The sequence below is a fragment of the Pipistrellus hanaki genome (genome assembly GCF_964339955.1).
Source record: "Pipistrellus hanaki genome assembly, chromosome: 10".
In the NCBI taxonomy this organism is placed as follows: Eukaryota; Metazoa; Chordata; class Mammalia; order Chiroptera; family Vespertilionidae; genus Pipistrellus; species Pipistrellus hanaki.
This window is the reverse complement of record NC_140512.1, coordinates 25,239,452-25,816,167: the sequence shown is the minus strand read 5'-3', so window position 1 is coordinate 25,816,167 and position 576,716 is coordinate 25,239,452. Positions and strand designations below refer to the sequence as shown.

The following is a 576,716-nucleotide window of genomic DNA, read 5'->3' as shown; positions in this document are numbered from 1 at the left end:
GCAGGTCTCTATGAATGCTTTAGCACCAGGGGCCAGCTGGCTGGGGGGGCGAGGCTGGCTGGGTAAGAGGCTGTGGGAGGTTGGCTGTGGGAGCACACTATCAAGGAGCAGCTCCTGCATTGAGCATCTGCCCCCTGGTGGTCAGTGTGCATCATAATGACTGGTCGACTGGTTGTTCAGGTCATTCCAGTTGTTCGGTTATAACATTCGCTTAGGCTTTTATATATATTAATAGACTGAATTTCCTGCTCTCCCCGCTAGTGTTTGAGTAGAACCATATGAGCAGTCAATGAGTTAAATATGCAAGTGATATCTGTCATCTCTAAACTAGAGCACTTAATTGGCAATGGGAGATTGGTTAGCGCTCCCTTTTTCTTCTGGCATAGACAGGCATCACTCTCTATGCTCTGTCAGCTTGGTCCCTGAGTGACAAAAACAATTCCACTCCCTCCTGCCAATCTTTGATGGACATGTTGCTTAAGTTAGCAACATTTTTAAAAGGTTCATTAAAGCCACTGAGATTTGTCCATCATCTGTTAGCACAACATAATTAACTCTATCTGATTGATATAGGTAGGCAAAACAATAATTTGGTCTACACCTTTAATAAATAACAAAACCTAGATGCAGAGAAACTAATGGACATTTTTGAGATTGTATTAGTCAATACCTAGTAACAGAAGTGGAAATCACCTCTACATTTTCTGACTGTAAATATTGGGCATTTGTACATCAATTTGAAAGGGAAAATATTTAAAAATCCATTAACTTAATTGAACATATGTATGCATGTATATATGTGTGTATATATACACAGTATACATAATTTTAGAGAAAATATAGGATAAAATTGAAGTAATCAAAACAACAAATTCCAATATTATACCACTATTTTATTCAATTTTAGTCTTCTTTAATGAAAACTTTTTAATTTATTTTAAAAGCTAAAATTATTTATAGTTGCAATTGACAAAAATTTCTAGAATTTTAGAATTGTTTATAATTACCAACTATTTTGAGTTTTTTAAAATTTTCTCTTTAATTGGAAAAAATATGGATTTCTTTGTTTTGTTGACATAAGAAACGTACAACTTACAAAAAATTTTATGAGTTTATTTGAGCCAAAATTCTCTGGAGAATGGCAGTTACACAGCTTATTTTTTGTGGTAGGTTAGCAGGGTAAAAGAAGCACAGCAGGAAATCTCTGGAATTAGATAAAAAGAGGGAAACACACTGCTTTTACATCGGTGGATACCGGATAGTTAATATTAACATATATAGCACAAAGAGGTGATGTGCTGGGAACAAGAAAACAATGAGGGGTTTTGTGGGCTCCACTGCTACCCTTGTGCCTTCAGGGGTCTGGAAAAGATGACTCTGACATCTCAAAAGCATTGTGCCTTAGATGCAAAAAGACAATAGACAAGCTCACCTAAGGCAAAGATTGACCTTTGTCAAGGAAGCTAGAGGTCTAGGATGTGACTACCCGCTATGACCCATTTTTAATTAGGAATTTTTATGTTCAGAACATCCTGTATGGTTACTTTTGGTCTCTGAGTTTTTAAGGCCTGCCATGAAGGATTCTCCTGAGCTTGTCAGGTTGAGTATGTGGCCCATTTTCAGTACACAACTTGAAAAATGAAATGAATTTCTAAGTAAGCTGGATGTTAATGAGAGAAAGGAAGCAAAGGAAGACTGGGAAATTGTTGAGTATATTCACCAGGAAGTGAAGGCCTGTTTGCTTCACCAGGAAACTACAGCTTCACAGCCTAAGAAATTGTGGCATTGTCCCTCCAAGGGGATTAACACCCCTCTCTTCCCCATCCGGTTCTGGATTGTATGTGGGGAGCGGGTAGCAGGGGGAAATAAAAACATGAGCAACAAAGTCAAAATGGCACCGGGGAGGTGTTGGACCACAGAGGACTGTCAATCTAACCTGGGAAAAGAAACATTCATCAGGGGTGAACCCATCAGAAGCCTGCAAAATCTGAGGAAGTTAATTTGTTATTTTGAAAAGGCTTCTGGACAAACCTGAGAATACATAATATACACAATTCCAGTTAAAGAAGAAACATCTCTCTCTCTCTCTCTCTCTTCTCTCTCTCTCTCTCTCTCTCTCTCTCTCTCTCTCTCTCTCTCTCTCTCTCTCTCTATCTGCACTCACCCATGGGTTCCAGCATTCTCTCCATGAAAATGTGGCCCTAGAAGCTGCGTGTTTAATGGCCTACGGACCTCACATGCAGACTCCGGGCAGAAGCCTGGGTATAGTCGCATAGCAAGGATTGCAGCAGGAACACAAGTTAAGCTAGCCAGATGCTGGACTGGGACTAAGCTTTAATATGGCACAGAATCCCTGATATTGACTCTGTTCCTTGCTCTGATTTTCTATGGTGATGCAGACAGAGATGGGACATTGGGGAACGCCTTTAATATTGCTTCTCAGATAAATCCTCCTCCTTTATGGGTCCTTGGAAATGCTTTTCCTCATGACACTGCAAGAACCCCACACCCACTGGCAACACAGGTCCTATTACAGTAATTAGACATCTTGTAATTATACATTCCTGTCAAAGTCACATGTATTTTTAGAATTATTACCAAAAAATGCTGAGAAACATTTTCCGTGTTTATAATTGTTAAACTGAGTTAGATGAAAATTTTAAACGAAAATAGGCTTTTGTGGTTCTGTTATATAATCTCAGAAGTTGAATTTTGTTGCTGAATTCAAAATGCTTTTCCTTACTCTCATTCACTGTGATGAATACGATGTAAACAAACTCATCTTTCTCTTGAGTCATAACAAATATTTTCAAAAGTGTTAACTGAATATCATTTATATTGTGCTGTGTAGGCTACCATGAATCTCCTCCCTTTCCTCACCAACATTTCTATTTTCAGAGAACTTAAAACATCCCCTCTCGTTTTGATCTCATTCTTCAAGGACAGTATACAAAAGGACTGGGGAGCAACATACATTGTTGAGAAGCCATTTGCATTCAAAAGTAGCCAGATACACAATAGTTGAAAGCCTGGTAGTTTTCAAGAGTATTGTATTCTGATGCAAAATTTGACTACTTATTGATTCGGGGTCAATTGCTAAAGTACCTATTCAGATGCTTCAGAGAAAAATAGTATCTCCAAAACAATAATTATTAAAGAAGTGATTTAAATGTTCTGCCATTATCATGGAAAAGGCTAGAAAAGGACAATGGGCTGAATCAGTTAAGGATCTCTGATGGAAAGCAACAAAAAGAATCCTATTAACTTAATAACAATTAAAATCCACTGAAAGGATATTGAGCATCTCACAGAATCCTAAGGAAAAGTCAAATTCTTAAAAACAAGAAAGGGAAGTTTGGGGAGAAGGGAGGACTCTCCAGCCTCTAACAAAAGGAGAATCTCTTCAGGCCACTGCCAAGAAGAATTGACTCCAAATGTTTTCTGTTCTTAGGACAAGGTCCCCAAGAAAGAATAATTCTTTCAGCGTCAGTCACATGCACAAGCCCTGGCCAGAGAAGGGGTGTGGCTCTTCCATTGACTGTCCCCTGCCCCCCAAGAGTAAAGACTGCTTATCTAGGGGACAATAGGTATGTTCTTAGCAAAATAAGAGGCAATAGATGATGAGCATTCACAAATCAGCTGTCCTGCTGTTTTAGGGCCTAATTCTATAAGATGAGCTCTTGGGGGCTTTGCTATGCTCCTATCTTTATCTTTCTGATATTCCAACAAAGTTTTGGAAAATAAGACAGGATAACAGATAATTTTCACATCACACACCCAGCTTCCTGAGATTCCATCTTTAAAATTCTTTCATAGTTAACAAAGGTATGATGGGTAGTGAAGTCTTCTTTTCACTGCATCAATATATCTAGCCAACTCTGGGATCCTATTGAAGCATCCATCTTATATGAAAACTGCTGTTTGAAATTTTAACCCTGCTAATTGGCTTCTGTTAGAGTTGTAAGTGTGTGATTCAAACTTAAATGTGAGTTGAAACAGCTTCTGTAAATTCTTGCTTGCTAAGACTACTCCCACTTCAGCTAAGCCATTGAACTTCCTCAGACAAGGCCATCAGTGCTTGCTCCAGGCCAGGCCTCTGTTTGAGGTCTCAAGGCCCCAGTACATACGGGCTCTTTAAGAATTTGCAAAAGGAGACTGGAAAAACTCCATATTTTGGAGGCAAAGAAGGTAAAATCATATAAATAGGGAGGATTCCTGCATGTGGGGGCCCAGAATTTGACATACATTTTCCTCTGGACTCGCTCATAATAAATGTAACTCCATCTCTCTAAGTATTGCTTTGTTCTTCTTCGGTTTTCTGTAACACTATGGGAGGAACCCCTTAGCTACTGGCAATGATCCTATTTCCAAACAAATTCACTAAGAAACTGGGAGTTAGGACATCAACATATGAACTGCGGTGGGTGGGAGGGGGGACACATTTAACCCCATAACAGTGAGAGTCTGGCCTCATGATGTAGCAAGGTTATTGTGGTTTTTGTTACCCAGCTTATAGCAGCTAAGCTATTCTGACAGCAGAAGATCCGTGGCTTCTTGCACTCTATATTTTTTATGGGACATAGGCCATGTCTGAACATTTTACTCTGTATAGCATTCCCACTTTACCTATCAGCTGCCTTCACACAACACTTTGCTGGTACACGTGTACAGGTACCCCTAATTGCACCAGTTAAAAGCAAAGATAATAGCTTAGGATTAGACTCAGGGGAACTACTGAAATGGTTAGAGGCTAAGAGGAATCTGACCTCCTGCATATGAAAAATATATCATTCCCAATAGCCACAGTACTATACAGGCTTCAGTTGCTCACTACTCTATTCAGATGCAAAAACTGCAGGCCATCTCTGCCACCAGAGAAGCAACAGGCTTCTCTCATTATTATGCTCGTGAAATAAGTCTGACAGAGAAAGACAAATACCATATGACCTCAGTTACATGTAGAATCTAAGAAAACAAACAAATCAAAACAAAACAAACAAATAAACCAAGCTCATAGATACAGAGCACAGATTGGTGGCTGCCAGAGGAGAGGGGGGGATGGTAGGGGAATGAAATGGGTGAAGGGAACTAAAAGATACAAACGTCTAGTTATAAAATAATGCCATGAGGATGTAATAGTCACTATAGATAATAATACTGTATTGCATATTTCAAAGTTACAAAAGAGTAAATCTTGAAAGTTCCATCACAAGAAAAAAAATTTTGTAACTATGTATGGTAATAAATGATAACTAGAATTATTGCGGGGATCATTTCACAATGTATACAAATATTGAACCATGTTATATGCTTGAAACTAGTATAATGTTACATGTCACTATTTTATAGCTCATTATAAAATACAAGGGACATCAGAGAATAGATAGAAAGCATTTTCTTGGATAGGACTCAATATTGGAAATATCACCCCTAATTGATGTATAAATTGAATACAAAATAAATCAGAACTTTTTAAAAAGAAAAAGAAAGCACTTTGTTATCTTGCCAACTCCTCACACATCAGTCAGAACATGGAGGTCTTGTCCTGAGAGGTGACCTACATCTCCTCAGATCACCTCCTTAGAAACTTTCCTCTGAGAGATCTGTCATCCCTGAATGCCACGCCTCTTTTATCTCACAGCCACTGAGAACCCAGGATATGAGAAAAGACAGGGGAAATAAAGTTGTTAGCTACCAAAGACAGAGGGGAAGGAGATGAGGAGCTGGGACTTTGGGTTTATTTTAAAACTAGAGGCCTGGTGTACGGATTTGTGCACTGGTGGGATCTGAAGCTAACTATCAGTCAGAATGTCTGCCCCCTCATGGTCAGTGCATGTCATAGCTACCAGTCGAGTGGTTGAACATTCAAATGTGGTAAATATTAACAAATGCTAATTCTAAGCAGATTGTACATTGGTTTCTGTTATATAATCTTCACATTTTGCCTGCATGCTTGAATTTTTTATATTAAATTAAAAAATATTTATTTAAAACAAAAGGTAGGTCCTGGCCAAATTGGGACATGGACATAAACACCACAATAATGCTTTAGACATGGTCTGAAATAACAGACCCTAGTGAAGGTTTTGTAAGAAGGAAAGACAGTCTCGAGACTGTGAAAACTCTCATAGCTGAGTGAAAAATGGAATGAAAAGGAAGAGAAATGCAGGTTAGGGAAAAAGTGAAAAGGCCACCTCTATAATTATGGTAGAAGGTGACAAGATCTAAGGCATGGTGAGGACAGAGGAAACTGAGAGAATAGAATGAAGATCAGACATTTCCAACAGTAGGTGCCATGTGATTTTTTGAGGGATTATCAAGGACAGGAGTAGGGAGAAAAATTGAATATAATCCCAAACTTCCCAGGATAGTTGATTAAATTGACATAAAACCAAGGAGAAAGTGGACCAAGCCTGGAAGAAAAGGGTTCCAATTCAGTGTGGTGCTCCTAGCTAGAAGTGCTGAGTGTATTGAAAGTGGGGTGTCCCTGCCGAAACCAGTTTGGCTCAGTGGATAGAGTGTCAGCCTGTGGACCGAAAGGTCCCAGGTTCGATTCCTGTCAAGGGCACATACCTTGGTTGTGGGCACAACCCCAGTCGGGGGAGAGGGGGTGCAAGAGGCAGCTGATCGATGATTCTCTCTCATTAATGTTTCTAACTCTCTATCCCTCTCTCTTTCTCTCTGTAAAAAATCAATAAAATATATTTTTTTAAAAAAAAGAAGAAGAAGAAAGTGGGGTGTCCCTGGGCAATTAGAAGGCAATGCCTGGAGCTCTAGAGAAAGATTAGAGCTGAAGACAGACCATCAGGGGTCTTCTACACAGATGTGACCATTAAAGCTGTGAAACTAAATATGGCTGCTTAACAAAGGGCAGGGAACAAAAAGAACAGGAAGACACATAATGCAAAAAAAAAAAAAAATGTTTGGGAGTCTAACTATACATTACAGTTAAGAACTACCTTTCTTGTGCAAACACAGCCTCAGCAAGGCAAGTCTCAGGACCTTGAATGCATCCTTACAGAGTCACCTACAGAGAGATTTAGCAGTGTACCTATGATGATGTGAGAACAAACTATAAGTATTTAATATAACCTTACTCTTCCCTCACAACAGCTCTCCAAGAAGATATTTTGATGCCAGTTTTATAAAAGAGGGATCTGAACCTCAGAGGTAGGAAGGAATTTACCCAAGTTCACATAACTAACAAATGGCAGAGCTGGGATTCAAATCCACGTTTGAATGATTCCTAAGCCTTTCCTGTGAGTTCGGAAGCAATCCATCTGGGGAGCAATTTACGTGTGCCTTGTAGGTAACATCTTTTGAAAAGACATGGAATAATTCAAGTGAGCTAATTCTTTAAAGCATGGTTGAGAGTACTCTAATATTACTTTAGAAAAAGCACTTATTTGGACTTAAATTGAGCCTTTCTATGTCTTAGTCATTTTTCTATGTCGATTTTGTTTTGGTTTGCTTTTGTTTTTGCTGAGGAAATGGATACAAAGAATTTATGCGTTTGACCCAGATATTTGTTTCCCTAACAAGGTGAGAAGAAATCAACCAAAGAACTTGTCTGCATATATGCATAACCCCTGGGCACAGAAAATAGTGTGGTGAAGGCATGGGGTTAGGGTGTGCAATGGAGGGGGCCAATGGGGGAAAAGAGGATATCTGTAATACTTTCAACAATAAATTAGCCACACTCTTTGAAAAGGGCTGAGTATTGTATTGTCCTACATATCCTGAAATATTTTGTCATCTCTATTGCTCAAGAAAACTACACCCTCAACCAAACCATGTACGGAATACATTTTGCATACAGAAGCAGAAAACATCCTGTACCTTGGTCATTGACCTTGAAAGGGGAAAATTGTCAGGAAACTAAGGTACTAGTGGATTACTGCAAATATATATTAGTTTACTGCCATTCTGGGCGAGCCTCATCAGATAGCAGACCACTAAATATTTAAAGGACATGGGATGGATCTGGCAGAAGACTATAAGCCTGAATTGTTGCCAGCACAATCTTGATAAAGTACACAAATCTTTCCAGATAAGCTAAAGAACTATGCAAAAGCCAAGTCACTCTTTTCTCTCATCTGGTGTGAAAATGATAAACAGACTGAAAATCAACCTCATGTTGATTCCTCGCTTTAATGCACTGACTTGTTAAATCTAATAGCTTAGTTTTATGGGGCAGCTATTTCAAATCAAGAGTTGCACTCCACAGATCCATATTTTACAATACCAACTGTGCAGCATACACAAACAACTATGGGAAGCACATGAATCAACGAGACCCATGCATAAACAAGCCCATGTGACAGTAGAGTATGGTTAAAAGAAAAGGAAACAGTGGTTGGGGAAAAAATCACTCTGTTTAGGGGAATTTATATTCAGTCCTCCCTTCTTTAATAGCTTTGAAAATTGGAAGCAGAAGATATAATAAATTACTAAAATAGTAAGTATTCCTTTTGATACTTTACATAAAATGCGTATATTCCTTTTGGTTTAAGTCTCTCATTCTGATAAATGCTGACTCAAATCAAAAGAAGTAGTGACATATTTGTGGTGCTTTGCAGAGCTTATTTTACTATTTTAGCTTTGCATTAATTAATGGCATTAATTTTTGTCAACTGTATGTTCTCTTTTGAGTGCGTTCAGTAAATTATGATGCATAAACAATCATGAGTACATGTTTTGAATGTTAAACAAAGTTTTCACTTCCTAGTACCTTAGAAATGCATCAGAATTTAGATGTGGATTGAATTTCAGCAGCTTAATACCTGTTTAGTTCAAGGATATAGTTCATGTCATAATCAAGGGACACGTTTGTAGAATGTACCATCCATTCTAATTTCCCAAGTTTCGCCCACTTGGAGCAAAAGCCTGTTGGTGCTGCCAAGAGGGTCTGGGAAATCATCAGTACAGCTCCGAAATATGGATGGTCTTTTCTGCTGCCTCTCTGGTTTAACTTTAACCATTTTATCTCATGGTGAAAGTGAAAATCAGATTCATCGATTTCATTATCATAGTTCATCAATTCCAATACATTTTTTGCATATTTAACCCCTGAAATTGAGAAGTATCTTTAATCAATAGCATCTTAGAATTAATTGGAAGTATTTTTTTCTTTCTTAGTGGCATATAAAATAAATGTGTATGCCACAATTGTTGGCATTTTGGATTAGATGGAAAATAATATAGTTAAATCTCACTATTTCTTAGTATAATAAATACCATTTCAAATTAGTAAAAGCAAAAGATCTTAATTGTAAGCATGTTTTTAAAATACTAGTTTATTCATTTTAACTATTCTTAATGGCAGTTATAACATAAACACTTAGAGGAATTTTAAAGTATATATCTGCTAGAGGGATTATATTGAATAATTAAATAATAACAATAAATATAATAAGTGCTTAATATTTACCAAAGTCTATGCTATCACCTTTCTATATGCATTTTTCTTATTTAGCCCTCTTTAGCTACCCAATTTATCAAAGATTTGAAGGGGTACAAAAAGATTTGCCCATGACTAAACTATGAGCCAACTGAAATACAAAACTAAGGTAGATGGGAGATTCAAATAAGTACTACCTTCATTGCTGAGAGTGCTGATGTGTAAAGATAGAAAAAAATAATAGGATTGATAAATACTTGCTCCCCAACAACACATATGAGATAGGATTAATGGGATTCCTATTATAAATAGGAAAACTGGGGTGTAGAGAGGTCTACCTGTCAGTTGCTAGAATGTAAAACAAGAGTGACTTTTCTAAAATCCTATAAACAGTCTCTCTATTTTGTGCAAATATTTTCTTCACAGATTTCTCATCTTCCCTCCTAGTCCCTGTGGACATTGGTCGAGTTGCTTAACATTTCTGTGCCTCAGTCTTCTCATCTCTGAAATGGATAGTAGTAATAGTACCCACCTTGAAGAGAGGTTACAAAGATGACTGAAACATGTAACATGCTTAGAAAGGAGTCTGACAGTAGTAAGTGCTCAGTAAAACTTGGCTACTAATAGGTTGAACCACATAAATTTGTCATTTGTAAGCTCAAAATGGCCAAACCTGAGCAATTCCTTAACGTTCAACACACTATCTGGAAAAATCCTATTTGTTCATTTAATCTTTTCAGGGTTAAACATGAACTCACCTTGATATCTTTAATAAAAGAATTTCATATTCATGAAAATACGTCTGTTCTCTGAATAGAAGCTGGCAGTATCCGAGTGCCAACAAAACAGTTTCTCAGCTATAATATAATTCTGTTCAAAATCACACCAGATGATGGCGCTGTTCTGATTATTAGCTTTTCTACAATTGAAGTGGGCAGGCTGAAAAGTGAGTGAAAATACAAAAATTCTGAAATGTTAACCCCTCTGAATAAGCACTCTGGCTCATTTCCCTTTCACTTCAGATTATTAAACTGGCAAGAAAGCCACTGCAGTGTAAACCCTAATATAATTAAAACACTAATAAGTAATCATAATCTTTCCATTGGAAAGTCTTCAGTGTTCCAAGTTTGGGAAAGAAAACCAAATAGAAATTCTTATTTAAGTTATCTTTCTCATCTTTTTCAAATTTGTAGAAATGAAGTAGAAATAAAAACCTCTTTTTAAACTCACCTCAGTTGATCTTTTCTAAAACGTATATTTTTCTTTAATTTATTAATGTCCATTACCATCTTCCAGATAATTAAATTTCTTATTTCTTTAGAATCCTAAAAGCTGGAAATAACTATCTTATTATTTCAGTGATCATTTGCATCTTTGAAAGCTTGTCACAATATGTCTTTACCTTACCAATTATTTTAATCAATTCCTTCCCCCATGTCATTAATTTATTGGCTTGGGAGTGAAGTGCATTATAAATTCTAAAATACACACAAAAATGTTTAAGAATTACCCATTCCTTTGTGAATAGTAACTTCAGTGTTTACTTAATGGAAATGAACTCCATTTTCTGTGTTGCTTCTTGTAATTCTGGTTGTCATTATCCATATTTAGGCCTCTGAGAGGAAGCTCCAAATAAAATATTACACTAAGACTCCCCATTTTCACTCTTCTAGCTAAATACCCATTTTTTTTTTATCTTCTTTCCTAATATTTATCACAACTCATTATGGCAGTGTTTAAAAAGCAGAGACTTTTGAAAATGTATATTCCTCACAGGAACACTCCATTCACAGAGTATTTTGTATGTTTCATGCATGGTTAGTGAGTGAATATGTCTCTCAAAAATTCCATACAGCTCGAATATCAGTCAGTTCGAGCTCTGACTTTACAAAGTGACTCGGGGGTTAGTTTCCTGGTAAAGATGATCTTGCAGTAGAATTGTGAATATATGAAGAGGTATAAAGAGGAAATTGAAAGCCAAACATCCCGGAGGAAGAAAAACAACTGAAGTACTGAAAGTGACCGTATAGCCATGAAAAAGTAAAAAAAAAAAAAAAAAAAAAAAAATCCTATTAGAATGAGATTGCTGGATAAAGGAGTTAAAACAAGGCTGTTATAGATCATGTGGCATGATCAGACAAACTTACCAGACACCCAGCCTACTTACTACAGTAGCCTACACTGTACTCTTAGGGCAGCAGCATCAATATACCAGGTACTGGATGAAGGCTGGGCTGTTGGGAATAAACACCCATCCACTTAACATGAGTAACATAGCATTGCTGACATTGTATGATTTATAGGTGCTGCCATCCTGACTAAAGCCTTTTTTTGTTGTTGTTGTTGTTGTGTATTTCTATTAAATAGGTGTATTTCTCTGCTAAACACAAATTTACTGGTCTAGGATCAGTTTATAAAGGAAATTTTAGGAATAATTTTAGTCCATATATTTAAGTTAAAAATTAGTTCTGAGCATGGGGCAAAAATGAAAAACAGATTTTTTAGGAAAATTCCAGATTTCAAGTCACTTACTTAAAGATTAGTGTTGAAATATAAAACTCTTCAAACTAAAGCTTGAAATGCAGTTTTTCCTATAGAGAATGGGTATGGCCAAAGAAATTCCTCTAATCAACTATCTAGAATATCTAACATTTCTTTTGAAAAGCAACAGGAAAAGACAGTTAATAAATATTTATGAATCATATTATTTATATGTTTGAGACATTTTACATAGAGAAGTTCTCTACTCTAGGAAGAATTTGAAGCATTCCAAGAAAAAGGTTGTCTATTGAAAGCTTTTTGTGTGTGTTTTTTCTGATCACAGCTCAACATAACACATGCAAAGTAATGAGCAGTATTGCTTACATAATGCATTGAACTAAAGATCTTTAGAAACAAGCAGAACTTTGAACCTTAACAACATGTTAATGCTTTTGGCTTTGAGAACAGTTCATATTTATGCAGCAACTATATTTCCCACATTTCATCAGGAAACCCATATTTCCAAATGCATACACTAACTAAACCTGAGGGAAGAGTCACCACATTATTTTCTAACTAGAGGCCTGGTGCATGAATTTGTGCACAAGTAGGGTCCGGCCAGCCTCACTTCTGATTGTGGTGGGAGTATTAACTGGAGGCAGAATTGGCCAGGGGTAGGGGCTGAAGGTGGTTGACCAGCTGGCCCCACCCGCTGATCAAACTTGTGGTTGAACTCCTGGTCAAGAGGACAATTTGCATATGAGTTTTATTATATAGGATAATTTAAATGTAGTAATCTAACATGGTATGAGATCAAAACATAGTGCAATTTTGAATGTGACTGAGATGATAATTTCATAGGCCAAAACCTTTGTGTGTTATTTTTTTTTCAAATAAAATAGCAAAGATAAAGTTACTCATGGTCTAAAGAGATGTTTTAGGGTAGGAAAGGAAACTATATCATTGTTTCAACATCTATTTCTGTCTTTGTTCTTAGTTTGCTATAAAACTTGGCCAATTTGTTTCTTTTTCTATGGCTCTTTCTCCACTAAGTAGGAAATTGGAAATTGCCCTGTAAACTGGTAATATGTCAACAGCAAGCTAATTTGGTTTAATAAGTAGAATTTTAGTCCTAGATAATAAGTTTGCTATCATCATTATCATTATTTTTAATCTCCTTTAAACCACTTAGTGAGATCAGGGATTAAGCAAGACATTATGAGCACCTGAAAATAGAAAGGAGATTAAAAGTGATGATAGCAAATTGATATGCATAGGAAATATTGTACTAGTCATTATTTAAAATGTGTTATATATGATAATACATTTAGTCATTACAACCCTATGGGGTAAATGCTACTATTATCCCATTTTACTGAAGAGGAAATATATTCACAGAAAAATAAAAGTGATTGCCTAAATGACAGAATTCCATTGGAGGACACAGAATCCAAGCCTGGCATTTCTGGCTCTAACATCTAATTTCCTACCTTAATGGGCTTGAGAAATCTCATGGGATAGAGTTCACAGGCAGAACAAGGTACCTGATATTATAGTTGAAAAGGGAGGATTAAAACTGTGATAAAAGGTTCAGATTTGGGTGACTGAAAAAAAATTAGTCGTTTTTCTTTTTTTAAATGGCAATAGGGATGTCCTTAAGAGAATACTTGAGATATGTTTGGTTTCAGATACTGGTCTGATATCAAGGAAGAAAGGGAGGCAGTAAGAAATAGAATAATAAAGTATGAGGGATTTTAAGCTTATAAGAGTAAAAAACAGAGATAAACATTGGGAGTCAATCTTAGAAGAGCAGCTAACAGAGATTAGCACTGAAGTCTGAGAATTCAAGTCCCAGACATGAATAAAATCCTCAAGGGAAAAGAACTTGCCACTAAGGAGCAAATGGCAGAGGAGTTCATGAAAGATCCTATGAGCCTTTCAGAGAACAAGGGAAAACAAAGAAGTGCAGTGTCAGGGAATCCTGGAGTAAAGGTCTTGTGTTAAGCAGAGACCAATCAAAAAAGAGAAGAATAAGAAAAGGTGATGTGATTGGTAGATAGGAGTCACTGGTGATCTCTGGTGGTGCTCATATAGCAAAGCTGTGGGAACAGAAATCAGATTAGAACCAATTTAGAAGGATGGAGAGACCATGATATTGGACACTGGTGATAAAAAGAAGGGAAGAAGTAGGATGATAACTTAAGAGTAGTAGAACCCAGCCAGCATGGCTCAGCAGTGGAGCATCGACCTATGAATCAGGAGGTCATGGTTTGATTCTGGTCAAGGACACATGCCTGAGTTGCAGGCTCGATTCCCAGTAGGGGGTGTGCAGGAGGCCACTGATCAATGATTCTCCCCAGTCATTGATGTTTCTCTGTCTCCTCCCTTCCTCTCTGAAATCAATAAAAATATTTTTTAAAGCGTAGTAGAGAATCATGTGAAGTTTTTGAAAGTGTTATGAGCCAATTATAGCTATATTTGATATAATTGGCTCAAATTATATCAGACAAAAGATATCAATATCAATATTGGCCATGTGATTTTTTTAATCAGATTTAATATCATTTCTAACAAAGGTACTCAAGTTACTGAATGAATTCAGAGACAACCTAACATATCTAGAAAATAAAACAATTGTTCAACTTAACAGCTAATGAAGATAATGAACTCTACTGATTGATCCAGAATTAAAATTTCTTTAGAGATTTGTCAGTTTCTAAAGAAATTTTAATTCTGGATCAATCAGTAGAGTTTCTGCACATAAACATGAAATCAAAGAAGGGAAGTAATACTTTTAAAAAATATATATAACGGAACATGAAAATATTTAACAAAGCAGACTAACACAGTGAATCATTCTGTTGTCTTCATCAGCAACTCCACAATCACCGCTGACCTAGTAAACTTCATTCTTCACTCTCTGCCTTCAATGGACTTGTGTTACAGCATTCACCATCAATTCTATTACTACTAGATGGTTGCTTTAAGCAAAAGTGTCTTCTTTGTTCCCATTCAGATACCTAGATTTAATTGTGCCAGCTATAACAGACTTGAAAAGACCAGGTCGGTGCCTAAAGATAGAAAATGTGAGAACCATAGTTCCACTTTTCTGAGGGCTTTATTTCACCAAGAGAGAATATAGTGGATACGGTGTTTAAGATCATCAGCTACGGTGAAAGAAAGACCAGGGTTCAAATCCCACCTGCCTTTTGCCTATGTATGAGACCTTGGAAAAATTATTTAATTTCAATAAACCCCAATGTCCTTATCTATAAAACAAGGCTAATAGCGTTAATGATCATATCTTTTTAACAGCATTTTTATAAGGATTATATGAGTTAATGCATGTATAGTGTTCAGCACAGATCTTGATGCTTTTTTTTAAAAAAAAAGTTTACTTTTATTGACTTCAGAGAGAAAGGGGGAGAGAGAGAAAGATAGAAACATCAATGATAAGAGAGAGAATCATCAATTGGTTGTCTTCTGCACATCCCCCACTGTGGATGGAGTTCGCAACCCAGGCATGTGCCCTTGACCAGAATCGAACCCAGGGCACTTCAGTCCGCAGGCTGCTGCTCCATCCACTGAGCAAAACCAGCTAGGGCAAATCCCTGATGCATTTTAAACTCAACTACCATTTATTGTTCCCTTTTTCCCTTTTGCTTCTATGAACCATCCCACCATGTTTTTTTATATCTTCTTTGCTGCCTCTAAATGTACTCACATTCTGAGATACTGGGAGTCAGGATTTCAATATATGAATTTGGTCGGTAGACACACTTCAGTCCATAAGGGAAAAATTACATTTTCCAATTTTTTGTGCTTATATATTTCTTAAACTAACTCAGGTAGGAAGAATGTCACTTCATAAAAATAACTCTGAATATTGTTAGGTAGATCATTTGTTTTCTTTGGTTAATTTAATTGTTTCTAATATAAGAAAACATATGAAAAGACTGAGCATAATGTCTCTCCTGCAAAGAAGGAGCCATTTTGTAATGTTTTAATTTAATCTAGTGTTTACTTGTGGGGAAAATATAATGGCATTAGCACATTTAGAACTATATCAAAGATTTTGAGATGAATTCCTAAGTACACCACATAGCTGCATTTCAATTATACTGTGTTGATAAGTGCAAAGAAAAACCAGTGTAAATACATTGCTTAAATATACTAGTAAAACAGCAAAAAGGAATTTTATTATGTACAACAATTGGCAGCATGTAAACACAGAATGTTGAGGCTTTTCTTAAAATGCTGAATCAAGTTCAATGCCAGGGGTAAGGTGCCAGGCTATCAGCTTTGACAAGCTCAGCTGAAGGAAAGCCTGCCTTCCAAAACGGGAAGGGCAAGGTGCCCAGAAAAACTCCTAATCCCGGAAAAACATGAACATTTTAAGCACTTGGCTCTTTCTTAATATGCATCTGCTTTGCAGCAAACCTGGAGAAAGTGTTTTAATAGATGAATATGCTTCTGTGAATCTTATACCTATGCTTGGTATTTATTGATCATTAGGTATTAAGTCAGTTTGAAGTATCTTTAGTTCAACATTCAGATTCTTCTATTACTTAATGAATATTAAGATTGTAAGGCATAGTTCTCTTTAAATGATACCTTGACTCTATTGAGTACCAGGTATGGAAGAATGTATAAAAACAAATGCTGAGTTATCCTAAAGGATAAGGAGAGATCACAGTCTATGTAACTCTTGATGGCTGTTTGCTAATGTGGAAAGAGAATTTGGCACAAAAGCCAAACTAAGAAAATAAATGTAAAGATGGTGGTTTCGGATGGTAGATATTTTTTTTAATTGAATAGCCACCAAGAATCCATTAAAAAGTGTTAATTTGATCAGTTCTCTATTGTCAGCAAATCATTTGACATTTACTTTCTTAAAAATTTAAGAATAGCATCAAGCCGAAACCGGTTTGGCTCAGTGGTAGAGTGTCGGTCTGTGGACTGAAAGGTCCCAGGTTCGATTCTGGTCAAGGGCATGTACATTGGTTGCGGGCACCCCCCACCCCCACCCCCGGTAGAAGGTGTGCAGGAGGCAGCTGGTCAATGTTTCTCTCTCATCAACGTTTCTAGCTCTCATCTCTCTCCCTTCCTCTCTGTAAAAAATCAATAAAAATATATATATATTTTTTTTTAAAAAAGAATAGCATCAAATGACATAAGATAAAACTCAGCTTGGAATCAACAGTTTTCTGCAATAAAATCTACTCTACTAATTTAAATGTGCAGAGTTAGGAAATTCAAGTAGGCTACACATCCCTCAAGTAATCATTGAATATTGAGAGCATAATTGGCAAAACAGATCAATTATTTAGTAGAAGATTCATCCCCTCTTATCTGCACTATCTCATTTCCCCACTTTCTTTCACTAAAGCACTGAAGATTTTCAAAGTAATTGGATTCTTCAAATGAGAAGTAGCAAAGCCACCTCTACTGACAGGTAGTAATCAGCCAAAATGGGATTTCCAGGATGAAAAATTTATCTGCCTCAATCACATCCCTGATGTAGGCATGCAGTTTGTCTCATTGACCCAGCAAATAAAAAAAAAGGGGGGGGGGGGCGGGGAGATGGGACACCCTGGCTGGTGTTGCTCAGTGGTTAGAGTATAAGTCCAAAAAAACAAAGAGTCACAGTTCCACTCCTGATCAAAAGCAATTGGATTGTAGGTTTGTTCCCCAGCCCCCATAGGGGCACATGTGGAGGCAACCAATTATGTCCTTCTCACATTGATGTTTCTCTCTCTCTTCAAAAATCAACGAGGAAAAAATATCTCAGATGAAGATTAACAACAACAACAAAATGAAGGAGACTGGGAAGTGAGGTGAGGAGAGGAGGAGAAGAATAGGAAGAGAGGAACAGAAGAGGAAAGAAAAGGGAAGCCCAGTGAAGTCCAGTCACCCAGAGTGAAATGAAATGCTGAAAAGGACTGAGTCACCCTTGCACACTGTGCAGCCTCACTGATGATTAATATTTACGGAAATGGCTTAAGATGCCCACGTGTACATGTTAACAGGCAAAACTGAGCCTCCCTGGGAGCAATCTTGATTCAGCCACTGTGTTCAGGAATGTACAAAGGATGGCATGCTGAGGCAGCCTAGCTAATAATATTCACTCACGCAATGATTTATAATGGACCGGTAACAAACAGCACCAACTCAATTTATTTAACTGTCTGTGCGCCTCTTCAAGGAAGGGGAGACATAAATTTTGGTAGGTTGATAAATTATTTTTACTCACTCGCAAGTCTGTGTTAGTTGTGCATAATTATTTCCCTGAGCAAGTGGAAGGCCTAGAATGTTCTTCCCATCTTCCACATATGAATTCAGGCAAGCTTGAAATTTGGCATGGATAGTAAAATAGATTAAACCATATGGAAAGTACTATAGCAGTCACACTTATCTACTAAATTTAGAATATTGACAGGCTCCGAATGAATATCCTAAATATCTACTGTTACACATACACATTCAGACACACACACACACACACACACACACACGTTAGACATTTACATAAACACTTTATTCACTCAACCAGAGACTTTTAAACATCTCCTAGTTTAAAAGTACTAGTTTCTAGGAAGGAATTAATACAACATGATTCTTATCCTCAGAGAAGGTGAAAGAAAAGGGAAAATATGATTTATTGAGCCTCTGCCTTGCACCTCAAGTATATAATTACAACACTGATAAGAAGTTTATAGTATTTTCCCTATCTTACTGATAAAGAAATGGAGGTTCAACAAATCTAAGTGACTGTTTATGTATCAATTACCCAGTTACGTGCCAAAGTCAATATTTCAACCCAAGAGCTGTCATACTGCAGATTCCAAGTTCTCTCCACTCTCCTGCCAATAGTATAGCATGGAAGATGGACAGGTAAACACCTGTTAAAAAATCATTAAATTAGGCCCAGCCGGTGTGGCTCAGCAGTTGAGCATTGACCCAGGAGCCAAAAGATCACTGATCCCCTTCCTGGTCAGGACACATGCCTGAGTTGTGGGCTGGATCCTCAGTGGGGGTTATGCAGGGGACAGCTGTTAGATGCTCTCTATCCCTTCCTCTCTTTCTAAAGAAAATCAATGAAAACCTATTTTTTTAAAATGATAATTAAATTAGTATAACAGAAATGTGTACAAAGTAAATGGTGAAAAGTAGTCAACTCTCCCTGGAGCCAAGGGAAAGGAAAAGGTCTGACAGGCTTTTCCATAGAGATACTATTGGAGTACTGTCTCTAAGAAGGAACTACAGTTCTTTAGTCACTACTAGGTGCTATGTCCCTACTTAATTAACCTTTAGCTGCCTCCAAAACACACCATACTCTTCACCTATTTGTCTCTTTGTCCTGCTATGAGCTTTGCGAGGAATATCTCATCTTCTTTGTGTACCTGGTGAATTCCTGCAATGAACCTTTATGCAGTCAAAGAAGTGAAGATTTGTAGAAATTTTCCCAGTGATTTATTCATTTGGCAAATATTTATGTGTCCCTACGTATATACTATACCAGATACTGAATATTCAGAGACAAGGACTAATAAATCTCGACCCACTGAGAAATCTAGTTGGGGATACAGAAAATTGAAAGTATAATTATAATAAAGGATTTGCTCTATTAAAAGGAAGAACTAGAGATATGAAGAAACAGCAGAGGACAACAAGGAAGGCTTCCCAGATAAAGACACCCTTGCCTGTGTCTTAAAGATTAAGTAGTTGTTGATATGTAGAGAAAAAGAGAGTTAAAACAAAACAAAACAAAATATCCAACTCCTTGATGTGTTTTGTATTGTTGGAAAATATCATTAAAGTCTTGGCAGCACTTCACAATTAGTGAATTGCTAATTGTGTAATGAACAAAAGAGCTGATTAAATGCATGAGACCAGCAGCGTGGCATAGAATAACGGTTGCACTGTGTAATTCATGTCTTTCCTGAGCACCGGCCAGGGGGAAATCTGACAAAGATGTGCTCATTGGAGAAAAGATAATTCTGAATCTAAGACTCTCTCAGACTCAATTCACTAACAATATTGATTTCCTGATATAATCTGCAAATAAAGGGAAATTTAGCTGACTGGCAGCATGGAGAAGAAATAATCATGATTACACTGACAAGCAGAAGAGCCCTATTCTGGTCTCAAAGACATGTTTATGTGAAGAAAAACTTTCCTACACTTGGGCTCAGCCCAAAGGCCAAGAAGCCACAAGAATAATTTTCTAGAACAGCTTAGCCCATTACGAGGATATTTTCTCCAGGTTCTGTGATTCTCTCTCCCTCTCCCTCTCTCTCCTTATCTCCATCTCTCCTTATCTCTCTCTCTCTTTCTTTCTCTCTCTCTCTCATATATATATATGTATGATATGTATTATATATACATATATCTGAGTACACATAAACACACAAACACACACATCTTTCCATCTTCATAGTCACTGAATCATTGCAACAAATAAAGTATCAATAATAGGTATTGGACTATCTCAAGCCTGGATCTGAGCTGGCAGTAAAATTGATTTCTTCACTTTCCAATTTTCTCAGCCAGATTTTTGCATTCTCCTTCTAGCTAAAATGTCCACTTCAGGGCATAGTATGTATGGTTTTAAAAGTCCTGAAGATTCTTTTCTTAAAATTCGGTAGTAAAAGTCTAAGAAACATTTGAGAAGCACGACCTTGTTCTAGGACTTCCATTTGTACTAGTTATTTTAATCCACACAACAACCCTATTATTCCCATTTTATAAATGAGGAAGTGAGCTTCAGAGAGGCCAAGTAACTTGTCAAAAGTCACACATTTATTTGAAAAGAAAAAGAAGTTTTGGCCATCATGCTCATTGCCTTTCTGAAAACTAGGTTTACTGAAGGATGTAAAGGAACCTTGTCTTTTATAAATGGCTAAAAAGGTTATCTTATAGAAGAATAAATATGGGTAAGAAATATGGGTAAGAAAAATGACAAACAGCATTCTGGAAAGATAAACAAGTCATATCCTGATCAAAGTAATTTCCTTTGAATTTCTCTTATCACCATCTATTTGAAGCATTTTAATTTTTGACATTGCTAAGTCTCAAATATCTCTGGCTCTTACATCTAAATTATAAGAACAGCTGAGCCAAATAAGCCTATATAATTTGCCTACCTTTGCAGAGAAACATAACTTAGCTTTGAAGCTTTTAATCTTTGAATTTAGATTTTCAATTACTATGATCTTAATTTTGCGGATAAAAAAGAGGCCACATACTAAAGCTGACAAACTGAGGCCTGTATGGTGGACCTTACCAACTCAGAGACCTAAAGTAACCACATAGGATGGTCTGAAATTAAAGCTTCCTAACTAAAAGCAAATCATGGCAGGTAGTCACCTCCTAGGCCAGCATCTTCCTTGACAAAGGTCAATCTTTGAAATGTTAGAGTAATATTCTTTTCCAGGCCCCCCGGGGCACAATTATTGCACCAGGGCAGGACCACAGAACCCCACATTGTTATTGTTATCCTGTTAATTGTTAACTGTTAACTATCATATATACCTACCAAGGACATCTGTAATACTTTCAACAATAAAGATTAAAAAAATAAAAATAAAAGAAGTATGTGTCTATTCCTTTTACTTTTTATTCAATACCAGAGATCCCTCCACCTTCCCCAGCTTTGCTTTTGCCCACCTCCCTGATCTATCACCAGTGAATTTCATGTAACTCCCTTAGGTCTCTTCCTTTGATTCTAATGTATGAAATTAGATGCAAAACTGCCATTCTCTGGAGCATTTTTTTTCAGTCTGTGGAGATTTTGCTTCCCAGCAATTGTCATCAATTTCGCTCAAATAAACTCATTAAAATTCTCTATAGGTTTGGATGTTTCTTATGTCAACAATTCCATTTTTAAGTTTGTTTGTTTTTTTCTAGCAATGAACACTATACTCTTTTTCTGGTTAAGTATTTTTCTAAAACATATGCAAATTAATTTATAAAAGTACCAGTCTATTATAAGGACTATGCAAACAACAATTCTATTTTATTATAAATATCTTCATTTAGCAGTGAAATTGCTTCTATATTCATGTCTATAATAACAAAATTAAATAAAATACATATATAAATTACTACAATTCAAAATAAGGGAGTGAATAGCCTGACCAGGTAGCTCAGTTGATTGGATCATTGTCTAGTACCCCAAAAGGTGGTCATTTGCTCCCCAGTAGAGGGAGTGTATGGGAGGTAACCTATCAATGTTTCTCACATTGATCTCTCTCTCTCTCTCTCTCCTTACCTAAGATCAATAAAAGTATATCCTTGGGTGAGTATTTAAAAGAAAGGGGGGTCTCAATAGTATATAGAAAACTTTAAGAAATACTGAATAAAACAATGTACATTTTGCTTAAAATATCTGGATTACCCTGGCCCATGTGGCTCAATTGGTTGAGCAACATTCCATGAACTGATAGGTCACTGATTTGATTCCTGGTAGACACATGCCCAGTTGCAGGCTCCATCCCCAATAGGGGGCATGCAGGAAACAGCTGATAGATGTTTCTGTCATTGATGTTTCCCTCCTTCTCTCTCCCTTCTCCTCTGTCTCTAAAATCAATAAAATCATATAAAAATTTTGGATAATTTCCTGAAATATTTGTTTTTGTTACTGGTTTAGACCTGTTCCATATGTCTAAGAATATTTCATATGATTTTTCATGAAATATCATTGATAAAGTTATCATTATTGATGTTTATTTTCAGATGTTTAAAGGTTAAAAGTGGGAGAAACCAAGATGGTGGCATAGGGTAGACACCGGAATACAGCTACGACAACAAATTTGAATTTAGAACTGGACAACAGGGGAAACATTGCCCTGAAATGCCGGACAGCTGGCTGAGAGGAGGCTCTACCATCTGGGAAGGAGAGAGAAGGCACACTGAACCACAGGAACTGTGAAGGTGTGGAGAACTGTGTGCGTGAAAAGGCGGCTGCAGACTTCGCTGCTGGCTTGCTTGCAGAGTGCAGAGAGGGTGGACAGCTAATGCGAGGCTAGCTTTCTTGTTTGGGAGGAAAACAGAACCACCCTATTGCTCTGATAGACGGCCCCAGACAGGGAGAGGCCAGACTGTCAGGCAGTGAGCAGAGATCTCTCGGAGGTGTGTGAAGCCAGAGGCCATAATTGAGGGACTCAGAAACCAGACCCTCGTAGGGAGGGGCTGATGAGAAACCAACCTTGTCTGCACCACCCCGAGACTCTGCCCCATCCAACTCGAGCACAGAAGCCCTTCCAGTGGCTAGCTTTCTTATTCGCTGTGAATAGGACTCTCCCAGGGAGGGACAGATAGGAATCCAAAGCTTGCCTGTGCCTATACCAAAGAGGTGCACACACCTGCAACCAATCTTGCGGGATTCCATAAAGCTTGTCTGTGCCACCCCGAGACCCCACCCCATCCAAGCAGAATACAGAAACCCTCCTACCTGAGACACTTCTGATCCTCATAGCCAATTTGCTTGGAGATCAACACTTCCCAGTAATATCAATAACAAGCAAGGCTTAACAACAAGACTACACACACAGCCCACAAAGGACTACACCAAGACTGTCCACCTCAGATAACTGAGAGGCTGACGCACTGAACCAGATAGGACACCTTAGCACACAAAGCCACTCTACCAACTCAGGGAAGCTGCGAAAATGCTGAGACAAGGAAACAGATCACAAACGAAAGAAATGGAGGCCAAAAAGCAACTGGATATAGAGTTCAAAACCACCCTTATAAAGTTTTTCAAGAATTTCCTAGAAAAGGCTGATAAAATAAATGAGACCTATGAGGATATGAAAAGAGATCAACTTGGAATAATAAGGAATCAACTAGAAATAAAGAATACATTGTCTAAAATAAAAAATATTATACAGAGTCCTAAAAACAGAATGGAAGATCACAAGAATCAAGTCAAAGATTTGGAACACAAAGAGCCAGAGGATACTCCTCCACAGAAGCAAGAAGACAAGAGAATCCAGAAAGTTGAAGATAGTATAAGAAACCTCTGGGACAACTTCAAGCAAACCAACATCAGAATTATGGGGGTCCCAGAAGATGAGAGAGAGCAAGATACCGAAAACATATTAAAAGAAATAGTGACAGAAAACTTCCCCCACCTGAGGAAAGAAATAGACTTACAAGTCCAAGAAGTGCACAGATCCCCAAACAAAAGGAATCCAAAGAGGACCACACCAAGACATATCATAATTAAAATTCCAACAGCAAAAGACAAAGAGAGAATATTAAAAACAGCAAGAGAAAAGCAGGTAGTAGCCTATAAAGGAGCACCCATATGACTATCAGCTGATTTCTCAACAGAAACCATGCAGGCCAGACAGGAATGGCAAGAAATATTCAAGGTGATGAATAACAAAAATCTACAGCCAAAAATACTCTACCCAGCAAAGCTATCACTCAGAATCAAAGGCCAGATAAAGAGACTCACAAACAAAAAACGCTAAAGGAGTTCATCACCACCAAATCAGAATTATATAAATTGCTGAAAGGGGTTCTTTAGGAAGAGGAAGAAAATAAAGATAAAAATTATGATCAACAAATACATAACTATCAACAAGTGAAACTAAAAGCCAAGGGAATTAAAAATCTGATGAACAATATTAACTCGTGAATATAATAGAATCAGGGGAGTGGACTGAAGATTCTCAGGGAAAAGGGGAGTGGGGGGTGCGGGAAGAGCCTGAACAAATACTGTGCACCTAGGGATGAGGACAATGGGAGGTGGGGAAAGGGCAGAGGGTGGGGTGGGAATGTGGTGGAGGGGAGCAATTAGAGGAGGGGGAGGGAAAGAGGAACATTTGTAATAATGTGAATAAAGATTTATTAAATAAATAAATAAATAAATAAATAAATAAATAAATAAAGGTTAAAAGTGAATAGCCTCAATTTTAGGATTTTAGAAGGAAAATTTAGCCAAGTCCTCCAATGAAACAAGAGGTTTCTTTTACATTGTTACATTTAATAACAAGTCACCTATTTATTTATAGAAAAATGTTCAATAATCAACTATACATTAAGCAATCAGTACAAAATTTTTAACCTGGGAAAAATTCCATTAGACCCTAAATCTAAATAAAGTGTGTGTATTTTTTCTTATAATGTTATCCCAGAAGTATATTATGTGTTTCCAGTATCCTCTCCGTGAGCACTTAGGCCCACATTCCTTCTGATATTCTCCAGAAATGCAAAGGAAACTCAAGTTGGCAGCTTCCTGGAAAGATGGAAGAGGCTTTGGAGCCCCATCTGTGCACCTGGCCAAGTTCCAGATGACTGGTTTCTTCCTGAGATGAGGCTGAGTCAGCCAGGAATACCCTAAAGGCAGTAAAAGTGAATGCCAAATAAGAAAATGCAGATAAATGACAGAAGATTAAGGGGAGACATAATACTTGATCTCTAACATTATACCAAAGGCCTGTTAATTATGAAAATCTGATCCTTTGATTGTGTTTGCTGCATTTATGTTCAGAAGCCATCTAAGGGAATTAGAAATGTGTACTACACAGCAAAATTCAATGAGCACTGCATTTCTTCCACATCCTTTCCTCTCAAAATGAAATGATATTCAGTCTGAGAAGCAAACATAAAAGTGGTTTATAGGCGAAGGCCCATGGTGTCAGCAAAGAGTCTGTCTTCATTTTTCAAAACAGCTGTTAAAAAATCACCATCATGTGTATTAGTCAGAGTTCTCCAGAAATATTACACATATGGGATTTATTATAAGGAATCGGCTTACACAATAATGGAGGCTGACAAGTCTGAAGATCTGCAGTCAGCAAGCTGGAGACCAAAGAGAAGATAATGTAGTTCCAGTCCATAGACCAGCAGATTTGAATCCCAGAAAGAACCAATGTTTTAGTCCAAGTTCAAAGGCAGGAAAAAAGCCCAATGATCAAGCAAAAGACAGCCAGTCAAGAGGACATTCCTTCTTATTCACAGGGAACTCTGTCCTTTTGCTCTATTCAGACCTTCAACTGATTGAATGAGGACCATCTACATTAGGGAGGCCAATCTATTTTACTCAGTATTTACTGATTCATATTAACCTCATCCCAAAGTACCCTCATAGACACCAGAGTCAATAAAGAGAGTGAGGAATGGGAAGAAGTTGTGATTGTAAAAATATGCAAATGATTCAATAGAATTCCAGAATAAGAGAGTTACTGTGTATACACCAAGACTGCATGCCTTACAGAGGAGCCTTATGTTGAACACAGTACCTGAGTGATAAGAATAGAGATAACTGAATAGTAGGGGCCAGGTGAATAGGCCTGCAATAGCTCCCTGTCTCTTCCCAGCCTGTGCATGGCATTTAGAGGATCCAGAAACCCCTTGTGTCTCCCTGATAGATTCAGAAGATAGCTGATCCTGAAAGTTCACCAGGAAGGTTGTGGTCCTCTAGCGGAAGGGTAGAGGGTCAACTGCCCAAAGTAGGACTCAAAAGCGAGATCTCTTGGAATCTGCAGCCAGTGAGAAGTTGGGGGCATACATTAGACATCAGAGAGAAATGATGGCCAGTCGATCTTGGAGCAATCACCATGGACTTTCTGTGCTGTGAAAAGAGACTAAGGGTTACACAAGCCACATATAGGCCACCAGGAAAGTATCAAGGACAGAGATCACAATCCAGAGAGCTGGCAAGAGAAGCTTCACCTCAACCAGAGGTCAGCAGGAGCCAGTGAGCCTCACTCTCCATCCCCATGATAAGCTTCGTCTTGGTCCTCAATGCTGCCAGGTGTTGGGACTATGGTGGTGATAGTAGTGGTAGTGGTGAAATAGGCCAGGAGCTAGAGGGAGGGATGTAAAAAGGACAGAGGGGAGAGATGCTAAGAAACAACTAAGCATTGACCCGAAAGATACTGAGAAGAATTCACCAAATAAGTACTATGCTTTAAAGTTTAGGAGACTCAGAGATGTTCAATGGCAAGATCAAAGATTTTCCTCTGTTGTTGATAAACATAAGTCAAAATCAGCTAGGGAAAAAAGTATGTGATTCATCATGTGTGAATATCACACAAATTTTTACTGGTATCCCTATCCAAAAATCTTAATATATATATATATATATATATATATATATATATATATATATATATATATATATAAAACATTAACTTGCACATAGGCTATTTGCAAAATCTAGACTTGAAACTAAGTGATCTTCAGAACAGTGACATTGAACTGGTTTGAGAAACTAGCTGAGATAAGTACAATTTTTATAAGGAAGAAACGGAGGAAAGCAGGGAGGAATAGAATAATAGAGAGTGGAAAATAAAATGGAGGGAGAAGACAGAGAAGAATGGATGGTGGGGGGAGAAAAAGAATGGGAAGATACTAGTAAAAAGAAATAAAAATGAAGAGGGGGGGAAGAATAAGAAGGGAGAGAGGAAAAAGAAGGAGGAAGTGGAGAGAAAGAGAGAGGAAATGAGAAAAGGAAGAAGGGAGAAAGAGGGGTCTTGCTTCTGTAAGAATTGGGCCTCTTTTCAGAGGCAACTCATTCTTCAGCTGAGAGTTACTGTGACTTCCCTGATCTCTTCTACTGGGCAAATGTTTCCAGTATAAGTTCTTGAGGTACTATTCAACCTTCTTCACAGCAATGACCTCGGTGCCAATATCACACTTATTTGTGTGATCATCTGAGAAACTCCTTGCTTTCTTTCTTGCAGCAGAGACCAAGATGAGCTAACCATTTCACTGGTAGTCTAGACCAGTGTCTGAAATATAATAGATACTTAATATTCAATCCAAGAATGAATGGTGGGATTAATATGTTTTATTTGAATCCATTTTTCTCCTCCCACCCAATGCTATTTTCTTTACTGCTCATTTATTTAAAAGTCCCATTTATAGTGGGCCTATCTTGGTGGATTTATAAAGTAGACTCTGAATGATTACTTTGTATTTTTCTAAAGATATATTCAAAAATTGCCAGGAATTCGCATAATTGTTTAAAGTTTAAAATAATACAATAACAAATTTAGAAAGGATATAAATTTGGATTTGAGTAGGTAGCCATTCCAACATCCAAAAAGCTAATATGCAGAAGCTGCTAGCAGCTCCCTTAATATCCATTCTCTACTTCATTCTTCAGCTTAACATTAAATTATGTAATATAAAGAATGGATTCCCCATCATCATTTGTAGCAATAGCAGACCTTTGACTAATGTCTGCCACTATCAGAGAAAGTGGATTGAATAATTTCTGAATTATTTCTTGAAAGCAAAGGGGCATGTTCTTTTTCTTTGCTCTCTTCCATTCTGCTGTTTGAAACAATCACAATGGTGAGCTATACTGGGCTTTGCTGATGATCACAGCATCCTAGCAGAGCATCAAAACAGAAGGAGTAAATAAAAACAGGATAGCAAAAAGGCCTCTGACCTCCCATGTTTATTGCAGCATTATTCACAATAGCCAAGATATGGAAAGAATTTAAATGTCCATCAATGGATAAATGGACAAAAAATATGAGAGAGAGAGAGAGAGAGAGACGAGAGAGAGAGTAATGTTATTCAGCCATGAGAAAGAAGAAAATCCTGCCATTTGCAACAAAGCTGCAGTTGAGAGCACTACACTTATTAAGATAAGACAAATACTGTACAATGTCACTTACAGTCCAATCTTTAAAAAGTTGAACTCATAGAAACAGAATGTAGAATGGTGGTTACCAGGAATTGCGAAGTGGGAAGTTTGGGGAGATGTTTGCTCAAAAGGTACAAACTCATAGAAGATGAGTAAGTTCTGGATTATAGTAAATAATACTATAGTGTAAATTTCAAAGTTGCTAAGAGACTAAATCATAAATGCTTTTATCACAAAAATAAATAATAACTACATGAGGGGATGGATGTGGTAGCTAATGCTATAGTTGTAATCATCTGGCAACATGTAAATGTACCAAATCAACACATTACATACCTTATTCAACATTATACATAAATTATATCTCAATTAAAATAAAAAGATGGAAGGCATGTAGGTCTCTGGAACAGAGCCTCCACATCAGCTGGCGAATACCTACCGTACTTTCCGGCGTATAAGACGACCTGTAATTTTACAGTTAAAACATAGGTTTAGGCCTATATTCGCTGTATAAGACTACCCCCCACTTCCGAGGCAACACCAGTTCTTTTTTTAATAGACCGCCTCTCTGACTCTAGCCAATCTGAGTAGGCTTTTTACTAGAACACAGTGTCGTCTTATACGCCGGAAAATACGGTACCTAAAAATTGTTACATGTCTGAGGAAATGAGCTTGTCTCAACTTGGGCACTGTTTTTTGAGTTTCTGTTACCTACAGCTATCCTTATGTCTTAACCAACACAATAGTGTTTACCTTTGACATACTTTTTAAACCATTAAACCATTTAATCTATGTCAGTAGGCATTGTGTGAAGTTCATCAGTCCTGGGTGTTGCAATGGAAAAGGTGAAAGATTTAAATACAATGCTTGAGCTTGAACTCACTGAATGCACTTAGGTATTAGCCTATCTTGTTATGACACAGTGAAACCTTAGCATCTTGGAATTTTTATATTCTTTCTAGACATTATCTAATTCTTTAGAAAATGAGCACAAATTATTTTAACATTTAATGAACTGTCTTACTTCCTCTAAGCAGTTGATCATTTCCCTTCTTGTTCCTGTTATTATTACTATTATTACTATTATAAAGATATAAAGTTATTTTTTAATTTAAAATATTAATACTATGCACTTTCAATTATATTATTATCATTACTTAACAGTTTTTAAATTGAGATTCAGAGAAGCTAAGTAATATGTAAACTTAACACCTAGTAAGTTTCAAATGCATTTAAAACACAAGATTCTTGGATTCTGGGTCCTGAATCCTGGGTTTTCCTTATTCCAAAGATCAGCTTAAAAGATTTTTAATATTTTTAAGCAATTTGTTTGAGCCTCGATTCAGTTTGAGCATTTTTCTTCATAGTACTAAGTCATGGATAGATATGCTTTTAACATTTTTTGAAATTATAGTTTGCATTATGTTATCAGGATGCTTACTATACATATACATTCTATAAATTCAAGTGATTTATTTTTTCCCTATTCTTAACCTCCTCTGACCCCTAGAACTTTATAAGCTTAAGAGTAATGGGGAACATCTCAAAGGAAATGGTAGATATAATTATCTATATTGAAAGCATACAATTTATTTTATTCATTAATAACATAAAAAGCAAGGAAATTATAAAAATATCCTTGTTTTAATATTTGCATTAAAATAGTAGAAAACATGACAATATCCATAATAAATAAATAGCTTATAAAATCAATTTTAAAAACCAAAGACCCAAGAGGATAAGTGGGCAAAAGAATGAACAGATGCCTTATGAAACAGGACATCAGTTTGTGAAAAAAATATTTACCCAACAAAGGAGGAACTTCTGGTTCCTGCCCATATGGCAACTTAACATGGGGCTTCTGGCTTCCTCTGTAAAATCAATCCTTATATAGAAGGAAGGGGAAAATGTATTTCAGAAACTAACCTTTCCATAGCAATACTAAAGCTGATTTCAATGATGCTTTGAGGGACAGTAGTTGCCTAAAGCCTGGGACAGAGGACAGCTGAAGGAGCAGTGAGAGGATATCCTATATAATAAAAGGCTAATATGCAAATAGACCGAAAGGCAGAACAGCCAAACAACTGACCAACTGGTCATTGTGATGTGCACTGACCACCAGGGGGCATGCGCAGAATGCAGCAGGAGGCAGAGCACAGAACATGGCAGGTGTCAACTGTGTGGGAAGGTGGAGCAGGTGAGTGAGGGTGCCAAGCCAAGATGGAAGGCCAGTCTGTCATCAGGGTGAGCCTCTGGTGGTTACTGAAAATTATTTGCTCTTGTACACTGCAGTCCCACCCAGTGCTTGTACCTGCTGCTGGCTCCAGCCCTGCTCACAACTGCTGCTGGTGCCAGAGACGCTGCTCGCACCCACTGCTGGCTCCCAGCACGAGCCCAAATCATTCAGCACCATCAGTGGGTGCAAGAGGCAGCTGCTGGCCCTGATCGCCCCTCAGGGCTTCCCCATCTCCCCCGGCTCCTGAGGGGCTATAGGGGCCAGCAGCTGCCTCTCTCACCTGCTGCCGATGAGGGTCCCCCCTCATACCCACTGCCAGCACCTGAGCTGCTGTTCAGACCCGCTGCTGGCACTGGATCCAATCACTCCATGCCTTCAGCGGGTGTAAGCAGGCCAGCGCCATCAGGAAATGTGAGCAGTGGTGGTGAAAGCAGGGCTGCTGGCAGACAGGGGACCAGGGGCGGTATCAGAGGGGTTGCGTGAGGGCACGGAGGATGGCATGAGACCCATCCCCTTTGCCCACTGCAGCTTCGCAGCCCACAGTTCCTTTCAAGGTGCACAAATCCGTGCACTAGGCCCCTAGTGTTAGAATAAAACTCTGTAAATACTGCATGGCCTCTCCTCTGTGTGTTTGGAACATTGCCTATGTCATCACCACAAAAGTCAGCTACAACTTTTCTGATGCCAGTGCACATGTCCCAAGTTATTATCAACAGACTGCAAAAGCCCCATGGGGATCGGGGTAGTCTACATACACAGGGGGCCATTGAGCAACTCCTCCTAGACATTCACATTGGCCCCTCTCTGCCCAGTCCTCCAGGACTGGTGAGTTACAACCTAGAGAGACAGCCTCCTAATGCTTTTCTCTATGAGGCTTTATAGGAAGCAGAGATGATATGCAGGCAGCAAATCAGAGTCATCAAGACTGAATCTGTTGTGCCTGGGGCTCTTTGTGCTGGGGATCATCCCTTTTGTCCCCCAGACAAGGAAGCACTGGAGCTGGATTTCCGCCCTTTCTCAACTCACATTACTAAACAGAGTAGCTCATCCCCCAAGGGACAATAAGTTCACAAGTCAAAATGAGTATGAGTATCACAGTTTTTAAAAATTGAACTGGATACAATTTTGAAATTTGAAAACCATATAATTCAGTAAAAATGGAATTCATTATTCTACCAATCAAAGGCAATAATTTTCTAAATTTCTTTATAGGCCTTTTTTTCCTCTGCGGATTTATTTGCTGTTTACATGAGAAAATTCTAAAAATTTGTTTCCTGCCTTTTAAAGACATATCATTATAGAAAATGCTTTCCATCATATTGGAAAGTTGATAAAATATCATTTTTGGATAGCATATGAGATTATCAAATCAATATGTCAACTTTAATTTTATTATTTTTAAAACTTTAAATGGGCATATTCAAACACACATAGAAATAGAGAAAACAGTATAATGAATTCCCAAGTTTTGGCAATTAACCACATTTAGACAATCTTGTTTTCATTGATCCCAACGGTACTTTTTAAGTAGAGTATTTCCATTTTAAACAGAAATATTTTAAATTCCAGACATAGTTTCATTTTCAAATACTTTGAAATGTATCTATAATAATAAAAGAGTAATATGCTAATTAGACTGGATGTCCTTCTGGACATCCTCCCAGATGATCATACAGATAAAGCCAGGGCAGTGAGAAAAGCCTGGCGCCAGGGTGCCAGAGGGAAGCCAGTGCCAACAGGCGGGGGAAGGAAGGCCTTCTCTTGCACAAATTTCATGCATCAAGCCCCTAGTATCTTATAAATGTTTTTATATAACTAAAGTGGTATCACATTAGTTATACCACTAAAAAAAGGCAGCAATAATTCTTAATTCGCCCAATACTCAGTTTATATTCAAATATCCCCAACTGTCTCAATAAATATCCCTTTTACAGTTGGTTTTTTAAATAGAAGCCAAAAACTGCATTTGGTTGTCATGTTGCCTAAATCTAATTTAATTACTAACATGCTTCTAACACCCACCTTTTCTTGTGTAATTTATTTGGAAAGAGACCTGGTCATTTGGCCTGTAGTATGTACCACATTTTTTATTGACTCACTGGCTATTCATGATTTATTTCATTTCTTCCTCTCAACCCTGTATTTCCTGTAAACAAATAGTTGCCTTGATTGGAATCAGGTTCAATTTTCTAGTGTCAAGAATAGTCAGTTTTTGCTGTTTACTCCTTATTGCATTGCATTAGAGGCACATACTATCTTGTTGCCCATGTTTATTATTATTTTTAAATATGATTTATTTATTTTAGAGAGCGATGAAGAGAGAGGGAGAGAGAGAGAGAACCATTGATTGGCTACCTCCACATGCACTCCTACAAGGGATTGAGCCCTAAACCTGGGCATGTGCCCTGGCTAGGAATGGAACTGGTGACCTTTCAGTATACAGAATGATACCCAACCAACTAAGTCATACCAGCCAAGGCTATTGCCCATGTTTAGTGATACTGAGATCAAAGAGGTGCTGACAGTCCAAAACAAGATAGCTCCCCTCAATCTTTCTTTTGATCACTTTAACATTCATGCATAATGAATCAGATCCATATCTAATACAAATGTATTTTAGAAACAGGTTGGAGGATAGATTATAGTGCAGGTGTGAACATTTATAGTAGAAAAGCATTTAAGTTACTCAAAAATACACATATCTATAGTATAAAATGCCCTTTCTAAAGGATAAAATATCCTTTCTCTGCCCAAGACCAGAGAAAAAAGTCTTAGTTAAGATATTAATTAATTATAAGTCCATGAATATGATAAAATTTATATAATGATAATATGTTAAGCAAACAAAAATGAGCTTAAGAGAGAGGAAGAGAAAGAAGTGCCTAGAATGTTGAGAAAATAATAAGATGGCCTCTTAAGTCAGAGAGAAAAAAACAGAATTATTGATCTGGGCTGCTTTGAACAACTGAGTCTCAGCGTCTAGGCTCCTGACTTTCATTTCACATATCAGAAGATGCCCTTAGAGATGGGGTATAAAAACCTTTTTTAAAAATATATTTTACTGATTTTTTTTATAGAGAGGAAGGTAGAGAAATAGAGAGTTAGAAACATCGATGAGAGAGAAACATTGATCAGCTGCCTCCTGCACACCTCCTACTGGAGATGTGCCCACAACGAAGGTACATGTCTTTGACCAGAATCAAACCTCAAACCCTTGAGTCCACAGACGGACACTCTATCCACTGAGCCAAACTGGTTAGGGCTGAACAATGCATTTCTAATGCTGTGAAAATGTCAGGTCCAGCCAGTCTGGTGGCATGATTGGGAACAATGAGGGAAAATGGCTGAGCCATTTTCATTTCAGGTAAAGAGCTGGGGTCATGGGAGGTATGTGTAGACCCTTTAACAGAACTTAGCACTTCGTTGTGGTAGGGTCATGGTATAGGGGTGGAGTTCAAGCTTCCTCCCTAGAACAACCACAGCTGCCTGGAGAGTTGGCTGTGGCTGCAGTGCACATGTCTACGGGATGTACAACCTCAGCATCAACACCGAAACTATGATTAAGTGGGTTCCCAGGTTCCTTGGACAATTTGGCAAAGAAGGGTGGGGCCTCCAAGAGAAATATTAGATATCTTGGCAGTATGAAGGTCAGGGTTCAATAAGTTATCTGTGACAATAAGAGGCATGACTGTATCTATACTGTAGGGTTGACTAATAGGACATCTTGCTCATAACATAATTTTGACTATTCAGGAGTCTTCAGTATTATTCCTTGGACACACCGAGATTCTTCCTTGACTGTAATTATTGGCATTGACAACTATTGAGACAAGGATCTTATACATGACCATACAATTTAGAGGTCACATGTAAGCTGGTCAAATAAGTCAGGATTGGTAAAGACCTGAAATGGGCCAGACACAGTAAGTGTTTGCTATTATTTCCCACATTTGTTTTCCCATGCCATTATGGGTTTGAAGAAAACTGTCCACAATGCTCAACTGGGTTTTTTATTTATTTTTAAGTAGAAATACATAAAACAAAATAGAAAGTCAAAGAAGCCAATCATGTTTCTACTTTGGATGTGCTGGTGAACATTTTTACCATTGATATAAGTGGAATTGAGTATATTCTGATACATCAATGCTACTTAAAAATTTTTATTCCATGAAATATTTCATAATGGGCATTGAAATAAGTGCAAAAGCTTTTTAAATGATTACTGAAGCAACTTATGCTTTTAAAATGCATTAAAAATGTGTAAGAGGAGTGATGGGCTGGTTTCATAGAAATTTTAAGTAACTTACACTGGAAAGATAAAATCATCTTTGGACTATTGTGCATATGAACAACCTGTGCATATCCTAAGTGGGTATAATATCACTAGTACAAGATGAAAGGTTTCATAATTTACTAAAATCTGAAAAAGTCATAGACAGATAGTATTTTTAATTGCTCTTTAGAGAAGGAGGAAGGGAGAGGGAGAGAGAAATATCAATGTGAGAGGGGAACATCAATCTTGGCTGCCTCCCACATTCCCCCCACCAGGGATCAAGCCTGCAACCCAAGCCTGTACCAGGAATCAAACCAGCAACCTTACCGTGCACAGGACAATGTCCAACCAACTGAGCCACACCGGTCAGGGAGACAGACTTAGTTTTTAAGAATATTTCAGTTGACAGAAAGTAATTCCTTCTCACCATTTTCTGAATATTTGATCATCCATAATTTTAATAAAATCTAGTCTAATTAATTTAAAATGCTACTTTAATCTAAGGGAAAAAAAAGTAGCCCTAGGATTTTAGAGATTCCTTTAGTCATACACAAAAAGAAATATTTAGGAACCATATTTTTTTAAAGTATTTTTATTAACTAAAACTATTTTTATTATCATAACTTGTCTTATTTATGAAATTTTAAGTTTGAGCTTACTTTAATCCACACAATGGCAAAGGGGTGATATCTCAATAACAATTGATAAGATATATGTGACAATAAGAAAATTTTCCCACTAATATAAAATTAAATGTACCTTCCTTCCCAGAAAATATGAAATTTGACCAAGGAGGAAAATGTCTTAAAAGCCAATGAACAATTCTTAATTTTCTACTAATGGGCATGGGGTAAGCACTCCTTCTCCTGCATAAACTATTGTGAAGTCCCTTACTGAGCTCCCTGCCCTTATTTCTGTGGCTTTATAAACCTCCTGGACACACAGGGGAAATTTCTAAAATGATAATCCAATTGCATCTCTTTCTGCTTCTAGTTCTTCATTGAACTCCAATCCCCTAGAGAACAAATTCCAACTTCTTCAACACCACATGTAAAAGCCATCATTATATAGATGGATGGACTAACTTCCCAGGCTTACCCTCTGCTATCCCTTTCTCATGCTCACTCTCTAGCAATTTGGAACAGTGTACAGCATGTTACGCACACCATGCTGTTTGCAAGTCCACGCCATCAGGCACCTGGATGCTGCACAGGTGCTGCTCCTTCTGGAGTACCCACCTACTCATGCTCCTGTGTTCTATCTAGGTCATTCTTATTCCAGTTTCAAAAGCCAATTCAAAACCTGCCTCCTTCCAAAAGGCTTTACTGTCACCTGCCTCCTGGTAACTCGACAGAGAAGTAACCATTCCCTGCTCTGTGTAATCACTGTTATCTTCTACATGCATTTATTCCTGCTGTTTTTGATTTTTGTTTTTTACATTTGGCATTAAGAATATTCTGGGGTTTCTTGCATTAGATTATAAGCTTCCTGCAGGCATGGTTTATGCCTGCTTTGTATTTAATCCTAGGACCTAGCACACAGAAAGCACTCCATCAATGGGTTAGCTTCAAGAAGCCCTTTAAGGAATATGTTCTTATTTTAGTTTCCTTCAAATTCACAATACAACTCTGAGATATCACCAGACATTGTTGTTCAATGTGAAAAAGGCTTTATCAAAACTGAGTCATTTAGCCGAACCCGGTTTGGCTCAGTGGTAGAGCACCGGTCTGTGAACTGAAAGGTCCCAGGTTCGATTCTGGTCAGGGGCATGTACATTGGTTGTGGGCACATCCCCGGTAGGGGGTGTGCAAGAGGCAGCTGGTCGATGTTTCTCTCTCATCGACGTTTCCAGCTCTCTATCTCTCTCCCTCTCTGTAAAAAATCAATAAAATATATTTTTTTAAAAAACTGAGTCATTTAACAAAGAAGCTCTTTCTGAAAACATTAGAGCCACCTTTGTTTATTTAAATTTTCAGAAACCTGCAGTAGCAAGCCCACCCACCAGCAGCCTTTGAGCAAGTTACACAACTTATTTCCATTTCTGAATTTTCTTAATATCTAAGGGCAGATGCAAAGAGAGACATAAAAATGCTTCTTCAAATTGAGCCTGCTTTAAATCACTAAAGAGCTCCTCTCTATGGGGCAAAAATCATACTGAAACAAAATATTTTTACCCAAAATGGAACTTCAAAAATACTGCATTCTTCAACGTGATCACATAATAGCAAATTATGACCCACAAAGCTCAGAGAAGCAACATTACACCTGAAGAAAATAAATACAGATCAAATCAGTGCAAAGCAGTTAATCTTGTTCATGGAAAATTAACAAGGTAACCAACCACCCAGGCTCCTGGGTGATACATCACTTGCTACCTGATGGAGGACGGTCCTGGAAGAGAGCACTGAGTCATCTTAGAAAACCCAGGCCAACGAGGAGTGGATGTGTCAGGATTAAAAACACCTGGTAAGGTCATCAATAACCAATAAGTAGTTGTTTATATATTTGCTGAGCACTTCAGGAGGACTTGTGAATAATTTCCAAGTGATATAAAAACCTAATCCTGGCCTTCAATACATTTATAATCCTGAAGGAAAGCAAGGCTTAAGCAGAGAAAATACAAATAACATGCAAATGATTTTCAAACAGAATGCAAGGTCATAAAAGATCCATTTCCTGACTGATTCATTTCACTAGCATTGATTGAGTTTGATTGAATACCTAATACTTTGCCACAGAGCGATACACACAATAGGAACGATGAGATTTCAAAGGAAAGAGATATCTAGTTTTTTAGACTATTGTCAGGAAACTCCAAGGAGAGATTTGAACTGAGTATTCAGTCCTAGGTTATAATTTGACTTATAGAGAAAGGGAAATGGCCCAGAGGTGGGAAACAGATATGAATCAAAAAATTTGCCCAGGTTACATATTACTTTAATTTTTTACCAGGTTACATTTTAAATTCTTATTCAAATTCTAAAATGACTTGTGGTTTGATTTGTTTCAATCCCCGAACTTGTCTAATATATACCATGGTGGAATTCTCCTTTCCTTCCTGCTTACAACCAATTCCTTGACATTACTGTGCTCTCTGTATGACCCTCTGCCTCTTTAACAACAGAAAAGAGTTAGAAGAAACCTTCCCTGAATTAAGAGAAGATACAGTCTGCAATATGACTTGTGTGCTCACAGAATATATGAACAGAGAGAGATGCACAGAGCTAATCGAGTTTGAATATTTGCTTGCTGAAAAATTTAAATATCCCTTGTGACTAATAGGCTCATCTAATAAACATACTCAACACTTCAATAAACAGCACACATTTCTAGTTGCTTCTTGGAGACTGATTTCACACAACCTGCTCAAAGCTCTTCAAAGTCACAGAATTAAGTTTTCCATGATTCTAAGAAGGTAATTTGGACAGTTAAGGAAGTGTGTGAATTCTTTCTGGCCACAAGAGACACATTTGGTGAGCACATAGTGAAAAACTGAAAAAGTTGCAAAATTCTCCTGAGTCCAAAAGATGGGTGAGGGCTCTTCTCTGAGCCTGTGGGAACATCAAGCTGTCTGCAGCATGATAATCAACACAGCGGAAGTCAAATTTTACACTTCTGTTTTACCTAGCCCAAGCGGAATGTCTACCAATAGCAGACACTCTTATTTGTAAATGAACTATTGCTTCACTATTTAGATATTGTGTTAAAAAAATTAAAACTTCCAGCTATGACTCCAACTGTAGCAGCCAATCAAAAACATCAACAATAGATGAATCAACACGACTCCAATGATAAGTTGAGCCTAATTGGTCTGTTAATTGTGTTATTCCTACACTTAGATTTTATTTTCTCTTGCTTAATTATGAGTTGTTTGCAAATATGATGACCTCCCTCGGAAATCTCCTAGAGACACACCAAGGGTTTGAGATTTTCTCAATTCTGCTCTTGAAAGCATCTTAGAGTATTATTTATTCTTGAGTAAGCAGATCCAGACAAGTAACCCTGAGAGAATAAAAACATTAAGATCCTCTTCTCCAGCTGGGTTTGTGTATGACTCCTGCTACACCCAAGGCAGGTTTACATCTTAATGAGCTCATGTCCCTCTACCAGTTTCTGGAAACAGAAGAAGCATTAAGATTTATGCTTTATTTTAGCCCCCTACTCCTGTCTTGTCATATATATTTTATAATTCCAAACAATTAGTAAATGACTATTAAGAATTGTTTCCACTTACATGGTTCAAATATTTACAAGTGTTAGTGAAACTGCATGTAACTAGAGAGAATAAGGCAGAATGCAGCATTCAACTGTTCAAATGAGCTTTCTTGGCAATGCAATTATTAGGTCATAGATTGACCATTGGTGAGCAATGAGAATAGTAGGAGAGGGAAGCCATGATGAATACATGATGAAGGACCTGGCAAGCAGTGTTCAATGCACTGAGGGAGGACATTAGACACACAGGAGCCAGGATAAAATACCAGGCAGGAGAGTGGTTTAAAAGTATTGCTATTTTTCAAAATGTATTAGAGTGGGGCATAAGTAGGTCTACAGTTGTGAGTACAGGAACACAGAGTTTATGCTTGAATTTTTATTTATTAACTAGAGGCCCAGTCCACAAAATTTGTGCACTCAAGAGGGGTGGGATCTCTCAGCCCAGATTGTGAGAGGGTGCAGACCTGGCTGAGGGACCCCACCAGTGCATGATTGGGGCCAGGGAGGTTGGCCAGCCAGAGAGGGACCACAGGAGGACTCCAGGTAGTATCTGACCCATCTTATTCAGTCCTGATCAGCCAGACCCTAGTAGCAAGCTAACCTACCAGTTGGAGCATCTGCCCCCTGGTGGTCAGTGCTGTCATAGTGAGTGGTTGAACGGCCTTAACATACCATTAGCATATTATGCTTTGATTGGGTGAATGGACGACCGGACACTTAGCATATTAGGCTTCTATTATATAGGATTATTATATTATTTTCCATAGGAACAACTGTAAACCTACTTATGTCTTACCCTGTATTTGGATTATAAACTCCTTTTTCAATATGCAAATATACCGGATAGCTTAAGTTTTTGTCATTAAAACTTGTGAGTTATTTTGATCACCCAATGAGAGGTCTGCTAGAAAGGACAATGTTTGGGGAGGTGAAGGTGGACAGTGCCCCAAATAAATTTTGTCTAGAGGCTACTGTTTACAGTATGTTACTCCTGCAAATTGTCCCCAGCGACCTTCAGCAAAGGCTGTTAAATTGTATCTATCTAAGAATTTAATGCCACTATGCATAATTTTGCCCCAACATATGGTCCTAAAACAACTACTTAGAGTCCATTATCTATTTATTTATTTATAATATATTTTATTGATTTTTCACAGAGAGAAAGAGAGAGGGACAGAGAGTCAGAAAAATCAAATCAGCTGCCTCCTGCACACCCCCTTGGGATGTGTCCGCAACCAAGGTACATGCCCTTGACAGGAATCGAACCTGGGACCCTTCAGTCCGCAGGCTGACCCTCTATCCACTGAGCCAAACCGGTTTCGGCAGAGTCCATTTTTTAAAATTAAATTATTCATGGGATTAGATTGGTTAATATGTAATTCATCAGAAATTCTTATGAGTGAAGGGCCCTTTACACACAACCTTGCTCAGAACAATACCTGCTCACAACACCTTTGTTAAAAAATACACTTTTCCCTGATCAAAAGCTATAAGATACAGAACCAATACACTTCGAAAAGCAGCATTTCAAAGAACAAAGCTAGGATTTTTCTGTGACTTCAATTGTCTTTTCAATCAGTTACTTTGCTGAACTTTAAGACTGCGTAATCTACATTTTAAAAGTATTTTTTATTATTAACTTTCTATACATCATTTCCTGGAAAAAGCCAAATGTCTCTGTGATATCTTTATAAGCACCTCTAGTTTTGAATTAATAATTTGTGTGTCTATATTATGCTCAGCAAAGCATGAATCATATAGATCTCATTGTGTGATTATGCAGATGCACACTAAATATACAATTACAAGCATATAGGGGTAGTGAAATTTAATTAATTATTATGACTTAGCTCACTTGCCAAATGTAGTTTTATTAACTAACAGTCCACAGATGTGTTTCCTCTCTTGATTCATTTACATTTTAATACCATGTAGAAATGATAAATTATTGTCACAGCAGATGATAAAAACAGATGGAATAAACATAATTGAACCAAGATGATTTAGATAGGTTTGAATTGAACAGTTTGTATATTTAAGACAGTCATAAATGCTTTATTCTTGTATTGTGGCTATTTACAAAGAACTTTCCAAACATACACACAAAGTCATTCAAACCAGCCAAGGGCATTTTAAAAATTTATATGTAAAGGCTACTAAGTAGCTTTTTAAATTGATGAGCAACCACTAATTATAGTTGAAGGTATAAATATTAAAAGAAAAAGGTGACAAAAAAATCATACATAGTAACTAAAGATTAGATTAGTAACCTAGAGATAATAAAAATATCAATAAACATTAATGCTAAGTGAAGTGAACGTTTGACAAATTACTAGGTATAATTGAAAATCTCAGGCACTTATAGATTACATTGTTCCCTGGAGGGCTGCATTCCAAACCTGAATAATTGATGACCTTTCTGGAGAAGAAACCTAAGCCATTAGAATCACTTCATTCCATTCCAGAATAATATTTATATGTGTGTACATGCATTCACATCACCATGTTTTTTAAAAGGCATACATTGAATTTAATATACAAGATTATTATGTATATTTGTTCAAAATTTCATCAAATAAAATTGCAGTGACATTAAAAATTTGCTATTTTGAGTATCAAATTTCTTTGATGCCCAAAAGGTAAAGAAAACTTCTTTATGTTTATAAAAAAATATTACAGGTATAGGATAGGTTATGAACTGGTTACCAAAAAAACAACTGTCCACTGCTCTGTGGAAAACCTTCCTTCCTGCTATTTATATTATACTAGAGGCCCAGTGCATGAATTTGTGCACAAGTAGGATCTGGCTGACCTTCCCAGAGCAAGGCCAATCAGGCCAAGCCAGCCAGAGGGAGGGGCTGTGGGCAGTTGGCCAGTTGGCCCCACCCTCAATTGGGATAGGACAGTTGGATGGCTGGCCCCATCTTCTAGTCAAACTCCTGGTCAAACTCCCAGTCGAAGGAACAGTTTGCATATTTGCCTTTTATTATATAGGATGGAGTTCCTGACAGAACCCTCCTTCAGCTAGAAGTTGAGATTTATCAATGTGTTGACTCCAAACCATCTTCCCTCTCCTCCAACAGTTATTTTAACTCTAATTCATTTCTCAGGTGATTATCTCAACCTTAATCCTTTACTTTTACTCTGATGTTCTTGATGCTAAAAGAAAAGGCCTAGTAGAAATAGAAAAAGAGTTTCTTATAAAATTGAGTTATAGTAAAATAAGCAATTGTTTTAAATGTTAGAATAAATACTTCTATTTAGGGCTTCATCTTTCCATAATACCAAAAAGGACTTCACCCCTGGATTGCCTTTGGAACTCAGAGATACATGAGAACTGGGCTTACTTCTTCAAAGTGAAAAGAACAAGTGTGTATGACGGGAAGTCAGGAAGCCTAGTCAATATTGCTATGCCAGGAGAAATGAGTCTCTTAAGCTACATCATGTAGGGAAGAAGTCCTCAGCAAGGTATCTATAATAACAAAAGCTTAATATACTAAGTGTCTGGTCATCCAGTTGTCTGTCCAACCAATCAAAGCATAATATGCTAATGATATGCTAAGGCCACTCAGCCACTCACTATGACATGCACTGACCACCAGGGGGCAGACAGTCAACCAGTCAACCAGTTGCTATGATGTGCACTAATCACCAAGGGGGCAGATGCGCCGACTGGTAGTTTAGCTTGCTGCTGGGGTCCAGCTGATCAGGACTGAGTAAGATGGGCCAGACACACCCTGGAGCCTTCCCGCATCCTTCCCCAATCGTTCTTAGGCCTGGCCTGGGCCCTCTTGCAATCCAGGCTGAAGGACAACCCATCACCACCTCCAGTGTAAGAAATTCATGCACCAGGCCTCTAGTTAAGATATAATTTGTATTAGAAGAAGCAAGAATGACATGGATGAGAATCAACCACTTAGCTGTCATCAGACAGGGAATTTCTGCTTGTTTTATTGTGAAATTTATAAGAAATTATAAATCTAAGAGGTACATTGAAATGGTCTCACTAAAGAGAGTAAGACAATTGATATTTATACAATTAAACCACATATTATCCCCTGGCACAGTCAGCATTTGTACTTGAGGTAAGTATAATGGCTAATTTTTATTTCTATAATAATTATTACCCTGAAATAAAAAGATATAATGGAGTGTGGTGAGCAGATGCTACATCATCCCCCAGACTCACACCTCATGTCTGCATTCACAGCCCTCACAACCGCTTACTTCAGTGTCAACAGAAGCTTTTACCATGGTTAAAAAAAGTAAAACAATTATTGTGATGGATCAGATATACAAATTAGCAAAACAGAGACCTCATGCACAACTTAAAACTTGATCATTTTTTGTGTTTTATATTTGACCTACGTTTTTGGCAACTATGCATTTGTTGGCTTATCTTTCTTTGAAAGTCTTCAAATATTAATAATTTTTTGTAATTACAATACTATTCTATCTTATATACTATTAAGCTCTTATGTTGGTAGCAATAAAAATTTTTCATCTTCATAAATAAATTAAAAAATTTTATGACCTAAAGTCCATAATCTTGGTAATAAAATTTCATTTCTAATATCTTGATACCCATAGTAAACTTAGTAAGTTACATTTCCTGGTGACATCACATCACCTTGTGCCAGGCTGAGAGCTCCAACCAGGGGCCAGCATGACCGGAATGCCTGCTTTGAGAGGCCCATCAGCGTCACATTCTGTCTACATCGTCAACTGTGCCTGCATTTGCCGTAACAATTGCCCTCCCCACTTGACCATCATAAATAAGTATGTTCAAAATGGCTTCAATGGCATCCGTGGAAAACACGACCTTGCAAATTCCCTGTTCACAGGTATATTTCCACACATTATTCAGGAAGTAAATGAATCATCTATCTGTATCACAGGATCCTGCTTTTGACTTCATGCATGGAAATGTGTAACAGCGGTGTAGCACCTCCCCAAACTCTGACTCAGAACCTGGGTAGCTGTGCCAGACTCCCGCAGCCAAGCAATCAGACGACACATTATGTTACATATTCAGCTTCTTTGGGCCTCCAGTGATTTACATGTTTCGTTAATTTGTTTTGATTTGTGATTGTTTTACTTTCCAGTTCTTTAGCATTCTTATTTCTGTTCAGAACAAATTGCTGTTGTGTCAGATAGCTTAGCTTTACATCTTCTGTGATCTGATATGCTAGTTCTCTTGGTCAACTTGGCCCTTCAATTCATCGGAATTTTCCAATGTTATTAAACCCTAGGAAAGACAAAAAGAGATCCATTCACAGTCAGAGATTTCTAGGTAACCGCATCCCCTTGCTGAGTTTCATACAAGGCATTTCCTTCCAAACTACTTGGTCTGTGATAGCTTGAGGAAAACTGGGGACATAATTCTATAAATCCATTTTCTATTTCAATTGGGTGCATGTCCATTGGCCGAGCTATCACCTTCAACATGGCCATAAACAGTTCTGACTCTTCAAAGTCAGTAAGGCAACTAGTGTTTATCGTATACTAATATGAGATATCTTCCTGGGTCTGTCCTGAGTACTTAACATGCCTTATTTCATGACCTGACCATTGACCATCTCCAGAATTCATCTCTCCAGGGCCAAACCCCTTTGGCCACCATTCTTTTCTTTATCAAGGAAGCTCATTCCTGCTTTAGAGCACTTGCAATCAATCACTGTTCTGAAAATCTCTGCTCCAAAATCTTCCCGACTTACACTTTCCTACCATTTATATCTCAGGTGAAATGTCAGTGGTGCCTTACCTGATTTCTCATTCAGAATTGGTCTCCCTACTCCCATGCACCCATCAAATAAATAAAGAAGTTTTAGAGATGGTAAGGGTTTCCCCACAGCAGCTTAAGCTGGTAAACAGGCCATTCATTTGTAAGGTCAAAGCTCTAAATGCTAATAAACTTCCTCAGAGTTTCAGAAGTTGAACAAGGCTAAAATCTTTCCTTTTTCACAATATAATTTTCTGTAATAGAATAACAATCCACATTATTTTCATGATGAAGGCATTTGGTTTCATTTTAATTCTCCACAAAACAGCATTCCATTCTGTGTGAGAAATTTCATTTATTCCATGAGATGAAGAATAAATCTGAAACAATGTGTGAAAGCACCTGACACTGTGCTAAAACTTAGCAGATGCTTGTTAATGCTTACTGACTGACTACACATGTAGCACATTTTGAAACAATTACATTCTCTGACAGGTCCGGGGTCATGCAAGTTAACATTGTGGTATGAACTAAGGAGTTATGAAATGTGGTACAGCCACAAAAATCTCTCCTCTCCTGCTCTGATGCTAAAACCAGTATAGTAGCCCCCCTCTTATCCATAGTTTAAATTACTCATGGTCAGCCACAGTCTGAAAATATTACATAAAAAAAAATCCAAAATAAGCAGTTCAGATGTTTTAAATCATGCACCACTCCGAGTAACGTGATGACATCTCATGCTGGCCATTTGTGGCCTGCCCAGAACACAAATCCTTGCTTTGTCCAGTGAATCCATGCTGTATGTACCGTACCGTACAATATGAAATTTGAGAAAGAGGGACCACATTTACATTACTTTTATTAGAGTATCTTACCTAATAAAGAGGGAATATGCTAATTGACCGCCATGCCCTCCAAGATGGCGGTGCCCACACCCACAAGATGGCAATGCCCAGTCCCTTCAGCTCCAGTGGGACAGCAGGCATATGGCAAGTCTCCCGAGTCCCCCAGTCCACTCAGCCCCCCAGCCTCCCAGGGCCGCCCAAAGCTCAGGTAACCAAGGATGGCTGAGGCTTGTGCTGCCGGCAGTGGCAGCAGCAGAGGTGTGATGGGGGCATTGCCTTCCCCTGATAGCCAGGTTGCCTCCCAACCCTGAGAGCTCCCAGACTGTGAGAGAGGCAAGCTGGGCTAAGGGACCCCCCTCCAGTGCATGAATTTTCATGAGCTGGGCCTCTAGTATTATTATAATTGTTCTATTCTATCATTAGTTATTATTGTTAATATCTTATTGTGCCTAATTTATAAGTTAAACTTTATCATAGGTATGTACATATAGGAAAAAACATAATTTATATAGGATTCAGTACTAACTGTGGTTTTAACCATCCAATGTGGGTCTTAGAAAAAATCCTCTATGGATAAGGGGGTACTACCTTATGTAATTTTAAAGTTATTTCTTTTCCTTTCCATTAGGGACCTCTTTTTGAAATGCAAAGACTTCAGGAAATTGTAGAGAACCCCTGCTGACCTGCATATTTTTCTGTAGGCAATCACCCCTTAACTCCAACCAAAAGGGGTTCCTGAAATCCAAGTGTCTATTACATTATCTGATTTGGCCCTAACAAGGCCAGTCAGACTTTTACATCCAGAAGTTTAAAATTGTGATCTAACAGATACAAAAACTGGGAGCTTCAAATCTCAGTCAGATAAACATCAGAGCTCTAGATTTGTCCAATGCAATAGTCCTGAGTGGAAGGTGGATATTTAAAATTAAATTTCAGTTTTAATTAAATAAAATAAAAAACTCAGTTCCTCAGTGGCATTAGTCACATTTCAAGTACTCAATATTATAGAGCATTTGCATCATTACAGGTGATTCTATTAGATAGAGGTGCTGTAGACTAGGCTTCAACAAACTACAGCCTATAGGACAAATCTTTTATGATCCATTTATGTGACATTCAAATTTTGGCGTCCACAAACAAAGTTTTATTGGAACACTGCTATGCTCATGCATTTATGTATTATAAATGGCTGTCTTCATGTTACAATGGCAAAGTCTAAGTATTTACTGTCTTGCATGGCTACAGTGGCTCAGTGGTGTTAATCTATGAACCCGGAGGTCACAGTTCGATTCCCGGTAAGGGCATATGCCCAAGTTGTGGGATCAATCCCCAATCGTGTAGGAGGCAGCTGATCAATGATTCTCTCTCATCATTGATGTTTCTTTTTAAAAATATATTTTTAGTGATTTCTGCCGAAACCGGTTTGGCTCAGTGGATAGAGCGTCAGTCTGCGGACTGAAAGGTCCCAGGTTCGATTTCGGTCAAGGGCATGTACATTGGTTGCGGGCACATCCCCAGTACGGGGTGTGCAAGAGGCAGCTGGTCGATGATTCTCTCTCATCGACGTTTCTAGCTCTCTATTCCTCTCCCCTCCTCTCTGTGGAAAATCAATAAAATATATTTAAAAAAAAAAAAAAAATATATATATATATATATATATATATATATATATATATATATATATATATATATATAGTGATTTCAGAGAGGTAGGAAGAGGAAGAGAGAGATAGAAGCATCAATGATGAGAGAAAATCATTGATTGGCTGCCTCCTGCACATCTCCTACTGGGAATTGAGCCCACAACTCGGGCATGTGCCCTTGACCAGAATCAAACCTGGGACCTTTCAGTCCTCAGGCTGACACTCTATCCACGGAGCCAAACCGGCTAGGGCCTCATCATTAATGTTTCTCTCTCTCCCTCCCTTTCCCTTCCTCTCTGAAATCAAGAAAGATTTTTTAAAATATTTAATATCTTGTCCTTCCTAGAAAAAGTTTGCTGACCCCTGCTCTATAGGGAGGTGCTATAGTCTCCATCGCTTTCTCAGATTCTGGGAATGCATGAGGAGACCACCTTACTTACATCAAGGTGCTGATGATTTGTCAGGTATGTGGAATGGCTTTCCATTTCTGAGCTGCAGAGTGGAAAGGAAAAGGACCACTTGCGAGTGCATGTTGATGTTGGGGCATTATAGAAGAAAGAGTGTCTTCTCCCCAATATCAAATCATAGGTGTTAGCACATCATCTTTTATTGTGCTTACCATAGGGCACCCAGGCCCGCCACCACCAAAAAAAAGGAAGTGGTTAGAAAACATAGAAGCATTAGCATTTCTTCAGTCCAAACAAGGGGCTCCTAGATCTCTACTGTGACAGTCCTGCTAACTTCCCTTGTACGTGAGCACAGCACCAGCCCTCCTTCCAGCTGCACAGCCAGAAAAATAGGCCAAAGCGGATGGCTTTAAACCAGGTGTAAGTGCAGTCCAAGTGGAAAATATGCAACAGTGTCTTCAGTGAACTGTGAGCTCTTCCCTACACCCAAAGAAGGCACATTGATTGTGTGTGTTTCTTGAAAAGATTTCATTACATCAGGGTAATTGACTAGGGTCACTCACACTGTAAGAGTTATACCTTATAGAAATGTGCCATGAATTGACAGAAAAGGGGATCCCTGGCAAAAGGATACAAAAGATCAAAATAGAAGTCCTGAAATGGGAACAGAAATGAACGTGTCTAAGGGATCAGAAGAGAGGCAGTGCTTCAAGAAAATTCTGGGTCATTTGTTAGGACAAGCAATTCTTGGCTCAGGACCCTCATACAGAAGACTCAGAAGATCCTTCTCTCTAGTAATGAGTGTGACATCATCTTTCCTTTTCTTAATGAGAAAAGGCAATCGCATTGCCTCTAGCGCTAACATAATCACCATAGGAAAGTGCTTAAGAGCGCCAGCATGGCCTGGGTTTGAATCCACCACGTATTAGCTGCCTCACTTTTTCTCAATGGAAAATGAGATGCCTACTCATAGATTTGTTCTGATGAATAATTACAGTAGTTCAGGTAGAAGTGTTTCTGACTAGGAGAGGCAAGAGCAGTGGATAGGGATGCTGATTTAGAAGATAATGGCTAGTGGCCTGGTCAACACCAATCACTGCCACGTTCTTTACAGACTCTTGAGAATGCTCAGTTAGTGTCTGGCTCCAAACAGTGGCTCGTGATGTGTTTAGACCAGTCTAATAACCCTCTCCCAGATGCCCCAGTAGTGAGGGCTTTTCAGATGCGCTAGGCAGAGCCAGTGAGGCCTGAGTAGAAATTCCTGGATACAAGGAAGTGTGGGGGTGGAGGTAGTTCTGGAAAAGCTTCTTTTTTATCTCAGGTGGAAGAGGACAATGAAGTAACAAATATGAAGAAAATGCCACAGGAATTCTAAAGTTATAGTTATTGATATCCTGAGTTACTGAACCAGTACTCTAGACTCTTTGTGTGGTGAGAAAAATAAAGTTCTACTTGCTACGAATTACTTACACGTGCCTATTCCTACAAATAGATTAGATACAATAAAATGTTAAAGTAAAAAAAAAAAAAAAAAATGGAGACCGGCCTTGAAAGTTCCCTGAGCAGACAAAGCCAGTTTAACCAGACCAACAAAGCTTAATTCAGCTTATTCTGAGAGGCTAACTTGACTTGAGTCATTTGTTGCTTCTGTCTCTGAAAATCATGAGTAAAACTGTCTCCTAAGGTTGATCTGAGATAACCACTGACCGATTTCTATCATTTAAGGAAATTCTAATATGAAAACCAACCACTGTGGAGAATACATAGTTATTACTCACATGCCATTTAAGCTGCTTTATAACAATATACTTCTGAGCCTCATTCCATGTTTTGGGTTGAGTGCTTCCAGTGGGCAAACATCTTTTTGTCGCGGGCACAATAAACTTTTACTAATTCCTACTTCAGTGAGTCATTAGTTCTACTTCTGTTATTTCTAGATATTTTTACAAAAAGTTATCCAAATCGTACTAATGGGAAAAAATATTTTAAATTTTCCTAGAAATGTGTTAGTCACTAGTTGGGGAAATCAGAAAAGAAAGATGTGGAAAGTGTCAGCTGGAGTTCCCTTCCTCACTGTTACCATCTGGGTCATGTGGCTTTAAGCCCTGCTCCTCGCCTACCTGTTAGAAATCTGCAATGGCAGCCATGACTGCCACCAGCAATCACATTTTCCTCTAGTTGGGAGCCATCTAATGCTGCAGGGAAAGAGATACAAAGACAATGAAGACACAAGTTGCTAACACTTTTCGAGAGCCTATTATATGTCAGGGACTCCTCTAAGAGTGTTACACATATGAACCCATTTACTACCATTATCCATTGACACCTGTACTATGAGTGAACCCATTTTACAATTGGATAACCTGAGGCACAGAAAAAATAAGAAATTTGCCTAAGGTCACACAATGAGAAAGTGATGGAACTGGGATTCAAACTCAAACAAATGGTGTCTGTGAATTTAATTGCTGTATGCTAGTACCTCTCTCTCTCTGAGATGGCAATAAACCTGAAATTCAGCCAGATATGTAGTTGGACTTCATCTGGCAAATTAATCTGGCAGACCTTTGGGAAATCCCAATCTCACATTTTGCCAAATCATCTATTTATCAAGTTTTTCTACTCCACATACATATGAAAGTCAGAGGCCCCACATATGTGACATATTCAAACACAGAAAGGAAAATGGGTATATAAGACATCCTGAGTGAAGGATGCTGTAGGGTGCCTGGGGCCTTCAGAGGCAAGGAAGATAAATTCAGAGGATGATAAGAAGAGCAGATGTTCAGTAGTGAGATGTTTGCGCTGTCCCATAAATGAGTCAGAAAAAGTGATTTCTGGTAATAAGTCTTGTTATGGGCAAGGCCCCAATGTAATTCTTTAAGGAAGAGGTGTAAGTGTATCTTGGGACCATAGGGTCTCAATGGCTTTTAGCTCAAAATGACCCACGGGCCAAAGAGCACATGTTTGGGAGGCCTTTGCTAATTGGAGCTCAGATACATGTCTGCTTGCATACTCATTCATTCAAGATACAAACTATTGGGTTCTGACATTGTGACAAGCACTTTATAAAATCATATTAACAAAGATAGCAGTGCGCCCATATCCCTTCCATTTCTTTCTAGAGGTTTTACGCATGGAAGCTACCTTGGATACTGGTACATTACTGTGTTTTGGATTCTCCTGTACCCCTGCAACAGAACCATGAATGCTCTGAAGAGCAAGATGGTAGCAGGGTACAGATATGTCGTTCTTCCAGAGGGTCTATTTGGAAAGTACTTAGCATCTAAATGAAGAAATGATGGATGATTATGGACAATGAAGTGTTTGAGGCAGGGGTTCCAAAAAAGGAAGGCTGACTTTTAAAGCTTTTGATAAATGCTTGCCAGATTCACATCACTAATCCACTATGCCTTGCTTTCCTTCATTTATTCCATCCCCCAGATTGTCTACTGCTCCAGGACAAACATACCCTGCCTCATCAAGGACTATCATCATCCACCCTAATTCCTTCATGGAAACAAACTTAAGGAATTAAAAACCATTTTACACACACACACACACACACACACACACACACAGTAAGTCTGCTGCTGAACTAACATTACTAAATTGCTTGTTTGGTGGGTGGTAATTGTCTGCATGGTTTTTTTTTTATTGATCACCTTTATTGAACTACTGAATTAAAATTACCTTTTAAATAACAGAAACAGGTTTTACTATCCCTAAGTATCTGAGGCCACACTAGGGCTATTTTTTAAGAGAAAAGGTAAACCTGCCTGCCTACTTTAAAAAGAGGGAGAGAAACTCTCTTAATATATGTCAACAAACCAAATTAAGAACCAGTTCCCATCCCTGGTGTTAGTTTGCTCCTGCCTCTGGGAGAATGCTACCAAGTGAGAAGTGAAGGCCCCATGTGGCAAGTTGGAACACACGTTTACCTTCAAACTGGGGTGTATGTGGTGTTTCCTTCATTGGGCCTCTTTGACCATTATATGGTGGAAAAGCATTATGAACGGGTATCATTTCCTGACAATACAATGTGAAATAGCCCAGTGGAAGCCTCCAAAATTCATGGACATGCAGGCAGCAATTCCAGAAGAAAACCACGGGTGGCCACACTGTCCACCTCTCCTCTGGGTTTGCAACCACTTATTTGTGTTCAGGCTTTCCGCCCCCTCGGCAGCACCACCTGCCAGAAACCCTTAATCGAGCTGAAGAGAAGCAAAGCTGTCAGCTACAATAGCAGGCCACCGCAGATAAGTAATTTATTTCCAAATTAATTGAGCAAGAACATTTGGCCATGTCTGCCAGATTTATTTTATTGTATGATTTACAAGCTATTAACGAAGGCTGTGTTGTTAATTATAAGATTTGCATGCCTCCACTTCATCATAAAAGCTCATACAGAAGCTCTTTTTTTCCTCCAGTGTTTGAATGCACAGTAGGGAAAGCATGGTTTGGCGAACTAAGCGCCTTCCTATCTAGTATTTCTTAAGGACTAAAGGTCCTCCTCAGAGTTACCCAAAGCTATCAGTTATAACATTCAGCTCCTGGCCCCCCAATTCTAGATGTTCCCTTCCTTGTACTACAGGCAGAAAAGAATGTGTAGTCTCGCCGAAACCAGTTTGGCTCAGTGGTAGAGCGTCGGTCTGCGGACTGAAAGGTCCCAGGTTCGATTCCGGTCAGGGGCATGTACGTTGGTTGCGGGCACATCCCCGGTAGGGGGTGTGCAAGAGGCAGCTGGTCGATGTTCCTCTCTCATCGATGTTTCTAGCTCTCTATCTCTCTCCCCTCCTCTCTATAAAAAATCAATAAAATATATTAGAAAAAAAAAAAGAATGTGTAGTCTGCTTCTTCAAATGATAGTGCTCACTCACCATCATTTGAGATATGTATGTGAATCATTCTAAAGTGAGGATTTTAGTTTGAGCTAAACCCCAAGTGTAAGAGATTTGGCAAATGTGATAGGCCAGATTAAGAACTGCCCCAACCCCAATCGGTTTGGCTCAGTGGATACAGCATTGGCCTCCAGACTGAAGGGTCCCAGGTTTGATTCTGGTCAGGGGTATGTACCTTGGTTGCGGTCACAATCCCAGTACAGGGTGTGCAAGAGGCAGCTGGTACATGTTTCTCTCACATTGATGTTTCTGACTCTCTATCCCTTTCCCTTCTTCTCTGTAAGTGTAAGGCATCGGTGGAATATATTAAAAAAAAAACAAAAAAAAAAAATCACAACTGCCCCAAACTCCAAAATAAAATGGATTTAACAGGTTCGTAGCTAGATGTCAATAGTGCCTCCCACACATGTAATAACCAAAAATGTCTCCATACGTTACCACACATCCCATTGGAGAACCACTGATCTGGACGATTACTGAAGAAGATTTCTTTATCTCTGAATGTAAAATTTCCCAACTTTTCTTTTTAAAATGAGTTTTACCCTAGTCTTATTTTTCTTTTTCTGAAAACCTATTTGGTATCTGTAAACATTCCTCATTTATTTAAAGGTCAAGTGGAGAGATGGAGGCAAACTTTTCAGACTAAAAAGTATTTAAGATTCACATCTCAGTACTGATTTAGTAGGCTACAGAAAAAAGCAACCTTTTGCCACTTATTCTATGACATACAGTCTTGCCCTAAATCTCTTATATTCTAATATGATTGAGATGTATTCCTTCAAGTGCTTTTAAATTTAAATATTTCACCCACTTCCTGAGGGTAATCACAATAGAACTGATTCCTGAGTCAGAGTCACCTTAAACCAGAAAAATAATGCTGGACAGGACCGTGACAAAACAGAAAGAATTATCATACCTGTCTAAAATTCTCAGAGTAAAAGAATAATTATCAAGTCAAGTGAAATGCGAAAGGGAGGGGGGGTATGGCATACTGACACTAAAAGCAAATAATAAGCAGCAGTTCATACACAAACTAAAAAGTAAATCGATTGTGGGAGAGAGATGCTATTGAAAACATAAGAAAACTCCAAGCCAACTGTCCTTAAGCAATGAAATGTGTAACTATTTCTTCTTTAGAGTTGACATGCATGTTGTTAATTTGATATAAAACTTAACTCTAAAATTAAAAAGATTACTGGTAAAAAAAAAAAAAAGGGGGGGGGGGGACAGAAAGTCATTCCAGAAGCTCTTAGGCTGATGCTGAAGATTTTCTGCCGAGTCCTCTACTCTTTCTAGCACCAACTTCTTGTTTTGTGTGGTAAAAGAAACTAATAAGAGTTATCATTATGTTAGATTCTCAGCATACAAATCATGCTAAAGGTCAACACTTACAGGGGGAGTTCCACTTTTAGTTCAATATCTTTTCAAAGTCCCCTTTTTCCTTTATTTTGGAGCAGTCCTAGTTCAGATTGCTGTATATTCAAGTATGTGTTCAGTTTATTTAGTGCAAATGGAAGCCCCACACAGAAGAGCCTTGTAAGATTCAACAGCAAACTCATCAAGCCAAGGGTTCAACAGTCACTCTGTGGCCTTGAGTTATGACTCCAGATGACAATTGGGTAATCTTTTACAAAGGAAAAGTTGGGAGAGAGATTTAATTTTGTTTCCTACAGATACAAATTGATCACAAGGCCCAGCAAGAGAGCTTTGTGCAGAAGGAAATTGTCAGAACATCGAGGAAGAGGAAGAGGACAGCTGGTCCACAGACCTCAATGGGACTTGGACTAAATGGCACTCCCAGTGATGTGGAATTGAAAGTCAAAACCCATGCACATGTATGCCTCAGAACAATGATTATCAGAGGGGCAGGTGGAAATAAGGGTGGGACGGTAGTAGAAACAGTCTTTTGTGACAGGGTGTGCCTCTTCAAACTATAAAAGATATATTTTATGTATGTTGTGTGCCGAATTATTTTTAAATATATCATTTGTTTATTATAAAGTCAAAAATCCTACAGAGGTCTTTTGCAAGATTTCCCTGGACTTCAGTGGATCCTAGAAACCACCAGGTCACTATGTACTTTTTCCCAGGAAGAATACACAGTCTGAACCAGCATCTACTTGTAGCACTACTAAAGAGAAGATGTGGCGGCCATAGAATTTACCTCCAAGTTACATATGTACCACACATAAGTCTGGTACATGTGCACAGTGTTTTGCTTTTTGGTCTTTGAGTGTGTTCCATGGAATGTTTTTTTTTTTTTTTCCCCCCCAAGGGATATTAATAGATGGTATGTAGAAAAAATAAAATAGAGTTCTGCTTTCAAGTGGAATTAGCCACTGGATTAAACCAATTAAAATATATTTTTACTGGCACAAGTTTTTTTTTAATCTTTAATATCTTAATAATTTTTTCTGACCCTTCAAGAGAGGTATATATGATGTAAAAATCCCCAAAGCCATTTCTGCATGAACCGCCATTTATCAACAGCAAAGCATTGTGGGAGAGTTCACCTCTGCAGACCACAGTTTGTAAAACACTAAAAGAAGAATATTTAATTGCATTTTATATTTCAATGCCATTTTCATTTTGGGGATAAGAATGGTGACAGTGTGCCGAAATCGGTTTGGCTCAGTAGATAGAGCATCAGCTTCTGGACTGAAGGGTCCCAAGTTCGATTCCGGTCAAGGGCATGTACCTTGGTTGTGGGCACATCCCCAGTAGGGGGTGTGCAAGAGGCAGCTGATCAATGATTCTCTCTTATTGATGTTTCTAACTCTTTATCCCTCTCTCTTCCACTTTGTGAAAAATCAATAAAATATATTTTTTTAAAAAACAAAAGTAAAAAAGAATGGTGACAGTGCTTGTAGCATTCAGTAAATATTAGCCCACATCCCTCTTCTTTTGTCCACAAAAGGTTTCAACTCTGGGCTTATCCTGATACTCTTGGATGTATAAGTGCTGAAGGAAGTGCAAACTTTGTCTGGGTAAGGTTTTCTAGATTGGACCCATGCATTTTTAACTGTTGTAGGAAATTATTTGTTCTTTAAGGCTTAGAGTATCACACCAATATTGTTTAATTGAGTTGAAAGGGGTTATTTACAGTATTTTCCATATAACTGACTTCTTCAGCTAACCAATTTGCATATAGTACAACATTGCTAATTTATACTAATGACTGAGAGAACGCTGGAGATTACAAATTTAAGAATTAGCAAGTACAGGAAGTAAAAGCATGAAATTAGAAGCAATTAGAGCTGTCTCATCACAAAAGAGACTTGATTAGCCCACACTTATTATTTACGGTAGTGATTTATAATGCGTCATCATTTATTTTGTAATGAAATTTTCACAGCGTGACTTTTTGCAAGAAAGATGTACAAAGCTGCCAGAGAGTTGGTAAAGCTTGTCAGCTTTCCTGATGGGCCCATTCACTCATTGATTCAGCATCACTGTACTTACATGTTTGCCCTGTGCAAAGTACAAAGTACAGTTTTAATGGCTTTCTTCTACTGCTATGAAACTAACAGATTTTCACTGGCACCTGGAAAGCATTGAAAATATAAAGAAGAAAATAATACTACCACCTAGAGATGACCAATGCTAACATTTGCTATCTTTACTTCCAATATTTCCCTATCCATATAGACGCATGAAAATACAAGGGATGTAATGTATATATGTTTGCACAATTGAGATCATATTTTCCTTTCAATTTTGTGTTTCGATTTTTCACTTAGCTGTTGATGAGGACATTCCAAATTATATATATAACTTAGTTATTGCTGTGGATTTAAAGCACATCTTCAAGTCACCATGTATGTCAGCCTGGTTAACAGTTAGAAATCAGCAACAGTTTAGTTCTAATTATTTGAAAATAAATAATTCCGATGGTCTAAACTTGTTTTGCATCATTAGAAGTGTGGCATTTGTATATTTTTCTAACTAGCTGAAAATAACTCAGCTTGGAAGACTGCATAAATTCATTTCAAACCTGATAGTACTCACACTTGCTACTAAAGTGTTACCCTGCTGGTGTGAGGTGGGGGAAATAGGAACAAGCACTAGCTCAATCTACACTTAGACTTCTAAGGAAATTGAGCTTTTTTGGAATTAAATTAAATTGCATTAAAATTTCAATAGTCAACTTCAGCCCACTTCAGTTTGGAGGAACTTGGATTAAAAGTTCCAAAAAATAATTCTTATTTTCATTGTTACTATTTCTATTTCACAGATGAATTCATTTGCAGCACTACATGGGTAGCTGGTTTTTATAGGACTACAGAGGAATTGCACTGCTTACCATTCCTAAGGGGTTTTGTTTTTCTTTTTTTAATCCTAGATCTTCTACCCACTTTCTCCAGTGAAGACTGAAGTTGCACCTGAAGGAAACAGATGTGGAGCAGTGATTCTCAATAGAAGTCATGGCCACCACAGGAGAATAATTGGCATTAATGAATATGCTTAACGTCCTTAAGCTGACTACACATTTGCACAACTTTCCTAACAGCATCCTCTGAGGTGTGCCTAACAATCTCTTAGAAAGTTCCTTAGAAGCTTGTCGGTAGCCTGGGAAAAAAATTCTGCCCAGTGCTATAGAAGCACATTAACGTTTAATAGTTCTGGGATTCACAAGTCCCATTTCTTCCATGTTCAGTTCTACAACACGCCTAATAACTTCTCACAGCAGGTTCTCAATAAATATTCACAATCACATATTCTTAGTGGAAATTTAAATGTACACTGAGTTCTTCTCATCTCCAGAATTGATGATTTGCCATCTTTTCATTGATAATCCCTGGAAAGTCTTGGGATTTCTATTGTAAATCTGAGGCATTCAGAGTTAATGAGCAAGAAGTCCTTTTTTCCATTTCTTCTAGTTCATGAATTAATCTTTTTAGTGTATGTTCATATGTTGAGACAAGTTGAATTCCTTTGTGATAAGCAGGAAAAAATATAATAGGAGTTCATGCAGAGAATTCTTTCCCAGGAAAAAGAAAATTCACATTTAGTAGCCCTGCTCTGTGTGTGCCCTGGGCTGGCAACTTTACATGTACTGTCTCATTTGAGCCTTAGAACCACTTATAATGGGAGAAAAAGAGCACATAGGTAGTAAGTCCATCTGACCTGGTCCTACATCTATCTGACCTCATTTTGCTTCCATCTTAACAATCATTGCATAATGCAATAGATTTCCAATGAAGTGCAGTTCTCATGGCTATGAGGTTCAAAGGGTTGATTCCCCTGCTCTCCAGTAAGTAAATTCTAGGATTCATAACACTTTATAATAATTCAAGGGGAGCCAGGCCTGCAGGGGAGGGCAGTTAGGGGTGACCAGGCCTGCATAAAGTCTGGAGCTTTTCTCCTTCACATGCTAATGTACCATATAGTATGCTAAACATGTGGGATACTTTTATAAAATCTTAGAAAAATGATTTTGGAGTTCTCCAAATGAAATCCATACTGGGCCAGGACTCCCCAGTTTTCCCCCCACAGAATATATTGACTCCAACAAACCATTTATCTCAGCCCAGGAATACATAACCACAAATCCCCAAATGCCCCAACTTCACCCTTGTCTACAACTGCATCCCCAGGGCCACAGGGTTTATAAAATCATTTATTCATTCAAGAAATGTGATTCAAGCATCCACTTTTTGGCTGGTACAATTGCAGGCACTCAGGATACACCCGTGAACAGAGCAAAAGATTCCAGCCCTTGGGGAGCTTGCATTTCAGCAGGAAAGAGACAAGAAACAGTAGCTATAATAAACAAGTAAATTATACATCACATATCAGGAGGTGATAGGGGCTAGAGAAAAGTATCTAGCATTGCAAAGGGACTCGGGAATGTGAGAATAGAACCGTTGGCAAGTTTAAATAGGACATCAGGTTAGACCCCACTGAGAAGTTGATATTTGAGCAAAGACTTAAATGAAGTAATGTGGTAAGCCACATGCACATCTGGGAAAAGAAAGTGCCCGAGAGATGTACAAAAGCCCTAGGACAGGAGCATGCTTGGCATGTTTGAAGAAGCCAAGAAGCCCGTGTTGCCAGGGGAGAGTGGACATGAGTCAGACTCTGAAGGGCTCTGTAGGACAGTGTAAGGACTAGGCTTTATCTCAAGTCAAATCTACTGCTAGATTTTCAGGAAAGAAATGTCATAATATAACTAACACATTGGAAAGGCTCACTCTGGGTACTACATGTAGAGTAAAAGAGCAGCGGGGGTGGTCCAAGGGAGAAGGGTAGTAGCAGGAAACTCATCTCACAAGGTCAACCTATATTATAAAAGCCTAATATGCAAATTATCCCCTCTGGTGGTCATTTGTCCGGGAGTTTGACCAGGAGACCAGAGGTTTGACCATTCACTATGATGTGTACTGACCAGCAGGGGGCCGCACAGAACATGGTAGGTGTCGGCAACACAGCACTGGCAGCGGGTGGCAATGGAGGCGCAGCTGGCCCTGAATGGGCCCTGACAAGAGCAGGACCGCGGCAGGATAGTGGAGCAGGTGAGCAGGTGAGCCAAGCCAAGGCAGGTGCGAGTGGGGACCTGATAGCCCTGCTGATCACCCCAAAGATGGGATAGTGGGGCAGGTGAGGGGGCAGCACCAGGCTAAGGCAAGGGCCAGGCAGGGCTATGGGACTGCGAGACTGAGGGCACAAGCTGGGGTCCAATCTCCATATGCCACCCCAAGGGCCCCAACCGATGCAGAAATTCGTGCACCGGGCCTCTTGTCAAAGTAATAATTAAGATGGGAAGTGATAGCCCCTTGGACCAGTGGGAGGAGTAAAAGTAGTGAGAAGTGGTCAAATTCTGGAGATACATTGCAGAAAGAACTAACAGTATTCGCTGATAAACTAGATGTGGCGTATGAGAAAGAAGAGTACAATGACTGGTCTGGGCCTGAGCAATTGGAAAGAAGAATTGGCTCTCAGCTAAAACGGAGAGAATGGGGCTTTTTAAGAGATGCATCAGAGGAAAGTTTTAAATACATTAAATTTGAAATATCTATTAGACATCTAAGCAGAAAACTATTAAGCAGTCAAAAATATTACTTCAGAGTTAGTAAGAGAGATCTGATAGGATGACATAAATTTGGGAGTTATTTTGTGTTTGTTCATTTCAACCACGCGATTGCAAGAGCTCACAGATGAAGCAAATGCAGACAGAGGAGGCATCCAATGAGTCTGCCGGGCAAACTAATGTTATGAGGTATGGGAGGTGAGGAGGAACCAGCAAAGGCATCTGAGAAGGAGCTGCCAGTGATTCAGAAAGAGCACAGAGGGCATGGTGTCCTGGAAGCCAAAAAAAAAGGAAGTTTCCTGAAGAGAAGAGACATCAGTGTATTCATTGCTCGGAGTCTTTGAAAGTAAATGTCATGAGAGGCTGTGAAATCCTCTCCCATGTTCCAGTTTTCTCTGTGAAAATGAAGGTTGGTATAAAAGTGCTGAAGCTTTGGAAGGACACAATAACAGAATGGCTATCAAGCAGAGAAAAGTGAATGGATTAACAATGTTGGGTATGACTGTCGGTGGGCACTCAGAGCCCAGCTGAGGCTCAAGGTCAAAAATTTAAAGAGAAACTGGTCAATGCAGTTATTTCTTGAGCCATATGGGTGCTGGCCAGGAGGAGGTAGAGAGTTGGATTTAATCTAAGTTGGAGGTTAGAGAAGGGGGCATGGTGAAGGGGATGGGACAAAAGAGAGTGTAGCTATTGAGCATGGAGGTTAAGCTGGACGTGGGGACAGTAACAGTGCAGGTCACTGTTTGACTAAAGCCTCCACTTTGACAGGCTCTGAGAAGACCTGAGGCGGCATGTGTTACGTTTCTGAATAGTTACTGGGGACCCTGTACATTCAGGCTCCTGGACCAAAGCACCTGAAGGCCTGCCTGGACAGAGCCAACACAAATCCGTGAGCTTCATCCATTATATGATTTTTCTCTATCCACTTTCTCCACTCCTATCTGCAATTTAGAGATAATACTTTGCTCACATGATTATGAAAATATGGGTAAAGATTTCAAAAAAAAATTTTTCCTCAAAATGCTTATGAGGAAAATCATAAGCATTATGATAAATTAAATTAAAATCCCTTTATATTTTCACTGTTTGCAAAAGTGTGCTCTCCACATGGTTTATACAAAAACTCTGTTTATCCTTATCCTATATAATAAAAGGCCAATATGCAAATTGACCAAATGGCAGAACAACCAAGTCGCTATGATGTGCACTGACCACCAGGGGGCAGACACTCAATGCAGGAACTGCCCCCTGATGGTCAGTGCACTCCCACAGGGGGAACGCCACTCATCCAGAAGCCAGCTCACAGCTGGTGAGCACAGCTGGAGTAGCAGGAACCTTTCCCTCCTCCTTGGCTGCACTAAGGAGCAGAGAGCATGTGGGTGGTAAGAAGCGAGGGATCCTGGACTATGAGAGGGATCCCAGATTGCTAAAGGGATGTCCACTGAGGAGTCCCATACCCCCACCCAGTGCACAAATTTCATTTACTGGGCCTCTAATAACCTATATAAATAAATCTTACTACTGACATCAGTTGTTTCAATGGCTTTTCTTTTAAGTTTCTTTCACTTTTGCCAACTTAACAACTTGCTGATGTTGAAATACCAATAATTAAATGCTAACTTCCTGGAGATTTATTGTATTAAAAAAAAGAAAAGAAAAGAAAAGAAAATGAATGTGACAGACAGTACACATTTAATACTCGATTTCATCTTCAAAACAATGCTATGGAGTTTGCCATTATCAACCTCATTTTACAATGAGAAAACAGCCCAGAGAAATTATGTAATTTGTCTGCAGACACTTAGATTTAACTGATGAGCCCAAATTCTAACACAGTAATACATTATATCAAGTTACATACCCTTACATGTGGTTCTATTTCAATAAAACTCTAAATGTATAGACTGAAGCCACATTATAAAGAATGTTTCCAAAAAGTAGAAAATGATATGTCTGAAAAAGCTGTGAGGTACCATCTCCCAGAAGCTGAAATTGCATAAATCCCCCCATACACAATCTTCTCCACCTGCTCCCCCCCCACACACACACACAATTAATTCTGATCTTTCCTGCCTCACCTGTACCACTCATATCCCCACCACAGAAGAAGTGTGGCTGCACAAAGGAGAGAAAAGAGAGGTATTCACAGAAATAAATATATGAAAGTCCTCACTACCAGCAATATGGGAAACCATGGGATTATTTGGTGGTAACACTGCCCTCAGGGAAATAAATGTAGATTTTGGTGAAGGTCTGTATTCTTTCAGTCCGCAGACCAACGCTCTACCACTGAGCTAAACCGGCTTCGGCGAAGGTCTGTATTCTTGACAGTGCTCAGCACTGAGTCATAGTGAAGCACCAATCTTACATAAAAACTGCCATTGAAACACCACATGACCTCACTCATTTATGGATAATAAAGAACATTATAAACTGATGAACCAAAAGATAGATACAGAGACAGTAAAGCAACAAGCAGACTGTCAAATTACAGCGGGGAGGGTAGGGAGATCTGAGGAAGATAAGAGATCAACAGAAGGACTTGTATACATTCATATAAGTACAACCAATGGGCACAAAACTCTGGGGAGGGAGGGTATGTATGGGGGGGGGCAATGTTAAAATATGTACACAGATAATAATTTAATAAAAAAAAATTTAAAAATAAAATACATCATAACCATTACTGAAAGAGGAGAAACATATCTATATTTTAAGTATAATAATTTTGGACCTGTAAATAGATGTTATGAAATAAATAAATAAATGAAAATGAAAATGAAAAAAAACAAAAAAACTGCCATTTGAAATTTTAACCCTGCTATTTGGCTTCTGTAAATGCCTGCTTGCTTAAATAATAAGGAAAATAAGACTACCCCCATTCCAGAGAGGCCATGTACTATGCCCCAGACAGAGTTGTCAGTGCTGACAGCAGGCCAGGCCTTGAGATGTGGTCTCGTGGTCCCTTCCCAGCACGTAGGCCTGCTTTCCCAGAAGGCCCAAAAGTCTCATTCCAAATTTGGGAGACAGAAGAGCTAGGCAAAGTATGAATAGAAAAGGTTTCCTCCATGTGGGGGGCCCAGAATTTGAAAGGCACATTTTTCTCTGGCCTTGTCCTTCATAAAATGTAACTCCCTTTCTATAAGCATGGCTTGTTTTTTTTTTGTTTGTTTGTTCGTTTTTTTTTTTTGTTTGTTTTTTTTTCCGGTCTTCTGTAACAATTGTAAAGATCTGTTCAATGACTAGAGGTACAAGGCACATTGGTGAAAAGATGAATGGAAACATAGGTTAACCGCATGAGTAATTTGGAATACTTTCATACACTGAATTTTATTTTGATTTTGCTTGTGTTGTGTTGTTTTCAAAGGATGCTTTATGCCCTTGAATCTAAGGGCTCTGAATCACAGACAAACTGGTAAAGAAGGGAGAGAAGAAACTGTCGTACTTATGGCCTGCAAGTTCCCCAGAGCTGCAGCCCAATTGTGAAGTGTTTTAGTTGCTAAAAACGCAGCTGAATGAAGATAGGTTGGTGAGAGAGTAGCATGTCCAGGATAGCATTTCAAACTCATTTACAAGCATTGACATAGTATGTCTAATTCTTGAAAACCAAAACTCCCTTCTTCAAGCAAAGAGCTTCCCCTAGCAAAAGCATTCATACATCTTTCATATATCTGACAATTCCTGGACATTTTGTCCTAGAAATAATAGCACTATTTCTTGGAAACCAAGAACATTGAGAGTAGAGTCTGTTTGCATGAAGCAGAAAAGCTGAGCTAGAACAGAATCATAGCTGTTGGAATGCCTTTTATGGGAATTAAGATAAAAGAAAAAGTGAAAGGATTTGGATTGCCACGTTGCTACAGTTACATTCATTGTATAAAGTAAGGATTTACTTAGGACATGTATATAAAATCCTGATTTCATATAGTCCCTGTCTATTAACAGAGAATGTGTTTTTCTTTTATGGGAAAAAAAAAAAAAGTTACTTTAGAGCAGCCTGGCCAGCATGGCTCAGTGGTTGAGCGCAGACCTGTGAACCAGGAAGTAATGATTCAATTCCTACCCGGGTTGCGGGCTCTATCCCCAGTGTGGAGCATGCAGGAGGCAACCAATCAATGATTCAATATTGAGGTTTCAGTATCTCTCCTCCTCTCTGAAATCAATAAAAATATACTTTTTTATAAAAATTTTCCCTTAAAGCAAATTATCCCACAAATCTGCAAGAGGGAAGGCCTGGGGCTCGTGGGTCTTTAAACTATGTTGTTACTTAACTGCCCTTCACGCACACAAGGACCTGCCATCCCACAGTCCAGAGGCAGTGCTCACTCAGCTTTCCCAAAATACCCATGGTCTGTCTGAGAGAACCGTGCTTGGGATGCTCATACTGACAAGCTAGCCATTTCACCCTGTCAGCCTGGAACGAGAGCCCAACCACAGCATCGCAATGATCACACCTCGAGAAAACCACCCGTGGGTCCAACAGGCTCTTGGTTCAAACAGCCATGTCCTCATTCTTACCAAGGGCAAGGGTGCTTCTCCCCAAAAGTTGCGCTCCGAGTGGAGAAGTGTCTTTCAGCACATCCTTGAATTAAATCAGCGCATCAGTGGAGGCAGCTCAGGGAGCCATGAGGCACAACTCTGCTGTCCTCATCACATTCTCCCCGGAATCCATCCCTAGTGGACTCAAGCACCCCACAGAACTGCGCTTGCACTCAGAGTACAGGGCAAATGAAAGCCCTGTCATCAAGGAGCAGAGCGTTCTCGTTTTCCTCCAGTTCCTTTGCATCACAGGCCCCATCCCGGGTGGGATGTCTGCAGTCTTGGAGGGAAAGTAATAATTTAGGGACACCAGAGTCCCGTGGCCAATCTCCTTTTACCCTCGAAAACTGGCTCATGTGCCCTAGGCAAAGCATCCCTGGGGCTTACGTGTGTCTTTGTAACTTCGCCATAGAAGTCATGCCTGTCAGTGTAGCATGTGCCTTTCCATGTAACAACACATGTGTGTGCTTGGTCCTTAGGCTCTGCAGCCAACATGCAGTGTGGAGCGCTGGAAACAAGGAGGTCTGGGAATGCAACCAAAGCCAGCCTCTCCTGATTCCAGTCACTCCCGACCCGGAGGGCTCCTGGTGTGCTCTGTTGATTGGTTTGCGATACTGTTTATTTTCTGAGAAGGCATAGTATGTTGTTTTTTACCTGGTGAAGGGAAGATGTAAAGTCATCTTGTATCCCTGTCAAGGGACTTGAATAATTTAAAAGGCTTTTCTTCAGAGTCAAACATGAAAGTTCACATAAAAGATGGAAACACTCTCCCAAAAACCATAAAAGGCAATAAATAAATAAATAAATAAATAAATAAATAAATAAATAAATAAAGGGTGGGGTGTCCCAAAGGCTTGGGTGATTCCTCGTATGAATACCCACTGGCAGGACAGTGCCAAGACCACAGCAGTGTAGAGAAAAAAAGAAAGAATACTGAAGTCAAGGATTAGGCGAAACCCAGTCCTTAGTGCCCTGGGCTCAAAATAAAGAAAAAACTTTTTTTTTTTTTAAACAAACACCTTAATATCACTCAGAAATGATTATATCAGCCAATAAAGATGTGACACTCATGGACATGGAATAAAATCAAATCATCTGCTGAGAAGAATAGATGATAGCAAAGACATATTCTGAATGGAATGGGCAGCTGGGATAGAATAGTGATTCTCTTTCTAACAAAAGAAAGACTTGCCTGACTTTTCAAAAGAGAAAAATCAATAAGCGCGCATGGACTTACATTTTGAGAATGGGTATGTACAAAATGCCCAGAATAGCATGCCCAATTATTCCACCAGTATTCTGTAACTTTCTTGTAATCCACTGTTTCGAGGGCAGCAAGCACAGCGAAAGGCATTTTACAGACAGATGATAATGGCTTTCAGTGTTTCTCAAATTGGCTTAAAGTCCATACTGTGTAAATTGCTAAAAGCCTATATGTAATTCTGAACCTCTTACAGGACCTGAGACTCTGTGTGCTGGTAATAATTACATAGATTGGATAATTAACTTCTGACATAAAAAGAAATGAAGGTGAGAGAAGAAAATGCAGATCTTATCAACTTTTACTTAAAGCAAGGGCACACATTGACAAAAACCCAGAGGCATTCATTTGGGGAGGGGGGAAAAAAATCACTGTGGTCTGTCTTTCCAATGTTTCCCTACAAGAATGGGAAGAAAATTCTCCATGTTCACATCATTATTCTTTTCTCCGATGTCCCAATGTTACAGTCTCATTCGCTTTATGTTTTGTTTGGACAGTCTTGCCTTACCGGTTCTGAGACCCCTGAGGGAAGGCCCATGAGAGCATGGAGTGCTACCCCTCCCACAGGAAGAGAACATTAAGCTCCTCCAGCAGGAAGGAGCCCTCCACATATACACAGTGCTGAACAACTCCTGCTTTCATGAAAAAAGACTTAGAAGAACCTGGGGAAGAGCAAGAAAATGTGACATTTGTCCACCACTCTACTGGGGGGATAAAATAAACTCATGAGACATCAAACCCCAGTCACTACAGTCTGCATCATCACTAATTAAAAGGTAAGGCATCCCAAAGACAAGAAATTACTAGACAGACCTCTCCACAACCATTGAAAAGGTGAAGGCACTGAAAGAAGTATCCATAAAACTACTCTAGGAATATTTCACAACCAGGGTTCAAGAGAGTCCTGTGGGGGAAAGGAGCTGAGCTGAGGAGACCCTTGCAGCAATCATTCTAAGCCACCTAAGGAAAAGAAGGGCCACAGGGACAGAACAGATCCCAAAAACTGGTGACACTGGATTCTGAGCGCCAAAAAAGAATATAAAATAAACTTTCCAGAATTATTAAGAAGCTGAAAGAATACATAAGGACTATAGTGAAAGACCAGAACACTATGAAGAAAGCTCCAGCTGAGCTTGAATAACTAAATAGAACTGCGAGTATAAAAGTTGAATCATCTTAATTTAAAATTCAATAGATGACAGTAATCTTCACAGAAGATTAGGAAATATATATTTTCACAAGTAAAAATAACAACCAGGTAAGAAACAGAACAGAATAAGAGATCCCCTAAGTAATAGAATTGAAAAAAATAAAATAGCAATGATTAAATGTAAGAAAGGCACAAGATCATTACATAAAAAAAACATTAAAACACTATTAAAAAACACAAAAGAAGACATGAACAATTGAAGGATATGCCATGTTATTGGAAAGGAAGACTCAATGTCATGATCTTAATGCTCCTTAAAGTAATATATAAATGTAATACAATCCCAAAATATTAACTTTTTAACTAGATGAATTGATCTTAAAGTTTACATAGAGAAATAATCAAATAGAATAATCAAAACAAAGAAATCAAGATCAAAGGGGGATTATGAAACATTTTATGTAATATCAATAATCAAATCAGTGACACATGAAGAGACCAATGTTGTAGAAAAGACAATCCAGGAATAGAGCCAGATATCTCTGATAATTCACTTTATGTGAAAATGGATCACACCAATAGGGAAAACAGATCAGTGGAGAAACAAAATCCTGTTGGCACAATTCAGTAGCCATCTGGAAAAATAAAGTAAAAACTGTAATTCCCATTCCACATTAGGGTAACTTAGAAGTAAAATTAATATTTAAATATTTTTTAAAATAAAATATCAGTAACAAGAGAAGACATGGGAAAATTCTATTATAAGGTCTTTTTTATCTATAATTCAAAATTCAGAGTCCACATGAGATAAGATTGATAAATTATTCAAAAATTAAAAATTGGCAATAAGTATTATAAGAAAAGTTAGAAGACAACTTAAAAATTCAGAAAAATAATTTTCAACTCATATTGGAGACAAAGAATATCATGCCAAATATATATGAGGTTCTTAGAAATTGATAAAGAAAACAAGAACTCAATATAATAATGGACAAAAGATATGAACAGAGTTCAAATAGATATAATGGTCCTCAAATATATGAAACAGAAAATTAAAATAGAAATACACTTAGAACATTTTTTTTATTTAACACACTAACAACATTTCAAAAATTTAATCACATCTCAGAAAGACTGTGAGAAAACCAGCACTTTGTGCATTTCTTGAGTAGAGTTCTTAGGTACAAATATTTGAATAACTAAGTAAAACTGTGAGTATAAAATTATATTATCCTAAGAAGGACAATATAACAATACCTATCACAATGAATATACCCTTTGACCTGTTAAATTCACTGCCATACATTTGGAATTACTTATGTCAAAGCCATGTATAATAGCAAGAGAAAGGAAACAATACAAATATCTACCAATATGGGCTGGTTAAAAAATGTATGGCATGTGTATATAATGGAATATGGTACAGCAGGAAAAAACAGACCTTTCCATATACCATTATAGAAACATCCCCAAGTTATATTGTTAAGTGAAAAAAATCCAAGTATAGTACATAGAATAAATATGCTAACTTTGGTATATCAAGTAGAAGGAATTAAAAATCTAGTGAAATGTCCATATTAATAAAATTATGCATATAGAAACTCAGGAAGCAGACAAGTTCACTAAAAATAGTGGTCATTTTTGAGGGGGTTGGATGTCAAGAATGGAAGAGTTTTCATTATTCAGTTGATCCTTGAATAATGTGGAAATTAAGGGTGCCAACTGCTTATGCAGTTGAAAAACCATGTATAACTTTTGACTCCCCCCAAATTTTACTAACAACCTACTGATGACTAAAAGCCATAGTAATATAACTAATAGTGAATTAAAACTTACTTTGCATGCTATATGTATTATTTATTGTATTCTCATTTTTAAAAAGTAAGCTAGAGGTTAAGATAATATTAAGAAAATACTAGGGAAGAAAGAAATACATTTGCAGTATTTATTGGGGGGGAAAACTGGGTATATGTACACCATGCAATTTAAACCTGGATTGTTAAAAGGTTAACGCTACACATTTTAATACTTTCTGTTTTTTGAACAATGTGAATGTATTACTATATTCAAAAATTACATTTAAAATGTATAAAAATTTTTAAACTCGATGATAATTTAAAATATTAATATTTAGAAAATGATATACAGCCTACACCTACAAAATTAGGAGTTATTGTTAATAATAAATCCCCAATTTGACAATGGTCTAATAGAAAAGAGCAAGCTTAAACATAGCAGCAAAAATACAAACAGTTACTCTTTTTTTTGGATTCATTTTATAGGAGTTTAAATCTTTATACCTTCTGATTCATCAATTAGAGCACTGCAAATATATCCTAAGGAAAAATAATATTTCAGTGGATTAGGATTTACTTACAGGAGCATGAGGAAGGGAAGGGATAGAAATTGAAGAGCTTAGGATCCAATAACACTTCAATTTTATCTACACATTTTATTAAAAATAAAATAACTATGAAATAAATATGGTAAACTTGTTCAATCCCAGGTGACAGGAATCTGGGTATTTGTTGTTATTCCTCCTACTTCTTGTACATTTTTAACTTATTTTTTAAAAGTTACATAAAATTACCCATGTGAGTGAACAACATAGCTTTTTAGCATGCACAATAAGGAATTTTCTCCAGGATAGCAAGAACTCTGATATGCACACACTTATACATCATTTAATATTGTATAGATGATATCATTGAAATATTAAATATAATACTTAACACATTAAAGTGTTCACTTCAAGCAAAGAGAAACTAAATTACTTGAAATTTAGAAGACTAGAAGAGATCTAATGCTACAGGTCTCTAACATTGGTTAATATTCTCACCAGGAGGGTTTCTATGAATTCCAAGATCTAATATCTTATCTATAAAACCTGATTCTCCAGGGAGATGGCTGGGCAAGATATTTAAAATTAACAAAATCTGAGGCTCACTGAACAAAGGTATAGAATAGTGTTTCTTTTTAAAAATATATATTTTTATTTATTTCAGAGAGGAAGAAAACAGGAGGGAGATAGAAACATCAATGATGAGAATCATTGATTGGCTGCCCCCTGCACGCTCCCTACTGGGGATTGAACCCGCAACCCAGGCATGTGTCCTTGAATGGCATCAAACCCAAGACCCTTCACTTTGTATGCCAATGCTCTATCCACTGGGCCAAACCGGCTAGGGCTAGTGCTTCTTGGAGTATGGAAAAGAACCCATCTCTGGTGCTTTAGTAACATTATAGAATTTGTTTTCCTATCCAAAACTTATTCCAATGTATCCTTCTGAGGTTGGTGCCCTGGGATGTGCAGATGGAAAGCACCTTGGCTTATTCTGATACGAGGCTTTAGAGACACTGTTATAATCACTGATTTTTTTTTTTCTGTCTCACTAAAAAAGAACTGTGCTCAAGATATACCTGAAAGGATGAAGGTGAGGCATAAGGCAAGAGCTGATTACATGCCAAAGATGTTTCCAAAGGAGGTCATAAAATCTACTGTCCTGGAAATGCTGAAAAATGCAGTCTTGCTTGGTAGCAGAAGGCTAAATGAATGACCTATATGGGAAGCTTTCACAGCCCTATGGTTGCATATATAATTAAATGCCCAAAGGAAAAGGAGAATAAGAAATCGAATGGGATTTCAGGTGATAAGTTAATAATACAATAATGGGATAGGCAGGAACAATTTGGTGCTTCTTTGAAGCTGCTCAATGAGTTTTCAAAAACTTTAGGGCCACAGAAGTATGTCAGATCCCATGTGGCATCTCCCACTTCTTTAGTGACTCACAGGGTCGCAGGTGAGCGGAACACATGCTCTGGTTTATTTCAGGTGAAATTCAGAGAAAGGTCAATGTTACTTTTCATTATTCCAGAGTCCTGCTGTGAGTGTACAAAGGCGTTACCAATCCATTTACCCCCTCGCCCCCCCGCCCACCTCCTTTTTTAAAATAATATATTTTATTTTTTACAGAGAGGAAGAGAAAGAGATAGACAGTTAGAAACATCTCTGAGAAAGAAACATTGATCAGCTGCCTCCTGCACACCCACTACTAGGGAGGTGGCCAAGGTACATGCCTTTGACAGGAATTGAAACTGGGACCCTTCAGTTTGCAGGATGATGCTCTATTCACTGAGCCAAACCAGTTAGGGCCATTTACCCCTTTTGAAATTTGCACATGCGCATGCACACACACACACACACACACACACACACACACACACACATACACCACATGCACATACACATGTGTACACCAAGAAGCATGCTTTTGAAAAGGATAATGAACCACACATTCCTTTATAAGGAACAACCCAGCTCTTTTAGTTTCAGAAACAGAAAGCATGAGTAAATTGTGTCATAAAGGAGAGAACACTGGACTCAGAATGAAAACTCTGAGTGTAGATTTGGGCTGTAACCTTCCTAGATATATCATTTATACCCTGTTTTGTGTGTGTGTGTGTGTGTGTGTGTGTGTGTGTGTGTGCGTAGCAGCTTTAAAATGCATTCAATACTAGATTGTTTTCAAGTGAAGTGGAGCAAAGGTAAGATAAAAGCAGAAAATGAAATTTAAAAAAATCACTGTAAGATCAGCGCCCAGATAGTGTTGTTATTACCTTAATATTCTGTTATTATCGGCCACAAATTTGGTTATGAACCTTCTAGAAGGCAAGACGACTGAAAAAGCATGCTCAGTTACATGATTTACAGAGTCCATGAGACTAAAAAACAGGTTTTCATAAGAAGTGCAAGTATTACTGGCACTGAGTCCAGAGAGAATGTTTCCTAAGGGGTTTTTATAGTGGGGACTAATGCAGTGAACAATGCCTCCACACAGCCTTACAATAAACAGAAGAATGAGCTCCTTATCACGTACCTGGCATACCTCCACAAAAGCCAAAAGCACAATGTTCCTAAACGACAATGCTGTAAAGCCAATTTCACAAGACTACATGATGTGTCAGGCACAGTCCCCAAGGAAGCTTGAAATATCTGGGGTGAAGGTCACAAATGGGCAGAAAGTCGGCTACATCTGACCCATAAATATATTTCATTGGTTCATCTGAGTTTTTTAAATTTATTATTATTTCCCATCTTTAAATCAGGTGATTTTAATGAAGATCCAATTTCAGTCTGGTCGGTGTGGCTCAGTGACTGAGTGTAGACCTATGAACCAGGAGGTCACAGTTCAATTTCCAGTCAGGGCAGGTGCCTGGGTTGCAGGCTGGATTCCCTGTCATGGGATTGGAGGGGTATAGGAGGCAGCCGATCAATGGTTCTCTCTCATTATTGATGTTTCTATTATCTCTCTCTATCCCTCTCCCTTCCTCTCTGAAATCAATAAAAAATATATTTTTTAAAAAGGAAATGAGATAACTCTAGAGCTTTCTAAAAAATTAGTATATTTATAACTGTCTTTTTAAAAGAGCTGCACAGAATATATCATACCTCCTTCCAGCTTTTTGTTTTTTAACTCTTTGACTAAACTAAAGAATGTTTATCTAAAGAAGGGGTCTGTAGACACATGGATGAGAAGGAAGGATGCTACTTTCCACTGTCATAAAAGACATGGTGATTTATCTTTCTGGCAAAGGGGATTGATTCAGGAAGGTGATGGTTGGGTAAGTAAATGAAAATACCATCAGTCATCAGTGAATGGCAAGTCAAAACCACAGTGAGATGTTACTTCATACCCACTAGAATGATTATAGTAAAAAAAAAAAAAGTCAAATAATAGAGAGAACCAACATGGCGGCATAGATAAATTCCTATACTTGCTGTCTCTCACAATCACCTCAAAATTACAACTAAAAGGCAAAACAATTACCACCCAGAACCATGGGAAAGCTGGCTGAGTGGAAGTTCCACAACTAGAGAGGTGAAGAAAGCACAGTGAGACTGGTAAAAGGTGCAGAGGCATGGAGAGTGCTGGCACCTGGATGTGCTGCTCTTTTAATAGGGAGGGGGATACAAGCTCCCATTTGCTCTGAACTCCAGTTCTGGGCAAGACTCTGGGGGAGCCAGATGCATATGGGGAGAAATTGAACTGTCTGGCATCAGGAGAGGAAGCCAAGGGCGGCTTTCTCTCAGAGGAGCTCACAGTGATCATTGTTCCTGCACAGGGGCACAGTGTGTGGAGATATGGGGACCTCTCCAGTGCAGGGCTGACTGGCAGCCATTGCTGTTTGCTATTCCCAGAGACCCCGCCCCACCCAATTTACAACACCACCCAAGCTGTGTGCATTGGCTTTTTTATATGAATGACCTGTCCTTTCTCTGCCTAAAACCTATCAAACTGCAGCTGGATCAGAGAGTCCCAGAGCTTTCAAAAGAAGGCCCAAAGCCCAGTGGCAGCAGTTGGCCTTCCTTCACAGCTGGGCTTCATCTGGGCACTTCCAAACCCCATTCAAAAAGGAAGAATATGAAGATGTCTCTGTAACTCCTGCTGGGCAGCCCCAGACAATGGCTGACGTTGCATCTCCTTGGAGATCCAAGAGCCAGTGTACCTAGTGGTCAGAGTGAGACCATACTGGATTACAACTCTTCACATCCATAAGAGACACACTCAAGGGTCAGACTCAGTGAGCACCAAAGCCCCACTGAAGCAAGTTCTGCCCTATAAGGGTGTCTCCTGTGCAACAGATCTTCCAGTGTAGACACAGCTGGTCATCACAGCCAATTGGCCTGGAGGTCAATTCCTCACAGTGATACCAACAACAAGACTGTGCTCACAGTCTACAAAGGGGTGCATCAAGAGTGTCCACCTCAGGTGTCTGGGGAGGCTGAGCCACTGGGCCCTATAGGACACCTACCACACAAGGCCACTCTATAGACTCAAGGAGACTTAGCAACTACCCAGTACATAGAAACAAACACAGGGAATCAACCAAAATGCGGAAACAAAGAAACAAGTCACAAACAAAAGAAATGGATGAAAGCAAAATACTGGATATAGAGTTCAAAATCACGATTATAAGGTTACTCAAGAATCTTTTAGAAACCTCTGAGAAATTTAGTGAGCCCCTCAAGGATATGAAAAAAGACCAATCCAAAATTAATCATACACTGACTGAAATAAAGAATAATACACAGAGATTCAACAGCAGACTAGAGGATCCCAAGAATCAAGTCAAATATATGAAATATGAAAAAGTTTAAAACACCCAACCGGAAAAGAAAAAAGAAAAAAGAATCCAAAAATATGAAGATAGGGTAAGGAGCCTCTGGGACAACTTCAAGGGTACCAACATCCGAATTATAAGGGTGCCAGAAAAACAGTTAGTTACCTACAAGGGAGTACCCATACAACTGTCAGCTGATTTCTCAACAAAAACTATGCAGGCCAGAAGGGAGTGGCAATAAATATACAAAGTGATGAATAGTAAGAACCTACAACTAAGATTACTTTACCCGGCAAAGCTATCATTTATAATTGAAGGTCAGATAAAGAGCTTCACAGACAAGAAAAAGCTAAAGGAGTTCATCACCACCAAACTAATATTATATGAAATGCTGAAGGGCATTCTCTAAACCAGGGGTCCTCAAACTTTTTAAAGTGGGGGCCAGATCACGGTCCCTCAGAGAGCTGGAGGGCCGGACTATATGAACTACTAATTCCTACTGTAACACCTCGGCTGCGCTCACTGCCCAAAAAACCTGGCGGGCCGGATCAGACTCCTCTGCGGGCCGCATGTGGCCCGCGGGCAGTAGTTTGAAGACCCCTGGAAACAGATGAAGAAGAAGAAAAAGGTAAAGATAAAAAATTATGAACAACAAAGGAACAACAAATACATACCTATCAATAAGTGAACCTAAAAATCAAGTGAATAAAAAACCTGATGAACAGACTAGTGAATGTAATAGAATCAGAGGCATGGAATGGGAGCAGACTAACAATTCTCAGGGCGGGGGGTTGGGAGGAAGGGTTATGGGGAGTGCGGAAAGAGATTGGACAAAGAGCTTACACCTATGGATGAGGTCAGTGGGATGGGAGAAGGCTTGGAGTGGGGTGGGAACAAGGCGGAGGGGCAGTATGGGGGGAGGGGGAAGAGGAGCATCTATAATAATCTGAACAATAAAGATTTTAAAAAATAAGTCAAATAATAAAGTGCTGGCAAGGTTGAGAAAAAATTGGAACTCTCTCACAAGGCTGATAGGAATGCAAATTACTACAGCCACTTCAGCAAACAATCTGGAAATTCTTCAAAGTGTAACAATAGTGTTACCATATTATCAACTCCTAGGTATATGCCCAAATTAAATGAACATGTATGTCCACACAACAACTTGTACATGAATTTTCATAACAGCATTATTCATAATAGGCAGAAAGTGGAAACAACTCAAAAGCCCATCAACTGATGAATGAACAAAGTGTGGTATATCCTTACAATGGAACGGTTTTCAGCAATAAAAAGAAATGAAATATTGATACATGCTACAACGTGCATCCTTGAAACATTATGCTAAGTGAAAGAAGCCAGCTAAGAAGGACCACCTATTATTTGTTTCCATTTATGTGAAATGTCAAGAATAAGCAAATCTATAAAGGCAGAAGGTAAACCAGCAGTTGTGTAGTGTTAGTGGAGATGGGGAGACAGAAGGAAATAGTTAAGAGGTATGGTATTTCTGTTTCCTTAATGAAGATATTCTAAAATTGATTTGTGGTGATGCATTCACAACTCTGTGAATAAACTAAAAGCCATTGAATTGTGGGTGAGTCATATGAAATATGAATTACATCTCAATCAAGCTATTAAAAACAGAGATCACCATAAATTTTAAATTACAACAATCTATGAGATTGCCGTTTATTCTTACAAAACACCATTGCATTATCCATTTGCTGGGTATTTTCTACTACTTCAAAAATAGTGTTGAGAACAGAGAAAAGTTCTATAACATTAACTCTACGTTTCTGGCTTTCTCATAATCCTAGGGTATTACTGCTATCTGTTATGTAGGAAATCTAAAATTTGATTACAAACTCAACAGAATCCTAGTTGTCCTTTACAATAGCAAAACTAAAGGACAATGGTGTCTCCTCACCCAGCCCCCTGGCATGCCCCCGTGCCACCACTGTGACCATTTTTTCCTCCCATGCTCTTTTGATTAAATGTATACTCAGATCCCAACAATCACCCTCCACCCCTGTGATTCAATTCAGACTCAGAATAATTCAAGACTATTGTTCCTGAAGATTGAACTTGTAAAAGTGAGCAATGAGTTAGCCAAACACTCTAGCTCTGAAACATGAAATAAGAAGCAGGGTGTGCATCTCCATTTAGTCAAAATCAGAAATGACATAGGACGGGTGGAAAGGCTGATGAAAAATTCATCCGCAATGATTTCACTGTGCATCACTCTAAATATCTTGTGCCTTGGATTCTATTTTATATCTCATTTTCAGGGGAAAAGAAACAATAAATGCTCAGCCTTTCTGGAAGATGATATTTTATCATTTCCAGCATTACAATAGACATTTCTAGCATATACCCTAAGTCATATTCAAATTTTCTGAAATCTCACTGATATGTATGCTTAGCTTTAGGCTGAGAGAAATTTATACCAAGAAATTATTGTCATGGTAGCAAAAATAAAAGATGTATTGCATACAAGTTTAGCTCTTGATGAAAAGATTAGCTGTATTTTTTCAGACAGTTTCAAATGGCATTGGGCCTAGATTTATCCATTTTAATATCAGGAAATGTTGTCCTGACAAAAAGTGACCCCCACATACCCAACGAGTTGAAATGAGCTGACTTAACTGCCCAATGTCAGTATGTGAGCTTGATCCAGGAAAAATTGTTCAAGAATTATGATAAGTTTCATTGGATAACACTGTCTGTTTCTACTGCTATCCATAGTTTTGTATTTCCTTTCATCCTGGGCCTTAGCCCAGACCTGCTGCGAAAGTAATAAAAAGGAGAAATAGAACTTATCATAATCTCTCTTCAAGCTGAGCATGGCATTATCACAACTTTAGTTCAGAACAGCCTGACTCAACTGCAGGAAGGAGGCCTATCCCTCTCTTCATCCTTTCAAATCTTAGACGAGGAGGGCTGAGAAACATAGCTTTTAGCTTTTAGTTCCTCCAAATAAATAAAAATAAGCTTCTAAAAAATTACCCCATCAGAAAAACCTTCACCCCATACATGTAATTATATTTATTTATAAATTATGTATTTATTACTGTACTCATGTTATATATACTATAAACAGGTAAAATAGAAATTATAAATGAAAAAAATAAGAAATATACTTTATTATTAAGCAGTTTGTTCTATCTGTTAATAGTACCAGACTGTGTTTCTCCCACTAAAAATAATAATAACGTTTTAGTGAGGTAAAACAGTGGTGGAATAATGGCCTCCTAACATAGGTAAATGGGAACTCAAAAGACAGAAAGGGGAAGTGTCTGCTCTGCCATTTTCCTGCTGTTCATTTGTGTTAGGGTTGTCTTCAATCTACAGTCTTATCACTAAAATATTAAGTCATTTAGCCATTTGGGGAAGACTGATTTAATTAAAACTACAGATTATAGCCGGGACCGGTTTGGCTCAATGGATAGAGCGTCGGCTTGGGGACTGAAGGGTCCCAGGTTCGATTCCGGTCAAGGGCATGTACCTTGGCTGCGGGCATATCCCCAGTAAGGGTGTGCAAGAGGCAGCTGGTTGATGACTCTCTCTCATCGATGTTTCTAACACTCTATCTCTCTCCCTTTCTCTCTGTATAAAAAATCAATAAAATATATTTAAAAAAAAAAAAAAAAAACAACTACAGATTATAATCTCTAACTCTTCTTAACCAGCACAAGTAACATGCCAAATATTGCAATATGATAAAAACATACCAAAAATCAAAGGTATGATCACCTATCCTTCCATGTTGTAGAATTTCACTTGGAGTACAAGATGGTCCAAAAAACAGACAGAGTCAAGGTACCAATCACAGCTTGTGAATTAAATGTGAGTAAATCTTAGCTTCATTCTTTTTACATTATTATTATTATTATTATTATTATTATTATCCAGCCAAAATGGTCTACAGAGAATCAAGTCTCCCAAAAATATGAAAATCCAGTTGTGAAATAAACAAATTCCACAAAATACATTTATAGTTCTCCTGATTGCACTCTAGTTTGAAAACTATGGGATTATTTTGTAACAGAAAAAGTTTTCCCAAAAACAAAACAACAACTTTATGTGCCTTCTAAGGAGAGTACACAGCTTTGCTTTAATAAGCACCTTTCTGAGCTGTGTATACAAATTTATCTGTGGGCTTCAGGTCATAAATAAATTGCTCCAGCCCATCTGGCATGGCTTAGTGGTTGAGTATCAACCTATGAACCAGGAGATCACAATTCGATTCCTGGTCAGGGCACATGCCCAGGTTGTGGGCTCAATCCCCAGGATGGGGTGTGCAAGAGGCAGCCAATCTCCCTTCCTCTCTAAAATCAATAAAATATTTTTTAAAAATAAATAAATTGCTCCATAAAATAGAGGGCAAAAAGTGTGACTTGAAGGACAGGAAGAATCCAGATGAGAGAGCACTGCTTGGGAAATCGTGAAGGAGGGACACCTCACACAGAACTACTGAGAAAGGATTTCATTTAAAACAGATTTTGAGTCGTTTTCTGTGGGTGCAGATATATATCACTCCTTCCTCTCTTCTCCTTCAGTGAAATCTACTTTGCTTACTCATGCATTTCTCATCAGTGAGAGAAACTTGAAGAAACCCTGAATTCTGTGTCCAGCCAGCTGACTTGGGGTTCTAATAGAGACAGAAGTTAGATCAACAAGCCAGAGACGGATCAACATAAGTATGACAATAATAATATGAAAATGAGACCAGATTCTCATTGACATCAAATTTATGATGAGGTAAAATTGATAAGGGATCTTCTTACCCTCCATGTTCCCTCTAAGAGAACCATAAATTAAATATAGGTCTACTTACATACCTTGAAACATTTTTCAATGCATTCAAAATGTACATGGAATGTTTTGCTTAAAGTTGGAAAGTTATACCACACTGCAATACCTTCAGAGTTCATTTAAATGAATGCACTTTAGTTTAAAGCATTGAATAAAAAATTTCTTATAAATAGGATGTGACTGAACAAAGCAAAGACAGGAGAAAATGAGGCTGGCTAAGGGCAGATGAGAATAGCAGTAGATCTGAGGCAGGGAGAGGGCCATGCAGACTGAATTAGAAGTCTCATCTGTATAAAATCAATACTGGTATGATTAACCTAGTTATTAATAACAGGAAAGGAGCAAAGGGAAGGCCAAATATTATAGGCATCCCCAGGGTAGCCACACAGTTTATGCCACTAGCCCATCAGCCACTTAGTCACCATCTTGGTTATCAGATCAATTGCTATGGCAGCACAGTACTTGTCACCCCTATCCTATTTAATAAAAGAGTAATATGTAAATTGACCATCACTCCAAGACACAAGATGGCCACCTCCATGTGTACACAAGATGGCTACCACAAGATGGTCTGCAGGGAAGGGCAGTTGTGGGCAGTTAGGGGTGACTAGGCTTCTAGGGGAGGATAGTTGGGGGTGACTGGGCCAGCAGGGAAGGGCTGTTAGGGGTGACCAGGCCAGCAAGGGAAGGCAGCTGGGGGGGACCAGGCCTATAGAGGAGGGCAGTTACGGGCAATTGGGCCAGCTAGGGAGCAGTTAGGCATCAATCAGGCTGGCAGGGGAGTGCTTAGGGGGTGATCAGGCTGGCAGGCAGAGCAACTAGGGGCAATCAGGCAGGCATGCAGGTGAGCAGTTGGAAGCCAGTAGTTTTGGATTGTAAGAGGGATGTCCCAGATTGGAGAGGGTACAGGCTGGGCTGAGGGACACCCCCCCCCCCCATGCATGAATTTCGTGCACCGGGGCTCTAGTTATACTAATAATGGCCCCAAAGCTCAAGAGTAGTGATGCTGGCAATTCAGACATTCCACAGAGAAGCTGCAAAGGGCTTCCTTTAAGTGCAATAGGGCTTCCTTTTACTGAGTACAGTAAAATATTTTGAGATAAAGAGACCACATTTACAAACTTTATAACAATATATTGTTATAATTTTCTATTTTATTATTAGTTGTTATTAATCTCTTATTATCCATTGTTTTAGGAATCCACTGGAGGTCTTGGAACATAACCCCCACCAATAAGTGGGGATACTGTATTAATTTGCTTTTTTGTTATTAAGAGTTGAGTGAATTAATAATGGATTCAAATAGAATTTGATGCCCCAAAGCAGGGTACTTCAAGAGACAGAACCTAAAGTACAGAGTCGCCTGGGAGGCAGAGAGAGTACACTGAGGGCTGCAATGTAGATGGGTCTTTGTTATGTGGTGGCAGAACATTTGGCCAAACTGTGTCTTGACCCATTCTGGAACACAAACCAAGAGTTTAACACAGGATGTAGTTTGAAAAATTGTAAGGGCATTTCAAAATGTGGGGATGTGATACTTAACTTTTTGCAATATTTAGCCAAGTCCTACAAAACAAACAAACCAGGATGAACTCATATTAGAGAAAGCCAGCCTGCTTGAGAGGAGGAAATAGAGCATTACTGAGGCACACTCTGCCTTCAGCAAGCAATCTAGATTGGTTGAGAGTCCTCAGTTAGAAGTTTAAGGGTAAAATAGCTGGTTGCCTGTGTACCCCTATTGAAACTTACAAGTTGTGAAACCACAGTATTAATAGGCAGTGAGGTTGGTGGCGCTGGACTTGCTTAATCATATTCCATTAAAAGTTCTCTGGCAGGAAAAAAAATGGGCTGAGCCATAGTACGGGTGGTCTTCCCACAAGCCCTCAAGAGGATATTTCAAAAAGCTGCAAAGAAGCAGCGATTAACCCAATGAGTATTCAAACATAGAAGCCTAAAGCCAAAAATTCTCATGCTACAGACTCGTAAAGCTTCTTTAAGAAAATGGTATACACCAACCATGTTAGCTCAGATTTTATTGTCCCAAAGAAGTCACATGGCCAAGACTATGCCCAAACTAAAAGAGAAAAACAATCTTACTATACACCAGAGTGAGAGAAATTTCATTTCTAAGCCAACCCTAATAATAACATGGATATTCTATTTGTTCCATATTCTTCGTAGGGGACCATAACATTAGAAAATAAAATAAAACCATACAGTTAGGTCAAAAAAATGTCCTTAAATAGAAGAGGTTGTAATAATTTATTATAGGTGTCAGCAAACATTGGAAACTAGTGCACCAAGCTGAGAGACCTGTTAGAAGCTAGACAGGGTCAAAAGACCTTCAACCAACTAGTTCCTCCCTTAGGATTTCTTTCGAGTGTACTAAATATTAACACTGTCAGCCATCCTAAGAAGCAGCAAATCATGGGCAGAAAATGTGACCTGAGAAGGTAGGTCTTAGAATAGAAACAGGAGTCATATTATTCTCTCTGACTTAATAGAGTTTAGGAAATGTGGACTTTCCCTCATAGTAATGAGACTTCTTTCTCACTCTCTCTAGGTCTCAGTTGAAATGTCATTTTGTCGGAGACACCTAAATGCATACTTTATACCCAGTAGCACTGCCCACCACCATCTCTTTAATCTTTCTCTTCTGCTTAATGTTATGTCTTCATAACACTTATCACCATCTTATATCAATATATCATATGTATCTCTTTCTTCCTATCTACTAGAATGTAAAATTGGAAGGCAAGGATTTTTTTTATATCCACAGTAACTAGAAGAGTGCTGAGTGCATAACAGGCATTTATTAAATATTTGTTAAATGAATAAGTGACTGCATCAGAGCACTATTTGGAATTTGGAGGCAAGTCTGGAATCTGTCTGTGGGAGGGATTCAGCAAGAAGACCTTTACCCTTTGGAGGAAGCACATGTAATGGCCTTGGATTTATAGAGTGAGTGCCTCCATACTGAGCATTCCCCCTATAAGAATTTCTGCATTGTAAGTCTTTTACTTGGATCAACCCATGCCTTCCTGAACATTTTAATGTGGTCTCAACTATTCAACTCCATTCATCTAATGGAGAATAATTAGATCATAATGAAAGCTTCTATTACTCCATAGGAAATGGCTTTCAGCTGAAGCTGGGTCTGTAGCCAATGGCTCCCTTAGAACTGTACCCATTTTTCTATGTTCTCCCTGAATCCTACACATTCATAAAGTCTCAGGTGAGTCACTGACTCAAGAAGCATTCTTTGACCCCCAAACTAAAATATTATAGATGCCAGAATTAGTGCCCGTCTGGTGCCTTGTAAAGTTTGTCTATTGCATGTTTCATATTCAAAGCTCCGTAAGTCAGAAAGCAGCCTATTTGGTCTCTTCCATATATCCACTACCTCACACAGTGTTTAACATGTAGAATGTGCTCTGTCCGTATACATTAAATGGAAAATTAATGTGATGAATGAAGTGGAATTATGATAACCTAAAAGAATCTATGTGCAAATCAGATATTGCCCAGATACCTAAAAATATAGTTCCCTTACATATATGTGCTATTATTCGAATGTGTAAAGATGCTTTGGACACTCATGAAATACCAATTTATTTAAAAGGATTATTGATCCCTAAAAAGGGAAAAATACTAAGAAAAGCTCCTGGTGGCTACCTGGGGCTCAAATTTCTACATCAGAGTCTAGAAGTCATTTCTATACAGGGAGAAACATGCAAACTGCACTTCAGAGAGAACCCTGCACTGAACTGCCTGCCTGCCCTGTTTTTCAGCCATCTGAGTCAGCTCTTATAAAGGAGTTCCTGAAATCCTATTTCAGCCAATAGGCCTAAGACTTTCTCCATCCAATTGAAGATGTGTAGCTATATTCTCCATCAGCATCTTCATTAACCAATCAGAGCAGCTCCATTCTGACCAATCAAGATAGTGCCTTTTAAACCAATCAAACTTTGAGGATTTGGAGTCCTCCTTTGCATGAGGGTGAACTACTCAAGCCAGCTCCGCTATGGCACAAGGAGCACACTTTCCATTTACACTGAAGAAGTGTTTTCTTCACTGAAACACTGAAGATGTCTTACCAGAGCAGAGTGGACCAGGTCTATGCAGGAGCAGAGCTAAGCTGACCCATACAGGGCAGAGCAGAGCAGAGCAGAGCAGAGCAGAGCAGAGCAGAGGAGACTGCACTGCAAGAGGTGGAGCAGGACAGAGAGGTCTAGCTGGAGAAAGGCTTTGCTGCCTGGGCCACCTCACCCAGGGTCTCCTCACAGTGTGGCTGTTTCATAGCTGTGCTGCTTCATAATTAAGCAGTAGCACTATTGAGCTGTTCCACAGGCTGGTTGTTCTGACAGACATACAGTATCAAAATCCAGCTGTTTGCATTGGATTAGTTTCCTTCTTCACCACATTCCAAATTGGGGATCCCTGTTGGCATTGAATTGTCACCTACAACCATTGATTGACAAGATAAACTGTGTATTTTCTCAATTAATAAATGTTAAAAACACTACTACTATCACATGGGAATTCCAGTAATTTTTTAATATATATTCTTATACTTGAAGTTGGAAATTGGTGTGCTAGGACAAGATGATGTAATTAAATTTTTATACAGAAAGATGTGATATAATGGCAAATATATTGGCTATCATAAGTGAGTATATGAACTTTACAGAAATTCAGGTATGACATTTTTTAAATATATTTTTATTGATTTCAGAGAGGAAGAGAGAGATAGAAACATCAATGATGAGAGAGAATCATTGATCAACTGCCTCCTGCACAATCCCTACTGGGGATCAAGCCCACAACCCAGGCATATGCCCTTGATCAGAATTGAATCCAGGATCCTTCAGTCCATAGACTGATGCTCTATCCACTGAGCAAAACCAGCTAGAGCCAGGTATAAAATAAATAGAGAAGCAGACTCATGTTAATTCCTCTCACAGATTATAGATTTTCATTTACTGTTGATGAGAGTCTTTCACATGCAACACAATTAAATATTTTCTACCATGACTGTAATAACCTCCCTGTCACCTCCATCATAAACATACAAACACACAGCAGCAGACCAAACACAAACTTCTAAAGCTTTTACTCTACAAAATGAGAGGACCTAGCCAGATAACCTCTGTCTTCTTTTTATTTATTTATTTTTATTTTTTTAATATATTTTATTGATTTTTTACAGAGAGGAAGGGAGAGGGATAGAGAGTTAGAAACATCAATGGATCAGCTGCCTCCTTATACACTCCTTTACTGGGGATGTGCCCGCAATCAAGGTACATGCCCTCGACCGGAATTGAACCTGTGACCCTTTAGTCTGCAGGACGACGCTCTATCCACTGAGCCAAACTAGTTAGGGCTGAGGTCTTCTTTTTAGATTTAAACTTTATAGCTTCCTAAGAAAACTACTTGAGAGGTTAATTTTATTATTACTCAAGAAAGTATATGGATTAATTTTAATTGACTACTAGAATACTATGGTCAACCTAAAGTTATAAAGCCTGTAGAAATAACAGCCTAGATTATTTATGCCACTTACTCTTGCCTTCATAGTAACAGAACCAAGTTATTTTTTTCAGAGAGGTTGGGAGTCAGTTTCTCAGCTGCTGGTAACTGCTCTCTCATGTCATAATACCTACATCACAAGATATAGCGTAGTGCCTGGCATTTAGAAGGGGGTGGGGGGGGTGGGGGGACTAAATAAATGGCACCTTTCTACATACCCACCAATTATATTTTGACCTCAGCTAGAACAGATACAATTGGAACATCTTACCTGGCCAATTCCTTCATTTCTGAGCTATTAGAATATGTTGCCATGTTTGCACCTTTAAGTGAGTAATAGTTATTTTTAAGTTCCTCACCAATTATAAATAAGTTAATTCCTCATCAATTATAAATCTTGTTACAGGACACTTCTCTGAATACTTTGTACTCTACTCCATGATTCTCTGGATTATACATCCACAGAACTCTAAAAGGGAGAGATTCCTTCCCTGGTAGGCTGATAATTTATAGTTAAGAAAGGGAGGAGAAGTACTTTGGAAATTTTACACAAAAACCTAACATTTTCACTCATGACCTAACCAAACAGACAATCACTACATTCATATTTTGCTAATTATAAGACATATTTGAAGTCACCTACACAAAGATCTGATATGGATTGTAAATGCTCTATTTTCATATCTTATCAACAAACTAGAGGATTATTTACTCATTTCTCTCTCTCTCCTTCTCTCTCTCTCTCTCTCTCTCTCTCTCTCTCTCTCTCTCTCACACACACACACACACACACACACACACACACACTTTTAATTTCAATAATTTTCCATAATAGCCCATGAATCTATATGTTCAGGGGGGTTAAAAACTAAAATACTTTTAGGGACAATTATATATCCCAGGGATGTTTCTGAAATTGTTCTATTGAAGTCTTAAAATTGAAGCCACCACTGAGACCCCAGGTAACATAAAAGAATCAGGTAAGTTAAATCCTTTTTTGCAGAAGGCTCTCACCAGACTACATTCTTGGGAGAATCAATCTGAATCCTAAGGCTAGACATGGAAAATAATAGAGCAATTTTTTCCCTGGAGGAGAAAGTTTTTGATCCTAGCACCTATAGAAAGCTATGACCTCTGTTCTTTGCAGATTTTGATTTATCCAGGCTCTGAAAGGTCTGAATATAAAACATAGATGAGGTAGCCAGGCGTATGAAATACCTGATGCTCCTCTTTTCTGTGCTACCTGAGTCCAGTGTCCAAGGGGCTTACTTTAATGGGAGAAAGTATTTAGGTGAGTTAAGAATAAAGCACACGTTTATTTCGCTCCTTCTAACACTGCGTCTGTTGCAGTTTCCTAATGTTTATATTCATTTAATTTCTAGTTATTCCACTGGGATTTTGAATAGGAAAATGTGTCTGTGCACATGCTCATGTGGGTACTGTGTCGGTTAAGTGTATTCTTTCACTTAGGGTTTCAAGTGAAAATCTCTCATTTTGAAATAATCCTCATCCTTCGAGAAATTCCATACAAAGACCGCTGAAGGCACTGGATAAATAGCAAAGAAGAAGAGGGAAATCAGAGAATTTAAAAATGAGGAAGCAAGCCTTATTTGTTGAATTTTGCCTTAAAGAGAAGCTAGTCATTGTACCAGATCAAGAATGTATCATTGTCAGCTGAGTAAAGAGAACTCATAGTACAGCATGTTGAGAAGAAAGGGTAAGATTACTGGAGAAAGGGTAAGATTCATTCTGGAGGAAATGAAACATTTTGAAGCCACTTATCAGTTAAGTGAGTTTATTTAATAGCTGTGTGATTGGTCATCAGATTAAGAAAACGTAAAATTTCAAATACAAAATATCCTTAAGCATACTACCCAGATAAAAAATGTGGGGGTGGGGAGGGAAACCTTTCTTTTTAGTATTGATTTCAGTGAGCGGCAGCATAATAGAAAGGCTGTTTCATTTTAAACATTACTGAAAGCATGCCATGTTTTACAAGGCTCCTACTTCATTATTGTCTCTTCTAAATGCAGGATTTGTGTCCTATCCGATGTACTAGTTGGCTGTATTGTCAATTAATAGGTGCATAATGTACCATATAATTATGCATATGACATATTCAATTACAGTGAGTTATTTTGTATACACTGTCTGCAATTTGTATCACCTAATTGTTGTTTTTTAAAATGTAGCTGTATGTCCTAGCCAGTTTGGCTCAGTGGATAGAGTGTCAGCCTGCAGACTGAAGCTTCCCAAGTTCCATTCCTGTCAAGGGCACATGCTCAGGTTGTGGGCTCAATCCCCAGTAGGGGGCGTGCAGGAGGCAAGCCCATCAATAATCCTCTCTCTTCATTGATGTTTCTCTCTCTCTCCTTCTCCATTCCTCTCTGAAATCAATAAAAATATATTTTTAAAAATAATAAATAAAAATAAAATGTAGCTGTATTTCCATAAACATGTGCCTCTCATCACAATTTCAAAATAATGGAACAAACCTAATGGAAATATACCTGATGTCTATTTCTATATGAAAATAAACAATGTGTGCATAAAGTCTATGGATCTGAAACTATACAATGGCAGCTCAACTTACATTGAACAAGAAACCAATTAGGCATGAAGCAAATGGCCATATCTGCACACTTGGTGTTTATATATACAGAACCAGAGCTTCCACCACGGTCACTGACCAGACCTATTACATGGAAGCTCTATCAGAACAAAGAGTCACAGAACAGACAGAATATAACTCACCAACTTTATACCCAATATTGTGTATTCAATAATTATCTTGTTATTATATACATGAATGCAGCTTAAGGAGATCTAAGGAACTATAGCTACGAATGCTTGTCTCCATTGCTTGTCAACATACTAACATCATTTGTAGGCTGTACTTCCTGACATATTTTAGTGATGAGTCATGAAGTGAATATTCATATTTTACTGGTATATACTTCATGGCATTGGATATCAGAATAGTTTGGTTGACCACTCTTTGTAACCTCGAATTTTTACCTGCCTTAAAAAATAATAAAATTTTACCATTTATTCTATCAGACAAGTAATCTATCCAGAAAAGAAAAAGTTTCTCATATACCTCTTGATATAGAAATTTAGGGAATCAAAATGTAACTTATCATCTCTATTGCCCACTCTCTACTCTTCCCCAGTCTGGTATGATATCGGCTTAAGGCTTCCCTCAACTCCCCTACATTGCCCTGACCTCCGCCTCTGCTCTCCCTCCTACACGTCCACACTGTTTCCTATGATGTGAGTGATGCCGGGGCCTTTAAGTTCCTTTTTCCTTATCCAGAAGCAGAAGCATTTGTTTGTTTGTAGTTCTTACCAATCACTGATTCAACACACATGTATTTCATGACTATTATGTGTCAGATACTTTTCACATCACTGAGAACACAAATACAAACAGGAAACCCTGTCTTACCCTAATGGCACTTGCAAATGCCAGCATTCTACCAGATGTCACGTCACCAGGTCTAGGGAAGGAAGGGGGAAGACAGGACAAGTGATAAACGGAGACAGAACCCCTATGTCCAAGCTTGGGTGCTGGGAAGATGTCAAGCCATGGTCAGATGTGTGAGTGGCCTCACCACTGCTGGCTGCTTCTAGTCTCTCTAGCCACTGAGTAGCGGGGTCAGATCTCTAGTGTCTGCTGGAAATGGCATTTTGCAGTACCCTTTCCAATATGCTGAGTTTCAAGCACCAGCCATAATGCTTAATATTAGATGTCAAGCGTCATTTTTAAAAAATTTATCTTTAAACCAAAGCCCAAGAAGGAACTGAGCTTTCGACTTCTTTTATAACTTTCCAAACTACTCCATTCAGTTCCTCAGGCACAATGGGATATAATACATTTACCTAATTACATTTTTTATTGGACTTAGTTATTGCAAGATCCTGGAGTTCTGCATGAAATAAAAATGTCCACAGAGTGCCTGGATTTTGATAGTTTTTATGGTGGGTCACATTTTATACCTTACGGCCACTGGAATGGAGCTCACAGTTTTATACGTAACAGGAGATACATCTGGTACCTAATCTGTGGACCTCCTTTTGTGGAAATGCTTTGTATTCATTTTACTGCTGTTAAGAACACAATAGTGCCCAGAGAGATGGCTAGCTTGATGAAATACATGTGTGTTGAATCAGTGATTGGTAAGAACTACAAATGAACAAATGCTTCTGCTTCTGGATAAGGAAAAAGGAACTTAAAGGCCCCGGTTATCACTCACATCATAGGAAACAGTGTGGACGTGTAGGAGGGAGAGCAGAGGCGGAGGTCAGGGCAATGTAGGGGAGTTGAGGGAAGCCTAAAGCAGATATCATACCAGACTGGGGAAGAGTAGAGAGTGGGCAATAGAGATGATAAGTTACATTTTGATTCCCTAAATTTCTATATCAAGAGGTATATGAGAATTTTCCACTTAATTATAGCAAAACACTATAGAACTTGAGACATATGTAAAAAAAACACTTGGGAATGTGTATGTACTAATACACCTATCTCTCCTATAAGCGAAATGACTAAGACTGCCTTAAAAATGTTATTAGTAGGCCACTAATTACAATTTCAAAATCATGAATGTTTTCAAGTCTATGAAAAACTTTGTTTTGAAAGTAAAAAGAAAACCATTATATTCAAATTTATCAACAAACAATCTAAACTTAAAACTTACATATACAAAGTTTTCTAATTTGGGAGCATTGTTAAACCTACTGTTAATGTATCCTATCTAAGATTTAATGTGATTATACTAATAACTTAAAAGATATGAGGAAATTGTACTTCATAACATAAAATATCTGTGCTGCCCTAGCTGGTGTTGCTCAGTGGATAGAGTGTCAGCCCATGAACTAAAAGGTACAGGGTCCAATTCCAATCAAGGGCACATCTCTCTATTGCAGACTCCATCCCTGACCCTGGTCAGGTGTGTACGAGAGGCAACCAATCGATGTGTCTCTCTCACATTGATGTATCTGTCTCTCCCCCTTCTTACCACTCTCTCTAAAACATCATCAGTTGAAAAATATTCTTGGGTGAAGATCAACAAAAAGATACAAAAATTAAAAAATTAAATATTTGTACTTTTACACAATATAGTTTTGACAGAACCCCATGGTCAAAGTGGCCACAAAATGAACTTTTTGTTTTTCTTTCTCAGATTTACTCTATTAATTTGTATAATTTATAAATTCTATTCATTTGTACAATTTCATGTTTCATTTTCCTAACAATAAAATTCAACTATATTATGCATACAAGTTCTCTGAGTTTTAACAAATGTGTACAACCATGTGATCAGATCATCAACATCACAACCCAGATATATTCGGGTAAATGTGCTATTGGGCAGCTGAGTACCATAGGGAAGGGAGAAAGGCCAATGAAATGGTGTGTTATTTAAGTAGCTGCTAGAGCACTGGGGGCTCTATTCTGCAAGGACCTTTAGGAATGCATCCCAGAACAATCTGCATTGATGCACAGGCTCCCATCCACCACTGGGTGAGAGTGTTCTCCAGGACAGTAACTTCTCTATTCTTCGGGCTGCACTTGGCTACAGCATGAACAAGCCCCTGACAGTCCAGGGACAGAATATACTGCACTCTGAAGGGTGACACTAGTATGTGGGCGGAGTGCTGTACCCGCACAGAACTATGCACCGTGGCTGCAGCTGAAATCAAAAGTGGGACAAAGGGCAGGGCAGAAGCACCAGAGGCATCTGCTACACTCACTTCATGGTCTCTTACCACATTCTCTCTGCCTTTGCACTTACTGCACATAATGCTATTAATAACACTAAAATACTCAAAGCTAAGCACACAGGGTACATACACTGAGTAGCCAGATTATTATATCTCTGAACGCATTATAATCTGGCCACTCAGTGTATACCCTATATAATAAAAGGCAAATATGCAAATTGTCTCCTCGACCAGGAGTTCGATCACCAGACAGGTCAGCCAATGGTCAACTGCCCATGTCCCCTCCCCCTGGCCAGGCTGGCCAGATCCCATCCATGCATAAATTCATGCACCAGGCCTCTAATACATACACACACACACACACACACACACACACACACACACACACACACTGAGTGGACAGATTATTATGCGTTCAGAGGTCATAATAATCTGGCCACTCAGTGTATACCATTGACTAAGAGCACCTGACAGAGGCCCAGACTAGAAACAAAGACAGTGCACATCCGCCATTGCCATCTGTTGGTGAAAAACAGAATTGCTATGCTTTCGCTGCAGAGTAGTTCTGGTTCGGAAGAGTTAATGATTTGAAAGCTTATAAGCAGAGGAATTTCTGTAATTCTTATCTCACATGATTTTTGTGGGGCACAACTAGTATAATTAATGGGGAAGCGCTATGTCTAATATCAAATGTTATATAAATGTTTGTTTTTTCAAATTTACAGGAGGGCTTGAAGCCTCATCTCTGCCCCTAATCCAGTTTAAAGGCCGGTGGTAGCCAGACACCCAGCCGGCACCCTGTTTACAGAATGCTGTCCTTCATTTTTGCCTTCTGCCTGACACAATATGTCTGTGATTCCTACCTGCTGAGAGTCAGTCCAGGGCAGATGTCACGCAAAAATACAGATCATTTTCTTCTATGCATTCCCTTTGCATCTTCACTAATAGAAGGCCTTACATTATAGTTCCTTGTACACTTTTCTCTGGCCTCACTCAATAGTGAACTTCTTCAAGACGAGGACTCTACCTGATTCCCTTTGTATGCCTAGCACGTAGCATTATAGTTAGCATATAGTAGGCATTCGATAAACATTTGTTGCAATTGTTGAATTACTCTGCCATCAGCTAACAACAGCCTCCTTCCTACTTAGCTGTGTCTCACAGCAAGAAGCCAGGCCCAGCAGGGTAGAAGAGAGGAAGGGAATTCATCTGAAATCTATTTATTTGGGGAGAAAATGTACTGTGTTCAGTGAAACGGTTCAGTTTCATCATTTCTGTACCTAGATTTAGAGCTGTGCATGATCATAATTTTATGTCAAATATCAAGTCCCTTAAGTCATACAGAGATATATTACTTTTTTGTACATAGTATAACACAATAAAAACAATACTAACAATCCCACAGGAACTAAATCCTAATCCTTGACGCTGAAAATACTAACAGTTCACCTGGTAATGGCTGGGTCTTATACAGTTAAAAAAAACAACAACAAAAAACTCATATAGATACTTAGATAAGATTATCAATGTTAAAAAGAAAGACATCTCTTCCAAAGAAAAGAAAAACATGACTCGTTTTGAAATCGGCAGGGTCCATTCCAATGAAAAAGATTTCAGTTGAGAAGCCCACTCAATTGTCAGGATGACTTTGTGAGATTTTTTCCTGATCTTTTCTAAAACTAATGGGACATGGTCAGGATGTGCCAGGCCATGGATCAGAAGAACATGCAAACCTGACCTACGTGATAACCCCCTGCACCGGAGCCTCCTGGTGGATGTGAATGGTGCCCAGTGTGGTTCACTTAATCATACATTCATACATTCTTACCAGGAGACAAAAACAACTGCCAAGCAGGGTTCAAAAAACTTAAAGAAAATGTCCCTCTAAAGTTCAGTGATGGTCTGCTCCACATGACTACACATGGTTTGGCTAGCTCCTTTATGGCATCTTTTAATATTGGCAAAATCAATGGCTGCACAATAAAGACTCACCACACCTGAGGCCACGTTGTGATGCAGCTGGCCTTCTGTTCACCTGTCTCTAACTTCTAAGCCTTCCTCCACCAAGTGCTGGCCTGTCCACTCCAGTCCTTCCAAAGCACAGCTCCCCGCACTGGGCATGCTCATTTGCAAGAAGGCATTTATGAATGTGCTACTGCCAAAGGAAACCATCATGAGGTCGTTCCAGTGATGGAGACTGACAGCTCCCTGCCAAGTAGTTGGAAGATATTTTCTGATGGTCCCTTTAGCACCTCCCATGTCACACCATCAGCAATCTGTCACTGCCCCTTCTCCCAGGGAAGACTCCTTGGTCAGCCAACAGAGGGGTAGAGGATCTCAGGTCTGATGAATTTCTTGGGGAGCCCCTAGAACAACAATCCCCATTGTCTCACTCCAAGGGTCTCTCCATCACTTTCCTCCCCTAGCCCTTGGAAACCATTCATTAGGAAACAGTGAAGCGGTTTCTGAAAACGTCTTAAGGTTACTGCCAACCGTCAGCCAGTAAACTTCCCATGCAATAAATAGTGTGGTGTTTTCATAAAGGTGCAACAGGAATGATTTAGGGACAAGGGATACATACTCCCTCGTGTTCCCAGAAGGAAAAAAATGGGATGTATTTCCTTGCAAATCCAACTATTTGAAAATTTATCCAATAAAAAATTCAGGAGGAGAGTGCATACCTTTTTATTTTTTTTCTCTCCCTGAAATCCCTTCAAAAGTTGAAGCTCCCTCACAGCCCTGCTTCTGCACTCTGGAGCCATCTTTTTATCATCTATTTGTTATTTCTCTCCACTTGTCTGTTTTCTTTATGTCGTCTTTCAGAGCATCCAGAAAAGGCTAGATGGGAAACTTTTTCCGCGGGATTACAAGGAGCAAGCATGCCCTTTGCGAGATGTTTGTTCAGGCAGGGGCCTCAGCCTGTGTGCCCCTGTCACCAGACACGTTAGCCTTGCTTTGCCTCTGGTGAGAAGAATTCAAATAAGAATGTCCATAAATGTGCAACTTAAGAGACTAAAAACACATCGAACTCAAACATACACAAATAGTTATCCTTGCAGAGGAAAAGACGCTGTTACTGTATGTTACTAAGCTGAAATTAACCAATGGCATTCTAATCTTTTAGGATAAACACTGACTGGATGATAATCAACATAAACATGGAAGGAAAACGAAAGCTGGGGAAACTAACACCCTGAAGTGACACTGTTTCCAGCATTTCCTAGGCGAGAAATACTCTGAATGAGACAAAAGTGAAGACATACAGTGATCTGGGTGGTGGAAATTGACTCATCAAGCTGCACAGTGTCCTGGAATAAATGCTTCCTGTTTCTCTGAATTCAAGATCACAGGTATTCTTTTGATAATAAAATTGAATTTTCTAGGTCCCTTGATACCAGGAAAATAGATAATCTAGATAAGAGACATAAGCATTCTATCATTGGAAAAAGTTACCATGCCTTGGGTAGTAATAAGTTGGCCATGGAATTATGCATCTTCTCACACAAATTTGGTTAATTTATGTTTATTACTATGATACTCAGATTGTGTTCACCAAGTTCAAAACTGTGAAGCATACCCTTATAAGTTCCCCAACAAATAACAATAGCTAATATTTAACTCATTCCAGACATTTTCTAAGAAATGTATATTATTTAATGTACCTTCACAGCAATCCTATACAATAGGAATTATAATAATAATATCTAATAATAATTTATAGAAGAGGACAATGAAGAACTTGTTTACAATTACACAGCTGATAAGTGGCAGAACCTAGATCCAAGTCCTATCACCTTAAGCTATACAATGCTGCCTTTTAAAGGTGCATATGCCCTGGGAGCCCTTGCCTGAGCCTCTGGCCAGTCAATCCAAATGCTGCCTCTTAACATTATACAGAAGTCTATCTAATAAAAGAGTAATATGCAAATTGACCGTATCTCCACTATACCCACCAGCCACACCCACCAGCCAATCAGGAGTGAATATGCAAATAAACTCAACCAAGATGGCTGCAGCCACAGAGAGCAGAAGGAAGGCTTGTGTTTCCTCGGCAATGATGGAAGCCAAGCTTTCCGCCAGCCCTTGCTGGCCTAGGCTTCCACTCAATGCTACAAAGTTTCAATAATAGAAGATAAATAATTCCCAACAAAAATGGTGGCAGCCAAGGAGCTGAAAAGAGCAAGAGGATAGGGTTGCCTCCAGCAATAGAGGAAGCCAAGCTTCTGAATCCCTGGCCAGCATAGGCCTCCACTCCAGGCTACAAAGTTTCAATTATAGAAGATAAATAAATCCCAACAGAAGGCTTGGCTCTGCTCCAGGCTACCAAGTTTCAATTGTAGAAGATAAATAAATCCCATATGATGTGGGATCCCTTAACACGACCCGCATGGTTCAGGGCCCATTCAGGGTCTGGTTTCTGGAGAAGGCCACACACTAAAATGAAGAGAGAGACTGGAAAAGAGTTAATTTGGGAAAATGGGGACAGGCAGGAAATCTACCTCTAATGGGAAGACTAACCACTCTCTGGCCTTTTACCATTCCTTTTATTGAGATTCTGAAACAAAGACATCTCTTAGGCGGGAAGTTCCAACAACAGAAAATCAACTTACATTTACATATGATTAACAAATTAGAGTTGCCTCAACTACCACTATCTCAACTAGACAATGAGTTAATAGCTCCAACCATTCAGAGCCATCAAGCCTGGCTAGCTCTTTACATTTTATCTCCAGTGACAATGTTAGGTTTTGGTTCCCAGCATCATACCAGGGCCTCCATTTGGGTCATTGGGACGGATGGCCTGCAAACCACCACAGGCCCCTCACCCAGGCTGCCCCATACCCCAAGGGAACCCCCATCCTGATCCAGGACACCCTTCAGGGCAAACCAGCTGGCCCCACCCATGCACCAGACCTCTATCATATCTAATAAAAGACTAATGTGCAGATTGACCATCATTCCATCACGTAAGACAGCTGCCCCCATGTGGAATAAGATGGCCACCACAAGATGGCCAGCGAGAAAGTGGGGGAGGGACAGTTGGGAGGGACCAGGCCTGCAAAGGAGGGCAGTTAGGGCTGACCAGGCCTTCAGGGAAGGGCAGTTAGGGGCAAACAGGCTGGCAGACAGAAGCTGTTATGGGCAATCAGGAAGACAGGCAGGCAAGGAGTTGAGAGCCAGCAGTCCTGGATTGTGAGAGGGATGTTTGACTGCCCATTTAGGCCCACTGGGATCAGGCCTAAACGGGCAGTCAGACATCCCTCGAGGAGTCCCAGATTGGACTGGGTGCAGGCTGGGCTGAGGGACAACCCCCCATGTATGAATTTTGTGCACCAGGCCTCTAGTGTTTAGATAGAATGCAATTGATTATTGGATTAATATTGTAAATTATATAAAGCAATAAAATGTTTTAACATATTTCACTTGATAATATTTGATACAAGAGAATATATGTAACATTGTAAGTTATAAGTATAATCATAAAATGAATATCTTTGAATTCCCATCCCATACCTTCACCACTATATCAAGCTATTTCCACATAGATTCTATCCCTACATATACCCTACAGAAGAAATCACTATGTTAGATTTTGCACTTACAATTTTCATCTTTCTTATTATACTTTTATAGTTAAACATATGTAAATATACATACCTCTGAGCTTTATGAAAATAGTGTCATGTTGCATGCACTTCTTTTATTTCCATTCAAACTTATTTCTAAGTTTCATCCATATTGTTGCATGTACTTATTATATATTCAGTTTTTTGATTTCCTATTATTATTTGCAAATCTGAAAAGTTAAATATAGGAGACTTAAATAAAAGTTAATTCCTTTAAAGACATTCCATAATGGAGAGATAACTTGAGCTGATTTGTAAGGTAGTTGGTTTGCTTGAAAGGAAAGGAGGAATGTGAACATTTGAGGAAAAGGAGAGGAGCACACAAAAAATACAATGGCAGGAAAATTCAAGACATGCTCAGGTAAAAACACATGTTTTGTTTAGAGAAATATGTTGAGGACAGTGGAAGATAGCTCTGCCCAGAGACAGAGCAGGAACAGTCAGAGAGGTGGCAGAAAAACAGAAGTGTGGTGTTTTAGGAGCAAAGAGAGGTGTGATTCAAGAAATGATGGAAACGATCAAAGGAGTTGAAAACTACTGATGAAAGAAAAATACCCCTTGAATTTTCAACACTACCATCAAGCCATCTGCTTAACATTCAATTCATCTAATGCCTTTTGTTCTAATTCCATGATTGCCCATTCACTTTCTGATTAAGAACTGATTTTCCATGTAATTCTGCTTGGAGAGGGAGAATTCATCAAAACAAGACTTCAAACATTTCTAGTTTCTCTGCTAAAATATTTTATAAACAAAATTAAATATGAGTTTCTAAATATGAGTTTGTTTCCCATACATGACTACAGGAGTATACTCATCTCCTTGGGTTGCTATTAACAAAATATAGACTACAGAACTTAAACAACAGACATTTATTTCTCACAGTAAATACAAGATCAAGGTGTCCACCAATTCAGTTCCTGATGAAAGCTCTCTTCCTGGCTTGTAAATGGTCACCTTTTCCCTGTGTACTCAGATGGTGCAGAGAAAACCATCCCTCTCTCTTCCTCTTCTTATAAAGCCACTAATCCCATTATGAGGGCCCCATCCTCCTGACCTCATCCAACCATAATTACTTCCCCAAAGCTCCCTCTCCAAATACCATCACATTGGGGATTAAGATACCCATATGAAGTTTAGAGGAATACAATCCAACCCACAGCAGGGAGAAATGTGGGTGTCCCAGGTGACTCTTAATAGTCCTCAGCAAAAGCTATTTCCCAGGGGTCTGAATTCTAATCAGCATTGAACACTTAATGCAAGTCCATGTCAAGGCCTGTTGATTTTTGTCCTGCAAAAAGCATGTCTCTGGCTTCAGCATGTTACAAATCCTGGAATTAGCACCCAAACAAACTTAGTACCAAGTGAGAATCGACCTGTTTCTCAACAACTTCCTGCAGATAGCAGTTACAGCTTCCAGAAATGAAATCCATCAATTAATTCTGGCGAGATCTTCAACCTCTCTGTATAAAAATATTAAACACATTTCCTTATGTATAAATGCAAATAGGGCATATAAGGTTCTGAGAGCAATTTCTAACTTCTGTTTATTAAGCAATCCTCCCAGTCACACTGATCAGAGAATACTGTATTCTCTGTTGGGTCTGATATAGCCTGCTTCTTTCAGGTCTGATAATAAATATTGTTTCCGAAAAGCAAAACCAATTCTAACTTTCCTAGCAAATTGCACAAAATGTTTCATTGTCATTCAGACTGTTTACAGTAAAAATCATGAAACATAAGGCATTATTGATTGATTTAGACTTTGCTTTCCTCCAATATGTTCTTCAAAACACTGGCTTTCTCCCCTACTTGCTAAGAGGAAAGATTGAATGGATCAGTGACTAGCCTTAGTGTGTTTGGTCTTTGTTCTCTTTGCTATGACCAGCACTAGTATTCTTCATATTTGCCAAAGTTGCTTTATCCTTTTACAGAAAATGTTACTTCCTGCGTGATGTCAAAACTAGAAAAGCCTTCTTCCCGATGATGTAGTTCCTAAGTTTTTGCAAGTGACACAATTAACGAACCCTCTGCACACAACACTCACGCCCATCCCACATCTGCCAACAGGAGCCATGTGTCTTAATAAGTTTCGTAACATATATGTGTTCTTATATTTTCTTGATCTCAAATCAAGGAATTTGTTAAAAACTGATGTAATGACTTCATTCCTAGAATTTTGAAGGCTCTACGTGTGCTCACGTTTTTGTACTTAACTTGTTTTAACAAGTTTATTTTTTAATTTTTCTAGACAGAGATTTTCATTTCTACATCTCACTTTTTGGTGGCCAGCTCTCCTCAGTTTCTTACCACTTTGGGGTGCAATAGTTTGCTACAGATGTGACCTGCCCATTTTTCATACCTTTCATTCTGAAGCAACTGCTATTTCTCAAACTCATCAACTGCGTCAATATTCTGCTTCCTCAAATATTTATCTGCAATATAGATATATGTCAAGTCTATTTCCTCACTGCCAAGATTTGTTCATTGTGCAACTGACTTAGATCTAAACGGTGTCATTCATTTTGCAGAACCATTTGTTTATGACAGTTTCCTGTAACAGAAACAGCACTGGTTACTGGCAAGAAAACATTGACTACAAAATTGTAGTTTCCTTTTCTTGACTGAAATGACACTTTTATTAAACCTAGAGTCAACCATAAGACCTAACTATTTATTTTATTCATTAATGTATTCTTTTTGGTTTCAGTAATTGGTGAGCAAACTTTACTCCAGAATAAATAGTTGAGTTGTCAGACTATCTGCTCCCCTAATCATACATCACTGTGCTCATGCTAATACTTGATTTTGTTAAGAGGACACATATCGCCCATATCATAATTTTCAATATCTTTTCCCATTAATGGGACCAGGAATCCGTGGGCCTGGTAGCCCCATGCAACCTGCTGCTCAATCATTTGGTCAACCCTCACTAACCCCCTTGCCAGCCTGGTCGCCCACACAACCTGTTCAGTTATCCGTTCAGTTGTTTCAGATGTGATGGTCATTTAGCCTTTTATATATATATAATAGATAATTGACATTTTATACTAATAAGAAAAATAAGAGAAAAGGGGTTCACATTGTATATGAAATCTAGGTCTATGCCAACCTGGCATCTGTGAGCCTTTCTCTCACACCACCTAGGGGTCATCACCTACAAGCCAAGCACCAAAGCCAAGTGCTCTCTGTAGACTGAATTTTATTACCAGGGGAAGAAAATTACCCTTGCTTGAGTTTGTGTGAGTTACAAGAGCTCTTCTTCCTAAGAATGACACTTAATCCTAAAGCAACCAGATGCACACAACCTAGTGAGTAATGAACTTGAGATCAGTAGAGGACCACATGATTTACACTCATTAAAATTAATTACAACCACAGGCAGAAACTAAAAGCCAGTGACTTTTATAATCAACAATTATTGGACTACGCCACAAACTACTTCTAACAAATCTTTTAAAAACTTTCCTCTCTAAACAATTAACTCTCTTTATCCCATAGCCCATACCAGAGCTTAGTGTTGGATTCAGCTTTCTGCCATGGAGGTTATTTTATTATTAGAGGCCTCATGCACAAAATTTGTGCATGGGGGAAGTTGGGGGGAGGGTCCCTCAGCCCAGCCTGCACCCGGTCTAATCAGGGACTCCTAAAGGTATGTCACACTAGGATCAGGCCTAAATGGGCAGTCAGACATCCTTCTCATAATCCAGGACTACTGGCTTCCAACCATTTGTCTGCCTGCCTGCGTGATTGCCCCTAATTGCTTCTACCTGCCAGCCTAACCACCCCCTAATCACTCCCCTGCCAGCCTGATCAATGTCTAACTGCTCCCCTGCTGTCCTGATTGCCCCTAACTGCCGTCCCCTACAGGCCTGGTCAACCCTAACTATCCTCCCTTGCCAGGCTGGTTGCCCCTAACTGCCCTCCCTTGCTGGCCCAATTGCCCCTAATTTTCTTCCCCTGCCAACCTGGTCACCTCTAATTGCCTTCTCCTGCCAACCTGGTCACCTCTAATTGCCTTCTCCTGCCAACCTGGTCACCCCTAACTGTCCTCCCCTACAGGCCCAATTGCCCCCAACTGCCCTCCCTGTAGGCCTGGTCCCCCCATAACTGACCTCTCTCACAGGCCTTGTCCCCCCCAACTGCCCTCCCCCATAAGTCTGGGTTCCCCCTCCCCAACTATCCTCCCCTGCTGGCTCAGTCGCCCCTAACTGCCCTCCCCTGCAGGACCCATCACCCCTCTAACTGCCTTCTCCTGCAGGCCCAGTCACCCATAACTGCCTTCCCCTGCAGGCCTGGTCACCCCTAACTGCCCTCCCCTGAAGAACTGATTGCCCCCAACTGCCCTCCCCTGTAGGCCTAGTCACCCACAACTGCCCTCCCCTGCTGGCCATCTTGTGTCCACATGGGGGCAGCCATCTTTGACCACATGGGGGTGGCCATCTTGAGTGTTGGAGTAATGGTCAATTTGCATATTACCTCTTTATTAGATATGATTCTGGAATAGAGACTCTGAGGATCATGACATTATCTCCAGTATAACTTGTATACACAGTCAAAGCTCAAATTCATGACTTTTACCCAATAGAGATGAGGTGGTCCTCCTATGTCCTTTCATTCTTTCCACAAACATTTGTTGGACACCGTACTCTCTGAAGAATACATACTAGGTATATTTATGATCTGAGAACCACAGTATTTGGAAAGTACACAGATGAAAAGTTTGACCTTCATGCTGAGGCCAACTGTGAGGACAGTTAGATCCACTTTTCAGTCAATGTTTCAAAGGAATGCTCTGATTTATTCTCTAATTCAACCTTATAATCAATCCTCAAGTGAAGTTCTTTAGCTAGATAATAAAGAGCACTGCCAACTCACTTTAATGAATGTCATAACATTTATAAACTCAAAGGGTGCATTCCAATAAAAAAAAATTGGGGACATGATGAGTCAACGTTTAATTCAGTATTCAGTGATTATAATTCTGTATCTCTTAAATACAGGGAGTGATGTAAGTGGGGCACTGCAGAAATCCAAAGAAATAAGGTAGAAAGAGCAGTGAAATATGACCAAGCCCTTGGTGTTTGTCAAAAGTGGTGAACAAGTTTACACCACTCACAGATTTCTATGTGGGCAGGGAATAAAAAGTCCATCTGTAATTAATAACTATTAAAGCTGTTTGATAAAAAAAAAAAAAAAAAATAAGAGTGGTGAACAAGTTTATACCACTCACAGATTTCTATGTAGGCAGGAAATGAATAGTTCTTCTGTAATTAATAACTATTAAAGCTGTTTGATCATAAAAAAAAAAGTGGTGAACAAGCTATTTATAATTTACCACACACTGGACCACACACTGTTTCCTAAATGCAGTATAAATGGTCAGAACTCTGTCCTTGACACAGCCTATTCTTCAACTGAGAATCCCCTTTCTCTTCTCTTCCTGGGAAAATCTATCCCACCTAGAGTGAAACATCTTCCTTATTGAAGGCATAGAGTAATAACTCATATTATACTTAGTATTTCGGGGTTTTGATTTTTATTTGTTTATTCTTAGGAATCCATGTCACCCATATATCATTAACTTCTATAGGACTAAACTAAGTCATATTAATCTTATAGCCCCAAGTGTCTAGCAAAGGGCCTGGCGCAGTATAAGACCTCAATAAATATTTGCCAAATTTGAACTAAACTGAAAGAAATACTATCATTCTGAATTACTATGACAAAGATTTTTTTCAGATCATTGAGCAGATGCTGTTAGAAAATAAAAACACCTTTAAAAAATTAACTGCCCCCAGGTAATTTTCTTTTGACGAAAAGAAAAAAGATGTGGTAGCAAATATTGCTACTGTTCAATCCAATTAGCAAGACGTATAGTCTATGCACAACCCGCTGCTTTTAGAGACTCCTCAAGGAATTACACAACTTCTCTTCCCATGAGATGTACCATACAGTTAGTTTGAAATGACAGTCACATTGTGGTCTGAGGCAAGACATCATATTTAATAACACTATTGAAGCAGGCTCCATCTCTCCAGTTTAAGGCTGCAGATTCAAATAAAGAAAATCAGTTTCACGTTCCCTCTGGGAATTTAAACCAGTTCAACATTATTAATAACCCTTTGATCCTGGAATATTTACCAATGTGCCACTTCCCTTTGGTCAACAATGAGTATTTAGCTAGTCCCATAAAGCTGACAAGCACAGAGTCAATCATAGTTATGTCAATGTTCGGACTGCTCAAACATAAAGCCATTCTTTGCTTCTTTGGCTTTTTGTTTAACCCTCTATGATCTGGTTATTATACTCTATGAATGAAATTGTTGTATTTTAGCCCAAACTGAAGGTTCTAGGTCAAACCTATTTCCATGAACCTTCTTTAACTTCTCCAAAAAAGATTACATCCAAGCACTCATCTTTACCCTGTTCTATTTTAAGGCCATTTGCATGGCCAATTCAATGGCCTGCATCATTTGGAAGCTACCACAGTTTAGTAGAAAAGCACTTTCATGTATTTTTAAGTGACTAGTATTTAAACCCCAAGGGAGGTACTGTGTTCACTAAAGAAACCAAAACCCACTTTCTACAGTTTTACCAAGTTAGAATATCATGAAAATAATGCATATTTTCTAAGATATAGTACCAGCTAATAATATTAAGCAGATACCCATAAATTTACTTAGTGTCATTATAATTTGGTACAAAACACTAGCTTACTTTGCAATTAAATTTTTTTAACCTGAAGGGCATAGTGGATGGTTAATAAAGGGCTTAAATGCCAATATTTCAGATCAAATAAAACATTATGAACAGAAAGCCCTATTCTATGTCAATTTCATGCTAAACAATGTATGTCACAAATGAGAATTCATTACTGCATTGCAACTAGAGCTAACATTGAATTTTTTTTTCTGTTCAATTATTTTAATTACTATTTCACTATGCAAATAAATGTCAGATCATAGTTTAAAAAACTGGCCTGAGTGAATGATTGAAATGTATATCTCTCAAATGTATTTTTGTGTTCTTCCAGTTACTCTAACTTCAACTATAAATTCAGACCATACAAAAAAATTCAGTAATGAGAAAATTATATTTTATCCATGTAATTCCTATACATATTTTCACTTCAAATGTGAAATTGGAACATGGCCATTGCAGGATTCATTTCTATTAGAAATTACTTAGAGAGAGAAGAGAGAAAACAATTATCTAGAAATTTATGGGATTCTAAGGATCACTGTCAATCAAGTTAAATTTTAGAAGAAAATATTCCAGTCCCAGAGAAACCCACTTAGCTCAAAATTTATTTTAATTATTTGTCCATGTAGTGTTTAACTCAACATAATGATCATCATATCTGACCAATCTGAATTTATCACAACAACCAACAGACGTAGGTGCTATCCTGCTTTACACATAAGGAAACTGAAGTTCAGAGAGGTAACATGGGGAGCTGGAATTAAAGGCCAAGGCCACCACTCTTTATACTCTTCCAATCACTTCCAAGCAGATCATGCTCCCCAGTGCAGCCCCCATTTCAGTGCCTCTTTCCCAGAAAATAGGGAAGTGGGTGTTTGGACGAGTGCTCTCAGCAGAAAAATAGAAGTCACTTCCTTGCGCTTTGACAATGCTAGCCATAGAATATCTGAAAGAATAATTAATTCACTTAATTTTTTTCTACTCAACTGTAATACTTGGTCTCTCTAAGTCTTTCTGAAACCCAGTATTTTATGTAATTACATGATTTGTGAAAAGGAAGCCCCTTTATAAGAAATAGTTTATTCTAAACATTGTTGATTTGTTGACCTAAATCTACATGTGAGCAGCTCAATGAGAACTCTATTCATGGAACTCAATCAAATTGCTGCCAACTAGAAGAGTTCTGGTGGGGAAGGGGTTAAGTGATAAATAAGAATAATAAGAGGATTTCAAGAGTTTTCAGGGCAGGGATGAGGAACAAGAAACAGATTTATGCTGAGTGGGGTTACAAATGAAGAACGCTGAAAGGCAGTGTTGGAATCTAGAGGTACTTTCGTTGTTATACTGCTGTAATAATGGTACAAGACCTGCAAAAAAAGTTCAGCAGAGCCAAGGAAATAAATAGACCTGATGCTCATAAAGCCGTGTCAAGCATTGAATTCGATCCACCATTGAAATTGACTAGATCTCTTCAAACAGACAAAAGGGTAGAATAGCTGGTATTTTTAAAACTGGAGACAGAAAAAATCATCAGATCCTGACTCCAGTACTGTTGGTTGTTGCTAAATTAACAGAACATTTTGTACATGAGCAAATTATCAAATCTTTAAGTACAATATGGTACATTTTAAAATATCAGTTCTAATTATATTTTCTTTTGACAGAGTAATTATACTCCAAGAAACTGAGATCAGAATAATTTTTTTTCACTGCCAAATCTGAGAACAGAAGGTGGAAAGGTACATTTAGATTATCTTACAAAAAGCTGGCTAACCTTCATATAACCTTCTTTCTTAGCCTGATGAAAGAAAGGCTTAAAAATAGGCTAACAAACAAATTTTCATCTTCTTTCAAGTTACTCATTGATTTGTAATTTAATGTTCTTTTGTACAAGGGTGGTCACATACTGTAGCCAGCTTTTCCCTTCATGGGTAAATTCTGTTCATATTTAAAATCACAGGGTAGAGCTGGGAGGGCTTTTTGTTATTAGTCCAAAACAAATGAATGGAACCTTAAGGCCTCTTTATCCCAGAGGAAGCAATACAATGCTCTCTACTGGTACTTCAGACGTCAAAATTTCCAATAATACCTCTTCCCAGGAGTCCATAACTATTTCTTTTCTTCAGAGGTCTGTAGACCCTTCCACTTCCTCTTCCCCTCAAGTTAGGCCTTAATGAATAAATGTTTCTCTTAGTCATCTGAATGAGATTCATTTTGCCTCTCTCTGTCCTGAAATTGGTCCCTCGGGATCTTATCTGGCTGCTTGCAAAATCCTTCACACAGAAGTTTAGGTAGGGGCAGCCTACAGTCCTAATATTCCTCAGTAGTTTTCCTTCCCTCAAGAGAGAAAAAAGGTCCATAAAATGCAAATGTGCAATGAATACACAAAGAGTGCTGTTGCTCTGGTGAATTTGTTGGCACCGATTTTTCTCTCTATAGCCAGTATAATTTTGAATTAAATTCACCAAGAATTTGGCAGTAAATATTAACGATTTGTATCTTCTGAAGTAAAGAGAGGGTTATGGAGAAGAGTGGGAGAAACTAAGGTCACACTGATGGGACAAGGTGTAACTGGACAATCAATGGGCACACCACGAGACCTGTCACACTACTTGAGCCAATTAAGCAGAGACAGGGTTGAAACATACATAGGCATTTATTCCAATACTGCCAGCAGTGTGAAAGAGCATCAGATCATTCTCAAAAATTTTCTCTGCACCTCACTATACGCCAGCTAAAATCTATTGGGTAGATGGACAAAGATTGCCAAATGGGTAGTTTGCAGATTGAAGATGTGCAAAGCCTGCTGATATGCTAAGGCTGGGGTTCTTCAAAGGACTGCCGGCTCTGGTTTCTGCAACAAGGTTGTTCATTTTTCCATAAGAGGCCGCTCCCAGATGGGAAGGATGGGCTCCATTTAAAGGTAAGTCCCCAGGTCCCACATGCAATTCTCAACCAGGTTAGAATGTGCTTTCTTGAGTCAGAACAACACAATCACAGTTAACAGACCATGATTAATATTTTTTACAATTATAGCTGGTCCCCAACATTCTATTTCTGCCCTTATCAAAGGGAGAAAGGTCAATGAAAAGAAATATATAAAACACAGCCTTTGCCCCAAAAGACTTACAATCTGGAAGGGTATGTTTATGTTCACGAAACATTTTAAAGGACAGAGAGAGTATGTGTAGTTCCAACTTAATGCAATGCTTTTTGTGTGTGTGTTTTAGGCATGTTAGACATGTACTTGAGCCTTGCTAAACTGTCAGATGCTTTGATGTTTAGAATGTTCTCTGCTGAAAATAGTAGAATTGAAGCTGATACAAACCTGAAAGTAGAAATAGAGGAGGAGTACGGGGATCGGACCTAACCTGGTGGTCAGACATCCCTCTCACAAGCTGGGACCACTGACTACCAACCGTTCACCTGCCTGCCTGCCTGATCACCCCTAACTGCCCTTCCTTGCCAGCCTGATTGCTTCTAATGGCCTTCTCCTGTCAGCCTGATCTTGTTCCCAATGGCTATCCCCTGCTGACCTGATTTTGCCACCAACAGCCCACCCCTACCAATCTGATCTTACCCTAACTGCTCTTTCCTGCCAGCCTGATTGCCCCTAAATGTCTCTGCCTCAGCCCCCACCACCATGGCTTTGTCCGGAAAAAAGTCAGACGTCCAGAAGATGGATGGTCAATCCAGTCTAATTAGCATCTAACCCTTTTAGTAGTAAAGATAGAATATGTAGGATATGATTGCTTAAATGGGGTGGTGGTGGGGAGACTTTTTCATCAGGAGGAGATGCTCTTGGCAGACAGTACATAATCCCTATATCTGGACTGATAGCCAACCACATGCACTATACTACCAAACCAGTCGTGAAAAAATTGAATCATTTTCTTAAACCTTACACCAAACATCTGTTTCCCTTTTCCTTAAAACCCCTCCTCAGCTCCCACTTTAGGTTCTACCTTCACAGTTCACCCAGTCAGTGTCAAAAGCTCCACCTCCTAGGCAGCCATTGACTCCTCACACTTCACCCAGATTTGGTTCTGATTGATCAGTTTCTATGCCAGTCAGTGTTTCTGGGCCTAACAGCAGGCCTGATCAGAGAGCGGAGCTGATCAACAGCCCCAGTGGAGACCAGAGAAAAAGAGAGGCATGGCTGCTGTGCAGGCCTGGAACGAAAAAGAGAGGCAAGTGCTGATCAACAGCTACCATGGAGGCTATGGATCAGAATCTGCTTCTCTCTCCCCAGGCCTCTCTCCGGGCCTGATCCACAGCCCCCTTGCAGTCAGTGCTGGGTCCAGGCTCCCACAGCTGAGGCAGTCAGTGCTAGGTCACCATGGCAACCCAGCACTGACTTCCAGTTGGTCAAGCCTCCAATCGTTGTGGATGTTATGGACCCTGGTTTTTATATATTAGGATGAGGTTCAGGATCTAGGTAAAGTTATTTCACTTTTTTTTTTTTTTAACCTTAGATGCACTTCCTAATATTTTAAAAGGAGAGGCTATGGCAATAGCATTTTATAGGTTTCTAATGATAACTAAATAAGCTTATGTATGTTATGCTTGTCATTTCTTCAATTATAGGATGTACATTTTATAATTTATGATATCTAGGATAATTTTTATTTTAATATAAAAAATACTTGAATGCATCCAATGCAGAAAAACTATTGTTACTGCCAGGCACCTATAGCAACTGTTCATCCAATTATCACTTCACTTGAGATTGTTCTTTGTAAGTGGCCTTTTGTTGTTATTGTTGTTGTATGATTAAATTTTTCATAGAATTTCATTTCTTGTTCCTTAAAATGCTTTCAACAATGTCCCACTAGTATAAAGCTTTGGGGGGAAAGTAATTGTGCAAAAGTTATTTTAAAGTGAGGAGTGGCTGGCATGCTCAGTGTATATGTGGTGAGGGCCTGTCACAAGGCATTGGATGTCTTTTTAGCAAAAGCTTCCAGCTGATTTTCAAGGATGTTTAATGTCGAAGAAGATAGTTCCATTAAGAAAAAAAATGAAACCATAACTTAACTACATACCAACAGCAAGAAATTTCAGGTTCTTTTTTATAAGCCTTATTGTAATCCTAGTGGTGCTTTTAAAAAATCATAATCTCTTATACTGATGTCAGAAAGTAATAGCTTCCTGGAATGCTGGGCATGACTACACTGGCCAAAGTGATTATTTTTAAACTTTAGATTGTTGACTGCTTACATAGCCTAGATTCAAACTCTGGTTGTAATACACTAAAGAAAAAAAAAATTATATCTGTTACCTTAGTGTTTCTCTCTCATCTTTCTTCTACTTTTTTTTTTATTCCAAAAGTTGCTGTTAAATCAATGGAAAATAACTGCCTACTTGGGGGTTATAGTGTGGGAGGTGAGCAATTGCTAATAATAAATCAACTCTAACATTCTTATTTTCCCAAGACTTTGAGTTCTTTTCACTAAATTTTGCCACAAAATTATGGCCATCAGCTTCATTCATTGTAGGCCACAGACGTCTCCATCAACAAACCAGCAATCAGGTTGATGTCTTCAAGATGCTACACTTAATTCACAAAAATAAATTCAACTCAATTTAAATTGTGTTCCCCCTCTCTATCCTCAGTCTGGGCCCCCAGCATACATATCTACATATATTCTCAGGTCTCATATATGTTTGAAAAATTTGATAAATGACTTTTTCTATTGTCTTACAATCAAGTTAATTTTTAAGTTAATAATTAAAAGAAATAAGACCCAAGGAAGCAGGGCAATTTGACCCTTATCACACAGACAAACACAAAGAAGGGAGAGCTGGCATGTGCTGTCATTGCCCAGAGACAGGTGGTTTTCCCAGCTAACCCTACAATTAGTTTCCATCAAATAAATGTTCCTAATACTTCTCCAATTTATATTTTAATTAAATATTTCCCTTATTAAGTCAGTACCGACACCATGTGTCTGTTTATGTTTAAGTCAATGCAATTCACTTCCTAAAACATACCTTGGGGATTCCTTGGGGATTAGAAACTGTGCTAGGAGGTGATAGAATGACAAGCAGAACAGATAAGTCTCTTCCCACAAAGTAGATTACATCACATTATAAAAATTTTTAATTTAAATTCTTTATTGTTTAAAGTATTACATAAGTCTCCTTACCCCTCACACTGAACTCTTCTTTTTTTTTCTAGACTTCAAAACCCTCTCTATTAATTTTATTTGTCATTAGCAGAAGTTGAATTTTTTTATAAGGAAAGAAAAAGAAATTATATTTGAACCTCATCTATAATTGCTATTTTTCCATCCACTCCTCTGTATTTACTTACTAGTTGCTTAAAGGTCAGAAAGAATTGTTTATCTTGGCTTACATTAAAAATGACAATTTCTTCTTTTTTAAAAACATTTTTATTGATTTCAGAGAGAAAGAATGGGGAGAGAGAGAAAGAGAAAAACATCAATGATGAGAATCATTGATCCGCTGCCTCCTGCTCACCCCTTATGGGGGATGGAACCCCCAACCCGGGCATGTGCCCTTGACTGGAATCTGGGACTCTTCAGTCTACAGACTGACACTCATCCACTGAACCAAACCAGCTAGAGCTAAAAAGAACAATTTTGAGAACAAGCATTTGTCAAACTCCTCAAAAAATGTGAATAAACTTGATTCACTGCCCAAAAGATTGGAAATAATTCCTGTTTTCAAAATAGTCAAATCTATAAAGTCACTATGAACATTTAGTGCTCCAAAGAGAAATAGAGAGTTAGATTCCTGCAAGTCTCTGATGATAACATGTCATCAACCAATCAATACATAACTTTGTTTTATGTGTTTTTCAGTTAGGAGATATCTTTTAAAATATATATTGTTGATTTGTTAACATAAAAATTAAAATCAACATGCCTGAATGATGCATTTTCTCTATGGGGCACAAGATAGCCAACTTATGCATAGGAACACTAGACAGCACTTCAGCATTATACCATTTTAAATCACCAATAAGAAGCACAAAAATGCAATAAAACATGGCACTAAGTAGACCAGATAAAGGATGGTTGTTACAGTAGGAAAGCCCAATCAAGAAGGCAGAACACTGGCCCTGTTTGACCGCAGCCAGGAACGTGTATATAGACCAACTCAATATTTTCACCCACATATTTATGAATGACTTGAGAAGTGCCACAAAAATTGCTTTCAGGATTTCAAATAATTCCTAGTGAATAGAATTCACAAAAAAACAAATCCCTGAGTAATGTGGATCAACTGTACCTATTCTGTTTGGAAGGAAAGTGGAACCTCACCCTGATTTTCCAGTAGGTTCTCAGAAAACCAATACATAGCTGATAAATGTTTAAGGATTAGTCAAGAATACTTAGTGATGGTGCATTAATGGGACAAAATATACAGTATGTATAATTGCTAATAAATCGTAAGCCCAATTCTCTTTTTTAATGGGTTATCACAGTGATTTTCAACCTGTGTGCTGCAGCAGGCACACTGGTGTGCTGCAATTTTTAAAACATGCAATACCTGACTATTTCGTCAAGGGCACTGACCTCTTTTCCCTTAGGCTGTCAAATAAAAAAATAACAGCAGCCAACACTACGTCAACTGATATGAATGAGTCAAAGTTATACCTTTTTTTTTTTTTTTTTTTTTTTTGTCAGATCAGCAAAATTTGATACATTTTTTTGGTGTGATGCAGAATTTTAGTAATTAGTTTATGTGTGCCATGAAATGAAAATGGTTGAAAATTGCTGGTCTAGCAGACAGTACCAATCATAAATATTTGCTGAATGAATGGAATTGAGAACATTGTTTCCTTTGCCTATAGAAGAAGCTAATTACAAGGCTGGTGGACTTGAAATGTACGATGCAACCATAGTATTTGGATCTCCTCAAAATCTGCAGTTCATATTGTCAGAAAAAAAATTATAAGAGTAAATTTCACATTTAAACTCTCCATTTTAAAGTAGTTTACAAAATATCTTTAGTTGTGAAGAAAACACCTTTAAAAACTTATAGTAAATAGGACAAGGTTTCAAAAATATTTCAGATATATTTGTTTATTTATTTTAAATGTTTACTCACCTAATTCTGACTTAGTTTTCAAAGAGACAACTTTTCTAATTCTTTATCAGTCTAGGTCCTCTTTCAGTATCAACTTTGAAAAGTTATAAGATGCAAATTTTTAAAAATTATGGAAGACATTCTACCGCTTCAGATTCATTCATTAACCCTTGACCTAGAAAAATGAAACATTTACTATATGATCTCAATGGTCTGACATTTGATGACTATGATTTGTCCACATTAGTGAGGTCATTTTGACATTGACTGTACATACCTAATAATTCTCCATCTTGTGTATATAGAGACTGCTTTGTCCTTAGCCCCTATATGGGGTTGCAGTTAGAGGTATTTTCTCCTATTCCCTCTCCTCCTTCTTTTCTTCATTCTGCCACTCTTTCTCCTTTCCAGACCTGAGATTAGTTTTATAAAAGAATATATCCATTTCCAAAATCCTAGCCTCATGTCTAGCTTAAAAGAAAAACCTACAAGTCTCAACTGTGGTAACATCTGTAGTCTATGGGATTAATTCATATTAATAAAAATCCCTTTTCTTTATTGGATATATAAATTGGCTTAGGAAGGATAAGAAATTATAGCTCTAGGCCTCACAGCTAGGAAGTAGACTGCCACAGGTTGCCAGAGCCATTAACTGAACCATCATGCTAGTCTGCCTCCCAACAGATACAGCGAGTGGGAATTAAAGGGATTCCAGATCCCAGCGCTTCATTATCATTCCTCCTACTAAAGGGAACATCATGATTTTATCTCCTCTTAATGTATGTCTTACAAGGTTGTTTAAGTCCTTTAAAATATTAAATATTTAATTAGGCCTATTACAGCATTTCCCTGAGGCAAATAGCCTGTATAATTGTTAAGTTGGTTAAAAAGAAGAGCAAAAGGAAGCTTGAGCATAAATTAACAATAATAAAGCATCATTACATTTCACGCCCAGAGATTAACATGGAAACTGGCTTTAAGTCAACTTGTAAGGTGATTATTAAGATCAGTCTTTACAGATGACCTTAGCCATTACACTTCACCTGGGTCTCCACACAGCGAAAATGACCAATTAATCCATTAAATATGAGGCTACCATTCTCATCCATTATTTCTCAGCGTCCACCAAAGATTCATGCATCTGAATCACTTGAAGGTTTTGTTTAAAATAGTTTTGGTATTCTCATGAATTGGTTTTTTTCTGTATTTTTAGCAAATATTTCCAAGTGATTCTGGGGTAAAATAGCAATCAGTTTTTTAGGGCTGTGTTCTGATTCATAATATAAATGTATAAAACATTGTTTGTTTCTATTTAAATAATAATTAAGAGTTTTATTCCCATACCAGCCTGAAAGTCCTCTTAGATGTGAGATCATGCTTTATACAATAGTTATTCCACTGTTTACAAAGAAACTAGAGCAAAACTGGGACTCAAAACTGTTTGTTTAATGTTGAACAACCTTCAATATGGTAGACTATATTTTTGTATATATTACCATGTAGCTGGAGTCATTAGTAATCACACACAATAATTCTGGGGAAGATATTTTAAGAGTTGCTTCTTTTGTCACAGTGTTTAAGACTAACCTACATGCAGTTTAAAAAATGGTATTTTCCATTACATAATCAGAAAAGGTTTGCAACAATGAGAATTTCTACTAAGAGCAAAATGCTTCTAACAATGGATGTGAACATTCCTGCCACCATGCTGGTATTCTAAGCCTCCTTGAACCAACAGCAGAACATTTTATTACTTTACATACTCATCTGAAAATTCCAACTTACTGAGTTTGAGCACTTGTCAAAAGCCCACTTCAAATACACCTAATGCAAGAGGGACGTTCAATCCAGGGAACATATTAAATTACAATTTACAAAAGGCTCTCAAGCTCTTGTCACTGTATTCAGTTGTTTAATCATTAAGGAACAATACACTACCATCATCTTATATCCATTTCCCAAAAAAAAATTTACTTCAGACAATCTACAATTCATGACCTTAATATTTATTGAAGACTAATATAAGAAAGGAATAGGTTCAATGCTTTTCATGTTCTTTTATAAAAGTATGACAGTGTATATGTGGCCTTATAAACTTTTATACAAAGAGACACCTAATATATTCCTCTGAGTTTCTAATAGCAGAGAAATATGTTTCGCTCCAGATGAACATGAATGATTCTATTTATCCTACTTTGAGGACTCGGCAGCCTCTTACATTTCCCTGTTTGACTTCGCTGCCCAAAAGATGAGAATTAATTCCTGTTTTCAACTGCAGCACCTAATTCATTTCATATGCATGATATAAATATGTTTCACCTTCTTGAACTCATTTCTATATATATATTTTTTTATCTTGCCTTCCTTAAATAGCTCTTATCACTGCAAGTTACCTCTAATGTTTTGAAAAAACAGACAAGGAAAAAGTCCAATTTTTTAAAAAAAAGAATTAAACAAGCAAAAGTAAATCTGTAGGGGAATGTAACAAAGATTACCTGGATACATGAAAGAATCGAGCAATTAGAACAGCATTAATTTTTCTTGTTACATAACCCAAGACCATTGTTTTAACTAACAATGATACCACCAAAATAGATCACACACAGAAGCCAGTGGCACATGACCCTTGTAAGACTAGCTCAATGGTGGATATGAAAGTGTAATAATAGCTGAAGGATAATGAAATATAACCAAATGTATAATTAGGTAAAAATCATAAAGGCCCAGAGATTAAAAAAAAAAAAATCTCACATGGAATTTTTTTAGCGTCTTGCAATTAACTGCCTGAAACTATTTTTTAATTGTTTAAAGTATTGCAAATAGTAGTAGATATGTCTCCTTTTTTCCCCCCATTGACTTTCCCCTGGCCTCCCCTAACCCCTGCAGGTGTCCTCACCCCACCCCACCCCCACCCCCAGTGTCTTGCATCCATTGGTTATGCTTATATGCATGCATACAAGTCCTTCGGTTGATCTTTTACCTCCTCCTCCAAACTTCCCCAGACTTCCTGTTGTAATTTGACAGTCTGTTCAATGCTTCTCTCTGAAACTATTTTTTAAGGACTATACCTCCCTTCTAAAATTTTAATGTGGATGCAAGTCACCTAATTATCTAAAATTGCAGATTTGGATCTCATAGTTCGGGAGTCCAGGATTGTACATTTTAACACAGTCCCAGGAGACACTGAGACAGCTAGTCCAAGGACCACACTGAGTGGTGCTACCTTTAGAGCTAGCCAGGACAATCAGTCCTAGCTTTGCCACTTAAAAGCTGTGACACTGATCAAGTCTCAGACCTTCAGTGACCTCGTGGGTTGTATCAGGATAGCAATATCTGCCTCGAACATCCCTTGGGAAGAGTTTAAGAGACAAGTGCACAGTCAAATAAGACCTTCCATAAATATTCTTTTAGTGAGGAGGCTGTCTTTGTTATTCCAGAGCATCACCTTACCGTTTAGAATGCTATATTTCAGATATAAGTAGAAAAATATGCAAGATGAAAACCTGGATTCTAACAAATAAATTGCACATGTTAAAAGCAGATGTGTGTGTAAGTGAAGTTACACCTACAAAAGTTGAAGTAAGTCTAACTCCTGGCACTGATTATTATATAAACCAAACCTGGGATATTGTCCAAATTTTTATCTAATGACCAAGAATTTCAGTGTAAGGTACAATGACCATGTCCTGGAGAGTAACTGTGAAAGGGCTTTATATGTGAGAAAAGACAGGCAGCAAATGCTAGAAATGAAGCAGCATTCTCAAAGCCATGGTTACTTTACGTGACTCTGGAATTAAAGTTCTCATCTTTGTATTATTTTTTAAATAAAAGTAATAATAGTAGAAAACCAGCACAAAATGTGGCTTGTCAACTTAAACTCTTTGGGGAACCAAGCAAGGTATAAATCATTCATTAAATATGTGAATAGAATTTCTAAATAAACGGAATTTCTTATTACTAAGCAGTTTAACTAAGAAATGTGTTGATAATAAATATTGAATAAAACTGTTACAAAAAAGCTTTTTAATGACCACTATTTCCTGGCTTTTTCAATGATTTTTGACATCGGGTTGTAGTCACGGTCCAAGACATTTTTTTTTTCTTCTGTAAAAAGTCAAACCCTGGCCTACAGTAGACAGAAACCTTGGAGAGTTTCATTCTAACAAGCAGAAATGGTGGTATTTTGATACATCTAAACTACGATGAAATCTCCAAAACTGCATAACCAGAAGCAAAAGCCTCAAGAGACTAATAACACTTGAACATTTCCAGTTCACATGTGAATGCTAATTCCACTCTCTGAAGAGAACAGCCAAAATAGTATTCATTAAGATTAAAGCCATATTACTATAGGAATGGGAAATTTATATGTATGCTTCCTACAAAATGCAAATATTGCCAAAGAATGGGTCTCCGGTGAGTTCTCTCTCCAGCTATTCCTTTGCAAAGTGAAATCCCTTTTGCAAGGGCAGTAAAAATTCTCAAGTAGCAGTCCTTGCTGCTCTGGGCCAAGGTGCCCAGCAGGTTGTTGACAATTGTGTGCCCCTGATGGATGCCCACTCATTGCACAAGCATAAGGCTCTCGTAGTGGAGGCAGGCAGGAGACATTTCAGAATTTTAGAGTCTGGAAAAGTGGAAGAGGCTCCTGCAAAACACAACTTCTGATTGAGGTTGTCTTGCCCTTGGATCAAACATCTTACCTGGTTAAGTCCCTTCAGGAATGATTGGCAATGGCTTTTTTCCCATGAGTTAAAAAAAAAAAAAAAAAGTAACAAAAGAAAGGATTGAAATAAACACCAAAAACAAATGATACCGCTATATTTTTTGCACAGTAATATTTTTAAGGCAATGTTTTTAGAGGTTACTGATTAACTATAATATTCAAATTAATGATTAATTACTGGAACTGCTTGGTCTAAGGCAATGGTCAGCAAACAGCAGCTCGCAAGCCACATGTGATTCTTTGGGCCCTTGAGTGTGGCTCTTCCACAAAAATACCACGGCCTGGGCGAGTCTATTTTGAAGAAGTGGCATTAGACAAAGTTTAAGTTTAAAAAATTTGGCTCTCAAAAGAAATTCCAATCATTGTACTGTTGATATTGGGCTCTGTTGACTAATGAGTTTGCCGACAACTGGAAGGGAATGAGAAGGACTGATGGCCAAGAACAGAGATTTGAGGGGGGTGGAAATCATTAGAAACAAGTGAAGAGTAATAGTAGGAGCTAAAAGTTATATAGTGTTTATAGTATATACTAACTCATAACATCCTCCTAAGAATTTCATAGCATGAGGAAATTTTGCATCATCCCAATTTACCATTTGGGAGACTGGTACACAGGTGGTTAAAGAGCTCCCATGAAGCCCCACAATGCAATCTGATCCCAGTCTGTCTGGATATTGAGACTGTTCTCAAACTCTATACACTACTGCTTCTTGTTCACTGTATATTGCTGAGTGCCCGTCACATATCAGTGCTCAATAAATATATGTGAAATGAATAAGAGATTTTACAGCCCCCTGTGGCCATCATCTACTAGACATAATGTCTTTGAAGGGAAGAACTGCTTTCTTGTCCTAATCCCCAGCACCTACCACAATGCCAGTCACATATAGATCCTTAGAAGATGTCCGATGGATGGATGGATGAATGAATGAATGAACACAGATCCAAATAGCTACAGGTGATATGAACCATAAATATGAACCACATGGTAAAGTGGGGAAGAGGGGGAGTAGTTCTCTATGCTCTCACAGTTCCACCTAGTGATCTGGAATACTGCACACAATGATCACTTGTATTGTCCAGTTTCTCTTACCAAATGTTAATAAGTATAGTATACAAGTTCCAAATTTTTTTTGTAAAAGAAACTGCCCTGTTGGAAAAATAGTAGTAGTAGTAGTAGTAGTAGTAGTAGTAGTAATAATAATAATAATAATAAATAACAATAAATCCCTGAAGTTTCAGTTTTAGAAACATAATATGATCATTACCTCCTACATGAAAACAACTAATAAATTTTTCAAATCAAAGGTATATAAAAAATTCCATTACACCAGCAGTGCTTCTCAACCCTGCCCAGGAAGTAATCTTGGTAGCAGAAAAAAAAAAAAGTAAATACTTCCGTCTGGAGCATAGCTAACAGAAGCCTGCTTCAGCCCAAAATTACAAAGAGGCCTCATATTTTATCTTAGGAATTCATCATTGTTTTGTACTCTGAGGTATGTTCTTTTTTCTTTTACCACACATATGATATTTTGATTATTTACTGTTATGCAAAATGTGAAGACCACCAGCTTTACCCTTTAGCATTCAGTATCACGTGGAATATGTTAGCCCATTTGAGAAACCAGAGACTGTAGCATCTGGCAAAGGCTTTCATTTAAAAGCCCAAACATTTAGAAAAAAAATATAAGCATATAAGGTAGATATAAGTACGGACTCCAAATAAATATATTTAAAATGCTTAAAGGATAGTAATTTGGTGTGAGAAATAGCATCTGTACACTTTGTCAATTTTTATCTTAATAAGAATCCTAAGCAACCACATATAAAAGGTAAACAAATGCTAAAGCTAGTTATGATAAATATTGCCCAAAAATATTGCTGCACCTCTTATGCAACAGGAGAGGATTAAACTTCTGCATGTCCCTAAATCTGGCATGGCCATGTAGTTTGCTGGGCCAGTGGAATGTTACTGGAAGTCACCTATGTCGATTCCATGTGAAATCACAGAATTAACATGCAATTCCCCATGTTCTATGCTCCCTGCCAGTAACTAACATAGCAAGGCCATAGGTCCACCCTATGCAGTTCCCAGACAGTGGCACCTTCCTCAGCCCGGAAGACTGAGTTGTCACAGAGACAAATGTCTGGGAGAGTCGCTCAGACACACGGTAGGCTCCAAAGAAGAAAGAAACCTTTGTTGGGCTTAAGCCACTGAGATGTTGTCACTGGAGTACAGGCATGCCTGTCTAGCTGATACCCTCCCAAAGGTTACTGGTACGTTAAAATTCAAATGAAATAGCCCTACCTTCTTTCTGTTTTATTAGTCAAGAGCTATAAAGCAACCATCTACAATCAGTATGGTTATTTGTATTCTCTGCCCAACCGTTTTGACCAATTGGCTCATAAACGCCTCTTTAAAAAAAAAAAAAAAAGTATCTGTCACATTTTTGGATATTGAGAAGTGTGTGAACAAGTAGTTTACAACTGCCATTGGTTGTAAAGGGGAAAAAACCTATAGCACACTACAAAGTTCTCTTCTGACACAGAATTATTATCCCTGTTTTAAGGATAGAACATGGGCACGGAGAGATTAAGTGCCTGACCCCAGGTGAATGTCAGGGTGTAGAAGAAGGAGAATTTGAGTCTCGTCCATATCCCTAATGACGTCCATATCCCTAATGACTAGGACAAGGACCGGCAGCCCCTCACCACCGCAGTGAGCGAGGCAGAGCAGGAGGAAGAGGGGTCCTGGCCCACTAGGCTGTGTTGCACTGTTTTCCTAGGCCAGGAGGAGTGATCATCCAGTCACCAAGGAGAGAATACTGAAATCCCCCTCATTATATAGTTAGGGTAGTTTCCTAGTTAAACACGCCCTCCTTTTATCCTGTCTTGGGAGACAATGGGGTATACATTATTTATAAATTAATTAATTATGATGAGAATTAAGCTTCGGAACTGCCTAAAAACTGTAACTGAAAAGAGAGGTAGCAAGTTCCAAAAGACTGGATTCACAACAGCCCCTTGCTCAAATACATATTTTTGATTAATTGGGAGGTTTGACAGAATTTCTAGGCTAATAAATTAATGTTCTAAACTGAAATAAATGATCTATTTTCGCTAGAAAAAGTTGGGTGTTTGCAATAAGCTGAAGTGACCTCTCCTAAGTAAAAGTCACACGCTAAGATGATGACACAGTTAATCTTATAAATCTAACAACACTTTACTAAGATAAAAAGGATCCTAGTACTAAACTGAGTGTTCTTTTCATTGCTGTTATTGTTTGTGGTACTGTTGGTTTGGTTTCTACATGAAGATATAGATATATATAAATTTTTATAATGTTACTAAAGAGAATAATAAAATTAATTCTTTTGCTTTTTAGCTCACTTATTAGAATGATACTTTTTTCATAATTTACAATATACATAATTATGTGTCGGTGAGAATACTACTCTAACAGAGCTATGTATATGGATTTGATTGGCATGTCATTTGCTCTGTTGGGCATAGCTGCTTTGGACACCTCAACATGATCCATTATTCAGATTTGGGAAATAACTCAAAGGCACTGAGGACCACTAATTTTATTTTCATATACGAACACCTTCTACATACCAAGGTCTCAGAGAATGAGGTGCTCTGACTAATTGTATTTTCTAGATAATTGAGACTTATCTAGATGCCTAGCACCTCAAACTATAGTTGAAAACTTTTACAAAAAAATGTACTGGTAGATGATCTAGCCTTAGTAAGAATTGTTTTAACCTTTGTGTGAGGATAGATGATACAAAGGGAGATCATATGGAAATTAAAAATAGTTTTACATCCCTTGCCAGTTGTGCTTAATGGATAGAGCATTGGACCTCGGACTGAAAGGTCTTGAGTTCTATTCTGGTTAAGGGCACCTACCTTAGTTACAGGCTCCCAGCCATGGTCAGAGCACCTGGGGAAGGCAACCGATCAATGTATCGATGTGTCTCTCTCACATGGATGCTTCTCTCTCCATCTCTCCCCCTTCCTTGCACTATCTCCAAAATCAACACAAAAAATGTCCTCAGGTGAGGATTAACAAAATAAAATAATTAATTGCACAGTATTGCAATTGGAAGTAACAGAAGGACACAGATTGAATTGAATGTGTACACATCTCAGGAAATAGCCTAACAACTGTTTTTGAAAAAAAATACTAAGATTCATTAATTCTATCATCCCATTATGAAACAGTGAATTGCAAAAGAAAATATGCTTGATTCTTGTGTTATTGTATGATGAATAACTGAGATAGAACAAAATAATCTTTTTGGAATTTTAATTCCCATGATATTTTTATTTTCCCCAATAAGAAAAAGTAATGTTCCTTTTCAATACCTATTATTAAATGAAATTCTAAACTATTTTTAAAATCACACAATAGTCTCTACCATAATTCTGATATTATTTAAGTGTACCGTTGCTTATTTACCAGCCAATTAAGAAAAAGCACTACATTGGATTAAAAAGTTGTGTGTGTGTGTGAGTGTGTGTGTGTATATATATTTTTAAAATTATATTTTTAAACTACCTCATGTGTGCTGCTGGAAACTTAAGTCTTGTTGGAATTTTTGACACAATTTCTTGCTTTTACCCTTTTAATAATTTTTTGTTTTGTTTTTAAGGTAAAGATATTAAATAATTTTTTGTTGGAAAATTTGTTGAAACACAAAATATGTTGGTTCTCTTTTTATAGTGTGTGTTGCAACCATTCCCTACCTACATCTTATTGGAGTGACTGTATAACTCAAAGGACAATGGCATGGTTATGATTACACCCTTCATTCACAAAGCCGAATACAGGTACTACTGTACTCTTTAACCCAATGATTCTCATAGGCTAGCCTCAGACCAGCAGCATCAGTGCCACCTGAGAATTTGATATAAAGGCATGTTCTCAGGCCCCATCTCTAAGCCTCTAATTGGGAAACCCTGGGGATGGGATCCAGCAGGCTGTACCAAGGCCTCCACAAGCTGAAAACCACTACTTTAAGCTGAAGAATATTTTGAGACCTAAGGGGACTTCCCCAAAATTTCTCCTAGGTTAGGAGATACTTCAAGACAGGTTCTCTCCATTGCATCATCCCATTTGTATAGACTAACTCTCTGGCTTATCCTTTTTGCTAATGCCAGCTCTGACCTACCTTAAGAGTCATGAAGAGTCAGTGATAGCATCTAGTTTTCTCTAAATTCATAAGGGGGAGTATATTATCTTATGATATGACTTTCCCCAGATATCTCAGAGGCAATGTGTCCATCTCACAACTACATCCCTTCCTCTGCTAGAACCACGAAATGATGAGTGCTGCTCCCATTGCTGCAATGAGTGAAACTTGGCCCAAGTTTCCTAGTTTAACACAGATTTTTTTTAAATAGTATAAATAGTAAATATTACAAGTCATACTTGTACTGTTCTCAGAAGAAAGTAGTACTTTACATTGCTTTGTGTAAATATTGTCATTACTAGAAGAACAAAATTTGATTAATGAATCGAAATGAATTTAGATAAACAGATAAGCAGAACTGATTTTCCTAATGAAATTGAGAAAGAGCATCAAGCTCTTCATATAAACTGACCCGGAAATTGAGTCAGAAAAAAATTTTCTAGCAGGTTGCCATTTCCACAGCAAATACTCAGTTATAAAGTAAACCACCTTAATGGGTTCTTTTCTTAACGGATCTCCTCTTGCTAGTTGGAGGGAAGGGTGAGTTGGAAAACGAGGGAAAAAGGAAGGATTCCAGGCACATGAAGTAGCAGAGGCATGAGATCAGATGGATTCAGGGAGCAGATTTGTTAGGGATGTCAGATAAATTATGAGGAGAGGAGATCAATCCACCTAAGAGGCCAAAAGGAGGAAGGTACTTATTACAAAGGATAGCTTAAGATTTTTTAAAATTAAATATCTCCTGAATTGCACTCACGTACAAATGTATGCTTGAGAGGAAAGGAAACAATGACTCTTGTCAAACACAACCAGACTTTAATGCCCCATTTAGACTCAACTAGAGAAAAACTCCCTGCACACACATATCTTCCTATGCTTATGTCACACATATGCATAAGCTCTACCATTAAAAAATGACCTGCAGCAGAAAAAAAAAAAAAAATCTTACCCTTTGAGACAGCATGGAGGGATCTGGAGAGTATTTGCTAAGCAAAATAAGCCACTTGATCTCACTCATATGTGGAATCTAATGAACAAAATAAGCTGATGAACAAAACAGATCCAGAGAGATAGAAGCATGGAACAGACTGTTGAATCTAAGGCAGAAGGTAGGTGGGTGGGAAGAGATCAACCAAAAAACTTGTGTGCATATAACTCATGGACACAGACAATAGGGTGGTGTAGGCCTGGGGCTAGGTAGGAGGAGTCAATGGGGCGGGAATCAGGAGACATATTTAATACATTCAACAATAAAGATTTTTTTTAAAAATAACATGGCCTTAAACTGGAGCTTGGAAAGGTGTCTCTGTCCAAACCACTTATCCACACAGCAGTCCACTCTCACCTCCCCTCCTGAACCTCCCCACTCCCTACCTAGTGCGTCCTTTAGGCGATCTACTGGAATTGCTTTCTAATTGCCCATATCTGCCAAGCCAAGCATGGATTTTCTTATTACTTCCAGTTCAACTTTAAAAATGCCATAATTGGCCGGGACCGGTTCTGCACAGTGGATGGAGCGTCGGCCTGCGGACTGAAAGGTCCGGGATTCGATTCCAGGCAAGGGCATGTACCTTGGTTGCGGGCACATCCCCAGTGAGGGGTGTGCAAGAGGCAGCTGATCGATGATTCTCTCTCATCGATGTTTCTAGCTCTCTATCCCTCTCTCTTCCTCTCTGTGAAAAATCAATAAAATATTGATATATTTTAAAAAAAACCTGAAATTCAAAAAATAAATAAATAAATAAAAATGCCATAATTGCCAAAACCGGTTTGGCTCAGTGGATAGAGCGTCAGCCTGTGGACTGAAAGGTCCCAGGTTTGATTCCAGTCAAGGGCATGTACCTTGGTTGCGGGTACATCCCCAGTAGGGGGTGTGCAAGAGGCAGCTGATCAATGATTCTCTCTCATTGATGTTTCTAACTTTCTATCCCTCTCTTTCTCTCTATAAAAAATTAATAAAATATATATTTTTAGAATGCCATAATTACTTCCAAAACAAAAAAAAAAATAACTTTCAATGGGCATCATTCTTTAAAATTCCTTCTCCTTTCCATTGTCCCCAATCTAGGTTACTCCCTTCCCATCCCCATCTTGCCCATGTCGTCATCACCCACTAGTTATTTGGAGGTTTCCTGGGTGAGGATGGGGACAGTTTCACTATGTTCTTACTGTTCTACTCTCTGATTTTTTAGTACTATTTGGGCAACATGGTTGGTTGACAAAGTATGGTTACCATGGAAATATCACCAGATAGCATTTTTAAAAACCCAGAAAATTAAAAGCTTGCTTGAAATGGAACAGTGAGCAAAAATGGTAGAGTCCAGTCAATAGTCAGATTACCACTGATTCTCCTTTCTTGGGCCCACAATATTTTTTAAAAAGTAGCTATTCTGAGGGGGAACATTAAAGATAAATAATCTATTGGTTTGCTTTTTACTTAGCTTCTATGTATTCTTCAGCAGGGAAAGCTTCCGATTTTTTAGTAGTTAGCTTTTGATGTGAAAGGAATTGTGTCTGCTCCCCCATAATAATGACACTGACCTCTCTGAGTATTCCACTGAGGACAGGGTGGAATTTTTCAGTCCTTGAATCTCTCAAGAACTCATGTACAGAAATCCTACTATAGTAAAATCCCAACAAGAAAGAATAAAAATAATGACTGCATCAGTGCCCTGGCAGCTGATACTAATAGCTGGGTTTATGCAAAACTAATTTCTTAAGTTGAAATTGGTTTATTGTGTGAGTTATGGTATTATATAATGTAATATTTAGCTGTCCTACTTAATAAGAGTTATTTCTTTTCTTGGCAAGTAAAATAGTTTTACAATTAAATTATGCCATTTCCATGCCTTTCAATTTCTGGCATGCCTATGTTGTAGAAAGCCCAGTTTAAAAAATAAATAAGAGAATGTTACATTTTACATAAGTGGATAATCCATGGTGATCTAAACTCTTTTTTTTTTTCCATTTAAAGCATATGTCTTTTAAAAGCACATAGGATGGTGCCTGCATTTTCATAACATCTGAATTCTAAAGTCCTAAGCAGCAATCAAAGCTGCAGGAGCTGACCTATTGCGATTTTACTCTCTTGGCAAAATCAGCCCCTTTATTCGAAGCCACACATTTTCAAAGACAGTCTCAGCAGTATGCTTTTTTTTTATGGCTCCAGTTTATGTAACTCTTCCTCAGGACCTTAATTCATCCATATATCTGAGATTCCTAAGTGCAGCGAGCTATCAAGTAATAGCATTATTTTATGTTTCATCAGTAAAGTCTGAGTACAGTCTGAGTAAGAGGAATAAATTGAGGTCACAGACATGCCGGGAATGTATCCTCTATGATATTCAGTCAGCAGTTATGAATATGTAGGAACAGACATTCATTCATCTAGGTATGGGCATTCAAAAGGGGAAAAAAAGAGTTCAAAACATTGCTGAACGAGGTTCTTTGTGAATGAAGAGAGAGGGACCCTAATGAATGCTGCCGGCCAGAGGCTCACACAGTGTCTGTCACAGCGGAACGTACTAGTGAGCAATTTCTAGGCCAGGCCTCCAAAGGGAATGATTCAAAAGAGGAAACCAGACTGCGTGCATTCTTTTACTCCCTGCCAAAAAACCAGGTCTTCTAAATTCACTGAGACTCTGCAGAAAAATAAAAGACAGCCCCGTGGCGGGGATGAGCAGGGAGCTTCTTCATTGGGGGTGATAATGGAGACAATAAAATGGAATAAGCATTGCTAAGGAAGTCACTTAATGTACAGTCAGGAGGCTATTAAGGAAGTGGGACCTGCACATCTCTTGCGCCTCCGTTCTCAGGGCTGCTAAAATGCTAAACGCTGCTAACCTCAGCTCAAGGCTGACTCACTAACATCCTGAAACAGTTGCTCTGTGGACACACGTGGACATGACCTCCTCCCTGTCTATGTTTCACCACTCTTACTTGCATATTGGAATTAACCAATCCCTGCTAACCTCATTTGCATGAAAGAATCACACTTGGTGTTTTTCACCTTTATAATCCCTCCAGACAGAGCACAATGTAAGTTGCTACCTGAATCTGTGTCTCCTGGTGGCAACTCTTTTGCTCCAATAAATGTTTTTTGTTCTTTATGACACCTTGAACTTCTTTGATTATCAGGAGGTACAAGACTGGACAGGACTATAGTTAAGTTCTCATTGCCAATAGGTTTTGTGAATTTAAGCAAAAGGACATATATTTTAAAAAAATAAAAAATTATCACTGGCTAATTGTAATAAACAAATTAGGTTCCTACTGTATCTCATCAACATGATAATGAAGCCACGTTATTTGAGGCCCAGCTGGACATGGAAAAGAACAAAAACTCCTTTATATTTTTCAAAAAAATGTCATCCTCTAAGTAATTATGTATTATCTGTCTTCTTATGGCTCCTGGAACTAAACCAATGCGAACCAATATAATTTCTAGATATTTTGTGAGACTTATGCATTTCTATCTTTGTCCTGAACTAAACATTCAGTTGGAAGTATCCGTTTGAATAGAACCCTGGGAGTATGAGCATAATCCCACTACATGGGGTCTAGATAACAGAGGAGTTTATGAAGGAACTTCCTTTAGCCCCTCACATCAAATAGCTCCTGACCTCCCACATGTAGAACTCTCCTGTAATTTGTGACTCTGGGGACCTCAAGGAGTTTCAAGGGAAAGGAGTTACTCATCAAACAGATTAGATCCATTGGGCTCAACAGTGTGAGAGCTAAACTAATCCACTAGAGCAAGTAACTCAACATGTCAAAATTTTCAAGGCAGCTTATAAAATCCAATTTCATCTTTCAGCAACATGTAGTTGATAATGTGTTTCCCCTAGATGGCCTAAAGATGTGTTTTAAGGATAAAAAAGACACTGAATTTAATTTACATCTTTCTAAAAACAAGAGAGCTCCTTCTGAAGAGAAAAATATAACATTGTGAATGCACTTTTTCAGATACAGATAAATGTTAATTAAATTAGCAAACCAAAAGTATTATTTATCTATTTCAGTTAAAATATCTGTCCTGTCCTCAACTGTGTAGCACATATATAATTGGTTAGAATTTTTGAGAAAGTAATTCAAATAATGACTTTAGTTACCTACTATCTTTTATTGTTCATTTACCTTAAACACTGGGAAGAACTTTAAAAGTAATATAGCTACCTTTTAATTATTCGTGGGGAAAAAATGTTAACATTCTCACACACAAAAAAAATGTGAGAATCTGTTTTACTTTCAAACTTTTCATTGCCATAATTAGAGAAATTATATAATTCAATAATCACTCTTCTACTGTAATTGCATTTATGTATGTGTTCTTTGATTGTCATTTTAAACCAAAATATTTTACTACCCATCTTTCCTGGTGAAAGGGACAAAGGATGGAATTTACCTTATGCTGATTTGTATGTCTTTAAGAAATACTATCAAATTTCAGCATGGATTGGGAAGCCAAAACACCAGCTGAGTTAGTTTTCAATTATTGAACTGGATTCCTATGTACACAGTTTTGAATTCCCACACATGCCAATAAAATCACTGATAATCAAATAAACTTCTAAGCACACATTAAGATGCTAGAACAAATACTCATGTGTTATCTATACCAGTGGTCGGCAAACTCATTAACAGAGCCCAATATCAACATTACAATGATTGAAATTTCTTTTGAGAGCCAAATTTTTTAAACTTAAACTTCTTCTAATGCCACTTTTTCAAAATAGATTCACCCAAACCACAATATTTTGTGGAAGAGCCACACTCAAGGGGCCAAAGAGCCGCATGTTGCTCGAGAGCAGCGGTTTGCTGACCACGGATCTACACAAATGCTTCTTCCCATAAAGAAAGGCAATACAAAATTAACTTTAAATAACTATGTATTGATTGAGCACATGCTCTGCATGACAATCTAATACACTAAATGTTAATAATCATTTCCAATTTGAAACAATGCTGGAGGAGGGAAATCAATGACCAGTAACTTCTGCACAAATATAACACTGAATAGACGAAATGCTTATGTTAGTCTTATGACCTTTCTTCAACTAGAAGATTTTTCTGCATTTCATAAAACTTTCTCACCTTAGCTGGAACCGGTTTGGCTCAGTACATGGAGCGTTGTCCTGCGGACTGAAGGGTTCCGGGTTCAATTCTGGTCAGGGGCATGTACATTAGTTGCGGGCACGTCTCTGGTGGGGGATGTGCAGGAGGCATCTGGTCGATGTTTCTCTCTCATCTCTCATCAATGTTTCTAGCTCTCTATCCCTCTCCCTGCCTCTCTGTAAAAAATCAATGAAATATATATATATATATATTTTTTTTTAACTATCTCACCTTACTTAAATACCATGATGCTTTTGATAAATCTTGTTGTCATACTGAAATGAAAACTTTGCAAAAAAAAAAATGCTGTTTTTAATATTACCAAATTAAGATTTTTATTCCATATTTGTAGTAGCAGGTATGTATATCTTTGCATCTGAGACCAAAAATTGAGCAAAATAAATAAATTTTCAAAATGGACAAATTAAGCATTACATCTGTCCAAACATGGAGACAAATTGTTGGAAATAGTGTTATTTTACAAAGCCACAGACTCATTTTGCAATGTCTGTGCTCAGGAAGGAAAGGGAGGAAGTGATGTATTAATTATAGGTGATGGATGACGTGACACTTCTGGGTGTTAGGCTGAAGGTGAAGTTTTGAAAAGGTTTTCCGGGGGGTTGCTTCATGCTCCAGATGAATATGTGTTTCTTTATATTTTTACATTTTAAAGACTTTTAATAAAGATGGCAAACACACATTATAAATTTTGGCATATAGGAAAGCACACACACACACACACACACACACACACACACACTTACCTCTCATACTCAATCACTCTCAAAGAGTCAATCTCTGGGTTTCTGCAAGAAAGATGTATTTTTTCCATTTATTCATGTGCCTATAGTAACTTAATGATTCTACTTCTTCTAGTTGGTAGCTTGCATCTAGTTAGGTTTAATATTTCATCAAAATAATATTACACACTGCAATAATATTGATGTGTACAGTAAAATTACGATTATCTATATGAAAAGGGATGGCAAAAAATAACATCACATTTGAAAGTGACATTACCCCAGAAGCCTACTTCCAAACATTTTGCCAATATTGACCTTTATCTTGAGATTGCACCGTTATAAAACAATTAAACCTATTCACATATCTGCGCTTTCCAAGGCTATAAATTTAAACTATCCCATATTTTTCCCATAATCTCATATATCAGTTATTCATATAATAAATCAGGAGAACTAAAATCTTCAAATGCTAAGCAGTTCCTCTCTTCTCCCTTTTGGTTGAATTTTTAAAAGGGATAATTTTATCTCTTTCCCTATGGTCTTGTCGCAGATTTCAGGAAGCTATATTATAAATATAGTTTGGGTGTTCCCAACAGAGAGAGAAATGGACAAAAAGTAGTGATTCTCCGTCATCACCTGGACCGCAGATTGTCCCCTATGTCCCTGCAAGCTATTTCCTAAGGAAGCAAGTTGTAATATACAGAGTCCAGCTCTTCACATGTTTTTTTTATTTTGCTGGAGAGGTTGTTCTGTGACCTGTAATGCTAAGATCATCTTGACATATGTTGAGATCGCTTCCTTTTTCTTCCCTCACCCCAGCACACTCTGTACAATTAATTCGTCAGCCAGCACCATAGCTCTCAACGAGAATGACTCAACAGGCTAATCATACACCAGGTGTGTGGGCAGTATAGTGACTCTTTTGTCTTCACCTCTCTCTCTTCCATTAACCTCTGAGAGCGGGGATCATGTCCTACTCTTACTTCTTTTCAATAGCATGCAGCATCGTGCCTGGCATGTTACAGACATAAAATAACTGCAATTTGAATGAATGGATGTATGCCACTATTTAGAGCAGTATCTACTGAAGCCTTTGTAATATCCCCAGGGTCTTCAAACCCTAAATACACAGAGACTGTTTCCATCATGTGTAACTTGCCCTCGTGGGGCAGGGCAAGAATCACAGCATCTGCTTTGCAAAGAGGGACCTGCTTCAGGGCCACAGTGACTGCTGGTCCTTTCCCCGTGGGAGGTGGAGAGGGGATAGGCCCATTCAGCGATGCAGTGGGAAGACGAGCAGGACATAAAGCGCAGAAGGCCGCCCAGCGATATGGAATCTGTGAGGCCTGCAGGAAAGGCTTCTGCCTGAAAAGGTTTGCCAGCTCCAAGACTTGCTGCTAACTCTGCCACTTGGAGGCAGAGCAGGGAAGAGAGCCCAGGTTTCCCCAATGCTTCACTCCCCTGGACACAGAACAGGATGTAACTTTTATCATGGCATTTAGATGTGCTGCTGCTTCTGTGTGAGAACCAAAAGTGCACGTTTTTTTCCATCCATTCCATATTCAGGTAAATGTATCTGGACCTAGAAATTACTTAAAGCCCTCCCTCCACTGTCTTCCATTATCACTATCCATGTCTTTCCCAGTTAATGTATGGGGGAAACTTCACTGAGAATGAAAAAATTAAGCCAAAATATAAAAAGATAAGGACAGTGGGACTTTATTTTTTTTTAATATATTCTAGTGATTTTTTTTTTTTTTTTCAGAGAGGAAGGGAGAGGGGGAAGGATAGAGAATTAGAAACATCAATGAGAGAGAAACATAGATCAGCTGCCTCCTACACACTCCCTACTGGGGATATGCCTGCAACCAAGGTACATGCCCTTGACTGGAATCGAACCTGGGACCTTTCAGTCCACAGGCCAACACTCTATCCACTGAGCCAAACCCATTAGGGCAAGAATAGTGGGACTTTAAAAAGGATTTGCCTCTCACCTCTTGCTGCAATTCTACTGGTTTAACATGTCCCATTTCCCCCTAGAGGCCTACATTTACATAACTATGGTACATTTTCTTTCAATATGTTACAAAAACATTCAAAATATCATTTCCTGTAAGTTCTCTATGATTCCTGTGGTAGTGCTTCCCTGGGGTACCAACTTCAACTAAAACCTGGTAGCACAAAGCTCTGAGGCAGGCATCAGGCAAAACACACCTCTTCCCTCTTCCTTCTGAAAGCCTGTGTGGACAAGAATGCTTATGCTGTTTGTGTAAAGCACCAGACTTGTCCTGTTGAGGTGCTGTCAGAGTGGCAGCAGTGTGCTCACTCACATGGGCCTCTGAGCTTGCTGTTGGCGGAACTTTGTGAACCTAATAGACTTACCGGGAGGAAGCAGGCACCTTCTTCCATTTGAACAGCAAGGTCTCTATAAAACGGCGTTAGGATGCCTGGTTACTACCTCAGATTCTCTCCCATTCCCATGAGGCATGTTGTTCAACAATCCCATTTAACGTGTATTACTTACTCGTCTGGCTCAAAGTTTGCCCTTTCTGGAATACTGATTATGGATCAAGCTCTGCGCCAAGAGCTTTGCCTCAGTTTTTCGTTTCATCTTCATGAGGGAGGCACCATGGTCATCTCCAGGCTGCAAACCAAAGCTCAGAGAGGCTCCATTCCTCATTCAAGAACACACAGCAGATGGGGGAGCCGGGATTCACCTTCCGACCACCGCCACGAGTCCTGAATAGGGACTGTCACCGTTCTGCTCTCTGGCCACCTTCTTAGGGTCTCTGCATGGCCCCGCCTGCAGCTGCTTCTACAATACTGAAAGGCCAATCTTCCAAGGATGCTTTTCATTTTAAAAGTGATGTGCTAGCCGAAGCCAGTTTGGCTCAGTGGTAGAGCATCGGTCTGCAGACTGAAAGGTCCCAGGTTCGATTCCGGTCAGGGGCATGTACTTTGGTTGCAGGCACATCCCCGGTAGGGGGTGTGCAAGAGGCAGCTGGTCGATGTTCTTCTCTCATCGACGTTTCTAGCTCTCTATCTCTCTCCTTTCCTCTCCGTAAAAAGTCAATAAAATATATTTTTTTTTAAAAAAGTGATGTGCTATATTACACATCATAATACAGCTCACCTATATTTAAGCAACTCTTTTTTTTAAAAGGGATAGAGGATGTACACGGGCCTAAAATTACACATTAGCCATGATTTAAGAATGCAGCAACCCTGCTTACTCCCTGCACACCTAAATCACTGAACTTGGTGGCTCCTGGCAGGCAGGGAAGCCTGGCCTGCTTGCTGGCAGCGGTGCTCCTGTGCCATCTAGAGGCCCGGCTGGGCAGCGACGCTGTGTCCTGGGAAGGTCAAGCTAAATGAGTTCTGAAAGGAGTCCTTCCTGAGAGTCCAGCCTTGCAGTTCTCTCTTCTCTAATGCTTAAAGCCCTGGGGAACTTCTTAAGATGCTCATGTTTACATATAATGGCAAGCTCCAATATATTCCTGTGGGAAATGTGTGTCTGCTCCCTTCAGATGGCAAAGGAATAACTGTGAATACTTGGAAGGGTGCCTACAAAAGGGAGGGGACGTAATTATTTTTGTTAGTCCATAAATGCAGATTTGGAAGTTTTGTGGGTTTTTGGTTTTGCTTTTTGTTTTTTTTTATTGTAAAAGTAGCATATGGGCATGATGGTCTTGGAATGTTAAAACTAGAAGGGATGAAAATATCATCTATTCTAGTCAGCATCACACTTTGCACAGAAGACAAAGCGAAGGCCCACAGAAATGCAAGAACTTGCCCCAATACTCACAGCAAAGAGAAGGGCAAATCCAAAAACAAAACTTGATATCCCAGTTGCCAGCCTTGATCTTTTGATAGATCAAGCAATATGTGCTATCCATGCACAGTCCTTCACACACACACACACACACACACACACACACAGAGGCAGGTAAGTGGATGAGTACCCAAATGTCTGCCATTGCCGGGCTGTGATAGATAACAGGAAGTACCTGGCACACAATAGACACTCAATGACTATCAGCTGAATGTTGAATGCTTATATGAATTCCCGTATGAATGCATTCACTTATTGGTATCTGCTATAGCCATCTGTATAGAAGAGAATGCAATGGAAAAGAGGATACCCAGAAGACAATTTTTGACCAGAAACAAACAAACAAATAAAAAATAAATAAATAAAAACCCTTCTTATTGTTGCCTTTCTTTTAAAGGGAGTGGAGGAAATATTTCAGATTTGCTGCAATGAAAGTTCTTATCCTTTAGTCATAAATCCAGAGAATTTCCAAAGAGAAAGTATTTAGTATCATAACTAATGACAGATGCTTTAATAAAACTGGTAATCTTAGAATACATAAATTATCAGAAGAAAATACAAATGAGTAGTTATGAAATTTAGCCACGTGATAGGTAAATATTAGGCTCACTCCAAGAGAAACGAGCAAACAGGTTACGCACACTCTCTGAGCTGTGTCAGCCTTGGCGTCCTGTCACAGTTAGAGGTAGATGGAGGGTCCTGCCTTCTGAACAGGCCCCATAGGACTTCATATTATCTAAAATTGCTAGAGCATGATTTAAGAGAAACTAAAAGAACCCAATCAAGATGTATCTCAGCCTCATTCATAAAAAAAGGTAAATGTGAATTAAAACTACACTATTGTCCTGGCCAGTGTGGCTCAGCTGGTTGAAGCATGGTCCCATACACCAAAAGGTCATGGGTTTGATCCTGGGTCAGGTTACATATATAGGTTACAGGTTTATTTCCATTTGGGGCAACTGTGAGAGGCAACCAATAGATGTTTCTCTCTCTTTCTCCCTTCCTCTTGCTAAAATCAATGAACCTGTTCTTGGGTAAGGGTTAAAAAACAACATTACACCATTATTATTTGTCGCATTGTTAGAATTTAAATTTGTGATAACACTCTATTAGCCAGGCTGTGAAGAAATAACAACTCTTATATGATGCTGTTAAGATTATCCCTATGAAAGGTAATATACCAATATCTATCAAAACTACAACCGCATGTACTCCTTGATCCTGCAGTTTCACTTTGTGAGTTAATCCTCCATGCAAGCACTAATGATTAAATATTCCTCGCTGCTGATATGGTTGTAAAAGAACAGCTCTAATGCAAGTGTCCATCTATAAAGGAATGATTTGATAAATTATTGCACATTTATGTAATAAATAGTATTTACAGCTATAAGAAATAGTAAGCAAGCTTCTTATGTATGACTACAGAAAGATCACCCAAGAAAAACTGCTAAGTGAAAAAATCTATGTGATGGCACATAAGAAACTTACAACAGTGGGCAACTGTGGCTGAGGGAGAGAGGAAATGGCAGGATGGAGGTCATAGTTGAGTGCGAGATTTCAAAGTGTATCTTTTTATTTCCTTTAAGCTTTGACATTTTGAATTACCTTTGAGAAAAGGGGAGGTGGTAAAAGCGATGGGAGCACACAAACTGCATGACCTAACGTAGTTAAGAGGAAATCTGTCAGGGTGCTTAGAGTTGAGAGGGGGCAGCTCACTAGGGAGCCCTGGCAGGCCAGCAGCTGAGAGGGAAAGTGGGTGCCCGAGGGCAGGAGCAGCCCAGGGAAAGCCAACCCACCGCATTCACAGGCGAACCCAAGGTGGACCGGGGAGAGGAAGGTGACTGCGCTTCTGTACAAGTTTGGGTGTTCTCACTTTTAAAATGCACTTTGATGCAGAATCTGGGTCTGGCTGAGTTAAAACTCAACAGATCCTGAAAATACATTTTCCTTTCAATGTTCAACGTAGGGGAGATGCTTATAAATTGGGGGGGAAAGGAAGTCAAATGGTTGTCCTCCCAAGAACTGATGTGTGCGCTCACACACACACACACACACACACACACACACACACACACGCATAAAAATCTAATCATAAGGCCAGTTGTCATAAATCCTAAAGCTGATATGTTTTGAGTCCATTTTATTTAACTCTAGAGAAATATAAGATAAATAAACTTAGCAGAAACATAAGAAGAAAAACAAACCCATACACATGAAGATTTGTTGACTGAAACTTATTAACAATAACAGTACTCTCAGTCCTGTACTTGGATGCTATAAATAAGAAAGTCGTGCGGGACAAAAGGATGAAAATATGGTTCTCGGTGGCAACATCGGAAAGGAAAGGCACCATCATTTCAGTCCCATGGCCATTGGCATGGGTAGGCATACCCAGAGATTTCCCCAAACTGTTGACAACTTGTTTCTCTCTAAATCTAAATGCTATTTTCTCTCTTGAAATGAAGTCGATATGAGAATTATACAATTTACACTTCAGTTACTTTAACCATAATTTTTCCAGCATGCCATTAAATTCTGTGGGCTTGAAAACAGAAAAGCTTTGTAATCGCTACCCCTCTAAATGTGTTACTAAATCATAGCACTGGAAAGTTCACAAGAAGCTGTTTCTTCTGGCCGCCGTCTATCAGATATATGATCTTGTTCCTATTATAAAAAACCTTCCTAGCAAAGGTTATTGATCTTTCCAGTATTTTCCATAGGTAAGCTGCGCTTTCAACTTGAGATACTGAACTTCACCAGAAAAGTTTTTAGTGCAGGTTCTCCTCTAGGGGTGATGTTGCCCCTTCCCTCATCCCCTGGACCCTTGGCAATGTCTAGAGACAGTTGTGGTTGTCACAGCTGGGAAAGGGGTTGGGGGTTGGTGGTGGTACCAGCACCTGGTGGGTAGAGGCCAGGGATGCTGCGAAGCATCCTGCAATGCACAAGACAATCTCCACAACAGAGAATTATCTGGTCTCAAATGTCACTGGCACTGAGGTTGAGGAACCCTGGTCCTGTGTTATAAGAGGGATAATTGGATTTACATTTCCCAGATTAAACTTGGAATTTTGGCTACAGCACATACACAAAGCATGCTACTGTTTATCATATCCATTGCTAAGGTTAATTATCGTTTTAAGTATATGTAGACTCCAATACTTTGGAGCGTGAACATGGGGTTGCATTTTTTTTTTTTTAATGTGGTTGAGTTTAAGGGGTTTTGCAGTTTAAAATAGGAATCACTTTCATTTGTTCACAATTCTGAGTCAAAGGATAATGATAACCTTGGGAACAAAAGGGAATTATAATAACATGTTCAAGATTTTACTAATTTTTCTTCTCTGTTACAAATCACATTCAGAGTAGTCTTAGCTGTGGCATGTCTATCTATACCGTTTTACTATTTGATGTATATGCCCAGATCACACCCAAAACATCAAGTCAGGTCCAAATAACAAAAGCATAGTCAGTCCTTTACATGGACAGTGGTTCACAGAGAATAAAAAACACAGTCCTAATAGACATGTTTTTATATTGCCATTGAAGCCAATTAGTGAAACTGATTAAACAAATGAGCCATTTTTTAATTAGTCAAGCTCTCTACAGTCAGATAAATATTAATAGAAATTTCAGATATATTTCACCCATTCCCACAACATGATGATTCCTTTTTAAATAATCTCTCCTGCCAAGAAAGTTTGACTTTTTAACCTCGGTCAAGTGGAAATAAGTAAACAAACCAGTTGATGCAGAATCCATTGACCCCTATTGAACTCATTACATTGGGGAATCTGAAATTTACTGAGTGAAGGCAGATGGGAAAATAAACATGAGAGGACCCGGGTTAGATGTAGCCATTTATGGAGTAATACCTTTAACCAAATAATACATATTAGCTGCAACATTTGATTCTTTTCCAGAAAGAAGAATAAAACATGCAATTTTCTAGCGAAGTAAAAGTGGATTTTCACAATAGTATGAAAATACTTTGTTTCAATTTAAGTTTAAATGTGCTGTTGAATTAGTATTAGGTGCATGAATATCAGTTACTCACCAAGCAATTTAAAAAATATCTGTGACCACGTGAGTGCTCCAAACAATCTTGTTTCCTTTGGGTTTACATGTCATATAAAGCACTTCATATGCCACTAGAAAAAGGAGCCTTACTCAGTGGATAGAGCATCCACTTACTACTCAGCGGATTGTAGGGTCCCAGGTTCGACTTTAGTCAAGGGTACATGCCCAGGGTTGTGGGTTCAATCCTCAGTGGGGGATGTGCAGGAGGTAGCCAATCAATGATTCTCTCTCATCTTTGATGTTTCTCTCTCTCTTTCCCTTGCCCTTTCTCTCTAAAATCAATAAAAAATATATATGGAAAAAACACACAAATATTCTACTATCTTAAAAACAGAATTTTCGCAAGAAACACATGAAAAAATTCTCAGTCACTGATCATTAGAGAGATGCAAATTAAAATGACCATCAGAAAACATAGGTATTTACATTATGATTCATAACAGTAGCAAAATTACAGTTATGAACTAGCAACGAAAATAATTTTATGGTTGGGAGTCACCACAACATGAAGAACTGTATTAAAGGCATTAGAAAGGTTGAGAACCACTGGATTAGACCGTGCCCATCTTTGACGGATAGAAATAGCAATTTTGAAGAACTGTGGAATCGACTCACGTTTTTCAGCCTTTCATTTAATCCTTTTAACAACCAAACAAATTAGACTACGGTTTGTCATTGTCAGTGTTGTATTATTAATGTTCTTACTGTTGCTGAGAGGTACTCGAGTGGATCGGTTGAATACGGACTTAAGGTGAGAAGACCTGAGATTGCGTTTTCTGTCTCTTCTATATAAATTCAAGCAAACTACTTTTATCTGTCCCTTCATCAGTAGGATTGTCCTAAAATACATATCATAGACTTAAAAGGAGAAGTAAACTAGATGACCTATGTGAAGGTGTCTGATACAGTGCTCACGACACTGCTCATTTAATCCCATTTTAAAAGTGAAGTTTGTTTATTTGGTTGGTTGGGTCCATTTAAAAAATTAAAAAAGAAAAAAAGAAAAAGAAAAGAAAAAAGGACATCACATCTCCCAGGAACTTGGAGATTTGCCTGCGGCCTCAGAGGCTATTGTGGTAGAGTAGAATTGACATTTAGGTCTTTGGAGTGGATGCCATGGTGGACCAACCAGACCCTCCCTCTCCTCATCCTACACCTCATGAGAGCAAAGCACTCGATTCCTAGCTGCTGGTAGAATTGCCAGCTAAGAACACCCAGCGGCACCCCTCTCAGGGCACTGCCTTAAGCCTTAGGGATCTGCCTCCTATGAGAGAGTGAGAATGCTGGAGCATGCTTCCAGAGAGGCCGTGGACTGTGCTCCAGATAGAGTTATCAGTCCTGACACCAGGCCAGGCCTTGAGATACGGTCTCATGGCCCCTTCCCAGCACGTAGGCCTTCTTTCAAGGGCAGAGCAGGACTGAATTCATTTGTATTATGTCTTCCATCTTGTGTAAAATGTATCAATTACCCAACCCACCCTTAAAGCAGCCAATAGAAATACAGAGGGAAGTAACCCAGCGTAAGCGGACCCTGGCCCTCACCCCACCAATCAGAACCAGCCAACTCAGTGGTCCGAGCATCACCGCACCACTCAACCCTAAGCCCTATAAAAGGACCACACTTTCAGAGCTTGGGGCTCTCTGCATCCTGCCACTGCATTGGTAGAGGCAGGGAGACCAGGCTTGAGGTTGAATTATGGTTCTTTTGCTTTTGCATCAGACTCAGCTCCCTCGTGGTCCTTGGGGGTCTTGAAATCTGGGCATAACACCTCCCCCAAGTTGAGCCTTCCCCCTCACTAATCACCACTGATTAGTTTCTCTCTCTCTTTCCCTTGCCCTTTCTCTCTAAAATCAATAAAATTGCTTTTATTGGGGAAAGCCAACCCACCGCATTCACAGGTGAACCCAAGGTGGACCGGAGAGAGGAAGGTGACTGCGCTTCTGTACAGTCACAAAGGCCAGGCCACAGCCTCACTTCCTGCCTGATTGTCCACCTCAGCTCCAGAGACCCCTGTTGCAATTGCATCCTACTTCATCTTCTCCCTCTGCCACATCTTGCTTCCCTCACTGCTGATCCACGGTACACTGCCCAATAAACCTCTGCTCAGTAATCTCTATCTCGCAGTTTCCTAGAAACCAAACTTGCCACGGTTTCCTGGACTCCAAATTCCATATTCTTGGCACTGCAGTACATAAGAGAGTGGGCAAAATTTTCTCACAATAAACCTATATCTGCCTGCCAACTTATCAGCAAATCTTTTGAGAATATAAAACAGAATCTGTAACTGTGGAGAGTTTTAGGACAGCGTCAGTGTCATGAAGAAGAGGGTCCAAAGCAAAAGTAAACACCAAAAATACCTTCTGCCCTTTGTTTTGTGCGATGAGACACAAAGTGTTTGCTGTCAAGACTTTGCAACCTGCCCTAACCGGTTTGGCTCAGTGGATAGAACGTTGGCCTGTGGACTCAAGGGTCTCTGGTTCGATTCCAATCAAGGGCACATACCTTGGTTGCTGGCACCTACCGAGTATGTAGTGTGCAGGAGGCAGCTGATTTATGTTTCTCTCTCATTGATATTTTTAACTCTCTGTCTCTCTCCCTTCCTCTCTATAAAAAAAAAAAAATCAATAAATATATATTAAAAAAAAAAAAAGACTTCGCAATCTAATTGTGCAAGATATCAGCTCTCCATAGAGGAAGAGGGCAGGGACATACATACTACCCAGAAGCCCCTGCTTCAGGGGTCTGCCTCCATCAAAATGCAGAAACAAAGCATCTGGGTAATGCCCACACAGTAGTCACAGACCACTCCATAGAAGCTTGTCAGTGCAGCCTTGCTGGAAACCATGCATCTCACCTACTGGGAGCTTCTCCAAGCAAGTGTGCTTTCGTTGCCATTGCTCCTTGACTCAAGTTGATTGGTTCAAAAGCGGATCCCAGAGTCAAGCCAAACCAATCAAATGTTCTCTTCCAGGATTAGGACTTTTAAACAAAGAAACCCAGAGACTGTTGGTCTCACTAATGTGAAAGTGCAGAATAAGTACCACCAACAGCTGCTGTTGAGGCCTCTGGAGCAGCCCTGCTTCCCAAGGCATAGGTGGACCTCTACCTGGGATTCTGAATGATACACCATCAATTTCCAGTGAAGTTTGCTAGAGTTGTCTGAGGTACAGTCTGTGAAATCCAAAGAACTTCGCTACAACAAGTCTTCTGTAAAACTTTCTATAAAGCCTCAGAGATTTTAATTATGCCTTTGGCAGAGAAAGAACACAAAGCTAAAAGAAAATTTTGAGGGGACTTGTATGCATGCATATAAGCCTAACCAATGGACACAGACACCAGGTGGGTGAGGGGTGATAAGGACACATATGTAATAACTTAATCAAGACAAAAAGAAAGAAAGAAAAATTAGGGGTGGGGGAATCCTCCTGTCTGAGTGACATTAGACAAGACAGTGAAAGCAAAAATTGGAAAAATTTACAACAGCAACAAAAGGTTAACAGGTCACATCAAGTCTTTCTCAAAAGTTTCAACTAGCTTCCCGTTACACACCAAATCTAATCTATTCTTTACATTGGCTGGGCCCTATATTACCCTGAAGTATCTATGATCCTCATCTCCTCATACTTTCCCCTTTACTTCTTCCATCCATAGGCACTGGCCTTTTTGTTCTTGTCAAGCACCCACCCTCCTCCTTCCTCCCATCACAGCTTTCCATTAGGGCATCTCCATGTACTACAAATATCAGCGCAGGTTATACTCTCCCCCTTCAAGTCTCTGCTGAAATGCTGTCTTCTCAGAAAGGCTCTCCCTGACCTCCTCTCTAGAAAAGCAGTGCTTCTCTCTCTCTCTTTACCCTCATATGCCACTGAATTATTCCTTCACAGCACTTGTCACTACCTAACATTACATTATAAAACTGCTGCATATTTGTTAATTACCTGTCATAGAAGTGCAGGAAAAAAATCAGTTACAAAGATTTTGGCATTGTGTGTAATTATAAATGAAAACTTTAAAATAACATAAATGGAGAGATTTAAAGATGGCAGTGTAGGTATGTGCCTATACTTATTACCATCTCCCACTACCACATCAAAATTACAACTAAAATCAGAGCAACCATCATCCAGAACCACTGGAAAGCTGCCTGAATGGAAGTCCTTTAACTAGAGAGGTAAAGAAGAAAGCACACTGAGACCGGTAGGAGGTGTGGAAGTACGGAGGTGCGGAACAGGCTGGTCCTGCACCCACGAGTGCAGCTTTTTTAATCAGGAGGGAGATTGTCTCTGTGGAGGCCGCCTAGAGGAGCACTGAGTGCCAGTCCCACACCAGACTCCTAGCCCAGGGTCCCAGAGCTGTGAAAAGAAGTCCCTATGGCAGTAAGAACTATGGACTATCAAAACCAGTGCAGATTGGGGCTCAGTGACACAGAGGCTGCTGGAGACCCAGCTGTTCCTCTTAAAAGGCCAACACCTTTTAAAAGGCCAGCAACTGAATTTACCAGGTCCTGCTTCCTCTGAGCTCCAGTACCAGGGCGAGGCTCCAGGTGACGCAGACACATATGAGGAGGAACTGAATTATCTGGCATTGGAGCAGGAATTCAGGGTGGCTTTCTCCCAGATGGAAGTGCTTGCAGGAATCATTGTTCCTATGCTGGTACCTCCCTGGTCGCAGGGCTGACTGGCAGCCATTCCTGTTTGCTCTGCTCTGGTGATTCCCTAAGACCCTACCCCATCCATTTTACAACCCAAGTTGTGTAAAGCAGTTTTGCATATAAATAGCCTGTCTTGCTCAGTGTAAAATCTCTCAACCAAGCTGCAGCTGGGTCAGTGAGCCCCAAACCTATCAATAAAAGGCCCAAGGCCAGGCACCAGCACCAGCCTGCCTTGTTCACAGGTGGACCTCATCTGGACACTTCCAAACCCAATACAAAGAAGAGGAACTTGCTTGTTGCCCTGAGGCAGTGGCTGATTTTGCACCTCTTGGAGACCCAAGAGCCAGTGTACCCAAGAGTCAGTGTCAGACCATACCAGATTACAACTCTATACATATGTAAGTGACACACTTAAGGGGAAGACTTAGTGAGCTTTACTGAAGCAAGTCCTCCTTCAAGGGGTGTTTCCTGCATAGCAGTTCTTCCACTGTAGCCCACAACTTGTTCCCACAGCCAATTGGCCTGGAGGTAAATTCCTCCCAGTGACACCAACAGCAATCAAATCTCAACTACAATAAGACTGTTCTCACAGCCCACAAAGGGGTGAGTGGGGAGGCTGAGCTACTAGGCCCTATTAAATACCTACTACACAAGGCCAATCTACCGACTCAAGGAGATATAGCAGCTCTACCCAATTCATAAAAACAACACAACCAAAATGCAAGACAAAGAAACATGTCACAAATGAAAGAGATGGAAGAAGGCAAACTACTGGCTATAGAGTTCAAAACCATGGTTATAAGGTTATTTGAGAATCTTTTAGAAACCTCCAAATAATGGAAAAGGACCAGTCAGAAATTAAGCATAAACTGATTGAAATAATTAATAATATACAGGGATTCAACAGTAGAGTAGAGGATTCTGGGAATCAAATCGATGATTTGAAATATGAGGACGCAAAAACACCCAACCAGAAGAGCAAAAAGAAAAATGAATCCAAAAATATGAAGATAGTGTAAGGAGCCTCTGGGACAATTTCAAGCATACCAACATCCAAATTATGGGGGATGCCAGAAGAAGAAAAAGAGCAAGATATTGAAAACCTATTTGAAGAAATAATGACAGAAAATACCCCCTACCTGGTGAAAGAAATAGATTTACAAGTCCAGGAAGCGCAGAGAACCCCAAGCAAAAGGGATCCAAAGAGGACCACACCAAGACACATCATAATTAAAATTCCAAGGGCTAAAGACAAAGAGAAAATCTTAAAAGCAATAAGAGAAAAGCAGTTACTTATCTACAAGGGAATGCCCATATGACTTTCAGCTGATTTCTCAACAGGAACTATGCAGGCCAGAAGGCGTGGCAAGAAATATTCAAAATGATGAATAGCAAGAAACTACAACCAAGATTACTCTGCCCAGCAAAGCTATCATTTAGAATGGAAGATCAGATAAAGAGCTTCACAGATAAGGAAAAGCTAAAGGAGTTCATCAATACCAAGCCAATATTATATGAAATGTTGAAGGGTATTTTTTTAAGAAGAGGAAGAAGAAGAAAAAGAAAAAGATCAAATATATAAACAACAAAATGGCAGCAAATACATACCTGTCAACAATAGAATCTAAAAAACTGAATAAACTGGTGAATAAAATAGAAACAGAACAGACTGACTATTCTCAGAAGGAAGTGGGGAGGCGGGAAGAAATTAAACAAAGATCTTAAATGCATGTATGCATTACCTATGGTCACAGACAATAGGGTGGCAGGGCAGGTGGAGGGGGAGACTGTGGGGGAAAAAGAGGGACATCTGTAATAATCTCAACAATAAAGATTTTTAAAAAAAATAACATAAATGTCAACAGTAGTGGCTAAGTAAAACAAGCTATGAACATCCATGCATTGAGATATGATAAAGCCATTAGCATGATGTTAAAATATTTGGAGGTTTTAAAGGTAACTACAATATAGTTCTGTTTTTTGTTTTGTTTTTGTTTTGTTTGTTTCTTAAAAACATATTTTATTGATTATTTTACAAAGAAGACGAGAGAGGGATAGAGAGTTAGAAACATTGATAAGAGAAAATCATCAATAAGCTGCCTCTTGCACACCCCCCACTGGGGATGTACCCTCAACCAAGGCACATGCCCTTGATCAGAATCAAACCTGGGACCCTTCAGTCTGCAGGCCAACACTCTATCCACTGAGCCAAACCGGTTTCGGTATATAGTTCTAAGTTTAAAAGTGTGTTCTTTTTTTTAAATATACTACAATGCAAATTTAGCTAAAAATAAATGTACATTTTCACTCAAACAAAAAAATCTGGAAGGACATACACTAAATGCTATTAGTGGCTGCTCCTAAGTATTTGAATCATGTATAAATTTTATATAGTTTTTACACTTTTACTCTAAAAATCAGCTATAGCGAATGTATATTACATTTTAATGAAAAATGCTTTATATTTTAACTACATGCTAAAGAAAATATACTTTATAGGCAGTAGAAGATGAGGGGGGGTAGCTGTTCATTGAATGACAGAGAATAATTTGGATAATACGTCTTAGAAATATAGTCCAATCTTGCCACCTCAAAATGATGATAAATAACAACCACTCTTACACTGAAGCAGTGTCAGATGCTACAGTGGGAATCCAAAGTAATATTAATAGTCCCAAAGTCTTATATCAAGCAAATGCAAAAGTTCCCCAGAGAAAGATGCTGGTAGAATAAATAATCAATTCTATAAGACTGCACATCTGGTAAATAGTTCTCTTTGTAGGTATACATAAACAGTATAAGTTTTAACTGCATTTAAGATATTAATCATTATACTAACTTTTGATGTATGCTGATAAGTATTACCACAATTATGTTCCTAGATTCATATAGCCACCACATGAATATTGGCTAAAGAAAACACATTTGGAAAATTTTGAGCCACATAAATAACCATATTGAAAAATGCTTTGTATTAAAGTATTTATAAAATAATTATATCTGCAAGTTTATGAACACATCTACCCTTCAAATGTAACTTACTTTCTTTAATCTCTCCCTACCCCAAACTGGCATGCTCCCCAACTCACACACACACACACACACACACACACACACACACATCCTATTGCCATGATATAAAAAACAATTAGTTGGTCTTTTGGGGTTATTTTGTTGTTGTTGTTGTTGTTGTTTTGCAGTTTTAGCTGATATGTTGTCTGTTTCTGGTTATCCATTTACAATAGTTATAGACAGTGTAACACTGTATCTTTGCACCACACCAGTGAGTAAGGGGTAAGTCACTGGCAAAAATTTCCTGAAATATGAGAGTTATCATAGAGTAGTGGTGATTACATTTTCTCAATCACTTTGAACAGGTATTCCCAAAGACTTAAATCCACATTAGAAACATAACATTCTTGTTTACAAAATACTTCTGTTGAATATAGTGAGAGGTGGTACAGTATATTGGTCAAGACCCTGCACTCGGAAGTCAAATGCTTTAGTTGGAATCCTGGTTTGGCCACGTACCAGCTATGTAGCTTGGAAAATTCACTGAAGCTGCCAGTGCCTTCATTCTCTACCCTGTAAAATGTGGATGATAAAGTTTCCTGTCACAAAGAATTATAGTAAGGAGCAATACATAGAATACTCTTAGAACAACACTGGGCAATATTACGAATGTTAGCTATTTTAGTTGTGAGTTACCATTTCCACATAGTGCTTCATTATCATGAATTAAAATAATTATTTGAAAGTTACAGACAGATATGGTTTAATTGCATCCAGATGTTAGTGAATACCTTGAAGAAGTTAAACTCTGTAAAATTAGAAGCAAGCAGTTCTGACTTCAGTATATTCAAGCTTTTTTTTTTCTAAGTGACTTACTGGTAGATAAATTTTTCATTGTACACAGACACCCATTTATAATACCCACCTGCACAGGCACACATAAACAAAAATATTCAAACATACACATTGAAGAGAATGTTTCATGGAGCAGCACTCATTATGATATTCCTTACTCTCTTTTATCTATTTATTTGTTTATTAAAATGTTGGTAGTAATCTTTGATTTCACCATCATTAATGGTTATGACCTAATGTTTGAAAATATACTACATTACTAATCCTTTCAATGAGATAATTACAGTAAGTCCTCACTTAACATTGTCCATAGGTTCTGCATCTTGAAGTGAAATGATATATAATGAACCAACGTTACTACAGGTTAGTCGATATAGAGTGAAGTTTCTATGGCTTCTCATTAATGTTATAACAAAATACCTTTGAACAAAAGTGGCATTATTAGAGGATGTACTGTATATGGAAAAAAATACGAGCTTTTCCCATTTCTGGCCACCCTTCAGCGCATTTCTGCCCTGTAGTGTCAGTGTTAAGCTCTCCTTTAGTACAAAAGGAAACAGATACCTTCTCAAAGATTCCCAGCTAGGTCATACTACCCTGATCTCTGGTCCTGAAGTCAGCTACGCATACTTCTCAGCAATTTCCTGGACATGGAGGATGTGTGGAATGAAAGCCTCTGCCTGGGAAAAGAAAGACCTCTCTCTGACCTAAAATTCTTCTGCCCATTGTGGATGTGGAGGCATTCATGAGGTTTAGCAAGAAGGGGTCATCAAACCTCCGGAGAGCTGCGAAGAGCCTCTTTCCATCCCCAGAATAGAAACTACGACCCCTGCCCTTTCATCCAATTTGTAGCTAGAGCAGCATGCAGCACAGCATCTAATTTAATTTTTGCTAATTAAACATAGAATGAGGTTATAGGGATGGAAATTTCGTAGGGACAAGGCCAGATGGAGTATATTTTTAGATAAATGGTGCTTACCTCCTACCACAAATTCACTTGAAATTACTGTCCACTTGCTTTTTTCACCTTTTTCTACTCATGCCAACTAACATCACTAAATTCTACTTTTAGTGTGATTCACTTTTATTATAAAGCAGGTCTCCTTGATCTCCATACTTGCAGGTTGAATTAGAGACATGAGGATTCACCACACACACACACACACACACACACACACACACAAAAGAGTATTAAATGGGAGTTTTGGAGATAAAGCAAGGTGACTGTGGCTGCACAGCGATGTGAGTTGACTTAATGACACAATTTTTACACTAAAAATGATTAAGATGGGCCCTGACAGGTGTGGCTCCATTGCTTGGATGTCATCCTATGCACCAAAAGGTTACCAGTTTGATTCCAGGTCAGGGAACATGTCCAGGCTGTGGGTTCGATCCCTGGGAGAGGGCAAGGCAGTCAATCAATGTTGCACTCTCACATTGATGTTTCTCTCTCTCCCTTCCACTCTCTAAAAATCAATAAAAAAAATATTCTTGAAATTTTTTTAAATAAAAAAGTGGTAAATGTTTATGTGTATTTTATCATAAGTAAAAAATATTTTTAAAAGTATTAAATAGAAGTTCTTTCCAATTCATATTATACATTTAGGCCACCCTCCTACCTTACCCCCTCATTACCAAAAAAGAATAAACAAGTAAATGTTGCATGTTATGATTGTTAGTCAGGTAAAATTTACTAAATTCTTTTAATCTAAATTTATTCATCAACACTTACTAATTTATGGCTGTGGGGAACAACCAGAGGAAACAGAAATACCCTCTTAATCTCATATTTACTCAAAAGTTTCCACACATCCAACCACCTCATTACTGAAAAAGTTCTCCATAATAAACCTGTGTCCATAGATGAGCTAATATTGTTACTGATGGCAGAACTGACCTATTAATCGTTGTGTCAGAAACCTATTGCACTCACAATGAGCTTCAAAGGTAATGAAAAATATTCAAAAAGTCATATAAATATGCTAACCCAGAAAATATGAAAAATGGATGACTTATTCAAAGTTTCTGCGTGGCTACACCTTGAAAACTAAAAGAAGAAAAAAAGGACATTTTATTTGTGAGCCTTCATTAAATGAAGCCTTGAAGAAAGCCAAGGGAGCAGTTCATTGAACATGTATTTCTCACTGACCTTGTGAGGCATCGGAACAAAATCTTTAAAATAGAAGGATGCTGTGAATAAGTATCCTCTCTTACTGTTGAATTTTGATGGTCCTATAAGCCACTCAAACTTCACCTTTGTGGTTAATGTATCATCAGAATCTGCTTCTAGTCATCTGTGAATAGCTTTGTTATCGCTTCTCGTTCTTTTGGCTAAGATCAAGTGTTGAGAATAGCTTTGTTGTAGTTTCCAATTACCATAGTGTGTATGCTTCTTGTTCATGCTCATTACCCAAACCAAACATTCCACTAAGAACAAAGTTACTTCATGTAAGGTTCATTTTTAAAAATCTTTTCACTTTAGGCTTCCCTCGCAGTACTGGAATACTGCATTGAACATTTCAGTCTTAATTCTAGACCGGAAATCTACCTCATTCAAACATAGTAGCTTCACACCACTCTTGTGCCTCACATTATGGCTCCTGATTCCCATAACAGATGACCACTTAGGGAAAACAGTACAACTGAAGGGACCAGGAAACATGAAATTTAAGGCTGGCTATCCAAATACCTGTTTTTTAATGAACAGGACTGATTGAGTAGAGCATATTTTGTGTCACTGTCCTAATCTAGAACTAAAAGAAAGTTCTACATAGAAGCACTCAAAGTTGCCAATAAAAAAATTTGTATTTCTGTTCTGTTCTGTAGTATACAACCACTGTACTTACTATAAGGAGTTGAAGGGAAATGTTTGAATATACCTAGAATTTCAAGGACAGACAGTACGGATAGCCCTGACTAGATCGTATTACATACAATTACCAAGGACCAAATTATATCAATAGCAAGACATAAAAAAATAAACTTGTCAGCAGAGATTTTAAAATTAACATAAGGATCAGAAGATAAATATTTATATGTATGCAACTTGAATTATAAACCTTATAATTTAGAGCTTAGAAGACCTAAATCTATAAATAAGGAACCGTAGCTTGCCCAAAATGGTGGCAGCATTTTGTTTTGCATTAAACAAAGAGCTATTAAATAGCTAGGGAAGGTGAAAGATCCCAAGTGCATCTCAGATATTGTCAGTTCACATTCCTTTCATCTCCTCCTGGAAACTTATAGGCTCACATCCAGGAAACCTTTCCAAATGGCTCTTACATATTAAACGCTTTAACATCACAGTCTTCTGCTCATTCTACCGCCTTCCAAGAACTGTTGCTTTTTCTACTCCCAATCCTGATGCTGATTATTACTAACACCTACCATTAAACTCAAGAAAAGAAAAAAAATAAATAAAAGGAGGGGAATGGGATTAGAAAAGTAAAAAGAGGAAGGAAAAAGGTGGGAAAACATGTGAGGAATGAATGGGATATAAAACGAGTAAAATTATTATTACAATAGGGCAAAACATCTTGTCCCATTCTTTCCCTTTTCCCTAATCATGTATTGAAAACTTTTCTAGTCATAACAGTTAATATTCACTAAGAACCTATTTTTTTAAAAATATATTTTATTGATTTTACACAGAGAGGAATTGAGAGGGACAGAGAGTTAGAAACGTCGATGAGAGAGAAACACCGACCAGCTGCCTCTTGCACACCCCCCTCTGGGGATGTGCCTGCAACAAAGGTACATGCCCTTGACCGGAATCAAACCCGGGACCTTTCAGTCCGCAGGTTGACGCTCTATCCACTGAGCCAAACCAGTCCCGGCACTAAGAACCTATTTTGAGCCAGGCATTGCTCATAGCTCCTTACAAATATTATCTCATTTAATACTAACAACATTTCAATGAGGTAGGTGCTATTAATATTCCATTTTACACACAAAGAAGCTGAGGCACAGAGAATCTGAGTAACTTGACACAGGTCACACAGCTAGTCACAACAGACCTGGGATTCAGCCCAAGCAATCTATCAATAGTTCAGAAGGCCAGAGTGTTTTGTTGCTTTTCTGCATGAAGAGGACCTGCTAACTGCATTCACCCATGGGTTCCATTATAGTACTGTGCACTCAGGGGGATGTTAGGGCTTAGGATCCATTCCTTCAATGAACATTTATTATGAACATACTGTAGCTTTAGCTATTTGAAATGAACACACAAAAAATGAATCAATTATAGCTCAAACCTTAAATAAACTCAGTCTAGTGGAGGATATATTATTACAACGCGGTAAAAAACAGTGCTTATAGTACTATGTCCAAGTTGCTGTTGGGGACGTGAGGGTGAAGTGACTAGCTTCTTGGAGAATGTCAGGAAAATGTCACCAAATAAGTGATAAATAATCTAAGCTTTTTGAAAGTCAAGTAAAAGTTTCCAGAAAATAGAGATGGTGGGAGTGAGAAGAAAACCCCTATTTGTAACAAACTGCTGTTTGGAATTTTCTGCTGTTTTTCTTAGATAAAATGTTGCTTTCTAGTCTGCTTTAGCCTGTTTGAAGAATGATGAAGATAAACTTAGCTATATGACCTTGTAGGCCGGAGACTAGATATGCCCATAATCTCAATGCCATGCCAGGTGCATTTTTTAATTGCATAGAACTGTATTGTTTTCAAGGCCAGCATCGAGATAACCACTAAGTGCACATAGGGCTGGCTCTTTAATAAAAAGGGAAGTTCTGCTTGTAGCCTTGCTTAGAATTTAAATTCATTTTCTCTAAGCCCTTCGCACTATAAATAAAGTAAGTCTCTCCAAACTCTCCTCCTGCATTGTTTGATTGTTCAAGAACTCTATAACAGAAGAAGTAGGTATTCATGTTTTAGACAACAATGAAGATTCATTTGTTAATAAACAAAATTGGTGCACATATACACAAGGGTTTGTGCTAGGCCCATGAAAGACACACAAATATAATACAATTAGAGGCCTGATGCACGAAATTCATTCATGGGTAGGGTCTCTAGGCCTGACTGGTGACCAGCTGCTGGCCGAGGCCTTCCTTCATCCCACACTGCCCTCTGGTGGTCAGCGTAAGCCATAGTGATGGTCAAACTCTCAAGAGGGCAATTTGCATATTAGCCTTTTATTGTATAGGATTCCTTCTTTCAACAAATATATAATCTAGGGGGGAGATAGCACACAAATGAATATTACAAGTCTTCTGAAATATGCCCTTAGGTGATCTCAGAGCTTCTTAGAAAGAATCCAAAGAACTCTGGGGAAATGATATGTAGTTTACATACAGCTGGATTAGAGGTCTGAGGGTAATGGATGAAGACTGCATGTACTACCGCAATCATATTTGCATTATATATAATGCTGAGCTTGATGAGGTCTACCTGGACCAAATGAGGAGTATCTGCACATATCCAGACTGAATAGCATTATGCAGAACCTGAGGCATGGAAAGGGCTTGTTACACTTCTAGGAAGACTTGCAATCCGCACTCACAACTATGGAATCCCTGGTTCGATGGGGCAGTAAGAAGCTTGCTGTACTGGAGGATCATGCTAATCTTACTTTCACTTTTCTAACTACACTTTATACTATACTCTTAACATAAGTAAGATGTGATTGGTTTACTCAAAGGGTATCTATGTCTTATCTGTCAATCCAAGCCTGCGAAGAAAACTTTCCAGTGTGGCAGTGGACAAGGAGTTGAACAAATTATATAAGAGTTCAGAAAAAGAGGCTACTGTTGATTAAATAATCAAAGAGGTCTTGGAGGAAGGGGCATTGAAATGATAACTAATTAAATTTATCATCAATCAAGATTTCAGACTGATTAAGCCCCTTACTGATTGATACATTCACTCATTAGATAAGTTAATATATTCAAAAGATTAAAGTCTAGTCACAGGCTGACGCTCTAATCCACTGAGGCAAACCAGCTAGGGCCCATACTAATTTTAACAGTGCTTTTGAAAGGAGTTTTGGGGGTAAATTAGAAATTTTTAGGGGGAAATAAGCAGATTTAGAAAAATTTTAGAAATTAAGGGGCCCCATGGGAAACACACAGGGCTACAGAGCTGGGAGATGGTACATTTTCATAACACAAAGGAGACTGGGAGAAATTACATTTCCATAAGACAAGGGAGAGGCAGCAGTTATATTTCCATAAGATAGGAAACTGGGAGTAGCAAAAAGGTCTATATTTACAAAATAAAGAAGGAGGAAGAAAGTCCAGAGGGAATGGGAGAACAATGAGTGAGTAGAGCCTCACTGGTCCCATATAAAGTTTGACCTTTGAGCTCAGGAGTTACTATAATAACCAATTCAAAGGGGAATAGCGATCAATCAGAGGGGATATCAAGGCACCATGAACTGCAGCCTTTATAAAAGGTGGAAATGAACTGGGTGGGACTGTTGCCCTCTCCCCACATGGGAGTCTCTACTTGTTCAATAAATTTCCACCTTTGCTATACCATCTTCCACCTGTGGATTCATTCTTCAACTCTGACAGACAAAGAATCCAAGGGACCATCCTGCCCAGGGAACACCGCATGCTCCAGTCCAAAACTCCTGTATCACTTTGAGCAAATGAACCAGGTAAATGGGTTTGAGAATGGGGGATGGAAACTGCAAGGTGTGTGTGTATGGGGAGGGGGGGGGGCAACACATAGGTAGATCCATTGGAAATTCAGAATAAGTCTTAAAGAAAAAACTGGTACAAATAGAAAGGAAAATTTTGTATGAAAAATGCTGAGAAAGAAGAATGAATGGCACTTAACAACCAATTGGCTGTGTGGGACAGTTGGGCCAAGATAACTGTCCCAAGTCCAGGGCCTGGGTGACTGCAAGAGTGATGAGACCAGTGATAAAATCTGAAACTGGGGCAAGCCCTGTTTTAAGGTGTGAGAGCTCATCTGTATACAAAGTATCTGGTCAACAAGGGTAGAAATAGCTGCCAATCATGGAGGAAAGATGTGGGATTGTTCAACGGGGCTGACAGTTGACACAACTCACTTGGGCAGGCCTTCACAGACCAAGAGACAGTAGGGGAAAGATCAGTGAATCCAGATATTGAAAAATGCTTCAGAGTATAAAATTGGTAGAAATGAGACAGACTAGGAAGTGCAGACAAGCTCAATGGGGAAACTGAAACAGTTAAACAGCAACTTTCAACCACCTAGTAAATCCAGTCTTCCCTAAACCAAGGACACTTAAGAGTAAATGGTTTGCACTTCTCCTCCCCAACCAGGGAGTAAGTAGCTTAAATCTCCCTATTCAGGGAGACAGATAATAAAATTGCAATTAGTGCCATTTGCCAACCACACCCAAGGACAGTTGAAATTTTAAGAGAATAAATGTCATTTTGGTGCATTAGCATAAAGCTGATGATTATTCTACTGAAAATCTCCCCAAAAGGCCAAGCCTTTAAAATCCCCTTAAAAGAAAGGTCTATTGTATGCTCTCCTCACAGGAGCAGGTCCCTGTCTTCCCACCTCCACCCTCCACCTATCTTCTTCCCCCACAGACATACATCTCCTAAACTCTAAGGGATCCCAGAATCTTGCAACAGGGGCAGCAGTGGTCAGTGGCAGTTCATTCCAGGCAAACCCCCTGAGCCTCTCCCCGAAGCCCCCTTTTCTCTGACCTCTTAGTGAGCCAAAGCACATGGAAATATGTAAGTTATTTGTTAATATACTAAAACAACCTTGATAATGGAGCTAATTACTATCATACCAACATAGTAATTAGCAAGAATATAATTTTTTAAAAACTGCAATGTGTAAGGAAATACACACACATCAATGATTTCTACTGCAATAGAATCACGGTATATATTAATGCAATGTAGCACTCCTGGGCTCCATGGTTTGGAGCCAGCACTCATAATTGAAGAAAAAAAAAATCTCAAGTTTAAGTTGAATAAAAATAAGAAATTTTTGCTATGAACTTGCAATCACTACAGCTGGCAAGGGAAAGATGGAAGTCCAGGGATCCGGAGAATCTCTGATGCACTCTGAGAAACAATGTCCAGGAAATCTATTTCCCCACCAGCCTGGCTCCCAGACAGGCCCTGCAAAAGGATGAGCACAGTGGAACACCTTCAGCCATCCTCGCCCAACATGATTTGCTCTCTGTGTCCTGAAAACCTATAATGTGCAAGTGACAATCTTAAGTGTCTCTGTCATGTTGCTAAGTATGTATCTCTCTGTAATATTTGAATTAAAATTCTACCGGAAGAAAGACTTGGTTCACCAAAATTTTAAATTAATGAAATTATGGTCATTGGAATTTTATAATAATACACATGAAATACTTAGGTAAAAAGCCAAACCACAGACATACAGATTTCTGTGGTCTGTGTTACAGACCAAGTGGTTATTTGGTGATACATGAGACAGGAAACAACCATAAAGAAGGCAATAATGAGAACTGTGTAAGAACCTTCAGAGCATTACTCAAGCCTGAATATATTATTTGCCCTCCTAAGACCAACTGTATTAGTTTCCTAGGACAAGATTACCACAAAACGTGTGGCTTAGAAAAACAAACATTTATTCTCTCATAGTTCTCCAGGCCAAAGTCCCAAGTGAAGAAGTTGGCAGGGTTGGTTCTCCCTGCAGGCTCTGAGGGAGAATCTGTTCCTTGCCTCTCTCCCAACTCATGGTGGCTGCCAGCAACCTTGGCATTACTTGGCTTAGGACTGCATAACCCAGTGTCTGTCTGCTCTTGGCCTTCTCTCTGCGTCTGTGTCTCAAATCTCTCTCCTTTCTCTTACAAGAACATGAGTTATTGGACAGGATGATCTCATCTCAAGATCCATAACTAATTACACCTTTCAAATACTCTGTTTACAAATAAGGTCACATTCACAGGTACTGGGGACAAATATTGGGATATATCTTTTGCGGGGAGGGTACAATTCAATCTACTGCACCAGAGAATCCTAAAATTCCACACACTCTAGCCATGGAGGCTTTTGGTAAAAGGTGGTCAGAGTGATGCAAAGGCTAAAGCATTTTTTGTGACAGTATTAGTAGATACTTCTGTGTTTTTAAAATTTGCACATTATAAATTACTAACATTTGCAGATCTGTGCAATAAACACCAGGAATATATGTAGCTATGGAATTGAAATAGAGTTGGTACAGCCTGTGTAATAGATGTAGAAAGTTATTTTAAAGACTTCACTTTGAGAAATTATAGACACAGACCAGGAATTCCCTGCAATCATCTCTGAAATAAGTTGTGCCCAGGCCAGCTCCAGAGGGTGTGGGCCATTCTGTGATGTAAAAACAGAATGAAGACATATGTCCCGTTAGTCACTGCTGCCTCAGGGTGTGCCCATGTCTTCAGTGAAATAGGCTGAGTATCCTCCAACCCATGCTGGAGCTATTACTGAAGTAAGATACACTGTCTATATTTGTTTTATGAGTTTTAAGTCATTTTATTTCAACTAGTGGTATGTAGCCAACTCTTCTAAACTAATGCTTTTATGTTTACTAGTACATGCAGTTCTGAAAGAGTGGATCAAAAAGGCTCTTCATGCAGTACAAAGACAAATGGCATTTATCTGACCTGGGCAGGCCAACTGATGCTTGCGGTTCAGAAAGGGGAGACTGCCTGATGCCCAAATATGGGTATTCTTGTTTGGGTGCAACACCCTTTACATATCCTAAGATTTTGAGAGCTAGGTGCCAACATATGGTGATGTGGCCTTTATCCACATATCTAATTCATAATTATTTTCCATGTCTTCAAAATAGAAAGCATATTATCATGTAAATATTATAAGTATGCATGCAAAGGTGTATCAATCTATTTATTCATTTTATCAATCTATTTATTCATTTTATTTAATGATATCATGCAGTTCTTTGTACATGTATAGTTCTTCTTATACTTACTATGGAGATTAACCCTGTTTTGCTAGAAGGACCCTGTCTTATTCTTCTGTAGTATCTCTCACACTGCCCAGCACAGCTCCTCATATACAGTGAATCCATGATCAGTTGTAGCTCAGAGATTTCTTAATGCAGTCTAGTAAATGCATTACCAAATGGTTGATCCTTTTTGTAGAAAGTACCACCTACACATGTGCTGATATGAAAGATTCACATTGAATTGACAATGCTCAATCATTTTCTCACTAAAGCAACAAGGAACTCTGAGTTTCGGGAGCACCTAATTGTACTGTATACTCTGTGCAATTTGTAAAATGGGGTTACAATTGTACCTGTGTCAGGGTTGTTGTGTGGTTGAAATAAGTCAATATATGGGAAGTGTTCAGAAGATTGTCTGGCACATAAAACTTCCATGTAAGAATGTTTATTAGTAGCATGTTGGTATTATTGTTATTCACTGGCCTTCCAGAAATATGTTTGTCTGAAGGAGTGAATATAGCAATGCATCTTTTATTCTGCACTGCTGGTGAATAACATCTTCCAAATTATTGAAGTCACTACCTTTAAATAATCAGTATTGAGCTCCTATTGAGTGCTATGCACTGTCCTCTTGTAGTACAGTAATACAGAATTAAAACAAGACAGTCCCTGCCCTCACGAAGCTTACACTCCAATGGGAAAAGGAATATATAAACATATCAATTTATAAAAAGCTACTTTCCTGTAATATGTACCATGAAGAAAACAAAATCGTGTAATATGACTTACAGTGACTGCCTGAGAGGTAGGAGAGATCATTTGCACTAAGAAGGTCATGAAAGACTGGAGGGAAAGTTAAGCTGAGAACAGAATAATGAAGCAGCTTGGTAGATCTGAGCAAAAGCCGAAGCAGAGCCACTGCATCGTGCAAACGTCCTGAAATTACCTAAACGCTGTCAGAAATGACCTGGTGGGAAGGAATACACTAGTAACTGGGAAAAGAAAGAGGGTAGTGAAGGAGGGAAGAAGCCTTTATGAAGGCAGCATAGGGTGGGATCCAGAGTGTATCTGGAGGGAATGGCCTTTCATAGGGGCAAAGAGACTTGGCAGACGTGAGTATGAACACAGTGGCATCTTCGAACTAGTGGTGAGATCCTAACATGTGAGTGAGTAGAAAGGAGCAAGGAGAGAAAGGTTAAAGGAGTAATTTCAGAGTCATAATCGAATATGTGTGGCAGGTACAGAAGGATGGCACTTGGTGTGGTGGTGCCTTTGCCATGTGTGGTTAAGGTTTGGAATGATTCTAGCCAGAACAATTGTTGGATTTTTCTCCAGCAATATTTAGCTGCTTGAATGGAGGTGCAAAGTGGACAGTTAGCTGAGGGAAACCAGGGTTGAGATTTGCCAAGCAAGGAAAATGGACAGAGGTGGTCAAGCAAATCAAGAAGCATTTACAAGGAAATGGTCATAGTATATAGGAAATCACAGCTGGGTAGGAAGGGAAGTGAAAAGATTGGGGAAGGAAAAGCATGAATATAAAAGATTAACAACAAGGGCAGGGGACCGGAGGGCTTGATGAAATTAGGAACTAGCGAGAGAGGGATAAACCAGATAAGTGAGTTGTAAGGACAAGAGATAATGATCTGAAATGAGATGTTTGAAATGAGAATGTGCCCTTGTCAGTTCTGAAAAGTAATCTTGTAAGTGGTGCCTAAGGAAGAAGGAAGTCAGGTCAATATCAAAAACTGACTCCAAATTTTTCGATACAATAATTTTGGATAGAAATGCCATACAATGATTTTTATACCATTTCTTGTATTATTGGAGTAAATAAAACATAATTTTTCGGGTCATAATAGGGTTATCAACATTAAAGGTAAGTTAGATGACATATCTACATAAGAATTCCCTCAGCATTTCCTGGTTTTTTTGCCCTTGCAATAAATTATCCCAGACATTTGTGCTTGGAGTCCCTGGAGCTGCCATTTGGAGTTTTCCTGTCTATTTGTTCCTTCCAGGTCTAGTAGCCTGAAAAGTGGACTTCTTAGAATTAACTAAAACATTGCTGAGTGAGGGTCTTAAAGGCACCCTTATAACTGAAATCAATGAACTTGACTGAATCAGTCTGGGCTTCCTAGGGGTCCTTTACTAAGTCCCTTCCCTCTGATCAAGTGAGGCTTTATCCTTTGAAAAGGAGGTGGGGGCACCAGTATTCGTAGATGGCAACCCACCTAAATAAATAAGTAATTTAATTAATAAGTTTTTATTTCTAGTAAGTAAATTTTGTTTCTCTACATGTCTAGTGCTAGATTAAAACATTTACCTTGTTTATTCATTATTTTCTTGAGGAATAGCCATTAAGTTATGAATGGCTCTGGATTTCATTTCAGAGTTAAAATAGTTCTGATCCAGGGTTTTTAGTAGTTCACATTCAAATGACATCAAAAACATATTACCTACTTCTCCAGTGCCCCCAAATACTCTTTCCCTGGTGGTCTTTCTCATGAGTAAGATCTACCACATATTCACTGCTTTAGAAAATGCAACAAAAGCACAAATTAAGAATATTCCCAAAGAGCCACTAGCCCAACCAAATCAGATATCTAAAAGGGCCCAATAGAGTAAGCCATTTATTTTGTTTTCCTCCTCTCCCTTTTGGTAATTGTAAAAATATTTTCTGCTTACACCAATTGAAAGCACATGTTCACAACCCTTTTTCCTGCAATTATTATATAAGAATGCAGAAAACTGTTTTGAGGAATCAAATCGGTCACAGTGGCTTTCATAATGTGAATATGGCAGTCTCCACTCCCTTTATGTAATGAAGGCCTCTCTCCTTCCACAGCCTGTTTACAATTGCTAACTCCTGGGATTTCCTATGCAAATATCGCACTGCAGAGACAGTTCCAGGAAAGAAAAAAGAAGAAGAAGAAGAAAAAAAAAAAGCACAGTATCTCTATTATATTTTCACAAATGCTATTGCAGGCATGGGAGATATGAAGTTGAAAAAGAAGTAATTAAGTGAAAAGGTTATAGTGAAAAGGGCAGTTAAAAAAAAAAGAAAAAAAAACAGCACCCTGGGAATAGCAAGAGATAAAGTAGCTGGAGGCATTTGGCCTTTTCTGAATAATTCTATGACAAAAATCACCGGCAATCAGTAGAAATGGTTACTTGAACATTACACTTGAGTTGGAGAAGCACAGGTGTAATCTCATCAATATAGTTTTTACGTGGATGCTTTCAAAGATCCTAAATGTCTAAAGAAATTTTTATGGGCTTCCATCAGCCCATCACGTTCTCTTCAAACCACTCACTCATTCATTCAACAATATTTGTTGGAATATTTCAAACAATACTTGTTTTATAACACAATGTTTTATAACTGCCCATAATAGTACTTTGAGGTTTTCCTACCAAAATAAAATGTGTTTTAGAAGAGTTACTAAAGTGTGTGTTGTGGTGGGGCTGAGGGGGAGGGTGGGGTGGCGGGGATAAGCAATAGTGACAGTATTTTCAAAAAACTATAAAAATTCAGTGAAGATTATACATCACTTGATGTTGCCCTAAGTTTTAAAATATTTTTAATTGTACATGAGTAGGTTTAAACGTGGGAAATAAATATGGCCATTTCATTATACCTTTTTGGAGACACTATTATATGCCAGTCACCATTCCAGATGTTATATATACAACAGATCACAAGTTACACAAAAATTATTTATCCTCATGACTCTTGCAATCCAGCAGGAAAGACAAATCATAAACATAAAAAATAATTCCATTATAGTGTGTTATGAGAACTGAGGAAATAAAGTGGAGAAAGAAGCAAGCAAAGGGGGATAGGCATGCATAGGTGTGATTTTAAACAGGACTTCCTTCACTGCTCTATTCTGAATGCTCTCGAAGTTTCCTTGCTACGTGAAAAAGCAGGATACATAAGAATGTGACTAGTAGGCTGCCATTTGTAGGTGGGGGGAGGCAGCTTAAATGTTTTCATATTAAATTTATTGGGGTGACATTGGCTAATAAAATTATAGGTTTCAAGTACACAATTTGATAATGCATCATCTGTATATTGCATTATGTGTTCACGAAAGTCAAATCTATTTTCATCATTATACATCATCACCCTTTACCCTTGACCACCTCCTACCTGTATTTTTTAAAATATATTTTATTGATTTTTTTACAGACAGGAAGGTAAAGGGATAGAGAGTTAGAAACATTGATGAGAGAGAAACATCGATCAGCTGCTTCCTGCACATTCCCCACTGGGTATGTGCCCGCAACCAAGCTACATGCCCTTGACCAGAATAGAATCTGAGACCCTTATCCACTGAGCCAAACCAGTTAGGGCATGTATTCTTTTAAAAATATTTTTATTTCCCTTACCTGGTTTGGCTTGGTGGATGGAGCATTAGCCTGAGGACTGAAGGGTCCCAGGTTTCATTCTAGTCAAGGGCACATGCCTGGGTTGTAGGCTGGATCCCCAGTGAGGGGCGTGCAGGAGGCAGCCAAACAATGCTTCTCTCTCATCATTGATGTTTCTATCTCTCCCTCTTCCTTTCTCTCTGAAACCAATTGGTTTCAGAGAGAAAGGAAGAGGGAGAGATAGAAACATCAATGATGAGAGAGAATCACTGATGAATCATTGTTCAGCTGCCTCCTACACGCCCCTCAATGGGAACCAAGCTTGAAACACAGACATATGCCCTGACCGGGAATGGATCTGTGACCTCCTGGTTCATAGGTTGACGCTCAACCACTGAGTTACACCAGAAGGGCCTTCCACTTATATTTTTAAGAATAAGTATACTTGCTTTTATATGCATAGTCCGTCTATGTAAGGAGTTTAGCAAATCTTTAACATGGTTGCCTCCAGGCAGGAAAACTGTGTCTGGGGGTAAATACTTTTTAATGTACCCCCTTTATATATTGAATTTTATGCTTGTGCATCAGTTTTTAAAATATTTTTATCAATTCTTTAAAATGAAGTTTTACATAACTTAAAACAATCTGTAGTAGTTAAATAAGTTATTTGACAACTGATCTGTGAATATAAAATCATCTGTATCTGGTATTTCCCTACCAGTTAGATAGAAAAAGTTTAATAATTAACTCTAAGGCAGAAAAATAACTTAGCAAGTAATTGATCCTTACAGTAAAAAATATGCAGAAAATGAATGGCTAAATGCTTTCATTATTCTTATTCTTCTGTTTTCCTCCTATGACCTACTTTATCCTCATCTCATTTCTAATTCTGATGAAGGTGAACAGGCCAATGGATGAAGCTACATTCATTCTACATTCACTCTCTCTCTTTTTTTCTTCTTCTCCTTTGTATGTGAAAATACAACTAACCACCCTTTTCTGGCACTAGACACAGATTGGCAGAATGCTGGAATTGCCTTTACCAATAATACTTCCAGTACGAACAGTAACTATCACCCACAGTTGAAAGTTGAATCAACTTACTAACATGTTTCTCCATCTCTTCAAAGTATTTTGAACTTCGTGTTCTTTGATAACATCACAGCTAAGTGACCTCCTTTGAGGCCAGCAGGTGTGTCTGGGGCCACATCCAGGTTTCTAGTGGTTTGTCAGTTCATAGCCCCAGCCAGTACACCAGGAGAAAAAAAAAGTTTCCAAAATTAACAAAGACTATGACTCAGAGAGTCAGAGACAAGATAAAGAAGGCAGGGCTTACGTGTTCAGGTCCAATTCCCAGAAATGTTGCCTTTCACCTCTCGTCAGTGACTTTTAAAAAATTATTATTCTCTCATCTCACACACATACACACAACTCTTCCATTTGAAACTTCTCTTGAATTTCTAGTGACAGAGTTGGGTTCCTTAACACAAGCCTTGGTTTTAAATTCTTTAATGTCATTCCTGACATCATCACTTAACCCAGCCTCCAATACTGCCAGTGTCTGGTCTATTTTCCCATCAGGACTTTTTTTTGGGTACAAGTGGGTGGCAAAAGGTTGTTTGGTCTTGTTTCCTGTTCTGGGTTGGCAGGAATCCTAGAAATTGGGTAAAACCAGGTTAATGGCCTGGGTTTCTTTACTATACCTTTCTCAGTTTCAAAGTTCAGCAGGGTTGTGGGGATTCTCTTGGTTCATTTTCCATAAAGTAAAAAGAAGTTATCTGGGACAATAAATTAATTTTCAAGTCTACCAGAAAGGAATTCCAACAACTTCAATAACCCTTCTCCTCCCATCTCTTTGCTCTCTTTTCTCTTAAGGTGGCTTCTTTCTGAGCTGCAGGTTTGTGTTCTAGCAGCTCACCAGCCCTCCCTAAGAGTGTGTTTCTTTCTAGGTTATTCCAGGAAAGAATCCTATTGGCTTAGTGTAGGCCACATGTCATCACTGAACCAATCACTGTGAATAGGCTCTGTGTTTTGATTGGTTAGGCCTAAGTCATGGGTTTATTCCTGAAATCCCAGCAGTGCTGACACTTCTACCTGAACCACTGGGACTGAGATAATGCAAGGGTGTTTCTCAAAAGAAAAGGAAGATATGATGAACAGAAAGGGAAATGGGTTCTGCAAGGCTAGGACAGAGGTCAGGGAAGCCCCAAAGGGGCAATATTCAAAGAGACATTCATTTTCTGGCTCAGGTAGGGTCAGCTTTGAGAGTGAGCCACTCCTCAAAGTTTGTGCCCTAGGCTCCTCACTCACCCCTAGTTCTGGCCCTGGAAGTTGGGTAAGCAAAAGACAAAATAATCATTAAACCCATATTTACAAATAGCTTCTAGAGTGCCTGAAATCCTGTCATTAAAGATTCATTTCTTTGGGCTAAGCAGGCACATCTCCACAAGTCCCTCAATATTTTTATTTTTTCCATGAACAGCTAGAGGGCAAGTCTGTGAGTCCGTATACATGTTAATTAGAGACTATCTAGTTAGTCACCTCCATCTGGGGCCCAGCTTCGGTTGAAAGCCCCGCCCACAATAATGTATGATGCACTGTAAGAAGAGGCCTGGAGAGGAGTGGCCCAGACCTGAGACTAGAGGAAGAGGGTGTCCCTGCAGGAGAAAAAATGGCATAGAAAGGAGATACATGATGTTAAAGGCATACTTTTTTTTTTTTTTTTTTAATATTCACCTGAGGATATTTTTTCCATTGATTTTTAGAGTGGATGGAAGGGAGTATGGGCGGAGGCAGGGAGAGAGAGAGGAAAAAAAAAAAAAAAAAAACACAAAAAAACACAAAAACATCCATGTGAGACATATCCACTGATTGCCTCCAACATGGGCCCCAATCTGAGATTGAACTTGCAACCCAGGTACATGCCCTTGACCAGGAATCGAACCCATGACCTTTCAAAGCACCAGCCAAAACTCTAACTAACCACTTGGCAACACTGGTCAAGGCAAAAACACATTTTTAGGCAATCATTTAATAACACTTGATGAACACTGTCTCTAAGCCTACTTTATCAATTTTCCTAAATTCTGCCATGTGGAGAAATTGAGGTGGCAGGCTGGGCAAGTGAGAATACAGCAGGAAAGACCCAGGGCACAAAAATGTGGAAATCTCTAAACAGGAATTCTTTGTTGGTATGCAACATCTGGGAAGGCTTATATAGAGTTCTGATAAGGCTTTAGGGAGAAGTACACACTCTGCCAAGGTAAATCCTTGGGTATTTCCATTGAAAGAAAAAAAATTTTCTACCCTTCATATTCCAGTAACTTACTTAATCTTCCCTTTTGGGGACTCTAGCTGCCTTTGGCAAAGAAAAGAGCTTACATAACTGAAATATACCTGCCTCTTATAATAATCAGGTTTTGAAATATTTTGTCCATCTCATAATACTAATAAGTATGTATAACAATGATCCTGTTACTAGGTGGAGGTTACATTTGGAAATATGATTGTCCATTAAGTCAACTTATAATGGATGCAAACACAACCCAGAAATCAGAGTGACCTGGTCCACAGACTCCACCTGTCTGCTCCTAGTGGCGCATAGATCACCATGAAGTGATGCCAGCAACTGGGGAATCTTATAACTCACTCCCCTGCTTAGGAAGCAGCCTTCTGCATAGAATGACTTCCACAGGGTGTGCCTACAAGGAGACAATATGATGGCTAGATTGTCTGGTGCTATATTTTCATAGTAACTGTTTGTTTATATTCCACTGACAACTAACAACTCAGCATCTTGGCTTTAAGTATCAGGTTCAAAGTGCTGAGAATCTAGTTTCTGTGCCCACAAGGCTTAGAGCCAGATGCCAGGCCTGGGGTAGTCACAAAACTGCTGACCAACGTGAGGCCTCTTAGGGCCTTATTTTCTAGTTACACACCCTTGTCTCACTTTGTCAGTCTTCAAACTGGGAAAATCGATGCTATAAAAGTCAATGAATGTATTTTAAAGTTCTTCCTTGACCAACAAACACAATCAGATGACCTTTTTGCAGGCTATAATGTAATAACTGGCAGTAGATATGACAATGAGTGCAGTAAATATTGAATATCGTGCTAGGTGTGGTGAATCCCAGGCTGAAAGAATAGGGTGTCCACCCTCAGAGCTTACAGTCCGAGAGAGGAAATACATGGTCATCTTTTAAAAAAATATATATTTTTATTGATTTCATAGAGGAAGGGACAGGGAGAGAGGGAAACATCAATGATGAGAGAGAATCACTGATTGACTGCCTCCTGCACACCCCACACTGGGGAACCAGCATGCAAGCGAATATGTGCCCTGACCGGAAATGGAACCATGACTTCCTAGTTCATAGGTCAATGCTCAATCACTGAGCCACACCAGCCGAGCCACATAACTCTTTTAAGAGGCATTCGTCCTATTGGTGTATCAGAAGCATAAACTACATTCTACGGAAAAAGAAAAGATTAAATGCAACTAGTGGCTCAGAGAAGACTTGGAAGACATAGAATCTGAAGAGCTGACTCCACAAGATCCTTGGGAGACTTGGAATCCAGGCAAAGGAAGAGTTGACTCAGACGTGCTGGGAACAGGCTTCCCAGGAGGCTCAACATCATCTGGACCTTGGCAAATTTGATGTCTGGGTGAGAGACAGAATGAGAGGACCCTGAGTTCTAGACCACAGAGTTTGGGGGAGGAGGGGGACTTTGCCTCATAGGTTATCACCCTCAGTTAAATCTTAAACCACCATACCTGTGGCTTTTGAGCTCCTCCTAGAGAAGGGCATATCAATCCAATTATGAAATATATATTACTGCATATTATGGTGCAGTATTTTATAGTTGCAGATGTATGTCAATCATAAGGTAACCTCATCATCATCCCTCTCATTTGGTTTGTCTCTCCTGAATGACATAATCTACATAAATTAAAACCTCAAGGTCATCCAAGTTAATTCCCCCTCCCCCTAAGAACCCAGGGCTTCCAGGCAGAGAGAAAATTGTCACCTTTTAACAGTGCATTGAGCAAGATGGCAAGAAGAGAAGTAGCCAGAAGCCTAGACTGGGTGGAGTTTTCTCAGCTACTCCAAGAGACCCTTCCTGAAGGTGTGCTCCTCACACTCTCTCCAGCCTCCATCTGCCTGGGATGGATGCACAAATTCCCCAGGACTCTGGGGAAAACCCTTAGAAGCACTTTTGGCCAGAGAGCAGCGGCAACATCTGCCACAAATGCTGCAGTGGCAGAACAGGAAGTTCTGGTCCTTCCAGCCACCCGGGATTCCCAACTTGACTCTTCCAGGAAGCGCTTTCTTCACCCTTTCTCTTGTGAAATCTTGGGTGCCCTCCCCCCCTTTCCCTCCCTCCTCTGCCTTCTTATACTGCGGGGCAGCGAGAAGAGAATCCCAGCTGCAGCCCTGAGCTGGAGCTCTGCACAGCAGCTCACTCCTTGCCTGGCCAGCTGCGCACCCAGCTGCCACCGCCCTTGACCATAGCAGCTTGGAAGCACCCCTCCCGCAGGTGGGTCACGTTTCTGGCTCTTTGCCTTGTACCTTTCGCCAAAGGGCCTGCCTCCTTTATCTGTTTCAGCTAACCTTGAACCCCCGCTTTCAGGACCCCACTCCCCAAGCTCGCGGTAAAGAATGGGAGCTGGCAAACTTCCCAGCACGCCCCTGTATCTCTCCCAGGGAAAGGCCTGTCAGGAGTGTCTGTTAAGCAATTCAGCAAGCTTTCAGATTCCTGGCTTTTCCTCACTTATCTCTACACTAGAGAGCAGAGAAGTCCGATTTCAATTCCTCTCATAGCTCACTTCTAGATAAGAGCAGCCTCGTGGTGCTCATCAGAAGGGAGCCTGCAAGAATGTGGTTTTGGCAATCTCTGCCATCTCCAATCTGAGGTCACTTCTTGAACAAGAACTGAAATTGGTCCTGAGACTTACAACCACTTCCACCTTTGATGGTGATTTAAATGTCCTTCTATAGTTTAGCCACTACTATTCCAGAGAAACATTATTAGAAATGTAACTTATTGTGGAGAGGAAACAAAACCTTGTTTCTGCTTGTCCAGAGGCAGCAAGGAAGGAGTCCTTTTCCTCTGGATGGTAATTCAGGGACTTTCTTTAAAAGAGGACTGTTCCAGGGGAAAGGGAATTGGATGGAGAATTGGGAAGCAGGTTGGAGAATTCTGTCCTTTGTTCTAACTAGAAACTCAGCCCCTCAGCCTCAGTGTTCACATATGTAAAGTAGAAGCCTATGGGACCAGATGCTCCACCAAACCCAGCTCTCAGGTGAAAATGTACAACTAAAGATGCTTCTGTGTTGGGAATTTTTTTTTACCACTTTGTTAATGTTATAGGTATGGCCAAATGATTACTCTCTTCATCATAAGGCAGGTTTCATTTTTTTTTAATTTTATTTTTTAAATATACTTTTTATTAATTTTTTACAGAGAGGAAGGGAGAGGGAGAGAGAGTTAGAAACATCGATGAGAGAGAAACATCAATCAGCTGCCTCCTGCACACCCACTACTAGGGATGTGCCCACAACCAAGGTACATGCCCTTGACCGGAATTTGACCTGGGACCCTTGAGTCTGCAGGCTGACACTCTATCCACTGAGCCAAACCGGTCAGGGCAGGTTTCATTTTTAATAGGGGAAACGACCCATTTACAGAGACAGTCTCTTCCCCTACAAGTAGCTTAGACTTGTACCACATTTATCATTCAGTGCCTAACCTCCACTTTCAGAACCATTCTTCACCCCATTATGTGAGAATGCCCTAGTCCGTGGAAATGGCAGGCTCATAAATGTCACTCACATGAAAGAACTTTTTTTTTTCTGATACAGTAGGGGTAATTTTATAAAATGGCACATTTATTTGAAGTAGTAACTTCTTTGAGATATGGCCTTTTGCAAAGCCCAAGTTCTTCAGAATGCTGTGATTTAGCGCGGTATTATTCTGCCTGCATGGCAAACACTGCCAGACCATAAAACAGGATGAGGCACTCCCTATGTGTCAAGCTGCGAGGTTTGAAAGTAAATGGTACATGTGTAGAGAGAAATTGGGGAATGGCATTTGCTTCATTTGAAATCGGTTATGGTTCTGCTGAATGACATTCACATGGCAACTCGAGGTTCAGAAACCAGCAGAGACGAGGCCTGACCCCTGGCTTAAGGACAATCTTCAGGCTTCTGCCTTGCATAAGTTTGCTAACTGTTGTTAGAAGTAACCAAATAACATGTTTTATGAGCTTGTTAGATAATAAGTGGGAAACCCTGGGCCTTGAGCCTTGTTGTGAAGAGTTTTAAGAAAAAGGGATTCATTTGTCATAGATTTCAAACTGGAAGAAACCCTGAGCAGTCACTCCATTTCCCTGCCTCCTGAAGAACCACCCCTGTAATGCTCTACCAGGGTTAATGGCAGTATTAAAGGATATAGATTCTCCTTTTAAAGTATCCCCAGTAGCTAGCACTGCAGTCATCTTCATATATCACAGTTCAATATTTCATGACCCTCACCACCTTGTTCTCTTTAGATGTCATTTGAGTCTTTTGTCAACTGCTATTTAAAAATCATTTCCTTTTAGAATCTTAAGACTAATAAGCTCGTGACACGCGTGCACACACACACACACACACACACAGATACAATCACCTTTGACTTTGAAGGCTTGCTAGGGCACCTTGTAGCTCGTTTCTTCTGGGTTGTCCGCTGAGGAGGAGGTGGTTTGTTAAGTGTTTGTATCCACACTCACCTTTAATTCTGACTGTAAAACTCTAGAACAATAAGGCTTTCTGGGTGGGATTTTATTTCTTGAAGTTATAGGTAGGCCAGAGGGAGTAATAATCAAATTTACAAACTCAAGACCTCTGAAGCCACCTGCTTGACTGTTCTTTGTACATCCAATGAGAACGGGTCATTAGTTAATTACAAAGACCTCCTGAGCAGTTCCATGTGATGTGCTAAACATACTCAAAATATTCTGAGTGACATGTAGGTCATTTTCAAAATGATTTGAATTTATAGTTGTTATTTATTTTATTTTGAGAAGAAGTCAGTCCTGGAAGGAATAAAGTTAAGTAAATAACTAATAAAGGATAATTAATGCTTAAAATAATGCATGATAAGAAAACATACTTGGCCTATATATATAAACAATTTGTTCTTCCAAATCATTAAGACTAAAAAGAACAAAGAATGTTTGTACCATTGGAAAATCGCATTTACAAATATAGCACTGCAGAAAGAATGCAATAGTTTACTAAAAGGAGTATTTCAACTCTAACAAGGCAGGGCACTGACATCCTAATCTCAATGCTTCCCCACAAAGTTCCAGAAGAGTTTATTCAACTCTGTGTGGAGTGGTCTTGCCATTTGTACTTTGACATTCAAGAATTTCTGAAAAGTTTGAAGAGAAATATGTGTATTTCAAATGTAGAGGGCATGCCCAATCCTAATGTCAGGATGAAATAAAGTTCACGGGTTTGAAAAGTTAGGAACTACCATTTTGATTTAATAGAACTGTATAGCACACCTCTTCAAAGGTTATTAGAACACAGACTGGATAGTCTCTTCTGCCTCAGCTCCAAAGATTGTAGGGGTTCCAATCCCGAGTAGCACGGGACAGGAGAGGGCAATTAGCCATGGGCAATGATTAGGCATGTTTTATCTACACCTGCTCATTTCACAGCGGGTGGAGACAGGGTTGAGCCAAGTTAAACAGAGGCTGAAGTCACTTTGCACAGATATCGGTAAACTGTCTTGTCCCAGGCAGATTAGTGCCCCTTCTCTGGGATCCATGCTACACATTCCCCTGCTCGGTGCTTCGCACACTGTATTGTCACAATCTGACTATGTTTCCACATCCTCCCCAAGACCAGAGCCCCTTGAAGACCAAAAGGGTCTCAGTGATCACTTCATCCCTGACACAGCACAGTGCCTGGCACAGAGAGGCTGTCCAATAAACCTATCGACGACATGAAATCCTACTAAGGTATTATTGGTAACACTGATTTTTAGGTTGGGAAGATGCTGATCCTTACGGACGTAGTATCTTATGAGCACGGCTGTCCCCTGTACTGGACCAGTTAATACAGTCAAGTGCCCAGATATCTACTGCCTGCCTTTTGGGAGAAGTATGAGATGGCTTTGCACTGTGCAGTACAGATAAAGTAAATAGTGGAAATTATTGTAATTTTTTTTTTATAAAAAAGGAGAAAGATATTGCAGGAACCTTAGTGTTTCTTCTACTTAACCTTAATTTTATTAACCCTATTATGCTGCTATACTGGGTAAGTTTCATAATAAATTTGTAACTATAATACTTTGGAGTCTAATTCATTTTAAAGAGTAATTCATTTCAAGAGTGACATAACACAATTAAGGCATTTAACTGAGGTCATAAAAATTAGAATATTGAATTTCTAAAGATTTTAATTAGTTTAGCTTAAGTAAAAATTTTAGCTCTTCTGCAATACCTCAAGGCATGTCATAAGCTATAAAGCCTATTGAACAGCTGAAAAGAACTAAGTAATGTCGAATCATTCTGATAAAAAAAATTATTATGCTTCTAGTTATTTCTTCTCCAACACTAAAGCATTTTAGTACCCAAATACTAAAGTGATTTTTTTTTTATCCAATTCAATTGCCCTGATATAAGTGGTAATGGAAGGAGGTCAAGGAGAAAGCAATTAGGAGGTTGGTAAATGGTTCATTGTGGTTTATAATGAAATTGTGCCACTAGTTGGTTGTCCTAGACTGGAATCCCAAATTGTGAAGTTTCTGTCTTCTTTCCTTTTTCCTTTCCTTTTTTTTTTTTTTTTTTTTTTTTTGAGGCATCTGTGGCAAATTGGAAGATGCATGTTTGGGGATGCAAAGGTCCCTGTAAGTATCTCCCTGGGGAAAATGAGAGTCCATGTATGGAGTGGAGAGGACCTGGGAACATTTGTTGGAGTAGGAGAGCCACATGGATTCTGTTTTGGTTAAGAATCTAGGATCTTCTGAGAAAGGAGGCCTCTACGGAAAGAGATTTAGGCCTGATGCACAGAATCAGGATTGGAAAAAATGAATCATCCGGTCAGTCCAATTATTTTCCCATTTCCTTGGGCACATGCCCGAGTCTTGGGAAGAAAGGGATGAGAGCTAGAGAGAGAGAGAATCTGTGGTGTGCTGGACAACAGCTCTCTAAGGATGGGGTAGGGGTTTGGGGGTGGGGTCTTGATTTGTAGCCTTTGCTGATTTCCCTGGTGTGAAAACTTGCCTCATGGTTGATTGCAAGCTTTCAACCACACCACTGAAAGAGCAGATACAACCCAGGAATTAAAAGTGCTTTCTTAAAAAACATTTCTCACCCAGCACAGCGCTCAGGCTTGTTTATCAGAGCATAGCACAGAACAGGGAAGAAGTTTCAAGAGCTTCTCTCCTGAGATAAATGGAGCAGCTTCAGGGTCAGGCCTCATCCCTCTGGGCAAGCTGACTTTGCAAACGTGAAAGGCACTATGGCCAATGAGTCCTGGCATCTGGGAGCCAGGTTAAAAATGGAAGAAAATGATATCCAAAAGAAGATGAAGGAAACTACTTATATTAGTAAAAATGTATGAGCTATCCCTGGAGATTTCTAAAAAGGGTAAAGGGGTTCTCCCATCACCCGGGTTCAAAGGGGGGATCAGATCTGCAGCAAAACTGCTATACCCCAAACTGATTGGGCAGTTATCAAATATTGAGGTGATTTCTAGTGGCCTCAATGTAAAGATAAAGGACTATTCTTAGGAAATTAATTTAAACAAAGTTAATTCACAGTTGAAATGATGTAGTCACTTTCTAAATATATCTGACTACAATAGTCCTAGAATTTACACCAAATATTAAGTGGGTTGTTGTAAACACCAGATTATCCAATAAGCCACACTCATGTGAATTATATAAGCCAAATGCTACTCAATCAGTGCAAGTTGTTTTCCTGAAGGTGACAACCCAGGGCCAGGGCCTGGACCTGGGGCTGAATCTTTAGGAAACCAAAGATTTGTAAGAAGTGTTCAGAAATTAGAATGTAAATGGAGTTCAAGGTACATAAACTGAGACATGACTGAATCCCTGACCTTGTTGTCATGAGCCGGGCTTTAATCAAATGAAATAAGTAGCCTAGACAGTGGATAATGAACTTACCTGCTGAAATTCTTGGCCAGGGAATCAGAAAACAACCTTCATTTAGCTTGACAGATGCAGCGGAGATCTAAATGTGAAAACATATGTTAATGAGATTTATAATTGAACTAGAATTTCACCAAAGAACTTAAATTAAAAATATTTTTTGCCGGACCGGTGTGGCTCAGAGATTGAGTGTAGACCCATGAACCAGAAGGTCACAGTTTGATTCCTGGTTAGGGCACATGCCAAGATTGCAGGCTGGATCCCCAGTAGGGGTTGTGCAGTAGGCAGCCAATCAATGATTCTTTCTCACCATTGATGTTTCTACCTCTCTCTCTGTTTAAAAAATATATATGTACACACACATATTCAAAATATTTTTTCCTAAAGTGCAAGTAAAATAGATAATATAGATCTGTATTACCTTGCTCCCCTGGTAATTCATTGGGTGATAGTGAAATGTCACTAACAGAATCATTTTAGTTGCAGCACAGTCCTAGCTAGTTTCTATGATTAGCAATTCCCGTAGAAGCATATACCCCCACAGAACGTTAATGTAAAGGTTATATTTAGTAATGTCCCTTGACTTGATCAAACTGTGTAAGATATTATTTCCTTTTGTGTCATTCTAGCAGGTAGCATAAAAACTAATCAACAGCCAATTAATTTGATATGAGGCACATAACATTTTCTCACAAAACATCTAAAATAATCAGTTTTTCAGCAACAAACCTGCAGTGGCTTCTTCAGTTAGATTAAGAGCTTTAAATGATATATTTCTGTTACCTAGGGCTATTATTAACAGAGCTACTTCTAACTACATATAAACTGAAGATTAAACCAACCAAAAAAAGAAATAAAAATAATTCGTAGATGGGGAGGGAGGCACAGTAATTTTTTTTAATGAACTGTAATCAATGGTCTTTTTTAAAGTCCTTTGACTTTGCTTCAGTAATGTACACTATCAGTAAAACAGTATATGCTTAAATGTGAACATGATCGCTTCCCTTATGTATTTAGTGAGCCTTGATCTCACTAGATACATAAACTGCTCAATGAGTAAATTGGATGGGTTTTTGTATTGTGGGTTTTTTTTTGTTTTGTTTTGTTGTTTTTTTTTTTTTGCTTTCCAGTTGTCCCTGAGATATATCAAAACAAAAGCTCTGAATCACAAGAAGGCTGGCATAGCGGCAGGACTCCCTCCTGCCCTGTGTCTCCTGATGAAAACAGTATTTGATTGATGGGCTCTTCAGCTCATCATAAATATATTGTCAAGTTATGTTAGGTTTTCAGGTTGAAATTCAAAAGGAACCATAAAACAGAAGGAAGGACTAAAAATAAACAAACAGAAAAACCTGTTTAGAGGCATCAAATTAAAATGAAAACTCCTGTCACATCGTACAGAGTTTAGAGGCGCTATTTCTCTTCTAACTTTGGAAGCTGTCCAAAGGAGATACTGTCCGAGGAATTCAAAATCTTATAGGAATAATCATTTCAGAATTCAAACCTGATTTTTTTTTTAAATGGAGAAAGAGTCAGACTGTCTTTAATAAAGGTTTCATCCAAATGATAAATAAGATACTGTATGGCACTATGTGAGAGTGGTTCTTAAGAACTGATGTCCTTTTGTGGGTGGATTTAATCAAACTAACTTTGTGGCTCATGGAAGACAATTGGTTTTTTGTTTTTTCCCCCCTAAATTTTTTTAAAATATATTTTTTTATTGATTTCAGAGAAGAAGGGAGAGGGAGAGAGAAATAGAAATATCAATAATGAGAGAGAATCATTGAGCAGCTAGCTGCCTCCTGCAGGCCCCACACTGGTATGGAGCCCACAACCCAGGCATGTGCCCTGACCAGGAATCGAACTGGGACCTCCTGGTTCATAGGTCCATGCTCAACCACTGAGCCATGTTGGTTGGGCTGGAAAACAACTCTTTAAGGTTTCCTTGAGAGAGTTACAAAGCAAAGCATACCTGCAGTCTGACATCTTACCTTGAGCCTGGCTCCCTTGACTCTCTTCTTATGAGGTCTGCACACCATCCTTGCCTCTGGTTTTCATAAAAACAAGATTCTAGACTCTCAGATCTGGTCAACGATTACTTAGGGGGAAAACTGTAAAGCAAGTAAAATGTTTCTGCACCCCCTAATAAGCTCAACACCCTGTCTTTTTCCTCCCACCATTAAACTTCAAAACAGCTATCATTCTCTATGTTCATTCCTGGTGGTTCTTAGCCCTGGATGCTCCTTAGAATGGGTTGTTTGTTTTAATGTCTGAGTCAGGTGTCGGCAACCTGCGGCTCCGGAGCCGCATGCGGCTCTTTTTGTTAAGTGAAAAAATCCTTTTCTTCAGATTGACAGCTAACTGCACGATCCGGTATATAGCATTAAGGTAAGAAACAATATATGCAGTGTTATGCAATGGTTTTGTGGCTCCCAGGGTTTTTTTTTTCCTTCGAAAACAGGTCCAAGTGGCTCTTTATGTCTTAAAGGTTGCCGACCCCTGGTCTGAGTTCTCCTTTAGATCAGTTAACTCAGAATGCCAGCAGATGATCCCCTAGCACTTAATAGCTGCCCAGCTGATTTTAATGTGTGACCAGGGAAGAGGACCACTGAAAACTAACAGGCAATGTTCGCAGGCTTAGCTCTACAGTAAAATCATCTGGGGAAAAGCTTCAAAAAAATTTTTTTAACTTTATCTATTTATTTTTCTATCACCATTTATGCATTCTTCCACCTCCCACCACCCCTTCACAATCAGTTAAAAAACAACAGCAAGAGACCATGCTCTATTCAATTAATTCCGACTCCAAAAGTCTACTCATCATAGTTTGCAAAGGCTCTCACGTGATTCTAATGTGTACAGGGTTGAGAACCACTGGGTTCTGTTGTAATCCTTTGCAGAAATATTTGCACTTTTTAAGCCTTAGTGATTATCAGAAGTTGCTTTGGTGAAGGAAGGAAGGATTGGAAGGAGTGCCTGTCTGTACCACCATTTCCCTTCTCCTTATATTCCTCTTCAAAGCAAACTCTGTAGGGGGTCTGTTTTTGTTTACTTACGATTATATTATGGCCTTGGCACCCTATTTCTATTACTCCATAGTGTGTGTCTTGTGATGTGGATAGTTTTGTCTTTACAGTTGTTTTTAGGATTACCTCCAAACCTTTTTTATGTGAAACATTTTTTGCATTTTCAGTTTGTATATATATTATCTATGTAAAACTGGGTGAACTTAAAAACAAATAAGACTTCTAATAATATATGTAATTAAGATCTTTACGTAAAAGAATTTACCTTGATTTGTATTTTCTGTGGATTTCTCAGAATAAAAAATGTAGGAGGAAGTCATGAAAACTAATGATTGCTCTCAGGTCTATCTGCACGAGAGAGAGGAAGGTTTTTCTTTTCTCTTCTAAATACTGCATTTATATATTTTCTTTTTTATTCAATACAAACCCTAGGGGAATAAATGGTCCATCTCGCCACAGGGCAAGAAAGGGCCACCTTTTAGAAGGGGCACCGGTGGGTTGTTGAACCCTGTTCTTCTTTCTAAAGGAATGGGATGTAGGTCTATTGTAGGCTGGGGAGGGGAAAGGAGCCATGTTTGTCCCTGACTGCTGATACACAGGACTTTAAAATTTTATTTTGATATATTCTCCAAATGCGGTCTATGTGTATACATAAATACACAGCTAGGATCAAAATCATGCAACTTTAATTTTGTATCCATTTATCAGATGTTTGTACATGGCCATTATGCTTTAGTATAAATTAATTTTTTTAAATAGCCTGGGATTGTCTCCTAAACAAAATGAATAGGTTACATTGCATTTTTAATACATTAGAAAGCATTATTTGTTAACTATAAGCATCATATGAGTATCCTAAAACTTATATTGAAAGGCAAAGTAGCTAGAATATTGAAAATAAATAAAAAAAATAAAGTGGAAATAATTAGTTTACCCAAATTTAAGACTCACTATATAAGTGCATTCAGAGGCAAGGGGAGACTCATAGATCTATGGAACAGAATAGAGAATCCAGAAACAGACCCACACATGTGCAGACTACTGATTCTTACAAGGTGAAAAGAAATTCAATGAAATCAAGATGATCTCTTTAACAAATGATAGGGAAGTAATCAGATAATTATGTGCAAAAAAAAAAAAAAAAAAAAAAAAAAGAACCTTGGCTTAAATATCACACTTTATACAAATATTAAATCAAAATGGATAATGGATTTAAATGTAAAATACTATAAAACCTTTAGGAGAAAATGTTGAGGACCTAAAGCTCAGTGAAGAAATCATAGACATGATATCAAAAGCACAATCCACACACACACAAAAAGTACTATTAAATTGCATTAAAAAAAAAAAAACTTTTGCTCTGTGAATGACCCGTTAAGATGATGAAAAAGCAAGCTACAGATTGAGGAAAAAAATATTTGAAATCCCTATAGCTGACAAATGACTCATTTCCAGTATACATAAAAAATTATACACACTCAACAGTTGAAAAACAAACAATCCAATTAGAAAATGGCAGAAGACACAGAGGCTTTTTACCAAACAGGACGTGCAGGAGGCAAATGAGCGAATGAAGAGGTCCATGCCATGGACTGCTCCTCGGCAATAAACAAGGTCAGACTATCGATACAGGCACCAACGTGGATGAAACTCCGGGGCATTATGCTGTATATCATAAAGCCATTGGGGATGCTAACTAATCAAGGTCTGAGGACATAAAACAATTTAAAAGTTTATTTGGAATCTTAAAAGATTTGAATCCCTGAGACACAGACTCAGGTGGCAGCCCAAGTTGCCCTCAAGGAGGGCATAACGAACCACAAGGAGGAGGCCAAGTGCATGTGTGTCCACAGAGGGTTTGTTGCTCCAGGTTTGTGAGTCAGCCTGGAGCTGAGTGTAGCAACAGGTTTAGCAATTTGGCAGCTCTGAGAACTGCGGCACCCTGTATGCACAGGCCCCACTTCCTTAATGCCTCCTGACTCTTATATAACGGGACTCTTAGTAATGCTCACTCCATTTTATTTTTGTCCATTCCTGAAGGATGCACAGGAACCTCTTGTATTACCTTTACAACTTTCTGTGAGTGTGTAATTATTTCAGATGAAAAGTTTTTTGGTTAATATCATTGATTTGTTAACTATAAGCATTTAATATATGCAATTTCTGTAATCCTGTTTGGACATTCTGCTCCTGGAAGTGGCTTGTGATGTCTGTCTGACCCATGGGAGGTAAGAGAAGTAAACACACCACACTGGCTCTAGCATCCTCATGGGATGCCAAGTTAAGAACATCCAAAAATGCTGCCTCAGGCTTCCAAAACCTGGGGTGGGATCTGCAAACAGGGAGATGATAGGCAAGACTCTTCATTACACACGCACATACACGCACGCGCGCGCGCACACACACGCACACACACGCACACACACACACACACACACACACGCATGGCGGGCATTTCAGTGGCAGCTCTTACTATGGCTTTCACAGTCCTCTTGGCCATTTTTGCATTTGCCTCATTGGTTGCTAATCTCTAATCTCTACAAACATCCTTGTTGGATCAGATTACCTGTCTGGCCCACCTCTCAAGGAGCCTATTTCCATAGGAGGTAAAACCAGTCCTGGTGATTTCCCAAACCAGGAGATATTGTTGTCACATTTCCTGTTACCTAGCAGGTTTATAAAGAGCTAAAGTAGGGGTGTCGAACTCAATCAGAGAAGGGGCCAAAATCTAAAATCCAGCCTAAATCGCGGGCCGAATGGTTTACTGAACAGTCATAAACTGACAATGTCATAAACTGACAGCGGAGTGCAGTGATGACAGCACGGTGCGGGCCACATTGCAAGGCCTGGCGGGCTGGATTTGGCCCGCGAGCCTTGTGTTTGACACATGTGAGCTAAAGGAAAGAGAGGAGACCACTGTTATGTTTTAACTGTTTTTAACCCATCTTTTCCTCGATAACTCTGCTGCCTCTTTGCCACCTTTCTTCTTCTCTTTATTCCATAATTCCATCCTACATCCAAGAGAAAAATAGGATTAGGAAGCTTTAAGTTTTGAAGCAAGAACCCTTACTACCTCCATAAATTCATGTTTACACCTGGGAGTTGTTTTGAGCTACAAATAGTCTGAAATGGGTGTAACTTCCTTCTTTATGTAGTATTTACTGTAAAATTATCTGTCTTGTGGTTTAGAGCATGCATACATCTCATTTTTACGTACTTCTATTGTTAGGGTATTTCCCCAAATACTTACTAACTTTTTATATGCAATTATTTCATCATCACAGTTATGGTAACCTTAGGTCAGGTCTTTTTTTTTTTTTTTTTCATAAGAAAGTAATCATAATATTGCATTTACTTATGTTGATTAGCAAGAAGAACTGTGACAAAGGCTTGTGTGCAGTTTATGAGGGAAGTGACTTCAGAGAGCAGGCATGAGGGCACAAAGCAGGGAAGGTGGGAAAGACAGGAAGAAGATGTTACCTTGGCCATTGCTACAGATGAGATGCTCTGATCCAGTGGACTTTCTGGAGAGCCTTATGAAATTGGTCAGAACTGTGTGCCAGAGAATGAAAGGGAAGTACTTATCTATGGAGTCCTGGTCCGTGGGAGCCCCATGAGTTGTACATGTCTGAGTTATACCCAGGTAGAGGTGTCAGAGGGACTCCAGGACAAGAATCAAGATATGTAAGATGTGGAGCCCCAAAGTGAGCCTCTTAGGCACTGGAAGCTGAGCAGCACTCAGTTACTGCCCAAGCACTGGAGATAGACCCCGGAAGATATGATATGGAGCTCAAGATGTAGCCAACATGATTATCAACCTAGGAGCTTCTATAACTTGATAGGAGTTATGACCAATGGAATAACTATAGTTCCTTCTATTAAGTCAGCCAGTGATATTTTGTATCTCGTTACTGGTTTTGCACCTTCAATTTGCCCAGTGATGTCTCTGAAGGTTGAAGAGTGAAAATTAATTATAATGGTTGGAGTAACAGCCCAGGTATGTTACATTGGGTTGCCAGGTTGCATTTTAAGATAGAAATATTAAAATTAAATGTGAAAGAATTATAAATGAGAGAAATTCACACTTGAGCTGTTTTTACATCAATGTTTTCATAAATCCATATGTTCTAAAGCCATTTCATGTGAGGTTTTATTTATGAAAAATAAGAGGACAGCATAAGCTTCTTAAGAATTATGGAATGCTGTTTCAGATAAATTGTATGTATTTCCACTAAACACATTTATAGAAGCATAAAATTAAACCTTAATTTACAGAATTTATATAAAGGTTATATTAATTAGATAATTACTATATTGACTCATTCAATAATTAATGGTTTATTAAGTAATCTATTAATAATAAATTTACTATTGTTATAGTGTACCCCCCCGAATCTCACAAAGGATGCCTCAATCCAAAAGTCAAATTATGGAGTCATTTATTCAAAAGGTTACGAGGGGGCATAAGTACCCCAAATCTCGCAACCCTGAAATGCTGGCCACATCTGGCTTATATAGGCAGAATATCACAAAGGTATCGATTACACCTTTGGGTTTGGAATGAGGAACCTGGTTTGCACAAAGCAGTTACAGAAGCGAAATTGAGCAAGTTAGTTATCTATAAAGATTAAGTATAGTTTTGGGTCTACGGATCACTGAATCAACAGAAACACATTATCTGGAGCTACTGAGGCAATTTAGAATAATTGTGCTGTCCTGGTATTGGGACCACTGAGTCAACCGGAACTCATTATCTGGAGCCACTGAGACAATGTAGGGTAATTGTGCTGTCCTGGTTTTCAGGTACAGAAGAATGTCCTTCAATAACCAATAAGATTACAATCAATGGGATATTCAAACCACCAACAATGGAATATTCAATCGATTGGGATAGCATACATAAGTTCAGAAAATCAAAGTAACTTTTTTAATTGTTTTAGCAAGCAAATAAGTACGGAAGCCAAAACAGCAGGGTTAAAGTAAACTGCAGTTTCTATCTGAGATGATTGTTACAATACTTCACTTATGTCACTATATCTTAAAACAAATGCATCTGATCTTTCCAATGTCTCCAAGGTAGATAGATACATACTACCAATTTCTCATTTTAAAAATGACATTGGGACACAAAGAGTTTGAAGAACTTACCCAACCAAGGTCTAGTAAAAGGTGGAATAAAAAATATAGGACTGTGTAGTACACATCTTCATTTTAAAAAAACTTTATGGTAGGTTATAATAAATGAATGTGGTTGCCAAATTATTTACAATAAAGTCCAGAATCACTCTCTCTTTGCAATGATTAAGATGATCCAAGTGAGAATATGTCAATATAGATATCATCCATCTCATTAAAGGACATAGGCAACTTGATCAAATCTATATTTTATTTGCAAATTTTATTCCCAATATAAGAGATAGAAAAATAATATATTAGGATAAACAAATAGAGTAGTAAGGGGACAGCCAGGCACACTACACTAGAACTTTAGGAACTCTGTTGAGTAAATATAATATCATTGCAAAACATATGCACAGTTTAAAACATCCACCAGTAAGTGTCTTGGTTTTTTATTGCATCTCTTTATTCAACAGAAGTTTTTCATCAATAATTTTGTTAAACAAGACATATTAGAACATACATATGATACTTTAAAAAAACATACATATATTTTTATTGATTTGAGAGAGGAAAGGAGAGGGAAAGAGAGATAGAAACATCAATGATGCGAGAGAATCATTGATTGGCTGCCTCCTGCATGCCTCACACTGGGGATTGAACCCACAACCCAGGCATGTGCCCCGACCAGAAATCAAACCAAGACCTCCTGGTTCCTAGGTCGACACTCAATCACTGAGCTACACTCAATCACATGTAGCTGGCTGGGCTACATGTGACAATTTTTACTCCTTCAAGATTTTGTGAGGAATTCATTAGACACTTAGAACAGCATCAGTCAACCACTGTTTCTTGGAGATAATCCTCATTAATTTTTCCATGCTCAGAGCATTCATATTTTGTTGGGTATTTGTTCTATTATCTTTCAGTCATGGAGAAAACTTCTACAGATACACTTCCTCTTACGACGATTCCCCCAGAAGAGCAAGAGACTGTGTGTATTTTTGGAACTGGAGACTTTGGAAGATCACTGGGTCTTAAAATGATCCAGTGTGGTTATTCCGTTGTCTTTGGAAGTCGAAACCCCAGGAAATCCAGCCTGCTGCCGAGTGGTGCAGAGGTCTTGGGCTATTCTGAAGCGGCCCAGAAATCTGACATCATAATCATAGCAATCCACAGGGAACATTACGATCTTCTCACGGCACTGACTGAGGTTCTCCGTGGGAAAATATTGGTCGATGTCAGCAACAACCTCAAAATCCATCAGTACCCAGAATCCAATGCAGAGTACCTTGCCCAGCTGGTGCCAGGAGCCCACATAGTGAAAGCATTTAACACCATCTCAGCGTGGGCTCTCCAGTCAGGAGCACTGGACGCAAGTCGGCAGGTAAGATCAAATGGTGCATTTACTTTACACTCGATTCCTTCTTAAAAATATATATATATATATTTCTTTATTGATTGTAGAGAGGAAGGAAGAGGGAGAGATAGAAACATCAATGATGGGAGAGAATCATTGACCGGCTGCCTCCTGCACGCCCCCTACTGGGGATAGAGCCCACAACCCAGGCATGTGCCCTTGGCCAGAATTGAACCTGGGACCCTTCAGTCTGCAGGCCAACGCTCTATCTACTGAGCCAAACTGGCTAGGGCTACACTCAATTTCTTATGTGCACTTACCTCAAAGTAAAATGCCTACTGAATATTTCACTCTACTAATAGGTGCCATGAATTGCTTTCTTGGGATGGAGCAAGTAGGGGAGTTAATTGTGATTCATTTTCTACTGTCTGCAAAGCTTCTGATTTGATAGAACCCAGTGGTGTCAGTCTCTGGAGGTCTCGTGTTAGTACTAGAAAATAACACACCTAAAATGGTTGATGGATATCTTTTGCACTCCCATTACCTTGTATGAAACTACTTCCATTTATTTACTGAGATTAGCGGGAATCCATAAATGATGCGGCATCCACAAATACAGAAGAAGCATCAAACTGTTCACACTGAGGAAAATAGAGGCTTGTCCTATCAGTGTGATGTGCCTAAAAAAATCACTCTCAACTTGAAACCCTGGTACTTAACTACCCGACCCACATGTGCATGTTTAAAACTTCATCTTATTAAATATGTTAATTCAGCATCCTTGTTTGAAAAGCAGTTCCCTACTATACATCCTGTTCTAAGCAGTATTTAGATAGACTTTCCAAAATAATTATTAAAGAATACATACCAAACTAATCATTTTTCGCCAAGGTGTTCGTCTGCGGAAATGACAGCAAAGCCAAGCAAAGAGTGATGGATATAGTGCGTGCTCTTGGGCTGACTCCGTTGGACCAAGGATCTCTCTTGGCAGCCGGTGAAATTGAAGACTACCCCCTGCAGCTGTTTCCCATGTGGAAGTTCCCCTTCTACTTCTCTGCCATCCTGTGTATCTTCTTGTTTGTCTACTGTGTGATCAGAGACGTAATCTACCCTTATGTGAATGAAAAGAAGGATCACACATTTCGCATCGCTGTTTCCATCCCAAACCGTGTCTTTCCCATAGCGGCCCTGACGCTGCTCGCTGTGGTTTACCTCCCCGGCATCATTGCTGCCATTCTGCAGCTCTACCGGGGAACGAAATACCAGCGGTTCCCAAACTGGCTTGACCACTGGATGCTCTGCAGAAAGCAGCTTGGCTTGATAGCACTGGGATTTGCCTTCCTTCACGTCATCTACACACTGTTGATTCCTATCCGTTACTATGTACGATGGAGGCTGGGAAACTTTACTGCTACCCAGGTAAATCCCCACTCATTCGTGCTCTCCTATTTCTTCAATCAAAGAGGGATCTTGCTACATGATAATCCATTTTACTGTTATAGAAAATCCATCTTCTAAGCATATTTATTTTTTTAAAGTAACTAGAATTAGACACCTCATGTCTGTTTTTCGTTTTTGTTTTTGAGTGGATCCAGTTGACATCTCATACAACCATTGAGAAGGTGACTTAGATTCCCAGGTTTCTTGGGTCTAGCTCTGTATTCCTAGGATTGACTGGGATCCTGATTAAATGACAGATTTGAGGTCTCAAAAAACCTAATGACACCTCCTTAAATTCCTTTGGGGTACATTCAATAAATGTAAAGCACTGCATTTTCAAGCTTCTGATTTTATGCATGCTACCTCTTTTAGGAAGTCAAAAACAACCATCTAATTAGGAAGGGGGCCATATGAACTTGTGGCACAAAAATGTAAACAAATTTACAAAAGAGTGTTTATAACTGTACTAATGCTGTGACTGCCTCAACTGCTTAGTTTTCTAAGCAAATGGCAAATACTGTTTTCTACATAATCAAAAAAAAAAAAAAAAATTCAAAGAGAATCAGCTCAGGGAGTCTTAAAAGCAGTCCCAGAGGAAATGCTACACATCAGCTCCAGTTAGGAAGTCATTGGTTTCAACCAATCATATCCTCATAGTTTATTAGTCAATAACTCATTTATGTTGCTTCTGTGGGTTTCTCAACATTACTTCCCTTACAAATACATGTGAGGTTCTTGGGGGAGAATCACATTAAAGTGGCCTGATTTCTCTCAATTTGCATGGGACAGACTTGATGCTGGATTACAATATAATAAACTTGAAAGAACCCAAACTTTCCATGTATAAATGATAAGTATATAGAACAGAAAAACAGAACCTTGCTGTAATTATGTGAGAACATCCAGTTTTGCTTGGGAAACAAGAAACTATATGATAAAAAAAAAGGTTTAAGTAAATGTTTGCTTTGTTTTAGTATGTATAGGGTCAATTAAAACTCCCTATACAACTCCTGGAGTCAACGATTATAATTAAGTCCCAGCAGAACCAATTACTTTTTCTATTACAAAAATAATGTCTAAGTGTATTTTTCCCTACAATTATTTTCAAATGACTATTAAGAAATGTCATCTAATTTGCCTTGAGCAAATAAGCCATGCAGAGTTGTTTTCAGTCCCCTTGAAAGTTTGGACAGTTTATTAAAACATGTAATTTTTAAACATTGCTTGTAATTTTTCTTAGGCAATATCCAAGAAAGAAAATCCGTTTAGTACCAATAGAGCCTGGCTTAGTGATTCATACCTGTCTTTGGGAGTCCTTGGATTTTTCTTCTTCGTCCTCTTGGGGATCACTTCCTTGCCCTCCGTTAGCAACATCGTCAACTGGAGAGAGTTCCGATTTGTCCAGGTAAGGACGTCCAATTTAACCTACTTTCATGGCAAAATGTGTCTGGCTTTACAAATGTCCTCGTTTTTCTCTCACACCACGCACAAGTTTTCCTTTCACTCCATCACTTCCCCAGCAATCTCCTAAAAATAGTAACTGAAACAAGTTCAACTTAGAACAGGCTAAACTCTGGTACCACAAAGGCAGATTCATAATGGTCTGATTCCTAGCAGGGCATCCCTTGCCCAGACTCCTGATTCCTCCCAGAGCCACAGGTGCAAGTACAGAGTGAAAGAAAACCAACAACTATTATACTCTGTGCCAATGGATTTGGTGCAAGGTAAAGAGAAACCCAAAGACAACATTTCTCCTTCTGAAAATCAATCTTCAATTAGGGTCCCATTCATATATAAAGCAACATATTGAAATAAAGTGTAAAACCTTAGAAACACATCATGCTAGACTGTCATCATACCAGACTCAGTGCTGGGCTGTAACAGAAAAAAAATCCGTATTTTCCACATATCAACCACCAGACCCTTCATTAAAGGGGATTTTTAACTATTCTTACAAACCAGTGGTCCCCAGAGTGTGGTACCTGCACCCAGCAGCAGCAGCAGCAGCAGTAACAGCAGGATCATCTGGAATCTTGTTAGGTACACAAATACCCAGGCCCTCCCAGACCTAATGGATCAGAAACTCTGGATGAAGGACCAGCAGTTTGTTTTAACAAGCCCTCCAGATAGTCTGGCGCATGCTCATTGTGAACCAGTGTAATGGAATATACCATTCGTAATGGACTTTAGCTTTGAATTTTATAGAACTATTCCAATTTCAAAAGTCTGATTTACTAGTATCCAGGGACCAAATGCAGTCGACATGTTAACGCCTACATTCAAGACATTAAGACACACATTGAGCTTTAGTATGTAGGCCAAAACAGATCAAAGTAAAGTGTGCTATTGCTCTTCATTGTGATAGAATTGAGATAGTATGTGCGTTTAGTCAGTAATATATACTGATGCAGTACTTGTTGGGGACATACTGTGTCTTGTTCATCTCTGAGCTTCAGAAATGGTGACCAAGGGAATAGGTGCCCATTGAGCAAGAAGGCAAGGCAGCTTGTTCATTCTAACTCAGAAGAGTTTGCTCCTGGGAGACTTTCCCATCCTGCCAGGTTAAGATGAACCACCATGTCATCTGTAAGCACAATATTTTTTTCATCCAGAAGAAGGGTTAGTGCTTTCCTCAGAGTTTTGCAGAGTGTTCTAAATATGAAAGATTTCGAATGTTTGTGGTTGTTAACAATATTCTTCATTGGCTTCCAAGATTTTGCTGTAAAATGCAAATAGTGTTAATGTACATATTTTTTGTTTCTTGCTTTTATAGTCCAAACTGGGTTATTTGACCCTGATCTTGTGCACAGCTCACACCCTGATATATGGCGGAGACCGATTCCTCTACCCTTCCAGTCTCAGGTGGTATCTTCCTTCGGCTTACATACTAGCACTCATCATTCCTTGCACCGTGCTGGTGATCAAGTTTATCCTCGTCCTGCCGTGTGTGGACAAGACCCTGACACGGATCCGCCAGGGTTGGGAAAGGAACTCAAAAGTCTCTAAATCAGCACTGAATGGACAAACAGACATTTAAAGCGACGTCCCGTTCACCCAGAGTTCCGAACTGTATGTTTATAAAAAAATAATGGACTCAGTCAAGAAAGCATTTTTCTCCCGCCATGGCCTGAAGTTTGTGAACAGCAAAGGAAATGTTGCCTGACTTTAAGAAATGGAGGGATTGGAAGAGAACAACCTTTTACCTCCGGTTAGTGATGGATTTGTGTAGGTCCTGCCTCTCCCAGAGGCAGTCGGGCTGAGATCCAGATTAGCCTTGTGGCTTCACACTCATGGTTGTGGACACCATGCAGAATCTAGTTAATGTCTTGCAAACTCCAGGGGAAGTACACGCACTTTTCTTCTCTGGTTCAAGGGCTGAGAGGAGTGACAGTGAAGACAGGAAAACGGTGGTCACTGATAAAGGCTTTATTTGGTACGTCTGAAGAAGAGGGCCAACGAAGTAAAAGGAATTCATTTTTTGTCTTTCGGACATAAAGGTGATTATAAATATCGCCATAGTGAATTCTGTAGTCAAATGTACTCTTTGATTTTGCTCTTACCAATATGATTGTGAACAGTGGGAAACTATTTCACAACACAACAAAAATACCACAATTGATTGGAAGTATGGGTCAGATATACGCAAATATAGACAGTTGTCCAAAGATCCCTCCTCTACAAGGAATAGGTAAAAGAAAGACTGAGTTAAAATAGAAGAATTCTGGTTAAATAAACCAGAATTCCAGATAGCAAGCTAAATAAAAATTGTAAAGTTGCACTAGATTAGGTTTTGTTTTGTTCAAGTATTGTACGCTTTGTAAACAATATATTTCAAATATTATTCAGTATTAATCATCTATGAAATCAATTTCTAATATAAAAAGAAGCTTCTATAATTTGTCATATTTTAAGCAGTGAAATTAAGTGAATAATGAAAGTGAAAGTGACATACACAGATGAGAGAATTATGGAAAGTCCTAGAGCAGAAAGGCATGAGCAGTAGTTGTAAATGAGACTTGGTTCTTTCTCAGATCCTCACTGCAATGCAGGATGATTCCATCGAGAGCAGTGAGAACGATGGCAGGTGTAAGACTGGTGGGGTCAGACCGGAACTGGGTTCAGCAACCTCAGTACCTGAGTCTGGTTAGGAAATAATTCGGAGCCAAGAGAAAATGTATTTAGAAGGTTACAGGGATAGCAGAAGTAATTAGTAGAATAGATGGGCTTAGGAAACAAGTTACAGAAGCAAGGGAAGGACCCCTGAAGCTTAGAAGTGAGGAAGGTGAAGTTGGTGGCACCTGAGGGGCAGAAGAGAAGGAGGGGAAGGCATGGGGGTGCTCTGCGGAGGGGGAGGGAGAGCCCCTGGGTCCTTGCCCAAAGGGTTGTCAGGGTGGAGATTTTAGGGGAGGCCCCTGGAGAAGATCTCAAAAAGACATTCAGCAGTTTTCCAGGTGTGTCCTTTCAGGGCCTAGGTCTCCGCTGGTTGATTGGTCGCTGCTGCCAGGGCAGGGGCTCATTATCCAATGCAGCCGGTCCTGAGGCCAGCCATGGGGTTGCTTGTCTGATTTGCTGCATTTTTGTGCCTACAGCTAAAATACAGCTGAGGCCTAGTGTTATCTCCAGGGAGGAAAGGCCAGGGGGTCCAAATTGCACAATCAGTGATGTGCCAGGGGAGGAAAGGTCACCATCGGGGCTTTCCCCCCAAATGACCTCCAGGACCATCGTCCTTGCTCTGCTCATGTCTGTCTAATTGCCTACAATTCTGTTTTCCATGCTGACACTTCCACTTCCAAGATGACCTTCACCAGGATTACCTTCCTGCTCATACATGAACCTAGAAAGAGCCTCAGGCACGATCTTCCCACATACTGAAATAACCAAAAGGCTTTGGTTGGACATTTTTCACCTGCTCTATCATAACCATTTATTTTTCTCATTTTACTTGTTGTTGTTTTTTTAATCCTCACTCAACGACATGCTTAGAGAGAGGAGAGAGAAAGGGGGAGAGAGAGAAACATTGATCTGTTGCCTTCTGTGCCTGCCCCCAAGGGGGACTGAACTGAAATCCAGGCATGTGCCCTGACCGGGAATCGAACTGGCAACTTTTGATGCACAGAATGGCGCTCACCCAACTGAGCTATTCTGGACGGACTCTTTTTTTAACTTTCATTATCATATACTCTACATGATAATATACAAAATTATTAAAATGTATTAAAACATCACCCATAATCCAGGAATTGTTTTTCTATAAAACTTTTTTAAATAGTTCTACTTATACTGAATACTCAACTTTACATCCTTTTTCACTTAATGTATTAGTGGCTTTGTTCTTTTAGTTACATGGTACATGTATTTTAATTTATAGCTGCATACTATTATATCAAGTCAGCATTTATTAACCACTGCTCCAATTAAGAATGCAAGGTTATATTCATTCTTTACTAAAACAAATGACATTTCAGAGACTATCTTAGCACTTACAACTTTTTTCCATATTTCAAATTACTTCTTCAGAATACTCGCCAAGAATTGGGATTACAAAACTTAAAGAACTTTTATTAACATTTGATATATATTGCCAAATTATTTCTAAAGTGACCTTGTCAGCATCATTGGTATTGGAGAGGGGTGTTGGTTTCATCATTCCTTTATAGGTTTTGCATTTTATCTCAATTTGTGTTCACTGAGAAGATACACAGAGCATATGACCATTGATTTATCCTTGATCCACCCAGGATACAAAAAGCCAGAAGACTGAGAGCAGAGCTGTGTGTGAGGTGCCCACCCGAGAGTATCAGTGGGAAAATGTCCCTACTCATCCTCTCTGTTTTATGCCAAACAGCCGAGTGTTGGAGGGTTGTAGCCTAGCCTTTGGCTACAGAATTGGTGGAGGACTATCTAGCTGATACCATGCTCCTTTTTAGTAACAGAGTAATATGTTTTTACTGGTCACAATCATCACTAAACATAGGAAATACTATTCCTAGGTAACAAAACTCGCCTGGAGTAAAATAGACTCTACTTTTATAACCTAGTAGAAATGCTCTATCCAGGTACAAATAAAAGCTTTCTATGAAATGGGAGGGGGGGGGGCGGGGGGGATGGAAACATATGTAACGCTTTCAACAATAAAGAATTTAAAATATTTTTTTAAAGCTTTCCATGAAGCTAGAGATTAAAGAGCGCCCCCTAGTGGTTTTGACAACTAGGTTGCCAGGTCTCAACCACACAGATTCCAAATCACACCAGCTGTCCAGGAAAGCCAATTTCCTTTTCTTTTCTCCCAAATCCCTCCCTCCCCAGACCATCAAAGCAATTTGACCATGCTAACACAGCCAACTAAATGAGTTTGCAATAGATGGAAATAGTGAACTATACTTCTTTTAACAGATCCAAACTATTCTATAGGTAAAAGTTAGACTACATTTCTTCACTACTGGTGTATTCTAGTAACATTTTTCTTAAGCTCATAGACCTTTTATTTTTGTATGCTTCCCTGACTGCATTTGTAAATGTGTACTCATTAAACATTTAAAAAATATTTTTCAGCTTTGTTTAATTTTGGTTTTGACTTATTAGCGTTGAAAAGATTTTGAATCACAGAAGTTTCAGCATCAGTAACTAAAAATACCTCCCGTCAGAAATAAGGAAAAAGAGAGGCTATTACATGGGTTTTAAAGCACATTAGCGGGTTTGCAGCCTCCTGAAATGTATGCTTGAGCTCAGTGAGGAGATGCATTCTGATATTCCACATGTTTCAGTTTCACCTTCAGAGAGGGGAGAGCATCCACTGGCCTAACTGATGGTATGAATACTCCACCCACACTGGACTTTCCTTCTCCTGGATGGATGCCTCAAGATAGGGCTGATAACTTGATGGGGATTGGGGGAGGGGGAGGAGATTGACGTCAGCTTGGGTTGCAGTATGTGGGACCAGACATTAAACTCCCTGCAGAACTGGACAGCTGCAACCCTGTTGGGTTGTTACCATTCTTTCAAAAGCAAAATAAAAATTGATAAAGAAAGAGCTGTTAACTAGCTAGCTTAAGACAGGAAGGGAGCGGTCTAGAGAAGATAGAGGCATCTTGGCCTGAACAGTTAGAATAGACATAAACCAAGGACAGAGTATCTCTTTCCTGAACCATAATAAATGGGATAATAAATCTCTGGCCAAGAGAGAGAGAAGAAGAAAAAAGAGAGGTTACTTTACTTTTTTGAGCAAAGAAGCCAGTGGTTTCAATCTCAAGACTTCACAGGATAAGGTTGCTAGGTACCATAAGATCCATCAAAGGTAACTCCAACTTGAACAGATAAGATCGATATGTGAAGGACAAAGGAAAGACAGAATTTCTGGAAAAGAAATATGTTTTCACAGAGTTTAGAGGAATGTTGCAAAATAAGGGGGGGGAAAGAGGAGGACCTGGGCTTTGGCCTTTGCAGAGTGGCCAATGAGGAAAACACAGGGATCCGAAGTTGGGGGAGGGCCCAATTAGAAAGGGTCGTGAAGAGACAAAGAACTACAGCCTTTATAATGCCCCAAGACAAAGAGCTGTGGCCACCCTCTTTAGGAGAGACAGAATCTTAGAATTAGAAGCTTATCATTGGGAGTTTCAGAGTAGTATGTGCTTGTAATAAAGTTTCTGCACTTCTCACCTACCACCTTTGTCTGTGGCTTCATTCTTTGAGTTCATCTGGACAAGAACCTAGGAAAGAAATCACCCTTGTACCCTGATCAATAAAAACAAACACAAACAAACAACCAACCAAATCACTGTCAACCTAAAGTAAGCTAGAAGCAAACAGAGAAGCCCCTACTCAAAAGCTACTGCAATTAGAAATTGCAAGTGTTTATTGTTCAGGGATCACAGAAGAGCCATCATCCTGATGAATGTATGTCATGAATTTTGCCTCCAGGAGCTCAGAAGATTCTGGACCTCCTCCCCAAATCGAGGTGCTGCACACAGAGCTCACAATTTTCATTCTGCATCTCCACAACCATGGCCCATACCACCACCTAATACACACACACCAAACCTATCCTACTGTGATCTGCTCTGATTTTGTACAATGAGTTAGGGTTACAATACAGAAAATGTCTCTGCCCCTTACCTTTCCTGAAGCTCAAGGCAAAGACCTGCACAGTCAGATAAGAGGAAATCAGAAAAAGACCCACCTGAGGGAGGAGACGGTTCCAGAGAGAAGGGGAGAGGAGTGGGGAGTTTAGACAAAAGGGAAGCTTGGATGAGCAGGACAGTGCACCCCTCCCTAGCTCAGTGAGGACAAAGGCACCCAGTTCTACATGCTTCCTGCCTCAATGGGAAATTTTCAATGATGTTTATTGTATAATACTACAAGCAAAACCTGAGCTAAGAACTTGATATACGTTATCTTATTTAATCTTCATTAATAATTCTCTAAAGTGTTGTTAAATCAAAACTTTTTAAGGCTGAAAGCTTTTCTAAGAGAAAGGGTTTATTGAGCCACGTGCTAGCCAGAAACAGGATCAGGTCCTGGGATGTGGAGTTTACACTACCAGCAGCGGGGCTAGCTGGGAAAGACAAACACATCCTCAGTCCTGGAGTTGATGGACCTTTTCTATAATACATCGAGTTTGGAGAAGAAAGATGTGAGTTGTTTTGAAAGAATTTCTGTCGGCTACAGATAAAGCCAGTGGGAGGAGGTAAAGTGGGGCTAGCTCTGGGATTGGTTCATAGTTCATAAGGAAGACGTGTTACTACCCATTTCAATTGGTTGTAGGCAGCAGTCCAGAAAGTTCATGTGTAGGCAAGATGCAGAGGCACCTGTTGGTCGGCTACATGGCTATTTGCTTTAGATAATCTGTGAAATAGCCTGCAAATTAATGCAAAGTGTCAACATACACTCCAGAGTGAAACAGTCTTCCTTTGATTTTGCCCTGTAGTTGTTAATGGGTTAACCTCTCTTGTCTTTTCCTCCTGCCTTCCAGCCTTTAATTAAAGACATCTCAGGATTTTTTTTCTTGTCAGTATGTATCTTATCATCACCATTTCTCAAAAGAAGCTGAGCCTTGGAAAAACACTGAGTGCCTTTGCTTGTAAGAAGCAGAGCTGGAATTTGAATCCACGCTAAGTGACCCTTAGCATTCCCTTTCAATTGCACAATATAATGAAGGACACGCGTGCTGCCCTCCCCAGCATCCCTCTGAATCCATATATTAGGCTGGATGGATTGAACCACTAGAAACTTTTTGAAAAAAATGTTTAAAGGAAGTTCATTAGAACTTTAAGTATTCCTGATTATGCTCTCTTAACACTCCTATTTGCCTGTTGTTAATTTGAATACACCCTGTCATGTGGTAGTGACATGAGATCATAGTTTCAGCATGGAGGTCAATTCTGCTGTAACTGCCATTTTAATCTTCTCACTCCACTCTGCCACAAGCTTTCCTAAGCATCAGCCAGAGCTTTGTTGGTTCAGGGGGGAACCCCTAAGTGGGGGCTCAAAGTGATAGCCAAGGATAGTGCAGATCTCCAGGAGCTGAAAGCAATGCTTTCTTTCTCTGGTTTCTCCTGGGTGCTTCGTGTACTGAGTAAACAGATTTGTTCTTGAGATTCGGTGACTCACCCAGGAAATGTCATAACACCTTTCATTTAGCAGTGTAATACTAATTTAGAAAATGTATTGTTAAAAAAAAAAAAAAAAAGATTTAGTCCCATTACTTCTGGTTGCCAGTTTCCAAGTTTTGTAAATATTGAAGGGCTTTGGAATGGAACTCTAAGTACATCCAACACTATCATAGCAGGATTGACTAGAATTAAACCTTCCCCAATGATGGCATATTGCCCACTGGATTTTTAAGGAATACACCCTGTAAATTACACTTGACCCTTCAACAACATGGGTTTGAACTGTGTCGCTACACTGACATGATACATACAACGCACAAAATTTGTGTTACTCAAGTGAAGATGTTATTGGTAAGGCTTCTGCTCAATAGTTCGCTATGAGTGAAGTTCTGCAGGGAGTCAAAAGATAAACATGATTTTCAAGTGCATGGGGGTGGCACCCCTCACCACCATGATGTTCAAGGGTCAACTGTAGGTTCATTGCTACTAATCCTTTCGATCAAAGAATGAGAAGCACCTAGAGAGAGTAAATAAAATGGAACACTTGGGGAAAGAGGAAAGACTACTTTAAAAGTTGTTTGTTTTTAATATATTTCTTTATTGATTTCAGGGAGGAAGGGAGAGAGAGAGAGAGAGATAGAAACATCAGTGATGAGAGAGAATCATCTATCGCTCGCCTTCTGCATGTCCCCTACTGGAGATTGAGCCCACAATCCGGGCATGTGCCCCTGACTAGAATCAAACCTAGGACCCTTCAGTCCGCAGGCCAACACTCTATCCAGTGAGCCAAACTGGCTAGGGCAAAAAGTTGTGTTTTTTTGTGTGGTTTTTTTTTTTAAGGAATAGAAGAACGACAGAGTTAGTCACCATGGCTGTAGGCCCTGCTGGTGAAATCTAGTGTACTTATCTTTCCCTTCCACTGACAGGCAAAACACAAGGAAGAAGGTTAAAATAACAAAACCCGACCAGAGCCGGCCTAGACTGCATTATATCCCCATTATAACATGTTAGCCTGCTGACCGGCACACCCTCTGGCGCCACCACAGATCCCACTGGGACCCTAAAAAGGAAGAAAAGGAGTGGGGCCCCAATTCTGGGAAGAGACCCTTCCATTCCTGAAAACTAAAGCACATGCCTCCCCTCACTGTGTTGCCCCCATAATAATCTCTGGAGACTTCAAGGTTGAAAAGATGATGCGTAGGTTTAACTCCCGATTCTCCATTCTCTGGCCAGTGAATAAAGCTGTGCTGCTTGCTGAATGCTCAGCTTTCTTTGTGTGTATGTGTGTGTGTGTGTATGTGTGTGTGTATGTGTGTGTGTGTGTGTGCTTTTGACCCCACTGCAACGAACAGAGAAAGAACCTTTGGAAGGGCAGAGGGTCAGTCTGGACAACCTAAATCGGTTAGTCATCCGTGTTCCAATTTCATTAAGGCAGGGCAGTAAAATCTGTGAAAACCAATGGGCTGGTTTTGTTTTTTTTTCAATTCATCACAGACCACTGTGTGTGTGTGTGTGTGTGTGTGTGTGTAAAACACAAAACCACACACTTAAATGTTATGGCAACGTAAAATTGCTACCAACGTTTCTAAACTTCTCCGTTCAATTTCTGAATTCATCAGATGGGAGACCAGGGGTCCCACCAGCACCATCTGCACACCACACTGTGAGCAGCACTCAGGCAGGCCTACCGACCTGGCTCGCCTTGGGTTCCTTCAGAGGCCCACCCGAGGCAAAGATTCCCAGGCAAAGTTCAGTATAGGGAATGGAATAGGAACGTAAACAGGCAGGGGAGGGATGAAATGTGCATTTTCAAGCCAGTGACCCCTGTGAGCCTTGCTCCATTGGAACCTCTGAAAGGCAGGGTCAGGTCTACCTCAGAGCTCCCCACAACCGGGGGAAGAGATAAATGTTTGAACCATCCTTTGTCATTAGATGAGAGAAGCTTCCAGGGCATTACATTCAGGGGCTTCTGACTGTGCCTATATGCCTGTGGCCTCGGCTGCTGTAGCCAGGAAAAGGGCCTACAGGCAGAATATTCCCGGTGTTCATACAAGCAGCTTTCTGTCTGCAGAGGTGAATATCAACAGGATGTGGTGTGGCACTGACAATTGAGCACGATCCAATAGAAAACTGTGCAGGGAGCCCTAACTGGTTTGGCTTAGTGGATAGAGCGCTGGCCTGTGGACTGAAGGGTCCCAGGTTCAATTCTGGTCAGGGGCATGTACCTTGGTTGTGTGCGCATTCCCGGTGGAGAGTGTGAAGGAGCTGATCAATGATTCTCTCATTATTAATGTTTCAATCCTTCTCTGCCTCTTCCTTCCTCTCTGAAATCAGTAAAAAATATATATATTTTAAAAATAAAATTTTGCAGAGAATATGAACAAAGAGTTCATGGGGGAATGGCAATATATTCTACTTCATTCCTGGAGAGAGGCATGAACACTGAAACTACACTGAGATGCCATTTCTCACCTAACAGATGGGCAAACACCCAAGAGTCTGAGCACACAAGGTGGGTAAGGCCATGGGAACATGTGTTCTCATACCTTGCTCCTGGCCAGGCCAACTGGAACCACCCCAATGGAGAACAATTAAACAACATCTTCCAAAATTAAAAATGAGTAGTTATGTTTTGACCCAGGCCCCTGCTCCTGAGGATTTATCCTATAGATATGCCTGCAGGCATTCGAGATGAAATGCACTGCTATTCATTTTTCTTGTGTTTTGTGAGAGACAACATCATAAAAAAAGGATATGGGCAAGAACTCAAGCATTCGTCTTTGGGACTGCTTAAGTAACCTATGATGCTTTCTCAGGATAGAATTCTATGCTGCTATTTCAAATAAATGAGGTACCTTCTCTATTCCTATATGAAAAAATCTCCAAAATATATCATAAAGTAAAAAAAGAAAATGAAGGTGCAAAAATAACATATATAGTTTGATTCCTTTTGTATGCAAGTATTTGCTTATAATTGCCTAAAGAAACACTAGAAGAGTTCAAAAGAAACCTATAAAAATCATACCTGAACAGGAGAAGGGGAATGGAAGAGTAGAAACAGGAGTGGTAGCACACCTAATTTTAAAATAATTTTAAAGAAGTAATTGGTTGCATATCCTTGTTGAGTCTTCTCTTGTTCAGACTAACACTCTCCAGCTTATTCATTGTTTCCTTTTATATTATAACTAGAGGCCCGATGCATGAAATCTGTGCAAGGGGCTCAGCCCTTGAAGCCAAAGCAGCTGCCTCCGCCCTCATAGCCCCAGCTTCGTCCAGAAGGACGTTTGGAAGAACATCTGGAGGGTTGTTCGGCTGTCTGGTCTAATTGGCATATTATGCTTTTATTATTATAGATTTCCAAATCTTTCATCACCCTTCTCTCTGCTCCTTAGATCTCCTACAAACATTTCAAGGTTCCTTTTAAAACATAGTGCCCTGAACTAAAAGTAGAATTCCAGGTAGCTCAATTGATTGGAGTGTCATCCTAATGTGCCAGGGTTTTGGGTTAGGTCCCAGCCAGGTCAGGGCAAGTGCAAGAAGCAACCAATGGGTGCATACGTAAGTGGAATAAGGGATCTCTATCTATCTATCTATCTATCTATCCACCTATCTATTCTATTTCTATCTCTATCGCAAGTCAATAGTAGAGAAAAATAATTTATTTTAAAAATAATAAATAAAATAACTCCAAATGAGGTGTAGCCAGGTTAGAGTACAATGTGATTGTTGCTTCCCGTATTCTGTCTGGATCATTCATGTCTATTAGTGTAGTTAAGCTTTTTTATCATTTTCTTAGAGTCACGTAATATCAGGATCACATCCCATAATATGCCTGAGTTGTTTTCACAGAAAATGTTAAGTCCAATCTCTCCACCATCTATGCCACTAGCCCCATCCCTGCCCCCTTCCACCACCGATACCACCCACCCAACACTGATTGCCACACATTTTTAAAGTTAAGCATGAAGCAAAAAAGTAATCACTGGGCTATCTTCACAACAACTTTGTAAATCTAAAACTATTCTAAAATAAGCATTATTTTAAAAAAAATAAAAAGGAAAAGGAAAAAAATATTCACTAGATCCTTTGTTAAAGTTTATCTTATAGGAAGTAACCTCTCCTTCCAGCATGGAAAATTGTTTTAACTATTAATTGCATTTGCTAGCAATGCTCTGTCCACTCATTTCCTAAATATAACTTCCGTGTTTTTACTTGAGTTTTTTATAGCTAATATGTAAACATTTATCCATAACCTTTAACTATAATATTTCAGAGACAAGATAAAGCCTGGAGATTATCTAATCTAATAAACTTATTTCACAGATAGGGAAACTACAGCCCAAGGGGGTTAAGCAAATTTCCACAAGCTCACACAGCCACGATGCAACAAGACAGAATTAGAACACAGATGACCTGATTCCCAGGAGAGGACTTTTCCGGTCCTTTTGGAAGCAAGTGATTGGGAAGGAGACAGTGAAGGAAAGAGGCTTGGGCAACAAAAGTATAAAATGGCTGAAAATTTGAGAAAGGCATGGATTTAACCCCTCCTCCACACGGAGGCTGATGCAGACAAAGGAAGGAGGGTTGTGGAATGAAGCATCCCAATTGTTGAAAGATGCCTTGCTGAGTTTTACTTGGACACAAGGTTGTGGTAAGAATATTCAGTCAGCGTAGTGAAGTTCTCTAAGAAGCACCTCGCAGGCCACCTGAAGCAAGTGGAACACAAACAGCAGTATTGTGCAGCCATAGGAGCCAGAATAAAGATGTCAACCACTATGGCCACAGAACCAACCCCTCCCTCACCTTCTTGCCACAAACAATTACTGGATTGTGCTTTGATAAAAGGATAGTAAGCCAAAGAGTTATTGAAACTGAACCTGCTATTGGCTGGTTGAGTGATATCTCCACAGTTATTCTGACTTAAGAGAATTAAAGAATTATAGCATTTCTTATACCTGGAGTTGTGCAGCAAAAATTATGAAAGGATAGATAGAAAAGGAGAATTTTCAGATGTTAAGAATGAATTGGGGGGGGGGGGGAGCAAAAGTGAGAAATGAGGACTAAATTAAAAGGAACAAACAAATAGATGCCATGAATACATGGTTGTTGTTATTGTTGCATCTCATCTATTGTGCATGGAATGATTTTTACTTTTTAATTTTGAAGCCAATATATAAATATCAGATTATACACGTATGTAGATCTGTACATGCATCCAATGTATTGTGTTGACCTTATATCTAGAAACCATGCTAGGTCCTATTAATTTTATTTCTTTTTTGAATCTATTGTTGAAAGTATTACATATGTCTCCTTTCCCCTTATTAACTCTTGCCAGCACACACCTGCCCCTGCCCCAAGCTTTCACCATTGAGTTGCCGGGGTCCATGAGTTATGCATATATACATGCAAAATCTTTGGTTGATTATCTCTCATCCACTATTATTAACTTTGGATTCTTTTGAATTTCTACATAAACAATCATATAATCTGTGAATCTATCTAATCCTTATGCATACATTTCTCTTTCTGGTCTTACTGCACTGGCTAATACATTTAATGCAATGTAAAATAAAATGGCAGTAGCAGGAATTGTTTCATGGTTCTTAGTTTTAGAATAAAACAACTTCTAAAGTATCCTATCTAATAAAGCGGGAATATGCTAATTGACCCTCACACCATTGCAAAGATGGCAGCTCCCACAGCCAATAAGGATATGCTAATTGACTGTCCCATCCTCAAAGACAGCAGAACCCACAGTCACAAGATGGTGGCACCCAGTCCCCTCAGCCCTGCCAGGGCAGCAGGCACATGGCCGTTCCACATGCCTGCCTTCAGAGTCCCCCAGTCACCTCAGACCCCTAGCCACCCAGGGCTGGCCCAAGGTGCAGGCAAGCCTCCAACGGCAGCTGCCCAGCTGCCCAGGGACAGCCCGAGGCTCAGGTAACCAGGGCTGGCCGAGGCTTGCGCTGGCGGCAGTGGCAGCAGCAGAGATGTGATGGGGCATCACCTTCCTCTGATCACTAGGTCACCTTCCATGCCTGAGGGCTCCTGGACTATGAGAAGGGGGCAGGCTGGGCTGAGGGACACCCCACTCCAGGGCATGAATTTTCATGCACTGGGCTTCTAACATTAAATAAATACATATTTTAGCTTATTATTTTGCATTTCACTTTTTTTAGATGTCCTTCATAAGTAAGGAAGTTACCTTCTCTATGTAGTTTTAGAACTTATATTAAAGTTAATTAAATTAGATCGATCATACCATTTTCTCCTTTAATCTACTACTGAATGAGTTACATTAATAACATTGCATTCCTGTAATACTCCAGGTTGGTTAAATTATATTATTTCTGCTATACTTTGCTGAATTTGATTTGCTAATATTTTATGTAGGATTATTGTATTGACACCATGCATGAAATTCATCTAATGTTCCTTTTGCAAATTGTCTTTATCCAGTTTTGTTTTTAAAGTTATACCAGCCTCATCAAATAAGGTGAGGAAAATTTCCTTTTCATATTCTGTAGTGGCTGTAGGATGAGAATTTTGTCCCTGATATGTCTGCAGAATTTGCCATTGAAACTCAGTGGGTGTTTATGTGTGAAATCAGTTTTGATTACTGATTTGATTTTTTTAATTCCTTAGCCACATCCTACAAGTTTTCAGATGTAATGTTTTTATTTTCCAGAGTTAAGTATTTTCTCATTTATCCTATGATTTCTCCTTTGACCAAAAGTTGGTTTTAAATGCTTTTAACTTCTAAACATACATTTAGTTGCCTTAAAAAAAAAAAACTCAAACTAACTTCTAATTCAATTACATTGGCCAACAAAATCGGTCTCCATGATAGTAGCTCTTTGAAATGTGTAGACACTTGCTTTATAGACTGACACATTTTCAGCTTTCATAAAAGTTCAATGTGTGACTTTCTCGTCCACTGATTCCCTGTTGTGTGGTTACTAAAGAAACAAAAAGGAGGTGAGAGGTAAGAGGTGAGAGGAGAGAGCGTTCCTTTCAGTTTTCCAGTTCTGGTCAGCACTGCCCATCAAAAATTCTGTTGGTCTAGCCCTCGGCTTCTTTCAGAACTCCCAACACCAGCCTTAGCAATCTCCCTCAGAGCAACTGGCAACTCTCAGGGGCATTCTCTCTGAGAAGTCCAATTGCAGCTTACTACAAAATGTAGGAGTGAAAATGCAAGGCAGATTCTAAAATAAACATAATGTTATAGTGCCACCTTGTGGATTCAGGAGTATAGCACTGACTCAAACTTCAGTGAAATCCTTTATAGTAAATGGCTAATATGCAAATAGACCAAACTGCTGAGAAACAGGAACAACCAAACAACTGCTCACTATGTCGTGCGCTGACCACCAGGGGGTGTGCGTGGAACAGGTGAGTGGGAGTGCCAGACAAAGGCAGGGCACCATTCCCTGTCATCGGGGTAAGCCTCTGGTGGTTACTGAAAATTCTTTGCTCCTGTGTGCTATGGTCCTGCCCAGTGCTCCCACTTGCTGCTGGCACTGGAGATGACGCTCACAGTCACTGCCAGCGCCAGCCCTGCTTGCACCCACTGCCGGTGCCCAGCTCTGGTACAGGTTGCTCGACACCATCAATGGGTGCTAGCAGCACCTGCTGGCCTTGATCACCCTGAGGGCTTCTTTATCTCACCCTACTCCTGAGGGATGATTGGGGCAGGAGCCGCAGCTCAAGCCCACAGCTTGCACCAGCCCCAATCGCTCTGCACCTCTGCGCTGTTAACAGTGTTAGCAGGTGTGAGTGGGGCTGGTGCTGTCAGGACATGGAAGGGTGGCAGCGGGAATAGGGCTGCCAGCAGACAGGGTACTGGGGGCCGTGGTGGGAGGGGCTGAGCAGGGGCATGGAGTAAGGGCCGAGAACAGCCCCTGTGTATACCACAGCCTCAAGGCTCCACAGTTCCTTTCAAGGTGCACAAATTCATGCACTGGGTCCCTAGTGTTAGACATAAAAACACCAAAGATAGGATAGTACAATGGTCAGCAAATTGTGGCTCTCGAGCCACATGCCGCTTTTTGGCCCCTTGAGTGTGGCTCTTCCACAAAATACCACGGTCTGGGCAAGTCTATTTTGAAGAAGTGGCATTTAGAAGTTTAAGTTTAAAATTTTTGACTCTCAAAAGAAATTTCAATCTTTTTTCAACAGTTGTACTGTTGATATTTAGCTCTGTTGACTAATGAGTTTGTGGGACCACTGAGATAGTAGGTATATTGGAACAAGAAAGAAAGAAAGAAAGAAAGAAAGAAAGAAAGAAAGAAAGAAAGAAAGAAAGAAAGAAAGAAAGAAAGAAAGAAAGAAAGAAAGAAAGAAAGAAAGAAAGAAAGAAAGAAAGAAAGAAAGGAAGGAAGAAAGGAAGGAAGAAGGAAGAAGGAAGGAAGGAAGGAAGGAAGGAAGGAAGGAAGGAAGGAAGGAAGGAAGGAAGGTCAATTAAACTAGAAAAAATAAACACAGAATAATGACAATATAAGCATTAATCAGTGAAATTACTTTTCTACTGCTTATGCTACACAGCACTAGATCTCTTCTTTAAAATGACTGGCATTTTAAATTTCCCAAGTTCAAAGACCTCATTTATTTCTTCAAATAAATCAATGATTCTCACTCTTTTCTCAGAATTAAAGTTTTTCCTATTAATTAAATATTTTTTAGGTTGTGTTGTGTACTTTTCTACCTTTTTTATTAAAATTCTCAACTTGTCAAAAAGAAAAAGTGAAACTTTATCCACCTATCTCAGTAAACTGTGCTTTCATGTAAGATGATAAAAACGATAATTCATCCACAGATTTTTCTAAAGTTTTCCTTTTTTAAATAACTGTCTGGCTTTTAATAACCTTCTGTTGCTATTTCTAAATTGTGTGCCAGTTATTAGTTCAACAGAATTTAATCACTTTCATGTTTTAAAATTAGAAAATTAGTAGACCATACAATTCTTAGGAGCAGTTCCTAAGAGCCTTTGGTCCTGGGTAAACATAGCAGAATCAACTCCTTTTTGCTTCATAACAGCCACACAGGGGGAAGCTCCTGGGTTTCAAATGTGTGAGCCACAAGGGCACTTGTATCTTTCTTATGTCTAGGGCAGTGGTTCTTCCCTGGAGCATTTCCCCCAGGGACACTGAGCAACATCTGGACACACGTTTGATTTTGACCACTGGGGTGGAGGGTGTATTAGCATTTGGTGGGAAGAGGCCCTGGGTGCCACAAACACCTTACAATGCACCTTACAATGTCCTCTACAACAAAGAATTATCCAGCCCCAAATCTACTAGTTTATACTTCTGAGAAAACTTGCGAGGAGACTAACCATCCTGGTTTGGCCAGGACTGAAAAGTGTGTCGGAACTGAGGACTCTCAGCTCAAAACCCAGGAATATACTCATTTATAACAAATAAAAATAATAGGCAAAAAAAATTAAGTCTAACTGTGGCCCAGCTGGTGTGGCTCGGTGGTTGAGCGTTGACCTATGAACCAGGAGGTCGCTGTTCGATTCCAGGTCAGGACACCTGTCCGGGTTGCAGTCTCAATCCCCAGTAGGTAGCGCGCAGAAGGCAGCTGATCGATGATTCAATGATTCTCTCTCATCATTGATGTTTCTATATCTCTCTCCCTCTTCCTCTCCCTCTGAAATCAATAAAAATATGTATTTTTTTAAATGTGACTGTGTGCAAAGCAATTTGGGCACTGACGCTATTGATCTAATTTGGATTCTTTTCCCTCTCTGCCTGGCAGATACTTCACAGCTCCTTTCCAAGTTAGTTTGGACCTACAAATGTAAAAAGATAGTTTACATCATTTGGGGGGAAAAATTTCTTCTCAAATCAAAGGTGAAATTAGGACAATGTCCTTGCAAATTTTTTTTTTTTTTTTTTAGTTGTTAAGTGGGCATAAAGACAAATCCATAAAGATGTATTTGTCAAAATCACAACTATATCTATAAAATGTGGAGTTTTGCTGTATTTACACCTCAACAAGCCTGACCTTATATATATACTAGAGGCCCAGTGCATGAAATTCATGCATGGGGGCTGAAGTGGGAGGAGTCACCTCAGCCCAGCCTGTACCCTCTCCAATCCAGGACCCCTCAGGGGATGTCCGACTGCCGGATATCCCTGGGATAGGGCCTAAAGTAGCAGTGGTCACAATCCAGGATTGCTGGCTCCTAAATGGTAACCTGCCTATCTGCCTGATCCCCTTAACTGCCCCCCTTGCCAGCCTGATCACCCCTAACCACCTGTCTGCTGGCCTGATTTCCTCTTACTGCCCGCCTGCCAGCCTGGTCACCCCATAAAACTGCTGTTCAATTGTTTGATCCTCCCTCACTAACCCCCCTGCCATCCTGGTCACCCCATGCAGCCTGCTGCTTTGTCATTAATGTGAGGGCATCCTGACCAATTTGCATATTACCCTTTTATTAATATAGATATATATTGATTGATTATAGAGAGGGAGGGAGAGATTGATGAGACAGAATCATTGATTGGATGCTTCCTGCACATCCCCTACTTGGGATTGAGCCCACAACCCAGGCAAGTGCCCTTGACCAAGATCGAATCCGGGACCCTTCGGTCCACAAGCGGATGCTCCATCCACTGAGCTAAACCAGCCAGGGCAACAAGCCTGACATTTCAAATAGAAAGTCTTCTATTTTTTAATAAGCAATCCTAACTGGAAAGATTAATTCCTAATGTAGGTTAATTGTTTAAATAAGTAATATAGCTTAGATAACTTGTTGGGATAGTTAAAGAATAAAATTATACTTTTAAAAAATCTCTGTTTTAGGGGAGATATTTCTGTGCTGGAAGTAACATTAAACACTACTCAACCAAATTATGCAACAAGAAAATCTATTTCTCCAAAGTATAATATTACAGCTTCAGGTGCAGTTAGGTTGGTGGTCTGCTAGGTGTCCTGTAAGTCTGTTGGTGCATCTATCCTCGGACAATAATTCCAGACAACCAGTCTTTCTTTAATCGGTTTCTTAAGAGCCAGAAAACATCTCCTACCTGCCCCCACATGACTTCCCTTTCATTGGACTTCCCTTTTGATTTTACCGTTCAGAATTACATCATATGCTTTTTTTTCTTGGTTGATTAAGAAATAAACTTACCCTTCTAACATTTTAGGTATACCGGTAGCATATTGTTAACCATTTGCCTGGTGTTGTACAGCAGGTTTCTAGAACTTTTCCTCTTGCATGACTGAAACTCTATACCCGCTGAACAAGTCATCTCCCCTGAAACCCTGGCAATCAACATTCTGCTTTGATTCTGGGAGTTTGATTACCTCAGGTATACCCTTTGTAAGTGGACTCACAGAGTATTTTGTGTGTGTGCTTGATTTATCTCACTTAGCATAATGTTCTCCAGGTTCATCCGTGTTGTGTATGTCACATTTTTTATTCATTCATCCATAGACGGACAGTTGGGTTGCCTCTACATGGTGGCTATTGTGAATAATGCTGCAATGAATATGGGGGTACAAATATCCATTCCAGATTCTGTTTTCAGAAGTGTTTTTTTTTTTTTTTTTTTTGGATATACCCAAAAGCGGCATTGCTGATCCACGTATATTGTAGTTGTATTTTCAGTTTTTTGAGGCACCTCCATACTCGTTTCCGTAGTAGCTGTGCCATTTCACAATCTCACCAACGATACACAGTTTCTCTACATGATGGCCAGCATTTGTTTTTCCACGTGTATTTTTAAGCATCACATGATCTCACTCACATCTGGAATCTAATGAACAAAATAAACTGATCAACAAAATGGATCCAAAGACATAGAACCATGGGACAGACTTATGAATCTCAGAAGAAAGGTTTTGGGGGAGGTGACTAACTGGGGAACTTATGTGCACATCTACACAGCCCACGGACACAGACAACAATGTGGTGAAGGCCTTGGATGAGCAGGTGTGGGGTGGAAGCGGTCAATGGGAAGAAGAATTGGGGGGACATCTGTAATACTTTCAACAACAAAAATAAAATTTTAAAATTTTAATAGCCACAGTGAGTGTGAGGCATTAGCTCATTGTGGTTTTGATTTTGCATTTCCCTGATAATTGATGTTGAACATCTTTTCATGTGCTTATTAGCCATGGGTACATTTTGCTTGGAGAAACATCTATTCAAGTCCTTAACACAATTCTTAACTGGGTCACTTGGGCTTTTTATTGCAGGAGTTCTTTACATATTCTGAACGTTAAACCTTTATCCAATATAGGGTTTGCAAATATTCTCTCTGATTCCATGGGTTGCCTGTTCACCCTGCTGATTGTCACGCTCATTCTTAAATCTTAGCAAGGGGGGATGGGATTATTATGTTTTGGAAAACCAATAATCACCTGCATGTAATGGTTGTTGAGGGGCCTCTCATGTAGGTAACAGGACCCACCTACTTCAATTTTGTATCTCCTCTGAATTTCAGATAGAGGGAACAGTATATGAAAAGCAATTATTGAAGGTTTTACTCAAGAAGATGTATGTATACAGCCTGGGATAAGTGAGGACATTGAACAGAGCCTTTCAAAGGTGTGGTATCAAATTACTGGGTGGATAGGTGTGGTCAGTGAATGTGTGTGGACATAGGGTTGTAAGTTGTAACTAAGGGTGACTATGTATGAGCAAGGTGTGTGTGTGTGTAAAGTGATAAGTAAGGGAGTGACAGAGCAAAGTGCAGAGGAGGCAAAGGACAGGATGAATCGCCATGAAAAACACTTCTCCATGTTACTAATTATATTTTTTATGTGCAGGATATAAACCCATTATCAAAGATGTTGCAAATATCTTTCTAGTTTGTCATTTGCCTTTTAATTTTGTTAATGGTAGAGTTTTATTAAGTAACCAAGCTTATTTGTGTGTGTGTTTTTAACTAACAGGAGCCTTCTTTCCTTTTGATGTTCACTAAAAAAAAAAATGATACAACTTATACATAAGGAATATTAAAGCAAAAAAAATGCCCATAAACTCAACACTCAGAATAACCTCCTTTATAGCTTAGTCTACAATTCAGGTCCAAATAAAAGAGAGATTGACAATGATATTGTACATCACTGCACACCTCTCTCTGGATAGTCCTACAAGCTCTCAGAGCCAATTGATGATAGTACAAACTGGTTAGACACTTCCTGTGAGGCAACTTACCGTAATTATCAGTAATTTCAAAACTTCATTCCACCAAGTCTATTTCACAATGTGTCTATGATACCAGTCTACAATGTAAGCAAACTTTTAACCATATATTATTATTTAAATATCATTTGCAATAATAAAAATGAAGAAACAAATAATCTGGCAATAGGTAACTAAAATGCAGAATAATCATACAACTGAATGCTCTGTGGCTATCAGAAATGGTGATGGTGTTGGTGCCTGGCCAGTTGTGGCTCAGTGGTTGAGCATTGACCTATGAAACAGGAGGTCATAGTTCAATTCCCAGTCAGAACACATGCCTGGATTGTGGGCTCGATCATTGATGTTTCTATCTCTCTCTGCTTCTTTCTTTATCTCTGAAATCAATAAATATATATATTTTAAATGTTGTTGACTTAGAATAGTTAATAAAAAGATGTTCACTCTATATATTTATTAATTTAAAAAGCAAGCTACAAAATAGTGTATGTAAGATAATCCTATTTTTAAGCATAGAAAACAGCCTGGAAAGTAAACACCAACACATTTACCTTGATTTTCTCTGAGTGGGAGGTGATTTTTTTTTCTTCTTTTCACTTGTAGTTTACAAATATTAATATATATGTATTATTATTTTTTAAATCCTCCCATATATTCTACTATTAAAGATTACTTTCAGGTAAAAATACCCCATTGCAAAATGCTAGTATTTTGCAGTGTTTATGTTTTAATCAAATTGCTTCTAACAAGTATAATAGGTCTTTCCTGTCTGACCGACAGAGTTTCAATGGGGCATAGTGGTGATTTTAAGTCTCAGAGACTCTCCAAAGAGGGCTGGACTGTGAAGCAGGGACTGTCAACAGTCACAGAAGCACCGGAACCTTAAGAGCCTATGGTAGCTGCTTCCAGAACCCGGAAGAACAGGAACAGAAAGGAGCCTTCAGAGGCCATTAAGGTAAAGTTTTGAATTTTTATCTTATGTGCTTAAAAATCCTATCTCACTCAACCTTTGGTTTACCAGTCCATATCCTGACACCTCTGCCCTTTAGGCTGCAGCCAGGGGTAGGCTGGTAAATGTTTAACAACTGGCTCTCCAAGGAGGAAGAGAACACCTTACATGGGCATGTTCATACACATAAGAGTGCTACATATTTTACTGATATAAAGAATATGTTGCACACCATTGATAGATAATAATAAAATATACAGTACTTTTATTGTCAATTTCATATAGACAACTGACTCTCACAGGAGGCTTTTGCTGTTTTTTGACTAAATTTTTTATCCAAAGCCAACCTATGGTTGGACTTCATGAAAGCAGTTGCATACCAATCCACTAACACTTTCCCAATAAGTGTATTATTAAATCTGATATGTGGTTTAAACTATTACTCATTCTCAAAAAGTATTTTCAATAAACTAAAATTTATTTCCACTTCAGAAGTACTGATTGCAAGGAATTTTTTAAAGTACATTTTTAAAATATATTTTTATTGATTTCAGAGAGGAAGGGAGAAGAGAGAGAGAAACAGCAATGATGAAAGAGAATCATGGATCGACTGCCTCCTGCAAGCCCCCTTGATCAAACCTGCAACTCAGGCACATGTGCCCTTGACTGGAATGGAACCTGGGACCCTTCAGTCCGCAGGCCAATGCTCTATCCACAGAGCCAAACCAGGTAGGCTGCTATGATTTTCCCCCCCACTTTTTTGCATAATTGCAAGGGTTGGAACATTGTTTAATTCTATATTATCTGCAAATATCCTGAAAGTCATTCAAATCAACTTCATGTTTTAAAATTAAACTTAAATGATAGAATTTTTTTCATAAATAATTATGCTGAAAATAGCTCTTTATAAAGGCTAATAAATGGTCCTAATGGATCAAAATAATTTTGAATTCCAAAGGAATGTTTCTTTAAGTTTGTGTAATTCACAAGGCAATAGCTACAGACACAGCACACTTTTCATTTTAATCTGCATTATTAACATTTTCTCTAACATGTCAACTCCAAGTCTAAAATAGAAAAGCAACAAAACAATAAGTCAGTTTCTTGTTTGCAAGTACAAGTTGATTTCCTTGATGTAAATCTTCCCAACGTGGCCGATTTCAATCTACTAACATGATAGGACTGGGCCTGGGGCTGGGAATTAATGTCCACCAGTACCCCATTACACAGTTATGTAAGTGCAGAAAAATAATTAAGAAGTGATGCATTTTGAGTATTTATCACCTTCACTTTCAGAAGGTTAAAACATTTCATTTGTAATATCGACAGTTTTAACAACGGGCTGGTGAAATTCCTGAAAATTGGCTCTTACTAGCCAGCTCCCACATAGCACTGGTGCAGGGCACAGCTCTGTGAGTCCAGGCAGAGGCAATAATTCCAATGCAATGTCAAATATTGAGCTGTGTGTGCATTTAATACTGTTGCTACTGGCTCCTGGCTGCTTTAGCTAAGGTAATTCTTTCTGACACTGAAAGGCCCGTATGTCAGAGAAGGCCTCTCTGGATCCAATGGAAAAGCTGCCTATACTGCTGGACGTGTTTATAGTTAGTTACTGTTGCCAGGGATCAAGAGGGTAATAGGATCGATCTGCTATTACAGTCTGAACTTTCAGATCCTTCTTGTAGCCACCCCACAAGGACACCCTCCTCAGAAGCACCAGCTTCTAACTCTAAGACCTCACCTTAAGATGCAGGTAATATAATGTTACACAGTACTAATTCTGCTATTAAAAAATAGAAAAGTTCTTAATATGTGCCATTCTATTAACTCTTTTTTTTTTTCAGGCTGAGAATAACTATCACGTTTATTTTTATAAAATACTGTCTGAATGACCTTTTGGTGGCAAGAATTTAAGAGTGAAGTATAGGAATTAACAAATATGGTAGGGAAAATTATTTAATAATGGAAAAGTATGTTCTTGATATTGAGATTTTAAAAAAGAATACAGAAATGAATTGGATTTCTCCATTGAAACTATTAGTACATCTTTGACTGGCTTATTTCACTTAGGATAATTCTCTCCAGGTCCAACCTGCTGTCTCAAAAAGTAAGATTTCCTTCTTTTTTACGGCTGGATAAAATGTACCACAGCTATTTTATCCACTCACCTACTAATGGGCACTTGGGCTGCTTCCAAATCATAGCTACTGTAAACAACACTGCATATATTCTCAGAAGTAGACTTGCTGGGTCATAGGCAGTTTCATTTTTAATTTTTGAGGAAACTTCAAGTAATTTCTTTCCACAATGGCTGCACCAATCTGCATTCCTACCAACAATGCACGAGGGATCTTTTTTCTCCACATCTCACCAACAGTTGTTTGTTGGTTTATTGATGATAGCCAATCTGTTAGTATCATACGATTTCACTTATATGTGGAATCTAGTGAACAAAATAAACTAACAAACAAAATGGAGAAAGACTCATGAGTACAGAGAACAGACTGATGGCTGTCAGAGGGGAGGGAAGGGGATTGGGGGCTCAGTGAAAAGAGATTAAGCCAAGAAAAAAAAGAAAGACTCATGGGCAAAGACAACAGTATGTTGATTGCCAGAGGGAATGGGGATGCGGGGACAAAATGGGGGTAAATGGTGATAGAAGGAGACTTGACTTGGGGTCATAAACACCCAATACAATATATAGATGAGGTATTACAGAATTATATTCCTGAAACTTATGTAATTTTATTAGCCAATACCACCCAGTAAACTCAATATAAAAACAAAGAAAGAAACAATTAGTATAGACTCATAGAATATTAAGCTCTCTAATACACCTGGTAGCTTCAGCTTCCTAAAGAATTAGGTGCCCCAAATTTCCTTCATTTGCCAAGAGAAAAGCTTCCTCTGTTTTTCCCTTTTCTCTGAAAAAGTTTGATCTAATTTAAAGTTATCCATCCATTGTAATAAAATGAATACAATTTGTTTCATAGAACAGTAATTCTAAAGCATGCAGTGTACTGGAAGATAAAATACCTATAGCTCTTCTGGTAATATGTTTTTTATGGAGATAGTTAAATTGATTCTCCCACATAAAGTCTTGGATACTTGACAAACCATTGCTCTAATATATTAACTAAAAATATAATATACTCACATGTACATACATACACACACAAATATGTTCTCCAAAATCTGCTTCCAGGTTACTCTTGATCATCCATCTAGCTAAAAGTTTCACTAAGGGAAGGAATAGGTCAAAAGGAACCTGTTCAGTAGCCATGTGGCTATTTAAATTGCAATTAAAAATTTAGCTCCTCAGTTCAGGTGCCCTCTAGACATGTAATTAGTGACTACTGTTTTAGATGGCACATATATAGAATATTTCCAGTATGGTAGAAAGTTCTATTGGACAGCTGTGGTTCATGATTTATTATTATCAAAAGGAACCGGTTAAACACTTTACAGGCAATTAGACTAGCACATTAGAGTTTTTAAATACACATTAGAGGGTTTTTTTTTTTTTAAAAAAAAAAAAAAAAAAAAAAGTTGAGACTTTAATCTGGTAAATGTTATTACACATTTCTACCGGTGATGAGACCTATGATTAATTCACCTGCAGGAAATGTTGAAACAACTGTAGTTACTTACAGTAGCTAGTCTATTTCTTCCACCACTTCTCTGAGCAAGGAAGTTCAGCATGGATACTACACATAGTGTTCTCTATTAACTTTTCTCCAGGGACAAAGAGTGTCCACACTGCCTTCTGTCTTGAAAACATATGGCTGGATTGGGGAGGGCAAACCACAAAAGAGCAAGAACCTGTCTGAGAGGCATAGTCAAATGATGCCACCAACTTTATTGAAAGAGTGAAATATTTACATCAGGCTAGGCCTGCTTGGGCCAATCATTTACCTTCTCCCTGGCTCATTTTCCCCATCTTCTTCATAAAACAATATGATTGGGGAAGACATGCAGAATGGTTTCTGTGATCCCAATGATTTCTCAAAATGACTATTATCCATACTCTAGCTATAAACCTATAGCTCTCGTCCTCATGCATGCTGCTGCCATGACCATCAATCATGTAGGCATGGCTGCATAACCCCTGAAGTCTTTTGCTGTGAGTTAATAAATCGTCAGGACACATCACACACATCACATAGCTCCCCAGAATGTCCATGCCAGTCAGGCATCCCTATTTTTAACTAGAGTGTGCTGCGTGAGTGTTCTGCTGCCGAGTTTCTTTAAACAACTTGAGGATTGCAGTGTCCATACCTCAGATTCTGCAATTTGAAGGTATAAGGATAAAAACGAGTTCTTATTCCATGGGGAGGTGGGGGGGTGTTATTTGGTTCAAAATTAAAACAGGCACAAGGAGTGGACTCTTCTTCTAGGTTATACTTGAGAATGAAGGACATGAGTATCACTCTTTGACAATGGCTGATACTTTTGAGCTTTGGAGAGTTTTTCTACCTCTAACATTCTTTTTCTGTAGCCTCTCTTTTGCCCCAATTCCACAGAAAGCAGTACAATGATGAAAAATAAATAGAAGAACTTGGCTTAGTATCTTTATAGTTTTTTTTTTTTTTTAATATTTTAAAACACTCCTGCTTCAGAGTTAGGTAGATCAAGGGTCAAAGACCTGGTGTGTCACTTGCAAAAGGTTACTTAAGCCTCAATTTCCTCATCTATAAAATGTGGGTAACTGCTTCTCCTTTGGAAGGTGATGTTCTTTTAGTGCAACACCAAAAGGAAGTGTCTAGTACAATACTTGGCACATGCCCAGAACTTAGTAAAGTGGCTTATTTCTCTCACTTTCCACCTTGTCCATTCATGTCCATTGGAATATCCAAGCCATAAAAGTAACTTCATCTCTTGTCAAGTTCTTAGTATATTTTCCTGAAACAAATACTTAGCCCATGAATAGAGATATCCAAGTCACCTTGATAGTTGATAAACGTTTGAAAGCTAGCTTTGCCTCAGCTTTGTCATTGTGCATGCCCTCTGGCTATTGTTACTGCACCGGGTGAGGCAACAGGCCCAGGCTTCACAGCATTCCTTTTGGTCATCTTACCGGGCAATGGGGAAGACTCTGAGGAAGCCATTCCCCACACAGGAGCCTACCCCAGGGGAGTCATCCTTCCTCAGGATGACTCAGCCACTGCTACCCATAAGCTTTATCTTAAAACCAGAATCCTGGGGGGCTTTTTAGCAGGGGTTGGCTAACTAGTACCCAATGCCAAATCTGGCCCACTTCCTGTTTTTGTACCAGGGAGCTAAGGAAAATACTACATCTTTGAAAAGTAGAAGAAAAAAAAATAAAGAATTATGTTTTGTAACACATGAAAACTGTATGAAATTCAAATTTTGGTGTCGTACTCAAAGTTGTTGGAATACAGACACACCCATTCATTTGTATATTATCTATGGTTGCCACAATGGCTGAATTCAGTAGTTGCTGCAGAGGTCATAAAGCCCACAAAGTAATGTATTTACTGCTCGGCCCTGTACAAAGTTTACTGCCCCCTGGGGTAGAGCACAGACAGTCTGTCAGCTCCGTGTGGCTTCCACATAGTTCAGTTCCATGTGCACTTCCACTTGGGCAAGCTCTCTCAGCTCTTCAACCGAGAATGATGATGGCATCTAACCCATGTGGCTTTATGAGAATTAAGCAAATTTGTAAAGTGCTTAAAAGAGGATCTAGGACATATTAAATCTGTCTGTTGTTGGTATTATTAGTTGCTACAATATGTTTTTATGTACTAAAGTAGCAGCTTATCAATTTGCTATCAACAATTACAAAATTGTCATTTGAAGCACCCCAGTAAATAAATTCTTTAGCAATGGGACAGTAGAAAAAAGTCTAAAGTCAACTGAAATGGCAATTAGCATAGTTGCTTATCCACAGAGCTAATTCTGCATTACTTACAGTTATTTTATATTCTATATCCTTCTTTCAAACTTGAGCCTTAAAAGAGCTTATACTCAGCTTTGAATTTAGTCCTCACCATCCATCTATTCCTTACAGTAACTATTTCTGAGGAAACAGGCATTGAAACAGGCCAAGGAACAGAATAAAGAGTGGAGGAATAAATTCACACATACACTGTCAACTGATCTTTGACAGAAGTGGCAAAAATACACAATGGAAAAAAAGGATTGTTTCTTCAACAAATAGTGCTGGGAAAACTGGATATCCATATGCAAAAGAATAAAATTACACCTTTATTTTACACCATATACATAATCAGCTCAGAATGAATTAAACACATAAATGTAAGGCCTACAACTGTAAAACTCCAAGAAGAAAACATAGCGAGAAAGCTTCATGACATTGGCCTTGGCAGTGGTTTCATGGCTATGACACCTAAAGCACAGGCAACAAAATAAAAATAAACAAGTGGGACTACGTCAAAGTTAAAAGATTCTGCACAGCCAAGGAAACAACAGAATGAAAAGGCAACCCATGGAATGGGAAAAAGTATTTGTAAACCATAAATCTGATAAGGAGTTAGTCTCCCACATATATAAGGAACACCTGCAACTCATTAGAAATAAAACTAATAACCTGACTTAAAAAATGGGCTAAGGACTTAAATAGACATTTCTCCAAAGAAGAACTCCAACAGGCCAACATATATATGTGAGAAAGGGCTCAAAGTAATCATCAAGGAAATGCAGATCAAAGTCACAATGAGATATCACCTAACACCTGTCAGAATGGTTATTATTTTTTTTAAAAAAGTCAACAATGTTGGCAAGTATGCGGAGAAACTGGAACTCTTGCACCTGTTGGTGGGAATGTGGAATGGTGCAGCCTCTATACCATACAATATGGAAGTTCCTCAAAAATTGAAAGTAAAGCTATCGTATGTTCCAGCAATCCCACAATGGGTCCAGCCTTAAATACACTATATATATCTCCTGTCATATGCTACATGGATAAACTTCAAAGATGCTATGCTAAGTGAAATAAGCCAATCATAAAAGGACAAGTACTGCATGGTTCCAATTATCAATATATGAGAAAGAAGATGCCAATCATACAGTTAAAGTAGAAAGTACAATAGAAAGGGGCTGGCGTTAGAAAGAGATGTGCAGTGGGTATGGAACAATGAGGAGTTGTTCAATGGGTATAGAGTTTCAGCCATGCAAGATAAACAGGCTCTACCTTTGGCAGTGGCAGTATCAGGCCAATGGGGTTTTTCTGAGGTGTGATTATTACTAATTGAAAACCTTTCCCAAAACACCGCAGTGATGACTTGAAATAAAGTCAGCACTGGCAATTGTTGACAGTCTCTATGGATACTGGACTATAACTAAATCAATGAAAGGATCCTAAAGAATGGGTACAACACTGTGCATGTAGTTAACAATATTCTGCTGTACAATTAAAATTTTGTTAAGAGGGTAGATGTCAAGTGTTCTTACCACACACACACACACACACACACACACACACACACAAAAGTAGAAATAAAAAACTTCACAGAGGTCAGAGGACTCATAAAATGCCTAATCAACCTCGATGTTTGCTATGGCATTTGAAAACAGTCATCTACTTTCTGAATCAAACACAAAACAGATAGTAATATAATTTATTTGATATGAGAGGACAGGGACTATTAGAATTTTTTTCCTCATAATACAGGTCTTTCCTTTGTTGGAGTTTGGGGTATCCAAAAAGAGGGTTGCAGGGAATTTATGCAGAAGAGGAAAACAATGGCCCTCGTGAAAGACCACCCAGGAACTGGGCATGGTGGAACCCAGTCCACAGGGGTGAACAAGCACAGAATCCCCGCTACGCAGAGGTTCCCATTTGTTCAATATAGAAGACTCTCAACTTTTCTGTGCAACCTGGACAGCAAATACTGTGAGTTGCTCATGAATGCATTTGAAAAACGTAAACAAAAAAATCAGAAAAATATTCTGTCAAAAACATTCAATCAAACAACGTCAACTGTTCAACTGGGGGAGGGGGGGGGGGGAGAAAACCGTGTGAAGGAAAGAAAACCATTCTCTGAATCACCTAGAGGAGTTCCAATCTCTCGCCTCCCTGAATTTTTTTTTTTTTTTTTTTTTTTTACCAGCGCGCTCTTGGCTTGCTCTAAAACTTTCCTTGTACACATAGTCGCTGAGTCATTTCGCCTGATTCACCCAGACATCAATTCAAACTCACTTTCTATGAAAGACCTGGGACCGGCTGCCCCGCCCAGTACCTGCCCTCTGTCCTCCCCGGGCCGCATCCTGTTGCGCCCAGCTTAACCCCCGATGCCAATGCCCCTGGCGAGGAACCGCGCCGCGGGCTTCTCATCAGTGAAACTTGCAACCACCCGCCGCCGGGCGCTCCCTGCACCCAGTTCCTGAAGTTGATCTCCATTTCTGCAAAGGCGCTTTCTCATTTGGCGACGCCTCCTCCCCCAAAAGCACCTAAGAGCTGCCCGAGGCATCCGGCCCCTCCCCGAGATGCTGCACTCCAATAAAGTTTTTTAACATTAAAAAAAAAAAAAAAAAAAAAAAGCCAGCAATGAGCCAAAGAGGAAGGAAAAAAGAATTCCCGGGGCCCTGTTGGGGATGCTGGGCTGTACCATTGGTTCCGGGGGGAGCACAGCGCCGGGGGTGACTTACTTCGCGGGTCCTCAGTGCCGCACGGACCTCGGGGGACGCCCGGCCCAAGCATCGCCCTCTGAAAGCCCGGGGCGGGCGCGGGGGGCGGGGGCGGAGGCCGCTGCGGGTCCCGGGCGCCGGCCCCCCGCCCCGGGCGCGTCCCCCCGCCGCGTGGTGCGGTCCGGGCTGGCGGGAGGGCGGTGACGGGCGGCGCGGGCGGCGGCGGCGCAGTCAGCACCATGGCTTACCCCGGGCACCCTGGGCATCCCGGTGGGCACCCCGGGCACCCCGGCGGGCACCCCGGCGCCGGCGGCGGGTACTACCCAGGTGGGGTAAGTGCAGCCCGCGCGGCCCTGGGGCACCGGGGACGCCGGGGACCACACTGGGCCACTTTGCCGGGGCGGCTCCCGGCGCCTCCCGCCCCGGCTCCTGCCTGCCCGCTGCCTCGCCCAGCCCTGTCGGCCTGTTGTTCTGGCTCCCTCCTTCCCTCCGTCCCCCTCCGCCTCCCCATGGGTGGATGGGGACCCCCCAGAAGCCCACCCGCGACTCTGGGCGTGAAATTGCGCAAAGGGGTGTCGGCTTCCTTCCCCCTCCCTCTGTGTTTTCCCTACGAGCTACAGCCATTTTAACCTAGAATGGACCGGAGATCTACTTCTTCCTTTAAAAGAAAGTGGGGGGAGAGACAGGTCAGAAACGATCGCCAGAGTCCAAGGTCCCCCCGCCGGAGGAGGGCCCCCTCGCCCCGCGCCCGGGATGCGCGTTGTCCTGGGAACTGTTTCCAAGAGTGCTCCCTCCCGGGCAAACAGCCCCACCCTGACACACCTTACCCTGTTCCTGGCTACACCTGTCCCCAAACGCTTTGAAAACACTACAGGACGCTCTAAAAAATAAATTTAAGTTTGCTTTAAATTGCTTGCCTAGGGTGCATGGACTAAAGGAACCTGGGGGAGTTAAGTTGCTTCACTTATGCCGATGTCAGGCCAGGACCATTCGTTTTGGTCCGAGCCTCCCGTTTGCAAATTCTGCCTGAGTGAGCCTGGAAGGAAGGGGTAGGGGGCTGCAGTTGGGGTCTGTGGCGGTGGGGAGGTCCAGGATGGGAAGGGCGGGTCATCATCGCCTGGCTTTGCACAAAGGCGCCCAGTGGGGAGGGAATGAAACTTGGTTCAGCTGAATAAATGATTCTGAACTTGTGTTTTCTGTGTTCCAGTATGGAGGGGCCCCGGGAGGGCCTACGTTTCCCGGACAAACGCAGGATCCGCTGTATGGTTACTTTGCTGCAGTAGCCGGACAGGTTAGCTTTTCCTTTTCATATTAAGAATCGTGAGAGTCTATATTTGTATTAGTCTTTGTTACAGTGGCCAGAAAAAAGAAATGGCCTTTCCTCTGGAAAAGAATCCCTTTGCTTCTGTCAAAGAAACAAGAAGGGGAACTTCTTAGTTACTTATTTCCGAATCTTCAGAACAAATTAGGACAAAGTGTTCCTGTATGGACCTTAGTTCACTTCAAAACTATACTTGTCATTGAATTGGGGTCCGATTGAACACAAGAGGGGATTACTGATACCCTTAGAAGATCTGTGAGGTGGAAAGATGTCTTTAGACCTGAGTTGTCAGGGTCCACGGTGGTTTCCAGAGAAGGAATTGCCAAGCTGGTGACCATAAACCCCTGTTTGTACAACGTAAAGGCTTGATAAGCTAGTAGAATCCTACAGCCAGATTCTAGTGGGTACTTTTTTTGGGTTGAGCTTGAGTGTTCACCAGTTACCCCCTTAGGAAATGAGTATTTACGGTAAAAACCCACCTGCTTCAAAGTAAGAAAGGTACTCCTGTCTTCTTACGATCAGGAAGTTGATCTTGTGAACAGTTTAGTTTCACTTTGATGGAGGTGCTGTTGCTAGGTCAGCCTTCCTTGTCCTATTAGGGGTTGTGGCCTGTTTACCCACAACTTTCACTTCTTTCAATTCTGAGTGGTTTGACGGGTGCAGGAGGACAGTGAGGGGGTCACTTCCCTGGCTCAGGAGGTCACTGTGAGTGGTCAGCATGCTGCAGGTACAGCCCAGATATGTGCAGAGGCATTCGCTCATATAAATTCAATTAGCTTTGTTTGTTTTGTTTTAATTTCTTTATTGATTATGGAGTCATATAATTGTCCTCATCCCCCCATTCCCATCCCAAACCCCTCCCCGCGTATGTTTGTTTTGATCAAAAGCTAGAACTAACACCGTCTTAATGTGTGAATGCCTAGAGACATGGGATGAAAGCCTAAGACCACGTTTTAGAACAGCACTCTAAGAAACTCAGTTTGAGAAATCGAGTGGAAAATTGAGTCTAAAACGGAAAGAGCTTCCCTTGACGTATCTCCTTCATCTGTTAATGATCCTTATCTTTGAAACCACAAGACACAGCAAAGCTCGAGACTCACATTCTTAGATTGCCTGAGCGTCCAGCCCTGTAAGTGACCCCACCTGCTTAGCTTTCACAGCCTGGCCTGTGTCAGCAGAGCCCCGGCCTTTCCAATTGCTGACCGTGCTCCCCATTTAGATCTTATAATACCTATGGACTTGAGGAATTAGGTGTTTGGTTTTTAAATCCCTTAAAATAACATATACCTGGCTTCCGGTCTAGGCACGGGGAGCCTGTATCTTCCATATATATATATATATATATATATATATATATATATATAATAGTTATGATCTGAACACACCATGCACCACACTGTAAGCAATGTGTACAGGAAGGTCTCTCTGAATCATGCCTTTCATTTAATGATGCCAGTTCTGTACCCTGCTTTCCCCTACCAAAAAGGCTAGAGTAAGGATTTAAGCAGCTACATAAATTATTTTATTTCAAAATGCTTAATTCTGGCACTTTCCTAGCTCAGAGGGGAGTCAAGAGAAGTTCAAGTAAGAAACTCCTTTTATTCATTCACTTGAAAATATCAAGTATCAATGGAAGAAACGGAATTCACCTCAGTCTTTTAATAAGAGGGGAACCTTACACTTGAGATTGTCTGTGCCAAACCTAATTCAGGAATTTAAAGGAAATGATGAAACAGTATTGGTAACAATGGAGTACGTGTGTAAGCAGCTTTCTGACTTTAATTCTTTTGTAATAAATATTTAAAGTAGTCTGAAATTGATATTTAAAAATGCATTTTTTTGTTTGTTACGGGCCTAATTATCCATTTGTGGAAGATTTGCCTTTTATCATACAATCATTTTTGGAAGTAGGATGAAGAGAAGAATGCCTATTTTTGAAACGTATTTCTTTTTAAAAAATGTCATGTATGATAGTAACTCATTTTCTTGGTTATTATTGATACATTGAATACTGAAAGTACACAGAGAACTGGACGGTACATATGACTATTGTGATTTCTCTTCCCATTTTTGTTTTCAAAAGGATGGACAAATAGATGCTGATGAGCTGCAGAAATGCCTGACAGAGTCGGGCATCGCCGGGGGATACAAACGTAAGTGGACAGCCCCAGAGTTTCTCCTGACGTGCGCTTGCCTTTCACATTTTAGCTGTCGCCTGTGATTACAGCCTTCAAGGAAACTGAGTGTTCCCGATCCTGCAACATTTAGAATTTCAAAAGCTAAATTCCGTTTATTATTTCAAAGTGTGAATGTGAATGCAGTGCTTAATAATAAGTCGTTTCACACCACCTGCCCATTGAGTGGGTTTCTTAGATTTGAGTTCCGTATTTCTGGGTTCACAGTTCCCGTGTTCTCCTTCGCAGGGGGCGAGGTAAGTGCTGAAATGAAACCTTCCAGCTTAGGTGTCTTTAAGGACAGGAGAATGTCCCGTCTATAGAAAAGTTTCATGAGGTTTTTTTTTTAAGCAAAATCCCAACAAATGGAGAAAATGCCCCAGAGATGGGCAGTTTTGTAGTTCCTCTTATGGATTAGGAATCAAGGGGGCAAACGTAAGAAAGGTACATGGAGTCCATGGGTGGTAGGTTAAGGAGGCGGGAGAAAACAAAGCGGGGACATCTCTAGGGTTGGGTAAAGGGCAGAATGGAGAAGCACATGGTGTCACCTCCATGGGTACAGGACGGTTAATAATTAGCATTCATAGCACGCAGAGCTGGTATGTGAGAAATTAGGTTACAATGAGTGCTGTGTCTTGCACTCTGGTGCCGGAGGCTGTGCCTTCCAGGGCTAGGGGAAGAAAATTACTGGCATTTCAAAGCTCTGCTATCCCAGATGCATCGGAGTGGACTGGGCGCACTCAGTGTAAAGATTGACCTTTGCGAAGGAAGATACAGGCCTGGGATGTGATTACCCCCAGGGCTGGCCCAGGTAGGAATTTATGACCAGACCATCCTGTGCGGTCACTTTCGGTCACTGAGTGTGCCAGGCCGGCCATGTGGCTCCCTGGCAGCTTGTGATGGTCCCTTTTTCGTGCACAACAGCGAACACGTACTATTTGCCGAGAGCTTACTCTGTCCCGAGCCTGGTGGCACTGAGGGCATTGAGTGGCTTGGTCCCCTAGTGGCCTGCCTGCCCTCCTGGTTCTGAGTGGTGGGTTCTGTCATCCACCCCTGGCCTTCAAGGAGCCAGGCCTGCATTCCTGTCTCAGCATGCTGCTGGCAACACGAATATTTGCCATGGCTTTCCCGGGTCTTTCCTCTTTCCACTTCAGAGAATGTGTTTGGGCTGAGACATGGCCTTCCTAACTTCTGACTCTGTCCACAAGTCCTCCTTCCCCTCCTCCACAGTTCCTCACAGTGCTTACAACTTAGCGCTCACACCACTGCCCTACCCTTTGAGCTCTGCCTCGAGTTGCAGATAGGGAAGCATTGCAAAGAGGCTGCCTCCTGTCCAGGGGTTCTTTTTATATTTTTATTGATATTTATTTATTTATTTATTTATTTATTTATTTTTTACAGAGAGGAAGGGAGAGGGATAGAGAGTTAGAGACATCCATGAGAGAGAAACATCTATCAGCTGCCTCCTACAAACCTACTGAGGATGTGTCTGCAACCAAGGTACATGCCCTTGACTGAAATCGTACCCGGGGCCCTTAGGTCCCCAGCCCAACGCTCTATCCACTGAGCCAAACTGGTTAGGGCCTGACCAGGGGTTCTCATGCCCCCACACAGCTCTTTTCAGATCGACTCTGGGCCATGACAGATAACCGGGTACATGATAGTGTCCTGACTGAGGTGCCTTAGCTGCCAACCTCTTTGCCGGTTGCTCATTGAGGCAGAACATCAAATCGAAGCCCCCACTGCCTGGGAAACTGTGCTTTAAAATTCCCAAATGAAAGTGCACGCCTGAGGATTTGTAGTTGCACGTTTTTTGCTGTTTGACACGGCGTATTTACTAGTTGGCTCTCTTTCTAGCCTATTTGCATTTCTGGTTTTATCCTTTGTTTCATGTGCCATCAATCTCCTATTAATATGTCCTAGTTGGGGGAATTAGCCCAAAGGAGGAAGCTTTTACATTTCTGCCATTTAATCTGATCCTACACAAAAGAAGCACCTTCCAGATGAGGGGATTTTTTTTTTTTTTTTTTTGGAGGCAATACTTGTACATTGTTAACTGTTAACGTCAAGCGGCTGAGGCTCGTGAACAGACAGTCTAATGACAGGGTTTACCCAGGGGAGCGCACGATGTTGTTCCACACATGCTCAGTAGAAGAGGTGTGGTAGGCTTTAAATCTGACTCACCCAGTGGCCTGTACATCCTCGGAGAGCAGTCCTTGTAAAAATAGCATCTGAGAAAGTCGTGCTTCAGGGTGTGGCTTTAGAGAGGACATTTCCTGAGTCATCGGAACCCTGTGAGCTCAGGAGGTGGTATTCCCTGAGTCACCGGGACCACGTGATGGGCTCCGTGGGCTCACTCCCCTCATCTGGTGGGGGGCGGGGGGGAGGGGGGGGGGTTTTTGTCCCGAACCGCAGAGCCATCCTACGTGACAGCTGTCAGAGCCAGTTTTGTAATACACAAACGACACATTCACTTGACTATCAATCAACAGCTGGTTCGCTAGTTTTTTGTCTAATCCTATTTTTCTTTCTTTTCCCTAAATTTAATGTCAGGCTCTGAATGGCAGCCTCCTACCTCACATAGCCTGACCTCTGTTCACACACAATAAGATTATGTATGGAACCAGGTAAACACGCTGGCGAGAATTGTGTTAATAAATAAGAGCGCTCTGGAGTAAGATGCAATGAGGACTTCGATGCTCCTTCCTAGTAAGAGAGGCTTCGTAGAAACGGCAGCATTTAGGCCAAACCTTTATATCAAACCCAGCTTCCTCACCGAAACAGCACAGGCGGGGGGTGAAGGGGTCAACTCCAGCCCAGTACCTGCAGGCGCCTTTGTGACCCGTGTAATAGGAAGCGGCCACACCTAGAGGTGGAGCTGATGAGGGCAGAGGCTCATCTCTAAGACAGTCACTCAGCGTCTGTGTTTGCCTCGTGTGTCGCTGTTCCTCTGGGCAGCAGAGAAAGGCTGGAGGCAGGGCCCTCCTGCGAGGTGTGTTACCCTGTGGATTCCTCCTGGAAGAAACGGTGTGTGAGCCGTGCTAGCAGAATGGACTGGAGAAGGAGGGGAAAGGTACAATGACAGAGAAGATGATTTTGCAACTGTGTAAAACGGAATTCGAATTCAACAGAAGCTTTCTCCGGAGGGGAAATACAAGTAATAGTGAGCCAGCGTTTCCTCACCCAAACTGATTAGACATCAGCATTCTAGTCCCTAGAATGGTCTGGAATAGGGGACTTTTCTGTTCAGTTTTGTTCACTGCCCATCACATTCCCTTCCTTTGTAAACCTCACACAAAAAAAGACCAGATTTCTGTTCTTTCTAAAACAACTCTAACATGTCACTCTCCTCCTCTAAAACTCTGAAGTAGCTCCTTGGTGCCTAAAAATAAAAGCTAAACAGTTCAGCAGGAATTCAAGGTAGGGTAGCCTCATTGAAAGGCACCTACGTCCTCCCACTTCCTTTGACTGCCCCGGACTTTCCTGCATCTTTGCTTGGATCCCAGCTGTATTTGGCTGCATCCTAGCTGCATTTGGCTGTCACCAAATGTCCCCCATCTTTCTGTCATTCACGGTTTGGCCTAAATGCTGCTGTTTCTACGAAGCCTCTCTTACTAGGAAGGAGCATCTAAGTCCTCATTGCATCTTACTCCAGAGCGCTCTTATTTATTAACACAATTCTCGCTAGCATGTTTACCTGTTTCTATATATAATCTTATTGTGTGTGAACAGAGGCCACGCTATTTGAGGTTAGAGGCTGCCATTCGGAGCCTGACATTAAATTTAGGGAAAAGAAAGAAAAATAGGATTAGACAAAAAACTAGCAAACCTGCTGTCAAGGAGGAGCGGTCATAAATCATCCCTGCCTTCCTGCTCACAGTGGTGGATGGAATACGTTGTGGTTTGTTCTGGTTGAATTGAACTCACTGTGTTACAGTTTCAAAGGGAAGAAAGTACATAATATTTTTAAAAGACTATACTATGGAAAACGTTAAGCTTATCCAAGATAGAGATAATTATACAGTGAGCATCTCTGTACCCATGTCTCAGCTTCAACAGTTACCGCTGTACGACCATTCTTGTTTCAACTAATACTGCCCCGAAGCAGAAGTGTGTAAATCATATTCCGAATTAATTTGAATGTATCTAATGCAATGTGAATTTTTGAAATTGTATTAATAGGTATTCCCTTTCCTTGATTTAACAGCTTTTAACCTGGAGACCTGTCGGCTTATGGTTTCCATGCTGGATGTATCCTTTACCTGCATTGTTGTTTGGAGTATTTTTTCTTGTCACAAAAATTCCTCCCTAAAGGGATTCCTCTAATAATGAATACATGGGAAACTGGTAAATCACACACACACACACACACACACACACACACACACACACGTGTGTGTGTGTGTGTGTGTGTGTGTGTGTGTGTATATATATATATATATTTTAAATCCTTAGCTTTTAAGATGGAAATTGGAGAAAGGAAGGGAGCTTAGTAAGATGTCAGTTGTTCAAGAATTCAGCGAAGCAGCCAAGGAGAGCAGAGTAGAACTCGGAGTGTCAGGGAAGCTTTCTCGCTTCAGCAGTGATTGTTCTGTGCGACTGGCAGCTGACCTTCAAGCCGTGGAGCTTTTACAGCACAGTTGTTGGACTCAGTTTAGCAAGTCCTGACCCTAGGGTACCTTCCATCCCACCTCACCTGCTCAAGTGAAAACTAGCTCTGGGAGGGCTTACCCAGGGAGTGTGAGGCCCCACAAGGGCCCCAGGACAGAAAGGTGAGCTGCATAGCCTGGGGCAGTGGTGGGCAAACCGTGGCTCGAGAGCCACATGCGGCTCTTTGGCCCCTTGACTGTGGCTCTTCCACAAAATGTCACATACAGTGCGATTGAAACTTCATGGCCCATGCGCAGAAGTCGGTTTTCGGCTCTCAAAATAAATTTAAATCATTGTACTGTGGATATTTGGCTCTGTTGACTAATGAGTTTGCCGACCACTGGCCTGGGGCATCCAGAAAGTGCAACCAGTTCCAGTAACAAGAGTGCTTTTTACTTGTTGCTTTGCAGTGACCATCCCATTTCCTTGTAATCCTATCACATAGATTATCTTTCCTCCCACCATGAGAAGGTGGACTCAGGCCTTTTTCCAGAGGCCCTGGGACATGTTTAACCTTTGTAGCAGAAAGAACATTGAATTTCCTTATCCTTGATCTTTGATTTAATCATTAGAAATCATTGCCCTAAAAAAAAGATGCTCTGAATCCTTAATGACAGCTCAGAGAGATCTGTCAGGCACCATGGGTTTCAGTGAATTTAAGGAGCTCTGGTCTGTACTGAACGGCTGGAGACAGCACTTCACCAGTTTTGACAGCGACAGGAGTGGCACCGTGGATCCTCAAGAGCTGCAGAAGGCCCTGACAACCATGGGTGGGTATGGGGAGGAGTCTTGTTTTTTTCTTTTTTAATTTCCAAATCTTCTGTACTCTAGAAGTGTTGTGTATTAAATACCCTCGGTCTTAAAAACGTTGTGCTTGATTATTTTTAATGATCATTTCTGCCATCCTTTAACTTTTTTGGCTGGACGAATTTTCTTTCGTTCAGGATTTCGGTTGAGTCCCCAGGCCGTGAATTCAATTGCAAAGCGATACAGCACCAACGGGAAGATCACCTTTGACGACTACATCGCCTGCTGTGTCAAGCTGCGCGCCCTGACAGGTGTGTTCTCTGAGGCGGTGGCGTCCCCGTGGGTCAGGAAGACATGCCTTTTTATGACCTTTCACTTCTCAGTGCTTCTGCACTTTTATTGTCCTCATCTTTTTTTTTTTTCCCCCTAACATAAGTGGCTTTTTAACATTTCTATGAACCTCATCTAGCAGAATTATTTTTTCAGATTTTTTTTCAGATTTGTACATGAGCTGCCATTAAAAAAAAAAAAAAAACCACAAAAAAAACACCCTAACACAATTTTACTGAAATGTTCCAAAACATGACAAACTAATTTTTTGACCAGAGTATCCTGTGATGTCTCCCTAGTAGTATGTGAAATATCTGAAAAGAGTGAATCACTCATTTGTAGTTCTCATTCTTATTTCCTCCTATGGAAAGTAATTTAAAATAGTAGTCATCTGTTTCAGGTGTATTTCTTAAACCATAAGACATCAATAATCTCTATACATTTCTATTCCCTCTGTTTTTTTCCTTTAGTATATATTTTCTTGTTCCATTCCTTTTTACTCTTTTTTAATATCGAGTTTTATGATTTTTATTGATCCTAAACAAAAATTTGAGAGACTTTTTTTTTTTTTTTTTTTAAAGCAAATCCTTTTCAACAGGGCAGAGAGCTCAGGTGGAATATTTTATCACAGCCCATTTGCCATAGTACAAACACCACCTCTTTCCCAGTTAAGCAATATCTGTGACATTAAGAACTTTGAAATCTGTGCTTTCATCAAAATGAAGAAATGGCCTCAGAAGCTGCACAGCTTTTACTGACTCTGGGATAAAGTGTTTTCTTTCAGCTCCGCACTGAAAGAGACAGACAGATGGCCCACTTCTGCACATTGTATTACTTTGTCTTTTATTTTTATTCATACAGTTGGCTTCTTTGCTTTGGTGTTTTGGTTATTTTGGCTGGTTGTACAATTTAAATGATACTGCAGTGTGAACCGAAAGCCAAAATAATTAACTATTTTGAGTTCAAATAATATATATATATATAATTTTTTTTTTTTTTTAAATTTACTGTCTTGTTTTACAGATAACTTCCGAAGGCGGGATACTGCTCAGCAGGGCGTTGTGAATTTCCCCTATGATGATGTAAGTCTCAGTAAATTCAGAACTGAGTAGCTGCAGAAGATGCACACCAAATGGGATGCCCTTTAAAGTTAACTGTTAGGAGCATCTTAAGGATGTCAGAGTGATCCAGGCTTCAGTGATGAGGGGCTACCATTCAAAATCAGTAATTTCATTTATTATTCATCTTACCCATAGAACACCGTTTGCTGTGTATTAAAAAGGCCTGGGTCAAAGCCCAGCTTGTCCCATTCTGGCTGGGTCGCCCGGGCAGGTTTCTGCACTGCTCTGAGCCTGTGAGGGAAGAAGAGGAAGGAATGCCTTTTTCACCCGGCTGCTGGGAGATTTCAATCAGAAATGTCCTTGAAAAGCGTCGTGCAAGTGTTGTATCTGCCTTTGCCTTCATCTCAGTCACTGAGAAGGAACTTTCAGAGCTCAGGGCACTAGGTGACACCCCCATGTCCTTCAAGGAGAACATCGGGCACAAACTCCAGGGTTTCTGAAACAGCCACACTAAATGAGGAAGGATAGGCCTTCACCAGCGTGAAGGTACCCAAGGGCCATCTTTGATTGCATTTGCTGGATAGACTTAACAGAGCTAGGGAGATGTTTAGTTGTTTCTCCATTTTTTTTGCTTTAAAGCCATTGATTTTTTTTAATTGTGTTTAGAATAAAGTCACTGTGATAACTGAATAAATTAAATGTTGCTCCATCACAAAATACAAAGATACATACGAATGCAGCTCAGCAGCTGCTGCACTTATGGGTGCACTTTGGAAAGACTTGTGTGTAATTATGTTTATTTCTTACACTCAAAGATGTGTTCTCTTTCACGTGCAACTTCTCAGGTGACAGTCCCATCACTGTTTCCAAAGGAGGCAGCCTGTGGAGTGGAAAGTGCACAGCCTCTGGCCTCAGAGGGGGCCACTTAAGAGATACCTAGACCTCTTGCCCCTTAGCTTCTTTTCCCCTGAGATGGGGGTGGTCAGCGGGGCCTTGCAGGAATGCTGCGTGGATTAGCAGTGCACGGTCCTCACAGGTGTGAGAAGAGTGAAAGAGAAAATGGGTAAAAAGCCCCATCTGTTGGTGTGTATTTAGTGGCAGAGCAAACAAACGCTTCACAGCGCACGCTGATGCTTCTGAGCTGGGTCTGAGCTGCAGGAGGCTCCGAGCTGTTTCTGTGCACACATACACTCGCATGCTACCATTCCAGTGATCGATTAAGCAGATTGGAAGGGAGTATAAACTGTTTTAAGGAGCTCCGTGAGAGTAACGGGGTAATCCTGTGCAGTTTGGAGGTCTCCATGTGATAGGAATGTGTAAGCTGAGTTGTTATTTCTACTTGTGAGTAGGAACCTTTGGCCATGCCCATTTCTTGAGTCTTAGGTCGTATTTGGAATTTAAATAATTCTATATACCCTGGAGTAAGCTCTGAGGTGAGCTTTGATGTGAGAAACCCATTGGATTTTTCTTTTTTAACCCTCCTTAGGGTTAAAGGATGTTGACTGATTTTAGAGAGAGAGGGAGGAAGAGAGGGAGAGAAACATCAATATGAGAAAAACTTGGGCCATTGCCTCCTGTACAACCAGGATCGAGCCTGTAAACGTTTGATATAAGGGGACGACACTCCATCCCACTGAGCAGCCTGGCCCGGGCACCCATCGGATTTTATATTAGACTGCTTTCCTCAAAGAAATGAGCCTTTCCATACATCATTTACTTTTACTTTATAAAGGATTTTTTAAATCCATTAATTTGAACTAGAATACGGAAGTGTAAGTTGCAAAGACATACGTTAGAGTGTGTACGTGTAAGAGGTCTGCGCGGTAATGCTGGCTTTTCTCTTTCAGTTCATCCAGTGTGTCATGAGCATTTAACTCCGGAGGGCGCCGTGTGAACGGGATCGACATTCCAGCGGGTGCACTCGCTCTTGGCTTGCCTTCAGAAACGCGTGTAAACTTGCTTCACCGCTTTTCCTTAACAGCTGTTGTAAAGGTTTATTACTGTATGTACCTCTGAAGTTGCTGTTTTCAGTTTAGATAATAAATTCTCTGGAATTTTTATTAGGCTAAAATCAGTTCTGTTAACCATTTAGAACTTCCTTGAGCCATTGTCCTGTCTTATTTTCTTGTTAACCCTGTTTTATGTGAAGTTAGGTGTGCAGAATGTGTGAGGCACGTCGTATACTTTTCACAGTAGGATACTAAAACCTTCTCATCAGGCGGCAGCTGCTGTGATTCCTCCCCTAGAAGGGCTTTTGCATGGTATGGAAAGCTTTATGTAGAGCATATTCTTTTTCTGTTTTGTTTTGTTAATCCTCACCCGAGGATTTTTTCCCCCCCATTGACTTTTAAAGAGTGTGGGAGGGAGGGGGAGAGACAGAGAGAAACATCGATGTGAGAAAGAGACATCGATTGGTTGCCTCCCACACATGCCCCAACAGGGTTGGGGAACAAGCCTGCAACCAAGGTAGGTGCCCTTGACCAGAATCGGCACCCAGAACCCTTTAATCCTTGGGCCAACACTCTAACCTCTGAGCCAAACCAGCGAGGGCTGTGTGGAGTATTCTTATCATATGTTTTATACCTAAAGTGATGAAAAAAAGAAACTATGGTAATCCATGTCAGAGTTCATCTTGGTAGAAACTTTAAGGCTTACAGATGTTTTGATTGATAGTCATATGAATGGATGGGTACAGGGGTGATTATTTCCTGCCTCTTGAAAACCTACTGAATAATCTGAATGGCAAATACTGTCTGTTACCGAGACCTTCGTCATCATCCATGCAGGCCTTTGTTAACCATACTTAAAAACCTTATACATTCTGAGCTTGACTATGTAAAAAAGAAAATTAACAGGAAAAAAACTAAGGGAATATACGAAACTAGGAGCTATGATTATTTTTGGCTAACAGCATTCTAGGAGATTTAACTTCCTTTATACGTTTCAGTATTTTCCAAGCTTTCTATAATGTGTGTGCTTTCCCTTTAAAAGCAGATGTTAATTTTTTAAATATTGATACTTTCATTTTGATATGCCATGTGTTCACACTGACATTAAAAAATGTACACAACGAGAGGTCTGGAAATGGTGTTCCAACATGTTGCTGTGACCGCCACTGGGCGTCAGGATCGCGCCCTCATTTTCCTCCTTCCCGCTGCTTTCCCAGGTGTCCTCCCATCAGCAGGCGTCACGGTGTAGTGGAGGGCTTTTTAGAAAAAGCTCTGAAGCATGTCCTCCCAAGTAAGGTCTGGATTCCAATGCTACCTGTCTCTCTGCCTGTGGATGTGGTTTGACCGCGTTAGGTCCTCTCAGAGCCTGTTTCTACATCTTTGAACAGGGATTAGCTGTTACCTCTTGGGATAAGTGACTGGAAAAAGTATGTTGGTATAATAAACACCAATAATATTTCTGTTTCTTAAATTTAAAGCCTGGCTGGTTTGCTCTTTTTTTTGCAAGAGAGCTTAGTAATAAATGTGTAACATGCTAATTAGACAGGACAGCCGAACGACCTTCGGAGGAAGCCAGGGCTATGAGGGCCGGGGCAGCCGCTGCAGTGCGAGGGCTGAGCCCCTTGCTTGAATTTCATGCATCGGGCGTCTAATAAACCTAGCCTATTTTCTCCCTGCCCGCAGAACACTTGTCTCATTCTGGGACACAATGTGACAACTATCTTCCTGATGCCAACCAATGAAAATAAAAAAATTTGTAAGCATCATTAGTTACATTTCACTAGTTGTTTCTGTGTGTGTATATGTATATATATTCATTTATATACATTTATTCAGCCCTAACTTATATATTTATGTCAAGTACTCACACCTGGTCTACATGTTACACTGTGAGGCAGCTGCTCAGGGTGGGGCAAAAGTAGCTTTACAGTTGTTCATATGGAAAATAATACAAGAATACACTTCTGCATACTCACACCATAAACCTACTTTTGCCCAACCCTATATTATGTGGTGAGTATAGGTTTCTCTACAGATAGACTGTCTGAGGCACAAAGCTTGGCTAGATCCTGAGCTGCCAGAGAAGGGCCAGAGAGCTCAGAGGACCAGGAGGCAGGGAGCACCCTCAGTCCAGGGCCCGCTGTTTGCTTCAAACTCACCAGGATCCTCTGGGGAATTCGTGGTCTAAGGAAGGGCTGTTTTCTGGATGCCTAAGTGGTAAGGAAGAAGGCCCTTGCCGACTCAAGGTGATGGGCCATATGTAAAGCATCCGGGAGCTTGGATGAGCCCCAAGGTGAGCTCAGCTGCCATGGTTCTGAGTTTGCCTTTGGTTAAGTGTGAAAGGACACAAGACCACGTCTCTGAAATACTCAATTCGGTTTTAATTCTTGAATCCTTGTAGCAAGTCTCCATATCTCTCCCACTTCTACTCTCACTCTTTCTTTTCGAAAGCATGGAGCCCAGCCTTCAGCATGTCCCTGCCTTCGCAAGTTTCCTTCCCCTTGAGGAATTTGACGTCTACATCTCCTTTCTTTAATTACAGCCAAAGTCTTCATTACCAGTGAATCTCGTGTTGCCTTATTTCTATTTTATGTTGGGTTCCGTGTCTCATTCATTATATACTCCCAGTGCAGCCTCTCCTGCTTCTTCACAACTGTCTCTTGGTGTGCTTCTCTGGTAAAGCTGTGAGGTCAAACCTGCACACTTCAGTTATTTGGAGAGTTAAGTTCCTCCAGTCACCCCGACTGGAGATTTAATTTAATTTTGCAGATTTGTGCTTCAAGAGGTGCCATCTGTTAGGAAATACATCCTTTTCCAGTGCTTCCATGGGATGTGGCTCTGGGAGCCTGGTGCCTCTCTGCGGATGGCTGGCACAGACAGCACGCGGCAGTCTTACCGCACTGCTCACCGCGCTCACTCCCCTGGAGCCACAGTGGAGGTCCCCTCCCCTTGGGCATGAAATTCCAGGTGGTACCTTCAGTCACAGGTGGCATGTGAGCTCCAACCTCTGCTCTTTCTGCACTAGACTTTGCTTTCATTCAGCTGACCGTGTCACTGTTTCAGTGCTCATCTGAATGAACTCTTATATATGTCTAAATATAAATACAAGAAATGGAGCTCAAAAAAAAGAAAAAAGAAATGGAGCTCTATGTAATCACCGTTTTGTGTTTTGTGTGTGTGTGTGTGTGTGTGTGTGTTTTACTTATAATACATGTACAAGCCCTTAACCCATTTTTCTCACATACTTTTTTTTTTAATATGTTTTATTGATTTCTTACAGAGAGGAAGAGAGAGGGATAGAGAGTCAGAATCATCGATGAGAATCATTGATCAGCTGCCTCCTGCACAACCCCCAATAGGGATGTGCCCGCAACCAAGGTACATGCCCTTGACCGGAATCGAGCCCGAGACCTTTCAGTCTGCAGGCCGACACTCTATCCACTGAGCCTAACCGGCCTCAACACATATTACTTTCTTTCCTCAGCAAACTAACAGCTAAAGGCAAGGGGAGTGTAAGTTCCAGGGTAAAAACTAGGGGGTGGGCCCAGCCAGTGTGGCTCAGGGGATGAGCATTGACCTATATGAACCAGGAGGTTATGGTTTGATTCCCAGTCAGGGCACATGTCCAGGGTTGCAGGCTTGATCCCCAGTGGGGGGCGTGCGGGAGGCAGCCAATCAATGATTCTCTCTCAATTGATGTTTCTTTCTCCCTTTCCCTCTGAAATCAATAATGTGTGTGTGTGTGTGTGTGTGTGTGTGTGGTGTGTATGTGTATAATGTATATATAAAAGATATATATATATATATATATATATATATATATATATATATATATATATATATATATATATATATATTATATATATATATATATATATATATATATATATATATATATATATATATATATATATATATATATATATATATATATATATATATATATATATATATATATATATATATATATATATATATATATATATATATATATATATATATATATATATATATATATATATATATATATATATATATATATATATATATATATATATATATATATATATATATATATATATATATATATATATATATATATATATATATATATATATATATATATATATATATATATATATATATATATATATATATATATATATATATATATATATATATATATATATATATATATATATATATATATATTTTGCCCATACCCCCACAAGGCTTCTGAAAGACAGACGGTGGCCAGGAGAAAAACAGGACTGAAGGGAGTTATGCATCAAAAGAACATTGATCTTTCATTGAAAGTCACTTTATTGATGTTACAATGAGACTGACAGAGAAAACCGTGGTCTCTTATTAGCTTCAGAAGTGAAGACTAGTCAAATTGTGCCGGTGATTTGAACCTCGAGTTACAGTGACCTTTTAAAAACAGCAAGGTTTTGTTCACTTACAATGTGAGAGCAACCTTAGCACTGGAACAGCCATAAATCAAATCACGCTTGCTCAGGAAAGCAGTTGCCATACACATTTCAGTCGGTGTTTGCCAAAACTCAATAGTTTTTAAATAGCCTAAGGACCTGAAGTGCAGAGAGGCAGAGAGGATAGAATGTTAAAACGAAGCCAATCTAAGTATATACACGATCACCTGCTTACCGAAAGTGAAACCGGCTATTAGCACAAAGTGGCGTCCACTGTTGATGGGACATCATCCCTTGAAGACGACAGATGTGGAAAACACTAGCACAGACCTACCCCGGCTAACAGATAAACCACTGTTTCGGTAGAACACAGTTTCTAAGAGAAGGTGTGCTGGGTGGAAGTCTCTTCCCGCAGGTTGAAAAAGCAGAGCATGCTCACTTATCGCGAACAAACCTACCATTAAGCACTTTTGAAGGTGATGTAAAAAAAAAAAAAAAAATAGTGTTCCATATAAAACAAAGTTCTTGGGTCCTTTTTACCCACTAAAAAGACTCTGGAATCACAGTTTGATTTCTGTACTGGATTGTGGGGTTTTTCCTCAGGCAGTGATAACACACGTGTAATTTAGCAAAACCTCTTGGGTTATGACGGAGTACATGTATTCATAGCAGCTCTGTCTGCGTGGTGTTACCTGGTATAGCTTAGCACCGCTGTGTTTAAAGATTTGGAGCTGTTTTCATCATTTGAGAGCTTGACCATCAAAACACAAACCCACACCTGAAACTATATATAGGTTAAGCCCTAAAGTCTAAGTACATTAGTATTATAGGTGTGTCTTTTTAGCTTGAGAGAAAAATGCCCTTTTCTTCACAAACTGGAAATTTTGATGATTTTTAAGTGCATCATCTTAACAAGATGATTAGTTTCATTGTATGCCTTTTTTTTTTTTTTTGTAAAAACAAAACAAAACAACACAACACACATTTTCCCTGGTTATAACTTTAAGGAGACCTAAAAGCACATGATGATGCCCTTGAGCGAAGCCTTGCCAGCCTTGACGCACCTCCAGGTGAAATAGGCTCTGTGAACGATGCAGCGGGCAGCAGTACCTGGCCCATGACGGGCTGGCCCATGAAGTATTCAAAGCCAACTGACAATGTAGAGCATGCAGGCCTGTCTGCCGTGGGCACGCAGGACCTCTCCTACCTCACCCGAAGTGGCCATCCTGTGCCCACCTGCCCAGTTAGATCCTGAGCGGACCTCCATTCTGTTCCTTCGCCAGCACCCCAAGGCTGGCTGCTTATCTCCCCTCCATCCCGAAACACTGCACCCCATGCCCCGGTGCCCTGGGGAGAAAATGAAAGGTGCCTCTGCCCCCTATTCCACATCCCTCTGCTTCTCCCAAGTGCCAATGTGGGCCAAAAAAAAAAGGGACTTACCTCCGTGACAGTGCAAGTTCCCAGTCAGGAGAAAAGGGCTGACAGCTACTGGGCAGGGAGCATCCCTCAGACCCCACAGCGAGGATGCTTACTGTCTGTAGGGCTCTGGATATAGAGGATATAAATACTAGGCAGGTTTTTGTTTTGTTTTAATGTGTTTTCTACTTATAAGCCGAATTAGAAAATGCTCCATTTTGGGGACTCTGACAAGGCAATGAGTAAGGGTGAACAGAAATAGGACGGCCTGCTGTCTGAGGTCCCGCTGCGTCTGTCCGCTCTGCCTCTGCAGGTGCTGGGAAAGCTCCCCTGGCTGTTAAAGGCGCCTGGCCACAGAGCATGTGCTGAGCATGCGCCTGCGCCTCCCAGCAGGTGTGGCTGCTCCCCCACCCCCCACCCCCCTCAGAGAGAGAGAGAGAGAGAGAGAGAGAGAGAGAGAGAGAGAGAGAGAGAGAGAGAGAGAGAAGAGAAGAGAAGAGAAGAGAAGAGAAGAGAAGAGAAGAGAAGAGAAGAGAAGAGAAGAGAAGAGAAGAGAAGAGAAGAGAAGAGAAGAGAAGAGAAGAGAAGAGAAGAGAGAAGAGAAGAGAAGAGAAGAGAAGAGAAGAGAAGAGAGAGAGAGAGAGAGAGAGAGAGAGAGAGAGAGAGAGAGAGAGAGAGAGAGAGAGAGAGGGAGAACGCGCAGGATGGGCAGCTGCCTTTCAGCCCATTTTCACAAGAGCAGGCTGGCCACCTCGCACTCCCATACACAGGGAAGCTATTTCTCAAAAGTCCTTCCCTCTCCCCCTGCGGGAGGAGGGTTGCATCCACAACCAGAGCAGTCTTACCAAGTCAGAAAGTGTGTTGGGGGGGGGGGGGGGGTCTGAGCTCCAAATTGAGCCAGATTCTCCAGGGATGTTTGCTGCTTATATATTTTAAGTTCCTAGAATGAGAATGTGAGATTCAGCTTGATTCCATTTAGGGGGGGGAAAAAGCGTGTGGGTGACAGATTTAGAGGAAAACAGAAGTGAAAGGAGAAAGATCATGAGGAGCATAAAAAGCCGACATTATGTTGCCAGTGTGGCCGTCAGAGGGTGTCATGGAAAATCCATGCCAACTTACCAACCTGTAGGCTGGCACTGACATGTGCTGCCCACGGGCGTCCAGGCAACAGGCGGCAGTGGAGTCCTATCAGGCTGTGGCAGCAGCTGTCTTCCCTCCCTGCACCCCCCACCCCCTCACTCACTGCCGCACTGTGCGCCAAGTCCTCCGCACGCTCCTCCATGTGCTCCCAAGAGCGCCCCTTTCCTTTAAGAAAATTAAGTGAAATAAAAGCATCTTCTCTTTCAGTTAGAATTTATTATTATGGTTAATAATAAGGAACTATTTAAAGTGCTAAATATATGTTAAAACAGAACTACATGACAGCGAAGAAGAAGAAGAAGAAGAAGAAGAAGAAGAAGAAGAAGAAGAAGAAGAAGAAGAAGAAGAAGAAGAAGAAGAAGAATGGATGACATAAATAAATGAACAGACTTGATTTTGAAACACTGAAATACTGTTATTTCCTTTGGCCCATAGATAACTATAGGTAACAAAGCAAAGGGCAACATCTAACAAGATAAGAAGTAAAGTAGTCCCAAGAGATCTGGGGGCATGGACATAATTAAGTTATGCAAATCTACAAGGGAATCAATGAGAGAGAGAGAGAGAGAGAGAGAGAGAGAGAGAGAAGAGAATGAGAATGATTTCCTTCTCTGGAAGTGAGAAAATTACCTAATTATATCTTTTAGAAAGTTTATCAATCTTATGTTCAGAAATCTATGCTGATCTGACCTTATATATAAACACAATGTTAAACACTTTAAAAAAAAAAAAAGGCAAGGGGAAAGTGAGAGATGAACTGTATTATCACTTAATAGCACTTTTTATCAAAATATGGTTTACATTTTAACCTTATATTTACTTTATTAGTCAACTTTTAATTTTTTTAAGGACTAGCACTGGTTTGTTTTTTTTGTGAAAAAAAAAAAAATACAGCAGCTATAGCAAATGGGAAGCCTTCATTAGGCTGCTCTGTCTGAGCTTATTCCTTTCACAGACTAGGAACCTGGGGGCCCCGTTCTGGCTGGAAAAGGCCAGGGAGGATGCACTTCCTGTCTTAGGAAAGAGTGGCTGGACACACAGACCAGTTATTCTGAGCCGGTGGCTCCTTCAGGGCTCCCTGTGACCCCACGCCTCCCTTGCTGACACTTTTAGTGGAGAGATTTAAACATACAGTGTGATATGTTTCTTTAAACATACCACACTGTAATGACTATGGATTAAGTGGAATATCTCAGGCAGCAGGGCAGTCAGTCTGAAGTCTTACCTATGCACAGAACTTTGGAAAGAGGAAAAAGGCATACAATGGAACACACAGGCCAGATAACTGCTCTTCTCTGCTTAGCATCACAGGCAGGCCCTATAACTGACTGGGGGAGGGAGATACAGATATTAATTACAGGATACAAAGGGCTACGGTGGCCTCCAAGTCCTTCAAAATATATATTTAAAAAAATAATGCTGTGTTTGTGTTTAGTGTCATGGGTCCATTCTCCCTGCCTCTGTGGATGAAAAGCCATAGGTAATTTGACTGAATACCTCTAGAACACCAACCATGAGTACACATATAGGTACTTCTCGAAATTACCCACTGAGATTGCAAACTTGCCACAGAATCTTGCAAATGGCTGTAAGGATGTTTAAACATTCTTAGATAGAGTAGATACTGTGAAGACAACATTAAAACCACTATAAAACCATAATCTCTCTGCAAATAAAGCAAAACACTTTCATTCAGTTCCATATGAAGGTTATGACCATGGATGACGATAATCTACATAATCTATACCTCTGGAGCAGGGCTGGGGAATGTCCAGCCCAGGTCATACAAAGCCCGAGAAATCATTTGGCCCGGCCCTGCCAAGGGAATAGGAGTGAGTTAATTAAATGTTTGACCAAATACAGCAGGCTAATTTTTAACTTGATAATTTTGTGCGACCCTTCGAATAATGTTATAAATATCCAAATGGCCCTTGGCAGAAAAAGAAGGTTCCCCACCCCTTGCTCTAGAGCAACCATGTTGCCCACAAGGCACATCATAACAATTTTCACTTAAAATAATAATTTTCATGTAAAAATAAATTGAGAAGGTCAGGAAAGAGAGGGGGAGGGGACATCTGTTGATTACATAGCTATCCATTCGCGATTCTTTCAAATTAGGGCCTATGTGACTGCAAGTAGGAAGCATATATACACAAGGTACCTTACATTCAAATCTATAAACTCTTTTATAGTCAAAATAAACCTTATACATTAGCATTTTATACATTCAATACCAGAAAACATCCAGTGCACATTAAAGTGATCTGGGTCAAAAGCCATTTTATTTGCTGTAACTTTCAATCTATCTGCCCTCCTGCCCTTGGCTTGCGCTAGGTGGCAAGGTCACCCAACACTCACCCAACCCTCAGTCTGATGGAGCGCTGTTGTTGTTGTTGTTGTTTGTAGTCTTTGACAGTTATACCCCTTCTTGGCATGAAAAACGCTGTTTATGCTTTATCATTTTGGATAAATTGATTCTTCAAATATTTTCAAAGACTTGCAGAAAAGAGGTCCATTAGGAGACATAAATACACAGTAAAACACATCGCCTTCTCACTCGGCCCTTCCGTCTGGGGGTCCCAGATGACCACCCATGGAAATGACAGGGATTTTGCCCATGAATCCCCCCGGGAGAGATCAGCCTCAGAAGACATTGCTGCAATCTCGCCTGCAGATTCCATTCCTCTCAAGAGAAAGGAGAGAACAGGAAGGATTCAGGAGTACTTGTCACCACAGAGTCTGTGTTGTCCTTGGAGACGTTTTATTCAGAATGATGAGCCACATGGTGGCCGAGTCAAGTTCTGCTTGTAAAAGAAGGGGCTTCAATAGGTTTCTCCCTTTTACGTGAATTAAAAAAAACAACAACACAGAGTTCAAAACATAGGGTTCTTTCCCTGCCAGCTGACTTCACAGTCACTACACACCTGTGGCTTTAGATTTTTTTTTAACCCTTTGTGGCCTGGTGAGTCTTCCCAGCCCAACTGGTAGAGATTTTCATGTCCTCTCTTCCAAGTCAGTGCAGAGTGACCTGCTGGGACTCCCACTGATGATAAATGTCCTTAGTACTCAGTGAAAAAGTTTTTTTGTTGTTGTTTGTTTGTTTGTTTTTAGCAAAACAAATCACAGATAAAGGTGGCCGCAAAATTTTGATAAAGAACAAAACTTTAGGCCACAAGGGTTTAGAGTAGCAATTTTCAACTGGTGTGCCTCAAGAATTTTTAAAATATGCAATACCTAACTATTTAGTCAGGGGCACTGACCTCTTTGTCTTAGACTGTCAAATTGAAGGAAAAAAAAATAGACAACAGCCAACACAACAATAGCCATCCGGTGTGAACGAATCAAAATTATATCTTTTTTTTTTTTTTTTTTTTTTTTTTTTGGTCAGATTGGCAAGAAATAGTTTTCGGTGTGCAGCATAATTTCAGTGATTAGTTTATGGGTGCCACGAGATTAAAAGGGTTGAAAATCACTGGGTTGGAGTATTCACAAGTTGGGAACCACCAATGCAGCAGCAGCCTGTGGTCTCAGGCATCTCGGATGCACTGGCTAAGTCTCGGCAGGATGTACTTCTGTGGAGCTCACAGGCCTCTGGAGGGAGACTAGCACAATGTGCTCCTGTGCTGAGATATAGCCGCCATCGGGCAGCCACTGTAGCCCCCAGGAGAACAGTGAGCAGGCAGGGGGGACCCCCGGGGAGCAGCCACGGCATGAAGGGCCTGCAGGCAGGACAGCGGCACTACTGGATGGTGCCCCTGCAAGCGGTGGAGGCCATGGGTTTGGCCGAGCGTGTGTCCTCCTGGTCAACTGAAGACCCAATAAACCTGCCTCCGGACTATGCACAGTTTAAAGGGATGTCACATGTCTTGGACAAATACCAATTATGGAGACACATGTACAGCACTGACCACTACTATATTTACAGCATCACCTGCTTCTACTCTTTCAAGATCATCTGATAGATAGCAATGATGTGACCATGACTGACGGTTTTGAGGCATTTGGCAAAATACACTGTGTGGAACAGCTGCTTTTTTAATTTTAAAAATGTTGACATATGTACAATTGTCCTCGTATGCTGATATAAATATGAAAAATAAAATAAAAATAAAAAAAAAACACAAACAACCTAAAAATACATGTTTAAAGTTAGCATATGGGATATTGGCCTCTCAAAGCTTTAAAGTCCTGCAGAAAAATCCTATGTGCCTTAGCCCTGCATGCTAGTGTCTATTATGGGATGTTGTTTCCTTAAATGTGGAAAACAATAAACCGAAGCATCATGCACACAGCATCACTGTCTACACAACAAGGATGGGCCTCAGAACGCCAAGTTCTGAATCCACTATTGTCCCCTTGGAGAACTTGCTGCATTTGGGTCGTGTGAGTTAGTTTTAGCGATACTTCTACATATATCTGTCATGCGGAGTGTCCATTAGTATACCAGGACCTTTACTGTTCCATGTTATAGTGTAACATGTCCGTAGTTCTTTTCAAGGTTCAGTTAAATCCTAAGCCCATGGCAAAAAGAAAACGGTATCTGGATGCGACTCAGCTTCTCTGTCGTGGCCTCTCCAGGGGGTTTGTGTCGTCTGGAGAGCAGATAGATTTGCAGTGATTCCGTGAGGCTGGGTGTCTATAAAAGTTGAAGTAAACAGTTTCGATGTGTGTCACATGTAAACAGTTGATCTTAAATGGATGTCTCCCAGAGCTGCACAACAGAGAAAAGCATATTGCACACTGTGAAGGCAGGAAGCAGACGTATTCTGAGCTACAAAATGAGAAGGATTTGGTGGCTCCACCCATCCTCATGTGATTGTGGATCCACACGCTAATGTGTAATTTAAGCAGTCTAATAGACAGGTAAAATAAACACTGATTTTTCGCTCTCTCTTACCTCTAAACCTATTATCTCAACTTTTTTTTTATTGATTTCTCTTAAAGAGAGGAAAGGAGAGAGATAGCTAGAAAACGTCGATGAGAGAGAAACATCGACCAGCTGCCTCTTGCTCACCCCCTACCGGGGATGTGCCCGCAACCAATGTACATGCCCTTGACCGGAATCGAACCTGGGACCTTTCACTCCGAAGACCGACGCTCTACTGCTGAGCCAAACCGGTTTCGGCTATCTCAACTTTTTTAACAATTGTCATCTTTTAATACAAAATGACTCCTCTCATATTCATTTATATAACTTAAAGTTCTGAATGAATTTAAGACTGTCTCAAGTGAAATGCTTTAAAATATTGTTTCTTTAAACTACACCCTTCTTTCCCTGAGATTCTGAAACAGCCAGCTAGAACAGTGGCTCTCAGTCCACCTGCACAACTCAGTGGCCTGGGGACGTTTTTGAAATCCCACTGCCTGGACAATGCACCAAACCAGTCTCTCTGAGTGGGACTCAGGCCTCAGTGGACTTTCAAAGCCCTCAGACAATCCCATGTATAGCCAACACTGAGTACTGACCTCAGGGAAGTATGATTCCACCACCACCCACTTCAAAATCACTGCCCTGGGCCTATGACCAGGTTACAACCCTCCAATCCCATCTCTACCTCCTAGAACAGAGTCTTCTCCTGGAGGCTGACAGATCGGAGTACAATGATGTATCCAGGGCAAGACATCAAAGCCGTAATTCCCTCGCCTCTGCTCTCCTTGCCTCTGCCATCAGCTCTGTATATTGGCCCTGTTCATATCTAATTTATATAATGTTCAGTAATTACCTTAATGGACTGGAAACAACGTTGGCATGATTAAATATGAATGTAACTCAGCTAAACAGAGAAGGAAAGCCATTTAAAAAAAAAAAATATCTAGCTGATAAATTGTTTCCAGACAATATGATTTGGGTATAATTATTATAAACATGAACAAAGAAAGCCTAAGGGTGACTTAGGTTGCATCCAAGATCCACTTCTACTGGAAATCTGGGGCATATAACTAATGAGTTTCTGGGAATGAAAACAAAGAAATAACTAAAGAACTAAATGGATATTTCTATATAGGTACCCTTGATATGTTCTCTGGAACATTCATGGATTCTTATGCTGATGCCCAGGCTGGCTATCCAACAGAATTGTGGTACAGCCACCAGTGTTATTGACCTCATGTCATCCTTAGGTGTCCTTCTCACTTAAAAAGACAGCCATCTCCTCACATTTTGTAAACCAAATCTCTCAACTGTGAGGATCATTGTGGGGGGCAGAAGAGGGGGGGCAGGTAATACGTGTTGGAGGAGACAAGTAACAATGAATGGCTTGCAGGAGTTTGAGGGAAGGAAGATCTAGATTGATGCTCACAGGCTGGCCTGGAGTAGTAAAGAGTTCAGGCTTCAGTGAGTCCAGTTTCCTCACCAATGGTTAGAAAGGTTAAAAAATAATCGAACCGGCTCACTTGGCTCAGTGGTTGAGTGTAGACCTGTGAACCAGGAGTTCACGGTTCGATCCCCAGTCATGGCATATGCCAGGTTGCAGGCTCGATCCCCAGTGTGGGACATGTAGAAGGCTGCCAGTCAATGATTCTCTCTTATCATTGATGTTTCTACCTTCCTCTTCCCCTCCCTTCCTCTCTGAAGTCAATTAAAAATATATTTTAAAAAATAAGTGACAGCTTGCCGAAAGAAGAGGAACAAAGAAATGACACTGGGAACACCTGAAGGCCACAATGACCCCTGTCAGGACAAAGAAGCTAAAAATTGCCAAGCCATCCCTTTTAGGACAATGCGTGACCGTGGCCATGTCCGTGTCACTGTAACAGAGGGGTTGCTGATAGAAAGATCTGCTGGTTTGGTTCGCCACAGCCCACAAAAACAACCCAGAGACAGAGGCTGCCTATTCTGCAGGACCCTGTCATACGCTCATGTGGATGGTCCACAGTGGACAGAACCAGCCAGGCCTTCCACACAACTGTGCCAGAGGCTACAGTCTTTACTGTTCCCCCACGCTGCCAAGGAAGGGGCCATGGTCAGCCATGTCTTCTGGGGATTGGTCCTTCTCAGGAATTCTCCTGCAGGAAAGTTTCCAAAACCCTACACCCTGGTATAACACCCCAACTAGAAAGAGCAAAAGCAGCAATGAAGACAATTTATCGGGGGAGAGATACTTCGGCAATTCCCTGGGGAGGGAAGGATTGATATTGCCTTAAATTTCATAACCACATACACATATCATGAAAAGCTGAATGCTTATCAAGTCCTTTTTTTTTTTTAAGGCCTGAAAGTTGAATACTGGGAATCTGAGTTACTTATATTTTTAATTATTTACATATATATTGATTTCAGAGAGGAAGGAAGAGGGAGAGGGAGAGGAGAGAGAGAGAGAGACAGCAACGATGAGAAAGATTTACTGATGCCCACGCATGTGCCCTTAACAGGAATGGAACTGTGATGCTCAACCACTGAGCCATGCCGGCCAGACATGTCTGAGTTCTCTTCCTTTTCATATTTTATCATTTCCCATATTAACATGTGAAGATAATTTTTATATAATTACAAAGCACCATTGGTTGTTTTTAAAGTCCTTTTTATTATAATAATCAGCTTATAATGTGTTTTCTTACTGACTTTGAGGTGAGGGAGTTAAAATTTGAATGATCCATATTTACCTTGAACTCCATAATCTCAATTCAGGATCAAAGAAGTTCTGAAATGTCTTTCAAAACCACAGAGCCTAGGAACCCAGGACACACTAGCAGATAAATCGGCCAGGGTTTTAAAGATTTATCTTATTTTACTTTTTTTTTTTTTTTTTTTTTTGCTAAATTGTCTCTGAGAAGGTCAACATTACAATGTAACTGACCACAACTGAGCCTGGGCATCAATTAAGGTAATTATTCTTCAATTATATTTGTCACTTAAGCCTTGAAGGGCTGGTCTGCTTCTCTAAACTCCACTGTAGCTTACTTTTCACATAATGGCTCTGTTTTGGGAACCATTGATCTAATCTGTAAGACTGATTAGAATCATGCTTAAAATGTAAAAGAGGATTTAGGATTTAAGTGAAATATCTGATGAACCATATATTTATAAAAATAATCAACTTAGTGTATATTTTTAAATCTGGCCTTTTGTTGTTAATCCTCATACAAGGATATTTCTCTATTGACTTTTAGAGAAAGTGAAAGGGAGAGGGAGAGACAAAGAGAGAGAAACATCAATGTGAGAGAGACACATTGATTGGTTGCCTCCCACACACACCCTGACCAAGGCACATGTCCTTGACTGGAATTGAGCCTACTACATTTCAGTCTGTGGGCTGATGCTCTATTCACTGAGCCAAACCAGGCAGGGCTAAATCTGGCTTTTTTAAAACATAAAAGGTTGCTAAATTTCACCATACCTATTGTCTACTCTAAATATTACAAATTTGGAAGTCTCCTTTCTTTGTTACCAAATTCTACTCCCATGTCCAAGACATTGATCTGATTTACTGCTTCTAAAATCCCATTGGGTGTTATTAGCAAGAAAAAGGCCTGAGTAAGCAAACTGGGCTCTCTGGCAGGTTTAATATACTAGCTACACGGAATAATAAGATGCAAGTATATAGCAACAAATCGTTAATATATACCAAGCATTTCTAGAATTCATCAATGCGGTAATTAACATAATTTGCAAATGTAGATCTGAGCCTCAATGCCCCAAGAATCCTCTATTTTTCAAACTTAGGTTTTTGCTTTTGCTTATGAACAAAGAATAAAGAGCTCCTTTAAAAGATGAACTCATGGATAAACGGTAATGACCGATGACATGAGTGAATGGAAGAAGTTCTCACATACCCTGGCACTTTGTCGGTTCACTTTCTTCTCCTCGTCGGGAAGTGGAGGCATGGGGTAGGGGTACTTTCTGCTGGAGGCAATAGACCCAGTTGATGAAGAAGGAGACTTGGCAGGAGACAAAGTCCTGAGACGTTGGAGAACACATGAAATAAATATTATGGGATGGCCTAGTATCTTTCTCAACTATCTGAAAAGTGGGTTCAGAACAAACCCTCTGATTTCTACTTTCATAGGCCACTACTGCAGGGGTTAGCTACTGGGAGACATTGTCATTCACAACACTGGAATGCTGGCATTTTTATCTTCCTAATATCATAACGGCAATGGACTGTTTTAATGTTAGTACACAGAATCATACTTTCAACTAGAAAGCCAGGAATGAAGTGTCCTATAGAATAAAAAGCTAAAATGGAGAAGGGATAAAATTATTCTAAGAGCTCATAATGGCAAATTAAGTATATAACATCTCAATAGTCTGCCTTATTTTTAACCACATAATGTAAAAAAAAAACACATATTTTTATCACAGTTATTCCAATTCTATTTTTAAGGCCCCCAAATACAATTGGCTACATTTATTAGTTGCTAAGTCACACACCAGTTAACACAAAACTCATGCATTCAGAGGCCAATGTTAGTTTTGAAAGGACAAAGGCAAATACAGTGATTTTAATAGTAAATTAGTAAACATGCAAGCAGTAAGGAGTGCAGAGTTCCAGCCAAACAAAGAGTCTGATGAGAACATACAAAAATGGTCTGATTAGTCTCTCCAATCAGCATGTCCGCAGGGGAAGATTCTAGGCCATAGATGTGGATCCTGATAACTCATGTAGGGGACACTTGGTGTGTCAATAAGGTGGCTCTGCTGTGACTGGGATTTTACTAAAACTAAAAAACAACACAGTGACAAGACCCTTTTCTATTTGAATAGCGTGTGTTCTCTCCATCATGGAGATGCTCCAAATGAAAGACATGTATAAGCTCTTGGCATTTTATGCTGTTGATTGTGCACGTGTGGTGGTAATATTTGTGACTAAACTGAGCACACTGGAAGAGCCCATAGTTGCCATCTTATCTTTAAAGTTAATAAGACAAAACAAAAAAAAAACAGCTCCGAGTGGAAAGTGTCAACTCGTATCAGTAGAAGACAGTAGATGTGATGATTTAGCAGTAGCTATCTATTCATAAATGTCACCACTACACATCCATGCCTCCTCAGTTCCTGGTGCAAAGTGGTAATGACCTACACAACTGAATGGCTTCACTGCTGCATGAGAGCTCAGCACTGGTTTCTGAAAACTGCACCTCATCTGCATCCTGAGTGACTGGCTCCGCCAGGGAGCAGTGGGTGGGGTAATACTGGCTAGGGGAGGACCTGCAGCCTATATTGTATCCAATGGCATCAAGATGTCTTTCTTCCTCCCTTAAATTTTAGTTCTTTTCCATTCATTCTCATTTGCTCTGGTTCTGTCATGGTTTTCAAATCAGTTCCTATTTCATGGACACTGAATGAAAGCTACTATTTTAAAATAATTTTTTCCTACAAACCCTGAATGTTCTCGCTCAAGTTTAAGAATCAAGCGTGACTCAGATTGCTTTTAATCTGGAACTCCTAATGTTCCCTCTGTTTTTGAGAAATGTCCAGGACCACTCCTTAGTGTGGCTTAGACTATTTTTGAATGATTTTTCTTGGGTCAATGCTCTCCACTGTGGAGCATGTGGGCAGAATGAAAAAATGTTAGTACTTCAAATCCTCTAAAGCACTATTAAAGCAATGCACTACAACATATTTTTCTAATTTGGAAATTAATTATTTTTAAAACAGGACTATGTTCTTTAGTAAACAAACTCAATATATGTGGAATAAGAACAAGCTTTTGTATTTAAATACAACTTTCCAAAACAAGGGACATTAACCTCTGTGCAGATTTTTAGCCTAATCACCACTGAGAGGATATCCCAGTTCAAGAAAGCTAGTCAGATACACAAACAACTCAATCTCAGTGACTTTAGGGGATCATGCAGGACAAGTTTAACTTGCTGCAGTATATGTGTCCATAACATGAGCCATGAGCATATAGCTTCAAAGCCATGCCAGCCATTCCCTGGGCCACGGGTGGAAAAGACCAGCTTTGTACACATGCGTGGCCATTCCAATGAGGACTGCTGACAGCCAGTCTTCCCCTCAAATACCTTTCCATGACCAAAACCAATTATGACTTAAAACAAAAGAGGCGGCATTCTCTAGAACCCCAAAGAAACTGCACATAAACACCCAGAACCCCAAAGAAACTGCACATAAACACCCAGAACCCCCAAAAACTGCACATAAACATCCAGAACCCAAAAAAACTGCACATAAACACCCAGAACCCCAAAGAAACTGCACATAAACACCCAGAACCCCAAAGAAACTGCACATAAACATCCAGAACCCCAAAAAACTGCACATAAACACCCAGAACCCCAAAGAAACTGCACATAAACACCCAGAACCCCAAAGAAACTGCACATAAACATCCAGAACCCCAAAAAACTGCACATAAACACCCAGAACCCCAAAGAAACTGCACATAAACACCCAGGCTAACGGATTCTTGGAACCTGAGGGGAGAGAAGCAGGACGGTTCGGGTTGGGGGAGGGGCATAGGGTCCTGGAGGCTGGGTGGAATGTGAGAGCATAAAGGGGACAATTTCGGGAAGATGGAGAGCCCAGAGCAGGAGTCAGAGTAAGAGTAGAGAACAAGGCAGGGGGAATCAATTTAGGGAAAACAAAAACGAACTTGACATTTCTTCCAAGCCACCTCTAGGCTCTGTTCTGACCCTGGCTATTGCCCAGTGGTTTTAATCGCTTCCACTGGAACCCAGGCATGGGCCCAGCTAATTCGCTGACAAAGTAATCTTTGGGCAAATGCTATCCATTAACATCGCTGCATTTTAAAAAACCATCATAGCCATCGTGGGTGCCATTTAGAACTACACAGTGAAGTGTGTCTGTGTGCCAATGCATTGTGGTATGTCTTAGGGCTGCATCCGATCTCCTGGGCCTGCCTTTAGGAGATATGCCTGTAAGGCCAACCTCAGTTCAGCTCTGTTCCCCAGCACAGGTACACACAAGGGACACAGGGCCACCGCTTGGCTGCGTTCCACATGCAAATTTAATAGCCTAATCCTGAAGGATTTATCAAGTATCCTAAGATAAGATGTCAATGCCCACCCTGTTACTTTTAAGCAGTTGCAGTGAAATGGAAAGGGAATAGATTTAGGAGTCAGAGACAGGATCATAATTCCGGTTCTAAAACTGGCTGTTTTACCTTGAGTTACTCTTTGGGCCTCAGTTTCCTCCATCCATAGAAAGGGAATAAGAATACCTACATCTCATGATGTTGTGGGAAATAAAAGCATGCAATCTATAGCAGTTACTAAGTTCATTTTCAGAGTTACAGCATTTTCCAAGAGGTCATGGGAGTGGACTCGAAATCCGGTGATGAAGTGAGTCATCCATTCACTAATACCCAAGAGTAAGGATACCTCCTCGGGGCTCGTAAAGCCCTGTCACCCATGGAACTACCTCCAGGATCTAGGTGTGGGGAGGTCATCCTCTTGCCGTGACCACCCACTCCTTCCTAAAGTCCCGGATGTATGCCAGGACAACCTGAGCAGCCAGTCACATGAGCACCAGGGAAGGGAGCACAGCTGAGGCACTCTGATCACTCAACGTCTTTTGGCATTTGCTTTGCTCTTTGTGGTCATGTGGATACTATACGTTAAAGAGCTGGCTGTAGTTAGACCAGTTCCCTGCATTCACTAAGTCCTCGTTGCATTTTGGTAATGATGCCAGAAACCTCACACCACACAGGGGTAATTAATAAGGTGACCTTTGCCGTCATTGGTGGTTGTGACAGGAAAAGTGGTTCTGAGTGACCTGGCAGCCTAGGAAGCAGACCCGAGCTTAAGCGTAGGGTTGGCAAAGAGCGTCAGCCAAGGCATGGATGCACTGGGGGCCTATGATGTGGATGGAGAGTGGATGAAAATTCTTTCGTGTTAAAATCCTTGTGTGTATCTCAATTATTCACCACTTCCACCGAAAGTCTGTACTGATTTTCAAGTCTGACCAGTATTACCCTTAACAAAGCAAACAAAAATTAATTCTTAATATGACTATCCGCTGTGAAAACCCCCATCTCATATTGTCAGAGGCGGTAAAGGAGCCCCTAAAATTGCCCTTGCAGCTTTTCACATGCAACCGGAAGTGCTATAGCCTCTCCCCATCCAACTTGCATCTAGTCATGCAGCTTCTGGGCAGACCTGGGTGTCGATTGGAAGAAATGTGAACTCTTCTCTGGGAGCCACATACACTGCTCAGCTCACCCAGGGCAGGGGAATCAACTCTTCCGGGGTACCATTTCATAAATTGCTGCTGCAAAATGCCAAGTTCACTTAAGCATATCAGCCCTAGCCCACATGGGACCAAAGGTGTTCTCTTTGGGTGCCGTGACTGATACAAATTACAATCTGCCCACAAGCCTGAGGAAGACAGAAAGGAGAGACGGGATTGCAGGGGAGCCAAGATTCCAAATAACATTCTGAACCATCTTACCTGTCTTCCTGACGCTGGCCATCTTGGGAGCTATGGGTGAGGGTGGGATGTTGGAATGTGAGTGTATGCGTATGAGGTTCAGTGGGAAAGTGGGATAAGCAGAGGGGCGGGGCAAGAGGGAAAGGTGGGGTATAAAAGCAGGACATATTTCTGTGAGCAGGCAGGGATTATGATTTCCAAGGGGCATATGCAAATGTATGGCTCAAATTCAAATGCAGGTAGGTCTAATCATTTTCTCAAACTATACGTGTCTAAACTAAATGGTACACAGGAAGCGAAAGTCCACCTTATATGGGTGCTGAGAGTTAGATACACATATATATTTTGATATCTATTAAATGCTGACCCAAGTCACGGCAATAAATAATCAAAAGCGTATAGTTAAGTTGTATTCAGCAGAGGTAGTAGCAGTTCAGCCTATATTTTCTTCTTTATATTAATTGCCACAAAGTAATCAGATTTAAAGTGGACATTTGTCTTTAGGGAATCACTCTGATATTATAAAGAATGAAAAAATGCTATTGAGAGCTCTTGGAAATTCTTTGAGTTGCGGTGAATTGAGTAAATATGCTAGTTTCTAAAATGTACAGATGCTGTGCCTGCTTGTTTGTGAAACAAGAACATGTTGCAGATATGCTTCCTGTTCTATTTGAAGTGTCAAACACAGCATTTTTATTGGAATAAAAAATCCCTTATCTTTGCTGGGAATCTGTAAAGCACTTGTCAGCACAGCCCTTCTCTGGTAGCAACTGGCTATCCTGAACAAATACAACCTAAACTCATCCCACACACTCTCATATGGCCAATACTCTCTCAATAATTTTCAAGATACAGCTGATCATTGCTTTTACTCGAAGTAAAATGTCACCAATTGCATTTAGTTCCTTTTTGTGTCTTTCCTCAAGTTTTTGTATGCACTATGCACTCTTAAGGTGGTAAGTAGGAAAAATGCACTATGGGATAAGTGAATTCTAGAAATTAAATTGCTCAGGTTAATAATAGTGCTTCTTTATTAGTGGAAAGGATGTTTCATGCCCAGAGAACACTACATAAGCATAAAATGAAAAGAAAGCTACTAGAAAGCTCGAGATGGTAATAGGGACATGCACTAGATGGCAACCCTTTCAAATGGCTTCATTTGAAACATTCAGAAAAGAGCCAGACTTGCTCATGAATCCCAAAACAAGAGGTCAAGAGGCAGCAAAGAAACAAGGACCCTCTCCACCTCTGGGGACTTGTATTGGGTGATACAAGATGGAGAGCCAGTCACACTACAGTGTTTGTATGTGCTGGGAGAGTTTGAAAAGGATATAAAATTAATTTATAAAATACCTAAAGTATGGTCCTTCAGTGTTTTTATTCACATCTTCTACCCACTTAGCTACATTATAGTCTCTTTTGAACCATGGGCTTAAATACCTGCAGAAAGCAATGGAAGGAACAAAGAAAGCAGAACAAGATAGAAAAATCTGAAAACACACAGCACAAGCTTAGCAAGGATGTTCTTCACCCTCCAAATGCAAGTGACCATGGCAAATCAACCAGGATGGATGTTGGGTGGTTATGAGGCAGTCTGTACAATCACATGAGCATAAGCTCGGCTACCACAGGGCTCAGGGCATTCTAGAACGGATTCACATTTCAGGAGAGCCTTTCCAGTGGTTTCCCAAAGTGACTCAGAAGCTCTTTCGATCACAGCGATCACAGCGCTGTGAGCAATCCCATTCACCCACCTCCAAAGTGGCAATTTCCAGGCCACCTCTCATGGAGCTCCTTGGTTTTCCAATGGTAATGGCCCTTTCTGAGGACCCTGAGGGCTGCCATTCCAGCCTGGTGTTTGGGCATATCACCCCAAGAACCATGAGAAGGAGCCAAGTTCTCTTTCCAAGATGAAAGGAAAGACTTTAAAGGGCCTCTGTCTTTCTCCTAACAGCAGATCCCCAGCTGGAATTAATTAACAAGAAAGGCGCTCCAATCAGCTCTAGAAGGACCAGAAAAGGTCTCACTCTTCTGATTCTGGAGTCCCAACGCACATTCATCGTGGTCCCCACAGGCCACCGTGACCTCGAGGCTAGGTTTGGTACTGGAGGTGCAGCTGTCACGGTCCTTCCTCGTCCGCTTGCACTCCAGACTAAAGTGTTCACTTTCCATTATGAAACGGCCCTCACAGGGTACCTTCTGAGTGTGTGAGCACCATGGGAGTGATTGACAGCAGATAATAATTGCCCAAGTTAGCATTTCCCAGGTGGATCTGGCGAAGTCTCCATCAGAATTAACCCCAAAGGAAAATCTTAAAGGTATCAAAATTGGGAGGGCAAGTTTTGTTTTCTTTTCAGTTTTCTTTTATTTTTTTACCCTGGGGGAGGGGTCGGGAAGGGGGAGGGGCAAGCAAAAGCATGTTCCCTTAGAACTTGCCCTCTTAAAATAGATCTAAATTCAACAAATTCAGCCTTGGACGAATTTGGAGATTTTACTGAGTTTTCTCATTTTAAAAAGTACCTTCGAGAAACACACTAGGGCAATGAAGATCAAGCTCTGTAAAACCTTTAAGGTTATTTAGAAACTAACCACGGGAAATGATAAAATATATTTTTTTGTGGTTCCAGTTTGCTTCTTTTCTCCATATTTAGTTTTAGTTTGTAAATAACATTTTAAGCATTTAAATGCAAATACATTTAAGTCAAGACTCTATTTCATAGTTACATAAACAAATTAGATTATTTTTTTCCATAGCCATTTCCCTCGTTTTTGGCTATACCCAAAGTATGCTATAAAACAGTTCGTGAAGTTCCCTCCTTAGAGAAGGGTCGGGTGCTTTATAGGCTTATACGATCATTTTTTGCTAAGATAGCATCCCTTGATTCTGGAACAACTCACACTCATTTTGCCTTTAGCCACAATCATTGCCAACCTGTGCTTTTCACAGAGATAGCCATTGAAACTTGCATAGAGATTTCCACGGAGACTCCGAACAAAAAAGAAAAATAACCAAAAAGCAAGTGCAGCCACAGATGAGGACTGGTGAATGTGCGGGCCTGGGGAACACTGTGGGAAAGCCCATGCAGCGCTTGTTATCAGGTGACACGAAGCCACACAGCAAACTGGATCGCCCACAGGCAGGTGGCCACATCCAAGAGACCTGTGCTCCTTTCACTGACAATCTTAGACGCTCAGAGGACCGGTACCATGGCTACTCCATAAAACCTGCAGCCACACGGCTTCACTTGCCCCTGATGGGCCTTTTCCTTCTTCTAAGGGAGCATCTCCGATGGGTGTGACCACTGGAGAGAGCTCTCCATTGTTGCTCCTTCCGGGAAGCTGCTGTGAACGTGTCGTCACAGCGGCCTTCCTAATACTCTAGGAGGTCATGATGGCTGGAGTGTTGGGGTTTTATCAAACTGCTCTAAACCTGTCTATGTGGCTTGACTTGGCTTGTAGCGCAACATGCAAAAAATAAAAAATAAAATAAAAAATGCATTAGACGGGAGAGGAGAGCCGCCATGTGTGCTCTCCAGGAGAGAGAGGCAGAGGAAAACTAGCTGGTGCTGGCCGGACCAGGACCACTTCTGAGCAGACGCTAGGGGTCAGCCAGAGACTAAATGACCCTGTTCTCAGCCAAGGAAGGGACTTGGAGGGGGATTAAGTGGCAGCCCAGAATGAAGGGGCAGGCGGAGACTGACCTGTGATCCAGACTCCCTGTCTGGGGGCTGTCAGAGCCCCCGGGGCTTATGCCTTGGGATGGGACTGTCTGGGCGAGGGAGTGCCCTGGCTCAGGTGCTTGGGGCTCCCTCCTGTAAAAACACAATATATAATACAAAGTCTGAGCCAAAAACTTGTGTAACATCACATACAACAGTGAGGAAGATGCAAAAGCTTTCAGGGGGGGGGGGGGAAACAATACATTAAACGAGGATATCTTGTGTTGTTAATTAGCAGAGTATGCATTGGCAGTGCATGTTTTCATTCGTGGCCCAATGTTCCATCATCCTTTGGGATGATGAGATACTAAAGGGAATGTTGAAATAATACCTCTTAGTTTAAAAAAAAAAATTTAAAAAGATGTATTTTTTCCATGGTCATTCTGCTGCTCATACGGTCACACAAATGATGTTGTTATATCAGAGGCAAATGGGATTATTTAAAAAATATGGAAAGTATTATAAAAAAAAAAACTTGTCAATATAATTCTTGATATGCTACAATTAGTATTCCTTCTAAGAAAAAAAATATGTTTGCAGTATACTGGCTGTACAATGAGGTGTGTGGTCAGCTTCACAGACTTGGCTCCTTTTAGGTAACATGAGACATGTAACCCAAATCTGAAAAGTCTAAAAAATCTGAGGGAATCCTTTATATTTCTTCTTCATAAAGATAATTCCATTATGATCTTTTATTAAATATTTTATAACTGAATTATCTCACAGGCAAGATTGCTCAAGGGCAAGCTAGCAGTACAGTATCATACGATGCGAGTGGGAATTTTACAGAAAAAATTGTAAAAATAAATGATCACTTTAAAAAACACTGTTATGAATCTTGCTCAATACAAAGTATTCTTTGGGTTTTAAACTCATAGTTTTAACATAATGTTGGATCTTCTTTTCTTAGTCAGTTGAGTTTTCAAAGCATCGTTATATGAGATATTGTTAGAAAACTAAACAGTAGGAAGTTCTGAAGAACATTTTGCAATTTTATCTATACTTCTGTGAGCCACTGGGATCAGTTAAGGAGCTCTTTACCAGGTGACCTCATGCAAAATAAATCAAACAACATTCCAAGAAGAGTTTATCCACAATGAGTCCTAAAGCATCCAAGCACTTTGGGGATGTAGAAGATAAACTCTAACAGATTAGTTATTTATGATGGAGTTCTATGATGCCATTCTGGACCATGCAATGGTATCACTTGAACCTATCTATTGTTTCTATGGTAAAATATCCTCTAGTAAACTTTGACAAGCCACTTACAAGACAATACCATCAAGAGGAAGGTCCGAATTTCAGGGCAATGTTATTGTCCTGGACTGAAAAAGGTAGGGTATACGATGGAAAAGCTAACATAAGTTTCTGAGAAGCAGTTAACCAATGCCTGCTATTCAGTTTTTAAAAAAAATAATATTGAAGTCATAAAGAAGCAACAGAGATCCTGGGAGGAATAACTAGCACTGAACTGAGATATCAGTAAAAAAAAAAAAAAAAAAAAAAAAAAAAAAAAAAAAAAGTTTTAAATGGATAAAAAACACACACATGGTTTATTAAAACCAGGTGGCAAGATCCAAAAGCAAAGCCAGGATGTGTTTAATTCCATGGGGCTTAGGGAAGCTTAGTTTTGCTTGTGCTTTATTCAGTGGAAAAACAAGCAAACACACACAAAAAAATCTGTTTAACTCATTATGAATGACTTAGATGTAACTTCAGATCCCATTCCCAGTTTGAAAAAAAAAAAAAAAATGTGGCTATTCTTCAAAATGGATAGTGTTGCCTTTGGTGGCAATGATTCCGTTAAAGAGCAAGTTTGGGTAAATGCCCTTATACATGTCCCGGGAAGAAAAAGTGTGAAAGGGAAAGGAATCCCATTCGTCTGAGAGAATGCTTAGAGAGCAGCCAGGAAGCCTGGGAGGGGCGGCATTCGTCACCCAGTGAGCAGTGTCATGCTCTAGGACGGTGGGGATTTCCCGATGCTTCTAGCCTATGTGACCATTGGGGAGAGGAAGGGTGACCCCTCTGAAATGGTTAGACCCCCAGGGGATGAGAAGAAAGGAATGTTATCAAAATTCCCTTCAAATGCAACCAAGACACTGCAATGGCAGGGAACGGAGAAAAAGCCTGCTGCGAGGGCCAGGCCCCACGCTGTCAGTGAGTATTGCTTTGGGCACTGTTGCGGAGATGCCTACGTGAGAGAGAAAAGCCATGGTTAATTTTAAAATGGCAAGAAAAAAGGAATTGAAGAGACAAAACCGAGATCAGAGGCCTGGTTTTCAGTTCTCTGCCGAGCTGGTGAATTAACGTTCCACACTAACTGCACGGGACCTTGGGTGACAGCCTTTTTCCAGGAGATGTGCAGACTTACTCAGTGGAGTTAGACCGAGGTCTAAATCTTTTGCCTCTGATTTTCTTTCTGTTGCCTCCCACATTACCTAAAAAAAAAAAGAAAGAAAGAAAAAAGAAAAAGATAGTTTACAGCTAGATTTGAATACAAATAATAAAAAACCACCATATGTTTAACTATATTGTATTTCAAGTGTCATTTACCATCAGCATCGTCCAGAGCACAGGGCTTTACAACTCTGGTCAACAGTCCCAAGGTGTCTAGTGCACCAGTGCTTTCAAATCCTCCCATTTCCCATCCAAGAAAAAAAAGGAACTGAACTTGTAATCAATGCCCTTTCTCTACCAGGAGAAGAGCTAAAGAGCTTACAAGAAAGAACAAGTCTTTACAACCAGGAGCCACAGAAGATAGAATGTGGGTGAGGTGGACAGATGGGTTCAGAATGCCACCCTGTACCTTGCCAAGAGTTACTTCGAGGTCGCCCATTCTCACAGATGTCTGAAATATGCTTTGTGTCTGGGATCCTTTCACTCCAAGAATGAGAGAGTCCGTTTGACCTGAAATTGAAAGTGGGTATATGTTGTGCAAAAATATAATCAAATGAATGTTTAGAAATCATTAAGCAAAACTTCTTGCTTTAAATCAAGAAAGAAAAAAAATCTAAAATGAAAGAATGAATAGAACATGAACATCTTCATGAAAAAGGCAAAAATTACACAACATTCAACTTAAGAAAAGTCAAATACAATGGAACCCCATTACAACAGTTTATCGCTGAAAAGCATCAGGATACAATGTAAGTCAATTACATTCCCCAGACCACGAGTACTACGTAGAGCAAATTCACTACATATTTCAGTTATACAACCCAAAGTAGCAGAGTTGTAATGAGGTCCCACCATAGATGTTTCTTAATTGTAAAGCAATGGTTTCCATTCAAATATTATGAGAACATGGACTTCCAAGAGATTTCATTAAGATTTATTCTATTTAACCTGGCTAGACTTTATCAGAGTAATAATTAATTAAAAAAAAAAAACACAATAAAATTAGTTTCTGAGAATTGGCATTTTCTCCACATATATGGCACCCTAACATGTAGTTAACTGTCCTATGAGGGTTAACTGTTAGTTAACTGCCCAGAAGTGAGCTGAGTCCTATGTTTATTGTGGGAGTAGCTCTCACAAAGCCCATGCACCATGAAGCCCTCTGCTATTTAAATGAATTGTCTACAAGAAGCAAAATGTCCACACCTACCTTGAACCACACAAGAAAAGTATTTTAATAAACTACACATACTTAGGAGAAGTCACATCATCTGATACTATTTTTAACTGCTTAAAAGTCATAACCCCTTGAGATTTTGCTAAAATTTGAGAATGATTCAAGTCAATACTTCAAACCCTTTTCTTGAGCTACCGCAGAAAATAGCATGATACTTAAAATATTTTCCACATAGTATTCCAGTTAATGCTAATAATGCCTATTTTATAAGTTACTTTCTTCCAATGAATAAAGATAAATCGACACAATTATTATATATGAATTCCCTAGATTGAAACTTTTCAACATCATTTGCTGATGAAGAATGATGCCCCTTTTGTACAGGACAACAGAAATTCTACTGGGACCCATTGATTTCTCCACTTATTTACCATATTATTTACTTTAACATTAAATATTTGACTGAGAAAAGAAGTCTACATGCTAAGAGAATTTAAGTAAATCTTATTCTCTTACTCAGAAAGCCCCCAATAAATTAAAAGAATAAATATTTAACATCCTTCCGTAGAATTGTACTTGTGAAAAAAAACAACAGTATTTTTACTTCTGTTTTAAGCTGTGCTATCTTAGTAAAAACACCCTTTGATGCTTAAGGTAGTTCCACACAAGGTGGAATTCCCCGATCTCCCCAATGGCTTCGACTGTCCTTCCCGATTATTTATAAAGAGTGAAATCCACTGCAGACCTTTTACAGATGATTCACTCTCTTTAGAACTCCAGGAGAGATCATGCTTCTTTTCAATAAACTAGAAATTTACCTCTCAATCTACAAAGATACTACTATGCCCAAAATAATAATCGGGGCTATCAATCTTTTTTTTTTCCTATATATTTTACCCCTACAAACAATTTTTTTAAAAATCTCCACAGGAAGATTTTAACGTCTTTCATTGAACGTCTTCTTTCCTAAAACATCCCACCTATTTACGTTTGCTATCAGTTTATTTTATTAAGCAATTATAAAGCATGCAGAATTCTAAATGGTGTCATACACCTTACATTCCTGAAGCAAAAATATAGCATCAAAGTTTAAGACATATAAATAATATCTTAACCCCATCCACAATATTAAAGGACTTAAAGCATTAAATATACTTAAATTTAACTGGCAACTAAGCTCTAAGTCATAAAGTCTAGAAATAATCATTCCAGACATAAAAGGCAAAATCATAATATTCAAATATATGATTCACAGAGAAGCGGTCTTTTTTTTTTTTTTTCACAGCAAGCTTAGCTTTGATATATTTACAATTAAAAATAATAGTCAACACAGCATTCATATTACCAACTTATTTAACAGCTGCTTTATTGAAGCATGACAGTAACCTTTTTCTTTGACTACCAAACATGACATAATGCTCACCATTTAAAATACAGTAGAACACTAAGTATCATTTCTTAAGCCCTATAAAGAGCAAGACTGAAAAAGCTGTAGGGTTTTTATGTAGATTTAACATTATTTGTTTTGTTTTGTTTGGATTTCTGGTCTGATTTGTTAAACAAGTGGTTCTGAGCATATGGCATTTTGAATCAGAGTAATCAAAGAACAAAGGATACTATATATTTCTTTAACATTCAAGAAAGAAGGAAGAAGTGATCAAACCTGCTGCAAAATAATGAAATGTTCTGACTAATGGAATAATGTGTGATGGAACAGGTAGAAATCTGAAAATGCGACAGAAAAGCAGACCTCTTCTTAGAACTAGATGCTGAGTTTGTGCTGACTCCGGGAGGAATGTCGCTATAAAAAGAGTCGCCATCTCCAGGCTTTTTTACATAATCTCCCTGGGGCAACTGTCTAAGGCATAATAAACATTTCAGAGTCAGAAAACAAGACACACACACATGAACACAGACATATACAAATATTATTTCAGCGGGGAAAAGAGGGAGGGATAATGATCTACATGAGTCAAATCCATAACAACACACGAGATTATTCATACATGTGACAAGTTCAAGTCCTAGAGATCAGAAATGAAGTCGCTGAAGCCTTTACAGCCTGAATGAATAATGCTTTGCATTAGGGGGAAAATATAGAAAGATGAAGTTTTTTATTCTCAATTCGCTATAGTTGGGGTGTTTGCTGCAGCTTTTGTCTTAAAAAAAAAAAAAAAAAATGGTGCCAAAGGATCCCTGTTGGACAGACAGTCCTTGCCTGGATAAGGCATCCTTGTTTTTTTCACCGTGGTGAATAAACTATTCATGATTTCTAAACATTATATAAAGTACCCTTGATTGGTCTTTAAAAAAAAAAAAAAACGGATTTCTAAGCTATATTCTATAACTTAATACAAATAAAATCTTATTCAAGGTCTCTGCTCGATTTGGAACTTCACTGTTGATTGCACAAAAATATGAAGAAGTTGAAAAAGATTCAAAGGTGAGTCAAACATATTGCTATAACTGCACAGTAGAATAGGTAAAGGCAGATAATTTAGCAAGAGGAAAAAAAGGGTTGAAAAGTAACCGAATCTTGATGAAATGACGGAAGGATAATTGTAGGTGGTTGTGGGTGACCTCGGTTCTCTATCTCCACTGTAGGAGTGCAACCGGGGAAATCTGCCCTGTTATCAACTCTACTCGCTCTGGTGATTAATTAACGAAGACCGGGACAGATTCCTTTTACTTCCTCTGTCTGAAGGGTAGGGTAAAAAACTCTAGATCAGACTACCTAATCAGCTCCCTTCTTCAGCAGCTAATCTAATCATTTGCCAGTGCCTGGCCCACGAGCAGCCAACTGAATAAAACGCTTGATTCAGTTCCATTCAGTACTATGGTTGGAGGGCACGAACTAGTGTTGGATGGAGAATTTCAAACAGAGCTGTTCTGAAAAAGGTCTCCACCAATGCTGCGCATTTGCTAACTCCTTTTCTCATTTGGTTATTCCTTAGTTGCCATGCTAGTCATGATTACTTGCTGATGCTAAATTCTATCCAAAATATACCACTTTCAGATGTTTGCTTCCTTATGCAAACACGGTTTCAAATGTTTGAAGTACTTGGTCATTCACTCTTCTGAAGTACCAAATATCCTCACTCATATTATTTCAATCCTATATATGTATTCATACATCTCTACAAATCTAAAGATTTCCTGACATAAAGTAGATAGATTAATTTGTGAAATTAAATCTACTCCTCCCTTTGAAAGAAAGACTTCCTCATTAAATTTATAAGACTAATTTTATCTATAATTCTTTGATACATAATCCTGCAAAATATTTTTAACCCTTTAAGTGACTTCAGGTCATAACTGTAATCTTCCTGTTTCCCAGTACATTATGAAACATTAATTTTATTGAAAATATAATACAATTCTTCCATGTTTATAGTGTTAATAATATAAGACAAATAATATATCTTCTTATGCAAGAGACCTTTAATTTCTGCAATTATGTTTTCTTTCTTGCTATGCATCAGTAAAATTGTCTATTAATGTTTGAAAAATTATCTGAATAAAATCAAAGTTCTCTATGTTGCCCTTTGAATCATATTAATATTTATAAAGGAATTCCAGAGACTATCCCCTCAACATCACATTTCCAATAATAATCTTTATCCTTAACAACTCATGTTTGTCATTATTACCTTAATGATAATCTTTCTAAGCTGATGAGATGTAGCTCACTAAATTCAAATTAAATAAAGACAAGTTCCAACTACACTTGACCTCTCCCATTAATTCCCCCCAATTACCTTCTCCTGGCATTTAGGCATTACAAGGCCTCCTTAGCTGATAGCACAGGAGTAAATGGATTACCTCCAACAATGGATGGGACCCTGGTTTTATTTTTTTAACTGAGCCTGTTTTACCACTCCTTCAGTAATTTCTGTGCAGTACATACTCTTATTTTGCACAGTGTACAAACATCTTACAGGCTAACCATATCGTAAACTGTGCTTTTCAGTCAAAGTGCTGGAAGGGAGTTTAAGTTCAATGAATTTCTGGGACAGCTTGTTTTTCACCCCAGGCAGGTCATATTCTTAGCTATTTCAAAATACAGAAACTACTTTGCATTCTTAAAATTCCCTTAGTAATATATGTAACTTTCTTCACATAGTAAATACATAAACATGTTAATGATTATTAATTTTGTTAAAGAACTCAAGCATAAAACTGAACACCTTTCACGGTCTAGAAATGGATCCCTTTTAAATATCCATTATATATTATAACAAATCTACATCTTCTTGTTTAGCCTTTAGTGAAGATAGAGAATATTAGGTCCCCGTGATCAAGAAAATAACATTTCATCATTTGTTAAATGACCAACTTAATGATCTCTTTAAATTGAATTTATTTTTCTAGACTTTGTGCTTTATTCCCAAATTTTGGTGCTTTCATAGAATTTTTGAATCTAGCAGTGACTTGAATATCACCTTAGGTGGCCTGACCAGTGCTAAGTTTCATAACAGGAAAAGTACATCATATTTACCATGTCATATGTAAATATCTTAGACATGTGAATGAATTTTTAAAATAAATAATGACCAAAAGAAAACAAAAGCTTATTTAAGTAAGTTATTTTTACTAAAAAAAGAATTGTGATGGAAGTCTGATCTTTCCTAAAAGTGTCCATTGAACCATAGTATTTAATTTAATAATTCTTGCACCTTTTCAAAATGAGATACAGTGAAAAAATGTTTTAATTAAATCTTAACCTTAATCCTGAACAGGCATTTTTCTATTGCTTTGTCAGTGTCTGGACTGATTGTCATTGAAATGATTACTTTACTATTTCTAAAAATATTGTGTAATGTGTCCCATGTCACACTGACAGATGTATGACTATCATTGAAATAATAATATAAAAACAAACCAAGAAAAGCTAAAAAAAAAAAAAAAAAAAAAAAAAAGGAGGGAGGTTTCCAAGCAGAAAACAAAGTGGCTAAAATAGGTGAGAGAGAAAGAAATGGGGAAGGGCACTTCTGCTGAAGGCATAGATCAGTAACACATGATCTAATTGTTCATTCTATTTCACCTCAATCATAATGATGTGTGTTCATTTCAGACAAAGAAAGATAATATTTAAGCTGAATATAGATGTCTTATAAATCCAAGTTCAACTGATGTTTTCCTATTCTATTGCTATTTGCAAACCTGCTTGAAAACTGAAACTCAAACTTATAATCCTTGTTATAAAGTGTGCAGCTGCTAAGTCCTAAAGCCATTATGCTAAAATATATGCAATAGCATCAGCTGAAAAAATCATGGAGGCCTTCTTCCATGAAGACTTTAAAGAAGAGGACCAACCAATAGACATCCTTCTAACTACAGGATGTATAAGAACTCTCCCTGGCTCCGAGGCTCCATGGTTCTACCCTTCACAAGATGACCTGGCAGGTTTCAAAGTGATGTCATTCCTGTATTCCACTCTGCCCCAGAATGGAGCTTTTATATTCCATTAAGCCATTTGTAGACAAAAAAAAAAAGGGGGGGGGGGGAATAGGCTTGTTTCTTATCTTTTCGTCAGACCTGCAATTAAACCTATCATAAATTTCTTCCTATAATGAAAACCATGAGGACATGTTCTCAGAGGAAAAACTTATTAGGTATCCTCACAGGATTATTTGTCTGGCTTCTCCAATATTTTGAAAGTTATGCCCAATTTGGCATTTCTGAGCCATTATGTAATTAATATAAATCTGATAACTGGCTACCTATTTAAGATAGTCTTGCATTTAGTGTCAAAGCAAACTTTTATGTTCATCCATTCTTTCACCAGCTTAATGTGCAGGGCTCGCTTATGTCGATGAGTGCCACCTTCCTCTCCAAGAACCACATCTGCTCGTTCATTTGGAGATCAGAGTAACACAAAGTCTTCAGAGACCACATACCAGCTACTTCCCTTACCACAATGCTTTACAGATGACAAAGAACTCTATCTGGTTTGAGAGTTGAGGAAAGTTTAAGTGATTTCCCAAACCACATACTAGCAAGTAGGTGTCTGATTCCTTGTCAATTGGTCCTCTTACCATGGAACCTCAAAGAAAAACTAGATTTAATGGCAAGGACAACTCAAAATTCTTATTTTTACTTCCTGGTAACCTTTGTAACTGGGCACATCTTTATTTGAGTATCTGAAGGTATTTTTACAAGACTGTAAATTTCTTAATGCATGCCTTTGTCCATTGGCCTTTCCACTTTCTCTACAATCACTTAACATGTATTCTCAAAAAGAAAAATCCTTCAGAAGGTATTTATACATTCACGGCTTCCTGATCTAAAATCCATTCTGCTACTCCTACACTGTGAGAATTCTTGTACAAACCCAACAATCATTAGCTAAGGACAAGGGCAAAAATAAGTAAAGGTTGTGTTAAAACAAATCAAAATGTATAAAATAAATATCTGCTTAAGATGTTATTTAAATCTAGTTTAAAACATAAACAAGATTCCAAAAGAGGAGCAAGATTGAGAAAATGAAGATCATCAGAAAATAATGATCAGACTACTAACAGACATGAAATCATACCAAGTATACAGAGTCTTAGTGTAAACATCTCCTTAACTACACCTATGCATATATTGAGTGACAATAAGACTGGTACAGCTTCACATATTCATTTTTTTTTTTTTTGTATTGTGGACAACTCCCTTATTCTGAACAGTGCCCTGGTGAGGACACATCTCAGAGCACTTTACTTTCCCTTTTATATAGTCAGCAATATTAAATCACATTATAGCTTTAGCTCCTATGGAAATGGAGTTGAATCATCAGTTTCATCAATTTTTTTATCTAGTTAGCCTAATTCTGTTTTTCCCTGAAGAAAGCCACTAAACTTAGCTTTCTGATATGATGATCAACTTCTACTCAACAGAAAGTTTAAATGGCTCCAGCACTCCTCCGGTGTTTCAACACACAAGAGGTTTAAAACATGGCACAGATAAATCTAATTGTTTTTAAATTTTAATGTAATTTATTAAATTAATACAATTTCATTTTTGCCTGTTTTACTTTTTGCATTCACAAGGAGTTAGTCACTCCAGGGAAAGGTCAATTTTTTTTTTTTTAATACTGACCAGGATCTCAGCTGGTACCCTGTGGGCACCATTTGTTTATGGAGACTGTAGATACTTATGGCTAAATCTTACAGAAATTTTGAATTGCAACATGGAAGGAAAGAGAAGGTAAAGTTGACAATTTTCACTTGTGAAAAAATGGAAGCTGTGGTTGGGCCTGAAGAAGTCTTGCCATGTTTATTACATCTTATTCCTAATCAGCGACAAGCATTTAATAGAACACTAGGAAAAGCTAAGGAAGTAGTGATCTGCAAAGATACCTTGAGTACAAAACTACTAACTCTGATGTAAAGACCTGCTCGGGGCTTTTGATTTCTAGGATATTTCATTTTGTATCAATAGCTAACAGCATCAGTACTTTTTAAAATGAAAAAGGTGAACTCAATATGGGCTCATTTAGATTTATTTAAAAAATAAATTCTTACAGAACTATAGAAATGCTTTGTATCCCTTTTTATGGTGTAGATTAAACATAGATTTTAAGGTTATGGATGAATGGGGTGCCTGACTATGGGCTTTTTTATTAAAAAAAAAAAAAAGTACACTAGACAATCAGATTTCTTTAACTACCTGTACAATTATCTATTCAGTAAAATATTATTTTCTTATGCAGGCTCATCACGTGCCAGGACATTCTCCAGATCACAACACTGTGCCCATAGGAATTGTATCACTTGTGAGCAGAAGTTACTGATATAACAACAGTAACAAATAAACAATAAATCCCCTCCAAAGGTACGAGGCAATAATAGTGTTATAAACATGAAGGAAAGCTAATTAATGTAAACGGTGACACCTTAACATAGAGGACACTTGTTTTAGAAGGAAAAAAAAATCAATTTCCCCATAGATTACTCTAAAAGTTACACAAATAATTGTAATATTGCTGGATGAAAAAAACATTAAAATTAAATAATATTTTAAAATTAATACATTTCACAGCACCATTATTAAAATTACCATTTTAAGGTCATGAAAAAAATCAAGATTAGTGTATGACTACTACAGCATAAAAAAAAGTAAACCTGACTTATAATTGCATGTATGAATTCCAAAGATGCGAATAGGATTTAAAACTTTCAGTTGTATGTTGATTATTCTCATCACATACCTCTGTTCTCGATAGTTTCTTTTCAGGGGCAAGTAGAGAGGGGAGGAAAGAAAAGAATTAATTACCTACAAAAGTACATTAAGAGAGAGCATTAAACATAAAGGCTCCAGCATTCATTGAAAGGTCTCCACTATCGGAGGCTGACTAGCAGAGTTAAAACAGAGAATCCAAAGTCATAAAAACACACATTTCACTTATCTTTAGGAGAAGAGACACCAAAGGATTAATGGCAACATTTTCAAGTAACTATTTTTAGAGCATAAAAACTACAGCTATTACAGAGTAACTTTTCTCAATATCTATTGCATCATATTAAACACTGTATTTAGTAAGTTCTAAAGTCAACCCTGTTTCAAATAGAGGTTGACTTTATATTGCTTTAAAATTTAAATAATAAAATTAAGTAATCAAGATACTTATATAAATTGTTTTAAAAATATAAAAATCATAATCCATTCCTTTTTAGATACAATATATACCCAAACTAAAACTATGCCTAAGGATTTAAAGTAGGAGAAGCTAAGTGGACATTAGGACATTTTATTTCATCATGTGTGATAAATTAGAGTGAGTTAATTTCCAGCTATTATGGGCCTCCTAAGTTATCTCTTACTCACAAGCTTCACATTAGAAATACTGTGTTCAAAGTTTAGTCTCCGGTATTTTACGTGGTCATATACTACAATAAAATTACATGTTTTAAAATAAACCAATCTGGGGGGAAGGGGAGGAGTGTTCTAGGGGATGTGGTATTGAGGCACCAGTGACTTTAAACTCAAAAGAGTTAATTTATAATTTTCTATCATTACCTTATTAGGTGTTAATATTTTGAGGACAAGTTAGAAAAGTCAGCCAATTGAATAGTGGGCTCTTTCCTCCAAGGTCAAGATAATCTTTCCTCATGGATTTTGTCTGGAGCGCCGTTACCTGCCGATCTATTCTGTGTGGCCAATAAGTATCTCGTTTAATACTGAGCTAGTGAGGTTAAAAGTGCCAATTAGTTACTTATTTTTCATTCCTGAAACCATTAGATGGGGGAAATATAAGCCCTGAATCTTTTTTTTCAGCATATTTTACTTTTTTTCTCTCTCTCAATCTGATTACCTGAGTGGTCCCCCAGTTTCCAATGAGTATTCCTTATTTCCTATTCTGCTATTTCCCAACTCACTCTAAGGGGTAGAAAGTTTAATTGGTAGGATTAATGAGAAAATAAATGAGCTCTCCGGACCTAAATTCATTTTTTGAATTTGAAATAGAATATGTGGAATATCATATCAATAAAATTAATTTCTGTATTAACATTTTCTACATTCTCATTCTATTTTTAAACATATTATTTATAAGTTTAGTAACATTAAAATTTTCATCACTTAGATTCAAATTATTTATGAAGACAATACTGCAGTACAGAAAAAAATTGTCTTTTTCCTTAATGAATCTGCAAAGTACATATATTTAGAAATAAAAACTTCAAAAATTTTCATAAAATAACAAATGATATACAGAAAAAAAGTACTTTTAATTCTAATCATTAAAATAAATAAGCACAGGTCATCTCATTAGCAATAGAAGATGTTTAGGATTTCATATTTTCTGAAAGGTTATTTTTTCCAAGATTCTACAAATGAAATATTGTCCTGGCTGGTGTGGCTCACTTGATTAGAGTGCCATCTCTTATACCAAAAAGTGACAGGTTTGATTTCTGGTCAGGGCACATACCCAGGTTGTGGGTTTGATCTCTAGTTGGGGCATGAGTGGGAGGCAACTGATCAATGTTTGTCTTTCACATCAATAAAATGTTTCTCTCTCTCAGAATTTTAAGTATGCATTAAAAATGAAATAACAACTTGCATCAGTAGGTGGCAGAAAATCGCACAATACAGAACTAACAATTTTGCTCCCCCTTTCATATGGAAATGAAACCACTGAGCTACTTCAAAACAACATTTGTGATGGCAATTACTACATAAGTCTTGCATCAGGCAAATCAAGGATATTGTGTAGCTCCAGGATGGAGTTAATTCACCTGAGGTGTGAGGGGAGATCAAACAATATGTAGAAAAGCCTTCCTTTTGGGCTATCATTTTATAACTCCAAATGGTATGCTGAAATCAGCCCAAGCTAATGCCCTGCACATCAAAGAGGCCCAGAGAGAGGTACTGAGCATCTATGAGCTGGTACAGAGTGAGACATTCATTTAATCAGGCAAACCATTACTACTACTATGCTGTGCTCTCCTTGCTTGTATGCTAAATGCTACTATGCTGTATGTGTGATGTTAATAATGCCTTCGTCAAATGGCTTTCTGTATTTTAATGCTTGCAGCAAACAAACTGACCACTCTCTCGTTTCAGTCAAAGAACCTCCTTCAGGGTTCAGACCTCACCGTAAGCAGCGGCCTCATACACTTTTAAAGGTATTCCCTTAGATTCAACTGGTTTAAGATCATGTCAGGTGCTAATAATAACAGCAAACAATTACACAGTGCCTAGTCTATTAAAAGCTTTGGAGGAATTTTAAAGTCTGAAACATTCTAATTCCCAAGTCTTCATTGAACTAAGTTTGGTCTATGAGGGGGGAAATGCTATAGAGTAAGGTAATGTGCAGAGAGCCTAGCAAAAGTCACAGGACTCACAAATGGAGAAACTCTAGGGCTGGGAGCTGATATAGCATCAGAATCAGCACAACTATGAGCTTTACGCTGAAATATTAAAGAGACCTTCAGGTTCATCTTAAGTTTTAATTTATTAACATTAAATAAATTATTTGAATATTAAGGACAGTTTTCACATCGTAAGATTGAAGTATTTAAGTAAATGGAACATATTTAACATGTAAATGTTTGGAATATTTGAAGCCATTTACTTAGCTAAATGCTTAAGGGGATCTGAGTTTCAAAAATTATATGGCATAACTTTTAAAAATTTATAAATTGAACCCCCCAAAAATTGCAAGGTGAACTTTGATGCATAGGAAGGAATTGGGCTTTTAAAAAGCTACAACTTAAAGTTGAATTTCAATTTTAACAAACACCTCTAAGCAGTCTTTTCTTCACACAAAAACACCCACAGATTTAACAAATGATGCTTCCTTTACACTGGCTGTGCAGATGAAGAGGTTTTGCCCTCCGCCCCAGGCACGGCCATCACAAGCACCAGGTACCAGATCTGTGGCTACCGCTCTTGCTGCTATGACTGTTATTATTAAAGCACTGTGCCCTCTAATTGACAATCTTGCCTAGATTTCTGGGTATGGTTTAAGTCAAGAGAGAGTCTGTGCCACTCAAAGAGTAAACCAACACAGCCTCTGTGTAAGATACAATTTAGACTGATTTTACTTCACATAATGGGGTTTTTTTTAAAGATATATTTTTACTGATTTCAGAGAGGGAGAGATATAGAAACCTCAATGATGAGAGAGAATCACTGGTGGGCTGCCTCCTCCTGCATGCCCCCCATCCCTGAGGATTGAGCCCAAAACTCAGGCATGTGTCCTGACTGGAAATTGAACAGGGACCTCCTGGTTCATAGGTCAATGCTCAACCACTGAACCACACCAGCCGGGCTCACATTATGATTTTAAGACAGTATTCAGTACTTTTAGAACAGATGAGAATTATCTCAAACTCTAAAAACAAACAATGATAAATTATTGTCACGTCGAATCATGCCAAGTACAATAATTGATTGAATATTGAGCCCGATTTTCACCGACACAAAACTTTATAGGTGTTTAATTCCCTTGAACAAAATGTTTTAAAGTGTATTTTGATAGTAAAAATACTGAGATATTTCACTTACTTATAACCCCATGCAGTCATTCCTAATATGAGGGCCAACACTAAAATGGTGCCAGCAATTATGCCTATTATGATATTGGTACCAGCAACACCTGGAGAGAAAAAAGGAACAATGAAAATCAATCTCTGGGATTGAAATTTTGATATAAAATTCTTTCAGGAATTTATTCTCCACATTTGCAATCCTCACACCAACATTATTTTAAGATATTTTTAATAAGTAGATATTTTTTAACAGGAAGAAAAATCAACCATAACTTCGCAATATGCATCAATATTGTGTATGTTCCAATTCTTGCCCTGATTATTTCTACATAAGGGTGTGACTTTTGACAAGTTACTTAAGTTTATGGCCCCGAATAGCAGCACCTCTGCATAAACTTCTGGAACAAGCTCTAGACCACCATTGCTAAGACTACAGATATCAAACTCCTTTTTTTTTTTCTTTTTTTCTTTTTTTCAATCCTCACTTGAGAATAATTTTCCATTGATTTCTAGAGAGAGTGGAAGGGAGGGGGGGAGAGACCCAAGAGAGAAAAAACATCAATGTGAGAGAGACAGGTCAATTGGTTGCCTCCGGAACTGCCCGACCAGGGCCGGGGATGGATCCTGCAACCCAAGTATATGCCCTTGACCGGAATCAAATCCAAGACCTTTCAGTCCCTGGGCCAGTACTCTATCCACTGAGTCAAACTGGCAAGGGTATATACCAAACTCCTAATTATTCTAAACTTTATGATTAGAGTCACATTGGCTAAGATTTTTAACCTGTCTGTGTGGTCAGAATGAACCTTTTTTTTTTTCTCTCTCATCCTTTGGAGATGAACTTGTTTCAGGATTTGAGCATTCTTTAATCCATTTGGGCCACTCTAGCTTTTAGAACTGCACCTGTTATTTCTGACCCATATCCATAAGCCCTTTCTGAACACTCGGGCCAACGTTACTAGTTCTAGAATTACACACAGTTCAGGCTATAGAACTGATGTTGAAGACAAAAGAGAATCTATAATAAAAAAAATAAAGTCAACCAAAATTTGGACATTTGTAATACTTTCAACAAGAAAGATAATTTTTTAAAGTCAACAAAAATTTAAAAAATCAATTCTATTTCTTTTCTTATTTATTCAGTCCCAAAATATAAAATTACTCTTTTAAATTCAGAAATTAAGTATGACTACTTTCTTAATTAAAAAAAATATATATGCTAAGGTTTGTTGTCATCCCCAAACAAGTACGGCACAAAACTTATAAAAGAAATCTCAGTCTGAATACTAAGTTCAATATTACATAACATTACAAGTTAATGGAAATGATCAGTTTCACAGTGTGGGCCTCACTGCATATTATAACTCATTATTGTCTGAATTTAATTGATATTTGAGTGATAACAATAATCCAAATGAAACTATCTGAAGCACAGTGTTCTCCTTCCTTGTATATAAAGGCTACATAATGGTACCAAGTTCAACTTACCGTTGCCAGACAGAGTTATACCAGCCTTTTCATCATCGTTGAGAGGGAAGTACGTGCTGCAGTCAGCACCGGTCCAGTGCATGTTACACACACACTTCAGCTCATTACTGCAAACCTGAAATCCAAAATCAATCCAGAGGGAAAGTCAGCTCTCTGGTGCCGAGGCATGAAAAATAAGCATTAATTTCTAATTATTATATGCCTAGAATTTGATGGGACTGAAAAATTATCAGTTCTTCCTTCCTAATGCGAATTATTATACTTATTCCTTACCCACATACCTAAAAAATATTTTCAAGAGATCAACCGTTGACCCAAAGGGAATAATGCATTTTAACAGAGAAATAAATGTCTATGTCTAAAAACATCAGTGAAGTTCTTGTTCTGAATTTCATTCACTTAAATTTTATAAAAGGGAGATTTTTAAAAACTAAGCAGAAATAAAATTATTGTCCAATTATCCAATACAAAGGTTTCTTTCTTCCAAAGAATCTTTATAATTAAACTACTCATCTTTTAGGAAGCAGGTCAGATCAAGAGAAGCCTGACAAAGAATCCTGGCGCTTCGCAGTGGTCTGAGAGGAAAGCTTTACAAAGCCATAACCTTGGCACCTCCACGCACGCTGCAGAGACGAGCTCCCTCAAACCACATTTTAAAAATTTATCAGATAATCTGTCTGCATTCACATATCCCGGAGACCAAACCTATACCTAGATCTTAAAATTCAAAGCCACTTCCAATGGAGTGGGAAGCCGGGGAGAATTCGGTTGGGTTGGAGATGAGAGTTCTTCACTGGGTAGCTGTCTTTTGTCTGATCTAATCTGTCAGAGGATGACATTCATCCACAGCGAAATGTAACTGTCAGATATGATTAACAGCCCTGGCCAGTTTTGTTCAGTGGTTAGAGTGTCAGTCTGCAGATTGAAGGGTTGTGGGTTTGATCTCCAGCCTTGGTCCAGGCTTGTGAGGGAGGCAACCAATCGATATGTACCTCTCATGCTGATGTTTCTCTCTCTATCCCTCCCCACTTTCTTTCTCCACTCTGTCTGAAAATCAATGGGAAACATATCCTTGGGGGAATATTAAAAATATATATATGATTAACAAACTACATATCTCAAATAAATGTCTGCAGATTAACACATATGCAAGAAGAAAAAGCTCTAGGCTTAGAGTCAGAAAGCCTGAGTTTGATTCCCCGTTTCATCACTATCTTTTATTTTTTTCTGATTTAAAAGAACTTTTTTACTGCCCAGATCATTTCTCCTTGTGTCTTATTTCCCACTCCCTTCACCCCCATTTATTTTTTTTATTAGCTATAAATTCAAGCTTAGGGAAGCTTGCCTTTGTCTTATAAAACAAAAACCAACAACAAAACAAAACAAAGCTTTTATATCATTTGCTAACCTGATCTCGTTTTAAGAGAGAGATGATAGTTATCTTGCAAGACTAAAATTTATATTATGAACTATGCAAATCTAAGTCTGGTGGTACTAAAAGTATAGGTGAATAAGGTATGGTAATTCATTAGCATGAATGACCAAGAAAAATGTTTGTTTTTTTTTCTTTTCCACTGTCCATCCAAAATGTATTTTCCCCTAGCATTCTCTTTTTAAGGAAAGGAGACTTAGCAGAGCCCTTAAAAGAAACAGAGCTACTTAACATACTAAGTAAGCTTCTCTGTTCTCCTGTGCAATAAGAATTCCTATCCAATGGAAAAGAGCAAGGCCTCCCTAAGGAAATTCTTGGCATATCCCTGGGGACATGCATGGAATGACGAGGGCTGCAGGCTCACAATTCCAGGACAGAGATCCTATCCCTCAACCGGCTAATACACCAGTTCAAGCAGTGAATCTTGAACGAGGGTAAGAAGGAAATCACAGCATATGCCGAAAGAAAAAGAACCAGAAACGGTTTCGTTAGTATAGGGGTTCCTGACTAAAAAAATGACAAAATGTAATCAATAATAGAGCATGCTTCTTTAACCTATAAACATTTCTGTAGATACATGACCGAAAGAACAGAATTTAGTCTTTTAAACAGGCCACTCTTTCTATGTGTCGGGGAGAAAAGTTTTCCTAAATTCTGTTTTTATGTCTAGGCCAGTGGTCGGCAAACTCATTAGTCAAAAGAGCCAAATATCAACAGGACCATGATTGAAATTTCTTTTGAGAGCCAAATTTTTTTTTAAACTTAAACTTCTTCTAATGCCACTTCTTCAAAATAGACTCGCCCAGGCCATGGTATTTTGTGGAAGAGCCACACTCACGGGGCCAAAGAGCCACATGTGTATGGCTACAGTTACTTATGGTCTGTCTTAATCAGCCAGTGACTGGGCTTCATCAGTTGTTAAATATTGTGGCCACTGCCCTGCTTTTTACTCCTTTCTAATACCACTATAGTTTGTTGAAATTTGTCTCTTAGATCACTTGCAGAAAACTGGCATACTAATGGCCCATTTCACGAAATTCATGCATGGGGGGTGGGGGTGTCCTTCAGCCCAGCCTGCACACTCTCTCGGGGGATGTCCCGGGATCAGACCTAAACCAGCAGTCGGACATCCCTCTTGCAATCCGGACCACTGGCTCCTAATCGTTCACCTGCTTGCCTGCCTGACCGCCCCTAACCACTCTACCTGCCAGCCTGCTTGCCCCCAACTGTCCCCTGACAGCCTGATCACCCTCAACTGCCCCCCTTGCCAGCCTGCTTGCCCCTAACTGTCCTCCCCATGCTGGCCTGATCATCCCCAATTTCCCCCGCTGCTGGCCTGATAACCCACAACTTCCCTCCCCTCATGGCCTGATTGCCTCTAACTACCTCTGCCTAGGCCCCACCACCATGGCTTTGTCTGGAAGGATATTCGGAAGGTCTCCTGGAAGCTCTCCCAGTCTAATTAGCATATTACCATTTTTTTTAGTATAGATGAGATCACACTAACATAACAGGAAAGCATTTGGTTAGAAAGTTATACTGTTTCTTATTTCTAGGCTTTTGCAGAGGACACGACAGAAATATTCAAATGACTATGACAAAATAACTGTATACATATTTGCTTAGAAACATGGACAAAATAACTGTTTACATATCTGCTTATAAACATGGACAAGCATGGTTTGTATTGTTACAGAAACAAGCAGTTTAGGGTCATATCTATTTCTGATAAAAAAAGAAATGAGTAATTCCCCATGGCAAGGCACTGAATACTCACTCCATTTCCTGAACAAACAATGCCTTCTTTATTGCTTAAGCAAGTACTAAAGTTGAAGGAGGCCACAGGGAGACACCTGTGTTCTAAGCACATCATTTGGGGACCACATGGTGTCCCATCTTCCACATAGCCAAGATCTACATCTTCTTCAAGCTTAACGTGCCCACCACTGAAAATAAATGGAGAGAAAAAAATGGATTCCATTCATTCACATGCATTTTGGGAATATGCGTAACACTAAAAAAGTAGGCAATGTCACTTCCTCTATTTTCTATGCATTATCTAATTAAAAAATGGTAACGTAAGTTTTCTGATAAACAGAGAAAGCAATTTAATCTTTTGATCTCACTCTTTTCAGAGATACTAATATATTTTAGAATTTCAATATAATTATCATAATAGTGCTTGGATTTAAATAGCTTTATCATTTGGCCTGGGATATCATGTACAGGTCAAATAAGCTATTATTACTAGTAATTGATTTGATAAGTCTGTAGTTTTAAGATTTCAAACACATTTTGAACAAAATAAGAATTGACTTCATGGAGATTTTGACATTTACTAATAAAGAACATTACAAATTACATTTGAGAATGGCTTAACTATTGTACATTCACCATAGCAAGCCTGCAATGTAATGTAGGAACTTAAAAAATAAATAATAGATATTGAAAATGTATGTTCATAATCAATTTATCCATATGGTACCATGTCAATAGCTCCATTATTTTTATTCATTTTCATGAAAATTATACTTGCATAGAGTTTGAAGAGTCAAATAGATAACTTAGTTCTGTATTAGTAAAAGTCAAAATCTACTAATTTATTAATCCTGAACTTCATTCTCAGAAGATGACTAATGTTCTCATGGATGGTCAGTGATATTTACCTGCAGTTTAATGTTCTTCCCTGCTGCACAACTAAAGTAGATGTGATTTCACCATCAAGTTCTCCGAGCCGTGGGATATTGCCAATATTGGTACACAAGAGGTAGCCACAAAGCACATCCCTGTGTTAAAAGAGTACCAAGTATTCACTTTACAACCATGTGCAGTGAGAACAATAATCTTATCTCACTTTAGCATTTATTTTTTATCAACTATATATTTGTTCATGTCACAAGAAAAATAAAATAAGCCCAAACTAGTTTATTCCAGACTTAAAACATGTCCCCTCTGATTTAGAAAAATCTGAAACTCTTATTGGTGCACCAACATCTCAACTACTCTCTAGCTTTTTCTTTACTATCCACTAGTTCAAATATTAATAGAAAGGAAATTACCCATCAAAAAGACTTCTTTTATGTATGACTCTGACTCCCTATAACATGCCACTGGATATGCTAAAACACTTTTTTAATATTTAGTAAGTGAATGAATGACCTTTGGATGATTATTCTTTTGGAATACAGCTCTTTCTTCAGCTTATTGCCCCATAATTAAAAAAGGAATTACATACGTGTGCGTGTGCATACACACACACACACACACACACACACTCACTCACACATACACTTTATAGATTCTGGACAACTTAGGCTCAATATATTTCCCTACTTCTCCAATATCACATCAATTCTAATTTAACTTCTAAAATATTATATTTTCACTAGTGTTAAATACTATCTTACATGATCTCTGTACCTAGCACATTTTAATTATTAATGTAGATAATGATAAACCATATTCTAATCAGTATCTTGTAAAGACGGATTAGTAGGCCTTCAAGAGCACATGTGAAAATATTAGGCTTTATCAGGTAGACAAAAGGGAAAAATTAGGACTTGTATCAATCACCAACATAAGAAAAAATGTATTGATTCATTTCTAAAAAATAATGTTTAAACATTATACCATTTTTAAAATGCCTGTCATAAATAAAAATGCTTCTTAACACAGGAAAAAATAGTCAACATTTTTTAGTGTCCTTTCTGTGTATGTAGCTTACTAAGTACTTTAGGATATATGAAGAAAATTAGACATGATTTTTATCCTGAAGGAAATTAGATGCTGGATTAAAAAAGAAATCACATACATAAACAACTATGGACCATAGAGTTGGGGACTAGGGCCATAAGAACAATACAAAGGGCTGTGGGAATTCTGAGGAAAAGGGGGAAATTATTTATTTCTAAATGAAATCCAGAAATAATTTATAGAGAAAGTATTGCCCCAGCAGATCTCTGAAGAATGGATAAATTTCTGACTCGTCATGAAGCGGGTATAAAGAGTGCTTCCAGGGGAATGACTAGCACAGGCACAGGCACAGAGTTCAGACAACACAGTGCACATATTAGGGGTGAAAGGCATGCTAGGCTCTGAAAGAGTGGAGAAGGAAACACACACAAAATGGGGGCAAATTGTGGAGGAGGTACAATGGCAAGCTAAGGTTCCATTGTGTTTTTCAGGCAAAATAGTATGACATTCTCCAAAGTACTTACAATAGAGTTCTGAAGTCAGACTGCCTGAATTCCAATTCTGCTGCTATTACATCTTCATTATAAGATCTTAGTCAAATTAGTAAACTATGCCTCAGTTTCCTCTTCCATAAAATGGGGAGAACTGACATAAAGACCAAATGGCATAGCTCATGTAAAGCATAATACAGTGTGTAGTACACAGTGTGCACTCAATCCACGTTGGATATTGTTCTTATTAGTAATTAGCTATGTGGAACCAGTGAAATTTGAACAAAGAGTTGACATGGTTAAAATGAGTTGGGAAAGTATCCTGAGGGCAGCCTGTTGGAGACTGCTGGCATAAAAAACCTGTTTAGATGCCTTTATAATAGCTGAAGAGTTAGTGCAGGTCTTAGTGGGATACTTAATGCAATAGGAATAGAAATGAAAAGATGGATTAAAGACAAATGGTAAAGATAAAAGGGAAGAATGGACATGACGTGCATTTGGACAATGTGCCAGAGGGAAGGTGCAGTCCAGGATCATTCTGAGGCTTCTAATCAGAAGGACAGTGAGATATTAAGACCTTTGGGAAATCAGAGCCAGTTAAGTGAGTATGTATTCTGGTGGCTCTATTTTTATATTTTTCTTTTGAGATGTCTTCCAGGTGAGAAAGTCCTGAGGCAGCTGTAAGCATGACTGAGGCCTTCGGAGAGAGGTGAGCATACATGTTAAGACGTGGGAGCCTTCTGCAGAGATGATGCTGGAACAGTGGGGGGAGATGAGAGGCAGCACACTGCTCCATGTGATGCAGAAAACAGAAAAGTCCTGCTGGCTTAGAAAGTAATGTGTGTCATTAGCTGAGAGAGAAACCCGGGGTGACTTGTGCACCTCACCGTTTGTTGCACTGTATCCATGTGTCTTTGTCTTTCCCACAGTTGCCCTTCTCAGTCCCTTCAATGTTCAGTTTCTCATAGCAGTATTTGTCTGATGCCATCACCTCTGAAGCAGAACAGAATTTTCTATCAGTGGTAGATACAACATGCGAGCTGCTCGAAGTGTTTGCAGGGAAATACCATTTAGGGACTCCTTCACTACCCTGCTATCGGTTCTAAAAGTGTGCCCAGGGTTCACAAGAGTTTTTCCTTCCCTTAACCATCTACGGCTCGCGTACTAGTACATTTTTCATGACAGCTCATTTGAAATTTGGAAAACAAATCTATTATCTCTTTGATAGGTTTCAGCTATAGGTTCCAAGAACAACACTCCTCAGAATTTGGCCAATAATTAGGGAAAGATGCTACCAAATGGTTCTTTGAATAAATAACCCAAACTTCAACCTCAGGGCCAAATATAAAGCATAAATTGCTCACTCAATAACTTTTATTAATCATAAAGACAATTTTATTAAAATAATTTTGCACTAAAATTAAAAAGTCAAGAAACAGTGGTATACTTTCTACCTTGTTTACTAATTATCAACAGCTATCCAAAAAACACACTTCAAAAAACACACAACTTCTAGGTGGTTGAGCATCAATCCATGAACCGGGAGGTCATAGTTCAATTTCCAGTCAGGGCATATGCCCAGGTTGCAGGCTCAATCCCTGGTAGGGGATAGCCAATTAATCATTCTATCTCACAATTGATGTTTCTCTCTCTCTCTCTCTCTCTCTCTCTCTCTCTCTCTCTCTCTCTCTCTCTCTTCATTTCCCTTTCTCTCTCAGAAATTAATTATATAAATATACTTCATTCTGCTTTTAGAAAAACTTGAATTCATGCCAAATCTCTGAGAGTTAAATCACATTTGAAGTCGTGTCAGTATCTTTGTCAAAATATTATTTTTGCTGAAGCTGGAATTGGTTGATGAAGTTTTCCAATAATTAGATCAAATGACTTTTGCAAACTGATCAAAAGATGAGTGTTGGTTTATATTATTAAAAAAGTAATAATAGCCGAAACCGGCGTGGCTCAGTGGTAGAGCGTCGGTCTGCGGACTGAAAAGTCCCAGGTTCGATTCCGGTCAAGGGCATGTACATTGGTTGTGGGCACATCCCCGGTAGGGGGTGTGCAGGAGGCAGCTGGTCGATGTTTCTCTCTCATCGACGTTTCTAGCTCTCTGTCTCTCTCCCTTCCTCTCTGTAAAAAATCAATAAAATATTTTTTAAAAAGTAATAATAATTATGTTAATACTCTCTTTTCCTACGTTTTGCTGTCAGCTAGTAGTTATTCTCAAGAGGAGGAAACAAAACTCTTTGTTCAGAGTACAAACCTGTATGATTAAAATTTCCCCCCATCCCAATGTTTCTCTAATTATTCAGAAGAGAACACTTCCCCTTCCAAAGGGATTGTAGCCAGTTTGTGACAATTAAGGGTTATCATTTTCTTTAATGATAATTGTCTTTTGAAAGACTCTAAACACACACACACACACACACACACACAAAAAAAAACAAAACAAAAAAAAAAAAACAACAAAAAAAAAACTACTTCCAAAGGGCAGATAATAGTTCTGAAAAAAAAATACATTTAAATATATTTTAAATATAAATATATAATTTCAATAATATATTTTATATATAACTGTTGTATAATTCCCTATGAAAATTTGACAAACTTTACTAGTAAAGGGAATAACATTAAAATTTCTCTCTGATATAGCAGAGCTACTTCAGCAGGTCACCAATAAGTAGAAAATCCAGCTAGAGTTCAAGAAAGATAGTTGAGGGAGAAAAAAACAACTCGAGCAAAAATGCTCCAGTTCCAATGCCACAGTTCCCTAGCCAGGGTCCGTGTCCATCCCATATGGCTGCACAGGTTTTGCTTAAGGACACTCAGCTGTGGAGAGTGTACGTGAAGCTAAAACCCATGTTTGTCCTGTTCTCTGAGCTGCACACCTGGCACAGACCACCTGCCTGGCAGCAAAGGCACCATCTGTCTCATCTGAAGGCACTGCCAGCTACCCAAGATGTGTAGGGCTGTGTCTTCTCAGAAGTGCCCTTCTCTGATTTCCACAAAAGTGCCCCTGCTGAGATGGGTGGTGGTTTGAAGGCTCCATCGCTCTTCAAGTGGTTGAAAATGTACTTCCTGATCACATGACCCCTGGCCTGGTATCACACGTGGAAATGATCGGGCCACACTGTTTACTTACTTTGCCCCCAGATGTACTTGCATTGTCTATCCCTGGTTTTGCATCTTCCTCCAAAGCAAATCCCCTAAAATGGAAAAGCATACCTGTGAGCCATGCCATGTCTGCTGATGTCAGGTAACTGAAAAGCTAAGTCTGACCAGGAGAACTAGACAAAGGGTATTATAAAGGCCTTTCATCTTCAGAATTTATTATGAAACATTTAAATTAAGGTTCCTATCTTGATAAGATTTCAGTACTTGTTTCATCCTGGTACACACACACACACAAAAAAAAATTAAGTAACAGTGAACTAACCTACCTGAACACCATCACATGAATATCCATCCATTTTATGAATATTTGGGGCACACTGGGAAAAGAAAACAGAACTATGAACCAAATGTGCAACAAAATATCGGGATGAGCTAATCCCTTTAATGCGTTCACTTTAAAAATAAAGTAGGAGAATACATTTGCTGACTTAAAATATTTGAGGGGGGGGGGGGGAGAAAAAAAGAAAAAAGAAGAGGAAGCAAAAGGAAATACAACTGGTTCACTTTCCCCTAAAAACTCCGACCCATCAGCGGCAAACACAATAGACGGCCTGGCAGCAAACGGAAAGAAATGACAGCAAGGCCTCAGCTAATGCTAATATGTAAGAGCATCTTACTCTATACAGATACCCTATTCCTCAAAAAGAGTAAGAGAAGATCATGAAACAAAAGCAAGGAGGACGTCAGGATGGATGGAGCACTAACTCTGTTTCTTCATTCTGTGAGAAGCAGCACAGCCCTTCCACCCAAAATGACTCTCAGGCAGAACTCCGAGTTGCACATGTTAGAAAAACACATGCTTTATACCGCCCCCTTATACCTTATAGTAAGTACAGAAAACGCCAAAGCATTCTTACGGAATTTTTAAATTCATGATACATTTTTTCTATCATTATAGTAATTATATACTCATTTGAGAAAAGTTTACATAATGTAAAAATGCAAAATTAAAGTGAAAGACAAAAGTTTCTCAAATCCCCACCCCTCAAAGGCAGCTATGTGTTACATTTTGTTACAGGTTTTCCTCTACCTTTTTCTACAAGTTTTGATATTTTTTAAAACATAGGTATAATGAACGTATAGATGTTTTATATTCTGCTTCTTTCCTTTACTTAAGAATTTCCTCATCATCATAAACTTTTTGTATTTTTAATAACTATAATACATTGCATGGAGCTAACATCCTGTAACCAATGTACTCATTGGCTTGATAGGCTCTGTGATTTGAAGAGAATTGTATAATGAAACCAATTTTAGCACAGGGTAACTTAAATAAACAAGAGTTTACATCCCTGTGGCATCTCATCAATGTTGTATAATAAATAGCTTTGAACAAAACACCATTATCCCAGGACCTGCTCTGTCTCCAATTTAAGCTGTTACAATTAATGCAACAGGAATATCTTTGTACATCCACCATTTCATTGTACCCTCATCACCACTGTTAGCTTAGAAACGCAATGCTAATTAAATAAGGAAGGAAAATACTTTTTTTTTAAAATATATTTTATTGATTTTTTACAGAGAGAAAGGGAGAGAGATAGAGAGCTAGAAACGTCGATGAGAGAGAAACATCGACCAGCTGCCTCTTGCACACCCCCCACCGGGGATGTGCCCGCAACCAAGGTACATGCCCTTGATCGGAATCGAACCCGGGACCTTTCAGTCCACAGGCAGACACTCTACCACTGAGCCAAACCGGCCTCGGCAGAAAGGAAAATACTTTTACATGAAAAATCTTTAGTCTTTTAGGATGACTACCTTTAAAATAAAGCATTTTTAATGGTTAAGGTAGATGTACCACATAAAAACAAAGAGGAAGAACCAGGAACAAGGGTCATGTGAGCAGGAATTAAATTTTCAACCACTGAATCCCTCTTTTCTAGAGGAAAAAATACAAAGGCAGTCCTAGCTTCACATAGCTCCAACAACAGTTTCGGGTATCACAGTATTGTTGAAGAAGACTAGTACCCCAACAACACAGTTCTAATATAGGTTCCCATAATATATTGATGGTGAGTAACTGCATAAAGCACAAGCTTTTACTACTAGCTCTTCAGTTGAGTGGTCACTGGGTAAACAGTGGTAACTAGTGGTCATTAGGTGAATGACCTAATTTGTCACTCTTTCAAAGCCTCTCAGTGGCTGGTCACTTGCCATCTGTATATTTAGTTCATGGACAGACAACAAGGTGTGTAGTTGTGCTGCCACTCTGTCTTTTGGAGATAGCATGTGGCATTTTACAAAATTGGGTAATTCAAAGAGGAAACTAGCAACAAAGACAAAAGTGCAGAGAAAGAAAGAAAGGAAGAAAGAAGAAAGGAAGAAAAGTGAAGACATGAAGTGAAATTCTAACAAAAGTAAATGTTGTTATAGAAAAAAATCACTGACTATGGGAATGTTGATAGTGCTATTTGGCAAAAAACTTCACATTGACATCTTTACAGCTCTTGGAGATAGTTCACGACACTGAAAGTTCAAAGGATAAAATGTTGAAAGCTGATTCAAACTTAAAAAGGACTATGAAAAGATGTCCCTAAGGTTAACAAGAAGGTGGCATTACTCCTGATAAGTTTTTTATAATACAAAGAAATAAAATACTGCCTGGCCAGTGTTGCACAGTGGTTGAGCATTGACCTAGGAACCAGGAGGTCACGGTTCGATTCCCAGTCAGGGCACTTGCCCAATTACAGGCCCAGTCCCCAGTAGTAGGTGTGCAGGAGGCAGCCGATCGATGTTTCTCGCTTATCATTGATGTTTCTACTTATCTCACTCTCTCCCTGCGAAACCTGGGATCCTAGCCAAAGTTCAACTTCCCCATCTTCTCTATTTACAACTAAATCATATGAAATTTAAGAGCAGCTGTTAGTGACTGAGGTGATGTTAGTGACTGAGGTGACAGGCTCCTTCAGAACCCAGTGCTCTGTGGGTCTCTGGCCTTAGCTGGTTTTCTGCTTCATAGAGCTGAAGAGAGTCTGGTTGTTCCCTCCTTCACTAAAGACAAAAAGGTAATGAATTTTTTTCTCCACTTAAAACAAAAACAAAAAATAGTTATTTCCTCCTTCACTAAATAGATAAAAATCCAATGAATTTTACTCTCTACTTAAGACAAAAAAAGGCATGCGTGCAATCTTGGCTTTGTTCAATGTGAAGACAAAATTATGCTGAACATCTGCTCAAGCTTTGATGACTGAAATTTGAATTCCTGAAAAACAAATAAAAGTAGAGTAAGAACTTATATGAGAGAGAGAGAGAGAGAGAGAGAGAGACAAGCATCTTGTCCATTTCCATGTCATCTGGGGGTCAGTACACTGAAGACATGCCTACTTTTTCCCATCGGGCATTGAGTGATTATTCTGTAAATTACCTGGCTTGAGTTTCCTGAGCATGATTCACGAATATCACAATCATTTACTGCTTCTCGGCACACAGTCCCCATAGGCTGAAACTAAAATGAACAAAAACCAATGTGTAAAACTGCTGAGGAAAAATTTCTCAGAGTATCCTCTTTAAAGAAGCAAAATGAAGATTTGGGGGGTAGGAATATCTTAAACTACTATAACATGGTAGTCTGTGAAAAACTGAATAAAATGTTAATCTGAAACTTTCCGGAGAGAGTTTTTTGTGTATGGAGTGACTTGCACAGTCATCACACATAATCCCTGAATATCGTGGTCAAACAAGGCCGTGCTTGATGATGCATCCTTTGAGACAAAGGAGTCAGTCAATTTCTAGGAATTCTTCCTTCCAAAAGGCTTTTGTATTTACACTCTACCCTTCATTCTTACTGGCACATTGAGCACATTACTCTTTTTTACCTTTTCTGCCAAGAATTTGAAGGTTACATTTTGGGCTCAATTGCAAAAATTTGATTTTCTGGCAAAGCTATTTCTTCCCGGGCTCTCCTTTCCCTTCTTTCCTGCCTAATTTTTAAATAAATTTATAACTTGGTCTTTTATTCTTTTCTAATGTTTCTATGATGTGTACCCATGGATGGGAGAGGTTTGTTTTTGTTTTTTTGTTTTTTGGTCTGTTTTCAACCATCTCAAATATTTCTTGTAAGTGTGGGACCAGTACCAATAAATGTTTAAGCTCATCAGATTTATAAATTGCAAGACTATTCATTTTTAACAAAACAGAGATACATAGCATTTTCATCTTTCCCCTTTGCTTTTCAATCCCACTTACTTTCCTTCTCCAAAATGTTCATATTTGGGGCTGGATCTTTCTCTGCTTTGATCTCTACTCACAGAAAGACACACTTTAGTCTTCAAGCAAGTGTGCGCATACATATACACCACACACACAGACACACACACACACACACACACACACACACACACACACATCTTTCATCTTCCTCCCTTGCTCACAACCCTCCAGACAATTGAGTTTCCTGTTGTTTGTAGAACATGAACAGCACATTGTCAACTCTAATCAACATTTCAACAGATACTTTTTAGAAGATCCAAACAAAAAATTGTGTTCATTCATTCATTCATTCATTCACCCATTCAAGTATTTACTAGCTACTTAAAATGTGCCAGGCACTGGACACCTAATGGAGAACAAAACACAAGAATCCTGCTTGCTCTAATGGAGCAAAATAGGCTATACAGACAGGAAAATAAACAGAATAATTTCATCTCATATGCTCTGGCTCTCTTCCTCCTTAGAATTGGGGCACACCAGTTTTAGAACATCTGGGGTAGAAATAGAAGCAGATTTAAGGTAGAGTTTATGTGAGAGTGGAACTGTTCAAGGATTGCCAGAGGTTTCTGAGAGAAAGCAAAGTGAAGGAGGAGGGCCTGCGCTAAGTGCTGGGGTACAGCGGTAAATGTATCACCCCAAACCCCTGCCCTCCTAGGAGTTACACTGAGAGAAGAAAAATAATACATAAGCAGGTTTTTACAGCAGAGGTCCACCAGCTATGGCTTGAGGGCAAAATATGGTTGGACACTTGTGGGTGTTTTTTCTTTGGTTTGTTTTTATTTATTTTTCATTGCTGACAGTATTACAGATGTCCCCTATTCCCCAACCCTTGCCCCCATCACCAGGTTCCCACTCACCCTAGGTTATGCATATATACATATAAATTTTTTGGTTAGTCTCTTCCCCTCCTCTCCACCCTCCTTTCTTCTAAGATCTGTCAGTCTGTTCCATGTATCTATGCCTCTGGGCCTATTTTGCTCATCAATTTATTTTGTTCATTAGGTTCCAGATAAAGTGAGATGGCATTTGTTTTCCTTTGTCTGGATTATTTAACTTAGCATCATAATTTCTAGGTCCATCCATGCTGTCTCAAAGGGTAAGAAATCCTTCTTTTTAGGGAGATCTGGGATAGATAAGAGATCAACCGAAGGACTTGTATACATGTATATAAGTACAACCAATGGACACAAAACCCTGGGGAGGGGGGGCATGTCTGGGAGGGGGAGCGGGCAATGGTATATATACACAGATAATAATTTAATTAAAAAAAAAAAAGAAATCCTTCTTTTTACAGCTGTATAGTATCCCCTGGAGTAAATGTACCACAGCTTTTTAATTCACTCATCTACTGACAGGCACTTGGCCACTTGTTTTTCTAAATAAAGTTTTATTGGAACACAGCCATGCCCCTGGGTTTCTGTATTTTTGATGGCTGCTTTCAAAGGCAGAAATAATTGACATTGATAGCTATGACAGACAAAAGCCATCTGGCCCTTTACAGAAAGTGTTTGCCAACTCTGACTTATATGCACATTATTATAAACACATGTAGAAAAAAATAAAAATACACTCAGTTTCTCATCTTGTTCTTCTATTTCCCCTCCTCCATTCACTGTCGTGCTTCAGCTCCTTCAGGAGCCCAGGGTAGGGATGAGAGTGGGGATGGGGGAGGTGGGATTTGAGAAATTAGCTAAAAGGACCTTACTTGACTGGCACTTCTCTGTGGGATGATTTACATACCACTTTACTGTATGTATTCTATCATTTTTTACTTGTTCTTTGAACTGATTACATCACAAAGAGCCGAAGTCCATAAATCAAAGAAAAATTGCCTAATCAAAGGCACTTTATGGGTGGGCAGACTTAAAAATACTGAGAATAAAAATAAGGGATTGGGGATTCCCTGTTATGGCCGTTGGAAAAGCTGACAGAATCAACAGTTGAGGCAGCCAAAAATAAAAGAACGTCTGTTTCACACTTGGTTTCATTTCCTCTTTTAGAGCGTTCTCTCAGAGATCTCTGCCAGCGCCTCACTTGTCTCACAGACTGCCGGAGACACCGTGGAAATGGGAAAACAGCAGGAATCGCTGCCAGCAGAACTGCACACAGATTCACTGACGGCTGAGTGAGCCTCCGCAGGTTATTTCACTTCCTTGAGACTGGGATTGGGAAGTGAAAAAAAGTCTGGATAGTAACCCCTATCAGAAAAGTGTGGTTGTGAGCATTTTCTAAGAGCATCTCAGCCAGGGGCGGATTTGCCCCCATGGGGACATTTGGCAATCTCTGGGGACATTTCGGTTGTCACCACTGGGAGGGATTGTACCTTCATCTGGTGAGCATAAGTCAGGGAAGCTGCTAAATATTCTACTATAAAGACTCACCTCACAACAAAAAATTATCCAGCCAAAAATGTCAATAGTGCCAGCGTTGAGAATCCAGATATAAGATGATATACATTAAAATCCTTAGGACTATCTCTGGCACTCAGAAGATAATTGATTCATATTCCACCCTCTCTTAACTCTAATTAGACTAATCAGCAAATAGTAAGTATCTGCTGAGCATATTTATTCATTCATTCAACAAATATTTACTAAGAACCTGTACCAATTACTGTGTAAGTCCCTGGCTCTGCCTCCATAAAATGTACCTAATGAAAAACATATTCAACCTCAGAAATAATGTAGAATCTTGTACCAGACTTCCTATGTAAAGAGAAGGGGGAAAAAAACAAACACAATAGATTTCTTTGGAAAAGGTAAGCCTCAAATAATTGTTAGTCTTGATGGAAAGGCTTAAATATTTGGAGAAGGGTATGAAGATGCTGGTGGGCAGGTGAAAACAGACACATGTTTCAAGGTGCATTTTAAAATCTCTTGCACAATACATGTAAGGTGTTATCATGTCTAAAGTCTACCTTTTGCTCCTTCAACAGCAAATGCAAGAGCTATACCAAACTGAGCTGCGAGAAAAGAAAGGTCAACTGAACTGAACATCCACTTGGCTTTACAAGAAAGGGAAAACAGCATTCAAAGATTTAACACCTGTTTTCATTTAGTGTGCATAGTCCTCAGGGAGGTGGTCTAGTGAGAGGACAAACTCTGGGAACTATAAAGATTCAGGCCCGAGCTCCCTGACTTACTTGGTTTAAGATGGGCAAGCAATTTAACCACACAAGCCTCAGTGTTCTCATCTGTTAAATGGGAATAAAAATAGTCACTACACCTCACTAGATTTTGTGAGGATACTGCATTTGGCACTTAGTCACTTAATATGTGTTAGATACTACTGTTGTTATTAGTTTATAGTAACCTCACCTTAACAGTGTAATCAAATATGTCCTCTTTTTCATCAATTAGTTGTGAAACAACATTTACTTACCTTGCACTTTTTACAACAAAGACCATCACTGCATTGAGAGTCTTGAGTCAAGGTGCATTTCTTACAACACTCTGCTCCTTCGAGGACACATTCCTAAGGAATGTAATAATTTGCATAATGTCAGAAATGGGGTAACTTTCCTGAAAGGACCAACATATTTTCTAAAACACATGAACAACCTCATAATAATAATCTTCCTTCCATAAATCATAAAATTTCCAGGCATAACCCCTGCTCTGTATGTCTATCTCAGAATGACCCTGAATAACCTAAAAAAGGTCATCAAAACACCCTGAGACTTACTGCCGGCGTCCCGCAGTCACACTCCTCTCCAGTTTCAATAAAGCCATTACCACACTCAGGAGGATCAAGAAGCTGTGGGATGAAAACCAAAATGAGAATTAAAATAGAGACAAATCAATGATTTCAAAGACTTTTTGAGACCGTAAGTGCTACACCTAAGCCTCTGGCATATCTGCCAGTTATTCCAAAATATGTTTTTTATTTTCCTAAACAGAAAGCACAACTTCCTATAACTTTAGGACTGGGAACCTTTGAACAGAAGGGTCTAATATTGTTTCCATGTCAGATGTAATGATATTTACATGTAGAATATACATACCAAGTAGGGTCTGATAAATGCCATCAAAATAAAATATGATCTAGCCATTGACCAAAACCAAGCCAGAGTCACTCCTGAAATTTCATTTCCTTCAAATAGGAAGCAAGGGATTCAAATCTTGGCTCAGCTATGTATCTTGGGCAAACAGTTTGCCATCTCTGAGCCCAAGAGTTTTAGTATTTAAAACTGGAATGATATCAACTGTCCATCTATATCACAAATTGCTGTGAGGATCAAATTCAAGTACCTGTGAAAAGCTCTTTATTAATTATTTTTCTTGTGTAACAGAAAGTTATTTCATTGACAATAAGGAAAACATCACAAAATAACAAATCTACTAATTTGTAATACAAAATATCACTCCTCCTATTAATATAGTCTTGCAGAGAACAGCAATGATAATTTCCTCCAGAAACAGTTTTTGGACTGTACAAGAGTATATTTTAAGACTGTTTAATTTTAACTCTCCATCAATATATCTTTTGACTATAAATTTATCTTATGATTACAGGTAAAATTAGTAAATATAGTTGCTATGTTTTAAATATATAATATCCATTCGAAAATTAATCAAAGTCTACATTTTCCAGAATGGCAGTGAATACACACCTATCAACACACACACAAACTTTCTTTTTCTTTTTTTTAAAATATATTTTATTGATTTTTTTACAGAGAGGAAGGGAGAGAGCTAGAGAGCTAGAAAGGTCGATGAGAGAGAAACATCGACCAGCTGCCTCTTGCACATCCCCTACTGGGGATGTGCCTGCAACCAATGTACATGCCCTTGACCGGAATCGAACCTGGGACCTTTCAGTCCGCAGGCCAATGCTCTATCTACTGAGCCAAACCGGTTTCAGCCATACTGCTTATTCTGAAAGGCAATGGCAAGGAGTGATGAAGGTAGCTATGCCCCCTCCCCTTTCTACCAGGATGCGTTGTAATTAGGTATCCAGAGAGGGGAACTCAAGAAAAACGAAATGGAAACATTTTTGTAAGTTATCCCTGAATCATCATGTGGCCGTATAAATAGAAAATGTAAAAATTTCAGGAAGCAAACATTCTTATTTCTACCTGCTTTCTATTCTTATCAGAAAAGTCCCAAATGCTCAAGATTAAAGCTGGCTTTGAAAATGCAAATACTTAGCAAATTGAGAATATGGTACATATCCAATATGCACAAGCCAAGTTGAAAAGCTCTCCTTTATAACACCAAATGGCTCAAAAATGTGTGTTTATCATACTTCAGAAAGATTAATAACTAATAACCGATCACACTTATTACCTTAGAAGGTTTGTTGAAAAGGCAGGCTCCACCTCCACTGTTCAGGAAGTCATGGTACTCTTCAACATTACACTGGGTAAACTTCTTCGGAAGATAGTAACTATAAGACAGAAGAAAATTAACAGCTGGATACAATTCTTGCCTCCCTTGTCTGTATATTAGTGTTAAAACTGAACATAGTTAAAATTATACATTTTCTCAAAAGTGAAAAATAAATTCCACTTATGTACAATATTTGCACTCAAGTCCCTAAAGGTTTTATTCAATCAGTATATTTCCAAATTCTTCATTTGGTGACCAATGGTGATGATGGGTTGTTCATTATTTGCATGCATATTCAAAGGAAACACATACACACACACACACACACACGCACACACACACACACACACACACACACACACACACACTTGTAATTTGCATTAAAAAGAGGAATGATTTATTTCATAATAAGTCATTCCTAAAAATTACTATTGGGCTGGAACCCAAACTGCAAAGCAGTCTACAAAACAACTGACCTATCATCTACAAATGTGTCAAGGTCATGAGAGTCAAAGAAAGGCAGGAACTGTTCCAGACTGAAGGAGGCTAAAGAGACACAAAAACCTGATGCCTGATTCTGAACCGTTCCTACAACGACATTCTGAAGCACAGAGCCAGTGCTGAATGAGGGCTGAGAAGGAGATGATTTATTTCTATACTGTGTTTCTGTAGGAGGATGTCCTTATTGGTAGAAATGCACACTAAGTTGTTGGCAGTGATGGGGCACCCAGTTAGCAATTTATGATTCAAGGACAAAAAGGTTTTGTTACTATTCTTGCAACTTTTCAAGTTTCAGATGATTTCAAAAGAATGTATACAAATAAAGTAACAGAGGGCCAATAGAAAAAGAAATAAATATAGAGCAATTTGGCAATGTGTGTTAAGAATCTTCAAAATGAGAAATATTCTCAAATCTAATAGTTCTAATTTTAAAAAAAATTTTGAGGAGATAATTAGCTATGCGTTCAAATATGTCTGAACTCAGATATTTATGGTGGCACAGTTTACAGTAGCAAATAACATGAAAATAGCCAAAATGTTCAACAGTTAAAAAACAATAACCTGTTAATAAAATAGAATGCCATGTAGTTATTAATCATCATGGTGTTCAAGAATAAAGACTCAGAAAAAAATGTTGATTATATAATGTTAAGTAAAAAAAAAAAAAAAATGAATAGTTATATATTCAACAGGACCCAAATTTTATAAAAGAACAATAAAAATGAAAAGAAAAAAATACTGGATTTAAACATTATTTTAACATTGTTTTTGTAACATTAACTATGGTGTTTAATTATGTAGTCAGGATTTAATTTTTAAAATCTGGATAATAGTTTTCAAGTGTTCACTCTTTCATTCCTTCTACCTTTTTTAATTATGATTGAAGTGTGGAGTTTGGGAAGGGACAGAGGGAGCCCCAAAGCTGAGTATCTAGAATGTTACTGAAGTAAGAGCACAAGATGATGGAAGTTTAAAAGTGTGTGTGTGTAGGGGGGGCGGAAGAGATTAGACAAAGGCCTAATATGCATGTATGCAATTCCTATGGACACAGACAATAGAGTGGCGAGGGCCTGGGGTGGGGTGGGATTCGGGTGGAGGGGAGCTATGTGAGGAAAAGAGAGATGTCTGTAATAATCTCAACAATAAAGATTAATTTTTTTTAAAAAAAAAAGTATGGGGTAGTGTTAAGCTTGGCACGAAAGAAATGATTGTAGAATTTAGAAAGAATAAAAGATTAATGCCTGACAGTGTTGGACAGGTGGGACAGGGTGAAAATAAAGGCCTTTCTCAGGAGAACAACTGTGCACAACTCCTCCCACGCCTTGTTCAGTGAGGCGCCTTTGGTAGCTTGAAATCAGCCATTGTAGCGTCTACACCACAGGCTCTACTTATGATGGGAGGCTGCTGGGAATCTGAGAAGCGACAAATCTGGGCTTTCTTTCTTGCTTTTGTTTTTGAGGGTCAGCTTACCAGCCCAGTCCTGTTTATAACCCACTGAAGGAGAATTGAAGAAGATAAGAGGAATGGGAATTAGCATGTAAGCCATCAAGAACAAAGTTGTTCCTCTTTTCCAGCCTAGAGTCAAGGTCAAAAAACAACTTTTCTGGATTAATTGACATCGATTGTTTTCATAAATAAGATACTCGTTTGTGAAAATATTTTACATAACAAAGCCACTGAGAAAATGTACTGATTCTCTCTGAAATGCCTGTGGTGAGGGTCCTTGCGCTGTTATTGGGTGTCGTATTCCTAGGAAGACAGCAGCACAGCAGGGAAAGGAAAAGTGAGGTATTTCCAAGCAGAAGTGGCTCACCCGGTGTCTCCCATTATGCATCCAGACCATGTGTCCTCACATATACACTCCCCTAAGAGAAAATGAATACACACACCTTATTACAAAGTCAAAAAGGTGCATTTCCTATCTCAAAAAATATATCTTAACTTTATTCCTAACATAATTTTTAAAAAGTAATACCTGCTTTCTAATTTCCCTCATACTTATATTTCTATGCAACGAATAACCACAAAAATCTACCCTGATTCTGTCAAGTTTACATAATTCTTACTAAAATTAAATCTTTTGATATTATCAAGTAGCCATATTTTTAAAGAATTCACTGAAAACAAAATACAATGAAATAGTGACACACCACTCCAGGATCTTAGTGTCTCAGGCCTTTATGAGAATCCTTGCAATTTCCTGTTTATTGTTAAAAGCCTCTGCACCAAGGCTGCTGGTAGAAGGCAGTATGATACATGGGTTAAGCAGAAGGCTTCAGAACCAGAAACATCCAGGTTCTAAACCTAGGCTTGCCATTTAACTTAATCTTGAGACATTAGCCTTTTATGATCTAGTCACATCTGTAAAATGGGGCTAATAATGCATATCTTGAATGAATATCTAGAGAATTAAATGAATATCTACATGTAGGTAATACTGGCATTCAATTATTTGTCATATAATTGGTATTCCACAAATTATAATAGTTATTAATATAAGCAATTATATTTGTAATGTCTGTTGTTAAAAATAAAATAAATATGGTTATAATAAACATACTCATAATACAAAGTGAAGTAATTTGGTAAAATATACTAGGTCCATATTTACTAGGTCCATATTTACTAAGCCTTTTATCAGTCAGGCAAATTCTCTATGGCCATATTAAGAGATGTTTTAACTAAGCCATAATAAAACAATATGCCTTAAACCTATATGCCTAAGATTTTTTATTAAATCACTTAAAATTATTTTGTCCTTTTAGTGTTAAATTCAAACATTATGACATAACTTTAAATGGTCATAACACATGGAGAAATATTCATTGGTAATATAAATATAATGATGTATTACTTTTGAAAAACGTTCTGTTTTGTGCCGTAACTGTTTATCTTATGTAATCACCCAAACTCTTCTGATCAAGCAACTGAATTAAAGAATCTCATTCTCCAAAGTATTTCACAGATGATAGTCTATTTTAAATATTAAACCACGTGTGTACTTCAACTTACCACTTGCTAACTTTCTTTTGTCTGAGATAATGCCAATATTATTGGCTAATGACTGGGCAAGTGTAACTGCCATTAAGTCAGTTTTCCCAAACTGAAAAACAAAATGAAAGTAAAATACATGTAAATGAAAATTGTTTTTATTTAAGATGGGCCAGAGAACAGTCACAATGTAATTGAAAATAACTAACCTCTAAGTGTTTTATTTGGCACAGGTTAAACACATACTAGCCAATACTGAACTACTGGGCATTTGGAAAAAAGTAGTAAGAAATAAATCCATATTTGATTAAGCTTTATAGACTAAAAATCAGGGAATCACCAACTTATCGGTTTGGAAACTTAAATCTAATTCTGAGTCCAGCCGAAACTGGTTTGGCTCAGTGGATAGAGCGTCGGCCTGCGGACTGAAAGGTCCCAGGTTTGATTCCAGTCAAGGGCATGTACCTTGGCTGCGGGCACATCCCCAGTAGGGGGTGTGCACGAGGCAGCAGATCGATGACTCTCATCGATGTTTCTAACTCTCTAACCCTCTCTCTTCCTCTCTGTAAAAAAAATCAATAAAATATATTTAAAAAAATAATAATAATAATTCTGAGTCCAAATTTCACCAGTGACATGTCTGAAAAATGTAATACTTACATATGATTAGTCATTTGGATAATAATAATAATAATAATAAATGAATAAATTATTTGTAACTTTTCATCTCTGTATGTCCAGTTGTACTCCTGAAATTTCCACAAACTAAACAGAACGTGGCTTCTGAAAACAAATGCTAAAAAACAGGATGTGATGATGATCTTTGGCCAAAGAAAACTTAAGAAGACCTAGAGGTATTTTTTTCAATATACAGTCTCCCAAGGATTCAAGTATCTCCTTTCAGATCACTTCCATCAGGTTTAGTGCCTGAGGGGTAGAAGGAACCCTTTGAAAAGCCTGGTCTATTTTTTTCTCCAAAAATTTGCCAAGTATCAAAGAAGGGAGAAAATTTCCCCAACTGAGTTTTTGTAGTAAGCTGAACAATTCAGAGAATTCCTCAATTCTCTGGAAAATCAAACAAAGTGATAAACAAGGCTTTATTGTTCATGAAGGTAAAAGTAAATATTTTCACTAAATAATTTGTAAATAGTGAAATCTGGAAATCATTCTAAGTACATCATGAACAGAATTATCAGATATTATTTTATTATTCCTTATTCTTCCCTCTGGTCATTTATAGTAATTACGCAAGTATTAATAAAACAACCTAACATGTAGCGAATGTGAACTACTGAGAACTTATCTCTTAAATATTAGGAAGACATTTTCAGCCATCATACCACTTTGTACTGTACAGATGTTCACACCTACTTCATTCACGCCTCCTCCTTTCAGCAACGAGCAAATCCCACCAATATAAGCTGCCCCGCTCCGGCTACTCTCAAATTGACTTCCCCTTTCAGAAAAGGAAATGAAAAATACTTACTGCTCACAGTTCAAATATCATAACACCTCTCATTATTAATTTATCACTCTTATTTTCTCAATGCACATAACATTTGTATACTACATGTTCCTGAAGCAAGGAAGGAATATGAAAATTATTTATACACATAACCAAAGAGAAAGTTTCTAGGGGATGTTTCCCAATATAATCACTATCTTCAAGAGAACTCTACCTATTAAAAAGGAATTAGTAATATGATGTACTCCAAGAAGGATACAAAATCACTACTGTGCTATTTCTGCCAAAAATGCATAACCTGAATCTCATAACGAGAAAATATCAGCCCCACAAGTTCTATAAAATAATTGGCCTATACTCTTTAAAAGTGTTAAGTTCAAAATAAACAAAGAAAGGCTGAAGAAATCTTACAGATTAAAGACTAAATAGACACGACAGTTAACAGAATGTGTGTCCTGCATTAGATCCTGAATTTGAGACAGGAGAGAATTAGCTATAAAAGACATTATTGAGACAATAGGTAAAATTTGAATATAGTCCATAGGTTAAATAACATCTTACTGGTATACCAATGCTAAATTATCTGGTTTTAATAATTTACTATAGTGATATAAGAAAATGCCTTGAGGATTAAGTAGTAAATGTCCAGGAGGTAAAGGTCTCCAAGTTACTCTCAAATGGCTCAGGTAAAAAAAAAAAAAAATTGATAGATGGATAAAAGGAAGAAAAAGGGGTAAGAAGGATGAAAGGAAAGAAATAATAAAACAAATAGCAAAATATAAACAATTAATGAATCTGGATGAAAGGCAAAGGGTTTTTCCTTACAACTTTCCTCTCTAAGTTTGAAATTATATAAAAATAAAAAGTTAACCCCCAAATATAATCTTTTACTTCCATTTATAACTTTCTTCAACAAAAGCTCTGACTTCAAATGATAAGTTTTTTAAATGCTATTATATATCTTGCTATTACTTCAAATAGAAATGTTACAAAAAAAAACCTTTAAGAGTGAGATAAACAAAAGATAAACTTTGGAAATAATAAGATCTCCTCTTAAATAAAAAATAAAGTTAACAAAGTTGTTTTTAATAAGTTAAAATACTCTGTATGAACATTAACAGTACTTCTACTTAATAAATGCTTTTGTTAAATCTCTTGAAAATTTAAATAAAATGTATATGCAATAAGAAAATAACTCAAAATTAAAGCTCTTATATTTTCGTGCTAATTTTAAACAATTTATACTTTAAAACTTCTTCCAAATGTATCTTCCCTATCAAATCCTAATTGCATTATGCAGTACAAAGGATACATCTGTCACAGGTCACAGAGCATTCAACATGGAACCAGAAAAAGTAATAAATCATTACAAAAGTTACGTACGAAAAAAGGTGAACTGCATCACTTTTCTCTTTGATAAAATCTCTCCTGTATTTCATAAACTCACGTAGGGTGATCAATGGATTTTCAGATATGGCAAACTTGTTGTCAGCTGCCCAGGTTTCCATGGCAACCAATACTATCCTTGTCTTAAGTTGGTCTTTGTATATCTAGTATATAACAAAATGAACACACCAGGTATACGTGTGGTAAAATCAAATGTTTCATGAACAGGACAATAATACCTACTTAAGGAAACACCTTGAGTTTTAATTAATGTAAGAAATGTCATTATTTTTAAGGGAGAGAGTTATTTTTCTAATTGACATGCATTTCCCTTCAGTAACAGGGAATCGATTATTTAGCAAGTTACACTCAAAGAATAGCACTGGTTAGAAACAAAAGATCATGTTTTGAAAAATACTTGTGCCCTTATTCAAGGCTCTCCCTGAGTCTACCTTCTGCACCTAGACAAAGCAACCCTGCATTCCTGAGTTCCCCTAATAGAAATGGAACAATGAAGACTCTCCAAGGAAATCATCTCTACACATCCCAACTGTCCCTGACTACAGTCATAGAGAAGGTACAGGCACTGTCTTGTCAGGGGAAGATTTGGAAAGTAGATACAGGAGGATTATTTGATTGCATAATTCCCACAGTGTCAGGCACCCTTTGCAAAAAGGCAAATCTTATACTGCTTTTCCACTGGTGGAAGTACAGGATGAGTATCTTTGTTAGGGCCTATGACCCAACCTTTTCCTTTCCCAAGTGAAAAATACAGGAAGGAATATCAGGCATAAACCTGTGGGTAACTGTGGCCCCTTCCCAGCCAGATAGCAAAGTTGATCAAGTCACTGCATGGTTCCCAGGGATTTGGGAGACAGACACCTTAGCTAAAGTGTAACTTAGAGTGGTGAAAATGTAAGAACCATGTTATCTGTTCTACTAGCCATCGAGACATAAAGTTCCTCTATGGCAATATTGAATCAGATCGATACTTACTAAATCCGCCATGTTCACCACAGATTTCGCATAAGTATTGGTATGTACAACGGAAAGCCGATGTTTTTTGAACTAGAAGCAAAAGGAAACAAGTGAACAGCTTTCAAAGTCATCAGAAAATAATCAACTCAACAAAGAAAACACGGTGTATTTGAAAGATCTCTGATTTTCTGTAAAAATAAATAAATAAATAAATAAATATATATATATATATATATATATATACACATACATATATATACATATATATGTATGTATATATATATATATGGATGGAGACCTAGTCCTTTACAGGCTATATTCTAAGAAAAGGCTCTTGAAAGTTGGAGGCCTCAGTTTACTCATCTGAGATATGAAGGAAAAAAATACTCATTCCATCTACTTCACAAATGTATTTCTATCAAGAGATTATTATTCAAAATAATTAAAACATATGTAATCTATGAATTGCAAGACTTACTAATATAAGTTGAATCAAAATCAGAAAAAGTCAAGTGAATACTGCTAAAAGTATTAAAATGTATGAATTCTATAAGCCTTATTCAGTCAGGAGAAGAAAACCCTAAAGGTTACAAAAAGGTAGCTTATAAGCAAGATGTGAATCACATAGTACATCTTTTGTTTGGCCCCAAGGCTGTTTTAAAAATCAGAAAATACCATGTGAAACCTGATTTCTGGCTTCACTTTATTTTTTTTAAATTTTTTTATTAAATTATTATCTGTGTACATATACCATTGCCCCCCCCCCATACATGCCCTCCCTCCCCAGAGTTTTGTGTCCATTGGTTGTACTTATATGCATGTATACAAGTCCTTCAGTTGATCTCTTATCTTCCCCAGATCTCCCTCCCCTCCCCGTGTAATTTGACAGTCTGCTTGTTGCTTTACTGTCTCTATATCTATCTTTTGGTTCGTCAGTTTATAATGTTCTTTATTATCCATAAATGAGTGAGGTCATGTGGTGTTTCTCTTTCATTGACTGGCTTATTTCACTCAGCATGATGTTCTCCAATTCCATCCAGGTTGCTACAAATGATGAGAATTATCTGGCTTCACTTTAAATCAGCATCCCACATGGTAAAAACTGGTAACTGCTACAAAGCAGCTGCTCCCACTGGACCAGCCACGTGACCTTCCTTTCTTCACCACAGGCCTCACCCCTCCCTATTGTTTAATACCGGACCCACTTTATCTGCATTTTCTGCACAAAGATGTCTATAGTCATGTGAATTTGTGATGTTCCAAAATACCTGAAATTATGTTTTTGCAACTTATTCTTGTTTTGTAAAGATCTCAGGGAACAGTAAAATGCACCAAATTCGAAAAGGCAGAAAGGTAAAACTTAGTCTTAGCCTTAGCAAGAAAGAAGCACTCAATCTGGATGGTATAATTAGTAAAAAGAATTAAAATTGATATTATTTGTTTAATCATATGTAAATAAATGACATTTTCCCATCAAATCATTCAAAGTAAATCCAAATGTACTTTCAGGTGAAATTAAGTAAAATTAAGCAATGTGCACCATTGAACACTCTTAGTGCAATGCCCTAGTTATGCAGAACAATTAGTATAAGACTAGACTGTGACTATAACCATATGACTGCTACATGCCCATGAACTGAATCAATACAGGAACTGAATATAACAACATAACAGACTCCACAAAAATGAGTTTTGCTAGATTCTTATCCTAAAAATCTTTATTACTTCGCCATATAAGCTTTTCCGTATGGTTTATTGCACAGCAAGACAGAAATAGAAATGTTGCTTCTATTTCACTAGGATAAACTTGAACTAAAAGTTTGAAAACTAAAGTTTCACATTATTGGTGTCTCACCAGTGGAACTTTTTTTTTTTTTTTTAAATCTTCCCATTTTAGTAAGGGGAGATATTCGCCCCTATATTAATCAAGGTGGAATTGACATTAATCAAGAAAGAGTTGACATTATGAGCCCCAGAAATATTTTTGTAACTTCACAAAATACTGTTAGTTTCTTTTACCTAAGGGTGTTTTCTTCTTATAGGTTGTTGCTGGGTAACAAATATAAAGACCTTGTCCAGGTTAACACTTTATGGACCTCTTTATTGTAAAAATATTCCTGCACTGATCAGTTTTACCAAGGTATGGGCAAGAGCAAACAACAAGAAAATCCTACCATGAGATGATCGTTCACAATCATCAGTTCAATATATTTGGTTTCCTCCTCCACGTTCCGAGGATGGCGATGGAGCTGCAACACAGTAAAGGAAATGGCACCTAAATAGGCCCTCTGAACTTGGCTGTGAAAAACTAAAAAATATGTTATACATTAGATTCTCAGACCTTATTCATCTTACAGCTGAAAATGTGTACCTTTTCACCAACCTCTCCCTATTTCCCCTTTCCCCACCTCTTAGACCCTGGCAACCACTTTTCTATTCTCTGTTTTTATGAGTTTGACTTTTTTTGTTGTTGTTTTTTAGATTCCATTTGTAAGAAGCACTGTGCATTTTTGTATTTTGTGTTTAAGGCTGAATAATGTTCTATTGTTCATATGCCACATTTTCTTGATCCATTTATCCACTGAGGGGACACTCACATTAATAATACTGCTTTGTATAACACATTGGCTAAGAAAGTAGAATGTCAATGTTCTTATCCCCTAAAATAGGTAAATAAGTGAGGTGATAGATGTGTAAACTTCATGGGGGAAATGTTTTCACAACGTACACTTAAATACCTTACAATGTTGTCAACTATACCTCAATAAAACTGAAAACTTTTAAATAAGAGAAACTAAAAAATATGGGAGAAGTAAACAAAGCAGTTTCCCCCTTTTATTCATTGAGCATTTATTTTTTTATTTTCTTCAATTAACTTACTTTTTGAGGAAGTAATACATTTACATGGTTCAACAATTAAAGAATTATAAACAAGTAGAGGGTGAGAGTCTTGCTCTGACCTCTGTCCCCCATTTACCCAATTTTTATCCTTCTCCAACAGTGGGTACAGCAGTTACTGGTTTCTTCCATAAATATGTATGCATGTAAAATCAAAGGATATACAGCTCATTTTGTACTTCCATCCATTTCATTCTTAGGTTATTTTCATTTAACAGTATACCTCGGAAATTGTAATAAAACGGTTTAGTTTGAGCTCCTGAGAATCTCTGAGAGGTCTACTGGGAGTGAGATGATTGACACTGGTATTCTTTAATCTCCAAAATTGGGCTTGAGACATGTTCCTTCCTCTGGCAGGGTGAGAGGATCCCCCAAATGACAGGAATTTTGTTAGGATAGTTTTGAGAGTTCCCAGGTTTGGGCTATGCAGTGCAGCTACCTCTGTCTGTTCAACAACAAATTTTCTCCATCTTCAAAATCACGATCAGAGAATGCTACTGGCAAGAGCCACTAAGGCAGCCATGTCCCTTTGTCTTCCACAGTTAGTCTATAACACAATCTTTAATAAGATATGCAAAATTAACCTTTTCCTTTATGCTATGCTTTGATAAACAGTTTTTTCAATACAATCTTTTTGCTCACTTGCCCAAGTGATAATGAATGTGCTTTGAATACTGCCTTTAAAGAAAACTAAAACATTCCTGCCATATGGATTTTGTTTCATTGCTAACACACTCCCAAACTTTAACAATTCCTCCCCCCCATCCCCCCAAAATCCCTTGTAATACGTTCATAGAGAATAACAGACATAATTTGGGGTTTGGAAACCAAAAAGTAACATAAACTGCATCCAATCACAAAAGTCTCTTTAAAAATTGGTGTTTTTAGGATGCTAGTCTCTCCATTTTTAACTGTGGAGGAGACTGAGTCTTATAAATTAATACAGTAGATTCACAAGTTTCAACATTTCCTGAAGGTCAAAATGTTGCCAATATTGGCCACACAAGTTTTAAAACATTTCATCTCCCTGGGTCCACACAGTTCTCAGAAAGAGAAATCAAGAGTTTGTCTGCTTAGCATACGACTGGATGTTGCAAATGTTTATAAAAAACATAAAGAATTATGTCAACAGAAAATCATCCTATTCTCTCATTTATTAACTCACGAAAACAATTCCTGTTTTCAATTAAATCCTGATGGCAATTACTTTTGTCTATGTAATTGGACCTCAATATATATTCATATTCACAAAATATATAAAGTTCAGAGTAGTAATTCATAGAACACAAAGACTTCTGAGAGGCAGTGTATTAAACCTATGTGGCTATCAGAACTTCTCTGAGACCAGACTTTCTAGGTAAGAATCCCAGATCCACCACTGGGTAACCCAATATGTCCTTGGGCAAGTTATTTTAGCCTCCTATGCTGAAATGTCCTTATCAGTAAAATGGAGATAATAAGAATACCTTCCTCATAAGATTGTTACGAGGATTACATGTGTTCATACAATTAAAAATTCTTAGAACAGGGCCAGGCACATGGGAAGTACTCAATACAATTTAGCAATTACTATTCACTTTAGAAATCTGTCTGTAAACATGTTTTATTTCACACAAATTAAACACATTTTAAAAAGAAAATACCGGTTTCCTTCAACTGTTTGATCTTACTTGAGATCTAGTTCTCTCACCCTGTCTTTTATGCCACACACATACTATCACACCAACCACCACCACAGTGGTGAGGATTGCTTACTTCTGATGGCCTAAGTTCTTATTTTGTCTGAACCATTTATCAGCCCCATAATTCTGCACAAGTCATTTTCACATTTTAAAAAAACTATTTTTTTTTCTGGATAAGAGTAATAATAGTACTTACTTCATGTAGTTAAAGCACTGTACAACAGTTGTTGTTTTTATTACTAAGTCCAAGATCCATTGCACATTCATAAAGTAGACATCCTAATTTTATATTCCAGACTCCAAAGTAACTCAAGTGTGACAATAGCATTTGTGGCTTCAAAACCTGATGGACTCACTCAGGAGGGGTTATCTTTAAAAGGATAAACATGAGGATATGCACCAGACAGGCAGATTCCAGGATATGCATAGGAGGTGGCGCATAGCAGGTAAGGAAAAAGGTCTGTGTTAGAAAGAAGCTGAGATGGGGCCCCATAATCCATCTACACGACAAATAACCACATTATCACCACTGTCCTGAGTCCTTTCTGAGTCTATGAAAAAATATAGCCACACCTCCACTGCTGGTGACAGATCCATCATGCTTACTGCTTACCACACTCTGACAAATGTCTTAATAATATCCTCTCACAGAGACTTACTGTAGAGTCAATTGACTGGCAGTTGCCAAGTGTTTGTAAAGCATAACGATATATACCTGTGAATACATACCTGCCGTTTGGTCCTTTTTGGTCTTGGCTTCAAAATAAATTTTGGTGGAGTGATATTTACTTGTTGGAACGCTAAAAGGAAATAAAAACAAATTAAGTTAAACTTACTGAAAATCTACCTTTATTTCATACAAGGCAATCAAAGTTTTACTAGCCCTTCCTAGTAAAAATTATCTAATTATACTTTTTAATATTTGTAATTATTAATAAGAAGTTGTAAATTTTATAAGATAGAATGTTGCACTTAATGATAATATAAAACATTAATCAAAACAATTGTGTTCATATTGATACTGAATAAATACATTATGAATGAATATAATTAAAAAAAATCTCAAACATTATTCCTGTTCTAATTTATCTCAAAGTTAATTACATTCTTTATTGGGAACCTTCTAAATAGCCAACTTAACCTACATATTTACTAATGACCTTCATTACAGATTGACACTCCAAGTGTTGGTGAAGAAGTGTTGGTGGAGCAGTTAGGACTCTCGTATATGAGAGTATAAAATTGATCAAAAAGTAAAACAAAGAAAGAAAAGACACTAGTCCTAAGCAATGAGCCATGTAAAACAAAAGGTTCTACCATCAAACAAGTGTGGAGAACACCTGATCATAGTCTGTCTCTAGGAAATGCATAAAAAGACAAAGGTGCTGATAATTTATAGCCCAGTGAAACTATATTTAATTACAAATCAATAAGTTTACTTTTGAATTTATTTCACAAAAATTGCAGTTTTGACATTTATTTCTAAATTTTCTTCTAAGTTATCATAGTAAATCTAAGCGTCTTGAAGATAAGTAACACTCTTAAAATGGATGGGGCCAACACTAATAAGAAAAGAAAACCAGAAACTAATTAAGACAGACCTGAGTTTTCAAAGAATATGTTCAAAACTCATTTTTAATAACAGCAAAACTGCCAAGTTACTTCCAAAATTTCTTTTGGAAATAAGCCCTCAAAAAAGTCTTTTTTTTTTTTTTTTAATTACAAGATTGTATCATGTCACGCCTACAATAAAGTCTTGGGAAGGAGGGGGTTTTATCACTTTAAATATTAATTAATGTTGGTTACTTCCAGTAATATCTATTAGATTGTGGCTTTATTCTCAGTCAGCTAGTCATGAATAATTTTCTTCCCATAAGAAGAATTATAAAAGTTACATAAGGTAGCTGTATGGAATAAAACAATTATATGCTCATTTGCAGATTTTTCAAAATAGTGAATTCTATAAAACAGGACCTTGTATCCTATTAAGATTTGGATGCAACTCTTAAATCAACATCTATAAATAAATGGACCTATAAACATACGTGAGAAGGAAAGACTAATTTCACAAATAGCACATGAACTAATCTAAAATAGTTCTTCCTTAACATGCTGGGGCATAGAGAGTTGAGGATAACAACAAATGGGAAAACAATGTTTACAACACAGTATTTTACCAAGAGTGAATGTTTATATATGTTACCTATGCAGACCAATTTCTGATCTAATATCTTATAGTACCTTACTTGGAATCTTATGATTTTAAAAAGTTTTCCTTCAATGTGTTTGAGCTACATCTTTCCAAATTCATCCACTGTCAGCCTGAGGTCAGTCTTCATTTTATTCTCCCTCTTGATGCACTTGACTTTCTCTCTAAAACTATAAGCAGTTGTGTGCTAAACAATATTCCAGCTATAGATGAACTCTACAGCATTACAATAAATTATTAAAGTTTTTTTTTAAGTCATAAAAATTTCATACCAGAGGGGAGATCATCCAAAGGAAATTCAAAGAGTCTGGATTTGTAAACTGAATGAAAACGGAAATCCTCCTGAAATAACACAGACAGTAGAGATTAAGCAAGTACTTCCAGACACCTCCAGCCTCAGGCAATCAGAGCTGGAGGAGCTGGAACCCTTAAGACAACCGTAACTTGACTACATAGCCGCCTGGGTTTAGAGTGGCGATAAGCCATTGCACAAGAGGTCACACTCACTCCCGTGTTCTCCTGCACCCGAGCGGCATCCTTTTAGAAGCAAAATGCCTTCACAAACAGAGAAGCCATTTGGAAAATAAATGAATGGGCCTATCCCCCCAAGGAGAAGCAAGACATCGGGGAAAGTGGGTTAACGTTTTTTATGACTGGTTCCTTCCCATGATTCCCTGCCTCCCTTTTAGAGTCACAGAGCTTTGCTAGGCTTGCTTGTATTAGGGAGCATGTGGACTGGTACAGCAGATGCCCAAACAGACCTTGCTCCAAAATTCAAGTGTCATGCAAAGTTCTGTGAAAACCCAACCAATAAAAAGCCATATTTTGTCTAAGAAAAATTAATGAGCATTCAAATTACTTTATCTGACTTCATTCAATTACTAACACGATAAGAACTACCATAAATATAGTTTTATGATGTTAAAAGAAGAATGTCACAATATAAACTTTTTATTTTTTTATTATTATTATTTTTTTTTTTACTATATTTTATTGATTTTTAAAAAGAGAGGAAGAGAGAGGGATAGAGAGTTAGAAACATCCATGAGAGAGAATTATCGATCAGCTGCCTCTTGCACACCCCCTACTGGGGATGTGCCTGCAACCAAGGTACATGCCCTTGACCGGAATCAAACCTGGGACCTTTCAGTCCGCAGGCTGATGCTCTATCCACTGAGCCAAACCAGTTTCGGCAACAATATAACCTTTTTTTATAACACACGGTCAAGCAAAATGACAGGAGACCAGGCAGTGGAGACAAGAAAATAACATATACAATACAGTTAGTTTCCCAAACAAGATTATGAAGAGCAAAACAATGTGTTTCTTAAAAGTATTTGCCTCTCTAAGTGCTTGACCAATGTTCCATGATGCAAGGAAGAATATTTGTGCGTACAGAGCTAGAATGGAAGTGGATTATGTTTCTCTCTAGTCTATAACATTAACTCAATCATTTTCTAATTTGTGAGAAAACTTAGATTTCTCTAAACTTCATCATCACTGGGCTTTGAAGACAATGAGCAATAGAGAAAAATCTCAAATCTAGAAAAGAAAGGGGTCTCCCTCTACCCCTCACCAATCCATATTTGAAGCCTTAATTCCAAATGTGATTGCATTGGGAGGCAGGGCCTGTGAGTAAATGATAATTAAATGAAGTTGTAAGAGTGGGGCTCTTCTTCAATAGGGGGCTCCTCTTCCATATATGAAGAGGAAGGAACACCAGAGCTCTCTCTTTTTCTCTGTGTCGTGAGGACATAACAAGAAGGTATCTGTCTGCATCCAGAAGACAAAGCCCTCAACCAAGACACTGACCCTGCTGACACCTTGATCTCAGACTTCCAGTCACCAAAACGGTGAGAAAAAAAATGTCTGTGGTTTAAGCCACCCAGTATTTTGTAATGACATCCTGAGCAGAATAAGACAGATCATCATAGCACATTGTGGTGGAGAGAGAAATGGAGCTTCAGAATACCGTTGAAGGAAAGGATTTTCAGTTTAAAGGAGAGACAGATTTTTTAAGAAGAAAAAGAAGAAAAAAAAAACACTTGTGGTTTTGACATATTCAGTATTTATTTTAAATATATAAATAAAATATAAAATTTAAATGAAACATAAAACTTAAATATATATATATATATATTTAAATAAAGTAAAGCAGAGAGGAGAAAAAGAGGAAGAACAAAAGCTCCCAACATCAACTTTCAAGTTTGCCACAACAGAGGAGCACTTACTGGGGAGGTGTCATTTTCTTCTGGCTCAATGAGATACGTGTGGCTCCCATCATAGAACATCCCGCTGTCAAGAACAAGAAAATAATTAGTCATGGCTACCAACTCCTGTCTCGGAACAAAATCATTTTAAAATCGGCAGCAGCTAGAGGACCAATTTACTTCTCAACACGCCTTCCCAATCCTACTTATCACTACCATCACATCACATACCACACACACACACACACACACACACACACACACACACACACACTGCTGAGAGGGGAAGGCCCCTCTGTCTGATTCCCCACAAGCAGCAGTGTCTCCTCAACTAGACTCTTCCCCAGGCTAATAATGACCATTCTCTAATTGTGGTCCATTATTATGCTCTCCAACATACAATTCTAAAACTTTAATGTGCCAGTAAATATGCAAAACTTTCAGGACCTTCCTCATATTTCTGAATGGGGGCCCAGGAAGCTGCATTTTAGACAAGCCCATGTGATGCTGATGCAGGTTGCCAGGGACTCTATTCAGAACTGCCTACCTACCACACACATGGAAGATGCTATAGTGACAAGAGCTGACACCTTTCAACAACTTACCACAAAACAAATATACTCACTTACTACTCTTTTCCAAAAAATGTATGAGGGAGGCACAGTGACTATCCTCAATTTACAAGTAAGGAAGCCAAAGCCCAAAGAGACAAAATAACTTGTACAAATGACTTAACCAATGGGAGTCTAGGCAGGAATAGAGCTCAGGCAGACTGGTTCCTGAGCTGCTTATCCACCTTCATTACCATTCACTCACTGAACAAACATCTAGAAAGTACATGCAATGCACTGCTGTAGGTGCTGAGGACACAGTAGTGAACAAAACAGACCCCTCTCCTGCCCTCATGGTGCTCATGTGCAGTCTAGGGAGGACAGAGAAGATACATAATCACAACTACATATATGTGACAAATTCTAAGGAGCAAAATAAAGCAGGTTAAGGGCAATAACACCCCTAGGAATGAAAATTGCCAGATGATTGGAGATAGAAACCAGAGACAGAAGATGGCTAATTTACACAGAGAGTCAGAGCAAGGCTTCACAGAGAAGATGCATTTAAGCACAGGCCCAAAAGAAGTGATGGGGTGAGCCATAAGGATATCTGTGCTGATGGCACTTGAGAACCAAGCCCTAAGCTAAAAGGATCTTGGCATGTTCCGGAATACGGAGGATAGAGAGTGGCTGGCATAGACTGGGTGAGGTCTATAAAATGAGGTCCGAGGGTAGGGTAGGCCCTTGGGGCCTCGGCTTTCACTCTGAGAGATGAGAAGCCACTGCAGGGTTCTCGGCAGAGGGGAAACACAATCTCCCCTTCAATTTCCAAATAACTGCTCCCAAAGCTGTGCAACATTAATCTTCAGGACGGCAAGGAGAGAAAATGGGGAAAGCATCACAATGACCCAGGTGAAAGAAAATGGTAGCTTAGATCATGGTGGTAATATTGCAAATAGTAAGGATTGGACAGATTCTGGCTATTTTTCCAAATGGGATTTGTTCAGAATTTCAGATGAAGTATGGAGGAGAGAGTCATGTGAGTGAGGACACCAAGGTTTTGACTTGAGCAACTGGGAAAAATGGAATTGACAATAAGGTGAAAAAAAAGCGGTCAGAAGCACAGAGTGGATTGGCAACGAGGAAGGAAGCAGGATGCAGGGAGCAAGGGGCAAATCTAGGGTTCAGTGTTGGACTTCTTAGACTGGAGATGGCTACCAGCCAATTGAGAAATCAGGAGGAGGGTATTTTAAGCTGCAGATGGCCGTAACTCCTACTCAGACCCTGAGAATCACTCCCTTTAGTGGAACATGGTCCTTCCACTGAGATCAGGCCCCTTATGAGCCGAAGGAAGGCTCATGTTACTCAGGCATCTCACAGGGGTGAAGCTGTCATCGTATGCAGTCATTTTTTTTCAGTGTAATGACTGCAAGACATCCAAGCTGTGAAACAGGGAACAGTATTTGTCTCTCGTTGATGGCTTAGGGAAACGGGCCCTGCCACTATCCAGCTTCTTTCATTCCTGCCTTAACGTCTTCCACATGTCCTCCGCTCGCACAGATCCTCAGAACTGCTGTTCTCACATCTGCAAGGTTTTCAAACAAGAGTGCACTTTCTGAATTTGGATGACATTGTATTTGGAATTTAAAGTTAAACAGATGCCATTTGTAATAAATATACTACTGGCCATACAGGCCTAAGGAATCAGTGGGGGCGAGCCTTTTCGAAACAGTAGAACAAATATGGCCGGATCCATGGAGAAAGTTACATAAAGACATTCTCTTTACCGAAGTTCACATGGCCATACTGATTACGTTGTTTTGCTTAACTAGTCCTGATGTTATTTCCTCTTGCATTAGGTTAACATCATGTGAAAGCCAATTATTTTTTTTACTGAGTTTAAACATCATGATGCACAGTGTAAGGAAAGCAGAGCCTGACACCATCAGTATCTGCAAGATTCTGTTTCCCTATATTACAATATGCTATCATTAAAAGTTCTTTAACCATTAAAAGGCATATGTATTTTTATTTGCTTTGAGGCTTGGTAACTTTCTGTTATATTTATATACATGTCAACAATACAGTACATGTTTGATAAAAACCTGCAACTAAGACTGAGTCATTATGAGACAACAGAACAAAAATTTTGAAAGGCTGCATCAAATTTTTTAAAGAAAACAGCCATTCTGACAAATTGCCACAAGAGGGCAATAAACTTATATCTCAGTCCACTCTTCAGCTACCCATACCGTGTTTCCCCGAAAATAAGACATCCTCCGAAAATAAGACCTACTTACAGGTTTTCTTCTGAGTGAAATATAAGGCATCCCCAAAAAAATAAGCCCCCGGCTAGGCTAAACATGAGAGATTTGGTCCACTGATTCCGAAAGAAATGGAGTCACAAGAAATTCACCAGGAAATTCAGGAATTGGATTGTTATGATGTTCAGAAGATGCTGACATGATTGTCATTGAATAAATGAGTAAATTCTTGATACTGTAGGATTCACAGTTTGTCTGGTTTGTGTTGACAACTACCATACTACCATACTGTATACAGGTAATAAATTTCCTTTATTTTCATTTAACAATAAATGTGTACCGTATTCTTCTTCATGGAAAAATAAGACATCCCCTGAAAATAAGACCTAGCGCATCTTTGGAAGCAAAAATTAATATAAGACACTGTCTTATTTTCGGGGAAACAGGGCAGTTATAGGATTTTGTCTTTTTTCTTTTTTCCTTAATGCAAATCCCTTTAATAAAGTATACCAGTGGCAACTTTATTTTAAAATAAGTATACTGTTAAAAACATACAAAAGCATTGCTATAATTATTAAGAAATATTTGAGACTGCTGTTCCCTCTGCAGAATTGCTATACACAGATGCAAAATGACCAAAGGCCGATGTAATGCTAAATCTTAGTAAGTGGCATGGCCATCCTGTGCCACAATTTCTTCATTTTGAAGCTGCTCCTCTGTGTGTACTGGATCTCTTTCAATCCACTGCTCAAAACTGTCTGGCTCCTTAGATGTGCTCTTTTCAATTCGCAAAGTCAGTACTATAATTGTAAGTAAACAAAACATATAAAGTATTAATTCTCGAACTGATTCTTAGTCATTGTTCCTACGTTCCTTTTATCCTCTGAGACTGTCAGGATTTGGTGGGAATGCATGAAGAACTGGGATTAGGAACACCATTTTCTGAAAATCATTGATTCTTTTTTTCTATATGTCCCGATGGTGAAATGCAATCTTGTGTCACTATAATCTTACAAATGTTTGCAAACATACAACACAGGTTTGGAGCCTTTTTGAATTTGGTATCATCCAGATTTTTTTGTATATTGGTACTAATAATAATAATAGCATTAGTAGTCTTGGTCATAAATCTTTACTTTTTTTATGTCTTACAAATAGTAGTACATATGTTTCCTTTTATCCCCATTGACCGCCCTCCAGCCTCCCCCGCCCCCTGACGCATGCCCTCATCCTCTTAGTGTCTGTGTCCATTGGTTATGCTTATATGCATGCATACAACATCTAACATATCAGGACCAAATTATTACCCATTAGTTCTTTGAATTTGAAAAAAAAAAAAAAAGTGTTGTTGCAGGTTCTTTATGTAAAAAACATGAATCTGGCTAAAACCAGTTTGGCTCAGTGGATGGCATGAGGTAACTAAGTTTTACTTAGGTAAAATAATAGAAATAGACTCTGAGTCCTGTGCCTGATCTAGTCACAAAAAAAGTCCTTCAAGTTACTTTTTCATCCTCCTTCAAATGACTGTGTAGGCTTAGAGAAAGCTATTGGTCTTCATTTGGCAGCTCTCTCAGAGCCCTCAGGAGGTGGTGATACCTACTCTCTGGTTTTTACAGTATTTGTGCCCATTTGGAAAACTAGAATAAGAACGAGGCATGATGTTTACAAGGTGACTTTGGGTTGGGATTTTAAGAGGAACAGAAAGGAAAAAGACTTATTTTTTATATCTCGCTCCTACAACACCCATTTGCTGACACAAGTGCCAACAGGCCCATGTACTAATCCGAGCTGACAGCTGTACTCATCTTGGGATCAGTCCAATTTTACTGCTAAAGGCAACTTCAATATTTCTTCTTCCAGATAAGAAAACCCAAGCTCACGTTAGACATGCATTCATGTTCGTAAATGTCTTTTTAACTAAAGAATTTATTTAAAATAAGGGAAGCCGAAACTGGTTTGGCTCAGTGGATAAAGTGTCGACCTGAGGACTGAAAGGTCCCAGGTTCGATTCAGGTCAAGGGCATGTACCTTGGTTGCGGGCACATCCCCAGTAGGGGGTGTGCAGGAGGCAGCTGATCGATGTTTCTCTCTCATCGATGTTTCTAACTCTATTCCTCTCTCTTCCTCTTTGTGAAAAACCAATAAAATATATTTTAAAATAAAATAAAATAAAATAAAATAAAATAAAATAAAATAAGGGAAATTGTCTTTCAGGAGAAAGAATAAGCCAAGAGAAGTCCACCATGCTGTAGGGCATGGGGCCCCTTTTCTCTGGCTGTGTAACTGATCCTCCCCTCTCCTTTCTGCCTCTCACATACCCACTGCAGAGCCGGACTGAGGCAAACTAACCACAGTTTCTGGACTTTCCCATTAGATCTCTTTCCTTACCTTTTTACGACCTGTCAATCCAACCCCTCTCTTGGAAGATTCTATCAAACCCTGTTAAGGGGCCTACTCCATCTTCCTCAGAGACATTTCTCAGCCCTCATTCTTTTTTTCTTTTATGAAAGATTTACCCCAGGCAAGCAGCCCTCCCAGTCTGCCTGAGCCACTGCTTGGGAGCCACTTCTTTATCATCTTCTTTTTTAAAAAATATATTTTCATTGATTTCAGAGAGGGAGGGGGAAAGGGAGAGTGAGAGAGAAAGACATCAATGATGAGAGAATCATCTCTTGGCTGCCTCCTGCAGGCCCCCTACTGGAGACTAAAGGTAATACAGCCCACAACCTGGACATATGCCCTGACCAGGAATCCAACCATGACCTCCCGGTTCATAGGTCCATACTCAATCACTGAACCACACGGGCGAGGTAAGATCCCTTATTCTTTTTTGCCCACTCTAAGCTTGCATCTTTCTCAGGGTATTTTTTGTTTTGTTTTGTTTTGTTTTGTTTTACTTTCTCTCAAAGAAACAAATCTACCTATCATATTCCATAGTAGGATGCTGAGCTACAATTAGCTTTCCCTTGAGCTTTTGGGTGGCCAGCCTCATGTCCTAATAGCCTTATTATTCCTCAATAACTGCTAGTCAGACGAAAAAGCTAAATCCTTAACTTGGCAACAGACAGGAAGTATTTTAAAGTTATCAAACAAATATTTAACAAAACTGAATTAAAGTGCTGGCTTTTTCTGTGCCCCCGCCCCCCCCCCCCCCCACTAAAAAAAAAAAGTAAACAAGTCAGAAGGAACAGATGATTTAGCTTAGATAGAATGCTGCTGAATGACACTGTGGCTTTGTAAGGAGTTACAAACAAATGACAGATGGCCACCTGTGCACCACCATCACCGACAGGACAGAGGAAGTAGATGTATTCCCATGCGAATCACTGGCAGACATTCTTTGATAATGAGCATTATGAGAAAGGAAGCAAGGCCTCGAGGAAGGATGAACTCCGATCCTTGGAGATTTCTAACAACAGGCAGAGCCTCCCACCGGTGTGCAGAGTGAAGTGGGATTTTAGCTGGAACAAAAACAAAGCTGAAACACGTGAGCTCTTGAGGTCACTTGCAGCCTTTCCTCTTTGCTCGAGGAGTCGAGAGTTCCCATCTACTGAAATGCCTATTATTCTACAAAAATATAAAAACTGACACCAAAGAGAAGCGAAAGCAGAGCCGGTACCCAGAGTCGAAACATCCACAGAAACAGAGACCCAAATTACCCAAACCGCTTGTGGCTCAACTTGGACGAAACTAGAAAAATGCTTCCAACGTCTCTGTAAGGTATCATATTATAATTCCAAAGCCCCAGGTTTCTGCAACTCTCATTTTAAAATATGTTTGGCTTATAGACCACAGAAGAGAAAAGATCAGATCCGTCCCTGATTTCAAACGATTTCTTCACATGAAATAGGGATTTTGATTACAGTGCCTTAAGTAATAAAGAAAACAAGTGATTGAACGCATGGGGAGCACACACGGGAATTCGGACACTTACTGAAGTCCATGGCATGTTGACAATGCCACGAATGAGGCGGGGTTTCCTCGGATCTGGCCCTGGTAGTAGCAGTGCTCTCCTCCCTGGAAGACAGAAACAGGGGATGTGAGCCTGTGCCAGCACAAGGAGAGTCCGCCGTCCCCGCACAGGGTCCTGCACGCTGCGCTCCCATGTGTAAGGCTCTGCACAAGATTTCATTATGCAGATGAGTGTCGTCACACCATTTCTATCCAAATTAGTCACAAACGCTCCCAGTGAGCTGACTCCAAATGTGATGATCAAAGGAACAAGAAGCAGATACTGCCGAAACCGGTTTGGTTCAGTGGATAGAGCGTCGGCCTGCAGACTGAAGGGGTCCCGGGTTTGATTCCGGTCAAGGGCATGTGCCTTGGTTTCGGGCACATCCCCAGTGGGGGGTGTGCGGAGGCAGCTGATGGATGTTTCTCTCTCATCGATGTGTCTAACGCTCTATCCCTCTCCCTTCCTCTCTGTAATAAATCAATAAAAATATTTTTAAAAAGCAGATACTGAAATACACTTGTGGCTCTTGCACCAGAATAAGTTAGTCATCGATTTCCCCCATCCTGAGAAACTCAACCAGCAGCAGCAGCAGCAAGTGAACACTTTCACATAAAGCTCAGTAAAAAGGCATATAAATCATTTGAGAATCACTAAATTAAACTGACGGAGGAGGATGCCTAATTTTACATTGTTTCTATCAAGACTTGACAAGTTTATACTATTCTTTTCTCCAACCAGGAATAGCTCTGCTGGTAAGCAGTCTAGGGTAGGGTTTGAAATGGAGCAGCTTCTTCTAGCAGCCAGTTACAGGAACTAACTGCCACCGAGAGACTCATTTCCTCAGATGAAATGTTCCTGGAAAACCTCACAGGGTAAATCCTCTGCCAGCTCTGGGTGGTGCCTCAGTTTGTAAATACTTGCTCATTGTGTGGTCGAGGGCCCATTGGGAATGCACATGGATGACCTTTAATTATCATCAGCTGAACTCAAGGCCTAGGACCTTGACTTACCCAGGTCTTGATATGCTAAATCCCAGGAATGAGGTAATGAATAGGACCTGGGCACACCCAAAACTTCTTTGACCTTAAACCCCCCTTTGGAAATAAATAAATGCTCTGTGTTGTCTGTTGACTGTCTCTCTATCAGAGTGGCAGCCCCCTACCTGGGTCCCAGCTTAAATCTATTTCTGTGTCTTGGTCTCTCTTTTTTTTCCTTTAATTTCTTAATCCCCAGCTCCTCCACTCAGGAACCTGTCATTTTCCGTGCGGGCCATGGAAAACAGAGAAACAGCCCCCACAAATCGGTAGCATTGACATCCCTGGGAGCTTGTGAGAAATGCAGACTCTCAGGCCCACTCCTGCTCTATTGTATCACCATCGGCATGTTAACAAGGTCCCTATGTGGCTGATTCATATTTACATTCAAGTCTGAGAAGCGTTGCTCTAAATGACCATTCCTATCCTCCCACCCATCTCCTGTTTCTTCAGAAGCTGTAAACTTTTAATTAAACTGACCCGGTGAGACATGAAAGACTGAAAAAGGGCAGATTAATAGAATGGGTGGTTTAAAGAAGCAAATGTTACCTATTTCCCAGTCTGGCTTAAGGACTAACCCCACTTAAACCATTCCGTGCTGGACAAGTGGAGGGGAGAGGACAGGAAGATATGATATCACAAGGCTAAAGACATTTTCTTCTCTGGAATTCCAAGGCAGGCAGCCTGGCCTGCGACTCCTGCTCCTGCTGAGATAATACCATAGGACAGAGTGAACCTCAGTGATGATGAGAGGATAGAGAGCAAATAAAATGATTCACCTTCACCGTGCAATCCCTGACCCTGGGACACCCCAATTCCCAAGGAAGCCATTGAGCATGATGGACCAGGATTGTGGTTGGATTTGATGGAGGATAAAATAGGGAGGTACTTAACATGTGGGTCTGACAGGGGTGGAACTCAGAAGGCCAAAGATGTCAGGATAGAAACAAACCTGGGCACTGACTTCCTAGGTAGGGTTGGTTTGGCGTAGCTGTTAACAGTGTGAGCTGTGTAATCTCAAACAAATGACAGGACCTGCCGGTGGGTGTCATCTGTCAAACAGTAATACTCCTATAGGGTTGTTCAGATGTTTAAAGAGCTAATAATCATAAGACACTTACAATAATGGCTTGTTACTCAGTACACACTCAATAAAGGTTTGCTGCTATTAGAATTACTTGGTGTCAGCTATTGTCCTAGTCAATTTACATACACAATCACTTTGAATGCTCACATCAATCCTACAATATGAAATATAGTGGCAACCATACTTTGGTAAAAACTGCTATTTGAATTTTAACCCTTCTAGTTTGGCCCCTGCATCTGATTAAAACACAGGGTACTTACCTCAGCTTCCAGGTGAAGACCTGGAGGCTAAGGCAATTTTCCCTTGCCTGAGACCAGGACCAGAGGAGATTGATTCCCACTGACTCAGTAGCTTAGGGGATAGAAACTGTAGATAGCCTTTAGAGTCTAACCGCTGAGCTCTGCTTCTGTGTTATCGCTATCCCCAGATAGGGCCACATTCCAATGTCCAGCAGGATGTGACTGGGAACCAACCCTGCGGGCTGTCCCCAGTCTTTAGAATTTAGTCTTTAGGATTTAGAATTTAGAACAAAGGAAAATTCCTGTGGTTTGAACCTTTAAAAGGGACTGCCTACTCCTGAAACGGTGCAGTCATTTGGAGTCCACCTGCGTGTGGTGCTCTTGTGGCTGTCCTGGCCAGTTCAATAAATCCTTGCCTGCTTTTTTTTAATTAATTAATCAGCCTCCAGTGGTCTTATTTTGAACCCAGGGTTCGACCCCACAACACAATATTGTTATCTCTAGTCTAGATAACAATCTCTGTGAGCCAAGGCTGGCCTCGTGGGAAGTTGCTAGGTAGGGATGCAAACTTTGTGTAAACCTGTGAATTCAAAGCCAGAGTCATTGTCTCTACACTACTGATGAGTTGGACATAAAACCTGTGGGTTATGTAGTGTAAATCTAAGCTTTCCTTTATACTGATTCTTTTAAAATTTATTTTTTGAGTGGGGCTGGGGATAAATTTAATAGAATTATAAACATCTTCTGTTGGGGCTGCTGTACTAAGAATTGTCCATAGGATCAGAGTCTAATGGAATGAGAGGTGTTTATGTTTAAAAAAAAACAACAAAAAAAAAAAACCCTTCACTTTCAGGACACATCTGATTGGATCAGAAATTAACACTCTAGCTATCTATTAGCCAAACACAAAAGGCCTACCTACCATCAACGAGGTGAACTGAACAGAGACTCTTATCTAAAAGGGTAGGTCTAACACTAACAGTAAATATGAAGACGGCAGAAACAAAGAGAAATAGAAAAAAAGAAGATAATCCCAGAATTATGTATCAGATTAGGGAACAATGGAAGTTGACAAGTCACTGTATGTGGGGAGGCAAAGACATGTAAGAAATGTTTTATAAATTACAAAAGTTTTCCTTAAAATACCAGCCCTGGAAACATGTTATAGTAAATCAGAAAAGGGATGAAAAATTCATGTTTTAAAACCATATTTCATTATCTTAGGGTTACATAGATGATTAAATCATGGAAAGCCATCTTTCACTAATTTCTGGTTATGAAAAACAGGAGTCAATCCAAAAACAGCATATGCTCAGGACCCATCTGCCCAAAAGCCTAACGCTGCACACGAAGTGAAGAGATCAATATGGTTGCTTCATTATCGAATGTTTCCATGACACTTCAAAAGAGGCATCAACATTGAGGGGGTGGGGGAAGGGAAATCTCTTCAATTTAGGCTTTTATAACACCACTTTTGAGGCTCTCCTATTTATGTAACTTGTGGTCTATGTAATTTTTCTAAACAATGGTAGAAATTAATGTTTGTGTTGTGATCTTTTTCAGGGATCATTCACCATAAGTCGATAATTATTTAAACTAAGAACAAAAGTAATGGAGCTGTTTTCCACCCCCTCTAACATGCCTGATAATTTTTTGGTGCACAATGAAGGCTTTCATGTTAAAAGGGTTCTTTAATTATATAAATATATTTAAAAGTTATTAAAATAAATTTAATATTTTTTATTTTTAAAAACTATCCATTATTCAAAAAACAGTAAATACTTAGAGAAAAAACAATCTAAGGATTCAGGAGGTATGTGGTACAGAAGAATTAAAAATATCTCCTTCATACACATTGCCCAGGCTGGAGTTGCTTCCTTAAAGGGAAACATTTATTTTTTTTAAAATATATTTTATTGATTTTTTAAGGAGTAAGAGAGAGGGATAGAGAGTTAAAAACATCCATGAGAGAGAATCATCAATCAGCTGCCTCTTGCACACCCCCTACTGGGGATGTGCCCACAACCAAGGCACATGTCCTTGACCGGAAGTGAACCCAGGACCTTTCAGTCCTCAGGCTGACACTCTATCCACTGAGCCAAACCAGTTTTGGCTAAAGGTAAACATTTTTGACAGATTTTGTGCATGGTCAGGAATAGTCTGTGCACATTTAAGTAAATGTGTATTAAACATAAATACACAGATATCCTCTTCAAAGCACAGATAGATGTACACTATGCACACTGTTCTGCCATTTCATTTTTTCCTCTCAAGGTAATCTTGACATCTTCCTATATAGATACCTCATTTTTTTTTCAGTGACATAATATTTCATTACAGGAGTGAACAATAGTTCATGTAAATAATTCTGTCTAATGGAAATTTAGATTATCTTTATTTTTTTTTTGCTGTCATAAACAATACTGCAACAAACTTGTTTTTGTGCACTTCCATCAGCTTATAGTGGGTAGATTTCTAGATGTGGACCTGGTAGGTCAAAGAATATGTGCATTGAACATTTTAATAGGTATTTTAAGGGACAAGTATAATTACATTTCTTTGCACCTACCTCTGTTTTTTAAAAAAAGTACAAATGAAAATAATAAGCTGTATTTTATTAAAAAATTATATATTTCTTTTCAAAAAATAGAGAGGGAGGAGGAGAGAGAACTAGAAATATCAATGCTGAGAGAAAATCACTGATTAGCTGCTTCTTGCATCCCCCACACTGGGATTGATCCTACAACACAGGCATGTGCCCTGACCAGAAATTGAACCATGACCTCCTGGTTCATAGGTTGACACTCAACCACTGAGCAACACCAGCTGGACAAAAGTTGACTATTTCTATAGATAATTACTTAAGCCAAGGCTTATTGATTATAAAGGTTCTCCATATTTTCACATGACTTTCTTGAGGAACCAATGCTTTATGCTAGTAGGTATTACATATCATAATCTAAGATAGGTGCTGAGAAAAAGAGAAAAGCCAGCACATCTTCATAGAAGTCAGCTCTTTATCTCACTGCCAGTCACAGCTTTTTCCTTACGGTCTCTCTTGTTCCAGAAATAAATCTATTGTCCTTGAAACGTTCTTCATACTTCTTGATTTAATAACATCGTTATAATAGTACCAATGTTTATTTTTAGCTAATTAGATAGTTATAGTTAAAAAAAAATTACCCACCTCTATAAAAATGAACCATATGATAATTCATATGTCTATTGGTTTCTTTCCCCAGTGGACAAAAAGCATTTTTTAATTTGCCCAGATGATTCCAGTATGCTGCCATGATTCAGAAGCTGCACACCTTTGCAGGAACGTAATCCCTGCTCCTGAATTCTACTGTACACTTGGCTCCTCCCAAACTTGTGCACTGCTCAGACTTACATTATGGCTGTGTGGCTAGAGTCTGTTCTACCAGGTGCTTGCCTACAGTAACCTCCTCCCAGTTTCCTCTTAAGTGGCACTGACATGAGGGAATTTCCTCTTCTTACCCTTCCTTTTCCCTCCTAGCAATGAGAAACGGCTTACTCAGGCATTACTGAGTCAGCAAACTCCGAGTCTCTGAAGGGCCAGTTGCATCAAGGAAATTCCTTGGAAAAGCTAACTCTTATGTTGGAGAGGATCCACAAACCCGCCTTGGTTAAAATCCGTAACCTGGGATTATACAGAATCAGACTTGATTCATTAAAGGGACATAGGCCAAATATCTGCTCAGGTACAAAGTGTAAGGGTCTTTGACTCTAAGCAAAGTAAAAAAGGAAAACGATATCATTTCATTTTACAGTAAATTAAATAAGTCTGTTCCATGGTGGTTCCTAAATGCCAGTAATCCGTGTATCTAGAATAATGCATGTCAAAAGTCTTTACCAATAAATGCCAAAATGAGAAAAATAAGTATAATGGAGTCAACTTTTCATAAAGCTAAATGTATTTAATTTTGCATAACTTCCTTTGTTTTGAGATTAGTTCCTTCCTTCTTTTTGATTATTAAAATTATTAGATCTTTTAATAGACTTTCTATTTTGAAATAATTTTAGATTGACAGAAAAGTTGCAAAATTTAGGAGATTTGCTAACAGTGAGCCTCCATTCCCACATTTCCATATTCCTGCAGGACAAAAATCAGTTGAAAGATGATTAAGGCACACACTGCCAGTTTTATCACCGCTAGCCTGTCTCTCATTTGTACTCCTGTTGATGCCTTTGTACATTCATGTTTGCCACCCATTTCAGGCTTTAAGCATTCAAGCAGCATCCAAATTATCAGCTCAGCAACTTCTAAAGCTATGTGGTCATTGAAATCTCTGCACTATATTAATATTCACTGGTAAACATTAGGATCTTGTGTTACAGCCATTGATCAAAAACATTTTAAAAATTAAAAGGAGACAAACCTAAAACTGACAAAAAGAATACTTCCATTTAAAAGGTATATAGTTCCTCCTGAGGAGAAAAAAAATAAAGAATATTATTGTAGCAAAAGTTTCCACGGAAAGGAAAAAAGGGATACAGACCTAGAAAGGCACTGGATATAAATAAAAATGATTAAGAGTTGGTCTCATTAGGAGATGGGGAAGTCCACAGAAAATAAGAGCCATCATTTTCATATGAGCTCTGGAAAAAAAAAAAAAAAAAAAAAAAAGTCCACCAGGGACCCAGCGAGCTTAGAGCTTAAAATCTATTTTTATTGTTGTGCAGGAGTCTTTTCTTACACTGATTTCCCCAGGGTAATGTCAGCTGAGCAAAACAGTCTAAAACCTGTGAGAGGTCCCAGGAGTTACGCTCCCAGGTATCCTCACTGAACAGTTGTTAAGGTCTTTGGAGACTCAATGCATTTCCAGAAAATTCGGACTTACTCCCTCTCCTCTTGTGTGTAGGCTCAAGCACCTCCAACACTCCATGTTTTTACATTAGTTACAATAACCTCGAAATGCTTTCTGTATTCGTTTCCTAGGACTGACATAGCAAATTACCAAGAACTGTGTGGCTTTAAACAACAGAAATTTGTTCTCACAGTTTTGGAAGCTAGAAATCTGAAATCAAGGTGTTGGCGGAGCCATGCTCCCTCTAAAGGCTCTGAGGAAGGCTTCCTTCCTCTTCCTAACTTCCAGGGGTTGCCCACAATTCTGGTGCTCCTTGACTTGCACAGGCATCCTCCAAGCTCTGCTTCTATCTTCACCTGCTGCTCTCCCTGTGTGCCGGTCTCTGCATCTCTAACTTTCTCTGTTATAAGGACACAAGTCATTGGATGAGAGCCCACCCAATCAAGTACAATCTCCTCTTATCTTGATTACATGTAAAAAAAAAAAAAAAAAAAAAAAAAAAAAAAGCATTATTTGCAAAAAAAAAGAAAAAGTCACATTCACGGGTACCAGGGGCCATGACTTTTGGGGGACACTATTCAATGTAGTACAACTTCTCATCTCTTTGAATGTGACCAAGTGAATTTCTAGATTCATAATCCAAGAATTTTGCCTCTTAAGAAGCTTAGCCCAGTGGAACGAACTAGAGGCATCTACCACAGCATATGCATCTAGTAAGATTAACCTATATCTTAATCATCCCAAGCAGGCCATTCTAGTCTCCCAAAGCTTCCTTTAAAATACAATCCACTGTCTTTACACAAATAATATGGTAAATCTGACCTTCAATTCTATTAGTAAGTCAAACAGAGCTTCCCAATTGTTCATTTTTTTTTTAAATATATATTTTATTGATTTTTCACAGAGAGGAAGAGAGAGGGATAGAGAGTCAGAAACATTGATGAGAGAGAATCATCAATCAGCTGCCTCTTGCACAGCCCCCACTGGGGACGGGCCTGCAATCAAGGTACATGCCCTTGCCCGGAATCGAACCCGGGACCCTTCAGTCCGCAGGCCGACGCTCTATCCACTGAGCCAAACCGGTCCCGGCACCAATTGTTCATTTTTAACCAGAGAACAGGCAAGAGAAATTGTTTTTCAGCTGTCAGATAATCATTACAGACCCACTAATATAACCATCTCTTATCAGACTACTAAAAAATTTTAGGTTCCCACAAAATGCTCCTCAGCAACAAATTACTGTAATGCAGAGAGGGTACTTAGCAGGTTCTCCGAGATGCAGCTCTAAATTGGGAGAATGGAAAAATCAATGCAGACCACATACAGAGACGATATAATTACAAACTCATGAAATTATAACTCTTTCCAGGAAACCACTTCATAGTTGCATCTTTTGCAAATAATAGAAGTTTAAATGTATAGTTTTATATAAATTTTTTAGCATAAGCGATGCATGTTACCTAAAACCTTATTCTGTCGTTGATGCCTGACTATAGTTGACCAGAAGACAGTTACACAAAAAGAAAGCGTATTTGGCATCTCTAACATAAAGAAAGAAAAAGGTTTTTGTTCCACCTGAAAAGATAATTTGGTTGTTTTCTTTCCTTCTTTTTTTTTTTTTTTTTAAAGAAAATGTAAATTATATGAGGATGAGAGGTAAGGGGAAAAAAGAACATGTTTTGTGTGTTGTGTTTTGTTTCCACTTTTTTCTTTTTTACTCCCATTGTATCATCCTCCCACCCACTCTTACTTATTCTCTGGTGTTGATTACTTGTTCTTATTTTTATAGTGGCCACTTTTTTTATCAGAAAAATAAAAACTTCTTATAAATGAATAAAAAGATAGTATTAGTTTGGGAAAACACCAAGGGAATAATTTGTTGGTGGGGGAGGGGAGAGGGTTGGTGATTTGGTTTTGGTTTTTGTTTGTTTTGGGTGTGTGTTTTTTTCTTCAAACCAGTTTTGAACTTATTAAAAACAACACTTTCACAACTTTCAGTTCAGTCATAATACTCCAACAGTTCACTCTGAATTTCAAAAAAAAATTTGTAACGGTAGATTTGTATAAGACATTATATGATGAAAACATTCACTCTATAATTAGAATTAAAATAGGAACTCTAGTCTATTATAAAATAGTTAATTGAAACACCATTAGTGCTCCTTTGAATTAAAGAAAAAAAATTATAGCTGAACATGTCTTTTTAAGTTTATAGATAATATCTTGAATATTAACAGATGAAATACTTTAGATACTGAAGTGGAAAAAAAAATCTTACACTATAAAGAAAATAAAGAGGACCTTCTTATTCAAATCGGTTACTATCAGAGCTCAGAAACAGAACTCATGCTGACACCAGCTGTCACTTTTCATGTTTCCTTACTCCCAGCACTGAAACACCTGACCTGCATAATCCAGTAATGGGCCAATGTATCTCCCTCTGGCTACAGAGTTAAGACCGCTTGTAATCAACAATGCCATTAAGGCTGCTGATGCATTTTACATGATGATGGACCTAGAGCAACCTTGCTTCAGTCCCAAGGGGAAGCGAGATTTACTTAATCCCCAAAGAATGTCCCTCTCCCCCCCATAATGCAAAGAGAATTAAATCATGAAATCTGAGCCATGGCTGAAACCACACTGATTGCAAGATGGGAGAAGAGCATATGTCTGCACAAGCCTGCCAGAGGGAAATGCACACACTGCCCAGCTCATCAAAAAGATAAATAGAGGACTAGTCGTGGATAAAAAGTAAAGAAGTTATGAGACAGACTTGGGATAGCCGTTACATGTGAGGGAAAAAAACAAACATCTTATCAGTTCATTAGATGTGTGTAGCTCTTTTATTATTGGTGAGTGTGGAGTGCTTTGGGGAAGGGCGGGGGATGGGTATGCTTTGGCAGGGATTCAAGTATCTCCTAGTCTTTTGGCAGGATGGTGATATGTTTCAGCATAAGTTACTCTTGTCCATAAAACTTCACATTTCCTCCAGATGCAGATACATTTACACACAGGCATAGGATGGTCATAAGAGCTGGGCCATGTGTTCGCCATGTGCAAGACCGCAACGCATTCCCAATGGTTATAGCCCAGAAGTCATGGCCATCCCTATACTGAGCAATACTCAGTTTAACTTCTATGGAGAACAAAGAAGGACTAAAAATAACCCCCAAGAAAAAAAGAGGGATGGGGGGGAAAATGGGCTTCCTTAGAAAATATTTTGTTTTCTTCAGAGTAATGGAAACATTATATTTAGAATAACCGAAACAATTGCATCTTCAACTGAACCAAACAATTGCATCTTCAACTCGTGGCTTACTAAAACAACTGCTAACAAAGATGCAATTGCAAATGGTAGACTGAAGTGCTGTAACTTAAATATTTATGTTCTAACTCCTTTGGTAGTATGATATTTGTTTCTGAAAGAGGGTAGTCGATCATGGACTACTCTGGCACCAGACTGCCTGGCCTCAAATTCTTGGGCAAGTTAGTTAAACTTTATGCGTTCAGTTCATCTGCAAAATAAGAGCAACAGTGGTATTGCTGAAGAACTAAGACTTCACATATGTGAAGCATTAAACTAGTGCTCAGCACACAGTAAGCACCATATACGTTGTTTGCTATTTCTCCAACTGCTGCTAGTGTCTCTTAACTCTTATTCTTCAGTGCAGTCACCAGTATTAACCCCATCAGGATATCAATATGATTCAATAAAACCCAAAATGGCAAAATCAGCTCCTTTGGGAGCAAAGTAATCATTTATTGGTAAAAAGACAAAATTTTGAGAATATAAATCAGAAGTACAGCAAGTCATTATAGTTTTTAATTCTGTTAAGCTGGAGGCTGCATTATCTGTAGAGAATGTGCCACTACCAGCTTTAAGGAAGGAAAATTAGTAAGAAGCTAAGTCTTCCAAGTGACTGGCATTGAGCCACTGGCAGCAGTTACCTGCCCCTAAGGTAAGAGTTAGTCCCAGAGCCTGAGTTGACAGATAGCTAATGGAAGTGTAGTCTTTCTACAACACGGTAACATATGGTAATTAATTGTCAATCAAGGAAAGCAGCTCACTGTGACTCATATGCCAACCATCAAAATATGTGGGTTTTCCAGCTATGAATATAAACTTAACCCTCACCAGAGGATGTTTATTGATTTTAAACAGAGAAAAGGAGGGAGGGAAAGAAAGAGAGAAATGGCAGTCAGTTGCTTCCTCTATGCTCTCCAAACAGGGATAGAACCTGTGATGCTCCAACCAACCGGCCACCCAGCTGGGGTCTTTCCAGCTATACTTTTGTTTGGAATTTAAAATAAAGTGTATATGTGAGTATATCATGGCTCTTGCACTAGTAACAGAGAAAATTAATGAATCCTCCTTCTGATATAATTCACTATTTATAAATGAAAGTATTTACAAATGGGCATCAGCTCAAACCCACAAGCCCCGGAGGACAGGTTTCCCGCGCTGGCTCTATCTGCAGTTACGGAATCATCTCTAGCTCAGAAGATCCTGGAACGCAATCCCTCCAGCACCCCTGAAATTCAATTCAATGACTTCTTATTAAATTATTAGAAGAGTAACCTCACTTAACTTTTTAGAAAGTCTAGGTCTTATTCCTGAAGAATCCTGAGGCTTTAAAAACTAATTTATGTTGGCAGTTAGGAACTAAGGAAGTAATTAAATATAGTGAAACTGAAAACCAGGTTAGCTATCCCTAATAACTAAATAATTGCATATATGGGGAAGATACTAATCAATAGTTTTAAATCCTTCTAATTTACTATTTGTCAGACTGACGTTAAGTCATGGCTAAACTGTTTTTCTGAAAACAAACTTTAAAAGACCTCTCTTCAGGCTATCTAACTTTATTATGTTTTTTAATCAGTTGGAAAAAGGCGTCGTGTCCACAGCTAAGAGGTCTGAACCATTCCCCTCTGGCAAGGAGAACCTGGTGAGGCACCTGCACCCCACGGCTGCCGTGGCCTCTGTGCCTGAAGGTTTCCTCCTGGTGCCCCAGAGGTGCTGCTCTCAGTGTAGGTATGGTGGTGAGAGTCCTTTACCCAAGTCTCCCAGACAGTGCAGTGAAAAGAATATAGATACAGATCTAAAATAAGGAAAAGTACTGCCCTGACAGGTTTGGCTCAGTGGATAGAGAGCTTCAGCCTGCAGACTGAAGGGTCCCAAATTCAATTCCTGGCAAGGACATGTACTTTGGTTGCAGACACATCCCCAGTAAGGGGTGTGCAGGAGGCAGCTGATTGATGTTTCTCTCTCATCGATGTTTCTAACTCTATCCCTCTCCCTTCCTCTCTGTAAAAAAAAAAAAAAAAAAAATTAAGAAAAATCAAAAAATTAAAAAAATCAATAAAGTATATATTAAAAAAAAATAAAATAAGGGAAAGTTGCATCTGCCAAACAAACATCCCTAGCATCGCTTCATAAACTGTTTGTGATCATTTTAATCAATTCTATTTATATAATACATACTCCGTTAAAGAATCTGTGCAAAATAGAGAGCGAATCCCACTTCAGGTTATAGTAAATGAAGTGTAATTAATTAAAGCTGTTCGGGTTTTTTTTTTAAAGTCCCAGTTACCATGGCAGCAGGAGACCCTGAAAGGACCAATGAAGGGTCTTTATTGGCAATCTTCCCGTCTGCAGGCCTCCCGATGCAGATCACTGAGTTTCTTTACTGGATAGAGGCCTCCCTCTCTCCACAGAGCCAGAAAAAAAAAAAAGGCCTGGAACTTCTATTTCAAATTAAGAGTGATAAAACTAAGAGCTTAGGTAACAAGGTCTATAAATAGATCCTTTTAAAAAAAAAATCGTTTCTAAAAACATCTTTCCAGGCCATGTGACTTAATTACTGTCTAGGTGACAAAGTATTATTCCCTTATCCAAGAGCCTGTGGAAGAACTGCTGTAGTGAGAATTCCTGATAGAAAGCATGTTTCTCAGATGTGAAGGAAAGTGGTAAATAAGAAAGGCATTTTGGAAGAGAAATGCTGCTGCTGAGTTGTTCTAAAAAGGAAAGTGAGACTTTTAAAAGCCTTTGGATAGACTACTTGGCTACGGTGTCTGTTGCTTACATTTCTTCTCAAAGATAGCCTTAAAATATAACCTAAAAGCTATTTGAAAAACACAGGCAAGTCTTCGCTTCCGAAGATTCATCACTGATGCAGTGGTATGGATGGCTCTGTGCTAACTCATGCAGCAGAATTTAGTGCACACCAAGGCCTGGCTTTTCTTTTCTTCTTAATCGCTTACCTTTCCTGCTTCTATAGAAAGCACCAAGATTCTATTCTGGATGGTAATGCACTTTTGAGAATCAATAAGGAAACTTGATATCCAGGATAAGCAAACTCAGATTAACCCCTTTGTTCATCGTTTCTATTGCAATAAACACATATAATGACGCTCTGGCAGCTTAATGGCTATGTTTGTGCTCTCTGTGGCAAAAAAGGAAACAGCTGAAGCATTTATATACTGTTCAGTCATATGCAATGAACTCAAGAAAAATTTATGTCTCCTAAAAGGATATTTTCACTAACCAACAAAGAAGAGATAGAAGAAAGAGAATGCAGACACTAAACTACAGGGTGGGGGAAAAGTAATTTATAGTTGTATGTGAAACAGGGTTGATTCTTGTATGATTATTTATTAATTATTGTATTATTTTCTATATGAACAACTGTAGTCCTACTTTTGCCACACCCTGGAATAGCCTACATTTTAAATAAACTAAATTCTGTGACTAATGACAAAGAACATTTTTTACTTATGAAAGAAAAACACATTTTATAGTACCAGACAATTATCTGTGGGTGTTTTCTTTTTCCAAACAAAACATCTTAAAAGATACCTTAAGCAACATTATTTCTTTAACACATTGTGCATCTTTTAAAGCCTTCAACTGTTGAGAATTGTGCCCTTCCTGGAGAAACCTAGAAAAGGGGGCATGAGAAAGCTTGAACACAATTCAAGATTACAGGCAATTTTCTATGAATGCTATTCAGGCCTAAAGGAGCCTCAAAGTGAGCATGCGGCACGGAGGTAGGTTTATGCTGTCCTAGCAGTCCACATACTCAACATCCTCTTAGTGATTTCCTTCAGCTGTCCTCTGCCAGTATGTTTTTCCTGTCAGTTACACATTCATTGGGTAAGCCAAAAGAAGGAAGCTCTTTTTTTTTTTTTTTTTTAAGAAAGAAGAGATGAGTTGGAAACAAAAGTGAGTGCAAACGAAACATGGAGACTCTGCTTGTGTCACAGACACCTCCTGGGAGATGGGACTATGTTAAGCTAGAAATCCTGCAGGGAGCTCCACCCCTGGGGAAGGGCGGTGGATGCGAACAGCAGGAGAAAAACTCAGGCTTTTTCCTTGCTTCTATAGCAACTTCCTAACACACTGTCTCCAGAGGGACAGTGGCCATTTCGGTTTGCCTATACAATATTTTAATGAAAATTACCCCACCATGCCATCAGAGTAAAAGGCTCCCGAGAGTCACAGCCACCTCTTCCACCCCTCAGCAGACACTGTGCTCCTCTGACACCTGCTTTCCAGCACAGCCTCCATGCAATGCCGTTATCCGATTCCAGGCTTCACCCTTGACCCAAGGCCCTTCGCTCTCTTATCCATCTTCTTAATGCCACTGTGGGCGGTATTAAGGCTTTGAGACAATGATAGTTGAGTACACTCAATTCAATTATGTGATGGGCAGTAACCAGTTAATTGCCAGTAAAAAGTCGATAATGTATAACGGGTGTCTCTGTACACACCCATCCTTACAATTAGGATCCTGATCCAAGGACCAGTAGGGAGTGCTCACATACAGTAGTTTAGAAATCATTTGAGCTAATAAAAAAGACACTCGGCAGCTATTACTTTAGATTATTATAACAAGACATCATATAATTTAATCAAAAGAAATGGTTAGGGTAGGTGCGGGCTAGAAGGAACCAATTGGGGAAAAGAGGATGGGGTTCCCTGTAATACTTTCAACAATAAATAATTGAAAAATTGAAGAGAAAAAAAAAAGACATGGTTAATGATATTGGTAACTGGACATGATCTTTCAATGGTAATAAATATTATAAATCATATCTCTACCAGGATGTCTACTTTTACTTTGACCTCCAGGAAATCTTCCCCTTCTATCATCTATACACCTACGGAATTTCAAATTCCTCTCACAGTGTTCTAAAACTCCTACCATGTTTATTTTCCTGAGATATGAAAAATAAAACAGGGTTTGTACTGAAATATGTCTGCACCATTTTTCCCCAACGTAACATTACAGAAAACTTATCCAAGTGCTTAACTAAATTTGTAAGAAATAGCTAGAGGGTCTTTAAGTAGATCACCATTTCAGTGTAAGGATTAAACTCTAACGGAGTAATTGTTAGGTACCTCCACAATGAATATGTATGTAATAGGTCTAAACAAAATTTATTTCAATTTTTATGCCCACCCTCTTTTGTATAGCATAGAATATATGGTAGATAACATGGTATAAGAGTCAGTGTGGGAGTTACATAACCTAGATTCAAATTGAAGCTTGACCATTCATTATATTTACTTTCAACAAGTAACCTTTCTATGCTTCAGTTTCCTGTAAAGTGGGGTAATACATAGTCTGTTTTCAGGGTTGAATATATATAAATGTGTATGCCTATCACATCATGAGCAATATATTTAGCAATTACTATTAGTATTATAATATTAATTAAATAGAGCTGTAGAAACTTAACCAGAATACTGGCAGCTTTCAGCTTCAACACACAAAAAAGCTAGCAAACAACATGGTTTAGAGTAGTTAGTTGCTAGTTATCAATTCCAGTTTCTTTTATCTTAAGAATCCCGAGCCACAGTTTCCACAATTGAAATAAAAATATTTTATTTCTAATAAAATATTTTATTCTGATTAGTTGAGGCTTTATGTTTAAGTTAAAGTTCATCAAACACACAAAATTTCTCCCTAAAAGGTCAAATTTCAAATTTAATTTTAAATAAATTGGAAATAAATATATGTGAAAGATGAGATTAATATTTCATGTATATGTGGAATTAATGAACACAATAAACAAAATAAAAACAGATAAACAGACTCAGATACAGAGAACAGACTGACAGCTGTCAGAAGGGAGGGGGGTTGGGGGCTGGGTGATAAAGGTGAAGGATTTAAGAAAACAAAACAAAATTCATAGACACAGCCCAGCTGGTGTGGCTCATGAATTGAGCATCAGCTCATGCATCAAAAGATCACTGGTTCCATTCCCAGTCAGGGCACATGCCTGGAGTTATGGACTGGATCCCCAGTAGGGGTCATGTAGAAGGCAGCCCATGGATGTTTCTCTCTTTCTCTCATTCTCATTTCTATCTCTCTCTTCTTCTCCTTTCCTCTTTACCTGAAATTCTATAAAAACATACTTTAAAAAAAAAAAACTCAGAGACACAGACAACAGTATGGTGATTTTCAGAGGGAAAGGGGATTGGGGGCAGATAGAAGAGGGTAAATGGTGATGGAAGGAGACTTGACTTTGGGTAATGAATACACACAATATAATATATAGATGATGTATTATGAATTGTACACCTGAAACCTATATAATTATTTAACCAATATCAACCCAATAAATTCAATAAAAATTGTTTAAAATACATCTCATTGAACAAAAACTTACTATGTTCTGCTTAAAACCTTTATCTTTTTAAACTTTGAAAAAAAATCATCATAATAGAACTTTAAAATCAGCATTATACACCTATCTGATGGAGATAAAACTACCATCAACAATGTACAGAATGGCTTGGAGATCATACAAGTCATTATATTAAGGAAAAAAATCACTAAAATGTATTTCATTTTACTGTAAATAGAAAATAACCACCAACAGCAAAATCCAGATTGTGAGAAACTAACTGCATCGGATAAACAATCTGGTTTCTTCAACAAATAAATTTTAAGGGAGGATTTAAAAATAAAGATAAGGGAAAACCAAAGATTCAAAGAGACTTTTTAAAACTTATTTTTTTAAATAAAACTAAATAGGGAAAACTAAACTACAATAGGGATACATGGTTGGGTGATAAAACTATGACAAAAATAAGAAAATGGTAACCATAAAAGTCAGGGAGGTGTCTACAGTCTTACAAGAAGAGGAGGGAGGGGCCTGGGTTCGGGAAGCAGCACATGGAATTACTGACCAAGCTCTAATTCTTGAACTGGATAGAAGTAATAGGGTGTTCCCCTTTAGTAATTTCTGTGTCAGCATTGTATTTCACAATAAAAAGAAGATTTAAAAAATAAAATTGAAGTCTAAAAGAGTCACCAATGCAGCCATTATGTACTTCTATACAGATGTATTTTTGTTCTCACACTCATACTCACATCCTTGAAACAAATACATTGCACCTGAATTTTCACAAATAAAGATTCCATGACACTTGAGCAGAGATATTTACTAGACTGGTTTTTAGCCATTGTTTAAATCTGACCTGACAATGATGTTGATTTCAATTTGCATCCTCAAGATAAATATAACTTTGTGCCTATTGACAAAAAAAGATATCCCATAGAGTTTTTCTTTGATCTCTTAGATCCTTTCATTTACTTCAGCTCCAAGAGAAAAGCCAGTTAAAAAAATGATAAATCCAAAGGTGTTAAGGACTGAATTGCATTCCCCTAGAAGTCATGTATTGACATCCTAACCTCCAGTACATCAGATTGTAACCATATCTGAAGATAGTCTTTAAAGGATTAATTAAGTTAAAATGAGGTCTTTGGGTGGGCCCTAATCCCATAGGACTGGTATCCTTCGAAGAAGAAGAAATTGGGGCACAGATATACACAGAGGGAAGACCATGTGAAGACACAGGGAGGAGACAGCAAAGGAGAGAAACCAACCCTGTTGACACTTTGATCTTGGACTTGTAGCCTTCAGAACTGTAAGGAAATAAAATTCTGTTGTTTAAGCCACCCTGTCTATGGCACTTGGTTATGGCAGCCTTCTAAACTAACATAGAGGGTAAAAGAGTAGTTGAAACAAAACATAAAACAACCTACAATTTTACAAATTTTTTATTCATAATGTCTAGTGAAAAGAAAAGCTTAAGAAAATTGTGTCATTAGCAAAGAAAGGAAAATTAAGAAATTCCATGTAAAAAGCTAAGTACAAAGGGCAAGACACCAGGGAACCAACAGGAGAGTAACTGGCTACTGACTTTGAATTGATGCACAATATTTAGCACTTCTAATGTAGTTCCTGGAGCTCTGGTCAGTGTTGCTCAGTGGTCAGATCATCAGCCTGCCCTCTAAAGGGTCCTGGGTTACAGGTTACAAGCATATGCAGGAGGCAGCCAATCAATATGTCTCTCTCACTTCAAAATCTGTTTCTCCCCCCCCTCCCCTCCTCCCTTCCACTATCTCTAAAAATTATATTTTCTGATTTCAAATATAATCAGAAAAAGAAAGCAAATATATATAAATAGCAATATTATTATAAGAAGGCAGAATAGGTAGTCTGAACACTGTTCAAAAGAAAATAGACAATTAGCTAAAACTTTCTATACTAAACATTGAGCCTAAAGCAACCCTTTGGTGGAATTTAGTCTCATATGCCCTAGATTTATCAGGGCCCTGGAAAAAAACAACATACATCTCTATGCCTATAATTGGAGAAGGCTTTTTGTTTGTGTGGAATCTTTTCAGAACATACATGACAAGAACTAGGATCTTGAGATTACTGTTTCCCTGGGACTTCCCCATAGATCTAATAAATTTATATTTTACCAGGGGAAGTCATTCCCAACAAAATAAAAAGCCATGTATACCCTGACCCAAGATTTCACCTCTTGGTTCTCAGTGCTAACCTTAAAAGCAAATTTCAGAAATTATTTTCTGTAACATCATAAAAAAGAACCTCTTGCAGCAATATTAATTCTACAAAACATACCTCCAATGATTCCCACAGTGTACTTACAATTCTTTTTCTAATAACTAAAGGTTTTATTTTATTTTCAAAAGTAATTGGTAATATACTTTCTTGATAAAAAAAAATTTTTTTTAAAGATTTTTAACTCATTTTCAGAGAGAGAAACATTCACCAGCTTCCTCCTGCAGGTCGCCAACTAGGATTGAGCCCAAAACCCGGGCAAGCATCCTGACCAACAATCAACCAGCAACCTTTCTGTGCATGGAACAACACCCATGCTAGGGCTTGATAAAGTTATTTGTTATAAAAGCCCCAAAGCGATACATTAGAAGTATCACTGAAAGTATTAAAATGGTAATCAGTATTCAAGAGATTCTGAACAAATTTTCCCAAGAGGGAGATAAAATTTTACTTACTTTAACTTCCACCGTCTTCCCTCCATGTTCAATGTGTCTCTCTATGTATTCAGAGGACAGCAAATCACTGCAACAACAAAAGGAAGGATGGTTAAAGGGGACTAGAAAAGGTAAAGCATTTGAAAATCAAGTATACCCATACCAGCTTTAATGATTCATTAACTCCTATTTTAAAACAGAAATAACACTTTCTTTCTTTCTCCCTCTCTCTCTCTCTCTCTCTCTCTCTCTCTCTCTCTCTCTCTCTCTCTCTCTCACACACACACACACACACACACACACACACACACCAGCTTAGTATTTCTAAAGGGTTATGAGGATGAACTGACTACACCACCTGTCACCTCCTTGCTTAGCAGAGTTGATTCCATGGATCTTTTTTTTTTTTTTAATATATTTTATTGAATTTTTACAGAGAGGAAGAGAGAGGGTTAGAGTTAGAAACATCGATGAGAGAGAGTCATGGATCAGCTGCCTCTTGCACACCCCCTACTGGGGATGTGCCTGCAACCAAGGTATGTGCCCTTGACTGGAATCAAACCTGGGACCTTTCAGTCCGCAGGCCGACACTCTATCCACTGAGCCAAACCGGTTTTGGCTGATTCCACTGATCTTATTGAGAAGTTCTGGGAAACTACCAAAAGCACACCATTATTATAAAGACACCTTATTTTTACCTTTTGCTTTAGCTTTTTATCAAACATTTTTAACTTGCTACCATCCCTCACATCTCTTTATGTGTTATGTGTTATATTTTACCTGACAAAACATTAGTTTCCAACACAAAAGGGGGGGGGGGGGGCGCAAAGAATGCTAAAAGAACTGAATAGGAACATACCATTAGCAATAAAATAATTCTATTTTGAAATCTACAACCTTAAACAACAACCTTTTCATAGAATTTTAAGCTATTTGCATCATCTTAAATACACTTCTCCTTAATTCCATGTATGTGGAAAAATGTCCCACATACTTTAATGGAAGTACCTCAAGACACAATTTACACACAAAAAAAGTATCGAAGTCTATTATTTTTAAGGCAGTAAAATAGAAATAAAATTAACAGAAATAATACAAGAAGCTATACATTTCTGAGGGCCCTGGGCCTGGGGATACCTACTAAGAAAAGCTCCTGGTGGCAAACTGAGCTCAAATTTAAAAGCAGAGCCTTGCAGGCAAGTCTAAAAACAGGGCTCTCTCATTCAAATCGCACTGAACAGCCTGCCTGCACTATGTTCCTGGAGCCATCTGAGCCAGGCCTCATAAAGCAGTTCCTGGAACCCTATTTCAACCAATGAAATTGAGACTGGCCTGGTCCAAACAGAACTATAAGGCTATACCCTCATTAGCATCTTCAGCAACCTATCAGAGTGGCTCATTCTGATCAATCCAGACAGCACCTTTTGGACCAATCAAAGTGTGAGGATTTGGAGTCCTCATTTGCATGAGGACAGACTAATCAGAAACCGGGGCAGGGACTTCTCTCTGTATATGTCAGCACCCCTCTGGCTCAGGCAGAGCACGTTCCCTTTTCACCAAAGACAGAAAACTGGATTGAAGCACCTACGACAAAACACCAAAGACTTTTCGCCAGACCAGAATGGAACAGAGCAACTGGAGCAGAGCAGGCAGAGCGGAAGTGTCTAGACCAAGAGGGGCCTTGCTGAGGACCGCCTCACCCCAGGGCTGCCTCACCTCGTCTCACAGCCCTGCTGGTGCACAGCTGTGCTGTTTCATAATTGAGCTGTGCACACTGAATAAAGTTTCCTTTTTCACCACATCCAAACTGGGGATTCCTGCTGGCGTTGAATTGATGCCAACCATCAGTTGATATTCTAAATCTACTCTATGAATAAACATTCAGCCAACTAGGAACATTTTTTTCACAGTGTTCTGAAGGTCACCCAGCCAAAATTGTCCCAATTATAAAATAAAATAGCAAGTGCATTTATGAGCACACAGTCTTCCCATGATAAGCACCACTCTTACAGTTGTTTGAAATGTAAATAACAAAATGATCAAATGAGAGTCATATTAACACAGGCACCATAATTAGTTTCTACAGTATATGATTCTAGCATTACCATTTGGGGAAACTATAATTATTGTCTAAGTCCTTGTTTCATTTGTCTTTGGAACACATTTTCCTATTGACTTTTTAAGGAGGAACCAGCGAGGATGCTCTAAGCTGCAAGTTGCAGAAAACAGAACTAAATATGGCTCAGACCATCAGGACATTAAATCTTATTTCTTATTAGAAATTTCAGGACAGGTGTAAGGTGAGTTTGCTTTTATAAATCTTCAAGTCTGTTAAATGAATAAATTTGAAGGTTATAATAATGTAGGCAAACACTCTTAAGATATTTATATATAGAGAAGTAGCTAGTAAGCAAAATTTCGTTAGATTGAGTAAGTTGCATTGGCTGTATAAAGTATAAGAAAATCATGTATGTTTTACACACTGATAGAAAGGTATTTAATATTCATGATGCGCCCAGTTAATAAATGTTTATGATATAGTAAGTATACAAAAGACACTAAATAGCCAGGATACAAATTCAATCACCTATTAGTGACATCCAGGGTTCAGGATTCCTCAGCGTCCGCACCAATGACATTTTAGGTCAGATCATTCTTTGTCTTGGGAGCACTGCACAGTGTGCATTCCCACAAACAACACACAAAGGCTGCCTTTTCTCCATACCCTTTCCAACACTTATTGTCAATTTATTGATGATAGCCATTCTGACAGGTGTGAAGTGATATATCATTGTGGTTTTAAGCAGCATCTCTCTGATGATTAGTGATGTTGAGCATTTTTTCATATGTCTATTGGCTATCAGTAGGTCCTCTTTGAAGAAGTATCTATTCAGATCTTCTGTCCAATTTTAACTGGATTATTTTTCTTCCTGATGTTGAGCTGTATAAGATCTTTATATATTTTGGAAAGTAACACCTTTTCAAATGTATCATTGAAATATATGTTCTTCCAGTCCATGGGTTCCCTGTGCATTGTTTTATGGTTTAATTTTGCTGTGCAGAAGCTTTTTAGTTTGATGTAGTTCCGTGTGTTTATGTTTTTAGAAGTATAGGTGTTATTTCTTCTTTGAATGTTTGGTAAAATTTGCCTATGAACAATTGCCTATGAAGCCATGGGTTTTAGAACTGTTTGTTTTCTGGGAGGGTTTTTTTTGTTTTGTTTTGTGTGTTTTTGTTTTGTTTTGTTTTGTGTGGGGGTTTTTTGTTTTGTTTTGTTTTTGTTTTGTTTTTTTTGTTACTGTCTCAGTTTCATTAGTTGTTATCAATCTATTCAGGGTTTCTGATTCTTCCTGATTCAGTTTTGGAAAACTGAATGTTTCTAGGAATTTGTCCATTTCTCCCACGTTGTCCAATTTGTTGGCATATAGCTGTTCATAATAATTTTTAATCCTTTGTATTTCTGTGATATCCATTATTACTTCTCTTTCATTTCTGACTTTATTTATTTGGGCTCTCTCTTTTTCTTGATGAGGCTGCTTAAATGTCTGTCAATCTTATTTATATTTTCAAAGAACCAGCTCTTGGTTTTATTGATCTTTTGTATTGCTTTTTTAGTTTCTATGTCATTTATTCTCTGAAACAAAATCATTTTTAAAAAAGACAAAATACCTCTCAACAACATGCTCATATTTTCCATTCCTAGGAATATGTGAGCATATAAAGGGCACTTGATCCCATTGAACTTCAAGACTTATTATGAAAACAAGAAAATATAAGGAACAGATCAGAAGGCAATGTATTACTGAGAGCCTCAGTAAGCGGAACTGACAGTAGGCACATAGAATGCACAAAAGGAAAAGAGCTCTAAGAAGTAGAACAGTCAAGTCAGGGTTCTTGAAGGCTATCAGACTTCATCCTTAGAAGGCAGGTAGAATGGAAAGGCAGAGGAGGACATTTCAACTGAGAGGAATTACAAAAGCAGACTTGTAGCAGAGGAAAAACTACAAGTGGCTCCAGAGGTAGTGAAAAGATAAGCCTATTTAGAGTTGAGGGTTCAAGTTGAAGAAATATTATAGTACTAAGAGCTAGTATTTATGGAGGCCTGAGAGCCAGGCACTGTGCTAGGTGCTTTAAATGCATTAGTTGCTCACTAAAGTATACAGACAACTGATGAGGTAGGTATACATAGGATTCCTCTTGGTAGGCAAGGAAAGGGAAGTGTGGCAAGGTCAAGTGGGAAGCCCAAAGTTCCCCAGCTGGTCAATGAGAGCACCAGATTCATTCCCAGGTAGGTCTCATTCCTGAGTCCATGATTTGAACAACCACATCCCTCTTTTAATAGAAAAGCATAAAAAGTGACTGCTGGGGATTTTATCATAGCCAATGTACATAAAAGGACTATTCAAGATGAAAGTCCTATTAAAAATAACCTAACTGCAGTAGATAGAGATGATTAGCAAAGAAGATTCATGATAAAAATGTATCTATTACATAAGTTAGAATGAATTTTGCCAACCCAGGATAGATTTGTGAAAAGTGCCACGTATTCATCTATCTGTGTGTGGTCATTATGAGAAATTTAATAGAGTAGAGAACATAGAAACTCATGAGCATTCTAAAAAAGCCATCATCATAATAATCACAGATGACATGTAAACCTATTACCCCTAATCCTAAAAGGAATTGCTTCTATGTTTATTTTAAATTACTTTCTTCAAATAATGGAATTAGCAATAGCATAACTAAGAATGAAACTGCAGTTTAAAATTTGAGAGTTATAAAGGGCAACAATATGACTACAATTTTGCAAAGCATTTAAAATATTTACTTTTTAATAGACTGCATATTGTTTAGCTTCCCTATTTTAATTTCAAAAAGAAATACTTTTCTTTGGATTTAATGCAGGCCATATTGTAGCAACGAGAGCAGTCTATTTGATTTCTATAATGCACATGCATAAAAATAGATGAAGAGAAGTATCTCTGATGCTGATGATGGAAATTATTTTCCCTGGGCTCTCTTGTACTTCTAAATGGTATGCATGCAGATGAAAAACTCTCCACAATTTCCACCCACATATGGACATGTGTGGCTATGCATGGATGGAGCTGAAATGCTCTTTTTAAAAGTATTTTGCTGATACCTTTATTCAACTTTTTCATTGATTCAAATAGGAAACAAATGTATATTTATAAGTGCATGTTTTTAATAATACGGAATGCTATAAACTCTACCATGAAAAGTAGCTAATATCCATCTTTCAGATAAGAAATGGCACTCTTGTTTGAAACTGAAGATTTGAAATACACAGTATTCAGCTACCATCAAGCATTCAGAGGAGAAAAAACAGGTAAGCTACTTGAAAAGTGACCTTTGTGCAGAGAATTGAATGTCATCCACCTTCTTACTACTGGCAGCAACAAATTTCTCCTTCCATGGCTGTGGTATAGGCTATTAATATCCTCAAAACTAGATCTGGTTCACCCAGGAAATAGGCGGGGGGGGGGGGGGGATTGATGAATGAACAAGATAATTAGGTCCTAAAGCACATCAGACACTTTGAGATTGAGTTAGAAACACATTTCAGAGGCACTCAAGAATAAGACATTATGTTGTGGATTTATGTCTATCACCAAGGCTCTCTTAATGGAGGCAAAATGTCAGCCTGACTGAAACAAGTTCAAGAAAGACTTGAATTAGAAGATGAATGCAATTACTGACTGAGCCATGAATCTTTTTTTTTTTTTTTTTCTCTCTAAGAGAAATGCTAGGTCAATCAAGAGAAATGAAGACTGAGTGTATATGTGGATAGAGATAAGCACATTAATTTCCAATTCCATTTTAAACTACCTGGAATCAAGTACAAAGCTAGAGGGTCTAAAGCATAGTAATCTATAAATATGTGTATAAAGAATGTTTCCATATAATGAATTGTCTTGGTTCCAAATTAAACACACAAAACAGTTGTCTTCAAGAGTCAGTATTTAATTTCAAATCAGCTAAATATCATATCAACATAAACCACTGATTTAAAAATAAAACCAAAATTTACTTCTTCCTTTTTTCCCCTACAAAATGTTCCAGCTAATATATTTGTAAAAATCATGTAAATTTTTAAATCTCAGCCTCTGTAAAATAGAATAAGATCAAATATCTACCTTTCTTATATCTTATGGAATAAATAGCCTAAAATTAGTAATGAACTCTGCTTTATGCCAAATGTATGAAAAACAGTGACTTCCCTAAAGAGATACTTTTTATAAGAGATACCTTCTTTTGAGATTGGGGAAAAAATGGTTTAGACAATAGAGCAAAGAATACAAAATAGATATGACTTAAAGAAAAAACTCAATTTAGTCACACTAGCAGAATGCAATTAACAAACCTCTATATTTATATAGAAACAGGTGCTATTTATAAATACATTGTAGGAAACCAGAGCAGAAACACTGTTTTCTTTTATTCAAATAAGAAATCTACCTTTTTTCTTTTCTCAACAGATTTCTTCCTAAGAAAAATAATATTTCAACTGTGGTTTTGCTCACACACATACACACAAAGCAACTTAGAAGAAATGCTGTTCCTCCAAAGGGCAGAGGGTGAAATAGGATGAAAGCCATAATGTGATTATTCACCAGAAGCAATTATCCTTATCTGGGATGACAGCTGAAGCAAGTCACCTCACATTGCCCCTTACCTGGACTAGCTTAGTGCGGGGGGGCGGGGGAAGGGGGGGAGGCACCACCATATATAATTGTATAGAACTTTATAACAAAGAATAAAGGCAAAGAGTACTACTTGTATCTCTCAATAAAAACATAGTAGTTCTCAAAAGAATCTTAAATTTCACATTGAAATATGGTTGCATTGTGGGAACTGTTTACCAAAAGCATCAAAGACAGATTTAAGATGCAACTAGTGGAGTGGAAGGTAGATAAGTACATAACAAAACATTTTCTAGGTATGTTTTAAAATATATATCGATAAATAGAATTAGTAAACTTCTCATAAAGACACTCTATTGACATTTTTAAACTTGTCATTGATACCACTTATGCTAGTAGAACCACCTTTGACTAATTAATGCTGGCACTCATTACCATACTTGCTCTCACCTACCTGTGATTAAGTAGCATTCAAAGATTCAAAGATGGTCCTCTTGATTCCCACTGGATGGTATATACACCCTGCATAAGTACTTCCCCAAGTGTGGGTTGGTCTGTGAATATGATGGGGTAGCATTCCCATGATTTTGTTAAGGTATATGGAAAAAGGGATTTTGCAGATATAATTGAGGTCCCTTATCAGCTGACTTAGAGTTAATGAAAAGGGAGAGAATATGGAGTAGGCCTGACTTAAGCAGGTGAGCCCGCAAGCAGGTCAGGAAGCAGGAGCAGAATTTCATCTGTGGGCCTGGAAAAGCGACAGCCATGCAGTGCCTACGAAAGGGACCCTATGCGTCAATGACCTGAGGATGACCTTGAGTTGCTTAGATAGATCAATGTAGAGAGCCGCCAGAGAAGACACATGGAATGAGGGCACTGGCAGAATCCTGTTATCAGTACTGATTTCTTAATCCATGTGTTTGCAATGAGGAACAAATAGGACCTTGACTCACCCAGGTCTTGATATGCTAAATCTTGTACCAAAAAATAAGGAGCTTACCCAGATTTTGATGAATAGGATCTGGGCACACCTGAAACTCCTTTTGACCTTAAACTCCCCTTTGGAAGCCAATAAATATGCTGTGTTGTCTGTGGTGAATGTGACTGTCTCTTCCTCAGAGAGATGGCACCCACCTAGTCCCAACTTCATGAATCTATTTCTGCCTCTTATCTCTTTCTCTAATTTCTTAATCCCCAGCTCCACCCCTCAGGAACCTGCTGTTTTCCGTGCGGGATGTGGAAAAAGGAGAAACACCACAGATCTATAGACAACAGCTAGCAAGAACACAGGCACCTCAGTCATACAGCCAATTCTGAATTCTGCCATTGACCTGAATGACCTTGAAAGACAACCTTGAGCCTCAAATGCAATCCCCTCCCCAGCCAGCATCTTTATTTCCTCCTGAGCAGAGGACCCACCCAGCTAGTCTGAAAATGACCTCCTGATACATAGAAACAATGAGAAAACTAATCTATGTTGTTTCAAGCCACTAAGTTTGTGGCAATTCATTACACAGCAATCGAAAACTAGTCCTAACCAAAATTCTCATTTTCTCTTTACCTCATCATCTGCAACAGATTATTTAATAGGCCTGAATGTCTGAGGAAGCAGATATGTGAAAATCTGGGAAAAGACCTGTACAAGGGAAAAGATGGTGAGCTTCGTGATGAACATAGTGATCCTGAACTGATTACAGAAAGCCTGGTCACTCCACAAACACACACTCATAACATTTTAAACTTGTACTCGATTGATGCCACTTAAGTTAGTAGTATCTGTCCTCTCTCGTGAGGTGTAGGGAGAAACCTCACGAGAGAGGACAGGGTTAGAAAATATACACAGAAATAGATTTGAGCTATGACAGTAACAGGGAGAACAAAAAAAGACACTGACTCAGGCTTGGATGTGCCCATTTAGAGAAGGATGTGATATTAAAAAGATAAGAGGAAAGGAAAGATAAATAGTATTTTTAAATGAGTTTTAATGATGAGAGAATTACTTTTCTCAACCTTTCCAAATACTTAAAGAGAAGCCAAGGATTAAAAAAAAAAAAAAGTTTTTTTAAATTTGAAGACAAGTATGTTGCTGGTAATGTGCCTGACAGCAGATTAAGTAGAATAACACTGGCAGAAACCAGACAGTGAGAACATGAGAAAGTGGTTCATTATTTGTCCTTTTTTAAAGATAGGTAACAAGTACCAAATAATAATCATCACTGCCCACTCTAAAAATGAAAATACACATACACAAAAAGAATTTAAAAAAAAAAAAACTTTCAATTATAAGGCTATTATATATTCTAGTCCTGAATTTGTCAATATTTGGAAAGATGTGGGAACAACTCAGATTCAGATTACAACTATCTTATGGGAATTATTTGTTCTCTAATTTAGAATTCCTCCTCACAAACTTGATTATGGCTACCATCATCTGCAGATCCATGGCTTTAGGGAAAAAATTGAAACTGTCCAGGGGGATTAAGAAACGAATGTATGCAATTACTGTGTAGAATAACAAATATGTATTTTTCTGCTTATGTGACGTTTTGGGAGCTTGCTTATAAATAAAAGCTGCAGTATAAGTTTTCATCCAGGGATTTTATAGTTTTTAAGGCAATGAATATGTCTGACAACCATAAGCCAACATGTTCTGAAATTAATACTATATGTTAAATTTTTTGACAGAAGGAACTAATTTTTAAAAATTTTTAAATCCTCATCAAAATAACCTAATTGATCATGGAACTTTCCCCTTCATAGTCTGTATTCTCCCCCACAAAAAGATGAAAGATACTTCTTTCTCCATGGGACATAGAGAATGCTAAAAGTCATACTTGCCAGGGATTGAGTTAGATCCTTGGGAAACAAAAAGAAATACAAAATGTTATGTGATTTCCCAAGAGATACAATCAGGCAGCTCACAACTCCTGAACATTTTCAAATTAGCTGAGATTAATCACTATGTCCAAGTTCATGGGATGTATAAAACTGCTAGTGAAGTACAAGGCGCAGAATTAACCCATTGCCTTTTGTTTTCTGAACTGTTCAATAGACATTTAAGACTACTATAAATATTGGCACAAGGTTTCTCACGGAAAGTCTTAAGGCGATAGCCTATACACTGAGTGGCCATATTTTTATGATCTCTGAACGCATAATAATCTGGCCACTCGATGTGTGTGTGTGTGAATATATATATATATAAATGTTATTTCCTTTGCAAATTATGGAATATTGGCAAATTAGATCTTTTGTAACAAAACTGGATGTGCAATATATGGAAATGTTTATGGCAAATGTTAAATGCAATGGGCAAAATATATATTCTAACTATGACCATGATATAAAATATGTGCATTCCCAATGGGAAAAATAAAACAAGAAGGAAATGAAGAAGGAAAAGCCAGTTGTTTTCTTTGGATGCTAAGATTTTATTAGGGAGATTTTTTTTTCCTTTTTACTTGTTATTGTTGCCATAAATTCTAGACAATCTTTTACAAAATAATCCTTTTAAAATGGGTGACTAAGGAAAAAATTTCACTTTATCCCTATTTACTTTTCATTGCTTAGGTTGGGAAAAGGGATGAGATAGTTATGAAAATCAAAAGAAACTATGAATGGGCTCAATTTATCCAGAGATTTACACATCAAGAGAAACAGATACAGTATTGGCTATTCTAGGGAACTGCTAAAGTAAGGAACCTTTCTCATAGCTTTAGTCTGTGGCTGGCTGATTGTACTGTTAGTGTATTGTTAATATATCACAAGTATAATCCTATCTAATAAAAGAGTAATATGCAGATTGACAATTACTCCAATACACAAGATGGCTGCCCCCAGGTGGTCAAAGATCCTGCCCCCATGTGGACACAAGATAGCCACCACAAGATGGCCAGCAGGGGATGGGAGGGCTATTGGGAGGGACAAGGCCTGCAAGGGAGGACAGTTGGGGGCAATCAAGCCTGCAGGGAAGGGCAGTTGGGGGTCATCAAGTCTGCTGGGGAGGGCAGTTAGTCTGGCAGAAGAGGGAAGTTGGGGGTGACTGGGCCTGCAGGGAAGGGCAGTTGTGGGTGGGTGGGAGACCCAGGCCTGCAGGGGAGGGCAGTTAGGCATTAATCAGGCTGGCAGGGGAGTGGTTAGGGGGTGATCAGGCTGGCAGGCAGAAGCCATTAGGGGCAATAAGGAAGGCAGGCAGGCAAGCAGTTGGGAGCCAGCAGTCCTAGATTTTGAGAGGAATGTCTAACTGCCCGTTTTAGGCCTGATCCCACTGAACATCCCTCGAGGGGTCCCAGATTGAAAAGGGTGCAGACTGGGCTGAGGGACAACCCCCGCCCATGTGCATGAATTTCATGCACTTGGCCACTAATTATTAATACATTATAATAAGTATGGTGTAACATGAATTGCTACATTGAAAGTGTGATTACTAAAAATATTTTGTATCTTTATTCCTTTTAGTTTCTGTACCTAGTCCCAATTAGAATGCTGCACAGAAAAAGAAGTATAATTTTTCCCATCAAAAGAATAAAAAAAATGAAGACATTTACCCTAAAAGATTTCTGAACATTGGGAGGGGTAAAAAACCTAGTAGAATTATAACACTTGATTCCATTCATTATCAATTCCCCCCCCAAAAAAGGGGTAAATACCCATGCAGGTAATTATTTCCAAATTTGCCAGAAGCATAAAAATACTGTGCTACTTATTTTTCATTTGCATGCATATTTAATTTTACCAGCTATTAGGCAACTTACAAGCCTTCTGCAACAATAAAGATAATGTGATTATATTTAAGTATTATCTACTTGGCAGTCTTGTATAGAAAGACCAAGAATAAGTGGAGATCAAACAGATCTATATTTTTCCAGACATTCTGTCTGTGCTTTTATAGTCAAAATAGAACAAGCAGGTTAACTCTTAGCTTATAAAACTCAGAGTATGGCATTCTAGTTATGAATTTCGAAGCAGTATTTTCTGAAACAGGTATATACTAACTCATTGTTCTGGACATGTGCTGGTTACATCAGCCCAGCAAACGTATCCCCTTACTCTGGTAATAGTACCCTTCCATTCATTTGGGAAATTGCTTCACTATTCAATGAATGGACTGTTAATCATGGGATAAGCTGCTAGTATTATGATTTGATTCAATAATTGAACATGTGACCAAGCAAGACCAATCAAATTCTTTCCCTTGGATTTTTATATATTCTTAAGTGGAGAAAGAAAAAGTTTCTTCCTATGTGGTTTGCTGGCTAGAATATTATAAGTCTGGATCTTTCTATAACTATTAGAGGCCCGTTACATGAAAATTCATGCACTGGAGAGGGGGTCCCGCAGCCTGGCCTGCTCCCTCTCACAGTCTGGAAGCCCTCAGGGGAAGGAGGTAACCCGGTAATCAGGGGAAGGTGATGCCCCCATCACACCTCTGCTGCTGCCACTGCCGGCAGCACAAGCCTCGGCCAGCCCTGGTTACCTCAGCCTCGGGTGGCCCTGGGCAGCTGAGAAGCTGCCATCTGAGGCTTGTCTGTTCCTTGGGCTGTCCCTGAGCGGCTGGGGCACTGAGGGGGCTAGGAGACTATAGAGGCAGGTGTGCGAAGCAACTGGGCCTACCTGAGACCTTGACACATGCCTGCCATCCCAGTGGGTCTGAGAGGACTGGGCGCTGCCATCTTGTGGCTGTGGGCGCCACCAACTTTGAGGATGGGACAGTCAATTAGCACATTCCCTCCTTATTGGCTGTGGGCACCACCATCTTTGTGATGGTGTGAGGGTCAATTAGCATATTCCCTCTTCATTAGATAGGACAGTGCTGTTCTCAGCATGAAGAAAACACATATTAAGAAAGAATGACACTGACACAGACAGAGAAGAACCAATAAATTAAAAGGTGAATGTAGCCATGCCTGAGCCAGTTCAACCCACAAATATAATTCTTATAAATAAACATAAATTCCTTGCTTTGTTTAAGTTATTTAGGTTTTGGACTCTTGTAACCAGAGTCCTAAGAAAAATAAAGTACAATAAAATGAGTGGAAGTAAAGAGTTGACTCATTTATTTCAGTCTAACAATACTTTTTACCGAGCAACTATGCTCCACTAATAGTTTCAGTCATTTCCTTGCCCCTGTGCCTTATGAAAGAGAAAAGATCCTTTTTTGAGAAAAAGTAAATGCTACTAGGAAATCATACCATAAACTCATTCAGTGATTTTTTTTAAATATTAAACTAGATTTTTTTTTTTCTCTCAGGAGAGTCTTTGGCCAAAGGAGAGAGTACATAAAGTTGAAATCCAAAATATGACAACCATTCACATAAAAGAACAATAATTTTATGACAAAAATATTTCATCATAAATGTACTTAGTTTTATTTATAAAGTCTACCTACAAGTATACAGAAAATCAATGACAATTTTCACACAATAGAATATACTATAAAATTTCTGAACAATTTTGTGCAGAAAAAAATGCTAAGCAACTTTTTCATTGATCCAAATCCTTTTTATCACTTAAGCAAAACATTTTTCTCTTAATTATATCCAAGTGAAACATTCTCATTGAACATAAATCATCTGACTAGCTGGCCATAGTGGGATTTCTTGACCACGTTCCCACTATTTTCTATTTCAAGGGTCATTTAGGACATACTAACCCATAACACTAGAGAATTTTAGTTTGCAAGTTACTGAGAGCATTTGAATTTCATTTGGTTCAGGCTGCTGAACCCTAAGAATGCAGAGGTCACATTAAAATTATGTAATAAGGAGAAATTCCAAATGCATCAAACTTCCTGTAGATAAGTGTGTTTAGTCTTTTATGACACAAAGACCTCTATGAGGATTTGATGGAAGCCACGGCCTTCCTCTCCTAAAAATTTCAAAGGTTAAATGCCATTTCCGGGGTTCCTCAAATTCGGCATCCATCCATGGAGAGCAAGTTGGGAAACCATGTTTTAGAGCTATTGAAAAGTCCACTTAAGAAAACAAAAAGTCTATAATCACTTGTTGGAAAAGAAGCAATATATTTTTACATGGTTTCTTTCTGAGCCAGATCACTAACAGGAAACATAAGGCAATAATGCAAAAACCTAACCCACTTAGCAGTTTTAAGGCCAAAATGGATGAAACAAAGCATCCAGAATTCAGGAACAGGATATGCGTCATAGTATCTTAAGTGACCCTCAGCAAACCTTTGGCACATATTGGCAAATCCTTCCAAGCAACAAGTGTTGCTTCAGGCAAATTTTGAAATCTGTGAAAATAATTCCCACCCTCAGTTTACTCTGACAGGATTTAACAGGGGTCTTCAAACTACGGCCCGCGGGCCACATGCGGCCCGCAGAGGAGTCTGATCTGGCCCGCCAGGTTTTTTGGGCAGTGAGCGCAGCCGAGGTGTTACAGTAGGAATTAGTAGTTCATATAGTCTGGCCCTCCAGCTCTCTGAGGGACCGTGATCTGGCCCCCACTTTAAAAAGTTTGAGGACCCCTGAATTTTAAGATGTCGGGAAGGTCCTGGTAAACGGTTGCTTTCACACTGAGGAACTGGGTGCCAGAGCAGGAGAGAGACTTCTCCCGTGTTGCTTTTTGTGCAGGCATCTTCCATTGGCTTCTTGAGATCCATTTGCCACCCTGCTTGTGCCACAGGAGGTTGGCCTGTCTGGTTAGCATCAAAGGGTTTCCTGATCTCTGGCTTCTGGCTGGGTTGGACATTGGAAAGCAGGATAGATCCGTGGGACAGGAATGAGGATGGAGTGCTTATTTCCTGGCTTTCTCACTCTCGCTCCCTGGAATTGGCTGTCTCTGTACAGGAGATGAGGGCTTCTCTCAAGGGCTGACAGCTGTACAGTGGGACTGGCTCCCTTAGTTCTAGTACCCACTCCCTTCTCTCCTTCCCAACTGGGCTGACACAGCGTGGCTCCTCCATCCTAGTTCCCTTACATCCATGCTTTCATAAATAGTTTCATTTACAAATAAATAAGAATAATCCTATTTGGATTGCCATCTCTTCTCCACTGGGCCCCTGACTGATTCACTATTTTTCACATTTTAAATGATATACCATGTGAATACAAAATAAATAAATTTAAAAAAAAATTTTAAATATAAGTTCTCTTGAGTCAATACATCTGCAGGGCTTGGTGACTACCTGGGCCTATTGCATTGGGAAGCAGTGGAAAGAGTCAAAGACTTAACATAAACTCACCTGGTAAAGTTTCAACAGTCCTGCCAAGGTAGACGGGGAGAGTGAAGGAGGCCGCGAGACCAAGGGCAACACAACTTGGAGGAAACAAACAAGGACAACAGTTTGCTCTGCCCTTCCAACGACAGCCTGAAAGTGCAGTCACAAACCCATGCACAGGGCAGACATGAGCCCTCCTTTAAGAGTGGAGATGCATTGCGGGGGATAGCAGCCTCCTATGAAATGTTACATGTGGCTATTGGCACCAGCTTCCCTCTTCCTAGCACACCGTGGGCAGAGCAGAGGCATTTAAAAACCTACTGTGTCGGGCTTTAGCCAGCCAATCCCAACTTTTCACATTGACAATTAGAACGCACACCGTGGGTAATACCTAATGCCCGCTCATTAACACCACACCAATAAGCACAAGAATGCAGGAAGTCCTGAGGGTAACAGACAAGCCCTTTCTGATTAATCACTAGTATTCCCCAGAAAAAATTTACTATCCATGTAAGAAATGGCTTTCACTTTTCTTCTCGAACTCTTATAAATGCTCAGGAACTTAACATTTAGTCCATTTTCACCAGTAATATGGAGGATGGCACAATACTAAAGTTTTTATGGCTTACGGTTTAATCTTTTTTAAGATCAAAATATATTGAAAAGTAAATTCTGTCTTAAGAATTTCAAAACCAGTATGCTAACATTTAAAAAAGGGCTAACTCAATGATACATTGCTTGAAAGCGTTTCTTACCATATAAATATGGAATGCAAGCTAATTAGTTTTTATAGTTTAGTAGTTTACACATTTTTGTATTGATTTCAGAAAAGAAAATTATTAGGCATGATATAATACAATAGTATATCATTATATATATTTTGATATTACAACTAAGCACAATCTTTTATTTTTTATTATTTATTTTAAAATATATTTTACTGATTTTTTTTATTTTTTTTTACAGAGAGGATAGAGAGTTAGAAACATTAATGAGAGAGAAACATTGATCAGCTGCCTCTTGCACACCCCCTACTGGAGATGTGTCTACAGCCAAGGTACATGACCTTGACCGAAATCGAACCTGAGACTTTTCAGTCTGGAGGCCTATGCTCTATCCACTGAGCCAAACAGGTTAGGGCCTAAGCACAATCTTTTAGAATCAACAACCTCAAGGGCTTATAAGCTATCTATCAAAAGGAATGTGCACTGAAACTACTTTTATCCATAACTTTATGTAAATATTATTATATCCAATCATTTCTTGCAAAGTAATTATGCAATTTGCTTTCTAAGATTACTATGTATTAAGAATCAAAGGTATTTGTTGCTAAGAAGCTATTGTTCACGACTAAGAAACCATTTAAATAGGATTTGACCTTCAGGGATTTTCATGTTCCAAGTTTGTGTGCCTGCAACAGGGAAACAGGAAGTGAACGTGCCACTGGGAGTCTTAAAGGGTGAATTCAATTGGAAAAATCTTTCTTTGGAAAGAGTGCTTTCTTCCTTTACAATGTGCCTTATTGTCAATGCATGCTGCAAAAAGACAATGCTTTCTATTTCTACCCAATTATATAACTTATTTTATTATATTTGAGTTCTCTATTTTTTATGCAACACTACTATTTTTCTGCTCTACTTAGTGTGAACATGCTAATTGGGTAGAATAGACCCAATTAATATAATATAATGTAATGTCCCTATTACAGAATAAAAGGTTCTAATAATGACAGAAGAGTTCTAATAATGACACTGCCCTATAATGGATCTCAACAATGCTTTAAGGAAGAACAGCCATAGAAAAAGAGACTGTGGCATGCAGGACAAACTGAAACAACAGGAAAAATGGTGGTTTCTGGGAGGTACCGTGTGGATATTTTACTCTCAGAGGATGAAAGGGAGGCATAACCAGTTCTTTCATGGCCACCTGACATAGGTAGTCTACATATGAATTAGCACACAAATAAACGTGTGTTATTTCTCAGGTCATTTTCAATAACATGGGATATAAATACCCACCCTGGGCCACAGGTCTTTATTAAATAAAGGATCAAGTTTGGAGATTTGAATCAGGAGAGAACCTAATAAAAATGGTTACCTCGCCGAAACCTGTTTGGCTAAGTGTATAGAGCATCGGCCTGCAGACTGAAGGGTCCCAGGTTAGATTCCGGTTAAGAGCATGTACCTTGGTTGCGGGCACATCCCCAGTAGGGGGTGTGCAAGAGGCAGCTGATTGATGATTCTCTCTCATCGATGTTTCTAACTCTCTGTCCCTCTCTCTTTCTCTTTGTAAAAAAATCAATAAAATATATATATATATATTTTTAAATTTGGTTACCTCTAAGAAGGGAGGAGTTGGAAACTGGGTGGAGGAAACAGAGATGGTAGTGAAACTTCTTTGAGTATATACTTTACATATTTTATATAGTTTTTAACATGATATACCTTATATATTTCATAGAATAAATTATTTTTTAATTACACCCAGTTGGTAGTGTAATTAAACAGAGAAAATAAATATTTAAAGTGAATTCTGAAAAACAGTAATTTGATTGTATTTCCTTAATGGAAAATATTCTAAGACGCAATGCAAAGTAGTCTTCAACTATCACTCAGCAATTTTTATGGTTAGCAGGAAGTAATTATGTTACTGTCAAGAACTATGAATTTCGTTAAAAGAAAAAAATGCATATTATAATGTAATTTAATATGTAAGGTCATATGTACCTATTGATAATTCTAAATTTAAAATAATTCACGATTTTTAAATCTGTCCCCTAAAAGAGCCTGGAACAATACTCCAATAGTAATAAAATACATCTAGGTCCTAGATTTCAGTCTATAGAGCCATTTCCCATTTCTCGAGGAGTGAACTTACTGTTTTGTCTTGTTTGTATTAATATCACTCATGAAAGCTGTAACCTTTGTTAGGTACAACCCAATCCCATGACAATAGATAGAAAGACAGAAACACAACTAAGAAATATTACATACCCCAGCAAAAATCAAGAAGCTTCAGGAAAATGACTATAAGTAGCATAAGGATCACTTAGAGGCTGTTTAAAATACAGATGTCTAAGTCCCTCCCCCCAGCAAGTCTATGGGACTTGTGGAATGGGACTCCAGTAGCATTTTTAACAATCATCCCAGCTAACTCTGATGAAAACAATCTGAGGACATACTTTGAAAAAGAAACAGCTTTAGAGAAAAGGATAATAGAACATTTTCCAGTTCTATCATTCCTTCTACATTTATTACATATGAGGAAAAAGTAAGAAAGAGCTGAAGATCGCCGCCTCATGGGAAAGGAAAAATATACAACTATTAAATTTATCTCAATATGTACATATACGAGTATATAACCTTGATCAAAAATAAAAACTCAAGGAGGAAACACAATAAATGACTGCTCCACCTCACAAATTTCACTAGCATGAAATGAAGCACAGATTTTTAGATTAGTAATAAAAGGAAAACACATGAGACTATTAAGCTTCATCATTTGCTGAAGAAAAACCCAAGCTGCGCGGCGTCAGAAGTCAAACTTTCAGTATTTCCTGGCTTTGCTTAGCTTTGGTAAGAAGGTATTTAAGATGAAACGTGATGGTTGGAGGTCTGGTTCCATTTCCTCCTCCAGTTTCATCGGCGCGGCGTTTTTATTTGATCCAGCATATTCCTTTTACCACTCTGCTTCTCTTAACCTCTTTTCTGAAACCAAATGCTTGCAGCTATGCATGCCTATGATGATTGATTCCAAATGTACAAGGAAGAGCGTCAGGAATGGTTGAGACAGCCTAGTTCCGTGGACAGAGCCCGAATCCACAGTTCCTTTGCTATTATATGGCATAATATGAGGGAATTACGTAGGCATTTTACTACTCTCTTTCAAACTCTTTAAAAGCACAAGATTTGTCTACTTCAGAGTTAATGAATGTTCATTAAATGCTTCCCAATGTCTCTGTCTGCTCAGGCTGCTATAACAAAATAGACTGGGGTGGCTTAGACAAACATCTATTCCTCACAGTTTGGGAGGCGGGCAATCCCAAGATCAAGGCGCCTGCAGATTTAGTGACACTAGTCTGGTGAGTATAACTCTTCTTAGCTTGCAGATGGTGGCCTTCTTGATGTATCTTTACATGGCAGACAGAGAAAGAGCTCTGGACTAGTCTCTTCTTATGAGGGCACCGATCCCTTCACAAGAGCTCATTATTTCATATCAACCTAATTACCCACAAAATGTCACATCTCTTAATATCATTACATTGGGGGTTACAGCTTCAACCTATGCATTATAAGGGGACACATTCCATTCATAACACCAACCCACAGATAACATTTACAGGGGCTCAAATCAACCAACATTAACCTCTAACTGCTTCTGGGATGGTTCTTAAAGTTCTTTTGATCTCCAGAAGAATGGTACATTCAGTACCCATAATCCATTTCTTTTTAATCAAATCTTTGTATTTTATATAGAGTGAGAAAAAGAAAGGGTCAGAGTGCATGTTGAACTATTAGATAAGGTTTCTACCCTATACCAATGATCACTGCATAGACCAGAGCATATTTAGTCACAGCTCTCTATGGAAATCACCTGGGAAGGTCTACAAACCTGAAGATTCCCAGATCCTCCCACCAGGTCTACTGAATCTGAATCTCTGTGGGTGGAACTTGGCTTGGAAATCACTTCTCCACCATCCCCCAAGTGATTCTGCTATAGTCACTCTGAGAACTGGCATTTGGAGATCACTAGACACCAGATATCTCAATAGAAGAATGACTTGGAAAACCTAAATAACTTAAAGCAGGGAATCTATTTTTACTTACAGGAATTATATTTGTGGGATTGAACTGACTTCAGGCATGGCTACATCCATTGTATTTATATGTGTGTGTAATCATTTGATAAAACAGTCATAGTTAAAGCACTTTAACACCCCATTCATATCAATGGATAGATCTTCTAGTCAGAAAATAACAAGGAAACAGCAGCCTTATAACACAGTAGACCAGATGGAATTAATTGATATTTTTAGAGCATTTCACCCCAGTTTTTCCAAGTGTGTATGAAATATTTTCCAGGACAGACCACATGTTAGTCACACACATGACAGGACACAAAACAAGTCTCAATAAATTTAAAAAGCATCTATTCCAAGTACAACAGGATCAAACTAGAAATCAATTACCAAAAAAATAAAAACCCCTGGAAAACACACAAACTCGTGTAGGCTACATAAAATGCTACTAAACAATGAATGGGTTAACAATGAGATGAAGGGAGAAATCAAAAGATTTGAAACAAAAATTAAAAGACAACAACCCAAAATCTATGGAACACAGCAAGAGGAATAGTGAATACTAAGAGTGAAATCCATAGCAATTATGGCCTACCTCACTCAAGAAACAAGAAAAATCTCCAATATTCAATCTAACCTTACACCTAAAGGAACTAGAAAAAGAATAACAAAGCCCAAAGTGAGTAGAAGGAAGGAAATAATAAAAAATCAGAACAGAAATAAACAAAATAGAGTCTAAAAATCAATACAAAAGATCAATGAAACCAAGAACTAGTTCTTTGAAAAGATAAACAAAATTGACAAACCTTTAAAAAGACTCATCAAGAAAAAGAGAGGACCCTAATAAATAAACTCAGAAATGAAAGAGAACAACTGACACTATAGAAATGCAAAGGATTGTAAGAAAATATAAACAACTACATGCCAACAAATTAGAAAATCTGTATGAAATGGATTAATTCTTAGACTCATCAAATCTTTTTTAAAACTGAATGAGGAAAAATCAGAAAATCTGGATAGACAGATTACAATTAATGAAACTGAAGCCATATCCTGACTGGGTAGCTCAGTTGGTTGGAGTATTGTCCTTAATAGGCCAAGGTTTTAGGTTAGATTCTGGGTAAGAGCACATAAAGAATGAACCAATGCATACATGAATGAGCGAAACAACAAATCCAGGATATTAAACTAACTTAAATAAGTCAACTAAAGAAAGAAAAATACCATATGATTTCACTTATATGGATAATCTAAAGGACAAAATAAATTAACACACAAAACAGAAATAGAGTCATAGATACAGATAACAGACTGATGGTTTTCAGATGGGAGGGAGTTGGGGGCCTGTATAAAAAAAGTGAAATGATTAAAAAGTACAAATTGTCACAGGGATGTAAATTATAACATAGGAAATATAGTCAATAATATTGTAATAACTACTATGTATGGTACCAGGTGATCACTGTAAATTATACAAATGTTTAACAACTATGCTGTATACCTGAAACTAACATAAAATAACATTGAATGTCAATTGTAATATATATATATATGCCTAAGTGACCGTACAACCATTTGACCAGTAGCTATGACATGCACTGACTACTGGGGAGCTGACACTCTGACCAGTAGGTTAGCTTGCTGATGGGGTCTGGCCAATCAGGACTGGGATAGACTGGACAGACATGCTCTGGAGCCTTCCCACGGTCCCAACACAGTCAGCCAACCTCCCATGGTCCCTCCCGAGCCCCGATCAGCCCCAATCTGGACTGGGGAGAGGGGCCAGACATGCCCTGGAGCCCTCCCGCAGTACCTTTCAAGCCCCTAATTGTGCACTAATGGAGTCCTGGATTGTGAGAAGGCACAGGCCAGACTGAGGGACTGCACTGGTGCACAAATCCTTGCACTGGGCCTCTAGTTGGTAAAAAAAAAAAAAAAAAAAAAAAAAAAAAAAAAATCAAGTAGGCACATCACCCAAAATTGACCAGAGTCATTCCCAAACATGTTTTCAAATAGAAGCTACAAAAGAAGTTCTGCCTCTTACCACAGAACCCCACACTGCCTGCAATTAATTTTTAAGGGGGGAAAAAGGCAATTTTCAAGAGTAGAGAATGAAATTAATATAAGGAAACAGAAATGGAAAAAGAAGGAAACATAAATATATATATATGATGGGCCTGGTTGGTGCAGTTCAGTGGTTGAGTGCCCACCTATGTACCAGGAGATCATGGTTCAATTCCCTATTGGGACACATGTCTAGATTGCTGGCTTGATCCCACTAGAGGGTGTTCAGAAGGCAGCTGATAGAGGATTCTCTCTCATCATTGATATTTCTATCTTTCTCTCCCTCTCCCTTCCTCTCTGGAATCAATAAAAAAATATTTTTAAAAACTAGCCTGCCACATTTGGTCAAACAGTTAATAAACTCACTCCTAATGCTTTGGCAGGTCCAGACCAAATTATTTCACAGGCTGTTCCCCAGCCCTGCAAATGATTTGTTCCCAGTGAAGTATGGCCAGAGAGAGGTCTACCCTGAACCTAAGAACATAAGCAAAGTCCTCTCACATAGGGATGTGCCCTATGATGCCGGACATTGACAAATATGAGTCGTAAAGGTGAACGTTTTGAAATAAAAGCTAGGAGAGAATCCAAGATGGCTGCTCGGGTAGGCACCTAGCCGCAGCCGCACGCAACAATTTCAATAAAATACAACTAAAATATAAAATGGACATTACCCAGAACTACAGGAAAGTCAACTGACTGGAAATTCTACAACGAGAAGCAAGGAGAAAACCAGAAGGAAGCGCGGAGGAGCTGTAAAAGCCCAAGGTACGGAGACACGCGGCGCGCGCGTGGAGAGGACGGAGCCGGAGAGGAGGGAGGCCGAGTGCCTGGCTGGCGTTCCCTAGCGGGAAGGAGATAAACACTCGGACTGTGCTGGGCCCCCAACTGCTCTGAACCCCCGATCTAGGCCAGACCCCGGGGACCCAGGCTCATCCAGAGGGAGCTGGGCTGTAAGGCGGTACTCGGGGAAGCAGCGAAAGGAGGTCCCAGAGGCGCGCACACAGCGCGCAGAGAAGGGCCGGCCTGCTGTGCCGTAGGACTGCCTTGGCGGGAAGGAGACAGGCTCCAGACTGCTCTGAACGCCACCTCCAACTCCACTTCCAACTGAACTGAACCCCAGTTTCGGGCCCATTGCGGGAGAGCTTACACTGTTTGGTAGCAGGCGAAAATCGAGGGCACCTTTCTCTCAGAGGCGCTTGCAACAAGTACTGAAGGACCCTGAGTCTCAGGAGTCGCATAGGGCGGGGCTGACGGAAGCCAAGGCTGTAGGCTCCACCCTGAAACTCCGCCCCCATCAGGAAAGCTGCCTGCGAAAATGCCTAAACCAAATAGATCACAAACGAAAGAAATGGAGGACAAAAAGCGACTGGATATAGAGTTCAAAACCACACTTATAGGGTTTTTCAAGAGACTCCTAGAAAAGGCCGATAAAATAAATGAGATCTATGAGGATATGAAAAGGGATCAACAAGAAATGCTAAGGGATCAACAAGAAATAAAGAATACATTGTCTGAAATAAAAAATATTCTACAGAGTCCTAAAAACAGAATAGAAGATCGCAAGAATCAAGTCAAAGATTTGGAACATAAAGAGCCAGAAGACACTCCTCTGCAGAAGCTAGAAGGCAAGAGAATCCAGAAAATTGAAGATAATGTAAGAAACCTCTGGGACAACTTCAAACGATCCAACATCAGAATCATGGGGGTCCCAGAAGATGAGAGAGAGCAAGATATCGAAAACATACTGAAAGAAATAGTGACAGAAAACTTCCCCCACCTGGGGAAAGAATTGGACTTACAAGTCCAGGAAGCACACAGAACTCCAAATAAGAGAAATCCAAAGAGGACCACACCAAGACAAATCATAATTAAGATTCCAAGAGCAAAGGACAAAGAGAGAATATTAAAAGCAGCAAGAGCTAAGCAGGTGGTTACCTATAAAGGAGCACCTATACGATTGTCAGCTGATTTCTCAACAGAAACCATGCAGGCCAGACGGGAATGGCAAGAAATATTCAAGGTGATGAATAGCAAGAACCTTCAGCCAAAAATACTCTACCCAGCAAAGCTATCACTCAGAATCGAAGGTCAGATAAAGAGCTTCACTAATAAAAAAAAGCTAAAGGAGTTCATCACCACCAAACCAGAATTATATGAATTGCTGAAGGGGGTTCTTTCAGAAGAGAAAGTAAATAAAGATAAAAATTATGAACAACAAATACGTAACTATCAACAAGTGAATCTAAAAACCAAGGAAATTAAAAAAAAAATCTGATGAACAATATTAACTGTTGAATATAATAGAATCAGAGGTATGGAAGGGGAGTGAACTGATGATTCTTGGGGAAAAGGGAAGAGGGGAATGTGGGAAGAGACTGAACATAAACTGTGCACCTATGGATGAGGACAATGGGGAGTGGGGAAAGGGCAGAGGGTGGGGTGGGAAGGGGGGGGGAAAGGAACACTTGTAATTATATGAACAATAAAAATTTATTTAAAAAAAAAAAAGAAAGAAATAAAAGCTAGTCTGTGGGGAAACTTTCTAGTCACCAATTAAAATTGTAAGCAGAGGATTCTTTCCACTGATGCCTAGTTAAAATTCAAAATGCTCATATGTAAAAAATGTATTAAATATAATTGCACTATATAATTTTTTTCTCATAAAAATTTGAATGTACCATTTTTAAGTGAATTTGAAAAGACAATTCAATAAAACTGGAGAAAATTATGATGCCTGATTTGGATATATCAAAAGAGCACATTCTGTTGTCATTTTTACATTTATTAAACAGCTAAAAGAAAATTCAGATAAAAACTAATGGAATCTGAAACAAACATAACAAGAAACAGTCATATAACCAATTGAAAGTATTTTGACATTGAAAAGCAAATGTTATAAATTTTTTCCAGATTGTACCAAAAGCAGCAATTCATCAAAAAGAAATAAAAATAATGAACAGGCAGTTGAGTTGTTTAAAAAAAATCTGATTATGAAGAAGAGTTAATCATAAAAATCATACTAAAAATGATTTAAATTTCTTACTGATTTGACATGAAATACTGACATCAGTGAAGATAATGCAAAACTCATAGTATGTCACTAAATGAGGACACTGATGACAAGCCATTTAGCGAAGCTCAGTCATTCAGTGTATTTCAGATTTGTCAATGTCCCCTAAAAACTTGAAATGCCATAAAATAATATAACTTATTATGATACCCTGTTTCCCCGGAAATAAGACAGTGTCTTATATTAATTTTTTCTCCCAAAGTTGCGCTAGGTCTTATTTTCAGGGGATGTCTTATCTTTCCATGCGCTAGGTCTTATTTTCGGAGGTGTCTTATTTTCGGGGAAACACGGGTAGGTTGTCCCAAATTTGATTTAAAAATCCCCCAAATTTATCAGACATTATTAACAGCAACATAAAAAACTGAAAGAAAATTTTCTACCAATAGCTGAAAATAAATTTCAATCAAATTTCATACTGCTGGTAAGACTGAATTATCTCCCTATTCTCTCTATAGAAAATAATATTTCACATTAAGAGGGGTAATTAGAAAGTATACAACCACAACATGTTGATAAAAATAAAGTATTAAAGCAGTGGCTCCCAAACATCTCTAAAATCCTGATGCATCCCTCCTTCTCCCGCAACATATAATTCTTATTATTCAAAAAGTGAGCTCCTATTCACATGGAGTAAGCCTAAAAGGCCATTAACTTGGTTTAAACAAGCTTCTAAAGAAAATGACAAGAGGAAGAAGAAAAAAGATAAAAATTATAATCAACAAATACATATATATCAATAAGTAAATCTAAAAATCAAGTGAATTTAAAATCTGAGGAACAGAATAAACTGGTGAATATAATAGAATCAGGGGCAAAGAAAGGGAGTGGATTGATAATTATCAGGGGGGAAAGGGTGTGGGGGGTGCAGGAAGAAACTATTAAAATCGTACACCTATGGATGAGGACAATGGCAGGGGGGCGGGGGTAAGGGCAGAGGGTGGGGTGGAAACTGGGTGGAAGGGAGCTATGGGGGAGGGCGGGGAAAGGAGAAACAATTGTAATAATCTGAGCAATAAAGATTTATTTAAAAAAAGAAAGAAAGAAAATGGCACCCATGAAAGAGAAAAATAAAAGGAAGGACTGTTGAAGTACTGAGAAAGAAATCACTAAGAAATTATAAAAAATAATAATAATAATATTAAGTGATACGAAAAAATAGCAAATAAAGTTTCAAAACATATAATAGAGAACTGAAATGCATAAATATGTCACAATATAAACTTATGTGCAGTATATGAGGCCCTTAGAAATGCAAAAAAATTCACTGTTGTTAGTAACTCATTCTTGAATTGCCCCTCTTAAAAATCAAATTGCTTCCCACCCCCTTACCCCCCACCCCAGCATGAGGCATGTGCCCCATGTTGGGAACCACTGTATTAGAGAAATGTGTCAGGGAATTCGTTAACATTTTTGCATTATTTTTCTGGATTTTGTGATGTTTCTTATATTTGTTAGCTTCTTTAAATGTATAATTTCTTTTTTTATTCTATATGAATATGAATATTCATAACTAAACTTTGTATTTATAATTTTGAATGTTATTCTTAAAAAGGACTATCAAAATTGTATAACTTTCACATCTTATAGAATCTGTGTCCAATGATGGACTCTTACTAATAAGCTCACATTAGTCAAATATAGTTAATGTGGCTGATTGAGCAACCCTCTCTGCCTGATCTCCTTTACCCATATCCCTCAGCACCTGTGTATAATAGGCACTCACTGGTTTCTATGAGCTCACATCCAGCCAACCCTAAACCAAGATCTGAGCCTCTCACTCAATAACCTGATACAAACCTCCAAAAATAAGTTGGGTCTGGAAACAGTAATTATCTAGAGAGCTTCTACCACCCCTGTCATGCCCAGAGAGCTCCCTGCCTTCCCAGGTCCTGACATCCAGAAGGTGGCAGCCTTGTATCCAAATAAGTGAAGGAGTTCCTCTTTCCAGTAAATCTCCTACAAATCCTTATGGTCAGTCATCAGCAACTTGCGGCTAACATCAAATCATCATTCAATCCGAGCCCACCTTTCACAATCCCTACAGCCTTGAATCGTACACTCGTGGTTAACGGTTTTTAATTGGAGGTGGGAATGATCCACCCAAATCTGGATTTGCCACCAGAGTGGTCTCTTCCACTCTGACATTTCCCCAGAGCATGCTGATTTGTTTCCTTTAGTTCAGAACCAGATGCACAAAACCTGGCAACCAACTCTGGCAACCTCCTATCCTTTTAGCATATAAATTTAATGGGAAGTGAATGGGTGCAATAATCATTTTATAGTAACGTAGCATAAAATCCCCATGTTCAGTGCTGGATTATCCAAAAGTCCAACTATGCGGATGCATAGGGCTCCAGTAAACAAGACAAAAAAGAGAAAATAATTTTGACTAATGGTTCAACATACTTTTCAAAAGCATCAAACCTGTTCATCTGAGAGGCAGAATATGCATTAGTACCAGGCACAGAGTAAACGGTAAGTGCTTTCATTACTAAGAAAATTAGAACTTTGGGGGATTTTCTTACATTATATTATGACTTAGCGTTCTTTTATTTTGAATTATACTTGACAAGGCCAACATCCTTTCTTCAGTGCCTCGGGCCTCAAAATTCAATAATTTGACCTCGGTCTTACCTGTGCCTTTAATCCCCTAACTGTGGTCCAGAAGATGTTAATAGGCATTTCCACACACAAAAAAAAAATTAATACACGATGGAGAAAGTTTGAAAAATGTTTTTTACCGCAGGGCTTCTCAGTGCCTTTAACATGTGTGTATTTGTCACCAAAGTGACAGACCAGCAGGTACCAAGTTGAAAAAGCAATCCAGGTCTCCGGGGCATGAGAAGGCCCCTCAGAGCAGATGACACAGCAGCCTTCCAGAAAGAGAAGTCTGCTTCTCTGGCCTTCAGATCCCCAACACAGACCAGCTGCCGAACTTTCTTCTTAAATGGTCCGTCCCAGGCCTTGTGTGTGCCTGTCCACCAGGTGCAAGCAACAATAAAGACCCCACATTTCCAAAGTGCTTCCTGGAGACAGGAACGAGGGCAATTTCTCGGGTGCCACACACTCACCCACATAGGATCCGAGGAGGCGGACGGGTGCAGAGCATTGCCCGAATGTCTCTGACCGCAGGAACTTTTCTTTAGGAACACTGGAAACCATCTCCAGAAACACCAGTGCCCTTAAACAGTGACAGGTTTGTCCAAGGTTTCTGAAAATGCTTGTCTATTGACTCAGTTTCCTTTTCTTAAAGATCAAGGTTTCGCTACTTTAAACAAGAGTTCTCTACTTTTGATGACTATAATGTCTTCTACTCACCCCCCAAACTTGAAATAGCCCAGTACTTTACAACATCTTATTTAATTCTGGCACGCAACTTTTTTGGAAACATTCAAAAGTGGCTTAGTGGTTGAAGGTCGACATATGAACCAGGAAGTTACAGTTCAATTCTCAGTCAGGGCACATACCAGGATTGTGGGCTCCATCCCCAGTAGGGAGCATGCAGGAGGCAGCTGATCGATGATTCCCTCTCATCACTGATGTTTCTATCTCTCTTTCCCTCTTCCTTCCTCTCTAAAACCAATAAAAACATTTTTTCAAAGTGATCTCAGGATATGCCTAATCTGAGGAAAGAACACAAATGAAGTCCCATCTACTAGGTATTTCCTAAGAAGTCACACCATCACCAGCCCACTTGATTCCCAGATAAAGCCTCATCTTTAATATTGAGCTGTTGTTTAAGTAATTGTAATAACTTGCAGTTGTGGTAACTGAGCAAGTTACTTAACTTCTCTAAGCTTGAGTTTCCCCATCTGTAAAAGAGAATTATCATGAGGCTTAAATGAGAAGATGAATATAAAATTTCTGGAACAAAGAAGGCCATTTTTAATTCTCAATTTCTTTCCTGGGTTATAGCCACTTAACTTTCTGTCTTTCTAAGTCTCTTTTAAGTTTGTTTATCCCAAGACTCCCTGTTTTCCATAGGGACAACCTTTTGCAGCTGTCTGCTTTTCCCAAACAATATTTTATTAGTTTTCGTAATTTTCCCTACTTCAATTCTTTTCATTCTGACCCCACTTAGTCACTGAAAATTAGACTCATTTCATAATTTGTGCGCTACTTTTTTGGCAATAACATGTACATTTCTAACTGAAGATTCCAGTGCTTCACAAATTACATCCTTTTCTTATTCCAACCAGGAACAAAGTTTTCCTAATCCTATTTTTCCTTTGGACTGAACTCAGCCTCTTTAAATATGAAACAGTTTCATATTTATGAGTCTCATATTTATGAAACAGTCTCAGAAAGTTCCGACTGGTCCTCTAGTGCTGCGGTCAGCATCACTAGGTATGATGATTCTCTTTCAAGTTGCATAAAGGAAAGAATTCCACCTCACCCAGATTGAGGCATTTATCTGTCCTCAATGCATTTCTGCTCCTTTTCCTGTCTGGTTTATTAAAGAAAATTTCCCTTTAAAATGTGGCTTTCTTGGTTTTTATGAGTGCCCATTTAACTATTTTTTAACTTTTGAGCCATTAAATGTTCTCCTGTTCAGTGGGCAACTGTCCTTGTGGCACGGAATTTCGACTTTGGTAAAAGTGTGCCCTGAAAGTCTTTGGGGAACCCCCCTCCCCACAGTCAGCTCCTGTGGTTCAGGAGGGATCAATTCCACACCCAGCAACAGGGGAAGGTCCGGATCAGCCTCAGCCAATGGCCATGTTACAGTCCCTGGTTATGGTACTTGGTTCAGGGATGGCCATGGGATCCAATCTAAGTTGGTGGAAGACAATGAGACTCACTGACACAAAGGGAGGCAGTCCTCCCCACCCCCCACTAAACTGAACTTGAGGCACACCACCTGTTGTGGCCAGAGATGCACAATGAGTTAGAAAACAAAGATGAAGAGCTAAGAGTGAGCAACAGTCCCGAGTCTGAAAACTAGGATTGCCTCTGGATTTAGCCATGAGCCAATAAATCCCTTTTTCCCTTGCTGATTTGAGTTGAATTTATGTCATTTACAAATGAAAGACTGCAACTGATACACATCATATTTGATCTCACTGCAAAGTTTATAATATTAGCTTTTCACAACAACTTTTTACCAGGTCAAGCAGAGCAAGAACATTCATCGTTTCTTTTTAAAGTAAAAGAAACTGACTTCCAGAGAGATTATACAGCATGGCCAGGGTCACATAATTAGGAAGTTACACACCTCCAGCTCAAACCTGGGACTTCTGAGTGCGTGCTCTGCCATCATTTTTACTTTTCTACAAACACAGAAACTTCCAATGTGCTGTTTCTACTTATCTCACATTGTTAGGGCTTCACCCAAGTGCTCAACTGTTGGTAATTAAGAGAATTACAGACATTGTAAGGCTCCATGGGGAGCAATAAGGAAATGATCACTGTAAGTTTGGCCTTGAAAATGCAGTTATTGTCAGCACATATTATGCCACACACCAATTGTAGCATTAAAGATCAAAATCTTATCTCCTTCTACCCTCTTTCCTCAGGTTTTGGAGTGAGCGGCAGACTCCAGATACAAACACAAGCCTATAAAATCAGGAAATCAGAGAGCCTTGATGGCACCTTCTCTAAAGAGACAGTAAGCCCTACCTGGTTTTGCTGAGTGGATAGAGCGTCATCGATATGAGGACTGTAGGGTCCCAGGTTTGAGTCCAGTAAAGGCAGCCAATCAATGATTCTCACTCATCATTGATGTTTCTATCTCTCCCTTCCTCTCTAAAAATTAATAAAAATATTTTTAAATTAAAAGACAGTAATACACTAGCTTTCTAATAAAAAAGGGAATATTTATTCCTAAATATCTTGTCCTTTGAATTTCCAGTGTCTTTCATGCTATCTTCGACTACAGCTTATATATTATTTTCTTGCATGTTTCTGTATCTTCTGGCTGAAAGATCAGCAGATACCAGAACAAGTGCCTTCTTTGGATGATATCACATACACTCTAACCAATCTCAATCCTTCTGAGCCACAATTATAGAAGCAATTCTAAGATAACATCAACTTAATGCCTGACTTGGAATTTTGTCTATAAAACAAAAACAAATAATAAACAACCAAAAGAGATAGACAGCAACCTTCCTTGAGAACAGGGTAAAAACAAAATATAGTTTCTGTTTTCTCAACTTCCTAACTTCCTAACATATCACTCTATTAAATTGTGTTTATTCCTATTAAGAGAAATATTAATTTTCCTATGCTTCTGTATAAATGGCCAAACATTCAAATAATCATATTCAGTGTCGTCATCTCTCTCAAACCTTCATTTATAAAGTTATTTTTGTTAAGGAATCCATGTTATATAAAATGAAACTTTGTTGAATCATAAAGTTGTTCCCTCAAAGCCAAGGTTTTTAAAATTATATCATAATAAATCATGAATAACTAGAATGTTTTCTTTGTGAATATAAAAATAGGGACACAGTAAAGATATTAGAAAAATCTTTAGTCTTCATTTCACATTTACTTTCCAAAACTATGCACAATCCTGAATATCCATGCCTGTTTAGTTGGGTTTTTTCTTAATCCCCTGTGACAATCATAAAACGGAAAACAATTAGTAACAATTTGGAAGCAATTCCTATTCAGACACTGATTACAGCTGTGTTTCTCAAGTCTTAGTTAAAATACTTCTTTGAAGACTACACTGTGATTTGCCGTTCTAATTGATGCATATTTTTATATCTCTGTACAGTTGCTTTCTGTCAACACTTTACTACGTAGAGAAAATAGACACCAAAACAGTGGGGAGGAACTTAAGCAGATATCAGCAGGGTAGCTGTGTAAAGCAATGTTTCAATACCAGGAAAATGCATTATTATTGTCAGCACTTAAGAATGTCTGGCTAAGTTGATAAACTGTATCGATTTTGAGAGATGGTAATTTAAGGAAATAAGTTTTTATAAAGATATCCAAGAATGAAATGTTCAATTGAGACTTTGTTTTTATGATTTAACCAATAGAAGAAGAAAAAAAGATCCTAAAATAATGAATATTTTGAATACCATATAACTGATAGTCTAAATACAAATTAATTCTGGTAACAAGTGAAGCATCATATTATATATTGTCCCTGTAAAATGTCTTAATTCATTCCAAAAGCACTTGTCAATCTATAATTATCTATAATAATAAAAGTGTAATATGCTAATTAGACCAGATGTCCTTCCAGACAACCTTGTGGAGGAAGCCAGGGCTGCGAGGGAAGCCTGGGTCCCAGGTGCCAGAGGGAAGCCGGTGTGAGCAGCTGGGGGAAGGAAGGCCTACTCTTTCACAAATTTCATCCATCGGGCTTCTAGTTTATTATAAACAACTCTCTTAACAGGGTGGGACAGGATACTGGAACTTCAATCCCAGATCTACTTCCAAATAGATGTTCCTTTGATGAATAGGGAAACAGACTTTGAAGTCAGAACCAAGTTCAAATTTCACTTCCACATTGACTAGCTATGTGATTCTGAGCAAGTTACTCAGTCTCCCTAATCCTTGTATTCCAGCAACTATAAAATGGGAAAATAATCTACACAGGTTGTAAGATTAAACTACAGGCATACATGTGCCATGTGACCATGTGTAAAATGAATAGCATAGTGTTTGATGTTATCTTTCAGACTTTCCCTTCTTATCTGTAACACTGATGCCTCTTTCTGCATCTTTAACATAATAGATCTATCTTGAAAGTCCCTTGAAGTTCTCTAAGTGTGAATCTAGATAACATATAATATCCCTTCTCTCAAGTAGTGAGTGTTACACATGTACCATTTCACAGTATTTATAAATATAAATATTTTTAAAATATATTTTACCAGTAACATTTTATAACACATTTAAAATCTCTTTAACAACACTGAGGCCAGCTGTGTTTTGTACTTAAGAAATTTTTAATTTTTAATTTTAGAAAGGTAAAAATGTTCATATTTCAGTGCACAAATTCATGCACCTTAAAAGGAACTGTGGACTGTGAGGCTGTCGTGGGCACAGAGGCAGGTCTCAGCCCATCCTCCGAGCCCCCACCCAGCCCTTTCCACCAAAGTCCCCAGTCCCCAGTCTGCCACCACTCCCACACGCTGATGGCACTGGCTCCACTTACACCCACTGACAGCATGGAGTGATTGGGAACAGCACTAGCAGTGGATGAGAGCAGCAGCTGCTGCCCTGATTACCCCTCAGGAGCAGGGGGATATAGAGAAGCCCTTAGGGGTGATCGGGGCCAGTAGCTGCCCCTTGCACCTACTGATAGTGCCGAGTGGGTGCCAGCAGCAGGTGGGAGCAGCCTTTCTCTCCTATTATATTGGAAAGTCATGGCAACTATTAATTCTTTTTTTTTTTAAATATATTTTATTGATTTTGTACAGAGAGGAAGGGAGAGAGATAGAGAGTTAGAAACATCGATGAGAGTCATCGATCAGCTGCCTCTTGCACACCCCCTACTGGGGATATGCCTGCAACCAAGGTACATGCCCTTGACCGGAATCGAACCCGGGACCCTTCGGTCCCCAAGCCGACGCTCTATCCATTGAGCCAAACCGGTCTCGGCCTATGGCAACTATTAATTCTAAAATCCCAAATAACATGGTGTCATGGACATACCCCTATACTGCAAAATAAACTCACAGAGACTGACTAAGAAGATCACTCACAATTTCCCAGCTCTAGAATACACCACCTTAGATCAGAGCAAGCCATACCGGGCCCAGCAGGAAGACTTCTTCAACCTAATTTGTAATAGCCAGGCATGTTTAGAAAAAAAAAACAACAACAAAGCAAGCCATATTTATCAATAGGACTTATCCAGAAGACATTATCTTTATTACAAGTAAGAACAGTTATTAATTACTGAACGTTAAACAAAATGAGTTCCTATGTAAGAGGATGTATGGCTTATAGGTACAAGGTTGGGTACCGAGTATATCATGATCATATGAAGATATTGGCAGGAGGTGAATGCCAGAGGGGGGGAAAAAAAAAAACGTTCGATCAATGGTTCTCAAACTTGAACAGAGATCAGAATCACCCAGAGGGCTTGTTAAAACACACTTTCCTGGGCCCCTCCCCATCGGAAGTTCTTATTCCACAGGTTTGGGTAAGAACCTTGAATGTTTGTTTCTAAGTTCTCAGATGAGATCAAGGCTGTTGGTCCAGGTACCATGCTGGAAACGATACACTAACCCAGATAGGCTATAGAACTTTCCAGTTTATTGTACTATGCAGTCAGAGTTGAGATCACTGGGCTAGGAAAACCGTTAATGAGGAAGACATTAGTATAGATACCAACTTTATGGGACTAACCTACCACAAAAGGTAAGATGCCCTTGGGAGGGTGGGCTTGCAGGCTAGTTTACAGACATCAAAGAAGAGCCCTTCTGGGCACTACCCAGTAGCAATCAATGGTGTGCATGCGGGAAAACCCTAAGCCTCTCCACCCAGGCACTGTGATTCCCACGACCATTTTTGCAGAGGGAGGAATGAATCCACATCTGTTGTTTCTCTAAATGCCTCTGGAATTCATATCCATAGCCATGTGTTACTAGTTAACTAAGTGGCCTTTTAAAAACCACTGCCAGAGGTCTGTTTCAAAGCCACTTCACTACTTCAGCTTTGAAGAATATCTATTCACATAAAATTTTAATTAGGGAGTTTGTGCAATTGTGCACTTTAAATGCAAGGTGCATAGCAAAGTGAGAAGTGGGATTTTCTGTGATCTCTATTCAGCTTTGTTGCTGGTTACAATCTGAGCCACAAGCTTTATAAGATGAATCAAGTGGGACCAAAATGGAAAAAAAAAAATTAAAGATATGAATTAGATCCACATCAAATCAGATCCAGAGAGATAGAAAGTAACGGGAGAAGGGGATTACTCAAGTGACAACAGGATACCTGATCTACACAGATGAAGTTTGGCTGAAGAATGACAATCAACCATTTTCACCATGGAATTGACTTCAATGAATATAAAACTATTCAAATAATTTTAAAAAGATTTTTAGTATGTTGTTTATTTCAGAAAACTCAGAAACATTCATTACTAAAACTGTTTGATTTTGTTCTTTTCCTAAATGCTCAATTGTTTTGAATTCTCGGTGGGGTCTGGTATAAATCTGGGTTCACAGGCTCCAAGCATGCTCTCAGCTGGTTCTGTGCATATCATGTATTTGGTGCCGTGAAATGTAAGAGACATCACAGCGCTCAAAAGCCTTTCCTGTCTTCCTAGCTGGCCTGCAATACCCACTTTTTAGAGTCAGTCCATTATGTCACCCCAAAGAGGCGGGAATACCTCTGAAAATTACATGCATGGACTAAGAAGGGGACGAGACCCAGCCAACACATCATCCTGGAATAGGTTTATTAGAAAACAGATGACAAACAGGACCAAGGATGCTGTGACATTCTATTTACCTCACTGCAAACAGAGCATTAAGTAAATGAGACCCTTCCAGACCTAACCTCCAATTCCAGTTGAATTCACACCACCTTTTACCCACTGTGATTCTTACTTTTCTTGCAAATACAAGAGTTCCAGTGCAAAGCAAGCAAGAGGTAACGAAAAGGCAAATGGTTCTAAATGAGAGAAGACAAGACTGGACTTGTCCATTTGAACTGATTTGGGGTTTCCTTGTCTGACCTTGCTCTTATCCCTCTACATGCCCTGTCCCCTGCCATCACTACACTCCCTCCCATTCTGCACGGGCAACCCCACCTGCTGACAGCTTCGTGTTTAAGTCCCTAGCAGTCTTCCCCACCTACCACTGTGAAATAGGGGGAAAAGGAGGATCATAACTGAAAGAAATTATTTTTGTTGTTATTGGAGTAAGAAGATAAGAGGGAGAGGGTCTGTAAAATACAGTCAAAATCTAGGAATAGAATCAGTTCAGATCTGAAACTATATCACAGAATCAATTCCAAAAAAACACACAAAAAAACCAGGTTATAAAAGATAGATTCTTTCTTCTTGTTATGTTTCCTATCCTGTCACAACCAACTGCAGTCCATGTGGAGCACTTGCTTCTTTGTGGAGTGTGTGTGTGTGTGTGTGTGTGTGTCCCCATATGTGTGGTTTGTTTTTCTCAAGCCACTTGTTGTAAAAGAATCAAGAGTGCCCTGGTTAGTTTTCTCAGTGGTTAGAGCATCAGCCTGAGGGTCATGACTTTGATTCCCAGTCAAGAGCATGTACCTCAGTTGGGGGTTTGATCCCTGTTTCCTTCACATCAGTATTTCTCTCCCCATTCCTCCCTACCTTCCAGTTTGCCTGAAAATCAATGTAAAAAATATCTTCCAGTGAATATTTAGAAAAGAAAAAAAAGAATCAAGAAGTAATGAATGATTTTTTTTCAATATTTATGAATTCTTTCAGGCTAATTACCCACTTCGTAACGAAAATAAGAAAGATTGCAGGGTAAGACTTGGTTTCCATTGCTCAAATAATATAGCTAAGAGTTTTTATTGAGCCTTTTTCATTCTGAGAAATGCGTCACAATAAAATAGAATGCCAGATGCTGACCTCTGGAAAGGTCCAGTGTGGCCTCAGGACGAGTGTGACCAGGCCAGGCCATATGTTTGGTTTTATTAATATATCTGTCCTAAAGGGTGAAATTTTATGACTGTGTGACCCCGTGAAGGAACTGAAAATTGTTTTCTACCCTTCGTAATCTTGACAAAATAGGAACTGGCTGTGCTTTTCATTTTTAGCCATCCCATATTGTTTATCTGCCTCCTGTAGAAGTTACCATCCAAACATTGAACTCTTGAGCAATTTGGTTAAAATCTTGTTTACTGAACATTCAAAAGGAATATTATGTAATGATACCTTCCTTTGTATTCCAATCTAAAAATGCATATTATTGGATCTATTCTGCAAATGGACTCCAGCTAGATAAACTTAATTTGTCTCCAGTTTAAAACTTAACAAATAAACAAACAAAACCTCTACCTGTTCCACAGCCCTAAAATTGCTTTATGAGAAAAAAATCTTTAAAGAGCATATTCAATTTTTCATCTTTCTATTCCTTAACCAACACAACCACAAGATAATATATAAACTGAAACCATGAAATAAAGACATTCTCAAAATAAAGAAAAAAATAAACTTTGTATTAAATCATTTGGGCTCTCATAGCATAAAAAAAATTAGCTAACTGCCATCTGTGTTTAATATAGATGCCCAAAATCACTTTGTATATTTCTCATTCCTTTTATGCTATTATTTTATCCTTTGTACCTCTTGTCATTTTAAATTCTCATTACGATAAGAAAATGCCCAACGGAGGTTTTGGCCAATATCTCAAAAGAAATTCAGTTGCACCCCTAGTATTCTGTTTCATGCTCTGATACATATGGGTCATATGTATTTCTCCTTTCAGAACAGAACAGAACATTTTGGGGCTCAGATTTCTCCCAAGGAAGTAAGGCAGGTTGGGCAGAATGAACATGAATACTGAAAGTCAAGGTGTTACAAATGTCAGAAACCATGGTGGGGGCTAGCCACAGAACAATGATCTAAAGGAGGGGTGGGAAAGAACCATTGAAATAGAAGCCTCAAAACCTTACTTTTAAGTTTTTAGAGGCCAGGCCCAAACATTTATTACTTTCATTTTGTTGTTGTTGTTGCTTCACTCTTCTCTGACAGCCTCCATAAAAATAAAAAAAAAATAAAAAAATAAAAGAAAAACACCAATAAACAAGGGGAATAATTAAATACAGGATATTAATGGATCATATAAAGATGCTAGTAGTCAATTTTTTTTGCCCTGCAAAAATGACAACATCATACTGTTGCCAGAAAAGGGACGTGGCCCTGAGTGGGTCTGCCTAAGGCCGGCCTATAGTGAGTAGGGAAGATTTCACAACATGAGTCCCGGTGATTTTGAGAGGATGTTTATTAAAGCTGGGGACAGTGGAACAAGGAAAGGCCTAGGACAGAAGGAACTACAGGAGACAGCCAAGGCACGGATGCTTTGGCTCCCTAAAAGTGTGATAGGAAAGAAATGAGCCCAGCACGGTTGCTTTGGCTCACTGAGATGTCAGAGAAAAGGGGCCTTGAGCGCAGGTTCAGGAAGTGAGCCCAGGATGAGCTGATGTTTTAATGAGCATAGTAGAAATACAATTTATGTTACTTTTTTTCTGACTACTAAAATATATTACAAATATATTTTCCACTGATCTGAAAAAAAAAAAAAAATAGGTATACTTGTAATTCATTCACACCAATGGCTATTGTTGTGTTAGCTGTTATCAATATTTATGTTACATTTTAAATATATACATTATTAAAGAAGAAATAACTCCCATTATTGGGTCATCCAAATAGTCCACTTCCATCTAGCACCATGCTTTTTCATATTCAAATTGTTGGTGAACTACAAAAATGTGGGGAGAGAGGAGAATTACTCACAAAATGTACCTTTTGAGATAGCTTAATGCCAAAGTATTAATTAATGCATGGCGTAAACATCAACACAGCAAAAATGATATTACCGCAAATTTGTACATAAATTCCATAACAAATAGGACACTAGTAAGATTAATTATTAATTGAACATTGAACATGGACTGAAATGACTGACCTAGCTCAGTAATTTAACAGTTCCTATGTGCCTGTTCTCCAAAAGGACTCTCTAAACCAACACTGTCCAACAGAACTTGCTGCAACGAAGAAAATGTCCCGACTTGTCCAGTAAGATAACCAGCAACCACACATGGCTAATGAGCATTGGGAATGTGGCGAATGCAACAGAAAAACAGAATCTCAAATTTTATTTAAAGAATTAATTTATATTTAATAGCCACCAGAGGCTAGTGGCTACTGACACAGATATCACAGCTCTAAGTTCTGCCTCTTATGTCATTTTTATAGTCTTCCATTCACCTGGTTTCCCAATGTAGGCAATTTAGGCTTTAGTTCTCACCCTAGATCTACATTTCTGTCCTTCTGGCCTCAGATTTTCTTCCTGAGCTGTTGTATAGGTAGCTGATTTCAGCAAAGCCACTGGCCACTCCTGCTCAGCTCACCAACACTGGCTGGCAGAGCACTGGTTTCTTTCCACTTGCCCATGATGAGAAGTGGGATACAAATGCTTTTTCTTAAAAAGTGAACAGACAATCAAAAGTCCTGTAAGACTTATTAGACACTAGACTTACCCAAAGGGAAGAGATTAAATCCAGTGATTTAACAAAAGCCACTTTTGAACCTAAAATTCTGTTATTCCAAACCACAAATTCCAGGCAGACAGACAAATGACAATTTCCAAAATTATATGATACTTACCAAATAATCCCAGAACCCTAAACCTCACAGAAATCAACTCCCAAATCAAAGTATCCCAAAGGCATTATTAAGAATAACAGACTCATCCAATCCTATGAGTCGCTGAGCAAAAGGGTAGCTTTCTCTTAAGAAGAAAATTTCATGCTAAAAGTATTATTTTCACAAATTTTTGTCATTCATAGAAACTTGGGTCACACGTATTTTTATGCAAAATAGTGGAGTACATCTTGCCCTCCATATTTCATTCTCAAACTTATTCTGACTTCAGTTTCAAAATGGATATCCATTTCCTGTGACTTGCCAGACTTTATACTTATAATAGGTATCGTATTAATAGATATAACAGATATCATATTAATAGATATAACAGATATTATATTAATAGATATACTAGTTTTAAATGTATAATTTAACTGATATAGGAAGATGAAGTAAAATACAACAAGAAAGCAAAACTTTACAGAAGGATAAGAAGGTAGATGCAATGGGTATCGGACAAAAGTGAGTGCAGCGCAACGAAGACTTACTGGTTTAGCACGACATCAAGAATAAATGATGTTCCAAAGGCATCGACCTGGAAGCTTGCCTGGTCAACATGAGCCAACTGCAATGTTGAAAAGATAAAAGGTGTTTATTACTCAGCCTAGCAAACAGACGATGAGCATTTCTTATGATCACTTAAAAACAGTGTATGGTATCATTAATTTAGAAAAATAATTCAACATGGACATTAAATAAAAACAAGGTAAAATGTGCCCCTTCTTAGAAGCCAAGCATCACCAGTCCCGAGTAAAGTACCACCTAACCAAGGAGGGCCATTGCCCTCCCTTTCCGCCTTATCTCAAGTAGCTATGCATTTCATGTCCAAGAAGACAGAACTTTCTTCAGTTTATTCTATATTAAATGACTGGCTCCTTGCGCATTAAAAAATAAATAAATAAAGCAAAATATGTTCAAGAGTAAGACAATATTGTGAGTATGATCTAAAAATACTTTTCAGCCGAAACCAGTTTGGCTCAGTGGGTAGAGCATCGGCCTGCGGACTGAAAGGTCCCATGTTCAATTCCGGTCAGGGGCATATACATTGGTTGTGGACACATCCCCAGTAGGGGGTGTGCAAGATGCAACTGATTGATGATTCTCTCTCATCGATGTTTCTAACTCTCTATCCCTCTCTCTTCCTCTCTGTAAAAAATCAATAAAATATATTTTTTTAAAAATAAAAAATAATTAATAAAAATACTTTTCATCCTGTCACAAATACAAACTTTAAAAATATCTCAGTTCTTTCTATTCTAATTAACCAAACAATTTCGGTTTCCATATCTTCCTAAGAGCAGAACTGAACCTCTCTCTGCACATCTACTGCAAAGATTGCCTATCAAAATTTTCTTGGAAAAATGAAATCACTAGAAATAGTGAAACCACACCATTCTTAGAACTCCCAGAGAAAATTACAAGGGATTCTAAACATTATAGAGAGTTACCAAGAACATAATATCAACATGTGCATTACCTGAAAAAAGGGAGGAAGCAAAACTGCTCCTTCTGTTTGACTCTCCAAATACTAAGAACACCTATATCTTAGTAGGACTGTGAATTTTTGAATTTTTTATTTGCATGCTTCTATAGTATCCAAAATTCCTAAAATAAACATGTATAATTCCTGCAGTGAGAAAAAGCAAACACTGTTTTAGAAATAAAAACCATCTGAGCAACTGCACTCATGTAGCGCATGAAACAGATGGTGAGCCAGTGCATCTCAGGGAGGAGCATCCCAGGATTCTGTGGGACATTCAGGGCACCTGACCCACCCCTGGGACTGTCACACACAGTAAGCTATGGCATTAGGTGCAAGAAGAGCACTTTATGATAATAAAATCTTTTGGAAAGAAATGATAACTCTTCTTTTTCAAATTATTTAAAAGTAGTGGGGGTGGATCAATGCAATAACTCCATTTCAAACATATTCCAATCCTCATGAAACCCAAAGGAGGAAGAACTATCTGGTTACCTTTTAGCCTCATTAACTTCATTAACCCTTTATTCTTCCTAATAACACTGAGCTATCATCAAACTCTCACCTCTTTTTTATTTGTATGGTCATTCTTGGAGCCACACCGTATTCTTTATTTCCACATCTGTCACAGATCATACCTTCCTCTCCCTTTTTAAAATTAACTCCTTACCAAAATCCCAAATGTAAGCCCCAGATTTTCTACTATATAAAATACAAATCTCTCCCTGGATATCCAGATCTTCCACAATCATCTCCCCCACCCCAGATATAATGGCATCCAAGTTCCCAAGAATCCACCTACACCCCCTTCACTCTATTCTCTTTTCTGCTCTTTGATTCCACAAGCAAGGTATGTTCCAACTTTTTATGTGACTTTCACTCATCACATCCGCTGAGTGCTTTTCTGAACCAGACCCTGAGGTAGTAATCTCTGCCAGTGTCATTTCCCAAAAGGCCCTCTCCATCCTTCAAGACTTAGATCAAGTTCCTCCTTGTATTAGTCTGCCAAGAGCTACCATAACAGAGGACCATAGACTAGGAGGCTTACACATCACAGACTGGAAAGGCTTACTTACTCAGAGTTCTGGAGGCTGTGATAACCTGGTTATTATTCAACAGAAAAGGAGGAAAGGAAAGACTAGCTATAGGCATTTGTACAGCTTTGTCAAAAAGCTGCGTTTAACACTCTCCAAATCTGTTCCCCACTGATGGATGGGGGTAGGGACTGGACAAAGGCAGTTTAGACGCATGCCCAGTGAGGTCTGAGTGATGGGAGAAGCTGCCTACCTGTCTGTTCATCAAAACACCTGAAAGCCAGTCAGTGGCCAAGATGGGTGTGATCACGGCTAGAGTGCAAAACCTGAGTATTTAAACTTCCAAATAAGGGAAGTTCCCTCCCTCTCTCTCTCTCTCTCTCTCTCTCTCTCTCTCTCTCTCTCTCTCTCTCTCTCTCTCTCTCTCTCATGCACTGGGTTCCTGACTCCCCTGTGGCAGGAGGGTGGGCTCCCTTATGCCCACATGGCACAGGGCCATGCTGGACTCCACACATAGACTAATAGACTTAGCTTGGATGCTGAGCCACAGCCGCTGCAACATGGAACAGGAGCTCTGGATCCTCGCCTTGTTTCTGGCTCTGCTGGAACCCCAGCTGCACCTTTCCCAAGACTGGCTTAAGGGGCAGGAGATTTTAAGGGAACCTGAGAAATATCTCCAGGCAAATAAAGTCCATTTCCACGTCTTTTCTAAGGTATCACTAAAACCTCACTCCCACAAGTGACCGGGAAGTTTAATTCTCTGGTCACAGCTAGAAGTCCAAGGTCAAAGTGTTGTCCTGAGGGACCTCTCCTTGGCTTGCAGACAGCTACCTTCCAACTGTGTCCTCACGTGACCTTTTCTCTATGTGTGTACACTCCTGGCATATCTATCTATTATTCGCTCTCTTTCTCTCAGAGTGTGTGTGTGTGTGTGTGTGTGTGTGTGTGTGTGTGTGTGTGTAAGGGCACCAGTAGCATTGGATTAGGGCCCACACTTGTGACCCGAGGAAAAGGCTGCATGCCAAGGAATGCTGTAAGCCTCTAGAAACAGGATAAAGCAGAGAACCCTTCTCTCCTAGAGCCTCTGGAAGGAGCACAGCCCTGCCAAGACTTTCATCTTAGCCCTTAAGATCCATTTGGGGCTTTTGATCTCCAGACCTTTAAGACAATTATTTTTTTGTTGGTTTATTGACAGCATGTTTAACTGCTACTTGCCCTTAAGTACCTCTTTAAAAGCTCCATCTCCATATGCAGTCACCTTAGAGGTCAGAGCTTTGACATAGACATTTTGGAAGGGATACAGTTCAGCCCAAACACAAAATCATCCCAATGTCTTCCCTCCTCCTTCTCCCCTCCTCCTCAGTACCGCTCAGTTTGATAACAGGGCCTCAGTGCTGACCAGCATCAGGTATTCAATAGGTATTTCCTGGCTAATTGATTTGAGTGTTTCCTTTATCAATCACCTGGATAGACAAATGAACAACACTTGAACAGCTATAAATTACTTGCATATAAAATGCAGTCCTTCCATCAGGGTTGGTCTTAATGCCACGTCAATGGATAATGCCTGCCCTTTTGTACGAAAGCTCTTTGAGTTTCCTGGAGTGATAACTATCTTGTTTTGGGAATAGGCAGAGCAAAGCACTGCTTACCAGAATTGATGTCTCAATTAAAATGAACCTCTAGCTCTCTCCTCCATTTTTTATCTGAATTTATTATAGTGAACAGGGTAGAGGCCACATGTTATTCGTCAGGGTATCATGATTACAGCTTGGATCAGGGTACCATTACCATTTTTTTTTTCAGCAAGATTTCTACTGTTTGCATTCATTCTGTCTAATTTTTATATTTTCTTATGTTACATCTGGCATTTTATTTTATTGATCTCACCCATGCATATCCTAAGGAGAAATCCATTACTAAACTCAAAAGAAAATCTATTGACAGCAAGTTTAACTGCTGTTTAGTAAAAAAATTTTACATTATTGATAGGAATGGGAAAAGGAATATAGTTTTCATGTAAAAAAAAAAAAAGGTTTCCTTAAACAGTATTCAGATTGATTCAGCCAACAAACATACTTACTACTTTAGGTTATCTGAAATAATAAATTAAATAGAATTACCCGGAATTCATGCGGTACTAACAATCTAGCTTATTATTCAACACTACTAAAGTGAGCCAGATGACCATCAGAAAGTCCATCTTAGACCATGTCTTTTTAATGTAAGGGGGAAAAAAAAATGAAGGTTTGAGAAGATAGAACTAGTATAATATCAGGATTTTCCTTTGGGGATGGGTGCCTAACATATACAAAGAAAAATTCTAGTATTTATTAGCTTTAACTTGAAGATTAAAAGCTAAATGTCTCTCAAAAATATTGGAAAAATATAAATTGAAATGCAGTCTTTCAAATTACTACATAGGCATGATTTGTTATTTTAAAACTATTAATCAAACACTTTAGTATCATATAATCATATTGAGAGAATCCCTGGAACTCATATGATACAACATCCTTATTTTACAAATAAGGAACCCGAGGGAGTGTGGGCCAGTGTCCTCCCAAGGTCACACTCCTTGGGAGCAGAGCAGGCATTTTGCCTCCTGGCAGGCCTTTTCTCACGCTTCATCCTTGCTTCTATTCTGCAGCTCAAAGATGCTTGCAGATTTCATGAAAATGCATTTTTAAAGCGCATAAAAAATTAAACAATGAAAAACAATCTTTAGAACTCTTTTCATTAAGAAAAAAAAAATCAATAATGTCTCCACAACTGACACATGTTCTAAGGCCAATTTGATTACCACCTTAGAATGACAAATTATGGTTTTAAAAAAATAAATGCAAATCCATTTTTAAAGGGGAAAAAAACCTGCATATTTATGGTAAAATGTTTGTGTATTTGTATGTTTTAAGGATTTAGACAGGCAGTGAGACTGATATTTATAAAAGCCGTGAAACAAAAGATTGAGGAGGGGGGGAGGGAAGATGCAAAAGTATAAAATAACCAGATGGCAAGCAAACTTAATAACTCAATATAATTGCATAAGGATAAATTTTAATTTCAAATTTCAAAAATGAATCACAGAACTTTAGGGCCAGAAGAATATGATATGATCTCCAGATTGAGGCCTGTTTATTATTCATGGCAATAGCTGGAATCTAACTGCGGAGTTAATATAAGCCCCCTGCTCCTTATGTATTTTGCTTCCTGGCAGCTGGTCTTTTTCTCCTCATGTCTTCTAGAACCAATCAGCTGGGACCAACCTACCTACCACACAGAGCAAATGCAAGTGAACTTTTCAAGACTGCCCTATTCACAACCACTTTTTAAAGCAAAATTAACACTAAAAGTTTCACAGCAGAGTCAGAACTTTGACACAAAGGTAAGGTAATTTGGTTTTTAATTAAGCCCAATTGGAATAATGAACCAATGAATACTAGTGGGTGGGAGTATTGCCAGTCAAATGGTATTGTGCAGCATAGTAACTGGGAAAATAATGAACATTATTAAAAAGAAGTCTGTAATGGGAAAGTTACAGAATCTTTAGCTATTCTGCATTTTAAATGCTTTTTTTTTTTTTTTTTTTACCATGTGATTACTTTGATTTTTATTTTATTTTGTTTTTTAATCCTCACCCAAGGATATTTTTTCATTGATTTTTAGAGACAGTGGAAGGGAAAGGGAGAGAGAGAAAGAAAGATCAATGCAAGAAAGACACATCGATTGGTTGTCTCCCACACTCCTCCAAACAGGGCCAAGGATCAAGCCTGCAAATAACGTATGTGCCCTTGACCTGAATCCTTCAGTCTGAGGACCAGTGCTCTATCCACTGAGCCAATCTGGTCAAGGCTACTTCAACTTAGTTTAAAAAAAATAAAAAAATACAGGTATAATTCCTGATGTCCAATTAAAAAACAATAAACCAATAAAGACTAATATATATTATCCCTCTTTTTCTACATCAGAAAAGGCAAGGCCAGCTGAGAAATCAACATAACCTCACTATAATTACTCCACGGCCTTTTATAAACTCCTGACCAAAAAGCTCACAGAGAACCATACCACAGATTAAGATTTCCTCATTCTAGAATCACCACATCAGCAAGATAGATTTCCCTGGTTAGTTAGTGAAGATATGGAACTAATTTAATGAATGGAACTATATTAATTACAATGGCATTTGTTAACAGAAGATTTGATCCAATAGTTCTACCTAACATATAAATTAGCATGATATATGTAAGAAAATTAGTGTTTCTCTAGTTCTATGTCTATATCTATGACTTTCTGTTAAATATCTCTTCCCTTTCCACCTGGTCAATTCAATCATGCCTATAGTTTTCATAACATGTATCATATATTGCATTAATTTATACATTATATTTAACCAAACTATTCATAAAATCCAACCTTCTGCACTTAGTACCATAAGAATGAAACTGTCTAGCAGCAGGACATTTTAAAATGAAATGAAATAAAACAGAACAAAAAAGCACAGTATTGCCGAAACCGGTTTGGCTCAGTGTGTAGAGAGCGTCGGTCTGCGGACTGAAAGGTCCCAGGTTTGATTCTGGTCAAGGGCATGTACATTGGTTGTGGGCACATCCCCGGTAGGGGGTGTGCAAGAGGCAGCTGGTCGGTTTCTCTCTCATTGACGTTTCTAGCTCTTTATCTCTCTCCCTTCCTCTCTGTAAAAAATCAATAAAATATATATATATTTTTTAAAAAATAAGCATAGTCTTTAAAAGTCAGGCAGAGCCGAGACCGGTTTGGCTCAATGGATAGAGCGTCGGCTTGGGGACTGAGGGGACCCGGGTTCGATTCCGGTCAGGGGCATGTACCTTGGTTGGGGGCATATCCCCAGTGGGGGGTGTGCGGGAGGCAGCTGATCGATGACTCTCTCTCATCGATGTTTCTAACTCTCTATCTCCCTCCCTTCCTCTCTGTACAAAATCAATAAAATATATTTTTTTAAAAAAATAAATTAATTAATTAATTAATTAATTAATAAAAGTCAGGCAGAGCTGTGTTTGAATTCTGGGTCTGCCATTTATTAATGGAACAAATTAGGGCAAATTGTTTAATGTCTCTACCAAAAGTCCTCATCTGTAAAGGAACAAACATAATAATGCACAGTTTGTAGATTCATTGGCATAACTTTTTTTTTTTTTAATATTTTATTGATTTTACACAGAGAGGAATTGAGAGGGACAAAGAATCAGAAACGTCGATGAGAGAGAAACATCGACCAGCTGCCTCTTGCACACCCCCCACTGGGGATGTGCCCGCAACCCAGGTACATGCCCTTGACCGGAATCGAACCCGGGACCTTTCAGTCCGCAGGCCGATGCTCTATCCACTGAGCCAAACCGGTCCCGGCTCATTGGCATAACTAAAGTCCAAGTTACAATCCATTCAACCTTTGTGGAGTGCAGAAGTCAAACATGGTCCCTGTACTCAGGAAATCCACCGTCAAAAAGGGAAGCTGCTGAACAAAAATGAAGAAAAAGGCACTCCAGGCAAAAGGCCCAACAAAGGCACACAGATGGGAAATGCCCAGCACATCCAGGGAACTGTAAGAAATGCTGTATTCCTGAGGCAGAAAGTGTGAGGCATCCACTGTTGGAAAACAGGCTGGAACTACAGATGCCAAATAACTTCTAAGCCAATGGTTCTCCATCCTGGCTGCACGTTGGACTTGCTCAGGAAGCTTGTTAAGAAATAACAATGCAGCTGAAACCGTGGATAGAGCGTAGGCCTGAGGACTAGAAGGTCCCAGGTTCGATTCCGGTCAAGGGCATGCACCTTGGTTTCGGGCACATTCCCAGTAGAGGCAGCTGATCAATGTATCTCTCTCATTAATGTTTCTAACTCTCTATCCCTCTCTCTTCCTCTCTGTAAAAAATCAATAAAATATATTAAAAAAATATATAGAAGAAGAAAAAAGAAAAGAAAAGAAAGAAATACCAATGCTTGGGCCCCAAATTCAAAGATTCTGATCCTTTTAGTCTGGGGTTGATCCTGGATATCAGTATTTTTTTAAGAGTTACCCATGTGATTCTGAGGGTGGCTAAGGGTTGAGAACTGCTATTATAAAGCAATGTAAGAGATGTCCGCTTTAGCCTGAAAATAACAGGAAATGGGTGGATGAAAAGGCCTTGGAGATCATAGATGTCCAATAACCCAAAGCTCCCTTCCTTGACTTTCACAATTTATGACAAAACATGATTAACTATGAAAACCAATATCTACTTACTACGTTCCCACATAGTTCTTGCAAGAAGAGTCTACTATGTTCTTTTGACAATTTTACTGCCTGAGTTTGGATACTGAGTTCAATCAAATGAATAAAAGTTTTACAAGTTTAAAAAAAAATGTAAAGGAAGGGAAGGGTAAGAGAAAGCCAAAAAGGAGGAAAAGGAATTCCATCTGGTGGCCTCCTCAGATAAATTAAATGAGGCCTCCAGGTTTCCAGAAACAGCTCTATAAGCACAATAGACTCTCAACACACTTTTTTTCAAAATAAGGGGAGGAAAGGAGCAATAGATTGAAATTCTCAGGATATTTTTTTTTAAAGGGCCACCCATATGAGTCTAACATATAACCAATTCCTATGGAATTCTCCTGTAGTTGAACTAGCTCTCTAATTCAAATTCCAGTGCCTTATATTGACTTTATTTGATGTAAAAAAAAAAAATTACAATTGGTATAAATATGTTCAGTTGCTGTGGGCATGCCCTTGTTTGGGGATGTATTATTCCAGCACAGAGATTATGTCATCTAGCTCTCAGAGCCTAGGAACCTTTGGGTAAAGCCATATGTTACACACACACACACACACACACACACACACACACACACAGACACACACACACAAAGGGCTTTCCTTAAATAAGACAAGCCCTTGAGAGGCATTCCCTGAATTCGCTTCACTGAGTTTCCAGTTCTGATGGTGTTGAAAGCCCTTGATTCTGATCCCCTGGTGGTTGAGGGCCCTTCTTCTCAGTGGCCTCCCGCTCCCAAAGCTGAACGCTGGTGCTGGCACCAGCTCCGATTTTCTCCCCTCCATTCAGGAAGTCAGGCAGCCTCATTACCTATTTATGCTCCAGCTATCTTCTGATAAATCAGTCTCTCCATCATCTTGGCCATTAACCTTCCATTACTAGGCCTTCCATTTAAGGACTGAACAAGAAAGCGCTTACTCACAGAATCCTAAATGTCAAAGCCTTTAAGGTCTTTAGTAGCCTGAGAACAATACAATATGTAGTCGTATCGAGCTGTAATTAAATCTGAATGCAAGGAATCCCAATATTTGGATGCAACAACATCAGCAGACACCATCCCTCAGATGAATCGGCTCTGGGAATGCTGGAAAGACTTAGGAGAAAGAGGAGACCTTTTCCTGGCCCCGCGATCGATTGGATACATGATTTAGAGTGAAGTTACTAAAGCTTACTATGGGCTTCCAAATGTTATCCCCTATATATCCCCTTAAGCTGGAAATAGCATTAAGTAGAAGATGCGATGAGAAAAAGACTTTAAAATTGCCTGTGGTCAAAGGAATATGTAAAATTTTGTTGCAAAGAATAATGTAACTATTGAAAGCTAAATATAGGACAGGTTAAAAAAAAAAAAAGTCGGGGGGGGGAAGAGTATGCAGTTTAGCTATTAATATTACATTCTCAAATGAATAACTACTCATTTCAGCTCTAAATCAGATCATTTCAAAAGCAAGCCTGGAAATCAGGATTGTCTCTGCCAGTCGGGTCAGCTGGGTAATAGTCTCTCCTGGAGGCAACATCAAAATTAGGTCAAGTCCAAAGAATAAAAATAAGAATGGCGCGTTCTTCACATTAAGATTCACTTCACCCAGTTCTGTTATGTCAGTGGATTTTTATTTGATTGCTTAATTTCATCTTCCTTATGTAAGAATTAGAGGAGTCTGACAGTTAAGGCTCACTGCCACTGAAGGGCCAACTCCAAGTGTTTGAAGAAAAAAATTTCAAAAATACCTGTATCACTGAGTAAAACCCCATAATGAACAGTTGGTACATAAGAATTCCATGGAATTTTCTTTGGGAAATAAATTTGCATGGGTAAAAAGGCTTTTTCTCTCCTGGACTAACGATTAAAACTACATAATTCTAAAAGACTTTCTGCTCACACATATACAATACATACACATATGCACATAGATATATGCATAATAAACTTTAAAAAAGAACCAGATTTGGTATCAGGCTAAGTGAAATAAGCCAGTCAGAGAAAGACAAGTGTCACATGATCTCACTCAAATATGAAATCTAAGGAACAAAATAAACTGATGAACAAAACAAATCCAAAGACATAAATCCAGAGACATAAGCATGGAACAGACTGTTGAATCTCAGAGGGAAGATGGGGATGAGTGGGTGGGGAGGTGGGAAGAGATCAACCAAAGAACTTGTTTGCACATATACATGCATAACTCATGGACACAGAAAGTAGTGTGGTAAAAGCATGGGGTTAGGGTGTGTGGTGGAGGGAGTCAATGGGAGAAAAAAAAAAAAAGATATCTGTAATATTTCAACAATAAAGATTTAAAAAAAAAAAAGAGCCAGATTCATTCTATCTCAACTTCCTAAAAGTTTTCCAAGAACATAGTCAAAAATCCAAGTAAAATATTGCAAAAGCAAAGCTCCTGATTGAAAGAAAGCAAGGAAGCAAGGAAGCAAGAAAGCAAGAAAGCAAGAAAGCAAGAAAGCAAGAAAGCAAGAAAGCAAGAAAGAAAGAAAGAAAGAACGAAAGAAAGAAAGAAAGAAAACAGTAAGTCTCTAACATCAAGGATTTTCAAAAAATGTTTTTTCATCTCTAACTTAAGTCACCTACCAAAGACATTCATTATTGGGACACAAAATGAGAACATTTCAGACACACGAACCCTAGCAAAAATGTTTCTTTTTTGTTGTTGTTTTGTTTCCCAAATATTGATAGCTAAAATTGATAGAAAGAACACACACAAACCACCACCACCACCACTACCCTGGAAATCAAAGAGCTGATATTTGACTGGGTTCAATCATCACAGGAATTCTTTCAGAAATGGTCTCTTGTCCATGAAGATCTGGTAATGAAGCCCCATATCGTATCTCACCATAAGTGGTCAAATTCCAAAGCCCTCTGATTGAAACATGCCCCGCCTGCACTTCCATACACCTGCCCATCCTTAACCCCTTAAGTTCCACTTGAGCCCTCGATCAGGAGCTAGATCTGAGGCTTGCCTCCTTTCTCTGCTGGCGAAAGCCTTTTCTTTTCTCCAAAGCTGTTGTACGTAATAGTATTGGTTTCTATGTGTTGGACAACAAGTCCTTGCTTGGTAAGAGTAATGAAAAAAACTCTAAAAATTACTCTTACTTACACCTCTATTATTTATTGGCGCTAGTCGTGACTAGCTCCTGCTATAAATAGACCAGTCTTGTCAAACACTTGCCTTAGTAAAGGGAAGTGCTTTTTAAAAATATATATATTTTATTGAATTTTTTACAGAGAGGAAGGGAGAGGAATAGTGAGTTAGAAACATCAATGAGAGAAAGACATCGATCAGCTGCCTCCTGCACACTCCGTACTGGGTATGTGCCCGCAACCAAGGTACATGCTCTTGACTGGAATCGAACGTGGGACCCTTCAGTCCACAGGGCCAAAGCTCTATCTACTGAGCAAACTGGTTAGGGCAGCAAATGCTTTTTAAAAATACACTGACTATAAATAAAAGCAGGAACTTCTAAGAGCTATTATTATTAGCTCTTAGAAAAATTCAACAAATCAAGTCACATTATCTATTGTACATCCAATAGTGCTTGCATGTAAATGTGTATTTGCAGAAGAATGTATACATTTTAGTGGAGAAAGCTTGCCGCTGACTGTAACCTGGAAAGTAACTGCTTCTTTAAACAAGCTAACTCAGTAGGGCTGGTGATTCCAACTTGAAAAAGCCTGAATAGAAGGAATAACTGCAGCCCTAAGACAGGGAGATCGGACACAAGTCATCACTAAAGTGTCTTCTAGACCTGCGACAAGCTAACAGGATCTGGTGATGTAAAGTCAGAATCAAATGTAGACTGTCTCTGAGCCCTGAAATACATCTCCATCCAAGAAAAAACACACACACACACAAAAAAAAACACATAATCATTTCTAATTATTTTTGTGACTTTGTGTCTGAATGTAAAAAGAAAAGAAAATCCTTAGTCCCATCGCTCTTTACTTCACTGGCGTGAACTCGGCTCTTGACAGAAACAACTGCATGTAAAAGGGCGATGGGAAGGATAAGCAAATAGAACCTGTGGCCTCCTCAGGGCAGGGTGGTGGGGCTGGGAGCCACTAGCTAACTTAGAGCCATTCGCTCCTCCCTCTGCTTACACTCTTGGCTTTCACAAAAGAGCATGCGTGTGGGGGCACTCAACTGTTCTCGATGTTCCAGACATGACACAGGTTGCTGTGTTGTTGATGTGTTTTGATATAAAACGGAATAAACCAAACTCTCTTGGTGTTGCCTCAGTGAGGCCAGCGGGGGTGGAGGGGTGGGGGGCAAATTAGAGCATTTTAATGAGGCCTCCAGGCATCTCACATGCCTGGTTAAAGAAAGGATTCCTAAAAGACATCCTGCTTCTCTTTTATGAAGGAAGGCGGCTGGGCACAGTTATTCTTTCTGGCCACTTTAGGATAGTTCCTTACTTCTTGCTGCTCTGAAGCAAATGAATACTTTGAAGTAACGTGGAGTTCACATTTCAATTAATTCATTAAAGGATACCCTGGGAGACTCTGTTCTCTTCTGAGAAGTGTGTAGGTAGTTGCTCTGAACTACCCCCACTGAGTTTCTGGGAAGCTGCCTCCTGGCAAGAAGTCCGGATGAAAACAGTCCCTTGATCAGCATCCTCGGCAGACTGCCACCAGGCTGTCCTCTTTGTCCTTGTCTGGCCTTCCCTGTGTGCTCTACCATCTCCATTATAGCTACCCGTCCCAAGTCCCCTACCACGTGCACAGGACTCCACCACAACAACGTGTGATGCTGAGAAAGACACAGTATTGCCCACACGTATCTACTGTCCAGAAACACCAGTTACCACTCTGCGAGGCAATGATATAATCCAGTGCGCCACTTCTTTGTCCTAAAGCACATGTGTCAAACACAAGGCCCGCGGGCCAAATCCAGCCCGCCAGGCCTTGCAATGTGGCCCGCACCGCGCTGTCATCACTGCACTCCGCTGTCAGTTTATGACATTGTCAGTTTATGACTGTTCAGTAAACCATTCGGCCCGCAATTTAGGCTGGATTTTAGATTTTGGCCCCTTCTCTGATTGAGTTCGGAACATTACTCCTTTTTTATGGGAAGCAGTTAAGACTATGAGCAGCCGAAACCGTTTTGGCTCAGTGGATAGAGTGTCTGTCTGTGGACTGAAGGGTCCCGGGTTCGATTCCTGTCAAGTGCATGTACCTTGGTTGCGAGCACATCCCCAGTAGGAGGTGTGCAAGAGGCGGCTGATCGATGATTCTCTCTCATCGATGTTTCTAACTCTCTAACCCTTTCTCTTCCTCTCTGTGAAAAATCAATAACATATATTAAAAAAAAAAAAAAAAAAAAAAAAAAAAAAGCTGCAGAGGGTAGTAAGACTCCAGATTCTAGAGCCAAATTTCCTGTTTCAAATTCTACTCCCATCCCTTCCCAAACTGAATGATCTTTTGCAAGTGGTTAATCTCTCTGTGCCTCAGTTTTACCATTTAGTAAATGGAACAATCGTACCAACCTCTGAGGATTGCTGGGAAGGCTGAATGCATGTTAAGCAGGCTATTTATTATTGAGCAGCAAAAGTCTGAGCATGTGTGAACAGAATTTAGTGTTACATCCAGGAGTCAGAATTGTTCTTGCTTACCTCTTTCAACTCCGGATGACAATTCCTTTCACTCTCTCTTTGAGGTCTGTGCCTCACAGCTACACCACCCTCCAGTCTCAATTCTGCACCAAGGGCCTCTATATTCCCAACACTTAGTACCTTGGTTGGTATAAAGAATGTGCTCATTTACAAATGTGAAACAAACCTGGCAACTCTTATCTCACAATAATATGAACAAATTGTAATTATCCAAAAATTGGAAATAGTTCTCAAGAATATAACCATAATAAAGGTTGCTTTATTTGTGAATTCTCTAGTAATTATAGGCACTATCTTTGTTAGACAGAGAGTATAACCATTACCAGCATATGCATTTCAATTTTTTTCTCCCAAAAAAATTCTAACCTACCACAACTGTGTGGCTCAATGTTGAGCATTTACCTATGAACCAGGAGGTCATTGTTTGATTCCAGGCCTGGGCACATGCTGGGTTATGGGCTTAATCCCCAGAGGGGTCCTGCAGGAGGCAGCCAATTAATGATTCTTTCTCATAAGTGACGTTCCTCTCTCTCTCTCTCTCCTGTCCTCTCTGAAATCAATATATTTTTTAAAAAAGAAAAAATTCTATCCTATGTTCCAGTGTTCACTGTATTCAACCAACATTTGTTAGTGAATTTGATAGTCATTTGACTAAATGACTTAAAATATGCAATATCTATAGGTCAGATGGAAAAGGTTAGAACTTTGACTTTTAGGAAACTCAATGATTCATTTCCCACCGGTGAGGAAATAAACATATACTCAAAACCATTTTGGAAGAAATGATCATTGAGCCTATTTTATAAGCTCTTGAGACAGTTTGTCAACCCCTATTTGAAGTCTGTCCTAATCATCTTATTTTCCCTCTTAAATAGCTAACAGAACTTTCTTATGCAATGTAGGCCTATTTGCTCCATTTGTGAAACAGGATATGTTCAAAGATGACTTGGAAGAACTCCTTTCATCTGTAAGGCACAGTAACAATGACTTGCTTCTTTGTAAACTTTGTGGCAGGTCAGCACTAAAATTATCCACCAACCACCTAGGATAATGCATCCTGCAGAGTGATCCATAGCCGGGTATGTACTCAACATAAAAGAGAAACACATTTAAGTGCCCAGGAGTAATTCTGTCTTGTCAAGAAGAATCCAGATGCATTACATTGTGCGGAGGTGGTGGGGATGGATTACATTCCCCCATTACAGTGAAAATTTGCACGGTATTCCTTAATGAGATAACACAATCCTTTGAGAACACAGAAGGAAACTGAAAATACTGACAGAGATATGGATAATTCCAAATATCCACCCTTCCCCACTCCCCTGTATAATTTTCAATGATACCTTCTGTCACCCATCTTCTTTGGAGTAGTAGCTTTTTTACTCATTCTTCATAAACAAGCTCTACCTTGGGTCAGGCCATTTTGCTGGCTATTCTCCCATCCTGCCATGCTCTTCCTCAGATACCTGCCTGGTTCACTCCCCACTTCTTTCAAGGCTTTTCCCAACGTCACCTTCTCTGTGAAACTTAATGAACCACCCTATTGAACACAACCTATGTGCCCATCCCCTTGTATTCCCAATGACCATTACCGGGCTATATATTTTTTTCTTTCTTTCCATAGTATTTACAACCTTCTAATATGCTATGTAATTTATCATATACTATGTTTTTGTCTACCTACTAGAACATAAGCCATGAAGAATTAAATGTGGGAATTTTTTATTCACTCATATATCCTAATGACCCAGGGTAGTGCATGACAAATATTGTAGTAGTAAGCCCTTAAGAAATATTTTTTGAATGAATTTTTAAAACGTCAATTCACAGCCCAGCCATAGGTCAAGGTTCGATTCCTGGCAGGCACATGCCCAGATTGCAGGCTCCAACCTCAAGAGAGGGAATGCAGGAGCTAGCCAATCTATGATTTCCTCTCATCATTGTTTCTCTCTCTCTCTCTCTCTCTCTCTCTCTCTCTCTCTCTCTCTCTCTCTCTCTCTCTCTCTCCCCCTCCCTCCCTCCCTCCCTCCCTCCCTCCCTTTCTGAAGTCAATAAAAATATATTAGGTGTACCAGTTAATAATAGTGAATTTTGTAATCAAAGAAAACACAATAATTTCATGAGAAACATCCAAAATGCTTTATTGCTGAAACAGGTTTGGCTCAGTGGATAGAGCTTCGGCCTACAGACTGAAAGATCCCAGGTTTGATTCCGGTCAAGGGCATGTACCTTGGTTGCGAGCATATCCCCAGTAGGGGGTGTGCAAGAGGCAGCTGATCGATTATTCTCTCTCATTGATGTTTCTAACTCTCTATCCCTCTCTCTTCCTCTCTGTAAAAAATCAATAAAATGTATTTTCTAAAAAAGTGCTTTATTCAAAGTAATGTCCATCGCTAGCTACGCATTTCCCCATCTTTCAGGTAATTTGTGGATACCGTCCCAATAGAACTTTTCTTGTTTTGAAGCAAACCATTCAGAGACCCAATTTTCCACTTCGTCATATGTTTTGAAGTGCTGCTCAGAAAGTGCATGTGGTATTGGTTGGAACAAGTGGTAATCTGAAGGTGAATACAGCAGGTGGGTTAATGTGTGTATAACTCATTCGAAGTGTGTGATGGTGCGTTATCATGAAGCAAACTTACTTTGGCCCATTCTGATCATTTTATAATCAAAGCGTGGTTCAAATGTATTATTTGTTGTTGGTAGAGATCAGTATTAACAGTTTCACCGGGTTTTAGAAGTTCATATTGCACCACACCCTCCTGATCTCACCAAATGCAGAGCATTGTCTTCTTTCTGAAGGTATTTGGCCTTGCAGTCGATGTTGAGGGTTGACCTGAATCAACCATGATTTTGTATATTTTGGATTCTCAAAATAAACCCACTTTTATTTATTTTTTATTTTTTATTTTTTTAAAATATATTTTATTGATTTTTTACAGAGAGGAAGGGAGAGAGATAGAGAGCTAGAAACGTCGATGAGAGAGAAATATCGACCAGCTGCCTCTTGCACACCCCCTACCAGGGATGTGCCCGCAACCAATGTACATGCCCTTGACTGGAATCAAACCTGGGATCTTTCAGTCCACAGACCAACGCTCTACCACAGAGCCAAACCGGCTTCGGCTAAACCCACTTTTCATCACCAGTCACAATTCAATGCACAAAAGACTTTATTTCGTGCCATTGAAGCAACATTTTACTGATGACTTTTCGGTTTTCCACTTGTCTTTCATTTAGTTGATGTGGCACCCATTTTCTTTCCTTTAAAATCTTTCCCATTGCTTGTAAACAATTGGAAATAGTTTGCTGAGCAACGTTTAATCTTTTTGCGAGTTGTTTTTGAGTTTGACATGCATCTTCATCCAATAATGCTTGTAACTGTTGGTCTTCAAACTTTTTCGGTTGACCTGGGTGTTCTCTGTCTTTCACATCAAAATCATCACTTTTAAAGCAGTTAAACCAGCATTCAAAAGTATCTTGATATGGAGCATGTTCGCCATAAGCTTCCTGAAGTATCCAGCAGCACTTTTCTTCAAAATAATGAATTAAAACTTCCCTCAAATGCTCTTTTTTTTGTACGAAATTCGACATTTTTAAGTGTAAAAATATCTATGATGTTAACACCTTCAGCAAATTTGACATATGAAGTTTTGAAGCTTGTTGTCAATACAACAAAATAGCATATGTCAAATTGCAGCTATATATCAACATATGTGTTACTCCATTTATTGAAAAAATGTGCATTATTAACTGGTACACCTAATATATTTTTTAAAAACTTTAAATGTCAATTCACAACTCAAAGCACAGGAAATAATTCCAACATACACACACACACACACACACACACACACACACACACTGTTAATATCACCAAAAACAGTTATTAAACCTTCATCTGAAAAATAAAAGAACCAAAGAGAAAATCTTAATTGCAAAACTGGCAAGTTTAAACTTCTTAAGAAAAGGAATAAGAATCAAAGTCCATTAAAATTTTGCAATCTTCTCGGTTCCCTCATTACTCAAAGATAGGATGACAAAACGAGAAATCAAGAACCTTTAGTTCTAGTGAAAACACACGGCAGAGTACAGGAGCTATAAAAAGGCATGATTAATAGCTCTAGCATAACTAAAATACCCTACTGCACAATGGCCAGAAGGTGCAGAGACAAGTACAGCTTTTTCAAGTGAATGTGACGATGACACTGACCCAGTGGCTCTGCGGAGATGGGCTGTTCTGCAAAGACTGTCCACACAGACACACAGACACCCCACTGACGCCCCAGCAACAATAATATCTGTACTGGGAGCTCCTCTCCTCCTCACACTTTCCACACTGAGCATCTGATACTAAAATAAAAGCAGACGGATGTCTTCTAACCTAATTATTTCTTGAGGAAGAGAAATAACACAAACAATTAATTTTGGAATAACAGATTTTGGAAAGACTGTTGAAAACTGTTGGAGATTCAGGAACACATGCTTAATTGATTAAGTGTTGAAATATTTATTAAATATGGGAATTCGCTGCAAGAAAAAATGGAAGTTCTTCCGTGGAGCCAAAGGCTAAATCGGAACGCTGGGCCCAGAGCTGTGTCAGGAAGACAGTGAGGAAAGGAACTCATGATCACAACTAGTTTACAATGGGATCAAAAACAGCAGAATGATAAAAAGTGAAGATCAAATCAGAAAGGGAAAGACAATTAAGCATGATTAAATGTTTTATTAAAAGTTATGCTAAAAACCATGGAATTATACACTTTAAAAGCATGAACTTTATGGCACATGAACCATATCTCAATAAAGCTGTTATAAAAACTGCATTTAAAATCAATATTGTTATACTAAATATATTTCAAATGTAAGGCGACCTTAGTTTTCACGGAAGAGGAATGGGCTTGGTTATAATAACTGCTTCCTTCTATAAAATTTGGGGAACCCTTTCTTCCTCAAATGTCTGTTCCTTTAGAGTTCTGCATTTTGAAGTTCTTCAGATAAAACATGTTTTTTTTTAAAAAGGAACTAAAACAAGATGTTAAAATAGAACACTTTATCCTCTGATCCAGTTAAAAATATAGATTCTAAACTCAGCCTCGTTTGGGAACTATGAGTCCAACCTTTTACCGAGCTGCCTCTTACCCTCTTGGAAACGCGCTCTCCTTCCTTCCCTCCCTCCACTGCCGGGAGCGGCCCTATTCAGACGATAGACTATGAGGTTTCAGCTCATCCAGAGATGTCCCCCATCCCACAGTAAAGGAGCTGCATGGTTACTCATTCCATTTTTTAAAAGTAAATACCACCTGATACTTGAACTAATATGATGGGGTGGGGAGAAGGGGACAAGAATAAGTTTTGATTTGTTAAATTCCTGGAAAGAATACAGTGAGAACAAAATTGGAACTCAGAATTAACACCAGAGTCCAAACTGCTCTGCTTCCTGGAATATTTGATGTGAATCATGCTCTTGTAAAATCAGAGAACTCTAGTGATTTATGTATAGAAAAAATTATACACCAGTTTTATACCAAAAAGTTATAATCATGAAAGCTAAAAAACAAAAAACAAAAGAGCTAACATTCATTGAGCTCTTACTATGCTCAGCTATAAGCTTTGTGTATATTATCTCCTTCAATCCTCACAATAATATCTGAACTGGGTACTAGTCTCTTCTTTTTTTCCTCTTTTTTTTTTTTTTTAATACTTTATTTGTATTGTTGACCCTATTACAAATGTCTCTATTTCCTCTGGGTACTATTCTTATTGCCATTTTATTGGTGTAAAAACTCAGGATTAGAGAAGTTAATTGTGCATCAAGTTCACACAGTTAGCTAGGGGCAAAAGGTGGGCTTTGAATCTATGAAGTCTCATTCCAGGTCTTCTAACTCTTAATCATTATCCTATGATACTTTTAAAAGAAGAATACTGCACCAGGGATTTGATTTACTAAAAATTAAGACATTATAAAACTATAGTAGACTCTAGAATAGTAATATAACACACAAACACTCAAAGAATCATGAAGAAAAGGGTCGGTATGAATAACATTATAATCTGTCACAACAAATGATACCAGGGGAATGAATAGGTAAGCCACAACATTTTTAAAAAACATTTGTAACAGAGATAACTAATAATAGAAAAGAACCCATACCATATTTAAAATTCCTATAAATCAATAAGAAAAAGACAAATATCCCACCAGAAAAATGGGGAAAGTATGTGATGAGGTTATTCCGAGAAGAAATATGGTCCCCAAAGACGCTTTATCTTATTAGTCATCATAAAAATGGAGAGTAAAATAACAAAACACCATTTCACACACGCATTATTGTTAGACATTTAACAGTGTTTAGATTCTAAATGCTGATGAAGGTGACAATGCACAGAAATCCTCATGCATTGCTGGTGGTTATTTCGCTGTACTGTGTGGCAATATATAAAAAAAACTGAAAAGATACAAACCCTAAGAGCCAACAATTTCACTTCCAAATACATACCCCACAGAAATACATGTATATATCGATGGCATACACTACTTAGAAGAGCAAAAAAATTTTGAAAACAGTCTATAAATATCAATTAAAGAGAAAATAAATAAATGGTAGGTTTATGAAACAGAAAGCCAGGTAACAATAAAAAAAAGGATGAAGTCAATTATTTTACCTGTATCAACATAAATTTTGATAAGAGATTGAAAAATCAAAGTTGAGAAGTGGCAAAAGGATCTATATGATACCAAATATGTATATTTAAAAAAAAACACAAACAGTTAAATTGTTTATGGACATATTTATGCAGTAAAAGTATGAAAAGAAAGCCAGATGAAATGACACCAATTGCAAGGTAATTGCCTCTGGGAAGGGAGGGGAAATGAAAGGAAGAAAAGTATCAACTCAATCTATAAACTAAGAAAAAAAAGAACTACTAAATTTTGTTGACCTGGATAGTGAGTACAAAAGTGTCTGTCACATTATTCTCTCTACTTTTTTTGTAAAGTTAAACTATTTCCAAACATAAGCTTTTTACAATTATAAAAAAAAAAAAAAAAAAAAAAAAATTTGTTCACAAGCATCTTTGCATGGTTGATTTTACTGATGCCACATAACAACGAAGGGTTGAGTAATTCTGCCCTGGCCAGGTGGTTCAGTTGGTTGGAGCATTGTCCTGTACACCAAAAGATTGTGGGCTGGCTCCTGGTCAGGACACATACCTAGGGTGAGGGTTCAATCCCAAGTCAGGGTGCATATGGGAGGCAACTGATAGATCCTTCTCTCTCACATCAATGTTCCTCTCTCTGTCTCTCTCTCTCTCCCTTTTTCCCTTCCTCTCTCTCTCTCTCAAATCAATAAAAATATCCTTGGGTGAGTATAAAAAAGGGGAAGGCCCAGCCTGTGTGGCCCCGTGGTTGAGCATCAACCTATGAACCAGAAGGTCACAGATTGACTTCCAGTCAGAGCACACTTTCAGGTTGCAGGCTCCATCCCCAGTTTGGGGGCGGAAAGGGGAAGAGAGAGGGCGTGCAGGAGACAACCAATCAATAATTCCCTCTCATCATTGATGTTTTTATCTCCTTCTCCCTTCCTCTCTGAAATCAATAAAAATATATTGTAAAAAAAAAAGGGGGGGGTGAGTAATATAAGCAGAAAGATATCTCTAATACTATTGCCAGTAAAAACACAAGAAACAAAAATTAATGGCTGGAAGCTCCAGCAAGCACACATTGACTCAACCTTCTAAAACCTTTTCCCAGAGCTGCTCAAAGGTATTAGGCTCATCTGTCTGGAATCCTATAGGACAGTTTTTAAATATGTAGGTCAGATCATGAACTATTACAAGGCTCTGAAATCACTTGTGTACCCTGGATAGAATTTTTTAAAAATATATTTTATTGATTTTTTTACAGAGTGAAAGGAAGATGGATAGAGAGTCAGAAACATTGATGAGAAACATTGACCAGCTGCTTCCTGCTCACCTCCTACTGGGGATGTGCCCACAACCAAGGTACATGCCCTTGACCAGAATCGAACCGGGAAACCTTCAGTTCCCAGGACGATGTTCTATCTACTGAGCCAAACCTGTTAGGGCTGACCAGAACATGACAAAAAGCAGAGTAGAGTGAAAAGCATACTGCTGCATGTATTAAGGATAAAAGTATTGTTTTATGATGACTTGCTTTGATCTTTGGTGTGCATGTTTTCATATGTTCACACAAAAACTTTTGTACAAATATTCATAAGAGCATTATGCATAATTCCCCAAAAGGGGAGAAAATGTTCATAAAAATGAATGAAAAATGGAATATCATTTAGAAATAAAAAGGAATGAAGTAATAACAAATAGTGCAACATGAATGAACCATGAGCACATCATGCTAAATGGAAAAAGCCAGTCACAAAAGAGCAATAGTGTAGGACTCCTTGTGTATGAAATGTCTAGAAGAGGCAAGTCTATAGGGACAGGAAGTGGATTTGTGGATGCCTAGGGCTAGGTTTGGGTGTAGGCAGTACGGGAGAGAGTTTGGGGAATGCATATGAGGTTTCTTTTTTGAGGTGATGGAAATGTTTAAACTTGATTGTGGTGGTGATGATTGTACAGCTGTTGAATATACTCATAAACTGAATTATAGACTCTTGTTAAATAGGTAAATTCTATGATATGCAAATTATATTTCAATAAAGCTCTTTTTAAAACTATATTATGTATAATTAAAATATGGCCCAGCCGACTTGGCTCAGTGGTTGAGCATTGACCTATAAAAAGGAGATCACAGCTCAATTCCTGGTCAAGGGCTGTGGGTTGTGGGCTCGATCCCAGTAGGCATATGCAGGAGGCAGCAGATTGAAGATTCTCTCTCATCATTGATGTTTCTATCTCTCTCTCTCTCCCTCTCCCTTCTCCTCTGAAATGAATAAAAATATTTTTAAAAAATGAATAATTTTATTCCTGAGTTTATACTAGGTCAGCTGGAGTCGTGAAAACGTTCATTTATGTGGGCCAGTTACTAGATCTTAACTAGTAAGATGGAATTGCCTTCCACCCCAAGCCCTTAGTTTCTTTTCTGATCTTAAACCTACTTTCAGGTCCTTCATTCACACTAACAGGTATACACTTCAAAACAGCCCAGAGAGCCATCCTTCCCTGTGGTCTCTACTTATTCTAAAGGGATTGTTCTCTAGGGCTGTTCTTTCTGGTTTCAATTAGATGTGCAGAGCTTTTAGAGGCATAGAGATTTCGTGGAGTTGCAGTTCTGTATGGGTGACATCTACCACCTAAGAAAAAAAGACAGCAAAATATTTCATATTAACTTGTTAGCCCCTAAAAGAGTGGTAAACTGAAAAAAAATAAATAAAACATTATTAGACAAGATGTACCTGGAACTTGTCTACCAAAAGGGGGGCGGGGGGAGAGAGAAAGAGAGAGAGAGAATATCCTTAGTTTAAAACTACAGTTTAAACAAAAAAAATCAAAACTCCAAGAACAAATGTCAAGAGGACTCCTTGGCTGAACTCCATGTCATATGAGTTCAGATCCATCAAAAATATGTCACTCTCCGAGAAGACACACATCATTGTCTTAAAGAAAATACAGCTCTAGGCAGCAAATGGCAAAATCTGGTGAATAAAGTCACACTCAAAGGTTGAATAGCTTGGATTTATTTTTGTTGGAAGAGACAGGGCTATAAACTGACATGAATGATTTTGTCACCGTGATCAAGGCAGGCAAGAGACAGCAAGGTGGCTTTATGTGGTAGTATGACAGTGTACCAATCACTGTCTGAGTTCCCACCACTTTCTCCAGTGCTCCCTCTCCTTGTCATCATGGCCCTGCATCTCCTAATAAGCCCTGCCTCAAACCTGAAGCAAGAGAACAGCTATTTCTGTTCAGATGCTCAAGGTGATGGGATTCTAGCCTGGGACTACGACAGCCAGGGTAGCTCTGCTGGGCTGGCAAGAATACGTGTGGGGAAAGAGGAAGAAAGCGGTCAGAGATAAGGTACAAATGTGGAAGGAGACCCATCCTCCTCTCAAGCCCATCCCAACAAAAGACGAGTGATCCAGAGGAAAGAAATACTGTAACTGTTGAAAATACATCAATAGTATATAAAATCAGTAACATAAATGGTCACAGAACATTTTTTCTGCATCTTTGAGGCAGAAAACTCAAGCAGAGGCAGACCATAAATATTTGCTGAGCATCCACTACGCTTCAGGCACAGTGCTAAGCAGTAAACAAACAATGGTGGATAGGAATAATAAATGGTCTATCTCCTGGGGAAACCTTCTGTTGACACACCCAAGTTATCAGTGCTTTAATCCCCACTTCCCAACCCACACTAACACACACACATAAGTGGGGATGATTTTATGACCGGCCTATGAGGCAAGTTTTACTTTCAATATACCTGTAAAAGTGCCTTATCATTCCTTCATACTGTGTCTGAATCCTGTAGCAACTGGCAATGGATCAGCCTGGAAGACTGTGAGAGGAAGTGACATGCTCAGCAAGGGTGGAGGATGGAGTGAGCACATAACTCAGTGTTTAAATCTAGGGGGTTATGAGCAATGAAACAGGAGAATGATTTTAGAAAGGCGATTAGTCCGGCAGTGAAGAAGAGAATAAATAGAGACAATTTAAGGGGAACAAAAGAAATAAACAAGAAAAAGAAACACACACACACACACACACACACACACACACACACATGCACACAGGCTTAATGGTAAGTAGTTAAATGCAAAGCTTGTTGAACTATAACACATTTTTCAAATCCCAAAATAAGTTAGGTCCAGCACCATGCAGCAGAGATGGTTCCCAACACTGAATGTAAATAACCTTTCAGGGACTTGTTTTTTACTGTAGTTGCTAAGAGAAAAAGAGGCTCTGGACAGAAATAGAGTAGGGTCATAGGGGAAGTGGACAGAGCAAGGCTGAATTCCCAGGGAAATGACAAATGGAAAGAAGCAACAGGAAAGTGACACACCTGTACTGAGAGAGGAGGGCGGGGGGGGGGGGGGGGGGGGGGGAGAGATAAAAAGAAATGAAATAATTGACCAGAAAAAAAAACAAAAAAAAAACCCTGATATGACAACAGGGATCTGGGATTATAAGAATGGAACAAGGCTCTATAAATCACCACATCAGTGATTCCATTCAGTCAACATAGGTTTGTTGAACACTTGCTATGTACAGGCTCTGTGTTCAATGCTGGGAATAAAGATGAAGATGAGGATGCATACCTTCACTCAATGTTTTTCTGTCCAATAAATAAACATAAAATAATGTTTACATCCCATCATCTTATAACTGCATACTTCATAATTTCACAATCAGAACATTTAAGAAATGTCCTAACCAGACAAAACAGACTTTAAAACAAAGGTTATAATAAGAGATAAAGAAGGACCCATGATTCCACTTCTAGGTATTTATCTAAAGAAACCTAAAACACTAAATCGAAAAAATATATGCACCATATGTTGATTGCAGCATCCTATATATTATAATAAAAGCCTAAAATGCTAAATGTCCGACCATTCATTCGACCATTCGACCAGTTGCTGTGACATGCACTAACCACCAGGGAGGCTGGGGGCTGGCCAATCAGGACTGGGTGAGACGGGCCAGTCACGTCCTAAAGCTTTCCCAGGATCCCTCCCCAGCCCCGATTGTGCATCAAAAGGTCCCTCGGCCTGGCCTGTGTCCTCTCAAAATCTGGGACTCTCAGGGGATGTCCACAGGCCAAGGCTGAGGGATCTCACCAGTGCATGAATCTGTGTTTCGGGCCTCAAGTTATTTATAATAGCCAAGATATGAAAGCAACCTAAATGATCAATAGATAAATGAGCCTAGCTGGTTTGTTCGGTGGTTAAAACATCAGTCCAAGTGGGTTCAATTCCCTCTCAAAGGCATGTACATGGGTTGCAGGTTCCATCCCAGCCCTGGCTGGGGTACATATGGGAGGCAACCATTCAATGCTCTTACATCAATGTTTCTCTCTCTTTAAATATTATATTAGCTTAGAGTGTACAATCCAGTTTACACTGTCTCTCTCACCCCTTCCTCTCTCCCTTCCACTCTCTCTAAAAATCAATGGAAAAAATATCCTCCAATGAGGATTAATAAAAAAAACTTTAAACAGATAAATGAATAAAGAAGAAGCAGTATATATATATATTATACAATGGAACATGACTCAACTATAAAAAGGAATGAAATATTGCCATCTGCAACAATGTGGATGGATCTAGAGCAGTGGTTCTCAACCTTTCTAATGCTGTGACCCTTTAATACAGTTCCTCATGTTGTGGTGACCCCCAACCATAAAATTATTTTTATTGCTACTCACGACCCACAGGTTGAGAACCACTGCTGTAGAGCCTAAGACCATCGGAAAAAACAGATATTTACATTATGATTCATAACAATAGCAAAATTACAGTTATGAAGTAGCAACGAAAATAATTTTATGGTTGGGGGTCACCACAACATGAGGAACTGTATTAAAGAGTCGCGGCATTAGAAAGGTTGAGAACCACTGATCTAGAGGGTATTGTGCTCAGTGAAATAAGTCAGACAGAGAAAGACAAATACAATATGATTTCACTTATATGTGGAATATAAATAAATAAGTAAGCAAGCAGAACAGGAACAGACTCATAGATACTGAGAACATTTTGACAGTTGCCATATGAGAGAGGGGTTAGGGAGATGGGTGAAAAAGGTGAAGGGATGAAGTACAAATTGATAGGGTTTTTTTAGAATGGTAAAGGGGATATAGGGACTACAGTCAATAATATTGTAAAAACTATGTAAGGTATCAGATAGGCACTAGATTTATCAAGGTAATCTCTTTGTAAGTAATATAAATACCCAATCACTGGGTTATATACTCGAAGCTAATATAATATAGTACGTCACTGTAATTGGAAGATTAAAAAAAATTTTTTTAAAGAAATATCCTAAACAACTCATTAATCGATGACCTCAAGTAGATTTCATATTAAGTTGGTTAAGTTATGAATTAATAGTATTTTTCTTCATTAAATATGAGAGAACATTGTCTATGCAAGATCATTAAGAACTCTAAGAACATCATGCTAAACTTACCTCAGAAATTAAATTAAATGAGAATTCTCAGTATCTCAGCATCAATATTCTTCTCCATTTTTATTCTAAGTCTGCCTTGGGTAGGAAAGTCTAAAACTACTGGTAAAATGTGAGCCCTTGAGGCCTGTCTGGGAAAGCATCATTGATTTCCCATCTTCAAAGAGTTATCTATTGTTCTTTATTTGGGCCAAAAAATACAAAAGGGCAACCACTGCTAAATCCTAAAAATCCCCTGGTACAAAATTAACTTTTAAAAAGGAGAAGAAAAATATTTATTTACCCTTGCTGATAAACATGATTCTGAAAACTTTCTTCAACACAAACAACAAATAGATTGCTGAGCAGGGGTGGGGAGTGGGGCAGGTAAAGGATTAAGTTTTTTATTCTTTCTCTTTTTAGTTAAAATTGCTGATATTTCTGGATTATGATACAGCATTTTTAAAAATTTTATTTTCAAGATGAAATTACATAATAGACTGTGCTGGGGAAAAGCAGATTTATATCTTAAAAGCAACTCAAATGATGAAATCAGAAGAAACATCTAGAAGTATAAAATCTGTTTTTATATATAAATTTTTTATTTTAATGTTTTTATCATTTTAATTGCAGTTTACATTCAGCTTTACTTTATATTAGTTTCAGGTGTGCAGCACAGTGGTTAGACATTCATTTACTTTATGGTGTTGCCCCCAATACTTCAAATACTCACTTGGCACCATACATAGTTATTATAATATTATTGACTCTATTCCCTATGCTATAATTTACAAGCCTGTGACTATTCTGTAATTACTAATTTATACTTGTTAATCCCTTCAACTTTATCACCCAGTCCCCAACCTCCCTCCCCTGTGGCAACAAGAAGTATATATATATTTTAAAATACAGCACACTGAACTCTATTTAATTGTGCATAAAATAATTATAATTATCAAATGGGTCTATAAAGTCAATATTTTAAAAGATTAAAATTATCCATGCACTTATCTATTTGGAACCCTAACATGTTCCAAAAGGAATGTCGGGTTGTTTATATAAATAATTACAAGATAAAATAAAAATTTTAGGTAAATGAGGGAACTGGAGGGGAGGGAAATTCATTAATTCAATAAGTATTTACCGAACATTGACTCAGTGTTCTAGGCAATGGAGATGTGTTGTGAATAGAGAGACAAGATCACTATCCTCAGAGTTTATACATTCTAGGGATGGCATACTGGAAGAAAGGCAATAAACAAACCAAGCATTAAAAAGAATGTCAAACACTAACAAGTGTTAGAAGACAAGTGGATATACCAAGGAGGGGGTGAGGCGGGACTACTTAGAAAAATGGACAGAAGCAACCTCTCGGAGATTACTTTTCTTTTATCCTGAATGTCTATTTTAATCAAAGTATAATGTGCATATCATAATGTGCACAGATCAGAGACTTCCACGACGGATAAACCTCATGAGTCGGGATATCCCAGACGACTTCTGAGCTGAAGTGGGGAGGATGAGAAGGGCCATGCTGATGAGAGAGACGGGAAGCTGCTCTGAGAACTCACGCTGTGCCTTTCACTTCGCAGGACGACACAATCTGCCTCTAAATGTCTGGCATCTAACTCAAAGGGGAAACACAGTTACAGAACAAATCTCTCCCCTCGGTTCTGATGAGGCATCACGTGTGATGTTTTCCAAGAATTTCAGTTAATACTGTAACTGGTTACTCGGGAATATTTGGTACAATGTCTTTCAATATGTGCTTTAGAAAAAGCCTGGTAGATGACTGAAGAGGTCAAGGAAGTGATTGAGAAGACTGATACCAATTCGGATAGCAAACTCTCTTGAACCTACCACAAATCCAAAGAGACTTAAGAAAAAATAAATAAAAAATCTCTTAAATCTGAAGAACATCCAGAGCTCCTCAACCCTGGATACAAATTGGAATCCACTGGGGAGATTTTTTTTTTTTTAATATATATTTTATTGATTTTTTTACAGAGAGGAAGGGAGAGGGATAGTTAGAAACATTGATGAGAAAGAAACATCGATCAGCTGCCTCCTATACACCCCCTACTGGGGATGTGCCCGCAACCAAGATACATGCCCTTGACCGGAATCAAACCCGGGACCCTTCAGTCCCCAAGCCGACGCTCTATCCACTGAGCCAAACCGGTTTTAGCTGGAATCCACTGGGGAGATTTTTAAAAACACCCCCACCCAGGATCTCTGGAGGTGAGGTCAGGACACAATGGAGGAAAAGAAGACAATCCTCCATAACTGGTTTCTTTGAAGTGAATTTCTGGCACATTGAACTCCAACAAACATTCAGAGTGGCGCTGCCATCTAGATATGGACACAGATCTCTCCACGTGCTTAAAACGAACACGTGAGATAGTAGCAGACATCAGATCCATTTCCAGACATGAGCAGAACACGTGCTAAACATGGTGCCAACCTGCCCCTGGGGCCCTGGAGCTGCTTGTTTTGTGAAGACAAGAAAGGTACTTTGTACCTTTTCCTTTGAAGATCATATGATATGGATCCTTCCTTCTTTCAGCATTTGAGGTTTCTGTTTATATAAAGTATTTAACTAAAAAGAACATGTGACATTTTGGTGTTGACTGGTGAATACTGAAACCTTTGATTTACAACAGTTCTAATAATCAGTGTACACATCCAGTTCCAAACAAACAAAACTCACGTCCTCTGAGAGAAGTTCCTCACCTGTTCAATGGTAAGTCTCATTCTATCTTCCATCCTCCTTCCTTAGGGAGCAGCAAGGGAGCTTCCCTGTTGTGTCCCACAAGCTTCTTCTCTACTACATACGCTTAACAAACATTTTCAAGTACTGAATGAAATAAATAGTTCCAATGGGGCAGATGGAAGAAATCTTTGACCCCAGGGCCACTGAAGGACAGCTAAGAAAATGTCGGTGGTCTCCTACCATCGGCCAGTTTAGCACCGTGGTTAAGCACACGGGCAGTGCGGGGAGCTGAAGTGCCCGGGTTCAAGTGGCCTCTCAGCCACCTACCAGCTCTGTGATTGTGCAACTGACAAGCATTACCTGTCACATGATTCCTGTGAGGATGCCATGAGTTTATGTACAGCAAGTACTCAGAAAATCATTTGGCACATAAGAAGTAACCGCATAAATTACCGCAGATTAAATATTTTAGTACACACTAGAACATATGATAACACTACTGCATTTATTTCTTTTCCTGAATTCCCTTTCCTTTCTCCTACTCACTCTTCTCCCCTCAAGGTTTCTTCCTCTTCTTCAGCTCTTCCTCCTCCTTGTATTAACATTCTTTTTTCTCTGTGGGGCTTAGCCATGGACTTAATGATAAATGTGGACCTATCTGAGCCCCATGGAAGACCCTGTAGGTTCATTCTCCGTGTCATGACAAAAAAGCCAGCCCCAGGCTATGGGCTTTTAGGAGGGGATTTAATCATGAAAAACACTTGGCATTCTTTGAAATATAAGAAAGCAAATAAAACTAAAAAAAAAAAAAAAAAAAATTGTATCAACCCCAAAAGTAATTCAGAATTTTCCACGTGTAGCTCTAAAGAACCTATGAAAGACAGGCTCTTTTTGTGCACAGTAAAATCATTAGGCAGAATTTAAAAGATGCCCAAAAGAAACATATACAAATTGGGAACCTCATAAAGTAAAAAACAAGATTTAAGGGAAACGCCTACAATTCTGAATTCCATTTTCTCTAACCTATTTAATTGGTAGGGGAATAGGAATGAACTAAGAAATGTCTCCTTCCTTTTATCAATATCGAGCTACTTAGGTTTAACAAATGCACATTAAGAAAAAACAAGGTTTGCGCTCTCCTGGCAAAATGCTTCTAAGACTGTAATCCTAGGAGCCCTTTTCTGCCAGGGAAGCAGTACTGCAGACAATTTACCATCAAGCTGACTCAGAGCTCCCAAGTGAAACAGCACAATTTTAAGTACAGCTCATCCGGGCTTAGGCATATGTATAAGGAAAATCATAAACAGGGAGCACTCCTACTGCTTGCCATCTTGCTGCCATCTTGCACTTTCCCAACTCATAACTGATTACCCAAACTATGACAAATGGTAGGTCTATGTTCTTGGCACCTGACCGACTACTTGAGAAGCTGCAACACTTTTCAGGGAAAGAGAGAAATAAGTAGCCCATCTATTCGCCAACAACAAAGTCTTCTGACAAAAAGAAATCCTGCTATTTGTGGAGTCAGGCAATTGCTGGGTGAAAAACAAATTATTGAACATTTATAGGGTGACCACACAACAAAATAAATCAGCAAGTAACCTTTCTTTGGTGCTACAGAAATCTGTCACACATGGCTAGCAAACAAGGGGTAACCATTAAGGTGTTTAATATTAAAAACAGCAATTTTGTGCCAAAGCTGGTTTGGCTCAGTGGATAGAGCGTTGGCCTGTGGACTGAAAAGTCCCAGGTTCGATTCCAGTCAAGGGCATGTACCTTGGTTGTGGGCACATCCCCAGTAGGGGGTGTGCAGGAGGCAGCTGATAAATGTTTCTCTCTCATCAATGTCTCTAACTCTCTATCCCTCTCCCTTCCTCTCTGTAAAAAATTAAATAAAATATACTTTTTTAAAAATAGCACTTTTGTGATTATCAGTATCAAATCATCAGTAAGACTCAGTAGGTGATATCTTGCTCATATGGGTGTCCCATTAAAAATGTGTTCTGTTCTTTTATCTGCAAACATACAATTCATTCAGCAGAAATAAACTTCAAGTGAGAAGAAAGACTCTGAGTATTTTGAGTATTATAGTTGAGTGTTATTTTACAAGACTGAAATTACTTCAGACTAGGTAGACAACCTGGAGGAAAGCAAGGTTACCCACACCAAATATTGTGTCATTAACTATCATTTCCAGGACTTTATGGCATAATAACCTTTTGGTGTTATCCCAGTTGGGATAAAAATAAAGCATCCATTCAAGTAACTGCCCATGTAATAAAGAAATATTTTGTAATATGGACTCATACCAACAGGATTATTATTTCACACAAAATTGCCAGTATTTCCACAAAACGAAAATGTAAATTTCTCTCCAAAATATGTGTTTTGCTCCATTTAGTGATAAAAACTGGAAAAAAAAAAAAGGACACATTAAGAGTAAAACTGAGGTGTGTTACACTATCACAGTTCTGTGAGCTTTCTGGAATTTAAATACTACATGGCTGTTTCCTTACTCTGGGTCAATGGCTTGATCTTATCTGGTGAGAGATAATTCCTGTCTTAGTGGAGATGACCTTTGAGGTCTCTTCCTTCCATCTCTAGCACTCTTAGATTCCACTTAGTTATGTAAATTACTTCAGTACTCTGTAAATTACTCCTGGGAATGTGCTAAACTTGGGTGATTCTGGCATCATTTTTTTGCCTTAAAATGATGTCACAAAACTAAATACTACTCAAGAAGCCTGAGGGAGTTTGTTATTTAACAAAAACTCATAGTATTTACAACATGCCCAATATTGTGCTTTGTAAGTATTAATTCATTTCTACAGTATTTTCAGTCTACTTGGAAATTTAAGTTTCTGTGAAGCTTAATGAGTATGTGAATTGGCATTTATCTATTAATTAAAATAAATAAACCCATTCACTGACTCTTTGAAATTAAAACTATTCATTTCTACCAATTAAGATTATCCCATGATAACACAAATCTGGTCAATTAACTCTCCTTAGATTGCCTTTAGGACCAAGTCCAAATTCTTCAGCAAATCATAAAGGTGCTGCAGCATCTCTCTGCTTTCCTGTTTTATATCCTCTGTCCCTTAAATCTTAACTATTTGTGGTTAACAAAAATGTGTCCTGACGATTCTCGGGGATAAGAGGAGTGGGGGATGTGGGAAGAGACTGAACATAAACTGTGCACCTATGGATGAGGACAATGGGGGACGGGGAAAGGGCAGAGGGTGGGGTGGGAACCTGGTTGAGGGAGCAATGGAAGGGGGGGGGGGGGTGGAAGAGGAACATCTGTAATAATATGAACAAAAAAGATTTATTTAAAAAAAAAAATATGTCCTGACTCCATGTGCCGATGTACTTGCTGCCCCTTGGGTTTCATGTTCCTGTCCCTTCCCTTTATTATGGCCGATTCCTATTCTCAAACAGAGCTCACACTGCACCTCCCCCAAAAAAGTCCATCCTGACTGCTTCCTGGGCTAAATAATAGGTCTCCTCGGCTTCCGGTTTTCTGGGAAAACCAGAAAATCACACAGAAGGGCAGTATGTGACTGCTATTCACTCATCCATTTTCTTAAGTGTCTCTAAATCCCTTGAAGGCAAAAAAATGTGTCTTTTCTCTTTAATGTTTTTATTGATGTTTCTTAGAGAGAGGGGAAGAGAGAGGAGAGAGAGAGAGAAATATGGATGAGAGAAACATTGATGTGCTGCCTCCTGCACGCCTCCTGCATGACTGGGCAGTGGGGATGAAGCCCACAGCCCAGGCATGTGCCCTAACAAGTAATCCAACCAGTGACTTCTTGGTTCATGGGGTCAGTTCTCAACCACTGAACCACACTGGCTGGGCTCTTTTCTCTTTAAATTCCCAGGGCCTTGCACAAAAGTTGGTACACAGAAGAGGCTCAAGTAAATAAATGCCTTTAAATAAACAAATCAACAAATGAATATGTGTTCTGTGAGATAACAGAAAACCATCCTAATTTTATTTATAAGGTAGAAAGGAAGTTGCTAAAAAAAATATCTAAGGGTGGCTAAGATGCCATAAATTCTATCTATTTAATTACCAAAGAAATACCAAGGGCCACATACAATCACCTTATGTTTTCAGGTCAGGTCAAATTACAGCTCTTAGGAAACTAGAAATGCCACAATGCAAGAAAACTCCCTGGTTTCCTAATTGTCAGAAAAGGTGGCATATGGCATGTAGGTCTTCACAACTCCTCCCAATTCAGTCCTGGACTCAGTGATTTCTGACTAGAGTTTCAGGAGCACAGAAAGCTGCACCGGCTCCCCAGGTGATGCAGACATCCAGCCAGATGTGCTGTGGGTAGTTCACTATGTGCCAGGCACTGAGATGATTTCCTGTGATAAGTACTCTGATGACAAGACAGTATCTTCACTTTCATTTCTAACTTGGACTAGTAATCTATGCATGTGTTTAACCTAAGTCCTACCAATTCCTTCACCCCTCACCCCAGGCAGAGTCTTTCTTTTTATATATATATATATTATTGATTTTTTACAGAGAGGAAGGGAGAGAGATAGAGAGCTAGAAACGTCGATGAGAGAAATCGATGAGAGAGAAACATCGACCAGCTGCCTCCTGCACACCCCCCACTGGGGATGTGCCCGCAACTAAAGTACATGCCCCTGACCAGAATCGAACCTGGGACCCTTCAGTCCACAGACTGACGCTCTACCACTGAGCCAAACCGGTTTTGGCTCTTTTTTTAATTTTAAGGTTTAGTGCTGTAGAAAGCAGAAACTGCAGGGGACCAGGGTATCTTCTGCCCCAAGTGGAGAGGCCTAGGAACAAAACAAAACAAAAAAAACCCTGCAGAAGTGGAGCTCCATAAATGGGGAGAAAAGGAGGAGGACTGGCCTGTTTTCCAAAATGCTGGTCTTTCACCCACACGGAGAAGGGCAGAGGTTTCTGCCTGCCCACAGTCCCAGCCAGAGGCAGAGACAGAGCTTCCAGGCTCAGTCCTGCATGTCTCTCTATCTGCATCTCTGCTTCCTTCCGTCTCCCTGGCTCTCTGAGAAAGGCTTTGTGATTTGTATTAAAGCACTGGCTCTATCAGCAGAAACTCACTGTAGGAAACTCCACAGAATGAAAGACCCCAGGTCTTCTATGAATACATTGCAAGGAAAAACAAACAAACAAACAAAACAAAAAAATAGAGGGGAAACCATGCAGTAAAGAGACATAAAAAAAAACAAAAAACCACTAATTGCAGTCAAAAGACATTGTTTGGGTTCTGGATCAAACAAACATAAATATGTATGTATTGTGTGTGTATATATATATATATATATATATATATATATATATATATATTTTACTTTATCTATTTATATACATTTTAACATATTTACATATTTAATATATTTCTATGTTAGATAGTATATGGTTACATTTTTTAAAGAATCCTTATCATTTAGAAATGCATAGTAAACTTTTAATAAATGAAATGCTATGATTTGCTTCAAAATAATCCAAGGGGGAGAAAAATAGGTATGATACAGGTAAAAGAAGATGGATAATTAAATTAATTGATAGTTAATATATTGCTAATTGTCAAAGTGGGGTTCATTATGATATTCTACTTTTGTGTGTGTTTAAAATTTATTCCTCCACAGCAATTATTCTAACTTATTGAAAAATAAGACAATGCTTCCTGCTTCTTCAGTTTTACTATGGAAACAAGTAAAATGAAAAAGAAAAATGGACACTTACCAAGCATTAATTCAAATCATGGAATGTTTCACTAAAGGCTTGGCCTATTAGATTTTTTTTTTTTACTACAGTAATCTAACTTTGATAACTATTACTGTAGCCCTTTAAGTTAATTCTTCACTTATATTAAAATTTTAACATTTGGCTATAAATACAAATTTAAATGGTATTTTTCTATTTTTACATATTTTACACAATACAAATTGTAAGTTTGCTTCAGTTAAGTTTACAAAATTTCAACTACATGAACAAGTTCTGTTTTAATATGCACTTATAGGTAGGTGAATTGGTTGCCAAAATGATGCATATGAATTTTTAAAAAGTGTTTACAGAGCCCCAGATATTTACTGAAATTCACCAGAAAGTGCAAAATCATTTTCAGGCATACCTGTGGATGTGTAATATTAATCCAAACATAGGTCACTGGTAAATTTTGTTTTTTTTTAATCATAATTTACAAATGCCCAATAAATACCATGGCCCTAATGATCTAATGACATCAAGAAGGAAGGCTGCTACCAACGAAGAAAGCAGGGAGGGGGGCGCCTTTTCTAGAAAGTGGAGGTGCCTGGACACATCTCCGGGGTCCACAGATGGAGAAGCCTTCAGTTTAGGTTATTTTTCTGGTTTGAGTTTAGGTGGGGATGTCTAGGTTTGTTTTTGTTGTTTTTTTCCCCCCAAATTTCTACAGTACCATTTGTTGTTTAAGTCACTTAGAAGTCTTCTCTTAGCATTAAAACCACCACCACGATACTAATGATGCGAATCCTGCCCAAAGAACATATCCCTTCTTGCCCAAACATGGTTTTTTGCTTTTCCTGGAGAGGAGAGAGGGTCTCCCGCCCTTTCAGCTCAGCAGCCGCACTGCTGGAGGCATACTGCACACAGTCCTCCTAGGCACAGTCCCTGGCCTGGGGTTGTCCAGGGGTATTGTCCCCTGTTCCTGTTCTTTTTCTTTCTTTATTTTATTTGTTTTACTATTATTTTTTTTTTAATAGGGAGCGCCCTGCCTAGTAGGCTTGCGCTCATTTCACCTATGACACTGCATCTCCAGGGCAACCAGAGCAGCAGCGGAGCGGGGTGGGCTGGGCAGCGCGGGGACCACCGCCCCCGGGGCCGCGCCTCTCACCTGAGCGCCGCCGGGGTGGCCCCGCACCCGCGTGGTGAGCCTGTGGTGCCCGGTTTCATCTTCGCCGCCGGAGCGATAGAGGAGCCGGAGCGGCACGATGCTCTGGCGCCCCAGGAAGCGGTTTTCGTTCCTCCTCTCCAGCTCAGCCAGCGAGGCTTCTCCTCCGGCCAGGAAGGGGATTAGGAGGGAATGGGAAGAAAATGCGAAAATGATGACCCTGACTCACCATCATCGGTCCGCGGTCCGACCCCTCCCTCCTTCCCCTCTGAAAATCCCACCTCCCCGTCCCTCCCGGACCCCGTCTGGGAAGGACGCCGACACCCATCGGAGAGCCTTGGACTCGCTCCTCCGAGCGCATCCAGGATAGGGGCCCAGGAGCAGGGTACCCCTCTCCCATCCTTCCTCCGCCCGCCTCTTCTCCCAAAGAAAAAGACATTGGACCAAAGGCTTCTAAATGCATCCGCGCGCCCCCACACGTAATTTTTGCTCCACTTTCCAAATAGAAAAAAAAAAAAAAAAAAATCTCCCCGCGCACTCGGGAGATGGGGATGCCCCTTTGCAGGGCGCCGGAGGGCTGCAGAGATGCCCGGCAGATGGCCCGTCCCTGAGCCGCAGCGGGTGGCGAACTTACCTGCCCGGCCGCAGCGCGCCCAGGGGCAGGTCCCCAGGGCGCAGAGCAGCAAGATGGGCACGGACGCGGCGGCCGCCGCCTGCATGGTGCTGCCGTCAGCGCCCTCGCCAGAGACGCTCAGCTCCGCATGCCCGATCCGCCGGCCCGACCCCCCTCGCCCAGCGCCCCCCGGCTCGCCCGGCCGCCCCCTCCCAGCCCCGGCCGGTGCAGTGGCGGCCGCGGCGCTGCAGCCTCCGCCGCGGTGCTGCCTCAGTGCTGCATTGTGCGCCCCGGGAGCTTCCGCCGGCGGGGGGAGCCTGCGAGTGCTGCTGCATTGGGCGGTTGGCTGTAGCTAAGTGGCTCCTAGCGCCTCCCACCCCATCGCCTGGCACAGGCTCCGGCGGGCGGGGAGCGCTCTGCGGGGCGCGGGCGCCCGGTGCACTCGCCCCGCCGCGCGTGGGCAGGGACGCGCGCATGTCACTGGGAAATGTAGTTCTCGCCCGCGTCCCGCTCCTCCTCGCCACCACCCACCAAGGAGCGGCTGGCTGCGACCTCGTGACCGTGAGGTCTCCTGCAGCATGAAGGCAGGAGGGAGGAAAGGGGCAAGAGCAAGAGAGGTCATCGTTGGCAGGGCTCTTGGCACCGAGGTTATCTAACCACCGCGCTGCCGCGGAAGCCAGTATCCATCCACATCGTCCACAAAGAACCATATTCATGTTTCCCACAATGTTAACAGTTATCAGGGAATTATACCTTCAATTATTCATGGCAAGTTAATTACCCAATAAGTGCTGATTAAGGACCTACTAGTATATGCCCGGCAGTTGACAAAGCTCAGGGAACACAGCGGGGAACAACACTGGTATAGGAGGCACCTGTTCTCAGACACAGTAAACACTATCTTCCAGGTAACAGGTGAGAAGTATCCAGATGCTGCTGGAGGGGAGTCATTAACTTAGCCAGGGGGAGGCAGGGAGGCACTTGAAGGGTATGCTGGATTTAGCCAAACTCTCCAGGACGTTTTTGCCCTTTCTCTTAATATCTGTCTGCCTCAAACCTGTATCTGAGAACCAGACTTGGAATACACCACTTTTTCATCTGCTTATTCCATTTTTTTTAAATTTCAAATGTTAATAACTCTTGAAGATGAGACAGTAATAACATAATGGTCCACACAATTACCACGCCTGCCTCAGGCAACATGGTTTCAGGTTCCTTCGCCATCATGATAATGTGAAAATACACTCCAGTGTGTCAATGTCCCCGCTAAAGTGTGGTATCCAGAATTAAGTACAACTTAGGCATGGTTTCACAAGCAAACAATAGAGAAGGATGCCTTTCCCTAGACCTAAATTCTTGCCCACGAGAACATTCTATCATTTTTTGGTAGCCACATCTCACTTCCTGTCATTTCAAATAACGAGACACTTAAGAATTCTATACACTCAGTGGCCAGATTATGACCAGCCAGATTACTATGACCACCCCATCAGTACAATGAAGTAAATTAGTTATGCAAATAATAATAATAAAACCTTGGGAATATTTGCTTAGGAAGTTTTCAATATTCAGTATTTTGAGAAATGTCAATGAAGTACTGATGGGGTGGTCATAATAATCTGGCCACTCAGGGTATGACATGTAATTGTAGAATGAATAAGGGCTACAAGTTTTCAACAGTACACTTTATACCCTGCTGCAGAAGTTTCCATAATAGTCACTGTAAAAGAGAATTAGAGCTAAGGCCTGGAATAGCCCTTTTGCTTCATCCCCTACATAACGGACCCACGCTGTGAGCTTGTCATATATGGTCTTTATCATATTGAGGCCCATTATAGTGAGGTCCATTAGTCTCCTTTGAATCTCTTTGAAGTAGTGCTCTTCTGGCCGTTACCTGGCCAGGTATACATAGTTTTCATTGGCAAGGTTGTAGAGGCAGCCTAAGAAATCCTGATTCTCAGTGAATTGTGGAATTGGTTAAGAGAACACAGTTCCTTTAGGAGCAAGATAGATAACACAAACAAGGGGATTACTGATTATGTGCCATTAAAATAATAAACCAACCTCTGGGCACTGAGAGCAGTTGCTCCAATAAGAAGTCGTGATCTCTTGTTTGGTTTTCAGACTTTAGTCAGGTTTGCAACCAGAAATCACTGACTAGAGAAAAGTCCATATCCCCAGAAGGACCCTGCAATACATGTCAAGTACACGTGGTAATGATTCCCCCAATCCTTCCGCAAAGCGACCCACCTCCATTCTCTTCGGTAACTGTGTGCCGGGGAAAGGGAAATGCCCAAATATTTGTTGGATGCAGAGTCTGAAATGACACTGGTACCTGGGACCCAAAGCACGTATTATAGTGGGGGCATCTGAGAGCTAGGTAATAAATGAAGTCCTGACCAAGCGGGGAGTGGGGGGAAGGAAGGAAAGAAAAAGACACCAGGTGGGAACCTCTAAAACTGCCTCTATCCCTTAACCAAACAATAAATCAAAAACAGTACCTTAACCTGGGGTCATGGTGGTGGTAGTGGCAGTGTTTTGTGGTGGAGATGGAGGAATTACTACCCCTGTTAAATATCCAAAAGATGGTTAATTCCCATCATAATCGCATATGGTCATAAAGAATGACAGTAGACAACCACAGACTGCACTAAGTAGTAGCCTCAACTGCAGTTGCAATGCCAGATGTTGTCTTTTCTATTAAAAATGAACATGGGGGTGGGGGGGAGAGATGACGATGACACATATCCTTGGGTGAGGATTATTTTTTTAAATATATTTTATTGATTTTTTTCTTTTTTCGAGGGAGAGGGATAGAGAATTAGAAACATCAATGAGAGAAACATCTATCAGCTGCCTCCTGCACACCTCCTACTGGGAATGTGCCTGCAACCAAGGTACATGCCTTTGACTGGAATTAAACGTGGGACCTTCCAGTCCACAGACCGAAGCTCTATCCATTGAGTCAAACCAGCTAGGGCATGGTGAGAGTTTTTTTAAAGTTAGAAATGAACAGGGTCTCGGGTATATGATATACAGGCCATTTATTTGGCAGATGCATAATTTTTCATCCCTGTCAGGGAAAAAAAAGAGAAACCATTTGCACTCATAGGGAAAAGATTATAGTATACATTCTTTCTTTTCCTTTGTTATAATTTGAAGAAGATGCCATGGAGAATATCACTTTAATCCATTATACTGATGACATCATATTCATCAGACCATACATATGAGCAGGAAGCTCCTATCACATTGGAAGCTTTTATAAGACATGTTCTCTAAAGGGTGAAAGATATACCCTAAGATTCAGGTCCTGGCCGGTGTGGGTTAGTTGGCTGGGCATCATCTGTGCAATGAACAGTTGCTGGATCAATTCCAGGTCAGGGCACATGCCAAGATTTTGGGCTCAAATCTATAGGGGGCATGCAGAAGGCAGCTGATCCATGTTTTGTTCTCACATTGATGTTTTTCTCTAAAAATCAATTTTTAAAAAATGTTTTAAAAAAAAGATTCAGGGACCTGTCCCATCAGTATCAGTTTTAGATTCAGTGGTCAGGAGCATGACAGGAAATCCCACCAAAAGACAAATGATTGCATCCTGAGCTTCCCAAACATGAAGGAAGCATAATTCCTGGCAGGCCTTTTCATATTGTAGCAGCAGTGTTTCAACTGGGGATACTGCTTTGCTGAATGCTGCCAGCCATCTGCAGCCACACCAGGCAGGTGCAAAGGTTCTAGAATCTAGAGGTATCAGAGGTAGGAAAACTGGAGCTTATAGCAATCACACAGCTAAGACTTTGGGGTTTTAGAGTAAAGCCATGACATCTTTAGTGGCAAATTTTGTGGCAGAGGGAGCACCTGACTATGGAGCAAAAACCATCATATGGTCACAACTACCAATCATGAGCTGGGGTTCTGACAGATCTTCTAATTCATTACATTGGGCAGGTGCAACAAGAAGCCATTGTAAGACAGGATTGGTAGGTATATCCAAGCTTGGCCAAGAGCAGGACCGGAAGGTTCAAGGGAATTGCATGATCAGGCAATTCCATATCATCCATTGCTGTTGTGTCACCAGACCTGTTCAGAGCTGGGAGCTGACCCTGTCCCAACACAATCCAGGAACTTTCTCATATCAGACCTACAAAAGCAAGTTTTATTCAAGTAGAGAAAGCATGGGCTCCTATTCACCAAAGCCTACCTAGTGTTTCTGCCATTGCCTCTGTGAAAGAGGCAGAAGTACTCATCCGAGAGGATGTGTGGCCAACTTGCAAGTGAGTTGTGAACATGGTCAGTCAGTTCCAGGTTTTTGAACTTTGTGGCACCAAATTTTGTCTCCACCTTCAGGTTGGGAGCAGAGTTCCTAATACAGTCCATTCAGGAAATGTCGATGGTATTCACCACCCTCTTGGCCCCCACTTCTACTTGCGATGTCAGTTCTCATTATGATGATGGTACAATGAGCTTTGGGGTCAGGTTTTTGGTATTTCCACCATTTTGGAATTTTAGCCAGTCATTGACCTCTACAACCAAGGCAGAGGTTTTCCTGGCATTAAGGCAGGGGCTCTGGTGAGAGGACCTAGCATCTGCCTGTGACATCAGATTCTGCTTCCTCATTTCAGTTGGGATTTTTCCCTAGGTTTTTCTCTCTTAGGTCACACCTCCAGGTATATGGGCCATGAAGAGTAAAAACCCAGACTTGGTTCATGAATTAGTTGCTTCTGTGGGTGCAAGCTGAAAACAGGTGACAACTGCCTCCTAGCTGCACCCAGGGGTGGTTTTGATAACCAGTCACAAGGGGAAATCTTCCCAATGGCAGAGCTTTAAGTGGAGTACCTAGTCATCCCCTTTGTGAGCAAAGATAAGTGGCCTAGGTTTAGGATATTTGTGGACACATGGGCACGGAGACATTACTTGACTGGCTGTTAAGGCATTTGGGAAGAGAACAATTGAAAGGTTGAATACAAGGGGTAGAGGCACGTGGCATATGGGAATAGAGCCATGACATCTTTAGTGGATAGTTATGTACTTAAATATACATATATATTTGAAGTGTATCTTCATATCACATGAAACGTATCTTCATATCACACATTATCACCACCCAAAAGTTGGCACAATGGGCACATGAGCAAAAGGATCATGTTGGCAGGGATGAAAATTATGTATGGGCTCAATAGCATGGGCTCCTATTCACTAAAGCTGATCTAGTGTTTCTACTATTGCCAATTGTCCAACCTGCCAAAAAGAGACCATCTGAGTTCTTGATATGGCACAATCCTTTACTATACCTAGAAAACCAACCAGGCAAGTTGATTATACTAGGTATAGTAACAGGCGTATTTCCAGATATGAGTTTGTCTTTCTCCCTCACATCACTTTTTGAGGATTTACAGATAGATGGTTTGATTCATTGGCATGGCATCATACATAATTTCATTTAACGGATTGAAATCACAAAAAAGGTTTGGAATGGGTTCATGATCAGGTGACTCTTACGACATACTCAGTAACCTAGAAGCTGCCTTGAAGGTGATATTTTTGAGCATGGAATATAATCTAGAATGTTTAAAACATTTATATGGTGCTATGTCTCTGCTAAGAAAATACATAAGTCTGGGAACCAGTAGATAGAAGCCGGAGTGGCCCTATTGGTCATTAGTCTTGTGACCTTCTAGAAATTTCTGCTTCCCATCTGAGCAACTCCTGATTTACAGCCAGGTTATCATGGGACTCTATTTTTCGTTTTTAATAATTTTAATTGATTTCAGAGAGGAAGGGAGAGAAACATTAATGATGAGAGAATACTTGACTGGCTGCCTCCTACACATCCCCTACTGGGGATCAAGCCACAACTTGGGCATGTACCCTGACAGGGAATCAGATTGTGACCTCCTGGTTCATAGGCAGACATTCTACCACTGAGCCATTCCAACTAGGCAATAAGGCTAAATTTTTATAATATCAATATTTCACTTGACAGGTTTTTAACTTCATAAAGCACTTACCATATTCTTATGAAACAATTATGAACATAATATATAAAGATGAGTCGCAAATTTACAATTTTCTATAATAGATATTCAATTCTGTAGAAAAATGTAAATATCACTTTTATTGTTAACATTTACATTTGGTTCTGTAAACAAAGTTGGCAAAAAAAGAGAAAAAAAAAACAAAAAACCTAAGAATTTTTATACATATTTATAAAATTTCAGTATGATCTTTATCCTTTTTCAATTTATATATTTTTTAATCTAAAAACCAGTAAATGTAGAATTTGAAGGGAAAGAGGAAAACATTGATGACAGATTTGAATCATCCTCCCTCCAAATATCGAAACCATCACAGATTCCACCATTTTCGGTGTAGTTTGTGAAACCCAAAAATTCTGATGTCTCTTCACTAGTCTGAAATAAGTCTAGTAGAGATTGTGAACTACAAATTCTGTTTTCCTCTTGTGTACTAAGACATTCAGTTCTTTTCTCATCTAAATCCACATTTGGTTCCAGATTTTCTTTTTTATTTCTTCGTAATAATATTTTCACTTTCCGACAGATTTTACCAGAAGGTAAGTTATCCATATTCTTGATGTCACATTCATTGGGTTCCCCGAGACAACTTTGGGATGAAGTGTTTGCCTGAATAGTTCGGTGCTCCTGTGAACTGTTCATTGCTGACAGACTATAATCATGACATATTAAATGAAGGTCCTTTTCCTTCAGATCCTTTGTTGGAAAAAGCACAGCATCTGATTTTTGTTTAGGTTGAGATGAACTATTATCTAAATTGAAATTAGAAACTTGTATAGATGTCTGCAGCCTACACAGACAATGATCTGTTCTTACTTCTTCCAAGTTATTTTCATTTATAATTAATTTACATTTAGAAATATCAAGAATGCATCCCTGTCTGTTTTTACCTGGAGATAGATGTGTAAAATTTTGTCTTATGTCATTTTCAGCTGGATTTAACGTGGAGCATTGATTTGTTTTCTCATCAAGTCCTCTCAATTCATTTGAAGGGTTAGGGATGTGCTCTGAAATAAACACAAGCTTCTCTTCAGGTTGCTGGGTTTCTTTATATAGACAACTCCGCTTGATTACATGTACATTATTTTCCATGAAGTTTCTCTGAAAAATTGGTTGCAATTCTAGCTTTTCTTTTGGTTCAGACTTTTTCAGGATATTTGTAGTAATAGGAGAAAGGGACCCAACGCTGTATTTTAATCTTTTTAGAAAAGAAAAAAAAAGAATAAAAATTGCAAAAAAGAATGTCTTAATAGTTAAACATTAATTAGTAAAAATCTTTTAAAACTATTTATGAAACTTATTTAACTTAGGTAATATTACAAATACACAGAAATCTTAGCATTCAGACAAATTTAGATGTTTTTAAAGTAATAAAACTACAGATACAGCTGAAAACTCTAAAGTACCCCTCTTCCAATCCATTCTTCCCTTCCAGCATCTTGAATTTGGTGTTTAAAACTCTTTCAACTATATAAAGCAAACAAAGATGATAGTAGAGAGATTTGGGGTCACTTTCATTATCCTGAAAAATTTCATAACTTCTATGTTGTGATGTACATTTTCAATTAAGTTAGCAATGTGGGATGAGCAATTATTGGGAAATCTAAGGCAGAAACACACACAGTAGGTCCTTGGGTTACATGGGAGATCCATTCCTATGGCGCAACGTAATGCGATTTTCGAAGTAAGTCAGAACCCATCTACACGTCACTCACATGGAGCACATAGACAACAGTAATGAAGTGAAACAGTAAAAAAAAAAATTAAAAGGTAACAATTCCTGACCTTTAGTTGTGATAAATAATAAAAAAATAAAGCACATGTATACATATGTTGAAATGATGGAATTTTTTTTTATAAATGGGAGATGGTGACATAACCATGAAACGACTTATGTCAAATCTGACGTAACCCGTATCTATCCTTCTATATATATAAAAGCCTAAGCAACTAGTCGACCACAAAGGGGCAGATGCTCAATGCAGTATCTGCCTCCTGGTGGTCCGTGTGCTCCAAAGTCAACCTCCTGTGGCCAGCCAACCCCCCACAGTACCTGCCCCTGGCCAGTCGGCCCCAATCGGATCGCTGGCCAGGCTAAATGAAAAGCTTCTTAAAACTTCCTAATAGTAACTACAAATTCTAGCATTTTTATTTCAAGTGGATGGTAAACTTCATGATTTACCAGGGGTTGACAAACTAGTACAATGGCTAAATCTAGCCTGCAATCTATTTTCCTAAAAAAAGTTTCATTGGAACATAGCCACACCCATTCATTTACATAATGTCCATGGCTGCTTTCATTGTATAATGACAAAGCTGAGTCTTAGGGTTCACAAAGCCTAAAATATTTACTATTTTTAAAAAACCCTCCTCTGGACTATAATGTTAAAACAAGGACCTTAAAAGTAATCTAAAATAAACACTTTTGGTAGTAAAGAGGGGAGAAGAAAGAAGTAATCAATCCTTAACTGTATTTACATTCTCAAAATATATATATTTCAAGTGGATGGTAAACTTCAACTAAGAATAGGAAACTTTGGATTTATTTTTAGTTTAATAAAATAGTTTAAAATTTAAAACATAAGTGAATAAATTACCTTTTCTTTTTAGGTATGTCCCTTTCATATTCCACAAATTCAAAAATTAACTTAGATATGATGTTATCAACAACTTGATAGCAATTACTCTGTGCAAAGTTTCTGTGTTGCTCAGTTAGGAGATGCTAAAACAAAACAAAAGAGCATATATATTATATTTTTAAATCAACAGATACCTTTTTCTGTTCAGGTTTGCTAACAAATACATGTCCCTAAAATTAGGTTTGTAATAACTACTCCAAATACCTTTTACTAGAACTTCAAAGGATGATAGAAGTAAAAGTAATTTTTGAGAAACCACCAAAACTACTGAAAACACAGGTTAAGGGTTACCAAATCCCTCGCAGTAAAAAATCCATGTATAACTATACCAGTTGTCTCTCTGCATCTCCCTCACTCCAGATACCAAAATCTGAGATGCTCAAGTGTCCTATGTAAATCAATGCATACAGTCAGTCCTCAGTATCCACCAACTCCCAATTTCAGATCAAAAACAAGTACAGGTATTTCTTTAAAAAAATAATAATCCATATTTCAGTGGGCCAATACAGTTCGAATCCGTTTGTTCAAGGGTCAACCTTACTTTGCTTTTCAGTCTTGCATTTTTCAATGAAAAAAGTCAAATACTAATTTGTGGTTTCAATATAACTGAAAACAAATGAACTGTATCAGAAATCTGAAGATAAAGATGGAGAAAAAAATAACATTTACAGTGCTCTGATATTTTTGAGAACACTTTTCCCTTTACTACTTTATTTTAGCTTTATACAACTACCACTAAATAAAGTAGGACATATAAAATATCCAGTGAACAAAATGTTATAATTAATATACAAGAATCCAAAACAAGAAGCTATAAGGTAGATTAAGCACATAAGTAAAGTACAATGAATGCTGTGAGGTATAAAAATAATTTATAAATAAGGAACACATTTGAGAATAAGCAAATGATTTTATTTCTCAGGGCTTATAATGGAGAATAGAGAGAAGTTATTATTAATTTTAAAAGTGGTCAAGAAAAAACATAAATAAGTTCAGGGTATTGGAATAAAACTCACAGGAAACAAAATTCCTTTTGAATAGGTGGAATCACCAGGTTAATTCTATTATTTGTTTGTTAGCTAATCAGGGAGTTATATCCAAAAGCCTACACCAAGATGATCATAGAAGAACCTCTATCTGCTTCCCTAGTTTCAAAAAAACTTTAATTTTTGATTTAATTTTATTTACAAAAACTAAATTGTCCAGCTTTCTCAAAAGACAAAAAGCACACAACACAGTACAGTTGACCCTTGAATAACTTAGGGGTTAGGGGGTGCCAAACCTGGCACAGTCAAATATCGGAGTATACCTTTTGACTCCCTATAATACTAACAGGATATTGTTGACCAAAAAGTCTTAGCAATATAAACACAATTAACACATATTTAGTTTCTATCATCTCCGCGTCTGTTAGATCCTCTACCAATAGTCTGATATGATACACAATATAGTAGATGTTATATATTTTATTAACAATAGATATCAAAGATGAAAAGATAATGTAAAAAAACATCCCTACTTATATTGCATTGATAATGAAGTAGCAATATGATTACTTCCAATAGTTAAGAAAATCTCCCAAATTTTTCAATATTATTTACTGAAAAAAATCTGCAAATAAGTGGATGTGCACAATTCAAAGGCCAACTGTATTCTGGTATATATTCCTTCCTTCCTTTTGAAATTTACCAAATAAAAACTATGTATGTCCAGTAATGTTAAATGAATAAAAAATGAATTAAAACTTAAAAAGTAACATTAATTCTCTTCTAAGTTCTGATTCAGTTTATTCATGTTCTTGGAAGGAAAAATAATTAATTGAAAAAAAAAAAAAAAAACTGTTATGTAGTTCCCCTCTATTTCCACCTAGCTTTTCTTACTTATCCTGTAAGTATTGATATGAAAAATACGCTCATTATTACCACTATCCTTCATACTTCATTATTTTGATTCATCCCACTTGCAGATGTAAGTTTTTATATCTTCTCTGCCAAACCATAAGATATATAAGAATAGAGTATATGTCTACTTATTATTGCTAAATCTCCAGTAATCAATTTTTTTCAATGAATGCCTTGATGCAGACTAAAAGCATATACATGAAAAACTTTAAAATTTTTTTTTAAAAAATCAACCCCAACATCCACTTTCAGTAATTATCCTTTGTCATGGCCAAGTGACCAAGGTTTTTGTTTTCTGGCCTCAATAGTTTCTGAGTATCAAATTAGGATAGCAAGCTGATACTAAGGAAAGCATCCATTCCAGATTATTCTGTTGTAATAACATCAAAATAAAATTTAAGGACCAAGCTATAATTTAAATTTTCAAAATGATTTAGCTTCTCATTAAAACTAATTTAAAATTAATTGTATTTTTCTCCTTTATTATATAAGTAAAACACAAAGCACAAATACATTTTGGGTTACAAAACAATCATACTTCAACTAAGAGTCAGTAGAGAGCCTAGATGGGTGGCTCAGTGGTTGAGCGTCAACCTATGAACCAGGAGGTCATGATTTAATTCCTAGTCAGGGCACATGCCTGTTTGCAGGCAATTCCCAGTAGGGGCTGTGCAGGAGGCAGCCAACCTATGATTCCCTCTCTTCATTGATGCTTCTCTCTCTTCCTCTCTGAAATCAATAAAAATATATATTTTTAAACAGAGTCAGTAGACAAGAGACAGTTTATGGATCAGATGTTTTTAAATATTATTCTCTTTAACTTTTCTACCATTTTCTACCAAAACCAAACACCAAAATAAATCTATTTACTGTTTTTAAAATTATAACAGCTAACATTTAGTAAGCACAGTGCCAGGCACTTTCTAAGTTCACACAAATAGGAAGCCAATTTTCAAACCTGGGCAGTCTAGATACAAAGCTCTTGCCTTTTTTTTTTTTTTTTAAATCAGTTTACAAGTTGTAATAGTTCCCATTTTTAACTTTCTCTTCATCCCACATATCCTTCCAACTATTCCATTTCTCTATCTGCTACTTCAAAGAATTGTCTTCATTTTCTTCTCATCCTCCCATTAGTAAATCACATGCCCATTTTTTAATTGTTTAAGCCTGCAATATTACTGTCACCTATGACTCATCCTCTCTTACTCCCAACATCCAATCCAATGACAAATCCCCTTGGCCCCACTTTTGAATTACATCCACAGTGTGACCACGTCTCCTGCCTTCTACTTAGTCTAGGTTTCCATCATCTGTTCTTTGGTCCCAACAATCAGTTTACTAGTTTAGCGCTTCTGCATTGTTTATTTCAATATCTACAGGTCTTACTGTTTCCTCACTTCTCTCAGGCCTCTACTGAAATATTACCTTATCAGTTAGGTATTCTTTATCTAGTCTATTTAAACAGCAAAATCACCATTCCTGCTTTATATTTTCCCACAGTACTGACCTAAATGTTCTCTATATATCTTTATTATTCTTTTATCCTATAGTTACCTGACTCTCTTCTAGCCCTCCAACCCCCCATTGAATGTAATATTTATAAGGGCACAGAATTGGTCTTTGTTCAATACTACTTGCTCAGAGCAGTGATTCTTACATAGCAGATGCACAATAAATATTGGTTGAATAAATGAATAAAAATGATTTTTCAATATACTTTCTTACTTTGGGTTCTTAAAATTTCAGGTAATTCTATCAAACAGAAATATATACTAGTTAACAATTTAATGTTATATCCACAATCAGATATCTATTCATAGTTTTAAAAATATCAAACCCCAAACATAAAATCATGCTTACAGTTTCGAGATCCTCATATTTTTGCAAGCAACATTCACAATATCCTTTTTTTTTCTTCTCTTTCAATTGGAGTTGAGTTGGGATTTCATCACATTTATCGCCATCCATTTCGATTCTGGTAGAAATATATGATAAAAGGATTAACTGCTGAACATAAGGAAGAATACAAGTCTATAGTCCCTGCCTATTAAACAGAATCTGCCATAATCTGCATAGAGATTTGTACCAACAAATAGTTTTAACCATTTTTCTTTTTAAACAATTGAGAAGCAAACTAAGAACGTTATGATGATTCTGGGGCATATTTCAGATCAACAACACATTTTAATTATGTGCAATTTTCAATCCCTTTCCCTCCCCCCGCCGGACCCCCTTTCCCCCCCACCCACCTACCTAAAGTTTCTAAATGTGACACACTTAAAAGAGATTCAGACTTCAAATCTAGCCAAGGAGCAATAAAAATATATAGGGGGAACCATAAGAGTGAACACACACACACACACACACCATAAATGTATTATTTTCATAAAAAGTTACTTAAAGGTTAAACCAACCTTAGTTTAACCTGAGTTTGCTTTTGGATGTTGGATGGTTTATCTATATCAAATGGACTGGAAGGCTTCTGAATAGAGTAATTTATATAAGGCATATTGGTCAGTTGAAGATAAAATGGTCTATAAAGTCTAAAAGAATAAGAAGAAAAACACATGAACATTTTTATGGCTAAAGAAAACACATTTGATGTTTTATATTTTAAAATCATAATTCTTCTGGAATCTGAAACAATAGAAATCAGTTAAAATTTCCCTTCCCAATTTTAGACCCATTTTTTTTAACACATCAAAAATAACTTAGTTGTGGTAAAATACACATAACAAAATTTACTACCCTACCCATTTTTTAAGTTTATAGTTCAGTCGTAAGTACATTCACAATGTTTTTTAACATAAACACCATCTATCTCCAGACCCTTTGAATCTTGCAAAACTGATTCTATACCCATGAGACAGTAACTCCCCATTCTTTTTCCCACCAGCCCCTGACAACTACTATTCTACTTCCTGTCTATATGAATTTAATGACTCTGGGTACCTCATTAGATGGAATCATGCAGTTTTTTTTTTTTTTTCTTTCTTATTTCACTTTACATATAGTCCTCACAGCTCTTCCATGTTGTAGCACGTGTCAGAGTTTCATTCCTTTTTAAGGCTGAATAATATTCCATTGTTTATATATACATTATCCATTCATCTTGGCTATAGTGAATAATGCTATGAACATATATGTATGTGCACGTATCTCTTCTAAGATCTCGATTTCTATTATTTTGGATATATACCCAGAAGTGGAATTGATGGATTTGGTATTTCTAATTTTTTGAAGAACTTCCATATTGGTTTTTCCATAGTGGATGCAAAATTTTCCAATCCTGCCAACAATGCTCAACACTTATCTTCTGTTTTGTTTGTCTGTTTATAATGGCTATCTTAAAGGATATGAGGTATATTGTAATGATTTGCATTCCTCTGATGAGCAGCAATGTTGAACATATTTTCATATGCCTATTGGTAACTTGTATATCTTTGGGAAAATGTCAAGTCCTTAGTCCATTTTTAGTCAGGTCATTTGATTATCTGTTGTTGATTTTTTTTTATTTTAATCCTCACCTGAGGATATTTTTCCATTGGAGGCATGTGTCTTTGAGTGGAATTGAACCTGAGACCCTTCAGCTCTCAGGCCTACACTCAATCCATTGAGCCAAACCACCTAGTGCTTGACTTCTTTATACCAATGCCTTATTAAACATATGATTTGCAAATATTTTCTCCCAGTCCACGGGTTCCTGTTTTCACTCTGTTGTGGCCTTTGGTGCACACAAATTTATAATTTTGATGTAGTCCAATTTTATTTTTTTTAATCTTTTATTGCTTGTGTTTTTGGTGTCATATCCAAGAAATCACTGCCAAATCCAATGTCATAAAGCTTTTCCCCAGCATTTTCTTTCCAGGAGTTTATAGTTTTAGGTTTTTAAGCCATTTTGAGTTTTGAAAACATACAAACAAATGTCCTTTCCCCAAAGAATGATCTTGACATCCTTGTCAACATGTGAAGATTTATTTCTAGGCTCTTTATTCTATCCCACTGGTCAATATATCTGCCTTTTTGTCAGCGCCAAACTATTTTGATAACTCTAGTATTGTACTGTTTTGAAATCCAACTTTGTTCTTTTCAAGACTGATTTGGGTGTTCAGGGTCCTGTGAGATTCCATATGAATTTTAGGATGGAGTTTTCCCTTTCTGTAAAAAATGTCATTGGGATTCTGACAGGGAATGCACTGGATCTCTAGATCACTTTGGGTATTACTGACATCTTAGCAATATGAAGTCTTCAGATCCATGAATATAGAATATCATTTATTGATGTCTTCTCTAGACCTAATTTTGAATTGCAGCCCCGCCACCCATAATACATTTTATAAAGAGACGCATTCTACACACATTAATCACCTAAGTGAGTACCCAAGAGAATTAATTATACATCTACAGGAGTAATTAACCACACATGTCTGAGTAACTAGAAAGTCAAGGTAAAGAAATATGATTCCCTAATGCCAACTAATTCATTTATACCTTAATTTTCATAAATATTATCCTTTAATATATCAGAGTGAGTTTAGAAAAACTACCACATAAAATGTAAAGACTCAGTTATGGCCACGTAAGCTTAGTTAGTTAGAGCATTGTCCTGATACACCAAGGTTGTGGGTCTGAACTTCAATCAGAGCACATATAAGAAATAAACCAATGAATGCATAAGTAGAACAACAAATATGTTTCTCTCACACGCTCTCTCTCTAAAATAAAAATGTTAAACTCAGATTTGTATTTCCAAATAGCAACTAGTAATTTATTTTTCACAAATGTAGAAGCAATTATTAAGTAGTTGTTACAAATCATATGGTACTGAATTTACCCAGATGATGGTTATTTGAAATATTAAAGAAATTAGTTGGTCTCATGATTGTTATAAATTAGATATTTCAAGGAATTATTATCTATAACATACTGAAACTAAATTCAGCTCTAAAGCACAAATTAATTAATGCTACTTTCTGTTATTTCTGCCACATGTACATTAGTTATAATATAAATCTAACATAACAGTACTGATAGAAGTACATTGATTAGATTTTCTGTTTTGTTATTATATTTAAATGATAGAGATTGAACTTAGATACTTACTGACTCATATCTTCCACCTTTAGAAAAGGCTTTTTGAGTCTACCTGCTTGAAAATATATTAAAACATGGCATTAGATATTACAAACCCAGGATTTAAAACAAACAAACAAAAAAACCTACTCTGGCTAAAACAAAACAAAACACAACACACACAAAAAAATTACCAACTATGTACCCATTATCCATTTCATTTCAATTAGTTTTTTAAGTCTCAGGTGAATTATTTTACAATGTCAATCCATTTTATAACAACAGACTCTGCCTATATTCTGAGATCTTGAAACTAAATGGACACCCCCTACTCCCAATAGACCTATGAGTAGAATTCAGGAGGCTCAAGAGGTTCAACAGGTAAAAAAGAAATTCAACTTTTATTTTTACTAACTTCTAACTGAAATTTGACATTTCCTCAAATTATGCATATAAGTATTACCAGTGCCAATAATTTTGATACAATTAAAATGGGTATTTTTCTATCCTATTAATTACTACAGATATCTCAAAGCATCATTTATGTTCATCATTTTAAAATTACAGTAGTCAGAATCAGTTCTAGAACTTGACTTTAATGTGTAATTAAAGCATGTACATTATTATTATTTCATTAAAAATTTTGTTAACTCAATTCCAATATTATTTCCATAGTAAACTACTAATAATTAAAAAATATTTTTTAAACAGATTGCTACAGGGGTACAGGTTGTTAAAAAGGCTAGGAACTACACATGAAGTTATTTACATGACTTTTGACCCTCCCCCCCCAACTTTGCAGGGGCCTGAACCCTCACCCTTTCTGAGGGAGGTTTACTGCCCCTATGGCTGCTTCGCTTCCCATGCCCAGCTAAAATCGGGACCCAGGTAACACAGAGACTTGGCCAACAGCTGCTGCCCTCTCACTGCAACAAGACTTGAGTTGTCTTGTACTCATGGTGTGGGGAAGTGGGTATTTGATATCTAAATCCAGCCTAGCACCAGGAACTTCCAGGGACTACTCAAGAAGGCAAATAATCTTTTCCACTAATATTTACAGGGTAAAATATTATTGTTAGAGTATTAAATTTGACAGTAAAATAGTAGTCAAGTTTTCAGACTGATTTAAATTGGCTAATTAAAACAAGTGAATATTCTAGAAAAATTAATTGTACTGGACAAAAAGTTGTTCCTAAAGTATTAACTAAAATTTTTATTGGTAGTTCATCTCATGGTAAAATTGCATAACACGTAATGAACTGAAAGCAGTCATATTTTAGTGAAAAAAATTAAAATTTAAAGCTATCAAGACTACATTATAAAATTTCCAAAAGTCTCTTAATATTAAATCAAAAAAGGGAGAATAGTAGAAGAATATCATGTAAGGAAAAATATCCTGTAAGTAAATTACATCTAGAAAATTTTTATTTTAGAAAATTAACTTTCATTTATAATGCCAGCAGGAAGATACCCATGAAAAACACACATGGTGTCAAAACAAGCCAAAGGGAAATCATTTGGGCAAAAATTGAAAAAGGATCTTAAGTAAAATTTATAGAAAAAATTCTTTTCTTAACTTTTGGTCGAGAATATATTTGCATATTTTCAGAAAATAACTCCAAGACCATGTGGATTCCTGCACAGAACTTTTCTGCACAGAGGAATGACAGAACTTTCCAGCCATGTGGATTCCTGCACAGAACTTTCCTGCACAGAACTTTTCTGCACAGAGGAATGACAGAATGAAGACCATGTGGATTCCTGCACAGAACATTCCTGCACAGAGGAATGACAGAACTTTTCCAGCCATGAAGACAGAAGAGAAACAGTCCAGAGATGGAAGATGCTGACGATCCCTTGACATTCTAGCAGTCAGCAGCTGTGTGTCGCTGCAGGTTGCCCAGGACCAAACCAGAAAGGGTTGGACCTGCATTAACACCATTTGTCCACCATCTAGAACTGACATATCACTGTTGACATGTACACATAAGGAAATGTTTAACATTGAAATTGGGACTCAAAAGAACTGATGGCTCAGAAAGAAATTCACTACAGACTGATTCATTTGCCTTTCAGCATAACAATTATTGCTTGTCTCATTTTCGATTCTTATAACTATTTCTAGTATCACATGATCTCACTCATCTAAGGGAAATAATGAACAACATAAACTGATGAACAAAAACAGACCTGGAGACAGGAAAGTATCAATCAGACTGTCAAACCTCAGAGGGAAGGTAGGGGAGGTTGGGGTTAAAGGGGAGAGATCAACCAAAGGACTTGTGTGCATGCATATAAGCCTAACCAGTGGTCAAGGACAACAGGGGGGTGGAGGCATACATGGGAAGGGGTTTGGGATGGAAATGGGGGGATGAGGACAAATATGTGATACCTTAATCAATAAAGAAATTTTTAAAAAAGAAAATTATGTTCTGTTTTCTAAAGCAAACCCAACACATTTAAGTATATAAAAATACTTACTTTTTGTTTTCTGTGTGCCAACCCCTACTCTTTTCCCCTAAAAATAAATTTGATAGTGAAAATACTGGGTTTGAAAGTAAGTGAAAATCACAATTATCCTTAAATTATTTTTTAAATTCATATAGGCAAAGAATAATATTTATAAAAAATCATTAGTCTATCAATTCCAGTCAAACTGGAATACATCCAATGTGGTCAACCAATCCCATTGATTATAACTGAAAACTGAACAAAATACAATAAGCAACTACCTGAAGACTGAAAAGTAAACAAAAGCAAGAATATTGTTGAAGGAAATAAAAACTTAAAGAGAAGCTACGTTTAAAGGGTAAGTTTCCCATCCCCCCATCTTTCTCTTGCAATTTTGCCTTAAAGATGAACCAACCTATAGTCATGGAGTCGATGGGAATAGTGAGCCAGTTATCTCTTCTATGCAAATCCCATCCTTCTATCTAGAAAGAACCTAGAAAGAGGCTCCGGCAATCCAAAGATTACAAAGAGAATCACTGTATATGCCTCCTTTGATTTCTCCCACCTTTTTGCCCTTTGGAGTGGGGAGGAGGGCAATTATGAAACGGCAATTGTAGAAGTACCACAAGCAAATGAAATTGAGAATCCTTGACTTTCCGACCAGAGAAACTATGAAAAGGGTCACTGCATACTGGAGAGTGAAGGGGAAACCACAGACAATAGCAAGCTGGAGAAGGGGATCCCAAATTGCCTATATAAGTCCACATAAAAACCATGCTTAACTCTAAACTGCATATTCTAAGGTCAGACACAAAACAAGAGGTTTGAAAAGAAGAACTATAAGATTCAAACCACACTGCCCAAGTCTTGGGATAATCTATAAGTGATGCATATGCAGAACAAACAGAGAGCTCCATATAAGTCTTTGTATATATCATGCATATATGAGGTATTCATAATATAAAATATTTAATGAAAACTGTATTCAAAGAGTTCAAAGGCCAGTATCCAATTGCTAGTCTTGCCAGCAAATATTCTTTACTGGCAATCAGATCTTTCCAAAATGCCTATCCAATCAATTCCTCTGTTAATAATCTTGCAATACATTTCCAAACCCTCCAAGAAAAAAAAATCTAACTGCTTTATATAATGTAGAAACTCCTTTATACTTTTATATGAAACTGCTACAGACTGATTCATTTTAAAAGTTTCCAGCTTCATTACTTGTCATTCTCTTGCTCTAAGGATAAATATGTATTATAATAAAGAAAATTTGCAAATACAAGCCATCCTACTTAGGACTTCATGTCTTTGCATACACTCTTCTATAAAATTTATTTTCCTTTTAGATCCTAGTAGTATAAGGATTGAATGAAGAAGAAGCAGACTACAAAAGAATTGTCTGACAGATAGACCAGCGTTTTTCAACCGCTGTTCCGCGGCAGATGTTGCCTGGTGTGCCGTAGGTGCAGACAAGACAAGAATTTTATAATTTTTCACTATTTTGTTTACTTAATATTTCATAATAAAGTAATTATAAAATACTTTCTTTGTGTTTATTTGATTCCTATTCAAGAGAATTACTTTATATATAGTCAATATAGGCACAGAGTTAAATTTTTTTAACATTTTCTAATGGTGGTGTGCCTCGTGATTTTTTTCATGAAACAAGTGTGCCTTTGCCCAAAAAAGGTTGAAAAACACTGAGATAGACCATATAACAGAACTATGACTACAGTATGCAAGTTTACCTTAGGATATTAATTATGGCAATAATATATTCTACTTGGCAAAAAAAATCCAGATATATAAACAAAAATGAAACTTTATCACTTTCTTTGATTAACCTAAAAAGGAATGAAAATAACATACCAAATCTCTTATAGAAGTGCTTGATTTCTTGAGTAAACACAATTCCTTTTTCTTTTGTTCAATGTAGTATCTTATGTCTTTATTAAAAGAAAGAAGGGTTTAAGATTAGCATTTTACCTTTGGAGTTAACACGTATTTCTTCAATCAGAATTTTCACTATTTAAAGTTTGGAACCAAAGGAAAGAAATATATAAGACATAAAAGAAGGATAAAATCCTTACCATCAATATGAAGAATTTTTACTCCCCACGATAAGGCATTTGATAATATACTATTTGAAGGAATGAAATCCTGTACAAAAACAATTTGATAGTTTTTCTAAGAAATTACTCTTTTAAATAAGCTGAATTTAAAAATTATTTGAAACAATGTCACTTGAGCAGACTACAACAGCAATAATACCAGTTTTTTCTTCTGAAATTTCTAAAATCAATCCGTCTTAATATATTCCCATATTCTTGACAATTAATACACAATATAGCTTTATAGTTATTAGTCCCAAGAAATTATTCCATTTAAAAATAAAAAAAAAATGCTACAAGCTTCAGAAATCTAATTTAGTAATACTTTAAAAGACCACCAGATGGAGATGTTTCTTCATGAAAAGTAGATTCTATTCTTTGTAAAAAAAGATACAAGCTAATATTTAGGTTTTTACTATGAAAACAAGGAAAGATTTCAAGAACATCTATTTCTTTTTTTCTGCTTGAGTTTCTAATAACAGAATATACACTGTGACTTTTTGAAGTTACTGCTTATACTTACGTGATCCTTGATAGCTTTTTCAGCTAATAATTTTCCTCTGCTCAAACACACCTATAAAAAAGACCAGAGAACAATCAAACATAAAAAGTTCTAAAAGAGTGCCTTATTGAAAAAGGTAAAAAGCTAAACTGAATTGAATGTTTTCGAGACCCAAGGTCAGTTCTATAGTAAATTCTATTTTAACATGAAAAATAAAATAGCTAGATTCCTCTGAAACCATCTAAAATTCAATAAGTTTACATTTCAGTTTTCCATTAAACTAAAGATGTAACTGTATATGTTGTTTTCATATGGTATTTCACTTTTTAAATAAAGCACCTGAAAAGCAGTTGAAATGCTATGAGTAACAATTAAGGTGGAACTAGTCACTGGTGTATAATCTCATTCCTCCAAAAAGCATTAGATAAAACGATATATTCTGTCTTTGACTTTTTTCCCTATGCATTTATCTTTTTTGGTCTAGTAATATCTCTTATATAACTCATTTCTTTTATTCCCTGCCCCGATTTTTCCTACTTCGCAAATGGCTACAGGAGATAAGTTGAGATTTTAAAATCATAATTACATTTCAATCTAAAAATAAGATAAACATTTTAGTTTTAAATCTCTTCCCTTTTCCACATCAAATTAAATCAATTTAATTTATTCTTCACTGTATCTTCCAACTTATTGACAAAGGAGGATGATATCAACAAATCTGGAGTAAGGGTTGGCAAACTTCTATACATTTTAGGCTCTTCCGGCTTTGTAGTCTCTATCCCAGGTATCCAGTTCTGCCTTTATTCATTTACGATTAACTGGTTACAGGAAAGCAGTAAACAATCAGTCAATAAGTAAACACATGGGTATTATGGCTATGTTCCAAATCTACTTTATTTGTGAACAACAAAATTTAAATTTCATTTCACTTCCACTTGTCACAAAATATTCTGATTTTCTCCCTATTTGAAAATGTAAAAAACCATTCTTGGCTTGAAAGCTATAAAAAAACAGGTGATGGGCTGGATTTGGCCTGTGGCTCTAAAACAAACAAAAATATTTCCATTTCTTCTTTAAACAATGACACACTGTTAGTTCTAAGTTATAAATTACTCTACAAAATAGTAATACCGTCATACTTAAATGCAAGAGTCTATCTTAGGAAGCAGAGTATAACTATACAAGCACTAATGGGGGGGGGGGGGGGGAAATCACCTTTCTGTCAGATAGCAGCCCTATTAATGACTGGAAAGCTACACATAATGTAGACATTGTTCTACATAAGCAAACTCTGATGCCAGCATGCTCTTAAAAACCATGAGATCCTCAGGCTATAGCCTTTCTGAGCGTCTCAAAGCACATTTAAGAGACTTACTGAATCTGGAGACTTAAATGAACTTCCATCATGGCTGGGATGAGGTGAAGTGGTTTCTGCAGTATATGCAGATTCTGGACTTGGTACAGGAGAGATGTGTCCAAAGGTTTGTGCAAATTTGGCTTCCTTTTTATTTGAAATAAGATAACTGATATCTTTGCTGAGAAATTCTTCAACTCGCTAAAAGGAAAACAAAGTATTTTTAAGTGAAGTCATATAAATCAGTCTGGTTTATATGCTAAGCCATAAGATTGTAAAATGGTTTGTTTAAAGAGAATTTCCCTACTAAATTGTTTGAAAACCATTACTTAAATGTCTGAATTTAAAAACACATGTACTAAGGTCAGTATTATTGACAATCATTCTCATCCAAAGGCAGGAGAATTGAAATAAGTGAAAACAAATACCAAAGACTTCTAAAATATTTTAAAAGCTATACCTAAATTCTACAGGATCTTACAATATAGAGAATTTTAAAAAATGAAACAAAGTATGTAATAGATGAGTTAATTTCATGTAAGCATTAAGCAGAATGTATGACTCTTGGTTAAATGCAAATCATTACTTCCTTTTTTCCCTGAGCAATTTTCATTAACCAGTATATAAAGTAAATATTCACATTTATCAATTCCAGGGATTATAAACTCAAATACCTACAAGGCCCAGCAGAAATATAAAGGAATATTTTCATTTTCATTAACACGTGGCCCTCACAACTGCCAGTTTCCAATTTTTCAAGAGAAGCCCAATCTCCTAAAAAGTGCTTCTAAAAATTGTGATAAAAATAGGACATAAAAAATTTAACCATTTTCAGGTGTATGATACAGTAGCATTAAGTACATTCATGTTATACAATCACCATTACCCACTTGCAGAACTTTTTCATCATTCCCCGATACTGTATACATTAAACCAAACTTTCCATTCTCCTTAGCTCTTTTTAATCACTATTCTACTTTGTTTCTATGGATTTGACTACTCTATATACCTCATATAAGTGAAATACTGTATTTGTCCTTTTGTCTGGCTTATTTCGCTTAGCACAATGTTTCCAAGGTTCATCCATATTGTAGCATGGGTAGGAATTTCATTCCTTTTCAATGATATCCCATTGTGTGTGAACGCCACATATTGTTTTCTATCCATCTGTTGACATTTGGGTTGTTTGCACCTTTTGGCTATTACGAATAATGCCACTATGATCAGGGTCTTTCAATCCTTTTAGATATATTCACAGAAGTAGAATTGCTTGATTATATAGCAATTTTATTTTTAACTGAGGAACCCTATTGCTATTTAGCATAGCAGCTGCATTATTTACAATCCCATCAACAGTGCAGTTTCTCCACATCCTTATTCACACTTATTTTTTTATAGTGACCATCCTAATGGATGTGAGATGGTATCAAAAATAGTTTTGATTTGTATTTTCCTAATGATTAGTGACATCGAGCATCTTTTCATGTGTTTATTCACCATTTGAAGATCTTTGAAGAAGAGTCAAATATCCAAATTCTTTGCTCATTTTAAAATCAGGTTGTTGATTTATAATTCTTTATACATTCTGGATACTAATCTCTTAGATACTAGCGGCCCGTTGCAGGAAGATTCCTGCAAGAATAGGGCTTCCTTGGGCCTATTCCTGCAAGAACAGGGCTTCCTGCAGCCTAAGCAAAGCAGAGCTTCCTTCCAACTGCCACTGCCCGGCTTTCTGCTTTACCTCCCTCTTCCTTGTACACTGTCTTCAGTCTTCGCTCTGCGCCTATGTATGCAAATTAATCACCATCTTTGTTGGGTTAACTTGCAAACACACTCTGATTGGCTGGTGGGCATAGCAGAATAATGGTTAATTTGAATGTTTCTCCTTTATTAGCGTAGATGTGATTTGTAATTTTTTCTTTTTTTTAATTTTAAATAAATCTTTATTGTTCATATTACAAATGTTCATTTTTTTTTCCTCCATTGCTCCCCTCCACCAGGTTGCCACCCCTCCCTCTGCGCTTTCCACACCCTCCACTGACCTCATCTATAGGTGCACAGTTTATGTTCAGTCTCTTCCCGCACCCCCCATTCCCCTTTTCCCTGAGTATCATCAGTTCACTCCCCTTTCATACCTCTGATTCCATTATATTCACCAGTTAATATTGTTCATTAGTTTTTTTAATTCCCTTGGTTTTTATTCACTTGATAGTTATAAATTCATAGTTCAAATTTTTATCTTTATTTTCTTCCTCTTCCTAAAGAACCCCCTTCAGCAATTCATATTATTCTGGTTTGGCGCTGATGAACTTCTTTAGTTTTTTTTTAATTTGTGAAGCCCTTTATCTGGTCTTCGATTCTGAGTGATAGCTTTGCTGGGTAGAGTATTTTTGGTTGTAGGTTCTTGCTATTCATCACCTTGAATATTTCTTGCCATTCCCGTCTGGCCTGCATGGTTTCTGTTGAGAAATCAGCTGACAATCATATGGGTACTCCTTTATAGGTAACTACCATACCTGTTTTTCTCTTGCTGTTTTTAATATTCTCTTTGTCTTTTGCTCTTGGAATATTATGATGTGTCTTGGTGTAGTCCTCTTTGGATTCCTTTTGTTTGGGGTTCTGTGCACTTTCTGGACTTGTAAGTCTAATTCTTTCACCAGGTGGGGGAAGTTTTCTGTCACTATTTCTTCCAATATAGTGGTGCCTCGCATAAAGAACGCCTCGCACAGCGAACGCTGCACACAACGAACTTCATTTCATGATTCATACAACGAACTTCGTTTCACACAACGAAGTCGCCCGAGCTTCCACGACCGCTTTGCCCGAGCTTCCACGACTGCTTCGCCCGAGCCTCCACGATCGCTGCCGATGTATTGCATCCTTCCGCGCAGGCACTGCAGGCAGTCGTTAGTCACTGCGCTTAACTTAAGCACGTATCGCAGCAATCGTTCTTCATTACAAATTAAATCACGCACGTATCACGGCAGTCGTCCTTTTAAGTTAAACTCAATACACTGTATCCAGATTCAGCTGAAGCAAACAGGATCAACGATCTTTACTCCGATACTCTTGTCCGTTATTTCCGGCAGATGTTGGAGAAAAGAGAAAAACAAACGACTTTGGACAGGTTTTTCATGAAACCATCGGCCAAAAAGCAGAAAATGGATGAAGATGTGCAAGATTCGGTAGACTCTACTTAGTCTGTCTTAAAATTAAAAAAATGTGTGTTTTTTTTTTAAAAAATTATGTTTTTAGATGTATCTAAATAAAAATAATAACAAAAAATTTATCTTTTTTTATGTCATCTTAGCATATTTTATGCTACAGAACGAATTATTTTTTTTAACATGTATTGTTATGGGAAAACGCGTTTCACATAACGAACTTTTCGCATAACAAACTTGCTCCTGGAACGAATTAAGTTCGTTGTGTGAGGCACCACTGTATATTTTTGGTATCTTGCTCTCTCTCTTAATTCTGATGTTGGTTCGCTTGAAGTTGTCCCAGAGGTTTCTTACATTATCTTCAACTTTCTGGATTCTCTTGTCTTCTTGTTTCTGTGGAGGAGTGTCTTCTGGCTCTTTGTGTTACAAATCTTTAACTTGATTCTTGCGATCTTCCATTCTGTTTTTAGTACTCTGTATATTTTTTATTTCAGACTATGTATTCTTTACTTCTAGTTGATCCCTTTTCATATCCTCATAGGTCTCATTTATTTTATTGGCCTTTTCTAGGAAATTCTTGAAAAACCTTATAAACGTGGTTTTGAACTCTATGTCCAGTCTCCTTTTGTCCTCCATTTCCTTATCTCGGCATTTTCGTAGCTTCCCTGAGTTGGTAGGGAGGCTTTGTGTGTTACAGTGTCCTATATGGTTCAGTGGGTCAGCCTCCCAGTTACCTGAGGTAGACATTCTTGGTGCACCCCATTGTCGGCTGTGTGTATAGCCTTATTGTAGTTAAGTCTTGATTGTTGTTGTTATCACTGGGAGGAACTGACCTCCAGGCCAATTGGTTGTGAAGATCAGCTGTGTCTATGCCGGGAGACAGCCTTATTCTACTAAACATGCAATTTTTTCTCTCTCATTCGGTGAGTTGTCTTTTCACCTTGACAGTGCTCTTTGATGAACAAAATCTTTTCATTTTTATCAAGTCTAATGTAACTATTTTTTTATTTTAATTTGCCTGTGCTTTCAGTGTCATATCCAAGGAATCAACACCAAATCCAATGATATAAAGATTTTTCCCATATACATTCTTCTAAGAGTTTTAGGTCTTATGTTTAGATATTGATCTATTTTTAACTAATTTGAGCATATAATGCACAGTAATGATATAACTTCATTATTTTGCATGTATATATCCAGTTATCCTAGCATCAGTTGTTGAAAAGATTGCCCTTTCCCTATTGAATGGTCTTGGCAACCTATATATGATGGTTGAATTTCTGTTCTATTATTATAGTCTATATGTCTGTCCTTATGCTAATACTGCTTTAATTGTGGCAAATAAAGTAACTGTTACAAAACCATCTACAACTACGGCCTGCCCTATCGCAGCTTAACCTAACAAATTACAGCTCTGGTCAGACAGTTCCAAAACCTCCAAACCCTGAGCAAAGAGGAGAAAACTAGTTTACTCTTTCTGGGTGGCCTCAGACAGTAGCTCACCTGCACCCCATTGGAGATCCAGAAGCCAGTGTACCTAATGGTCAGTGTGGGATGACACCAGATTTCAACTCCTCACATCCATAAGTGACACATTCAAGAGGCAGACTCAGTGAGCACCAAAGCCCCACTGAAACAAGTCCAGCCCCGTAAGTGTGTCTCCAGCACAGCAGTTATTCCATTATAGACACAGCGGGTCCTCACAGCCAATTGGCCTGGAGGTCAATTCCTCCCAGTGATACCAACAACAATCAAAACTTAACTCTATAACAAGGCTGTAGACCAAGAGTGTCCACCTCAGGTGATAGGGGAAGCTGGGAAGCAGCAAAATTCGGAGACAAAGAAACATGTCACGAATGAAAATGGAGGAAAGCAAACAACTGAACATAAGAGTTCAAAATCACATTTATAAGGTTACTCAAGAATCTTCTAAAAACCACCGAGAAACTTGATGAGACTTCCGAAGAGCTTACTGAGACCTTCAAGGACCTTAATGAGAATGCAAAAAAAAAAAAAAAAAAAAAAAAGGAAAAGAATCCGTCAGAAATTAAGCTTACACTGTCTGAAATAAAGAATATACAGAAATTCAACTCTAGATTAAAGAACCCAAAGAATCAAACCAAAGATCTGAAATAGGAGGAAACAAAAACACCCAAAGAGAAAAACAAAAAGAAAAAAGAATCCAAAAATATAAAGACAGTGTAAGGAGCCTCTGGGACAACTTTAAGGGTACCAACATCCGAATTGTTGGGGTGCCAGAAGAAGAGAGAGCGCAAAATATTGAAAACCTATTAGAAGAAATAATGACTGAAAACTTTCTCTACCTTATGAGAGAAATAGACTTACAAGTCCAGGAAGCGCACAGAACCCCAAACAAGAGGAATCCAAAGAGGACTACATCATAATTAAAATGCCAAGAGCAAAAAAAAAAAGAGAGAATCTTGAAAGCAGCAAGAAAAAAAAGTTAATTACCTACAAGGGACTATTAGCTGATTTCCCAACATAAACTATGCAAGCAAGAAGGGAGTGGCAAGAAATATTCAAAGCGATAAATAGCAAGAACCTACAACCAAGATTACTCTACCCAGCAAAGTTATCATTCAGAATTGAAGGTCAGGTAAAGAACTCCACAGACAAGAAAAAACTAAAAGAGTTCATCACCACCAAACCAGGATTATATGAAATGCTGAAGGGTATTCTTTAAAAAGAGGAAGAAGAAAAAGGTAAAGATAAAAATTATGAACAAAATTAGGACAAATACATACCTAATAACAAGTGGATCTAAAAATCAAGTGAGTGCCGAAACCGGTTTGGCTGAGTGGATAGTGTCGGCCTATGGACTGAAAGGTCCCATGTTCGATTCCGGCAAAGGGCATGTACCTCGGTTGCGGGCACATCCCCAGTAGGGGGTGTGCAAGAGGCAGCTGATTGATGATTCTCTCTCATCAATGTTTCTAACTCTCTATCCCTCTCTCTTCCTCTCTGTAAAAAATCAATAAAATATATATTTTTTTAAATCTGATGAACAGAATGGACTGATGAATGTAATAGAATCAGGGACATAGAAAGAGTGTACTGACAATTCTCAGGGGGAAGGGGGTGTGTGGGGTGCGGGAAGAGATTGGACAAAAATCTTGAAGACAGTGGTGGGGGTAAGGGCATGGGGTGTGGTGGGGAATCAGGTAGAAGGGAGCTATGGGAGTCTGGGAGGAGGAACACCTGTAATAATCTGAACAATAAAGATTTATTTAAAAAAAAAAAAAGAAATGGTAATGTGCTAGGGACAGAAATAAGGACATCACTAAATTATTGGAAAGATAGTGTATGGAGAGATCAGAATTTTATAAAAACGTTTTGTTTTGTTTTCCCTGAAAAAAATTAAGGAATCAAGTCAGTAAGTCTTATTATCAAATGCATAAATTAATTCAAAATTTCTTTCAAATGCCTCAGGAACTGATGGGGAGGGGTGAGAAAAAGAGGGACAGGGCCAGCAGTCCCAGCACTAGCTTCTATACTCTATTTTAGCTAGAGCAGTTCCCTTTTACTGGCTTTACACTTTGGACATCTAAATGATTTCATCTGAAGTGCCCACTGCTAAAAACACAAATCTAAAGTCACAGATTTAGATCAAAAGAGCTAATGGTTATACATCACATATGAGAAAGCTGCAAAACTATATAAGATTGTTTTTTTTGTAACCATTAATTGCTAGAGGAACAGAATGGTGCAACAGCATGTTAGTCTGGGAATCAGACTAGTCATTTACCTTTCGTAGGCCATTTACCCTCTCCTGATCCTCAAATATTTAATTTCTAAAACAAAGGGGTCTTTACTCAATGTCTAAGGTCCTTAAAAACTTAAGACACTCTTGACAGGTGGTCCAGTCAACTTGGTAGCAGGCCTATATGAAACATGACTTTTAGGAATATAATCTTATGGTTATAATTATGATATAGGGGTACTATGACAAAATGTGTTCAAGGTTTTAAGAAAATGAATAGCAAAAAAAGTAAAATAGCTTTTCAAAGATAGGTAAGTTAAAAATCACAACAATAATTCCAGTCAACTTGTTACTTGTGCTTCTGCAAATATCTACTCCTGGAAAGACAAGATCTTGTTCAAGATGTTAACCTTAACAAAGTGCAGCAGAGACCGTTTAATCAAGAAGAATTAGGAAATAAATTAATAAAACTTTAGCCTTACTTGCTAAAATTACCTAATATTAATTAACCTTAAGCCCAAAAAAATCTTAGAATTTTACCCAAATTTTCTAATTTCCTAATCATTTATTCAATCTATAGAGTAGAAAAGAAGCATGTTTTCCAAATTCTTAATCCAAAATTCTGTTGTTCCCTTAATGACATTCATTGTGTTGAGACTATTTATCAGTCAAAAGCAATTTTATGTCTCAGGTTTCCCTGGCTCTGTAAATAACATTCTTTGTGTTATGCTAATCCAGACAAATTTATGCAGCTCTCCAATAATCATAAGCAAGGAGTTCCTGCTATCTGGAAGACATCCCAGCATTACAAAGAAAAGACAATTAACAGTTCCACCAGAACAAGGGATTCTCACCTCACTTCTCACACTTTGTGAACTTTACACTACTTATTTAAACTAATAATCACAGAAACCTGAAAGTTTTACCAGGCTACAAAGGTTAAAACACATAATTTTCCATTAATGATATAAAAAGTTTGTACTAGGTACTTGTTTTCCAAAATGGCATTTAAATGATTATATATTAAAAAGTACTAGTTACAATTTTTCCCTTTTTTTCAGTGCATGATTTTGACTTACCCCTCCTAGATCCTTAATGTCCTTTTGCAGTTTTTCAGAAATGGTGACAGAAGGTAAGTCGATGTAAAATATCTTTCCCCAAAGTGGCTTATATTTGGATTTTTCTGGTTTGTTAACAGTTTTCAGAGATTTCAAAGATGGTCTGTTTTTTTCATTTTTGAGTTGGATTTCACCTATTGTTTAAAAATTTAGAATTAGATGTTTTCTGCAGAAAAAAACAAACTTATATTGTTTTAAATAAAGGGGTTTTTTTTGTTTGTTTTTTTTTTAATACACTAATCATATCACAGAAGGGGGGAAATCTTTTATCCCACCAATTTAAGCCATATTTCTTTGTGGTCCCAGTTAGGATGATGGGAAAATGCCCAATATAGTTTAACGGATACTGTATTGTAAAGCAATTATTGTTTACAGCCAAGAGTAAAGTCTGAAGGAAAGATCCATGCGTTTATGCTTTATGTATGAAGGTAAGGAACTAGTACATAAAACCTTATGGAAAGATTTTCCTCCTAAAGTGCAAATTTCATGGAGTCTTTGCTCAACAGATATTTCTGGAGCACTGCCGTTCTGCTGGGCACTCAAAACTGGTACTTCAAATGGTAAACAGTGGGCCCAGCTTGGGGGGGCGGATCTGCGGCTTGGAGGCTGAGTGTGGACCCGGGGGGCCCTGGGTCGCCAGGGGGATCTCCAGGGGCGGGGCACGGCCAGGGCTGGGGGCCTGAGCCCCGGTGGGGGCCTTGCCTTTCTCTCACCCCCTCTCCTTTCCGCTGTCTCCTCTCCTCTCTGTCTAACGTCAATAAAAACATACAGTTAAAAAAAATGGTAAACATGTAGCAATGTAAGAACCCTGTTTCCGAGAATGGTCCAGTCCTCGGAGATGCCTCGCTGCCCGAGGTGTAGGTTCATGGAGAGTCTGTCTGTCTGTCTGTGAAGAACTACACGGTCCATGTGAAGAACTTCACTCCTTCCAAGCTGCTCTGAACATTACCTTTCAGAACACCATCTGCTCCTAAAGGGAGAGTACTGTGGCACACAGCACATTACCCAGAGAGTAAGAGAGGCTGTGAACTTTACAGTTTGTGTTTGTTTTTTTGTTTATCTACATGAAAACAGCCCGCGGTGGGTGTGAAACACAAATCCTTTCAGCTTCAGGAGGGAAGAACACAAAAGAATGAGGAGACCAAGATTCCACCCACAACCCCCCGCTTCCATCGCGAAGCCAAAAGCGCCGGGAACATCTGCTTTTAAGCTGAGGATGGAGCCGCGAGGCCCCGGGGCGCACACTGCTCTCAGGTTTTACAAGGGCCCCCCACGCCCTGGAACTGGGGGGCCGCCGTTAGGGCTGCGCCAAGAGCCGTTCCCTTTTTGGGGGCAAAACCCTGAACCGAGGGGAGCCTTCCTCTCAGTCCACACGCCAGAGAGGCAGCAGGGGCCCCAAGGGAGAACTCCACAAAGCATCCCCGGAGGCCCCGGGAGGAGGGAACCGTTAAAGGGCCTGCAGGCGGAGGAGGGGCTTCCTACCCTGGGCATTTCCTTTGCTGTGGATCCTCATGGCTCCGGGGTTCATGGCAGCCGCCCGGCACCTACATGCTGGATCCGGAGAGGGCGTCGGGCCCGGAGGGCGAGGAAGCGAGGCTCCCCGAGGCCCGGAGGCCCGCCGGCCGCCTCCGCTCCGCAGACCCGCACAGCCGCGCTGTGGAGACACCAGGCCCCGCTCGCCGGACTTCCGGGCCCGGGCCGGGTTCAAGGCTCGGAGGAAGAAGGGGAGAGCTCTCGCACACACTCCGCCGGCTGCGGCGGTTGAAGATTTGAAAACGCGTCACGAGGCCGCGGCGCCCAGACGCGCGCCCCGCCTCCTCACGCCGCACGTCCCGGCCCTCAAGCCCCGCCTGCTCGCGCCGCACGCCCCGCCCCAAACCCTGCCTCCTCACAACACAAGTCCCGCCCCCAAGCCACGCCTCCCCGAGCCGCGGGTCCCGCCCCAAGCCACGCCTCCTCGAGCCGTACGTCCCGCCCAAGCCACGCCTCCCCGAGCCGCGGGTCCCGCCACAAGCCACGCCTCCCCGAGGCGCACGTCCCGCCACAAGCCACGCCTTCTCGCCCCACAAGCCACGCCTCCCCAAGCCGCGGGCCCCGCCCCGCCGGCCCGTCTCCGCCCCGCCCCTCCCCACCGCGATGCCCTCTGCCTCGGATCCGCGCTCGCAGACCGGCTGCCGGGCGTCCCTGCGCCGTCCGGAGGAGGCTCCGTGGCCCAGTGTCTGCCGCACGTAGGTGGATGCAGTTAGCGCCGGAGGCCGGCCCAGCCCTCCCCCGGCGTCCTTCCCGCCTCCTGGGGTTGCCGGGGTCGCCGGCCGCCGTGCTGCCGCCTTCTCCACCAGGTTCGCTTGTTTCTGACGCGTCGGCCGTCCGGTCGTCCGGTCGTCCGGAGGCGCGGCGGCGGCGGCTGAGCCCGGCCTCGGTGTCGGGCCGGGCGGCGGGGAGGCGGCGGCTGCCCCCGATCGGCGCGCCTCGCGTCGCGGAGCGTGGTTTCCCGCGATCCCCGCAGACCCCGCGGGCAGACACAGGCCGCGGGGCACCTGCCGGGCTGCGGGCGGCCGGGGGCGTTGCAGGGAGGGGCGGGCCCGGAGGGAGGGTCGAGCCCCCCTCTTGTACTTGACCCCGTGTGCCCCTCTGCTTCGCACAGACCCGCTTTATGGTGGCGAAGTTTATTTCATAGACTGGAATTGAAGTCTCAAATCTTGGGATTTTGGGTCTGGACTGGACCCGCTTGTAAGGCTTTGGTTAAATCACCTTAATCCCTTTGAGCCTCAGCTTTTTCATCTATAAAATGGGGATAATTATGGGATTATAAATACGGATTAAGTGAAAATATTTTGTAAAGTATTTCAATTTTGTAAAAAAAAAATATGGGCTTGGGTATGTTTCTGCTTGTAAACTCAAGGAAGAAGGGCAATACTTTGCATTTCTTACCCCCAGGCACTCATGGTTTAATGTTGATTTTTGACCTAAGAGTTCAGAAAAGTTAGTGCTCATTAAACCGTTTTGCCAATAAGGACCTGAAAGCATAAACAAGGGCGGGTTGGGATACCTTTAGCCAAAATGGAAAACAAAAAGCGATGGTTCCGGTTTGATCAGAGAGGTTTTTGTTGTTCTTTTTAGGATGGCTTTAAATCGGAGGGCCTAGGGAGACAGTCATGGAGCTATGTTTATCAGACAGTTGGTAATTTTTGTCTGTAACTCAGGGAAGATGTCTGGGAGTGGGGTGCGATAAAGAAAGGGAAGATTGATTGGCTTGAGGGACATCACACAGACCAATCGCTAATTCTCAGTCGTGGGAGAATGAGACCAATCACTCATCTGTAGAGGTTAGCAGATCTTGAGAGGCAGGAGGAGGTGTAGTTTGGACACATATCCAAGTAGTAGAATTCCTATTTGGGAAAAACCTATTTTCAAAATGCAAACTACAGAAAGAGAGCAAGGTTTTAATGTTTATAGAGAACGTTAAAAGGTTGAGAAACACTAACATAGTGTGTAGTTACAGTCCTGGGAGGAAATGAAATGTGAAGTAAGAGAAGCAGTGATGAGCAGAGGGTGAGGAAATAGTGAAAGAGACGGAGAAAAGGCCACAGAGTTAGGAAGAGAACTGGGAACAGAACTGCTGTCAAAAATCACAGAAGCCCAGCCCGTGTGGTTCAGTGGTTGAGTGCCAACCTATGGTTCCATTCTGGGTCAGGGCAGATGCCCAGGTAGCATGTGGAGGGTAGGTGGGAGGCAGCCAATTAATGATTCTCTCTCATCACAGATCTTCCTATTTCTCTCTCCCTCTCCCTTCCTCTCTGAGGTCAGTATATATACATTTAAAAGTCACAGAATTGAAAACATTGGAATTATGTAGGCTTCACCATATGGATTTGGGTAATTTTGAGTCTCAATTTTAATTTATGAAAAGGGATGATAAATATTGATACTTCTCAGATATGATGATTAAGTGAAACATTCTTATTAACACAGTCCTGGCACAGAGTGAGAGCACAGCAAGTGCTTTAATTGTGGTAAACTCTGCACCAGCCCCTCTAACCTCAAGAATTCAAAAACTCTTAGACTTGATTCGTTCTGGTTGTTTAAGATTTCATTGGTTTCCTTTGTGAGAATTTTAGTATATTGATAAGGTAAGTACTGTACTACCCTGTTTCCCCAAAAATAAGACGGTGTCTTATATTAATTTTTTCTCCCAAAGTTGCGCTAGGTCTTATTTTCAAGGGATGTCTTATCTTTCCATGCGCTAGGTCTTATTTTCGGAGGGTGTCTTATTTTCGGGGAAACAGGGTAGGTAATGGTAGGCTTGAAGTGAAACATATTGAGTGTACTTTAGCAAAAAATCTTGTCAGTGTAGGGAATTACAATAATAGGAAGGGAAGATTGGGTCTTTGGAGGATATGGGAAGGATTTAAACATGCTTCTATTGAAGAAAAAAAAAAATGAAGCCCTTGTTATGTTCTATTGGAAGATGAATTACCTCCCTTATTTACTGTAATGAGGAAGGACAGTAATCTCATTATCTCTCTGCTTTTAGGCACACCCTTGCCTGCATTTTATGTGATAAAGCCAACCTCTGAAAAGCAGATTCTGTTTTACTAGATAGTGTTAGTAACTTTCTAATCTGTAACCCAAGGTTAATTTAAAAGAAATTATTATTGGGACTCAAATCTTTTAATAGCCATCAGATGAAGGACTTGGTCCTATATCTGTGTCCTGCAAGTATAGAAACCTGTTCATATATTGGTAAGAGAATAAGGTGTATGTTCAAGTATGTGTTGAAATGTGCTTCAGGTAAAAAGTGTACATTCAAGAAGAATATTTGTGATGCTAAGTTTGGTTAAAGAGTTCTATTAAGCAAAGTAGGAGAACATTGAGTAGAAGGAACTAATTAAATGAACCTTTATCTCTGAATCAGAAATAATTCATTCAGCATGGGCTCTGCTTCTAAATAGTTTAATAACCTTGGGCAAGTATTACCCTTTCTGTGCTATAATTTCTTCATGTATAAATGCAGACAATATCTGCTCACTGTACCTAGCAAATTTTTTTGTGATTGTCCAATGAGAACTAATTGACTTTTTCAGACTACCTCATACAAACACAAATATAATTTTCTTGTCCTATAATCTAGATTCAAAACAAACTTTGTTCTTCTATAATATCATCACTTTCCTATTTTCTTTTGCTTAAGTCTCTCCACCTAGCTGGCAATTGATCCTCCTTCCTATTTGTAGCAAGCCTAGCTTATATGCAGCCATTATTTCCTGCTTATTTGGGGCCTGTAATGATTCCTGTTTGGATTAATTTGCCATCTATTGATATACTATCTCCTGTTGCTACTTCTGATCTTTAATTTTCACATTTTAGAGTCTCATTACTCTGGTGAATTGGAAGGCCTAAGAGGTTAAGTTCTTAGGTTTGCAGGCCAAGCATAGGAGAGGATAGCGTTGGTTGGTGGCTGTGGCACTGAAGCCCATGTCTCAGGTGAACACGGCTGGGAAAGCAGGAAAAATTCAGCATGTCAGGTCATTGAACACAACCGAGAGGAAGGGTAAAAATGGAGAAGAAGCCGTACAGGAAGATTCAGAAATTGAGAGTGGAGCCTCCTGAGGCAGCACAGTTCAAAAGCTGCTGTGGCACCCGAAGTAGCTGTTAAAGATCATGAACTGGGCCCGGCCGGCTGTGGCTCAGTGGTTGCGCATCGACCTAAGAACCAGGAGGTCAAGGTTCAATTCCCAGTCGGGACTAATACCCAAGTTGGTGAGCTCTATCTCCAGTATGGGGTGTGACTGGTTCAAAGCTTATATGTCATATTCTGGCCTTGATTGTAAATTCTTTCAGGGTAGGTAGCACAGAATACCTATTTGGCCATGACTGTAAAACTGTTTGCTTACCTAACCCACTTCCTTCTTTCCTTCTGTATTGATTGAGTACCTACAGTGTGCTATGCCCGTGAGAACGCATCATGTACCTTTAAAAAGTGTGTAACACTCTTCATAATTTACATACAATAAAGTGCACCCATTTTAAACATACAGATTGATGAGTTCTAACAAATACGTATGTCCATGTAGTCACCACCCCGTAGAACTTTCATGTCCTCTCAGAAGGTTATCAGCCCTTGTTCTCATCTCCCTTTCCCCACCAGAGATAACCATTCTTCTGATTTCTGTTATCATAAGTAGTTTTGCTGGATTTCAACTTCATATAAGTATAAACATATAATTTATCTGTTTTAGATCTGAATTATTTTTGCATAACACATTATTTTATGACCCATCCATGTTACTACATGTGTTGGTAGCTTGTCCATCTTATTGCTGAGTAGTATTTCCATTGGGTGATTATACCACAAGTTATCCATTCAGCTGGTGGTGGATATTTGGGTTGTTTTAGTGTTTGGGCTGTTACGAATAATGTAGCTATCAACATTGGTCTTTTGGTCTTTTGTGGAAATATTTTTAATTTTTATTTATTTCACTAGTTTTTATTTTTCTTGGAATTCCTGGATCATGTGGGTACTTAATGTTTAACATTATGAGAAGGTAGTGATGTTTTTAACCTTTCTCTCCAGCAATATATGAGAGTCTCACATCCTAGGCACTCCTCTCACATAGGGCTTCTTGTTTGTTTACTTTAGAACAGCACATCTTTGTTTTTCATAACATATTGCTAAGTTTTCTCTAATGGGGTGATACCATGAAGTGATCATTTTAGTTTTATCATAAATCATACATATTAAGTATAAATGTTGCCTTTTTAAAAGTTTAATGCCATAGGATTTGGGAGAAAGTTATTGGGGAGAGATGAAACTTCTTGCTCAGCTCCCAGCAGGTAGATTAAATAAAGGTTAAAGTGTTATTTTTACTATTGGGTTATTCATCATTGTATTGCTATAAAATGTTTATTCTGCTGTCCATTACAATTCATGTGAATTCTCCCACGATCTACTTAAGGTAGTTTTTTCAGTCTTTGAAATTTCTTTCTTACTACAGTTCTATTTTGCCCCACGTAACAGTCTTTGCATATATTTCGATTCTTATTTTATTATCCAGGGTTATTTTATGCTGAGGTACTTTGGGAAATTTATATAATTGATAATAGACTTATACATTTGTGACATTCTTATTAAAGATTTGATCCTAAGCAAAATTTGGTTCTAACTCACAATTTTGATCAAACTTTAATTACTGGGATAATAGAATGTTTTGGGGCTAATACTTCCATAACTCTATGGCTAGCATTTCTGGAGTGTTCTTCATATTTCTCAAAGCACTTATCAGAAAGCAGCCAATAAATATTAATTTGTATTTTAAAATTTTGTACATGCTCCTTTCCTTTGGGCTTGTTATCCTTTTCCTGTGTGAAAAGATAAAAAGTTTTTTGTTTGTTTTTTACTACAGATTTTCAGCTACTGATGTTACAAACAAAACATTGGAGCATAGAGTTGAGGAAAAGACTTAAACCAGGTAGGTACCACAGCTATCTTGAGAAAGAAGAACACAGTTGGAGGGATCATGCTATCTGATATCAAACTACTACAAGGCCATAGTAATCAAAACAGCATGGTACGAGACATAAAAACAGACATATAGGTCAATGGAACAAAATAGAGAGCCCAGAAATAAACCATGTCTTTATAGTCAGTTAATATCAGCAAAGGAAGCAAGACCATACAACGGGGTAAAGACAGTCTATTCAATAAATGGTGTTGGAAAAATTGGAAAGATATCTGCAAAAAAAAGGAAGTTAGATGACCTTCTTACATATTACACAAGAATAAACTCAAAATGGATTAAAGAATTAAATGTAAGACTTGAAACTATAAAAATTCCAGAAAAAAATACAGGGAGTAAAGTCTCGGACATTTCTCATAACAATATTTTTTTCTGATATGCCTCCTGGGGCAAGGGAAATAAAAGGAAAAATAAGCAAATAGAACTACATCAAACTTAAAAGCTTTTGTACAGCAAAGAAAAATATCAACAAAATGAAAAGCAGCCCATTGAATGGGAGAACATATTCACTATTGAAAAATTAGCAGTAACCTTAATATCTAACATTATGAGACTGATTAAATTAATAAAATTAAAAACTTCAAGCAATAAAAATAATAATGCATATCTATATTTACTGACCCTGTCTATATTTTAAAGTGTCAAAGCGGTCTACTAAACAATATGAATAGTAACTTTTTCTTTTTCAATTACAATTTATATACAATGGTAGTAACCTATTTTTGTTTCAAAAAAGTATGTACAGCTGAAACCAGTTTGGCTCAGTGGTAGAGCGTCGGTCTGCGGACTGAAAGGTCCCAGGTTCGATTCCAGTCAAGGGCATGTACACTGGTTGTGAGCACATCCCTGGTAGTGGGTGTGCAAGAGGCAGCCGATCGATGATTCTTTCTCATCGATGTTTCTAACTCTCTATCCCTCTCTCTTCCTCTTTGTAAAAAGTCAATAAAATATATTTAAAAAAAAAAAAAGTACAGGTATGTACAAAAAAAAAGTACTATGTACACAGATACACAAACATTTAATCATATTTCATTAATATCTACATATACATGTAGGGTGGGGCAACAGTGGGTTTGCAGTTGTTTGTATGGAAAATCATAAAACAATAATAATACAAGAATAAACTGCTTCATGTAAACAACGTAAATCTACTTTCGCCCCACCCTGTATATAATCTATACACATAACGTGTATATTTACATATGTGTTTGTGTGTATGACATTTGGAGAGATGACACCTATATTTTGCCAGTGGTTATTTTGAGTAGCAAGTTTATAAGTGATTTTTATGTTTTTGTTAACTGAATTTTTAGAAAGTATAATTTGCTTTTCTCATCAAATTTTTCTAACATGCTTCTTATGGAGGTTATGTGTTTTTATTTTATACCTTTTGGTATGCAGTAAAAATAGTGTTATATTTGCTGATAACTGCCATATTAGAGTATCTGAGTAGTTCTTAAGAGGCTAAATTCACAGATTCTGAGTCTTGTTGTTCAGTGCTTTCATTCTGTTACATGGAGTCTGTTTTCTTAATGCTTCATTAGCTGTCCTGCAAGGGCAATGCTGCTCATGGGGCTTAGCTGAAATTCCCTTTTTGAAAAATCCAAGAACATGTTCTATTAATGACAGTCGTGTAGTGCCTTTGTGTATAGAACTTACGCATTTACTTTTGATAGTTGTCACAACATGTGCTTTGACATTAATACTGATTATTGTTTTTATAGTTTTTAAAATTTATAGTAGTGAATTTTGAGGGCATTTTCCATTAAACTTTTATTTTACATCTTGCTTTTCTTTAACAGATTTTTCTTCAATTAGTTAAAAATATGGATCCTGAATCAGAGAAACCACAGAGTTGCAATGTAACACCTTTTCAACAGATTGTTGCCTCTTGTACGGGGGCCATACTGACATCACTAATGGGTAAAATAATGTTACTATACAGATTATGTAACTGGATGAATCAATTCATTTGAGTTTTACTATCTGTGAAATAATGCTAATGTTATTATTCATCCTTTATAAATAACAGTATCCCTCCATCAGCATAACAAGAACCCAGGACAGAATATCGAGAGACTTGAATTTTAGACCTTGCTTTGTCATTCTCAGGGTGAATGTACTTTAGGATTGTCTCTACTTCTCTTGAACTTCATTTTTCATCTGTAAACTAGGAGCTTATCTTAGGAGTTTTCCTTAGTCCCTATTAGTATTAAAATTTTCTGACTTTTATCCTTTTTAAAATAGAAAGCAAGAAGATAAATAAAATTTCAGCATTATACAGGATTTGGGCAATTTATAATAGCAATAAATACAAATTGTTTAACCTTTCTTATATTAATGGTGAATTTCTTAAATTTCTCTGGACCACATTTTTCTGTAGGGTTTTATTGTTTTTTTAATTTATAGTCAATTTCTTATAAACACTACCAAATGACATAGTTAGGTGACAGTTTAACATATTAATGATTCTAACTTGGCTGGTTTATTTAAATAACTTAGCAGATGACTAGGACAAACATTAACTAGAGGCCCGGTGCACGAATTCATGCACATTGCAAAGAAATTAACTAGAAGGTGGGCAGTGGTGTGGGACTGGGAGAAACAGATGGCCAGACACGCCCTGGAGCCAAGCTCTCTTGGTCCCTTCCTGGCCTGCCACACCTGCTAGCACCTTGGCTCAAAAGGCTCTGTGGAGTGAGTGAGGTCCCTCTGGCAGGTGGGGTCCCCTGGCCTGGCCTGAGGGGATTGGGCCAAAACCAGCTCTCTGATATCCCTCAAGAGGGCCTAAAGTGCGAGAGAAGTTGCCGTCGTACAGGGTGTGGAACGCAAATGCAAATGTTCAGTGCCCCAGCAACAACATAACCCATGGCCAAAAGTGGAATTGTGTGGCCCCATGAGGAATCGAGCTCCCTCTTCTCTGGTTTCAGGGTGCACCACCCAAGAACCACCACTGCCAAGGCAGCTCCTGCTTTGAGCGTCTGCCCCCTGGTGGACAGCGCATGTCATAGCGACTAGTCACACAATATAGGAGGTACACTTAGCCTTTCATATATATATACACACATACATACATATACATATACATATTGTATATAGCTTTAGGATGTAAATATGTTACTCCAGGTCAGAATGTTAGAGTTGTAAAGGCCTTAGAGATCATTGTCAGATGAGGGAAAGTTTTCTTTGGTACCATTACTAGGCATTTTTCTGTTTGGGCCAGATAGAGCATGCAAGTTAAAACTATTCTCCTTTGCTGTGCTGTTCCAAAAAGGAATAACACAGCTTGTTGGTAAAGATGCTGTATGATTAGTTTACTCAAATTTATATTAACTATAGTTTTCATTTGATAAAGGTAAATTTAATAGATTAGGAAGACTAGTATTGTTGATTATTAATTACATATAATACAGTTATTCTCCATATTTAAATACACTTTTGGACTAGTATTTTAGTTTTAATGTTAATAGAATTATAGATGATGTAGAAAAATTTTAAGTGACATTTTAGTATTTATAGCAGAAGTAATTACATTGTCTTCTCATTGATCCTCTTCAAACAAAATTCAAGGGTAAAAATTAGAATGTTACATTCAAAAATCACTTTAAGATAAATAATCTTACCCATTATATAGTCATGAGGAATAGTATGGTTCAATACACAAGTTGGGGCAAAACTAGGCTTATAGTTGTTTATATTGGAAAAAAATACAATAATTAATAAAAGAAATAATACATATTCACAACTGTAAAACTACTTTTGCCCCACCAAGTATTTTGTGTTCCTTGGACAAACATTTCTCAATTTACATGTATCTCTTGTTAATTGAAATTTAATGTATCTTTGTAGTGACACCCCTGGATGTTGTTAAAATTCGACTGCAAGCTCAAAACAACCAATTTTCCAAAGGTATGTACTAGTTATGTACTGGGAGTTTATGTAAGATTTTTAGTGCATTCATTTTTGCTTGAATGTTAATCTTTTTTTTTTTTTGTCAATTAAAAAAATTTTCCATAATGCAGAAGCATGTTTTCATCACCTAATTGTACATGATGAGATCTAAGCAGAAAACAAATGCATATATAATACTTTTATAAACCTAGACTAATTAGGTAAGAGCATGATTTTTAATTTGGGGTATAATGCCTCACAAGTACGAACAGAATTAACTTGTTAGGGAACTTAAAATTTAGCTTGCTCTTTTGTCCAAGAGCTAAGCCAATTCTACAACATCAATAGTCATCCTACAGTGATAAGAAACTCAATTTCAGTCAGCTTGGTTAATTACCAGGCAATATAGTGGTGTGCAACCTGAGAAGAGCAATTATATATTTTTATTAGATGGGCAAAAATGGCAATTTCTTCACCCATTTTTATAGTTTTATAAAGTTAATGGCACTTTAAAACATGTTTAAAAAGGAGAAAACTGACTGGACTGTGAGGAACTTGGCTCAGACATAAATGCCACTCTGTTGAATGTGTAGCAGTGAGATGGAATGAACAGCAGGCATATTTCAGATGAATAACAGGATATATGGATTATAAGAAGAGACTAAAAGGTAAGGTCGTTTCCTGCACATTAAAGAAAACCTTAAAAGCAGGAGGCACTTGAGTTATATATTATGAAACTTACAGAATTATGTACGTGGTCAAACAGAGAAGATAGTTTTGACAGCAAGAGTAAGTCCAATAATGGGAAGGAGTTGGTATTAGAAGAAGTGGTAAATTAGGTGGGAGGTGATGAAAGTCTAAACTAGCATTATTTACATTGGTCAAGAAGACCAATTTTTTCTATTTTTATTTGTGATATATTTGACAACACTATTAGTTTTAGGCATGCCAACATAATGATTTAATATATATGTATACATGGCAAAATGATCACCACAAGTTGTTTAGCATTCATTACTTCACAAATTTATTTTTCTTGTCATGAGAACTTTAAATATCTACTCTTTTAGCATCATTCAGATATACATGAGGTTTCATAATATATTTCTGTCTGCATTTCCCTTTCATACCACAGAGTTTTCTTGTCCAATAGAGAAGACACTCATATTCTCATATCAAAACAGATTTTCCTCCTTTATCTTTTTTCTCCATTCCCCCAGATAACAAAAAAAAAAAAAGTTTCTGTTTGTATTTGCTTACTACAGTTCTGAAAACATAAAATTGGCTCACTTTTAACCACTGTGAATTTAGATACCAACGCTGTGTCATTAAGCAAATCACATTATTTATATTTCTTCCTGAAAGGTGAGAACAAGATTACATATTTTCTTATAATTTTCTAGTCCCCTCCTTGTAATTTCAATTTCTTCATTAATAAAGATAATATAGTTGTGTGACATAATTGTTGACTGTTGTAATCTTCTTTGTTAGGAGAATGTTTTGTATATAATAATGGACTTATGGATCATGTCTGTATCTGTGAAGAAGAAGGCAACAAAGCATGGTATAAGAAGCCAGGATATTTCCGGGGAACATTAGTAAGATTATATTATGTATAATCACAGTATATTTTCTATTTTTATATCTAATCTTGTGTGAAAGATCTTTCAAATTATGAGACAGTAAAATTTAATCATATAGTTAGCACTTCAATAGCCACAGATAAAATGTGGATATTGAAGCAGGGAAGGGAAAGTACTTCTTTGCTTTTAATTCTTTAACTTTCTTTTCATGCTTTAAAAAAACAAACTTTTCATTAATCCTCACTGGAGGATATTTTTCCCATTGATTCTTTTCAGAGAGAGTGGAAGGAGGGGGAGAGACAGAGAGAGAGAAACATCAGTGTGAGAGAGACACATCAGTTGGTTGCCTCCTACAGAGGAGGGACTGGGAATCAAGCCTGCAACCTGAGGTATGTGCCCTTGACTGGAATTGAACCCATGACCCTTCAGCCCACACGCCGTTGCTCTAACACTGAGCCTAACCGGCCAGGGCTGTTCATGCTTTTTTATGTAGAACAAAAGGGGGGTAGTATATTATTTAAAATTTAAAAATATTTTTTATTTTGAGATCATTATATAATAGATTGTACGCAATTTTAAGAAAAATATATAGATGAATTCCAAGTACCCTTTTTCCAGTTTCCTCTAATAGTAACATCTTACAAAACAAGTATACACCACAACCAGGATATTGGCATTGATACAGTTAAGATACAGAATTCCATCCCCACCGGGATCCTTCTTTTTCCCTTTTATAGTCACACCCATTTGTGCTTTCACCTGCTCTGAACTCCTGGCAACTACTAATCTGTTCCCATTTATACAATTTTGTAATTTCAAGAATATTATTTAAATAGGCTCATAACATATATAATATTTTGGATTGGCACTTTTTACTTATGTAGAGATTCATCTACATTGTTGCATGTTTCAAAAGTTTGTTTCTTGTACTATTCCTTGATATAGATATTGAGTTGTTTCCAATTTTTAGCTATTTTGAATAAAGATGCTACATACATTCATTCACATATTTTGGCGTGAAAGTAAGTATAAAAAACTACTCATTGTTTTTCTCCGTGAACACTTCATTCTGAAGAACTTCTTTCAGCATTCTTTATTAAAGGTATTTTGTCAGAGTATTCTTTCAGTTTTTGTTCATCTAAAATGCACTTTTGAGCATTTTTTCAAGCGTATTTTTGCTGCATATAGAATTCTGGCTTCACTTTTTTCCTGTATCATTCTCTCTCCTTTCATCTATGACTTATTGAAATAAGGTTGTTATACTATTTTATACATGGTGGGGCAAAAATAGGTTTGCAGTTCATGTGGAAAATGAATAAATAGCAATACAAGAATAAACTCTGTGTTTTGCATGCTCCCCACTGTAAACATACTTTGCCCTTCAGGCTTAAATCCATTGATTTGCTCTTTGCTGTTTCTATTCTGCTGTGAAGCCCACTTAGTAAATTTTTCACTTTAGATGTAGAGTTTTCATTTGGTTGGCTTTTTTATAGTAACTTTTTTTTGAAATTCCAAATTTGTTCATTCATTCTGCATATATCATGTTTTAAATTCTTAAGCATGTTTAGAATAGCTGCTAATAGTTCATCTGAATCATATTTGTTGGTTTCTACTCACTATTTTTTTTTTTTTTTTTAGTATGAGCACATTTTCTTGTTTCTTTTGTTTAATGAATTTTGATTGGATAGTGGATTTGTGAATGATAATTATAAAGACTCTGGATTCTTTCTGAAGAGTCAATTTTGTCCTAAAAGGGAGTTAACTTTGGCTGGACTCAACCTTAAACAGGTGCTTCCCTCTGGTGGCCTGCAGGGCCCTGTGGTCTGCTGGGATTGCATAATTTAGCAGAGAGCCAAGTTTTGTGGCTGCTACTGCAAGCAAATTGGGGGCTTATGCCTTGGTGTAGTGCCTTCCTTTCCAGGATTTGCCCCCTAGCCGTCTGATTATTCTTCCTGCCTGGACTCTGGACTTGCCATCTCAACCAGCTGACTGTGCTGTGGGTTTTTTGCCACTTCCATAGGCAAAAGACTGCAGATTTGCAAATCTCACTCATTGCACTTTGTCCTCTAACAGCAGATTTCCCTTTAGTTTTTGCCTGGTTTTGGTTCCTCTCCAGAGATTTCAAATATTGGGTTTAAATAATATTTTTCTCAGATTTTATAAATGGTGAGCAGAATTAATCTGACAAATTCCCTGCCATTATTGCACTTTCTTTTTATATTTTTTAAAAACTTGGTTTCTTAGAGCTAATTAGAACAATCCAAAGCTGAGGAGTACAGACTTTATTCTGTAAGCCGAAAGTATTATCCAGAATCCTTTACTTGTGTTGAAAGTTAATGGCAATTCCTTAGAGAAAAAAAAAAAAGAGAGAAAAAAAAGATTGGCCATAAATACATCTGAAAAACTTGTATTTTAGAAATAAACACTTGAGAGAATCAAATTACCAGTTATTAGTATAAGCTTTTTGTATATCAGGCTTAGGAATATATTTTGACTACTATTCTCTATTATAATTTTAGGATGCATTTATAAAAATCATTCGAAATGAGGGCATTAAATCCCTGTGGAGTGGCCTTCCCCCAACCTTGTAAGTTGAAATTTAGTATTTTCTTTTACTAAATGATAGTGTTGTCTTGTTTTGCATTACACCATGATTAAATAAAACTGTGTATTTTTAATATCAGAACTTTTTCATATTTTAAAACATTGTTTTGTGAGTCCCACAACCACCAACACATTTATGATTTGCTAGGAGGACTCATGGGACCTAAAGAAGGTTATACTCCCGCCTATGGTTTAGTAAAGGAAAAAGACAAAAGAAGTTGGCCAGGCAATCGGCTCAGAGTCCTCCCTCATGGCATTGCACAGGATGTGCTTTTTTGGGGGGGGGTAGGGGGGTGATTTGTGCGCTTATTCTTTCAGCATTGAACTACAGCAGCCTGTGTAAAGTGTTTCCTAAGGCTTTTATTGAGGATTGATCACACAGGCATATTCTGTGTTTGTGAACATGTCAACAACTCTGATTACCAAAACTCCAGATCCCTAAAAGGAAAGCAGATGTTTACCAAAAATCCTATCATTTGTATAAATAAATCCAGATAAGTTGAAATAATGCTCCAGGTATACCCGAAAACCTTATAATGGCGAATATTCCAAGGGCTACATTTTTTGAAGTCGGCCAAAGGTCAAGCATGCAAATAATGCCTTCTTGAACGTATGGAAGATTTGAGCAACTAGGCTTGTTGTGTTGTCTGTGGTGCACAAGCATAACTTCCATGTTCAGAAATTAAGAACTTGGTGTTTGTTTTTTACTAAAATAAGGAGATACTGTGATAAGTATACTTTTCCTTTTCCAGATACCTTAAATTTTCTAACAAGCTGTTATATGAATTAATGTGATAAACTAGTAAGGCCAAATTAAAAATCCCAAATAATAATTTGCCCTTATATACCTCATTTCTTTCTAATTTATCTTTTGGTAGTCAACTTAGAGGCATATATTTTAACTGAATAAAGTTATAAAGTTAGTGGTTAGATCCAACAGTTAATTGTATTTCTAAATTCTCATCATCAAACTTCATTTTAGAACATTAGGCATTCCAAAATATGGTTTGTGAATGTACTTTAACTACATCTAAAGTACATAGAAAGGTTTTTTACATTCACGTAGAAAGGATTTTTGTTGCATTAACATTTATGACATGACAGTGTCTGCAACTGTATTTAATTTAATAATTCCCTGTTGAAAAAGCTGCAGATTTGCAAACCTCATTCATTGCACTTTGTTCTTTTATAGATTTCCCTTTATATATAATTATATGTAATTATATATAATTCCCATATATAAGGATGGCATCATTAGTGGTAATTTATTTCCAGTTTTGTAAGGCGGTATGAAATATGGTCCATATGTCAAAAATATCTAGTTCCAATTACTCTTGTACTTTTTACGTCAGTGATTTTTATGTTATGGTAAATATAATTGGGAGGGAAGATTTGGGAGGTCAGAAACAGATAGAACAAGACTAGGAGATAGAGAAGTGTTCTCATTTATCTTTTACTATTTATGATCTGACTGGTACTCTAACTTATTTTCACAACTAGAATGTAAACTTCTGGAGGGCAGATACCTATTTTAAAAACCTAATAAGTTAATAATATTTAAAGTAAAAGAAAAATTGATTTTATGGGCTGATTCATTATGGTTTTTATCTTATATAAAATATAAGGAATTTAGCTTTATTTTTAAACATTTTGATAATTTTGTGTAAATTCTTTCGTTTGTGTGTTTTTAACAGAGTAATGGCAGTTCCTGCTACAGTTATCTATTTTACTTGCTACGATCAATTAACTGCTTTCCTGAAATCTAAATTAGGAGAAAATGAACGTCATATACCAATTTTTGCTGGAATTGTGGCCAGATGTAAGTAATACCTTTATTATATTTTCATTTTGATTTCTGCTTAAAGAATCTTTTACAATTTTGACATTCACAGAGAATTTATATGAAATTTCAGAGTATTAGTAATACATATTTTGCATTTGTAGTTTTTACTGATTTGTTAATATTTATACTCTAGAAGTCATATGGCATGGTAATTGCTATCAGAATGAAATAGGATCAACCCATTCCTGTTGAATCTCAAACAGAGATTTTAGAATGAATTTAGGTTTTAGATTCTAGATTTTAAGTTTAGTTGTGTGCCTCTAACCGGAATCAAACCCGAAACCCTTCAGTCCAAGGGCCCACGCTCTAACCAGTGAGCAAACTATCTAGGGCTAAAAACAGACTTTTAAGAAATACCTTTATCAAGGAAAATAAATCTGCGCCAGTATGTTGGCATTAGATATTTGACGTTAAGGTTGCAGACTTTTCAAAATAGAAGTTTAAATATAAAATGTATGAACTATTAATTTTGGATGTGTATTTGCATAGTACATGGCTCTGGTTTTGTTTTTTAATATTTGCTTGTTTGTATTAATTAGTTGGTGCAGTAACTGTAATAAGTCCATTAGAATTGATAAGAACCAAGATGCAATCTAAGAGGTTTTCTTATAACGAGCTGCATCAATTTATAAGCAAGAAAGTATCAGAAGATGGTTGGATTTCCCTTTGGAGAGGCTGGACTCCTACTCTTCTTAGAGATGTACCATTCTCAGGTAGGATTTATCATACTATTATCTGCTAAATTTTAATTAACTTTGTCTTTTTATATAGAACTTTAAAATCAACTGTATTTTAAATCCCTTAAGGCTAAGTGTGAGCTCTCTTCTTTTTGCTGGCTCTCAAAGCTTTATGAGTTTTATTGAATAGTTTCTAATTTAAGCATGGTTTTATTTTCTTCTTGTGTTTAATTTCTTTTCCAACATTAATTGATGTTTATTTGCATTTAGATAATGCAAGCTATCTTTATTTATTCTAAGTAAATTATAACTATAATTTACTTAGAATATATAACTATAATTTACTTAGAATAAGGTAAGTAAAGTACTAAGTAAGTAAACTACTATAAATAAAAATATCACAAAATACATTTAAGAATGCCTGTGAATAATATTGGTTACTACTCTTTTTAATTATCAAGATAAAAACCTTCCCTATTAAATGAGTGTCTTAAAAATAAGACTGTTATAAATCTGATAGAAGATTGTGCTAATTGTTGAATTATGAAAAGGGTGAAAATCATGAAAAAGACATTTAAGGTTAACTTGTGGAGTGTGCATAGTTCAGTACCATTTCTCTTGTGTATCGTAGTTTTCCTTTAAGACTTGAAAGAAATAATTAAGAACCTTTGTATTAATGTTCTGTTTTCTTTTTTTTCTTGAGTTAATCCTTTTTTTGGGAGGGTTCTTTTATTCATATCCCTATACATCTTTCCCTTTTCATTAGTATTTTTCTCCAACGTTGTGATCAGTTGATATGCTATTTAGAAAAATATAGTGTGTAATTAATCATAGATTCTTATGCCAAATGTATTTTTAATTTTTGTATTATATATTTGGTACAATAAAGGTAACAGATATAAAATATAAAGTATATTAATAAAATGAATACTTATGAAATCACCACTTCAATATATGAATTAGAACATTGCCATTTTTAAAAGAATTGGATATTATCAAATGAAGTTTTAAATATATATGTTTATGTGAACCAGCACATCTAATTCTGGAGAAATTCTTGTACACTAGACTATTCACAGTAGCACTGTTTACTTGCTTACTCACACATAAACAAAAGTAAAATTAAAAGGATAAATTACCCTCCCTAGTACTTTCATTGTTGCAGTTCTTAATTTTTGTTTATCTACTAATTTAAAGTAGTAATCTCACTTTAACTTACATTTTTCTGATTATTGCTGAGGTTGGACACTATTTCATTGGCCATTCATGTATCCATAATTGATTTGGGTTATGGAGTGAATAAGTATTTGTTTTGCCCTGTACGTGGAAGGATAGTTACCCCGGCATCATTTACTGAGTAACCATAGTTTCTGCAGTGATTTGCAGTATCACCTCTGACATACCAAACTTTCACTGGCCAGTTTGCCTAACCCTGTGCTGATACTATAGTACTGTCTAAATTACTAGTGCATTATAAAAGAAAACTTGATATTACCTTATCCCTCACCCCCCCCCCCAGGAATGTCATATCTATTACATAACTCTTCTTTAAAGTGTTTTAGCAGAGATTTAAAATTTTCTTCATAAAGTTTATATGCCACTTTAAAAAAAAAAAGATTTATTTCTAGATATACCCCCCCATCCACAATTTCTGGTAGCTATTTTACAATCTATTATTTTTCCCTAGCTGCTTTGGCTAGGGCGTCAGCCTGAGACTGAAGGGTCCCAGATTCGATTCCAGTCAAAGGCACATGCCTGGGTTGCAGGCTCAGTCCCCAGTAGGCGGCTGCGGGAGGCAGCGGCTCAATGATTCTCTCATAATTGATGTCTCTCTCTCTTTCTCCTTATCCTTTCCTCTTGAAATCAATAAAATAGATAGACATAGATATAGACATAGATATAGATATATAGATTATTTTAAAATCTAATGTTTTTTTAAAAAATTCCTAAATCCCTTTGTGCCTGAGTCAGTGTTACAGTAGATTTTTCTCTCCTGGCTTACTGTTAGCTATTTTTAAAACTGCTATAATTCTAATTTGTTTTCATATCTTCTGGTTTGCCTATGTAGACATTAATATGTAAATTATAGCTACTTTGTTTCTTCACTTTTAACCATTATAGCTTTTATTTTTTTCTATAAAACTGCCTAGTAAAGTTTTGAATAGTAATAATGATAATGTTGCAGCCTTACCATTTTCCTTGTTCTAGAGGAAATAGTTCTGTTGTTTCACCATTAATTATTTTTGGGATAAGTTCATGATGCATACCCTTTATCAAGTTAAAGAACTCTTCTCACCCTAGTTTTCTAAGAAATTTCTTTGTTGCTTTAAATAGAAGTGGTCCCATGGTGTTCTGTCAAAATGGTTTGTGGCATCTGAAAGGTTTATTATAGATAAATCAATTTAGTCATAGCAAATGAATCTTTTATGAAATACATCTGGCTTCAGTTGATTTTTATTATTTAATTTCTGTAAGATTGTATACCTATGTTCATGAATGAGATTGGCTTGTACTTTTCCTTTCGGCTACTGTCTTTGTTGGATTTTGGAATTAAAGTTCTATTTCACTGATGCATAGAGTTTTTGTTTATAAGACTGCTATAATATTATTGATAATTTGGCTCCTTTTTAAAAAATCTTATCTAGTATATATTTAAACAGAAAACAAGATATGTAAAGGTTAGAATGTCTTTTCCTTTAATCGATAACCTCACAAATATTTTCTCTAAGGTCCGCATTTCATTTCTAAATATGCACTCATTTCATTCTTTTTTTATAGCAATGTACTGGTATAACTATGAACTTATAAGGAAATGGTTGTGTGTGAAATATGGCTTATATGAACCCACATTTATGGTCAACTTTACTTCAGGAGCATTGTCTGGTTCTGTAAGTTTACTCTTTTGTTGTTAGTATGTCAGAATGATAATTGTCTTATTAAAACAGAACAGAATATTACATAGCATTTCATATCTATTGAGATAGCACTTTTGAGCTGCATTGCTTTAAAATTTTTTTCTGAGTATTATCCTATTTTGAGGGAATAAGTTACTAGCCATTCAAATATTTTAAAATACACTTTGTATCTATGTTTTTATTACATATTCATTATTATATTTTGAAGTTTTGGACTTGTTTGATAGCTACAGTTATAATTATAGTAGTTTAAATAGTGCTTTGTTATTACAAGGTATTTTGCAATTTGTTCATTAAATGCCTGGTTAGGTAATATTTAATGGAGTGTCATCTCATATGTATAATTGAATAAATATAATTTCATTCTCTTCTGCTAATTTGTTTCTTTGGAAACATTTTAACTAAGTTCTTTAGAACAAATTTTTCAATTGATTTGAGATAGAAACATTGATTTGTTCTCTTACTTATGCATTCATTGGTCGATTCTTATATGTGCCCTGACTGGGAAGTGAACCTGCAGCCTTGGTGTATTGGGACAATACTCCAACCAACGGAGCTCCCTGGCCTAGGCTGGCTGAGCACTTCTTAAATGAATTTTAACAAATTTAACAAAAGAGTTTTACAATCGGAAGGGAGGAATGAGAATGACCTTTATTTTGTGTAGTAGAGTTCACCTTTTCCCACCCATTTACTTAATAAAAAGTCATGTAGTAGACTTTATGCAGATTCATATCATCATGATCTTGGCCACAAAGAGTTTTCTTGTATCCACATTCTTACAAAATGAATTTGTGATGACTTAGAGTGAGGTGCTGACATATTGGAACCAAATGAAAACAAGAGTGAAGAAACTTATAGATGAAGACCTGCAAGAAAATATTGGAATAATTGTATCAAAACCTAGGCTAAGAAAGCTACTGTGACTGAGTTCAAGATTCAACTCTGAATATACCCAGGTCTGAGATTTATTAAACTAAGCCTAGTGGGTTATAAACATATTGAAGCAAAAGAGCAATTACTTTTTTTTTTTTTTTTTTTAGCAATTTAATAGTTCCAATGCCAGCAAACTCTTCTCATTATCCCTCTTATTTGTGAGGTGATTAAATGTAATTTAATTGTATTTAATTTATATCTTAATCCATTATAAAGAAAAAAAAAGTCAATTATTTTTAGAAATTCCTAACAGTTGGAATGACATCAGTTAACTTACAAATAAATGCTTACTATCTAAAAAAAAAAAAAAAGTGTAATAATGGCTTGTTTAGCATGCTTTTTCCAGTTTTCCAGTAAAATGAAAGAAAGGTTTTTTATTTATTAATTCTGTTTAACATAAAAAATGTATTAAAAAAAATTTAATGATCTAGAAAATATTGCTGCCTTTTGACTGTTTTCAAATAAAACTTTGTCTCTGCAACAGAAAAATTATGTCAGTGGCCCTGGGTCGCTCAGTTGGTTGCAGCGTTGTTCCGTACTCCAAAAGGCTGTGGGTTCAGTTTCCGGTCCAGGCACCTACCTAGGTGTGGTTTTGATCCCCAATTGGGGTATATGTTGGAGGCAACTGATCAGTGTTTCTCTCTCACATCAATGTTTCCTCCTTTCTCTCTACAATCAGTAAAAAATATTTTTCATGTGAGGATTTAAGAAAAAAAAAAAGAAAAAAGTATGTCAGTGGACAATGTCTGGGCTTCCTGTCAGAAAACAGAAAACCACATCATTTTAGAAAATATCAAATAGCCATTTAACAAATATAACATCATTGCTATTTTTTTCCTACATGCTAAATTGTGTTAAGTGGAGACACAATAATTGAGAGATCTGTGAATTCGATTTCATTTCAAGAACTTAAGTCAACATTTTTCAGTTGAAATAAAATATAAATGATTTTTATGGGTCATTTTATGAGTATATTGATCAAATGTGAGTCCAGATGCCAAATAAAATATCAGGTTTATTTACTGTACATGGCTTTTATATCAAACTAGAGGCCTGATGCAAGAAATTCATGCCAGAGTAGGCCTTCCTTCCCTGGCTACTGGCGCTGGCTTCCCTCTAGGGACCCGGGTTTCCCTCCGGCCGCTGGCAGGCACTCAGACCTGCGTTTCCCTCACAGCCACCTTTTCATCCGGAAGGACATCCAGTCTAATTAGCATATTATGCTTTTATTAATATATATATTATGAGACATTCTTAAGGGCATTTAATTATCTTTTTAAAGAAACTTTCCTTAATTAGGTCATTGTGAAAATAATTGTTAAGTTGGTTCATTTTGAGATGAACTAGATAAATAGGTGTATAGAACTAAAGTTCATAGTCCCTTTTCTTTTAATTTTTATTATGTTTTTTAAACATTTGTTAGAAAATTTTAAATGCTTGCTAGATAATTGAGAATTTCTGCTTTAAAATGGGTATTATACCTTCATGAATAATAAAGGAATAATGCAACACAGGCATGTTGGGGATTGCAAACACTGGTTTCAAGTCAGAGATGTCTGGTTGGAATTATGTCTCTGCCACGAGGAGTTGTGTGGCCTCAGGGGGAGTAGGGGAACTTTTCTGAGACTTTTTACTTATTCTTAAATTTTCAGAGAAATACCTAAGACATATATCTATTTTCTTTAATAAAAGCTTTTCTTTAAATATATCTGGTTTTATTTTATGTGTTAGTTTAGTTATGATTTTCAGTGTTATCCTTATTAAATAGCCTGCTAATTAAGAGAATGTAACTTTAGGAAAAATTTACTGCAGATTTAAATCAATCAATTTTACTTTTTGGTAGTTCGCAGCTGTTGTAACTTTGCCATTTGATGTGGTAAAAACACAAAAGCAGACACATCTTTGGATGTATGAAAGTCATAAAAGTAAGTTTAATTCATTTAAAACATTTTAAGATACTACTATGAAAATTTTGTTTTTCTTTCTAGATATTAAGTTAGGAATATCTAGAATAGGGATAAGATTTTTTCCCCCTCTGCTTTACTCTTTAACTAAAACTAATATACTCTTAGATAGGAATATCCAGGAAAAAATACTGTAAACCCAAACAACAACAAAAATTAAGAAATCAAAGTCTGTTTATTTTGCCTGCTATCAGTTAAGTCTTATACCTGTTCTATGTAGAAGATTAAATTACATAAGGTTTTTGTTTTTGTGAGTTTTTCTCACCCCCAAATAAATCTGGACAAGTCAGAGTGAAGGATAGTAAAGTACTGGGAAACCTTTTTCTATTGTGTGTTCTGTTTCATTAGTTTGCCTGTACATTTTATTATTTTCCTGTTTACTTTAGCTTTCCTTTTTAAATGTTTTTTTTTACCTATTATCCCATCTATTTTTACTTTATAACCTGTAATCTCTTCTAGAACAAAAGTGTACCTTTGGTTGCATACATTAGATCTAGTCTGTTAGTATCATCTGTAGAAAGTGTCATAAACCCACTGGAAATTTTTGATTACAAAGCTGTGTCATAGAGGCCTTGTGATAAGCCTATTATAATGTAAATAAATTGCCCCCACCAGAATAATATTTTTACATGCACAGTAAAATCAGTATTCTAATGTTAAAAGAAACATTAATTATAGACCTCTGAAAATAAATCTGATAAGTATTAGTGACAGCTTTGTCCTTAATTTACCAAAATATAGTCCCTTCTCCACTTCCCTGTTTAGGTGCAAGCCTTCTAGCTGCCTAAGCCCTACCATCATTCATTCATTCATTCATGCATTCATTCATAGAGAGGAAGACAGAGACAGAGAGACATATGTCTGTTATTGCACTTACATATTTGTTGGTTGCTGCTTATATGTGCCCTGACCAGGGATCGAACCTGCAAGCTTAGCATATCAGGATGACATTCTAACCGACTGACCTACCTGGCAAGGGCCTCATTCATAAGCTTTATGTTTGAACCTCAATGACATCTATTTTTTGCTGATTTTTTTAAATATACAAATTAATTTTTTTCTATATTTCTGTTATTTGAGTGGTTGCAAATAAGTGAAGTGTTACTGTTAGTTACAGGCTAGATCTGCCCTTTGGAGGAGATAGAACTGACCTAATTTATTTCATCTGGCACATCTATTCAGAAGGGTTTTAATAAAGCAGAATCTTACTATGGAGAATGAGTTATTATCCTCAGAAACTCTTTTTAGAAAATAAATGTTTTTTTAACGTGTGCTATAAAAACTTAATGAGAATGATTATCAGGACTTCTCTTTGGCTTTGGAAACCACATGAATATTTCTATATATCTTTAAATCTTTTCATTATGAAACTTTTTAACATAAAAGTATAAGACACCTACTACCAAGCTTAAGAAACAAACATTATCAGTTCAGAAGTCTTCTATATATTTCCCCTTTATTGCATTTAGTTCTATACCTTTAAACTTATAGCCTTTTAATAATTTTTCTTTTTAATGAATCCAACTATTACAAATAATCCTATCTAATAAAAACATAATATGCAAATTAACCATCACTCCACTATACCCACAGGCCATGCCCACCAGCCAGTCAGGAGCAAATATGCAAATAAAACCAACCAAGATGGCTACCAGCCACAGAGAGCAGAAGGGAGGCTTGGGTTTCCCCAGCAATGGAGGAAGCCAATCTTTCCGCCTGCCCTTGCCGGCCTACCCCTCCACTCAAGGCTACAAAGTTTCAATGATAGAACCAAACAGAAATGCCGACAGCCATGGAGCTGGAAAGAGCTGATGTTCGGTTTAGGCTAGGGTTGCCCCAGCGATGGAGGAAGCAAAGCTTTCCACACACCCTGGCCTGCCCAGGCCTCTGCTTAAGGCTACAAAGTTTCAACTATAGAAGTTACATAAATTCCAATAGAAATGGCTGCCACCAAGGAGCTAGCAGAAGGTTTGGCTCCGCTCCAGGCCACAAAGTTTCAATTGTAGAAGATAAATAAACTCCAAATAACAGGGCCTCTGCTTGTGTCGCCAGGGGGCGTGGCCAGCCTGCAAACCACAAGGCCCCTCACTCAGGCTGCCCCATGCCCCAAGGTAACCCCCACATTGATCCTGGACATCCTTCAGGGCAAACCAGCCAGCCCCCACCCATGCACCAGGCCTCTATCCTAGCTAATAAAAGAGTAATATGCAAATTGACCATCACTCCAACACACAAGATAGCTGCCTCCATGTGGTCAAAGATCCTGCCCCCATTAGATACAAGATGGCCAGCAGGAGAGGGCAGTTGGGAGGGACCAAGCCTGCAAGGGAGGCAGTTGGGGGTAATCAAGCCTGCAGGGGAGGGCAGTTAGGGTTGACCAAGCCAGCAGAGGAGGGAAGTTGAGGGCGACCAGGCCTGCAGGAAAGGGCAGTTGGGAGGGACCCAGGCCTGTAGGGGAGAGCAGTTGGGGGGGACCAGGCCTGCAGAAGAGGGCAATTAGGGGCAAACAGGCTGGCAGGGGAGCAGTTAGGCATCAATCAGGCTGGCAGGGGAGTGGTTAGAGGGTGATCAGGCTAGCAGCTAGAAACAGTCAGGGGCAATCAGGAAGGCAGGCAGGCGAGCAGTTGGGAGCCAGCAGTCCTGGATTGTGAGAGGGATGTCCGACTGCCTGTTTAGGCTCAATCTTGGTGGGACATCCCTCGAGGGGTCCCAGATTGGAGAGGGTGCAGGCTGGGCTGGGGGACACTCCCCCGCCCCCATACACGAATTCCATGCACTGGGCCTCTAGAATTTAAAATAACTTTTTAGACAAACTTGTTATTATATTGAAATGATATATTCCCAAAGGCCATACACTATTTTATGCATTTATCTGTATTAGAAATTAAGGAGTAATTCATAATGCTATCATTTTTTTTTTAACATTTAGTTTCTAAGCCTTTGCATATGTCAACCTGGGCTATAATGAAGAACATTGTTGCTAAGAATGGGTTATCTGGATTATTTACAGGTAAAAATATTTGCTTTACCAAATTGTTACATAAAATTATTAATTTTACTTTTAAATCTATTCTTCCTAACTTAACTATTCAGCAGTAAATTATTGAAAATAATTCACATTTATGATTTCATCCGAAACATCTTTTATAGGTTTAATAATGTTAAATGACAATTGATTTACTCTTAATAAGATAAAATTTCTATGTAAAGTAACGGAGTTAAATTGAGGAGGTTGGGAGTAAGTTTGTCTTATTCTTGAATACCAGAATATGGCACAATACTTGATGAATCACTTCATTTAATTTGAACATCATCAGAATAATTCCAAACAATAAATTTAAAATTTTATTTTAAATAAAATTTGTTCTGATATTTTTCTGTTCTCTTTGCAGGCCTAACTCCTCGTTTAATTAAAATTGCTCCTGCTTGTGCCATCATGATCAGTACATATGAATTTGGAAAGGCTTTTTTCCACAAACAAAACACTCAAAAACAGCAATTGTAGTGATGCTGCTTCAACTTGAAATAGCCAAGGCCAAATAAGATGGAGACTCCTAGGCAAGAGCCTTTCTTTTGTCTTACAAGTGTTTTTTTCTCTTTCTTGCCAATAATTTAAATGAATAGAAATTTCTACCTTGACTCTAAATCATAATCCTTATTTTAAAATGAATTGTGTATTCCTAATTTTTGAGATAGTGAAAATAGATATTTCAGAAATCACCACCACTGAACATATTATAAAGAAAAGAAAAATTATTCTTTAACACTTGGAAGCAATAATCTCTTGAGAGTTTGATATTAAAGATCCTGTATTATATACTGATACTACAAGGGGTGTGGTTTACTGATTGTATTAAATGTTCACTAGAGTCAAGCTTGTGTGTAGAGTGGAAAACTATATTGAATTTAGACAAGTAAAAATAATGTTTTGGCACAGGAAGGTCATCTGGTTTCACCATGTGATAATTCAGGTGTCACTGTGGATTCCCTAGGTCACTCGATTGGCTTGTTCTATTATATTTGATATTATTAATACAATGTCAGTTACAAAATATTTCCAAAATATGCATCTCACATTAGTATGCTAGGACAAGAGACTATACCTACAATTTCCTTGAAGAAATAGCTTTTGGTCACTGTATGTTAGTGCCTAATTAATTTAGTTTATGACTATAGGAATGAAATAAAAAAATTATGGCAGGACAAGAAATGATATTTTAAAATATATTTGTTTGATTTTCTTAGGATATACATAAAAAAGCACTTTATTGAATCTATGTGTGTTTTATGAAAATGTGAAACATTTCTCCCCTAAAATACGTAATATGTTTAGGTGTTAAAATTCTGATGTTCACAGAGGAATTAATGTATTTGTATTATAGTAGAAAAAGGTTCATATGTCTTATCAGAAATAAACTATATGGTATTTATATATAACTTTTTGTTTTTATCCTGTGATGATTTACCTTAAATTTGCAACATAAATATCCATAAAAATATAATTATTTTAACTTATACTTTCATTAAAATATTTTGGTTAAGTTAAAATTATCACTGTACCTTTAGCTAATATTTTCATAAAATGTGTGTAAAAATGTTTATCTGGAACACTGGAACAGTATTAAATTTACCTTGGTTTTTCTATGCTTCTTTTTGATAACTTATTGGTGGAAAAAGGCAGAAATATTGATATTTAGAACAATGCTTCAAAAAACAATCACATATTTTAACTTATTTATCACTTATAAATACCAGAAGGGAAATTTCCGCCCACCCCCAACACTGATTGTACTTGTGGGAAATTCTTATGATTTATGACTAAAATAACTTATATATAACTCCCTAGTAGTTTTTCTAATACATATTGCATGCAATGTATTTGGATGAAAACCGAAAGCTTCAACTTTCTCTGTACTTAAGTAGTAAATAAGCATAAATACTTAAAAAAAAAAAAAAAAGCGACCAAAAAGAGTTTGGCTAGAAATTGTGTTCTTGGTAATGTTGCTGAAAGGAAACTTTCATTTTATTAATGATAAATTTTCTAACATACATATTTAATTTGTGTACATTTTTTAAAAAGAAATGTCTTATTCAAATATTGTTTGCTACTTTTCATATAATACACATTTGTATATTAGTCCAATAAATTTTCCTTTTATTTCTAGGAAAGTCCAATAAATTATTTATAGAAGTCCAATAAATTTTCCTTTTATTTCTAGGAAAATTATTCACTATGCTTAATTACATATGACTCCCTTAAAATCTTCCCTCCTTTTTTCCAGGGCACAGATTCCAGGGATGTGGGAAAACAAAGTCTATCACTTTTGAACTTTTTCCAGAAATGTAATCTGTCATTCAACACTTATTGAGACCTTTATTGTGATAGGCACTGTGAAAAACACCGGAGAGAAGATGTTTCAGTGTGGGTGGAGGTGAGGAGGGTGTAGGAGGATAAATGGTGATGGAAAAAAAGATAATAGCAACAAAACTCTCAGAAACTGTCACTGGCCTCAAGTAGGTTAGAGAACTATGATTCATGGATTCTCCATTCAAACTGGGGGGGAAAGGGAGGAGGCAGGAAATGCTTCTAGGATTAGGGCAGATGATGCAGATTAAATATACCTGGAAGCTGGCAATGGGATATGTCCCAGTTGTTTGAGCAACGAGTATACATGGCGATGTGGTAGGAGATCAGATTGGGGATGTAGTCAGAGGGTTTGTGTGCCAAAGGAGAAACAAGAAGACGACAAGAAACAAAGGAAGTATATTTAGTACAGCTCTAATACTTAAAGAGTTGAGATATTGGACACCTCCCCCAAGACCAGCATTTATTTTTATTTTTTTATTTTTTTAAATATTTTATTGATTTTTTTTTTTTTTTAACAGAGAGGAAGGGAGATGGATATAGAGTTAGAAACATTGATAAGAGAGAAACATCAATCAGCTGCCTCCTGCACACTCCCTACTGGGTATGTGCCTGCAACCAAGGCACATGCCCTTGATCTGAATCTAACCTAGGACTCTTGAGTTCACAGGCCAGCGCTCTATCCACTGCGCCAAACTGGTGAGGTCGACCAGCATTTATTTTTAATGAAAGAAAATAGAACAGGAAACACCAGAATGTGTCATGTAGTAAGGCCAAGAGTTGTGAAATTTTTATTTTAGTTGTGTTTTAGAAAAATAACTGACAGCATAGGAAATGTGACATATAAATAAGGTAACCTATTTTGCAACAATCTGAAGTTTGGTTTGGACTAAAATATGATTTTAAAAGGTACTATTCATGATACTGATATAATTTCATCTCCCCCTTCCTATCCATTAAAAAGAACAAATGCTGAACCTACATAGAAGCTGCTTTGCTTAGAGGAAGAGCAAAGTGAACTAACTTAAAAAATAAAATAAAATTAAGAGCCCTGATTTTCAAAGCAGTTATGTGACATTTCAGAGGTGGAGATTTCACCTAGTAGGAACTTTGGAAATAATTTCCATAAGTTGTAACTGTGAGACATTTTTAACCACTTGAAAACTTATATGTAAGTCTTAATAAAGATGACCTACAAACTGACTTAAAGTTTTGTCGATCATAATTAGTAGCTTGACTTTGGCACTTACCTATTACAAATATGCACGTATGATTTCATTTAGTGCTGAAGTCATCCTGATGCCTTCAGACAGGTGCTGAGAAGATGGTGATGTTTCCACTTGACGGGCAAGAATGCAAACATTGGCAATTATGTGATCCCATTAGTAACACTGCCAGGACCATTGCTGTACTGTGCCACTCCAATAGCTGTGTGTACCCTAAAGGGTGTCATGTTCTTTAAAAAAATAAAATGTATTCAATTTTATATAAGTTGAAATAAGGATTCTTCCAAAACCATTTTGATACTAATATTTTAGATATCTATATATATAAAAGTCTAATTGACCATCGCTGTGATGCACACTGACCACCAGGAGGCATATGCTTAATACAGGAGCTGCTCCCTGGTGGTCAGTGCACTCCCACAGCCAACTCCCTGCCACCGGCCAGCCTCCTACAGTCCCTTCCCTGATCACCGGCCAGGCCAAGGAACCCTACCCGTGCACGAATTCATGCACCAGGCCTCCCTCTAGTTAGGTAATATACTTTTACCCTATTTGTCAACTCAGTGTGTAACCTGAATCAAGTAACTTTTTGTCAAGGGTAAATTAAGACCACTAATACATGGTACAAAATGTTTAATATACATGCAACAAGTGTAATACATCAAGGCAACAAAATACACATGGAAATATTAGCATGTACTTCAGCATTCTATTTTGGGGAGGGTGTATGAACAATAAACACTACTGAATGGAACTAAAGATTGAGACGTAAGTTGTTTCCTCATGCACACATAAACTCTCTAATTAGTATGAGATGAACTGAGTAGAAACCTGAATTCACGGCAGATGAATTTTATACCAAGAGCTCCAAGAAAGGAGGAAGCCATGGTCCTCAGGTGTCATGTTTAAACCTGCACTCAAGATGCACAAGTTACAGTAACACATTAGACAACTCTGAAAAATTGTATTCATTACGGAATCTTGAATTAACTTTCTGTATTATAAAAATGTATGGAAAAATGTAACAATGATTATTTAAAGTTACTGGAGGAAAATGTCAAGTTGAGAGTAGACCGTGAATTATAAAGCGTTAAAACATTCTGAAAGTTTTTAGGAAAGCAGCAATAGTGCTTAAGGCCAGCCTAAAAGTTTTGAGGTTCCCCTCCTTAACCGTTTCTCACTTCCTCCTCCCAAGATTCCCACCGCCCTCCTTTTGTACCTTCCATCCCCCATGCTGAGTAAAGATTGCTTGGCTACCTCACTCACAATCAGCTGTTCAGAATTCAGAGATTAAAGGTACCATTTCTCAAGAATATTTGCATTTTTACAAGTACTAAAAAGCCTTAAGCTAAAAGAATAAAGCTCTGAGTAGTCCTGGTACATCTAAGATAACTTACTTTTAAGGGATTCCAGGCCTCCTTTGTCCCTGAAATGACCATTGTTGGGACTGTCTTACATATAAGACTAGCCTTGTTACTATTTATTATCTTAAATTCCAAATTATGAGGTTAAAGCTCTAAAGATTTCAGAGAAACGCCACATCCCTACATTTCCAACGCAAAGAATGACTGTGGAAAGTTCAGCACTTCTGCCTCCTCTCGACAAAAATAAATTGCTTTAGGAGGAACATTCTTCCTATATGTCAAAGCTACTAAGTTTGAAAGTAATGTTTTATTAGTAAACAAAAATATCACATAAGTCCCCAGTAAGTATTGTAGCCTCTTCGTGTAAACAATGTATAAAACTTCTTTGGCACAACTGAGCATGTTTTCCTCATATTACTGTAGAAAATATATTTAATCCATTTTCTTTTCCAATATGGTGAAGTTTTTAGGGACAAAAATGAATAGTTCCAAAAATTGCAATAAATAAATAAATAAATAAAATACAGTTTAAAGCTGTTTTCAAAAAGAAAACTTTTTTTTTTTAACCTCTAGAAGTGCAAGGATTTTTTTAATATTGACTTTAAAAAGATATTGTGGCATTATTAATAATAGAAACTATAAAACATATTGTACATGACACTTCACTGCAGCCCATAAGGGAAAGAAAACAGCACTTATGCCAGACATTAAGTATGGTGATTACTTACTGATACTAATTTAAAAGCCTCTCAAATACTTGATTGAACATGAAATCTTCCCTGATCAAATTTTTTTTTTCAACATCTTTGTACACTTTTTTAATGTTTAATTTTGGAGGCATAGTCAGCTGGGTTTTTTTAATGGATAGACTTTTAAGAAAATTTTGGGGAAACAAAGGTAAATTTTACTCATTTTATCTAAATGGCCTAAAATACTTTCCCTAGGACCCTAACAAATTTAGTAACTGCCTAAAGGCACATTCCTACAAAATATATAAAATGTTAAGTGGAAGGCGAGGTTGACATCAAATTATGACTTAAAGAAAAACTGAATAAGCCACTGTCAAACTGCAGCTGAAAACATTCTCATATTAAAAACACGTCTTTTAACATGAGAACGTAGGAAGAAATTATAAGTCATTTTTAGAAATTTGAATCGTTGAATAAAAAAGGAAAGAAAATACTTAGCATAAGTCTCTGGAATAAAACCTAGAACTTGGTCTCTGGCAATTATGATACATTTAAATATATGAAAATCAACTGAATAATAAATATGTACAATTTGCAAATGATCTTTGAAAAATGTTAGGCCTATTCATTTTAAATTTTCTCAGTGACAAATATAAGAATTTTTTAATGAAGAAAAAAAAAAAAAAGGCAGGATCTTTTCCCCCCCCACCCCCCCTCAGTTTACATGGAGTATATTGAACTCGAAGCAATAGAACTCCACATGTGTGCCAGAACAATATAAAATTCCAAAGGTTTTCCCAGCAGTCAAACTTAATAGAACTTCTGCAACATAAAATCTTTTGGCTTTTACATTAAAATGTTCAGGATGGAGTTAGGCCTGGACTTGTCATCTCTGCTGTAGGACTTGCAAGACAGTCATTGGATTTGAGGCTAGTTAGAGATTTGTAACTTGCCACTGATGTTAGAGACCCACAGAGACCAAGTAAGGAGGGAGTGTCTTCTTTACCTGAAATCAGGAAAAAATAACAAATAGTTAATCATCCTTGAAGAATGATAACAATAAGGACCTAAAAACACTAACAATTTCATACTTTTATAAAATATGGCAACAGTTGAAGGTTAACAAAACTTTTTGCCTCAGATGACAGACAGTGGTAGTGCCTAGCAGAAACAAATTAGTCACTAAGAGCAGAAAATTGATTTTTTGTTTTATAGCATAGCAAAAAAGACCAGTTCTGTTTTAAATGTATTGATAGTGGAGTCTGGACTGTACGAGTCTTCAAATGGTACTGCTACCAATGTTAAGTTAGAAGTCACTGGATGTACGCTATATGGCAGGCATTAAGATAACAAATAATAAATTTTAAAATCACTGCTTGCCTGGTGGTGTGGCTCAGTGCTTGAGCATCAACCCATGAACCAAGAGGCCACAGGTTCAATTCCTAGTCAGGGTACACACCTCAGCTGCTGGCTGGATCCTAGTAGGGAGCGTGCAGAAGGCAGCTGATCAATGATGTTTCTCTCATCAATGTTTCTATCTATCCCTCTCTCTCTAAAAAAATAAAATCAATAAAAATATTTTTTTAAATGCTAAGATGTTGAAATGTTATTTATGAATTGTTGGCATTTTTCTTTTGTGATTGTACATAAAATAATGGTGTATCATAATTCTCACCCAATAACATATATATATATATATATATATATATATATATATATATATTTTTTTTTTTAAAATTGATTTTAAAGAGAAAAGAAGGGAGGGAGGGCGAGAGAGAGAGAGAGAGAAGAAACATCAATGTGTGAGAGAAACATAGATCAGTTGCCTCCTATATAAACCTCGACCACAACCCAGGTATATGCCCTGACCTAAATTGAACCTGCAAACTTTTGGTGTATGGGACAACCACCAACTGAGCCACCAAACTGCAATAATGGTGTGCCTTAATACTCAAAGCATCTTAGATTTGATGAAATGTGGTAGCTACTAATAAGTTACTAGCATAATACCTGTCCATATGGGGAGCTTAAGATTTCTTGAAAAGAATGACAACTTCTCATCCTTTCAACAATTCTGATGTCATGAATATGCAGTTTGAATTTAACTCGGTCTTTAGTGGGTATGTTTTAAAATATCACTGATTATTGTATGGAGAATGGATTATGAGGAAGCTAGAATGAGAGACCAAAGACATTGAAAAAGCTATGGCAGCAGTCCATCCAAGAGGCTTGCTCTAAGCGGCATAGACTAGGATTGCAGTAAGGGAGGAGGTGATGGGTCAGTGTATAGCATGTGCTCTCTGGGGAGCTGCCAGGACTTGTGTGTGTGTGTGTGTGGGGGGGGGGGGGGGGGGAATGCCATTTATTGCAATGGAGAAAGAAAAGAAACTGGAGGTCTAAAGGAATGCAGGTTCCCCCTAGGTAAGAAACTGTCCCTAGCTCTCACACACACCAGCACATGCAGAGCTGGGAAGGAGAGAGAAAAGATGTGAGCACTCTTTCATACCAGCACTACGTGTCCAATCCAAAGGGCTGTATTCACAACTGTTGCCTATGCTGAGGGGAGGAAGAAAGAGCTTTGAACCAAATAAGCTATTGAACTTTTAAAAGGAATAGGTTGAGTCTTAGAAACTGAAATGCGATCATTGAGAGGAACCTGAAAAGCGGTGAAATTTGACCAAGTTGAGGAAAATGCAACCCAATGGGAAGAGAGGTTGGTTGAGCCCAGCTGAAAGGGGTAATGGGAAAAAATAAAACTCCTTTATGTCTATTCCCCACGTTTTTTCTGAGAACTCATAAACAAGGTACCAAAAGTGACTAACAAATGAAAAAATGGTCATAGCAAAAGCTGCTGAGTTTAATAGGATGATGGCAGAGACCTGACTTTAGCAATATGGCAGTGTAACGTTAGTCACCTTGATAAAATCATTTCAGTAAGCAGACACAAAAGCCAAATTGGAGTGAATAGAAGAGTACACAGGAAGTGAGGAAGTAAAGGTAAAAACTAAACAGAGCTGAAACGGGTTTGGCTCAGTGGATAGAGCATCGGCCTGTGGACTGAAAGGTCCCAGGTTCGATTCCGGTCAAGGGCATGTATGTTGGTTGCGGGCACATTCCCAGTATGGGGTGTGCAAAAGGCAGCTGATCAATGACTCTCTCTCATCGATGTTTCTAACTCTATTCCTCTCTCTTCCTCTCTCTGTAAAAAAACAATAAAATGTATTTTTTTAAAAAAAAAACTGAAGAGAATCCAGAGGTTAGCCACAAACTCATGAGGTACAAACAAGAGCAGACCATTTTCAATCATAATGGTAGTTTAATTCTCAGCATACTTTGCAGAAATATCGAGATTATTCTTTAGCAGTCCTCTGCAGCCACAGAACAGAAAGTGCAGGAAAAGTGCTTTTCAAGCAGACCTTTTTCCTTACCTTCACTGATTGAATTTAACGTGTCTTGTTTTCCATCGTCTTGTGACTGGTTTGGGTCCAGGGAAGTCTGAGAAAGGCTAACTTCAGCTGATAACTGGTCAAGATTTTGATAACTTTTTCTGTAAAACAACAGTGATGTATACTTAAATTTGTTCTCACAAAAATAATTTATAGAGATATTCTTTACTGGTTTTCTTCAATTAATTGGTTAATTTCTCCCCAATTTTTTCCTAAATGTGGTCTTTATCATGGCTGCAGTATGATCTCCATTATATTCTTCCCTCCACCTTTTTTGTATGTTTATCTATTTAATCCACTAAAAATGGAAAAGAAAGCAATTTTTTAAACAAACTTAAATCCTTGCACCAATTTGTTTTATTTTTCAGCTTGTTAAGAAATGTGGACATTTCTTAACAAGCTGAATAATATTATCAGGTGTCCAAGGAGGAGAAAAATCTATAGATGCAGAACAAAATCATCAGAACAAAACTTAATAATGATCTAGTGTCTTCTAAGCACTTCAGAATTCTTCAGTACCTTGATATTTTTATGTGTGATTATTATAGTAAAAATTATTATAAATTCCTATAATTGAGAAGCTTAAAAATGTTGGGTAATAAAATATCTGTGTTAAAACACCATTCCGATAATTTACTTCCTTCCCTCATGTATTTGCAATTGTGAGCCCATTTTCTATTAATTAATTAGAAACATTATATTAAAAGAATATCTCAGTTATAAATGGAAAGTTAATGAAGATTTATTATTAAAGTGTCCTTATATTTGTCTTGTCAGGATAAAATCACCTCAAGAGATATATGCAGCTTTGATGTTATTGCCATTTTTCAAGTAAGAGAACAATTAATTACTATTTCCAAATATAAATGATCCAGGAAAATGAACATGTTTTTTAGGTTCGATATCTATTTCCCAAGGTACTCAAACCCTAATTTTCTAGACATGTCTTGTGTTATATGATAATGTTATAGGAATGCATATATAATTCAAATAATCTATTACATAGTCATTATTCATATTCACAAGAGTAGACTTAAAAATTTATCAAATGGATAGATATTAAGTATGGGGGGGGGGGAATATATACAATAAGTATCTATTTCCTGTAAGAAATGAGGTGAAGAATATGGTGATGGAGTAACTACTAGCTTACAATGCAAGTGGTATTCTCACTTTATTAAATAGTGATTTTTCTGATGTTGGAAAAATAAAAGTTCTTAATTATATTTATAAGTGATGGGAAGTTCTATTATAGAAAACTTGTGATAATTATAATAGACTAGAGGCCCAGCACACAAAATGTGCACTGGGAGGAGCCCTCAGCCCTGCCTGTACCCTCTCGTTGTCCAGAACCCCTCAGAGAATGTCCAACCGAGTGAGTTGGACATCTCACTCGCAGTCTGGGATCCCTCGCTCCTTACCACCTGCCTGCTCCCTCCTTACTACTTGGTTCACTGATCCACTTGGCTCGCTACTCCTTAGCACTGCCACAGAAGCAGGAGAGGCTCCCGCCACTGCTGCTGTGCTCATGAGCAATGAGCTTGGCTTCTGGCTAAGCAGCCTCCCCCTGTGGGAGCACACTGACCACCAGGGGGGCAGCTCCTGCATTGAGCATCTGCCCCCTGATGGCCAGTGAGTGCCATAGCAACCAGCTGTCCCGGTCATTTCACTGTAATGGTCACTTAGGCTTTTACTGTATAAAGTACATAGATAACAAGTATATGAGCTATTCAACAAGTGATTTTTAAAAACGACACCTAATATTAGCATTTAACAAATGTTAGGCATTGTTCTAAATACTTTTGTGTGTATTGTTTAATCCTCATAAGTACATTAAAAGTTTGGAAGTTTTAATACCCTTACTTTATAACAGATAAAACTAGGGCACAAAAAGATTGGGTTTGAACCTGGTGACCTGACTCTAATTCTGTCTCCTGAACTACTATGCTATGCTGTCTCCTTTCTGGTAAAGGAAGAAAAGATTTGGCCTCCTATTTTATTAGAAGCTATTCTTTAAAAAAACAGCTTTGCTTGCTGAGATAGATCATGTAAACTATACTGTATTTAATCAAATCACTGAAAATTTCACTTGATATACATTAAAATCTTATTTGGCTATAGAGGAAAACAGGAACACAGGGATTTAATAAAGGAAGCTATGTATAAGTTTCTTTTCCCAATTATTTTCTGTGTTTTATAGGTAGGAGGCTTTCTTTTAAAACAATGGTTTATGATGAGTTTCTGATACTAACTTTTCATTATAAGAAACTTGTTAATGTTATTAAAATGCAAAAATTACATAGAGATATAGTTACAAACAAAAAATACCCAGAAGCAAAACAATTTGGAATTCATTGGAATATTGTAAAAACAGAGAGCTTGACAGCACGCATTTACGGCCCCCCACGTGAGGAAGGAAACCTGTACAGGCAGCTCTATGATCGCAACACAGCTTTCTGCGTGACCTATTGAAGTCCTCGTAGAATATCAACTTCCAAATCCAGTGACCAGGGGAGCGTCCTACCTTTAGTCTGTCACGTTTAGTGAACAATCCCTGAGATACAGGCTTTACCTAACCAAAAGCCAATGAACACAGGGACAGAATTTGATAGACAATCCTGTTCTGCACAAATAATAAAAATTCCAAGCTAAAATTAAGCCCCTCATTCGTAAGATATTAAGAACAATATCATACAATAATTGTCTTGCATGAAACTGACTTATAGATCCATCATCTAGGAAAAATCTGGTTCAGACATTTGCACTAATGACAAGAAATAGGTTGGGTTTTCATATTCTTAACTGATTTCCAACTTGATTTGCAACTACATCTCACAAACTGTTTTTGATATGAAGTAAAACTGTGTCTATGGGACATTGAAAGGTCACCACTAAATCCTATCTTAGAAGAATTTTAGACTGATTAACATCACACTGTAAGATTTAAATGTAACCCACCAGAAACATCACACCAATTAACAGTCTATCAGTATTTCTCAGAGTAGAATTTTAAAAGTAATACCTTACTCAATCAAAATAAGAACCCAAGCGAGTAAGAGTCATGTATTATCCTATCTAATAAAGAGGGAATATGCTAATTGATTGTCATGCCCTCAGAAAGATGGTGGCGCCCACAGCCAATAAGAAGGGAATATGCTAATTGACTATCATGCCCTCAAAGATGTCAGCACCCACAGCCACAAGATGGTGACGCCCAGTCCCCATAGCTCCGCGGGGGTGGCAGGCACGTGGCACGGCTGGGCCCGCCTCTAGACTGGTCCTGCTGCTCCATGCACCTGCCTCCGGAATCCTCCAATCCCCTCAGTGCCCCAGCTGCCTAGGGCCAGCCTGAGGCACAGGCAAGCCTCGGATGTCAGCTGCCCAGCCACCCAGGGCCGCCCGAGCTCAGGTAACCAGGGCTGACTGAGGCTTGTGCTGCCAGCAGTGGCAGCAGCAGAGGTGTGATGGGGTATTGCCTTCCCCTGATCAGCGGGTCGCCTCCTGCCTTGAGGTCTCCTGGACTGTGAGAGGGGACAGGCCGGGCTGAAGGACCCCCCTCTAGTGTATGAATTTCCATGCACCGGGCCTCTAGTGACTACATAAAAGTTTATAGTTTAAAAGTTTATGCCATTATTACATTGCTAAATATAACTTAAGTTAAACTTGTCAGAATTATATGTCATGAGCACTTGGGATATAATAAAATTCACTGCCTTTATTATATGACTAAATAATTTAAAATCACTCAAATACAAATTTCAATATACAGAACTGGGTAACAAATAATGGCAAATTTAAAAAAGGGGGGGGGGAACTGTAAGCCTGAATTCACTTATTAGTAAATTTTTTTTACAATCATACACTTTATGTCAGTGATCAGAAGTAATGATATGGGTAATCTACATCCCTTACTTCCCCAATAGCTGTACTGATGTCAATAATAATTTACATGATCTGTTAGCCATTGGACAGCAGAGAATGTGATGCACAGAAGGAGACATTATTCACAAAATAAAAACAAAACCTATAAACACCGTATACACAGACATGCAACTGTGCATGAAAACAGAAATGTACTATTCATTTCATTCTTGGTTTGATTTTCATAGAAATATGTTGAAGGAAACAATAAGCATCTGCTATGGCAAAATACCTATCTACTCTTAATGTACTAAAGTCATTGGAGGGGGTCCAAGGGAGCCTTTAAGAGAGGGATGTATGTGAGTTACAAACTGCAAAATAATGCTGCAGCCTCAGTGCTTTAGGGAGTCCAACTCCGAAAGCATATGAAATGCACAGGGGAAGGAGAACCTCTAATATATCGAGGGTGATTGTCTCTATTGATAAGAGGTCATTAAGGAAAATTACCCTAATATAAAAGCTCACAATTCTCAGTAATTTTGTGAATGATAGCAAAGTTGAGAAGTAATGATACATTTAGAAGACTAAAAAAGTTTAAGTAGAAAATATAAATGTGATGACAATGAATTTGATCATTTGGGATGAAAATGGTGATTTAGACAGTAACCTTACAAGGTTATATATAACTATTATAGTATCTAACAAGCTCTTAGACTTTACAAATAAAAATATTAAAACAACTTATTAGGAAGAAAAAATAATAATCAGTTGCTCTATGTGTGTGTCAAGGGAATAAACTTTATATACTTAGTTATTGTTGGATTTTTACACTAAGCCTACAATGTTTTAATGTGATATTCCTATGTTTGAAACAAAAAAGAAGATATAAAATGCAGCATAACTAATCTTACCAGATCTAAATAATCAAGAAATAAATTAGAAATATTTTTAAACTTTTATAAACACTAAAGTTAATACAAATAAATTCAACATTTTCTATTGAAAATGGGGTCCTTCCATGAGTAGTTGATCACATAGCCAAGTTATTCAATGGCTCATTTTAAGAAAAAAAAAATAGACAAATGGATTTAAAAAAATGATGTAGTACATACAGGGGTTGGCAAAGTAGGTTTATAGTTGTGAGTACATGAAACACAGTTTATTTTTGTATTATTATTTATTCATTACTGTACAGTAGTATTTTCCATATGAACAATGGTAAACCTACTTTTGCCTAGTATGCAATGGAATATTACTCAGCCATAAAAAATGAAATATTGCCATTTGCAACAGCATGGATGGACATAGAGGCTATTTTGCTCAGTGAATTAAGTCAGATAAATGAAGACAAACAGCATATGATTTCAATTACATGTAGATTCTAAAAAACAAAATAAATGAACAAGCAAAACAGAAACAAACTTAAAGACACAGAGAACATACTGATGGTTGCCAGATGGGAGGGGACTGAGGGAATGGGTGAAAAGGTGAAGAGATTAAGAAGTACAAATTGTCTATTAAAAAAACAGTAATTGGCTGAAACCGGTTTGGCTCAATGTATAGAGCGTTGGCTTGGGGACTGAAAGGTCCCGGGTTCGATTCCGGTCAAGGGCATGTACCTTGGTTGCGGGCACATCTCCAGTAGGGGGTGTGCAAGAGGCAGCTGATCGATGACTCTCTCTCATCGATGTTTCTAGCTCTCTATCTCTCTCTCCCTTCCTCTCTATACAAAATCAATAAAATATATTTAAAAAAAAAAAACAAAAAAAAACACAGTAATTGGTATGTCAAGTACAGCATAAGGAATATAGTTAATAATCCTATCTAATAAAAAAGTAATATGCAAATTAACCATCACTCCGCTACACCCACCAGCCATGCCCACCAGCCATGCCCACCAGCCAATCAGATCGAGTATGAAAATTAACCCCAACCAAGATGGCTGTGGACATAGAGAACAGGAGGGAGGCTTGAATTTCCCTGGCAATGGAGGAAGCCAAGCTTTCCGCATACCTTGGCTGGCTGAGGCCTCCACTCAAGGGTACAAAGTTTCAATTATAGGAGGTAAATAAATTCCAAGAGAAATGGCGGCAGCCACTGAGCTGGAAGAGCAGGAGGCTAGGGTTGCCCCAGGTGACGGAGGAAGCAAAGCTTTTCACACACCCTAGCCAGCCAAGGCCTTCACTCTAGGCTACAAAGTTTCAATTGTTGAAGATATATAAATTCCAACAGAAATGGCTGCCGCCATGGAGCGAGCAGGAGGCTTGGCTCCACTCCAGGCTACAAAGTTTCAATTGTAGAAGATAAATAAATTCTAGATACCAAGGCCTCCACTTGGGTCGCCGGGGCGGGGGGGGGGGGGGGGGGGGGGGGCATGACTGGCCTACAAACCACCACAGGCCCCTCACTCAGGCCATCCCATGCCCCAATGGAATCTCCACCCTGATCTGGGACACCCTTCAGGGCAAATCAGCTAGCCCCCTCCCATGCACCAGGCCTCTATCCTATCTAGTAAAAGAATAATATGCAGCTTGACCATCACTCCAACACACAATATGGCTGCCCCTATGTGGATACAAGATGGCGACTACGAGATAGTCAGCAGGGGAGGGCAGTTGAGAGGGACCAGGCCTGCAAGGGAGGGAAGTGGAGTTAATCAACCCTGCAGGGGAGGGCAACTAGGGGTGACCAGGCAGGCAGAGGAGGGAAATTAGGGCAAATAGGCTGGCAGGGGAGCAGTTAGGCATCAATCAGGCTGGCATGGGAGTGGTTAAGAGGTGATCAAGCTGGCAGGCATAAGCGGTTAGGGGCAATCAGGAAGGCAGGCATGTGAGCAGTTGGGAGCCAGCAGTCCTGGATTGTGAGAGGGATGTCCGACTGCCCGTTTAGGCCAGATCCCACTGGACATCCCTCAAGGGGTCCCAGACATCCCTCAAGGGGTTCCAAATTGGATAGGGTGCAGGCTGGGCTGAGGGACACCCCCCCAAACCCGTGCATGAATTTCGTGCACCAGGCCTCTAGTATTATAATAATTGTGTATGGTTTTTAGTCCTTTAACTTGTCAGAATTTAATGTTATAATATTTTTGCAGTTAAAAAAGCAGAAGCATCTTATATGTTATATATAGACGAGATAAATGTGCCAAATATTGCTGTAAATTCAATTTTTCAATCACAAATTAGAAATATAAATTAACTAATATTATTTTGTTATGATCTTCCATTAGTTAAATATGCTACTGAAAGGTAAAGTTATATACCAACAGAATGAGATATACTCTAGCTATTCATAACTTTCGTAAGGGCATAAAAGAACTTTTTTTTTGCATAAATTTGTCTCAAGGCACATACCTAGGTTGTAGTTCAGCATATGAGAGGCAACCTGCTGATGTTTCTCTCTTCTTCTCTCCCTCTCTCTCTTCTGTCACTCTCTCCTCCTGTCAATAAACATATTCTTCAGTGAGGATTTTACAAAAGAAAAAAGTCAAATTTATTTTGAGTTTTACTTTTGATAAATGAAAAATATCACAGCTTAAAGCAGGTGGAAATTGTGTCTGTGCCAAAACACTCTTTATAGAAATGAGTGGCTGCTAATTACGTAGTGAACGGCACTCTAAGAAGCACAGAAAGAAGTGTGTATGTAGCTTTACCAGTGAAATTTAAAAAAAAACACAACAACAACAACAAAAAAAAACAAACACTAAGAGCTCCAAAAGAAGAGCAGAGAAAGAAAAAGAGAGAGGGAGGGAGGTTAGAATAGAACATCGATTTTCAACTGAATATGCTGCAACAATTTTTAAAACATGACTATTTAGTCAGGGACACTGACCTGTTTTCCCTTATTTGTTAAATAAATAAATAAAAATGACAATAGCCAACACAACAATATCTTTCCAGTGTAAATGAATCAAAATTATACCTATTTTTTTTATCATATTTTTGGTGTGCCGCAGAATTGTAGTAATTCGTTTATATGTGCCATAAGATTTTAAAAAGTTGAAAAATGCTGGAATAGAGAAAAGAGGTAAAAAGAAGGAGGAGGAAAAAAGGGAGAAAGGGAAGGGAACAGAGAGAACAGATGGGATGGAGGAAGAGCAGGGAAAACAATCAGAAAATCAGCTGCACATGGATAGCAAAATAAAGATACTGAAAAAAATGACCAAGATGGGAATGTGGGCCCTGGGCAGTGTGGCTCAGTTGGAAAGAGCATCGTCCCCGGCACCAAAGGGTCACAGATTCGATTCCCCTCCAGGGCACATACCCAGGTTGTGGGTTCAATCCCCGGTTGGGGCTCATATGGGAAGCAACCCATTGACGTTTATAATCGATGGTTTGTTGTTTTTTCTTTCTCTTTCTCTCTCCATACAATGAAAAACATAAACTTGGAGAGAATTTTAAAAAGAAATAATAAAAAATTTAAAACAGATGAGAAAGTGCCTAAAGCCAAAAAGAAGAAAACAATTTACAAGTCTCAAAATGAAGAAAGACTAAGACTTGCAACTCTTTCAAAATTGGGAAACTACAACTAATTCACAGTCCTGAACGTTGGGACCAACATAGGCAGAGTGATTATATTTTCTGTAGCCTCCACAAATTAGATTTGTTGAAAATGAACAAAATGTTTTTAGACCCACAAAAACAAGTGTATATATATATATATATATCTTTCTATCTGTTCATGAGATGGAATTTTGTGTTTCTTATTAGGGGGAAAATTAGTCCTAAGGCATATACAAACACCAAAGCCAGGATTAAAAAATAGATGACTCATTAATAGGAGCTCATAGGTTTAACTAAGAGACTGGCTAAAGATTAACAGAAGTAGGTATCTGGTACAATACTGCATAATAATTTCTCAGATAATTTTACTTCCCCAGGCTGCCTTGGCTTCAAAACATTAACAAGTTCACTACCTTAACCTAACCTTGCCAAGCTGAAGTATTTAAATCCTACTTGGCAAAGTACTTGACAAGCCAAAGCACTTGTCAAGCCAAAGTACTTAAATCCTACTTTTCTTCTAAGTTAATAATCAATTCAGAAAGAAGAATAACTGAAAAACCAAAGTGGATAGCCATGTTTGGCACAACTAAATCTGTAATTAGTTGGAAAAAAAATATTACACTTACTCATACCACTGTTTATTGTGTTTTCGGTAAAGCAACGTATCCAAGGCAACAGCATTGACATCCAGAGCTCCTGGGGAAGGCCACTGGTTGGTGAGGTGGGCAGTTAACTCTTGTCTTGATCTTAAATCATTATTCTTTAGCACAGTCCTGTGAATATTAAGAGGGTGAGTGCTTTTGTCTTCATTGTTCTGCAATGGTAGAGGAACCTGCCATTAATGGTATCAATTTAGGCCCCCAAAATTCATCTTTTTAAAATGATGTATTAGTAGACTGTGAACAAAACTACAGGAAGCCTAGATGGGGCTAGGACTGTTTTGTTTCCTACAATTTGTGTTTTTCATTCTTTCTTGACTAGCTACAACAAATTCCCTGTGACATGCAAACTTCCTACTGTTTCCACAGAGATATTACTAGAAAACTAAAGGATGCAAACTGCATTTTACAACTTAACTAAGAAACAATAGTGATATCTTAAAGCAACAGGTTATCAGATGCCAGTTAAAATATGAAGGAAAATAAAGATCCCATGTGTATGATTTTCTAGCTTCAAAATTCACAATCTATGTAAGTAATTTTACTCGGTAAACAAAAAGAATTTAATGGGTTGAAAATAAAATTAATGCAGAAAATTTTTTTTAAAAATTCATGCGGTTCCGGTAATTGTTTTTGATAGAAGTGACTATTAATGAATTGTCATTAAAATAATTAAATCAATGACAACTGCATAGAACAGTATAATCCACTGGAAATATTTCAGCTACAGAAGAAAAACTATTATTACAACCCATGGTTTCCTTTCATATTTGAAGAACTGTACCTTGTTCATGAGAACTTGAAAAAGACTAGCTTTCTGCCAAAATTTCAACTTCACAAACCAGCTGGTCATTGTCACAGACAATTCCACTGTGGTTAAAGATAATTTAAAGGCATAATTATGTTTGCAAAGTTCTTACTCTACCTCTAACAGACCTTAGAATACCACTTAGGCCACCTGCATCCTCCAACAGTAGTCCACAGTCTACCATACCAAGGTTCTGAGCCATCAGTTCAGACACAGAAGTAGTTTGTGCTTGCCACTAATTTTCAGAGACAATGACAGTCCTTCGAGAAAACCAGCCTGCACCATACCTCTGGCTGTCAATATGCTTCCAATGGAATAAGCACACTTTGATGTCTCCAACAGGCTGCACACATTTCTGATTTTTACAGGATACCTGTGTGCATTTCAACATATTGGCTCTGCTATGTCCACAAAGAAATATTATGTGACGTAAACACTGGCTTCTCTCTCAGAATGGAATACTACAAGTTAAATAAACAGAAGTCAGAATTGCCTTGCTACTCAGGGTCATTTTGATTCCGTACCAATTTTAGGATTTTTTTTTCTGTTTTCTGAAAAATGCCACCAGGATTTTGGTATAGATTTCACTGAATTTGCACATCGCTTTACATAGTATGGAGATTTTAACAGTATTAATTCTTCCAATCCATGAATACAGCATGCCTATGTTCTTAATCTCCATCAATGTTTTCAGTTAAGGATCAAAGAGTTGTTTTATTTTTCAAAGAAACAAATAACTCTGTATTAAACCATCCGTGGCATGACAGAAATGTTCAATGAATGAAATTTATTTTTTGAATCCACCTAACCCTGAAAAATTCCTATATCTTCTAAATATGTAACTTGTACTATATATAAGACAGTGATTAATCATCACACTTTATTTTCCCAGATTTGTAATTATTCTTCACATGATTATTGTTAGCTTATCTTAACCAATTATGATGCAATACAACACAACACAATAAGACTCTGGGTTGTTCATAGACACCAAAGGCTTCACTGTGAATCTTTTGTACCATCTCAGGAAGAAATCTGTTTATCAATGTTTTTAAAGAAAAAAAAGTTTATGCCGAAACTGGTTTGGCTCAGTGGATAGAGCATCAGCCTGCAGACTGAAAGGTCCTGGATTCGATTCCGGTCAAGGGCATGTATCTTGGCTGCGGGCATGTTTCCAATGGGGAGTGTGCAAGAGGCAGCTGATCGACAATTCTCTCTCATCGATATTTCTAACTCTCTATCCCTCTCTCTTCCTCTCCGTAAAAAATCAATAAAATATATTTTTTTAAAAAAGAGGAAAAAAATAAAAAACAAGTTTAGCAAAAATGGAGTTGGTTACTATCTCTTTTTAAAACAGCATTCTACATCCAAGTTGTCAAATAATTTGCTAAGTTTCAGTGTGAGATTTTGTCACATGAATTGAGCCATCAAGAAGGGTATATTTACACCATCCTCTACTAATGTGGAATACTTTATAGGCATCTAAATTTTTCATAGAGTATTTTTAAAAGTATTTCAATGTTACCGGATAAACTATTGCTTCTAATAAAACTTCAGTTAATATTTTATTATACTCATCTTCCTCACAAGACATTTACACCAATGTTCCTGTATATGCTCCTCCCTTTACCTAGAATAACATTCTCTCTCTTCCTAGGTTACAAAGCTCTATTTTTAAATCAACCTTTAGTAATGCTTTTCCTGGACCACTACTTCTGTGCTACTTCCGTAATGTGTATATACCTTTATTACCATACAAATATGCATGTCCCGATACACTCATCACATCACTTAGATGTCAGTTGTTTAGTTGACTCTGAGGGCAGGAACTAGAACAAAATTATTTTTGTACTAGAGGCGTGGTGCATGAAATTTGTACACAGTGGGGGAAAGAGGGGTGTCCCTCAGCTTGGCCTGCACCCTCTCCAATCCGGGACCCCTCAGACATCCCTCTTACAATCCTGGACCACTGGCTCCTAACCACTCACCTGCCTGCCTGCCTGATTGCCCCTAACCACTCTCCCCTAATGGCCTGATTGCTCCTAACCACCTGCCTTGGCCCCTGCCACTGTGGCTTTGTCTGGAAGACGTAAGGTCTAATTAGCACATTACCCTTTTATTAGTATAGATTCTTAGTATCAAGCCCAGCATTAAGAACATAAGAAGAGCTCAATGAATGTCAGTAGAATGAATCTAAAGGCCAGCACAGAATTTTAAAAAGCACCTTGAAATAATTAAATATGCAAGGGAAGATAGCAAATACAGAATATACTCTACTTTAATACTACTGAAAATTAAATTCCAATGCAACTTTCTTACTTAAACTAACAAAACATCAAAGTAGCTTTAAGGTTTAGGGAGTGATTGAATTGCTGTTAAGAGGGTAATAAATATCACTTTGCTTTGGTAAACATCACAACAAACTTTTTCGTCTAGTGGTTCTCTAGTCAAAAAACTGGGAAAGCATTAAAAAAGACTGATGCCAAGCATCATCTCACATCAATGAAAGGAGTTTCTATGATGGTGGGACCCAGGGAATGGTATTTTTTAATGAATCTCATATTCATTTTTTTTCTCTTGTGAAATAACACTACATATCTCTCTGGTTATTCCTTCTTGATCTCTTTCAGCAAAGGTCCCTCTCTCCATTTAGTTCTTAAATGTTGGTGGTCCCTTCACTTATATTCTCAAATCACTCAAACAGATTACCTGTAAATACACAGCACCCTGGCTTCAGAATTGAGATCCTACATTCTTTTGAGCCCTAAATAATTTCATTCATTATTTTAAAAGAGAGAGAGAAAGGTAAGGTTTCCAATGTCTGGTATCTTTCCATCCTTCAAAGATTAGGTTCTCATCTACTGTTACTTACAAGTTCTTTGAAAAGATCTGGAATCTTTTGATAGAAATGCTTAACCAATTCAAAATTTTATTTGTTTTGTTTAATTATCTTGTGTCTCCAAACTTGAGGGTTATCCTCTCTCCTTTACTTTGCTTCTTTCTCATGTATCTCACAGGCTGTGCTGATGCTCACAAATAAGATTACACTTTCGACTGCTGCACATATGTATATAGGACACACAACCCTTGGCATTTAAAACTTACTATCTGTGATCCCAAATATTCCCAAGCAACACCAAAGGTCCATAACATTATTTTTATATTTTGATAAGGCAGTACATTTGAAGATCATGGCTATGACATAAGTTTTGAGAGTGGGTCTTGCAAAATGCCTAGCACCATTACAGCGAACCTTGGTTATTGTCCACTTATCATTTATTGCCTCTTGTGCTGTCATTCTTAGGATGCATTCCAATGTCACTGAGAAAATCTTAGGCTATAATGTTCATAAAAATAAAGAATTTATTATGTCATGACTACACTAATACAGATGTTTATGCTAATGAACAGAAGGGCAAGATACTGAAGTCAAAGAAAGGGAAAACCACCAAATTATATATAAGGTGTTGAATACATTCCATCCCTAACGCTCTTAGAAACACAAATTGACAGAATTCCCTACCTCTACCTTCTCTTACTACTTTGGAAGAGAAACAAATGCTATTTGCTGCTTAATGTCGGTCTTCACCCAAAGTAAGCTCTGAAAGGGCAGGACTATGTTGTATCTATTCTTGAGTCACATGGAATAGCGCTCGGCTCTTCATACATTCTCAGTAGGTATTTGCCAAGTGAATGAGCAAATGTCAGAGAAGTTACAAAAGCAATCTATTGGGTCGGCAGCTAAGTAATTGCGGGTTTCACACATATATGGCTTCAGTTGAATTTTTAGGTTTGCAGACGTAGTACAAATGTAAAACACATTTTGTTATTTGATAGTTGGCTATTCAGCTGTTAATCAGTAAAAAAAGTTTTTTGATCTGTTTTGTAGTTTTCGTTTGGCGTTCGTTGAAAAATGGAAAATCAAAAGGAACATTTTCGTCATATTTTGCTTTTTTATTTCCCCAAAGGGAAAAACGCATCACAAGCTCATAAAAAGTTATGTGCTGTTTATGGTGACGAAGCCTTAAAAGAACGGCAGTGTCAAAATTGGTTTGCCAAATTTCGTTCTGGTGATTTTTCACTCAAAGATGAAAAACGCTCTGGTCGTCCAGTTGAAGTTGATGACGCCCTAATCAAAGCAATAATCAATTCGGACTGTCATAGTACAACACGTGAGATTGCAGAGAAGCTTCATGTATCACATACATGCATTGAAAATCACTTAAAACAACTTGGCTATGTTCAAAAACTCGATACATGGGTTCCTCACGAACTGAAAGAATCACAGTTAACGCAACGCATTAGCAGCTGCGATTTGCTAAAGAAACGTAATGAAAATGATCCATTTTTAAAACGACTGATAACTGGCGATGAAAAATGGGTTGTTTACAACAATATCAAGCGGAAAAGATCGTGGAGCAGGCCAGGTGAACCAACTCAAACAACATCAAAAGCTGATATTCATCAAAAGAAGGTTTTGTTATCAGTTTGGTGGGATTACAAAGGAATTGTCTACTTTGAACCCTTACCACCCAACCAAACGATCAATTCTGATGTCTACATTGAACAACTAACAAAATTAAACAATGCAGTTGAAGAAAAGCGGCCCGAATTGACAAATCGAAAAGGTGTTGTATTCCATCATGACACTGCAAGGCCACACACATCTTTGGTCACTCGGCAAAAAGTAATGGAGCTTGGTTGGGATGTTTTGCCACATCCACCATATAGTCCTGACCTTGCACCATCTGATTATTTTTTGTTTCGATCTTTACAAAACTCCTTGAATGGTAAAAATTTCAATAATGATGATGATGTCAAATCGTACCTGATTCAGTTTTTTGCTAATAAAAACCAGAAGTTTTTTGAACGTGGGATTATGATGCTGCCTGAAAGATGGCAAAAGGTCATTGATCAAAATGGGCAATACATTACAGAATAAACTTATTTAGTTCCATGAAAAAATTGTCTTTGATTTTTAAAAAATCCGCAATTACTTAGTTGCCGACCCAATAGTACCAGGAGAAGTGATGAAAATGTACCTTCTTCATTCATTTAAAGTTGTCCAGAACTGGAAAATGCTTATATAGCTTGTGAATACCCTAACTTCTTCATAATGTTAATATAAAAAGTCCTTATTTGTGTGCTTTTGTTTCTGTTAATTTTAGACAAAGCTATGGGGTAAACATTAACTTTATATTATTGTATACGTATTTCCCTTCAAATAAAACATTTTTGAAAGAAGCTTAAAAAGGATCCAGGTAGCCAAAATCTAGAAATTATTTACCTATGAAATATTCATGGCTCAAATATTAAACCCAAATCTCACTAAGTCTCTTAGAACAGCAGTAGTTTTCAACCCAAGTTGAACTTTAGAACTTAACTTTATAGCATCATTTGAAAAGAAACATTAATGAGGCCCCAGCCAGTCTGGCTCAGTGGATTGAGCACTGGCCTGCAGACTGGAGTCCCGGGTTTGATTCCAGTCAAGGGCATATGCCCGAGTTGCAGGCTGGATCCCCAACAGGGACACGCAGGAAGCAGCCAGTTAATGATTCTTTCTCATCATTGATGTTTCCATCTCTCTCTGAAATCAAATATATATATATATATATATATATATATATATATATATATATATATATATACACACACACACACACACACACATATACACGTGCATATGTATATATAAAAACATTAATGAGAATGTAGAACTTAAAAAACAAATGGGTCATGTCAGAAGGATACAAGAATTAATATAATGAATTAGACGAATGTGGGACAATTTGAGTATCAAAAAGAAAATGTAAGTGATAGAAACACGTTGAATATAGGCATTTCTTCTATAATACAGAAACGAAACACTACAGTGTTCTGCAGTAACACACTGACAATAAGTAGCCTGTGGGGAGAATAGGGTTGGGAGCTGACAACTCAAAACCTATTTGACTTTTTACTAAGAACACTAAGAGGAACATTAATAATCCTAATAGAAATTCAACCCAAATAAAATATTTATTAAATTCCTATTGAATATTGCAATAACTTTAACAAAAACAATAACAAAGGAAAGGCCATTTGATAAAAGAGGGTATAAGGAAGGGGTGAGGCTTGCCATGAAGGCAAGAACAAAATGCACACGCACTTCCAAGTTGTAGTTCAACTTAACCAGAGGAATGTAAGGTGAAAGGTTATGTACGGGGAGAGATCGCCATCTTTTGGTTACTTGCAGTAATTGCCTAAATTAGTATGTTTGCATTGGCTGTTGCTACTTGTAGAGAAACTTAACTTCCAGATAACTATGAATCAGGTGATTTATTTGTTATGCTGACATCGTCATCTTATTAATGAATCTTGAATGAGCTAATTTACATTACAGAAGATATCATATATAAAAGTTCATAAAATTCTCAAAAATAAAAGAGAGAAAGCGAAACAGAATCTTCATCTCTTTGGTAACTAAGAAGGGTGTTGGAATTTTATTCAGAAAATTAATAATATCATATCAGAACTGTAATGATAACCACCAAAGAGCCCCTAACTAATGAGGGAAAGCCCCTTTTTTGTAGGTGATTCTGGCCAATAATCATGGGAGCAGTAACAATTATGAAATTGCCATTTTATAATTCCTAATTAATCAATCTCTCCAGCAGTTTCTTGAGTTTAGAAGTTGAAGATATACTTTTCCATAGTACAGCTACAATCTCAGGATGAGTATAAAGTGGTGTCTTAAAAATTCCTTTGCACAAAAATTGTTACAAGAATACTGAACAGAATAAGACCCATTTCTTTTAGAATGTACACAATTCACTTATCAGAATCATCTTTAAGTACAGAATACTTAAAGATGGGTATTTTTGCAGTGTTGTGATTGTCAGAGGGAAAGGTGGGTAGGGGTTGGTTGGAGGTGGGCAAAGAGGGAAGAGAACATCTGTAATACTGGCAACATTAAAAATAAAGTAAAAAAAAAAACTTATAAAACTCAACTCCAAAAAAAAAAAAAAACAACCCAATTAAAAAATAGGCAAAGGACCTGAATACACATTTCTCCAAAGATGACATACAGATGGCCAAGAGACATATGAAAAGATTCTCAATGTCACTAATCATCTGAGAAATGCAAATTAAAATCACAGCAAGATATCACCTCACACCTGTCAGAATGGCTGGCTCTAATCAATAAATCAAAAAATAAATGTTGGTGAGGATGTGGAAAAAAGGGAACCCTTTCGTATGGTTGATGGGAATGCAGATTGGTGCAGCCACTGTGGAAAGCAGTATGGAGTTTTCTCAAAAAATTAAAAACTAATCGGTTTGGCTCAATGGATAGAGCATTGGTCTGCAGACTGAAAGGTCCCCAGTTTGATTCTGGTCAAGGGCATATACCTTGGTTGCAGGCACATCCCCAGTAGAAGGTGTGCAGGAGGCAGCTGATCGATGTTTCTCTCTCATCAATGTTTCTAACTCTCTGTCCCTCTTCCTTCCTCTCTGTAAAAAAATCAATTAAAAAAAAATTTTTTAATGGAACTGCCTTGTGGCACAGATATTCCATTTCTGGGAATTTATACAAAGAAACCGGAAACACTAAAGCAAAACAATATATGCAGTTCTATGTTCATTGCAGCATCCTATATAATAAAAGCCTAATATGCAAACGGATTGAATGGGGGAACAACCTGTTGCTATAATGCACACTGACCACCAGGGGCAGATGCTCAACACAGAAGCTGCCCCCTGGTGATCAGTGCACTCCCACAGGGGGAGCACCACTCAGCCAGAAGCCAGGTTCATGGCTGGAGAGCCTAGCGGCAGTAAGGAGTGAGGATCCCAGACTGTGAGAGCCCCTGACTGCATGGATGTCTGACTGCCGGCTTAGGCCCTATCCCCTAAGTCGGCAGTCAGACATCCCCCGATGGGGTCCCGGTCTGTGAGTGTGCAGGCCTGGCTGAGGAGACCCCCACCCCCACCCCAGTGCATGAATCTTGTGCACCGGGCCTCTAGTTATTTATAATAGCCAAGATCTGGAAACAGCCCAAATGACCACCAATAAATGAGTGGATAAAAAACCCTGTGGAACATTTATAGAATAGAATACTACTTGCTGTAAAAAAGAAGGAAATCTTACCCTTTGTGACAGCATGGATGGATCTGGAGAGTATTATGCTAGATGAAGTAATCCATTCAGGGAAAGACAAGCACCAATTGATTTCACTCATGTGTGGAATCTAACGAACAAAATGAACTAACAAGCAAAATAGAGACGGATTCATAGACATAGAACAGGTTGACAGCTGTTGAAAGAGCAAGGGGAAGAAGGGTTGGGGGCTGGGTAGGCGTCGTAGAGGTAATGAGGAAAAAAAGAGAGAAAAAATTCATGGACATGGATGACAGTGTAGTGACTGCTGGGGTGGGTGGTAGGGGAGAGAGAAGATGGAGGAAGATACAGGGAGATAAGTGATGTACAGATGATGTATTATGGAATTATATATCTGAAATCTGTGGAATTTTGTTAACCAGTGTCACCCCAATAAATTCAATAAACATGGGGAAAAGGAAAATACCTTGCTGATTAAATAAAAACTGATTTCATAATAATTCTTATATTAAAACAATTTAGACAAACTACCAAGATTATTTGTAAAAGAATGATTAAGTCACCTTAATCTTTTCATTGCAAAGAAATAACCAGAAATCTCTATTGTTTGGCTTCAGTAGCAAGGGGCTACTGAAGGTGTTACTCTGCCCCTGAGTGATACTCCACCAGACAATTAGAAAAAAAATATAAGAAACTTTCAAATACTAGAAAAATATAAGAAACAATATATGGACATAATTCTTTTCATCAACATACAAATTCCTAGATAACATAAATTTTTATGTTCCTTGCAAATTACATGTTAATTACAAAAGGGACAACAGTGACTATACAGAAGAGAAAAACATCTTAACCTAATGATTAAAATTTATAGCACTACTAAAAGGCCAATAATAGACCTCATGTATCTCTAGATGTGATATTTGAGGACACACCACTTAGGCTGTAATCGAGACACAAATGGATAAGCTCATTCTAATCAGAGGGAAGAACAAACAAACTAAAATCGAGGGACATTTTCATAAAAATTACTAGCCTGTATTCTTCAGAAAATCCAATCTCTTATAAGACAGAACATTGAAAAACTACTCTAAGTTAAAAGTGACTGAAGAGACTAACAACCAAATTCAAAACATGATCCAGGATCAGATCCTTTCCAGAAAAACAAAAGTTGCAATAAGGGACATTATTTGGACAACTGATGAAAGTGAAGTATGAGTGATAGATAAGATAAAAGCATCGTATCAATTTAAATGTCTTAAATTGAAAGCCGAACTATGGTGATGTAAGAGAATATCTTTGTTATTAGGAAAAACACATTGAAGTATTAAGAGGCAAAGAGACATGATGTATGCAACCTCTCAGGTGGTTTAAAAAATAATACATCAGTCTGTATATATATATAGGGAGAAGAAGAGAATGAAGACAAATGTGGCAAAATATTGAAAACTGGCAAATCTAGGCCTAGCTGAGCCAAACCAGCTAGGCCTAGATTTGTCTGGGTTGCAGGCTCGATCCCCATTAGGAGGCATGCAGCAGGCAGCCAATCAATGATTCTCTCTCATCATTGATGTTTCTATCTCTTTCTACATCTCTCTTCCTCTCTGAAATAAAAATATATTTTAAAAAAAAAGGAAAACTGGTGAATCTAGGAAAAGCCATATGGAAATTGTACTATCCTTGCAACTTTTCCAAAAGCCTAAAATTATTTCAAGAAAATTTATATAAAAATCATCCTTTAAGATTAAGTAAATATTAATATGAGATTTTCACTATAAGCAATGAATTGACAAAATCAAGTTTTGACAAAATGGTATGATTAGTACAAGTGCTTTGGATAGTGACAAGTTAAGGAGCTTGTCCTAGACTGTAGATCAATACACAGCTTCTTCCACTGAAGGAAGTCTGGCTAGAGGGAAAAGTTAGCTATACTGAACTGTGCTTAGTGATATTCTGGCAACAAGAAGTTTATGCTGTGGCACTGCTCTTTTAGCAGCACTGGTCTTATGTTCCATATTGCTACAACCACTCAATCAATAACTAAATAAGTGCTTTCAAAATTAAACATATGCTTTTCAAAGAATCCAACCAAATTGTGTTAGTTAAGTCTGGGTAGCACAACTGAAGGTAATTTTTGTTTTCTTCCTATATTTTGTAATGTTTCTACAATGAGCATGGATTACTTTTATAATAAGAAAAACAAAAAATAAACTTTCAAAAAAGAGAAGTGAAAAGGAAAATAGCAGGCGATCTGATTTCTTAGAATTTGAATCTTATGTTAAAACATGACATTTAGTTATGATCATATACTGCTAATTTTTTTTCCCCAAAAGGATCTCACTTACAACTGATCTTGCAGCTCCACAATTATATATTCTAATTGTTCTTTTTCCAATTTATGGGCCAGATCAGAATCTTCAATCCTTTGTAGTAGTATCTTATTCTGGGAGACAGATTCAGACAGCTGGTTCTCTCGAAGTCGTAAGAGTTCTTCAAGATAAGCCTGGAAATACAGATCAGCAAGAGGTAGCCAACTACAAAATTGGACTGTATTTTGAAGACAAATGCTCAATAGCTTAAATGTTAGTCATATCTATATTGTAATAAAACTTTTTTATAGTATCACTGATGAAACAGTAAAACTAATTTTTTAATTTAGTACAAAAATTTAACATATGTTCATTATTTAAAGCTCTGCTTTAAGGTTCATTAAAATGCATTTGTAATTTAAGGTAAAACTTAGTTAAAACATTTTCAGCCTTCTTGGGCTGGTCTTCTGTCAGTTATTTTTTACCCACTTACAATTTCTTTGTCCTTCTGCTCTGTTTTCTGAAAGACTTCACTGAATTTATCCTTCAAACCCTTATACTGAATTTTTTAATTCATAAAATCTTAATTTTCATTTCCAACAATTCTATCATGTCTGATGGTGCCCTTCTCATGACATCCTACTTTTTAGCTACAATGTGCTTACAAATTCCTCTAAGGATATTAATTAGAATATTTTTTTCTTAAAGCATTCTTCTATCCCACTGAGAGCGCTTTCGGCAGAGACTGTCCAAAGGCAACAGGGAGCGCGGGACTAAAGGCTGCTGACACTGACTGGCTGGTACCTTCTGCTCCAGGGTGAGCTGGTACTTCTGCTTGACCCTCTTACACTTGTTGAACCACGTGTTCTCGTCCATGATGTAAGGAGGCCCCACGTTCTCCGGGGAGCTGCTCTCGCTGCCACTGCTGCCCAGCGTCCTCAGCTCCTCCTCGTCGCTGCTGATGCTGTCAGAGCTGGGAGGTTGGGCGTTTAAAAAGAAGGTTAATATTGTGTTCCACTCCGGTTTTTAAGAATACTTCTGTATATTTAACACTACACATACCATTATTATCAATGATAATACAAAGACTTTTGTTTCTTGAAATGCCTTTTTTATATTTTTTCATTTTTCTGCAATGAATATGTATTATTTCATGCAGTAATTTGAGGAGGGACAGACTCTGAAGGTTTCTTAAAATTAAGAAACTAATAAGAGGTTTTTTTTTTTTAATGTGTTAAATACATGTATATTTGGGTAGGAGCGATTACATTTTTAAAATATCGGGTCAATTAGGATAGTTTAAATCTTTCTAAAATGAAAAACTATGGTCAGAAATAATAACTGGTTAGTGACTAGGTTGAAGTGGCATTTCCTTTTTCGTTTTAGTGCCTGTTACATAGCAAGTTGGTAGGAACCCTTTAGTACATAAAGGAAAGAAAGCTATCTGTACGTTTTTGGATTTGTGCATCAAAGAAAGGAAATTGCATAAAAATCAGGGGGGTGGGGGAGTGGTTAAACAGTTGAGGACACAGAGTAAAATCGTTAAATTCATTCTGAGGGCACCAATTGAAAAGATTCCATAATTATATCTTTAAAAAAGCCTTGTAATGATTACTATAGCTTTTATGTAAGAGAGGCAGATTAGTATTTAACTTTATATATTAATTTAAGTCACTTCCTAAATCACAAAAATAGCCTTCCCATCTTCATGTTAATGACCAACCTCCTATCTCCAGCTGTGATTTTGCTCTTTAATTTCAGACTTGTGGCCCACTTTGCATAAACTACCTGTGTGACTGTGGACAAGTTATTTAACCTTTCTATATTTCTGTTTTCTCATTTCTCACTGCCTTTTGGGGATCAATGAGTTAACAGAAGTAAAGTTCTTAGAACAATGCCTTATATATAATAAACATTCAATAAATATTACTACTATCATTTTCTAATATTATTTTTAACTATTCATTACATTCACAAAAGGTACTATAACTCAACATATCCCAAAACAGTTCAATATTATGCCTATTCAAAGCATCTTATTGCTGTACTTTTTAGGCTCTACTGTACTAGAATTATCCCTTTTCCTCAGGAATACACTAACTTAAGTTAGAAAGCTTGGTACCACTATACTCTATGTCTCCTTCTCCCTCAGCATACAAAATACCTCTCACTACTAGCTCTGAAATAATGGTGACTTCTCTCACTAAATTATCATCTTGGAGATAAGAAATGTGTTATTTTTCAGAAATTCATGAAGTTTCTATACGCTCAACATCTATGTGTTTCAATACTCTCAACATCTATGTTTCTTTCTTACATTTGGTACTCCATAAATAACGGTTTCGTGGTTGTGTGTGTACGCATTATATTATTTTCACTTTCTTTCTCTCTCCCTTACAGCTCTGGCCTAATCAGAACATTTTAGAAGTATGTAAAAATCATCATTCTATTCAGTAAATCAATAAGTGAAGGCAGACCTTCAGAAAAATCTATGGATTTAATTTGATTAAATTTCAATGCTGATGAGATTGTGGAAAATCCATAACTCTCACATAAGACTGGTAATTGGTACAACTCTTTTTATAAAAGTAGACTTTAAGAGCCATAAAATTTTTGTTGTATTTACTTGAATAACTGTAAATTCAAAAGATAAATAAAAATAAAATTGATTTGCACAAAAATGTTTCTTTTCTTTATAACGAAGATAAAATGGAAAACAGTCTAAATAATTAATTACAAAATTAAAAAGTAAAAAATTAAAAAGTAAAATCTCAATGGATGATTATAGAGCAATTAGATTATCATAATTACAGCAAAAAATACATGTACTTTTAAAAAAAAAACTACATATATGCTGGGATTATAATTATATAGTAAGTGCATACTTATATAAATACTAAAAATGCAACTAGAGTTTATATTTATGAATGATTTCTAACATTAAATAAATGTTTTATAAAAAGTAATTTTAATCAGATGAATATATTGTGCAACAAGGCATTTAACAATAAATTTGGATTTCAAGAACATATTTCTAAATGTCAAATACCTTTGGGTAAACTTCAAATATGGTGTGTAGTCTATTACAGCAGGAAAGCTGCCATCCAGTCCCTCTCCCTTTAGGCAGAAGCTAAGACAACAGACAATAAATATTCCATATTCATATATAAAATTTTAAATCAAAGTTAAGTGTCATAAACAACCTGCTAGAGACATTTATTTCATCAAAGTGTAGGTAATTTTTTTGTTTGTAATTTAAATGTTACTTGTTACAAATAAATATCTCAATAAGATGTTTTACCTTCAATCTAAATGACAAAGAACTGTACAAGTTAATACTTTGTTACATAAAATATATCCCACAAAAGTAAAACACAGGGTGTCCCAAGAAATGGATATACACTTTGCCAGCTGATTCTATTACAATTTGGAAATGAAATGTATTTTAATAAATACTGACTTTATAATTACTCAAAGTGTGTATACATTTTTGGGGGTATACTCTGTATATGGAGGAATCTTTTCAAACATTATTTCATACTGTCTTGGTCTTTATTAAACCTTTTATGATGTCACTAGAGAAGTTTTAAATGAAGATTTGTTCATACAAGTTCTCAGGTGACACTCACTATTCCTAAAAATATCTGAATAATTAGAAAACGAGGGTTTTTGCCTTTGAACATTGGGGAATGTGTGGCCCAGGTACACACTGGCCTCGACTGCTCTCCGTGAGTAAATTCACAGAGAAACATGACTGAGTAACAACAGAAAATTGTATTGAAACAGTGGAAATCAGCAGTTTTGTAAAGGCAGCTTTGGGAGACATCATTTATTAAAGTCTGCCTGAAACTGGGACAAAACTGAACAAACAAGATGAATTTGGTGCTTAGGAAATTGTGAAAGCTGCTAGTGACTCTATTCTCTATCAGAAGTGACTGAAATTAATGAAGCTCTTGCAGAAAATCCAGGACTTGTCAGCACATCTCGTCACGAAGGTGGTTGGCTGACCCAGATGACACTGAGTAACCCTGCAGAACTGGGTGAACCAATGAGTGAAGAAGCATATGAGAAATACATAAAATCTATTGAGGAGTGAAAATGGAGATGCCCCTCTCCCTAAATAAAGTAGTATAAAACAATTTTAATTTAAAAAAAAAAAAAGAAAGAAAGTAAAAAGTCTGGCCAGTGTGCTCAGTGGTTGAATGTTGACTCCATCCCCAGTAGGGGACATGAAGGAGGCAGCCAACTGATGCTTCTCTCTCATTAATGTTTTTATTTCTTTATTCCTCTCCCTTCATATCTATCTAAAGTCAATAAAAACATTTTTTTAAATGAAGTTTTTCTAAACTATTTGAATAGGTGAAATGACTTGTATCTTAGACCTAAAAAAATAAATAAATAAATAAAAAATCATCTAATGTCCATTCAATGTTTTTTTAAGGCCATGACAACAAGAAAACAGTTAAGTAAAGCCAGTAAAAAAAATCTCCAGATATCCTGGTTCCCCAATCCAATAATCTTTGTTTTGTACAATGGTATATACAGCTGGTTTTTGTTTTATTTTGTTTTTTAAAAGGTGTTTTGTTTTAAGATTACTATTGTTAGATTGAGAGGCATACAGATTGGCAGTTAAAAAATAGTCATGGGAATGTAAAGTACAGCATAGGAAATATAGTCAGTAATCTATATATGTAACAGCCTAAGCGACAGTTATCACTGGTTGACCGAATGACAGGTTGACCAGTCGCTATGATGTGCACTGACCACCAGGGGGAGGTGCTCAATGTAGGAGCTGCCCCCTAGTGGTCAGTGTGCTCTCACAGCCAACCTCCCGTGGCTGGCCCACCTCCCGCAGTCCCTCCCCTTGGGGCTGGCCCCAATTAGCCCCAATCAGGAAGCAAGAAAGCCCCAATCAGGCCCAATCACCAGTCAGGCTGAGGGACCCCACTCGTGCATGAATTCATGCACCGGGTCTCTAGTATTATAATAACTGTGTATGGTGCCAGTTGGGCACTAGAAATATCAGGGGCAACGCTTGGTAAAGCATATGATTATCTAAACACTATGCTATATACTTGAAATGAATAGCAAAATAATATTAAATACAAACTAATGAAAAATGTTTTTAATTAAAAAATTACATAAAAATAAAACATTTAAAATTTTACAAGAAAACAAAGCTTACTATTATTAAAAGGAAACAATATACCTTCTAGTAAGATAAAGAAATATTTAAAAGATGTAGGTTAATCTTTCAAAAGAAAAAATTTATCTGTGAAGTCCTACCTCCTGGTTTCTTTGGGAAGTTTGACTGTGGAAATACTTGTTTTAATATATTAATATCAGGGGTATGTGTTGTTTCCAGATTTAAATAAAGAGAATTAATTTAGCAACATTTTATATGGGTTTCCCTTCATTTACAGAAACATTACTAATGTATCTTTAAGATATTTGCTTCCAGCTGATTATATAGTATCAATGGGTTCCAATAAATCAATAATTTATTCTTCTCCCAGGTTGTTGTTTTTTAAATAAAAAATAAAATTGTAAAGGATTTAGACAGAGCCATCAGCATGCCATGTAACAAGTTGACATTCTTAGAGGGATCATAAGACAACCTTCATATTACACCCATCATGTTTATCCTAAACAATTAAGCTAACTAATCTAAAACTACTTTATTAAAGAAAATGACAAATATTTTGAAAAGTAAGTGATTTACTAGAAAAAGGGAACCTCAGTGAAAATGGGCAACATTATTTTTCAATTAAAGACCTAAAAGTAGATTTTAATTTAAACTTATTTTAATAATATTCTTGTATTTTAAGTGATATATTTAAATAAAAAATATAATATTTCTTTCATTGTTATGTTTGAGTTCTTGCTATAGAAGAACCTTTTACTATCAGTATAACGTAAAATCTTAAATGAGTTAAAGAAATGCAAAAAGGTTGTAAAATCTAAAAAGAAATTACAATGTCCCTTTTTTTGCTTGTAATCTTATTCTGGAATCAATTCATCTTGTTGATAATCAAAGTAAGTATTAACAATATGTTTTATATTCTAGATACTAACACAAGAAACATAAGACACCCAAGATATCCTGTCCGGGTCTTCTTTATCTCAGTACATGAAATAATAAAAATCTTTCTAGCTTTGAACCTACTTTTAATGTTAATTTCTAGAATTTGAGACAATCTTTTCCCTGAGAGCAAACCGATTTAGAAAAATGTAGTCATTTAAAAGGGAACAACACGAATCAAATGTCAGTATTCAAGTATGTGCTTTTCTTAGAAAATTGAAAGGAAAAAAATCATAAGTAGAAACCATACAAGGTAGCATAATTTAAAACGGAATACATTTAGTGAGGATTAAGTACCTGAAATCAATAGCATTGAGCCCAAGCAGCATGCCAGCAAGCATATTTGCCTCCTCACCCAAGACAATTGCTCCATCTTCATAAAATCTTCTGAAAGATGAAATGGGTGAATACATAAATATTAAAAACAGGCAAGTTCCGTCTAGAGAAATCAGAGCCCAAGGTAAACTAGAAAGAACTAAATTGTATTTAGTTTGTCAAAATAAAAACATAATTGGGACACCCAACTCTTACAGATATTTAGGAGGGGGGAAAAACCCATCACCATAACAACAAAAATCATTCTAAGTGTTTCCACTTCTCTTAAAAAGAAACCCCAAAGTGACTCTAAATGCACCTAGACTGCCTAGCATTCTTCCCAGTAGTGAAGAAATATAAATGTAATCTGAATGGTGGCACATTCACAATCATTTATACTAGTCTTTTTTCAAAACCGTGTAGACTATTGTTCTATACACGAGACAAACACAAACACACATTATGTTTTCCTGTAATTCCAAAGGTTATTACCTAAATTAAGAAATAGGAAGGTATGATCATTAGTAATTTATGCCAACCTTTAACACTGGAATATTACCGTGTTTTCCGGCGTATAAGACGACCCCCCTAATTTTACAGGTAAAACAGGTTTAGGCCTATAGTCGCTGTATAAGACTACCCCCCACTTCCGAGGCAACACCAGTTCTTTTTTTAATAGACCACCTCTCTGACTCTGGCCAATCTGAGCAGGTTTTTTTCGTTTCAAAGGTCGTCTTATACGCCGGAAAATACGGTAATTGGGCAGATGGGCTACTAAAGTGATTGTATATGAAATACAAAATTTGACAAAATGTGAATATTAATATTTTTGCTAATTCTTACAAATCCTTCTGTTTTGACTAATGTTAGTTTTTAAAGTATAATTTTATTTTAAAGTAAATGTTTTTTAAAAAAGTCATAATATAGGCTTTAGGTATTTTTTCCACAAAATAATGTAAGAAAACTGAGAAAATACTACGCAAAAACTAATTCATGTTCAGTAACCAGGGATCCTTAAATTGTTATACCTATTTATATTACACATAAACAATGAACACTAAGATATAACACCCCACCCATTTAGTAAAATATATGTGTCTTGCTTTTTCTCTGTATTTATGAGTTTTTAAAGGCTGGAAACAATTTTAGTATGTTCATAATTTCACCATCAATTTTGAATAGTTCATGTCTTAACAAATACTTTTACAAACACATCATTTGATACCTGAAAAAAAAAAAAGCCCATGAAGTAAATGCAAAAGGAATTATCATTAGTTTCAAATTCACCATCAATAAAAGTAAAAGGTTAAAACCATTTCCCAAGCTCATGTTGATAAACTGCTCAAGGAGAAAAAAAAAAAAAAAAACCAAAATTATTTTGACTTTAAGTTCTATATATTTTCTATTAAATATATCCTATTTCTTATAAAACAAAATAATAAAGAATTTAACTTCTGTTATGGTTTATAAGGAATTGTAAATAAATAAGAAGAGGAAAATAAGAGACAACTCTTCACCCTCTAACAGATGTAAGTCTGCAAACAAATATGGTAGGAAGACTAGCTTGGAATAGATGTTTGGTATTTCCTTGAAAATTTGGGAAATGCTATTATTGACTTATATAAAAGAGGAAAGACCAAAACTTTTAGCCTACCAAAGGTTAGTAAAGTAAATGGAAGGAATTTCTACATAAGGTAAAGATATTTAGATAAATTCTACATATATGAGATTTTATCCCACCACAATGACAAAATTAGCTGTTGACAGAATTTTTTACTATTAGAAGAACTATTATTACAAAGATAAATTCTATAGGACATATGCTTTAGAAAATAATTCTGTTTGTTTTGTTTTATATATATACTGGGAATAACTCATTATTCCTAGTATTTCCCTATATAAGGAAAGGTCTACCATTTCTCCATCATGAGCCCACCATGTTTAAAAGTACCTTTTAAGAATCAGATCACAACTATTCTTGCTTGTTTCCTAAATTCAGTATTGTACTAGGGACTATTTAAGAAAACCAAAAACAATCACAAACTATCTTGTTTTAGAGATTTTTTTTTTTAAGTCTAAAGCTCTTTTATATGTGTATATAATATTGTTATAATGAGGGGTTTTTTGCCTCTAGTTTTTAAAAAAACATACTTTAATGATGTTTTTACAGAGAGGAAGGAAGAGGGACAGAAAGTCAGAAACATCAATGAGAGAGAAACATTTATCAGCTGCCTCCAGCACACCTCCTACTGGGGATGTGCCCAAAACTGGCACACACCCTTGACCAAAATCGAATCTGGGACCCTGAGTCCGCAGGCCGACACTCCATCCACTGAGACAAACCGGTTACAGCTGTGCCCCTAGTTTTACTAATGATTTTTTAAACCAACCAGTGAAATGCTTGCTATATGTGAAATCAATAATTTCACAAAAATAAAACCTTATGTGAAGCAGACTTGATTTAAATCAATAGTCTTACTGCAATAGATGGGAGGCGATAACAAATGGAAGAGGAAGAGTTCAATAAGAGAATTGTCCTTTGTATGCTGATCTTTTTCATTATTAGTTCTGGTTAAGGAAAAACACAAAAAACTTGTGGTGATGGCCAAAAGGCAGGAGGATTGAGGTTCGATGGAGGCATGCAAAGGGATGGGGTGGTGGTGAGGGGCTATAATAGTGTCAACGATAAAAACAAAGGAAAAAAAGCTCGCTCAGAAAATACACCTTGAAGTTTGAGTTAACATCTTAAAAATAACTTAATTCAGTATTTAAAAGAATACTGAACTATACGAAAATATCCTATTTTTATCATTTAATCAAAGACAAGCTACCCATGTGTATTAAGGAGGCAAAAGCTATTAGAAAAAGCTAACTTTTTATACCCTTAATCAAACCAACTCATCAATAATTTTGACTGAAAATATGATTACTGCTATCAGCACTTTAAAAGAATTCAAAAGATTATAAACTTTCAACCTCTTCCTTTTATCTCATAGAAAAATTGAAGCATTAATAAAGTTTTGCTTATATAAGCAAGGTTATGTAACAAATGAACCAAAATAAAATCTAAGGTGACTAATCCAAAATGATAAAGTATACACTAAAAAATTCCCTTTTGTTGAAAATATTTTTTGTTCTAAAGAAAACATTTTTATATGAAGGATCTAACCAAAACAGTGTACTGAATTGCAAAAACATAAATATTGAAAGTACCAAGGTGGAAAAGATATATGACTTCCATTTAAAGTTTTACATATAAGGGTGGGGGGGGAGACTAGGGAGGAATCAATGGGGGGAGGAAATATCTATAATACTTTCAATAAAGATTTTTTTTTTAAAGAATACATTTTGTATTTTAGAAGCAAATGAAAATCGTAAGGTACTATTTGGCCTGACCGTAAGCTGGAAGAAAAGCCTCTATTTTTTTTTCAATTAGGTATACTTTTTTCCAATTACTTTTAAGTTGTCTAGAAAAACATTAAAAGTAGTTAAAATAATACCCTAATAAAAATAATACTTTTCTCTTGTCACATATAACTTAACTTTAATGAAAATATGTCTCTTTAGTGCTATCCTTAGTGTTCATTCTGTTAAACTATTTTAAGGCCTTTCGGGTACTTCAATAGAAAATATCCTTCGGGCAGGATCCAAAGTGAACAACCGGTATAAACTCCATTGGTACTGCACAATATCCTGCTCTCAAAATTTCTTTATGAGAGTCAGAAATATTCTACAGACTGAAAGTTCAATATTAAAATAGGAGGAAGATTATCATATAAGAAATTTCATTATTAGCGTTCTTACTATCTTCCCCAATTTAGTCTTTCTGTCAGAAACTTTGAGGAAATAAGACTCTCCATCATGATATGCAGAACAGATTACAGTATTATAAACAAATATTTTATTCTATTCAAAGCCAAATTGAATCAGAATGAAAAAATGACCAAAAAGTACATGTTCAAAGGTCTTGCTATGAACGAGAGATTCATTATTTATCAACGAATATAGGGGTGAGCAAAAGTAGGTTTATAGTTGTAATAGAAATAAATAATACAATGATCAACAAATAATAATACAAGAATACATTCTGTTTCGTGTACTCACAGCTGTAAACCCACTTTGCCCAGCCTTGTGTATAAGAAGCTCCTGCTATGTGGCAAGAACTGTCTGAGGCACTTAGAGTTAAAATGGTGAACAAACTAAATATAGTCCCTCTCTATGGAGAGGACAGGCAACAAATGAAAGAAAAATATAATTAGAGATAATAAGTTGTATAAACAGGTTGTTTGAAGCATCCATCTTGTATGAAAACTGTTGTTTGAAATTTTAACCCTGCTATTTGGCCTCTGTGGATTTAACCTTCCCCAGACAAGGTCATCAGTGCTGGTGCCAGGCCTCTGGTTGAAGTCGCAAGGCCCCAATACACACTGGCTCTTTAAGAACTTGCAAAAGGGGGCCAGAAACACTCCACATTTGAGAGACAAAGAGGGTAGGATCATATAAATAGGGAAAATTCCTGCATGTTGGGGCCCAGAATTTGAGATACATTTTCCTCTGGACCTGTGCGTAATAAATGTAACTCCATCTCTCTAAGTATTGCTTTGCTCTTCTTCGGTTTTCTGTAACAGTTGCTCCATGCTCACTGTATTCCTATGATGTGATGTTGTTATGCTTGATGTTGTCCTAGAGGCCCCTTAAACTATCCTTATTTTAAAAATTTATTTTTGCTACTCTGTTTGCATATTTTCTACTACTTTATCTTCCAAATTGCTAATTCAACCCTCTGCTTCATCTAATCTGCTATTGATTCATTTCAGATATTGTGTTCTTCATTTCTAACTGGCTCTTTTTTATGTTTTCTACTTCCATTTTTGTTTCCTATCTCTTTGTGAAGTACTCATTAAGTTCATCTACTCTTCACAAAGTTCATTGACCAATGTTTTGAACTCTGCATTTAGTAGGTTACTTGCCTCCGTTTCATTTAGTTCTTTTTTCTGGGAATTTCTCCTGTTCTTTCATTTGGAGTACGTTTCTTTGTTTCCTCATTTTGGCTGCATCTCTGTATTTGTTCTTATACATCAGGTAGATCTGAATTGTCTTCCAGTTTTGGTAGAGTGGCCTTCTGTAGAAAGTGTCCTGAGGGGCTCAGTGATGCAGTCCCCCTAATAGCCGGAGGAGGTGCTCCAGAAGTGCCCCTTGTATGAGTTCTGTGAACCTTCCTGTTGTAGTTTAGTCTTTATTGCCGTTAGCCTTTCCATGAGTAACATTGGCCCTCAGGCTGGCTGATTGTGGAGATTGACACCAAACACAATGTAAGAGCTGCTGTGTAGGGGCTAACTCACACAGAACATTTGGCTCTAGCAGGGTTTGGTGCCTGCTGATATCTTTTTGGTTATGCCACTTGTGGAGCTTATGAGATTGTGCTCCTTTGTGATCTGAAGACAGCTAGTGGGTGTGCTGGGACATCTTGGGAGGAACTCCAGTAAAGGTCAATGTCAGATGCTGCTTGCAACCAGCCTTGGACTACCTGTTAGGAGATACAAAGCAATCCACAGGAGGTGGCTGCCTCTGCTGGTCTTGGATGCCCAGGGTGTATGAGGAGGCTTCCACCAGTAACAAACCTGGGATAGGTCAGCAAAAGGCCCCAGGCACCCTGAGATCTGCCTCTACTTGTTAGCTACTCATTAGGCTCAGCCATCAAAAGAGCCTCTGGTGGTATGCGAGTAGCCTGAGGTCAGTTCTGATTCACCAGCGTGGGGCAAGTGTTGCTCACTAGGTTGATTAGTTACCTTTCTTACCCCACATATAATTCGATAAGCCTTAAAGTTTTTTTCAACAGCTTTATTAAGATATAGTTTGCATAATTTACCACTTAAATATAATTCAATGGTTTTGAGTATATTCAAGATATTTTCATTACTCCCAAAAAATAGCATGCAGCCATCAGCGCACACCCCATTCCTCCAATACCTCTCATCCTCCCCACCTCCCCGATCCTTGCCCACACAATCACTGGCCTACTTTGTATAGATTTACTTATTCTGAAGATTTCCTATAAATGAAATAATATACTATCTGGTCTTTTGTGACTAGCTCCTTGACAATGTAATGTTTTTAAAATTCATGTTGTAACATGTACTTCATTTCTTTTAAAAAAATATATATTTTTTAAACAAGTAGTTTATGTAAGCAAGATGCTTGACTTGAAGAAAAACTACCGAGGACTTGTTTCTTTTAGAGTTCTTTATTCCTTCTTAAAGATAAGTTGCCCTGCATGTAACAGCTATATATATTTAAAAAAAAAAAGAAAAGTTTTAAAACTGCCCAGCCAGTATGGCTCAGTTGGTTGAGCATCATTCCATGCACCAAGAAGTCGCCTGTTGGATTCCTGATTAGGGCACAGGCCCGGTTGTGGCCTCAATCCCCAGAAGAAGGTGTGCAGGAGGCAGCTGATCAATATTTCTCTATCACTGATGTTTCTATCTCTCCTCTCTCCCTTTTCCTTCCTCTTTCTCAAAAAACATTTTTTGAAAACAATTATAAAACTATCCTTGGTTTTACAATAATAAATGGAAAACATTAAAATTCTCCAATCAAACAAGGTATGAAAAGATTTATTTGTTCTTTTTTTTTTTTATTAAATAGTGAAAGCAAATTAGCCTACTGGAATCTATAATAATTAAAGGGTAATATGCAAATTGACCAAAGGGCCAAACAGTGGAACGACTGTCCTGATGACTTTCTGGACGAAGCCAGGGATGCAAAAACCGAGGCAGCTGGGGCTGTGAGGGTCTACTCTTGCACAAATTTTGTGCATCGGGCCTCTAGTAGAAAGATAAAAGTTAAATGAGCCTGAGCATAAAGAAAAGGGGTATTTTCACTGTACTAGTATTCTTCCCATCCCATCTTCATTTGATGTACAATAAAGGAATGGAGAAAGGAAAAAGTGAAAAAATAGAGAAAACGATGCTGTAGCAGTCAGATGTGGTAGAACCAAACTGCATTTTCTAACTAAGAATGTACACTTGGAATACATATTCCCCCTTTAGTAGACAACTGCTGTCTGCTGCTAGAACACATCAATTTTATTTTCATCCTTGTTTCCAACTCTGTAAGAGTTATTGTCTCACTGGTTGACTGCCCTTCATATGGGAATCTAATCTGCCTTATTGAAAAATACTGGAGTTCAAAATAGGCCTTCATTAATTTAAGTCTCACAATGCACCACAGAACTATCATGCCCCACCATCTTCAAATTAACACGACCTTTGTTCTCAGCCTTGACTCCTTGCATGTCACAAAAGCAGCATCAGGTCCATACCCAATGAGCACACAAGTACAAGGAGTAGCAAAAAAGCACATTTCCTTTTATGGCTGAAAAACATTCCACCATATGAAATAAACATTTTATTTATTCATTTATTAGTTGATGGGCATTGGGGTTATTTATACTTTTTGGCTATTTTGAATCATGCTACTACAAACATTTATGTACATATTTTTATGCATATGTTTTTTACACATTGATGCCCTTCTTTCTCTCTTCACCCCCACTCCACACCTCCCTCTGGGTCATGAGATAACTCTATGTTTAACCTTTTGAAAAATTTCCAGACTTTTAAAAAGGGGCTATATCATTTTGTTTTTCTACCATCAATGTATGAGGGTTCCAAATTTTACACATTTGTTATTATGGGTTTTTTTGTTCGTTTTTGAGAGAAACATTGATGTGAGAAACATTTTTCCGTTACCTTCTGTACATGACCCAACTGGAAATTGAACCTGTAACCTTTTGATGGACAGGACTACATTCCAACCAACTGTGCCACCTGGCCAGGGCATTATGTGTTCTTTTGATTGTAGCCATTTTAGTAGGTGGGCAGTAGTATCCCATTGCGGTTTTGATTTGAAATAGAAACATGGATGAGAGAGAATTACTGATCAGCTGCCTCCTGCACGCTGCCCGTTCCCCCCACCCCCCACCTTCACCAATTGGGGACCGAGCCCACAACCCGTTGATTGTGCCCTGACAGAGAATTGAACCGTGATCTCCTGGTTCATAGGTTAATGCTCAACCATTGAGCCACATTGGCCGAGCCAAAAGTACCTTTAGATGCTTACTTTTTTTATCTGATAAAGTGAAACCTTTAAACAGATTCAGATTTCAAAAGTCTTTCTTGGCTCTTGAAAGATGTAGTAACTTATCACTTTTCTATAATTGAGAAAAGTATATATATATATATATATATATATATATATATATATATATATTTTAAAAATATTTTTATTGATTTTAGAGAGGGAGAGCAAGAGAGAGATAGAAACATCAATGATGAGAGAGAATCATTGATTGGCTGCCTCCTGCACACCCTTTACTAGGGATCAAGCCCATAACCCAGGCATGTGCCCTGAACCGTGACTTCCTGGTCCATAGGTCAGTGTTCAACCACTGAGCCACACTGGGTGAGAAGTGTTTATCGAGTTTTTTTGTGTGTTTTTTTGCCACTTCATAATAGCTTGATAATTTATTTTTTTATTTTTAAAATAATTTTTATTTTTCTATTACAGTGAAAATACAATATTATATTAGTTTCAAGTGTACACCCTAGTGATTAGACAATCTATAACTAACTGATGATCCTAATAAATCTAGTACCCATCTGACACCATACATAGTTATTAGTATATTACTGAAGATAGTCCCTATGCTGTATTTTACATCCCCATAAATATTCTGTAACAACCAATTTGTACTTCTTCACCTTCACCTTTTCCACCTATACCCCCAACCTTTTTCCCATCTAGCAACCATCATCTATAAATCTGTTTCTGTTCTGCTTCTTCATTTGTTTTTTAGATTCATTTGTTGATAGATATGCATTTATTAGCACTTTATTGTTCATATTATTTATCTTTTTTTCCTTCTTAAGGAAGACCCTTTATATATCATGTAATTCTGATTTGGTGGTAATGAACTCCTTAAGCAATTCCATGTTTGAGAAGCTTTTTATATGTCCTTAGATTCTAAACGATAGCTTTTCTGGGTAATCTTGGATATAGGTCCTTGTTTTTTATCACTGTGAATATTTCTTGCCAATCCCTTCTGGCCTGCAAAATTTTGGTTAAGAAATCAGCTGACAGAGAAATCACCTACCACATAGAGCTATTGGAGCTCCTTTGTAGGGTAACTAGCTGCTTTTCTCTTGCTGCTTTTAAGATTCTCTTTGTCTTTAACCTTTGCATTTAAAAAAAAAAATTTTTTTTTTAATTAATTTTAGAAGATAGGAAAGAAGAGGGAGAGATAGAAAAATTGATGTGAGAAAGAAGCATTGATTGGTTACCTCCCACACACACACCAACTGGAGATCAAACCCGCAACCTATGAATCCAACTGGCAACCTTTCAGTCCACAGGACAGCACACCACCAACTGTGCCACACTGGCCAGGGCAAATTAACCATGATGTAAGCCTCTTTGGGGTCACCTTGTTTGGGACTTTCTGTAGTTCCTGGACTTGTCTATTTCCTTCACCAGATTAGGGACATTTCTGTCATTATTTTTTCAAATAGGTTTTAAATATTTTGCTCTCTTTTCCCTACTTCCAGCAACCCTCTAATGTGAATGTTGGTATGCTTGAAATTGTCCCAGAGGCTACTTTCACTATATTCATTTTTTAAAATTCTTTTTTCTTCTTGTTGTTATGATTGGGTATTTTTTGCTTCCTTAAATTCCAAATACTGATTTAACTCTCAGCTTCATCTAGTCTATTATTGATTCCCTGGAAATTACTCATTTCAGTTAGTGTATTCTTCATTTCTGACTGGTTCATTTTTATGGTTTCCATGTCATTTTTTATGGTACCCATGTCCTTATTTATGCTATTGAATTCTAAGTTCAACTACTTCCTTAATAAGTTCATTTAGCATCCTTATAATCAGTGTTTGAACTCTGCATTTTGTTTAGTTCTTTTTCTAAAATTTTGTTCAATCCTTTTTCTAGAATTCTGTTGTTCTTTCCTCTGGGATGTGTTTCTTAGTTCCCTCTCTTGCAGCCTCCCGGTGTTTGTTTCTATGTATTGGGTGAAGCTGCTGTGTCTGCTGGGCTTGGTAGAGTGGCCTGATGTAGTAGTTGCCATATAGTATCCAGTGGCAGAGCCTCCTCGATCACCTGAGCTGGGCACTCCAGGTATGCCCCCTTCCCCATGTGATCTGTGTACACCAAGCATGTCAAACTCATGGCCTGCAGGCTGCATGCTTTATTTATTTGGCCAGTGTTAGCCTTTGAGTTTTACAGGCATGGTGTACACCTTCCTCTTGTAGATGAGCTTTGATTGATGTTGGCATGTAATGGGAGGGATTCACTCCCAGGCAAATCTGCTGCAATGACTGGCTTTGACCAACCACCATGGAGGATAGCTATGCAGAGGCCTACCACACAGAGCAGGATTTACTTCAGCAGCATTCTGGTGCCTGCTAATTCCACCTCTTGAGTGTGACACTGTGGAGGTGTTTGGGTGGTTCAACATGGTCTGAAGCTGACAACTTGTGCTGGCTCTGGGGCCTCCCAGGAGGTCCATGCCAAGGTCAGCTTCCACGTGTGTTCTGACGAGGGCCACCTGGCGTGAGCTACAAAGTGTTTTGCAGATGGCTGTTACTTGTGCTGGGCTTGGAGGCCTACCTACTAACCACAGCCATTGCTGCTGATGCTTGGCCTCGAGCCACTCAGCAAGAGATATGGGGCACACTTAGGTCAGATATGTTTGTTTGATAAATTTTAGAAAAGTATGAAGCATGAGCAAAGACAGATCATTTATATGAACAAAAGACAGTGAAAATAGCTTCAGGGAGCCTGAAAGTTGTGTGTGTGGTTGGGGGGGGGGGATGGAGGGGGTGGGTCCTCAGGAAATCACCAGGGAAGTGCAAACAAACAGCAATAGCCAGGTTGATGGAGACTCAGATGTGTTGCCCACCTGCTGAGAGGGAGGGCTTATCAAAGGAACTATGGCCTCTGTTTACACTTCTGTCTGGAAGAAAGCTGCTCTACTGCCCCCTGCTCTCACATCCTGATGCCTGGCAACGCAATTCCTCCTTGTATGTACCTGGTGCCTTTTGAGCTGCTACACAAGCACTGGAGCTCAGAGGAAATGAGTTAAAGTAAGTCTATATGTGGGCTCTTTAAGAGGCACTGTCTGGGACTCTAGCAACCCTCTGTCTCACTCAGCCTCAATCCCTACTAGTTTTTACAGCCAGAAATTATGGGGATTTCTCTTCCCAGCACTGAAACCCTGGGCTTGGAAGCCTAATGTGAGACTGATACCACTCACTCCTCAGAGAGGACCTCTGCAGGAGATATATCCCTCCTGTTTTTTATCTGCTACATGTGGATGTGGGACCAACCTGTTCCATATCTCTGCCCCTTCCACCAGTCTCAATGTGGCTTTTTTTTTTTTAAATCCCTAATTATAGGACTTCTATTTATCTAGAAATCACTTGGTTCAGATAATCTCAGGTGGTTCTTAATGATGGATGTTCTGCAATTTAGTTGTAATTTTGATATGGTTATAAGAGAATGTGAGTACTGTGTGTATCTACCCTGCCATCTTGACTAGAAGTCTAGCTTGGTAATTTTTAAAGTTTAATTTTATATTTTACTCCTCTTACTCCTACTTTAATATTGAGAAAATGAACATTTCTTCTGAACACAACTGTAGACATTATAAATTAAGGTACTGTGGTGCAATCACAAAGTAATAAACAGGTCTCTATAACTTTTTTTTAATCTTCCCCCAAGGATATTTTTCCCATTGATTTTTAGAGAGAGTGGTAGGGAGGGTGGGAGAAACATCAATGTGAGAGAGATACATAAATTGGTTGCCTCCCGCACACACCCTGACTGGTGCCAGAGAATGAATCTGCAACTCAGATACATGCCCTTGACCTGAAATTGAACACACGAATCTTTGGTTCATGGGCAGACATTCTACCAATAAGCAACACCGGCCAGGACTAGCTTAACTTTTCTAATTATTTTCCAGCCTGTAGGTGTGGGAAAATTAAAACTTCGAGCAAATTATTTCAATTTCTACCTTACTTCCCTATTTCTATGTCTTCCTAGTAACCTATTAAAACAATCCCTTTTTTTTTTAGTTTGATTCTATTATTGACTCCGCCCATTTCCCAACTCTGACTATTTCCCAATAACATCCCAACCCATATATCATTATATCATGAAACTCTTCATGGATTTTTTTCATTTGCTCACCAAGACATCCTCCACCTTAGTAAAAAGATCACACGATTTCTCTAATACTTTATCATCATTTGCTCAAGATAAGGATTTACTGTGTTTGTTTCCCACAGTTCCTCCACCCAATCTTATCCCTGGATTTTCACTGATTAGTACTTCTGGCTGGCCTGTGTTAGCTCATGTAGCTCCTCCTTCTGTACTGGGGCAAAAACTTGTATCACCCTTATAAAGGATGTCATTACTCTTTATCTGTGAAGAGTGGAACAAGAAGAAATCAGATAATCTCAGGATTTCAAAAGGATTAGAGATCACTTCTCATTTCTATAGCACTTATGTCAGAGAGCATCCAGACAAAAGGTAAGCTATAACTATTCTTTCTAAGAGTTTGCTAGTGTTTTACAAATCTAAACTTCCAAATAGATATGTTTTGGCTAGAAATTCACAATTACATTTATTTATAATTAAGAAATTTATTTGGTTTGATTTTAATAAAAAAAATAGTGAAAATAGCTAACAAAAAAAGGCTGTCTTTTCAAAACTTCATTTTATAAGCTAACTTCTAAAATAACTTCCTACTTAGTTCCTTTCTTGAGAATTACAGAGCCGTTATATTGACATAGAAATATTGTTTGTGTGTGTATTGGTTTATGTGTATGAACATATGTTAAGGCATGTTTCGGTTTGACTAATATATGTTTATATATTGTTTCAACAATATTTGTACTTCATGAACTTTTTTAGAGCTGAATCATTTCCTTTTCATAAAAAAAAAAACAAAAAAAAACCCCAACACCCAAGAACAAGGCAAAAAGCATTTCCCTTTAAATATTTAAACTACTCATTCTAAAAATAGGCTATTAAAAAATTATTTCTACCCCACCCAATTGTCTAAACTAAGAAATAAGACTAACAACTTAGAGATATTATTAATGCTTTAATTTCTATTTAGAAAAGACTATCATAATTTCAATGTAATCTTGTTATTGCCTAGGAGATTATTACTGTATAAATTTGGTTTTCATTTCATTAATTTAAGATTTTTATGTTTAATCTATAATTTTCTGATACTTTTTTTATTTTCAAAGCCTTATTATTTTCAACATTTATCTTTCATAATTAAATCTACTAGTAATGATAAATAAAAGAAACAAACAAATGTTTTATGTCATAAAGTTCATTGGGGTATCATATTGCTTTAAAGAAAAGCCAGTAAGCATATATCAGATTTACTTTATGCAGAATATTTCATGAGTGCCCATATTTTTTCCAAATCCAAAATATCAAATACTGCATCAGGGCATGAAAATTAAGATTCTAGATATATAATTTCTTTGTATTTGTGCCTAACTTTTCCTTTATCAAAACTGGTTTAGAGCTGTTTCACTTTTTTCTTCTCTTTTAGAAACATGGTTAATGAAGTTGAAATAAGGATGGCAATTGAAAAATGTCTAGGGCAGTGTGTCCGATGGAGCTTCTATGAGGAAGCAATGCTCGATCATTGGTGCTGTCTGATTTGGTAGCCATAGGCCACACACAGCTATTGAACACCCGAAATGTTCAATACAGCAACTGAACTAAATTAGTAATTTTAGATAATTTTAATTTTAATTTTCATAACTAAATTTATTTTAATTTTTTACATATTACTAGTGGCTACTATACTGAACAGTACATGTTTATGGTATTGAAATTATTAAATATTTTCATTTACAAATACTTTTGAAATGGAGAAAAGTGGTTTCTTTAGCAATAGCTATAAACATAAATTAGTAGACTTCTGAGCTTAATAAGAATGACTCTTGTCCTAATATGAATCCTCTTTTTACTACCAAAAAAATTAATAATAAAGTCCTGTTTTCACATGGCACAATATATCATCTCTTAAATTTCTATAATCCCCCACCCAAAAAGAAAAAAACACCACACTGATACAGGCTGCCCTAAAAAGACAATCAGGCAGTCATTAATTATAAATATATGTGTGAATTATATACAGATTTATAATAAGTAAATAAATATAAAAATATATGTGAATTAAATAAGTGAATGGTCCATGTATATTCTTTATAAGCAAAGAAATAAATGATGTAGTGAGGAAAGAAAAAGAATGCTGAAGAATTTAGTGCATTTTTCTTCAAATTGGCCAGAGAAAAGTCTGTGCAAAGAATTAAAATGCAACTGTCAAAAAAGTGAGAATTAGAAGTAATTTTAAAAGATTTATTCCAGGCATAATGTGAAGCCTGGAAAGATAAACCAGGATAGATATATGTTTAGTTGACAAACTTCAGTTTCCTGAGAAGACAGTGAATTAATCTGAGTAGTATGAAAATAAGGAATAACGAGAACTTTAGAAATGAATGAATCTTCATTCTATTCTTATTTCTAAGTCTTTAGGTGATTCTTTTAAGGATATAATTGAAAATGAAAAGGATTTTTAAACCTGGTTGTTTTGAAGTCTCTTAGAGCTGTAGAGATGTATTCAGATAAATGTTTTTCCATGAGTGCAACTCTGATCCAGGCTCTACCCTAAAAGGAAGAAGAAAGAATCAAACATGGGGGTAAAATTGAAATTAAAAAGCTCAATATAAGCATTTTAATATGTAAAGAACAGCCCATGCAAAATATATATTTGGTAAAGACTAAAAAATTTTAAGTAGATAATAGGTAAACTTTTATTATGCATAGTATATAGTTTGTTTTTCTGAAGGTATAGGGTTAAGCACATCAGATTAACTTCCTATCCTCTGAAGAAACAGAACCATTAATACTGAGTTATTTGGATTAGAGACTTTTTTTAAATGATAGAATGTAATCAGAAGACTTACGTTCTATTTCTATACTCAAATCAACATGCTAAATAAAATGACTCCCCTTAAAAAACACAAGAGTGCATTCTATTTAGTAAAAAAATACTTTCATACAGCTTGTTTAAGAAAACTTCTCACCTATCCTTCCAGAGGGAAGGTTTAGACAACTAATAATGAATCAAATTTCATTATCATGCATCCTAATCTTGAGTTTCTGAATTTGATAGACCATAACATTATAAAAACCTGTTACCAAATTTTTAGACCAGAAAGAACAATCACACAACAAAAATATCCCAGAAACGTGTTCTAGCACAAAATCATAAAAACAGATAATTATGACTAAATGTGATAATTTATTTTTTACTTAGAAAAGGGATAACATCATTCAATAGTTGGAACTAACCAATTAATTTTTTTTATAATCCAAAAAGACTATTTAAAAAAAGAGATTGCATTTATAGTGAGAACTTTAAAATTCAATTACTTTTGTTTTTACTCAGCCTTTTCACCAATCTCCAGAAAGTCCAGCAAGATCGACTATATAGAAAACCAAAACAGTGCAATGACAGGTGAGAATCAAGGTGACTCTCATTGATATATATCATGGTTGACTACCAGTATGGAGGGGGGATAAGCACTCTTTAGAAATTACTCCAACTCTGGTAAATTCACCAGGCTCTTAGATAGGAGGGATAAGAAAGGAGTCAAAGCTAGACAGTGACAAAACAGGCATGAAGCAGCAGTGTTGTCTAAGCTCAAACCCTTTTAGTTTTGCCCAGGGCTCACTCCCTTGTTCTTGCTGAGTAAGCCGAGGGGAGCCTACACTTCACTATGGCTGAATGTAACAGCAGGAGGAAGAGGCAAACCACTGGCGAGCAGTCTCCAGATTCTTGAAATTTCATTTAAAAGACACAGAGTCTAGTAGTGTTAGCTTGAGTCAAAAGGCCAGTATTTCACCAAAACAGAAGCAAGGAAAAGTTGCTCTCCAGAGAAAGTTAGTTCTTATCTATTGCTAGATAAGAAACGTGGGAAAAGTCCTGCTTCCTCATTTATTAATTTCAATCCATACAATCCATAGGGCCACACCTAGTTTCCAGTCCTTGGATGTTTGTGGGATTCTGTTATTGTGATAATAAACTGTGATAATTTTTAAAGTATTTTTTATTGATTTATAGAGAAAGAGGAAGAGAGAGAGAAAAACACTGATGTGAGAGCAAAACATCAATTAGCTGCCTCCTACTGGCCCCCTACCGAGGACCGAGCCTGCAACCTGGGAGTGTGTGTGTGTGTGTGTGTGTGTGTGTGTGTGTGTGTAAAAGGTGAAGGGATTAAGAAGCATAAGTTGGTAGTTACAAAATGTTCATGTGTAATGTATAGCATAGGAAATATAGCCAATTACACAGAAATAACTATGTATGGTACCAGATGGGTATTAGATTTATTGGGGTGACCCCTTCACAAGTTATATAAATCACTGAGTTGTACAGCTGAAACTAATAAAATATTGTACGTCAACTGTAAAAAAAAAAAAAAAAAAAAAAAAAAAAAAAAGAAAAAGACAAAAGAAAAGAAGGAAGGAAGTCCCCTGGTCCTGGGAAAACTGATGGTTGATTACCGTAATATAAACCAAAGGAGTACAGATACTGAATCAAAAGGGTATGTATTTCTTTAACTTTAGCAGATAAGGCCAAATCATTTTTCCAAATTGCTTTCTACCAATTTACGGGTGATAGGGTTCAGAACGTGCTACCTCAACATGTGGATCTTAAGCTGAAAAAGTTTGAGGTCACTCTGATCTACCCCTGCCCCACCCTTGTTCCCTCGAAGCCAGAGAGAGATCTTCTGAAAGGTCACTTCCCTGAGCCAGGGAAAGGGAGGCCCCTCATCACCACAGTCAGAGAAGGCTGCATAACCAAACCTTCTACTTCTTCACCATTTCCTCCCCTCAGCCCGGATCCCTCTGCCTTGCTATTTCTTCACAAATTTATGTTTCTTTGTCTGTTAGTTTTGTAAGTGATATTTTTTTTTTTCAGAGAATTTGCCCATTTCCCCTGAATTTTCAAATGTATCGGTGTGAAGTTATTCATCATATTTCCCTTTAGATGTTTAATGTATGTAGGGTCTCTGGGGTTGGGCTCTTCTTCATTCCTGATACTGATCATTTACAATCTCTTTTTCTTCTTTAATAGTCTTGCTAAAAGCTTATCAATTGTATTAATCTCTTAAAAACATCAACTTTAGGCTTTGTGGATTTTCTTCTGGTGTACATTTGTTTCCATTTAACTGAATTTTCGCTCTTCGTTATTTCTTTCCTTCTACCTTGAGTTTATTACTTTTTTTTAAAAAAAGGTTTCTTGAGATGAAAGCTTTGATCACTAATTTTCAGCCTTTCTTCTTTTGTTTAATAATGCATAAGCCTACTTAAGCATACCTATTTTCCTTTAAGTACAAATTTTTATTGTGTTGTGTTTTATACTACTTTCCAAGCCTTTATTGTGGCTCTTGGGAAAAGAGTTCCTCTGATACAAGCTATTCTGTTTTCACTGGAAGTAGAAACTAATTCATTTCTTACCTCCATGATCATCTTTTTAGGCTCCAAACCCTTCTAACTTGACTCTCTGCCCCTACCCACCTTTCTATGCATTGTTCATACTGTAACCACTTGATCATTTAAAATGTAACCAGATTACATTATTCTACTGCTTAAAAAAAAAAAAAAAGTAAAAAAGAAACCCTCAAGTAGCTCCCCAATGTATTAAGAATTATATCTAAATTCTGAATCATGACCATATCTTCTATTCTACACCTTGCTTCTTCAGCTTACAATTTGCACAGCACATTTCTTCCCATAATTTACATTCTGATTCAACTACTGCTCCACAGAATCCTTCCTGATCTCTTCCACCACGCCTATCACTTTCTAACGTCCCCTGAGATATTATGTACATATTTGATTACTGTCTTACTAAAATGGAATGTGTGTGTAACATTTGCTCTTTGCCATCTTTTCACCGCTGCCACTCCATCCTCAACATTTACCACCGCTTTGGGCACACAGGAGGTATTCAGTTTATACTTGTTAAATAACTGAATCAAACTAAAGAGGTGAATAACTTGCTCATAGCTACTAGGCACTGGAGCTACCGGTTAGAAATGGGGGAAAGGAATGATGTGAAAAATAAAGAATTTTGGAAAGATTCATATGGAGTTAAAATGGATAGAGTGTAAAACAAATGGGCAGAATCAGAATACGTCTGTTTTCTGCTGGGAAACTATCTTTAAAGCTCTCCAAGTATTTCTGAAGTATTTCAAATTTGAGGCCATCACAATAAAGAACTGTCATAAAAATGATCAGAAAAATGGCCTCTTTGCAATACTACACCTTACTGTAAAGTTATTTGATAAAGTTATTTGATAAAAGTATTTGATAACTCTGGTATATCTGATTAATGCCCCCTCTGCCTCTGTCAGGAGAACATATAGCTAATCTGCCTCTGGGACAGCACAGTGACAAGCCAGCTTCTGAACAGACAGGAAATATGGTCAAGCTGAGATGCAGTTATTTTTCTGAGACTACTAATTCTAGTCCGAAACCTAAAAAAATTGATGTATAGAAATCATATGCTCCAAAATCCCTGCATACTATAGAAAAAAACAGATGCAAATATACCTGATATGGAAAAAATATATACATGATCTTCAATTCAAATATTTTATTCCATTGTTAGGCTATGTGTAGGCCCTGGAAAATAGGTCCAACAAGTCACAGACCAAGCAAAGAAAGGGAAAGGCCTTCATTTCATAGCTTTGAGCTTAGAGTGACCAGATTTCAGTCTCCCAGGGTGGCAGTTTCTACAATGTGAACCTAAATTATACAGTGGTACTAGAACACAGACAATCCGGATTCAATCAGCTCAACCACATTTAAACAATGTTTCTGTTTCCCCATTAAATGGAATCTGTTTGAGGTCTGATCAAAACAAAGGCATAAATGCAGGATTTGGCACATGATTGTCCTGTAGTGTTTTGATACTCAACACCATTTTTGGCGTTTTCTGTGTTTCTTTAAAGAATAAATATTAATGTTCTCCGCTGAGAGGTGGTGAGCTAGGGTTTGGGTTTCTTTGGTCCACCCATGTCCAAATGTGACATTTCTAATGTTTGCTAGCTTTTCAATTACCTTTTGTACTTTGAGGTATGTTAATTCTATAAATATATCCTCTTCTGTGTTGAAAGAGTTTAGAATACACTGGTCATGTTGATCTCTCCTACGTTTAGTTTGAAAATAAGAAAATAAAGTTTATGTAGCACCTGGTTTACTTTCAATTTTCATAGACTTTATCCATTCAACTTACAGCTAATCTTAACCTACAGAAACCAAGATATTACTCTTAAACCATAAAGAAAACTAATACCAACTCAATTATAATGCAAAGGAGAATTCAAATTGTACATTTTTAAAACCTATAAACAGACAATTAGAAAGTAAGTAAATGAATGAATTCAATAGTTCAAAAATGACGGCCAAAGGACGAATAAGACAATTGTGACTGAAAAGAAACTTGTTGATATAAGATAAAACACTATGAGAAAAGGGTTTTAATTTAAAAACGTAGTTATAACTGACTTTAAAAGGAAGACACTTATTGACCTAAAAAATATCAGAGGCAGAAAAAAATGATTTAATAGAAAAGAGTTTGAAGACACTGAAGCAGAAAGTTAACTGGTGCTCAGACTACTCCTGACTGGACACTGGCAGGAGGCGGTGCAGCAGGGAACAGTGTTTTTAGAAACATCTTCAAAGATGACAAAAACTATAGCTATTAACTTTACCCAAAAATACACTTCCATATTAGAATTTTAAGCTGTTTAACTTTGTTTCTAATTTTGTCACTGAATTTAAATATTACAAATCTTGCTTTTAAAAATAAATATTAAGTTCATTTTTTACAAACCTGTTTTAATTCCAATACATATCAGTAAATTTTGTGAACCAAAATTTTTCCAAAAGAAAAAAAAAATTCCTAAATAAAAATGGATATAAAAACAATAAATTTGGAAACGACACATTTGAAAGATGATTGTTATGCATGTAACTTGTAAGTTTACAATTATGAAATAATGAACTGAATTACATCTTGATCTTAAAACCTTAGATATCCATATTAAATCTTTACTTTCTATTTAGTTTCATTCTATAATTATTAAGTGTCAAAAATACAAAGGAGGGTCCCTTTTATTATAAAAGAATTATAAAAGCATAACAATCATCTTGCAAAGTCTAGTTTGAAAATTATAAAAGCATAGCAATAATCTTTCAAATGTGTAGTTTCCAAATTTATTGTTTTTATATTCATTTTTATTTAGGAAACTACACATTTGAAAGATTATTGTTGTTAGAGTATTAAATTTGACAGTAAAATAGTAGTCAAGTTTTCCGACTAATTTAAATTGGCTAATTGAAATAAGCAAATATTCTAAAAAAATTTAATTGTACTGGACAAAAAGCTCTTTCTAAAGTGTTAACTAAAAATTTTATTGGTTGTTCATCTCATGGTAAAATTGCATAACATGTAATGAACCTAAAGCAGTCATATTTTAGTGCAAAAAATTAAAACTTAAAAGCTATCACAACTATATTATAAAATTTCCATAATATTTAAATAAAAAAAGGGGGATAGTAGAAGAATATCATGTAAGGAAAAATATCCTGTAAGTAAATTACATCTAGAAAATTTTTACTTTAGAAAGTTAACTTTCATTTGTAATGCTAACAGCAAGATACCCATGAAAAACACACATGGTGTCAAAACAAGCCAAAGGGAAAACATTTGGGCAAAAAATGAAAAAGGATCCCAAGTCAAATTTATAGAAAAGATTCCTTTATTAACTTTTGGCCGAGAATATGTTTGTATATTTTCAGAAAACTCCAAGACCATGTGGATTTCTGCAACAGAGAGTAATTGACAGGACTGCTCCAGCCATGAAGACAGAAGAGAAACAGCCCAGAGATGGAAGACGCTGACAGCAATGCCTTGCCATGGTAGCAGACAGCAGCTGTGTGTCGCTGAAGGTTGTCCAGGACCAAACCAGAGAGGGTCGGACCTGCATTACCCCCATTTGTCCACCATCCAGAACTGAAATATCATTGCTCACACATATACATAAGGAACTGTTTGACATTGAAATTGGGACTCAAAAGAACTGATGGCCCAGAAAGAAACTCACTACAGACTGATTCATTTGCCTCTCAGCATAACTATTATTGCTTGTCTCATTTTCTGTTCTTATAAGTTTATTTCTAATTTCACATGATCTCACTCATCTAGGGGAAATAATGAACAACATAAACTGATGAACAAAAACAGACCCGGAAACAGGGAAGCATCAATCAGACTATCAAACCTCAGAGGGAAAGTAGGGGAGGGTGGGGGTAAGGAGGACATATTAACCAAAGGACTTGTATGTATACATATAAGCCTAACCAGTGATCATGGACAACAGGGGGGAGGGGACATGAGTGGGGAGGGTTTGGATGGGAATGGGGGGATGAAGACAAATATGTGATACCTTAATCAATAAAGAAATTTTAAAGAAATAGAAAGGAGCCCTAGCCGGTTTGGCTCAGTGGATAGAATGTCAGCCGGTGGACCAAAGGGTTCCCTGGTGCAATTCTGGTCAAGGACACGTACCTTAGTTGCAGGCTCCTCCCCGGCCCGGTTAGGACATGTACAGGAGACAACCAATTGATGTGTTTCTCTCACATCAATATTTCTCTCTGTTTTTCCCTTTCTCTTCCAATCTCTCTAAAAAAACAAATCAATGGAAAATATCCTAGGGTAAGGTTTAAAAAACAAAATACAATAGAAAGGAAAGCTACTATGGCAATCCAATAAAAATAAAAACAAACTAAACTGAAGCTGATATTTTGATGTCAGCAGCTCTGGCATTTTACAAACTAGGTATCTGCTTCGCATTCAATCTGATACACTGTACTCAAAGGTTGAGATTTAATAAAATTAATAATATTTACTATATTGTCATGGACTTTTTTAAGTGACCATGGAGTGTCTTAGTGTGTGTTGTTCGTGTGCGCACATGTGTGTGTGTGTGTGTGTGTGTGTGTGTGTGTGTGTGTGTGTTTTAAGACTGAGCTGATGGTGGGGAAGAACTCAATGATTACTAATAGTAGTTTAATACCATTGTCTTAATTGGTGCACAGGCAACAGCATTGCTTCTGCACTAGCAACAAGAATGTCAACACAATGCAAAAGGCAAATAACGTTTTGCTCTTACATGAAAAAGAGTTTTGACATTATGGACCCCCAGGGTTCTGCTGTACACTGAGAGTCACTGGCTTAGGTAATTCAATAAACAGAAAAAACTCGCAGGCGAGGATACATTTCATTGTTCTCAGTAGTGACTAGCTTCATACGTTCTTGCTATTCATACAGAAACAATAAAGGTTCAGGGCGTTCTAGAATAATGAAATACAATAAAAAAGGAAACAAGCCTCTGAAAGATGTTAAATTTGGTTAAGTGCTTAATTTCAACAAAGAAAGCAAATGTTTTACAGCAAAGAGCTTGGAACTTTCTAATTGGGCTAAGACTGCATAGGATTATACACATTGCATGGTATTTATGTCTTACCTTAGCTCTAGAGGAACTGACATTTTCCATATTTTCAATGCTGCAGATACAATTCTGTGAGACTTTCCGGCAAGCCACTCTGATGTAGTCCCAGAAGCTACGCGGACTTTCATAACCAAACCAGGTTACTTGACCTTCAGGAGACAAATTGCAATACAAAATAAAAGAAAACCAGACTAGAAAATTCAAAATGCAAGAACAATAAAATGCTGAAAATTAAAAGGCAGTGTGGTGTGCTGTCATGGAAAGGATACTGATCTCAATATCAAACAGCCCGAAATCTAGTCCTGATCTACCTTTACCTAGTTGTGTTACCAGGGGCAATTTATTTAGTGAACCTGAGTCACAGTTTTCTCAACAGTAAATTCAAACTAAATGAAGTAAAAAGAGTCTATATACTAAAAAAAAAAACAACAACAACAAAAAAAAAATACTGCAGTTTAATATCCTATTATTCTAATATAGTCTTTTATATATCACATGGGTAATTTTTCTGGTGGTTATAGTTAAGCATTAATTTAATGTTGTATATAGGTACTTCAAATAAATGAAATAAATGTGTGTGGTCAGAACTATAAGTAAATATAATCAATTAGAATCCTATATTGAATAGTCATTCATAATCTTGTACCCACCCATTCTCATCTATTAAGCCAAGAAGTTCCCTGAAACTATGATTCATCTGCTCTCTTTTAGTCATCAACCTGGAAAAAGTCCTTCAGGAATTTACCATTTGAGTAATGTGTCTGTTGATGAACAAATATTCTTCTCTGTGTATCTCAATATTGTTATTTCTATGCAGGACTTTGAATAGCAGATCCATGGGAACCATTTTGCACTCTTAGCATTTTTAAATGGGATATGAGACACAGCTTAATACTTTATTCCATTAATTTTACCTAGGTAAGTTGTTTAATCTTAATGTAGAAATATTAGCTTTTATATTTTTAAATCTGTGCTTTTCAGTTTCAATTAATTTTTTATCTCAAACTTTCCCTTCCCCAATAATAGCTTCTCTCTAAGCAACATTAAAGTGTTCTTGTCAGCAAGCACCATTTTAGGAGCCGTGTCTGAAATGGTATGTGATTTCCAACCATGGCAGCCCATAAAAACACCTGGGCTTCCTTTAAAAATACTCATGCCTGGGCTCCCCCAAAACTAATAATCAGAATCTTTAGGGGCAGGTCTAGGCATTGATATTTTTTAAATCCCTCCCCCCTGATATTTCTAATAATATACTTATGGTTCATCAATGAATAGAAAGTCTATACATTGTATAGGTAACTCCTATAATCTTTCAGGACATTTTAAAGGCCTTCTATTCTTATAAGCCCTGTGTGATCTCTATGGCAATTCAGTTCCTCCCTCCCTATGTGCTGGCATGGCACTCTGTGCTTACTTGGTAAAACTGCTAAGGCAGGAATTGTGTCTTAGTTTTCTTTAAATGGCTCTCTAGCACTTGACATAGTGCTTGGATCATAGTAGGGATTCAATAAATATTTATTAAACAAAGCAACTGGTAAATCAGCACAAAACAGATCATCTTAATTGCTGCGCTATATAAAATTTTGAATTTGAAAAATCTGAATTAGTACATTTTTATAGTAACAGTTCAATGACAATCTAGTATCAAGATTCTCCATGCTAGATTACAAATACTAAATATTCTAAACAAATACATTTACATGTATAAATAAAACACAAAAACATCTATAAATCCTTGTTCAAATATATAACTCAAATGTCTCTTTAAAAATCAAATATTACTACTAACAAACAGAAATCTATAAGAACACTACATTTAAAATATCTCTTCTTCCTCTCAATCAATCCCCATTATTGTCCTTTGCTTTTTCTCTTCTTTAGTTAAAACAGTTCCTGGCACAGTATCTCAATATAGTTTGTCTTTAGGGCAATATTCAGACTATCAATTTGTTAGCCATTTGGAGAGGAAGCAGGGTACCTAGTGGTTAGGAATATGGGTTTTGAGTCAAATCACTTTCTATCTACATCATCTTGAGCAAATGACTTCATTGTATCAGTCTTTCTTGTATAAATTAACAATAGCGGTAGTACTGACATGAAAACACTTGGAGATTAGAGAGATAATGTGTGTACAGCAGTCAGTATACAGTATAGTGCAGATGTTAACAATTTCTACCATTACTATTACTACTACCAAATAGTTAAGCTACCAAAGCTCCTCTTCCACCACAAAGTGGGAATGAGATATAAAATTAAAAGTTTTTCCCATAACTTGCTTAGAATCTAAAAAAAAAATCTTTAAAATGTATTTCCTAATCCAACATTTTCCCATATCAACCATTCTAATTTTGCCTCCCTAAAATGTCTAGTCTCAACTAATTTTCTTTGCCTTCAATTAATTGGGATCACCCCATAATTTTAAAAAGGAAGGTGTAGCTGCCAGTTCTCCTTCAAGAAACAGAGTGCAAAACAACAGCAGGGACCCTTAAAAAGGGAGAATAAGATTCCTCTAATGACTTCATTTTAAACCGCATGAGTCTGATATGGCCAAGGAAAAATAGGAATAGCAGAGGTGTCAAAAACCAAAGAATATAACAAAGTCCTATTTTTAGAGGAGAGAAGAAAAGAAAGATTAAAAAAAAAAAACACTAAAAAATCTGGAATTAGGTTAAACTGAGAAAGAATGGGCACTAAATCCTTAGGACTCTTATTATGGGTAGGATACGTGATCTACAAGACTGTTACCCAAGACATGACAAGATTTCCAAAGTTGCAAACTGAGAAACTAAACAATAGAATGACACATTAGCATAACTTGCAGGGTTTTAAAAAACTAGTAGTATCTTTTTAATACTCTGCCTACGCAACCAACTAGATGATAGGATGATTTGGCTTGATTCTGCCTTCTCCCCTTTTCCATGTGCATCATTTCCAATGTGAAGTTCTTAAATCAAGACACTGAATTGCTGTCTACATTCAAAAGATCAGCTTTGATTAGGAGAAGGTGGATTCCCTTGATAGAATCACTAAACAAACTCTCATGTAAATTGTTTGTACTATATCCTAGAATTTTATTTAAGTAATTAAATAATTTTTGCATCCATGAAAAGGATTGAATCTAATTTAAAATAATTCAGAATTGTTTGCCCATGGCCAGTGTAGCTCAGTTGGTCAGGCGTATTCCCGTGGACTGAAAGGTTGCTGGTTTGATTCTGTCATGCCCAGGCTACAGTCTTGATCCCCAGTAGGGGGAGTGCAGGAGACAGCTGATGTTTCACTCTCACATCAACATTTTTCTCTCTCTCTTTCCCTCTCTCTTTCTCTCTCTCTCTCTCTCTCTCTTAAAAAAAATTTTTTTCTTTTAAATTAGAAGTTTTTAAAAATAATAGAAGTATTCAATTGGTCATTTGAAATATTATTACTTGAACATCACTTTTACTTAAATACAGATTAACTGCTAGCAAAAGACTGTATTTATTCTGTAACCAGTATCCAATAGAAAAATTAAAAAACACCAACCACTACAATCTGATCATGACTTTAAAAACCACTGAATGAAGAATCATTTACAAGATATTCCATTTCCTTTCAAAATAACCAGAAAAGCAAATCACATTACAAGACACTGACTAACCTGTATCTCAAAGAAATTTTATTCCAGAGAAAAAATACACTGTCATTAAAAATTCTCTTTTTAAAGCTCTGGTGAGTACAGATGTATAATATGCTTTCAATTATATATATTCTTAGAAGTTGACTTTTTACCAATGACAGAGTTAAACAAGCTTTTGACACTCATTCCCATTCCATTAATCCAACTCTAATTTATTTCATGCACAGAAATAAGTGCTAATAAGCTTGTTATTAGCAGATCACCTAGACTGAAAGGTAATCTGCTAATAACAAGCTATGCAATATCTTCCCCACTGAACTGCCTAATTTTCTGCACCTAAAAATAGCATGTGATTTCTAGAATCCAGTATTATTCTAAAATTACTCTTCTACATTATTTAAATCAAACGCCTATTCATTTCATGCAATATGTTTGTGTTTGGCTTATAAGTGGTTCTCTAATGAATTAGTGGTTAATGGCATACAATCTTTTGATAATATAAAATATAAATGAGAGAGAATCCAAAAATGGCTGCTGGGGTAGGCAACTAGCCGCAGCCGCACACAACAATTTTAATAAAATACAACTAAAATATAAAATGGACATTACCCAGAACTACAGGAAAGTCGACTGACTGGAAATCCTACAACAAGAAGCAAGGAGAAAACCAGAAGGAAGCGCGGAGGAGCTGTAAAAGCCTAAGGTACGGAGACACGCGGCGCACGCGAAGAGGACGGAGCCGGAGAGGAGGGAGGCCGAGTGCCTGGCGGGCGTTCCCTAGCGGAAAGGAGATAAAACTCCGACTGTGCTGGGCCCCCAACTGCTCTGAACCCCAGTTCCGGGCCAGACCCCGGGGACTCAGGCTCAGCCATAGGGAGCTGGGCTGTAAAGCGGAACCCGGGGTAGCGGAGAAAGGAGGTCCCGGAGGCGCGCACACTGCCCCCAGAGAAGGGACGGTCGGCTGTGCCGCGGGATTGCCCTGACGGGAAGGAGACTGGGGCTCCAGACTGCTCTGAACGCCACCTCCAACTCCACTTCCAACTGAACTGAACCCCAATACCGGGCTCATTGGGGGAGAGCATAGACTGTTTGGCAGCAGGCGAAAATCGAGGGCACCTTTCTCTCAGAGGCGCCGGCAGCGAGCACTGAAGGACCCGCATAGGGCGGGGCTGACGGAAGCCAAAGCTGCAGGCTCCACCCTGAAACCCCGTCCCATCTGTAACTGCGAAATGCGACAACAAAATAGATCACAAATGAAAGAAATGGAGGACAAAAAGCGTCTGGATATAGAGTTCAAATCTACGCTTATAAGGTTTTTCAAGAATTTCCTAGAAAAGATGGATAAGGCCTATGAGGATATGAAAAGAGATCAACTAGAATTAATAAGGAGTCAACAAGAAATGATAAGGGATCAACAAGAAATAAAGAATACATTGTCTGAAATAAAAAATATTCTACAGAGTCCTAAAAACAGAAGGGAAGATCGCAAGAATCAAGTCAAAGATTTGGAACATAAAGAGCCAGAAGACACTCCTCCACAGAAGCTAGAAGGCAAGAGAATCCAGAAAATTGAAGATAATGTAAGAAACCTCTGGGACAACTTCAAGCGAACCAACATCAGAATTATGGGGGTTCCAGAAGATGAGAGAGAGCAAGATATCGAAAACATACTGAAAGAAATAGTGACAGAAAACTTCCCCCACCTGGTGAAAGAATTTGACTTACAAGTCCAGGAAGCGCACAGAACTCCAAACAAAAGGAATCCAAAGAGGACCACACCGAGACACATCATTATTAAAATTCCAAGAGCAAAAGATAAAGAGAGAATATTAAAAGAAGCAAGAGCAAAGAAGGTAGTAACTTATAAAGGAGCACCTATACAATTGTCAGCTGACTTCTCAACAGAAACCATGCAGGCCAGAAGGGAATGGCAAGAAATATTCAAGGTGATGAATAGCAAGAACCTACAGCCAAAAATAAGCTACCCAGCAAAGCTATCACTCAGAATCGAAGGCCAGATAAAGAGCTTCACTAATAAAAAAAAGCTAAAGGAGTTCATCACCACCAAACCAGAATTATATGAATTGCTGAAGGGGGTTCTTTCAGAAGAGAAAGTAAACAAAGATAAAAATTATGAACAACAAATACGTAATTATCAACAAGTGAATCTAAAAACCAAGGAAATTAAAAAAATCTGATGAACAATATTAACTGTTGAGTATAATAGAATCAGAGGTATGGAAGGGGAGTGAACTGACGATTCTTGGGGAAAAGGGGAGAGGGGGGCGTGGGAAGAGACTGAACATAAACTGTGCACCTATGGATGAGGACAATGGGGAGAGGGGAAAGGGCAGAGGGTGGGGTGGGAACCTGGTGGAGGAGAGCAATGGTGGGGGGGGGAGGGAAGGAACATTTGTAATAATATGAAAAAATAAAAACTTATTAAAAAATATATATATATATAAATGAATATGTTAAGTGACTCTCTTTTTCCACTCTTTATTAGTGCCAAAGATGAAAGAATAAATGGAAAACTGTCCTCACAAGCTGAAGTTCTGTCAGCATTGTAATATATCACGTCAATGACAATATCAAAGGCAATTGCCTGTAGCTGCTATTCATCTAGACAAGTAATAAAAACAGTCACATCAAGTTTTAATAAATCATTCTGATATCACTGCAAATGTTTCAGATACTTAAAGGAAATTGATTACTTATAGATTTATTGTTGGCAATATATTAATATTTAGATATTAAACTTTTCACTTTAAATTTTGTAACAGTGGCCCTAAGTTTCTTACTGCTAACTTATATTGTAGAACCAGTTTGACATTTTCCACTACCTTTTTACTAAACAGAGAGAATTCTCATTTCTGTAATAGTTAGAATCCTTTCCTTTAAAAAAAAAAAAAAAAAAAAAGGTAGTGCAACCCTGGCCAATGTGTTTCAGTGGGTAGAGCACAGGCTTGTGCACTGAGTCTCGGGTTTGATTCCCAGTCAAAGGCACATACCTTGGTTGCAGGTTTGATCCCTGGCCCCAGTTGGGGGTGTGTGGAAGGCAACCAATCAATGAATATCTTTCACATTGCTGTTTCTTTCTTTCTCTCTCTGACAAGATTAATTGGTATCTCTTCAAAATATATCCTCTGGTGAGGATTAACAACAACAACAAAAAATAAAGTAGCATTATAGTTGAGATACATATTTATTAGACCATTCATCCAGCTTTGAAGATAAAATTATGATTTCAAATAATATCTAAATAAAATATATTAATGTTCTAAAAAAAAAAAGACAAAGTTAAACACTTTAAAAATAACTTTACCTTTTACACTGAATCTTAAGAAGTCTGAGTCTTGACTAGGCAATTTTGTATGTATGTTATTTATAGGATGCTTCAGGGAAATCATTTAGCAAATATGAATCACAGTTACTAATCTATAAAATGTAATTATCAACTCCTATTACAACAATTAATGTCTTATTCACTGCTAAGAAATTTATCAGATATCTAAAACAAGTGTATAAAGTATGTACCTATATAATAAAAGTGAGTCAATTATAAATCTTCTAAAATAAAAAAAAATAAGATAAACAAGTTCATCTGAAAATCTGAAAAACTAAATTTGATTTAATACGTTTACTTATCCCAGTAATTTGACCATCTTTCCAAGCAGAATACAAGAGTTTTGTGGGGTGTTTTCTTTCAGCATTTTAGAATACTGGCAGATTTGATTAAATTACCGACGGCTGAGGTCCATGTTGAGAGCTATGAGTAAACATGTAGACCTAGCCCTAGCCAGTGTGGTCCAGTGAACAGAGCGTCAGCTTGTGTAATGAAGGATCTCGGGTTCAATTCCAGGCAAGGGAAGTTACCTCAGTTGCAGGTTCAACATTGGTCATGACTCGTTTGGGAGGCAACAAATCAATGTGTCTCTCTCACATCAATGTTTCTCTCTCTCTCTCTCTCCCCTTCCCTTCCAAGCTCTCTAAAAATCAATGGGAAAATATCCTCGGGTGAGGATTAACACACAAAAAAGTGTAGAACTAAAGAAATCAAGCATAAATTTTTTTCAGTAGTGATTAAGGATAGATATATGACATAAAAGAAAATATTTAAAATAACTATTTGTGGGAATTAGGATTGAGGAAATGAGAAGCTATTTTTCTTCTACCTTCTATCGTTTATCTTAGTGTTATCTTTGAAACACTAGAAAATTTCTTTTCTAATTAAAACGTATAGTAGAAGGCTAGGTCATAAGTGCAGAGGCCCTGCAGTGTTTTGCATACTGCAGGAACTCAGTAGAAGTATTTTGAATAAATGAATAAGAAGTATGCATTCTACCTGGGAGAAGGGAAACTAAGGAATACAGTCCCACTAATGGTTAAAGAATGGCAAAACAGTGATTGTGGACAATGCTCATGTATGCTTTACTGAATGATTTGTGAAAATTCACACAGCTTCCCTGAGGCCCTGGTTTGCATGTAATACAAATATTATTACACAGCACTTACAAAATTGAGGAAATAACCAACAAATTGTATATCATTAAGCACTCTAATAAAATATAAATAATACAGATATACGTACTTGATTAATAAAATAGTACTTAAAACCATGGAGCTTAAGAGAAATATGGAGGGGAGTTACAATGGAGAGGAAGGAGAGTCAATGAACTATTATATTGTATGAATTTAGAACAAGCTTTTACTCAAAAATTAACATAAGCATATTTGTTCCCTCTGAATTAGCAAAAAACAAAAACAGAAAGCTTTGCAAAACCCATGCAATGTACTAAAAAAGATCACTTAACTGATACAGCCCTCCCCAGTAAGTCAATTCCATGCTCCCGCGCAGCTCAGTGGCGGGACACATCACCAGCATAGAGTACCTTGAAGAGGTATTTGGAGATGAGCCAGCCATCTGCAACTTTGGGAAATCTCTTTAAAAAAAAAAAATAACAACAACAACAACACACAGATATTTAAGAAACCTGCCATCAAGTTTATAATTGTAAACTGAATAGCCCAAATTCGATGGCTACACATAATTCTGACACAGTCAACATAAACTGAGGATGAATTTTGAGTGATCCACTCAGCATATGAATGAAGCTTGTCCCTTGTAGCCTATTTTATTGGGGAGTCTAGGATGTATCTAAGTCATAGAAACAATGAGAAGCAATTGTTCCCTGTTTGTTTCCCCTTCCATCGTTCTCTCCCAAGGGCAATAAATGGTTGATGACAGAATGCAAAATGAGCAAGAGCTTGACTGAATTGGCTAGATTTGCACCTCAGAATTTATGTTGGTTAGGAAAATTACTTCTTGAACTACATATGTCTCAAAGTCTTTAACTTTAGAACTAAACACATTTTTTTTTTTTACTGTTAACTTTTCCAAAAGTTATAAACAAATTCATTTTGAAGAGCAGTTCTCTTATTTTTGGCCTAAGAAGAGTTAAAGTCTGTATGGTTCTGAATTATGAGACGAACACTTAGCTAGTTGGTTTAACACTTAGCTCGTTCTTCAGTTTAACCAACGTTTACTAAACGATTACTTTATGCAAAACACTGTTTTATTTCCTATAGCAGCTTTCAATTATTGTTTAACGATCACCATCTGGGAAATTACTATAAATTCTGACTATGTTTGTTTGGAAAATCCTCTTATAATTATACAGGAAAACTCCAAAGCCAAATAATATTTTCTTCTCTCAAATCTCCACTAGGACCTGGTCCCACACCTTTCTAAATACTCAGGCCCTTTATGAGACCAAACAAAAACCAAGCAAACACAGTGAGTAATGTATGAAAACGAACGGAAAAAGATATATACAATTGTATTGTTTACTACATCTATGTCCCTACATTCACTATCCTCCCACTTTCATCTGTAACATCATAAAGAAATACTGAACTTTGAAACATATCCAAAAGGATCTAGAAATTGGTACCCTCGTTGAAGCCCATAGGAGAACATACTGTTCTTGCTACAACTACAACAAACAAAAATGAAAATTTCTCAGCACTAAAATGTAAAACAGAACAGAATGCTTTTCATTCTGTTATATGATTAACCATATGACTTCACTATTAACCATACAATTTCACTCACATGTGGGATATAAAACTGAAACCAGTGAACACAAACTGCAGTACGGTGGTTGTCAGAGGGGAGGGGGCAGTGGTGGGAGGGTGAAGGTGGCCTAATATATGGTGACGGAAGATGATTTGACTTTGGGTGGTGAGCACACAGTGCAATGGACAGATCTTGTAACATAGAAACTCACACCTGAAAACTCAATGATCCTATTAACTAATGTAACCCCAGCAAATTTAATTTTTAAAAAGTAATAAATAAAAAATTAGGCTATGGGAAAAAATAAACACCAACTGTTAATGTTTAAACCGCATTTACTTTACTATAACTGCCCTGAAAATAAAGTTATGTGTCTTATTTGTAGTCATTTACATAATCAAAAAGTAATAAAAGTAAAAATGATTTCCAGAAAAATCTTACTGAAAAAAAATAAACTTCAAAAAAATGTAACAAATGAGATATATCATAATGAGATTTATGTCATGATTTAATCAATCTCTAATATATAGTGAGAAATAATTACTGAATCTATTATTAAGCTCAATTTATAGATTAGGATTATTTTTCCTTTTTATTGAATTTGGGTAAAAATGGTTAACAAAAATTATACAAGTTTCAGGTGCACAATTCTACAACATATCATCTATGTATACACTGTACTGCGTTCACTTCACCAAGTCAAGTCTCTGTCCATCACCATTTATCCCCCTAGAACCTCCTCCTACTCTCCCCTTACCCAAGAAAGCACGACACTGTTGTCCATGTCCATGAGTTTTTTCTCTTTTTGCTCAATCCCCCATGACAGCTACTAGCCTGCTCTCTCTCTCTATAAGTCTTCCTCTATTTTGCTTGTTAGTTAATTTTGCCCATTAGATTACACATGAGTGAAATTTATACAGTACTTGTCTTTCTCTGATTGGCTTATTTCACTTAGTATAATGCTCTGCAGATCAATTCATGCTGTTACAAAAGGTAATATTGCTTTCTTTTTTTACAGCTAAGTAGCACCCAATGTATAGATGTACCACATCTTTTTAACCACTCTCTATGATGGACACTTGGGCTGCTTCCAAATCTTGGCTATCGTAAATAACACTGCAATGAACATAGGGTTGCATGTATTACTCCAAATTGGTGTTTCGGGTTTCTTCATATAAATTCCCAGAAGTGGAATCACTAGGTCATAAGGCAGCTTCTTTCTTAATTTCTTGAGGAAATTCATACTGCTTTTCACAGTGGATATACCAATCTACATTCCCACCAATAGTACATGAGAGTTCCCTTTTCTCCACATCCTCACCAACACTTGTTCTTGCTTTTTAAATCTTTATTATTGAGAGTATTATAGATGTCTTCCTTTTTTTCCTCCTGTTGCCCCCCTTCACCTGGTTTCCACCTGTTCCAGGCCTTCACCACCCTAATGCCTGTGTCCATAGGTAATGCATATATACATATAAGATCTTTGGGTAATCTCTTCCCACTCTCCTTCCCCCTTCCTTCTGAGATTTGTCAGTTTGTTCCATGTTTCCATGCCTCTGGTTCTATTTTATTCATCAGTTTATTTTGTTCATTAGATTCTTTATTCATTTATTTTATTTTTAGATTCAATTGTTAATATAAATATATTTATTGCCACTTTATTGTTCACTTTTTTTTTCTTCTTCCTTTTCTTAAAGAATACCCTTCAACATTTCATGTAATACTGGTTTGGTGGTAATGAACTCCTCCAGGTTTTTCTTGTCTGTGAAGCTCTTTATCTGACCTTCAATTCTAAATGATAGTTTGCTGGGTAGAGTAATCTTGGTTGTAGGTTCTTGCTATTTATCACTTTGAATATTTCTTGCCACTCCCTTCTGGCCTGCAAAGTTTCTGTTGAGAAATCAGCTGATAGTCTTCTGAGAGCTCCCTTGTAAGTAACTGTTTTCCTCTTGCTGCTTTTAATATTCTCTCTTTGTATTTTGCCGTTGGCATTTTAATTATGATGTGTCTTGGTGTGGGCCTCTTTGGATTCATGTTGTTTGGGTTTCTCTGTGCTTCCTGGACTTGCAAGTCTATTTCACCATGTAGGGGAAGTTTTCTGTCATTATTTCTTCAAATAAGTTTTCAATATCTCACACTATCTCTTCTCCTTCTGGCAGCCCCCATGAGGTACACTTGACATTGTCCCAAGGCTCCTTATACCATCTTTATATTTTTGGATTATTTTTTCTTTTTGCTCTTCTGATTGGATATTTTTTGCTTCCTCATATTCCAAATTGTTGATTTAATTCTCGGAACCCTCTACTCTACTGTAAATTATTATTATTATTATTTTTTTTTTTTTTTTACCTCAGTTGATGTATGCTTAATTTCTAATGGGTCCTTTTTCATGTCTTTGTAATTTTCACTAAGATCCTTAAAGTCTAAGTCCTACCCTGGCCAGTTCTGTTCAGTGAACCTAAGCGTCCCAGATCCTATTCTGGTTGGGGGCACATGCCTAGGTTGTGGGCTCAGTCCAATGTGCAGGAGGCAGCTGGTCAATGATTCCCTCTCATCACTAATGTTTCTATCTTTCTCTTCCTCTCCCTTCCTCTCTGAAATCAATAAAAATATATTTTAAAAAGTCTAAGTTCCTTGAATCTGATTAAGTCCCTTATGCTCCTTATAATCATTGTTTTAAACTCTGTATCCAATATTTTGCTTGCTTCCACTTCTTTCATTTGTGACATTTCTTTTCCTCCACATTTTGGCTGCTTCTCTGTGTTTGTTTCTATGTATTAGGTAAGGCTGCTATGTCTCCTGGAATTGATAGAGTGGCCTCATGTAGCAGGTGTCCTATAGGGCCCAGTGGCTCAGCCTTTAGGGCCCAGTGGCTCCAGTCACCTGAGCTGGGCTATTTGGTACACCTCTGTGTGGGCTGTGAGCACAGTCTTGTTGTAGTTGAGCCTTGATTGCTGTTGGTGTCAATGGGAAGAATTGACCTCCAGGCCAACTGGCTGTGAAGACAAGCTGTGACTATAGTGGAAGAGCTACTGTTCAGGAGAAACCCTCATGGGGCAGGACTTGCTCAGTGGGGCTTTGGTGCTCACTGAATTGGCTCCTTTAGTGTGTCATTTGTGGATGTGTAGAGTTGTAATCTGGTACGGTCTGAAGCTGTCCAGTGGGTGTACTAGCTTTGGGGCCTCCTGGGAGGTACAATGTCAGCCACTGCCTGGTACTAACCACCGGGAGCCACAGCGAGATCTGCAGATGGCTGCTCCTTGTACTGGGCTTAGAAGTGCCCAGGCGAGGCCCAGCTCAGAAGTAAGGCAGGCTGGTGCTAGTGCTGGGTCTGGGACCTATTACTGAAAGGTATGGGGCATGCTCATGCCAGCTGCTCTTTGTATAAGAGCTTTTAGAATAATCTAAAGCACATGTGTCAAACACAAGGCCCGCGGGCCAAATCCAGCCCGCCAGGCCTTGCAATATGGCCCGCACCGCGCTGTCATCACTGCACTCCGCTGTCAGTTTATGACATTGTCAGTTTATGACTGTTCAGTAAACCATTCGGCCCGCGATTTAGGCTAGATTTTAGATTTTGGCCCCTTCTCTGATTGAGTTCGACACCCCTAATCTAAAGCCTGAGCCAGGACAGGACCTTCATATGGAAAAGCTACCACAAACAGCTTGGACTAGAAACATTCCACCAGTAGATTCCAAATGATCTGCAAATTTCAACACATCTCTTTCATATTATAGATGGGAAAGGTTAGGCCCAGAAAACACCTGCCTAGACCCAGCACATCTGTTCCCTGCAGCCTCATGCTGATCTACTCCTTTGACTACAGACAAAATCTAACATGTAGAAAAAAAAAAAATCAATTCGTTTTCCTTGTTGGTTATGAGTTTGCATTAGCAACTTCATAAATAAGAAAAATGATGAGATAGTAAACATGCAGCATAACTAGGGTAACTATTTTTCATATAAATTTTAAATCCTTAGCACACACTCAGTATATCTGAAAGACAAAACTCACATTATTTCAAAGTGGCCCAAGGAGTGCTTATCTATCTGTAGAAAAGATTCTCATTTGCAATTGAAATAAAACTTTTGTTGTAAAATCTATATTTTATAGTTTATTGTTACACTATTTCATAAAATATATAATTTTAAATATTTATATGTTTAATTTCTTTTTTATAATTTAATTCTATTATTTTAAATTAAATTTATTGGGGGTAACATTGGCTAATAAAATTATATAGATTTCAAGTGTATAATTCTATGATAGATCATCTGTTTATTGTATTATGTGGTCACCACCCAGAAAATAGTGATAGTTGCACAACATTTTGAATATACTAAAAATCAGTGATTGTGTATGTTTTAGAATGGTTATAATGGTGAATTTTATATAATGTAAATTTAATTTTAAGTTTAAGATGCTAAAAAACAAAATGAAATGGAAAAATAGTATGGCCAATATACAAAGGGCAAAATACAGATCATAGCAAAACATACAAATATATACAGACACATTCACAGACATATATACTGGTATATGTGATAGATTTACAAAGTTACCAGCTACAATTATATCTGGGATTTCTGAAAGTTTTTTATGAATATCTTAGCTTTTTAACTTGAATCTCTTGTCATTTTTATGAGGATTATGAAAAAGAGGAAAGACAAAAAACTGATTGGTAGCCCAAAAGGACAAATGTATACATACAGAAAGAGGTCAAATTAAGGAATTATAATAAAGCTTTATACCTTTCTTTCCTTCTTCCCTTAAAAATATGAATTCAAGCAAAGTCAATTAGTCTACCTATATGGCTGTTATGGGATAAAAATCTTAAAATGAAAAAAGGTTTTTCAAAAGTTATTAGAGAAACAAAAAACAATGAGGACTGTAAGCTTGAGAATAAACCAAGTATAGTCTACGGCCATACCACCCTGAACGCACCCGATCTCGTCTGATCTCGGATGCTAAGCAGGGTCGGTTAGTACTTGGATGGGAGAATAAACCAAGTATAGCAATATTTTTTTCAATGGAAACAGATACACAAAGGGTATGAAAATTAGAGTGCTACTTCATTTTTCTAGTCACTAACCTTATTTATCATATTTGATTTAGAGACTAAGGCTTTCTGTTTTTAGAATATACAAACTTATTTACTACTGAACCTTAAACTTAGTATATTCTACATAGGTTAATTTTACTCCCTATGCAATTTAAAGACACTGAACTAAATTTACCGTGCTACATATAACTCTGAATGTTTCAAGAATTCCTTGAAAATTATAACTTCTGGAGATAGGAAATCTGCTGAAGCTTTCCTAAATTTCCAAGTACAAAAGTTTAAAGGGTGTTTCTCAGAGTGGCAGTCTTGTCCATTGTCTAAAAGCCAAACTCTGGTAACCTTCAGAGTCCCTTTCTTATCTATTGTATCATGTTTTGGCCTTTGTATATGGCTTTTACTAGGGGAGTTGTGCTCATATGTTACTCCAGAAACAATTCGTCTCATTTTGTATGCACACCAAGAATCAAAAGTTGGAAAACCTTCAAAAATTAACAAAGAAAATTCAAAAGCCAAATGGACAGGTTTATCTTTACCCATTGTTTCTAAGAGTGTTTATACTGCACTTCAAAAGGTGGCCCCATGGGGAGGTAACTGTTTATCATCTAAGTCAGGAAGAGCTTTGAGGTTCAAGCCAGTGTTTCTGAGAAATGCTTAGGTATCACAACAGTTCAACTGGATTGGAGAAATTCTAAAATGTCAAGTCACAGGCGTTCTAACTCATTTTAAGAGTCTGAATCTAGATGCTATCAGAAAAAAAAAAAAACAGAAATTATTATTGTTGCATCAGGAATTCTATTTTCCAACAAATACTCACTGAGCGCCTACCACTTCCCAGGCACTATTCTAGAGATCTGATGTACATCAGTGAACAAAACAAACAGAGGTCTTTGCCATGAGGTAAGCTTACATTTTAGTGGAAGTAAAGGAAGATAATAAATAATAATCATAATTAGTAAATCATAGAATATGTAGAAGTTAAGATTTTAAAATGTTAACCCCTCAGATACGTAGAAGTGTTTTTCATGCAGCTGGAATATCCAGTGCAATGGTGAACTATGGTATAAATGTGCCTGGTACAGTCAAGAAAAGCAAAAGACCGACAATGCTAAAGCACAGAAATTTAAAAACAAGAACAAAAGGACTCTGTACACAAATATAAACTAAGAAATGTTCATAATCAAGGCAAAATCTAAATTGAATGTAAGTCAATATACCCCAATGTTATTAGGTATAATTAACTCATAATTAAGTCATTAATTCATAGAAAATGTGACATAGTGTCTCATTATACTTGATCATTTTTTTTAAATATATTTTTTTATTGATTTTACACAGGGAGGAATTGAGAGGGACAGAGAGCTAGAAACGTCGATGAGAGAGAAACATCGACCAGCTGCCTCTTGCACATCCCCCAGTGGGGATGTGCCCGCAACCAAGGTACATGCCCTTGACGGGAATCGAACCCGGGACCTTTCTGTCCACAGGCCAACGCTCTATCCACTGAGCCAAACCAGTACCGGCTATACTTGATCATTTTTTAATAAATAGCATGTAACTAATTGATAGTCTCTGGTCTCCTATGATACTGCAGTTACTTATTTACTCCTGAACCTTAAAATTCTATATTCTAAAATAGCTAATTTTACTCCCTATGCAACTTAAAGATGCTGAAGTAAATTTACCAGACTCATATAGCCTTGGATGCTTCAAGGTATTCTATATTTTTGCTTTAATCAGTGATTTTCTACAAAACCTTTACAAAATTCACTACTGTATCCTATCTCAATACCAGATAGCTGAAGGTTAAAAGATTGTTCCTTATCATTTTACTGCTAAATTTCATTATTTTTCTTAAAATATCAGGCCCAAAGTCACAAATGACATTTAAAATTTGAATTTTCATTTGAGGCATTTTTATGCCTTTTTCCTATGTGAAGCCTTCCCTGACCTATCCAAACAGGATGAATTACTCACCCTTTGTGCTACATCACACTCATTAACATTTCTATTATAACTCAATGACACTATTATACAAGATTATGTGTTAATGTATCCTCCTTCTGCCCTCCAGGACTGAGTTTCATGTGAAAACGTGTCTTAATAATCTTTACATACTAGGATACTAGTATGGGGCTTATATGGATTGCTAACTAAGAGAACAAATGAAATAAATAGTATATGTATGTGTGGAAAATATTAGTAAGAATAGGAAAAAAGAAAAAAGAGGAAGGCATATGTGAAGTGCCAATTTAAGGTATCTGCTCTGTGAAAAGATTAGGGAATGCATGCTGTCCAAAGCAAAGGAAAGGAGTTAAGTTTAGTCAAGAAAAATGTGGAAGGGTAATGATGAATGCTCTCTGAAGTTGCTTTTCACTATGTGCTATGAAAAACTACCTAACTTCCTAAAGTAATTGGGAGATAAAGGAGTGGAAATTTTAAGTATTATAATGAAAATGTAGGATCCTCTTGATTTTTTAATGTTTTAATGGGAAGCAATTGAATTTGGGGAAGTTATAAAAATAATTTTTTTAATTTACAGCAAATTTTCAAGGAATCATGTAAATAGAACTATTACATAACAATTCCACCACCCCAAAAAACCCTTTCATGCAAACACTATAAAAGCAAACTCCCCCCAACCTCTAACCTCTGATAATTACTGATTCTATTCTCTATACTATAATTTTGCCTTTTCTATAATTCTATATAATAAAGAAGTAATAGGCAAATTGACCATCACTCCCACACACAAGAGGGCCATACCCATGTGGTCAAAGATGGCCCATCCCATGTGGACACAAAATTGCTGCCACAAGATGGCCTGCAGGGGAGGGTAGTTAAGAGGGACCAGGCCTGCAGAGGAGGGCAGTGGGGCGACCAGGCCTGCAGGGAAGGGCAGTTGGGTGTGATTAGACCTGCAGGAGAGGGCTGTTGGGAGGGACAAGACCTACAGGGGAGGACAGTTGGTGGCTACCAGGCCTGTAGGGGAGAGCAGTTGGGAGGTGCCATCCTGCAGGGGAGGACAGTTGGGGGGACCAGGCCTGCAGGGGAGGGCAGTTAGGGGTGACCAGGCTTGCAGGGGAGGGCAGTTCAGGGGCACCAGGCCAGCAGGTAGTGCAATTAGGGGTGACCAGACTGGCAGAGAAGAAGGTTAGGGGCAACTAGGCTTCAAAGAAGGGCAGTTAGGAGCAACCAAGCCTGCAGGGCAGGGCAATTGAGGGAGAGAGGGCCTACAGGAGAGGACTGTTAGAGGTGACCAGGACAGCAGGGAAGGAAAATTAGGGGTGATCAGGCCAGCAGGGGAGGGCAGTTAAGGGCAATCGGGCCTGCAGGGGAACAGTCTGGCATCAATCAGGCTGGCAGGGGAGTGGTTAGAGGGTGATCAGACTGGCAGGCAAAAGCGGTTAGGGGCAATCAGGCAGGCAGGCAGGCAGGCGAGCGGTTGGGAGCCAGCAGTCCTAGTTTGTGAGAGGGATGTCTGACTGCCCATTTTGGCCGGATCCTGGAGGGCCTAAACAGGCAGTCGGACATCCCTCGAGGGTCCCAGACTGAAGACGGTTCAGGCTTGGCTGAGGGACACACATACCCCCATGCATGAATTTTGTGCACCGGGCCTCTAGTCTATATAATAACAGCCTAAGCAAACATTATGATGGAATGACTAGAATGACTTGTCATTATGATGTGCATTGATCACTAGGGAAAGAAATGCTCAGCCAGATGCTGGGCTCATGGCTGGTGAGTGCAGCAGTGGTGACAGGAGCCTCTCTCGCCTCCAAGGCAGCACTAAGGAGCAGCGAGCAGATAGGCAGTAAGGAGCTAGAGAGATGTCCAACAAGTCCCAGAATGCAAGAGGGCGCAGGCTGGGCTGAGGTCCCCCCAACAGTGCACTAATTTCATGCATCAGGCCTCCAGTGTCATATAAATGGAATCATATAGTTTATAACCTTTAGAGACTTGTGTCTTTTACTTATCATAATGCATTTGAGATGAATTCATGTTGCTGTACGCAGAAACAGCAATTTTCTTTTTCTATTGCTGAACTGGTTATAGTGGGAGAAAGAGAGAAAGGTATGCCCACTTCATCTTCCTGCAAGTAGAAGTCCTCTTAAAATTCATTTTTACAGCCATCTTCCCCATCTTTAAAGAGTGGATGATAAAGGAAATTATACTGCATTTATTCCTATTAAACTTGAGCTCAGACAACTAATTTAGAGAACCTAAAACATAAGTAATTGTCAATTTTTGAACATCATTGGAATTTCACTTGGCCTTAATACAAAGATGAACCTCTTTTTTTTTTTAACATATTTATTGATTTTTTTTTTTTTTTACATAAAAGAAGGGAGAGGGATAGAGAGTTAGAAACACCATTGAGAGAGAAACATCAATCAGCTGCCTCTTGCACACCTCCAAATGGGGATGTGCCCGCAACCAAAGTACATGCCCTTGACTGAAATCGAACCTGGGACCTTTCAGTTCACAGGCCGATGCTCTATCCACTGAGCTAAACCTGTTAGGGCCAAAGGTGAACCTCGTTGAAGCATGTTACTTAGTTTATGTACCAGATTTTTAAGAGCAATATTAACAAACCACTGATATGCCAGAAAGACAACTAAGATTATGGTGATTCCAGAAGATTCAAGAAACTAGGGATAACTTACCTAGTAGGAAAAAAAAAAGGCGGGGGGGGGGGGGGACTGAGGAGAAAGAGTTATGTAGACTATTTAACTATCCAAAGCTAAAAAATATCAGAAGTATTTAAACAACTGCATATCTATGAGTAAGAAATACCAGTAAATGGATTGCTTCAGTAGGAGAGAGGCTAGAGTAGTGATATTTAGTCTATTATCTGTGGTGCTACCTGAAATGGTGCTGTGGAGTTCTGGGAAGCAGGGGGCAAGGGGCAAGGGGTGCAACTATGCCGAGCAGGCAAACTGTCTAATTTCCTCACCTTGCTTCAACAAGACACACCACTTATATATTCGGCATTTACACTGGTTTTTAGTATGAGAGGTAGAATCAAGAGAAAGATTATGCTTTAAAATAAAAGTTCAAAATATGAAATCAGACCATTGTCTTACACCAGAATAAACTCAAAATGGATTAAAGGCTTAAATATAAGACCTAAAACAATAATAAAACTCCTAGATAAAAATTTGGCAATAAAATCACAGATACTTCTCTTAGCAATATTTTTTTTCTGATACATTTTCCTGGGCAAGGGAGACAAAAGAAAAAATAAACATGCTACAACAAACTAAAAAGTTTTTTTCACAGCAAGGGAAACCATCAACAAAAACAAAAAGACAACCTATTGAATGCATGAAGCTATTTGTCAATGACACATCCCTAAGGAGTTAATATTCAAAATTTGTTTTAAAAAATCATACAACTCAACTAGAAAAACAAACCAAAAAAATAAAACAACCCAATTAAAAAGTGGCAAGAAAACCTGAATAGACACTTCTCCAAAGAAGACATCTAAATGGCCAATAGATATATGCAAAGTTGCTCATCATCACTAATCTTCAGCAAAATGCAAATAAAAACCACAAGATACCACCTCACACATGTCAGAATGGTTATCATTAATAATAATCCACAAACAACAAGCATTAATGAAGATGTGGAGAAAAGTACATTCCTATTGGTAAGAATGGAGATTGGTGCAACCATCGTGGAAAACAAGTGTGGAGGTTACTCAAAAAGTTAAAAATAGACATGTCTTATGACCCAGCAATTCCACTTCCGGGATATATCCAAAGAAACCAACAACACTTATCTGTAAGAATATGTGTACCTCCATGTTCATTGCAACATTACTTACAACCAGAGGCCCAATGAACAAAATTTGTGCAAGGCCTTGGCCCTGGCCCCCACCTCCTGCAGCTTTATCTGGAAGGAAGGACGTCTGGAAGGACATCTGGTCTAATAAACATATTATGCTTTTATTAGAGGCCTGGTGCATGAAAATTCTTGCATTGGAGGGCAACATTGCTCAGCTCAGCCTTCCCCTCACAGTCTGGGAGCCCTCAGGGGCTGGAGGCGACCTGGTGATCAGGGGAAGTCTATGCCCCATCACATCTCTGCTTCTGCCACTGCTGGCAGCACAAACCTTGGCTGACCCTGGTTACCTGAGTCTTGGGCAGCCCTGGGCAGCTGGGCAGCCGCTATCCAGGAATTGCCTGCATGCACCTCGAGCCAGCCTGGGTGGCTGTGGGGCTGAGAGGACTGGGAGCAACCATCTTGTGGCTGTGCGCACCACATTTAAGGGCGGGACAGTCAATTAGCATATTCCATTCTTATTGGCTGCAGGTGCCACCATCTTTGCAATGGTGTGAGGGTCAATTAGCATATTCCCTCTTTACTAGATAGGATTATTATAGATAGCCAAGATATGGCTATTAATAGATGAGTGGATAAAAAGTGCTCATTAATAGATGAGTGGATAAAAAAGCTGTGGTACATATACACACTGGAATACAACTCAGCCATCCTATATAATAAAAGGGTAACATGCAAATTGATCAAATGGCAGAACGACCAGTCTGTGGGAGGCAGGGCTACCAAGTGGGCGGCACCGGGCCATCCAAGGCAGGTGCCAGCAGGCAGAGGGAGGGGATGGCAATCAGGACAAATAGCAATATTCAAATATCTCTTTTAATTAACTCACTTTCAATGTACATGAATTTGTGCACTGGGCCACTAGTAAAAAATAATGAAATCTTACTTTTTGTGATGGCATAGATGGGGTATTATGCTAGTGAAATAACTCAGATGGAGAAAGAAAAATATCAAATGATTTCACTTATATGTGGAATTTAAAGAATAGAATAAACAAAATGGAAATAGACTTACAGACATAGAGAACTGATAGTTGTCAGAGGGAAAGGAGTTTGGGGGCTCTGGGTGAAAAAAAGGTGAAGAGATTAAGAAGTACAAATTGGTAGTTTTTGCTAATCTAAATTTTGCTGTGACTATTTAAAATTGGCAATATTTCTTTCAGAAGAAAGTAGAATAAGAATAGCACTCATCCTAATGCACATTAATAAGACCACATTTTGAAATGATCATGGGTCTTGATATATTAATATGGTAGATATTGACAGTGACTATATTTGATCTTCAGAAAATATTTTTATTTTTTGTTATTTCATTTTGTAATTCTTAATCTAAAGCATTGTTTTACTGAATTTATTGGGGTGACACTGGTTAACAAAATTATATAGGTTTTAGGTGCATAATTCTATAACATGTCATCTATACACTGTATTGTGTGTTCACCATCTCAAATCAAGTTTCCATCCATCACCATTAATCTCCCCAATACTTTCTCCACCTCCTCCCACTCCCTCTTCCCTCTCTACTCCCTACTTCCCTGGCAATCACCACACTGTTGTCCATGTCCATGAGTTTTTCCTTTTTTGCTCATTCCCAACCACCCCCTTATACCCGCCCCCCCTCCCCCCCCCCCCCCCCCCACACACACACACACAGGAAATGTTTTTGAAAAGTTCTGAATTATTGCTTGACCAGCATGGCTCAGTGGTTGAGTGTTGACCTCTGAACCAGAAGGTCACAGTTTGATTCCCAGTCAGGGCATATGCCTGAGATCGATTCCCAAAGTGGGGCACACAGGAGGCAGCCAATCAATGATCTTTCATCATTGATGTTTCTATCTCTCTCTCCCTCTCCCTTCTTCTCTAAAGTCAATAAAAATGTATCTTTAGAAATAAAACTTTTGAATTATTAATTTTACATAGCTTAAAAAATTAACACATATCTTACTGTATCACCTTTCTCACTCCCTTAATAATATTAGTGGAATTTGCATCATAAATGAACTAGAGATTCTATTTTCAACATAGTTTAGCTTCTCAGAAATAGCATTCACCATTAGATGTAATTCTAAAGGTCTCCGATCTATATTTTGCTGAGGCATGACTCAAAATATAGCAGGCAGATGTGCAGAAGAGGTCCAGTTTGTGGTAGAGAGTCCATCTGATCACTCAACGTGGCATAAGTGTTTTCTGTTGATAGTTGTTTATGTATTTTTGTGAATGAATCAATTGTATGATAAATGTTATATAACAGGAATTAAGATCTTATGATAAAAAAACAACAACACTTGTGAACATTAGAAACATCAGGCTCTACCATACTACCTGTGTTTTTTTAGTCAGGTATCATTTATAAATTTATAAAGTAAAATATAAAAATATAATCACCACACAATATAGAAACCAAGGCAATATCTCAAAATATTCTCATATCCTTTGCTTTAAAACAAACTTTTAATAAAAGGTAATATATTAATGGCAGAAAATTTAAGAAATACAGAACAGCAAACCTAAGAAAAAAAGTAACCATTTCAAAATGCAAAATAATCAACTTCTAGTAGGAAAGCATTAGAGATTATATGGATCACCTTTTAAACTGCAAAGGACTGACTGAATTCAGATTTTGTTTCCCTATGTAATTAAATTCAACCCTTTTCCACAAACATTTTAAAGTAATCTTCATTATAGTAAGTTTATGGAAGTTACACATTCTATTCACCTCTGGAGTTGGTATTGGAGAGCTAATCGGCTAAGGACATTTTCTTATAAATTCTTATACTGGCTTATTTTATTGCACCTATGTTTTAATGGAAAAATCTAATGGATCACCATTTACAATGACTATAAATAAGAGTTTCAAAGTATACACTCAGTATTTTTAATCCACCCTGGAAATGGGTACACATTCGAGAACAGAAATTCTTCCCAGATACATAGGCCAAAAGATTATGTATTCTAAAATCACTTTTATGCTTCTCATGATTTGGCATGGTTGCTATCTAAATCACACCAGACTGTTTCATTTCTAAAACTGTAAGCTTATTAAAAAGAGAGCTGTTGGGAGATAAATAATACACTTGTGCTATTACCTTTTAGCCGGTGACTTAGAATCTGTTCCAAAATAGCTGCAAAATTATTAAATTCAGGAGAAGAATCATCAATTGTCTCAAAACAGGATCGATCGATCAGGGTCTTTACAGAAAACCTATGAATAAAAGGAGATTATTACTGTTTTTAATCAGAATTAAAATGCCAACGGTTAAAGACAAAGAGATAATCTTCAAAGTAGATAATCTTCAAAGAGAGAAGAAATTAGTTACCTACAAGGGTGTTCCTATAAGACTGTCAGCTGATTATTCAACAGAAACTTTGTGGGCCAGAAGGAATTGGCTCAAAATATTCCAAATGATGAATAGGAAGGTCCTACAACCAAGATTACTCTATCCAGAATCAAGGGACACATAAAGAGCTACCCAGACAATAGAAAGCTAGAGGATTTTATCACCACCAAACCAGAATTACAAAAAACAGTTTAAAAAAATATTAAAAATATAAATAATAAAATGGCAATAAAAACATGTGTGTCAACAATTACTTTAAGTGCAAATGGCTTAAAGGTTCCATTCAAAAAATATAGGTGGTTGAATGAATAACAAAACCAGATCCTTACATATGCAGTCTACAAGAGACTTGCTTCAGATTGAACGACACACAGAGACTGAAAGTAAACAGATGGAAAAAGTTATTTTAGAAAAATATAAATAAATGAATAAACAAAAGCTGGAGTGGTAATACTTATACCAGACAAAATAGACTTAAAAAAAAAAAAAGCTATAATAAGAGACAAAGAAGGACCCAGCAATTCCATTTCTGGGTATTTACCCAAAGCAATCCAAAACATTAAATCAAAAAGACATATGCATTTATATATTCATTGCTGAATTATTTACAATAGTCAAGATATGGAAGCAACCTAAATGTCCATTGATGGGTAAATGGATAAAGAAAAAGTAGTGCATATATACAATAAAATATGACTGAGCTATAAAAAAAAATCAATAAATCTCCCCATCTGCAACAACATGGATGGACCTAGAGGGTATTGTGCTGAGTGAAATAAGTCAGACAGAGAAAGACAAATGCCATATGTTTTCACTTATATGTGAAATCTAAAAAACAAATCAGAAACAGGCTGATAAGTACAGAGAATATTTTGGAGGCTGCCAGATGGGAGGGGGTTGCGGGGATGGTGTAACAATTGATGGGATTAAATAGTACAAATTGGCAGTTACAGAGTAGTCATGGGGATGTTAAGTACAGCATGGAGAATATAATCAATAATATTGTACCCCTAGCCAGTTTAGCTCAGTAGATAGAGCATCAGCCTACCGACTAAAGGGTTGCAGGTTCAATTCCAGTGAAGGGCATGGATCCTGTTTGCAGGGTCCTCCCCAACTGAGGCCCTGTGTTTCTCTTACATCAATATTTCTCTGTGTCTTTTCCTCTCTCTTTCACTCTCTCTAAAAATAACGGGAAAATGTTCTCAGGTGAGGATTAAAAATAATAATATTGTAAAAACTATGCATGGTGTCAAACGGAGATCAGATTTATTGGGGTGATCACTTCATAAGTTATATAAATCTCTAATCACTGGGTTGTGTACCTGATGATATTGTACATCAACTGTAATTAAAAAAATTAAAAATATTTATTAAAAAAGAATTGCACTCAACTATAAGAAACTTTTATGTAATTTTTATATTTTTCATTCTTATGTAAAAGTTCTTATGTAAAAGCTATTACTTAGACTTGATTTAATATTTTTAGACACTCATCAAATTATCATTTTATTATTTGAAAACCAGTCCTCTTCAAGAAATAGATGAGTAATATTAACATCATCATTATCAGGAAATAGCTCAGCATCTGTGTGATATTTTTTAAATGTATTAAAATTCATTTTATAGATTTGGTTTTTATAGTACATCTTAGCTAGTTAATGTGTTGTGGACAAAAAGATTCTGGAATTATGGAGCTAGCTACACAATTCTAGAGAGGTGGTGAGTGGGAAGACTTGGCTAGACTTAAGGATCTAATTCACCTTCTGAAATTTAGGTTTGTGTTGGCAGGAGAGCAGAGAATAATTGATGAAACAAATCTGAGAAATATTCTTTTTCTGTATTATTCATTTTGATATATTGTAAATTATTTAAACTGCTTTTTCACCCTGAAAATATCTTTCTGCTTGGAAATAACAGAAATTGTGTGCAATGATATGCTTTGCGATATTTAGATTTTGCTTTTGTTTTAGTTTTCAGGGAGAGTTTGAGTTAAAAGTAATTCAGCATTCTGAGACTCACCATCATAAATTTTTGTCATGCATATATTGTCTTCGATAGAAATATAAACTACTGATAACATGATGAAAAAAGACTCCTATTTTATTGACTACTAATTTATCTGTATATGGCTCAGGATACTACAAAAATGTACACGTTATTCTCCATGGCTATTGCACTTTATGAAATAGGTAATTTTGCATTAGTCCTGAAGAACAATGGTGACTAAAAAATCTTATAGGTGGTTGAATTCTAACCTTGCTCTTTTGATGAAATAAGCACTTGGTTCATTTTATCTTTTTAAATATAATTTTCAGTTTATTTCACCAATGTGCATTAATATCTGAGATACTGTAATTACTGTAATTTTCTAAAGCAGTAGGTTATTCCTACTTTGTGATTGCAGAGTCAGCTTTTCCTGTTCCATTACACCTAATAAAGATTAGAGGAAAACACTATGATATTCAGAAGTTTCCTTCCATTAAGGCCAAAGGTGGAGGTAAAATGTGTGGTTTTCATTTTTTCATTTTAGGAACACATTTCCTAAAAATTTCTGACTTGCTGGATAAGAACGTCATACTTAATTATTCTTATTCAAAGTTTTCTAAGGATTTGCAACATTTTTCTGGTGTATTGTCCTCAAAGTTTGCTGAGGATAACATAACATTTTTCTGGTGAAATGGACAAAAGAAACAAAAATAAGTTTTCAAGTCCCTTTTTAATCTGATTTCTGTTTACCTTTTTATTTCTATTTGTTTAGTCATGCATTTCATCTAGTGTTTCTCTAAATTAAATTAACTATGTTTCTGGTACAAGAGAGCAACTTCATCAATGTTACTTCCTAGATTTTTTTTTTTCCTTTTATGTAATAGCTTCCTTCATTGAACTCCAGTTGTTGTTGCAGATAGATTAATGTTTAACTACATGGTACTATCTCAACTTTTCTTAGTCAAGGTTATTTGTCAGAACCAAAAGAGAATGAAAATTATTTGAGTAATTATTTTCTCAAGGATATATAATTACTATCATTCTATTTGTATAAGATAAAAATGATTTCATTGTATATAAAGAATCACAATGTGTACTCTTAGACCCAGACCCTTTCACAGGTCTGAAAAGTCAAAATTATTTTCTTAGTAATTATAAGACATATTTTTCTTTTCTGGTCCCCACTTTTTACCAAGCATATTTTGGAGTTTTCCAGAGACTACATGGTGTCTAGATACATAAAAAGGCAGTGACCGTGACAACCCAAACAACCTGTCACCATGCAGTGCTAGCACAGATGTATAGACACAGGTAAAGTATGTGAGTGAACTAAGAATGAACAAGACAAATGCTTGCCTTCATGGAGCTCACTGTAAGAAGGTTAGGTCAGGGATGAAAATTCAAAATTGCCATCAGCACAGACTTGAGGTGCTGCTTCTCAGAGTGGTCAGAGATACAGCTGATAGTGAACTGGGGACATGACTGAAAGGCTGGTGCCAATGTGAAGACTAGACTGTTCTGGATTTCCCAGAGGAGCCAATGGCTGCCTAGGAGGCAGAGCTTTTGATGATGACTGGCATAGAAACCGACCAATCAGAACCAAATCTGGGTGAACTGTGAAGGCAGAACCTAAGGTGGGGGCTGAGGAGGGGTTTTAAAGGCAACAGCTGTTTGGTATAAGGCAGTGGTCAGCAAACTTCTTAGGCAACAGAGCCAAATATCAACAGTACAATGACTGAAATTTCTTTTGAGAGCCAAACATTTTTAACTTAAATTTCTTCTAACGCCACTTCTTCAAAATAAACTCGCCCAGGCCATGATATTTTGTGGAAGAACCACACTCAATGGGCCAAATAGCCGCATGTGGCTCATAAGCTGCAGTTTGCAGACCACAGGTATAAGATATAAGAAAGCAGTTCAATTTTTGAATAACCAGTTTGGAAGTATAGTGCATATGGCTGGCTATCAGTCCAGATATAGGGGTGATGTATTTTTTTTTCTGCCAAAACCATCTCCTCCTGATGAAAAAGGCTCCCCCTCCCCCAATTAAACAATCCTATCCTATATAATCTATACTAATAAAAGGGTAATATGCTAATTAGACTGGGTAGACTGGCCATCTTTCGGATTTATGACTTCCTTCTGGACAAAGCCATGGTGGTGGGGACAGACACAGAGGCAGTTAAGGGTGATTAGGCGAGCAGGGAAGAGCAGTTAGGGACAACCAGGCTAGCAGGTAGGCAGGTGAGTGGTTAGGGGCCAGCGGTCCCATATTGTGAAAGGGATGTCCCCCAAGGGGTCCTAGATTGGAGAGGGTCCAGGCCAGGCTGAGGGACACCGCCCCCCATGCACAAATTTCATGCACCAGGCCTCTAGTATATCAGAATAGACTGAAATAGAAGATAACTATGAGAATCTAGTTATCTTCTATTAAATACAACATTAAAGATATTTGCAAAGATGTAAAACAGTGCTATTCCTGCCATTTTTATTATTTTGAAAAAAGAATAGTTTTCATTAAAATATATTATCTATGATAACATGTAATGGGTTTATTTTGTTTGTAATTAATAAATAATTCAGTCCATACTTTGCATAGTTCCAATATGCACTAATTTCAGTTACCACAATTAATACCAGTCTCATAGTAACATGGTTCCTATGAGAATATTATTATATATAAATTGTGAGTGATTGCATAAAATAAAATTTGCTGATAGCTCTCTAGTTTGTGTATCACTATGCAAATAACAAATATAGGTCTTGATGAGTGATCAATCACATTACTTTTTTCAAAGTCTGTCTAGGACTGGTCACTTGGCACCTGTTATTAGTTCATGCACAGAAATCAAAGCCTATAGCTGTGTTACCTTCTTGTCTCCTGGTGATAAACCCACATTTGTTTTATGAAAATGAATTATTGATAAGTGATGGGCCAACAAAGATGAAAACATGGCAGAGAAATGGAAAGTGATAATGCTAGAAGTGAAATTTGAATAAGACATAAATGGAGTTATGGAATAAATAGTTGATCATGGGAATGATGACACTTCTTCTTCTGTTCAACATAATTTAGAGATGCAGCCAGAGAAATTTATTGAAGGCAAACATAAATGAGTTAAGTGGTTGTGAGAAAAGGATGAAGATGTCCCAAAAGAAGAGACATCAACAAACCACTTCATATTTGAGAGGTTTTCACAACTTTGAAAGTGCTAAGGACTAAGTGTTGGAAACTGATGTAAACCTAGAAGGGAATATGACTATTTGCCACGGCATAAAATAAAATATGCTCATTCCATATTTTAAGTTATACAATGAGAAGGAAAGCACTATTCAAACTACTCTTTATTTTTTATTTTTTAGTAGAGGCCCAGCACACTAATTTGTGCATGGGTTGGGTTCCTTGACCTGGTCTGCAATCGGGGCCTGCCAGCCAGGGGGAGAGACTGCAGGAGGTTGGCCGGCAGTGGAAGGTTAGCTGCGAGAGTGCTCCTACGTTGAGCATTTGCCCCTGAAGGTTAGTATGCATCATAGCTACTGGCCAGTCATCCTCCAGTTGTAATGGTCATCTAGGCTTTTATATATAGACTATAGGCACAGTGCATAAAGTTAGTGCACAGAGAAAGGAGTGTTCCCTCAGCCTGGCTGGCACCCTCTCCAATCTGGGACCCCTTGGAGGATGTCCGACTGCTAGTTCAGGCAGGAACCGGGTTTAAACCAGCAGTCGGACATCCCTCTCACAATCCAGGACTGCTGGCTCCTAACTGCTCTCCTGCCTACCTGCCTGACCACCCCCTAACCACCTTCCCCTGCTGGCCTGATCGCCCCCTAACCACCCTCCCTTGCCAGCCTAACCGCCCCTAACTGCCTCCGCCTCAACCCATGCCACCGTGGCTTTGTCTGGAAGGATGTCCAGAAGACTTCTGGTCTAATTAGCATATTACCCTTTTATTAGTATAGATAGACAGATTAGTTTCAGGTTCAAACTGCTCTTGATAAAGAAGAAACTTTCTCAATATTTCTAATGTTTTAAATTACAGTGTACTAAATAAATGTTTTACATTTTTTCATTTCCCTATTCATTATAGCTGGAATAGGCTAAATATATTATGATGATGATCGATATCAGTTTTAGAGGTTGGCCACAGATTTAACACTAAAATTTCTAACAGCTGAATGAGAAAAAAGAGAAGTTTTCATTTATACATTCATTTGGGCTCAGCAGATATAAAGCAATTACCTAGAGAGACAATTATTGGCATTAAAATAAGACAGATGTTTTTCATAGAAATCTTCACAAAAGAAGAAACTTTCTGACATAATAAACAATTTTCTTGACAACAACTTCAAGAAGACCCTCTGTGATTGCTTCTTCTGATGACCCTCAATGTAGGCAGATATAATCTTAGCATTGCACAACTGGGCTAAAGCAACGGGGACAGGAGAGTGTGAATCAATGCAGTCTACATGTCCAGCTGCTCTCCAATGAATTTACTGACCCAAACGTATATCTTACAAGCCTATAAGATCTCAGTCTTATAAGAGTGGACAAGTTTCACATATTCTTCCTTGAATATCTTACCTCTCAACTGAGCTTCTGACATCTACCCATCAGCAGTGAAGTTAAGACAATACCTCCTAAAAAAATATGTAGGGCACACCTATTCTCTGCTGTCATTTGAATATGAACCCAGTTTTAGCTAGGGGAAGAGATAATGGCCTTCTGTGAATATTGTAAAGCCTACCTAGAACCAGTACCTAAAAAGTTGATCGCCCTACCTCAACTGTGAACACCTATTAAAATTCTAAGAATCTTTCAAAATACTGAACCTGCTCCAAAGCAACATAGCTAATGTTGATCCAAGTCCCAACCCAAAGTTCCATTACACAGAGCATGACAGAGATTTAGCCAAAAATATTAATTCACTGTAGCCACGGTATGAAGTCTTATGAGGCATACTAAAGCAAATAGTAACAAGAAGAGTAAGTCACTGAATTTAAAGTAACTTAAAGGATTATATCACCAATAATATTCAGTAACATTTCATATCACCTGCACTTCATCCACCAACTTCAAACATAGGAACAGACTTTTTTCTGATTATTCAGCAACCAGAATGTTAAGTAGTTCAGAGTGCTAAAGCTCACTCACATAACTCGGGCGTCTGGGTGCTTTTTGTATTTTTTTGTAACACATGATAAATTTACTTATCTTCTTTCCTAGTTCACAACCAATCATAATGAGCAAGACAGGATGGAAGCACAGGATGGAGCAAGCAGAAAAAAAAGAGCTGTTAGATACAGGCAGAGTTGTAAGAAATCACAGCTAACTTGGTAAGAAGAGACAGCATATGCAAAAGCAGATGAATTCCAAACAATCTTTTGGGGTCATGTAGCAAAACGCTCTATGTATCTTGAGAATCTCCAAGAGCAGCCAACTGCATAGGACACATTCATAGAAACAGGCCAAGAGTAAAAGCATCAACAAAGGTCATATTGTGCTACACAATCTTTTTAAAGAGGAAAATGAGTAATTCTTTCCTAAAAGCAATTCATCCAAAATGCTTAAAATATTATTGTTTACTGTGGTTTACACCTGAACACTTAAGTTGGAAGCTGCAGTTATACAGAAGACTGCACTCTACAATAAATGCTGAGCAAAGCACTACAGTTGAAGGGAGAATTTTAAGTTTAACTCAAAGATTAGTTACATGGAAAATATGACCACTTCATTCTATGACTACAGTGGAAATATCAGGCGTTTCTGCTATTTGAAATAACATTCAAGTTGTGAAATAATATCCTGACCAAAAGAAAACTAAGAATAACTATGTAACTGTTATTAAAAGTGTTTTATTTTTAAAACCATCATTTGTCTCCACTCTGCTTAGCTCATCATACCATTCTCCTTAAATCCCTCATTGGTCCTGCAGGGAGGCCCCTTTCCAGCCAGACAGCTCTGCTCTAGCCTGGTCTGCTCCAGGGAGTCTGTGTCAGCTCCCTGCCCAGGAGGGGAAACAGTCTCAGCCCTTGATAGAAAGGGAAAGTGAGCTCCAGTAATATTGCTCTTCTGTGAGATGTTTTTAAACCTAAAGAACTGTGTGGTTAGCCAAAACCGGTTTGGCTCAGTGGATAGAGCGTCGGCCTGCGGAATGAAGGGTCCCAGGTTCGATTCCGGTCAAGGGCATGTACCTTGGTTGCTGGCATATCCCCAGTAGGGGGTGTGCAGGAGGCAGCTGATGGATGTTTCTCTTTCATTGATGTTTTTAACTCTCTATCCCTCTCTTTTCCTCTCTGTAAAAAAATCAATGAAAATATTTTTTTTTAAAAGAACTGTGTGGTTATATAATGACATTTTGAACCTACATAGAGAGTATGCCTAAACTGTTTAAGGAGTAAGGAAAAGCACTGCTGTGTCGGTATTAATAGATACACAAGCATGGTAGTGTGGGTCCAGAGAGTTGTTTTATTTGGTTTGGTTTTGTAAACTATTTAGTTTTTCCAGAACATCATTAGAGAATTACAAAATGAAATGTTTTTGTTTATGGACAAAAAGGCACATGCCTGATCTATCTACCATTAAACATATGCCTATCATTACCTTGCTCCGATTTAGAGAAATTCAAAAACAAATATGAGCACACTCTGCTTGAAGGTTATTTATTTAATTTTAGGGTTGTCATTGAAGGTTAGCAATGATCTAGTCCAAGGTTATTTTACACACGAGAAAACTAGAAAATGGGAAGGTTGCATGGCTTGTTAAAAGACATCCGATTATTTAAAGACAAGTAAACTTAGAACTCCATTGTATTTCCATTAAACCAACTTCCCAATGTAAATATCAAACCACCTCTGATTTTATATGTAAAAATTAAGGCATAAACTCATTACTAGAGATGGATGAGATATTTAGAGTTTGGCAACTCTGAAAGGCAGAGAAAAGCAACAGAAACGCATCAATATTGATTTGCTCATTTAGCTGAACTTTAAGTGGGGCTATTTAAAACAGCCAAATGACCTACAGTGACTTTTTTCCCCCCTAAAAAATAAAAGCCTTTTAGACTAAACCTATCAAAGAGATATCCTTACTAGACATGGATGATCATTTACATGCGCCATCAACTATTTGGACATAAAGAGCAGCCTTAATAATATTATCCATATAAATAAATACAAAGGTTGAAATCTAAGCCAGAAATTGACATTTATTTTAGCTACAATTACTAAGATTATGTGTAAACTGTGACTAAATTAGCAATTATATTTATTTCACAGTAGAAAAGAACAATTATGCAAATAAAGAAATTCAGCTTGCTCAGAAAGTTATCCATACAAATCAGTGAGAAATGACTGAAATTTCTTAAACTTAAAATACAATTTAAATGAGGTTGAGATACAAGTCCCTGTCTTCTCCTAAACTGCCTCTGAAGAGGGAACAAATGAACATTAAGTGACCTAAAACCAGACAAAAAATAGAGAAGCAAAAGGAATGGTACCGACCACTGAATTTATTAATTCAATAAATATTTGCTGAGAGTCATATGCTATACATAGTAGAAAGAATTTTTAAAAAAAGAGTCAGCAAAAAGCAGACAAGGTTGCTGTCCTGTGAAGGTTAACTCTGATGAAGCTTTTATGAAATACATTCGCCCAAGAAGCACTGCATATGTTGGAATTTGCTTGAGACCATCCTCTTAAAAAAATAAAATAAAATAATTCTTTTTAATAGCTGTAAAAAAAAAGTTAAGAAAATTGTTCTATCTACCTAACTTAAAAAATATTTTCCTAGGTTTGAAAACTTTAATACTGCCTATCTCCCTCAAAAGATTGCATTCTAGACTGCACAAATGGTAAATTTAAAAGATTTCATACAATGTTACTGTTTGCAACCCCAGTGAGTCAGGCAAGGTGAACATTTGTAATAGTCCAAGTTAAAAAAAAAAAAAAAGTCACTGAAAAAATCACTAAAAATGCATACTAGTATAACTATCTATATTTGGCTTAAGATGCTAAACACATTTTTTTTTTTGCACAAAGAAAAAGAAAAATATAGCTAAAAACTGCAAAGGAGAAAAAGTTTCATCACCTTTGATTCTTAGAAGATTCTCGATGGCTGACGATGCAGGGTTTTACTGAACAAAGTACAGTAAATTTAAAACAACCTAATTGTTCAAAGAAGTTCCTAAGAAATGGATGCCTAGGACTTCAATGTTTGTTTGTTTTTTACTACTCATAAATAAAACTTAAAGAAAATATGTCAGCATATTAAAAATAAGTAATTGTAGGCAGTAACTATTCCTTTTACAGATAGTAATGCCTTTTGGAAATAGTAATTATTCCTTTTATGTCTCTATAGAAAGGGAAAGCGAGGAATACTGCGCTCATCATTAGAAAAACTTGGACTAAACCACTGACACGTCGCCTAGGTGTCCTCCACAGTCCCACTCTTGCTAACAACTGCAGACACAGCACCAACCAGCACCGCAATTCACACACACACACACCACAGGCTGGCATGCAGCAGGCACTCAGGATCTGCGGCACGAAATGACTTAATATGTGTAAACAAGCCAAAACAAACACGGATGCACACTGCTTTGGAGGCAGCACAGCAAACCATCGCCCCAGGAACCGCTACTTCGCCAGAAGCCGGCTGACAGCTGAACACGCAGGCAATCAAAGCGCTCTCCCCCAGCCCTCCCTCCCTCCCGGGCTGCCCTGCACTCCAGGTGCACGTTCCAAACAAACCCAGCCCCAGCCCCGCCCCGGCCCTGCCCCGGCCGCCCGCAGCCCCGCAGGAGGAACTGACAGCCGGCCCGCGGCCTCGGCGGCGCCCGGACCCCCGCCCGTCTGGGGGCGCGCGGGCCCGCGGGCACACCCGGGGGCAAAGGCTGGCGCGCAGGGCTGCCGCGCGCGGGGTGCCCCGGACCCCCAGCCCCGGGCTCAGGCAGCCCCCTCCCGTCACCCCGAGCCGCCGGCCGCCCGTACCTGCACACGGTGATCAGGTTCCTCCTCTCCACCGCGGCGTTGCGGGCGCTCAGGCTCTTCTTGCCGCCGCCGCCCCCGCCACGGCTCCCGCTCAGGCCCCCCAGGCCCCGGGAAGCCATGGCGAGCTGACCCCGCGACCCTTTTGTCTCGGGCCGCCCCGCGCGACCCACCCCCACGCCTTCCAGGCTCTCCCTCCGGATGCGACCGAGGCGCTGCGGGGACGCGGGGAGGATGGAGCAGACGGCGGGGACCCGCACGCGGGGGCTGACGACTGGAGCTCCGCACCGGAGCTGCACACACACACACACTCACACGGGCACACACGCGCACATGCACACTCACGCGCACATGCACACTCACGCGCACATGCACACTCACGCGCACTCACGCGCGCACACACACTCACGCGCGCACACACAAGCACGCACCACCCCCTCGCCCCCGCGCGCGCCGCCGCCGGCCGGGCTCCGCGTGCGGGTGGGCGCCGGGCCCCCCGCTCCTCCCCGCGGGGCCTCGGCCGCCGGCGCGCGCACGTGCCCGCCGCCGACCCCCGCGCCCAGCCGCCGCGAACTCCCCGGACACCCACCCGGGCCTCCCGCGCGCCGCCCCGCCCTCCCTGCACCGCTCCGCCAGCGCCACCCCGGGAGCCAATCGCGGGGCGCCGGGGGCGGGGCCCGCCGCGCGGACCTTAAAAGCGCGGCGCTGCGGCTCCGCCCCGGCGCGTGGGCAGCTGTCAGGGCGCGGGGCTGGCGCTCGCCGCGGGCGCGGTGCTGGCTGGCAGGCGGCACGCGCAGGGGAGCCTCGCGGCTGTGGGCGCGGGGATGGTGGGGTGCGGGGTCGTCTCGGGGAGACCTGAGCTGGTGACGGAGCCGGCGTTCACGGCTGGGATGTCTAGCTTTCAGTGGCTGGTGGTTGTCCTGGAAACCGACTCCCAAAATCCTGTGGCATCTGCAGCCAAGGCGCTGCCGAGAATGCAGCAGCGCTGGCTCCTGCACCCGACCTCAGGGCCTGACTCCCAGGAAGGAAGTGGGGTTTGTCCACATGCTCTCCCCTGGGCTGACACACAGCTACGGATAGCCCGGAGGAGGGAAATAACTCGTGTAATGCAGCCGTCCTGGGGGGTCCGCGGGTGGGATTTCTTGACCCTCCAGGTCACCCCAGCACTGCCTGCAGCCAAGGCTTCCCACGTCAAAACCAGCGCAGTGCTCAGGCTTCTCCCTGCACCCTTCTGTCCTGGGCAGGGACCCCGGCATTGGGTGGGAGCAGTTTGGTCTTCCCCAGGGTGCTCCCTGAGAGAGGCAGGGAGTGCTACCTTGTCACGCGGATTCAGAACCTAGCGCCCACTTTTCCAGAGCTTCTCCCTCTTCCTTTCCCCAGTCTTACTAGTGGGGAGGTCCTAGCTTCTGGCCCTGCCTTCTCTGGCACCCACCTAAGTTGATGGGTCTGTTCACCTCCCTTTGCATATCCCTGTGGGACCTACCGAGCAGAGGGCGCTGTGCAAAGAACAGATTCTCAATAAACATTTATTAAACTTAACTTGAAGACACCGTCGGCATTATGTTACTGAAATTTTGGTTTGGGTGGCTCCAAAATCCATACAACTTTCGCCTCTGGTTTTGCAGTTTGTCTCAAAGAATGCTATAGGATATATAGTTTAGTGTGGATATCGCCGCACTTTATGTATATTACATGTATATTGTGTACAGTCCTACAGGAGATACTCAATGTTGAATGCGTTCAAAATACAAAATGTTGTGTAATGGCACTGTATGTAGACTACTAATTTCCGAGGTAGTAAAAAATTTTTAATCCCTATTTTAAATCATCAGGGCAAAGATGGAGCTCTTTCAGCTACTAAATATAATATAAAACTTTGTGCGCAAGAAAAAAAAATATATTTGCCTTAACTAATACTATAATAAATAAATTTGATTTTATATTAAAATTATAAGAAAATAAGTTAAACAGACTTTGCATTTTGTATTTTACCAATAAAAGCAGGAGGGTTTTCTAGGTCAGTTCCCAAACATTTCTTCTTCTTCTTCTTTTTTTTAATACATTTTATTGATTTTTTTTACAGGGAGGAAGAGAGAGGGATAGAGAGTCAGAAACATCAATGAGACAGAAACATCGACCAGCTGCCTCCTGCAAACTCCCCATTGGGAATGTGCCCACAACCAAGGTACATGCCCTTGACGGGAATTGAACCCGGGACCCTTGAGTCCACAGGCTGATGCTCTATCCACGGAGCCAAACCGGTTCCGGCCCCAAACATTTCTTGTCTGCTCTATAGAGACATAGAGACTCATAAGGAGGATCACCCTCCCAGGAACTCCCATTTAACTTGTTTCTTCTTGCTGCCCCAAAAGTGTGAATCAACAAGTAGCCACCAGGAAGCAGATGCACTGGCTATGCAGGCGGTGTCAGCAAAATATTTACCCTGGCAATGACAAATACTGCCTAAATTGGAATTATTGTTAAAACACACATTAACACCGCACAGGGAGAAGAGTGAAAAGCCACCAATTATCGAGAAAACTCCTAGACACCCGACTGGTTTGTCCTGGGGGAAGGAGCAAACACACACCTGAAACACCAAGAAGACAAAACCAAATGGTCACGTCAAACAGAGAAAAGAGAAAAGTAATTATTCTCAAAATTAGCTTTCTAGACTCAAGTGCGTATTCATGTTATTGGTACTATGACTAAAATCACGGTAGAACAATATCTTAGATGATCGGGTAATAATGTTACTTTTCAAATTTACTCTTAGAGGGATTCAGTTGACACTGGTACTTGGTGAACAAGATTTTAATTTAAAAACAAGTCATTTTTTTTTTTTTTGGTATGTATGGTGTGTCATTAAATTACCACATGGGGGCCTTATTTGATAAAGCGAATTTCTTAATTTTCCTGAGCAATATGTCATGGATCGCATTCTTTCTCTAGATTACTATTCTGAAGATAATTAATCAATTATATCCAGTACAAAGTATAAAACTACTGTAGAACGACATGATTTTTCACACAGCTTTCTGAACTTCTTTTGGCATGTTACAATTCTGTATCTGAGCATGTGCACAAAGCCTATTCAGAGATCTAAAAAGACTCACAATAAAAATAATGGAAACTGGCCGAGACCGGTTTGGCTCAATGGATAGAGCGTTGACCTGCAGACTGAAAAGTCCCAGGTTCCATTCTGGTCAAGGGCATGTACCTCGGTTGTGGGCACATCCCCAGTAGGGGGTGTGCAAGAGGCAGCTGATCAATGATTCTCTCTCATCGATGTTTCTAACTTTCTATCCCTCTCCCTTCCTCTCTGTAAAAAATCAATAAAATATATTAAAAAAATAATGAAAATTGTAAATGCCAAATTTAACCTATAAAAATCCTATAAAACTGAATGGGCAAACCATATTTATTCAGTATTTTATCAACCTCCTCTGTCTCCTCATCAGAAAAGACAAACTTACAAGTATAACATATAAAATGTCCTCAAATCTAAAATGCTATAAGCCAGAGATATTACCAAACCATTGTTAATTTTAATCTCAAAGAAATAGATTTTCTAAGTACACCCAAACCCAGCAGCCATTCAGAAAAGATTGATAAAACTAAGGACACAAACCTTTAAACACACACACACACACACACACACACACACACACACACAGCAAGTTTCTCCATAAACAAAAGCCAAAGTAAAATAACAGCCTGAGAAAACATACTTGAAACCCATATCATAGACAAAAAGCTAATTGCCTTCATGTACACAGATCAATAAGTACTGATTCAATAGAACAATGAAGGTGGAAGCCAAATAGGAGCCAGTAAAAGCATCAGTGGGAAATAAAAATAATATAACTCTTAAAAAGTTGTGAACAGAGTCAGGGGTGGGCAGGGATGGGAGTGTCATTGGGGAATGTTGAGTAGACGGATTTTATCCCTATTGTATTATTTTACATGGAAGTGACTTGGGTACATTGTAAAGCTGGTGGAATGAAACCACTGAGAGGGAAAGGTTAGAAAAGCAAGAGAGAGAGAAAAAATGATTAGAAGTGAGAATGCAGAAAAGCAATGGGATTCAAAGCACAGATGGATGGATTAAGCTTTGGTTGAAGGTACCAATTCTCACTAGTAATGAGAGAGAATGGTGGGAGGATGGGTGCAGATGCAGTTTTGATTTTTTTATTATTAGAAAGTTGGGAGGTTCCCATCTCATAGCTTCTGCTTTATTTAGAAAATAAAAGACAATGTCACCAGCTGAAAGTTTTAGTCTCTCTTATAATGAGTAGGAGAATAAGTTGACTAATGAAATTTAGAACTCCTGGTCAATACTTGAGGACTCATCTTAGATGGGTAATGATGAATTTACCAGGCACATCCACTCAGTTGTGTGACTTTCTTTGACATTGTTAGTGTCTTAGCCCAGGCTGCCATAAAAAAATAAAAAATAAAAAAAATCATAGTTCGGGTGGCTTAAACTACAGAGATCTATTTTTTTCACAGTTTTAGCTGCTTGGAAGTCCAAGATCAAGGTACCAGATGATATAGTTCCTGGTGAAGACTCTCTTACTGGCTTGTAAGGGGCCACCATTTTCCTATGTGCTCCCCTGACCTCTTTGTGTGCAGAGGGTAAAGTAGGGAGAGGGAGAGGGAGAGGGAGAGGGAGAGGGAGAGAGAGAGAGAGAGAGAGAGAGAGAGAGAGAGAGAGAGAGAGAGAGAGAGAGAGAGAGAGAGAGAGAGAGAGATGCATCTCTAAAAAGGTCACTAATCCCATTATTAGGGACTATTCTCAGCATGTCATCTAACCCTAATCACCTCCCATATCCAAATAACTTTACATTGAGAATTGAAACCTCAATGTTTAAATTTAGGAAGACACAGCATTTGACCCAGAACAGTTAGACTGCGGGCATGCAGGTTATCATGAAGATGTTGATTTCATGCAGGACTGAAATGTTATAGTGTGTAAAAAGAAAAGTCACAAATACAAGGAAGTTTGGAATATTAACGAGAGAGTGATGGGAATGCAAGTTAAATTGCATATAGAGGAAAAGAAGAGAGAAGTGATAGGTTGATGTAGAGAAGAGAGGGTCAGACGACTGGTTGATCTGTTGTGTTCCAAGTATAATCATAATGGATATAGTAAACAAACAAACTGGGAGGTTAGATTAGAGATTGTGGTCAGGTAGTGGCAAACGTGAATGAGCAACTTTGGAATTAGAGCAGTTATGGGTGATGTCAAAAATCCAAGGTTTGTAATCATGGTAATGTGTGGCAGTGGAGGGGAATGTCTGGTGATGAGAGGAAGTGAAAAAAAAATTCAGAAGTCAGAGTGTTGAATGGACATTTATGTTATGATGAAGTCCCCCAGAATTATGGCAGGATTTGGAATACACAACAGCTGCTGTGTTATCTTCAATAATTTAGGGGGAATAAGTGGAAGATTAGTAAGTGACAATACTGTCAAATAATCTGAACCTCAAGGACTGAGAGAAAATTTTGTTGGTTTGCTCGCTTTTTACAAGAAGGTGGAGAAATAATGCTTTGGAAGTGACAATAGAAGCCAGGGAGAACTACTTCTCTGGCCCTGAGGTATGAAAGGGATGGAAAATATTTAAAAACAAAACAAAAACATCCGTTTGAAAGTACAAGGGAAGCGGAGCCGTCAGGGGAGATGCAGGTTTCCCCTGAGGAAAGAGGGTGGGGGGACTGCTCAGAAGAAGTGGAGGCCATAGGTAGTATTGGTCACAGAGCAAAAGTTCCAGAGGTCATTGTGGAAGGGGGTGGCAGAGAGGGTCAAGGTCAAGGAAGTGCAAAACATGTTGGTTCAAGAGGGTATGACTGTTGAGGCTGGCATTGAGGCTCTTAGTGAGGCAGGTCTCACCAGCTGTTCTTTGTATAAGGGCTTCCTCTTTGGGTAAAGACTGATCAGAATTAGGTGGATTTGGTCATACAGTTTCTGTAAGGAGAGCAATACGAGCCCTCATCTCAGAGGGCTTTTTCTTTTCTTTCTTTCTTTTTTTTTCTTTCTTTTTTTTTAACTTGGAGAGGGGTGTTAACAAACCAAAAATGACAGACTGCAGACACTGCATGGAGTAATATCACCAATTAATCTTCAGAGCCATTCTCTGAAGTAGAAAATAAGGGGGGCCTTATTTTCGGGGGGGATGCCTTATATTTCACTCAGAAGGAAACTTGTAAGTACCTCTTATTTTCGGAGGATGTCTTAATTTTGGGGAAACACGGTAGTAACAATACATAAGAGCATTTTTCTACACCCTTGCTCTCTTGCAGCTACCATTATTTTTGCTGTTTCTCCATACAATAAGCAAAGAGCAACATCTTATTCACAGTTTTTATCAGTAGCACAAACAAACAAGGAAACAAAGACTTAGTTTTAGTAACTTGCAGAAAGTCACATAGTAAGTGGCAGAGCCAAGATTAAAATCTTGATCTATTGAACTGCGTCCAGCACAGCCAGTGGTGAACCAAGCAAATGGGAGCCAGCAGTCCTGGATTGTGAGAAGGATGTCCAGTGGGATCGGGTCTAAACGAGCAGTTTAACATCCCTCGAGGGGTCCCAGATTGGAGAGGGTGCAGGCTGGGCTGAGGGACAACCCCCCCACCCTGTGCACGAATTTCGTGCACTGAGCCTCTAGTGCTATTATAAACAACATTAGCATTGCAATATCTGCATATCCATGATTACTGCCTGAAGAGAAATTGTTGTATATACTTTTGAATCAGAGAATATGTGTTGAGTCAAAAGATAGAAGAAATTTTAATGGATACAAATTAAATTTTTCTCTAGAGAAGTTTTACCAATTTATATCTACCCTGTTTCTCCAAAAATAAGACAGTGTCTTATATTAATTTGTGCTCCCAAAGATACGCTAGGTTTTATTTTCAGGGATGTCTCATTTTTCCATGAAGAAGAATATGGTACACATTTATTGCTAAATGAAAATAAAGGAAATTTATTACCTGTATATGGTACGATAGTTGTCAACACAAACCAGACAAACTGTGAATCCTACAGTATCAAGAATTTACTCATTTATTCAATGACAATCATGTCATCATCTTCTGGAACATCATCATAATAATCCAATTCCTGAATTTCCTGGTGAATTTCTTGTGACTCCATTTCTTTCAGAATCAGTGGACCAAATCTCTCATGTTTAGCCTAGGGGGGGGGGCCTTATTTTCGGGGGGATGCCTTATATTTCACTCAGAAGGAAACCTGTAAGTAGGTCTCATTTTCGGAGGATGTCTTATTTTCGGGGAAACACGGTAGTAACAGTACATAAGAGCATTTTTCTACACCCTTGCTCTCTTGCAGCTACCATTGTTTTTGCTGTTTCTTCATACAATAAGCAAAGAGCGACATCTTATTCACAGTTTTTATCAGTAGCACAATTGTATATTAGGTTTTACCTATTATGGTTCTTTGCCTATATTTTCCAAAAGAGAATTCATCCTTTTTATAGTGGCTTATTTTCATATTCGTCTATTGTATGTAAGGCAAATATTTTTTCTAGTTTGCTGTTACCATATTTTGATGCCTATAGAGTTATTAGGAGGAATATAGGGAGCAACCTTCGGGGGTGGGGCTAGCAATCTGAATCGGTGCCAGTGACAGGTTTCCCAGTGCACATTCCTGTTAGCCTATAGGTAAGTCATGGACCCTTCCTTAGGCAATAGTCTGTTTTCCTGGGTGCTCCCAGTCTGCAGGGGCCATGGCCAGGAATTTGGCAGCTTGGCCAGAGGGGGTCGCTGGCACCACCCAGGCTAGGCCAGGCATTTAGATACAGTCTAACTCCCGACTCTGACTAACTCAGGAGGGCCTGTGAAAGCCCACCACTAAAGCCTGGTAGTCAGGAAACAAAGAAATTTAGGAATACATATAAGGAGTAATCTCATTTAGGGTTCAGGCTTTGGGTCTCCAAATTCCCAGAGCCAGCAGTGCTGCTTTAAATAAAGGGTTTTTCCTGAATCTCCAGTACTCGTGTATTTTCCTCTAGCCTGGTAGATTCTGTGGCAATTTTAGTAGCAATTTACATCCACAGAGAATTTTGGTTATGTAAGCCAAAAATATATCAAAGTGACAATGATAGCTCCCTGAAATCTTAGGGTCAATTTAATCATATGTTTATTCAAAGGTCTGTTAATGTCATTTGGATTCATAAAAATATTTAATAGTCTCTACTTGCTCAATCCTCATTTAAACTGTCCTAAATGCTTTAGTGATTTTTTTACTATTTGAAGCTAGTTTTCTATCCCCAAAACAAAAAAATAAAATTATGATATGATGAAAGGAAAAAACCCTGATTGATATTTATGTACAGATTCTTACCATATTTTCCGGTTCACAGTATTTCAAAGTCCATGCACAACCTTGCATTACAAAGCATTAGATCCAATAAAGATATGCTTCAAGGTGAAATGTGTATTGAGTAAGAAGAGGATTGCAATTGAAAATAAAGTAAACCAACAATGTATTCAATGTCAGACAGTTTAGGTATTCATAATAACGCCTTTTGGTTTCAGCTTATTTTTATTACTTGTTTGTTCTTTTCTCTCCTGCTGCACTGTAAATTCACCATGGAAGGCACTCTCTCTTGTCCACTTCTATGATCTCCCAAAGCCTATGCAAGAGAAGAATTTAGTATACGTTGGTTAAAATAATTAGTTAGGTTGAACTGTTTACTCCCCTGAGGTTAACAAGAGGCTTAGCAGTGAGGAAGGCAACAGCAGAGAGTTACTCTAAAATAACCCACCTGCTCCTTGCCTCTGATCTTAACCGCTCCCATTCAAATTTAATATTGCCGCTAGAGTGACCTTTTTAAAGTTGCTAGAAAAACAAATCCAACCTTGATACTTTCCTGACTAAAATCTTTCAGTGCCTCTCAACTACTTAAATGGTACAATCCAAACTCTTCTGCAAACAAGGTCCTCTGAATTCTGGCTTCTGTCACCCTTTCCAGCCCTCTCTCTTGTCACCAGTCTTACCTAACCAGATGCCCTGTATCTATTATAGATATTGCTATCTTAGCATTTTAAATGCATCATTTTTCTTCATATTTTTGTATTTGTATAATAAAAATAAACTCATTAGTTGCTCACTATGTGCTAGGCTATTTTCATATATTACTTCATATAATTCTTATAAACATCCTATAAGAGGCTGCTTTATCTCCATTTTAGAGATGTGGAAATGGAGACCTAGTAGAGGGAAATACACATTTTTTTATATTAGTATGCTCACTGGTCAGTAAATACATTAACTTTTTGTCTTTTATGTCTGCTTTAAACATTTTCCCTAGTCTGGATTTGCTGTTTACCAGCAAAAGTTTTATGTTTTTATGTTGTCAAATCTTTCTTCAGTGATTTTTTTTCCTATTTTAATTTAGAGAGCCCTTTCTTTGGCAGCTCGATACATATCTAACTAACATTCTCTTCTAATTTGTCTGTGTGTTTTTTTCCTGTTTATTTTAATGCACATGTCCAGAATTACTTCGGTAGGTGATATAAGATTTTAAAAAATCTAAATGAATCTATTGTCACATAAATAGCCAATTGCTTAAATACAATTTATTTAAAAGTCCCCTTTACTACACCATTACGTGTGATATTTTCTAAAATATAACAGAATTTGTTCCTGAGTTAGATGTTCTGTTCCTTTTATCTGATTATCCAGTTTGTGACATTACCACATAGCTTTAATTTCACTAGAAAATGCTAATACTTCCTTAATATTTTTTCGTTAGATTTGGACATCTTCCACCTTTAGATATTAGTATATAAGTTTTGTGGATAGAAACTGTAACTTTTAAACTAAATTATGTTATATAAATATGTACACATTTCAAAGGCCTGTTGTATGGTGACTATTATCTCATAGGCCAATGTTTGAAACAGATTGCTTTAACATGTCCATAAACTGTAAGGTAACTAGGAGACAAGATATTCATTAACATCTGATTGCAGAAATTCAGTTAGTGTTATCATTTTATGAACTGTATGATAGCTTATCATTAACTTTTCTTTTTTAAAAAAAGTCTTTTTTTAAAAATGTATTGGAGTGAGATTGCTTAATAGGGTTATATAGATTTCAAGTGTACATGTCTGTGATACATGATCTATATATTGCATTGTGTGCCCATCATATACTTGGCCCCTTTATCCTTTAATACCATCCGACCCCCTTCCTTCTGATAACCACCATACTGTTGTCTGGGTCTATGAGTTTCAGCTTTTTCCTTTTTATTACATTTATTGGGGTGACATTGGTTAAGAAAATTATAGAGGTTTTGGATGCACAATTTTACAACACATCAACTGTGCACTTTATTGTGTTCACCATCCCAAGTCAAGTCTCAGTCCATCACCATTTATCCTCCTTATATCCTCCTCCATCTCTCTCTGACAGCTGTCAGCCTGCTCTCTTTTTATGAGTCTGTCCTTGTTTTGCTTGTCAGTTCATTTTGTTCATGAGATTCCCACATCTGAGCGAAATCATATGGTACTTGTCTTTCTCTGACTAGCTTATTTCACTTAGCTTAATGCCCTCCAGGTCCGTCCATGCCGTTACAGATAGTAAGATTTTTTTTTTTTTTAACAGCTGAGTAGAATTCCACTGGGTAAATGTATATGAGTTTCAGTTTTATATTCCATATATGAGTGAAATAATATGGTTCTTAGCTTTTTCTGACTGACCTATTTCTCTTAGCATAATATTCTCAAGGTCCATCCATGTTGTCACAAATGGCAGCATTTCATCTTCTTTATGGCTGAGTAATATTCCATTGTATATATGTATCACATCATTTTTATCTAATGCTCTACTGAAGACCACTTTGATTATCCCCCATGTCTTGGCCACCATTAATAATACTGCAAAGAACATAAGGGTGCAGATATCTTTGCAAATACATGTTTTCAAGTTTTTTGGGTAGATACTTAGGAGAGAGATTTCTGGGTAATGTGGTAACTCTATTCTTAATTTTTTGAGGGTCCACCAGACTGTTTTCCATAGTGGCTGTACCAGTCTACGATCCCAACAGCAGTGAATGAGGGTTTCTTTTTCTCCATAACCTCTCCAGCACTTTTTATTACCTATCTTGTTGGGAATAGCCATTCTAACAGGTGTGGGGTGGTATCTCCTTATAGTTTTGACTTGTAGTTCCCTAGTAGCTAGTGAAGTTGAGCATCTTTTCATTTACCTGTTGACTGTATGTCTTCTTGGGAGAGGTCTGTTCAGGCCCGCTGCCCATTTTTTAAATTGGATTGTTTGTTTGTTGTTCAGTTGTATAAGCTCTTTATATGTTTTTGGATAGTAGCCCTTATCAGACCTGTTGGTTGCAAATATATTTTCTAACTTGATTGGTTGATGTTTTGGTTTGTCGGTTGTTTCTTTTGCTGTATAGAAGCTTTTCAGGTTGATATAGAATGAAGCCAGAGGTATCACATTATTTGACTTCAAATGACATTATAGGGCTATAATAGTCAAAACAACATGGTAATGGCAAGGAAAACAGACACACAGATCCGTGGAACAGAATTGAGGGCCCAGAAATAAAACCACATCTACATGGGCAAATAATTTTTGGTGAAGGAGCTAAAAACACACAATGGAGAAAAGAAAGCCTCTTCAGTGAGTGGTATTGAGAAAATTAGATAGCCACATGCAAAAGAGTGAAAATAGATTAGTTTGTGATTTTATGAATTTGGCCCCAAAGGCAAGGGAAGCAAAGGCAAAAATAAATGAATGCAACTGTCTTTTAAATGAGTGAGACTTTCTTTAAAAAAAACCAAAAAAAAAAAACCATAGTTACTGTCATCTTCCTTGAGAAAAGGCTTACTCTTGGCTGAAATTTTCTTTCTTACTATACACCATGTTCACGACAGTGAGAATATTCACTGAATATTATAGTTGTATAAACATTGTCTTCCATCAAGTCATTAGTGAAAGTTATGGGCTTTGGTAATGGCAGAATGTTAGGGAAATGAAGAAAAGGCCTTAATATACGTGCATTCATGCCTTTCCATTTTTTTGTCTTTTCCCATTCCTCTGATTATTCCCATTTCCCCAGACATTTCCTTTGCTTACTTTTAAAGGAAATAATCACATAAATCCTGTAACCTTATTCATGTAAAAGACTTATTTAGAAAGAATAGTGTGTGTGTGTGTGTGTGTGTGTGTGTGTGTGTGTGTGTTTTCATTTTAAAATGTCTAAGTTTATATCCTGGCTTGAACTGCCTCATCAGGCAAATTTTAATAAAGTTTCAGAAGCCCTCTTTATCTTTCTTATGAACCCTGCCATGAATCTCCAATTATGGATGAAGGACCCTAGGAAGGACACTCTGAGAAAACTGACACCTAAATCAACTGAGGTTTAACTCTCCAGGATTTTGTTTCTTATCTGTTTTTTCTAAACTATAGAACTTCATTATGAGGCCACTAAAGTAGGATACTGATGTTCCTTCATGACCCTATACGTACAAGATACTCTCTTAGTTTAAATTCAAGATAGGATATAGTGGTTTGGACAAAGTTTTTGTCCCTAGAATATTAACTGTAAATTAAATGCCAGTTTCTAAAAGAAGAGCACTGCAGTATGACTTTTCACTTAGAAGGCGCACAACTACAAGGCCATTGCATGTGATATCAAGCAATAGACACAATGCGGGCAAATATTTGTCAGAGTTACAGACTACCTCGCTGGGAAGGACTAATGCAAGGGACACCAACTAAAGATAAGAAGAGGAATTCATCAGTATCTCACCAAAAGGTCACACGATAAAAGTTTTGCAATTTTTTTACATGACTGTGGTTACCATCACCCCCTCATTTTCTATGTGTTCATGTCATTTAAAGCATTTTAATAGATACTTTGATTATTAAACACAAAAAATGCAACTTGTAATGAGCAATATTTATTTCACCCCTTTTTCAAAAAGTGTGCAATAAAATAAACTCAGGCCTCAGCTGGCCAGCTTCAGAAGTTTAAATCGTTGGAATGCAGGTACTACTAAGGCAAATACTAGAATGCACTGGCTCCTGAAGAATGGCAGTTGAAACAGGCTAATCTGAGACTCAGGAATGGCAAAAACACAAATCAAGGCAAGAGAAACTTCACACAAGGAAAAGTAAAACAGCTAAAACAAACAAACAAAAAACAAACAAACAAACAAACAAACAAAAAACACGATGCACCCTTCCCTCTAATGAGTATCCCCACACTAGCCAATCTGAAATCCCCAACATTTAGAATCCACTCTCAATATGCTAGGAAGAACAGCAATCTCCCTGTGAGAAAACCTACATTGTTAACCTGATCCTCTTTCTGATTATGCGGCCTTGGTTAATTAGCATCAGAGACTTGGTGTAATGAATAAGTAATATAAAATATCCTCTCCATACATTGCCTAGGCATCCATGAATTTAGAGAGAAACGCTGGAGCATAGGAATTACCTTACAGGAGAACCATTTTGCAGAAATAATTTTATAAAAGCATTAATATTCAAAATCTTTGAATATCTTAACTGCACTATTCAAAACTTTGCTCTGTCCCATCTTGGCACAAATGAGGACAATCCTACTTAAGGTTGTAATCTTTCCCTGTCCGGTGTACTCAGGCTCCTTCCTCTACTGTTTCCTCCCATGGCACTTTCCAGCTTTTAACATACTAAATCCCTTACGTTTTGTGTTTTTATCAATCTACCTATCCCCATCACTAAATATAAGTTCTAACTGGACGGGGAGTTTTGTTTATTTTGTTTATGGATGTATTCCAAGCACCTAGAATAGTACTTACCACACAGTAGGTACTCAATATTGTTGAATGGATGAATTCCTAATACAATTTTAAAATGAAACAGTTTCAACTTAAGTTAACAATTGTGAAAGCAGATCTAACCAAATATGCACTGGTCCAATTAGCATGGTGTTCCTTTCATATGGAAGTATATTTTACGTAGATTTGTCTTTTGAAATAACACAAACCTTTAAAAACAAAAGAAAACATGTGTGAACATCGGCTCATTGAACTGGTTTGACCTTGCTCCCAGGAGAGAGTTCATTTAAGATCAGGAAAGTTCAAAGTCAATGAATCATAAAACAATATAAAATAAAAAATAAAAAAAGGAAATGACCTTTTTTATGAACTCTGCAAGTTCAAAACCATTTAGGGTAACATTATTATGTTAGGAATTCCTCAGAGCTGATGTGTTAGGGCGAAAGGTTTGGCTATAAAGAGAATGATAAATAGATATATGTATACTAGAATTATATGTATTGAACTTCCAAGGAATTTCCCTTAAAAATAATCTTCAGAATAGTTAAGTACTATTCTAGGTGCTTGGAATACATCTATAAACAAACACAAGCCAGGAACTAAGAACATCTCTCCACTCCCAGGGCGGGAATGCAACTGACATGACTCTGTCAATATCCCCGGCCCAGTCGACAACAATCTAAAGAATGTCCAGGTGTCTTCCCACGTGGCCCTCTACACAAAACAAAATTTACTAAGCACAAGAAAATTGGGCTCAATACTTTATAACCACATTTCATTTTTAACTGAAACTTCTCTCAAGTAAGCCGCTCACTGTTAGGTCTGATCAAGTAATTGAATCAATACTGCTCCCCTGGGAACTGACCTGTAGGCCTTTTGCTTAGATCACATTCCACTTGCTCAGACCATTATCCCTCTCCCCGGAGTTTTCCAAGATCTGGACCCCCCAGAGAGTTCCCTGCCTCGAGTGCTTTAAAACCTCTGATTCCCCACCCATGGGTGTTGGTGGCATTTGAAGGCTCATCCCATCTGGTATCCAGACAACCTAATAAATTTATAATCCCTCACCGCTTTTGGCCTCTTGCATTCCTTCTTTGGCGACCCTAACACTCACTAATTTATATGTATAAAAGCTTAAGCAACTGTTAAGACTGAACAACTGGAATGATCAGAACAACCGGTCTAGCAGTCACTATGACATGCACTGACCACCAGGGGGCAGACACTCAACACAGGAGCTGCTGCTCCCTAGTGGTCAGGGTGCTCCCACAGCAGGAGCGCCATTCAGTCAGAAGCTGGGCTCACGGTTGGTGAGTGCAGCTGCAGTGGTGGGAGCCACTCCCACTTCCGTGGCAGCACTATGGAGCAGCAAGCAGCGAGCAGCAAGCGGTGCCTGGCCTGGCTTGGGTTCCTCCCAGGCCGCCTGCCGCTTTGCACACTGCTACATCCCCCAAGGGGTTCCAGATTGTGATAGGGCAGAGTCCAGGCTGAGGAACCCCAACCATTGCACAAATCCATGCACTGGGCCTTTAGTTTATATACATATATAAGAAGCTAATATGTTGTGTCCTTCTAACCATCCTACCAATCTCTATGACATGCACTGACCACCAGGGGGCAGACGTTTAATGCAATGACGTGTACTAGCCATTTACAAAGAAATGGCACCATAGACCTGGTGCTGACAAATTAACACTTGGCTTCCCCCAAAGTGGGACACAGGCCCTGCCACCACCCCAGAGTGACAGCTCACCAAATTGCAGCCAAAGCTGCCAAGATTCCATGATGCAAAATGCAGCCCACAACCCAGCCTAGCCCAGAAATGGTTGCTGTGGGCGCTGGGTAATGACGTCACATAGCAATGTCTGGCTTCCTCTCCCTAGTGACTAACCTCCTTGGAGTTTCTTCAGCCCAGGAACACAACTTGCCTTATAGCCAGGTGCAAACATTTCACAGTTTAACCAAATGTCTGTGAACCATTTTCATGTGCCTCATCTCATTAGATTCTCACAGAAGTGCTGGAATAGGTAGATAGGAGACTCGGTAGAATCCTATATTCTTTTCATTAGCCAGAAAACAGAGATTTAGAAAGTTTAGAAATGTGGCCCGATGCACGATATATATATATATAAAGCTCTCACGTGCCATTCATACGCATGTGTTTTGATCTGTCATTGTTGATCATGAATTTGATTGACACTTCTATTATAGAGAAAGGGCAAATAGCAATATTAAAATATTTTCTTCTAATTAATTTCCTTTCAATATTCATGAATCCATGTACCAGGCCACTATTAATAATAATAATAATAATAATAATAATAATAACAACAACAACAACAACAAGAACAACAGAAGTAAAGGTTCAGAACTTATACATGAAGGTAGTAAGCTCACTGCTCTACATTTACTATCTCATTTTACAAATGAGGAATTTCAATAGTAGTGAGAATAAATAAATTCTTCAGTGTCAAATGATCTGAACTTAAATTCAATCTTAGTGTTAAAGCCCATGTTCTTTACTAAAATTCTAGCTTGCCTCTTGTTTCTAAAACTTAAACTTATCAGTAAAAAGCCAAATTTGATACTAATAAGAACATTCAAAACATTTTTCTGTATATTCTGACGACAAATACAAAAGAAGTTCAAACTGCTTTATTTCTTGGCAGGACGTCTTAAAATCAATTCATAGGGAATTGTTAGTGCTGATTTCTTTTTATTATTGACTTTGTGGAGAGAAATAGAGGGAAACACCAATGTGAGAGGGTAACATCAACTGGTTGCCTCCTATACACAAGCTGAGTGTGTGCCTAGACGAGGAACAGAGCCTACCACCTTCTAGGATGATGCTCCAACCAGCTGAGCAACTCCAGCCATGGAGACATTGCTCATTTTAAATGTAAAAGTTCACCCTGTATACTAAAATTACATCAATCTTTATCTCTGAATGTAAACATACAATTTGAAGGACTGTGTGCCCATTCATCTTCATATCGTCAGCATCTAGCAGAGTGCCTGCCATATAATTAGTGCTCAATAAAAATATTTTAAGAATCAAGAAAGAAACATTTGCTTCAGTTAAGTCCATCTTTTTTTGTGTGTGGATATGCTTTAAAATGTCAAATAATGCTGCCAATGGGAATTTCTCATGTCTATTCAACAGACAAAAATTAAGTACAGTACCTGCTATCTATCTCTACTCCATCTTGTATTAGGCACTAGCAGCACAGCACACACACACAGATACAACCTTCCTCCTCTCATAGAAATCTGCTTTTCAGGGAAATGAAAATTAAGTACTTAATTGGCCTTCCCTCCTTATTCTCTTCCTCGGCAGAATTATGAAGTGATTTCAAGGAAAAGTACCTCCAGATATTTTCATCTTCTGGATGATTCTTTGAGATTGATATAGAAGCAGCAATTAGATAAAATTTATCCAAGTTACTTAGTTGATGGCAGAACCAAAGCTGGACTAATTATTTCAGTCTACTCATTAATATTTTTTTTATTTGCTTAAGATCATCTCTATTTTTACCTCTGTCTTTTCTTAGAAACATGCTACAGAAATTTTCAGGAATATGAAGATTTTTGAAGAAATGTAGACTATTGAGAATTCTTAATGTTACTTGTTTTAACCAGTTAATTTTGGCCTTCACTATATTTAATTGTTCTTTAATAAAGTCCCACTGAGAGATGAATAATTGTAATTAGGATCCTGGACTCTCTTCTTTATCCACATCTCCATGCCTTATAAAAAAAAATTATTTTTTTTCCATTGTAAAAATAATACACTTTAACATAAAAAATTTTTTTACTTAAAGAAGTAAAAAAAAAAATAATAATAATAATGACCTAAATTTCAACCATTCTGTTCTATCTACTGAACTTACTAATATAGTCAATCTTCCAAACCCAACTGTGCTATAATAAAGAATTTACCTCATTTTGCCCAGGATTCCTGGCATGGGGCCCCTAAAGGCCTTGGAATTTCCCCAGTGAAGTCTTTGTTATGCGAACGAGGTGACTCAGGGTGGGCCTCTAGGATGGGGCTAACCACTAGAAAGTCCTATCTACTTGATTAGAGGATTGGAACTCTGGGCCAGTGCTTCCTCTGGGTAGGGGTTGGGGGCTGGAGCTTGAGTTCCATCACATGGCCAATATAATCAAGCATGTCTATATAATGAAACCTCAATAAAAATCCTGGACACCAAAGCTCAGGGAGCTTCGTGGTTGGTGACCACATCGATGTGCTTGGAGGAGTGATAGGCCCTAACTTCATGGAGAGGGCACAGAAGCCCTGCATCCTTCCTATCCCTCGTCCTTTATGCGTATCCTTTATAATAACATATGCATATCTTTTATAATAACACTACAAGATTAAGTATATAAAAAAACAAAAACAATGAGCTTTTACATTTGGAGATATTTCTTTCTGTGATTACAGCAGTTAATTTGCTTTATATAGCTAATATCATGCTGTCACAATTTCCCCCTGCCTTTTTCCTTGCATATTAACATAGGTATTTTCCAGTGTTATTACAAACTCTTTTTAAGCACATTTAACGATGCAGAAATGAAGTTATGAAAGAATGAGTGACCTGTCCAAAGCCCCTCAGCTAAGGGACAAAGTTGGAATTCAAACCCTCCCGAGTCCCACTTTATTCTCACCTTTTTCTTGATCTTACTCCTTTGTCCTCTCTTCCATTAATTCCATAATTCATTTAAAAACTCTGTGCTTTTAAATATATATTTTTACTTATTTCAAAGAGGAAGGGAGAGGGAGATAGAGACATAACTGATGAGAGAGAATCATTGATCAACTGCCTTCTGCACATCCCCCACTGAGGGTTGAGCCTGCAATCTGAACATGTGACCTGACCAAGAATGGAAAGGTGACCTCCTGATTCATAGGTTGATGCTCAACCACTGAGCCATACTGGTTGGACTTCTTATGCTTTTACGATAGATTTATTTTAATTGAGGACAGTGCCTTACTCAGAGAGGTAGTGAAAGTTTTAAGGCTGATAGAGGTTATAGAACTTTCAAGACCCCCAATGATAACTTAGGCAGCTACCCTACTGGTCTGACTTCTGTAAAGTTGTCTCTGATATCAGACTCTTGACAATATTTTCAACAGGCATTTATTAAAACTTTATTTTTATAGATTGTTGTATTGTTAAGAGAGAAAGAGAAATTCCTCATCATAAAAACATTAATAATAAATACCAAATGAGAAGTACAGATAATGAGCTTGGGAGAGCCAGAAATCACTTCTGACTAGTGTAGACAAAAAGGGTTCACAGGAGAGTAAAATTCAGGCTTTCATTTGCCATTGACTTGACACATGGTTAAGTCACTTAATTTTAAATTAAGTCAATTTATGATCACCTGATTACTACAATGTTGCAGCATCGGCTAAATAATGTTAAGAGAAATAACCTCTTTAGAGATTATTAGAGTGACATTGAGAGAAAGGTGTGTGTTTTTTTCCTTTTAAGTGCACGTGTGCATAGAATCAATCTGATGCAATCCAACGTGAGTGTAGGTACAGTCATTCAGTATTCCTTGTCATCAAGATAGTCACATGTCCTTTGTACATAAAAATCAATCACACCTACATGGGTGGAGAGAGTGTGGATCCTTTATTGTTGTTGCCACAACTGAGTCATTTGTCTTGCTCTTTGGACTGGAAATCTCGGGTATATTCTTTTTTCTGACTCAGGTCAATCAAGTTCATCAAGGTGGACTTCTTTCAGAGTATTGAACTTGTAATTCATACTCAGATGGCTACAGAGGAGCTAGGAGAAACAGGGGAAATGAGTTACTGCAGGAATCAGGGAGAGAAACACATGGGATTTACAACAAAAGAAGCATGGGAAAACCCTCCTGAAGAATTAACAGTTTTCCTTCTTAGAAGTAGGAAAAGTAGGTGGAAATCATAATAGACATGTTGTACATTTGTTGACAACACATTTACAGAAAATAAAAAGGAAGAATTTGAATGAATATTCATTTGTGCATTGTTGAATAGGCTGTTAGAGAAAGACAACCAATGAGTATGCTAAAACACTGATAGGCCTTCCACATCTAATGTCTAATATCTCAGTGCACTGGGAGAAACTCACTGCTTATGGAATTTATATGGTAAATACTCTTTTACATTTAAGGTTGAGTTGTTTGATAGATCTCTGCATATTAGATTTGATTGAGGAAGGATAGGAAGTTGTGTTTCAGAAAAGGTTAATGTTACTTGGATGGCAAATAGGTTCAAACAAAATAAGGCAACTAGCTTGTCAATAGCACTTATAGAATTCCTATCACTGGAAAAGCACTCTACTAACTGTTATACAAACAAACAAAACACACTTTCTGTCTATCTGGGACAATAAAACTATTACAAATGAAATAATCTACAATCTCCTGGTAGGCAGAATATAATGTTTAAATCATCTAACACTAAAATTTAGCACAACATTTAGCATATGGCAAGCACTTAGTAAATGTTTGTGGAACAAATATTGGCTGAACAGAAGCCCAAATTTATGGAGAAACGTCCCAATAAGTATAAGTTCAAGTATTTTAAAATATTTGAGATATTTTAAATAATTTCAAATATTTTAAGCAACATGCAGTATAAGTACAATATTCTTAGAATAAAAAACCTTTATATAATTTTATAAGATCTTCTCATTCATTTTTTCATTTATTCACATACATTTATTGAGAATTTACTATGTGCCAGATACTGTTTCTGGGTTGTACGAGCAAAATAGCATGACATTTTAATAAAAACCTGAAGAAAATGAGGAAATGAGCTATACTGCACAGCTAACTTAAGGACAAGGAGTGTCAGCCAGAGAAAATATGAAGAGCAAATGCCCTAAGCTGAGAGCATGCTCCAATGCTCTAGGAACAGAAGGCCAATGACACTGGAACAGAATTAATAAGAAAAGAGTAATAGGAGATGAGGTCAGAGTTAAGAGGGGGCCATATCATGTAAGAACTTGGGAAAAACCTTGGATTTACTCTTAGAAAGAGGGGAAAGTGGTTGGATAGTGATAGAATTAGACTTGACTTATTCTTAACAATACACCCTACAGAGAGGAGGGTGGAGAGAGACTGTAAAGAAGAGTAAAGGTCAAAGCAGAAAGTCCATCAATTTCATCACATGTCCTTTATACATAAAAACCAATTGCTGATGTTATTTCAGTATTCATGATGACAAATGCTAGGGGAAGTGGCAATGAAGGCATAAAATGGCCTTGTACTTGTTCATTTTCCTCCACTGTAAAATGGGGGTGAGAATGATAGTCCCTACTTCACAGGGTTCTTGTGAGGATTAAATAAGTTAATATATTCAGACAGTTTCTGGTACATGGCCAGTGCTTAGTAAATGTTTATTATTACTAGAGGCCCCTGTGCATGAAAATTCATGCACTGGAGGGGGGAGTCCCTCAGCCTGGTCTGCCCCCTCTCACAGTTCGGGAGCCCTCAGGGTCAGGAGGTGACTGGCGATCAGGGGACGGTGATGACTCATCACAATTCTGCTGGCCCTGGTTACCTGAGCCTCAGGTGGCCCTGGGTGGCTGGGCTGCTGCCATCCAAGGCTTGCCTGTGCCTCGGGCCGGCCCTGGGTGGCTGGGGGGCTGAGGGGCTGAGGAGACTGAGCGCCACCATGTTGTGGCTATGGACGCTACTTTTATCTTTGAGGGCGTGACAGTCAATTAGCATATTCCCTCCTTATTGGCTGTGGATGCTGCCACCTTTTGTGATGGTATGAGGGTCAATTAGCATATCCCCTCTTTATTAGATAGGATTCCCACGTATATGTGTAGGACAGACTGCAGCAGGAATGTAGAGTATTAGGAGAGTACATACAAGTTTGTGAAAGGGCTACATGCTGGTGGAGGACAGGAAGATGCAGAATTACGGGGAATTCTGCACACTTCGAAAAAGGAAAATAGCTGCTTGCATAAAAATGTGTGTGAAGACTTGAAAAGGGACTGCTTGGCTTCCCTGAGGAACTGCCACGTGCAACTGAGACATATTCCCAGAAGTGGTGGGCAGTAACGTGAGACCAGAGTCTCTCTCTCTCTCTCTCTCTCTCTCTCTTTTTTAAATATATTTTATTGATTTTTTTTACAGAGAGAGAGAGGGATAGAGAGTTAGAAACATCGATGAGAGAAAATCTTCGATCAGCTGCCTCTTTCACACCCTACTGGGGATGTGCCCGCAACCAAGGTACATACCCTTGACCGGAATCAAACCCAGGACTTTTCAGTCCGCAAGCCAACGCTCTATCCACTGAGCTAAACCGGCTTCGGCCATAGTCTGTCTTAAAGGTGAAGGTTGTGGCTTGGAAGTAGCTAAAACTGTCTATTAGTTTAGGTCCATCATATATTATATCCATATTTTTCTTGACGGTGGATCAAAGAAACTAAAAATATATGTATTAGAAAAACAGAGCTCTTTTGAAAACTCTGGTCTGCTCTTATCCATAAACTATGTATGTCCTTGACAGAGATTTTCACTTGAAGCTGAAGCATACTAAAAGCAGCATATTTTTAAAATATCTGCATTGTTTTAGGGAGGAATTGAGACAGTTTACAAGCATACATATAACAAGATCTCAAACTAAAAGTGAGACAAAGTAAAATAAAAGTGAAAACAGAGCAGAGGTATAAATCAGATTAAAAATCCATGTGATGAAGAGAAAAAGCTTTACCCATGAGCTCCAGGTGGGACCACGGGGTTGGTGTTAAGCCTGTAAGCGGTTGAACAGACACTCCTCAGACGCATGTCCAGTTAGAAGACAGAGGAAATCAGTGGCCTGTTTGAGAGCCTAATTAACAGTTTGTAGAGAAAGAAACCTGACTGTATGGCTGAAACAAAAATCAAGGCGAGGAAAATTGGAAGTAAAGAATGGAAAGAAAATTGTGGCTTTGAAGTATGACCTTCAAAAGCAGAGGAAATGCTCATACTACGCAGTAAAAAAAAATAAAAAAATACTTTCCTTTTAAGCTTCTGCGGTGAGCTGAGAGGCAACAAGCAGAGGATGCACTATTTCTAGCCTAAAATGTCCGTTTCAATGTACATCGTAACATTTTTTTTCCTAGTTATGTCCTTCCCTTGATCTTCAAACAAAAGATGGATACCCAGATAACCACAGAAACTGTCAAACACACCGAAGAAAGAAAAACTCTTGCAGAAAACGTCATCTAGGAACGCTGCTAGGAAGGAAAGTATAACTCGTTTTAACTACACAATGGACCAGGTTGGAGATTGTTTTTATTCACTACAC

General features: G+C 38.3%; 6 protein-coding genes across 48 annotated transcripts; 3 read left to right on the top strand and 3 right to left on the bottom strand.

Annotated features, from left to right (window-relative positions):
- The first annotated feature begins 163,187 nt into the window (after nt 1–163,187).
- On the top strand, nt 163,188–186,425 carry STEAP4 (STEAP4 metalloreductase). Of its 3 annotated transcripts, XM_084897419.1 has the most exons (6): nt 163,188–163,307; nt 167,621–167,669; nt 178,009–178,466; nt 179,331–179,858; nt 181,120–181,284; nt 182,653–186,425. In XM_084897419.1, the coding sequence occupies exons 2-6, from the start codon at nt 167,642–167,644 to the stop codon at nt 182,914–182,916; spliced, it is 1,443 nt and encodes a 480-aa protein (XP_084753545.1). In that variant the 5' UTR covers nt 163,188–163,307; nt 167,621–167,641; the 3' UTR covers nt 182,917–186,425. The 3 variants fall into 3 exon arrangements, with proteins under 3 accessions (XP_084753545.1, XP_084753546.1, XP_084753544.1); XM_084897420.1 differs by lacking the exon at nt 167,621–167,669; XM_084897418.1 differs by lacking the exons at nt 163,188–163,307; nt 167,621–167,669 and adding an exon at nt 167,771–167,861.
- A 25,943-nt stretch (nt 186,426–212,368) lies between these two features.
- SRI (sorcin) lies at nt 212,369–225,564 on the top strand. 2 transcript variants are annotated; one of them, XM_084896466.1, is made up of 8 exons: nt 212,388–212,540; nt 213,416–213,499; nt 215,613–215,682; nt 219,911–219,954; nt 220,976–221,123; nt 221,298–221,411; nt 222,454–222,512; nt 224,339–225,564. In XM_084896466.1, exons 1-8 carry the CDS (start codon nt 212,448–212,450, stop codon nt 224,363–224,365), a joined length of 639 nt encoding a protein of 212 aa, XP_084752592.1. In that variant the 5' UTR covers nt 212,388–212,447; the 3' UTR covers nt 224,366–225,564. The 2 variants fall into 2 exon arrangements, with proteins under 2 accessions (XP_084752591.1, XP_084752592.1); XM_084896465.1 differs by lacking the exon at nt 224,339–225,564 and having other exon boundaries at nt 212,369–212,540; nt 222,454–222,557.
- A 9,881-nt stretch (nt 225,565–235,445) lies between these two features.
- ADAM22 (ADAM metallopeptidase domain 22) lies at nt 235,446–403,626 on the bottom strand (the record flags this gene model as incomplete). Of its 30 annotated transcripts, XM_084897388.1 has the most annotated exons (34): nt 403,309–403,493; nt 402,678–402,838; nt 366,063–366,139; nt 326,495–326,561; nt 306,941–307,023; nt 300,213–300,276; nt 298,254–298,323; nt 296,502–296,572; nt 293,367–293,441; nt 291,211–291,282; nt 290,212–290,378; nt 288,735–288,819; nt 287,385–287,475; nt 286,186–286,237; nt 283,830–283,929; nt 282,226–282,297; nt 281,923–282,015; nt 277,697–277,777; nt 274,596–274,646; nt 274,298–274,361; nt 272,043–272,148; nt 269,638–269,757; nt 268,749–268,917; nt 265,540–265,654; nt 264,068–264,158; nt 260,268–260,285; nt 253,734–253,928; nt 251,303–251,403; nt 250,868–250,934; nt 248,479–248,589; nt 246,131–246,217; nt 244,799–244,828; nt 240,199–240,322; nt 235,446–236,062 (listed from the first exon to the last, which is right to left on the bottom strand). In XM_084897388.1, the coding sequence occupies exons 1-34, from the start codon at nt 403,391–403,393 to the stop codon at nt 235,931–235,933; spliced, it is 3,147 nt and encodes a 1,048-aa protein (XP_084753514.1). In that variant the 5' UTR covers nt 403,394–403,493. The 30 variants fall into 30 exon arrangements, with proteins under 30 accessions (XP_084753514.1, XP_084753507.1, XP_084753512.1 ...); XM_084897381.1 differs by lacking the exon at nt 246,131–246,217 and having other exon boundaries at nt 403,309–403,626; XM_084897386.1 differs by lacking the exon at nt 244,799–244,828.
- Nucleotides 403,627–409,478: 5,852 nt separating this feature from the next.
- On the bottom strand, nt 409,479–435,189 carry DBF4 (DBF4-CDC7 kinase regulatory subunit). Of its 2 annotated transcripts, none has more exons than XM_084896191.1 (12): nt 434,839–435,189; nt 433,318–433,490; nt 425,375–425,554; nt 424,021–424,071; nt 423,477–423,546; nt 423,256–423,332; nt 421,414–421,450; nt 418,963–419,008; nt 416,274–416,402; nt 415,720–415,834; nt 411,917–412,041; nt 409,479–410,517 (listed from the first exon to the last, which is right to left on the bottom strand). In XM_084896191.1, the coding sequence occupies exons 1-12, from the start codon at nt 434,882–434,884 to the stop codon at nt 409,545–409,547; spliced, it is 2,022 nt and encodes a 673-aa protein (XP_084752317.1). In that variant the 5' UTR covers nt 434,885–435,189; the 3' UTR covers nt 409,479–409,544. The 2 variants fall into 2 exon arrangements, with proteins under 2 accessions (XP_084752317.1, XP_084752318.1); XM_084896192.1 differs by having other exon boundaries at nt 418,963–419,005.
- A 277-nt stretch (nt 435,190–435,466) lies between these two features.
- Nucleotides 435,467–461,925, top strand: SLC25A40 (solute carrier family 25 member 40). 5 transcript variants are annotated; one of them, XM_084897444.1, is made up of 12 exons: nt 435,467–435,695; nt 440,760–440,825; nt 442,692–442,796; nt 444,723–444,782; nt 446,256–446,362; nt 448,867–448,934; nt 450,646–450,770; nt 451,334–451,507; nt 454,250–454,359; nt 457,163–457,244; nt 460,213–460,293; nt 460,676–461,925. In XM_084897444.1, exons 1-12 carry the CDS (start codon nt 435,593–435,595, stop codon nt 460,786–460,788), a joined length of 1,194 nt encoding a protein of 397 aa, XP_084753570.1. In that variant the 5' UTR covers nt 435,467–435,592; the 3' UTR covers nt 460,789–461,925. The 5 variants fall into 5 exon arrangements, with proteins under 5 accessions (XP_084753570.1, XP_084753567.1, XP_084753566.1 ...); XM_084897441.1 differs by having other exon boundaries at nt 435,479–435,584; nt 442,676–442,796; XM_084897440.1 differs by having other exon boundaries at nt 435,625–435,695; nt 442,676–442,796.
- A 2,567-nt stretch (nt 461,926–464,492) lies between these two features.
- On the bottom strand, nt 464,493–554,155 carry RUNDC3B (RUN domain containing 3B; the record flags this gene model as incomplete). Of its 6 annotated transcripts, XM_084897421.1 has the most annotated exons (13): nt 554,041–554,155; nt 553,610–554,010; nt 542,384–542,499; nt 527,201–527,251; nt 518,711–518,844; nt 510,691–510,776; nt 495,987–496,076; nt 492,657–492,737; nt 490,412–490,580; nt 489,644–489,801; nt 478,360–478,506; nt 469,356–469,474; nt 464,493–466,933 (listed from the first exon to the last, which is right to left on the bottom strand). In XM_084897421.1, exons 2-13 carry the CDS (start codon nt 553,726–553,728, stop codon nt 466,788–466,790), a joined length of 1,416 nt encoding a protein of 471 aa, XP_084753547.1. In that variant the 5' UTR covers nt 553,729–554,010; nt 554,041–554,155. The 6 variants fall into 6 exon arrangements, with proteins under 6 accessions (XP_084753547.1, XP_084753549.1, XP_084753548.1 ...); XM_084897423.1 differs by lacking the exon at nt 478,360–478,506 and having other exon boundaries at nt 553,610–554,147; XM_084897422.1 differs by lacking the exon at nt 527,201–527,251 and having other exon boundaries at nt 553,610–554,147.
- Nucleotides 554,156–576,716: the final 22,561 nt, after the last annotated feature.

Excerpts from the sequence above, each read along its gene's own strand:
- STEAP4 (XM_084897418.1), top strand. The coding sequence starts at position 167,825 with ATGCACAGAATCAGGATTGGAAAAAATGAATCATCCG. Across the intron at positions 178,467-179,330 it reads CACTGGACGCAAGTCGGCAG|GTGTTCGTCTGCGGAAATGA; the intron begins GTAAGATCAAAT and ends TTTTTCGCCAAG. Across the intron at positions 179,859-181,119 it reads GAAACTTTACTGCTACCCAG|GCAATATCCAAGAAAGAAAA; the intron begins GTAAATCCCCAC and ends AATTTTTCTTAG.
- SRI (XM_084896465.1), top strand. The coding sequence starts at position 212,448 with ATGGCTTACCCCGGGCACCCTGGGCATCCCGGTGGGCACCCCGGGCAC. Across the intron at positions 212,541-213,415 it reads GCGGGTACTACCCAGGTGGG|TATGGAGGGGCCCCGGGAGG; the intron begins GTAAGTGCAGCC and ends TCTGTGTTCCAG. Across the intron at positions 221,124-221,297 it reads GAAGGCCCTGACAACCATGG|GATTTCGGTTGAGTCCCCAG; the intron begins GTGGGTATGGGG and ends TCTTTCGTTCAG.
- DBF4 (XM_084896191.1), bottom strand. The coding sequence starts at position 434,884 with ATGAACCCCGGAGCCATGAGGATCCACAGCAAAGGAAATGCCCAGG. Across the intron at positions 421,451-423,255 it reads GCACTTCTATAAGAGATTTG|GGGAAAAGAGTAGGGGTTGG; the intron begins GTATGTTATTTT and ends ATTTATTTTTAG. Across the intron at positions 416,403-418,962 it reads AAGGTGGAAGATATGAGTCA|ACTTTATAGACCATTTTATC; the intron begins GTAAGTATCTAA and ends TTATTCTTTTAG.
- SLC25A40 (XM_084897444.1), top strand. The coding sequence starts at position 435,593 with ATGCAGTTAGCGCCGGAGGCCGGCCCAGCCCTCCCCCGGCGTCCTTCC. Across the intron at positions 454,360-457,162 it reads CAGGAGCATTGTCTGGTTCT|TTCGCAGCTGTTGTAACTTT; the intron begins GTAAGTTTACTC and ends ACTTTTTGGTAG. Across the intron at positions 460,294-460,675 it reads GTTATCTGGATTATTTACAG|GCCTAACTCCTCGTTTAATT; the intron begins GTAAAAATATTT and ends TTCTCTTTGCAG.